Source organism: Stegostoma tigrinum, chromosome 19 (assembly GCF_030684315.1).
Source record: "Stegostoma tigrinum isolate sSteTig4 chromosome 19, sSteTig4.hap1, whole genome shotgun sequence".
Taxonomy (NCBI): domain Eukaryota; kingdom Metazoa; phylum Chordata; class Chondrichthyes; order Orectolobiformes; family Stegostomatidae; genus Stegostoma; species Stegostoma tigrinum.
This window is the reverse complement of record NC_081372.1, coordinates 27,577,748-28,154,463: the sequence shown is the minus strand read 5'-3', so window position 1 is coordinate 28,154,463 and position 576,716 is coordinate 27,577,748. Positions and strand designations below refer to the sequence as shown.

The following is a 576,716-nucleotide window of genomic DNA, read 5'->3' as shown; positions in this document are numbered from 1 at the left end:
AGACTAGAAAAATACTGTGCACAGGACTGAGAGACAGTTATCCCAGTCTCCATGGATGCCAAAGATATGGTGAAAAACCATAAGTCATCCAAATAGATTTAAGGATCACCGGACCTGAAATGTTAACTCTGTTTTTTCCTTCACAGATGCTGCCAGACCAGCTGAGCTTTTCCAGCAACTTTGCTTTTGTTCTTGATTTACAGCATCCACAGTTCTTTTGGTTTTAAGATATTAAAATGCAAGATTAGGAGCTGAACTTCAGTGGTGATTTTGTACAGATCACTTGTCTTGGAAGAATAGGATGGTCAGACAAATCAATCCATGGTTAAAGGGGTGGTGATAAGAAGAGGATCTTGGACCGGTTCTGGGACATTGACAGTGATTTCCCCAGGCTTGGTTACACCGAAACAGGCAGTGGATTAATGTGGGAGCAGAAGGTTAAATGAATAAGTGAACAAGACTTTCAATTAAAAGGGCGGAGTGGGAAATTATAAAACAAATGCTCATGATACTCGAGGGAGAAATACGTGATGATTATATTTGTGTTGAAAAGAATAATGCATTATATCTTATGGTGTTTCATTGTACTTTTAAGTGACAAGCTCATTATATCAGTACTCCATCATGGCATGTGGGCTAAAGTTATAAAGATCTCATATTCCATCTTAAATCAGATCACTTAAAGCATGACACACCACTACAACCATAGTCCTCTGTTGTAATCTACTGGCTTAATGTTAGGTTAAATACTGATGTGCCTGAAAGTGTAATATTAATACACAACAGTTTTTTGTAATAGCGTTCTGTTGAATTCTTCAATATTACATTATCCACACCTAGGTTCTTATGTTATTAGGGATAACACAAGTAAAATATGTTGCTTGAAGCAAGACCAAAGCATGGTTAGCAGTGGGGTTTGCCTATGAAAAGAGTCCAAGATGTCAGTGGCAATTATATGGAAAATCAATTGAAGACAAGACAATAATTGTGAACATCAGACAAATTGGTCAATCAGCAGCATCAGTTTTTGTGAGCACAGACAGCTGAATAAATTTGTGGACAGAATATTGATCAAGAATAAGGTAGAGCTGATTTCATTTTAATTAGAAACAAAGTTCTTTCCAGATACAAGAAATTTCTAAGACATCTTTTACTTAAGAATAAATCAGCTGACTGTTCAAATACAAGCAAAACCAAAGGCTAAACAGTAAGCATCATCTCTCTCTTTCTTTAAACAAAACTGAGAGCCTGCCGTTCCAATTTTAAAAACAATATCCATTTAAATGGACCTGGCATCATAGGTCCATAGTGTTCCTAAGAGGGTAGTACAACTTTAATAAACAGTCTTTAAAAGAGGCTCAGCTATGCCCACAACTCAGTTGGTTTTGACATTTTCATTTTCTTGATTGATGCAAAGTTAAGGTTGCTCATTTGGCGTGTCTGTCCCTTCAGGCAGAGACCTGCAGTTACAAGTCTGCAATGCAACAGTTTAAAAGGGATCACTGCCAGAGAAGGAGCAGCAACAGAGAAAATCAAAGGGAAACAGAAGCAAAGATGGAAAAAAGATGGCAGAGAAGTGAAACTAGTAAAAGAAATAAACAAACACTGCGCTGTACCTCATTTCTAAAACAAAAGAAAGACTATCAAAATGAGTTGCAAACTAGACATCCTGTGGTATTTTCTGAATTACATTCATTCAAACAATGCATGCAATTCAATTTTACTGGTCAAATGATAGATGATGTCTAAGAAGAGAGCTTTGATACTTTACTTTCCATTGGCAAAGAAAAGCTTTGCAGAACCTAGGCGTCTGGTCTTTCCATTAACAATAAATAATCCTTAAGAAAGATTTTGTTTTGATCCTCTAAGAAAGTGCATTTGCATGTTCAGAAGACGCTTTGAGAGAACTGAATGAAACCACACAGACCATCACGCAGGCTGCTGTAGCTCCATCACATAAGTTTTCACGAAAGATGGAACCAGAAAAATATTTCTAGATCCAAGGTGCCTCAACATTTCACTTAAAAGAAGTTTGCAGAAATTACTGATGCCAGAAAAATTAAATTCGAAGCTTTACATAGCAAGATTTTTCTTCAAAACTCGATACAAAGCATGGATTTGGGTCTGCAACAAAATAAAAATTGTTGGGGAAAATCAGCGGGTCTGGCAGCATCTGTGGAGAGAAAGAAGAGTTAATATTTTGAGTGCAATGACAAAGATATTTCCTTCTCACCAACAATTATCCAACAATTTTCAATATCCTTGAAGGCAGAGAAGAGCAAATTCTCCACATGAATGATAAGGAAGAGCATTACCAATGAATTTGTGATATTTTAAGGCACCTGAGCAAGTTGGACTTATTCTGAATGAGAAAAATGAATTTGTTGAGACCTCTTTAAATATTTTATTGCATTATTCAGCAACCTAATATAAATAAGTCCATCGCAATTGATAACAAACAGAAATCCCTTGGTATAGTCATGAAATAAGAGAAATTGCCACCAATTTTATCAATGAGTCCTCACAAGACCTGCTAAGAAAAAAACGATTAACTTTGGGTAGTGAAACAAAACATTGTATTTGAAATAAATCAAGGAGATGCTTCTTTCCTTAGATGTGCTAATATACCATGACCCAAAAGTACCAACTATTATGGCAGAATGCGTGTCCATCTTGAACTACGAGGTCTATCCTTGCAAATCCAAGAAGATGGAAAAAACAAACCCTTTCACACAGATAGATAACAAGTATTTGTCAACTTCAGCGAAAAGGTTTATAAAATCTGAGCAACACAATGAAAAGATGAAGATTGCATATGAATTGGGACATACTGCTAAGTCAGATACTCTGAATATGGCGGGAGCAACCAAGTCACAGGACAATATTATGAACAGAGTCATTAATCTTCAATGATGGAACAGTGATCACAAGAATTATGAGAGACATCATTTCCCAAAAACTGTGTAGGTGGCTGTCAAGGCATCACAAAATGCAGAGCAAGAGCGAAACAAATGGTGGCCTGATTTCTGAACAGACTGAGAAGGCATTTTGTTGCATGCCAAACTTGTACAGTCAACAATCAGTCCAAAGATGTGCAGGCTAGGTGGATCAGCCATGCTAAATTGCCCATAGTATTCAGGGGTGTGTGGGTTACAGGGGGATGGGTCTGGGTGGGATGCTTCAAGGGGTGGTGTGGACTTGTTGGGCTGAAGGGCCTGTTTCCACACTGTAGGAATCTAATCTAATCTATTGAACATTTGATATTATTAACATTTCAGCGAGACGGTTGCAAAAACTCAGCCTGAATTTATTCAATTACAGTGGGAAAACCCATCTCATCATTGCAGATTGTTTCTCATAAGGTGGATAGTAGCAGACTTCATTCCACAACAACACATGGTTCTGTCCAGATTAATGGTGGAGCAAAGGAGACACATTCTACTATGCAACCAACACTAATAGAACAGATACAAATCAAATTAGACACTGATAACAAACTAACTTACATGTTTATCTTGGAGAAATAGAAAGCCTTTCTAAGATATTTTTGCAAAATTAACCTCCATGTTGTGATAGAAGTTTGGAAAATCATTTATTTAATGAATTGTATTCTGGGTAAGGGTAACATTGGGAAGTGATCTTCAGTTCATTAATTATAGCCTCTGCTACAAAGGACAGTTTCCACCAAGTAACCAGTTCATCATCCACTTGGTAGGTGTAGTGTGAGCTGTGAAAACCATAAAATGCTGATAATATTAAAGCAGGACATAGTATTGGCTTCACTTAACTACACGATAAAGCTGTTCACAAATGATTTTTCATTCCCATAATTATAAATTGAGTGAAAGCTAACGATCCAAAACACATTACTGCAACAGAAACTCGAGCATAATCTTGCATCATAATGCCATGATTATATAAAATTGCATGAAAGAAGTAAGTAAAGTGATATAACTACAGACATTGAGAAAAATTCCTATTCATTTTACTTACAGGTCAGAAAGTGTGGATATGAGACTGAAATGTTGAGGGTGTAGTTATCAAAAAATACGATAGCTGTGATTTTATCTTGTCAAAACAACATTTACGGTTCTCGGAGGAAGCAGAAGACTGATACTTAGAATTGAAAGGAAGGGATTTGTTTGTTTATTACAGGGATTAAGATAATGAGATGCCCTCTAATTCAAATTCCTTGAAGAGTGGAATCAGCAAGAGCTGAGAGTAAACCATTAACATAGACCAGCAGCATGAGAAACAAAAATCAGGCAAATGAGTGAAACCATCAGGGAAACTCAACATGTGAAGACTTTGGATATTTGGGGGAGGGGGAATGTTTGCAAAAGATAATCTTAATGTAAACATTATAATCATTTCTGGAGGTTACATTTGAGGCCTGTAAAGGGTTAATGTAAATGATACAATGATGTAACTGATGATATATGCATAACATAAGCAACAGTCTGAACAGGAGATTTAGAGAGAATCTCTATCAGGAGTCGAGAAATAAATATCATGTAAATCAAGTAAAGGAATTATTTCACAATGGTTCTGTCCAGATTAATGGTGGAGTAAAGGAGACATATTCTACTCTGCAACCAACACTAATAGAACAGATACGAATCAAATTAGACACTGATAACAAACTAACTTACATGTTTATCTTGGGGAAATAGAAAGCATTTCTAAGATATTTTTGCATAATTAACCTCCATGTTTGTTTCTCTGCATTTTGTGCATCCCTGCCAGCAGTTGTAGTCGGAGAGTCATAAGTTTACATCAACTACTGAATGTTGAGGACTCTGATGATCTAAAATAGATGAGAATATGCAAAAGCAGTAAGACAAACTTTTGTTATAGCACGTGTGAACTCTTTTAGCATTAATTATTTCTGAATTAGAAACGGTTTATTAAAACAACAAATTCAATCTCTCAGAGAGAAATTTTCCAGTTGAATTACTTTTCTATTTGAGAAAATGATAAAGCTGCATTGCAAGAACAAAAGCACATTGTACAAGAGGCGTCTGTGTGTTGTTATTCATTAACTTGCACTTAATTGGTCATTTTCCATCTTTTTTCAGAGCTTGATAGCTTTCGCAGCCTATTTTTTTGAGCACAATGTTTTCTTCCTCTCACCACCCCCACCACAAATCTGTGGATTTAATAAAGCAAAGCCATGAGCGCCAACATCCATTTGTATTACTTTTTAACCAATTAAAATCGCAATAAATCACCTCACATTCCCCATGGTTATATCACAAATTGGATTCTGATGGCAATGTGTTCACTCAGTTCAAGCTAATGTGTAAGAACTGACTAATGTGCTGTTGCAATTCATAGACAAGAAAAGGTACATCTTCAATAGTAGTTACTTTCCTTTGCAGACTGTTTTATTAGAATTTAGATTGAAACACAACGAGAATGTAGAGATTTTTAATTGTTGTTTGTCTATTTCTTACCTGAAAACAGAGCAACTAATGGAGGAAAATTAGATAATACATTAGATATTCTTATGATATGCCTAAAATCCACCTTATTCAAACTTCAGGCATGACTTTAGGTAGGTGCCCAGCATAATTTGATTAAATGGAAGAACAGATGATCTTAGTAGTGGCAGAGAATGGATGAAAAGTACCGTGGATGATTTGGTGATTGCAAAGAAGTCATTCAGTTGTGTATGATAACACTTCTGATAGTAAAAAGAAGTAAATAAGTGGAATTTACTTGTATCAACTTAGAGAGACAGGTAGGATCTGCAAAGCTATTGTTACCTAATATTTTTCTAATCTTGATCTTCCCAGATTTGTGCTTTCCAAGAGGCCTACCTACTGCAACCATGTTGAAATGGGTGTTCTATAAGAGAGCACCCATGCAATGCCTACATCTTGCAAGTTCAGTTCAAATAAGGTTGTGGAAAACTAGCTCTGACTAGGTGCTGTAGACACAGAATTGATTTTATAGTGTCCATACCGGACCAAAGTTAAAATTACACTCATTGGTTTTTCCAACTATGGATATAACATTAATTCTGCCAACAACTCTAAATTTTGACATTTGAGATAGACAGTGGATTTAATGTATTTTGTTTTGATCTGTCAATATGGTTTAACTATTAGAGTAAGCATTATTACAATGGAAATCTTGGCCAGTAACAACAATAATTGTAACAATTTTGTTGTGTGTTGTTTTGGATGACCTGTATAAATACAGAGTCTGCAAGTGGAATCCATGTTTATAATCAAAACTGTTGCATTTTGAATGGGCATGTTTAAGCCACCAAGTCATTGTGCCTCATTATTCACATTGTCTTGCATTACCTTGCAAAATTGCTTTCAATTTAGCTGTGGTATGTGGTATCAATTAAGCCAGTGTTTATTGATTGCATGACTGTGGAGTGAACAGGGAGGCTGAGCTCGGTCCTTGTCTGAACTGAACATGTAGGATGAATACACAGTACCAACATAGCCTGAGCAAAGTCATTTATTTTATGCTGACATAATAATTGTCGCATCAATACACCAGTTTTTATTAACTTCTGAAAGTTGTTTGATTGTTCTGATATAAGTAAAACAATAAGTAACAAAAGAAAAGTGCTACAAGTATGAACACATCTGAAATACACTGAGCAGGTCAGGCAGCAACAAAGAGATAATCAAGAGTTAACACTTCAGTTGATGATACTTCATCAGATCTGGGAAAAACGTAGAAATAAATTAGATTTTAAGCAAACAAAGGTGTGTTAAGATTGAAGAAGTTCCACGATGAGATAACCAAAAGACTCCATGATAGAAATGTAAGTTGGACTTTTGTAATGAGCAGAGGAACAAACAATGTGTTGGAATTTATGAAGAGTGGGAATCCCACCTAGATTGTCTATCTGATTCTTTCTTTTTAATGCGGTGTAGGGCACTGCATTTCCAATAAGAGATTCTGATCAGTATGCTTTCAGAAATGCCGAGCCATGCTTTCTCTCTGGCAGGTCTCTTGTGGTGTAGAACTGAGAGGGGAAGTGAAACCATGCCCTCTTTTACACAGCAATCAGCTGCTGTATTCTGGAGTTCAATGGACCAGAATCACAGACAGCCAAGCTAACAGCTGCTATCAAATTGTAATTACCTCAGTGAGTGAGATGTTAGAGTGCAGAATAACTAACTTGTACAAAAAATTAAAACAAAATGGAGACAGAGGTTATGAAGTAAAATTATTGAATTCAAAGCTGAGTCTGTCCATTTCCGGCTTCTATTAATGACTGTCTTCACATTCTTCTGCTCTATTTGTTCTTGCATGAGGAAAATTGTTACTAATGCATTGGAGGATTGCTACAGCAATTTGGAAAGGTGGCAAGATTATGTCTTCAAAATATTCAGTAGTATAAAATGAAATACCTTTCAAAAGAAACTATCTTTTAAAATAGAATATTCTTTAATGGATAGCTTGTTGACGGAAGTTTATTTCAACAGGAATTTCAAGTGGATGTGTTGGAACAATGGGGTAAACTTGACAAGACACCGATGGCTTAAGTGATTATATTCATTTGTCGAATAGTTTGTGAAGGTAATGGTTTTAATCAATCTTTCAGGGCACACTGGTTCAGAGCTTTATAGTACAAATATTACAGTGTTCATCTGAAATGCCTCAGTTCTTATTTTAACACATTTTCGAAACCACTTATTGTAAATTAATTGGTACATAAACAATGCATTAATTGCAAATATCGCTCAAAGCAAATTTAGATTAGTTTTGTTTTCTGACAGCACAGAATGATTTTAATCCCTGAATACCTGCCACCAGGACAACAGGCAGAAGAATCACTGACAAAGGGCAGGATGCAGATACTCAGAAAGGTATTATGCAAAAGAGAAGGCATGTCCAGCATGGAGAAAATATTGTTTTCACTGCAAAAAGCTTAAAATATTTTGCACACAAGTGTGTCATCAGAAGGAAGCACAGCAAGTGGGTACAGATGCCCTCAGATGTGATTATAGTTGCAGTTTTTAATGAATCTTTACACACCATACAACAGGTGGTTCAGTCAAGTCAACAGGTAAGACATCCTGTATGACAGTTGAAATAAGGACTGGAGAAGGAGAACATCAGGTCAACATAAAATGTCAGATAGATAATGGTCTATCACACAACATCATGACCTTCACAGACCTGTGTAAAATGGCTCAACAGGAAGATCCAAAAATTTAACACTCAAAAGTAAGATTTAGGCACCAGCAAGCACCAAATGATTTCCTTGACTTCCAGGACTGATCAAGACTCAACACCCCCCAAACTGAAACAGAGCCTATCATTACTCATGCAAGGGACCAATTTCCTGAATGTCTGTGGTCAACACTCCAGATTACGAATGATCTAGCCCCACTAACTATGCCTCCTCTTCCCATTTACATTTCCCCATCATCTTCGTGCATACACATTGTGTTTACCATATATGCCACAGTGTTGCGAGAAGTGTACCAGAAATCAAGCCTGGGCCGTCACAAAAGGTGAACATTTGACTAAATCACCAAGTTGCCTAATTTTATCAATGTCTGAAACTCAGGTTAAAGGAATATGCACATCAGATTTTTTAAAAAATGAGTCCCGCTAGAGCATAGGCCTGCTTCCTCACTAAAATGAGAGAATTGGTGGTGGCTTTACATAAGGGTCACTGCTGCAGGTGAGGGCAGAGATTGTATCAGGAAAGAAGTTCTTGGTAACCCCAGCTGGTGCAGGAATTAAACCCATGCTGTTAGCATCAATCTACATTGCAAATCAGCTCTGCACCTGAGCTAACCAAACTCCAGCAAAAAATAATAACTAGTTATTGTAATCAAATTGTTTTTAACCAACAATGAGAAAGAAACACGAATTGCTAAGTTGTAAATCTATAATTTAAGCACAACCCCCTTTATATAATTCTATACACACGCAAACAGTCACACAAAGAGACAAGATTAGACACAAGCATTATAGGAGGAGAAGGAAAAAGATAACGATAATGAAGCACAGCTCTGAAGCCAAGTCACGGGCATCAATGAGTTATTTTCTTTTAGTTAATTCAAATCTCGAATGAGGACATGAAATTGTGGGTACACCAGTTCTCAGTCATTCACTTTGAATTTCATTTGACTTTGTCATTTCAGTGTCTCTGAAAGTAGTTTTCCCCTTTTCTTTCCAACAGATGACCTACAGAGGAGGCAGTTTATAGGGAAATGAGATAATAGCCACCAGGAGATTTTCTTTTACCGCTCATGAGAGAGAGAGAGAGAGATTTGGGGTTTTCTCTGGGCCACCTGGAAGCTTATCCCGCGTTATTCAACCATAATGCTGTAGCCATTTGATCAGGAACCAGTCAAGAAGTCGTTCCAATGCTGAGCTTCCACGAACCCACACAAGTGGTCCACAGACACACACACATGCTCGCGCACACACACGCACAGACACAGACACACACACATAAATACACACATTCACACACAAACACGCAGACATACACACAAACAACACACACTCACACACACACACAGACACTCACTCACACACAGACACACACTCACACACAGACACACACACAACACAGATACACACACAACACAGACACACACTCACAGACACACACAAATGCGCACAGTACCGATGAGTCAAACATTCTCCTCCTGTTATTGAATAAGGCAACATTGTCAATACAAGAGTCATAAGCCATGCAGCACAGAAACAGATCCTTCAGTTCAACTCATCCATGCAGACCAGATACCCTAATCTGATCTTGTCCCATATGCCGGCATTTGGCCCATATCCCTCCATACCCTTCCTATTCATGTACTCATCCAGATGCGCCAGATGTGTTTTAAATGTTGTACCAGCCTCCTCCACCACCACCACCACACCCCTCCCCCCATCCCCCGGAAGCTCGTTCCATACTTGCACCACCCTCTTCATGAAAAAGTTGCCCCTCAGGTCCTTTTAAAACTTTTCCCCCTCACCTTAAATCTACACCCTCTAGTTTTGGACTCCCCTACCCCGGGGAAAAGACCTTGGCTAATCACTGTTTCCATGCCCCACGTGATTTTATAAATCCCTACAAAGTCACCTGTAAGCCACCGATCCTCCAGGGAAAATCTAGGTGTGGGAAACAAATCAGGGTTTTCAATTTTAGATCATTCACCAACATCTCCTGGCACAAGTGCACATGTGTATACTTTAAATGAGAATTATAATATGTCTCAAATACTGCAAATTTACATTGCGAGCTGGAGGATGTTTATAATGTATGGAACTTTATTCTAAAGTAGAGAGGAGCAAAAGAAAAGGGAGAAAGCAGGAAAAAGTAATGCTACAACCAAAGTAATAAAGTAGAACTAATCTTGGTCAGAAAAGTAATGCATCATGAGAAATTTAGGAACCAATAGCCTTTGCTTGCAGACAAATGCTACTGGTTATTAATTAACTGTCCACAGTTGTCTCCAATGGGAACCAAAGAAGTTAAAAAGAGATGCATAAACTCAACCACTGTTTTGACAGACCTGCTCCATTGAATAAAAAAAAGTACAGTTACAAACTGGGTTTTCCCCACATCAAAATTCTTGGAAATATTAGCAGATAACAATTTTTCTTTGCAAATGACAGACTTCAAGGTTAAAATTCAAAGTTAAATAATAGTAATGTAATAATCTCTGTACTGCCACTGCAGCCATGCATCAACGAGCATAGGACTGAAGCAAGCTGAGAATTAAGAACATAGCTCAAATTGTGGTATGGGAAGAAAAGGATTTTGAATTCATGATAGATCGTCGCAGGATTCCGGAAAAGTGAGAACTGTTACACTCAGATGGACCCCTGTTAATCCAGATTCAGATCAATGATCTGGAAACCTGTATAGCCCAGTCTCTTGACAGACCTTCAAATCCCAGTTGGATACAGGGATTAGATAAGGCAAGCTTTAACAGAAATCTAAAGAGAAAAGGTAATTTTAAAAATGGTTTCATTAAGACATTTGTGTTGCTGACAAGACCAGCAATTTGTTACTCACCCCCAACTGCCTTTCAGAAAGGTGTTTGTGATCCATCATCCTGAACCCTAGCAGTCACTATGGCCAACTAACTGACAGTCGACACAAATTTAGAGAGCGCCTAGGGTCAACCACATTGCTGTGGTTCTGGAGTTGCATGTTGGTTAGACCAGGCGAGGATATTAGATTTCCTTCTTCAAAAGGACATTAGTGAAGTAGACAGATATCTATAATAACCTAGTGGTCCTTGGTCACCAGTAAAGACTACTTTGTAAAGCTGCCATTATTGTGGGATTTCATCATACATGGCTGGAGCATTCTTTTGGTTTATTCGTCCAGTTTCCATTGCAAATTGAGTAAATAACACCTGGTAGCAAAAATGTAAAGTGATAGAAAGTTTAATAGTAATGGTGTAACAACAGTTAAGGTACATGCAAAGAGTAATAGTAAAGAGAAAAGACATGCTCTTTATTTGGAAGTGTCAAGTATTCTTAATAAGATAGATGAACCAGCAGTACAGAGAGTTAAATTGTGTAGATTTAATCGTTACAGAGATGTGGTAACATGGAGATGAAATTTCGGAAAATAAATATTCTAGAGTCATAATATTTCAAAAAGTCAATGTGGCCATCTTTGATTAAGAAGATTACAATAATTAAGTTGGTGCAATTTTTCAAATGTCTGTGGAATCTCATTTGTTTTAAGAATATTTGGAAACAACAAATGCTGGCAAATTGGGCCAGATCAATTTCAGATGTCTAATCGGTGCCAAACAAGTTGGACTAAAGGGCCTGTTTCAGGCTGTATAACTCTGTGACTGTATAGCTTAACAGTTTACAGCAATTGCAAAGGAATCAAGAAATTTTTTTGGATCGTAATAACTCTTGGTCCACGTAACCTGATGATCCTTTATCTGGAAGCAGTACCAGCTAGAAGGAAGTTAAGGAGGAAGATGTGTGGTCAGACAAGAAGCAGAGCATCAGTCGCAAAGAAGAGCTACAGGTAGAGGTGCAAAAGGGTGAAGGTGATCTTTGCACAGAGAAAGTATAGAACAACAAGAAAGGAATTCTTGTAAGAAGCAGCATGTCACTCTGCGGTCACCATATTTTCAATTTGGCAGAAAAGAAAACAGGAACTCATGGAGGTACTATCTGAATGGCCATAAAGGGATAGCACCTAGAAAACTATGTGAACACTTTGAATAAATGACTAAGGGAGAGAAGTCAGGTAAGGAGAAAGAGAGATGTTTGACCTGTGTGATTAAAGAGCAGCATATTGTGAAAATGCGGAACAATGTGGATTCTTATGATTGCCTTATTAATTAAGGTTAAATATAAATTTCCATTTGAAGCATAATTTACCTGTAAATCCATACTTTAATATGCACAAAGAATAGAATTTTGTTGGCAACTTCTTCATTTGAGCGTCTTTGGGTACACGTGGGTATTTTGGTTTATGGTTTCCCCATAGGGATTGTATCAAACAAACATATGGAAAAGGAGGGAGGAACTGCTTTAATAAGCAGGGATGAATAAGGACACAAGTAAGAAAGGATCTTAACTTAAGATCAAGAAATACAAAATCAGTATGGATGTAGACTAGAAATAAATACAGTCTGAAAACCTGGAGAAGTTTAGGCCCTTTCATAGTAGTGAAAGGATTAGATAGTACATTAATCAAGAAATAATTAGAGCTGATAAGAGACACGTAATAATTGTGAGGGGAACTATAACCCTCACACTGATGAGACAAATGAAATTGACAAAGATAGCCTGCGAATGAATTGAAAAATCCTTTTGACACAGTTTCATTGAACTATATAATGTGGGACCAACTTGGAATTAAACCATTTTAGATCAATATTGAGAGAAGAGGCAAGTTTAATTAATAATTTACATTAACAGCTACTCTGATGCTCAGTGACTCAGCAGAGTTCCATCAACAGCACCTTGCAGCCTCGTGATCTCTACCATTTGATAGGGTGGGACAAAGACAGTGGACATGGGCACAACTGCAAAAGCTTCCCCCTAAGTCACACACCATTGTGTGGCTTGGAATTACATTGCCATTCCATTACAGCCAAAGGAACAAAATCCTAGAGCTGTCTTCTGACGAGTAATGTGTGTACATCTCTCCTAGAGTGTCTGCAGCAATTCAAGAAGACAGCCCAACACCATCTCTTCTAGAGGGCAATAAGCGATAGGCAATAAAATGTTGCACTAGCTAGTGATGCCACACATTGTATGAATAACTTTTTAAAAAGTCAAAACACAAGTGAATTCCTCACTCAGTTTGATAGTGACATACCCCAGTTTCAAACAAGAATCTTAAACAAAGACAATTATGTAGGCTTGAATGGAGACTGACCTGTGTTATAATTGGTAAAAAAAACTAAAAGCTAAGACAGAAAATAAACAATGGGAAATACATACAGTCATTACACAGACTGTTCAACAAAAATATGTTCAATTAAAAGAACAAGAACTCTTGAGAAAGATTTGTTCACTGCTTACTAAGGAAATTAAGAACTGTAATTAATTAAAAGAAATGTTTAACAATGTTGAATTACTGGTAAGATTGGGAGTGTTTTAGAAATCAGCAAAAGACTACCAAAAGAAACACTGGCGATCAGTCAAGAAAATGGAAGTAGACCAGCCTGGAATACAAGGCATAGTGGCTCAGTGGTTAGCACTGTAGCCTCACGGCACCAGGGACCCAGGTTTGATTCCACCCTCGGGTGACTGTCTGTGTGGAGTTTGCACGTTCTCCCCGTGTCTGTGTGTGTTTCCTCCAGGTGCTCTGCTTTCCTCCCGCAGTACAAAGATGTGCAGGCTATGTGGATTGGCCATGCTAAATTGCCCACAGTGTTCAGGAATGTGTAGATTAGATGGGTTACGGGGGGGGGGGGGGGGGGGGGGGTCTCAGTGTGATGCTCCAAGGGTCAGTGTGGACTTATTGGGCCGAAGGGCCTGTTTCCTGACTGTAGGGATTCTATGAACAAAGAGAGATAGGACATGCTTTCATGAATATGTTGAAAAACAGAGTGGCTAAGGTAAACATTCATTTGTAGCAGGCAGAGTAACAAGAAATTACAGAGAATGAGGAAATGGCAAGATGTTGAACAAATGTTACATGAAACAAAGAACTGTAGATGCTGGAGATCTGATACAAACAAAAGCAGAAATTGCTGGAGGAAATCAGTTCCACAGAATTACAGTTCTAGCTCTGAAGAACAGCTACAGGACTCAAGACATCGACTCTGCTGTCTCTCTATAGCTGTTACCAGACCTGCTGAATTTTTCCAGTAATTTCTGTTTAGTTTGTTGAACAAATGTGTCTGCCATCATGGTGCAAGACACATTACATTCTAGATATCGAGGGTAATCAAGGAAATAATGAGTGAGGAACTGCATGGATTAGAATCAGAGAGAAAAAAAATTAAACAAACTTAAGGGACTAAAAGCTGATAAATTCATAGAAGTTGATGGCCTGCATCCTAGGGTTCTAACAGATATTGTTGCAGAGGTAGTAGGTGCATGCTTATGAATTTCCAAAATTCTCTAGATTTTAGAATGGTTCTAGCAGATTGAAAAAGCTAGCAAATGTAAAACTCTTATTCAAGAATTTAGGGAGAGAAAGAAATAAAAGTAGAGAAATGTAAGTAGCTTTACATTTAAAGTCAGCAAAGTGCTGGAATCTACTATTAAGGAAGTTTAATTATGCTTGAACTACATAGTTATGATCAGACAAAATCTAAATGAATCCACAAAAAGAAATTGTTTTTAACTAATTAGATTTTCTTGAGTACTCAGTTAGTAGAAAAGATAAAGATGAACTGGGAAAATGGGATATACTTGATTTCCAAGATTCAAGAAAATACAATAGGGTTAATACCCAACAAGATGACTCAGAAAGGGACAACATTTTTGTAATTATTTCATGGGCTGTGGACAGTGCTGGCAAGGCCAATATTTTGATTGCTCATTCCTGTCTGCCCTTGAAGGTGACTGTGAGCTTTGTTCTTGAAGCACAGCAATTCATCTGCAGAATTTTGACAGTGAAAGAATAGCAATATAGTTAAAGGTCAGTTGTTGGGTGTGACTGGAGTGAAATTTACAGTTTGTGGTGTTCCACAAGACTGCTGCTCTTGTCCTCTTGGTTATAGTCACAAGTTTGGAAAGTGATGGCAATGGGTGCTTGGCAGTTGCTGTAATACATCATCTATGTGACATATACTGTTGCCTCTGCGCAACAGTGGATGGAGTGAAAAATTAAGGTGGTAGCTGGTGACAAGCTTCTTGAACGTAGTTGAAGTTGCAATCAGCCAGGTAATTGGAGAATATTCCATTAAACTCTTGACTTGTGCCTTGTGGACAAACTCGGGAGTCCAGAGGTAAGCTACTTCATGCAGAATATCTAGCTTCTGAACTATTCTTGTAACCATCACACTCATAAGGATGGCCCAGTTGAGTTTTTAAGAGAGTGGTAACCCTTAAGATGCTGACAGTGCATGTTTCAACAATAGTAATATAATTGAATAAAATCTGGAGATGATTAGATTCTTACTTGCTGGAGATAGTCATTGTGTGGCACTTGTGCGGTTAAAGTGTTACTGCCATTTAAGGTGGAATGATGTCAAAGTCATGCTGCATGTAGACATGGACAGCTTCAGTAGTTGAGAAGTTATAAATAGTAGTAATCACTATGCAATCAAGAGCAAACATTCCCTCAGAATGGGGGGAAGGTCTTGATGAAGCAACTGAAAACAGTTGATTCAAGGACACATCCATGAGGAATTCTTGCAGTGATGTTCTGAGACTGTGATGATTAGACTCCAACCATCTTTATTTGTGCAATCCTAGCCCCTACTCTACCAATTCCCATTGGTTTTAGTTTTACTCAGCCTCCTGACTCACATTCTGTTCCAGTAACTCATTTTTAAAATAGCAAAGATCTTCTTTCATAGATTCTTTGGCTTTAGTTAGTAACTTTTCCCATTTTTAGTCCACAGTCCAAAAGACAAAAGTGGTCTTTATAGCAAATGTATGCAATACATCTGCAACTGATATGGCATCAGGCCGATAAGCCATTTCAGCTTGATGCTTTGTGCCTATAGACCCTAGATGTTACCTTATATTAATACTAACCAATCCTTAAATCACAGCTGGTTTGTAGTTGAAGTCACTTTACACACAAGATATTGGCACTGGATTTCTACCCAAGTCAGTTATGTTTTGTTGAATTCCCTTTTCCTGGAGATGGTAATATAGATTGGGAATTTTCTTTTAAGGTCTCTCCATTTGTGAATATGAGATCTTCTATTTAATTGTCAATTAATTTACTTTGATCAGAGGTGTGTTGGGGAAAGAAAGGGAAAATGCTACTGCCCCTAGGGTAAGTGTTCTCCCTATGTCTTCACAATCAATGCATTTTTGCACCCACAACATGGTCATGTGAACACTCTGAACGTGTTGCAGGTATCCCTGTCTAAACATTTTGCCCTTTGCAAATGCAACATTGTTGCTGTTATAGCCAAAGTCCTTTATTTGCAGATTGTTCTTATCAAAAAATTCAAGATACACATGTGCAAGAGGGATAATATTACAAAATAATACTTTAGATAGCACATCTTAACAACACTCAAGGGCCAGAATTTAATCTGGTGCAAGGGTTGGATTGCAATGCGGGGATCAATTGAATTGGGAAAGGAGGAAGGGAGCATGGTCTCTTCGAATATTTTTGGTCTCGTTATGTTGTGAAAGAATGTTTTAGTTGCGTCTCAGGTAGGAAAAAAAATTAAACTTTATTTAAAAGTTATATTACTGCCTGACATTTTCCCATAAGGCTGCAAGAGAGAGCAGGATCCCATGACATTGTTTGATATGCTAATAAGATGCAGAATACAAACAGGCTGAGCCCCTTATATGACATCAATCACCTTTTCAATTCCCTGTGGTGAAGAACATTGATGGTGGCCTTTGCAACTAGAGGATAAATACAGTTTAAACTGAGGACATGGATATTGGCCCCACTTATTCAAAGCCAGGTGCAATTGTTGCATTGGCCTCCTCCTGATGTCTCTTGGAGGAAGCAACTCAGCACTTAAAAGGATGGAAAACTTGATGTCAGACTGAGAATTACCTGATGGCAAAGAATCGATCTGGACTAATAGAAATGGCTGAGGCAATGTAGTCCCTGGTTTTGCAGCATGAAAAGTGCTATCACTGTCCACATGGAATTCAGCCCATGGTCTGCATAGTCTGTGCTAGGACCACTGAAGCTAGAAATATTCAGTATTTCAATAATTGATAGCAATAGCTTGTTTGCTTGTAACCTTCCAACCTCACTAAGCTGCACCATCTAGAATGTGTTGGAGTAAGGAATGTTCTGGGGGCCAAGTTTGATTCCTGCAGATGGTGGAATTTGAGTTCAATGAAAATTTGCAATTAAGAGCCTAATAACGACCATGAATCTGTTGTTGATGTTGGGAGAAACCCATGTTTTTCCAAACTAATGTGGGAAGGAAACTGCCATCCTCACCTGGTCTGATCAACGATATGTCTCCACACCCACAGTAACGTGGATCATTCTTACCTTCTGCTCTAGACACCCTCCTTCTGTGAATGAATAAAAAAAAAACAAATGTCAGGTTTACTTTCTGGAACATTATTTACACACCTTGACCACATCCTATTTGTTATAAAAGAGAAAATTCTCCAGCTCACTTGAAGAATACCACAGGAGAACTGTTTGAGGATGTCTTTGATTTTTAATGCAATGCTAATGGGATTGAACTGAATTGAATTAAATTAGCTTTTCTGCCACACATACTCAAATGAATACAGTGAAAAGTTTATAAGTCTCCACGTACAGTGCCATCTTAGATACAAAGAGACCTAGGTAAAATCCTTAGTTACAGAATAGAGAAAGAAGAAAAAAGTTACATTACAGCTATACACAGTATGACCATAGGTCAGGAAAAACAAGAAGCAAAGAAGACAAATACCACAGTTTCTCTCCACAGAAGACCAACATGAGGGGCCTCCAAGTGGTCAAACCACTAGCTGCTGCCACATTTCGTGCTGGGTCACTACCCCTGCTGCACACTGGGCCACTGGTCACTAGCTTCCCTGCTCCAAACGCTGGTCACTGGCATCCCTGATCCAGCCACTGACATCTCTGTTGACTGCTGACCCTGTTTCATGCATGCATGAGGTTTGTATGCCATGAGGTTAATTTTATGAACACTCACTACCAGCAGTAAACTGTGCCTACCTTTAAATACTGTTCATTGACAAATATCCCCACTTCTGACCCTGTAATGGTGGGAAGGTCATTGATGAAGCAGCTGAAGATGATTGGGCCCAGGACACTATCCTGAGGAACTCCCACAGAGATGTACTGGAGCTGAGATATCTAATTTCCTATGTGTCAAGTATGACTTCACCTGGCAGAGAGGTTGCCCCCTGATACATGTTGCCTTGATATTAAGGTTGTGACTCTCACCTCACTTTGGAATTCAGGTCTTTTGTCCATATTTTAATGAAGGCTGTAATGAATGCAGAAGCTGACTGGCTCTGGTAGAACCCAAACTGGGTATCATTGAATGGGTTATTGCTGAGCAGGTCCTGCTTAATAGCACTGTAGATGACACTTTTCATCACGTTACTGATGATCAAGAGTAGACTGATGGAACAATAATTGATTGAGTTGGATTTGCCCTGCTTTTCGTATACAAGATATACCTGAACAATTTTCCACATTGTCGGGTAGACGCCAGTGTTGTAACTGTATTGGGAGAGATTGGCTAGGGGAGACTTCTGGAACATAAGTCTTCAGTACCATAGCTGATATGTTGACAGTGCCCGAAGCCTTTGCAGAATTCAGTGCCTCCAACATTTCGTGATATCACGTGGAGTGATTTGGCTGAATCTACGTATCTATAATGCTGGGGACCTGCAATAGAGGAAGCTGAAATAGATCATCCACTTGGCACTTCTAGCTGAAGATTATTGCAAAAGCTTCAGCCTTATCTTTTGCACTTATGTGTTGGGCTCTTCCGTTATTGAGGATGGGGATATTTGTGGAACCTCCACCTCTATTGAGTTGTTTAATTGTCCATCCCTGTTCAAGACTGGATGTGGCAGATTGCAGACCATAGATCAGTTCGTTGTGGGATCTCTTATCTCAATCTATCATTTGCCGCTTATGCTGTTTTGCACACTAGAGGCCCTGTTTGGTAGCTTCACCACATTGGCATCTAATCTTCGGATATACCTGGTGCTGCTCCTGGCATGCCCTCCTGCACTCTCCATTGAACTAAGGTTGATCCCATGTCTTGATGGCAATCGTAGAGAGAGGGATTGGGCAGGTCATGAGGTTACAGGTTGTGCTGGGTTACAATTCTGCTGCTATTGATGGCCCGCAGAGGCTCATTGTTACCCAGTCTTGAGTTGCTAGATCTATTCAAAGTCTGTTGCATTTAGCACAGTGACAGTGTCACACACACGCTGGAGAGTATTCACAATGTGAAAATAAGACTTCATCTCCAAAAGGACTCACTCTTACTGATATTGTCATGGACAGATGCATCTGCAGCTGGTAGATTAGTAAGGCTGAGGTTAAGTATGTTTTTACCTCTTGTTGGTTTCCTCACTACATACTGCTGGCCCAGTCTAGCAGCAATGTCCATTAAGACCTCACCAGTTCAATCAATAATGCTGCTGCTGAGCCACTGTTGGTGAGGGACATTGGAATCCTCCACCCAGAATACTTTTGCACTCTTGTCATCCTCAACATAGAGGAGTACTGATTCTTCACCTGAGGGAGAACAGTGCATAGTAATCAGCAAGAGGTTTCCTTGCCCATGTTTAACCCAATACCATGAGACTTTATGGGGTCTAGAGTCATTATTGAAAACTCCAAGGCATCTCCCTCTTGACTGCATACCACTGTGCGGCCACTTCTGCTGGATCTACTCTGCCAGTGGGACAGGACATATCCAGGTCTGGTGATGATACTGTCTGAGATATTGTCTGGGGGATTATTAGGGAAATGCAGGAATGAAGAGTTGAGGTTAGAATCAAATCAGTCATGGCATGCTTTAATGATTGTCTAACAGACTGAAAACAGTAGGAATAAATAGGATAACACAGTGTGGAGCTGGAGGAACACAGCAGGCCAGGCAACATCAGAGCACCAGGAAAGGTGACGTTAACTCTCCTGGTCCTTTGATGCTGCCTGGCCTGCTGTGTTCCTCCACACTGTGTTATCTCTAACTCCAGCATCTGCAGTCCTTGCTTTCTCTGTAGGAATAAGTGGGTTACTTTTAGCATTTTCAGACTGTGACTAGTGGGTTATCACCAGGATCAATACATGGATACAAACAGCTCACAATATATGTCAATCACTTAGAAAGGGGGACTTAAATGTGCGTAGTGAAGATGACAAAATGTGGCTTCAGGGTTAGTGAATTGAGTGAAAGCTGACTGGGGATATGTGGAAATGTAGAGTTAAGGTTTAAATCAGATAAGCTATGATTTTATTGAATGGTGGAGTAGACTCAAAGGTCCAAATAGCCTACTCTTGTTCCTTGTTCATGTGTTTGTATCAGGAATTGCTGGATTTTGTCCCAGTGTAAATGAAGAAACTGTGATTTAAGTCAAGATGGTGGGGAACTTGGAGGTAGAGTTGTTTCCTTTGCCTGCTGCTATCTTCCTTCTAGCTATATGAAGGGTATAGATTTAGGAAATGCTGTTGAAGAATTATATAACAACATATGCCAGGGAATTAGTGGCATGATGGAAGTTAGGACTGCATAAGATGCAAGTCTGGGAAATTTTTGCCTGAAATAACCATATATTAAGATTGTCACAATTTACATGGATGAGTATGCAATGTATGTGATCAGTCATAATCTAAGGAAAAGATACATGTATATCACCAAACCAAAAAGCAAGAACATGCAGGGCAGGATAATCACAGCATGAACACACCCATAGACAGTTTCTACAGTCGGTTCTGCTGAAAGGCATGTGCTGGCAACTTGAATTAGCAATAACATGATTCCATAGGTGTAGGGAAGAGTACACTTCGACATCACATGATTGTTTTACCGGCTGTGTCTTGAACATGCATAATATTAGTGGGAAAAGAGACTCTGTGATAGCATCACATGATTGTTCTGAGGGCAACTATCACATTATAGCTGAACTGACTGTATCTTCAACCTGAGTAAACAATTCGATTCATCATTTCCTAGCATGAAACCACTTACAATGTTAGCAGAGCAAAGAACAAGTAGTTTGAAACCCAATGACTGGAAAATATAATCCAATATTAGTGCAATGTTCTCAGATTAAAGCCAAATGAAATATGCAGGACCATGAAATTTGGGTTTTTAATGCAGGTGATTTTGGTGCCATGGACATTGATTTAGATAAAGAATAATTGAGGGCTACAAACTCCAAACAGCGCTGATTGGCAGGCAGGTATCCCTTGCTTCTGCCAATAATGTAGTCCTGAATCCAGCAGATGCTTCCAAGCTGGAAAACATAACATACATAATGTCTCATAGTTCACTAGGTGCCAAGAGAGGAGGCTCCATTGCCTGCTCTCCAAACAGGGAGAAACAGCAGAGTAGGAACCTGACTTTGCCAAGTTGTTCCTTTCCTTATGTGCTGGGAGTCATTGACTGCATTGCATCTCAATGGGAAGATGTTCCAAAAACCATAAGGGATAACACACACTCAGCATGCAACTGATGTGTGACAGCACCAAGAATATCATCTTAGTGAATGCCTATTTTCCTCACAGATGTCATGATGCTTTTGCATGTTCATCTTTTCTGGTCATCTTTCAACAATCTCATCAAACCATATGATGTTTGCTTTATACCAAGGCCTAGGAATTGCATTTAAGGATCATAATTCTCCTCCACAACCCCAGAATAATCATTCACCATCACATAGTAAGAGTCATACTGCAAGAAAAATTGGGTTTTACTACATCTATCACATCCTGAAGCAATGATTGTGTTGCTTGGACCACTTACAGGAGCTCACTCTCCCAAGTATGTCTCCTGTTTTGATCTGCAAAACTGGGCCAACATGAGTGTGCATCCCTTGCTGTCAAGAGGGGGAGAAAGAGAGGAAGCAGAAAGAACATTCAAGATATGAACAGACTGCCCCTGAGTCTTGGCAAACTGCCTCCCTATATACTGTACAGGATGGGATAAAGGTCTAAAATTGTTGATGATATTCAACAGCTGCATGATATTGAATTGTTTACTCACGTTGAAAATTCCTGTATGTGCCAAAGTCAACACAATCAAATGTGTTTTTCTGTACTTGTGGCTCGTTAAACTACGTAAAAGGGAGTTTTGTTCTGAGTTGTTGGACTTTACCTCAGACTGGGATTGCAAATGGTTCCAGGAATGACCTAAGCCTCCAGACCAACCTTTGATCGAGAGGTCCCCAATGGGCATAAGGGCGTGAGGCTTATTGTTTTTTCCCTTTCTTTTCCTTTGTTTAATTACTTAGTAAATGTTCATATTTAAGCAAATTGCAGTAGTCAAATCTTCTCTTAACTAAATTTAACCAAATCCGAAGAACGCCTGGGATACTCTCTGTGATCAAAGACACTTACCTGTCACCTAACCCCTTAGTTGACTGCCATCCTAAGACCACATTTAACTTATATACATCCCATTTCAAAGCAGCTGTCAAAATGTCTAGCTGTGCTGCTGAATAACTAAATCTAAAAGCATGGCAACTGACTGCTATAAAATATAATGTGGCTTAACTTCCCTCGACTACTTGCACTGAAGGGAAAGTTTGCTGATTTTCACTGTTTTCTGGGTTTCTGAAAAAAGCCAGGAGTGGAATTCTTGGCGTGAAATACAGAGCTCCCCACTAATGTAAAAGAAAATGAGTGAGTGGCCACTTCTCTGAATGGGAAAAAGTCTAAGACCTGGACTAGAGCATTTTTATTGAGGTGTACATGATCATTCTTCAATAATAACCTATTCATAATAAATTTGATTAGTTTATGTATGCAAAGCTTTCATATCCCCATTAAACACGGCATTTTGCTTGCAATAGAATTAAAAGATTTGAGTATAGAAAGCAAAAAAAGCCCATGAATATCGTTAGTTTATACTGAGGAGGAAGACTTTAGCTTTTCCTTCCTGTCATCCAATTAATGTCTAGGGGCACACAACACAAAATGACGCACCAAGATGTTTTTGCAATTTTTTCAGTTGATGAATATATTTAACAATATTATGGGAATAATTCTGAGTAAATCAGTGTGTAGCTAACTGCAAATGAGAAAAGATCTTTTGATGTGTGAGTTAACTAATTCCTTTTGAGAGCACAGATTTTTTTTATCTTACAAACTCTGAAGTGAATACAGGTGAATGTTTTTAAGCATAAAAGGAGGGTTTTGTAGCTGAAGTATGTACAGTAATGATTTTGACATTTCTGAATAAAGGTCACAGATGATGTTGCAGTCTATTTGAGATATTTACATACTTATAATTTATTTACGAAGCAACACTGTGAGAGGAGTGGTGGCATTTTGAAACGGATATGGAGCACTATCTTACACCCACACAAGTAATGTTAATCACGTTCCAGCTGGTGTCATTTTGTAATGAAGCTAAAAGTGTAGAGGCTTTCTGACGAAAGAAAATGCTTTCTGGATTCTTCTTTCTTAATATCTAGCGATATTGAGCTGTTGGGATGAAATATTATAAAACATTTCTGCAGATAGCATAGGATCTCATTTCTTTGCAGTAGTGGCAATAATAATTTGCAATTTGCTCTCGTCAACTTGTCGCAAGTAATCACAATGAAAGAGTTCAGTCCGTTTTCAGTGTGAATCTATTTCAGGATGGTTTACATTCTCTGACCTGCTGGATCAAGGAAGTATCAAACTGCTGAGCTGGTGAGAAGATGTTGTAAGGGATTCTGCATACAATCTACAGACAATATTTACATTGATTTTCTTTCTTAAACATCTGTAAAAGCTTCAGTAAGCACCCATTGAAGCTGCAAGCTGAATGGAAAGGAAAAACGGTGCTTAGAAATTCTATCATATTTATGCTCAAGTCTAATGTTTTTAATAATATTTTATCATTCTCCACATTAATCTTCATATTATTACCAACAATAACAACTGGAAAAACATATTAGTAAATCATTTTGTGTGGTTGTGCTCCTCGACATTGATTTGTAGACATACCCCACTCATTTGAACAGCTGCCTACCTTCTTCTTGCAAACCAAAACAGTAAAATTTCCCTTTCTTTCATGTCAGAGATTTGTTTGCTACTGATGGACATCCTAATATTCATTAAAATGAATTGAATATTGAACTGGGGATTGTGCGGTCGAACATTCATTCTTCTTGGTAAACTCAGTTGATAATAAATTAACAGTGCATGTATTTGTAAAGCTGCTTAATGTCTGATCAGAAAGCTCAAAGTATTTTATAATCATCAGGAAGCTCAAAGTACTTTATAACCAAATTATTATTTTTGAAATGATCCCATGGCTGTAATGTATGTAAACATCGTAGTACATTTGCAAGATCCCACAGTTGAGATTAAATGAGCAATTGATCTGTTCTTTTGGTGTAGTTTCAGGAACGGCAAGAACAGCAGAGACCTTTAACCGTTTCCAATTACGGCATGGAGTTCTTTACATCCAACTGAACAAGAAAACAGCCTTGGTTAAATATCCCATTAACACAATGGCACTCCCAATCGTTGTTTCTCAGTACCAATCTGGTTTGCCAATACAGATCATATAAAATGGAGTGTTTTTTGAACTTGTGGAGGCTACAGAGCATCGACTGGCTAAACTGATACTAAGGAATTGATATTTATTCCTGAGAATGAATAACCAACATGTTCAAGAGGTTCAGCAGGTTGATTTTAATAGATTGACATAATTTACATGTGGCTTTCTGGCCTCAAAACCAGAAAGAGCAACAAAATTGGTAGTACAATGGTTAATCTCACTGGATGTACCATCCAACAATGCAGGCTAATGCTTGGGGACATGGTTTAAATAGAACTGCAGTCTGTGGAATTTAAATTTAAGTCATTAATATAAACGAAATTGATAGCTAGCTTCAGTGATAATGACCACGAAACTTCCATTGATTGTTGTAAAAACATATCTGGCTCATTAATGCCCTGCAGGAAAGAAAAAGTATCATCCTTATTGAGTCTGGTCTACAACTGACTCTGAAGCCACAGGGGGTAGTAAACAATTAGAGATGTGCAAGAAATGCTGACTTTACCAGTGATCCCTATATTCCACGAAAAGAAAACCCAAAGAAGGCCCATAGGAATTTTCGTTGCCACAAGATTAGCAGGTTTGGATGGGGGGGGGGGGTTAGTGATTGCAGATATATTTCAGAGTGGGAGTGGGGGCAGGAGTGCTGGGTGGGGAAGATTAGATCAAAAGATGCTCAAGATTAGCTTTTGCAGCCTGGAAAAGCACCTCTACAAAATGTAATTTAATTTTAATCGCTAATAACCAGGTAGTCACATTTAAAGAGACTTGTATAGTTGGAATGGGAATCAAAATGACAAAATGAATCAGCAAGGTTAAATTTAAATTCAAAGTTACAACGTGTTAATAAGGAAAGCAAAGAGAAATTTATCTTCCATCTGATTCAGACTATAGTTAACTTCAATGCAACTTGATTTTGGCACCTGTTGCCAACAGTGGAAATCTACTCCACTCCATATCACTGCCATTCCCCGCCATACCTGAAATCTCGACCATGTGAGGAAAAGCAGACAAACTATTGATATTTAAGATTAGTTACGATAATGTCTAATTTCCTCAGTGATCAGCAATTTATTATAAGGGGAAATGTGCTGTAATTGCTTTTAAAGGGGTCCTGAAGCAAGCATACTATAGTACTATAGAATATCTTCTTTACTTAGGTTCTAAGCGCATAAAAGTAACAAGAAGAATAATGAACAAGAACTCATTTAAACTTTGTCTTTGCATTAAAGGTGAAACATCTGTTGGTGATAGAGTAATTTTGTAAAATTTATTTTATTAATATTTACTCAATGTTGAGATACAAATGTTAAAATTTATTTGAAATAAAATGATATCAATTTAATGCTTCCTTCAAACGTTAATACTATAATTAGTGTTTAATAAATGTACTACGCTGAGTCAATTATAATTAACAAACTATAGCAATTATATTAAAAACTGAAGAGGAATAAAGCTCCCTTCTAGATACAGATCTCAGAGCTGATGCTGAACAGGATTATGGCTTAGAAGTAAGTGCCTGGAAGTAATGTAAGTGATGTTACCATATAAACATCTGATGTGCTGTTATAAATTCATTTTCCCTATTTTAATAGACACATCACGTTATTCTTTTTAAATAGATTGTTGACTTTGTTAAAATTATAGAGAGAAATTTGATATAACTCCATTAAGTGTTTATACAACAATAATCAGGCTACATTGTGTAAATTAAATGACACCACTGCAGAGAAATAAGACCTGAGAAGACTCTTTGCCTTCCTGGTATTTAACTTCAGCCAAAAAAGATCAAGGTGATGAAAACGTTCTAATGGGAACGACAGATATGAATTACTTCGAGTACAGAAAACACCTTGACTTGCATTTATAATACAACTTGACTTTTATTTGCCTTATTATAAACTTGTAAACATTGATCTAATGAGAAGAGCTATATTTGACTTGACAGAAGATCAAGATTCAAGCTCTTTGTATTATTTGTGACACAAAAATAACCAAGAGCCATTAACAGTATTTGACCAGCGCAAGGCAATATGCTGCAGGACCTTCTGTAATTTCAGAACTCCTAATTGAAAGGGTTACATACTAAACCAAAGGCTTTCAAGATAATTAATATGTGTATAACATTTACAAACAGTTGCACTTTCTAAATATTTTTGACGGATTCCATTTGTTGACACCTTCCTTTTCCATTTAAAAAAGATTCGCCTATTAAACCGGGCTTCCATTTGCCTGAACAGATGAACTGTAAAATTCCCACTACATTATTTGGAAGCATGGGCAAAAACACAAGGACATAAAAATTACAAGTAAGAGTAGGCTATTCTGTCCCTCAAAACTGTCCTACCAATTCAACAAAATCGTGAATAATCTGCCCGAGGCCTTGACTCCTTTCAAGCTGGCTCAGCATTCCCATTAACTCTTTGATATTTTAATAATCCACTTATTCTATCTCCACTTTAAATTCTTTCAGTGATTTAGCTTCCACAACTCCCTGGAATACAAAAGATATTTAATGGCACCTGGAAGACAAAACTCCTCCACATCTCTGTTCTGAATGCATGTCCTCTTGTTCTACAACTGTTTCCTAGTCAAGTTTCCCCATTAGTGGCAACATCTCCCCGACGTTTACACTGTTAAGCCCCCTCAGAATCGTATATATTTTAATAAGACATCATTCTTCTAAACTTTAATGAATAAAGCTCTAAACTGTTCAGCCATCCTTGATAAGACACTCCCTTCATCCCAGGAATCAGCCTCATGAATCTCTTCTGAACAGTTTCCATTGACAATCTATCTTTTTTTGATATGGAGACCAGACTGTACATTATACAAGATACAGTTTCATCAATGCTTTGTAGAGTTGTAACAAAAGTTCTCTGTTTTTAAACTCCAACCCCCAGCATTAAAGGCCAAATTCCATTTGCCTTCTTAATTGCTCAATGCATCTAAATGCTATCATTTCGTGTTTCACAGAAAAGAACTTCCAGATCTCTCTCAACTGCATTTTAAGGAATAGCTCTCCATTTAAATGATAGATTGCTTTTTGATTCTTCCTACAAAGTGGACAACCTCTTACTTTTATGCATTAATCTCCAGCTGCCCACTTCTTGCCCACTCACTCAACCAATCTATATCTCCTTGCAGATTTTTTATGCCACAACATCCTTCCCCTCTATGTTTGGATCATCAGTCGATGTAGATCCATTACTTTATGCCCCTACCTCAAAGCTATTACCTTAGAGAGTAATTATTTGAGGTTCAATATCTATGCCTTGTGGTATTCCAGTAGCTACATCTTTCCAGCCTGAAAGAGGCTTATTAATCCTGACTCTCTGTCTTCTGAGTGTTAATCATTCCTCCATCTATATTATTACATTACTTCCAATATCATGGTATCCTATCTTGGACAATAACCTTTAATGTGGCATCTTATCAAATGTTTTCTGAAAATCTAAACACACTACATTTACTAGCTCCGCTTCATCAAATCTGTTTGTAATATTCTCAAAGATCTCTAGCATATTTATTAAACATGATTTTCTTTTCATAAAACCATGTCAACTCTGTTTGATTGTATCTATCTTTTCAAAAAGCCCTGCTATTTGCTTTTTAAGCATGGATACTAGAATTTTACAAATGATGGATGTTAGGCTAACTGGTCTATGGTTTCATGCATTCCGTTTCGCCCTCTTCTTGAATTGAGACATCACATTAGCAATTTTCAGTAAGTTCCAGAATATTGAGTCAATGACTCCACTATCTCTACAGCCATTTCTTTCTTAACCCTTAAAAATATAAATTTATGTTAAGCAAAGGTAAGGGATATAGACCAAGGCAGGTCATATAATTGAAGAGTCATTGAGTCGTAAAGTATGGATATAGATCCTATGGTCCAAAAATCCCAAACCAAATTAGTCCCACTTGCCTGCATTTGGCCCATAGCACTCCAAACCTTTCCTCTTCATGTACTTACCCAAACATCTTTTAAATGTTGTAACTGTGTCTACATCCATCACTTGTTCAGGCAGTTTTTTTTTTAATGGAATCCCTACAGAGTGGAAACAGACCCTTCTGCCCAACAAGTCCACAAAGAACCTCAGAGCATCCCATCCAGAACCATCCCCCTAATCTAGGCATCCCAGAACACTATGGGCAATTTGGCATGTCCAATCCACCTAGCCTGCACGTCTTTGGACTATGGGAGGAAACCAGAGCACCCGGCGGAAGCCCACACAACATGGGGAGAATGTGCAAACTTCACACCAACAGTCGCCCAAGAGTGGAATCGAACCTGGGTCCCTGGCACTGTGAGGTAGCAGTGCCAACCACTGAGCCACCATGCCATTCATTTCACACACGAATCACTCTGTGTGAAAAAAGTCCAATATTTCTCCTGTCACCTTAAAACTATGCTTCCTAGTTTTGAACTTCCCCAGCCTAGGGAAAAGACCCTTGCTATTCACCTTATCTACACTCCTAATAATTTTTTACACCCCTATAAGGCCTTCCCTCAACGTCCTATGCTCCAGTCAACAAAGTCCCAACCTATCTTTATAACTCAAACCTTCCAGATCAGCTTTTGAATGGTGAAACAAGCTTGAAAGCTGAATGATTACTCCTTTTGCTATGTTCCTTTTACAGCAGGCTATCATGTCCAGGCAACTTGTTTGTTTTTAGCCCCATTAGTTTGTCAAAAATTTTGTCTTTGTGATAGAGATTTTTACAAAATTTTTCCTCTCATTAACACCATGCTTATCTGACATCTTAAAGTGTTGTCACTGTGAAGACAGATGTCAAATATTCGTTTAAATGACCTGCTATTTCCAGGTTCCCTGCTATTAATTCCACTGCTGCATCCTCCAAGGATCCCGTACTTCCTTGAGTTATCGTCTTTCTTTCTCTATACCTGTACATACTCTTGCTATTGGTTTTTATATTTCTTTCATAACAAATTTCTCTCACTTTTGTCAGCTTTTTCGTCACCTCCAGCTGGTTGCTAAAATGTTTCCAGTCCTCTGGCCTAACTTTTTGCTTCTATATGTACCTTAGTTTTTGGAATAACTACACCAAGGCCATCATAAGTCCTGCTTTGTTTACTAATGTACAGTACACAGACTTTGGCCAGATAGCTCAGAGTCAGTCCTCAACTGAGGAGATTCTAATCTTCTAGTTATATTAGTCAGCCAAGGCATTCCTGATCGACACACGATAACAACCCCAATCAAGGACCTCGTTGTCAATGAGGTCCATTTGGACTTCCTCCTCTAAGCCTGGCCTTTCAGTTGTAACTTCTCTTGTGACATTTTTGCCCCAGGGCCAGTTCTTCTGGCTCAGACTTGGACACAGGCAGTGTGTACCAAACTGTGGCCTCTCTCTTGCATCCAGAATGTCTCAGGAGAGTTTCCTCCTCCTCTTCTGGTGGCAACAGTATCCAGGCTGTGTCCATTTTGGACTCTGAAGTTTCCTCAATACTAGACGGAGGGGGAGAACCTATTGTTTCTGCTAGACCTTCTAGCTTTTCAGAGGGGCCAGATATGTTTTGCTCCTGTTTGTGAAGTAACAGCTTTCAGATGATCTACAAGTTTGTTCAGGACCTTATCACCTAGCTGAACTTTGTAAGCCATGGGACCTGACCTCACATCTCGGACCCATTAATGGCCATTTCCATGGCTCTGGCACCAAATTTTACTCTTTATTCACTAGTGTTCAGTACACAGGCTGTGGTCAGCCAGCTCGGAGTCAGGCCTCAACTGAGGAGATTCGAATCTACTGCTTATATTGGTCAGCCAAGGTTTTCCTCATTGACCCAGGTTAATAATCCCATTCAAGAACTTTGTAGTCAACAAAGTCGACTTGGTCCCAATCACCAGAATTTTGTTTGGATACTCCTCTTAACCCCTCTAGTTAACCACAGGTGGTTCACCTTTTTCACTGAGTCCTTCTTTTTGACCAGAATAACTTTTTTCTGAGTGTTACAAAAAACCTGCTTAAATGTCAGCCACAGCTCATCCACTGATTACCTCCTTAGTCTATTATGTCAGCCTGTTTTCGATGACACATTCTTCATACATCTGTAATTACCCTTTTTTAGATTGAAGATACTAATTTGAACCATGAGCTGCACTGCTTCAAACTTAGATTGAAATATAAAATGTTTTTCGCTGCCTTCTAGAAAATCCTTAACACAAGGTCTGCTACTGCATTATATATTTCTAGATCTAAAGTAGCCTTCCCTGAGTAGGTTCTGTGATGCATTTCTTAAGAAGCAATTACTAATTCGCTCTAGAAATTTGAATTCTGTGTCACCATTGCCTATCTGATTTTTCAGTCAATATACAGATTAAAATCTTCACTGATAATTGTAGTTCCCTTCTTTCACACTTCTATTATTTCCTCATTTATACTTTATCCTTCGGTAAGATAAATCTTTGGGGGCCTATAAATAATTCCCACTTGTGACTTATCTCCCTTGTTACTATTTATTTCTACCCAAACTGATTCTATGCCACAATCTATTGCATCAATATCATTACTCACCACTACATTGATACCTTCCTTTGTTAAAAAAAGCCATCCCACCTACTTTATATTTTTGTTTATTCTTCTGGAACATTGAAGAGTCTTAATATTGTGTTCCCAGCTTGGTCATCCTGTAACCATAACTATCAAATCATATTCATTCATTTCTATTTAAGTTATCTATCATGTATCTTGTTACAGATGAGCCTTAAGCTTCAACATTTCACCATGATTACTCTCTCTGTTTCTAATTTTAGCTGGACTCTTCTGCGTAAATTTTCTATCACTTCCTGTCACACATTTATTAACTACTGTGCAACACATCCTTGTGGAATCACAGGTAGGCAGGATAGTGAAGAAGGCGTTTGGTACACTTGCCTTCATTAGTTGGTACAAAGAACTAAGAACAAAGAAAATTATAGCACAGGAACAGGCCCTTCGGCTCTCCATGCCTGCACCGATCGAGATTCTCTGTCTAGCCTGTCATGTATTTTCTAAGGGTCTGTGTCCATTTGCTCCCCGCCCATCCATGTACCTGTCCAGATATATCTTAAAAGACGCTAACGTGTCTGAGTCTACCACCCCCGCTGGCAACGCATTCCAGGCACCCACCACCTTCTGCATAAAGAACTTTCCATGTATATCTCCCTTAAACTTTCCTTCTCTCACTTCGAACTCATGACCCCTAGTAATTGAGTCCCCCACTCTGGGAGAAAACTTCTTGCTATCCACCCTGTCTATACCCCTCATGATTTTGTAGATCTCCATCAGGTTCCCCCTCAATCTCTGTCTTTCTAATGAAATTAATCCTAATATAGTCAACCTCTCTTCATAGCTTGCACCCTCCATACCAGGCAACATCCTGGTGAACCTCCTCTGCACGCTCTCCAAAGCGTCCACATCCTTTTGGTAATGTGGCAACCAGAATTGTACAAAGTACTCTAAATGTGGCTGAACCAAAGTCTTATACAACTGTAACATGACCTGTCAACTCTTGTACTCAATACCCCTTCCGATGAAGGAAAGCATGTTTTATGCCTTCTTGACCACCCTATTGACCTGCGTTGCCACCTTCAGGGAACAATGGACGTGAACACTCAGATCTCTCTGTTCATTAATTTTTCCCTAGGACTTTTCCATTTATTGTATAGTTCACCCTTGAATTAGATCTTTCAAAATGCATCACCTCGCATTTGCCCGGATTGAACGCCATCTGCCATTTATCTGCCCAACTCTCCAGTCTATCTATATTCTGCTGTAATCTCTGACAGTCCCCTTTACTATCTGCTACTCCACCAATCTTAGTGTCATCTGCAAACTTGCTGATCAGACCACCTACACCTTCCTCCAAATCATTTACGTATATCACAAACAACAGTTGTCCCAGCACAGGTCCCTGTGGAACATTACTAATCACAGGTCTCCAATTTGAGAAACTCTTTCTACTACTATTCTCTGTCTCCTGTTGCCTAGCCAGTTTTTTTATCCATTTAGCTAGCATATCCTGGACCCCATGTGACCTCACTTTCTCCTTCAGCCTGCCATGTGGAACCTTACCAAACGCCTTACTGAAGTCCATGTATATGACATCTACCGCCTTTCCCTCATCAATCAACTTTGTCATGACCTCAAAGAATTCTATTAAGTTGGTAAGACACGACCTTCCCTGCACAAAACCATGTTGCCTATCACTGAGAAGCCCATTTTCTTCCAAATGGAAATAGATCCTATCCCTCAGTATCTTCTCCAGTAGCTTCCCTACCACTGACGTCAGGCTCACCGGTCGATAATTACCTGGATTATCCTTGCTACCCTTCTTAAACAAGGGGACAATATTAGCAAGTCTCCAGTCCTCCGGGACCTCACCCATGTCTAAGGATGCTGCGAAGATATCTGTTGAGGCCCCGACTATTTCCTCTCTCACTTCCCTCACTAACCTGGGATAGATCCCATCCGGACCTGGGGACTTGTCCACCTTAATGTCTTTTAGGATACCCAACACTTCATCCTTCCTTATGTCAACTTGACCTAGAGTAAGCAAACATCTATCCCTAACCTCAACATCTGTCATGTCCCTCTCCTTGGTGAATACCAATGCAAAGTACTCGTTAAGAATGTCACCCATTTTCTCTGACTCAGCACATAACTTTCCTTCTTTGTCCTTAAGTGGGCCAATCCTTTCTCTAGTTACCCTCTTGCTCTTTATATATGAATGAAAGGCTTTGGGATTTTCCTTAACCATGTTTGCCAGCAATATCTCATGTCCTCTCTAAGCCCTCTTAATGCCTCATTTCAGATTTGGTCTACATTCCCCATATTCTTCCAAAGCTTCGTCTGTCGTGAGATCGTGAGAGGTATTGATAGAGTAAAGAGCAAAGGTCTTTTTCCTATGTTAGGGGAGTGCAAAACTAGAGGGGATAGGTTTAAGGTAAGAAAGGAAAATTTAAATGGGACCTGAGAGGCAACTTTTTCACATAGAGAGGTGTGTTTGTGTGGAATGAGCTAGCTGAGGAGATGGTGGAGGTTGGCACAGTTAAAATATTTAAAAGCTATCTAGTTGGGTACATGAATAAATAGGGTTTGGTGGGCTAAGGGCCAAATGCTGGCAAGTGGAGCTAGGTCAGATTGGGATGTCCAGTTGGTGCAGATGAGTTGCACTGAAGGGCCTGTTTCCATGCTGTATGGCTCTATGACTCATGATTCTGCACCCCAATTTCTTCTTTTGACTTTTCAACTGCCCTTCAACTTAATCCTGCCCCCGCCAAAACTAAGTTTAAAGCACTATCCACAACCCCAGTTATATGATTCAGCGGTCCCAGCTTGGTTCAAAAGAGAGACATCCTAATGGACCAGTCCCTTTCTTCCCTCTAGTATCAGAGGAAATGCCTCCAGGAAACAGAACACATCTGTCCCACACTAACATTTGAGCTCTCTAATTTACTTCTCTAAACTTATTTTTCTTACACTAATTTGCATATTACTCAAGTAATAGTCTAGAGATAACAAAAACAAAGTTTCTGGAAAAGCTCAGCAAGTCTGGCAGCTCTGAGGAAGGGTCACCAGACCTAAAACATTAACTCTGTTGTTTTCCTTCACAGATGTTGCCAGATCTGCTGAGCTTTTCCAGCAACTTTGTTTTAGTTCCTCATTTACATCATCTGCAATTCTTTTGGTTTTTATTCAATAATATAGAGATTGGTGCCATTATGGTTCTGCTCTTTAAAGTTAGTTCGAAGCTATCATCTCTCAGCAGAATTTATTTCCTAGTGCTACCCATACTGTTGGTACCTACGTGGATCATGACAACTGCATCCTGCCTTCTCACTCCAACTTCCTCTTCAGCCCAGGAGAGATGCCCTTAGCCTTGGATTAGTTACCAATTAATAAAATTTGCTATTCATGTGGCCTTACTGTAAGCAATTTCTTATGTTTAAGCTGTCACAATATATTGCAATGTTTGCTTCATCATAGTAAATACTACAATTCAACAGTAATCATGAAAGAAATCATGAAATCATGTTAACACATTAAACAAATATGAATTATTTCATTCTTATGAGCTAGTTTTATTTATAAATATCTACATTCTTCCACTGAAATAGGAGATCACAGGGCACACAAACATTGGCTTGAACACAAAACAATAATTTATTACACAAAGAAATTTCATACAATGAGATAAGTTAAACCAAGCTAATGACAGATGACGACTTGAAAAATTTCAAAACATCAGGTAAAACAAAATCCTATCTACTCCGCAGTGTTACCATATTACATTTACTTCAAATTCAAAGAAACTTCCCTTCACAATCAATCTATACATTTGACTAAACTGCTTCTTTTCATTTACTAATCTGTATACTGAGAAGTCTTTTAATTTGAATCTTCTCAGTTGAAAAGACAGTAAACGAGAATAAGCAGTTTAGTTAAACCTACAGATTTCACAAACCGAGATCTCAGACCTCCTCATCCTTGAATAACAAATGCAGTTTCTCTCCAAAAGCTCCTGGTTCAGAGGTTTACACGAACTGCAGACTTTCACTCAGTTAAATGATTTCCTTAGCTGTTCTGAAAAATCTCCTTTTTCTAGGAGAGACAATGTTCAGTCAGATTCCTTTTGAACTGAGCCAAAAAGCTTTTCGATTAATGTTTAAAAAAATCTTGGTCATTCAAGACTCTACTGAACTAACAGCTTGATATTTTTTCTTTTTCCAGTCATAAACCCATACGGTATAAAGAAAATATTATGGGAGGTGCATCCTGGTTTAAAAGTCATGGTTCTGGAAATATTGACCTCATTACTATTTTAACTCTTTCACAAAAATAGATCAAAACCTATAGTTTAAAAGGTGACCTCTAAAGAAAAGCTAAATATACACACCACGCACTTTTCATCACAGCATTTTAAATATTTAGCTTGTCATGTTTATTTGTGAATTCAAACATGTCTAACTTCTATAATTTGCATCTTAGTTTTATTTTTCCTTAACAAAAATGAAGCAAGATTTAGAACAAAGAAATAAAAAATATACAATCTTAATCCAATGTGACATAAACAATTTGCAAGTATACTTTCATCAGAATTTCCCAGCAATGTGAATTTCTTGGATGTAGAATTCAATTTTCACTTTGCAAATAAAGATAGAAAATAAAACCTTGCTTTGCAATTATCAAAGAAGTAGCAGAATCCATAATTATCTTAACTTCATATATGAGTAATGCTCTATCTTCTTCACTCTGGGCATCTACTTAGAAGTAATATAACAGTGATAAAATTTTGACCCAACATGTAATCATATGGAAAGCCTATATGTGGACTGATTCCAATTCTTGATATTCTGAATTCCCAAGCTTGTCTATATATGCATGTATGACTACATGTAAGAATATGCATGGGGAAATTAAATAGTTCACAAGACAGAAGTTGACCCCCAACAACAGCTAAGGGAAAATATGAACTGGAATGTGTACTAAAGAAAGGAGGCAATATTGCTCAATAATAAAAGTCCAAATTATCAACAAAATATGTTTTCTTTTCTAAGCATGAAAATCTCATCAGTTGTCAAATTAGTTTAATTCTAAGATATAGTTAGTGGAGTGATTACATCATTCCCAACACGCTGCCAAGCCCAAGACTGACTGTTAACTGTTAGGACAAACGTAGTATGCCACACATATGTTGAAGATCAAATATATCAGTAGCAAACTGCACGTACTAGTGTAATGAATTTTACCATTTTAGGAATAGTTTGACAAGGTAAATAAACCTGCCTTAACCCAATACTTGAAATTTCTCGGAATTGTTATGTCATAATCAATATTGAGCTAGGATTTGTTACAATTGTTAGTCTTCAGACAATAAAACCATCACAAACCTTCTCTTATGCATTTTGGATATGTTGATAGTGCTTTGAAATTGTCAAACCTCCAAGCAAAGGCCTATTTTCAAAGAAGGTGTCAGCCTCACAATAAATTGGTGGTACATATTTCCAATTGGAAATTGCTTTACACAGTGCATTTATTAATTATTTGAAGGACATTTTGAAGAATGTTAATGGGAAGACTGGAACAGGAGCAGCTTAAACCTGTGACTTCACTGCTAATATATCAAAGGCAGCTTAAAAATAAATGAAATCAAGCCTATCTAATGCCAAGATCATCTGTGGTGCATAGATTATTGCTGAGCGGTGAAAAGCTGTCAAGAACAGTTGCTCATTTTCACAGACTAAATTGCTCGTCTTTTTTTCTGCACTGTACTTTTGAAAGAGCTGACTGTGCCTTTTCCATCTTGAGAAGCAGTCAAATCATGAGTGTATTTTTCTTTCCAATCATAGACAGAAGTTCTGAGTTAGAGTCATGAGATTTCTAATGGACATTTCACTATTTCAATGGAAGAGAAGCACAACAAGAACAAAGAAATTACAGGAATTGAGTATTTCAGGAAGATGAGCTCTTTGAGAAGTTATCAATTCCGTTCTTCTGAAAATATGTTCAATCTGCTTATTGTTCTTCAGTAAATTGTTCTTTAAATAAAGAAGATGGAAGTATAAACCAATAAATTCATGAGCAAAGTTCCTTTTTAAAATTCCAATTAAAACATATTCAGTCAAGTTATGAATGAAGAAAAGACAACAGCTAGTGCTGAATTCACTAGCATATGATACTACTTGATTAATTTGTGATGTGTTAGGAAATTAGAACTTGTGCATTCAAAGGCACAGCCACTACTTCATTCAATGTGTCAAACAACTTCAAATTGCACGACACTCATTCCAATTGCTGAACAAAGAACATGCTCCACGCTAGAGTGGTCAGCATTACTCCTAGTTGAGCAATGAACACATAAAAAGTCATAAACTTACTTCATCAATAAATATCTCAGGTAGCTTCTGCAGCAACATCTTGCTCATTGATAGCACCCTGAGATAATTGGAAAACCTTGTTTAAGGAATTAGGTCCTGAAAGATGATTATGTCAGTCAGTTAGATTCATTGGGTGGAATCTTACAGAGGTCTGATAGTTGTGGTCTAAAGAGTGATGTGTGACAGTCTGGTGACGCTTACTTCAATGTCAGGAGCATTTCGCGCGACTTTTTTCGTGGCAGCATGGCATGCTTTTCATTAATCAGTGGTGAGTTATCTTATGAAGAAGCACTATAGTTTTATAATCATATTGTTGTTGGCCCAATTTGCCTCAGTAATATTCAGCTTTCCACCTCAGCAAACTCAAAGAAGCTGGGTATCAAGAAAACTCAACATGGAAACCAGAAAGGGCACCAGGCAGATTCAGCTCACCGCTGGTCCCAAATGATATCCATATTGCATTTGATCAAATAGCATCTCAAGTCATGATCCACTGGCTCCAGTTTCACATATTTCTCATCTATGGACACAGGCATCCGGGATCAGGCAACTATTATGACCATCATGACACATCTGCGGTATACTGGCAGGCCCTTTAGGAAGGTCAGACTCAAATTGCAGAGACATCTTTCATGCTTAGAGAGAAACCTGGCTCAAAGGTTAACCAGGATGATAGCGAGAGTTGCTTGCTTGTTCTCTCACCACTTACTTAATTAATGCCTTACTGCATGCTTGCAGCATCTATGCTTTGCCTCATCAAACCATCTTGGACATTAGCATTTCAGCCAGAAGCAAGGTTGTCACTAATGCTGTATTGAAGTGCACTGTACAAACTGGCTACTTGTCAGTAAGGATATATCCTGGAAAAGGGGAGAGGAGAGGAAGGGATGGTTTGGATGGGGAAGATGAGATTGGTGGGGGATAAATAGGGTTGGTACGGTTGGACGGAACATCTTGTGGTGCATCAAGGTGGGTGTTAATCCAACACTGACAGCACTGTGAGCTGCCTGTCTAGCAAACATTCATTCAGCCAGGTGACTATGTCAGAAACTGGTGGGGACAAGTCTTCAGTGCAGTCAAGATGAGCTGTTGTGTCTCAGTGACTCTGAGCACTGTCAGTCACAGTTTCAGTCTGCACGGAGTCCATGGGTACATCATGATCATATGTCTGCTTGGTCCACTCTTGGTCGGCAGATCTGGATCTGATCTGACATAGTCTGAGGGGACAGCACTCAGTACTGCAGGGCGAGAACAAGCAGAATAGAGTTGTGTACGATCAGTCTGGACCAGTAGAGACATCAGTTAGGGGTTTGGTCAGCCATGTCTAAGGGTTACTCATCAAAGTCAACCTGATATCTGTTGTGAATGTTGTCCTGGGATCCACCTGGTGATGTTTTAGGAAGGCTCAGGGTGGAAGTGGTGAGCCTGTAGAAGCACCAGGGTGACCATAGCCAGAAAGGGTGGGAAGTCAAGGTTAGATAGCAAGCAGAGGCATTTGCAGAGGTGGAGATGAAGACAGTGATGGGGTGATTCTAAAGGCTAATGACAGCTTATGTGGAACAAGAATGGAGGGCTTGGTAGCTATTAGGAGGGGGCTTAGTGGCAGTGACCAAACTGCAGCCTCCACAGGAGGAGCAGAAGGTGCAGGGTGCGCATCATTAAGGTGTTACGCTGGTGTTCATGGTCTGACAGTTGGAAGTGAAGTTCAATGTGTAAGGTCTCCCCACTGGGGGCCGTGTGTGGAAATGGGCTATTGGGGTAAAGTAATGCAAGGTAAAGGGGGTATGGAGGCACTGGAGTAGTACATGTGACCTGTTAGAGGCTGGTGCTGATGGTGTCTACCATGAAGTGCATTCCCTGCCATCATTTGCCAAAATGATACAAATTTCTCCTAGAAAATGGTTGGGACAATGCTCCAGGTGAGTGCAGCAAGCAAGTTTGATGGGCGAACACATAGGATCCACATTTGCTAGGCACTGAGACAATGTAGCAATAAACACACAAAGCATTCTTTTGCAAGTTGCAGTCACATTTAATTTGTAGTATTTCATTGTCTATTTGCTACACATACAGAGTGAGGCTGCTTAAGGGTCAGATGCTATTCTGGGGTCTACAGCACTGTAAAAGGCCCTTCGGCCCATCAAGTCTGTGCTAGTCAAAAACAACCATGTATCTACTCCAATCCAGGGGATTTGACATGAGCCATTGGTGCTTGCGAATTGAACTTGAGTACCTCGACAATGTTGAATTTAGAAACAATGGCATAAAGCAATCACTTCACCATCTGTCAATGTAATGTAATTATGATCTGTACTGAATGCAGTGAGAAGTTGAGTGTTTGATGTGGGTAGAGGGTAGGAAGGGTTTTGGAACACTTCCAAATAAGAGTCATATTGAACTTGAAACATTAACTCCGTTTCCCTGTTGCTAGAGTTTCTCCAGCACTTTCTGTTTTTATTACAAATTTCCAGCATCCACAGTATTTGTATGTATTGGTTTTGTTTATATTCACTTTTGCCTTCTGGAAATTAAAGTTCATGCTCAGACAGGATGGAACTACAGGCATGTAAAGTGTATCACCTGCAACCATGGTGAAAGAATAGGATTTTGTGCGTAAAGGAATGTTAGCCATGTTGGCTACATGCCATGTGCAGCATGGATTTGTGGCTGCTACAGCATTCTGGTGCCTCTGAGGGGCAACACCAGATAGCCAATGCTTATCCAGGGGCACAGCCTTTCAAAATTAGAGATGGCTAAAGGGACTCCAATCTTGTGATGGATATCTGCTGACTGTCAAGGTGCTCTAGGAGATGTGCCTGCCAACGTTGTGCTGAATCAGATGTAAGGCCATCATTGGCAGGGTAGATAATTAATGCAGTGATAATGGGAACTGCAGATGCTAGAGAATCCAAGATAATAAAATGTGAGGCTGGATGAACACAGCAGGCCCAGCAACATCTCAGGAGCACAAAAGCTGACGTTTCAGGTCGAGACCCTTCATCAGAGAGGGGGATGGGGTGAGGGTTCTGGAATAAATAGGGAGAGAGGGGGAGGCGGACCAAAGATGGAGAGAAAAGAAGATAGGTGGAGAGGAGAGTATAGGTGGGGAGGTAGGGAGGGGATAGGTCAGTCCAGGGAAGACGGACAGTCAAGGAAGTGGGATGAGGTTAGTAGGTAGGAGATGGAGGTGCGGCTTGGGTGGGAGGAAGGGATGGGTGAGAGGAAGAACAGTTTAGGGAAGCAGAGACAGGCTGGACTGGTTTTGGGATGCAGTGGGTGGAGGGGAAAAGCTGGGCTGGTTGTGTGGTGCAGTGGGGGGAGGGGATGAACTGGGCTGGTTGAGGGATGCGGTGGGGGAAGGGGAGATTTTGAAGCTGGTGAAGTCCACGTTGATACCATTGGGCTGCAGGGTTCCCAAGCGGAATATGAGTTGCTGTTCCTGCAACTTTCGGGTGGCATCATTGTGGCACTGCAGGAGGCCCATGATGGACATGTCATCTAAAGAATGGGAGGGTGAGTGGAAATGGTTCGCGACTGGGAAGTGCAGTTGTCTATTGCAAACCCAGCGGAGGTGTTCTGCAAAGCAGTCCCCAAGCCTCCGCTTGGTTTCCCCAATGTAGAGGAAGCCACACCGGGTACAATGGATACAGTATACCACATTGGCAGATGTGCAGGTGAACCTCTGCTTAATATGGAAAGTCATCTTGGGGCCTGGGATAGGGGTGAGGGAGGAGGTGTGGGGGCAAATGTAGCATTTCCTGCGTTTGCAGAGGTAGGTGCCAGGTGTGTTGGGGTTGGAGGGCAGTGTGGAGCGAACAAGGGAGTCATGGAGAGAGTGGTCTCTCCGGAAAGCAGACAAGGGTGGGGATGGAAAAATGTCTTGGGTGGTGGGGTTGGATTGTAGATGGCGGAAATGTCGGAGGATGATGCGTTGTGTCGGGAGGTTGGTGGGGTGGTGTGTGAGAACGAGGGGGATCTTTTTTGGGCGGTGGTGGCGGCGGCGGGTGAGGGGGATGTGTTGCGGGAAATGCGGGAGACGTCTGGGATAGGGGTGCGGGAGGAGGTGCGGGAAACCTTTAAGTCAATTGTTTAATAGCTTAATGTCAAATCAAGTGACTGAATACAGAAAGAAGTTTAAACTGATAATATTTGCAATAACTTTCTAGTGTTTTCAGGACAAGTCATAAAGGAAATATTGATTATTCTCAATTGATCCTGTCTTCAACTTCACAAGTTGTCAAACCATATTACGTTAAGCCTAAAGATGAAAATGTGTATGTATTATTGACATTTGTTGTAAAGTTTTTAAGTTGGAAACTCTTTAAGTGCCAAATGTAGTCATGTAACTTTAAGAAAAAACAGTTGATTTGTAACTAGGGCACATTCGCACATTTGGGATCCAGTAAGTGTTAGCAATGAACATAAGCCAATTTTGTAAAATCAGTTGACTAGAAAAATTGTTTGAGGGCTAGATTCCATTCAAACAAGTACAATTTTGTTATTAAGACACCTTTGCACTTCACACTTCCCAAGAATTATAAATATTGGGCATAATTTAAAATTAGATTATTGTGGAGAAGCCACAGGTGTTCCTTCTATTCGTTAAGAATTGCAAACTTTTGGCTAGAAACTGTTGAGGTGGCACAGGTGCACATGAGCCGAATGCTGCAAACACTACCTATAAAAAAGGATTTAAAAATAGTTTTACAAACAAACAATGGCAAGCTGATGGGTATTTGTCATAGGTCGAGGGATTGCTGTAAAAATCCAGTAGCAAATAAAGTAATTGTCACAGATTGAGAATTGACATAAGAATCCAGTATTGAGGTCAATATTAGAATCCGTTATCAGGTCTCTGTTAGAAACTGTCTCCATTAGAGAGAGGGAAACATTCTGTAGTAAGCAGAATGAAGTGTGTAGCTTCCTCAGGTAAGGTAGGCTGGAAAGTAGTGGGTTGAAAAACGATCGACAAGAGTTGAAGTCTTAAGGTTGCAATGGGTTTTATGAATGTCAGTATTTACTTGACTTGAGTTAAAATCTCAGATGACAAAGAGAATACTCCAGATGCCCAGGATTATGGAAAAGAGAGGCACACAGTGACTGAACTTATGAATTATACAATGCCTTCCCTAGAGCAATGTATGCAAAGTACAAATTTTAAAGGTTTCACAGCAATGCTTCAGAAGTGGATTAATGATGTCTTTAAAGTTCTAGTCTAAAGGAAGTACATCATTTAGGCGTATCTTCTGACCTCTGCAAAGCTGTTAATGATTCCCCCTTGTACAAGCCCTGCAATATTTCTATATTAGAAGCATCTTGAGGATATTAGTACAAAATGTGGTTTTGTATTATTAAATTTTAATTATCAAATTGGCTGATGTAAAAATCAGATTTACCCAAAGGGTTACACTGACACACAGAATTTAGATGCCTTAGGCAACTTGTATTTATATTACACTAATGTTATCTGAAAGTGCTTTAATTGTTAGTAACGCATGGATAACATTGTCAATCAACCGGTTCAGCCATGATATAACATCACCTCAGCAAGTGAGATTTGGCCCCAGGTTTTCTAGTCCAGAATAGAGGAACTGCTGCTACTACTACTACAAGACACCCCTATGTTATTATGTAGACTATATTTAGTATTTAATAATGTTTATTTTTTCAATTGGCTAGCAGCAGTCGTCCTCAGTATGAATGTTAAATTATTTGCGCTTGCATGTGTATTTTTTTTTGTTTGCACAGATAAAATGCTAAGGAAGGAGTTGGTGAGAACATATTACAAACTGTTATCTTTTAAAATTGGGTGCTAACAATGTACTGACATAACAATTATTATGGTGCAATAATTCTGTCCCTACCTCTGGGAGTTATGTCATAATATTCCTGAGCACATTAGCTCGAATGCAAATAATAAGAACTGCAGATGTTGGAGTCAGAAATAACACAGTATGGAGTTGGAGGAACACAGCAGGCCAGGCACCATCAATGGAGCAGGAACGTTGACATTTTGGGTTCTTGGTACTGAAAAAGGGTCACCAGACCTGAAACGTTAACTCTGACTTTTCTCCACAGGTGTTGCCGGACCTGCTGAGCTTTTCTTGCAATTTCTGTTTTTGTTTCTGATTTCCAGCATCCGCAGTTTTTTTCCCAGTTTTTTTTTCAGTGTAACCCTTCCATAGTTAGGCTTAAAGTCTTTCAGTGGAATGTCTGACAAGATCTTAGATACAGATAATTCCAAGAAAATTGCTGAAAGCAAGGCGGGGAACCTTTCATTACAATCGCTGACGTGACGGAGGCATTTGTCTCAGTAAATCACAACGCTCCATGAACTATGTTCCCAAAATTTGGAAGCACAAGTTGTCATGTTAATGTTCTAATAATCAATTGCTTGTGAGTCATTTATCAAGTCCATGGGTTTATTTATTTAAAACAGTATAACACATTATAAGCTGTGAAACAGATAATGCAACAAACCAACTATGTTCTGCAAGTGCAGCTTGCAGACAAGCAGCAGAAACCTGCAACGCAGAGTTATTATATTATATGTGCTCACAGCACATGGAGTTTGTAACAGTGTACTCTATCCAAGATAAAATATACATAAAGCATACCCCAATTTACAGTAACAAGTGATCTTACGAGCTTTCATAATATATGGGTAATTTGCTGATATGTCTAGATCTCATGATGGTAAGGAGCTGTCATTGGCTCCCATTGTCATCAGTGATATTGCCTATTGTTCCTGGTTGTACTTTTAGGTTTTTCTTTTATGTACTGCATTTGCTATTTTGAATTTATTTATTTAGACCCATTATAGCCAAGTTGTGTTGTCAGTTGGCCGCTAATTAATCTCATTCCTCTAACTTTTTTGAATTGATAGCTTCTTAGCATTCATCACTAAGTTTCTTCCAGGATATTTTAAACTTTTAGTTTTTCAGCCTGGATTCTTCTAATTTGATCAAGCTTTTAAGCATTCCATGGTTCAGTATATTTTCCTCCTTCATTACCTGCTCCAATAACTGCCCGGCTTCTTCACCTATGTTTGTTTTGGTTTTGAAGACTGGACCCTTCCCATTTGCTGCTTCAATGAATATTTCGTATCCTCTCTGTCCTGCTTGAGTTGTTTCACTTGAGCATTGTTGTTGGCATTTATTTCTGAAAGAGCTGTCTGCTGAGTTATTTGCTGTTCTTGTTGTGTGCATTAGTCGTGAGTATAATACTGATCATTATAAGACTGTCAAAGGGTTGAGGAAGACTTTCTCTGAACAACTTGTACAAGAAAAACAAAACTTGTCTTTCAAATGATAATAGAGGAAGTATTCTTCCATAGGAGCATTTAAATAGTACACGTCATTCCTTTAATGGATCAATTTTTCCAAGGCATTTTACTGCTGCTGCCTATCAGTAATCCTGCCACAAGATCTGCAGTCATGGAGGAGCATGCTGTCTATCTTGTGCCATCCTCATATGTCCACTTTATAGGAGCATTAAACAGAAGTGTTGAACAGAATTTGTGACTGAATCATGTAAAGAAGTATCCAGATTATTAAACAAAGAGTTTACTTATGAAGATAGATGTTAAGAGTTATCTTAAAAAAGGAGAAATGTGGCCACAGAGAGATTTTCAAAGATTGGGTCCAGGAAGCTGACCACAGAGCAATCATTGGTCAAACAATTAAATTTGAGGATGCATAAGAAGCCAGAATTTGAAGGCTCTTTTGAAGTGGCATTTATTACTCTAGTTTATGAACCTTCTCCTAAACTTCTACAATTCTCGTGCATTCACAATACTGTTTAGCATAACATTTTCACCTATCTGTGAAAAAGGGATAGTAATCTTTGGCGTGGGGATGGGAGTGGGAGTGATGGTGTTCCTACGATGAGTGTTTGAAGAGTGCAAGGTTTCCTTTTCCCGGGCAGTATGAACAACGGTAAGAAACTTTGGAAAGACAAAATATCAAAGACACAGCTGGATGGTATTGGGGCACACAATCTCCTTCTGCGATCCATGGCTATTCAACCTTCATCCTCTTAGGTTAGCATCAACAAATCACCAGCTTCACCATGTCATTGTGCCTGCTCTTGGACAATTCATGCAGCACTTCAACATCCTACTATGGAGCTCAGGGAAAGGTACAATTTGCATGCTCCTGCGAGTCCACTGATCAAATAGGGACAAATACACACTTCATGTTTCTGCACAGGATAAAAGTTCTGGCTCTTTGCATGCTTTTTTGATTTCAACATGCTTTGCTGCTAGCCTCTCTCATCAGTGGTTCACATTGAATATCCTTTTCCCCTGAAAACAGTGCTCAGTTACAGCCTGCTAGTCTTTGCGTATTGCATTGCTATTTAGTTCTAGCAGGGGAGGCAGGTAGCTTGCAACAATGGGAATAAATGAACAGTCAAGGGGGTGGACATGTACTGTGTTGTACCCTGGTATGTTAACTTCACACTTGCAGCACATGCCAGCTAAATATGTGGCAACACACTGCATGTGCTTTCAAAAATGGCCATGTGTGAAAGTCCAAGGGAGAAGTTCTTAATGGGGTAAAAGGGGACTATTGTCAGTCATGGAAGGAGGCCACAATTAGCTAAAGTGCATGTCTAGTCATGCTCTTCTCTGGCTAATTCTAGAATTTTCCCCTCATAGCACTTGAGGAATCCTATGTTCACCATCCCTTCCAGTCTTGGCCCACTTATGGGACATATATTCCTGCAATGGTACAAAAATGGGGATTGAGTTTGATGGAAGTGGATGGAAGATCCAGGAGAAGTGGAGAGGTGTCACGAGAAAGCATGAAGGTGTAAAGGTCAAGAAGAGTTTATATTTTGGGAGGATAAGGTGGGTGAGAACTGTTGAGACACCATGGTAGTGAGAGTTGTATTCCTTGAGCCTTTGTGAGAAGCGTGTGCAGTAGCAGATTGAGTGTGAGTATGGCCAAGTGTGGATGAAGTAGCAATGAAATGATGGTGGCACTTACCGTTCCTGAACATAGAAGATCATTGATTGTTTTCTTGCACTGCTGGGCATCCCACTTCATCCAGAACACCATACTGGGAGGGGCTCCTGTTTGTGTTCTGGTGGCTTGTCTGGTGGTGTTGCCTCCTGTAGTGATTACAGGAAAAAAATAGCTCTCCTCTCCATTATCCCAACCCATCAATACCTCCCAGGTTCCTGTCTGCAAACAAGGTGCAGGCTGTCTCTCCTTTCTGAGCTGTAATAGTCTGGCACTATAGTGTGAAGGTCAGTTCCTGGCTGCAGCATCTACAGTGGCTTGCAGCTGGGCTTTAAACATGATTCCAGTGGCAAGAACACCAGAACAAACTGGCAGAGGCACCTCTGCCTCTCCTGCTTAGTGATTTCGCAAGAAGGGTGCCAAAGAATCTAATTGCATTATTAGGAATTGAAAAGTGGAAGATTGAATGAGAAAAAGTCATTCTGATTCATGTCAGACTGGACATAATGGATCTCACTCAACATAAAACTAACTACAAATGAGAGAATTAAGCCCTGAACATTTAAGTTAGTATAGCTTGTAACATGAAAAAGAACCTGGAGGTGATGGTGTTCCTACAATGAGGGTTTGAAGAGTAGTCATTGCTATGGATCATATATACCTAAACTAGTGTGTCAGTGACAGGCACAGCCACTATTCTGCCTTGGATTTTGTGGAGTTTCTTGAGGTTTGTTAGTACTGCACCCATCTAATTTAGAGATGACTGTTCAGTCATACTAATGGTGTGAATCTGTAGATTGTGGAGTGTATTTGATTAGTATGAAAGCAAATCACTTGTTGCACACTACCTTCCAATGTCTGCTCATGTGATCATGATGTTGACATTGTCCAATTTAGCTTCCGGTCAATTTTTGTTCTTAAGTGGTGTGAACTGTCTCTGTTTTTAATAAAGCCATTGATGCCAAAAAAAACTACATTGTACACGTAGAATTAAATGAATCATCGATAGCTAATGTCACCAATAGGAGAATGAGTGAATGGGAGCTCATTAAATTACCAGGATATAATGCTACCATAAAACAAACTAAATGAAAAATGTGGACACATTTTGGATCTATGTTTATTAAATTCTTATTGGGGAACAAAAAGTATGGTAAAAAGGGCAGGAAAGTGGACGTGAAGATCAGCCATTGTCCTATTGATTGGTGGAGCAGCCTCAGTTGGCTGAACAGCCTAGCCCTGTGCCTATTTCTTATGAGCTAGTTCGACCATATCTCTCCATAATACGGACTTCAGAACACTGACAAACATGATAGATTGAAACAATTATTTACCTGGATTACGTATAAGAATATTGAAAAATGTTACTTTACCCTTCAAATCAGCTTCTCCCAAGCACCATAAAATGATTTGCACCTATATAGAAGCTCTCCAGAAATATTTTTGAAAACAGAGTTCAATAAAATGTTATAAAATTTGTCAGCATTTATACCTATTAGTAAAACCCTTGCCACACAGCTCTAACTTAATAGCCATTCTCCAAATTTAATCAAATACCAATGCCAAGATAAAAGGGCACTTTTGAATTACAGAATTTTAAAAAAAGGTAGAATCCAATCTGAACAATCCAATTACTCTCATTTTCCTGCTCTTTCTCCATTGTACAAAACGCTAGTGCAGCCTCACTTGGCATATGGCATGCAGTTCTGGTCGCCCCGTTACAAGAAGGATGTGGAAGCATTGGAAAAGGTGCAGAGGAGATTTACCAGGATGTTGCCTGGTCTGGAGTAAAGGCCTTATGAAGAAAGGCTGAGGGACTTGGGTCAGTTCTCGTTGGAGAGAAGAAGGCTAAGAGAGGATTTAATAGAGACATTCAAGATGATCAGAAGATTAGATAGGGTGGACTGTGAGAGTCTTTTTCTGAGGATGATGACGTCAGCTTGTACAAGGGGGCATAGCTACAAATTGAGGGGTGATAGATTTAAGACAGATGTCAGAGGCAGGTTCTTTACTCAGAGAGTGGTAAGGGCGTGGAACGTCCTGCCTGCCAATGTAGTGAACTCAGCCTCATTAGGGGGATTTAAACAGTCCTTGGATAAGCATATGGATGATGATGGGATAGTGTAGGGGGATGGACTTAGATTAGTTCACAGGCTGGCGCAACATCGAGGGCCAAAGGGTCTGTTTTGCGCTGTATTGTTCTATGTTCTATAATCTTGTATTTTGCTTTTGCCTTCAATTATATCAAAGTGATGATAACTTCTACACTTCTATTCTTTTCAATATTTAATTATGTTTGTCACTAATGGTACATTACGTATTAAAATACTAAAGCAAGAAGATAGTCTTTGAATTCTTGAGTGATAATTAATGACAAGAAATAAATGGGGTTTACAGAAATTCCAATTGAAAAAGCAAAGCAATATTAGAAATAAGACAATAATGCTGCAAGTGGAAAAATATAACACAAATATTGCAACATTTACTGCTAAGTAGGCTGCAACATTGATTGAAGGCAATTAAGGTTTTGAAAATGTTCAAGTGCAGTGAAAAAGTTCTCAATGAAAAATGCATTTTGAAGATTTTCCAGATTAGATACTCCTATAAATGGTTGACTCATCATTTTTAATCACTTATTTATTTGCCTTAGTTGTTCATTTTTTTCATTTCTCTATTTAGTATTAAAATATTTTTTCATGTCTCTTCTCTGACAACCAAATTGTTGCTCTAACAACATGGCGAATGATGATTATTTCGTTCAATGTATGACTACACAGTTTAAAAAAGGTAGGTCAACTTCTTTATATATAGGGATCAATTCTTGTCTAGTCACAGGGGATTACTCTGCTCATCAGCGTTATAAAATGGTCATTTGACTTCAATTTGTAAGGGATTAGCATGCAAAATTCTCTCAAACTATTCATCTAACTAACTGACTTACATTTCAAGAGATTCACACCAATTCCCTTCCTTGATGAATAATATCTATCTAGCATTTCAAACTAACATTCCATTTGTATTCTAAATTAATGAGAAGTAGTATGGAACTAGATTATTAATTAGTTCCTTAGCCATTAAATTGTTTTGCCAAGTGTTTGCTACCATAGCACACTAAATGTTCCTCTTCGTTATATTTCCAGATGTTAGGAAGTAAAACAGTCTCATTCTTCATTATGGTATTAGTTAAGTCATGAGTTTCACACAGTGCTTTACCATCATTTTATTGGATTTGATTTTTGAGCAGGGCACACTGGGTGATAACCAAGTTTTTAAAATGCAACGACGTATGAGCAAAGAAACAGAGCCATTTAATTGGTCACTGCACACAGTAATTATCCACACTAGCTCTATTGTTGTGTGAATTGTGTTTTGTCAGTGGCAAGAACACTATTTCATCTTCAACATGACACAAAATTCCAGGGTTAACACAGGGTAATAAAGCCTTGAATACAAGATAATTGTTGTATGAAAATGGTCACTTGAGTGAACATATTAATGCAGTCAGTTTGCCTTTGCCTGTCTTTGAGCCTTAATTGAACTATGTGGTAATACTCTATGTCGACAATAAAATCAACTTGAAAAAGGTAAAAGAACACATTATCATCCCTACAGTGTGGAAACTGGCCCTTCGGCCCAACAGTCCACACCAACACTCAAGAACATCCCACCCAGACCCTAAAAACCACCTAATCTACACATCCCTCAGCACTATGGGCAAGGGACAATCCACCCAGCATGTACACCTTTGGACTGTTGGAGGAAACCAGAGTACCAAGAGGAAACCCACACAGACACAGGGAGAATGTGCAAACTCCAAACAGACAGTCGCCCGAGGGTGGAATTGAACCCAAGTCCCTGGCACTGTGAGGCAACAATGCTAACCTCTGAACCACCATGTTGCCCCAATGTGTAAGTAGTGGAGTAAGTTTCAGTTTCTTACCAACTGCTTAATATATTGCTTTTAAAAAAAACTAACTATTGGAATGATGGAAAAAAAATCACAGAAAATGCTGGAAAAGCTCAGCAGCTCTGGCAGTATCTATGGAGAGACGTAAGAACATAAGAACTAGGAGCAGGAGTAGGCCACCTGGCCCATTGAGCCTGCCCTGCCATTTAATGAGATCATGGCTGATCTTTTTGAAACTCAAAAAGTCTCCACTTATCCGCCCACTCACCATGACCCTTAATTCCTTTACTGTTCAAAAATTTGTCTAGCCTTGCCTGAAAAACATTCAGCAAGGTAGCTTTAACCGCTTCACTGGGCAGGCAATTCCACAGATTCACAACCCTTTGGGTGAAGAAATTCCTCCCGAACTCAGTCCTACATCTGCTTCTCCTTGTTTTGAGGTGATGCCCTCTAGTCCTAATTTTACCTGCTAGCGGAAACAACGTCCCTGCCTCTACCTTCATAATCTTCTATGTTTCAATAAGATCTCCCCTCATTCTTCTGAATTCCGATGAGTATAATCCCAGCCTACTCAGTCTGTCCTCATAATCCAACCCTGTCAACTCTGGAATCAACTGAGTGAATCTCCTCTGCACCTCCTCTAGTGCTGGTATTCCCTTCTCAAGTAAGGAGACCAAAACTGCACACAGTACTCCAGGTGCGGCCTTACCAGGATATTATACAGCTGCAGCATAGCCTCCCTGTTTTTAAACTCCATCCCTCTAGCAATGACAGACAAAATTCCATTTGCCTTTTAAATTACCTGCTATACCTGCAATCCTACTTTTAGTGATTCATGCACAAGGACACCCAAGCCCCTCTGCACAGCAGCATGCTGCAATTTTTTACCATTTAAAACATAGTCCATTTTGCTGTTATTCCTACCAAAATGGATGACCTCACACTTATCAACATTGTACTCCATCTGCCAGACCTTTGCCCACTCACTTGGACGATCTATATCCCTCTGCGGATTTTCAGTGTCTTCTGCACACTTTGCTCTGCCACTCACCTTAGTGTTACCTACAAATTTTGACACACCTTAGTCTCCAACTCCAAATCATCTATGTAAACTGTAAACAGCTGTGGTCCCAATACTGATCCCTGAGGCATACCACTAGCCACTGACCACCACCCAGAAAAACACCCATTTACCCCTACTCTTTGCTTTCTACTGGTCAACCACCCTCTATCCATGACAATGCATAACCTGTAATACCATGCAACTTAATCTTATGTAGCAGCCTTTGGTGTGGCAACTTGTCAAACGCCTCCTTGAAATCCAGATACACCACATCCATAGATTCCCCATTGTTCACCTTGCAAGTAATATTCTCAAAGAATTCCACCAAATTAGTTAAACATGACCTACCCTTCATGAGCCCATGCTGGGTGTTCCCGATGCAATAATTTATATCCAGATGTCTTGCTATTTCTTCCTTAATGATAGATTCAAGTATTTTCCCCACAACCGAGGTTAAGCCAACTGGCCTAAAGTTACCTGCTTTTTGTCTACTTCCCTTTTTTAAACAGTGGCATCATATTGACTGTTTTCCAATCTGCGGGAACAACCCCAGAGTCCAGTGAATGTTGGTAAATAATTCGTCATGCATTTGCTATTTTCCCCCATCACCTCTTTTAGTACCCTGGGATGCATTTCATCAGGGCCAGGAGACTTGTCTACCTTGTCTACATAGGTACTGAATTTAATCTTCTCACGCTCCATCCGCATTTTAAATTTGATAATAGTGTGATCACTCTTTGTGAGGGGATCCCTAACTGTGAGACCATTAATTATTCCTGCCTCATTACACAGGACGAGATCTAGGATAGCTTGCTCCCTCGTAGGTTCTATTACATATTGTTCAAGGAAATAATCGCAGATACATTCTATGAACCCCTCCGCAAGGCTGTCATGACCGAGCTGGTTTGACCAATCGATATGTCGATTAAAATTCCCCATGATAATTGCTGTACCATTTCTACATGCATTAGCTATTTCTATGTTTATTGCCCGCCCCACCATGATGACATTATTTGGTGGCCTATAGATCACACCTATCAGTGACGTCTTCTCCCTGCTATTCCTAATTTCCACCCGAATGGATTCAATGTTTTGTTCAGCAGAACTTATATCATCTCTGACTACCGCCCTGATATCATCTTTAAAAATCACAGCAACGCCACCTCCCTTACCTCCCTGTCTGTCTTTCCGAACAGTCTGATTCCCCTGGATATTTAACTCCCAGTCATGACCATCCTATAACCATGTCTCTGTAATGGCCACTATATCATACCCATTTATCTTGATTTGCATCATCAACTCATCCACCTTGTTTTGAATGCTCCGAGTATTCAGATAAAGTGCCCTTGTGCCAGATTTTGCACCTTCTTTTTGGGTCCTATTACCTCATTACTATCAGCTTTTGAGTTCTCCTTCCCTTCTCCCCACAAATGATTTAAAGTTTCAAGTCCAGTATAATTCCACTTCAGAACTGAAAGGCTTGGAAAATGTTTTATTTTCTATGAGATTATTCTGAGTTGAACCAAGCTCAGCTGATAGCTGCAGCTGGGATGAAAAGGGACATGATCGGATGAGGCCTTTGAGCCAGTAGGAAAGCAACTATATATACTTAAAACAATAACCAGACACACGGCAGTGCTCGGATTTTCATTTAACCTTGCCTAATGGAGATGCCTGCTGGCATGTAAAAGTTAATCGGTACATAAGAACAGAATAGAAATTACTTTAATGGATCGCCATGGTTCACAGGACTGATAAGAAACAAAACAGTTGAAGTGAACAGCTATTATAGACAGTTCATCAATACATCTTATAAACAGCTTTAGACGTAAATGGTTGATAACAGAAGAGACAAATAACAAAACATCTGCCAGTCTGCTTTGAGAGCTATGATGGAAACGTTTTGTGAAGGATGAATCTGATCGGGGAACAACATGAAATGAGATATGGAAAAGCTAATGTAAAGGCCTTGTTAATCATGAACAGAGAATACCTTCAGAGTCTTAAGAAGCAGAGCTTAACTCATGGTTTGGACAAAGAACTCAAAACTTTTGGGGATGGTAAGAACTGCCAATGCTAGAGTCAGAGATAACAGCATGGAGCTGGAAGAACACTGCAGGCCAGGCAGCATCAAAGGAGCAGGGAGGCTGACGTTTTGAGTCAGGACCCTTCTACAGAAGGGGGTGTGGGGAAAAGGAGCTCTGAAAGAAATAGAGAGGGGGAGGTGGGGTGGGGAAGGTGATAGGTAGGTGCAAGTAGGGAGTGGTGGGGATTAGTCAGCGAGGTGGGAGAAGCGGATATATGGGAAAGAAGACAGACGGGTCAAGGAGGCAGGGATGAGGGGGAGGATTGGTCTTGGGATGAGGCCGGGAGTGGAAAGAGTTTGAAACTAGTGAAGTCCACATAGAGATCATTGCATTTGAGACTCCCAAGGTGGAATATGAGGGTTCCCACTTCCTACAGACTAAGAGGGTGGCCATGGGAACCCACATGGTCCCAAGCTATGCCTGCCTCTTTGTATGATGCGTGGAACAGTCCCTCTTCCAAAGCTACACTGGCGCTTTCGCCCACCGCTTCCTCCATTACATCACTAACTCTATCAGTGCTGCCTCATGCTCCCACGAGGAGCTTGAACAGTTCATCAACTTACTAACACTTTTCACCCCAACCTCAAGCTCACCTGGGCAATCTCTGATACCTGTCCCTCCTTCGTGGACCTCACTGTCTCCATCTTTAGTGACCATCTCAAAACTGATATCTATTTCAAGCCCACTGACTCTCACAGCTACTTGGACTACACCTCCTCTTATCCACATTCCTACGAGAACACAATCCCCTACTCCTAATTCCTCCGTCTCTGCTGCATCTGTTCCCAAGCTGGGGCGTTCCACTCCCAAAAATCCCAGATGTCCTCTTATTTCAGGGGCCGCAACATCCCCCACTTCAGTGGTTGTAAATACTCTCGACCGCTTCTTTTGAGTTTCCCACACCCCCTTCACATCCCCTCTCCCCAAACAAAAACAAAGACAGAATCCCCCTTGTCCTCAGGTATCACCCCAAGCTCCCGATTCAATGTATCATTCTCCACCACTTCCCACCTGCAATCTGACCCCACAACCAAGGATATATTGCACCCCACCCTTATCTACCTTCCATAAGGACCGTTCTCTCTGCAACTCTCTCGTCCACTCCACACTGACCAATAGCCCCAGCACCTTTCTCTGCAACCGCAGAAAGTGCTGCACCTGACACTACACCTCCCCTCTCACCTCCATTCAAGGAACAAAAAAAACCTTCCACATCAGACAGATATTCACCTGCACATCGGCTAATGTGGTCTGCTGCATCCACTGCTCCTGACGAGGCCTCCTCTACATCAATGAGACCAAGCGGAGGCTCAGAGTCTGCTTTGTAGAGCTCCTGAGCTCTGTTCACTACAAACAACACAGTTTGAACCATTTCAGATCCCCCTCCCACTCCCTGGGCGACATGTCCATCCTGGGCCTCCTCCTGTATCACAATGACACCACCCAGAAACTGGAGGAGTAGCACCTCATATTCCGCCTGGGAGCCCTACAACCCAACAGTCTCAATGCCAACTTTACCAGTTTCAAAATCTTCCCACCCCCAGCCTCATCTCATGACCAGCCCTCCCTCCCATCCCTGCCTCCTTGACCAGACACAACCTGTCCGTCTTCTTTCCCACCTATCTGCTCCTCCTATCTCACTGACCAATCCCCACCACTCCCTACCTGCACTCAACTATCACATCCCACCTACCTTCACCAGCCCCACCCCTCCTCTGTCTATTTATATCAGAGTGCCCTTCCCCCTCCTTGATTTCTGAAGAAGGGTCCGAAATGTCAGCATTCCTGATCCTCTGACGCTGCCTGGCCTGCTGTGTTCCTTAAGCTCTACACTGTGTTATCGCAAAGCTTTTGGGGCCATTTTTAGGAAGGTAAATCTGTACAGAGCAGTAGAAGCCCATCAGTAACTCATTCATATCATCCCTGAATGAAGGAGTAAAGTGGGAAACTTCAACAGGGTTGGTCTCACACAATTGTTTTAGATTCTTCCTTTCAGTTTCAGTTCTTCTCCCAATTATTTTGGGGAGAGATATTGCATTTCCAAACTTCTATGTTTTGCTATCACCAATCCAAGTAGAGCAAACTAATTTACAGAAGACTCCGTCTGGGAGCGATCTCAGTCCGCAGAGATGCATGATAGTACAGTTCAGGTAAACATTATTGTCACAAGAGCAGAAATTGCTGGATAAGCTCAACAGGTCTGGCAGCATCTGTGGAGAGAAATTAGAGTTAATATTTTGGATTGAGTGGCCCTTCCTGATTTACAGTGTTTGCAGTTCTTTTGATTTTTATTTAAACAATTCTCTCATCTCTGTTGTTAGGTTGCACATGAATGCTGCATCAGAACAAGTTAAAGAGCTATAATCAGAGATAATATTGATCCCTAGTTTGCTGATCTGTGCTGCAGATACAAAATCAATCCTCCTGTATCTGCTCCAACATAAATTTTCAATAATTTGATGTTGAACCTGAATTATCTCTTTACACTGAGTAGAGAAGCTTTGTTTTGTGAAGTTGCTTCTAGAGGCACTATGCATGTTATATTTGTTGAATGAACTGCCAGATGAGGGGGTAGATAAAAGTACAGTTACAACATGTAAAAGATATTTGGATAGGTGCATGAATAGGAAAGGCTTTCAGGGATATGGGCCAAACACTGGCAAGTGGAACCAATCTAGTTTGGGAATCTTGGACGGCATGGATGAGTTGGACCGGTGGGTCTATTTCCATGCTGTGTGACTCTATGCAGAGTAATACTGATTCTATAGGTATAGAGAGTTGTGGGGTGCAAGCTGTATGGTTCATATGATATTTTTCAATTACAATGGAAGCTCATTATATAATGTGTATGCTGGGCTCCAAATAATGAGACTGCATTATTGCCGGATCACATTAGTAAGGAAATATCTACATTGTTAACTTTTAACTAGCAAAATTAAGATATAAAATAAAGATTTACCTGCTTGCCATGCAACATCCATACAATAAGAAAACTAACTTCATACTGCACAATATCATAATTGACTTTTACTGTATATCAATGAACTATACCATGCAGGCAGCACAGGTAATGTTGCTTGGTAACGCCTGTCCCTCTTCCCTTGTCTTTATGAACGACAATACTCAAACATAATTTTCTAGGCTTTTCAAAGGAAAGTTATGTTTCCATAGTGATAAATTTGATCAGTTATGAAAATAATTGCCATTCTGGTTGTGGTTCGCCAATGTGGAATAAAGAGATAAATTATAGTTTAATTGCAATGTTTTTGTATGATACATTTATGGAAGCTCAGGAGGTGCACAACTTGCCCTTTACATTCCTTCATTCCTACTGTCCAGGCGAAACAGCTAGTTACTTGTTATTCTTTCAATGTATTTGCTAGTCACAACACAGTCTGTTTGATTGTTTCTCGAGGGATTTGGACCTGACCCCAAATGGCTGCAATAATTCTCTGTTATTGTCGCACAAGGATCAACACATCACAGTACCTACACAATGATTTACAGTCCCAAACAGATCATACATTACCTGTTCAGTCCCTGGTCAGAGCAGTTCTTGCTAATCCCTTCATCAGTTCTCTTCACTTCTCTGTCTTTAACTTATCAACAAGCTATATATCTGTTTATCTAGTTGACACAATATGTTCTCTTTTCACTATCTACTAACGCTGTGGTCTAAAATTTGTTTTCCACTATAACCCTCTTTCCTTGATCATATGACTAAATTTATCCAATTATTCAGCTCCATCTAGGATTCCTTCACCATGCTGAGCCCCCTGTACACTTTCCTCCCTTCCCTTATCACGCACATGCAAAGCCACTCTTTCTTTTCCTTTTGAACCTTGTGGTCTTGGTTCATCTAATCTAACGGTAACCGATTGCGATCATTGGCATGTTAATTTAACAATTTGTAAAGAAACACCACAATGAACATTAGAGTCTGAAAGATTAAACGAGTCAATAATCTTAAATACTTCTCAAAAATTCACACGTCTTTCAAAGATATCCTTGCCTTTGTACACTTGGAAAAGATAGATCTTGTGGGAGAAATACCAGGATGAATAGCTGGTGTGAGTGATAATGGGAACTGCAGATGCTGGAGAATCCAAGATAATAAAATGTGAGGCTGGATGAACACAGCAGGCCCAGCAGCATCTCAGGAGCATGAAAGCTGACGTTTCGGGCCTAGACCCTTCATCAGAGAGGGGGATGGGGTGAGGGTTCTGGAATAAATAGGCAGAGAGGGGGAGGCAGACCGAAGAGGGAGAGAAAAGAAGATAGGTGGAGAGGAGAGTATAGGTGGGTAGGTAGGGAGGGGATAGGTCAGTCCAGGGAAGACGGACAGGTCAAGGAGGTGGGATGAGGTTAGTAGGTAGGAGATGGAGGTGCGGCTTGGGGTGGGAGGAAGGGATGGGTGAGAGGAAGAACAGGTTAGGGGGGCAGAGACAGGTTGGACTGGTTTTGGGATGCAGTGGGTGGAGGGGAAGAGCTGGGGTGGTTTTGGGATGCGGTGGGGGAAGGGGAGATTTTGAAGCTGGTGAAGTCCACATTGATACCATTGGGCTGCAGGGTTGCCAAGCGGAATATGAGTAGCTGTTCCTGCAACCTTCGGGTGGCATCATTGTGGCACTGCAGGAGGCCCATGATGGACATGTCATCTAAAGAATGGGAGGGGGAGTGGAAATGGTTTGCGACTGGGAGGTGCAGTTGTTTATTGTGAACCGAGCAGAGGTGTTCTGCAAAGCGGTCCCCAAGCCTCCGCATGGTTTCCCCAATGTAGAGGAAGCCACACCGGGTACAGTGGATGCAGTATACCACATTGGCAGATGTGCAGGTGAACCTCTGTTTAATGTGGAAAGTGATCTTGGGGCCTGGGATAGGGGTGAGGGAGGAGGTGTGGGGGCAAGTGTAGCATTTCCTGCGTTTGCAGGGGAGGGTCCCGGGTGTGGTGGGGTTGGAGGGCAGTGTGGAGCGAACAAGGGAGTCACAGAGAGAGTGGTCTCTCCGGAAAGCAGACAAGGGTGGGGATGGAAAAATGTCTTGGGTGGTGGGGTCGGATTGTAGATGGCGGAAGTGTCGGAGGATGATGTGTTGTATCCGGAGGTTGGTGGGGTGGTGTGTGAGAACGAGGGGGATCCTCTTTGGGCGGTTGTGGCGGGGGCGGGGTGTGAGGGATGTGTTGCGGGAAATGCAGGAGACGCGGTCAAGGGCGTTCTCGATCACTGTCGGGGGAAAGTTGCGGTCCTTGAAGAACTTGGACATCTGGGATGTGCGGGAGTGGAATGCCTCATTGTGGGAGCAGATGCGGCAGAGGCGGAGGAATTGGGAATAGGGGATGGAATTTTTGCAGGAGGGTGGGTGGGAGGAGGTGTATTCTAGGTAGCTGTGGGAGTCGGTGGGCTTGAAATGGACATCAGTTACAAGCTGGTTGCCTGAGATGGAGACTGAGAGGTCCAGGAAGGTGAGGGATGTGCTGGAGATGGCCCAGGTGAACTGGAGGTTGGGGTGGAAGGTGTTGGTGAAGTGGGTGAACTGTTCAAGCTCCTCTGGGGAGCAAGAGGCGGCGCCGATACAGTCATCAATGTAACGGAGGAAGAGGTGGGGTTTGGGGCCTGTGTAGGTGCGGAAGAGGGAATGTTCCACGTAACCTACAAAAGAACAGGCATAGCTGGGGCCCATGCAGTTGCCCATGGCCACCCCCTTAGTCTGTAGGAAGTGGGAGGAATCGAAAGAGAATTTGTTGAGGGTGAGGACGAGTTCGGCCAGGCGGATGAGGGTGTCGGTGGAGGGGGACTGGTCGGGCCTGCGGGATAGGAAGAAGCGGAGGGCCTTGAGGCCATCTGCATGCGGAATACAGGTGTATAGGGACTGGACGTCCATGGTGAAAATTAGGTGTTGGGGGCCAGGGAATTGAAAGTCCTGGAGGAGGTGGAGGGCATGGGTGGTGTTACGGACGTAGCTGGTGTTACTGCCCATTTGAAGACAATGATAACTGCTATGGCAGATCTTTCCAAGGTAGCCCAGAGAGGAATCAAGGGTAGCTGCAGGACTATTTTAGGAAAGTTCTGGGGAACAAATCTGGAACGTCAGTGGGACAATAGTGTAAAAATCTCATTAGGATTGAGGGGAGAAAATCGTCAAGATATAATGGCAACAGCAGTAAAGAAAGTGGAGAGGATGAAAGGAGAGAAAGCAAGACACAGAAATGATGTGTCAGGTCTGGAGCGCCAAACCGAAACATATGTGAATGCACACAGGGAGAGTTGCTTAAATAGGCATAGTTACAAATTCATTGCAAATAGCTGTAGATTGAAACACAGAAGGTTTAGAGAAGACAACAGATCACAAAAATGAGATTTAAAGTAAGGGTCTATTAAAGTTGGCGTAAGTTGAGTAGAAACAGAAATGAACTAATATTCAGAGATAGTAGGAACTGCCGATGCTGGAGAATCTGAGATAATACGGTGTGAGGCTGGATGAGCACAGCACGCCAAGCAGCATCAAAGGAGCAGGAAAGTTGACGTTTTGGGTTGAGGCCCTTCTTCAGAACATTCAGAGCTAATATTCAGATGCTCAGAGAAGTAAAAATTACACGTACCTTTGGAAAACATGTACTTAATTCTAATAATTTAAGTGTTTCCTGTGGCTGTATTAAGTTAGCTGTTTAAGTGTCAAATATATCCTCAGAAAGACTCGGTAGCCATTGATAAGAGTGGGTGGATTTTCTGGACATCATTGATGATTCGTCTGAGCATAACAAACTATAGGACAGAAAATGACCATTTGGCCATTGCTCCCATGGGGGCTGTTTGAAACGAACTAACCAATTAGCCCCAACTCCATTTGTTTTACTTAAAACCCTGCAAATTTTCTTAGTGCAGGGGTACATCCTATTTCCTTTTGAAAATCACTCTTGAATCTACAGCAGCTTAACTCTCAGGCAGTGCATTCCAAATCAAAGCAACTTGTTGGCATGAAACTATTTCTTCTCATCTCCCCACATGTCGGTAATTACACTTACCCACAGTCTAAATCTTAACACTCATGAGAATGTAGGCAAACTGCCAAAAGAAAATGCCAGTTTGTGACATTCAAGTCAAGTCTTATGCTGCCTGAATAATTTAACAACTTTTTTAAAAATAAAATTATTATCTAAGGAACTCAATGCTGTCATCTTCACATTTTGGTTATTTCATTCCTGACTCACAGAGAATGCTTTAAACAGACTAATTGCTGCACTGTTGGTGGTGCAACATAATGATATGTGAACAACTCTACTAGTGAACCACTCTGGGAACAGCAACGACATTGATGTTAAAACTTGCAAAACGTTAATCATAACATTTTGAAACAAAACAGCATCAACTGTACAGTGAACTCAGTTACATTCCTGCACTCTGAATTCGATGCTATTGGTCAAATATTTTGTGAAGAATTGTCTGAATAGAATTGAAACAAAAAATTCAGCTAGTATTAATTATTTGGAGTAATAGTATGGCTGGACCAGAAAAGCATGAAAAAGAACAGTGGAATGCTGAGCACAGGGTCAAGAATCAAAAAATGCTCAAGGTGAGGACCTCCATATTCCCATCTCTTTCAAGGGATTCCACATCTCCCAACATCCTACTCTGATGGTAGAAGCACACTACAGGGACATATAAAGGGAAATAGTCGAATATCTTGTATCCACATGTCTGAAAACTGAAAAGACCTAAAAACCAAAGGTCTCCTGACAATGAAAGAACTTAAAAGGTATTTTTTTCCCCAAAGAACCCAAACAGACCTGAACAAGTTCAAATGGACCAATAGCAGTAAGAATATTGAAAAACTGAAAATATCCTTTATCTGGAAGCCAGTTGGTACCGAGAATTTTGGATAAAGGATTCCTGACCTGGAGAGTGCATCATGTGATGTATTTCCCCCAAGGCTCAAAGTTAGAAATGCAAATAAACTGGAACATCTCCAGAATTAATTGAGAGTAAGCCATGCCTCATTTGAATTTGTGCTTAAGAGCTTGTGTTTTGATCAAGAATGCAAAGGTAGAGATTGATGTTTGTACAAAACTCTAGATTTGCAATGAAATGCTTGTAAATCTCTGAAAATCTTTTGCTGCTTAATTCCATATATGAACATCATGGTCCTTTATGATGGGGTGAGGTGTTATCCTGAAGTCCTCTCTCCTGCAGGCATCTTCCAGAGGCATCTAGACAGTGGGTGCTTTATTCCAGCAGGACAGTTGTCTGTTCTGTCACATTAAGTGTGGCAACATTACTTTAATTACATGCTTGCTATGCATGTTTACATGGATATCAAAGCAAAGTTATTATCTTTATCAACAGCAGATATCCTAATAATCAGCCACGAGTTTGCTGTGATGGCTCAAAGCAGAAGCTAGGACTGTAACAGCTGGATTTAATGGCCATGGCAGTGTTGCTACCCATAGCAGGCCTGTCGCAATTGCACCATGACCATTCACTGGTAGAGACAAATAAAAGCAAGCAGGTGTTTGTATCCCGGGTTATACAGGATGGATGCCTTATCTGCCTTATCAACCTGCCTTCAAATCTGCTGGAAGTAAGATCCAGTCAGATCATTGGTAGGAATTTCCAAGCCACAGGTATCTTGTGAGCAACAAAATTGCTTTCTAAAAGAAACCTACATGAAAAACACATGTGTGACTTTATATCTAAATTTGCACAAAAAGGAATAAAGGACCGTGTTATAAATTCCTCATACATACACGGTTTTTAATTTGGGAGCAATGAAGCTTCAGAATAAACGTGAATATAAAATTTTCAGTTCTACTATTATTCTCAAATACATCATTCATAAACAAGACAACAAAATGTGAGGCTGGATGAACACAGCAGGCCAAGCAGCATCTCAGGAGCACAAAAGCTGACGTTTCGGGTGGAGCACAAAAGCTGACGTTTCGGGTTGATGGCCTGTGGTTGGCTCTGATGAAGGATTGTGTTGTCCTTGCCCACTATTTGCCTTTCAGGGAAGTATCGGGTGACAGGTTTTGGACTATTCACGCTTGTCTTTGACCCACAAAAGAAGATATTAGAATTTTCTGTACTTGGAGCAGCTGCAAATCAACTTTTGCTAGGATCACAATTTGCTGCCAAATGTTAAGGTCAGAGAAGAAATAGGAGCAGGATTAGTCTGTGACTGAACAGCAGAATGCTCTGTCATTCAATACAATTAAAGCTGCTTATCAGCCTTAAGTATAATCTCTCGTCCATGCCACATTATCACCTTTTTCTGAGACAGTGCCCCATATCCTAGATTCCCCAGACAGGAAAAACACTGTCTTAGAGATAATGGGAACTGCAGATGCTGGAGAATCTGAGATAAAAAAGTGTGGAGCTGGATGAACACAGCAGGCCAAACAGCATCTTAGGAGCACAAAAGCTGACGTTTCAGGCCCATACCCTTCATCAGAAAAAATTGGGGTCTAGGACCAAAATGTCAACTTTGGTGCTCCTAAATGCTGCTTGGCCTGCTGTCTTCATCCAGCTCCACACTTTGTTAAACACTGACTTAGTATCTGCCCTATCAAGACTTTTCTGACTCTCGTATGGTTCCATAAGATCATCTTTGAATCTCCCCAAATTCCAGAGAGTATAAACTAATTTAGTCAGCTCTTATAACAGAGGGCCACTCATCCCAGAAGCAAAATGCATGAAACTTGACTATACTACTTTCAAAGCAAGTATGTCCTTTATAATTATAGCAAGACTTCCTTTCCCTTGTATTCCAAACTGCTGCAAAAATTGCCAAAATGTCACTATTAGCATGCAGGCACAGCAGGACACTTTGTGTTCCATGTACAACCTCACCTAAATAAGCTGAACAATATTTTCTTTTTAAAATGCTGCTTCCCTTTTCTTACTTAAAAACTGGATAAGCTCACACATCTTTACGTTATACTTCATCACAGATCTTCTTGTCTGATTCTGTGGCCCTTCTGTAGTCAGTGTCTATTAACTTGAAAATACCCTATTTGTCTCTACTGTTTAACCAATCTTTTAACTAATCCTCCATCCACGCTAATAATTACTTCCGATCCCTGAGTCCTTATCTTGTGCATTAACTTTTGTGTGACTCATTATCAAATGCTTTTTGGGACCCCACTATCCCAAGGGTTATCACAAATGTGAAATATGGCCAATTTAATCTCTAGGATGGTTAATTTCTGATTATGACCACTATCTAAGAAAAAAAGCAGTTCATGCCAGATTTAATTAATAAACAAGTAAACAAAAATCCCATCTTGAATAAATGACATAATTGGATTATTAATTACTAATGTGGAAACTTACATTTTTTATTCAAGAGACATATACTCTTTCAGTCTAAACACCTTCACATTTGTAAATAAATAGGATGGACAGTCAAACCAATCAGCTGAATTTTGCAGGAATGTTGTGGATGAAAAATTAAAGCTAAAAGGAACAAAGTCTGTACATCAAGATTCCAAAATCAAAAAGGGTTGTGTCAAGGTGACTTTGTCACAGTTCATTTGGTTTTTAGCAGTGATATCTATTGTTGTCAACCATGGCCATTCTCAACACAGTGTCTCGTGAGTTGGCCCTATGTCTTGGATTGAGTTTGAAGGTTTTCACTAAGTACAGTCTTTGAATGTTATTTCAAAGGGAGTGAGGGATCTGGTTTGTTTGCAGGCTCTTGGAAGTCTTGGGAGACCAACAGCTCTCTCTCCTCTCAGTTCTATGACAAACTGCTACTTAAAACCAATCCAACAGCTGTTGCCGGGCAGGTTAATTTTCTATTTCAGCATTAAGATGATTGGCAGCTAATATGTGACTAGCCCTCGCAAGAGGGCTGTTTGAGGAGGCTGTATCAAAAATCTTTGTGTGGCTGAGTAATTACATATTGGAAAAGATCTCAGACCGAGCTAAGAAACAAATCTGGCAATGAATGACGTATGTAAATCAAGTATAAATTTATGTGGTGTATGTAAACACGAATATGATTTTCTTTGTATCATAATAGTTTTCACAATAATATATGCACAGCTATACACAAATTGTCACTTTTTATTTTCAGTTTGGACAACTGTGCAATTATGTAACATCAAATTCTGCTTAAAATTACACTGAACCCAAAGCAGCTTTCATTATGATTCACACATGCAATAATTTTGCTCCAAATGCACTTACACATCATGAATGGTACTTATCTAAAACAAAATGAATATAATGAACATTGTGAATTCAATTTCCTCTGTTGCAAATGTATTATGAATCAAACAATAAGTTGTTTGGCAATCCAACTGTTAATTTAACTGCAATGTTCTGGATTTGAGCCTGAACTAGCTGGAGTCATTTAACCCTATGTCTAATGAGCCCATTAAACTTGTCTCAATGGCTTTAAATAGCTTTGTTAGCAATTTTCTTGCCTCTTCATCCCTGGGCTGTATGAGTTTACTCTTGTGACAGTCTTAGGTTTGCTTTTCCAGTTGTGTCTTGTAGAGCCTGTGGTATGATGGTAATGTCATTATGTCACCTTCAGCCTGAATTACAGTACTATTTAAAACTTCCCTTTTCTTCAAGGGTGCTTTGTTTTTGACTCATGCAATTACTCACATTTGGTTGGCCTATCAGCTCTACACATACTTGAAATTGCTTCCACAGATCACTGCCTCTTTATGCAGCCTGTAGTTTTGACTTAGTGTGTAGGTTGTTTCTGTTTCTGCATGTCTTCTGTCAGGTCTGAAATGCTTTCTGAGTCATTCTCTGAAGTATTTTTCTCTATTAAGTGGTGCCATCAGTTATGTAGGTTGTCAGCAATAAAAATGTTTCTGTTGAAGTTTTCTGGATCACCAATTTGTTTTATCCTTGTTCTTTTCTTAAAAGCCTAAATTTTACTTATTCTTACTTGCCACCATTTTTAAATATTGCTGGCCATCAGTGCTCACTAAATAGTGGTAGGAGCCCACCATTCTCACCATGTTGTGTGTGAATTCTCTCAAGCTTGAAGCCAGCTACTGTGGATGAAGGTATCTACCTTTCAGGTCTAATTAGAAAAAAACTTTACTAAGTAAATATTAATTATATTGCAATTCTGCAATTGTTTTTGCAGGATACATTAATATGATCTACATTACAACTGGGACTATTTGGAGCAGGCTAGACCCAAGTCTATCTTCGACAAGGTGATTTTCATTCTAATCAAATTCCCATGACATCATTAAAATGAATACTGTATTAAACTCTTGCAGATCATATACAACAAGCGCATGCATCTCTGGACGTGGAGACTTGCTGAAAGACTACAGCATCTTGGTATGGGTGATGAGCTGGCTGGCTGACCACAGCAAATGTGGTGACAGGTGGGACTGACAGGGCCGAGAGGATGAATATTGTCTTCCTGAGACAGGGCAGCAAGTCTCTGTTGCAACCAAGCCAAGTTGCTACTTACCCCGACAGCAGCAACTCAGCAATAATGGTAATCTCTTGGCAGACGGATTACAGAACTGCTGTGATACCTTGCAAGCCCTTTTGCACTTGACAACGCACGACTATGATGACAGAAGTCTGAACACCAGCAACAACACTCAGATGCTCAGTGCCTGCTGCTGGGGCTGTACAGATGCAACATTGATCTTGTTTGGCTATTAATTCGATGTTGAAAAGGATTGCCTTCAAACTCTGTGCACAGTTCTAACACAGGACTCTTTTAAGCTCCTTGACATTGACAGAAGGCTTTCTGACAGTCTTCTCAAGCAGTAAGTGTTTTGTTCTGCATCATCAAATTTTGGAGGCTGTCCATTTAAAGTGCTCATATGAGTCCTTGCAACAGAACTCCAGTGAAATGCAAACTGGCTATAGGTGACACGTGCTAAGCGCCTTAACATATGTCTTAACATGTAGCTACACTATCCTCTCGATCATGTGCAGTGCCAATGTCTAACCTAGTGACTGAGTGAAGTTGAGTGATGGTGCATTTTCATCATTGCTGTCTTCTTCTGTTCCTGCACTGCAAGTTTAAAGTATATTTCTGACAAGAAAAAGACAAAGGGCAAGATTATGGTACTACAGCAAAAGTTGTGAAGTGCCTCTGAATGGCGAGGGATAAAACAAGAATTCATTACCAGTATCCAAAATGATAAATACTGTTGATGATGTTAGTATATTGTCAAGTAGGTCCCAAACTGCAGCTACAGTGAATGCACAGGCAAGAATGTTTTTGATAGGTTTCAATAATCAGTAGTAATTTACTGTGGCCATCCAGGTTCCTAACAGGTCAGATAGGCGAATTTACTTGAGTGGCCAGTTGACTTAAGGCTCTCTGATTAGCCAACGGCGTTGCTGGAATCCTATTCTTCTGGATTTCCAGAATAGAGTCCTGCTGAAGTCTTAATCTACTCATTTCCACAAGTTTGTGGAATATCCAAATTTGGGTCAGTTTTGTCCATTTCTACCCACAGCCAATTGTACTTAAAGCCAATCTTCAATCACACCCCAGAATACTCCGTCCAAAGTTGATCCCGTGGGTTAAAATACAGGTCCATTTAGTTTGCAGGAGACCCACCTTAAAGTTTAGGAGTTTAAATGCCATTGATTTGACCAACTATGATTTGTCCAAAAATCCTTACGAGGGCATAAAATTGCACTCTAGATGAAGAATTTAGAGGCGTTTAACTATTAGTTGCTGTCTTGGAAGCTCCAATGTCGATTGGATAATTTGCTTTCTTCCCACCTGCTTGAATTACACCTGAGTGAGCAGACTGGGTGGTAGGAATCAGTAGGTCTATTCATTGAGTATTTCTTTAACCCTTTGACCTATGTGGTCCCTATTTGATTGTTTGGCCTTTTGTTCATTCATAACATTAACTAGACATTCCATCAGTTCCCGACAGCTAGGGGAACTTAGTTCTGAGTTGCTTAATCCTTTATCTTCTTCTCGCCATCTTTTCTTCGGTTTCCTATAACCCCTTGCAAAATGACATTTTCCTCCACAATTGTAACAAATTTGTTTATCTGTCCTTAGAATAGCTGAAAGGTTTTCCATCTTGATGTTGTTTCCAGCTGTTCCACTTTTCATTTTGTGCATCTTGCCCTTGGAAAGAATCCTTTACCCATTTTCCATTTTTCATCCTAAAGAGATTCAAATAATATTGTCATTTTCTGCAGGACCTTATCCTCACTGTTCTTGTTACTGGAATCATAAACCATAAGGTATAGGGGCTGAATTAGGCCATTCAGCCTGTTAAGTCTGCTCCACCATCTGATCATGGCTGAAATGTTTCTCAACCCCTTTCCCCAGTCTTCTCCTCATAAACCTTGGTCCACTTACTAATCAAGAACCTGTCTATCTCTATTTTAAATACATTAAGTGGCTTTGACAACCTTCTGTGACAATGAGTTCCATCGATTCACTACCCTCTGGCTGAAGAAATTCCTTCTCATTTCATTTCTAAAGGATTGTCCCTTTACTCAGAGGCTGTGCCCTCAGGTCCTGGTCTCTCCTACTAGCAGAAACATCTCTGTATGTCCACTCTATCCAGAACTCTCGGTCTTAAGAACATTCCCCTTAAATGTCTCAGTCAAATATAAATAATAACAGTTGATTCTTTTTCGTTCATTACAAGTAGCGTCAATCAGTAAGTATATTTGGTGATATTGGCTTTCGTCCACTGGGTCATCCCCAGTTAATCCAGGCTGCTATTTAGTTGTACAGAGCCATTTTTTGTTTTTTTCGGAACAAATGCTTGAATTCAGCAGTTGGACCAGAATCTAATTTGCCTTCCTCATCACTTATACAGTCTGTTTCCTGAGCATACATTGTTCCCTTTTTAATGTATAGTTAAGTTTCTCCCCTAATTCCTAATTCTAATTCTTAACTCGTAATTTTATTTCACTCTGTGTTGTTTTCTGTCTTGTTTCTGTGTAGACCTGACTGCTGCGCTACCTTTACTGCAGTGTTCAAGTCCTCAATCTGTATTTCACTTTTGTTGGATTTCTGCTTCCAATTACAAGTTTCTGATTCCCTTTCCCATCCTCTGTTTTGCATACACTGATTCGTTGACTCTCAACGAAATGTTGTTCCCTTTCTCATTCTAATTTTTCTTCTCTTCAGTCATTTCTTTCAGCAATAAATTGACCACAGTCTCTCAAACTTGCCCCTCATGTCTGTTTTTAAAATATCTCTCCTCTCACCTTAAAAATATGCTCCCTCATCTTGAAATCCCACATTCTGGTGAATTCTCAGGCTCATTGTTTTTAATCTCCCTGGCCTACCACAAGGAAAACGGGTTTTAAAAAGTGGCATGCCAGCTCTAACCATCCGTTCTGCCTCATGCATTAAGTTATCTCCAATTGTAAAGGATGGGTTTGAATGATCCATTGAAAGTAACTTTTCTGTTGCATTCTTAGTTATGATTTCAGCTAAGGTTTTCCCTTTTAAGTTTGATTGTCTTATTTAATCTTCATAATGCTAGCCCATCAGGGAGTGTCAATTAGATGGGGGGGGGGGGGGGGTGCATTTTTTATAAAACACTGCATAGTTTTTTGACCTATGAGTTGTAAGAAAAGAAATGGACTCAATCAAAACATTGCTCTGTTTGTTGCAGTTAGAGTATTTATTTCCATAATTACAAATTCAACATGGCATCCAATTTTTACATAAGGGCTGCACTCAAACAAGAATTTGATGTTACCACCTTCAGGTGTTAGGATCCATTGCATAGAAAGTAGATGGGATACATTAGCTTTCCCACTCAGCCTTTTCCAAGAGTCTTAGAAGGAAAGTTGCTGTCACAGAATATCCTTCTCTGAATCTCCACAATCAATTGTAAAAGTGACCTAAGAGTGTGGTAAGTGATTACAAATGGATTAACTCGTGGATTGATTTCTATTTAGTGCCATCTATTGAATCCTCCTCAGCCCTGGCCTCAGAAATAATACACTTCCCCCAATGATGCAGAAAATTATCCGGGGAGGATCGTGAAAAGTAAAATGTGCACCTACCTGATGTGCAGTTAATAGGCAAGAGGGGAGTGTGGGATGTGTCCGAGTTCCAATGTGAGACGGAAGTTTAGATTTGAAGATCCTGTCAGTATCATTGATTTCAGTCCCAGTGCTGACCACAGTTATAGCAATTGCTGCAGAATAACACAATACAACAGTATTTTAAGGAGAGGAGACATAGTTTATAGCATGATTTTCATCCACAGCTTTGCAGTTTCTTACTCCGGGTGATTCTAGATTGTAACTGGTGGAGGATCTGAATGGACAAACAAGCCAACAGTGACTTCTCCATAGGGTGTAGGACATGCTGGCGTGATTATCTGCTGTCAGTTAGCTCCTGCTGCCTATAATTGTGCACCGTTTTGTTTAGCAGAAGAGGAAAATGTCGTGTAATTTATTGGTTATGATGTTCTCATGGTTGAATAGTGTATACTGTGCTCCATCACATGAGGATTGCAAACATCCTTGGAGAGTAAGTGTACAATGGAGCATATGAATGATTGTTTCATCTTTTGGCACTATGCTGCTTTATTATCTATTAATCAACTATAGTTTTTAGATTTGGTGGGAGAGACACCATTCCCACCACAAACTCTCAGCATTTCTCAGGCTGGGACAGCACTGATGCACAGTGGCTTCCTGCATCAGGAGCTGGGTTCCGTGTCATGGCCATTTAATCCTTGAGTGGGACTTGAGCGCAGCCTTCCAACTGAAAGGCACGAGAGCTTTCAACTGAACCACTTCCCACAGAGCACATAAATATCAGGTATGATTGATAGACTGCTAGTAGACGAAGGATGGGAAAGTGGTGAATTTAGCAGTGTCTGAGTAGTGCAATTGGTAGGATATGACATTTGAAAGTTTATTCACTGACCGCTCGTATTAGGTCCTTGAATTACATGTAACTGTATCCAAGTCCTCAAGATTTGATTCTTGTTACTGACCTCCAATATTATCTATAACCACTGAGCACATGTCTGGCCCTGGAAAATACAGGAGATATTTTCTTTTTCCCATTTCCACTCCTTGGTCTCCAATGCAACACTCCAACATCTTGACTCTCATTTTATACCAAAAGCTTTCATTTCTGATTCAGTTCCTTCCAGTGAAATTGCACCTCGCCTTTAAGAAGTGCAGGTATTCCCCCAGGTGATACATCCAGCCAATTAGGGTTGGTTGAGCAATGTAATAACTGAAATGGACAGGAGGGGTCTTGTGGCATGGTGGTAGTGCCCCTACCTCTGAGTCAGACAGCCTGGGTTCAAGTCCCATCTTCTCTAATGATATATAATAATGTTCCTGAACAGGTTGATGAGGAAAATTTCAAGGAGCTGTGTTCTTTAAAACCAACTGCTGGAGATGGTTCATGAGGAGCAGTTATAGTATTCTCTACCTGTGAATCTGAAAGCCTGGGTTCAAGCCCCACATCTTCTAGATGTATCTGATAACATCTTTAAAATAGATAGGCAATATAATATTGTTTTACTCTTTGTGGATGACTGGTGAATAACGTGAGCTCAATCCTGGCACCAGCTCAGATAACCATGAATGAACCTCCTTCTTAACCTTTCTCCTCAACTGAGTCTTGGTGAAACTCAGATTAAACCACCACCAGTCGTTTGTCTTTAATGGGGGAGTAGTCCTGACAGTGGCTTTAGCTTTTTTTTAAATTAGCAGGCACAAGTTAATCATGCTTCACATGCTTCCAGGCTATATAGATTGCAATCTTAGCTGCTGCTGAATATTCAGTCCTTATTCCTGCTTATAAAAAGCAGCTTTCAATACAATCATAGTAATTCAGCTGTCACTCGATTTGTCAATAATTACTAGGCAAAAGCTTAGCCTGTTAGCAATTTTCATCCAGTTGATTGCAATGAGGGATATTAGTCTAGGATGTAATGCTACTTTGTGTGGTGTTAGCGACAAGCCTCAAATTTTGAACCAGAATTCACATGGCACTAATTGTTTTATACTTATGAATCTCAAACACCAATTTAGTTAATTATTGGGAGGTGAGTCAATTAACACTAGTCATGCTGCATGGTTTAAATCATCTCATTCTATTCTCTGTCAGCATCATTTGATCATTTGTCATAGTTGGGTCAAACATTAAGCAAAGCCAGCAAACTAAAGTTATTGCAATTGAAGTTAATTTAAAAAAAACCTTTACAGGATGCGCAAGATAAAACCTTAATAGAATGTGCAAATAGTCATGAATATTGCAAATTTGACTGCATAACATGACATATATAAAAACCTCTCTGCATACCTGGATAATTCTATTTGATTCCTAGACATGAATGCAAGTTCCAAATTAACAAGAGGAAATTGATCATTTGTTACAGTCCTTTTTACTAATCCTTTTTATTTGGAGGAGTCATGTGTTTATCTGTGTGAGAAATCTTGTATTTACATGCCCTTGTTTGTAGCTCTCAAAATGTTATTGTTTTAGTCACATATTTGTCTATTATAAAAGCACGTTACCATTTGTTCTGAGTTTTATGCTATTTATCATTCCAGAGCACTATGTCTGCCAGATCAGCTGCCTTGGTACTTCTAACTAATCTTTCAGAATGTAAACATTCAATGATATGTAACTATTTTTTATTAATAATACTTTAAACATTGACTTTTTGCAGTTTTCAGTTGAAAGTAATATGACTATGCAAAAGAGCTTATGAAAGGGAAATCATGCTTGGCAAACCTACTGGATGTTTTTTGAGGATGTAACGAGCAGAGTTACTAGGGGGAGCCAATAGATATTGTCTGGTTGGACTTTCAGTAAGGTCCGATATAAAAGGCTAGTGTGGAAAATTAAGCATATGGGATATGGATAGACAATTGGGCAGGCAGGAAACAGAGCTGGAATAAATTTTCCCAGTGGCAAGCTATATCGAGTGGGGTACTCCAGGGACCAGTGCTTGGTCCTCATCCATTCACTATAACCTCTTCATGATTTAGATGAGGGCACTATATTTAATATCCTCAAGTTTGCAGACAACACAAGCTGAGTGGAGGGTGAGCAGTGTAAAGATGCACCTGTGCATCAGTTTGATTTGGACAAGTTGTGTGTGGATAAATGCATTGCAGATGAAGTGTAATGTGTACAAATGTGAGGTTAGCATAAACAAGAGGACAAATTACTACCTGAATGACGATTGGAAAAGGGGGAGGTGTAATGTGACCTAGATAAGTATATATTCACGAGAGTTTAGAAGAATGAGGGGGCATCTCACAAAAGCATATAAAATTCAAACAATACTGGACAGGGTAAGTGCAGAAAGGATATTCCCTTTACTTGGGGAGTTCAGAACTGAGGCTGCCTGTAAGAATGTGGGATAGGCTATTCAGAACTGAGATAAAGAAAAAATTCTTTACCTGGAAAGTGACAAACTTATGGAATTCTCTGTCACAGAAAGCCATTGAGGCTAAAATATTGTATGCTTTCAAGAAGGATTTAGATATAGTTCTTGGGCTAAAAGGATCAGAGGTTGTGGGTAGAAAGAAGGAACATGGTGCTGAGATGGATGGCCAATTATGATCATATTGAATGGTACAGCAGGCTTCAAGGGACTGAAGGACGTACTCCTCCTCCTATTTTCTATATTTCATGCAAGTTTATTGATGCAAAGCACCACACATTACCTGATTTCCAATTAATGTACTTAAAAGCCTGAGTTAAATGCCTGAGTTCTAATTTTGAAATCTGGTTTAAATACATTTATGGCAAAAATTATCAAATTCACTGCTCACACCCCACAAAAACTCATTTGCGTGCACTGTATAAATGTCTGAAAGCTGATTCCCATGGTGCCAGCAAAACATGGCATTGTCTGCTTTTAGCTGGAGACAACCCAAGGTTAGCCACTCCATATGGTGTTACTTTTGTGGGTGAAGAAATATTTTACTTTAAAGCTGACCATCGTCCTGAAATGCAGTCTTAATATCAATTGATATACATTCCCAAATTGTAGTTGTTCAATAAAGACAAGAAAATATTTTAAATTGCTTTTCCTGTCATAGGTGAATCTACTTTTATGTTTTGCTTCCCCTAGTTTTTCTTTACAACCTCATGCCACTGGCTGGTGCAGTCTTTGGTCTGGTGAATCTTATCAGATGACATCTTCTCTGTGTGCACTCATCCATCTGATAGGGCTGCCTGTCTGCTGTCTAGCGCTTTTGAGTGCACTACAAATTCTCCAAGCTCTGTTTTTTTTTGCTATTTGACAACTTTTGTCTTTTAATGAGTTAATAGTCACTGAGACTTCCAGATGCTGCCATTGATGACATTCCTGGTTTTTACTACAACCCCTGACCTTGTCAAGCTCTGACCACTATTTTACATTCTATCTATTTCTGGACTGTTAATTTTTTTTACCTTTCACAACCTTGGGAGTTCAAGTGGATATTTCTTTAAAGTGCCACGAAAAGGTGCAGAAAATAATCAAGAAAGCTTATGGAATGTTGGCCTTTACATTTAGAGGACTGAAGTGCAAGGATGTAGATGCTACAAAACCCTGTTTAGATTCTATTGGAGTACTGTGAGCAGACCTAGGCACTACATTATATGAAGGATATATTGGTCTTGGACGGAGTACTGTGTAAGTTTACGAGAATGATCCTGGTCTTCACGGGGTTAAGTTATGAGGAGTGATTATACAAATCATGCCTGTTTTCTCTAGAATTTAAAAGGTAGTGGGTGATATGAATCAAGAAATTAACAGGAAAAGACAGGATAAATAAAAACAAACTGTTTCCATTTGTTGGCGATTCTAGAAATAAGCATCCTGGTCTGACAATTAGGGCCAGACCGTTCAGGAGAAATGTTAGGAAGCACTTCTGTACACATAGTTTGATAGAGATTTCAAACTCTTTTCCACCAATGGCAGCAGATGCTGGATCAGTTGGGAAATTTAAATCTGTGATAGATTTTCGTTAAGCAAAGGTATTAAGTGATATAGGCCACAGGCAGTGTATGGAGTTAGGCCACAGATCAGCCATGATCTCATTGAATGGTGGAACAGGCTCAAGGGGCTGAATGGCCTACTCCTGTTCCTATGTTCTCATAGAAATATTTCAATGCTGTGATCCCTTTCTTGGAGCATGTTCACACTTAGAGTGGTTATTTCATTCTTCTGGTCATAAAGTTCAAATTCAGAAGGGTGGGTAAACATACCCTGATAATTTAGGTTTTGTTTCAGCCGACTCTCTGAATAGTTTTGCAAATAATTCTTTTGTTAGAATAAAGCTTAGTTTTCAATTCTTGACTTACAAACAGCAAAGTATCTTCTGCCAAAAGTGTTTGAGCATACATTGCATTTTCTTGCCTTCAGTTTTTATACTACATGTTCCAAAACCACAGGCCCAACCTCTTATTGCTCATCTTATGCATTCAATCACCTGTTATACTTTTCAGCGACCTTCCTTGCTCTACTTACATTATTCACATTGACTCACTGACTGATCCCTTCTAGTTCATATTTGACTTTAAAACCTAAGTTTGGTGGTTGGTTTTGGGATTGATGACCTCATTCTCACCAACAAAATTGCTCTGACCTTTATCAGAGAAATTGTCAATTGTAACGGTCTGATCCGCAATGCTGTGCAACATATGGTCATCAGGAGGACTTGGTTCATCATTACTTGCTAGAGCTCCTTTGGAATCAGTAAGTTTGTAGTCCAGACCATGCAACCTTGAAGATTGTACATGAAAAGTATGGTTTCCATGTTGTTATTAGATTTAGTTATTACACAGTTATTACATTTGCTTCTTTACCACTAATCTTTTCCAAGCCTCTCAGCTCTTTAAGCCCCTCACATTTATAATAAGCTATGTTCCCATCTCCTTCCTTTGAATCTGCCATTTCATGTTTATTTTCGAATACTCTGTAATACGGTTTAGGATAGTTCATGGCATAATCATACTTTGACTCAAAGTGAAACATTGTTTGACCATCCCGCAGACATTTCTGGCATTCATTCTGTTGTTGCAAACCCCAAGTTCACTTTGATTCTTAAAATTGCCAAATGCATTACTCTCTTCTTTTCTCTTAATGAAAGTTCTCCTTTCACACTGTGTTCTGTATCCTGTATTTGGATGGTCTTCTCAGCCAGTTAGCACTGCATCCTCCATTTTCTGTCACATCATTGATTGTCTGTCTTGTTCTATAAACATTGTTAGAAAGGAATGTTTTCCAAGTATTTTGTTTTAGTGCATCCAACATTAGTTTTTGTGGTGTCTGTTTATCTGTAAACTGAATTCCTACCAAAACTCGAAGTCTGTCTAAATTCAACATTTTGCTATAGGCTAATAACTTAAATGTCAGTGCATATTGGGGAATTTCCAGATGAAATCTCTACAGCCTTGCATACAATCTACTGAATTCATTAACTTCAATGGAACTAGTTTCTCTTTATCCGAATTTATTAAAATCTGACCATACCTCTAAAGCAGTTAATAAATGAACATTTTTCATAAATCATAATTGAAAGTTAATTATTTGTTAAATCTTTCATCTGTGTTCAAATTGACAGTGTCCAATTCTAAGTATCTTTGCTTCTTATCTTGCTTTTGTATGGCAGTAAGAGTGCCATGCTCATGCTTTATTTCCTCTTCATTAAAATTCACACAGACCCATGTGGTTACTTCATTCTTCTGGTCATAAAGTTCAAATTCAGAAGAATGGGTAAACATACCCTGATAATTTGGTTTTGTTTCAGCCAACTGTCTGAATATTTTTGCAAATAATTCTTCTGTTAGAATAAAGCTTGGTTTTCAATTCTTGACTTACAAACAGCAAAGCATCTTCTGCCAACAGCATAAAATATTGAAGGTTAAATTTTGGTTATTTAGGGTCTAGGAATATGCCTTTCCTGTTGAGAGCTTTATTCCAACTGCAACACCACTGATCAATTGATCACATATATATAGGACATATAATGTAATATATATATATTGCATATACCCATTCCATTTCTTGGCCAATTATCTTCCGTTATCATAGTTCTGCTACCTGTTCTCTAAATCCATCTGGCCTTCAGCAACCCTGCCAGGCCCTTCCAGACAATGACAATGCTACTTGTTTGAGGTTGGACAGCGTGTTTTCCATGCTCTATCTACAGCCTTGCATCACAGTGAAGCTGGACTCTTCCTTCCTCAATGACCTTGTACATAATCTCTCTGACACACTGCCCAGCCGACCAAACATTCTCCAATTTCTCTCCGTGCGCATGCTTTGGTCAGTTTCCACTGGTATCACTGTATTTCTTATGTGAAAAAAAAATCATAGTTGTTGTAAACTGGAATATAACTACTGTTTGCAAAGAGAAATACAAACTTGTAGGCATTTCAGTTGTTTGTCAGTATCATTACAATGCATCATTATTTGTGAAGCAGAATCTGTGCTTGTTGTTCTTCTGGCTCATCTATCTTGTTCTGCAAACTACCACGCAACATTTGATTATTTTGTTTTCAGCAGATGCACACAACATTGCTAGTGTCAAGTATGTGATTTGAAATATATACTATTACCTAGTCCATATGGTCAATTTCATTTCCCTGTAAGGAAAGTGGCATACATTTGAATTTGAATATATGCAATAATGACATTTTTTTTTAAAAGGTTGATAAAAATCTGACTTGGAAACAAGAGGCACAAATGAAAATGATATGACACAGTACAACTTTAATTTACTTATAATTAATTTAAAGGCTTGGATGCTATCTGATCAGATTCATTCAAAAATTGCAGAGACCAAACTCAGATTGAACATTTGATCTAGTTTAGGGTTCTTTTTTCTGCCTATTATAAAACAATTCATTTCAATCAACTTCCCCTTTTGTCTGACAGAAAATTGTTATGAGAGGAAGTGCTGAAACGTTATTACATTATGGTCACCACCAATAAGTGACTGGAGTTACCTCTCATTCAATTATTGTATGTTTCTATTCGATGGCTTCATGCTTTTCTGAGCTTTCTCTTTCATCCAGCTATCCCTACCTATGATTAAAATTAAACACAAATTACAGCATGATAGAGTATCATTCCTTTTAAATGCTTTGTTAGTGCAAGAGTAGTTCAAAGATTAAGAAGGGCCAATACAAAGAACAATAACAGTAGGAAAATGAATAAGAAATGACAGCATACCTCCCTTGTGTTATTCTCTGGAGCCTGGTTTTCTACAATCATGATTCCCTTTGTGCTTTCAGAGATAAAGGAAAGTTGATAGTTGGGATTCTACTGCTGATTTTTGATCCACACAGCACTTTGTGTTTGTGGTAAATCATGATGGAATCCCTAAAATTTGAACAGTTTATCAACCAGTCTTTGCCTCAATATTCTGTATTTGTATGAAGAGTAATACATTGATGTTATGGGCAACCATTCACACAGGAACCATGGAAACCAGATCCACTTAGCGTGGGGAGATGCTTCAAGTTATTCTCCAGGAAGTGGGAACACTTCATTTAGTCACATTCTCATATGTGTTTGGGTATTGATACAATCTCAGACCAGGCTTCTTAGTAATTATTACTATATATTACACCTTTACATGATGGCAACATAACAGAGCAGGAAGCTCTGTGGTCTACGAGGTCCAACTTCTTACTGGATCACATTGAGGTCACAGTAACAGAGGCCCATTTTAATAATCATGAAATCCTATGACTGTATCTCCCCAAGAACTTTTAAGTTTCCAATTGTAAGTGCTTTCTTCACGCTATTATCTGAAACATTTAACGAAAGACATTCTCAACAAGACTGAATATATTTTCAACTCTGCCATCTCCTTCCAAGGTCTGTTTTTCATAAGTTCAAATGTTGAGAAGATAGCTTGGAATTGTTCTTGAAGGAACTGAAATGCAAAGCAAAGGATTGGCAACAATACCTCAAACCTCATTGCTTTGAAAGGACTGGTAGCGAGTGGGCTTCTGCATTGGGAAGAAGGCAGGTGAATGCTCATTAAGAGGTTACCACTTCTGCTTGACAGGGCACCAGTTATTTTATTCTCTTTCATGATACCCTCCAGTGAAGAGAAGATCTGATAATGAAAGATGACTGAAAGTGAAAGTACATTGTCAAAAAAGAACTGAGGGATTTCAACATTTGATTGTGATATAGCAGAACAGCAACATCTTGAGATTCCTGGATAGCACTTTCAACTCCAGGACTAGAGATAAGGGAACCATCAGGATCATCACAGAGTACAGATATACACCTTCAAGGAATTCACTCAAGGGTTGTGGAGAATCCACAAAAATCTCTTCAGAGATCTTTTCTTCAACAGGAAATGCCAGTCAATACTATTGCAAGTTATGTAAGAGCAGCCATAAAACATTTTAGTGAAAGAACAGACAAAATGAAAGACGAACTTCAGAATTGCTTACAGTCTCATTTGCCAGGGTCTCTGAGTGCCACAACAGGATGAAGAATTATCTGAACTCTTATCTATAAAAGTAGAATATCATTTTCATATTTCGTCACTGCTGAAGAATTTTCCTGCACATGCAGAGCTTCCTGTTCCCTTTATTCTTGGGTGAACTCATCAGGTACATCCTGTGTGTTGCCAAATTAAACTCCATTTGATCACCTCTTAAATTGAAACTATTGCAATTTCCATCACTTCTTCAAGAAGAGCTTCCTCACATTAGCACTGTTAACCATATAAACTTCCCTCCCCTTAAGACTTGGGGAAGGATTCTGAACTCTTTTATCTGTAAGAATATCACAGCAATCTTGACATGAAGTATCAAGAACCGAAGACTTAGTCACCACAAGACCTACCTCTGGAAGAGACAAGCTAGCCCTGGCATGCTGAAATGACTTCTGCGTTTTAATGTTCACACTTTAAAGCTTCAAGAAATAAGAACGCTGTCTTGTTTACTACTGCAGTCTTATGGTACACAAGAGATACCCAATTCGGACTGAACCAGGCCAGTTCCAACTGATTCTATTACATATTACATACTTTACAGGAGCAGCTGTGAAAATAGAACATAGAACATAGAACATAGAACATAGAACATTACAGCACAGTACAGGCCCTTCGGCCCTCGATGTTGTGCCGACCTGTCATACCGATCTTAAGCCCATCTAACCTACACTATTCCATGTACGTCCATATGCTTGTCCAATGACGACTTAAACGTACCTAAAGTTGGCGAATCTACTACCCAATGTTCCCAACTTACACAAAATACTTTAGCTCCTAGCTTTAAAATTAAAATAATATTGCAGATACAAAACGTAGAGTCACAGAATCTCCACAGTGTGGAAACAGGCCATTCAGCCTATTGAAGAGCACTCCCACCTATTCCTGCATTTCCCATTGCTAACCCACCTCATCTGTACACCTCTGGACACTATGGGCAATACAGCATGACCAGTCCACCTAACCTGAGTATTTTTGGACTTGGTAAGAAACCGGAGCACCCACAGTAAACCTGCACAGACACAGGGATAATGTGTAAACTCCACACAAACAGATGCCTGAGGTTGGAATCAAAACTGGGTCCCTGGTGCTGTGAGGCAGCAGTGCGAGCCACAGTGCTGCCCCATTTTTATCATATGCAGTGCATTCCATTTAAAATTGACTGAATTAACATTGTTTCATATTAACATTGGCAATAAAGCAATGACAGTATATTTGTCTACTGTGTGAGTTTCTCCTTAACACTGTTCATCATGGATGTCCTGTTTTGTGATCTGCTGGTGCTCAAAACATTTTTCTCCATGCTTCTTCTCCCAAGCTCAGTCCTGAAGTCACCCTAGCCTTTCTTCAATTTTTCTGTCCCCCTTCACTTCGAATCACCCTCTCATTTTTCCTGACTGTTTTTATTTTAAAGTCTTTCGTGTTCATTGCTGTCCTGGCTCCAATTCTGAACTTGAACCTGAACGCTGGAGTCCAGTTGGTGCCTGATGTTGCTGGGTGCATTCAGTTCTGCCTGCACTGAACAACTTCTGCCACTAGATGGAGGTCAATTAAAACTTCAGCAAGTAATTTTAATTTTCACATCGGCTTATAATAGTTTTAGATTGTATGACTTTTTTATATCTATTTTAGTTTAGAGGTTAACTTATTTATGAATGTACACATTTAGTAATATACACAATTTTAAATTAATGATGTTTTAATATTGTTTCCTGCTTAGTAAGGTTCTGAAATTGCTGAGTATTTGGCATTTTCTTTATATTACATGAAAAGTAATGTTGTGTAAGGCATTTCAGCAAAGAAACACAGTTCTGCACATATAGGGTACTGTATTTCAATTTGTTTTTTTCCAAGCAAGAAATGTTTGGAGGAATCTAATTCCAGTTTTAACACTGAATCATAGATTCCCTTTGAAATCATTTAGACTTTTTTCATCTGAAATATAGGAACTCAGCCACAACTTTAAGAGAAGATACACAGTATTTTTAAAAAAAAATTATATATGGTATAATTTGGGGACCGTACATTGTGCTTCTATCTTATTGAAATGGTATTTGTTGCTCTTTGTAGGGAATTGGTATGTACGGCTTCCTCTTTTGCTGTTCTTCTTCCATTGTGATCAGAATTCTCCTTCTCCAAGTTTTTATTGTCACTCAATGAATTGCTGATACTCCACAGAAGATTCCTCCTCATCATCTTTTATTTATCAGATTTCTTTCTGCATTTCTTCTTCTTTGATTTACTCGATCAGTTGGGTCACTGTGCCTCCAGCTTTGTTCTGGTCAGTCTTTCCCAGGTTATTGGGCCTTCCAAAAGCTTTGCAAATGATCCGTACATATGACCACTTCTGCTGTCTGTGAATTCATGTGGCCATCCGCAGCCCCAGCCCATCTTCCTGTCTGCTTAGTTGATGCACTAGCGCATTGCCAATACTGTATTCTCATGGTTTAACTAAAGACGTCTGTGTAGTTCGTGTCTTCACCTTCATAGTGTCTGCTCATGGCTTTGTGTGCTGTGGACATGTCTATAGATTGCGACGTGAGCCCACCATTTCCAATTACTGCTTTCTGTATTCAAGGTACGTGGAAGCCCAAGTAAATTAATCTATCAGCCTTTCATCCATTAATTCATATATTTCTGGCTGTGTTCTTCAGCCTTGTGACAAAGTTATCTATTTTTTGGTCTGTATCCTGTCTGGAACCTTGAACTTCTTATCAGTATTCACAGTGATTCATTTTTTATGGAAATGAATGACAAATCTTCCAAAAATTAAGTCTAGGAGTTGACTGTCCAGTTCAATGGAAAACTGTTTCTGCTCCTCTGTTTCTCAGCAGTGCAATACATTTTTAATCCAATATCAAATGCCCAAATTAGGATAGAGCTGATTATCATATTGTTACTAGTGTTGACTAGGTGACCGCAGAGAGTCATCTCGCATTTTTACTTAAAGTTCTCAATTGCTTCTATGACATTATAAATTACAAATCCATTATGTACTGTACCTGTTCATGTAATGCTATGCCAGCAGGTGTTTTATTTTTCTATTGCGGGGCCCACTCATTCCTTCTTCTGCTTCTAAAGTAGGTCAGTTTTTCAAATCAACTGTAAATTTGATTTAAAATTTTTTTTAATCACAGGCATGCACTGCTATCGTAAGCTGATATGAGCTCTGTGTTATTTGAATAATCATACTCCAAGATTCAAGGAATAAGAACTTTATTTTGTTTAATTTTATCGACAGCTGGTACACAAGAAACACAGTTCAAACTGCACCAGACCAGATCCAAATGATTCTGTTATTCATTACACTACAATTGCAAAAATGTTTCCAATCGAAATCTTTAAACATAACTCTTCAGTTTCTAGCTGTTACATCTAACAATATGTATAAACATATATAACACATCCTTGGTGCATCAGTAGCTAGGAATATCTAAAGAAGAAAGAAACTCATCTTCTTCGAACACAATTCAGTAGGGTCATCAAATTCTTGGGAAAGCTGAGGAAATTCCTAACAAAACGTCATCCAATCCTCCTTAGTTGCTAACTTGTGTTCTTGGGGGCTGTGAGGCAAAACCTCAGAGAAATGGAATGCAACTGCAGTCTGGACTGAAATTGTCAAACATCCCGAAACTATCTCGCTCACATGGAGATAGTAAGATCTGCTGATGCTGGAGTCAGAGATAACATAGTGTAGAGCTAGAGGAGCTCAACGTTCTGAAGATTTCTGAATAAGGGTCCCTACCCAAAACGTCAACTTTCCTGCTCCTCTGATGCTACCTGGCCTGCTGTGCTCCTGCAGCCCCACACTGTGTTATCTGTCACTCACGTGGACAGCCTTATACCAACTGCAGAGACTGAATTGCACACAAGCCTGCCTACTTAACAAAGGCTTTGTCTGATTATTTAAGACATAAATAGCTTTCTTAAAAACTTTATAATTGTACGCAAGTGTTGTTTCAAACTAACCTAGAGCTGAAAAGTTAACACCTCCAAGTGCCTGCATCTTGATACATGGTGATGAAGGTGCTGTGTGTAAAGCCATTTCTCAGTAGGAGTTATGGCAGTAATAGTTGATCCTGAATCACTGAAACAGTTGTGTACATGTAAAGTGACTGGCATATAACCTGGGATGGATTAATCAAGTATCTCTATAATGCTAACTATCTTGACAAATCCAAGGAAGTGTGTGACTTATATATCTTTGACTGTTTGTTTTGAGCTCTGGATAATCGTGGAGGTGATTTGTGTTATTATTTGGAAAAAATGCCTTTGTGTTGCAAACGATAGTGAACAAATCCATCACACTGAGCTTTCCCCGTGCTGGGAATCGGATTGCTGACAGCGAACAAATCCGCCACACTGACAGCTTTCCCCGTGCAGGGAATCGGATTGCTGACAGTGCTATATTGCACCCCAGTGCCAGCAGTTCAAAATGACATTTCTCACTTTCTTTTCTTGCTGCTTCTCAGCTTTGGCAGGCTGCTTGCTGGATGTGATGAGGCAGACATTGTTGGGTCTATTCAACCTATGGGCTGGAATTGAGCCTTGAGATTACGTCAAAGTACATAGAATCATACAGCAAGGCAACAGACCCTTCGGTCCAATAGGTCCATGCCGAACGTAATCCCAAACTAAGCAAACCCCACCTGCCTGCTCCTGATCCATATCCCACTGAAACTTCCCTATTCATGTGCGTATCCTAATGTCTTTTAAATGCAGTAATTGTACCCACATCCACCACTTCCTCTGCCCCACATTTTTTTTACATCTTTCCCCTCTCACCTTAAAAATGCACCCGCTAGGCATTGAAATTCCCCACAACTATCATTAATCCTATTTATACTACTCATTATTTTATAAACTTGCATAAGATTGCCTATTTCTTTTATGTTAGCTTTGTCCAGCTTGCTTGCCATGCTGGACTGTTCTAATATCAAATCTTCATTAGACAGCACAACTATCTGAAAGTTTGTTGTCAAGAATTACAATTCAGCCTTGAAAGAACTCATCCTCAATGCCTTGTAACCACATGAACTAGCCAATCAGATAGATCATTAATAAAGCAGATTTGTTGATGGGATGACTAGTTGAAGATGTGACTTTGAAGAGGTTCTTCTTGCAGCTAAAATGGAAATTATTACTAAGGCTAACTCAAAATCTGCAGAGGTTTTGTCCACGCTATGCCGGATAAAGATGTCATTGGCAATGGGATTTACTGTGTAGAAGAAAGTAATAACTGGGACTCCATATCAACAGCAAATATTGACAAGAAATCACCAATTGGAGAAGCAAAAAGCAATGGAATAAGCAAAAGAATCTGAACAAGACAGTGGGACAACTTTGGCTGGTTCAGGAGAGTGAATGCAGGAGAATGAGTTGGAGACTGGATCTGGGGAGCTCAAGGTCAGTTCTGGGAGCTTTGGGACCCTGGGGAGACAAAGTTGAAAAAGGCTACAAGCCAAGCAGGGTGGAGGGAAAAAGGCACCTGCAGAACAGCAAGGAGGAGGCCACAAGTTCAAGAGAGAAAGCTATATCAGCAGGGGTGGGTAAGAGAGGAGAATCCAAGAGAAGGATTAGGGGATTGCAATAGCTAAGGGGATTCTGAAAAAAAGAGTTGTGGAGGGTGAAAGTAGCTCTAAGGCATTGGGAGAGGAATGATGCTGCAAAGGAGGTAGGAGGGAAAGGAACAGTGCAATGTTGAAAAAGGAAGCTGCAAAGACTAGAAATGAAGAGGATGCAAGAGGGGAAGGAGGTTCCAGGTGGAGTTGAGGGGAAAAGGCATTGTATCCGTGAAGGGTGGCAATAAAACCAGGTGGAGAATAGGCTGTGAAGGATGGGTAGGAGATATAGAATATCTAAGGAGAGTTTAGGAAGAAGGAGGCTGCAAAGAGCAGAGGAGGGAGAAAATAGTTGTAAGGAAGTAGGGAGTTAATACATGAAAAGGGTTTGAGGGATGCTTAAAAAGTGGGAAAGAGACAAGTTGTGTGGGATGGGGGAGAGAAGGGTGAAAAAGAGAGAGAGGAGTTTTAAATATGTTGAAGGAATACTCACCGAACTGGGATCCATGAAGATAATAAATACCTTACAGTGTGGAATCTCCAGCTTAAGGCTGCATATATTAAAGAGCCACCAGATGGGGAAAATGTAGTGGATTTTGCTCAATGAACACCATCAAATGTTGAATTTAAAGCTGAGAATGAAACCTGAAATTCAACAAAAAGTGTAGTAACAAACTAGTTGATAATTTTGTTCACATGGAATGGAAATGTATTAGCTGTGATTTCACCAGCCTGTGGTAAGTATTGTTAAGGTGCTGGCTTTTGTATAGAAATGTCTGTTTATTAAATTAGGAAAGAAAAATACTTTGGCACAATTCAACAACATAAATTAACAATATAAAAACTGACGTATAAGAAAATCAATACTTTCCTTGTTTATGTGGCATTAAATTCAAGAGAAGATAAATAATTATTGAGAATATTGATGAATTCTTTTAATTCTGCTTCTATGTGACTCCAAGTACTTCATATATCAATATTAATGCAGAAAGTACTGTAACTGGGTAACTGAAACATTTAATAAAGTAGTTACTGAGAATGAAAAAGTACCTGCTGAGAATCAAAAGTCAGTCTGCGAGGAAATCTCGAAAAATGTTTGTTCTCTATGTTAAATGTGATTTCCATGTACAATTGAGGTGTGTACCGCTTGGCTTAATATTTCAAAAATCCATTTTACAAGCCGACTCAATGAAAATAGATTGATCATCTGGTGCTATGAACAGAAAAGTTGTCATACTCCTCATCACTTTTACTGGTATGAAGAGCAATAGTTCAGTTACATAATTAAATGGGCTGAGGTGTGTCTGACTAATCTGGTAACAGGAATGCAACTTCCATTTGTTAAATATTATTGTGACGTTGAGAAATTAACTAAGCAGATGAGTTAGCAAAAGTGTGTGTGGGTAATGTTAATTCATACCAAGTTGGCAGGTATGGCTAATGAAGTGTTTTTAGTGCTGTCAGCTGAGGTGTCAAGAGATTATGAAGAAGTAAGACAGACTATTTTGAAAGCCTATGAATTGATGCCAGAAACATATAGACAACAGTTCAGAAATATAACGAAGGAACCATGTTAGGCTTATGAGATAACAAGGTGTAGAGCTGGATGAACACAGCAGGCCAAGCTGCATCAGAGGAACAGGAAAGCTGACATTTCAGGCCTAGACCTGAAACGTCAGCTTTCCTGCTCCTAAGATGCTGCTTGGCCTGCTGTGTTCATCCAGCTCTATACCTTGTTATCTCAGATTCACCAGCATCTGCAGTTCCTATAATCTCTGATACAGGTTAGTCTTATGTTGAGTTTAAAAGAATTTAACATAGCAATTTCGATAGATAGGTGAGAGCATTAAAGATAGAAAAGACATATGATGATCTTAGCAAGATTATTCTGCCTGAGGAGTTCAAAAAATCACTTCCAGAAGTGATAAGAACTCATGTTGAGCAGCAGTAAGTTAAAACAGTGAGAAGAGCTGCAGAGATAGCGATGAATACACATTACTGCACAAATCAAAATTTAGCTTCCTAATGCAATTTCATTCAGTGAAGGATAGAAATTGGGAAGAATGGAGATCCTTCAATGAGAAATATAAAGTTGATCACACTGGGAACATGGGAAAAGAGAAGCCCAAGAGGGTGAAAAGGAGGTGAAAAGCCTCAGGTGTTTACACTGTTAGAATTTGATATTTGTATAATGATAGGGGAATTACGCGTGGTCCCTTTTAAAGATTTTTTTTAGGCTTGGAGTTGGAGATTAAAAATAACTGCAGGCACAGCAGATGCACAGAGTTCTTGAAATTGAAACACTGTATCAAAAGTCTATGCTATACTATTAGCAGGCAAAGCAGCATTTTACCAAGGCAACAGGTTTTTGCATTTAGCCGATTAATTTCATCCAGGCCCTGGACACCAAAACTCAATTAAATTTAAATCTGATGTTTTTGATAACCTAGGACCAATCCTATTATAAGAAGTTAATAGGTCATCAAGGGTATAAAGCAAGAAAGCATTTGAAAATTGGGGTGAGAGTCAACTGTTATCTGCCAAGAGAATAGCCCTCAGCTATAAAAGAAAGAACCACTAGCTCTCACAGAATTCTCCAAGCTCCCAGAAAACTACCATTTAAACTAATGATATAGCGGCCCTCTTAGCTAATATTCCTGACACAAGAATTTGACATAGAAAGACAATGCTGATTGAGGAGGAGGGTTCAGATCATTTTGGAAGACTTATCCTAGCTGTAAGCTTGAGAGAGTAAGTTTTAATTTACTTTTCTTATTACTTTGGTTTATATATGTGGGATGTGTATTTAATAGAACAGTGTTCTATGAGAATTTTGCTTTATTCAGGAATAGTTAGTAGTTAAAGTGGAATTGTTCAGTTTGTCAGCATTTTATTAATTTGTTAACTATTAGACTTAGATAAATAAATTGGTACTTGTTGATTGTAGAGTGACTGTCAGGAGTTCATTATATTTCACTTCTCCTTTATATAAGACTATGAGGTGAGAGCAGGTAATACTACTTTTCACACTTTCTTTAACAGATTACGAGGCAAGGTGAGCTTCTCTGAGCGCTTTGATTTTAATTATCAGAGGGGAGTCGACCTCTCCTTTGTAACAATATTGAAATATTCTTAAATGTGAAACACAAGATTTGCTTTCATGGGTCAAGTTAACTCAATCAACTGATGAGGACAATTGATTTAAGAATCGAGTATGCTCTGTTTCACTGAAAGCTGATTAATTTTAGATAGTCCAGGTCATGCAGATAATATTGATGAACTTCAATAACTTCATCAGCATTGATCTGCTACCACTACAAATAAATCCCAAGGAGGAGGCAACTGCATCTAGAAATATATTAGTGTTGACATTTTCAGTCAGGCTAATATTCAATGACTGTGTGTAGCTATAAGACTCAAGTATATGCCTTGCAAATTCAATCAATTTCCACATAATTTTGGTTTATATTCTATCATCTGCCAATCCAGAGGAGAAGTAAATGTTGCTGTTAAAAGTCAGTCCAAGAAATGGCTGTTCCCTCCTCAGATTCATGAAAATAATTCCTGGTTATATCAGTTGCTATGGGAGGAATCTTCTAAGGATCTGAGCAATATGGGCTGTGATGAGATGAGTTGCTGAATCATTTGAGAGAAGTGAGAGCAACTCACATTCACTGCACCGCACACTCCCCCCGCCCATCACACCTCTTATGTTTTCACAAGTAGTTTGGTGAGTTTCTAACTAAGCAGCAGCAAGCTGCTAAGTGGGTTATAGCTTGTTATACATCCTGTTGATGGTCCAACTTGCCCTTTGAGAAACCTCAAAATGGAAACCAGAGGGAGAACTTGGCAGAGTCAGTACTTGCTCAGAATGACCTCCATGTTGCATACAACCGAATTGCTTCTGAGGGAGTAATCCATGGGCACCAGCTGAATGCAGTCCTCATCCGTGGACATTGGGCATACAACATCTGTCAACTCATCACTTCCATTGTTGCACCTCTCTGAGATATAGGCAAACTGCTCATGAAACACGGACCTACATTGCAGGTCACACCAGTAACAAGCATTGAAAGGCTGTTGCAGAAATATTTTATGCACATGAATAAGAATCCTGCTTAAAGATTGGCCCAGGCTGCAGCTCAGGGATCCTCACTAGCTCTCTTATTGTTCATTCACTTAGCACCTACCTGCATGCTTGCATCATCCATGCCATGTCATGCCAGACCTGCTTTGCTGCTTCAGCCAGAGCAAAATGCTTGCAGTGCTGACATATTGGAGTTGTCTTTAGTACAGACACATAGACAGGATCCTTCTCAGGGACCCCAGATGGTAGGGTGTCATCTTGAGGCATTGCACACTGAGATGAGCAGTGTTCCCTGCCATTATTTGCCATTCTCTACATGTGAAGTACGATTAGAATATTTAACATCTGTAGCATATACACATCAAACACGTGGCATAATCCTATGTCTTATGGTCTTATATTCATGCAACCAAATGGCCATGTTGGATACTGGATGGCAGCTAGTCTGTAGTCTAGTCATGTGGTTGGGGAGGTCTTAGTACCATCAGTTATGGCACAATTTAAATACAGTCTAGGGGCTTTACAATGGTCAGTGACCAATTAAGGATGCTCGTGGCGAGGGGAACTTTCTTGCTACAAGGAGAGTTTAGCAATTAGTCTTGTCAGGCTAACACCAACAGTCAGTGTGGGCATGTAGGGGCTGCACATCAAAGTTGGTTGGAGATCCAGGACAAATACAGAGAGAGTCAGAACTGCTGATGCTAGAGTCAGAGATAACCCAGTGTGGAGCTGGAGGAACACAGCAAGCCAGGTAGCCTGAAGGGTCCCAACCAGAAACATCAACTTTCCTGCTCCTCTGATGCTGCCTGGCCTGCTGTGTTCCTCCAGTTCCACATTGTATTGTCTGGGAGAAATACAATCCTGGATACTTCTCAAGGTGGATTCAAAGGGTGCCTGCAGGGGGTATCATTGCAATAAGGGGCAGGAGATTCAAGGCTGGGGAAGTGAGTGGAGTGGGGAAGCAGTGGCATTGATAGAGGTGCAGACTGCAATGGTGCCATGGGCAACTCAAGGTAGGGGGAGGGGTGGAGCTGTTTGGGTAGTGTTTGGTAAGTGAAACAGCAAGGCAGGATATCAAGAGCTAATGGACAGTGTGTTATTGCCAATTGTTGTGGACCAGATCAAAACCCCTTTAAATATATCAAGGAGATACAATAGACCCGAACCTTCTCTTATTTAAAGGCAAGTGTAAGGTGCTGTTTCTATAGGATTGGTTCTCCACCAAGAAGGCCATCAATAAACATATAGAATTAGACTTTATATATATGCACAATTGCGAAGAAAAAATGGAATTGAGGAAACCAATTCCAACGGACCCCAGAGTTTAAATACTAGGCAGGAAATCACAACAGCACTTCATTGGAGGCTGCACTGATGATATGTCCTGGCAGGGTAATGAAACATCTGAAATATAATGAACGAGCTCAGCAAGCAAACCAACCACAGCATCCACAATCGAAGCTACAAATCTACTTAACAACCTTAGACACCTTTGGGCGCAGTATGCTCAAATTGGCCTGGAATTGGGTAACCTATACCAAATGACAGAGGGCTACTTGCAAGCAACTCTAATTCCTGCATGGATGACTCAGGAGCCGGGCATTACCACACAATATTAGATACAAACCTCCCGTCAATAACCCACATGCACATTGGACAGCAGAACACAATGGCCGCAGAATGATAAAGGTAATGATTAATGACGTACACAACCGGCTCCACAGATATGACAAGGAATTTATGTGCCAAAAAACCCCATTCCTGGATGCAACAAATCTAGAGTGGACAACAGACTTAGAATGAGCCATTAACATCAGTCAACAAATAACAAGAACCAAGAAAAGACAGAACCTCAAAGAAAACCTAGCCAAACTAACCCACCAAAACGGCAATCAAAGATCAGACACTTGGGCAAGAAACCTTTCATACAGGACACTAACAAACACAGGGAAAGTTGTTCTGATACGTGGAATCAATGACAACCGCAAGAGATGCTAACAGGACAGAATTCCTAGCTACACTAGAATCCACACTGAAGACCAATGGCGTCGATGAGGAAACACAGCAAGACATAAGACAGACAGTGGTCTCAACACTGACCGGAAGGAGTGAACTTAACACTCTTAACACATCAGAAATGAAGGCCCTAGAAGGACTGAAAAAAGACAAAAACATCATAATACTACCAGCAGACGAAGGGTGTATGACAGTAATACTACGCAAGTGGGGCTACCTCACTGAAGCACAGACACCACCAGCAGACACGAACACATACCAGCAAGTGTAAATAGACCCAACATCACAACTGGGTAATAAAATAATCAACACACTAAAGAGACTCAAACAGACTGGGCAAATTAACAAAGCCAGCTACCTAAAAATGAAAGCTGAAGGGACAAACAACCCCCGATTCTAGGCCTCCCAAAAGTACACAAACCGGAAGTACCTCTCAGACACATAGTCTCCCTCCCAGGCACACCAAAACACAGGTTAGCCAATGAATTACAAAGGAGCCTAAAGCTTTTCATCAGCAAGTCACCCCACTCAATCCACTCAGCCCAGGAGTTCGTCAATTCTCTTAAAGACATAAGAATAGATGATGACGAGACCATAGTGTCCTTTGACATTACTGCCCTATTCACATCGATTGACACACAACTGGCAAGACAAACACTAGCAACACTACTAAAGGAACAAGACCCGAGTGACAGCATCTCCACAGACAACATGCTGAAGTTACAGGACCAAAGCGTCCTGACCCACTTTACATTTGATGGCCAAATCTATGAACAAATCAACAGGACACCCATGTGGTCACCTATCTCCAGAATAATAGCAGAAGTAGTGATGCCAAGACTTGAAAGTGCAAGCCTTCTGCAGATCCAACCTAAACTGTGGATCTGATACGCGGTCGACACTTGCGACATCATCAAACGGACTAAACTAGAGGAGACACACCAACTTGTAAGCAACAGTCTCACTGGCATCAAATTCACCAGGGAAGAAGAAAAGAACAAACTGCTCCCATTCTTGGATGTCATAGTAGAGAGCTTGGCTAACGAGGAATTTCTGATGAAGGTACACAGAAAGGTCATACACATGAATAAAGTCCTGATTTTCAACAGTAATTACCCCAGCACTCCCCAACGGACTTATGTAAAAACACTATTTAAATGAGTGACAATGCACTGCAACAACCCTGACCTATGCCAAAACGAAGAAGAATATCTCTGCCAATTTAAGGACAACGGATATTCGAACAGCTGGATCTGATGATACCTATCACACGAACAACAGGAAGATACTGCATGCCCTGACACATTCATCATGCTAGCCATACATCAAGAACATATCCAAACTGACCACAAGACTGCTTTGACCATTGGGCATCAGAGTGGCATACAAACCTACATCAACCCCACGCCAACTGCTAACTCGAACCAAAGACCCCTTACCCACTATGGACAGAACCAACGTGATATACAAGATCCCATGCAAAGACTGTGACAAACATTACATTGGACAAACAGGAAGGAAGCTGGCCACAAAAATACATGAACAACAATGAGCAACAAAAAATACACGACCAGTACTCACTCGTCTCCATTCACATGGATAAGGAAAACCATCAGTTTGATTGGGACATCATCAGGATCCTAGGACAGACCAAATAAAGACAAGCACGGGAGTTTCTAGAGGCTTGGTTCTCCATCAAAAAGGCCATCAATAAGCACGTAGAATTAGACCTTAAATATACGCCACTGTGGAAAAAAACACGGAAATGAGGTAACCAATTCCAGTGGACCCCAGAGTTTAAATACCAGGCTGGAAAACACAACAGCGCTTCATCAGAGGCTGCACTGATGATGTTACCCAGCAGAGTAATGAAACACCTGTGAACTAACGAACCAGCTCGGCGAGCCAACTAACCACAGCAAGGTGCTATGTTCCTGAAGTAATTTAGTTGGTCTCACTACTCAGCTTTAAGTACTTTATTCTTGCCCTATCTTTAAAATACAAATAAAAGAAAGAAGAATTGGAACATCTTAACTATTAGAATCCTTAAGAGAGTGATTTATTGTTGAACTACTAAACTGCAACTGTTCTAAGATAGTAATATCCCATAAACACACCCTTGGCAAAGAAAAATTCAGTGAAACAGATTGTCTCACGCGCAATTCTGGCAGCAGGAAGAGAACCCAATTGCTTAGCTGTAACCAAGATAAAGACATAGCTGCTTCGACAAACAGCTTCAAAACCTCAGAAACTATTGAAAGCTAAAATAAAACCCTGGTTCTGTGGGAGCCTGATTCCATCTATTCATGTTACTTCTATTGTTCCAATATTTTAAAAACAACACCTAAAGCCTCCCAAACTCTTTATTAGTTTGGATCAGTCCACTCTGAACCTCTGTTTCAACTGCTCTTCACAAAAAAAGGTCAAAGCACATCTCTTAAAGCCACAATATCATCACACTTCCCCTTAAAAAATGAACCATCAATATACAAAGATGGCTTCATTTTTAAAACCCTTTGCTGTTTTGCGATTATTGCACTACAATACATACACATTACATTTGACTCCACGTGTGCAAACCTGCAGCAATATAATCCATTTTAGTCCATTTCTTCTGCCACCAAGCACTTTCATCTTCCTTAATCAAAGTTGTGACAGTAGGTTGGCAATTACATTCTCTCATCCTGCCATTTAAATGGTGGCATCATGAATGTTGAAATGCTGCAGCACCAACACCAAGGTCTCCTTCTTAATTGTGGAATATATCTGTTGATGAATATTCAACTTTGTGAAAAAATACCCAATAGGTCTTTCTATCATTTTGTGGTCTTCTTGCAAAACTACTGCACTGACACACACATTACTTGCATGAATAGCCACCTTGAATGGCTTTGTATAGTTAGTGAACATTAGAACAGTGATCAACACGGCTTTCAGGTTGACAAATACATTCTGACGCTCTTCCATCCACTAAAATATTTTATATTTCTTCAACAGGTCAGTTAGTGGAGCAATCAAACTGCAAAAATTTGATACAAATTTCCGATAAAAACCACTCAGTCCCAGGAATTATTAGTACCACCTTCTTTGATGGAAGGGAGACTCCTTTTAACATTTGTATTCACATCCCATGGGGCCATCTGTCCAAGTCTGGTGAAATAGCCCGGCAATGTGACTTGGGCTTTTTCAAACTCACTCTTAGCCAGGTTTATCTCCAAGACTCCTTAAGTCAATCAAATACTTCTGTTAGGTACTCCAGATGTTCCTTCCATGTGTGACTAAACATGACCAGATCATCTATGTACACCACACATTTGGGTAATCCCGAAATGACCATTTTCGTTAGTCTTTGAAATGTGGTTGGCATATTCTTCATACTAAAGGTCATGGCTTTAAACTGGTGAAGTCCTTTCAGTGTCATGAAGGCTGAAATTTCCTTTGGTCTTTTGGTTAAAGATACCTGCCAGTATGTCTGAGTCAGTACAACTTTAAAACATAAGTTGCTTGCCCCACCTTCTCAGCATAGCCTTCCAAATGTGCAAGAGGTTATAAATTAGACTTTGCAATTGCATTGGCTTTGCAATAGCCCAGTCACAATCATTGGGTTCATCTGGTTTTGGTATCATTTCTGTGAGTGAGCTCCTTTCACTGCAATTCACTTAATTATAGCATCTCTGAGTGGGCTTTCAATATCCTTCTAAACCTGTGCCGATTTTAGATGATTAAATCTGTAACAATATTGCTTAATTGGAATAGCATTTCTTAAATCGACATCATGCATAATTACGTTAGTACTTCCCAGCATATTCCCACATCTCTCTCCATGTGGATTGTTATAACTCGTTCAGGCCATTTTGATTTTTCTCTGGGACGTAGCTCAATAACTTATCCCAATATTTGACAGCTTTCTCATTCTCCAATTTAATTTAAGGAATGTCCAGTTCAGAATCATTTGAACTTGGCTCTTCACTCTGTATTATATCCAGCAACACATTCTCCTTTGCGTTCCTTCCCTATCAAATACCTTTTGTGCATATTCACATGATACACTCTGTGAGATTTCTTTCTACCAGGTGTTCTTATCAAATAATTTGCCTCACTCAATTTCCTTTTGATTTGATATGGCCCACTAAGCCTTGCCTTTAACAGTTCACCTATCCCTGGGAATAACACTTTATCTCTACTAGCAAAAGTATGCATTTTTGATATCTTGCCTGTTTCCTGTTTTCATTATATGCTGAGGGAATTTTAAGTGCTGTCCAGCCAACATACCTGCTCTATTTAATCTTTCTCTAAAATTTGACACATTATCCAAATACATTGTCCCTGAACACTGACTCACTAACTTCTCCTTAGTTAATTTCAGTGGCCCTCTCACATCATGCCAGGCCAGACCCCTTAAAATATATTAAGAAGGAAGCCTAGATCCTTACACTTTTTTATTTTAAAGGTAAACGTCAGATGCTGTGTTCCAGATGCAATTTAAATGATCAAACTATTTGACGATAAGCAAAACACAACTTATTCAGACACTGTTCCAATATAGTGACATCCCATAAATACACCCTTGGCAAAAATGCAAATTCAGAAAACAGATTTTTATCACATTCAATCCAGCAGCACAGGAAGAGAACTGCCCCAACCCTGCCAGATTTTGCTTGTAATCATGAGAGGGAAAAATGGATTCCAATTCTTTAAGACCCCAACAGCAACTGCTGAAAGCTAACTAAAAATCCTGGATCTGTGAGAGCTTGAACACAACCACTCAGGCTGCTTCTATTGTTCTAACTTATAAGAAAAATCCCAAGGCCTAGCAAGTTTTTTATCTTCTTGTAGAGTGCTCAGCGCCTATCTGCCGATGTCTCACTCTAAAAGAAACCAAGACAAAACATATCTCTTAAAGCCACAGTATCGTCACACTCACCCAGTGTGTCACCTTACCCAGGTTTCTGCACCTTCTGAGCCTGAATGTGATGTGGATAAGTCCCTCAATATCAGGGTGCAGCATGTCTCATTGTGTGAAGAAATGTGCTCAGTGCTCACTTACAGGGTTTGCCACAAATGGTTGTTCTGAAATCTAAAAAACTCTTTTGCTCCTTCTTTTCCCAATTAAGGTCCTTTCCACTAAGAATGATGTGTCCTGTTACTGTTGAGATGTTAGCCATTCCCGAGAAGGTGAAGCATGAAGAGCAGGACCGACAGCAAGCCCAGGAGCAGGAGCAACTCCTTGTAGACGATGAGGAGCATCCAACTCAAGGAAGGGTCATGCAGGGCTTCTCTAAATATATAGGGTGTTCAGTCCCGGAGTCTTCCGGCCCAGTTCCTGGCGAAAAGCAAGATCCATTGCCAAGGTAGACTTTATATCCCAGAATGTGATGACAACATTGTGCCAGATGCTGCCAGATGCCATGACCTGAGGGCTGCAGGTGTGGGAAGCCAACCTCCCCCGCACGATGTGAAGCTGCCTGCTGCTTACAGCTTGTATGCCACTTAGAGGACAAAGCAATGAAACACAAGGAAAGGCAGTTACTAGTGCAAAATGCATAACTGAAATGCAAAAGTATACTTTTCGTGGATCACAGATGCAGAGAGGCTGACATGTATGGGAAGCCAGTGCTTATGGACTTGAAATGCATATGGTTGCTTCCCATACAATGAACATTGGCGATGAGTGCCCAAGATGGAGATCCACAGTACAGATGGCAAGCCGGAATTGTCATGTACCCGGTCTGACTTCGGGAATTCTCAGTATCTCGTTTCTATCTGGCAGATGGAATCATGGGAGAGTGCACATTAATTAGGTGAGATTAGGTAGTAACAAGAGTGCTCATATCTAAGAATCTCCATTGATTGACCTTTTGTCACTTATTAGCGTTAAACTCCATTTGGTTGAAAAATGCAACTTGCCTGTCTTGATGTTGAGAAAGGCGCTGCTCAATATTGCACATGATTCACCCAGATTTCCAGTCACAGCTTATGTTTTAGCAGGGCCCCAGAAGAGTCTGCCCAAAGACTGAACTCTTTTCTGAACAATTTCCTTTTCAGAATCTTGAACCCAAAGAAATATCATTCCTTTCGTATACATTTCACTTTTCCAAAGGCCTTTCTGATTTCAACCAAAAATATACAGTTATCTTCGCAGAACTAAAACCAAACACACATTTCTCTCTACTTTAAAATCCAAATACGTAAATGAAATTTAGTATAAACCTCCATCCAAACCACCCTCCGAAGAACAAAATTGGAAAAGATATCTCGAAGAACCATTTTCACTTTTGATGAAAATTTCATCTTGACACGATTTATTTCCATTATTTTTGCAGTAGTAATGTATTTACATTAAACACACAAGGATTTTCAAAACAACCATATTTCACATGCTTCTTTTGATCATGGAATTTATTTTCTTTCATGTTTGCTCTTGATAAAGATCCATGATAACACAAATGATTTTTAAATTGTATCCTTGCGGCAGTAACCACCCAAGGAACAGTTTTAAATTCTTGTTGTGGAATCTCTCTACAAAAAAATCATAACTTATGGTTTATATAAATCATTTCGGCAGAATCTTTCCCTTTCTTCACCATTGAATATTTCTGTTGACGAATATTTAGTTTTTTTTAGAAAAATAACTGAATGTTCATTTGATTCCATTCTGGTCTTGCTGTGACAAAATTGCAGTAACACTGACATTGCTGGCATCCACATGGAGTTTAAATAGCTCCCCATAATTAGTTGTGAAGAAGGATCACTTGGCCCAAAACATTAATTCTGCTCTTTCTCTACAGATGCTGCCAGACCTGTTGAGTTTTTCCATTAATTTCCATTTTTGTTTCACATAATTAGGTGCTGCTAAAACCTGTGTGCCCATCAGTGCAGTTTTACATTGTCAGAAGCACTTGTTCATTCAAATTCCTTGTTTTTCTGCACAAATATGTTGAAAGAGCCAGTAGGATACTGAAATTCAGAATGAATTTCTAATTTGATTCATGAAATAACTCCACAAAGTCCAATATCCTGTCACCAAATCACCAAGTGGTGAATCCTTGACATTAATCCAGCTCCCTCAGGGCCAGATGTCAGAGTGAGCAGGATGTCTGACACTCCTGTTCTTATCTGTCAGCCAGGGCTCCCTGATTGAACCAGATTAACAGTCCCAATCAGGGAACTCATATCTATAAGGCCCGCCTGGCTAACCTTGTTACAATCACCACAGTTCATGCATGCCAGTATATCACAGAATTTCATGTTTTGTCTTATGCATAGGAAATTCCAAGATGCCTCTAGTTTTGCTTTTCTAGGTGCTACTTGATCTTATTCAATGGTGTTATCAAAATAAATCAGTTTTGTTATGGCAAATTCACTCTTTTGGCCGAATTTGTAACCAAATGTTTACAAAGAGCCAATCAAGCAGTTCACTCAATTGGTGTAAATTATCTTCTCAAGTTTGGTTAAACATACTCCTTCTATGGCCTTATTGGTTAATTGTTAAAACGTTGCTGGTGCATTCTTTTCATTTCAACCATTGATAAAGTCCATCCGCTTTTGTAATACCTAAATATTCCTTTGGCTGTATCAATAAATGGAATTTGTTAATAGTCTTTTAAAAAGTCATTTCTTGCAACAAATTATGGTTGTACAATCTTCTCAATACTATCTTCCAATTATGAAATCAAATATAAGTCTGCCTTTATTACTGTATTGCCTTTGTTAGTGTATTGATTCTGCAATAATTGATATGCAATCATTGTGATTCATCTGGTTTCAACACCATCATGATGGTTGAGCTCCAGTTCTATAACTCAGTCCAACAATGCTCGTCATCTATCTAATCTCTTCCTTCCACTTGATGTAACATCTCTGGGTTGAATCTGTAATGATATTATATTTCACGTTCCCTTCATTGACATCATGCATAGCCAAACATATTTTTCTTGGCCTACGAACATTAATTTATTTGTATGTCAATAACAATGTTTATAATTCATGTCAATAGTTTCTTAGAAGACACCATGATATTCCAGAAAATCTTTTAACCATCTCTATTTTATTGAAACTAATTACTGGACAGTAACTTTTGAATTCTCAGTTTCAGGTTCATTTTTGAAGGTTTGGATGTTTGTATTTTACTTTCTATTTCATTCACCACTTCTGTTATAGCATGTCTTTAAAACATTAACATGACACATGCATCGTTTTTAATTTTCCTGCTTGTCTGGAGCACATGATGCATAATTCACATGATTGATTTTTTTTATCTGATAAGGTCCAGTGAATCTTGCTTTTATTGGTCCCCTATAAGCAAATAGTAATACTAATGACTTATTGCCAGTAACAAAATTCTAAGCTTTGATCTCCTACAGTTTTCATTATTTAATGAGGACTTTTCAAATACTCACAAGTTTTGCACATTTTTTTGTCTGAGAAATTCAACACACATGTCTGGAGTGTAACTTCTGTGACTTGATTTATTACCTTTTTTAAATCAGTTGAGGTGGTCCTTTCACATCATGCTCATGTATAAGTTCAAAAAGACTGAATCCTGTGAAGCCGGAGAAGTGCCCCTGATTGTAAAAGTAATAAATAGATCTGTTTATCCAAATCATTAGCATATTTTTGCTTTTTTTTAAAATTCATTGGCAAGGTGTGGGTGTCACTGGCCAGGCCAACATTTACTACTCTTTCCTAATTGCCCGGACAGCAGTTAAGTGTCAATCACATTGCTGTGGGTCTGGAGACACATTTCAGCCAGACCAAGTAAGAACATCAGTTTGCTTCCCAAAGGGACATCAGTGAGCTAGATGGGTTTTTCCTGATAATTGACAACTGTTTCAAGGTCTTCCTTAGACTCCTAATTCCAAATATCTATTCAATTCAAACTCCACCTTCTGCTATGGCAAGGTTTGAACCTGGTTCCCCAGAATATTACCAGGTCTCTGGATTAATAGTCTAACAGTAATACCAGTAGGTAATCACCTCTCCTCCATTCTTGCTAATTATTTCTTTCATGATCTTTAGAATTTAATGGCATCTTTCCAACACTCCTTGACAATGTGAATGATCAACTGAAGACGTGAATTGTTTTATTTGCAAACTACACATTTTTTTAATGTGAATGCAGTCCATTCACATGTGACTCAGGTAACAATTTTTCATGCTAATTTGTTGCCTAACTCCTCACCCTTCTTTGTCCTGCCTTTGCTGCTGGTACCTTCCTGGCCCATTGTAAATTCCTCTTCAGCCCTGAGAAATTGTTACAATGTTGGCACTGGACAGTCAATGAAGTCTTCTGAACTATCACCCTTTGCTGAAGAGAACAATGTCAATACCCCTCATGTCATTATCTCCTACTACCACTACATTCCTTTTCCTCCCTCCATTTGAATGGGTTCCAGTACCATGGTGCCAGGGTAATTTAACTTATTCATCCTGCAGTCCTCCTCTAAACAAGTTGAAAGAACACCAAACTTGTTGGACAATTGCAAATGCTGAGGTTTTTGCATTCCTGTTTTCAAAATACCTGTACCTGCCCCAGTTGCAGACGTACTTCCTCATTGTGACCATTCATCATATCATAGGACCCTATATTAAGGAATATGAATACTTCTGGTACTAAACATCTAAGTTTATTTTCCTCTCCATGATATGTTGCAGCATTTGTGGCTTGGTTCCTACACAATGTCTCTGAGCTGAGAGTTTCTGATTTCAAAGCCACTCTGTTATATGTTTTACTTCTGAAGACAAGCTCAATTGAGCCCCATTTCAAAAATTCACAGCCCCGTGCTTTCTATAACTTATAGTCATCCTAGAGTGGAACTAATAGAATTTGATTAAGTTCTGTCAATCTATTTTGTGTGCTATTGGGGGATATTTTAGAATTGTAATGAAACAGAGGTAGACCCCCATTTGAATAGCTAAAACTGAAACAGCTAGAAAACCTTGCCTTGCCTCATTATCTGTAAAAGGAAGAGTGAGATGTAACCTGCCTCTCACATCCCAATCTGTTACAAAGGGGAGGCTAAATGAAATGAACTCCTGACAGTCACTCTATAATCAACAAGTAACTATTTATTTATCTATCTCTATCAGTAAACAAATTAACAGAACCACTAAAAAAGGAACAATTTCCCCTTTAACTACTAACTATTCCCAAATAAGATGAAATTCTAACTGTAGGCTGTACCAATAAATAGAAGTTCTACTTAGATAAACCAAAATAATAAAAATGATTATAACTTAATCTCTGAAAATAACAGCTGGAATACATCTTCCGGAATGCTTTGTTCATCAAATTCTCCTGTCACTCTTAGCTAAGAGTGCTGCTATATCTTTAGTTTAGACAATGGTTTTCTGAGAGCTTAGTGAATTCTGTAAGAGCCAGTGATTCATTCTTTTATAGCTGAGAGTTGTTCTCTTGGCAGATGACTGTTGACTCTTACCCTGATTTTTCAAATACCCTCTTCTTTTATACCCTTGATGACCTTTTTTTCAACAGGATTGGTCCTATTTTGTCAAAGCCATCAGATTTAAATTTAATTACGTTTTGGTATCTATGGCCTGGATTAAATTAATTTGCTAAATTAAAAAAAAACAGTTGTCTTGGTAAAAATGCTGCTTTGTTGCTAATAGTATAGCCTTTTGATACTATGTTTAAATTTCAAAAGCTCTCTGCAGACCTCCACATTTTAAAAATCTCCAAGCCAAGGAAAAAACACATCATCTTTTAAAAATGTCACACATTCTTCCTTCCTGTCATATAAACATCAAATACTTCCTATCAATGACAGAATAAAACAAAAACTTGCATTTTCAGGTTGTGAACTGTGCATATATTGGTGGTCACATGTGTGTCTTACATACACAGAAATACAGATAAACAGCTGCCAGAAAAAGTAGCAAGTCTTTTAAACTTTGAAATAGTTATGTCAAAGCAAATATGTAATGTGTGCAGGTTGCTTGATTGTTTTCATTTATCCTATAGGCTTCTGATAGGTCTAATAGAATGGAGTGCAGAATGTGTGGACAACCATTAAATGTGACATTACACATTTACTGAGCATTTGATGTTTTGATCTGATGAAGATATTTATCAATACAAATTTTATGTTACTTTATAAGTCAATTCGACTTGTCATTAAACTTTAAAAACCTTAATCTATTACTTCTTTCTGAGAGCAATGCTTGAACATAATTTCTTTACCATTTTGATGATAGATCACAGAATGATTTAGGGGTGTGTTAAAGATTAACACATTCATCAGTTTTATATTATACCTGCCATAATTTTTAAGAAATTTGAATCCAGTGACTGCCCATACTGGTAAGTGTTGAAGTGGCTAGAACTTCCTTGCTTAAAAGGGATTTAAATTTTTATCCAAATGCCACAGATGCTCAGATTGGTTCGTAGCTTTAGTCAGTGTCTTCGAAGAGAAATCATCTGAAGAAACTTGAACTTTGAGCATAAAATAACTGTTATGCCTAATTAATTAGCTAACATTTTACAGAACAAGACAGGTGCAATCAATATTGAAATCATTGACCTGGCGCTAATGATTTTCAAGCACCAACAAAGTTCTACCTGTGTAACTCAGCACGTGTTATATTAGGACAATTTACCATATCAACAGCTCAACAAAGTACGTCTAGTTCAAATACATTGTTTGTTTTTAAGTATTTTTATGGTCTGCCAATGTTTTTTACAATGATAATTTGGTGTCTTTAAGAATCTTATTGAATGTGATTTTGTTCTTCTGTCGTCAGATTAGAAAACACTACTATGGCGGTGGGCAAATCATTCCACTGTTGATGGATGTGGCGAACACGGTAAACTTGTGAAGGGAGCTATAGTCTTCTGCCATCAGACAGTGGGGAGACAGAGCTGAATCTGAAGGGATGAAGTTGAGAAGGCAGGGCCTTCATGGTGACCCCAGCTGGTACCGGAACTGAGACTGTGGTGCAGCTGTTCTTCTATTGCGAAGGAGCTGTCCAACAAAATCAGCTGGATAGTTGTTCAAATATTTGAAAGAAAACCCGAGCTCTGCCTGTGTTGACAAACTAAACCATCGTGTTGGTTGAAACTGGTCCTAAACTAGCTGGTGGGTTTTTTCTTCCTATAACACACACAAAGGTAAAAATTAGGAGCAAGAGCAGGCCATTCGGTCCCTGGAACCTGCTCAGCCATTTGATAGGGTCGTGCGGAGCTGATTGTGGCCTCTACTTCCTGTCTACCCCCATTTAATTTGACTCCCTGTGGTCAGTGCACATGGCAATATCCTAAATAATGTTGTTGTGCAGTAATTTTTAAAAAGGCGCTTGCTTTTCCGTTTCCCACAATTTGAAGCGACATTGGCAGTGGCTTCGCTTTTCAAAGGATTTCGTTACATTTTGTGTTTAATTATGTGTTTCGGGCTGACGGTGAAACTTTGGAGAATTGGCGACAGAGACCTTTGGCAGGTAGGAAAATGGTTACAGATGAAATCGCAGCGGATTGGACGCCAGCAGAACTGGAGAGATAGACGCTGCTGGGCGAATCCCACATAGGATGCTACAGAACCGGAGTTCGCCGGACAGTTGTGAGCAGCTGGGCGTTGAACACTTACAACATCTCCCAGCTGCTATGTATTAAAACAAACAGCAGTTTACCCGATCTGAAACGAAATCCATCAATGGCCTCCAGCGAGTTGCGTTGTGAATGGATTTTAGGAGGTGTTGCAAGCTTTAACATTGAGAGCGGATGCCTGAATGAGATGGTCTGATATTGAACCTGTGATATTGGACATTCGGTACAGATGCAACAGTATTTAAACACTTTGCTAAAATCCTTTCAAGATACAATGTGACTTGTAACTGTGCCTTTGTGTTTGCGTAGGTTACGCCATTGGAAGCACAACTTGAAAAGACGACCTGGATCCCGGAAGAAATGTTTTATTCCCTTTGCCAGTGAAATAGGGTATGATGCGTTGTCAATGGCAACTTGAAGGGATCAATTTCACTTTCGTTCGGGGCAGGTTTATGCCGGAAACAAACTGGATTTTTTCAGCGGCTCACGGAGATTCTGTTAAGCCTGCTAAAAGCAACTAAGAGACAACAGGTAGCGTGTGTTCAGTATTACAAACTGCTTTTGCACAAAAGGGGTGACATTTTATTCAAGCATCCTAACTGAATTTGTACTGTCCTCTTTAACGCTGATGCTTCTGTGAGAATTAGTCTTCGTTTCAGGAACACAGGCCCCACAGACGGCTATTCACCATGGAGAACATTTCAGACGTTGGGGCTCGGAATAGATCCTGTTACGGTTCGGCGGAGATGTGTGAGTTTTACGATGGGACAGACACTAACTTCACAGTCCCTGAACAGTACCCAGATTTCTACATAGTGCTTCCAGTGATCTATTCTGTGATCTGTGCTGCCGGGCTCACAGGCAACACGGCGGTGATTTATGTCATTCTCAAAGCTCCTAATATGAAGACAGTGACTAACATGTTCATTTTAAATCTGGCGATTGCAGATGATTTGTTCACCCTGGTGCTGCCCATCAATATAGCGGATCATCTCCTATACTACTGGCCCTTCGGAGAAATCATGTGCAAGCTCATCCTTTCCATTGACCACTACAATATTTTCTCCAGCATTTATTTCCTGACGGTTATGAGTGTAGACCGCTACCTTGTGGTCCTGGCCACCGTGCGCTCCAAGAAGCTGCCGCAGCGCACTTACAGGGCGGCCAAGATCATCAGTCTCTGCGTCTGGCTTCTGGTCACCCTCATCGTCTTGCCGTTCACCATCTTCGCCGAAGTCTACACCGATCCCATGAACAGGAAGAGCTGCGTGCTGGTGTTCCCCAGACCAGAGCGGGCCTGGTTGAAAGCCAGCCGCATCTACACTCTGATCCTGGGCTTTGCCATCCCGGTTTCCACCATCTGTCTGCTCTACACCATGATGCTCTACAAGCTGAGGAACATGCACCTGAACTCGAACGCCAAAGCCCTGGACAAAGCCAAGAAGAAGGTGACACTGATGGTCTTCATCGTGCTGGCCGTGTGCCTGTTCTGTTGGACTCCCTTTCACCTGACCACCATTGTCTCTCTGACCACCGATGTTCAAGAGACGCCTCTTGTGATCGGTATCGCCTACTTTATCACCAGCTTAAGCTACGCCAATTCCTGCTTAAACCCCTTTCTGTACGCCTTTCTGGACGACAGTTTCCAGAAGAGTTTTAAGAAATTATTGGAGTGCAGAGCAGCGTAGAAGGAAAAGGAAAAACAAATGTTAGGCAGGGCTTTGACCAAAACCGGGGCTTGATTTTATCAAGTATGATTGTTTTAATCGAAACGCGACAGTGCAGTGCTAACTACAAACTTCCCTGCCGCCACTTCTTGTTGCAGGCTGATGCTAAATGGTAACATTTGTGAAAGGTCACTCCGGTAACATTCACCAGCTTGGCAGTAAATCCCCCACTAAGGGCACTGCAGCAGTGCGAACTTTATTATCTTGGCTGTCCTCGTGTTGACTGTGACCCGCCGGAATGATTCTACATTAACTTGAAATTTCGATGTATTTGTAGGACGAGCCCGTGAGGGTGAGAGTTAAATTAACTGTTTTGTTTGGGTAGCCTGTAACGCCAGATATTGCCGTTATGTATGTGCAGATTTATGCAGAAAGGGTAGTATTGTACATTTCAAAGGGCCATCGACGTCCTTCATATTTTGGGAGATTGCATGTTGAATGCACTAAGTTCTGAGCCTTGCCTCCTGAACTTCTTTATGATCTAAACGTTGTTGCACTTTCTCTTCCCTATTACTATTCATGTGTATTGTCTAAATGGGATAATGTGTAAACCTATGGCTGCTAGCTGATCTGCTGTTGTATTTTTATTGTTCTTACTCTCGAATCATTGCCAATAAACCTTGCTAAAAATTCTTTTATGCCTGTTGTATTGTAAATCTTGGAGTACGGAGTGCATGAATTAAACATATACTGGAGTGCAAATCAACACGTCTTAAATAAAATATCCAATTTTTTACCAATATATTTGCACTTACTTATTTTATAATGGAAGTCATATACTTTACAAATTTGAACAGGCGTAAATGTCAGAGATCAAATCTCAAAAAAGAGCTAAAATCACATTTCACTTCTAAAATTAAGTTTGTGGAAGGTCTCTGAATATGCAATGGTAGAACAACTGCAAACACAATCAAATATGTTGCCTTTATTTTCTTGTATTTTGTTTACAATGACTACCAAATATATCAGTAGCAATAAGATAGGATCCAGTCATGATTCTTAATGAGGTTAAACCTGTTACTATTTGTATACAGACAATTGTCTACAGTCACAATCATCTCAGACCCAAGGTCTGATCGGCCTATAATCAGGTATTTAAAAATACATTTTTTTTAAAAGTTGCTCCTTGAGAATTAACTTAATCATTTGAAGAGGACTAGATTTTTGGCTGAATGTAAAGGTAAGTTTGAAGGCGGGAGCGCCTGTAATTTTTTGCTACTGCCTAAGATGTAGCTTAGTCAGTGCATGTTCCTGCTGCATGTTGGGCTATATTGGCCCCACCTACCCATGAAGGGAGATACTCAGGTCCAATAAAGTGCCAGTCCGGGCACACTTCACAGGCAGGCTCCCAGACAGCAGGCATGACCAGTAATTAGTTGGGAGTCTCCAGGCAGCTGGTTAGGGAGGAGAGGTGAAAGCACATCCATCAAAGCAGCTCAGCATGAATCACTGGGCATTGAGGGCTACATTCCCAACCACTGGCCCCTCTGTGCACAACTGACCTAGCACTTCTATCCACAGCATGTATTTTTCCAATTTACAATTATTCAGAGGATGTCTCCAATTGGAGACCTCTTTGTGGTCCCTCACCTACACTGTCCACCTATGCTGGGGACCACCAACCGTGTCAGATGCCTCCAGGTACAGAGCTCATCTGGTGTCATTTGTTGGGCCGGGCCAATTTTCACCACAGAGGCAACAAACAGGGGCTGGGATTGGGAAGCCCAGTTTGTCCCCTCCGCTCACAGCAACACACAACCAGCCCAGCTCATCCCCTCCCCCCACTGCATCCCAAAACTAGCCCAGCCTGTCTCTGCCTCCCTAACCTGTTCTTCCTCTCACCTATTCCCTCCTCCCACCTCAAGCCGCACCTCCATTTCCTACCTACTAACCTCATCCCACCTCCTTGACCTGTCCATCTTCCCTGGACTGATCTATTCCCTCCCTACCTCCCCACCTATACTCTCCTCTCCACCTATTTTCTTTTCTCTCCATCTTTGGTCCGCCTCCCCCTCTCTCCCTATTTATTCCAGAACCCTCCCCATCCCCCTCTCTGATGAAGGGTCTTGGCCCAAAACGTCAACTTTTGTGCTCCTGAGATGCTGCTTGGCCTGCTGTGTTCATCCAGCTTCACACTTTATTATCTGGGATTGTGTGAGGTCAGAAAGCCAATTCTTTACGGAACCTCACTTGTATCACAATTTTCACAGGACTGAATCTGCCCATTTAGAACTGACTGGGTTGAATATACAACTGCACCTCCCAGTTGCGAACCATTTTAACTTCCCCTCCCATTCCTTCGATGACATGTCCATCATGAGCCTCCTGCAGTGCCACAATCATGCCACCCGAAGGTTGCAGGAACAGCAACTCATATTCCGCTTGGGAACCCTGCAGCCCAATGGTATCAATGTGGACTTCACTAGCTTCAAAATCCCCCCTTCCCCCACTGCATCACAAAACCAGCCCAGCTTGTCCCCGCCTCCCTAACCTGTTCTTCCTCTCACCTATTCCCTCCTCCCACCTCAAGCCGCACCTCCATTTCCTACCTACTAACCTCATCCCACCTCAGGAGGTGAGAAAGGGCACAAATTGGAAGCCAATGGGAGGTGATGCTGAACAGAGAGGTGATCCTGCCATGCCAGAAGGTGGCTTCTTCCTATCACTCTACCACCCTTCTCCTATGCATTACCTCCATTCTTAGATCCAGGGCAAAAATGATAAAATGAAGGTTTCCTCTCACCTATCTTCCTCTCACCTATCCACTCCTCCCACCTCAAGCCGCACCTCCATTTCCCACCTACTAACCTCATCCTGCCTCCTTGACCTGTCCATCCTCCCCGCACTGACCTATCCCCTCCCCACCTCCCACCTATACTCGCCTCTCCACCTATCTTCTCCTCTATCCATCTTCAGTCCACCTCCTCTTCTCTCCCTACTTATTTCAGAATCCTCTCCCCATCCCCTTCTCTGATGAAGGGTCTCGGCCCGAAACGTTAGCTTTTGTGCTCCTGAGATGCTGTTTGGCCTGCTGTGTTCATCCAGCTTCACACTTTATTATCTTGGATTCTCCAGCATCTGCAGTTTCCATTATCTCTGATTGAATATAGTAGTGGTGTTTCGAACATGACACATTAGTTGCCACTGAAGTTGCTTGTTCTCCTGAGAGACAGATCTATGCTTTGTGCCAAAGTCTTCCAGATAGAAGACTCAGCTTCACATGGAAGTGAAGTGAGACAGAAGACTGGTGCCTGGACCAGGGAGAACCTTCATTTTATCATTTTTGCCCTGGATCTAAGAATGGAGGTAATGCATAGGAGAAGGGTGGTAGAGTGATAGGAAGAAGCCACCTTCTGGCATGGCAGGATCACCTCTCTGTTCAGCATCACCTCCCATTGGCTTCCAATTTGTGCCCTTTCTCACCTCCTGATCCTCCATCTAACAATTCACAGTCCTCCCTAGATATCCCCACCTCTCTGGAGGGCAAAATCAGGAGAGCCCAGCAGGTTACCACAGTGACAAAGATCCTTACAGGATCTTATTAAATGGCCTCAACTGAATATTTCTGGCAGTTGAACAGTATCTTGGGAACCCCAATGGTCTTCTTAGCCGTTATCCTGCTGATCTTCTCACTCTCAATGATTCATTCACACATTTTGGAAGTTGTACTAAAGAACTGAGGCAGTCTTGACTGGCAGAGGATGAAGGATTCATGCCACCTGCTAGAGTTACATGGATCCCTGGAGCTGTGAGGCAGCAGTGCTAACCACTGAGCCACCGTGTCACCCAAATAGGCAACCACCGAGTTACAATAGTACGTAGTCATTCAGAGATGTCACAACATCTGCAGTTGATCCTTGGAAGGAGTCAAAAGTGAAGAAATTCAAAGTGACAATGATACTTGTGGCTACCAGTATGACTACCAATGAGAAAGATCATGTGAAGTGGGGTCTTTGTTCGTGAGGGGACAAATGCCATGACCATTCATCAGGAGAATCAAAATTTCTGCAGCTTTGAATATTGGCCATCTCAAGTCAGATGTGTATTTGCTGGTAGATCTGATGTTGAGGACTCCATTTCCTTCCTATTCCTCTTTCTTCCCTTGTGTCCTCCTACCACTGAAAGTACCTCAAAACCGTAAGGCATAAGAGCAGAAGTAGGACAAACAGCACAAGAAAACTGGTCCACCATTAACTGAGATCATGACTGATCTGGGAGTCCTCAACTCCATTTTCTCACATTTACTCCATAATACTTGACTCTCTTACCAAGTAAAAAACCTATATATCTCAGCCTTGAATATACATAATGACTGAACCCTTCTGTGGTAAAGAGTTCCACAGATTCACTACCCCTAAGAGAAGAAATTCCTCCTCATCTCTTCCTAAAACCCCTTATTTTGAGATTATACCCTCTAGTCCTAGACTCTCCCATAAGGGGAAGCAAACTTTCAAATGAAACTTGTCAAGTTCCCTAGGATTATTATATGTTTCATTAAGGCCACCCCTCTCTCTTCTAAACTCCAATGAAGAAAAACCCAAATGCTTAACCTCTCCTGATGAGACAGTACCTCCAAATCCAGGCTTAGCTTAGCTAAATTTCTCCAGACCGCCTCCAATGCCAGTATATCAAAGAAACAATAAGAGGCCCAAAATTGCTAATTGTATCCCAGCTGTGGTCTGACTTGTGCATTATATATTTTTTTAGCAAGAATCCCCACTTCTCATTGAAGTAAGGACTAAAATTCTATTTGCCTTTCCTACTACCTGATGACCTTGGATGATAGGTTTTTGAAATTTATGTATGGGGGCTCTCAAATCCCCTGTGCTGTATGTTTCTGTAATCTTTTTCCATTTAAATAATATTCAGCTCCTCTATTCTTCCTGCCAAAGAGCATCACCTCAAATTTTTCATATTATATTCCATTTGCTAAGATTTTTGCCCATTTGCTCAACCTGCCTATATCTGTCTCCAGACTCTTTATGTCATCATCACTACTTGGCTTCCCAACTATTTTTGTGCTATCCAGAAACTTAGCTATAGTGTATTTACGTTCCCAATCTAAATCATTCTAATATATTGCAAATACTGTGACCTCAACAGTGCCCCTGTTGCACTCCTCTAGTTGTAAGTTGCCATCCTGAAATGCTCTCTTGTCCCAACTCTCTGACTTTCTACTGGTCCCAAATTCTAGCATTAAATACATTTTTGAGGCATGATAGCTCCTTCACAAAGCTATGCTCACTTTACCTGGTCTTACTATGTATTTCTAATTATTTTCCAATTGCTTATTTTATAAATAACTCTAACATTTGCCCAATGATAGGTGATCAGCTAATTGACCTACACTTACCTTTTTTTTATATTCCTTCCATTTTTGAATAAAGGCATTACGCTGGTAGTTTTCCAATCCTTTAACAATTTCCCAAAACCAAGGATTCTTGGAAGATTACTTCTAATGTATCCATTTTCTCTGTAGCTGCTTCTTTTAATATGTTAGGGTGTATCCCATAAGGTCTAGAGGAGTTAGTGGTCTTTAGCCCCATTAGTTTATTTAGGTACTTTTTTTTCTAATGATGGTTATTATATTTATTTCCAATTCCCCTCTTTCCTCAAAAAGAGGCTGTTTCATCTTTTAAAGAATGATTGCATTTTTCATACATTTTGTGTCAAAAATTTTACAAATAATTATTAACAATGCTTTATGAAGAAACTTTCATGCGACAACAATACAACTGATCAGCACCTATGATAATTTGATTATAAGACACAAAGAAAGGGTGAGGCCAGAGGATGAAATTCCCATTCATATGAAGATAAGAAATAGGAACAGGAGTAGATCATATTGGACTTTGAACCTGCCTCACTTTTCAATTACTGAACTTCAGGCTTTGTCAAATATATTCCAAAAATATAAATACTTCAGTCCTCGATATGCACAATAACAACATCCACAGCTGTTAGAGGATTGCAAATATTTGGAGTTCTCTACATTAAGTGAATAAATTTCTTCTGCTTTCAGTATGAAATGGCTACCCCTTATCCTGAGACTATGTCCACTACGTTTATTTCATTTGCTGATTAGATGTGGGCATCAACATTACCACAAGCATATATTACCCATTCTTAATTTCCTGTGAGAAAGTGATTGTGAACTGCCTTCTTGAACTACTATAGTCCTTGAGGTAGAAGTATACATACAGTTCTGTTCGGAAAGTGTTCCAAGATTTTGATCCAGTCTGCTTTCTCCAAACAAGGGAAACAATCTGTCTTCATCTATCTTGCCAAGGAGTGTTTCAATGAGATTGCATTCATCTAAACTCCCAGAGCGCAGGACAATTCTAATCACAGTTTAGTCTTCTGATCCTGGGAATTCAAATGCAAATAAATCTTCATTTTACATTTTCCAAAGCAAGTTCATCACTCCGAATCTGTTTACTGCAGCCCTGTACAATTTTAGCAGGGCTTCTTTATGTACTGCAACCTCTTGCAAAACTACAACAGCAATTATCTTCCTAACTGCTACTGTATCTGCACACTAATCTTTGGTGTTTTCAATGGAAGAACACCCAAATCTCTGAATATTAACATGGATTAATCAAACAAAAGCAAAATACTGTAGATGTTGGAAATCTGAAAAAACACAGAGAATACTGGAGAAATTAATGCCTTGCATGGGCCACAAATCTCCTTTTGTTCCAGATTGAACAATCTCACTTGCAAACATAATGTAAAATTCCATCACATTTTGGCTTGCTCATCTCAAAGGGTGGCACAGTGGCTCGGTGGTTAGGTTTGCTGCCTCACCATGCCAGGGACCTGGGTGACTCTCCGTGGGGAGTTTGTACATGTTCCCTGTGCGTGTGTGGATCTCCTTTGGGTACTCTAGTTTCCTCCTGCAGTTCGAAGATGTGAGGGTTAAGTGGATTGGCCGTGCTAAATTGCCCGTTGTGTACAGGGGTGTGTAAATTAGGTGGATTAGACATGGGAAATACCATGTTACAGGGAAGGGGTAGGATAATGGGTTGTGTTGGGTCCTCTTAGGAGGGGCAGTGTGGACTTTTTGGGCTGAATGACCTGTTTCTGTGCTGTAGGGATTCTACAGTTTTCACAGAACAAGGTTATTAATGACCCATTTTCATTGCATAATATTAGATCTAAAATAGCATGCCTTCTTGTTGGCTCTACGTACTGCTCTCAAAAACTCCCCCTCCCATATTAATGCTAGATTGTTCTTACTCAGTCAATCTGGAGATCGAAAGTCTCCCTTGATAACTATGTTTCTCATGCTACAAGCTTCTCTCGTTTCCTGATTAATACCATGTACCACAATAACACTACTATTTGTGAACAATAAATAATTCCAATCAACGTATACTGCCCCTTGTCTCTTAACTCCACATAAACAGATTTCACACATTGTTCTTCTGATTTGAGGTTCTACTTAACTGATACTGACCTTATCTTTTATTATCCGTGCACCCCTACCCCCACTTCCTTCTTGTCTGTCCTTCTTAAAAATTAAATATCCTTGAACATTCAGTTCTCTGTCTTGGTCACCATGCAGCTATATTTCTGTAATAGCTATTATCTCTATTTCTCTATCTCTACTTTTGCCTTTAGATTGTCCACCTTTTACGAAATGCTGTGTGCATTCAGGTTATTCTTTTGATATCGCCCCACTTTTAGTCTCCCTAGTAACTTTGACATCCTGTTGTCAACATTATTTCCTTCAATTTGGGGTTACTCTCTAGATTCCCAACACCCGTCCCCAACAAGCTAGTTTATATCCACTCCAACAGCACTAGAAAATCTCCTGGTAAGGATATCAGCCAGTAGAGTTAAAGTGTATCTAGCCCAGCTTGTACAGTTCCAATCTGATACCCTAACTCCTCCACCTGTTCTCCAGAAGTAAAAATCATTCAATACCCATGTTATGTGCACTGGCACATAGCACTGAGAGTACTGTTCTTCAGTCCTACTTTCTAATTTCCTCTCTAGCTCCTACAAATCTGCTATCTTGGCCTCACCTCTCTTCAACTATATAATTGCTACCAATGTGGACAAAGAATTTGATTACACCCAATAACTCCACAGAGACTGGTATCCCATAACCAAAGTCACCCTTTTATTTGCATGTGGAAAATCCTCAACACCAATCCAGCTGCCCCAGAGCCAGTTCTCAGAGAGATAGGATGTCTGACACTCCTGTTTAAGTCTGTCAGCCGGGGCTCCTTGTTTGGACCAGATTAACAGCCCCAATCAGGAAATTCATATTCTGAGGTCCACTTGCTGACCTCAGTACAATCATCACAATATTCCTCTCCAGAAGGTTGCTCTGCAGCTATTCTGAGCCATCTTTCTCTCAAGCACCAGGGAGGCAACAGATCATTCTAAAGTTACATTTACTGGAACGGACATGTCTGTCTGGTCCCCTGACTATAGAATCCCTTATAACTACTCCTCTTCCACGCTTCCTCTTTTTCCACTATATAGCTGTGTTGCCTGTGGAGCCATGGGCTTGACGCTGAGGAACAAGCACTCTCATCAGTTTCCAAAATGGAATACAGATTAGCAAACAACTTATACTCAGGGATTCCTTCACCACCTGTCTAGATTTCTTACACTGCTCAGTAGTCACCCATTCCCTCTCTGCCTGCACATGTCTAATCTGTAGTGTATCTGCAGAGAGTAGCAATTGGAAAAATAAAATCTCTTTGGCTAACACATTAGTCTTGAGGCCAATGTGATATGTATGGAAGTTTCCAGATCCTGTTCTTTGAATTCTGACATTAGTAGTCACCTCATTAATCATGAATGATTGTCTCTGTGAAATTGTACATGCACAACTTGCTCAGGAAATACAATCCTGTGACATTCCCATAATCATTCTTTCAAAAGACCAAATAGATTTCACCCTGAACTCAGCAAGACGCTTCCAGCATATTACTATATCAACGAGGTGAAGAGCACAAATAGGAACATTGGCTACCACTTATAAAGTCATAGAGGCTTCCAGCATGATCAGGCATTTCGGCCCAACTCGTCTTTCCCAAACTAAACTAGTTTGACTCACTTGCATTTGGCTTATATCCCTCTAAACCATTGCTATTTATGTACCTGTCTAAATGTCTTTTAAGTGTTGTAACTGTATCAGCATTTACCACTTCTATAGGCAGTTCAATCCACATACCAACTACCCTCTACATGAAAAAGCTGCCCCTCAGTTCCCTTTTAAATCTTTCTCTTCTCACCTTGAAAACATGCCCCTAATTTTGAACTCTTCCACCCTAGGAAAATGACATTTGCTATTCACCTTATCTATACCTCTCACAATTTTATAAAACTCTGAGGTTAACTCTCAACTTCTTTTGCTTCAGTGGAAGAAGTCCCAGCCTACCCAAATTCTCCTTATATCGCATATCCTCCAGTCATTGCAGCATCTGATAAAACAGGCCAGGCAGCATCAGAGGAGCAGGAATGTTGATGTTTTGGGTCAGGACCCTTCTTCAGAAACCTTTCATTTTCTGAAGACAGGTCCTGGCTCGAAACATCAACTTTCCTGCTCCTCTGATTTTGCCCGGCTGGCTGTGCTCCTCCAGCTCCACACTCTGTTATCTCTGACTCCAGAATTGGCAGTTCTTACTATCTCTGACCATCTGGTAAATCTTTTCTGAACCCTCGCCAAATAAATAATTTCCTTCCTAAAGCAGGGTGTGCCTAATACTCCAAAACTAGCTTCACGAACGTACCATACAACCTGACCGTGACAAACCAATGGTTTGAGCATTGAATGCAAGCATGCTAAGTGCCTTCTCAACCATGCTATCTACCTGTGACACAACTTTCAAGACCTATGTAACTGATGCCCTAGCTCTCCCTGTTCAACAAAAATACCCAGGGTTCCACCAGAAACAATAGAAGCACTGCCCTTATTCATTTGCTGAAAATGCAGTATCTTGCATTTATCCAAATTAAACTCAATCTGCCACTTCTCAGTTTACTATTTGATCAAGATCTCTTTGTACTCTTAGATAACCTCTTCACTATCAACAGTAACATTATTTTGGTGTCATCAGCAAACTTACTAATAATGCCTCCTAAATTCTCATCTAAATTGTTGAAAAAATGACAAACAACAGTGGACCCAGCACAGATCCCTGTGAAATAGTGATAATGGGAACTGCAGATGCTAGAGAATCCAAGATAATAAAATGTGAGGCTGGATGAACACAGCACGCCCAGCAGCATCTCAGGATCACAAAAGCTGACGTTTCGGGCCTAGACCCTTCATCAGAGAGGGGGATGAGGTGAGGGTTCTGGAATAAATAGGGAGAGAGGGGGAGGCGGACCGAAGATGGAGAGAAAAGAAGATAGGTGGAAAGGAGAGTATAGGTGGGGAGGTAGGGCTGGGATAGGTCAGTCCAGGGAAGACGGACAGGTCAAGGAAGTGGGATGAGGTTAGTAGGTAGGAGATGGAGGTGCAGCTTGGGGTGAGAGGAAGGGATGGGTGAGAGGAAGTACAGGTTACGGAGGCAGAGACAGGTTGGACTGGTTTTGGGATGCAGTGGGTGGAGGGGAAGAGCTGGGCTGGTTGTGTGGTGCAGTGGGGGAGAGGACGAACTGGGGTGGTTTTGGGATGTGGTGGGGGAAGGGGAGATTTTGAAGCTGGTGAAGTCCACATTGATACCATTGGGCTTCAGGGTTCCCAAGCGGAATATGAGTTGCTGTTCCTGCAACCTTCGGGTGGCATCATTGTGGCACTGCAGGAGGCCCATGATGGACATGTCATCTAAAGAATGGGAGGGGGAGTGGAAATGGTTTGCGACTGCCCTGCTGTGTTCATCCAGCCTCACATTTTATTATCCCTGTGAAATAGCACTGGTCATAGGCCTCCAGTCCGAAAAACAAGCCTCCACCACAACATTTTCTGATAAAGGGCCTAGCCCAAAACGTCAGCTTTCCTGCTCCTAAGATGCTGCTTGGCCTGCAGTGTTCATCCAGCTCCATACCTTGTTACCTCGGATTCTCCAGCATCTGCAGCTCCTATTATCTCCACCACAATGTTCTGTCTCTTACTATCAAACCAATTCTGATCCAACTGGCAAGTCCTCCCTGAATTTCATGTGATCTAACTTTACTAATCAATCTACCATGAGCAACCTTGTCAAAGGCTTTACTAAAGTCCATATAAACAGTTAATCAATTTCAGGAAAGCTGCTGGAACACTTTTTAACCTGAGTGGTGTCACTTGGCATTGAAAAATATCATGTTGTGTGGCAAAGGTTGATATCTCTCTAGCTCCGGGTGTGAAAGGAGCTTGCTAGTATCCTTCTAATAAAATTATCTGGGTAATAAATCTAGCACTGTCAAAATTATCAATACAGTCTTCCAAATGAAGTATTGGGTCAGACATTATTTTTGTTATTGCATTGACCTTTTGTAGTCAGTGAACCACCAGGTTCAATCACTAACACCATTGGGGAACTCTGCCTGTTTTGATGGGGTTTGTTAAGGTGTTTTTTCCGAAATGTATTTCACATGGGCCTGCAATGGACTCAAGTGATAAGGATGCTGTCTGTTAGGAGAGGACTCTTCCACATCCACATCTTGTCTGGTTGGTTTTATGCACCCTGATTTGTCATTATAGATTCTTTTAAATTTGGTGAGTAACCTTGTTATTTTTTGAATTATTTTTCCAGCAATCTGGATGTCAACTACTTAATTTACTTACATCACCTAGAACGTGAATTGTTCCTTAGGACGTTCAGGAGAGAAAACATGGTTTGAATGGTCATTTTTTGTGTAACAATCCCATGATTTCCCAAATTCTTAGCTTAACAGTTAGGTGATAAAACTGATGCAACGTGTTCAATTTTTTTTAGATAGACTTGTTTGTGTCAACTTAACTGCGTAGAAAACAAGGTGACAGTTTAGTAAAGTAGCAAATGGGTCAGTGTCTGGGGATCATTGTGAAGCTTTCACCTCCATTGTGTTGTTCAATTGTTTGCCATTATTTATAACTGACGTGGCAGGATTGCAGAGCTTCAAGTTATGAAAATGCTTAGCTTTTTCTGTTACCATGTATTATTTGATGTGCATATGATTAACTGTGATTACTTGTTAACTTCATCCCGGTATGGTCCGATGGCCTGATTATTCTGTTATATGCATCTGATTGCCTAATAATCACATGCTGTTGTTTGGTTCCCTGATTATCTGGTGTTCACACATTGGTTATGCTGATTTCAGACCTCTGATTCAATTTCTCTGAATTATGTCACCTCTTTAAAATTTGAAACTTTAACTTGAACTCTGAAATAGGGTGCATTGCAGGAGCTCTGACTCAAAGCAATTTACTTTAAAGGTAAGGGTTGTATATCTGGATATAAATTCTTGTTCACGTTTGAATAGTCTTGGCCTTTATAAGCTCATGTTTGGGCAAATTTGCGGCAAAACAAAATCCAAAATGAGTGATGTGTGATCTGTATTTCACTTCATGCTGAATTGAATGTGTGAATGCAGCCAACTATAGCCATCCATCTATTTAAATATATTGTTTTCTTACCAAACAGTGCCACCTTGTGAAAATGTTGCTATATTTCGAATTAGTAATGTGTTGAGAATATAGCATGACCATAAAATTGGGCTTTGTGGCATTCCTGTTCTAAGAGCTATGGGAGCCTTAAGGTCCCTAAAATGTTAGGTGGTGGTTGCAAATACTTGGCGATTGACCTGCAGCTGCCATGCTTTAAGGTGCTAGTGCATACACGTGGTATATGCCAGACGCATGCAGAGTGGGTGTGTTGCATACCAATCAGAGTCTCATGCTGATTTGCCATAAGAACTGGCATTTTGGATCTTTGTAAGTCCTGTTCACACCCTCACACTAGCTTCAGTTTCACAATACATTAGCAGCATTGAAAGTCTTAAGCATGAAATATTTAGCTGAAGTGATTTTGATTTGCTGTTTTGCTACTGCAGTCAGTAAAAATATTATGTTCTGTATTATTGGATAAACTTTGAAAAGTCATTGGAGTCAGAAATGAGTGTCAAGTTTAGTGGCTAGTGGGTGTAAACAGCCTGCCATTAATCATCAGGGCTAATATGACAGTCCCTCCTTAGCTGATGGTTAATGGGACTGATGTTGGCAGCAAAGATGGGGTCCCATTAAACGGCTTTACCCACCTAGTGTATTCAGAGGGCACTGCGCCTGCTTCTATATTAACCAGGAGCTGTGTCTAATGTGGCTACAGTTCATCAAGGGAAGAAATCCCTAAAATGTGTGAGCATGCCACAGGTCTTAGCAGCTACCAACCCTCTACATGGCTCTTCACTGCAATCTGCCACCCAAACACATGGACAAGGTGAACACAGAAAGCGTAATGCTGCTCTTGGGAAGATTGTGAAACAAACCATTGGCATCCTAAGGCAGCAGTCCCACTGGATTACTCAAGAGGATCCCTCCAATACTCACAGAGCGTCTCTTCAGACTTGTGGTGGTACTCTCTGGTGTTTACACATCCTGAGGTTCTCCTGAGGTTTTAGCCTCAAACGAAGGATGGAGTGAAGAAAGGATGAAGTATCTGAGTCCCATTGCTCCAAATGGGTCTGTGTGTGGCTATACATTGTTCTCTCACTTTTCCATTCAGAAATAAAACAAACCACAAAATATCCATAATGACTTTATATAATAACCTATTCCTTTAGTGCTTGGCTGCAGGTGCTTTAATGCCCCTAAGCAGCATTTCCCTTTTAAATTTTATTTTAGTAGAATGTGGGCATTGCCAAAAAGCACTTGTTGTCCATTCCTAATTGCCCCTTGAACAGAGTGGCTTGTTAGACAACTTCAAATTGACAGCTAAGAGTCAACAATACCAATGCGAAAAGAAGAACAGATTTTCTCCCTGATAGGACATCAGTAAAGCATTTAAATTATTACAACAATTGACAATAGTTTCATGGCCACTATTACTGCAGCTCATTTTTGATTCCAGGAACATTAATTAATTGCACTTTAATTCCATGATCTGCTGTAATGGGATTTGAATCTGTGTCCACAGAATGTTGGCGATGGGCCTTTGGATTGGCCATCTAGCAACATTACCACTGCATTACCTTTTATCCCCATTGTAATGCCACTGACAGAAGTCTGCTGACTTTCACTGACTCCCTGGCTTGCTAAAAGGCAACAGCATGGCATTAGAAGATTGGCAACAGTGGGAGTATGAATCCTGTGAGAGGACAGCAGCTGTGTGACCTGCAGAGCCTATGCCACTCCCTCAGGGCACCACCTCAATAATCCCAGTAATTTGCTGTTACATCAATTGCTGATCAACACAGATAACTTGCAAGCCTCTTTGAGCACTGTGAACTGAAGTCTTGATGCCAGCAGTTTGGGTTTGCGTGGTAACATGCATTGATCACATGACATTTGTCTGAATTCCTATGGCAACACTCAGACATAGGCTTGCTACTATCTTTGATGCAAATGAAGCTGAATCTTCGACACCAGATGCTACATCATAGCTGAATCAACAAATGCTGTCATGGTATTGGACATTGGCTTGACCAAGCATGGGGTAATCATGCATTGTAATCTTCATGCCTGAGATTCAACACTGTTGAATTTTTATCTATTATATTCATCAGGCAATCTGAACATGAGTATATAACTCCCCATTTTTTAAGTGAAATGTGATGAATAATTTAATTGGACCTACTTTCACCACACTGTTTGGCAGTGTGTTCCAGATCTTACCTATATGCTTCGTGAATTTTGTTTCTTTTGCCAATTATTTTGAATTTGTAACTTTCTTTCTAATATCTTTATATTGTAGCACAGGCATTGGGATTGTCAGTACCATCAAGGCAGATTGTGATGTTAGTCTTTGTGTCAAACTGATTTGACTTAAGAGCAGTTGTTTCTAACCTTAGCACTGCAGCTAGATATTTTCTAATCAACCTTTGCACCTCCAGAGCAGGTGGACTCGAACCTGGGCCTCCTGGCTCAGAGGCAGGACATTACCATTGCACCACAAGAGCTCATCCTGCCTTATCTTTTTTTATATCAACAAGTCCTCTTGCACACAATTGAACATTTTTGTTTCTCAACATCAAATTACCCTAATTCATCTATTATCCTACGTACTCTGGAGCCCTCGAGGCTTTGAACATCTACATCAAACCTCAGCTTTCTCATCTGCAAAGTTTTCCCAACACCTCCCATCTACCTCAGACATCTATAACAGCAATTAATTGCATAAAGGAAAGAGATTAAACAGTTAAATTCAAGTCTTATTAATTGAGACAGCCAGATTGACATTGATTTGACAAGTGTCCTGTCATTACCCTGTTGTTATATCTCACAGTAATATTGAGTTCAATGAGCAATTAATGCACAAACTCAGCAAGCTCTTAGGATTTTTATTTCCTCTGAGCCCACTTGTGGCTCGGAGGTAGAGTCCCTACTTCTGAATTTTGGAGGTGTGGCTTCAAGTTCCAACTGCTCTACAGGTATGCAATAACATCTCTGTTACAGGCTGAGCTGCAAAATAGGTTAATTAAAAGAAAAAATTGTCTGAAGCAAATGGGAGAGAAACATAAATCAGTTAGCAAATTTTGAAGATTCACAATTTAATGTATTTGTTGGCCAATTTACGTATTAATGTTATACATTATTAACAGACTATAATATTTCTTACTCATTATTGCACAAGGGTTATTGTAATCATATTAAAATTACTTTAAAGCAAATGTATCTTGTTTTAAAAAAGGCTCATTGTCATATTACTAATTGGTAATAGAGCTGAGAATAACATATTTGTTTACATTTTATGTTTATGATGTTTATATTTTATGATAACAAACTGAGAAAAACACTAAATTGTATTGTTGATGCTTGCATCCTTACACATGCTCAAGAAATCTATGAATTTTTATATGGAATAGACATATCTCTGACAATTTAGTACACTCAGCATAGAGCTTCCAAAAATGGCCACATGCATTAGAAATTCAGCTTAAAAAAAAAGTCAGCACACCTGAATTGTGGCTTGCAGCATAATCCATGTGTTTACCAGTGGTTTTTTTCACTCAGCGTTCTGTTCCCATTGTGCAAAGCTTCATTCTGGCACTGCAAATTCTAAGAATAGAATTTCTTCTGATACACTATGGTTGGAATAATTTGATTAAAATAACTACCTTGAGGTGTTCCAGCAGTGATACCCTAGAATTTAGATAGTTTTACCTAAACAACTGTACTTGTCTTACTTTGTGATAGGATTTTATTCCAAACAGCGGCAAGTTTATCCTGATTTCCATTGATTCCAGTTTTGTTAGGGTTCCTCGAAGATGTACTCAGTCAAATTTGACTTTAGTAATGGGGACAGTGAATCTTAAAGAACTGCAGATGCTGTAAACCAGAAACAAAAACAGAAATTGTTGGAAAAGCTCAGCAGGCATAGCAACATCTATGAAGACAAATCAGAGTTAATGTTTCAGGTTCAGTGACCCTTCCTCACAACTGATGGTAGCTGGGTGAATGTTGGTTTATATGCAGAAGATAGGGTGTGTAGAAGGGGTAGGAGGTAAATGATTGATGGGGAGAGAGCCCAAAGAAGGAGAAGAGCAGCTGGACAGACAAAGGAGTGGATAATGATCTGGCTAAGAGGGTGAAAGCTGTTAATGGAGTTGTTAGTAGCTAACCATGATTAGTGGGTAATGGCAGACGATATGATAACAAGGCCTGGTGAGTGGAGTAGAAGATTAGGAATTGCGAAAGTTCAGGCTGTAAAATTATTGAACTGGATATTGAGTCCAGAGGGCTGCAGGGTCCCCAAGTGGGAAATGAGGTGTTATTATTCCAGATTGCATTGAGCTGCACTGAAACACTGAAGTAGGCTTGAAACGGAGATGTTAGACAGGGAGCAGGGTAGTATGTTAAACTGACAGGCGACGTTAAAGCATTCTTCTCTTTTCGTTTCTTTTCCTTTTTTTCGCTCCCTTCTCTCATTTATCTTTCTCTTTTTTTAAGTTTTATTTCACACTTGTGAAGGGCTTGGTTGTGGTGATGGCATTGATCGTGAGGTATAGGCCCAGCATGGACTCATGGCAGAGTTTTTGGAGGTGATTTCAGGTTCCCAGCAGCTGCTGCATTGTTGAGATGGTTGTAGCACTGCCTCAACATCTTACATTCTTTTGACAGCTTTGAGTGAGGAAGAATGTTCCAGGAGGCTGCTGTAGTGGACAATGAGGTGTTCCTTGTAGCTGCATTCTGGTGGGTCCTTCAACTGGGCTGCTTCAGCAGCACCTGAAGACAAGGTGGGTTTGGGTCAAGGATTCCAATGGCCTGTGCTTTCCTTGAGGATTCCACAGTGGTACAGTTGGTCTGGCACTGCCTGAGAGTCTTTTCAGTGGCTTTGGTGGCTGTTTTCATCAGTGTTGGTTTGAGTCTCCCCATGGCGGCCTCAGTCAATCTGCAACTCCAATGCAGCATTTCTTCGGCATTTGGTGGGTCTGGCTTGGGATTCCAGTGGGTCCGGCTTGGGATTCCAGTGGGGACGGGGTTGGGTGGGAGGGGTGTGATGTGGGATGGGGTGTGGGGACATCAGATCCTCGAGACCAGAGCCGTGAAGTGAACTAAGTGGACTTGGCCCCAAATTCCCCATTATTAATTTTTTTTTATTATATTATGGTGGCCACACTATTAATCTGAACTTATTTTTTTTCTAATTTATTATTGTGATTTTGTACTTCTGAATTTCTGTAATGCTGGAGTTTTTATTTCTTTATTTTTCTAATTCTTTTTTCCTAAGAATGTATACTCAAGAATCTGTACCTAGGTACCTATGTACATCTGTAACAGGCAACTTGTAAGCTTTTCACCATACCCATTGAGTACATGTGAAAATACAGTTCTGAAGAAGGGTCACCACATTCCAAAGTGTTAACTCTGATTTTTTTTCTTCACAGATACTGCCAGACCTGCTAAGCTTTTCCAGCAACTTCTGTTTTCGTTCAACAATAAAGCTCATTCAATTCAATTCAAATAATGTTGATATGACCACCAGATGGCACTCTATGACTTGTTGTTCGAATTTGAACCTTTACAGAGGGAGCTAAGACCTGAGCTGTGAAATTCGGTGACTGTGACTGGTGCCAACACTACAGAACACCAAATTTACAAAGTCATGTTTTTCTGGTCACTAACAACTTGTCCTGGGTGTAGTCGCCCATGATGGGAGGTAGATTAATGGGACTATGCTAGGCATATACTAGAGACCTCTCAACATCAGCAAACTGTGATGTTAAGCAATCCTCTGGCTGCTCCGATGCAGGAATTTATACTTGGACTGTACAGATACACTAAACTGCTACACAAAACATTCTTGAGCACCACTGCAGCAGCTAGTAAAATTAAGTAAAATTGGGGCATAGTGGTGGCCTTGTCCTAATGTCACAGGACTAATAATACAATCACGCAGACTAATTATCACAAGGTTCATGGGTTCAAATCTCCTAATAGTAATTGGTGGAATATAAATACAAGAGAGCTTTTGTGGTGCTGGGGAAAGGTCTGTACCTCTGGGCTAGGAGTTTCAAGTTCAAGTCCCATCTGCACCAGAGATGTGATATAAAATGTCCAAATATTCTTTTTAAAAATAAAACTTTCAATCTAACATACATTCTTAGAAGCACCATTTAAATCAGCAGTCATTAGGCATCAGTGCAAACAACTTGCAGTTGATGTGTTCTTGATTCACTTCTGTGGTTGTACGTTTGTGTAAATTCTCTGCAGCACTTTTTGCCTTGGGGATGCGTTTGTGCTGAATTGCTGGATTTGTCAGGGAGCTGGAGAATTTGATGATCTGGTCACAAAAAAACCTGCAATGTTTGTGGTAGCTGTATTTTCAGCTTGTCAGTGTCTGCAACATGAACAAAAACATAGAGTAGATGCTACAAAGAGAGAAATATCCTACACAATACAGGTTGATGAGAAACTTTTTATTTAAATGTATTTGATCATGCGATACGGGTGTCATTGATTAGCTCAGCATTTATTGCAAAGACCCAATTGTGCTTAAAAAAGTGATGTTGAATTGTTACGCTCCATATGGTATAGGTGCATTCACAATGCTATTTGAAAGGAAATTCTGGGATTTTAACCCAGTGACATTGACAGAACAGCAATATAGTTTCAAGTCAAAATAGTGTTTGGCTTAGAGGGAACTTCAAATGGTGGCGCATCTACTGCCCTGTCCTCCCAGGTGGTAGAGGCTGCAGGTTTGGTAGATGCTATTGAAGGAGCCTTGGTGTGTTACTGCATAACATCTTGTAGATTATACACACTTCTACCAATATGAATCAATAGTGAAGAAAATGTATGTTGAAGGCAGTGGATAGGCTGTCAATCATTGTGTTTCCTTTGTCCAAGTTTCTTTAGTGTTGTTGGTGCTACTCTCATCCAGGCCAGTGGGGAGTATTCCATCACATTCTTGATATGTGTTTTGTAGATGGTGGAAGGTTTTGAGGAGTTAGGAGGTGAGTTACTCACTGCAGGATTCTTAGTCTCTGACAAACTCTTGTAGCATAGTATTTAGATGGTTGATCCAGTTCAGTTTCTGGTTAATGTGACCCTCAGATGTTGGTAATAGAGTCTTTAGCAAATACATTGAATGTCAAGGAGAAAGGAATTAATCCTTTCTTATTTAGAGATAATTATTGCCTGGCAGTTTTTGGCTTTAATTTTACTTGCCACTTATTAGCTTGAGCCTGAAAGTCATCTTATTGCATAACAACCTACATTGCTTCAGTATGAGGAGGTGCGGAATATTGTGCAATCATCAGTAAATATCTCCATTTCTGATCTGAAAATCATTGCAGCAGCTGAAGGCCAATGAGCTTAGGAGACTATCCTGAGAAACTCCTTCAGTGATCTCCTTGGATTGTGATGGTTGATCTGCAACAGCCACAGACACCTTTATTTATGCTATGCATGAATCCAACCAAGAGCAACGTTTCTCTCTGATTCACATAGGCTTCAGTTCCATTAGGACTCCTTGACGCTAGACTCTCATAAATGCAGCCTTGAGACTAAAGCCTGTCACACCCCTTGAGTTTTGTCATTTTGTTCATGTTTGAACCATGACTGTAATGAAGTCAGGAGCTGGTTTGTCTCAACTGAACCTAAAACCAGCATCAGTGAGTACTGGTAGCTGAGGAAGTGCCCCTTGATAGCCCTGTCAATGGCAGCATTCAGCAGAATGCTGATGATTGCTCTTGGTAGATGTGAGGGTATTGAAATGTCATCCTATCAGTCTATTCTCAATGCCTGGGGTACATGTCATGCACAGAGTAGATGATCATAGTTAACAAAGTGTGAAACTGGATGAACACAGCAGGCCAAGCAGCATTTCAGGAGTACAAAAGCTGACGTTTTGGGCCTAGCCCCTTCATCAGAGAGGGGGATGGGGAGGGTGTTCTGGAATAAATAGGGAGAGAGGGGGAGGTGGACCAAAGATAGAGAGAAAAGAAGATAGGTGGAGAGGAGAGTATAGGTGGGGAGGTAGGGAGGGGATAGGCCAGTCCAGGGAAGATGGACAGGTCAAGGAGGCGGGATGAGGTTAGTAGGTAGGAAATGGAGGTGTGGCTTGAGGTGGGAGGAAGGGATAGGTGAGAGGAAGAACAGGTTAGGGAGGCAGCGACAGGCTGGTCTGGTTTTGGGATGCAGTGGGGGAAAGGGAGATTTTGAAGCTTGTGAAGTCCACATTGATACCATTGGGCTGCAGGGTTCCCAAGCGGAATGTGAGTTCCTGTTCCTGCAACCTTCTGGAGGAGGCTCATGATGGACATGTCATCTGAGGAATGGGAGGAGGAATTGAAATGGTTTGCAACTGGGAGGTGCAGTTGTTTATTGCAAACCAAGCGGAGGTGTTCTGCAAAGCGGTCCCCAAGCCTCTGCTTGGTTTCCCCAATGTAGAGTAAGCCACACCAGGTGCAGTGGATACAGTATACCACATTGGCAGATGTGCAGGTGAGCATCTGCTTAGTGTGGAAAGTCATCTTGGGGCCTGGGATGGGGGTGAGGGAGGAGGTGTGGGGGCAAGTGTAGCACTTTCTGTGGTTGCAGGGGAAGGTACCGGGTGTGTGGAGTTGCAGGGAAGTGTGGAGTGGATGAGGGAATCACAGAGAGGGTGGTCTCTCCAGAAGGCAGACAAGGGTGGGGATGGAAAAATGTCTTGGGTGGTGGGGTCGGATTGTAGATGGCAGAAGTGTCGGAGGATGATGCGTTGTATCCGGAGGTTGGTGGGGTGGTATGTAAGAATGAGGGGGACCCTCTTGGGGCGGTTGTGGCGGGGGCGGGATGTGAGGGATGTGTTGCAGGAAATGCGGGAGACGCGGTCAAGGGCGTTCTCGACCACTGCGGGGGGAAAGTTGTGGTCCTTGAAGAACGTGGACATCCGGGATGTGTGGGAGTGGAATGCCTCATTCTGGGAGCAGATGTGGCAGAGGCAGAGGAATTGGGAATAAGGGATGGAATTTTTGCAGGAGGTGGGTGGGAGGAGGTGTATTCTGGGTAGCTGTGGGAGTCGGTGGGCTTGAAATGGACATCTGTTTCTAGTTGGTTACCTGAGATGGAGACTGAGAGGTCCAGGAAAGAGAGGGATGTGTTGGAGATGGCCCAGGTGAACTTGATCATAGTATTGTGTCAGCTCTTTTAGCAGGGCCTGCAACCTTACAGCAGGACACAGGTAATAATACATGTTCAATCCCTCACTCACTTCTATATGATTCAATCATCCTGGAGATGAATAAACATTTTTCAGGATGGTGTATGCTGCAGTATCAAGGAAGTGTTGGTAGCTCTTGTACTCTGAGATCATCATTTTGGACAGGCTGTTTGTAATTGTTCTGTCAGGCTTTAGTTCCTCTGAAAAATATCCCCAGATTACTGTGGATCTGCAATTCCCCATTTTTAATTCCCTCTGCAGCACACAATCATTAAGTAGCTCCAATTTTGAGCCTGTAATGGTGGCTGATTGATAGGGTCTCAGAATGCATCAGAGGTAGATCCAAAAGTGTTCTTATGGATTTCAACACCACTCTGAAATTGAAAAAGAATGTGATCCAAGCTCTCGTTGATGCCTGGTGATTGGTGGGAGCTTGACTCCTCTGTGTATCTTGGCAATGACAGTCCTGCCAATGCATCAAACAGCTGAGTGCCTGCACATTTGTCTTTTCATGTATGCTACTTCATCAATGACTTCTGCAAGAGAGCCAGCCTGTGACCTTACCTTCACAGGAAATGGCCCTAGCATTAATCTTTTCTAAAGTTCCAGAATTCCAATGCATTATCTGGTTCTCTTTCTGTAGGTGCTGCCAGAATTGCTGAATTTCTCGAATGTTTCCAATTTTTATTTCCGATTCCAGAGTCCAAAGTGCTTTTATTTATGTTATCGGTTTGTCTTAGACTGACTGCAGTCCACTTTTGCCAGATGACTCATCAAATGTTGTTCTGACAACCACAGTGCCCCCTTAAAATTGGGCAGTGTCAGCATCAGAGCTGTCAGCTGTGAATATCAGAACAAGTGATTGTGCACCTCTCTCAGATGTATGCTTTCCTTCTGTTTGGGATTTCTTGGTATGTGAGACTGGGTGGCAAGCGAGAGATGCATCACAACACCATACGCAATTTGTATCTCATACCAGATTATGGAATGAGCTTGGAAAGAGATTTGAGAAGGTGTATTAGGCAGGAACATACAATCATCCTGGATAACTTCAGAGCTGCTGGTTTCAATGGGTTCAGTGGCCACCATGACGATGCTATGGAATAACATCTCTTTCAATTGTCTGATGACATGTAGCTGTGCCTGCTCCCTACTTATTTTCTGCTGCTACTGCTTGGAATAGTCTCACAAGACAGTGAGCCCTTCATAACTGTATAGCTGGAAGCAAGTGGAAAAAGTGGCAAGTGTGTGATAGGAGTATGGAGCATGAAGATGCTAAGCATGTGGATGATGTGGAGTAAATTAAAATCTGATACAAATCTGATGGCTAGTATTTGTGTGATCGGTTATGATGCTTTGGAATTAGGAAGTCGATGGTGCAATTACTGGGCTATGGCATTTGCAAATGCATTTATCAGGCTGAACCATTTGAGGGAGGTCATTGAGCTCTTTTTGGACATTGCAGCCAGGCCCCCAGGCCAGACTTCTGGCATTGATCTTTGTGGTTATCTGCTCCCACATGAGGACTAGAGTGATGTAGATTTAGTGTTTTGCACAAGAAACACATGGAATATATGAGGAAGAACTTCCTAGCATAGTGAATGACGATGGCATAGAACTTCTTGCCCATGAGGGTGGCCCATTTGCAGATGATGAAAAAGTTTAAAAAGAAGTTGGATGGGTACTTGAGACAAATAAGTTTTCAGGGTTACTATGACAGAAATGGGAATGATTTGGAACATAGGTGCAGAAGTGGGTCATTCAATCCATTGAGCCTGCTCTGTCATTGTAATTCTCATTACCTTCCTTTGAACATTGCCTTCACCAGTATCCAAAATGGAAAACCAGTTAGTGAGTGAAGTACACTCAAGAGACTTCTGCGGTGCCTGTCTGGAAATTCTAGATTGCCCAGTAGTCAACCATTCCCTTTCTGCCTGACTGGTCTTAATCTACAGTGTAACCACTTTATTAAACATGCTATCCACATTGTTCTTGGCTTCATTAATACACCACAGTGACTCCAACTGTCACTTAGTTCCAAAACCTGTAGTTCAAGGTTTTTCAGTTAGAGATCTTACCAAACATGGCAGAAATGGACAAACCATGTAACTGAACTGTCTTGTTATACTTTAAGCCCACTTTCAGATCATTTATGTTTACTTATTTTAAACTGAGGATGAGTTTCTGCTGAAAGTAAAATCACTTACCAATCAGTTGTTATGAATGTAGTTCTGCATCTGACTGCCTGTCTCAGGATCCTTTTCTCACCTGATCCTCTCAGTGATGTTGACTGCAGTCCTTGATCCTCCTTGCTAGCTCCTCTAGGTGTCAGTGACCAAAATATTCTGAGGCTGTAGGACAAACCTAGCATGCAATTCATTACCTGAAACATTCACTCCCCACACAGGTGTCTCACAGTAGATGTAATGTACACCAAAATACATCATAGCAGCTCACCAAGCCTTCTTCAAATTCACTTACAAAATCCATGACTTCAACCTGCTCGAAGGTAGTGGATGCATGGGAAACAGTGCAACCCACAAATTCTGCTTCATTGGAAACCGGGAGTAACTTTAGGCCCGTTCCTGTAAAGACTAAGCATTCAGAAGAGAGTATTCTCCAGTGTTTAAATGCATCATTGGGTGTTTGAGTGATATAAGAATGTTGACATGCATATCTTTGCTGTAGTTTAATATATTAGTTTCTTGCAAGTAATGTTTAGTCATTGTGGATTTTTATTTGTTACCACATATGTCTTAAAACTGGAAATCTTTAAGTTGGTACGAAGATTTCAAATTTATTTTAAAACGTTAATAAATTCTGTAGGGGATGTTGTAGCAGAAGGAGTTTAATCTAGATAAATATGAGGTGCTGCATTTTGGTAGGGCAAATCAGGACAGGACTTTGAGACTCAATGGTAAGGTCCCAGGGAATGTTGCTGACCAAAGAGACCTTGGGGCGCAGGTTCATAGTTCCTTGAAAGCAGAGTCTTAGATGGACAAGGTAGAGAAGAAGGCATTTGGTATACTTGCCTTTATTGGTCAATGTGTTGAGGATTGGAGTTAGGAGGCCATTTTGTGGTTGTCCAGGACATTGGTTTGGCAACTTTTGGAATAATGTGCTCAATTCTGGTTTCCCTGCTATTGGAAAGAAGTTGTGAAACTTGAAAGGGTTCAGAAAATATTTACAAAAATGTTGCCAGGGTTGGAGGGTTTGAGCTACAGGGACACACTGAATAGATTAGGATTATTTTCCCTGGAGTGTTGGAGGCTGAGGGATGATCTTACAGAAATTTATAAAGTCATGAGTGGCATGGAAATAGTAAATAGTTAAGGTGTTTTCTCCAAGGTAGTGGAGTCCAAAACTGGAGACCATAGGTTTAAGGTGAGAGGGGAGAGATTTAAAAGGGACCGAAGGGGCTATTTTTTCACATAGAGGGTGATGCATGTATGGAATTCGCTGCCAGAGGAAGTGGTGGAAGCTGGTACAATAACAACATTTCAAAGGCATCTGGATAGGTATATGAACAGGAAGGATTTAGAGGAATTATAGGACAAATGCTGGCAAATGGAACTAGATTAATTTGGAATATGTGGTTGGCATAGACAAGTTGGACTGATGTGTTTGTTTCTGTGCTGTACATCTCTATGACTCTGGTTGCAATGCCCACATTTCATGAACAAATAAATAAAATATTTTAGAATGATGAATTTATTGAATTATATCATTAATATAACTGAGGAGCCTTGAGAAAAAATGAAACAGAATGAATTCATAGTCATCAGAAAATTAATTTGTATAATGCTTAAACAAATACATTAGTTTTAAAAACAAATCTATTAACTGTAATACACAGAAGAGCCCATGCATAATAATTCCTTATTTTTATAACAACCAGCTGTTGTTACGGAATCAACTAAGTTGGAGCATAATTGTGATGCTTTTCTGCTAATGATTTTTTAAATATTAAATGACCTCCAAAGTTTCCAATTATGAGCCACAAATGACTCTGACACAATAATGAATGGCAAAAAAATGAAGGGACAGTGGGTGTTGAAACATCATTTTATTATCCCTGCTGACTTCCAAGAACCTATATTTGGAACATCATCATTTTAATACCTACATGATGCCACTAGGAAATGTCTTCCGAAAACAGGGCATGAGTTTTCAATGCATGCTGATTTTGATCAGCTCCAAGCCACCACCACCATATCTCTTGACAAATTCTCTGTCTCTAAGTTGCCACAGCATGTCCGATATGCAAAACTGAATGAGCAAAAACTTTTTTACTACTTAATATTAGAGAAGCAGTAACTATGAGTATTTCTTGGTCCTTGCTATAAAAGATGGTTTCCTAGCTTCTGGCTCCATGTTATCTTTTTGGCAACTCTCTGACATTGAACCATTTTGTTTCTAGTCTCAATGTTATTTTTGACAACAGGATTTAGTGAGCCAAATGTGCAGTTATCTCCACATCATGAAAAGAATGCAGAGGCATTGGTGAAGGTGCAAAAATAATTTACAGGTGTGGTAGCTATCTAAAGACAATATACCCTTCAGGGAAGACTGAGCAGTCTGCAACCAGAAGAGAAAGCTGAGAGACGTCTTCAAATCATAGAAACCCTACAGTGTGGAAACAGGCCCTTCAGCCCAACAAGTCCACACTGACCCCCACAGCATCCCACCCAGACCTATCCCCCTAATCTACACACCACTGCACACTATGGGCAATTTAGCAAGGCCAATCCACCTAGCCTGCATATTCTTTAGACTGTGAGAGGAAACTGGAAAACCTGGAGGCAACCCTCGCGGACATGGGGAGAATATGCAAACTCCACGCAGACAGTCACCAGAGTGAGGAATTGAACCCTGGTGCCTGGCACTGTGAAGTAGCAGTGCTAACCACTGAGGTAGCATGTATGTTTAAGATGATAAAATTCATGTGGTAAGCCAAAACTGACGACATATATATGTATGTATATACATAAAAACACTAATGCAGTTGCTTTTCATGATAAACCTCTTCCCCAGTTATGTTAAGAATAGACAGTGAGGCAAGTAGCTTAGATGGATTTAAAAGGATGCTGGATAAATAGTTGAAGGGAAAGGTAGGTCATTACAGCTGGATGAAATGGAAGGTGGCAAATTAGACAAATTAGTAAACTTGCAGAACGCTGAGTTAACAGCAAGTTAATTGCAAGATAGATATGTGTGAGGTGATGTATATTGGTAGAAAGAATCAGGATGTTACACACTGTTTGAATGATAAGCATCTAAATGAGGTAGAGGTGCAAAGGGCAGAATACCTCCTTTTTGTTCGCACTAAACAACTGCACCTCCCAGTCATGAACCATTTCAACTCCCCCTCCCGTTCCGCAGATGACATGTCCATTCTGGGCCTCCTGCAGTGGCACAATGATGCTACCTGCAGGTTGCAGGAACAGCAACTCATATTCCGCTTGGGTACCCTGCAGCCCAATGGTATCAATGTGGACTTCACAAGTTTCAAATTCTCACCTCCTCCTTTCCGCATCCCAAAACCAGCCCAGCTCGTCCCGCCTCCCTACCTTGTCCTTCCTCCCGCCTGTCCACTCCTCCCATCTCATGCCCCACCCCGATCTCCTACCTACTAACCTCATCCTGCCCCCTTGCCCTGTCTGTCCTCTCTGGACTGACGTATCTCTTCCCCACCTCCCCACCTACACTCACTTTACTGGCTCCATCCCCGCCTCTTTGACCTGTCTGTCTCCTCTCCACCTATGTTCTCCTCTATCTATCTTTTATCTGCCTCGCCCTCCCTCCCTATTTATTTCAGAACCCCCTTCCCCTCCCACATTTCTGAAGAAGGATCTAGGCCCAAAACATCAGCCTCCCTGCTCCTCTGATGCTGTTTGGCCTGCTGTGTTCATCCAGCTCTTCACCTGTTATCTCACTAAAAGGAGAATCACTGATACAGTCTTCACAAGAACAAATAAACAAGTGTTCTAAAGGAATAGAATTCAAAAGCAGACAAGAGACATTTAAAAAGAAACAAGCGTTCTAAAGGAATAGAATTCAAAAGCAGACAAGAGACATTTAAAAAGAAACAAGCGTTCCAAAGGAATAGAATTCAAAAGCAGACAAGAGACATTTAAAAAGAAACAAGTGTTCTAAAGGAATAGAATTCAAAAGCAGAGAGACATTTGACTGGTGTAGAATCTCAGAGTATAGTGCACAGTTGCAGTTCTAATGTTATAAAAATATGAAAAAAAAGTTGTATATAATTTATAATGTTTATGAGGAAAACCTGGAGACTCTGGGGGTATTTTCTCTAGCACAGGAGACTGAGGTATTACCCATTATAAATTATTCAAATGATGAAAGGATTTATGACCATAGCCAAGAAGAAACTTTTTAAAGTTATGGGGCAGAAAAAACCTGGAAGCCAATAATATCTGGAGCAATCTTTTAAAGTTACAATAAGCAACGTGGAAGAAACTTCTTCATCCAATCAGCAATTGGAATGTGGAATCATATACCACAGGAGTAGCTGAGCCATAGATGGCGTAGTTGCATTTAAGGGAAGTTAGATTGGGGAAAACGAAGAGTAATCTAAAATGTTCAGACGAAAGAAGGTCAAAGTTGATTAATGTGGAGTCATATGCAAAGTGCAGGGTAAATAACATTTGAGAGTTAAATACGTGGCTCAAAGTTTCATGTGGGAGAGATGGATTCTGATTCGTGGGGCTCTATCACAGTACTGCGGAAAGAGAACTTTTCTGTTGGTTCAGGCTTCGTTTGAACAATGCTGTATCCAGTGTCCTGGCAAATTGTATAACTAGGACTTGAGATAGGGCTTTAAATGAAATAGTTGGCGGGGGATGGGGAATTGTTCAAGTGAAGGGAAGTTTAAAAGATCAAGAAGAAACAAGCAGTCAGAGATGTAGGGTAATAAAAAGTTAAACAAATATCAAAGTGTGATGCAGACAGATAAAAGAGAGGAGCAAAATTCATAACCAAAGTAAGAATGGTAAAAATTCAAAGCTTATGATTCTTTATCTGAATGCATGAGCATTTGTAATAAGTTTGGTTAGTTGATGACACAAAAGAAGTAAATAAGTATGACTTGATAGTTATTTCACAGGTGTGGTACTAGGGTGGGGAAGACTGGGAACTCAATATTCGAGAACATTTGACATTGGAGGAGAATAAACAAAGAGGAGACGGAAATGGGATAGCTTTCATAATAAAGCAAGGTAACAATGAAATGGGGAGTAGTGATATAGGTGCAATAGATTATGGTGGGGAAGCAGTTTGGGTGGACATAAGAAATAACAAGGGAATGAAGTAATTTGTTGGAGTTATCGATAGAGCCCCAAAGTGTTGCCTCATTGTAGGAGAAAGTATACCTTGGAAAATAATGAAGGCATCTAAGAAGGCCACTATGATTTCCATGGGTAATTTTAATTTAGATAAATGAATAAATTAGCTTGGCAAGGGTAACACAGAAGGCTAATCTGGAGACTGCATCTTGGATTGCTTCTGAGAGCAGTATGTTGCAGAATCTACCTGGAAACAGACTATTTTAGATCGAATAATACATAATGAAACAGGATTAATAACAGATCTCCTAGTTAAAGATACCCTTGAAGGTGGCAAATAGAGGCATGAAGAAAGATTTGTCAGAAGTAGCTGGGAAAATAGATGAAGGGGAAAGCCTGTGAATGAGCAGTGTCATACATTTAAACTTAGCAATAGTTTTAATACGGTCAAAAAAATTTGTAACAGAAGAATGAACCACATGTGGTTTACAAAGGCATTAAGGAAAGTATCTGATCAAAAACTAAGGCTTACAAAGCAGCAAAAACTATCAAGAGACCAGAGAATTAGGAATCATTTTAGGAGCCAGCAGCGATTCACCAAAAAATTAAAGAGGGAAAATAATTACTAGTTAAGTAATCTCAATGTGAGTTTGCTCGCTGAGCTGGAAGGTTAGTTTTCAGACGTTTCGTCACCATTCTAGGTAACATCATCAGTGAGCCTCTGACGAATCTTCTCAAAACTCGCTACTATTTAAGTAAATTGACAAGAAATACAAAAATAAACGGCAACAACTGCTATAAGTAAACAAAAAGATAGTTGCTCAAGTAAGTGTAGGATTCCTGGAAAATGCAAGTGGGAAATTAATAATGGAAATGGAAATGGCAGATAATTTAAAGCATTTGCATTGGTCTTCATGGTGGAGGTCGCAATAAACATACCAAAGATATCAGTTAAGCAAGGTGCTAATAGGAGGAAAGGTATTGTAACAGTCTCTAATCATGAAGGACAAAGTATTTGACAAATGAATGGGTCTGAAGGCTCACAAATCACCAGGATCTGATGAATTACATTCAATGGTAGTAAAGGAAGTAGTTGCAGAGGCATTGATTGAAATATTTCAGACCTCACTGGATTCTAGTAAGGCTCTAGTGGATTGGAAAATCACTGATATGATGCTTCTGTTTAAGAAGGGAAAGAGACAGAAAGCAGGAAATAATAGGCCAGTTAGTTTAACATCTATTGTTGAGGAACTGAAAGGAGCTAATAAGGAGAACCAGATGACTAAGAAGGCAAATGAAAGTTTTGGCTTTATTGCTACAGAGATATAATTTAAAAATAATGAAGTCTTGTTACAACTGTTCAGGGTGTTGGTGAGGCCATACCTGGAGTACTGTGTAAATACTAGTCCCTGTATTTCACAAAATATATACTGACATTTAGGGGGATGCAGCATGTCACCCAACTGATTCACTCATCTGATCCCTTGGATGAAGGGATTGACAGAAAAGAACATGAAACAGATTAGGTCATTATCTGTTGGAGTTTAGAAGAATGAGGAATGACTTATTGAAACACACAAGACTCTGAGGGAGCTTCACAGAATAGATATTGAAAAGATGCTTCCACCAGTGGGGAAATCTCAAACCAGGGAACATAGTTACAGAATAGGGAGACACTCATTTAAAACTGAGACGCAAAGGTCTCCCAGAGGGCAGTGAACACCTAGAATTCTCTACCTCAGAGTTGTGGAGGCTAGATCACTGAAAGTATTTAAAGGGAAGGTAGTTGGGTTTTGTAATCTAGAGGAATTGTTGAGCAATATGATGAGCTAGCATGAAAAAGGAGTTGAACCTTTGGGCGGATTTGCCACAATCTTATAGAATTACTGGGCAGGCTTGAAGGGCCAAAAGCCTTAATCCTGCTATTTTTAAAAAATTCTTATGTTGCTTAGGTTCCATCTGAAAATAATCTATTCAGGATTTAATCTAATAAATTTATCATTTTTTAAATGGCTTTCATTGGCTCAAATATACAGAAAAATGAATGCATTCCAATTGCTTTGTTTGTTCAATATAGTAAATTGGTATTTCTGAAGAAGGGTCTAGGCACAAAATGTCTGCCTTCGGGCCCCTCTGATGCTGCTTGGTTTGCTGTATTCATCCAGCTCTGTACCTTGTTCTAGACAACATTGTGGAGACGTGGGCCTGGAAATTTGGTCTCACAGCAACTATTGGCCGACTCCAATTTTTCATCTACATGGTACTCTTAGGACATGTTACCTGAAAACATTGTCCAGATGTAAAATTTCGATATCCAGCTCTACCTCATCACCTTCCTTCTCAAAACCTACACTAAAATTGGCAGTCAGTCTATTCACCATACAGACCAGCATGAACAAAGATCCTCTAAGTATTAGGAAGACCCACATCATTTGTGGTGGAGAACAGAAGCCAAGCCAATGCATTTCCTGACCAACAATTTCATTCCTCTTCCTGGCCGAATCTGAGGCCGAATAGTCTGAATACAGCCTTTGCATCATATTTGAAAATGAAACACACAGACCTTTTGATTAAACCATAATTGGAGTTCTGTGAATGCAATGACTCTCAGGTAATGAAAAAAATATAGAGATATTGATAACAGTGCAAAACAGTCTCACAATGACAACGTCAAAACTGAATGGTTATACTAATTAGGAAAAGTTTGAGGCTCTTTCTTAAGACTGAGTAACAACATGTCAGAGGTCTTTAAGAATTTGATTGAGTGGCTTTGAAGAAAAGGCAACTCTAATTAGTGGGCCAGAAATCTAATATTATCAATAAATGCAACAGGGATTCAATGGAAGCATCTTCACAAAATGAGTGACAAACATATGAAACAAGCACACATTACAGGTAATATTAGGAATTTCAGAAAGGAATGTAATGGGAAGCTAGATAATCTTCAATATGTTAAACAACTTGGAATTAAAAGGTCACAGATCAGATTGTAGTTTTATTTTCAACTAAGAGACCATTTTCAACTAAGTAGGTACTGCTGTAAGTGCAGAAGAAGTGTGTATGGTGAATGAAAGCTATGCTTTTTTTAGATAAAGGTGAGATAATGCATTTTGCTTTAAATGAATGATGTAAATTTCTTTCCAGAGAGTCCAAAGTTTGCCACATGCTGATCAATTGGATGGGTGTACAAAGTCTATGGGAGTCTGAGTTGGTTTCTGGACTAGTGGCAATTAGGTAGATATGAAATTAGCTGTGGAGGGAGTTGATTTACTTCTGGGGAATGATTTTTAGCAGGAACGAGAGATATACCTTCGCCTAGAATCACAGAAAATCCAATTCAAGCTAAGGAGACGGGACAGTCACAAGAACTGGCTTATGGTATTTTCCTACCTGTAGTGACCTTTAAAAAGACCATACAAAGTTTATTACCAGAGGTCACATTAATAGAACAAGCAAATGTTAGAGTAGCTTAAACTCTATACAGAGATAAAGATAATTCAAAAGAAGTGTTTGGCATGTCTAAATTAATTGAGGCTCAAGAAGCAAGCCCAGTGCAGAATCGTGTAGTACAGCCATTTTATAATGAAGCTGATGCTAAAGGAATTACAGTATGTTATTATATTATAAAGAGTTTTAATGAGGAAGTGGAGAGACCCTTGCAGATCTGCAGATAAATAACAGACGGTAGTTCATCAAACAGTTCTACAGCCCAGATATTGTAAAGAGATATTGTGAGTAACACATGAAATTCTGATGCCAGGACTTTAGGAGTATGGAAAATACAGGCATCAATAAACAGGCGTTTTACATGGCCAAGACTTCATAAATACGATTTCTCATTTCATAATTTTCCACATTGCAGGCTAGAAGCCAGTGTTGCAGCTGTACTGGAGCAGTTTGGTTCGAAGCATGGCTAATTCAGGAGTAGAAGCCTTCAGTACTATTGCCAGAAAGTTTCCAGGATCCACAACGTTTGCAGTTTCCAATATCTTCAGCTATCTCACATAGTGTGATTCAATTATCTGAAGACTGACGTCTGTGATAATGGGATGTCAGGAGAAGACTGAGATATTTTATTCACCTGGCACTTCTGGCTAAAGATTCATACAAATGCTTTAACCTTGTCTTTTGCTTGAATGTACTGGTCTCCCCATTACCACAGTACCACACATCCCTGTCATGGCAACCTCTACAAGACATGTCAGATCATTGGCATGGATACCACCATCATACATGGGAACACCACTCACCACCTACACGGCAGACACTCGTGAGGCTCGGCCTGTGTTGCCTATTTCCTGAGCTTCAGGCAAGGATACCCCAAGGCATGGTATATTGGCAAGACCATGCAGACGTTATGACAATGGATGAATGAACACCGCATAACAATCGCCAGTCAGGAATGTCTCCTCCCAATGGGGAACACTTCAGCAGTTAATGACATTTGGCTTCCAATCTTCAGACAAACCTTCTCCAAGACGGCCTTCGAGATATTCAACAATACAGAATCGCTGAGCAGAAACTGATAGCCAAGTTCAATACCCATGAAGATGGTCTCAACCATCATTTTGGCTTTATGTCACGGTACATGTGACCCCACTACACCATTCTGAATCTGGAAAATCTTCCTTACTGCTCTGTTTTAACACCATCACCTTGATAAATTGTTCTGATCTTTCTACTTTAATTAGTTTATACAGTTTTGAATTACTTATTACTCTGGTTAGACCCTCAGCACGTTAATCTTACACCTATCATATTATTCCAGTCATTTGGTTTGCCTACAGCACCACCTTTTTTTTTGTAATTACTTCTCTGCCTCTTTTAATCAGATTATAGGTCATCTTGGCTTGCTTTTTAGGCTGTTGACACTTTAGTCGTACCATCTGACACTTTTGGTCACCTGCAGAGATTTATTATTCAACACCCCACTCATATGATTTGCATGATCTTTTGATCTCTCTCCCCTTGACCTTGCTGCCCTTGATCTCTCTGCCTATAAATTCTGTGACTGTGTGTTTTGGTCTCACTTCACCTAATGAAGGGCTATGCTCTGAAAGTTGTGATTTCAATAAACCTGTTGGACTATAACCTGGTGTCATGTGACTTCTGACTTTGTCCACCCCTGTCCAACACTGGCACCTCCCCATCCTGGAAGTGAGGAATATGTTTGGAACTTCCTCCTTCTAATAGTTAAATTATCCAAATTATTTTAATGGGAAAGTTGGTGAGAGGTGTTGCTTCTGCATAATTTTTGTTTGAACTAAACAAATTGTGTTGTGTTATGTGCCACATCAGTTTATGCACCATGGTCTGTGGTAGTCTGATTCTGAACACATGGAACTAAGTCATTTTGACCATGCTCTACCATTTAACTAGATTGTGGCAGTTTTTTGATTTCAACATCATTTTTTTTCCACACCATCTCCATACCCTTTGCTGTATTTAATATACAGAAATCTATTGATTTCTATGGTGAATGTAGCCAATAATTGAGCTTCCACAGTGTCCTGAGGTAGAGAATACCAAAGATTCACCACTGTCTGAGTGCAGAAATTTGTCCTCATTGCAATCTTACATAAACCTTATTCTGAGACAGTGTCCTTTGGTTCAAGACTCTCTTGTCAAAACTAACATTTACATTGTCAAGTCCTGTCAAAAGTTTGTATATTTCAAAGACCTCACCTCTTACTCTTCTAAATTCTAAAGAACATAAGCTCATTGTCCTCAATGTCTCCTTACAAGAAAATCCCACCATATCAAGAATCAATCTGGTGCATCTTATTCCGCTCTTGCTATGGTTAATATATTCTTCATTAGGTAAGGAGAGCATAACTGTGCACATTGGTCCAGATGCTGGGTCGCCAAGGCTGTATATAATCACAACAAGACATTTTTACTCCAGTATCCAAATTTTGCAATAAGAAAGCTACATTTAGCATGGTACCTTTGGTACCTTGTTTTGCCAAGTCTCTGCTGCTGTTAGGAAAATTATTTTTCCTGCAAAACCCACCCCCATCTTGCTAGAGAAGATGATTAGATGATGGGATGATGTCATTCAACAGAAATCCCAATACAAATTATTTGCAATGTTAGAATCTCATTCAGGCAGAAACAGGGTCCATAATGCTCATTTCCTAATGGAAATTACTCATGCAGCAACAGTAAAAACATGCTCTTATCTAATTAAACTTTTCATCACCAGTTAGAGAAGTCCCATTCAAAGAGATGGGAAAGTGCCACTTTAAAGCCCCTGGCATATCAGCTGACAGATGCCCATGTGCTATATAAATGTTACAGATTTTTGTCTCTTATGTAATTGATCTCATGCCTCAGAGTTTCAACGTGGTCATTATTTGGGCTGACAAGGAGCTGGACATCTGACCCTACCACCAATTAGGCAGCAAACGTGTTTTTCTGAAAGATTAGATACTCAATCTTTACACAAGGGCATGCAAAGGCACAATGGCCTAATAATATTACAGATTTTCATCTATCCAATATCATCAACAGTGACATTTATTTCAATGAAATCTCCACCAAGGGTCCTTTTTTTAATGTACTTGATTTTCAGATGTGAGTGTCACTGGTAAGGCCAATATTTTGTTGCCCATCCTCATTGTCCTTGAGGTGGTGTGGCTACTATTCCTGGTTCCTGATTTCCAGTTATGTTTAAATTATTGTGTTCTGATTAAAGTCAGACCAAGCTTTAATAATCTTCTGATTAATAGGCTAGTCCCATTATGTGAAGGATTGTTTGTGAATGACATATCACAATTCCCTCATCCATTCTTCGGAATGAGAGAACAATGATGGAGCAACCTTACAATATTGACACAGACTGCAAACAAGTGACAATGAATTAACTGTTGAAAATATCCACTTTTATTCTCAAATGTGCTGGATAGGAAAAGATCAGTTATAAATTGCTTTTATTTAAGTGTACTGTTGTTATGATAAAAATGTTATGGTAACTTCCATGTTCAATTTATTGAAATTTATAAGCTATACTATCTTTAAAGAAATTGCTTATCATCTGCAAAGCGTTTAATCTTGTAAGAAATAGCTACTCATCTGTAATATTTTTCGCTACAATGCCACAAAAGTCATGTAAAATTAATTTCAAAAAGAGAAAAGTATAGAATTGCGATGACAGACTTTTGCGCTCAAAAGCTTGTTAGGAGAATAAAAGGCAGGCTCAAATAGTGATCTCAATTATAAGTGACGGAAATGTTTAATTATACTCTATTGTATTTTTTCCAAATTTCTGCTTCCTTGAGTTATTTAGTTTGTGAATAAAAATGATCAGTAATTTAGCCCGTAAAGATCATCCTAGTTTTATGCCTGTATTCCACCATTTGATGTGCAGAGTATTCTGCAACTTATCACAACTGGTATTAACTGTTTATTTTGGCTATGTTAATAACAGTGTAGTAGAGAGTAACAGATGTAAGTTTTAGTTTGTAACCTATAAGCAGAAGTGAAACATGTTTATGCAAACTGCTGTCAAGTGATTGATGCAGGAAAAGATTTAGAAAGTCAAAATTCAATTAGCGAAGCATTCCATACGCTTTCTTTAGCACATTATCTCCTGAACTGCCACCTTTAAGGATGTGTGAATATGTACTCCTCTCTCAATATCCTCCCATTTGTAGAAGGTGTGAATTAAATCAATATCTTTGAAATGAATTGGCAAGTGGCCTCCTCGTTGGCAGGGGCATTCAGTATAAGGATAGACAAGTTATGCTGCAGCTTTGTTGAGCTTTAGTTAGGCCACACTTAGAATATTGCATACAGTTCTGGTCACTACACTGCCAGAAGGATGTGGATACTTTGGAAAGGATACAGAAAAAGTTTACCAGGATGTTGGCTAGTATGGCGGATTTTAGCTATGAAGAAAGGTTGGATTGATTGGGTTTGTTTTCACTGGAATGCAGGATGTGAGGGGCGACCTGATAGAAGTTTATAAGATTGTGAATGGCAGGATTGACTGAAAATACAAAACTTTTTCCCAGGGTAGAGGGGTCAATTTCAAGGGGACATGGGTTCAATGTGTTGGGGTAAGGTAAGTTTAAAAGAGATGTGCAAGGCAAGTTTTTCACACAAAAAATGGTGAGTGCCAGGAATATGCTGTAAAAGGAGGTGGTGAAATCGGACACAATAGTAATATTGAAGAAACACCAGCGAATGTATGAATAAGTAAGGAACAGAGGGGTATGGATCCTGTAAGTGAAGACAGTTTTTGTATGGAAGGACAAAATGTGTCAGCACAGGCTTGGAGGACTGAACAGCCTGTTGTTGTGCTGTATTGCTCTTTGTCCTTTTGTACTCTTTTCAAGGAATATTTACTAGGAATAATGGAGGGTAGCCTATTACAGGCAAAATATTTCATAATATACAAATCATATGTTAAAATTCACTATAACTGATGGCCTAAGGCAAAGCAAAAGAAAAGAGTTTTGAAATATTGGAGTGGAAGCCTAGCAATCCAAGATTTAAAATTATTGAGTGACTGTACTTTTGGATAGAGGGACGGAAATTGGATTTAATTGAAATAATTCTTCTGCGTCATATTTGAATTCCCTATCTCTCTTATAGCCTATTAAGTAGGCAGCTGGTAGATCTTCAAGCTTGACGTAATTATTCACTACATTTGCTTACCCAGTTCAGGATGATATTATGTTAATAGCAATTCTTTACCAAGATTCACATTACTATTGGTACCGTTATTAAAATGATCCGACAGGAAAGATTCCAAATTGACATTAGCATTCTTACTCCCCCAGCTACTTGGAAATAAACACAGGATTATCTTTTGGCTGTGATTTGGTTTGACAGCCATCTGATTGTGGTTGAAGCATTCAAAATGTGCATTTTTCCCACACACTGTCAAAGTAGCAACGTTCATTGTAGGATCTGCAATTCATATGCCTGACTTAGGTCAATGGCCACTCAGCCGACTGGGAGCCTTTGGTAAGGTTGTATCCCAAAAGGGATGGTGAGTCAGTCTCATATCCACCAGTCAGGAAACCCAAGAATATAGAGCGATTATATTGCATGAAAGTATTTAAAATGACTCTCTTTACTGCATAGCAAAAGTCTGTCATCAAGAATTCCAGCGAGCACTTTGGTTCTTCCTTATTTGTGTCAATGCATCAAAGCCTCTGGATTGGTAGATTATGCCTGGACTCTTCTTAATTTTCACTGCATTAACAAAACTTGTAGTGATTGTACTGCGACAAGATTTTTTGCAGCGGAGCATTAGGACAATTCAATGCATCATGGATCTTCTTTTCATTTACAGTAAGGCACAGGATCTGATTTGTGTTTATGTATTGTCAGCAGATGAGGCTTACTATTGAGATATTATTGCTGCATAACATCTGGAAAATCACATGATATTATGCTATAGCATGCTATTTTAGAATGTATTTCTACTCTATTAGTACAATTAAACTATAATTTCACCCTTGGTAATTATTACCAGGAATATATGAAACCTTAATAGGACTAACTGATGAGAAATATTTCAGCATTGCTTTGCATGCTGCACCTTGTCATGGACAGATGTTCATTGTTAATTGCACACTGACCCTATTTTCATTTATTGAAGCCCAAGAAAGCAACAGCTCACACGGATCAAAAACAAATATTTTATAATGATCACAAAATTTAGAATGTTTTTATTGCAGAATATTAAGAGCTCTGTAAATCAAGGGAAAACAAATTTTAGACACAGTAATTCCACCCAGCTGGCTGTGCAAAATGGCACACATTTGCCCTACAATCATAGCACTAACGGTCTTCACTCAGTTCTGAAAATTTGAATAGTTGTTTGGTTCTGTCGACCTTGACAGTCTTCCAGTCACTTAACCTATGTAGCAATTATAAAACTGTAGAGTAACTGCTGACAAGATTACCGGCACCAAGGATAATATCAATAAAGTCTATCATACACTCAACAAGTGTTTACACAGGCAAATATTCAGCAGGCATTGCTATTTAATGGGAATTAGCCACTGGGAATTCAGCTGGTGGTGAAAACAGTTCTGCCCAGATCAGGAATGTGTTGCCAGATGTGTCTGACACTGCATTTGAACAGAACACATTTATGCCAATAACCCGCGATAGGAAAGGTCAAAGGGAAATCTATAGAGGTTTTAAAATTCAAATCCTTTTAATGAGGTAGATAACTAGTATTTCCACTGCTCATCAAAATAGTACCAATAAAATGCTGATTACCATGAGCAGAATAGAGGAGAACGATAAAATATATATTTGAAGCACCTTCCAGCTGGTATGTTGTTTAAACAATTATTGAGGGCTAGCTTTCATTGATGGTGTAATCTACTATTGACCCTGAACAAACATGCAATTAAAATAAAATATAACATTTCAGTACAATAACTAAACCACAAAGTCAAGCTTTCTGTAATGAGTATGAAGATGGATTGATAGATTAGGAAGGAATCAGTCAAGGGCAGTGCCACACAAGTCAGGCAATGGAATTGAATAAAAACCAAAATAACTGTGGATGCTGTAAATCAGCAGCAAAATCAGAAATTGCTGGAAGCACTTGTCAGGTCTGATGGCATCTATGGAGAGAGGATTTGATTGACTCCTCATTCCAGGAGATGCGCATTGGGATGGATTGTCATAGAGTCATAAAGCCAAGATGTCAAAACTTAGTTTGCAATGTGGGTGTATTCATTTCCCAAATAATCCCTTTTACTGGCCGAGTAAGAGCAACAAAAGTTCATGTGACTTGCCCAAATGCGTGCCTGTAAGTAATGTTCCCCTTCTGCTGCATAATAACAAGATGTGGGAGACCACTGGGCACCAGGGAAAGAGTGGCAGGCTATCAGTGTCATAGCTTCAAGCAAGTAACAAGTGTGGTGTAGTGTGTTGTGGTGTGGTGTGTTGGTTATGCAGTGACTAGCATAAAACAATAGAGTTGCTCATGTGAGGGAGAGTCAGCCATCAATACTACCATGGATGGATGCCATGGATTGCATGTCTTCATGGCTGCTATTACTTATCTGGGTGTATAAATGGGGCAAGAGGTGTTGGTAATTTCACAGATATCCATTGAATGGAGAGTTCTCTGGAAACAGTGCCTGGTAAATTGGGGATAGAATCGAATATGAGGGGAGCCATAGAAGTGGATTAAGTAATTAAAAAGGCAAGGCGAGATTCTTCAAGAAATGTCACTAGGCCTTGTGGCGAGAAATGTTGCAAAAACAAAATCAAATGCAAATTGCACTTAGTCACAAATAGGAACATTCAGTCCAGCCCCTCCAATCAGAGTCCACTTTGTACATTTACACATGATATAATCATGTCAGGTGCTCCATAATCTGAATTATCATATGGCGATAGGCACTGTGAAACTTTTACCGTATTTGTAGTTCAGCGTGAAAATAGATGAGTTTCTGGTTGATTTGTTCCACAGCAAACATATTCTTTGTAAAGCTAATCAGTTCCATCACTTTGTACATGCTACACTGTTCATATTGTTCCAAGACAGTTCTCAACTCTCTCTGCTTATAACAATTATTTCTTTACAATATTTTTATGAGCCTTGGCTGTACATGCAGTAGAGTGATCCGGTCTTTGCTGGTGGTTTTAAAAAGGTTTACACTCTGAAGAAGTCACATCTGGCTGGAAACATTAACTCTGTTTTTCTGTCCAGAAGTGCTGCCAAATCTACTTATTTTCTCCAGCACTTTATTGTTTTATTTCAGATTTCCAGATCTGCAGATTTATGCTTGACTTATGCTGTGTTGATTGCTATCAATTCTCTCTAGGGTTAAATAACTCCCTTTTTGCACACATTGTAATGCCTGCCTTTGTAATTTTAAGTTGGTCATGATTTTGAGTTTGTTAAGTATGCCTCATCCACTTTTAGTGCCTGCAGCCATGTTTCATCCCTGTATCTAGCTGACCATTAATTTCTATATCTATACCAAATTTCACTACATGAGTTGGAATGCCTAACTAAGGAGGCTGCAGCTGTTTGCACTGTTTACTGGATAAATTTAAGAATATTATCAACCCAAGTGTAACCCTGTTCACTTTGTCTTCTCTCTGCAGTTGGCAAGGTTTTATTCAATGACGTATACAATTTTTATCAGCCTGTCTCTCTGCAAAGTCACTTCTCAAGATTTTATTTGTTGGTTGAAAAGGATCAGGGAAATCATAAGGCCTTAGCTGCACATATTCTGAGGGGATTGAAATTGTGGAATGATACTGTCAATTTTGTGCAATGATTTCCGCTTTCACAAAGTACCGAGGCAATGTTCATGTCATGGAACACAACAGTGCTTTATTTCTGCATCAACTGCTCATTCCCAGACTTCCTTCCTGCTGGACTGTGCTGCCGACTGCATCACACCCTTTACATCAAGCATATTGTAAACTAAAGCCAAGTCTTCCAATCTGGATCAGAATCCCATCTTCCTTTCTGATCCAGAGTGTAAGGGTAGGGTGGCAAGAAGGTGGAGGATCAGTCTCAGTTGTGGTGTGTGGAGAGGAGTTATGAGTTGGGGGACACTGCAAGTTCTATGGTGTGACAGGTCCAGTGGTAGGGAAGTAAAGTCCAAGGTTCAAAGTGGGGTATGGACCTGGAGATATCAGATCCTGGCTATCCGGTCAGGGGGTAATGGGAGTCAGATCATAGGTGAGGTGCTGTTAGATCTGGGGAGCTTGATGTCTGAGGAGAATTGTTGTGTGCCCAGTGGTGCTGGCAACCATTGTCAGGTTGATAGGAGAGAAACATAGAACATAGGTGCTGGAGCAGGCCAGTCAAACCTCTGAGCCTGCTCTGCCATTCAATATAATCATGGTTGAACATCCAACTATGTCCCCTGTTCCCACTTTCTCCCGATTTCTTTTGATCTCTTTGGCCCTAAGTATATCTAACTGGTTCTTGGAAATAAAAATCAATTGCCTGAACCGCTCACTGTGCAAAACACTGACTTGATTCACCACTCTGGGTGAAGACATTTCTCCTCATCTCTGTTCTAAATGACCTTGCCGTAAAACTGTAACCCTTTGCTGCTGGACTCCCCAGTCATCCTTCCTGCATTTACCCTGTCTAGACCTGTTAGAATTTTATATGTTTCAATGAGGATGCACCCATCCCTTATGTTTTTAAACTTCAGTGAATATATTTCCAACTGATCCACACCAACAGAATCATTCAGCATGGAATAGATCTTTCAGTCCAATCAGTCTATGTCAAATATAATCCCAAATCAAATGACTCCCTCCTGTCTGCTCCTGGCCCATATCCCTCCAAACTTTCCCTATTCATGTACTTATCCAAATGTCTTTTAAACATTGTAATTGTGCGTATAACCACCACTTCCTCTGAAAGTTCATTCCACATGCCAACCACACTCCTTGTAAAAAAGGGTTCCCTACATGTATTTTTTAGATCTCTCCTCCCAACCTAAAAATATGCCCTCTACTCTTGAAATCCCCCATCCTAGGGAAAAGGCATCTCCCATTAACCCTATCTATATCCTTCATGACATTATAAACTTCTATAAGGCCACCTCTCATCCTCCTATTCTCCAGTGAAAATAAGTCCCAAAAGATCCAGCTCTTCTTTATAACTGAAAACCCTCCATACCCAGCAATATCCGGGTAAAATGTAGCTTTCTCGCCTCTGGTCCTCCATCTACAGGTCTGGGCGATGCTGCCCATGCACGAATCACAGGCACTTCCAAATGCTGAAGGTCCCAGCAGCTCCAGGTAGGTTGAGACATTATAATGCCATGAAGAGAAGCAGTGGAGATCCCACCGCATTACCATGTAGTTGCCTGATAGTATTCCAGTGTCTTTCTTGCTGATGGTGGTGAGGGAATGTCTGCTCCCACACTTTAAGGATATTTTAGAAAAAACTCTGGCCTTGATCTTTAGCCTCTCTGGGATCTCCTCTCTGCAGCATTGTCAATCCTGCTGCCTCTCTTTCTTTCCTTCACCATCTTCCCTGAACATTTTGGACTATGCTTCCATTATTACTGCCCCATTGTATTCACACATAACAGGAGAAATTTTGGCTTAATTGCCCTTTGTGTGTCTATTGAATTCATATCACATTAAAGGTCTTTATAGTCCCATCTGGAGAGAATACCTACAACTTCCGTGAATAAGATGGTAATGTTTTTGTTTGCATCATTCATTCTGAGAATTTTTAATATGTCCCTCATGCTTACAGAATGAGTTTTACCAACTGCGTCAAATAGAATTAATTAACTTAGCACATTGTTCATAGTTTCTATTTATTGTTGAGCCAAACATTGCAATTAACTTTCCACATTAGAATTTTAATGCGGCATAAAATATTGGCAACAGTAAGTATCTGGAACATTCAAGAAATACATATGATAACATTGCTTTAGTATAAAGATTTACATATACGTAGTGAAAATAGTTCTTCCATTTAACTGAACATTTCTTCAATTAACATAAATACAGTTAAATTATTGATCAATAGACCAAAATTTATTAAACAAATTTTTACATTATCAGTCACGACACTCCAAATAGAATCCATTATGTGCCAACGTCTGAAGTGTTGCAATACAAACATAAATATTTTAAACATTTATGCAAGTTAACATACTTCTTATAAGAAACTGCAAATATCCTTGATATAATTGTAGAAAAGAACTGTCACCCATGAGTATCTGAGTGACTGTGATCTTATAATTACGCAGTGCACTGTCAGAGTACAAATGCTTAATGTATTCAGATACCAGTTCTTCGATCTGCTTTTCTAACACTGGAAAATGAGAATGCATCTTTGGTGAAATAATACAGATAAGTTGGATGTTAATTTGTCCAGTATTAAATGCTAAATTCACAGAGTATTTACAAGCTCCATTTTTGCATTTGCCAATCAATAGAAATTTTATGGTGATAATTTAGAACATATTGTTTTCAAAATTATCTGCTTCAACTTGTAAACATGTAGAAGTCAATGTTTCTATGGGTAAAGTAGCTCTCGTAATGGGAGATCATATTGTAATGATTAAAAATTCCACCCAATCTTAAATGAAAAGACCTACACAGAGCAGAAGTTTAAGTGCATGTTTTTTTTCCCATGTTACTGCTGAAGTACGGGCCAATAAGCAGTACTATTTCAGCTTGTGCCCTGCAATACTTTTATTACAATCACATGGATATTTTCAAACTTTGATAAGAGTGCTTTAAGATACTTTAAGAAACAGAAGCGTTTTGTCCTTCCTCTTAGTTATTTGATCACAGCAACACGCATTCAAAAATGTATAGTTTTTTAAGCTTACTCTGTGCTTACAGTTATATAGCCCTAAATGTAACACTGTAAATACAAAACCTTTAATGTTTTTAAGATTATTCTGTGCTTTACACTCAAACAGCCACAAACTGGAATACTGAAAGTAACAAAATGGGTTTTTGCATTCAGTCACAAAAAAACAGACATTATTATAATTGATTTTGTATTGAAACTATCACAGTTACTTGTATGATGAAAGGAGTAAATATTTCATTAGCATGCAATAAGACTTTAATCACAATGTTCATTAACATAGCTGACGTAAGTAAATACTGTTCATGTAGACAAACATTATTGTAACTTGAAGAGTTGGTTCACCCATCACAAATTGCTAGGGAAAAGCTGATCTCATTTGAAAAACTAACCCGCTGTTATTTTAACTTGCTTGTGTTAATTTTAATTCTTAAAATGATTCACATTATGTTTCAGATTCTAATTCATTACCCACCAATGATGATTGCTCATTAATTGGTTTTGATCATTTTAAAACTCTTGATTTATTAAAATCAGAAACGTAGCCCCCTCATTCAAGTTTAAAATGCAGCAGTAAGTACACATTTTTAAAGATCTGCACAAATTGAGCCAGCTCCATGTTTCCATTAATTTTGTTCTCTTGGTGGCTATTAAGTGAAACAGTTGCTGTCTCCAGTCATGCAACATTTTCTGTGCCATCTGTATTTTTACATGAGTAAGCAACACCTTTTGTGATACTTCTCATCCCATTTGACACCTTCGGTTCTTTTTTAAAAGTGGAGGGAAAGCAAAATTCCTTAAAGCACCTTTTGAAGTTTTCATCCAGAAAGGCATAAAGAACAGGATTCAGGCTGCTGTTGGCATATCCAAGAGCAACACAAAAATACCAGCTTGGCATAATTGTCATGATTTCATGATTACAGGCAACTTGTACAAGCACTAGAATGTGGATTGGAGTCCAACAGATGATGAAGACTGCCACAACCACTAAGACCATTCTTGTGATTCTACGCAAGTTTCTGTCCTTCTCTTTTGACCCAGAAAGTACACGTACACTTCTTAACCGCCTTAACATTAATGTGTAGCAAACTGTTATGATAGCAACTGGAATAACAAAGGAGAAAAGGAAAACAGCTATTTCGATTGTCGGCTTCCAATAATTGTGTGGTTGTGGATGAACCAGAAGGCATTCAATTTCTGCAACACAAGGGAGAAAAGTTAAAGTTAAGATATATCAATCATGTTTGCTGCTGTGCTCATGCAAATTTTAGACTGTTGATTGCTCTCCTCGCCAGGTCAGATGAGGGTAAGATGTAACAGGACCCAACAAATTCAGATTTCTATGTACATTATAAAAATTTGGTTCACATTATCAGAGGTTTTAGTGTTAAGATGTAGTCTGGCATTCGAAAAGGGGCCCATGCTCTACATGTATGCAAACGTCTGCTGTGGCTTCCCCCAGTGTCTTTTTGGGTACATTGGTCACAGTCACTAGGAGTGTGCATCAGAAAGATGCAGCACAGGCAGATCATGATGTTAATCTTTGTGTCAAACGTATTTGACTTAAGCATTTATTTCTAACTTTAGCACTGCAAACAGATATCTTTTAAACAATCTGTTCAGAGATGCCATTAGACACCTCTAGAGCAGGTGAGACTTGAACCTGGGCCTCCTGGCTTAGAAGTAGGGACACCACCCCTGCACCAAAAGAGCTCAGCATTGCAACTAATGCCTTCTCTTCACCTTGTACAGCTCAGCAACCATTCAGCAACAAAAAGGATCTCTCTCAACCCCGACCAGCTCTGTTGAAAGGGATTATCAACTACTCTCAAACTAGTTACTGACTGATTCTTATTTACTGCTGTTGGAAGGTATTTCAAGGTTTGTACAGTCATTTAAAGTTGGTTAAATCCACAGGAAGTCACAATGACACATTATGAAGTCTGTGGTTCTGACTTCAATGGTCATGTTCATATCTTTTGCCCCCATTTCTGGACAGTGCACTCTCTATTCCCCTTGGCCTACAACATGAGAGGGTGAATGAGCAGAAGTAACACTGAGGAGGAAGAGGAGAAGGAACAGTAGTCACGCCTTTAACAAGAGGCCATATTTACTGGAGTTTTCAGAACCCAATTCTCCTACTTCAATCGCACTGAGGAATAGACTCCTGTTCTGCATTTACATTACATGCTTTCAGTTTTCACCACGCCACGCATGAGTTGTTCACGGGCAACTGCTGTATGCTGGTACTTGAGATGCACATGATCAGTGGAGAGGTAAATGACAAAAACTTTTGCAAAAGCTAAACAATTTCCAGAAAGGAAAATATCAAATTTTGGACAATTTCAGTTTTCAGACAGCCAAATTTGGGGCATAGTTCATAGGCAACTGATTTGATAAAAGTATGACATACATATTTTGCTGTGATTTACCATTGTTTTCAGTTTCAGCCGATCCCATAATCATTGCTGGTATTCCAATCACGGAAGCGAGTCCCCAAATACACACATTAACAACCTTTGCATTAAAAGGGGTTCTTATATCTAATGCTTTAACAGGGTGGCAGACGGCTATATACCGATCAACACTCATCACTGTCAGTGTAAAGATGCTGGTGAACATGTTGTAATAGTCAATTGATATTGCTATTTTACACAGTATATTTCCAAAAGGCCAGAATCCCAGAAGAGTGTCAGTTGCCTGGAAAGGTAGTGTGATTAATTCTAATGCATCTGCAAGTGCTAAATTGAAAATATAGATGTTTGTCGCTGTCTTCATCTTTGTGTATCTGAAAGAAATGGATATAATGGAAGTAGAGATTTTTAGGAATTTAAGTAGCACAATTAAAAACAAAAGATCAAATTTATACATCATGCTTAAACTTGTGTGTGTGTACACAAACACACACACAAACACACACACACACTATACAGGGGATAAATCATTAATCTGACAGAGTACATTAATAAACCTTTGCAGAACTGATCCAATTTTCAACAACAAAAACAAAGTTTCTGGAAAAGCTCAGCAAGACTGGCAGCATCTGTGGAGGAGAAAACAGAGTTAATGTTTCAGGTCCTGTGACCCTTCCTCAGAGCTCCGGGACCCAAAACGTTACCTCTGTTTTCTCCTCCACAGATGCTGCCAGACCTGCTGAGCTTTTCCAGCAACTTTGATTTTGTTCATGAATTACAGCATCCACAGTTCTTTTGGTTTTTACTTTGATCCAATTTTCATCCTGTATTTGTGAAAATTACCTCCAAATAGTATTTCACTTATAATGAGCTGTTTATCGCTGGTATAATTTCTTGTTGATTTTACTGGGGCATATTGAGACAAAGTCCTTCACAATGAAGCAAAGTCAGAAAAGAAATATACACACTGAACCACAGAACAGTAGTCAAACATCTTCGAGCACAAATGTGAATTACTGCATCTTTCTGTAAACCCATTGATTGTCTAAAGTGGAATGGATTCAAATTCAATCACAGTTTAATGGGGAAAGGAGGGTATCCCCCTATTGCAACTGTGTCACTGCCAGCACTAAAATGTATCTGTCTTTTGTCATATATACTTTTACATCTTTTTCAATTATTTACACATTTCTTCTGGTGACAACCTCGAGTCTATGCAAAGATGTTTACAATAGCAGGGAAACTATTTTTATTTTGTCTGAATTTTAACTGTTGTGTAAAAATAAAGTAAGTTTTGCTCAAAGTTGAGTAGCTTGGCCAATTGCATCTTGAATGTAACACCTTATACTTATAAAATATATGAGCTGCAAAATAAAAAAAGGTTAGGGTCTGGGCTCCCTTCTTAATATATTTTGAGGGGGTTTGGTCTGGTCCATAACAATAGATTGCTTTAGCATTAAAATCTTTGAACTGCTATCCTCTGCATTGTGTTCTAACATACAAAATAACATGTTATTCAAATCTCTTATTCCATAAAACAGCAGACAGCAATAGAATTGCAAACTAACTATGACACTGAGTGTATCCATTAAAATTCAAACAGCTGCAGAAAATACTTTATTAATTCATGAGTATTGAAAGACAAATGAGGCAAGTTATGGTTTATCTAACTCCTATAGGTTATTAAAGATGAAAGCAAATTTATTTAAATACTGAGCTAAAATTGGAAATATGAATCCCACTAATTTGTTTGTTGTGACTGATAATTGCTCTTCCATTCTATGTTATATAATGGCCATGTTAATCTGGAGTTAAAACAACTGTGTGTGTGAAATGGAATTAATTAAACTTTGCATAACATAAAATGATGTATCATACAAGCAAGTATGTATCATATACGGAATGAAAAAAAATAATTCCACTGTTAATTTCCATTATAGATTAAACCTAGGGCCAGTGGAAAACTGCCAGGGAGCCTTCTAAAAACAAACTTATAATATAAGGAATTAGCTTGCAGACTCACATTGTGATCACAAAATTTGTGCTCATATTGTGAAAACTGATAAATCTTATTAATAAAAAGAGCACTTAAGAACATTTTTAAAAAGTTAATAATTAAATAAGTGTCTTCTTTACAACCCATTTATATGCATTGTTTGCGTATACTATACAGCTCACAATTCTCTTTCCATCACAAAATCAGTGGATTTTCACTCATTTACTGGGGTCAAAGGATTTAAATATATTAGAGAGATGTGATCAATCAATCATTGAGTTAGAGGGGGCTTATAGGGACAGCAAGGCGTTCCTGCAGGACAGATTCACTGGTTCAGTGACCCACATTTAGTCTGTAAACAATTTTGGCAAAGTAATGAACTTGTAATAAATACCGGACACAAGAAATGCACCCTCATGTTCATGTGTGAAAATACAATCAACTATTTCTCAATTGTCCACTTAATGTCACTTTGGATAGTATGTGCCCAAATTTCCTGCCTGCTTATGCAGATTTAGAATTCACATACAATTAACTAAACTGAGCTTTATTTCCTTTAATTTTAGTTAAATTTATGGAACAAAATCCAAATTTGATACATAACCAATGTGTAGGGCTGGATCTACCAAGGAGTGGCTATTTCACACAGTTGTCACTCCAGCCCTCCCCTCCAAAACAAAAAGGAAGCTCCACATTTCTGATAGGAGGTCCTGCTTAGGCTCCCTCAGAAATGCAGAGCTATTCTCCATTCTGACAGTTCTTTCATAGCACAGTATTGTCAGAGGAAGGCAAACATGTCATCTTTTCAAAGCAGTCAGCTGCTGTATTCTGAAATTTAAAGGCGCTGACTTTGACAGCTGCAGTCAAAAGCTAAGTGCGTAAGGCTGATGTGATGTTCGGGTGCTGGGACGTTAAGATGACAGATGTGTAAGGGGCTAGCCGCCAGGTAGTTAGGGATGCCGGCTGGATAGCAGTACAGTGCCAGTAGATAGGGTGCCAGATGAGTAGCAGTTTGAATGCAAAGTATGTAGACTGCCAGCTGGAGAGAACATAGGGGGTCAGGTTGATAGGAGACCAAAATGGAAAGGGAGTGGGATGCCAAGTGGGTATGTTTCCAGGGCACAAAGTGGCAAAGAAGCCAAGTATGTGAGGCAGTGCTTTGGGTATGTCAGGGTGGATGGTCTGACAGATTTTGTGTCAGGGATAGCGGTGGGGCCGGTGGGGGTAGTGTTGTATCTGCTGGGAGGACTCAGCTTTGAGGGTGGATTGGTTCAGGGTCAGGGTTTAGGTGCTGTGAAGCATCTGGTGTGAGAGATAAGTATGGGGGCAAATGAATAGTTACTCAGGAGTTAGATTATCTAATAGTCTAACATCTTCTGGATGGGATGCTCTTTGGAGTGTCAGTGTGGATTTGATGGGTAGAATGGCCTACTTCCACATTATGATTCTCAGGGGCAAGCAGGAAAAGACAGGTCAAGAGTTAGCTACAAAGCGTAAGCTGTTGAGACAGTGGCTTAAGAAAAGAATTGTCAAGGTCAGAGAGTTGCAAGAAGACAAAGGAATGTTTGGAAACATTCTTATAATGAAAATAGAGGAAAGAAGCAAGCTGGCTCAAGCAGTAATTTCAAATACAGCAGACATAAAGTGGTGAATTTAATAGTGAATTTGCAATATAATGTTGGAGGGTCTAGCCAAAGTTACAGTGCAAAAAACAAATATTGCACAGTGGTGAGAATCTCAAGTGGGTACGTAAAGGCCGGGCATTTGGTATTACTGCAAAATGACAAAAATAACATATGTTGCGTAAAAGGCATTCCAACAACTATAAATTTCAGAGCTCTTGCACCTTCCTGCTCTAAGCAAACATTTCTAATCTTGTGTTTCCGGACACACCTTTGCTCCTCTATCACCAGTCTACATCTCATTTCTTGCATTTGTTCCCCATTTCTAGTCATGCTTTTAATTGTTTTGCTCTTAATCTTCATAACTTGCTTCTTTCGACTGCCATGCAATATTGTCTTCAAAGATCTTCTTAAAGCATTTCTTAATCAGCACCCACTCCAACACCTACATTTTTCTCTTTTCCTGACTGTTGAACACATTTCCATTTCTTTCTTTTCAAAAAACTGACAATCATCTTTGTACACAAAAGCAGCACTGTAGAAATGCAACTTGTTGATGATTGTCAAATTAAAAAAATCAACTATTATCCACTTATTCTCTCTCAAATTTCTACCATACTTGCGGACTCATTGTTAATAGTACCAAGTGATGTTCAGGACAATATAACTTTTCTACCTTGATAGATTCAAAGCTTTTGTGAAATCCCTTTTGAGATCAAGTCTAGTTATTTTTCTAGAATATGTAATCTCATAAGGATTAAAATTGGAATGGTAACTATGGGGACTGCTTGCAGAATTGTAACGACAGATCGATTCCAGTTTCTATTGAGACAATAGGTTTGTGAAGGTGTCAATTTTCTTACCATAAGTTCAGCTTTCTATCACCAATTCATAGCTCAATATGTTGCTTTGTTCCATGGCTGGTTAGTGCGTGTCTATCAATCTATATATAAAATGTAGCAACACATTGTGCTATGAATTGCTGATAAAAAGCTGAACTTATGATATGTAAAGCAACACCGGAAATCAAGAAGTACATAACATCTTTTGGGTGAGAAAAGTGGTTGAAGAGGTTATGAGAGCTCACACCCATATCTGTTCAATTGCTTGCATGCAAACTTAATGCTGCCTCCTCGTTTATGGTGAATGATTGATCATCGCTTTCAGCCAAGCATGACGAACATTGCTGGCTTACCAAAGACTCAGTGGGGACCAAAGAGTATGCACGGCTAGAACATGTTTCTGCTAGGCCTCTGAAAGGCTGCACTGATTTCTTAAAGGAGCAATGCTCTCATTATAAAGAAGTTGGTGCTGACTGGCTTTAGTCCAACTGCCTTCAGGCTAAAAGCATCAAATAGAGTGGCAGCCAGTTTAGAGGACTCCCAGTTGTTGGAAATGGTGCTGCAGGCCCTAGTCCAGGAGGTTGACAGGAGGGAAGTGGCCATCTTTCAATAGTGATCCTCAATGAAAGTTCATGGAGGCCAAGAGAACATTTTTCCAGGCAGGTTAATTCTTGCAGTCTGGATTTGAGGAAATAGCTGAGGCACCAGAAGAAATTCAGTGATCTCTGAAGGGTAGCTATGGCCAGTGAATGAGACTACAAAGACATTGCACCACCAAACTCTCATGTTGCTCAATGCACCATATCCCCAACATTCATTATCAGCAGCAGAACAATCAAGATTTGGGACTAACATTCAGACAATTCATCTCGTCCTCAAACAACCACCTATGATGAAAATCTTACATTAGAATCCATATACCTCCAGGAAGTACATTTTGGCAGGCATAAATCTAAATGGTTTTGGCCATTGCTAGGAATTGGTAAATTTACAAGTCACGGTTTCACTGGGGCATTGTGGTTTCCAAAGACATTTAATCAAGTTAAGACCCCAATGAATTCAGAATTCTTGCTCAAGTGACTAGGAAACTTATGATTACCTCAGAGCAAATGACGGCCACACCTGATTGATACAAACTTTCCAAAATCAAAGTAACAACTTGCACTTTTTACAGTACAGGTCACACGCATGGAAATATCTCAGAACTTTAAACATTAACAGGAAAAAAATCTACTTTGGTGAAGGATGAGGGTTAGGCCAGATAAATGGTGATGAATTGGCGGTACATATGCCCTGCACTATCACATCAGGCAAACCAGCAAAATCCCAGGTTTGATCATTAGTCTACGCCGAATTAGATATATACCAACGTGTATTTGAGAAGCACTGTAATTTGCATCAATGTTCCTGATTTGGTGGTCTCACTGAAACTGTGGTTTACAATAGTCAACCTATATTGGCTCCTGCCTCATGGTGACACCTTTCGCAAGTACACACGTGGAGTTTGGATGAAGCTGGGCCTGTCCTTTATGTGCAACTTCCAGTGGATGGTCTGTGTAAATCTTCAAATGACCTTCCGTAGTCATGGCTCACAGTTCAAAAATGGTAACCTGAGAAGATACAATACAATCTTCCAGAACAGAAGCGGGACACTCTGCCCAATATGTCCATGATTGTTCTTTGGAAGAGTAAGCTAATTAGTCCCATTTTCCTGCTATTTGCCTATAACCCTTCAAAGCATTCCTTCACAAGTAAATTTCTAATTTCTTCCTGAAATGTCACCACTTAAGGCAGTGCATTTCAGATTGTAACAACTTATTACATGAAAACAACTTTCCATATTTCCCTCTCAATAGGGATTTGTCAGCATCCAAGATTCTAATGTCCTAACCTGAGTTAAATTACTTTTATCATACTTGAGGCCTATTCTCCTATTCAGTTCTTGATCTTTCTGTATTTTACTTTTCCAGCCAATGGCCCAACTGCCACATATATCATCTGCAATGCACTGGTAACTCAAATGCACCAGTAGTTTATTCCCCCAGTGCATGCAGCCAGTCTTTGATGAAGATAGCAGGGAGCAGACATTTACTCAAGTTAAGGCCTCAATGAAAACCAGCTTCAGACCGGAGGCAGGTTTCCCAAGTCACGTAATCTGGCTGTGTCAGGTGTCTGATAAGACAGCAGAGGGCAGCTTAACAGTGAGAGGTCTGAACTGTGTAGCACTCCAACCCCATCCTTGCAGCATGGCAGCTCACAACACTTAAGTTTCGTTCAACATCACTTGTGGTTACAGACCCCACATTTTTCAAAACCCTCCTCAATTAGATGGTGACAAGTATCACCTTCAGGTTGGGGCATTGTGACATTTATTTGAAAGCCACTGGTGTTTGAACTACTCCTCCTGTTGTGGCTTTTGAGATTGTGCCAGAGAGTCAATTTCTGGTGGTAAGGGCTACCCTCACAATGTACTGGATGGTAGAGAAGCATTTCATCAGAAATCTGGACACCTTCTTATCTGAGACTGTAAGATTGCCTCTGGCTTGTAACAACAACCAAATATTGGCTTGGAGGCCTGAATGCTCAATGATGTTAAAGGTGACTGAATGGCTATCATTGTATGGAATGTTCTCAGAGCATAGATCTTCAGAATGTAAGACATGTGCATTACAAATACATTGTGGCAGCTCCCTAGATAGCAGACATTATTCACCTGTGTAATGTACAGCTACAAAATCACATACGGGTGCACTTTGGGAGAACAGGAATACTTCCAGGTTCTAAACTTTAGAGTTGTGTGTATAGTCAGTGTGTCAGTGAATGACAGGGAATCTTGTGAGCCTATCAAATCAAGGATTCTCTGGCAATCAGGTGTGATGTATAGTCTTTCCTCAGAGTGTATGGAATCAAAGTAATTTTGATTATTCTGAAATTCTAATTGAGAGTTGATACAGGGACTGACGTTTTCTGTGGTGCTCTGGAAGGTTTCAATAACTCACAGTGAGGTTGAATGTCACAGGCAGTGCAATCCTAAATGCTCTATAAGATGTTGTGTTGACCTCTTTAGGAGAAAAATGTTGTAACATTACGCATGGGTGTCTGGCTGTGCAAAGATCAGAGATGACTTCATTCATCTCCCTCTGCATCTGGTGCTGCTTTATCTGGCTCACCAACACCTCCAATTTTGTTGGGAAATGCCCCATAGCCAAGCAGTTGATAGGCCATTGGTGAAGGTTTGATAAAGCATCCCAGGTAACTCCTGTGGTGTCTCAAAACTTGCTACAAACATAGTGTACTCAGTCAATCTCTAGCTGAAAGTAAATATTGGAACCTGAACAAGCCATTAAATACAGTGTTCAAATTTCTCAACAATGGTCTGTTAGCCAGCTGCTCTTAGTAAAGAGCGCTAAATCAAGCATGATGCACTAAAATAATTTGCAGCCTCCTTAACAAATGCTCGTGGGCAAAGTAAATTTCAATCCATTCCTTCATAAGCTGCTGGGAGACCATTCATAGGAAGCATTTTAACTTGATTACTATAATGAGGTCTTGCAGTAAACATAGGTTAAAGCAGTGGTGCAGTTGAAGGCATCTTTTAACTACCTTTCAGGCTCTTTAGAGCCTAACATACTGAAGAAAAATTGCCTAATGGTACAGTTCTTGTATGATCTATGCAATGACACTAAGGCACATTTTTTAGATGTTTACAGGGACACTACATGCAGAAAAACATGCCTAATTGAGTATTCCTTGTTTATAATGTTGTATATTGTTTTGCAAGATTGCAGAAGCAATTACTAACATTCAAGTTTCTTTAGTAATAATGCTTAAAGTCAAGCATAGTAATTACACATTTCATAATTTTTTAATCATTCCTGATGTCAAAGGATGAGCTGAAATGCATTTTCCCTCTAACACTGTCAAGTGTAACGTACCTATATCATCATTCTAATTAAGGATTCTGATCTGGTTTATTCCTTATAGTATATAAACATTACTGATACGGTCCAATTACTTGTTGATAGGCAAATTCAAACAAGTGATAAGGCACACGAAATGGAAAGCACGCTACATCCAGTTAAGTTGAATTTTTATTATTTACACAAAGTGGATGTCCTGTCATTATGGATTTGTGTGCGGGAAGTGATGTCTGACAAATCTTTTAGAGTTTTTCAAAGAGGTAACCAGGAGGATAGATGATGGTAGGGAGGTGGATGTTGTTTATATGGACTTTAGTAAGGCCTTTGACAAGGTCCCGAACAGCAGGCTAGTTAGGAAGGTTAGATCGCATGGGATCCAGGGAGAGCTGGCTAACGAGATTCAAAACTGGCTCAATGGAAGGAAGCCAAGGATAGTAGACGAAGGGTGTTTCTTGGACTGGAGGCCTGTGACTACTGGTGTGCCACAGGCGTCGGTGCTGGGACTTCTGTTACTTGTTATTTACATAAATGATTTGGAAGTGGATGTACAAGGCATGAATAGTGAGTTTGCAGACGATACAAAATTAGGAGGATAGTTGATAGCAAGGAACTTATCGAAAATTACAGCGGGATCTTGATCAAATGGGGAAGTGGGCTGAAGATTGGCAAATGCAATTCAATACAGCTAAGTGTGTGAAGTGTTGCACTTCAGAATGTCAAACCAAGATAGAATTTAATATAATAAAATGTGAGGCTGGATGAACACAGCAGGCCAAGCAGCATCTCAGGAGCACAAAAGCTGACGTTTCGGGCCTAGACCCTTCATCAGAGGGGTGAAGGGTCTAGGCCCGAAACGTCAGCTTTTGTGCTCCTGAGATGCTGCTTGGCCTGCTGTGTTCATCCAGCCTCACATTTTATTGTCTTGGAATTCTCCAGCATCTGCAGTTCCCATTATCTCTAGAATTTAATATAGTTCAGTGAAAGTGGCATCGCAAGTAGACAAGGTGGTGAAGAAGGCATTTAGCATGCTGGCCTTTATTGGTTGAGGCACTGAGTGTAGGAATGGGGATATTATGTTCCAATTGCATAAGTCATTAGTGAGGCCACATTTAGAGTATTGAGGACAGTTTTGGTCACCCTGTTATAGAAAAGAAATAATTAAACTGTAAAGTGTGCAAAAAAGATTTATGAGGATGTTGCCAGGAATTAGTAGGCCTGAGTTATAGGGAGAGCTTGACCGGGATACGTCTTTATTCCTTGGAATGTAGGAGATTGAGGGGTGACCTTAATGAGATGTATAAAATCATGAGGGACACAGATAGGATGAATGTATGTCGTTTTTTTCTCCCCAGGGATGAAGAATTGAGAACTAGAGGGCATAGGATTAAGGTGGGAGGGAAATGATATAAAGGGGTGGCAACTTCATGCATATATGGAATAGGGTGCCAGAGAAAGTGGTTGGGGCAGATCCAATAGCAACATTTAAAAAAAAAAATTTGGATAGGTACATGGACAGGAAGGGTGTAGAGGGATATGGACCAAATGCAGCCTATTGAAACTAGCTGAGTGGCACCACAGTCAGCATGGACCAGTTTGGGCCAAAGGGCTTGTTTCCATGCTGCATTACTCCATAACTCTATAACTCTGAAGGGCTTATGCAACAATAGGGCCATCACCTGTCTGTTCGGCTGGATGTAAAAAATTTCAGCATACTGCTCAAGGAATAGGATGAACTGCAGCATAGTCTTCCCCAAACCATACACTTCAAAAAGGAGATTAGCAAGTGACATGTCTCATTAACTCTGTGTGAATCTTTGGAGAGGACAAATGAATGTTATATTTGACTAGATTAAAGAAATCACACTTATAAAAGCACATTGGGATCTGCTAAAAAATAAATCCCAAGTGCCATTACAAAGGCAAACCTCTTCACTTCATACTTTCCACATTTTCAATTTGGTACTACTCAACAACAGTACCAAAGATTTGGAGGTTGCTGCTCAATTAAGGCTTCTTCTATCACTTAATCAGCAGTTAAGGAACATTTTACTAAGTATGATCTGACTGCCTTATCGATTGTTTTGGGACAAGAGCCACTTGTGACAGCGCAGTTTAGGCACAGCAAGCAAATGCGTACCATTTTCACAAAGCCCAGTTGTAGGGCAAGCTTGTGAAGAAAATACAGAGAGTATATCTCTATAATAGGTCAGAGACTGTCTCTGTGACAGAGTACAAGGAAAACATTGCTACGATTACCCAAATGTGAGACATAACCTTGAAGAGGAATGTATGTATAAATAAAGTGACCAAAGTACATTTATGAAGAAAGAAGATTGCACCTGGAAGAAGTAAGTATCTTAGTGATAGGGGAAATTGTTTCTGTGTAGACTGTAGGCTGTACCTTTAAGAAAGGAGAGGATGGATTGTTGTGAAGTTATTTGAGTGTGTCTTTGAATAGCGAAGAAAGTGCTTATGATAGGGGGAGGGCAGAGAAAATGGTTTAATGATGGAAGATGACAGTTCCTGCTTGAAAGGAGGAAAAAATGTTTGAGTGAAATTAAGGGATAGAGCATATCCATGAAGGGCTGACAGAAATGTATCATTTTCAGGGACAGTGGCAATGATTGTCATACTTTCAGATGACGAAGAGATGACAGGAAAGCAGTCGCTATGCAAATAGTGGAAAGTTACAATTGAAGAGTATCTTCAGGACAGTGATACCTGCTGAATGTATATTAAATCCAAATATAATGTTAATGTGTCTTCATATTTAAAATCAGCTGAGAAAGAAAAACAGGCTTGAAATGTGTTTCCAATTAAGTATGAACAAGCCAGAGAGGCATTTCCCTTCCCAACATGCCAGAAATGCAGATCAGTGAGCTCGAAGTGTAAAGAACAGATGGAAGGGCTGTGTACTACTGTAAATGTGCTGCCTACACCCTTGGGTCCAGCAAATCGAAATTCTCACAGATAACCTGCACAAATTAAAATGCTGCTGAGAATGGGTTACAAAATCTAGGGATGGGGAAGGAAAGAAATTATCTTCATCTCAGTTATTTTGTGTTCTATTTAAAACTTCACCTAGTTTCAAGAACCTAATAACATTTAGACCTACCCAAGAAATTTACAGACGGCAAGTGGGGAGGTGAGAGAAGGACAAATGAACAGCCAGTAAAAAACAGCAGTTCCTTTTAGGAGCATGCTTAGCTGTTAGCATTGAGCAACATGATGATTTGGCCTCGCTGCCCTTCGATTACTTCCTATGATAGTTCACATTAAAGTGAATGTAAAAATAATGGACTCATCCCTCACAACAGAGGAGGAGAAAATGCCAGTTTTATAATGGAAAAAGAATAAAAATCGCACAAGGGCAACACATGGTATTATCATAAATAAATTTCAAAATAACTTTAGGGTAGATATACCACTGACCAGAGACAGATGTAATTAGCTCTTTGTCAGGTGAGGAATTTTCCAAGAGAAAGTGTCTGTAGCATGTGGGGCATATTATTGGATTCTAATCTCCACATCGAACAAAATGAAGGAAAAAATCACAGTCAGGCAGATTGTTGTGTGTGGGATGTGAGAAAAAGAAGCCAGTGTAAAATACAATTTAGTAACGTTTATCCAATGCTCAGTAAATGTTGACAGTCCATTGCTTGCAACACTTGTGCAACCTTAAAAATAATAACAGACGTGTTCAGAGTATTATGTTTGATGTATAAATAGCTTAGAAGTTTATAATCAGACTAATAAATTGTGAAATGCTTTTATTTGTCCCCTTCCCTATAGAAGTGACATATTCCACTTCAATTATGATTTACTCTATTACTACTGACTGGCCAAATGCAGTAAAGGCCTGTTTTATTTTGGAAAATAAATGTAGTAGATTGCTTCTTTAGTCTAAAGGTTTCAGATCTTTGCGGTACTACTCAACACCCCAATTAAAGTGATTAACAAGCTCATTCTAGAAAAAAAGCTAAATTGCTTAGCGTACAGAAAATGCATATTTCCCCTATCATCGAAAGACTCTAGGCTCAGCGACTAGCTTAAAATCGTTGAAGAAACGGCCACTACTACAAAGGATTCATTGAAAAAATTTACATTCGAAAAATGCATGTATTAGATAAAATTTATTTTTAATGTCAATTTGAGTCCCGATAAATCAAACGCTTATACTTTATAAGGCGTTACCAACTTGTAGCTCTGGTCGCAAGTTTAGTAGTATATTCGGTGTCTGCAAACTGTTTATATTCTGGATCGCTCGGTACTTAACAATAAGACATTAAGGTGTTACGGATTGCTAATCATTCAAATTTAGTGCGCCTGTTCCCTCGGGGGGGCGCTCTAAGGCAGTAACTACAACATTAAGTTGCCTTTTAGCTTTATAAACTTTTCTTTCCCTTAAATAAAATACACATGAAACAATACTAACACAAAAATGCTAAACCTTACCTGACGATAACGTACATTACCAGACAGTTGCCCACTAGTCCCACTATACAAACAAACAGATATACAACGATGATGGTAATTCTGAACGTGTTTGATCGTTCCATAAGGAAGTCGGTAACATTTTCGGACCAGCGATCCAGTAGAATTGTGTAATTTTCATCAACGGAGTCATTAAAATATTTGTACTGTTTAAGGCTGCCGAAGCCGCAGGCTATGTCAGTATCCATGCTGCAGCCAGACCTAGGGTAAGACAATATTAATATATAATTACAATGTGGCTTTCGAATGGCAATACATATTGATACGTAAATTTGTAAATTAACACATTACAAATGATCGAATGATTCCAGTTACATCTTAAATCCTTAAATACTTAGAACACTATCCTGGGTCAGCAATTAGACTACAGTAGCCTGTTTCCAAGCAGAAGCTTGATGGGTGGCACTATTCAATGTTCTGCCTCTAACAGAATGAAGAAGCTGAAATTTTCTGCAAATTATATAAATTGAAAGCCGAAGACACGTCTTTTTTCCCCGTTTCCGGGTGGGGCTAGAGAAAAGATCACCGTGTCAGCACCGCCGAACGTTTGAAATTTTACATCTGTAATGCTTGCAAATATTCCTCCCGGGCAATTATCGAGTAGGAGGCTGTCTAATCCCCTTAACTTCTTTATTCCAAGCTGCTGACGCCCCTTTCAGGCCGTTCCATCTCTCCAGCAAGCAGCTAGCTGGTTTTGCTTTGCAGCCCCTTGCCATCTGTAAAAATGCAAGTCCCCAATACCTTTACAAAAGCCTTTCCGTCCAGCAATGCAACATCCCCAGGCTGCAGTCTACCAGCTACACACTAGGGGGAGGTCGGCAGACTGAACGATTCTGATGAAGCCTTGATCACCTTTTGGGCAATGGTGGACTCTCGCTATATAAAGCCTCTGTTGTAAGATGCCAGAGGTAGGATTTGGACCTGAAGAGTTTTCACTTACCTGGTTTCCCATTGTAGATGCATCAGCAAACGAAGAGTTTTTTTATTGATTTTTTTTGTCAAGGATATGAAGCGAAGATTTAATAGTTGGAAGAATAAGCAAAACCCTCTATGAATACATTCCCAAGATTATTTAAACAGATCAGTTTTTTGTCATCGGCGAGCGCGATATACTATAGCATGTTGCATATATGCATGCCGTAGTTTGAATTATGATTCAATATCATAAATTAGTAATTTTGATTTTTTTCGTTAATAGACGCACTTTTTTTAATTGTTCAGTTATTGGTCTGCTATACACTAAAATTGACTACACATTTTCTTTGGGCACAGCGTCGTAACCGATAAGCAGAGTTAACGCTTTCAGAATAAACACGCTGAACACCTCACTGAAATCTGATGCGAATTTGACTGCCGTTTACAGTCTAAAGGCAGGTTCAGATGTCTGCTAAAGAAGCAAAATTCCCCATATGTAATGGTGAAATGTCGAAGCAATGATTTGTATTTGCGACTAGTTTTAATTTCTCATGGTTTGCATTTGTTTTGCACATGGGAGGGGGGACTTGGGAATTCAACTTTATTTTAACCGAATAAATTTAAATAATCCGGGTGAAGTGCTGTTTCTGTCGTTTGTCTTACACGTTGCTAGGCACGTGGGTTAAATGTAGACAGAAAGTTGCCAGTTTTTAAAAAAATTTGGATGCCTGAAGGGACTGCTCAGTGTAAGGGGCGATGTGCACAGGAGCATTAAAACTCTGAAATAGAAAGCAGTATTGGGGGTGGTTGTGATAGTTTTATATACGGATGTCCAACCTAGAGCCTGTAGGTCGGACAGTAAGTCTACGGCAGCGTCTGGAAATAGGAAGCTTTCAGGGAGACCCTTCCCCTCCCCATATTGAATTCGAATTTCACCAGCTGCCACAGTGGGATTGACACCCATGACCCTCACGCTAACAAACCCAGCGACATTACCACTATACCACCATCTCCTCCAGCTTGACTTGAGCTGTCACAGGTACTGAGATACAGTGAAAAGTATTGTTTTGCGTGCTGTACAGGCAGATTGTACTTAATCAAGTAGCAGAATATGAGTCAAGTTGCTTGGGCTCTCCAAAAACTTTTGTGGTTGATCGTTTCACAATCCTGATTGGTCAACCTTACAGCACCATCCTTTGGCTATTCAGTCAAGACACTCTTGGGGTGAACTCATTTAGAACCTTGCACAGGAAGAATAGCAATTCTTGCTCAGAGATTTGAAAAAAATTATTGCCTTTTACCAAGGGATAGTAGGAACTCAGATGCTGGAGAATCTGAGATAACAAGGTGTAGAGCTGGTAAACACAGCTGACCAAGCAGCAGCAGAGGAGCAGGAAAGCTGGTGTTTCGGGTCTAGACCCTTCTTCAGAAAATTTGCCTTTTACCAAATTGTATTTAGGTCTCTCTGAGAAAAGACAGTTGAGTCCTTTTTGTTTCAATGCAAAATACTTGCTGGTAGGGTAATGGAATGCTGGAAATACCTGGAGTGCAAAACATCATGGTTTTTTTTAAGTTAAAGGTGGGACAGTAAAGCAGATAGTGGAAAGGATAAGTGAGAGGGGCGAGGATTATAGAGTTGGGGGAAGTGGTGAGAAAGAAAGGGAATTGGGGGAGGGATGTAAGGAATGAGGGAGAAACAGAAAAAGGGGACTGTGAGGCAGAATGATATTATGGGACAGAGGGAGATCAATGGACAGAGAAGGAAAAGAGGTGTTTGAAAAAGACTGAGCAGAAGGGAAGGGGGAGAGAGTAGGAAAAGGTAGGGATGATGGACAGAGCGGAGTGAAAGATAGCAGATTGTAAAATGAGGAAACCACAGGTTGGAAGTTGATCACTTACTTCCAGTTGCAGTTACACTCTGATGCACTCTTTGTCTTTTTTTTCTATATCCAGAAGAGCTTCTACATACAACTGAACAGTTCTTTCCTCTCCTCACCACATCACCTGTGGTATTTTTTCATTTATTAACCACCACCAATCACCCATGTTTTTCAGTTGATTTATTTACATGCAAAGCCTGTTAAGTGCATTGCAGACCGTTAAAGGGAAAGGAGAGGCAGGGAGACGGCTGAATCAAATGGAGTTGAAAGGGAAGATATACATTGTGGAATATACAGCTGGAAAGGAATTTCATGAGCTGTTCTCAAAATTGCCTTTGGATCCAAGATGGCTAATAGTGTCAGTCAATCTTGATCAAAAACATCTGCTGATTTCCACCAATCATCATCCAGCCCTTCAGCTGATGAATCAGTACTTTTCCCTGAAAATGAACATTAGTTAAAAAAAATGTTGGAAAAATTAAAATTGCAAAGTCGCTATAATCTGAAATGAAAAATTAATGGTGTTGAAGGCCTGAGAATCTGCATCCTGGAGTACAAAGATGGGCCTAACATACATTGATGCTCATTTTCTAAAATTCTATAGACTCTGGAGAGCAGTTCCTACAGATTGGAGAGGTAAATGTAACCTCACTGTTTAAAAAAGGAAGAAGAGCAAGAATCAGAGAACGACAAACCAGTTAATATAACATTAATCGTGGGGATAATGATAGTCTACCATATAAAATGTGACAACAGAACATTTGGAAAGCATCAATGGGATTCGACAAAATCAGCATGGCTTTATAAATGGGAAATCTTGTTTAACTAAACTGCTGGGGTGTTTTTGAGGATCTACCTAGTGTACTAGATGTGGGAGAACCAGTGGATGTGGTGCATTTGGATTTCAAGAAGGCTTTTAATAAGGCCAAGCTTGAGATGTTAGTGGGCAAAATTAATGCACACAGGATTGGAGTAATATACAAGCATGAATTAAGAATTAGTTGATAGACTGGAAACAGAAAGTAGCGTATAAATGGCAATGATTAGTGGTATGCTGCAGAGATCAGTGCTGAGGCTATTCATGATGTACATAAATGACCTGGATAAAGGAACCAAATGCAATATTTCCAAGTTTGCTGACAACATAAAACACAATGGGATTTTGAGTTGTGAGGAGGATGCATGGAGGCTTGAGGGTGATCCAGTGGAGTGAGTGGGCAAACATATGGCAAATGTGAAACTAGGTGACTAAATGCAAGTTTATATACTTCAGTGTGAAAAACAGAAAGACAGAATATTATGTAAATGTGATTATATTGGGAAATGTGGATATACCTAGGGATTTGGAGTCAATGAATGTAAACAGGCAAGTACAGCAATTAGGAATACAAATGGTATCAGAGATAATGGGAACTGCAGATGCTGGAGAATCCAAGATAACAAAGTGTGGAGCTGGATGAACACAGCAGCATCGTAGGAACACAAAAGCTGACGTTTTCGGCCTAGACTCTTCATCAGAAAAACGGTATATTGGCTTTCTTAGCAAGACGATTTGAATTCAGAAGTATGGATGTCATACTGCAGTTATCCAGGGCCTTGTTAAGACTGCACCTGGGGTATTGTGAGCAATTACCCTACCTAAGAAAGGATAAAATGCCATACAGTGAGTTCAGTGAAGGTTCACTAGGCCAATAGTGGAGGGGAGATCTGATAGAAACAGATGAGATTATGAAGGGAATAGATAAGGTGCAGGCAGGGAGGTTGTTTCTGCTAGCAGGTGAAACTAGGACTTGAGGGCATCGCCTCAAAGGGAAGCACATGTAGGACTGAGGTCAGGAGGAACTTCTTCACCCAAAAGATTGTGAATCTGTGGAATTCTCTGCCCAGTGAAACGGTTGAAGCTACCTCGCTGAATGTTTTTAAGGCAAGGATAGATAAATTTTTGAACAGTAAAGGAATTAAGAGTTATGATGAGTGGGCGTTTAAGTGGAGCTGAGTCTCAAAAAGATCAGCCATGATCTTATTAAATGGAGGGGCAGGGTCAAGGGGCCTGATGGCTTACTCCTGTTCCTAATTCTTATGTTCTTATGTTGTTATATTCAATCCTGAAGATGGCAGGACTGTCACATGAGGAGAGATTGCTTTGCCTGGGCCTGTATTCAATAAAGTTCGGAAGAATGAGAGGGGATTGGAATGTACAAAATTTCAACAGGGCTAGACAAACTAGATGCAGGGAGGATGTTTTCCCTGGGTAGGGAGTCTAGAACCAGAGATAAGCAAATGTTTCTTCACTGAGAGGAAGGTGAATCTGTGGAATTCAGCACCATGGAAGACTGTGGATTTCAGCAAACTGTGTATATTCAATGAAGCAATTTTGCTTTAGATATTAAAGGCACCAAGAAATATGGAGAGAAAGCAGGAATGTGGCATTGATTTAGAGGACCAGTCATAATCATATTGAATAATAGGCTTGAAAGGCTGAATGATTTACTCCTGATTCTAGTTTTTATATTTCTATGTTTCTAAATGGGACAGAATTCAAACTGATAAAATACCAAGGAGCTGCAGGTACTAGAAATTAGAAACAAGATTATAAATTGTTGGAAAAACTTGGTAGTTCAGGCAGCATCTGCGGAGAGAAAGCAGAGTTAATGTTTCAGGTCCCGTGACTCTTCTTCAGAACTGATGGTATCTAGGCAAAGGTTGGTATACCTGCTGAAGGTGGGGTAGGGGAGATGGTATCTAGGCAAAGCTTGGTATACCTGCTGAAGGTGGGGTAGGGGAGATGGTATCTAGGCAAAGGTTGGTATACCTGCTGAAGGTGGGGTAGGGGAGATGGTATCTAGGCAAAGGTTGGTATACCTGCTGAAGGTGGGGTAGGGGAGATGGTATCTAGGCAAAGGTTGGTATACCTGCTGAAGGTGGGGTAGGGGAGAGGGAAGGAGTAAACAATCGGTGAGGATGGAGCCCAGAGAGATAGAGAGAGAAGAACGGTTAGACAGACAAAAAAGTGGGTAGAAGTGGATAGAAGTCATCCTGGGAGAATGAATAACTGCTAATGGAGACTGTTAGTGGCTGAACATTCAGTTGTTTGTGATAGCACCCCATAAGATGACAAGGCCTTGACCTGACCTGCTGAGGTCCAACAATTTTAGACATTAAACTGATCTATCAGTTCAAAACTTGGCATCCATGAGATGCAGAATTGTATTGAACCACTGGCTGTAACTGCACAGCCTGGCATATCCACATTCTACCATTACCATCAAAACAGGGGTTAACCTTGGTTGAATGAAAAATGCGGGAGGGGTTACCAGGAGCAGTACCAAGCATGTGTAAAAAGGAGGTGTGAATCTGGTAGATTACATCACAGGACACTTGCCAGGCAAGTAGCAGAAGCCTCAAAAAAAAAGACTGGGGCTAAACAATCTGACAACCAACAGAACAGATTTGAATTCTCTTGACCTGAAATATCCATTTCTTAATGGAGGTAGGCAGATGGAGGAGATTTCACAAATATTCCTTTCTTCAACAATGTGGGAGACAACACAGTGCAAAAGACAAGGTTAAAGTATTTTCAAATCCCATCAGCCAGATGTGCTGAATGGATGATCAATCGTGGCCTTCTGTGGAGATCCTCAACATCATTGATGCCAGCCTTTGAAATTTTTGATTGACTGATATCAAGAAATGGCTGAAGGTACTGGATACTGCAAAGTCTGTGGGTCCTTACAACAGTCTTGCAACAGTACTGAAGATGTGTGTTTCAGAACTAGCTGCAACACTAGCCAAGCTGTTCCAGTACAGCTACAAAACTGGCGACAATGCTGCGAACTGCTCAAGTATGTCCTGTGCACAAAAAGCAGAACAAATACAATTCACAATTGTGCTCTATGAGTCTGCATGTGATCAAAGTGGTAGGGGTCATCAACAGTGCTTTCAAATAGCAGCTGAAAAAGAATGACTGGCTCACTGACGGCCAGTTTGGATTCCACCAGAATTATTCAGCTCCCAGCCTCATCACAGCTTTGGTTCAAACATGAGCAAAAAAAGCTGAACTTTAGAGGTAGGATGACAGATACTCATCAAGGAAACTTGTGACCAAAATAGCATCAAGGACCCCAAGTGAACTAAGACTCAAAAGGAATCAGAGAAAAAAAATGTATTGTTTGGAGTCATACCTGGAATAAAGAAGTTGGTTTTGCTTGTTAGATGTCATTACTTCCAGCCCCAGGACCTCGCTGGAGGAATTCCAGAGGGCAGATATTTTCTAATCAACATGTCCAGAGATGTTATTACCCAAATTTCAACCAAGGCCTCCTGGCACAGAGGGATGAAAGCTATCAATGCATCACAAAAACCCTCTAGTTGTCAGGTTATGCCTTAGGCCCAACTATCTATAGATACTACGTCAATGACCTTCCCTCCATCATAAGGTCTGATGTGGGGATGTGCACTGATTGCACAAATGTTCATGACCTTTTGTGACTCCTCAGATACTGAAATAGCCCATCCACCTGCACCAAAACCTAGACAACATTCAGGTTTGTGTTGATAAGTGGCAAGTATCATACATAACACACAAGTGCTTGGCACTGACCATCTCCAATAAGACAAAATCTAACCATTGCCCCTTGATATTCAGTAGCATTATCATTACTGAATGCTCCATTATTAACATCCAGAGGGTTAGCACTTTAGAAAAAACTGAACTGGATCTGCGATATTAATATAGTAGCTACAAAAATAGCTAAAAACAGAAACTTATGAATCCTGCAATAATTAATTCACCTCCTGTCTTCCCAAAGCCATCTGGAAGGCACAGGTCAGGAGTGTGATGGAATACTCTTCACTTATATGTATGGGTGCAACTCCAACAACAGTTAAAGGTCTGAATATCATCCAGGACAAAGCAGCCTGCAGATTGGTGCTCAATTCATCATCACTGACATCCACTGCCTTTACAATTGACACTGAATGGCAGGAGTATATACCACCTCTAAGACGTACTACAGTAGCTCAACAGGACTCCTGCACCTTCCGAACCCACAACCTTTCTACCTAGAAGGTCACAGATAACAGGTACATGGGAACACCACCATGTGCAAGTTCTTCCCCAAGCTAACACACTATCCTGACTTTGAACCAAATTCCCGACACAGAATCTGAGTTCTGAAATTTACTCTCAAACAATCCTGCCAGTGGTGCCACACCCCAAGGACTGCAGTTGTTCGAGAATGCTGGTCAACACCTTCTCTAAAGCAGTTAAAAATGGATAGTCTACAGTAACAGCCACATAAATAAATTAAAGAATGACTGCTCTATCACCATATAGAGGAGTCAGCATCCTTCAAATGTACCGAGGCTGAATGGCCATCCCAGGAAACGCTGAGGAACATAGTTAGATCAAACATAACTAAAACAGTGGAAAAATATCAAATAATTCTTTGTTGGAAATGTTCTTCCTTCCTGTTACAAAAGTTTATTAAAGTCTTAGTCCATTGCTGTGATCTTGAACAAAGTATTAAATCCTTTATTTTTGAAGTAAGGCCAAAATATTTTGCCTTTTATTAAGACATCAAACCAAACACCACCTGATCTCTCAGGTGAATGTAGATCCCACGTCAGTGTTTGGAAAATAGGAGAGTTATATCCTCTCTCATGTACAAATATCCCCTCTCATGTACATCCCTTGAGAAATGTTAACAGAACAGATGATTACTATGTGAAATGGAATGTTACTGTGCACAAAATATGTCTACTATTACCACTTACAATTCACAATTTACATTGTTTTACCCTCATAGAACATCAACTGCTCTCTGTATTAAATACTCCCTTGATCAAAAGTGCGGACCACCCAAATTTTACACACTCTCACCATCACCCCGGCTGCACTTCTTGCAAATATGCTGCCAGTGTCCATAAAAATCTGTTGTATTTTTCTTTTGGTGTACAGATTTCAAATTGTGAATCTATTCTGTTTACACTGCAATGTTGAGTACACGTTATTCACAGCCACTTAGCCTGGAAAGAACCTTCTTTGCACCATTACTGAACTCCCACAATAAATTCTCTATTACTTACTCCTCTATGTGTTTATCTAACTTGCTCTGAAATGCATCTATGTTAATCACTTTAGCCCTACCACGTGGGAGATAATTTCACACTCTCATCACTCTCTGGATATCGATTTATATTGATGACCCATAGTTTTGGCCTCCCCAGTTAATAGAAACACATTCTGTATGGCAACTCTAATAAAAAGTATTTCATAATTTTAAAGACCTTTATCAGATCATCCCTTCATATTCACTTTTTCAAAATAAAATACCAGCATCTGCTAAATCTTTTCTGGTAGGTCAAAGGCATCAGCCTAATAAATCATTAACAGAAACGGATAGGATATATTGAACCTATTTCTACTAACTGTGTAATCTGGAACTGGGGCACTTGTCCAAAAATTAGAGTCAGAGTATCAGGAATGAAATTCAGAAACTTTTCTACAAGCACAGGTTGGTAGAAGTTTGAAACTCTCTTCGACAAATGACAGTTGTTGCTGGACCAAATGGTAAGTTTAAACCTGAGAATGATAGCTGTTTCTTAAGTATGAGGTTAAACAAAAAGGTGGATAGATGGAGTTGGTTTGTAGATCAGCTTTAATCTCATTGCATGACCCATTCCTGTTTCAGTTTCCCATGTTCACTTTAATTCTTCTAGAAATGAACCCTTGAGTTTTTTTACATTTTTATTATCTTATTAACATGTATTGGTTCTTTTCGTTGATTGTGTATTCCTGGTCTCCATGGCTCCCATTTACAATTTATGAGCCAATTTTACAATGGGCATTTGAGGGCATTGTGGCACAGTAGCAGTGGACCTACCTCTGAGCCAGGAGTTCCAGGTTCAAGTCCAACCTGCTCTAGACGTGTGTCAGGATATCGCTGAACACGTTGATCAGAAGTATGATCAAGCAATACAAGGCTAGAAAATATCAAAAAATATCCTCTTGTTTTCCTTAAGTAATCACTGTACATTTTGTCCTCCAGATTTCCTGGATTTATGCTGGCTTTCTCACTATAGCTCTATCACTAGTTGTCTGGTGGTAATCCATCAGAATATTAGAGATAATTGGAACTGCAGATGCTGGAGAATCCAAGATAACAAAGTGTGGAACTGGATGAACACAGCAGGCCAAGCAGCATCTTAGGAGCACAAAAGCTGACGTTTCGGGCCTAGACCCTTCATCAGAAAAGGGGGAGGGGAGTAAATTCTTTTCATCAAAAGAGCCGGGGGGTGCAAGAGAAGAGTGGGGTGGCATTTTTGATTAGGGATAACACTACAGCTTTATTCAGGGAAGATATTCCTGGGACTACATCCAGGGAAGTTTTTTGGGTGGAACTGAAAAATAAGAACGGGATGATCACCTTATTTGGATTGTACTATAGACTTTCTCAACTGTCAGCAGGAAATTGAAAAAACAAATTTGTAAGGAGATTTCAGTTAACTGTAAGAATGCTAGGTTAGTTATGGTGGAGGATTTTAACTTTCCAAACGTAGACTGATACTGCCATAGTGCTAAGCACTTGGATGGAAAGGAATTTGTTAAGTGTGTACAAGGAAACTTTCTGATTCAGTATGTGGATGCACCTACTGGGGAAGGTGCAAAATTTGACCTGCCCTTGGGAAGTAAGGCAGGGCAGGTTAAAGCGGTATCAGTGGGGGAGCACTTTGGAGCCACTGACCATAATTCTGTTACTTTTAAAATAGTGATGGAAAAAGATAGACTGGATCTAAAAGTTAAAGCTCTAAGTTGGAGGATGGCCAACTTTGATGGTATTAGGCATGAACTTTCAAAAGTTGATTGGAGGTGGATGTTCGCAGGTAAAGGGACAGCTGAAAAATGGGAAGCCTTCAAAAATGAGATAATAAGAGTCCAGAGACAGTGTGTTTCTGTTAGGGTGAAGGACAAGGCTGGCAGTTGTAACAAATGCTGAGAGAAATTTGAAGTTTTTGTCAAGAATAAGATGGAAGCATATTGTCAGGTATAGACAGCAGTGATCGAGTGATTCCAAAGAAAAGACTAAAAGCAATTGGAGTATACTTAAGAGGGAAATCCAGAGGACAAAAAGTGGTCATGAGATAGCTTTGATAAATAAGGCTAAGGGGGAACCCAAAGAGATTCTACAAATACATTAAGGACAAAATGGTAACTTGGGAGAGAATAGGGCCCCTTAAAGATCAGCAAGGCTGCCTGTGCGTGGAATGGCAAGTGGCTGGGGAGATACTAAATAAGAATTTTGCACCAGTGTTTACTGTGGAGAAGGGTATGGAAGATAGAGGACATGTGGAAATAAATAGCAACATCTTGAAAAATGTCTATATTACAGAGGAGGAAATGCTGGATATCTTAAAATGCATAAAGGTGGATAAATGCATGGATTTTGATCAAATGTACCCTAGAACTCTGGGATGCTAGGGAAATGTTTACTGGGCCCCTTGCTGAGAAATTTATATCATTGATAGCCACAGGTGAGGTGCCAGAAGTCTGGACATTGGCTAATGTGGTGCCAGTATTTAAGAAAGATGGTAAGGAAAAGCCAGGGGACTATAGACTGGTGAGCCTAACACTGGTGGTGGGCAAGTTGTTAGAGGGAATTCTGAAGGACAGGATTTACATGTTTTTGGAAAGGCGAAGACTGAGTAAGGATAGTCAGCATGGCAGGAAATCGTGTCTCACAAACTTCACTGAGTTTTTTGAAGATATAACCAAGTGGACTGATCAAGGCAGAGTGGTGGGTTTGATTTATGTGGACTTCAGTAAGGTGTTCTACAAGGTTCCTCATGGTAGACTGGTTAGCAAGGTGAGATCATGTGGAACAGATGGAGAATTAGGCATTTGGATACAGAACTGGCTCAAAAGTAGAAGACAGAGGGTGATCATGGAGGGTTGCTTTTCAGACTGGAAGCCAGTGACCAACGTAGTGCCACAAGGATCAGTGCTGAGTCCACTGCTTTTTCATTTATATAAATGATTTGGATGTGAACTTTCAAGATTTACAATGGAATTTGGTGGCTTATTGAATAATAAGCCTTTTCAGGTCTGAACCGTCATAAGTTGCCTGCCCTTTTAGTTCAAATATTATGTGGCTCAGTGGTTTGTTTTTACTGATCTGTCAAGTCAGTCTTGTGTGTCTGTCCAGTGTTACCTATGTATTTTCACCTATAATTTAGGATAGGTTATACTAAATAAAAGCAAATATTGTTTTAAAATGCTTAATCAGAACATAAATAACTTAAAAGTCTTTTACTTCCATTGCCGAGTTTTCATCAACAAACTAAGGATGCTCAAGAATTTGTTAACAGTACATATTCGATTAAAGAATTATTTGGCCCAAGTGACTTCAAGTTAATTTTTAAAAAAATATTTAGTAAATTAAACAGATTGGTGTGGAGTGCAAAATATGTCTGCTAATTATGGTATCTTTTGTTATCTTGCTTCTGTACTGTTCATGGTGCATTCATAATAAATTGTGTTATCAATCACTACATCTTGGACTTTAACAAAACTCAGTTTGAGCATTTTTAACTGACATTTTAATGAAAAGGTTTGATTGTGTGTATTGTTAATGATCTCCTTTTAATGAAAAGAGGTGCCCAGGGCCCTTTGTAGACAATAGTTAATTACTTACTGTAAGATAATTTGGGTAACAGTTATGTTTTGTAATTGAAATACATTTCCCATCTTGGTTTCTTGAAATGGCAAGTCCAAGTACATATCAGATGGCTGGTTACAGTTGTAAAGTGCTATTACAACCCATTACATGAAATCAGCATTCATCTAATGTAGTGCTCAGTAAACAGCAAATAATTAGAATCACAGAATTCCTACAGTGTGGACATAGGCCATTTGTCCCATCAAGTCCACACCAACCCTCCAAAGAGCATCCCACCAGATGCCTCTCACTATCCATGTAACTCTGCATTTCCCATGGCTAATCAACATAGTCTGCACATCCCTAGTCATTGTGGGGCAATTTAGCTTGGCCAACCCACTTAACCTGCATGTCTTTGGATTATGGGAGGAAACCAGACACTATGGGAGGAAAACCACACAGATATGGAGAGAATATGCAATCTCCACACAGACAGTCGCCTGAGTGTGGAATCAAACTCAGGTTCCTTGCACGAAGAGGCAGCAGCGCTAACCGCTGAGCCACATGTCACCCAGATTGACTATCTAAGTTTTAACATGTATTAACAATAACAAAGTTATAGTTTACCCTTTGAAATGTTTCTTTAATCTCTGGATTTAGAATCTAGTTGTAGTATTTGTTTTTTTTAAATCACATTTGTAGTCAACAACAGAAGATTGTAGTCAAGGATTTGCAATCACAACTGATTATGGGAAAAACAACACTGTCGTGGATATGGACTGTGAGAAGCCGGAAATGAAAGTGGAACAGATTGGGTTGAATTTCCTAACTCGCCTTTAAAAATCATATATCTGTGCTGCCTTGGTGCAGGAGAAATCTCTTTTCTATTAAGGAAAGAAAACAGATTTTATAGACCATATTTCTCAAAGCACTCCACAACCAATGAACTATCTTTGAATTGCAGTTGTTAAGTATGCAAATGTGCAACTGAATTGTGGAAAACAAAATCTCATAAGCAACAAATTAGATGAATGCCTAGTTAATCTGTATTTAGTGATATTGGTTGAGGGAGGAAAGTAATTGTCATTAGTCTGATCAACCAATGTTTGGGAATAAAAGAACAAAATTTAAAAGCACTTGATAAGGGATGCAGGAAATACGATATGTGAATAATCTGAATCCATTGTTTGTAATGTAGAAAACATAACATTTTCCTGCTGTCTGTTCATTTCAATTGTTTCAGTGCCCAGCCAGCGCTAATTGCAATACATCAGCAGGGAGTCAATATTGTGGATGATGAACACGATTTCAAGGACGCTTGCATTGTTTAAAGCTAGTCTAAAAATGTATGAATGAATCAGAAAATTAATGAAAGATGGACATGTCTGGGCAAGCGATGTTCCATAACCACAATGTGTTGAAGTTTGTAGAGAATATTGTGCTCCTGGACAATTGTATCTTTGAGAAGAAAATATAGTTTGAGGAAATTTGGCTCAGAGTTGAGCTGGAGCCTGTGGTGCAGACATTATGAATCATTAGGGAGGAGAAGGAGGTTGTCATGCCTCTTAGATTTAGGCATAACTTTGAAGTTGATCAATTGCCAGGACAGGAGAGTGTAACTGTGAGACAGGCAGGTATGGGAATTCAGGATCTCGTGATAGAGAAGCTTCTGCCTTTGGGTTTAACCAAAAAGTAGAAGGTACTTATGGAGAACAAGGACTGGACACTGGATTGGAAAAAAAATATCATAGCACCAAGTTTCAGAAGGTCATTTAAGTTGGAGAAGTAGAAGGGAAAGAACAGTTGGATATAGTGGTTAGTGTAGTCAGGGAACAGACACTGCTCTCCACAGCAGGAACTGGAAGTTTTGATTGAAGATCTTTGTGTTGTCTGCCCAGTGCTGAGTTGAAGCCATCTGCTTGCAGCTGGACAGGATACTGGAGTGATAGTGAGGTGAGCATCTGAATGTCATGGTCCTTTCGAGGAACCCCTCAGCAACACAGGAAAATCTAGGGTTGATATTCCACTGATGAGGTTAAAGGGTTAATGCCCAATTGTAAAGCAGAACTTCAAAAGCAATAATCTCTGAACTGTGACCTGAACTATACAGCATAGGAATATGCAGGTTAGAAGGTTAAATATATGGTATGGGAGATGGCATTTTGCTTCATACATGGCAATAAAGAGAAAAGTGGGAGATATTTCATTGTTGAATCAGTATCTGAGAAGTCGTGAATGGTGCTGAACATTTAGTAATCAAGAGTGTATTCCCTGTTGCAGACCTTATGATAGAAGGAACATCATTGATGAAAGAACAGAAGCTGGGTGGGATTGGGACACTCTGCTGAGGAACTCCTACACTGATGACATGTGGATAAAATGATTAGTTTCCAACAAACACAACCATGTTCCTTTGCGCTAGGTAGGACTTCAACATTACCATCACAACTTATTCAAACAATTACACACAATTTTGTCAATCATGTCACGTACCAACCTTCGTTGAATCTGGCCTGCATAAAATCCTGATGGTAACATCCAAAAGACTTGAAATTCACAAAGACGACATAAAACAACCACATGTACAAATGGGATTGAACTAATTACGACGATTTTTTTTTGGCAGATGACTCCTGGTTTCATGTTCAAGTTTAAAAATGGAAAAATCTTCCAGGAATTACCTCTAACGAGTTCATCCATAACAACACACTAATTCTATCCACAGAAGCAAACTTTGTTAACAGAAGAATTAGATGTTGTATTGAGTGATAATTTTTTTTGTCATCTTAAATTGAAACTAACTGTGCTTACAAATGTCCATTGTGGAACATATAATAGGAAAGTAAGGAGAAACAGATGTTGGAGACCTGAACTATCAACAGAAAATTGTGGAAATACTCAACAAGTCAGACTGCATTTGTGGAGATTGAAACAGAGTTAAAGCTTGCCGAAGTCCTTCTGCAGACTCCCCTCCTTCTCAACACCATAATGCTCCAGCTATCTTGGTGTCATTTGCAAACTTAGCAATAATACACTCATACTTCATCCAGATTGTAAATTTGTAATGTGAATAGTTGTGGTCCCAACACTGACATCTGCGGAACTCCACTAGTCACCAACTTCCATTCTAAAAATGATCTGTTTATCCGCACTCTCTGTCTTTTGCCAATCAGCCAAACCTCTATCCATACCAGCACTTTGTCCCTAACACCATGGGCTGTTATCTTGTTTAGCAGTCTCCTGTTGGTCATCTTATCAAACGTCTTCCGGAAATCCAAATAGATCACCAAATAAATCCATATCTCAGAGGTCTGACTTGCTCATTACCTCCTCAAAGAATTCTAACAGATTTGTCAGGCATGACTTCCCTTTGACGATGTTGTACCGACTCAGCCCTATTTTACCATGCACTTCCAGGTACACTGTAATATCATCCTTAATAATGGGGTCTAAAATCTTAACAACAACAGAGGTTAAGCTAACTGACCTATAGCTTTCTGACTTGTGCCTCCATCCCTTCTTAAACAGGATCATGAAAATTAGCAAGTGGTGAGATGATCTGGTTAGAAGTACTGGCTCAGTTTTCTGGGACTTTCACCCATTTATTTTAGCAGCTATTAGACTGTGTAGCCCCCACCCCTCACATTGTCTTTATTCTTACCCATCCCATCCATGCTATCTCCATGCCAACTCGTCCCTCTTACTCTCATGTTAGGTCATACACCCATGACTCCTCCATCAACGCTCAGTCAGTATCCACCAGGGGCAGACTACAGAGACCCAAAAGTGAACTTCTAATAATCTAATATAGTCATCATTCATATGTAACTGATTCTGAAAAAACTCTGATCTTCAACCCTATTCAAAGTTTTAAAATCTTATTTTTTGCTAAACTGTTAATCAAATTGTGAACTTAGAACTGCCTGCTGAGAAAATGCTAGCTTTGAATCTCAATTCATAATGATATATTAATAGCTGTTGGCAAATATCAAAACAGATCTCTATTAAAAGTGTGGAACAACAAGGTTTTTTATCCTAACAGCCTGTCAATCAAAACCTTCTGGAAGATAAAGCTGTGTGTCACTCTTACTGAAGGATTTAGCCTTTTTATCCAGTTCGAAAATGAGAAGAAATAGACTAAATGGTAACTCATAGAATCCCTACAGTGTGGAAGCAGGCTATTCAACTCATCAAGTCCACACCAGATCTCCAAAGAGCATCCCATCCAGGCCCACCCCCTACCGTAGTCTTGAAACCCTGCTCCTGAGATGCTGCTTGGCCTGCTGTGTTCATCCAGCCTCACATTTTATTATCTTGGATTCTCCAGCATCTGCAGTTCCCATTATCACTTCCGACACTGATCTAGTTAGATTGAATTTAGCAAGGCCAATCCACCTAACCTGCACAACAGAGGTGAGCGTTGATGCAGGTGAGGCAGTAGCAAGAGGTAGACCAGCTAGTGGGAAGGATTTTCCTGGGAAGGAACCAAGGGATCGGTTAAAGTGTGTTTGCTTTAATGCAAGGAGTATCAGGATTAAAAGTGATGAACTTAGAGCATGGATCAGTACCTGGTGCTATGATGTTGTGGCCATAACAGAGACATGGGTTTCTCATGGGCAGGAATGGTTGCTGGATCTTCCAGGGTTTAGAACATTTAAAAAGAATAGGGAGGGGGGAAAAAGAGGAGGGGGTGTAGCACTACTAATCAGAGAGGGTATCACAGCTACAGAAGCTTCCATTGTCGAGGAAGATCTGCCTACTGAGTCAGTATGGGTGGAAATTAGGAACAGCAAGGGAGTAGTCACCTCGTTAGGGGTTTACTACAGGCCCCCCAATAGCAGCAGGGAGATTGAAGAAATCATAGGTCGACAGATTTTGGAAAAGTGTGCACGCAGTAGGGTTGTTGTAATGGGTGACTTTAACTTTCCTAATATTGATTGGAACCTCCTTCGAGCAGAAGATTTGAATGGAGCTGTTTTTGTAAGGTGTGTTCAGGAGGGTTTCCTAACGCAGTACGTTGACAGGCCGACGAGGGGAGAGGCCATTCTAGACTTGGTGCTCGGAAACGAGCCGGGGCAGGTATCAGATCTTGTCGTGGGAGAGCATTTTGGTGATAGTGACCATAACTGCCTCACATTCTACATAGCTATGGAGAAGGAGAGGATTAGGCAAAATGGGAGGATATTTAATTGGGGAAGAGGAAACTATGATGCGATTAGACATGAGCTAGGAAGCATGGACTGGGAACAGTTGTTCCATGGTAAGGGAACTATAGACATGTGGAGACTGTTTAAGGAACAGTTGTTGGGAGTGATGAGTAAATATGTCTCTCTGAGACAGGCAAGAAGGGGTAAGATAAAGGAACCTTGGATGACGAGAGCGGTGGAGCTTCTTGTGAAAAGGAAGAAGGTAGCTTACATAAGGTGGAGGAAGCTAGGGTCAAGTTCAGCTAGTGAGGATTACATGCAGGCAAGGAAGGAGCTCAAAAATGGTCTGAGGAGAGCCAGGAGGGGGCACGAGAAAGGCTTGGCAGAAGGAATCCGGGAAAACACAAAGGCATTTTACACTTATGTGAGGAATAAGAGAATGGTCAAAGAAAGAGTAGGGCCGATCAGGGATAGCATAGGGAACTTGTGTGTGGAGCCTGAGGAGGTAGGGGAAGCCCTAAATGAGTTTTTTGCTTCTGTCTTTACGAAAGAAACGAACTTTGTAGTGAATGAAACCTTTGAAGAGCAGGTGTGCATGCTGGAATGGATAGAGATAGAGGAAGCTGATGTGCTGAAAATTTTGTCAAACATTAAGATTGACAAGTCGCCAGGCCTGGACCAGATTTGTCCTCGGCTGCTTTGGGAAGTGAGAAATGCAATTGCTTCGCCGCTTGCGAAGATCTTTGCATCCTCGCTGTCCACTGGAGTCGTACCTGAGGACTGGAGAGAGGCACTTGTAATTCCTCTCTTCAAGAAAGGAAATAGGGAAATCCCCGGCAATTATAGACCGGTAAGTCTCACGTCTGTCGTCTGCAAGGTGTTAGAAAGGATTCTGAGGGATAAGATTTATGACCATCTGGAAGAGCATGGCTTGATCAAATACAGTCAACACGGCTTTGTGAGGGGTAGGTCATGCCTTACAAACCTTATCGAGTTTTTTGAGGATGTGACTAGAAAAGTTGATGAGGGTCGAGCTGTGGATGTGGTGTATATGGACTTCAGTAAGGCATTTGATAAGGTTCCCCATGGTAGGCTCATTCAGAAGGTCAGGAGGAATGGGATACAGGGGAACTTAGCTGCTTGGATACAGAATTGGCTGGCCAACAGAAGACAGCGAGTGGTAGTAGAAGGAAAATATTCTGCCTGGAAGTCAGTGGTGAGTGGGGTTCCACAGGGCTCTGTCCTTGGGCCCCTACTGTTTGTAATTTTTATTAATGACTTGGATGAGGGGATTGAAGGATGGGTCAGCAAGTTTGCAGACGACACAAAGGTCGGAGGTGTCGTTGACAGTGTAGAGGGCTGTTGTAGGCTGCAGCGGGACATTGACAGGATGCAGAGATGGGCTGAGAGGTGGCAGAAGGAGTTCAACCTGGATAAATGCGAGGTGATGCATTTTGGAAGGTTGAATTTGAAAGCTGAGTACAGGATTAAGGATAGGATTCTTGGCAGCGTGGAGGAACAGAGGGATTTTGGTGTGCAGATACATAGATCCCTTAAAATGGCCAACCAAGTGGACAGGGTTGTTAAGAAAGCATATGGTGTTTTGGCTTTCATTAACAGGGGGCTTGAGTTTAAGAGTCGTGAGATCTTGTTGCAGCTCTATAAAACTTTGGTTAGACTGCACTTGGAATACTGCGTCCAGTTCTGGTCGCCGTATTATAGGAAAGATGTGGATGCTTTGGAGAGGGTTCAGAGGACGTTTATCAGGATGCTGCCTGGACTGGAGGGCTTATCTTATGAAGAGAGGTTGACTGAGCTCGGTCTCTTTTCATTGGAGAAAAGGAGGAGGAGAGGGGACCTAATTGAGGTATACAAGATAATGAGAGGCATAGATAGATTTGATAGCCAGAGACTATTTCCCAGGGCAGAAATGGCTGGCACGAGGGGTCATAGTTTTAAGCTGGTTGGTGGAAAGTATAGAGGGGATGTCAGAGGCAGGTTCTTTACGCAGAGAGTTGTGAGAGCATGGAATGCGTTGCCAGCAGCAGTTGTGGAAGCAAGGTCATTGGGGTCATTTAAGAGACTGCTGGATATGTATATGGTCACAGAAATTTGAGGGTGCATACATGAGGATCAATGGTCGGCACAACACTGTGGGCTGAAGGGCCTGTTCTGTGCTGTACTGTTCTATGTTCTATGTTCTATGTTCTATCTTTGGACTGTGGGAGGAAACCAGAGCACCCACACACAGACACAAAGAGAATGTCCAAACTCCGCATAGATAGTCACCCGAGGCTGGAATTGAATCTGGGTGCCTGGTACTGCAAGGCAGCAGTGCAAACTTATGTCCAAATCCTTCTGCAGAGTCCCCTCTTTCTCAACACCATAATGCTCCATCATCTTTATGTCATTTGCAAACTTAGCAACAACACCCTCAGTTACTTCATCCGGATTGTTAATTTATGATGGGAATAGTTGTTGTTCCAACTCTGTTCAGTGAGAAAATCTTGAACCCGATCTACTGTTCAGGGCTAACATGCTGATATTCAATCTCAATTCCATTTTCTGGCCCAATTCTCATATCCTTTTATTATCTGTGTAACCAGACATCTGTCTGCCTCAGCCTTAAATATTTTCAAGAATCAACAACCCTTTGGTGTAGGCAATTTCAAAGTTTCACACCCCTTCGAATGAAGAAATTTATCTTCATCTCAGTCCTTATTTTAAGCCTCTAATTTTGACAGTATGTCCTTCTAAATTCCCCAAGGAATATTGAACTCAAAAACAACATGCTAGTTGATATTGTGATCTGTAAGTTCTGTATACTTCCACCCCTCTCTCACTGCATGCACGCACCCTTACCAATGTGGCAACCATCACAATTTGACATAAAAGTCTCTATGCATGCCACAGATATAATTTTGGAGCTTTGAGGCTACATGTAGCACCCTAAAATGGATCAAACAATTGTAATGCTTTGTCTATTGTGCCTATCAGAAAAATCTTAATGGCATTCTCCACATGCATCTCAGCAGGTCAATTTATTCAGAAAATGTTGACTGCAACTTTATATGTCATAAATGATTTGTAGAGAGGAACATAACATTGGCATATGATATATATATCATGCGACTGCTGAAACCTTTTCTTTTGCTGCACATCACAAACAATTACTTCTTACATCACTGATTGGAAGGCAAACATATTCTTGAAATTCTATTAAAATAGGTGTACTGTTGATTTAGAACTATCAGCCTAAAATGTCGACCAAAATATGATCCTTGAAATCTCTCAGTCCTGTGTTTAGATTTATGAGTGTTATGTTCTTACTTTATTGACAATCATTAGCTTCCTTTTCCAGAAGAGAATTAATAATTTCTTGACATCAAATGAAAATTGAGTGAAGACTCGCACAATCTCTTAAACATCAGAAGATATTCCAGGGGATTCCATAATTGGTTGTGACACAATCTAAAAGCTTTAATCAACAAGAAAGTATATGAAGATAATGATGGAAAATCAAGATGTAGAAAATACATAAGGCAAATTCAGATGATAAAATACTTCAGGACCAAATTAGAACACATTTCATGCCGAGAATATTATCCTGAAATCAGACATCAATTCTCCGAAGTAAGAAATACTATAAACTGTGACACAGCACAGATATTGATAATTATTTAAAAATACCATAATGCTTCTAGGCAAATAGATAATGTTTGCTGAATTAATCACTAATTGAGTCATTTCACAACTATAAGCTTACGAGTAATTTATTTTAAGTATTACTGATACCTTATGAATATGCGGTTTAATAAAAATGGTAGCTTTCCATAAGGGTAGTTGAGGTTTAGATAGAAAATAGTCTTGATGAAACTAAGAAAGTGTCTGAACTATGTAGGAATTATTGGATTGTGTTAGATGTGAACAGATGACAACTTTGCTGATCTGATTATTTGAGATTTATACTTGCATCTTTCTAAATCATTTGGCAAACAAAGAAAAGTGTTATACCAGGTGACAAACACAAGGCTTAGAAATTTGAGACACGCATGAAATGGAAACCAAACATTGGAGGAACGAACATAAATACATTCTGAACAGGAAGTGTGCTGTCTATCGTATCAGTACAGGTGTCCCAGTCCCATGGCTGAAAACAGACACTAGACACTTCGCATAGGCAAAAAAGTGTTTAATGTTTCCTTTCCCGAATTCATTCAACCCAAATGTATTCCCTCATTCAGGAATACCAATCTACATATAAATTGATGACCAGACCTTAAATTGGTGCAGGCAAGCAACAAAAAGGTAGATTTATTCAGAAACATTCATTCTGGGAAATTTAAGAATGTTCCTCAGTGTTCCTCATTAAAACTACAGACCATTGCCAGCCATAGAATTCTCCCACCACCTGCTTCTTACCCCTTTCCCCTTGCTTCTTCTATTCCACAACTCATCAGTTGTTACCACAACATCCATATCCCCTGCCCATTCAATTATGCTTCTATATTTTCCCTTTGCTTCTCCCCTTGATTAACTTCTGATCCAATCACTTGACCACTGAACACCTGCAAGACCCATGCTAAGTCTCTGCCAGGGAAAGTTGTGCTCACAAGTGTGTGAAGATAGATCGCAATTCAGTGGTGATTCATTCTTTAAACGTAAACCTGCTTAATTTCCTGGCTCATTCCTTTATCAGCACTGCAAAACAAAAAGATTTCAATGTTTTTCATCAAATGGAAAAATCAATTCAGATACAAAAAGCCTGTTGTTAAATTTTCATTTGCACTAACTAACAAAATAAATATCACCACAGATGTTATTAATATTTTAAACTTGCTGGTCCTAACGTAACTGTTATGTTGTGGAATGTTATCTTGATGAATGACATTATTTACAGGAGAGCAGAAGGAAAAAGGTAGAATACAGCCAGAAGTGATTGTAACAAGTTCAGCCAAATAGATTCACAGAATATAAGTTTCCAGACTGTACTGTTAACCTAGTCCAATCAGAGAGCCTGGCTGAAAGATAAAATGAAGAGGATCAAACATTCCGATGCTCAGAGAGCTGGCCCCGAGGGAAGTGGACCAGTGTCAAGGACTCTCCAGGTGTAAATAAAGAGTGACTGGTGACAGGATATCAGTCATTGTGGAGTTATTTCAGTGGCAATGAGAGTAAAGCACTTTTCTGAAGAAACTCGCTTGCAGTAGTCGTCTTTAAGTTGGGGTAAACATTTCTGGTACCTTGCCATTATTTGGGTAAATCAACTTGTTTGATCTTACCATCGAAGATAGGGCCCAGTATGTGGTAAGAATGCATTATTTTTTAGGGGCAAATGATAAGCAATGCGTAATTCTTCTGACAGATTGTGTACCCACAGCTTCTTTGGTTGTTAGAAGACTGTATTTCCTTGAGGCACCGGGTACTAAAACTGTTCAAACGTTGACAGATTTAATTAAGCCCAAACTTCCTTTAATTCTCAGATGCTATTGGTTTTGGCAGTTCGAGAACCAGGGGAATCCATGTTGGGATTTTTTTACTATGTTAAGATGATCACAGAGGCATGTGACTTCCATTTAAGCCTTAATGAGATGTTCAGAGACCATTTGGTAATTAGGATTAATGATGTAACGATGCAAAAGTGCTTATTAGTTGAAGCCCAGCGAGACTTCAAACAGGCACTACAACTGGAAAATGCAACAAGTAGAAAATATGAATTGTAGATTATTCTGATGGAAGTGGACACCCTCGCCAGCCTGACTGAGCTTGGGGAACATCACTTGAGTGAAGGCAATCACAGGGCCATACTCACACCATATCCTGATCAGAGGCACTCTAGATCAGCCCACAGCAAAACCCCAAAACAAACCCAAGCCTCAGCCAAATGGTTAAAATTTTCTTCAGGATTCAGGCCCGTAAAACATTGCATTTGTTGCTGGTATGCGGACTCATGATAGCAGAAGAGTCGTACTATACCTAAACTGAGTAAAAGAACTCATAAGCCAATATCCAGGAGAGTGTACCTTCACCTGGTTTAGAACAGTTAAATTGCTTAGCAAAATCCAAACCAGAAACAATCAAAATAAACCTCTAGTTAAATGGTCACCTGGTTCTAAAGGAGCATGATATTGGTGCGGCCATTTCAGAGATCGCAGAAACAGTCTTTGCAAAATTCAATCTGGTCTCTAACTCTTATGTTTATGCAAGACCTCTGCCAGAATGACACCCTATACCGGGAAACCTTCACACATTAAGGGAACAACTTCATTTCCAGTCTCTTTGTGAGAAGCAGCTGGTTCAGTTGCCCGTACTTGAGAGGACAAAATTTTCTGAGAAAGATTCACCTTGATTGGGTGAAGTTCTTAATGGTTTTAAATTCTTTGGACACACTTTCAGTCATCGCGGAAAATGTCAGACTGTGGACACAGAAGGATCTGGCCCTGGCAAAACTGAAATAGCTGGCGTTGATTGGAGATATCAAAGGTCTGTAACAACCAGAACTGAAACCTTTTTGCGCTCGGAGAGACCAGATCACAGAAGAGGGTGGCATATTGTTATGGAGAGCAAGAGTGATTGCCCCAAGCAAAGGTCGCCACCAAATACAGAGTCCACTATGGTCACCCAGGATTGCCAAAATGAAGATGTTGGTGAGAAGTTATGTCTGTTGGCCAGGCTTGGATACAGACGTAACCGCATTGGTGGGGCAGTACCCAGAGTGCTAACAGGGATAAAAATTAACACCAACAACTCCCCACAACCATGAGATTGCTTGGGCAAATCCTGGACTTAGTTACATGTTGACAATGCAGGTCCTTTCATGGGCTGTGTGTTCTCAGCTATTACAGACGCCTACTCAAACCTACTGGTTGGATGTGCTTAGGCTCATTTGTTAAACATGGGGATGATGATAGAAAAATTGCATGTATCTTTTGAAATATTTCCCCTACAAGTGTTGGTCACAGATAATGGGCCATCGTTTTCCAGCAGGGAATTTGACATATAAGGACAGTTCCATACCATTCATCTTCCAATGTTCTGGCAGAAACAGCAGTCCAAACTTTGAAGACAGGCTTTAAAAACAACAGCCTACAGTTTCACTAGATACCAAACTTAGCAGGTTTCTATTTGATTATAGGGTTACCTCTCATGCAACGATAGGGATAGCTCTAGGCGAGTTGCTAATGGGGGAAAAGACTCTGCACCAGGTTAAATCTGATCGTCCTGAACCTGGGAAGCCGGTGGTGTAAGGATGAAATGACATCAGGAATGCTAATGCTGAACATAAGACTCTGCCAAGCAGAGACAGTTTACTACAGGCGATGAACCATGGGAATTGCCCTGCATGGGTAAGAGGCATGGTCCATGCAAGATCAGGACCATTGATGTATAAAGTTTGGTTAGGTGTGATATCATGAACAAGCACATGGACCTATGAAAGCTGCAACCTCGGATTTGGTGTGGGAGCAAAACATATCCTGCACTTTGGAACAATTGGAAAGGCTATTGGAACCCAGGGTTCTCCCTCTCCATCAAGCATTGAAGAGGCCCAAGAATGTGAGATGGACTTGGTGGACCTCGCCACATCGATGATTTTGCTGCTCGACAAAGAGAATGAATTTCTCCTGAGATGTTCTTGGTGCAAGAGGCAAGCACCTATGCATCACATGCCAAGTAAGAGTTAGAGGAGCCTGACCCAGTGCTAAAATTCACCAGGAGGAGCTACAAGTAAAAAGACCAGCCTGTGCCCTTGGACTGAGAGGGGATGGGATGTATTCATTGTAACAAGGTCAGCCAGGTGGACCTCATAGAATATGAGTTCCCTGATTGGGGCTGTTAACCTGGTCCAATCGGGGACTCCTGACTGACAGATAAGGAGGAATGTCAGACATCCTGGCACTCTGATGGCTGGCTCTGATGGAGCTGGAACAGGGTCAAGGACTTTCCACATATAAATGAAGGGTGATTGGTGACAGCCTCTGTGCCATTATTTCAGATGCCAGTTGTATGACATGTTTTAAGTCATGACAGCTGTCTTTATAAATCAGGGGTTTTCTTCAGCTGTCACTATGATCCATTTTCAGTTGCTTTATGACAGAAAGGTGATGGATAAGAAGTGCTCATAATCAAGATTCCAGCAATTCTTTTTGATGAATTAATCAATGCAAGCCCACTCTTCTGTAAAAATAATAACAATTTAGATTTCAGTGTAGCCACAAGAATCTGCTTTAGTTATTATAAGCTTGTTCAATGAGTCTCACTCAAGTATATCTTCAGTGTCACTGCTGGAACTCCCTCCCTAATTGGATTGTGGGCCTACCTACACCATATGGAGTGACCTGGTTCAAGAAGGTAGCACATCATCACCTCCTCAAGTAGTAATAACTGAGTAGTAAATGATTTAAGTTTAATAATCTGGCTCCACATGTAGTGATATTAGGCCAGATTCTCCTTAATGCGCAGCAGTTCCATCAGATTTGAGGAGGAACAATAGGAGGCCATGTTTCTTCATGCAGGGTGTCTCCCGGGATTACAGTTTCTTTCTGAGGCTAATGCCTTCTTGCCACAACAGTTTCAGGAATCAGCAGAATTTGGGATAGATGCCTAGAAAATCCATCAGCGAGCTATACCCTGAGACCCTGCCACTCGCGCACTTGGAAAGAGCAGTCAATAGTGATCCTGGCAGAGGTGGGAACTTCAGATTAGAGTGGCAGTCGGTCTCGCCATCACATTTCGTTTCATTCTCCACTGCAATCCTTCTCCATTTTAAACAAAGAGCCAAAGTATCATGAGAAATCATTCCACGAGCATTCCATTGTTGTAATGGTCAGAAACATACATGTAAAAGCTGTAAAGTGGGCAAAGATTGTTGAATTCGGTTGTGCCTTGGTGTTGCATTTTGGCTATTGAGAAGTGTAACAGAAGTGGAATTAAGGTGCTGTGAATGACAAAACATTTCCTGATTGACAGTTCTAAACTGTCTTGATCCTACCACTGCACCAATGGCAATCATATTGAGTGGCATATTGTTATTTCTGTCATCGGACCTCATAACAGACGAGCTGTTTTCTACCTTGAACCTAGGTTATTAATTGTTGCTTGCAAGGGAAAGAGAACTAAAAGCCTGATTCAATTTCGGTAATAATCATTATGCCAGACTAAATATCTGGCCTCTAACAACAACCAGCAGGAAGCCTGTGTGCATAAATTGCTTCTCTTTTGATTAATTCACTGGATGTTAGAATTTATGTCAAATTTGTTGTGTTAGAGGTAATCATTTGTATTTGATCCATCAGGAACCTTCATTGATTTCCGTTCCTAAGTTACTTTTATAGCCAGCATCCATTTTGAGAGCATCATTATTCTGAAACAGTACTGATTGTAAGATATTATGATAAATTTAATATATACGCAAGGAGAACTGCAGGGATGGATGTAAATGTTAGTCGACCAGCAATGTCCACATCCCACGAAAGAATAATTTTTTTAAAAAGTCATAACAGTCTGTATACTTTGCTGTGTATTATAAAAGGTCTCTGATCTTCCCTGATCATCTTACAATAAAATTTACAATATTAAAACAATGATAGCTATTACATACTCTCAAAGTGATATCTTTACTGAGTGATGAAATCGATCTTAAAAAGTGCATGAACATGCTTTATTTTGTTATTTATGTAGTAAGTTATACAAGTTCCCAAGGGAATCTTTTAACAATTCTGTTGAATATTCACATTGAAAATGATGTAAATCATTTCCTAGACAAACACAACTCCATTTTAAAACCCTGCTGTGAAACATAAGAACATAAGAACTAGGAGCAGGAGTAGGCCATCCGGCCCCTCAAGCCTGCCCTGCCATTTAATAAGATCATGGCTGATCTTTTTGAGACTCAGCTCCACTTAGCTGCCCATTCAACATAATCTTTAATTCCTTTACTGTTCAAAAATGTATTTAGCCTTGCCTTAAAAACATTCAGTGAGGTAGCTTCAACTGCTTCACTAGGCTGGCCAGTTCATATACCTTCTGAGTTGGAGTAAATGAATCTCCAATAAAACCCTCACGGTGAAAGTTAGTACAGGGATTAGAATGTTCAACTGGAAAGAGGAAGTAGGAGTGGAAATGGAGTTGGATTCAGAGAAAATGAAGTGTCCACTTAAACAAGAGAGTAAAATATAACTTTGGTGAGGGGTTGCTGATTGTTTTAAAAGTCACATGTATAAACCTTTTAATAGTTTGACTATGAATTGTCTAAAAAGCAATGGTTAGTCAATCTAGCTTATATTTCCTATTGAAATCATAATAATATGAAGTGGATTTAGGTAATACTTTTGGTATTTGATTTGCTGGAGTTTGGGCTAAAATAACATAGATCAACTACCTCAGCAATTAAATGTGGGACCAGCCTGACAGTACAAGCATTGTTGTCATTTTTTTTCATAAGTTTTATCATCTTGGATGATCAGTCCCCTGGATTCATAAGTCCCCTGGGCCAGATGGGATATAGCTATCATTTCTACAGGAAGTGAGGGAAGAGATTGCTGCAACTTTGGTGATGATCTTTCCATTATCACTGTCCACTGGAGTTGTACCAGATGATTGGAGGGTGGAAAATGTTATTCCCTTGCTTAAGAAAGGGAATAGGGATAATATTGGGAATTACAGACCAGTCAATCTTACTTCTGTGGTGGACGAATTATTGGAGACGATTCTGAGAGATAGTATTTATGATTATTTGGAAAAGCACAGTTTGACTAGAAATAGTCTAATCAATGTCATTGTGAGAGGTCATGCCTCATATGCCATGCTGAATTTTCTGAGGATGTGACAAACACAGTGATGAAGGTCGAGCAGTGGATGTGGTGTATATGGATTTTAGTAAGGCATTTGATAAATTCCCCATGGTAGGCTCATTCAGAAAGTAAGGAGGACTGGGATTCAGGGAAATTTGGCTGTCTAATAGAAGACAGAGGGTGGTAGTAGATGGAAAGTATTCAGCCTGAGCTCGGTGACCAGTGGTGTTCCGCAGGAATCTATCTGGGACCTCTGCTCTTTGTGATCTTTATAAATGACTTGAATGAGGAAGTGGAAAGGTGAGTTGGTAAGTTTGCTGATGACACAAAGGTTGGTGGAGTTGTGGATAGTGTGGAGGGCTGTTGTAGGTTGCAACGGGCATTGACAGGATACAGTGCTGGGCAAAGAAGTGGCAGATGGAATTCAACCTGGAAAAGTGTGAAATGATTCATTTTGGAAGGTCGAATTTGAATGCAGTATGCAGGGTTAATGGCAGGATTAATGGAGGGATCTTGGGGTCCATGTCCATAGATTCATAAAAGTTGCTACCCAAGTTGATAGGGATGTTAAGAATGTGCATGGCGTGTTGCCTTTCATTGGCAGGGGAATTGTGTTCTGTTTTGGTCATGTTATCATAGGAAGGATGTGGAAGCTTTAGAGAGGGTGCAGAGGAGATTTACCAGGATGCTGTCTGGACTGGAGGGCAGGTCTTATGATGAAAGTTTGAGGGAGAAAGGTCTTTTCTCATTGGAGCGAAGACGGATGAGAGGTGACTTGATAGACATGTACAAGATGATGAGAGGCATAGATAGAGTGGATTCCCAGGGCGAAAATAACGAATACAAGGGCTATAATTTTAATGTATTTTAAGGTAATTTCAAGGAGGAAGGTATAGGGAAGGTGCTAGATGTAGGTTCTTTATACAGAGAGTGATGGGTGTGTGAAATGCACTGCCGGTGGTGGTAATGTAGTCAGATACATTAGGGACATTTAAGAAACTCTTGGACAGGCACATGGCTGATACTAAAATGTAGGGTATGCAGGGTAGTTTGATCTTAGAGTAGGTTAATAGGTCAGCACAACATTGAGGACCAAAGGGCCAGTACTGTGCTGTACTGTTCTATGTGCTATGTTTTTCAACTGTTTTGAAGTTGTTGACTCAGGCATAGGAGTCTCAAATGCCTGGTAATTTTCTGGTCCTTTGTCAAGTTAGTGACCTTTGTCAGTGAAACAAAATCGTGATTTTAAGCACATTATTTGACTGTCTGATCATCCGTGGAAGATTACCTTATAAATGTTGAGAATAGGATCAGTTTTATTTCTAATTTTTAGAAAAATTGAAGCTCTGGAACAGTCAGGCAATGGCAGCATCCACAATCTGAGCAGACACACTCAGATGTCTGATTGGGTAGGACCAGTCAGGGGACTCATGGATATTCAGTTGAGTTTACTGTGTATAAATTGGTCAGGGGTCTGGTCAGTCATCATTCAGGGTTGTCTGTCCAAGTAAATTTGTTTGGTGGAGAGAACTTAGTTAGTTCTTGGGGTCAGAAGACTGAATATCATGGGGATTATCTGGGATCACTGGCGTGGTTGGCACATATTGGGGACACAATGCTTGGGATTGGAGGCAGCAACTTGGAATGTAGAGGGGACAAAGATGGTGAAGATGGGAAATTCAATTTAAAGGAGGGGCATTATCAGCAGATGGAAGGAAATTATATGCTGCAGTGGGGTAATATGTGATCACAACCACCATGGCCTCAGTGGGAAACCTGTCCAATCAGGAAGCCTGGCTGTCATATAAAAAGGGTGAGTGTCAGGGATACTGATATTCTGGTGCCTGACTCTACATGAAGCACTAATATAGTCAAAGGACTGTTCATGTGTAAATAAATGGTGACTTGAATACAGGATACCAGCCTCTGTGGAATAATTGCAGAGGTAGAAACATGTAGGGTTTAGTGGAGATAGGTTGCCCAGGGAGTGCAAGGTAGTAAAGGGGCATGGAGGTTTTGGAGGAGGACCTAATGACAAGGCCGATCCCAGTACCCACAGTGTCTAATGCAACCTGCATGACCTTACACATGCTGACAATTGCTAAATGCACCTCTGAATGGAATGGACAAAGTCAATATCTGTTTGCTGTCCAGAAGACAAGTCTTGTTGGAGCATTGGGTGGCATTTCAAGGGCCAGTTGAATCAATCAAGCACTTGCAAAGCACAAATAAGATCACTTGCAACATTATTGCCATGTATCTGGAACACATGCAGTGTTGGGTGCTGGTCACATGAAATGTGAACCTTGTCATTGGTTCTTGCATAAGTAATCACAGGAGATCTCAAAAGAAACAAGTGCACAAGAGCATGGGATTCCCTCTCCACCTGAATGCAAGGTATAACACTAGTTGCTGTTAAAGCCTATGATTCTTTTCAGGGTTGATGTGTGGCTGAGAGAAGTGTTTAGTCCTCATGCAGCCCTTATATCCCCTTACTATCTGATACAAGACAAGTGGTGCCTTCATTGGAATAAGGTCCAATGGCAAAGTTTAAAGTGGATCTCCATGTCCTAAGGCTCCAGGCCCCACTGTATGGAAGGGAATGTTGAGCTGTCATTTCTAAGTGATGTCAGCGCTGATTGCTTACATCCAACCTCGACAGTCCTCTGTGGTAAAGAATTCCACAGATTCACTATCCTCCGAGAGAGGAAAAAATCCATCTTTACCTGCCTTATGCCAATTAATCCTAGATCCTCCCACAAGCAGTAATAACTTGTCTGCATTTATCCTTTCAAGACCCCTAAGAATCTTCTAAATCTCAATAAAGTTTCCTCTCATTCTTTTAAACTTGAATGAGTACAGGACCAACCTGCTCAAACTCTTTTCCCAATACCTGGAAACAACCTAATGATGCTTCTCTGGACTAATACTGCTGCCAGTATATCTTTTCTTAGTTAAGGGGCCCAGAACTATTCACAGTATTCTAGCTGTTGTCTGACTGGTGCCTTGTGTAGTTTTAGAAGACTTGTCTATTTGGATGCACCATTCCCTTTTAAATTAAATAAAAACAACAGCTTATTTGCCTTCCCTGTTACCTACTGAACTTGTATGCTAATTTTCTGTGTTTCATGGGATCACAAACTTTCTCTGTGCTGAAGCCTTTTGCACACTTTTCCTATTTAAATAATAATTTGGTTCTTTATGCTTCCTGACAATGTGCAAAAGTTCACATTTTCCCACATTACATTAAATTTTGGCAAGATCACCCGCAATTCATTGACAATAATTTTAACTCAATTGACCAATTCAATTAATATAGACTGTAAAATGTGATTTAAACACTGATTTCTATAGCCTTTAATTTCAATTTATCTCATGAAACCTTCCAAATCTTCTAGCTTATCACTATTCTTTGCCATGTTGCATGCTTTGTTCTTTCAATTTGAAACAATCTTAACTATCTTGGTTAGCATTGTTGTATTAGCCCCTTACTCACATCATTTTTCCTCACTGGGAGGGTTATTTGTTTTGAGTCATGAAATATGCTCTTAAAAATCTGCCATTATTCCACAACTGACTTTTCTGCTAAACTTGAAGTATTCTCCAGCCAATGCAGCCCACGTCCCTATGTTATCCTGATATAAGTTTTTAGTACAGCTGCTTCTGACCCCAAGTTTCTCAAATTGAATGGTAAATTCTACAATATTTTGGCTGTTGTTCCCTAGGAAATCTCTTATTCTGAAATAATTTATCAAATCAAAATAGCTTGATCCACGGTTGGATTCATAATATATTGTTTCAAAAATCTGTCCCAAATACACTCTATGAATTCTTTCTCACTGCCACTTTTGCCAATTTGGTGAGGAGTAAGTAGTTTAGAGGAGATGTGAGAAAAATGTTTTTCACCAGAGGATGGTAGAAATGTGGAATGGGCTGCCTGAAAGGGTGCCCTTGTAGCATTTAAGAAACAGCTTGATGAGTACTTAAAATGCCCCAGGGCATGGCAGGCTATAGACCAATTGCAGGTAATTGCGAATAATATAGTTTGATGTCTGTGGGTCTGCATAGAAATGGTGGGGTAAAGGCACTGTTTCTGTACTGTATGACTCTATGACTGTGATACACAGGAAAAAATAGGCAAATTTTCTGTTTTGCCTTGTATGATAAAGAACAAAGAACAAAGAAAATTACAGCACAGAAACAGGCCCTTTGACCCTCCAAGCCTGTGCCGATCCAGATCCTCTATCTAAACCTGTCACCTATTTTCCAAGGATCTGTATCCCTATGCTCCCTGCCCATTCATGTATCTGTCTAGATACATCTTAAATGATGGTATCATGCCCACCTCTACCACCTCCATTTGCAACACATTCCAGGCACCCACCATCCTCTGCATAAAGAACTTTCCACGCATATCTCCCATAAACTTTTTCCCTCTCACCTTGAAATCGTGACCCTTAGTAATTGAGTTCCCCACCCTCTCTATACCTCTCATGATTTTGTAAACCTTAATCAAGTCTCCCCTCAGCCTCTGCCTTTATAATGTAAATAATCCTAATCTACTCAACCTCTCTTCATAGCTAGCGCCGTCCATACCAGGCAACATCCAGTGAACCTCCTCTGCACCCAAAGCTCCAAAGCATCCACATCCCTTTCATAATGTGGTGACCAGAACTGTATATCGTATTCCAAATGTGGTGGAATCAAAGTCCTATACAACTCTAACATGACCTGACAACTCTTGTACTCAATACTCTGACCGATGAATGAAAACATGCCGTATGCCTTCTTGCCCACTCTATCCACCTGCATTGCCACCTTCAGGGTACAATGGACCTGAACACCCAGATCTCTCTGTGCATCAATTTTCCCCAGGGCTTTTCCATTTACCGTATAGTTCGCTCTTGAATTGGATCTTCCAAAATGCATCACCTCGCATTTTCCTGGATTGAACTCCATCTGCCATTTCTCCGTCCAACTCTCCAATTTATCTATATTCTGCTGCATTCTCCGACAGGCCCCTTCATTAACTGCTACTCCACCAATCTTAATGTCATCTGCAAACTTGTTAATCAGACCATCAAGACCTTCCTTCAGATCATTTATGTATATCACAAACAACAGTCGTTCCAACACGGATCCCTGTGGAACACCACTGGTCACAGTTCTCCATTTTGAGAAACTCCTTTCTACTACAACTCTCTGTCTCCTGTTGCCTAGCCAGTTTTTTTATCCATCTGGCTAGTACACTCTGGACCACATGCAACTTCACTTTCTCCATCAGCCTACCATGCAGAACCTTATCAAACATCTTACTGAAATCCATGTATACGACATCTACAGCCCTTCCCTCATCTATCAACTTTGTCACTTCCTCAAGGAATTCTACCAATTTGGTAATACATGACCTTCCCTGCACAAAACCATGCTGCCTATCACTATAAGCCCATTTTCTTCCAAATGTAAATAGATCAGTAGCTGCACTATCAATGTCAATATACCCTCAGTACCTTCTCCAGCAGCTTCCCTCCATTGACGTCAGGCTCACCGGTCTGTAATTTCCTGGTTATCCTTGCTACCCTTCTTAAGCAAAGGGACAACATTAGCAATTTGCAGTCCTCTAGGGCCTCAAACATGCTCAAGGATGCCAGATGTCTGTTAGTGCCCTAGGTATTTCCTCTCTCACGTCCCTCAGTAACCTGGGATAGATCCCATCTGGACCTGGAGACTTGTCTACCCTAATGCCTTTTGAAATACCCAACACTTCTCCCCTCCTTATGCTGACTTGACCTAGAGTAATCAAACATCTATCCCTAACCTCAACATCCGTCATGTCCCTCTCCTCAGTGAATACTGACACAAAATACTCATTAAGAATCTCACCCATTTTCTCTGGCTCCTCACATAACTTCCCTTCTTTGTCCTTGAGTGGGCCAACCCTATCTCCAGTTACCCTCTTGCTCCTAGCATGAATAAAAGGCTTTGGAATTTTCCTTAATCCTGTTTGCTGAAGAATATTTCATGACCCTTTTTAGCCCTCTTAATTCCTCATTTCAGATTGATCCTACTTTCCCGATATTCTTCCAAAGCTTTGTCTGCTTTCAGTGGCCTAGACCTTATGTATGCTTCCTATTTCCTCTTTGCTAGTCTCACAATTTCACCTGTTATCCATGGTTCCCTAATCTTGCCCTTTCTATCCTTCATTTTCACAGAGACATGTCTGTCCTGCACTCTAAGCAACCTCTCTTTATCAAATGTGGATTTACCCTCAAACAGCTGCTCCCAATCCACATTCCCCAGCACTTGTCGGATTTTGCTGTAGTTGGCCTTCCCCTAGTTTAGCACTCTTCCTTTAGAACCACTCTCGTCTTTGTCCATTGGTATTCTAAAACTTACGGATTGTGATCATTCCCAAAGCTTTAGTTACTACCTCCTGAAACTTCAACCACATGGCCAGGCTCATTCCCCCACACCAGGTCCAGTATAACCTCTTCCCAAGTTGGGCTATTTACATATTGCTCTGGAAAACCCTCCTGGATGTTCCTTACAAATTCTGCTCCATCTAAACCCCTAACACTAAGTGAATCCCAGTCAATGTTGGGGAAATTAAAATCTCCCATCACCATCACCCTGTTGTTCCTACATCTTTCCATAATCTGTCTACGTATGTGTGCCTCTATCTCACGCTCGCTGTTGGGAGGCCTCTAGTATGGCCCCAATATTGTTACTGCACCCTTCCTATTTCTGATCTCTGCTCATATTGCCTCACTGCTCGAGTTCTCCATAGTGCCCTCCTTCAGCACAGCTGTGATACCCTCTTTGACCAGTGATACAACTCCTCCACCCTTTTTACCTCCCTCTCTATCTAGCCTGAAGCATCTCTATCCTGGGATAAAGAGTTGCCAATCTTGCCCTTCCCTCAACCAAGTCTCAGTAATAGCAATAATCATTCTTCCAGGTACTAATCCAAGCCCTAAGTACATCTTCCTTACCTACTACACTTCTCGCATTAAAACAAATGCACCTCAGACCACTTGTCCCTCTGCATTCACCATCTACTCTCTGCCTACTTGGTCCCCTTAGTCAGACTGACTTCATTATCTCGTTCCTTATAGGCTTTAGTTACTACCTCCTTACCGTCCACTAACCTTCTCATTTGGTTCCCATCCCCCTGCCACATTAGTTTAAACCCTCCCCAAAAGCGTCAGCAAAAGCAGCCCATAGGACATTGGTTCCAGTCCTGCCCAGCTGTAGACCGTCCGAATTGTAATAGCCCCACCTCCCCCCGAACCGGTCCAAATGTCCCAAAAATCTAAACTCCTCCCTCCTGCACCATCTCTCAAACCACTCATTTATCCTGCCTATTCTTTCATTTCTACTCTGACTAGCATGTGGCACTGGTCACAATCCTGAGATTACCACCTCTGAGGTCCTACTTTTTAACTTGGCTCCTAACTCCCTACATTTTGCTTGTAGGACCTCATCCCATTTTTTACCTATATCATTGGTGCCCATATGCACCATGACAGCTGGCTGTTCACCCTCCCGCTTCAGAATGTCCTGCAGCCCATCTGAGACATCCCTGACTCGTGCACCTGGGAGGCAACATACCATTTGGGAGTCTTGTTTTCGACCACAGAACTGCCTATCTATTCCCCTTACAATCAAATCCCCTCTGACTATAGCCCTTCCACTTTTTTTCCCGCCCTTATGTACAGCAGAGCCAGCCACAGTGCAACACAATGAACCTGGCTACTGCTGCCTTTCCCTGGTGAGCTATCTCCCCTAACAGTATCCAAAACGGTATACCTGTTTTGGAAGGAGATGACCGCAGGGGATGCCTGCACTGCCAAAGATCTTTCCAAATTGACCAATTTTATTAGCTTTTTCCCCTGTACTTTTGTGTAATAAACTTACACTCTTTCTTTAAAATTTCATTGGCAGCCAAATTTAACTGTATTCAATGACTGATTAACATGATAATTAAATTGCAAAAGTAAAATTTACAGTCTAACAAACCAGGTTTCACTCTGGGATCTGACTGGACCAATATTATCTTCAGCTGGGAACTTAACAATTGTTATTCTTCTTAAATTGACATACCTGGCACTGAGGAAGATGATTGTGGTTGTTGGAGGTCAATCATCTCAGCTCTAGGGATCTCTGCAGTGGTTCCTCCAGTTACTCTCCACTGTCCAAGGTCCATTCATCTCTGGTTGTTTCATCAATAACCCTCCCTCCATCATAAGGTCAGAATTCTAACTGTCTCTGCAATGACTAATGGGACCACATGGCTTCTTGGCTGATGCATTTTAGTGTTTACAACATGGACAGCTGGTACAGAGTGTAGTTGTGAGATTGGCATAGTACTATGCGACACAACAACATGCCCCCTTTACTGATGATTGCTGACAACCATGACAAGTTGCCTGGCTAAGCATCTGAATAAAGTAGCAAAGCAAGACACAAGTGCTGTGAGCCTTTATGCTCTGGCTGAGGGGGCAAAGAACAACAAGTCAGGGCAATGTAATATAGAGATGTTGTGAGCATCTAAGCAGGCACAAATGCTTACAGATGCTAAAAGAGCAAGTGAGGATCCCTGAGATGCAACATGGTCAAATCTGTGAGATTCTGTCAAAAGTCCAGCATCAAATTGCAGAACGGTATTGCAAATCGGTCAGAGATGTGCTTTGGGAGTATGTGGAGGCTGATATATGTCTGCAACCAAGCTCAATGGATAAGTAGTCACTCTCCATGGAGTGTGCCTGGGATAGAGGCCTGAAGGAGCAAGCAGTGATCTGGAGGTGTCAAGTACCTGTTCTGACTTTCAAATATGGAATTGTTGCCATATAGTTGTTATCCAACAGACGGAGAATAGGAAGCTGTATATCAATGAGGCAGATTAGGTATTAATTGTGTGCTAAAATAATGCAAAATAGGCCTCTAGCCACTCACTAATGAGGAGATTCTTGTCTTGCTGTTCAAGATTTCTTCAAGAATGTGACTTTTTTTCTTAATTTCAAGAATCTCATTTCTGCTGGTCTTACCCTACTTTCCCAACTCAGTCTCCAATGTCTATGTTGCTCAGGGGTTGGGAAGACTTCACCAATCAAAATCCATTGTTTTTCCCAATGGACCTGCAACTTGGATACGATTAAGTCACGATGTAAAAGTTTTTATGATACTTTTGACATCACAGAGTGAAAAAGATTAAGAATATAGACAGATTTCCAAAGCTATCGAAAAAGATCACACTAATGAAATCACAGCCTGATCTTCTTGATGTTATTGAAGTGAAGTAATTGATTGCCCTTGGCAAACCAGTAGAAATCTGTGAAATGATTTAGCTGATCATCCAGTTGTGTTACTTGCATTTGTCCTGAAGGGAAAGAGGCTAAAACACTAGCTTATAGCCACAGAGCAGAATCAAACTCATGTTTGTGATTCCATTTAACTTTTCTCACCTTCTGTTTTTAACTTGCTTGTGACATCCTACGAACTTATGTTCAAATCTCACTTGTTCCAGAAATGTGTTCTCGCATCTCTGAACCAGCTGCTTAGAAAATATCTAAAATGTTACACTGTGGCAGGTGGAACAAATTGTGAAGATTGTCTTTAAAGGGCTTCTCTGAAGGAAGGCAGGGGCTTCATCAGGTCGGGGGGGTATCCCATGCCCTTCAGAATCAACACCCAGAACATGACCCCACTTTATTCCTCCTTGCCTGCCCTCCAAAACCTGTCTCCACTAGGATTCATGAGTCACTTTTATCCAAGGATTGGTAGCAGCATAGAACTTGCCAACTTGAGGAATATTTGAGGTGAATGGCACAGATGCATTGAAAGAGAGACAGGAACAGAATATGTGAATTAACAGCACAAATACAGGGTTAATGAGTACGATCTGTGACCATTATAGAGACATGGTTGTAAAAAGGTCAAAGCTGGGAGTTAAATATTCAGGTGCAGGTTTGAAAGGCCCAGTTTTGCAGATGACCTAAAGCTGTGTGAAAAGGTGAACTGTGAGGAGGATCCATAGCCGTTTCCATGTGATTTAGACAAGTTGAGTGAGTAGGCAAGGCATGGCAGATGAGGTATAATGCAAATAAATGTGAGGTTATCCACTTTTTGGTTACAAAAATAGGAAGACATCTGCATGGCAATAGATTGGGAAAGAGGGAGATACAATGACACCTGGGTGTCTTTGTACACTAGTCACTGAAAGTAAGTATGCAGTTGCAGCTTGTGGTAAAGAAGGCACATGGTATATTGGCCATTACACAGAGAGGATTCGAGTACAGGAACAGGATTGTCTTGCTGTAACTGTACAGGGCCTTGATTAGACCAGATCTGATATATTGTGTACAGTTTTGGTTTCCTAATCTGCAGAAGGATGTTCTGGCAATGGAAGCCATGTAATGAAAGTTTATCAGACTGATTCCTGGAATGGCAAGACCGATGTCTGAGTGGAGCTGGATCAGTTAGGTCGATTTTTAGAGTGGTTTAAGATAATGAAGGATGTTCTCATGGAAATGTATAAAATTCTAACTTGCCTGGGAGCCCACAAGTAGGATTCACAATCTAAGGATACATAATAGGCCATTTAGGATTCAGATGCAGAGAGGTTACTTCACCCAAAGAATTGGCAGCCTGGGGAATTCTCTGCCACAGAGAGCAGTTGATGTCTTAAATGTTGAATGTTTACAAGAAGGAGTTAGATATAGTTTTTAGAACTAGTGGGATCAAAGTCTGTGGGAAGAAAGCAGGAACAGATTACTGGATTGGATGATAAACCATGATCATGTTGAATGGTACAGCAGACTCAAGGGGCCAAATGGCCTACTGCTGCTCCTATTTACTATTTTCCAATATTCCATCCTCCTTTCAGTGCTAGCTCATGCTGGCTGGATTTCCATGCCTCAGAAAAACTCATAGTTAAGGCAAGGCAAAGACTGCAGCTTGGAAGAGGTAAATGTTCTACCAGGATACTAAGCATCCCTTGGCATTTCACAGTAGCATTACAAACAAAATGAGAATCTATAATCAGATAGGAAGGAGACTCCTGGTTAAAATAGAAAATATAGATTCTTTTCAAGTCATTGTCCTGAGGTAAGTAAACGATTTATCAATGTGTACAAGAGGTGGCGTCTCAGTCAGACAATGCATTTTGGGTGTGAGGTCTTGCTTAGAATCTGACTATGTTTTAATCCGGGATCAAGTTTTGTTTTGAGTAAAACAGAATGTATCTGCAACTACACAAACATCTTGGATGAAATAATTTGTGTGTGTGTGTGTGTGTGTGTCTGTGTGTGAAAGAGAGAAAAAATGTGTGCGTGTCTGTGTGTGAAAGAGAGACAGGGTCTGTGTAAATATGCAAGCATGTATATGTGAGTGCGTTTGTGTGAGAGAGTGTACACATGTGATTATGTGTGGGAGTATATAGTGTGGTGTGGTCACCTGTAGCACGACATGAACCCAAGATCATGATACACACACACAGACACAGTTAGTTTAATCCCAAAGTTAGTTACTACTGTTCAGAAAGCAAACAAGAGAGATGTATATATGTGTGGATTGAGAATAAGATCTAGTAGACTGTGCTGTTCTGAGCTCTGTGAAGGATGCAATGCAATGCAGGGAAGTGCTAACGATAGTGTAGAAAGATTATTGACAAGTATATAGCAATGAAAAGGAGAAATCTAGATTAAATCTTATTTAATTAAAATGTTTCCTGCAGTGAATGTAGATCCTGGGACTGTCATTCCTAGAATATGCAGCCTCTCTCCATCACACTCTAGACTTGCTGAATATGACCTCCTTGCTCTCAACTATTCCCTTAGAATATGTCAGAAAGCTTCTGACTTGTTTCTTCCTTGTGGAAATATTTGAAACAAATGTGCCAGAAGTAAATTCAATCTCCCTGTAAGATATATATTCACACTTCAAATAATTTGTAGAGGTTGAATAAAATAAGATAACCAGGCGACACCAATCAGATCTAAATAAAGCTAATGAGTTAAAATTAACCAGCCTTTGTATTCAAAGCATTTGGCATGTTTGACTCTGAAACCATTGAGCACATGGAACTTTACTCCGGCATATCATAACAAAATGGTGCAATATGGAAAGCCTTTCTAAATTTGGTGGTAAGCCATGTTGTTTGGATATTAAACAGATAAAGATGTAAGTGATATGGGATATTCTCATTAATAGAATTGGTGATTACTTGTATCAGACAGTCCAAATACAAAGTAACCTCTAGCATGAGTCTAATATCTAACATATACTTCGTGATATAAAAGTGCATTTTGATATATGAATGTTTTTCTTCAGAATATTGCATGTGTTCTCCTGTGTCACATTGATATTCACAATGGAGTATATATTTAATTTGATAATCCATTTACTGCAGTTTAATCCCATTCCTCAGATCCATCATAAAAATAAAGTGATATCAAAAATTAAGCAGAATATTAAATAAAAACCAAAAGAATTCCAAATACTGTAAATCAGAAACAAAAACAGAAATTGCTATAAAAACTCACTACGTCTGCAGCATCTGTGGAGAGAAATCAGAGTTAACATTTAGGGTTATTGAGGAAGGGTCACTCAACCTGAAATGTTAACTCTGATTTGTCTCCACAGATGCTGCCAGACCTGTTGAGCTTTTCCAGCAATTTCTGTTATTGAAGCAAATATTAAATTGGAACATTTTTCAGAACACCTACTTCTGTAATCCATTACTAGTTTCCAAATTTCACTTATAACAATACATGAGACTAAAAATGACGACTAAGTTTTCCTTGTTTTGACTCACTCCAGTTCATTGACACTGACCAAATATAAACCACACCGCCAGTTATTTGTTGGTTTAGCATAGGCTTTAATCGCAAAATAATGACCAGGGACTATGTCCAATAGCCTGAAAATGATTGCACTTTGGAATTACGAATAAATGTCAACTTTGTGGCATGTTGATTAATAATGTTCCTTTCTTAAAAATTATCATAGCCTGTTTCTTCATGGAACTGCAGTTTGTTGTTATTCAAGTTACACCAGTATATAACCTGGATAATTTCCTTACAAACCTGAGTTGCAAGTCTTTATAAACTAAACAACATGCTATTCTCAAATTGGATTGGGTATGGAGTTGCTGAATATATATGAAATGATAAAGGAATAACAACTATGTTTGTTGGTAGCACTATGTCTGCTTATAAACACCAATTTGTAGATTTATTGGCTTCTCCAGCCTGAAGCTAAGTGGTTAATTGAAAAGTTTCATCTTGAAGAAACATTAGCTTTAAATATTTTACACTAAAATGTATTATTATAGGCCTAGTCTGCCAATTGTGCAACCTAGGTATAGACTCTTACTTGCTAAAACCCAAAAACATCAAACAAAAAGCATCAGGCTGTTTCTTATTGAATTAAAATTATAGGTTGTGCACATACAATTTCACGATTTTTGCTTATAAAGGTGGTGTTCTATTCTGGAAACACTCAAACACTGTTCCCTCATTCATTTAAAACAACACAACATTTCAATTGGTCAGAACTAATCTTTAAGTACTTCTATTTCAGATGTCATAATTCATAGTGTTGCACTAGCTGCAAACAATAAATTGAACAAAAAGATCCCAACTAATATTCCATGAGTTTTATTTTAATCCTGGGGAGGAAACATTGATCTAGAACCACCAGTGAGTATAAGAGTCAAGGAGTCATAGAGTCATAGCATTATACAGCATGGAATCAGACCCTTTGATCCAACTCATCCAGGCCAACCAGATGTCATAAATTTATCTAGTCCCTTTTACCAGCATTTCGCCCACATCCCTTTGTACCCTTCCTATTCATATACCCATCCAAATGCCTTTGAAATGTTGTAATTGTACCAACCACTGTCATTTCCTCTGACAGCTCATTCCATACATGCACCACCCTCTGCATGGAAAAGTTGTCCCTTAGGTCCCGTTTAAATCTTTCCCCTCTCACCTTAAGCCTCAATTGTCTCGCCTTGGACTCTCCCACCCTGGGGAAAAGACCTTGCCTATTCACTCTATCCATGCCCCTCATGATTTTATAAACCTCTATCAGTTCACCCCTCAGTCTCTGATGCTCCAGGGAAAATAGCCCCAGTCTATTCAGCAATTCCCTATAGTTCAAACCCTCCAACCATGGCTACATCCTTGTAAATCTTTTCTGAACCCTTCACAGTTCCACAACACCTTCCTGTAATAGGGAGACCAGAAACAAATGCAGTATTCAAAAAGTGGCCTAACCAATATCCTGTGGAGCTGCAACATGATGTCCCAACTCCTGTACTCAATGCACTGACCAATAAAGGCAATCATGCCAAATGCTTTATTCACTTTCCTGTCTACCTGCGACTCCGCTTTCAAGGAGCTATGAACCTGCATTCCAAGGTCTCCTTGTTCATCCACCCTCCCCAGGACCTTACCATTAAGTGTAGAAGTCCTGCCCTTAATTGACGTTCCAAAATGCAGCAGCTCAACTTAACTAGATTAAATGCCATCTGCTATTCCTTTGACCCATCTGATCAAGGTCCTGTTGTACTCTGAGGTAACCCTCTTCACTGTCCACTGCATCTCCAATTTTAGTGTCATCTGCAAATTTATTAACCATATCCCTCTATGTTCACATCCAAACCATTTATATGGATAACAAAAAGCAGTGGACTCAGCACCGATCCTGGTCTGATCACAGTACTGATTACAGAATTCCAGTCTGAAAAGCAACCTTCTGTCTTCTACATTCAAGCCACTTCTATATCCAAATGACTAGTTCTCCTTGTATTCCATGTGATCTAACCTTGCTAACCAATCTACCATGAGGACTCTTGTCGAACACCTTACTAAAGGCAATATTGATCACATCTACCACTCTACAAACCTCATCAATCCTCTTCGTTAATTCAAATATTCAATAAATTTAGTGAGACACAGTTTCCCTTGCACAAAGCCATGTTGACTATCCTTAATAAGTCCTTGCCTCTCCAGATACATGTAAATCCTGTCCCTCAGGATTTCCTCCAACAACTTGCCCACCACTGACATTAGTGTCACCACTCTATAGTTCCCTGGCTTTTCCTCATTGTCTTGCTTATAAGTGGCACCACATTTGCCAACCTCTAGTCTTCTGGCACCTCACCTGTGGCTGTTGATGATACAAATATCTCAGCAACAGCAATCACTTCCCTGGTTTCCCATACAGTTCCAGGGTACACCTGATCAGGTCCCAGGGATCTTTCCACCCTTATGCATTTTAAGACATCCAGCACCTTCTCCTCTGTAATATGGACGCTTTGCAACATAACCGTGGGATTATTTGCTAATTGACCTTGCCTGCTAAACATCCTTAAGAGGAGTAAGTCTCTGATTGGTCTCAACATGTGCTTATGTACATAAATTAGATCTTTGTACTTTAAAGGAACAACATCATAACAGGTGAGTCATAATTATAAACTGTGTTGTATGAAATTCTAAAGAGGCTCGCATTTCTCCCCATTACTTCAGTTAAAATATTGCAGATATTAAAATTAAAAAATCAGTAAATTGCATTGTGGACATTTTGCAATAAAGGTGTGATTTCACCATAACATTAGGATGTCTCTATGTCTTTAAAAAGTAACTTTGTAGCATTTGTTGCATGGATCTTACAGAAACTGCCAATCGCTTAAACTGTACTGAAATCCTTGTTTAGTGTCAATTCCATTCAACTTTTATTCATTCTTAGGCAGCATAATAGATGTTTACATGTATTTTAACTTTAATATATGTGGCCTAATTTATGTATCTTTATTTTCACTTAAATATTAAACAACTGTTAGTACGGATATGTAGGTGTTCCCTAACACTTCAATGAATTTGGACAAGGCACTAATTCTTTCAGAAAAATATTGGCCAAAACATGAGTTAAAATTACCAGTTTTGTAGCATCAATATTATAAAAAACAACTTTCTTCCATTGCTACACAATTTATAACATCCTCACAATTTAACTTGATGGAAACAGTGACGTAGTATGACAAGGCAGTTTATCAACAAGATAGAAAGAATCACATAGTATGGAAAAGGCCCTTTGGTCCATTAAGTCTGAACTGCCAAAGCTATGCTAAATTGATAATAATGCCAGCTTCTTGCGCTTGGCCTATTGCCTTGAATGCTATGACATTTACATTTACATGAACAAATCCTTTCACCCAAGGAAAGAAAATAAATTCAAGATATCTAATACAAAGGGCAAGTTGATCAATTAACATATCCAGCCTTCTAAACTGCCTGAAACTCGTTTCATGTTACTTCAGTTCTGCCATTACATTTTGAGCCTTGCCTTATCTCATTCTTGCAACAACATATATCTGGCCAGTTAACTGTGGCATATTTGGAAAATTATTTTGTAATACTAACCATTATGCATTGAAATCTAGCATGATATTTTAATGTCTCTTCTGTCCAGAAATGTTTTTTTAAGCAATTTAAGAGGGAAATATTGGAGATAAATTGCCCTCCAATTTTGCAAGAGGAACAGCAGTAATCTGGTTGTGAAAGAATATACATCACCATTTGCTAATACTGACCCTGAATACCTGAACTGTGGGTATGCTGACTCAGTTTCCTCCCACCAGTGGGCTCAGTAATGTATGCAAAACCATGCCCATTCACATGATTAGCATTCAATAAGAAAATGAAATGGACCATAAATAAAATTGAAGTAAATTCTAGCTGTTTAAATTGGTAATTATTTAACAAGTTATCTTAGTATTAACATTCAGTCAATTATTTTAAAGTAATAGTTTAAATATTGTATATTTTGCAATATCTCCAATTGTGAGACTAAGGTTGAGAATTTGTTTCCACCTGTGTATTGGATTGACATAAAAGCAAAATACTGCATTTGCTGGAAATTTGAAACACAAGCAGAAAACGTTGAATAAACGGAAATTCTGAAGATGAATCATATTGGACTCAATGTTAACTCTGCTTCTCTGACCATAAATGCTGGTAGACTGGTTGAGCCTCTTCAGCATTTTCTATGTTTATTTAATAGACTGGCATGTTCTCTGATAACCACATGAGGAGATGCTAATCAGTTCTCCTCTTTTCCATCACCTTGGCTGCCACAACAAATGTTTAAAATTATTTTCTATCATAATGCTATACATCTCCTTGATAAAAATGTACTTGCCAATGTCTACCACATCGGTAAGGAATCAATTCAAAGTTTCCTTGAGTGAAAGCAAAGGCATTTTTATCACCTGCTAACCCCAAAAAAAAATGTAGGTGCAACATTAAACATACGTGCACTCAGATATAAAGTTAAAGAAATCATGTCCTGTACAAGAGGAAGATGAAATGTTGTCCTTTGATTTCTTGGTGTTCTGATGTTTCTTTTTAACCAGTTCTGTCACTCGGCTCTTTGCCTTCTTCGGTGGCCAAGACAAAAGGAGCTTTCTCCAGTTCTGTTTGCACGAATTGATCTTTGTCAAAAGCAATTCCCTGAAATACAGAGGTAGTAGGAACTGCAGATGCTGGGAAATCTGAGATAACAAGGTGTAGAGCTGCATGAACACAGCAGGCCAAGCAGTATCAGAGGATCAGGAAGACTGATGTTTCGAGCCAAGAACCTTTTTAAGAAATGGGGGGAGGGAAGGGGGTTCTGAAATAAATAGCGAGATGGGGGAGGCGGATAGAAGATGGCTAGAGGAGAAGATAGGTAGAGAGGAGACAGACAGGTCAGTCTTAGCTAACTGGATAATAGGATGTTCAATTTATGAATTGTCTACCTCTCCTCACTGTCTCTGTTATCATCCACTGTTCTTACTGCCTGATATACTTAACAAATGCCCTGCCAATCTTCTTCTCTAGTGTGGTAATGGTTTAAAATATTGATAGCAAACAGCAATTTCTCTTTCTTTACGTTGGAGCATTAATCAGATGATTCACTTTACTGATCTTCTTAATTATCTTCCATCGACCATTGAAGCTTGTTTTCAAAGATTCATCCTGTAAAGGTTACAATATTGATAGTATTCAGCATTTCTTCATCTTTGTCGATGAAGTTTTTGAATGTTCTTGTGCTACTTTGCAGGCTTCTGTGCATATCTCCAGGAAAACGGGCACATTCAGTTCAGTCGAAGACCACATTACCCACTCTCTGCTCCTTCTTTTTGGCTTTATCCTCCATCACTATTTCTGAAACAGCAGGATATTCAGTCTGGCTGACCATCATTCACAACTACTACAGATTAATGACTTTTAAGAATAGCATTCATTCGATAATACTATGCAATGATGCTTCAGCAGGAAAACGGGCACATTCAGCCCAGTATAGAGGATCCAATTCTTTAACTTAAAAGCTTTTCCTTGATCAATTTAGTGGACCTTTTATCTCATGTCCACAAATGACTTCAAATGTACTAAATTAGTTTGTTCCATTTGGTGAGTGCCTTGTCGCAAGTAATGGAAAATCCAGATGTTTGCACCAGCCATGGGAAACTCAGGACAATATGCTTTAATCATTGACTGAAGTGTTTGATGGCATGTCTCTGAAGGTCCTGTGCCTACAAATCATATACAGTGAACTTCACTGTTTTTTATGAAGTTATGCAATATGTTCTGAAAAGTGTAGACATAAAATCAGAAACTTTTTCATGATGATATGACATGTTTAGGTGGTCCACTTCATTCATGACGCCCTGAAAGTAATGCAATTTAGAATAATATGATGCAGTTAATAGAACTTCAAACATTTGTTCATTATCCACATAATTTATAATTGACTACATGGTGCACAGTGGCAATGGTTTACTCATCTTTCTTGTGATCCGGTTGGTTACAAATAACTCAACTCATTGAAACTAGGCATGTGTGGGATTACACAATTTGCTTGAAAGGGAAATAATGTATCTAAGAATGAATTATTAAATTCCTAATTAACAAACTCGAAATTATCATCGATCTAACTTAACCATTTGGTTTCTTTGAGCATATCTGAAGGTCCTTATCTTGCAGAAGTGATTGAAAGATGTAGAGCTTGAACCAAATCTTGATATGGGTTAGAGAATAGAATCTATGCTGTGGATTCTATAATCTGTGTCATAGAATCATACAGCGTGGAAACAGACCCTTCGGCCCAACTAGTCCACACTGACCATGTTCCCAAACTAAACTAGTCCCACCTGCCTGCGTTTGGCCCATGTCCCTCCAAACCTTTCCTATTCATGTACTTATCCAAATGTTTTTTAGATGTTGTAACTGTACCCACGTCCACCACTTCCTCAGGAAGTTCGTTCCCCACATGGGCCACTCCCTGTGTAAAAAAAAGTAGCCCCTCACGTCGTTTCCAAATCTTTCTCCTCTCACCTTAAAAAATATCTGCCCTCACTTTGTACTCCCCCACCCTAGAGAAAGGACTCTTGTCATTCACCTTATCGAAGTTCTTCATCATTTTATAATGGCAACCCTCAACCTCCTGTGCTCCAGTGGAAAAAGTTACAGCCTTCCCAGTCAGTCTGAGGCCCAGTGACACAAATACACACAATTTGACAACGCCACACCGATGTTATTTTTCCATTGTACCAACAAGATTATCAGAGTCAAAACTGGAAACTGCCAGAAAAGCTCAGCAGATCCGGCAGCATCTGTGGAGAGAAACTGCAGCTCATGATTTGGTTCGAGCGGCCTTTCCTCAGAACTTATTGTGATCGCAGACACAACTGCAACCAACAGGCGGAAATCGAGTGAGAACAGAAGATGTCTCCATCATAGCAAGTTCACAGATTTAAATATTTCCCATTGGAAACAAAAACAATTTCTATCTTGAGATAGCTCTCCTTGAAGAGGGCAAGATGAGAATGGCTCGAACCATCATCTTCCAGCTTCCTATGATTACATGTTAAAGGAGACAACACGCTCCCTGGGTCACTTTGAATGAAATTAAAGATTCTGTTGGATTAAATACCTCATTAGTGGTTTTGCTTTGTTTGCAGCACTGGAACATGTCATTAGCAGAGCTTCACAATAACTTCCAGCTATTCCTCTGCAACATTCAGAAGTGGAAGCCTGTTTAGCTCTTGGAAAGAATGAGGCATTTGGCAGCAATGTCTTGCTGACCAAGCAATTCTCCATCTCCTGGAGAGCAAACACATTAACCATTTCCTGCACACACTGTCCTGAAGGCAACTGATTCATCATTTTGGCAGCGAGGTAGTTTCAATATCACTTAACAAGTTCAATATAGAAAGAAGACCTAGAGGCTATAATCATTTTACAAATTTCTGGCTGGCTCCATAGGCAGAAATTCTTGTTGTACACTCTATCTGAACTTGGATCAATCCCTGACCTAATTGTGAGTCACTCTAAGTGAGGAACTTTTACAAACATTGTATCAGATTCATGTGGTTCAGTAAACGCAGCAGGGGTCATTTACTTCAAACTAATGGCCCTTTTTCTGCTAAAGCAAATGACCACTTATCTCATCCCAATTTAGTCTCGATACGGTCTACAGTCAACAGTTGGATATATTATCCAATATGGTGATGCCCTATGGTGATGTGAGCTCATTACACTACGAAGCTAGGAAAGATGGCATCCCACACATCTGATTGTAGAAACTTGAATGGACTAACATCCAAAATTCAATGAGAGTGCCTCTTATGTGAAATTGCTCATCATAAGACAATGCGTGCATCTGGTTTCTCTATGGCGTCTGTTACAGCTCCTCATTCACTCTACTTATGATGTAGGTATTTCTTTTCTGAATGTGGGACAATATTAGTATTGCACTTTATTGCAATTGTTCAAGTGTTAAACATCTACAATTTAAGTGTTGCTTTTATAAGCAGGAGAGCCTGACCATTCATGCTTGATCTAGAATGATACCCATCAAGCTACCTATGGTGACAGGCAGGCAACCTGTTCCATAAAAAATAAGCTATAGAAAGAGAATAGGCTTCTGCTTTGTCAGTCTCATGCAACATTAACGCAGGAAGCTTTTAAGTCAAATGACACTTTCAATACTTCAGAGAATCTTTGTCACTAATCAAAAATTGAGTTCAATGAGGAGAAAATAATGAACTTACTTTGTGTTTGAAATGCTGCAGGATGCCCAACTCATGCGGTTTGGAAGGTAATGTACGTTTTATATGTTTGGCTACCAAATGACAATTTTGCAGCCTATACTTTCCAGCTTTGAAGAGCCTGCAGCTATTCTAAAGCCTGTACCCATTTGAAATGAGGTTCCCAATGCAGCTCACCAGATTGGACCATGCCCCATATTGGGCAAACATTTGCTCATCAGCAAGGTGATTGCAGGTCAGAAGGAGTCCGCCATGTCTCAGGAAGGGAAGACACCCATCCACATTATTACTGGATCCAGAAAGAAGATGCCTTTCCTGCCAGCACCACATGATGAATTCAAAACATGGAAATGCCAATAAATCTGGTCATCTGGCCACATGAAACTCCAACAATCACTATCTTGAAAATACAATTGTGACTCTGCGTTCATTACAGATTGCCATTTTACATATTCAATTTGATCAACTAAATGAAACAGACAGGCATTTTGCTTGTTCAATGGTAAGCACTTGTAAAAGGAACACAGGGCAGAGTGTTAAATTGAGATTTCTAGTACTCTGCTCCATTAACATGATTCCAAAGAGCAAAATGAAATTCAATTACTTTCAAAATTGTATCAATTTGGAATTCAGTTCACTTCAAAATAAATTCTACAATATTTACTCAGTTCTAACCTTCATCATAGCCTTCATCCAAACATAAAGAGCTAAATTATAGACATGAGATGACAATGTCTACCTTTGACGTCAATGAACATTTGAATGAGTGTACCATCAAGTAGCCTCCCCAAAATTGAAGGAAGCGGAGAAATCTTTCCAATATTTAGAGTTCTACCTAACAATCAGGTGCCTCTGATTGTGAAATGAACAATTAACAGGAGGAAGAAGTACCACAAATGTTTGCATCTAAAATGATGGGTGGGCCCAGCACATCAGTACAAAAGACAAGGATGCAATTGTATTCATCATCAACCTGAAATACCGAGTGCATAATCCATCTCAGCCTCTTCCTGAATTCTACAGCGTCACACAAGCCAGCGTTCAAACCATTTAATTCATTCCACGTCGTATCAAGAAGGAGGCAGTGAATATTACAAAGGCTGTGAAGCCTGACAACATTCAGGCAATAAAACTGAAAACTTGTGCTCCAGAGATAGCTACACTCGTCGTCATTTTGTTCCAGCATAACTACAACACTAGAATTGACGGGTCAACATGAAAAATTGCCCAAGTATGTGTAGTCCACAAAAACTGGGGCAAGTTCAATCCGGCCCATTATTACCCAATCTGATGCCTCTTAATCATTAATAAAGTGAGTGATGTGTCATTGACAGTGTTATCAAGCAGAGCTTGTTTGGGAATAACCTCCTGATTGATGTGCCATTTGAATTCTACCAGGCCAGCTCAACTCCTGACTTCATTACAATCTTCATCAAAACATGGACAAACGAGCTGTATTCCAGACGTGAGGTGAGAGTGACCACTGTGAGAGGCTGGGGCTATTTTCCCTGAGGCATCGGAGACTGAGGGGTTCATAAAATCACGATGGCCATGGTCAGGGTTGAACAGTCGAAGACTTTTCCCCAGGGTAGGGGAGTTCAAAACTAGACAGCTTAAGTTTAAGGTGAGAGGTGAAAGATTTAAAAGGGACCTATGGAATGAGTTGCCAGAGAAAGTGGTGGAGCTGGTACAAGTACAACAGTTACAAGGCAGCTGGATGGGTATATGAATAGAAAGGGCTTAGAGGAATATGGGCCAAATGCTGGAGAATGGGACTAGATTAATTTAGGATATTTGGTTGGCTTGGACGAGTTGGACCAAAGGGTCTTGTTTTCGTGCTGTACATCTCTATGACTTTATAATTGTGCTGTTAAGGAACTGTATCAAAACTGGAATATCAATTGCTGCCATTCCTAGCTCCAGAAATATGGTTGTGATTGAAGGTGGTCAATTATCTCTGTCCCAGACATGACAGTAAGGGTTCCTTGGGACAGTGTCCAACATCTAACTATAGTCAATAATTTCATCAAGGACTTTCCCTCCATTATAAGGTCAGAGAGGGGATGTTGGCAGCTGATTGCACAATATTCACCATTTATGACTCCTCAGACATGAATGCAGCTTGGGTTCATATACAGTGAAACTCCAACAAAAAACCAGGCTTGGGCTGATGCGGCAAATAAAATTTGTGCTATATAGGTGTCAAACAAAGGGAAATCTAACCAGCTCCTCATAACATTCAATGGCATTACCATCGTTGAATGCCTGACTGTCAGCATCCAGTATTAAACTAGACCAGTTACATACATATTGTAGCTATAAAGATAGGTTGGAAACTAGGAATGAGTAACCCACAAGGAACTCACCTCCTATCTCCCCATTACTTCACCATTTTCAATTCAGGAATGCTTCTCCTTGGCAGAAGGTAGGAATGTGACAGAATACTCACCAGATGCCTGAATGGGTGCAGCTCTAACAGTAATGGAGCGCAACATGATCCAGGACAAAGCAACCCACTTGACTGGCAATGCATCCGTCACCTAGAACATTCATTCATTTCACCAAAGTACACAGTGGAAGCAGTGTGTGCCATCGATAAGATACACTGTAGTTATCAACAAAGGCTTCTCTAACAGCACCTTTCAACTCTACGACCTCTACCAATTAGAAGGATAGGGTACAAGATGCATAGGAAAACTGCAATATGTACATTTTCCTCAAAGCCATACACCCTCCTGACTTGGAACTAGTTTCCTTCACTGTCACTGCATCAAAGACCTGAAATTATTTTCATAACAGTGTAACTCCCGTCCCAAGAACTGAAGTGGTTCAAGAAGACAACTTACCATCACCTTCTCTTAGGGGGAGTCAGTAAATGCCAGTCTAGCTAGTAGTGTTTCTAGTGTTTTTTAGCTAGTTTCTTAAGCACAACCATACCTAACTGCCTTTTTAATGACCATTCATAACAACAGAAATAGGGATAGTCCCACAGAGATGATTGCAAAGCATTCATAATACCACAAGTTGTAATGTAGACTATACTTTAATGCAGCAAAGTCTGGACAACTTTCATGCTTAGGCTGATGCATGACAAGTAATATTTGTGCCACTCACATGCCATGCAATGATGATTACCTGCTACGGAAAATCTAACTATGGCATGGTGGCTCAGTGGTTAGCACTGCTGCCTGATAGCACCAGGAACCTAGGTTCAATTCCACCCTTGGGTGACTGTCTATGTGGAGTTTGCATGTTCTCCCCATGTGTGCATGGGTTTCCACTGGGTGCTCTGGATTCCTCCCACAGTCCAAAGACATGCAGGCTAAGTGGATTGGTCATGCTAAATTGCCCCATAGTGTCCAGGGACATGTAGATCTAGGTGGGATGTTCTGAGGGTTGGTGTGGACTTGTTGGGCCAAAGGGATTCTAAATATTTCCAATCTATCTTAACAGTCAAAAGCATTGCTATTTTTGAATTTCTCACTCACAACCAGGGGTTATGAATAAACAAATGATTAATTTAACCAACTTCAAAATCACTGGCTACTAGAACAAGTCAACAGTTGGAATTTTTTTTCAAACATATCTCAACATCCTGACTCTTCAGATTCCGTCCACCATCTGCAAGTCACAAGCCAAAAATGTGACAGAATACTCTCTAGTTAGCTCGATAAGGTTTAATTAACTCTCTTGAAGCTCGATACTATCCAGGACAAAGCAACCCCCTTGGTCAGTCGGCCATTATGCTCACGTTAAACATTCATTCCCTTGAGAAGTTATTGCTGGAGTTTTTTTTATGAGTAGAACATAGCAAGTACAGTCCTACTGAGGTATATATCAGAAGAGAACAGGGATAATTATGTGCAACCCAGTAAGGAAGGATACAGAAGTTTGAAGCGTCAATGCACCACTGTCACAGTCACTTTGTCCCTTTGATGTGTGAAGTTATATTATTAATTGAAAGGTGTAAAACAGATTAGTAGGATAGAGGAGCCACTATCTCTCCATGACACTCAGTGTTAGCAGCAAACAGCACTGAAATGGGAATTGTACATCATCCATCTCCCTGTGGGGACCAGCTCCTTTGCAGATTCGGTATAGCAGAACAATTTTTCTGCACCATGTCTACATTATTTAACGGTGACATTTAATTAAAAGCTTGACAACTTTTATTCATAAGTCCTCTACTTAACCATGACCTGTTTTCCTGACTTAGTTGAAAAAGAAAAGTTCTGGGCAGGTTATTAAAAAGCAAAATTATTTTGTAGGCTATCAAATATGAACAGTAAAGAGTTAGTGATATTCTGTTGATTGGTTGCATTGTGTGAGAAGGATCGATTCTACTTTGTATGGAACCCATGAGGACCACAAGGCTAGCAGTCAACACTTATCAGCTTGATGTGTTCCTTTATTTTGGCAAGTGCCTATTCTTATAGTTCAGTATTATATAATCCTACAGTTTAGAGTATGTATATATATGGAAAGCTAGCATTTCTAAATATCAATGTTGATGCAGCTGGGAACATCCATGAGGCTGAGTGTATTGTGTATAACATGTACAGAGAGGCGGTCACTCAGCAGGCTGAGATTCACAGGACAGGAAGGGAATGAATGGCCACTAGGTAGAGTCAGAGGACTAGGTAGGCAGTGCAGGAATCTCCTGACACCATTTCCTGCAAAACAGATATACCGCTTTGGATATTGTTGGGGAAATGGTCTTTCAGACAAAAATAGCATCAGACAAATTAGTTGCAACACAGTTGGCTTCTGCAGAGGTGAGGAAGAATAATTGTGGGAATGCTATTGTAATAGTGGGTTCAATTGTAAGGGGAATGGATAGACATCACTGTGGCCACAAACGAGACTCAAAGATGACATGTTGCCTCTTAGGTGCCAGATTAAGAGTCAATAATGTCTCAGAGCACTCCAGGAAATACTGCGGTGAGAGGGTGAACAGCCAGTGGTTGTGGTACAACACAGGTTAAAAAAGGGTTGAAGTGCTAAAAGTAAACTATAGGGAATTAGCAATCAAGTTAAAAATAGGGCCTCAAAGATAGTGATCTCAGGATTGCCACATGCTAGTCAGTGTAGAAATAGGAGGATATATCTGATGAGTATGTGGCTAGACAGTTGGTATGAGGAGGAAAGTTTCAGATTCTTGGCACACTGGGATCTGTTCTGAGAGAAGTGAGCAAAAACAGAAGTTGCTGGAAAAGATCAGCAGGTCTGGCAGCATCTGTGAAGAACAAATCAGAGTTAACGTTTGGTTCAGGTGGCCCTTCCTCAGAACTGCTGGTAGCTAGGAAAATGTCGATTTATATGAAGAAATTAGGGAGGGGGATGGGGTACGATGTAAATGCTAGGATAAAGGATAGAGCCCAAAGAGAAAGAAGAGCAGTTGGATAGACAAAGGAGTTGACAACGATCTGGCTCGGAGTGTGAATGGCTGTTAATGGAGATTGTTGGTGACTAACAATAGGTAGTGTGTAATGGCAGGCTATGTGTTAACAAGGCCTGGTGTGTGGGGAAGGAGGCTAGGACGTGAGAGAGTTGAGACTGGTAAAACTGGGTTACACCTTGGAAGGATCAGAACTGATATCCTAGTGGGATTATTTGCTAATGTAGTTCAGAAGAGTTTAAACTAAAATGGCAGGCATGTGGGGAATTACACAGGGAGACAGAAGAGAGGAAAACAGTGACAAAAACAGATGACAAAATGGGAAAGAAGCAAAGTAATATTCATCGAACTAAAGGCCAAGAATCAAAAGGTGTCAATGTGTAAAATAATGCACACGGTACAAACAGTGTTAAAAAGATAAACCTTAAGGCTTTATGCATTAATCTGTGGAGTATTTGCATTAAACTAGTTAATGAATTAGTTGCACAAATAGATGTAAATGGGATATGAAATACATGGGATTATAGAGATGTGTTCATTGGGTAACCAGGGGTGTGAACTGAATATGCGCAGGGCTTTTCAGTTTTTAGGCAGGTAGTGTTTGCTGACACAGAAGTACAAACATTCATTTGAGAATGCAGTGTTCCAAGCGCTATCTATGTCAAAACATAGACTTTATATGTGACATCGTATGTACGTGCATTACTGTGCATGTGATTTTAATCTGGGTTTCATTGATGTGGGATGGGTGGAATCCCCTGAAGCCAGGAGGGGAGAGGGCTGGGAATGGGAATCAACAAGGAGACTGTAGGAGCTGAGATAATGTGAACTGCAGATGCTGGAGAATCCAAGACAACAAAATGTGAAGCTGGATGAACACAGCAGGCCAAGCAGCATCTCAGGAGCACAAAAGCTGATGTTTCAGGCCTAGACCCTTCATCAGAGTGGTTTTTTACTCCTCGGTCTTCCTTCCACATTTCCTCCCCAACACATGCTGTCTTCTCTCCATCCCCTCTCCTCTGGTTCTGTCCTGGATTGCAATCTCACTACCCTTCCATCCCTGTGCATGTGCAATGTCAGAAACACAGCCTTTTAGAAAGGACAGACAAAAGGACAAGGAGGTGTGGTGGTTAAATTGCTGGTTGAAGAGGAAATTTACACTATAGTGAGGAAGCATATTAGCTCCAGTGAAGTAGAATCTGAATGGCTTGAGTTTAAAATCACTAAGGGGCTGAAAACAAAATGGGCTAGAATCCCACAAACTACAGTACTGATATTGGAGAAGACATGAAACAGGAAATTAGAGTCCCAAGAAATAAAGATATAGGTATAATTATGAGTGATTTTTATCTGTATATAAATGAGTAAAGGTGACCCAACCTTGGCTAACAAGGAAAATTAGGGATAGCATTAGATCCAAGAAAAGGCATACAAATTCACCCAAAAAAAGGCAGCAGACCTGAGGATTGAAAGCAGTTTAGATTTAAGCAAAACAGGGCAGACAGATTGAGTGAGTAAGAGGGGGAAAGTACAGTATGAGAGTAAGCTTTTGAGGAACATACAAACTGATTATTAAAGCGTCTATCAGTATGTGAAGAAAAATGATTATTGAAGACAAATGTATGTTCCTTACTATCAGTAACAAGGAAATTACAATGGGGATCAAAAAGATAGCAGAACAGTTTACTACATGCTTTGGTTATGTGTTCGCAAGGGGAGATACAAATAATGCTCAAAAATGTTGTGGAACTAGTATCTGGTAAGAGGGAGGAAGCAATGAAATTGGGATTCGTAAGAAAAGTTGTTGAGGAAATTGGGATTAAAGGCTGCCAAATCGTCAGTGTTCAATAATCTACATCCCAGAATATTTAAGGAAGCGGTCTTAGAAATAATGGACGCATTGGTGGTTATCTTTCAAGGTTCTGTAGACTCGGCAACAGGTCCTATTGTTTGGAGGGTAGCTAACAAACTTCGCTAATGAAAGAAGGAGGCAGAGAGAACAGAAGAAGATATGGACTGGTTAACCTAACATCAGTAGTTGGGAAGATGCTATTATAAATGCCGTTATAAAAGATTTTTTACAGAACTCTTGGAAAATAGTGACAGGACCGGACAGAGTCAGCATGGATTTATAAAAGGGAGATCATGCTTGATAAATCTATTGGACATTTTTGTGGTTGTAACTGGTAGAATTGATAGGGGAGAGCCAGTGGATGTGGTTTACTTGGACTTTCAGACTGTGTTCAATAAGGTCCAACTTAAGAGGTTGGCATGTAAAATTTGAAGCACATGTGAAGGGGGTAGCATACTGGCATGGATAGACAACTGGTTGGCAGGCAGGAAACAAAATGCAGGAACAATTTTTTTTCCCCAAGTGGAAGGAAGTGACGAGAGATGTACTGCAGAGTTTGGAACTTGGTTCCCAACTGTTCACAAAACACATTAATGATTTAGATGACGAAACTAAATGTAAGATTTCCGTGTACGCAAATGACACAAAACTGGCTGGGAGGGTGAGCTGTTAGGAGGGTGCAGAGATGTTTCAGTGTGATTTGGGCAGGTTGAAAGAAAAGGCAAATGCATGGCAGATGAAGTATGAAGTGGATACTGTGTAATGTTTGCTACTTTCGTAGCAAAAGCAGGAAAACAGATTATTATCTGAATGGCAATAGGTCCTGAAAAGGGAAGGTGCAGCAAGACCTTGTACATCATTAGCCACTGAAAGTAAGCACGCAGGTGCAGCAGGAGTGAAGAGGCAAATGGCATGTTGATCTGCATAATGAAAGGATTCAAACATAGGGGCAGATGTGTTTTGCAGCAATTGAATAGACTCTTGGTGAAACTAGACCTAGAATACTGTGATAATGGGAACTGCAGATGCTGGAGAATCCAGGATAATGAAATGTGAGGCTGGATGAACACAGCAGGCCCAGCAGCATCTCAGGAGCACAAAAGCTGACGTTTCGGGCCTAGAAGGGTCTAGGCCCGAAACGTCAGCTTTTGTGCTCCTGAGATGCTGCTGGGTCTGCTGTGTTCATCCAGCCTTACATTTCATTGTCTAGAATACTGTGTGCAGTTTTTTTTATCTTTTTATCTGAGGAAAGATGTTCTATGCAGGGACTGCAACAAAAGTTTACAGATTAATTCCTGAGAAAGGAGGACGGAAAACTGAAGAGAGGCTGGATACATTAGAACTCTATTGACTAGAATTTAGAAGAATGATGGAGGGGAAGAGGTGAGAAGAAGAGGGGAAAGCCATTGTACTGGAAATGATGCATGGAGCATGAAGTTGCTAGGCTGTTCAAGATACTATTCCCTTTATATCTCTGAAAGAAACATTTGATGCAACAGTCTTCCTTGTAATGTTTATTGCATATATTTTACTAATCTTAGTGCATTTTTTCAATAATCTTGCTAAACTTATAACATTCTAACAAGACTAGATAGGATAAACACAGGAAGGATGCTTTTGATGACCAGGGAGTCCTTGACCAGGAGTCACAGTCCAAGGATACAGTATAGGCCATTTAGTTCTGAGGTGAAGACAAATTTCTTCACACAGCCAGTTGTGAGCCTGTGGAATTTTTTTTCCGTGAAAAGCGATTGAGACAAACAAACAAAAAATTCAACTCAGTTCTTAGGACTAATATGATCAATGGATGTGATGAGAGGGCAAGAACAGGATACTGAGTTAGATGATCAGCCATGATCCTATTGAATGGTTCAAAGCATCAAATGGTTTACTCCGTACTCTTTTTTTTAATTTCCATGTTTATGTACTGACAGTCTGAAGGGGAAAAACAATATATAAACTTATTTCCTTTCAAGGTGATATTATCATGAAATTTCCAGGTTCAGTACATGGTTTTTTTGCTCAGCTAAATATTTTCATTCATAACATGCATTGAAAGAGTCAATGTGCGATCAGTTTCAGTGATATGAATTAAGGAGGAATATTGTAAAGCCAGTATACCGGAAATGATGAATGGAGCATGAAGTTGCTAGGCTGTTCAAGATACTATTCCCTTTATATCTCTGAAGGAAACATTTGGTGCAACATTCTTCCTTATAATGTTTATTGCATATATTTTACTAATCTCAGTGCATTATTTTCAATAATCTTGCAAATTCTGTAATAAATGCATGCTCACAAATCAGACTTATAAAATTATTTACAATATACAGGAAGGTGAATGTACTGTAGCCAAGTCTGTGGAAGACACAAAGATACATGGGGAGGCACATGGTCGGGGTAGTGTAATGAGGCTGAAGACAGTACAGACGGTTAAATGTATTGACAAAGATTTGGCAGATGGAAATTGCAAGGTTTTGCAGTTTGCCAGGAAGAACAACAAGATGTACATTTAAGTCTGGGATTGTACTCATTAGAATTTAGAAGGTTGAGGGGAGATCTGATAGAAACTTACAAGATAATGTTTGGCTTAGAAGGAGTGGATGCTGGGAAGTTGTTTCCGTTAGGTGGGGAGACTAGGACCCCTGGACACAGCCTTAAAATTAGACGGGGTAAATTTAAAACTGAAATGAGACGACATTTCTTCAGCCAGAGAGTGGTGAGCTTGTGGAATTCATTGCCACGGAGTGCAGTGGAGGATGGGATGTTGGATGCCTTCAAGGCAGAGATCAACAAATTTTTGATCTCACAAGGAATCAAGGGCTATGGGGACAATGCAGGGAAGTGGAGTTGAAATGCCCATCAGCCATGATTTAAATGGCTGAGTGGACTCGATGGGCTGAATGGCCTTACTTCCACTCCTACATCTTATGGTCTTATGTTCTTAAATAGAAAAAGGCTGCAGAAAGCTTCAGAACAGATACATTTGGAAGTCTTTCACCATGAATCAGAGAAAGCTAGGATCCACATAATCTGCAAGTTTGCATAGTTCAGTAGGTAATGGGTAGTCAAATGGAATGTTGGCCTTTATTTCAAAGGGAATGGAGTGTAAAACTATGGAGCTTTTGCTGGACCTATATAAGGTGCTCATCCAACCAAACTGCAACAAGAATACTAAGAGTTTTGGGCCCCGTATCTAAGAAATGATAAACTAATATTGGAGGCAGTTCAAAGAAGATTCATGAGGTTGATACCAAATATGGAGGGATTATTTTATGAGAACACGTGGGCTATGTTAGAATATATTCATCAGATTTTATAAGGTGACCTTATTAAAGCATACAAGATTCCTAGGGGACTTGAAGCGGTAGATTTGGAAAGGGTATTTCCCCATAGGAGAGAGTCTAGGAACAAAGGGCATAATTTCACAATAAGGGGTCACACGTTTAAGACAGAGATGAAGAGGAATTTAGTAAAACAAACAAATTGTGGATTCTTTCAGACAGAGTAAATCTGTGGAATTCTTCACTGTAGAGGACTGAAGATGCTAGTTTGTTAAGTTTGTTCAAGGCTGAGATCGAGAAATTTTCAATCAGCAAAGGAATCAAGGGTTATAGAGAAAAGGAAAGAATTGGAGTGGAGGATTATCAGATCTGCCATGAGCCTGAATGGCAGAACAGATTCAAGCGGCTGAATGGCCTACTCTTCTTCCAATGTTATTGAAAAGTAGAGTAGAATCGATAGGCTGAGTGGACTATTTCCACTCCTAAATCTTATAGTCTTATGGTCTACCACTGCTCATCCTGACAGGCAACTTAGTATAGAAATTCAGAGCGTGTCACGGTGTTCAATGGCTTAGCAATACAATAACTGCAACCATTCCTGACACAATGACTAGGATTTTCAATTCACTCAGAGTCCTGAAACAGCTAATTTCTAACAATAGATCACAGTTCACTAGCAAACATGTTTAAGAAATGTGCACGAAGTAAGGAGTGACTCATGTCACAACATCATGACACCATCAATCAATGACCATTCAATGTTGAGCAACAAAACAAGGCTTTTGCATTGTGGTGGCTAAAATGAATAACTTATCTCCTGAATCCCCAAAGCCTGTCTACCATCTCCATGGTCCAAGTCAGGAGTGTGGTGGAATACTCCCCACTTGCATGGTTGAGCGCAGCTCCAATAACACTCAAGCAGCTTGACACTATCCAGGACAGAACAGCCCATTTGATTGCCACATCATCTGCAATCATTCAGTCACTCTACCACTGATGCTTAGTAGCTGCACTGTGTACTGTCTACAAGATGCATTGCAGAAATTCACCAAAGATTGTTAGACAGCACTTTCCAACCTACGACCATTAGTATCGAGAAAGACAAAGACAGCAGATATACAGGATTTTCATCACTTCCAAGCCATTCACCACCATTATTTGGAAATATGCTGCTATTCCTTCATTGTCACTGGATTAAAATCCTGGAATTCCATCCCTCGTGGCATTGTGGATATATGTTCAGCAAAGACTGCAATTGTTCAAGAAGGCACCTTCTAAAGGGTGCACAATAAATGCTGGCCCAGCTAGTGAGGCCTGTATCCCATGAGTGAAATTTTTAAAGGAATTACTACATTTTGTGCAAGGGAGAACAGATGACCATCCATAACACAAATAGGAAGACAAGTGCAAATGACCTTCCCAGCAATTAATTTTCTAACCATCTTGAGACACAAAACATGGAACAGTACAGCACAGGAACTGGCCTTTTGACCCATGATGTTGTATTGAACATGACACCAAATTAAGTTAATACCTTTTACCTGCTATTGGTTGATATCTGTCTATTCCCTGCATATTCATGTGCTGATCTAAAGGTCCCTTAAATGCCCCATCTAATGTGCCTCCTCCACTATCCCTGGCAGCACATTCCAGACTCCTGCCACTCTCTGTGTAAAAGAACTTGCATATTACATCTCCTTTGGACTGGCCCCTCTCACCTTAAATGCATGTGCCCCTAGTATTACACATTCCAACGCTGGGAAATAGATTCTGACCATCAACCCTATCTATGCATCTCGTAATTTTATAGACTTCTATCAAATCTCTCTTCAGCATCTGCTGCTCAAGAGAAAACAGCCCGAGATTTTTACTACCCTCTCCTTATAGCTCGTACCCTCATATCCTGGTAAACCTCTTCTGCACCCTCTCCAAAGCCTCCACATCCTTCCTGTAAAGTAGCGACCAGAATTAAATGCAATACTCTAAGTGCAGCCTAACCAAAGTGCTGGAAAGCTGCAACATGACATCCTGACTGTCAACCAATAAAAGCAAGCATGCCATATGCCTTCTTTATCACCCTATCTACTTGTGTGACCACTTTCAGGGAGCTAGGGACTTGAACCCTAAGATGTTTCTCTATATCTTTGCTGTTCAAGGTCCTGCCATTAACTATATACTTTTCCTTAACATCTGATCTCCCGAAATGCACCAACTCACACTTACCTGGATTAACCTCCAACTGCCATTTCTCTGTCTACATCTGCAACTTGTCTATATTGATTCTATCCTTTGATACATTCTGATTCTGAAAGACAGGGAAGAATGAAAGACATATGCAATGAGCAAACATGTAAAGAACTACCAAAACTACACACTGGACAGAGTGTGAGTATTAGAAATACAAAGACAAATATTTAGAGACCAAGAAAGGTTTTTAACATACGCAGCCAGCCCAAATCACATGAAGTTATCACTAACCATGATGCTACATTGTGAAGGAAGTAAAAGTCAGACCAACTGAATGTACGACACACTAGGCATGCCCAAAGAGAGTAAAGATGAAAACCCTGACAGTAATGATTGTACAGCAATGTTGAATGACAACAGCCAGCAGCAAAACCCATTGTTTTCAAAGAAGAATAACAAATAACAATGCATACCTCTACAGATGACTATACAATTATCAGATCAAGATCAGCTAACATATATGTAAAGTGTTACATTGAAGTCTGAATTGTTAATCTTTTAAACTTTCCTTTTATATGTTTGCATAAATGTCAAATTAACAATATGTGTCTATCTTCAACCATGTATATCTGTTATATAGAAGAGACATTGGACTTGAAACATTAACTCTGTTTTCTCTCTAAAGATGCTGCCAGATTTGCTGAGTTTCACTAGCATGTTGTGTTCTTGTTTTAGGTCTCCAGCATCCACAGTTCTCTGATTTATTATATCTGGGACTTTTTTTCATTCTTGGAATTAGGAAGATATTCTGTCATGTCTCACAGTCAACATGTCAGTATACCTTACACAGATATATCCATGAGATAAACACAGGGTATAAAAGTCTCAGGGTCCATCTTAACTGCAGCTACAGGAAGAATGACAGACTGGTGGAAGCATGCTATTCTTTGTAACTGAATGGCTTAATATCAGCCCCAGCACTGAAGTGCCTTTAAATAGAATATTTGTACCTATTAGTAATAACCATCTGTAGATCTCTTGATGCAGCATTATATACTTCGCAGATTTTTATGTTGTACTGGATGAAGTAAGCATTGCTGCATTTGGCAAACATACGCCACAGGAGGTAAAACACAGACCATCAACTAAGGACTATATGGGTTCAAACCAGTCAGCAAAAGTTAATGGCAATCAGAATCCTGGATGCATGAATTCAAGTCAAGCTTAGCCATTTAAAAAAAAATCTTTTTTTTAAAGTTTCAGCTTTTCATCTTGTATTCAACAGAACCGAAATGCAAGAAAGCAACTTTAGAAATGAAACAATATTTACAGTATGAGACAAGGGTGCTGGTTGGTTCTGCCGTGGTTGTCATGGCAATGCAGCAGGGATGTTAACTGTCAATCCTAGTTAGCAGATTCAATTCAAACCAGACAAGTTAATTTGGATTTGTCAGGGCATTATTATCATGATGCAACAAAAGTTCACTCTCTCCATAGGCCTTTTCTCATTGCAAATAGCACAATGGATGGATACATTCCTTTTTTCTACAAGAATTGGCTTTCTTGTGTTTGTATCTTGATGAGTGTAAGGTGAAAAGCTTTGGACTTCATATCTATTTTGTCAGTGTTTAAGCTCTGCACCTTTGAGCAATCATTTTAAAGTTTACCCCTGAGCCATGAACTTTCTGACCGTTTAACAATACAATGCACATTTCCATTCCAAGTTATCCTCTTTGCATATTTTTTATAATAGTTCACATAATAATTGCATATTTTACTTATCTCTTTCTATTGTTTAATTATTTCACTAACGATCATCTTCCCCTGGCCAACATGTAGTGGTGTAATTCTTATCTGCTTCAGGTGGACTTCTGTTGACAAAATTATTAAAGGAGCTAATATTTATTGGAATTCATTCTGTAAGGGCTGGTTTGCTCACTCTCTGGATTGACTGCTGAAACTTTCATTTCTGCCCAAACTAAATTCATACAGTTTTTAGGTCTTCTGTCCTTTTGATATTGGGATGGCAGTGACACTGGAAAGACTACAATTGTTGACCATCTCTATTTAAAATTCAATCCATTGATTGGCTGCTATCTTTATTGTTATAATTCTTGTGATGGTGGTATTCCCACGACTAGCTAGGAATTTCCTGGATAGTGACCTGTAAAAATTGAAAGCACAGTAATACATGTTGGCCAGGGGAATATCCATTGAATTATTTTATAAGCTTCTCATTGTCACCCATAAGGCCCCTGGGCTGACAGACCATGTCAGGTCTCCAGTTTTACAGCCTTCCTTTTCAGCCAAAACTGCCTTTATCTCTTCATGTGAGCTTTATGCTTCACACGCTTTGTTTGATTTCACTCATCGTGTCTGCAATTGGGGATGACACAAGTGAAGCCAGGTGAACAAATCAGGTCGATAGAGTGTTGATCCCTTGTGCTTTCCCATTGATTTTAATATAAAGAAAAATTGTTCATGGTAAGTATTTGATTTATTTGCTACTGGCCTTTTGTAAAAGAATTCCCATCATATTATTCATTCCTTCTTCCATTTAATTGTATCTTCCTTTCCACTTAAGCTGTTCTCTTTCCTTACCAGCTTGATATTTTTTAACACTTCTATTCTTTGCTCTTTGGTTTCTTTTTACAATTCTGTCTATTTACAATTTTTTTCCAGTTCTGATGTAGCCAGCAAATGTGAAACCTGAAGGTTCATGATTTAGTTTTTACAACAATTGTTGGAACTGTTTTCAGATCATGAGCCTAATCACTCAACCAATAAGTGCCTGCCTTCAGGCTCCCAAACAATTAGGAAGAATTTCTCATTAAAAGGACTGGAGTATGTTTATAAGAAGCTGTCTGAAAGTTTTATTAGATCTCTGCAACTGCAAGAAAAGTGATTAGACCTGGAAGGCTACCCCTCAATCTTTCGCTCCTATCTGGTGTTCACTTGAGGCAGCTGAGGGGCTGCAGTGAGATCAGTTCTCCCAAGGACAGGAGATGGAAGGCATCTTCTTCAATCAAATAGACAAGGGTAAAATTAGCCATGGAGGTGAGCAACAGCAGTGTGGTTCCTGTAACCTGGATTGAGTGCATCAAGGGTATCCAGGATATCAGGACAGCATGGCAGGTGAATGTCATTACTATATCAAGTACCAAAGCTCTCTCTCTGAATTGCACAGCATTCACCGGCATCACATGTCCCAGATAAACCCACCTTGTAGCTTAACTTCTTCATCTCTCTGCAGACACCTCATGTCCCCATCTGAACATCCAACATTCAAAATGATCCTCAGCCTACAACTACCCTCTCCTGCTCATGCCTCACAATCACCACACACAAATGTTGTCCTTCACACCTTTGAGCACAAACCCAATTTGCTATCATCTATCCTTATTAGATAAGAGATCACCCAGATAGGGTCAGATGGATCCTCCAGTATCTTGAAGACAATTAGTAATGCATGCTTGCCTTGTCTACTAGGAAAGAGATTTTGCATCAAAACAATGAAGATGTCAACAGCAACCTGGTGTGAGAGCATAAACTCATTGAAAACTTGTCTTCTGTTAATATGAACTGTGTAGTGTCTGACCTCTGTACATTTACATCTCAGTAGCCAACTCCTCTGATCTGTGCAGGAACACTTTGCAGGAGAAAGTCTCCTGCTAGGAGGCCCCTATTCAGGCATGTTATGATATACCTGGCAGGTGGGACCTAAACCTAGCTCTTTTGGCTCAGAGATACAGACATTACCACTGCACCAGAAGACCCAGCTGATGAGATTCATTATGTGCTTAATATTGGTTTTCAGTGAGTAATGTTTTGGATGTCACTTTTTTATATCCCTGAGCTTATTTCATGGTAGTTACTAAAGTGTTAATGAGCTCAACATCACTTCTGAACCATAGCATCAACAGAAATACAAAAAATGACCTGTCCAATGTTGCTTCATAACTCACTGCCCCAAATACCAACTACCAGTTGCTATTGACAGCTAAGGGAACTTGAGTCTGAAAAATGTTGCTGTATTTGTTTACATACTTTGAACTAATTCATTGCAACTTTTAATTTGCTCTTGATATTGGCAATGCTGGCAAGATAATATTTAATGCCCATTCTTCATTCTCTTGAGGACATTAAGGGATAATCACAGAGTGGGATGGGGATATATTGTCGGTCAACCCTGGCAAGTGACATTGATAAGCTTGGCTGAAGCTTGGGTATTTGCAAAACAGTCTGATAGTTTTCAAAACCCATATTTTGCTGATGTCAGCTCACAGATTGCCAAATTTATGTGATTCAATTTCACAACTGTTGATTTTTACTTCTAACCTCTGACAAATTATACATAAAACATAACTCGTTGTTTTCAACTCATGAACTCCAAAATAGCAAAGCTGAATTTCAATTAAACGTAAGTAATTAGCAACTGACAGACCAATATATTCATTTGTCAGTGAAGATGTCCCTTGGGAATACAGTCAAGAAATAAAAGGACCGTGTAATTGGAATGTCTCCCCAGCCTGGCATTCAAATTTTATTACAACTAATGAATGTTTTTGAGGTAGATGGCCTTCTTTTTCTCAATAACATGTTGTCCCTTGGAACTTAGCTTGAAAACACATAATCAGATTTTATGTGTAAGCAGATGACACTCTCTCTCACCAGTATTTTTCAAGCCCTCTACTGCCTCTGATTTGTTTTGCAGTGTTTCTCTACTGTCTTATTTCCTCAGGTAAAATTTTGCGAAGACTCAAGTCATTGTTTTCACCCCAGCTGCAATCTCTATTACCAAATAAGTCATCAATTCCATTCTCCTTGCTCCCAATCAAAAGAAGACGTTTTGCCATCTTGTTGTCATCATTGTTCCAGCCATTCTTCAAAGACCAAGGTCTGGATTTTCATCCCCAGGGCAGGTGGTAGGAGTTTGAAAAATTCCCAGCTCAACCTGCATTTCTCAGGAGAAAGTACCAGAAAAGGTAAGAACCAAATTGTTAGGATATGGTTGTAGTCCACCGTCAGAATAACCAACCTGAGAAAGAAGCTGAAGACAGAAACAGGGGCTGTTAGGTGTAAAGATATGCAGTTTTAAAGGCTGCAAGATTTTGGTCCAGTCATAACACAAAAATCTAAGGCATTCTAAGATACTCGCCCCACACATTCCCCATGATCCATCCATACCATCTTGCCCCTCCACTGATTAACTTCAGCTGTATATAACAGCGTAGCAATGCACATTCCTATGTACAATTTTTCTACACTGGCAATTATATATTAAGACAAATTAATAAATATTGAATTTGCTATTGTGATCATTGTGGGAACACAGCAGTGATTAAATACGTGGAAAGGTTGTAATGGATAGTTCACCTCTGCAAACCAACATATAAACAGAAAAGCATCTTGAAGACAATGGAGGCAGTAAAATGACCAAAACTTCTGTAAATTATAAGGGATCAACAAGCATTTTAATGCTACCGATAGCTGTCATTGTCAAGACACTCCCAGAAAAAAAATCTCATGAATACAATCTTAAAACGTTTTTGGATTTCATGGGGTCATCATTGTGGTGAGAACTGAAGATTTTGTAAGTGTGTAAGGAACGCAGTGTTTGACGCATATCAACAATGTGAAATATTTGAGTGGCTTGTAACTATCAAGAATGACATGTTGAAATAGTTCCTAGGAACTCTGACCTTGAGATGTGATATTATTTTTGATCATTCAGTGATGACAATTCATGGAATAAATATTTTCTCGCCACCGCTGGTTTTGAATGTATGAATAGAGAGGTATAAGAAAGGCATAACACCTTTATTTCTTGCTGTGCAGCTGTATGTCGAATGACATAACAGTTATTTTATCTCCCTAAGCATTTGATCAGATCTCCAGGTATGAACAAGGATGAGAGTTATGTGAGTTTCATGCAGGGAACATGTAACGTTATTAATACGCGGTTTTTTAAAAATTGAGACGTGGAGAGGGGGCCAGGTTTCTGTGAGTTAATATCAGTGGGCTGTGGGCTAAACTATTTTTTGCTCTTGACCGATGTAAAGATTGAGGAGCAAAATTGGGCTCATGTGGGTATCATCCAAACATGATGATTTCGTTGATCTTTGAGCTCATTGTTGTTAGATCTGACAGTCCTTTTTCTTTACAATGTTCACCATTCATTATTTGACTTTAATATCCGAAACTCTCATAGAAGAAAAATATTTTTTAAAGGACACTACACCGATGGGTAAAATGGCTACTGTGATCGGCCAGGAAGTGTGGGCAATTGTAATGATCAGAAATAATGCATCTTGTAAGATAACATTCCCTTTTTGATTTCGAGGTTTATTTTGGGATATCAACTTCCGAACTAAAAGCTCTCAAATTATTCTTGCATCACGTTTATTCGAAACTTGCCTTGAATAAGACTTTTATTTGTGTCTGTGTTGCAAGGCTTGTCTGAGAGCTGGAAGAAAAACAGTTATTAGTCCTGTTGTTCCGGTCTCCAAGGAGTTGATCAGACTACTTTGTGCTGAGCTAGCTACCTATCATCTTGTGCCACAATTACTCATGCCCTGCTCAATTCTTGTTGCCTGCATAATCACCTCCAGATAGGCTGAACCTGGCCTCTCAAGGCTCGGCAATTGGGTAAATGTTTTTTGGCTGACCTCATCAACTTTTTTTGATCATCTTACGTTGCTAGTTCTCTGTAACCGAGCTCTCACACAACTATTAGGATAATAATTTCATCTCTGCCAATTTCTCATCTTCCAAGCAAGCAGGTCATCTGGCACATTCATTACACATTTAACAACCACTTCAACCTTATTGATTTAATATTTAATCTTATCTGGAGCATCAGATCAAAGGTTTTCATCAATTCAGTTCTTTAACAGTAGCATAGTTACACCACATTAATCATGTACTGGCTTGGAATCAGGATAGCCAAACCTCAGCAGTTAAAGATCACTTAAACCTAGATTACAGTAAACAAACATCATGCCAGTCCTTGAAAGTTGAGGATGAATTGAACTCCGTATTCCAGATGAAATATGTTCCATATGCCCCTCCCTTCCTCTTTTTCAGAAATGTGTTCCTTTTTCTCAGTTATTTGTCATTTATGCACACCATTTACCCCTGCACCAAGTGTTATTCTGTACATCGAGGCAATGGGAAAAGGCAGGGTGATTGCTCACACAAGCCACACGGGATACACAAACCAATTGCATCAAAATCATCATTTTGATTAAGAGGCCTTGTATCTCAGTTAGTCATTAAGAAATGTGCATTTTTTTATTTTACTCACACTTGCACGACAGATATGCAATGAAGGCCAGCAAAAGTCATATTGTTTTCCATGCCTGTGGAAATTCACACAATATAAAGCTCAAGGCTACAAGTATCTTTTATCAATAAATAAAGTCACCATAGTCCCAGATGACCATAGGACTGTGGGTCACCACACCGCAGGCAAGGGGCAAGGCTGAGAAAGTAGGACCTTCACAGTATCCTCAGCTGGTATGGAAATTGAAAATGTTCTGTTGGTATCACCCTGCATTGCAAACCTGCCATTCTGCCAACTAAGCTAACCAAACTCCTTGGGCAACGTCCAGCACTTTTGTGACCACAGGCAACAAATCCAGCAGGTGTGTGCTCACTGTCTAGGGAGTTGTAACAATGTTTACATTCTGCATAACTCCCAGGTTCCTGAAATATACCCGCCCCATATCATTTTCAGGGCTGACTCTTGGCTGACAAGAGATACCCTCTGAGGATATGCTTAATGACCCCGAAGCATCTTCAAATTAATGCTGACCAGCAATACACAGCTCCCCATGCATACACCATGGCCATCAATGAACAGGCAGTTGGTCAGCTGCAGCTGTGCTTCCACTGTCTGTATCACTCAAGAGATGCAATCTAGTACTTAGCTCATGGGATCTCTGAATTAGTGATTATTTGCACTTCCTAGCCAACTTAGCTCAATGATGCAGTGAATACTTAGGTGGCTGGTGCACAGGTGACTGTCATACAAAGTAGTTTCTTTGTGTCAATTGAAATACTATACTGAAGGTTGACACCTATGCACACAATCTTCAATTTTTCTTTCTCCTATTACTGCAGCTCGGTAGCAGCAGATGAAGATGAAAAGACTGTTTTGCTGTCTTGCCAAAGATGACTTCAGCAAGTGTGCTTTGGTCTGGGGCCTTGAGGGCTGTAGCACACTCTTGTTGGGGGTGAACATCTACTGAAGTGATCAGCCTCACCTGATGGAGGCATTTGGGTTCCTGTCAGAGGGTAGGTTATACAGTAAGGCACCTTTGGAATATCCTGAGTTGACAATTTCTGGCTGTTGGTCCTCCTATCTGTCAGTGCAAAGTAGAAAATCAAGTCTCCTCCTTTGATCGTATAGGTCACCTAGAGTGAAATCAAGGTCTGTCCATTCCCTTTCTCCTAACCAAGGAGCGAATGCAGGCATCCATGAAGTGAAGATCCCAATACATACCCTGCGATACTAACTGTTCTGCTAAATGTTCTCCTGTACCATCACCTGTTCTACGGAGGCTGTTATGCCTCCAGATTCTGAAGTCACAATATCAGATAGAACATGATAAGACTCCTCTGCTCTCAGCTTCCCCCTTGTGCTTCTCTGTCAGTTCATTAATGACTGAGTCTCATCATCTGTACTGGGCTCAGCAGGAACCTATAATCCCCTTCAGGTGTCTGAGACCTCTTCATCCTCCACCTGCAGGTCCGAGGCAGCACTGGAGGGCAGTGAGAACAGTCTTGGTGGCACATCCTGTGACACTGGTGACTGTTCCTCCTCCGAGGTATTGGTTTGAGGCATTGGTAGGAAAGAGCATGACTCTTGTTTTGGTCCTAGTTTGGGAATGAGCTCTGGAGGCTGGATCTAAAACATAAACATTTGCTAGTGTGGTGAGCCAGCTCTTTACCATGGCTTCATTAAGATGTGCAGTGATGGGGGCAGATTGGAGGCTTTCTCATTAGATATCTATAGTTGTACAATCTCCCTTCTGCACAGATGTGTTGTCTATGATCAGTAGCCAGCTCCTTGAAGGGGTTTAGGAACCTTACATCAGGCATCCCAACCCTTCAAATTTTCCCATTAGTGTTTGCACAGGTTGTGCATGTTCTTCTCCCCTCAGAAGCAGAGGATAATTAAGGTACATCAGCATGGCTACATGAGCCTGCATTGAAGGGGGCGGATAGAAATGTCAATCCCCAGAGCTTTGCTTGTTCATGTGCATTAACTGTACAGGGGAAGTTAGGATCCTAAACGGATCTGAACGAACGTTCAGTATCATCATAGAGCTCTAGAGGATGCAAATCAATAAGACATTGTACAGTGTGTATGCCTGCGAGGTGATCATCCCAAAACCATGTTTTTATGACTTTATCCTTGTCACATGCAAGACTTCGGTGAAGAGCTATCAGATGTATACATTCTCCTAGCTGTGGTGAAAGGTTAGTGAGTTAGTGGTATGTGAGGGTTGAGTGTTGTAGCTCTAATGTTTCATGTGAGAATCCCAGCAGTCATCTGACAGTCTGTACCACTGTGATGCAAGTACAGCTAATTTGGTAGCTGCTATAAAGTGACAGGCATGAGGTGCATATGAGACATCTGACAGAGACACCTGGCACTCTGTCTCCTGTTTGAGAGCTCTCTACAGTGTCAATCCTATCTCATGTGCTTTGAATAGACAGTGCTACATACTGTGGTGGGATGCAACAGATCGTACAGCCTCCTACAGCATAGGAACTAGGTTATTTATTAACCAGGTTATAGGGGAGGTAATGGCCTAGTGGTATTATTGCTGGGCTGTTAATCCAGAGTCTCAGATAATGTTCTGGGGACCTGGGTTCAAATCCCATCATGGAAGATGGCGGAAACTGAATTCAATAAATATCTAGAATTAAGAATCTAATGATGACTGTGAATCCATTGTCAATTGTTGGAAAAACCCATCTGGTTGACTAATGCCTTTTAGGGAAGGAAACTGCCATCCTTACCTGGTCTGGCCTACATGTGACTCCAGGCCCACAGCAATGTGGTTGACTCCGAACTGTTCTCTGGGCAATTAGGGATGGACAATAAATGCTGCCTGGCCAATGACGCCCTTATCCCATTAATGAATAAAGAAAATAAAATTGAGCTGCCTATTATGTTGACCCCTGCAACGAACTCTGTCCAAGATGTCTTTGTCAGCCTCTTGATATGATCCCCAGGGAAAGCATTTTTGTTCTCTCCTGGACAGGCTTCAGGAGAACCTCTGTAGAGACCCTTCACAGAATGATGGTATAACTTTTTTCTCGTGCCTGACATTTTTGGGGGGGTGGGTAATGTTGATGCGCAAAGGTTGTGATGCTCCAGGACTGGAGAGATTGAAATGCTGTCTGATTCACTTTTTAAATACGGAGCATTTTTACTCACTCCTCAATTTATAATAAATTGAGAAAAATATAATCACCGAAGAAAATCTAGCAAAAGTGGCTCCCACTTTTAGGCTCACTTCACACCTAGCCTCAAAGAAAATGAGATTCCATGACTGTTTTAAAATTCTGGCCCACCTCTTGCCCTGACTCTTAAAATTGTGGAGGAGTAAGATGCAGGTCAGGGGTCGTAGCTGCATGGTCCTGACTCAAACCTGTCCACACCCTTAAAATGTACCGCTGAAAACTGAAAAGCCTAGGAATGGGGCTCACAATCATGGGATTGGCCATCATTTTAAAGAGTTTCTGAGTTATCTAGACTCAGTGAACCCTAGGCCCATATCATACCCATACTGGTCTCAGTGATATATGACATGTATATATGTGTGAACATATCTTTCTGGAAGAAGCCATCACTGATCCTCTCAGCAGGATTTTTGAAATGATCAGAACATGTTCTGGTGAAGTTTGTCGTAGCAAACTTTCATTCTGTATTTCACTATCTCAGGTAGATTGTAAGTAAAAGGTAAAGTTACCACAGTTCTACTGGACCATAGGGCTGCTTTCTCATTAGAGCGAGATGGCTGATAGTGATTTAACCCGATGGTCAGCAAGAGGAAAGGTTGGAAAGAAGAGTCCTCTCTGATAGCCTCAGCTGATGCAGGAATTGAACCTGTGCTATTTGGCATCACTCCATATCGCAAACCAGCCAACTGAGATAAAATAAAAATTGAAAATTGTGGCTGTATTATTACTTCCATGACATAAATCCAACCAGTAAATCAACATATGCCCAAAACAATTAATCATTTATTAGTTTAATTATCTGGACACTAGAAAAATAGCAGACATAATTTTAACATATGCAAATATAAAAAGACCTGTAAGGCCTAGGATAAAAATATACTTGGACCAACAGTACCATCGCAAAACAAAGTGGCTCATATTGATTCAAAGTGTGAAGTTGATGAAATTGAGTGTACACTGAGCTTTATAGGTTGTGGAATCTCATTTCCTACCTGTCAAGAATTACTTAACTCTACAGCCTCACTCACACAGTTTTAATTCTGGCTAGAAGGTTACAATGAGTATAAAATGGGAAACACAAGTCCTGCTGCTTTGTGTCAGCTCTGGGAAATTTCATCAAAAATATTTACAGTTAAAAATGTTTTCTTGTAAGTAGCTCAACTGAGCTTGAATTTCAAGAATGATATTTACCTGCTATTTAAAGCAGACATTACATATCCATACATATTTGAAGATTCTAGGTAGCAGGGAAGAAAAGAAGAGTCTGGTGAGAAAATGAAGGAGACACCATATACTAGCAACATCATTAAACAACGTTCAGAGGTCAGCCAAAAGCAGCACTGACAAACATGCTGCATATCATGTTGTCAAGTTATTTATTAAATTTTTAGAGTAAGGAGTCTCAGGGGACATATAATCAATAAATCTGTAGACTTTTTATGTGTTACCCTGAAAATAATGTTCACTATGTTGGTATATACTGTATGAATGGTCTTAAATTAATTGTTTATATTTACCATGACATCTGGATAAAATGCTTTACCAAAAGACATTTCAAACCATGGAATACAATAGTTGTGCTTATCACTGAAACAATACCACATCTCTTTTATTACCCATAAAGAAAAATACAGTAAAAATAGTAAATGACAATGTCTCACTTGTCATGTATATCTCAAATGGAGTTCCAGTATATTAATTCCTAGGGATTGCTGGTCTTTTACTGATTTTTCACCTGGTGAAAATAATGGTGCATTTGTCACATCATGTATAAGCAATTCTGCTGTCTGAAGTCGCAAGCTGTGTACTTCTGCAAATTGTGAGTGTTTAACCGTTGATTTCTCGTGATGGGCTGCCTACAAAGACTGTTTTTAGATAATGAATTTTCTCCCAGTACGTGCAGTTGTTTAGAGTCTTCCTTACCTGAAACAACATTCACATTTTCTTTGGTTAGAATTACTAATGAAATGAAGCAAAATGATGGTGTAGTGATTGTAGCAAGATCAGCCAGGTGGGCCTCATAGAATACAAATTCCCTGATTGGGGTTCTTAAACTGATCCAATCAGGGACCCCTGGCTGACAGATAAAAAAATGTGGAGTACCAGACATTCTGACACTCTGCGAGCTGGCTCTGAGGGAGCTGGGCCAGTGTCAAAGACTTTTCACATTTAAAAATAGGATGACTTGGTGATAGGATACCAGCCTTTGTGGAGTTATTTCAGATGCCAGTTGTACAATGTGTTTTAAGATCTAACAGCTGTCTTTATAAATCAAAAGTTTCTTCAGCTTTTGCTATGAACTTGTTCCCTGCTGCTATACGATAGAAAGATGATGGACAAGGAGTGTTCATATTCATAATGCCTGCAGTTCAATTTGATGATTAAACAATGCAAGTCAACTCTTCAGTAAAAGTTAATAACAATTTACATTTCACTGTAGCCCAAGAATATGTTATGGTTAATATAAGATCGGTCAATGATGCTCATTCAAGCCCGTACTATATCTAAATAAACTGACATTTTCCCTTCAGGAAGGTCTTTGGTACTGCATATTGCAGGATTCAGAGAGGGCAAATATTTATTCAAAGACCATAGTTTTATTGAAGTTCGAAAGAGAAAACTATTAAATTACCTTTTTTCAAAATGCGCAACTGTTCTTCCTGAGATAGTGAAAGACAAAAAATCCAAAATATCCTTTTACAGAGGAGTGGATAACTATCAGAAGAATAGAAATGTGCAAAGATATGAGTAAAGCCATGGCTAAGGAATGAGGAGAGTTCAGTAAGCAAAGATATCAGCTGAATCGATTCCTTCTGTATTACAAAACCATTATTAAGCAATGTTCTGTTTTTGGCATAGAGTTGCAAATGAGTAAGGGCACAAAATTGTTCTTGTGGATTCATAGCTTTGCCTTTGATTTTAACTCCTATCTATCAGATGCACAGCTTTGAAGAATTACTTCACGTATTTGAAAAGAAAACAAGATCAAACCAGAAATATTGTTTAGGACTGTTTTATTCAGACACTGTTTCATTAAGGCTTAAGTTCTGCTTGGCCCTCCAACACTATTTTAAATTTGTTTTTGACCAAATGTCTTTGAATGTCACAACAGAACTCTCAATGGCATGAGAAACCCATGACAGAAACATCATTGATCAATACTGCTGCAGCATTCAAGGAGGCTGAGATGGATTTGAAAGGCTGAAGCATTGCTAGTATTTGCAGAGGCTGATACAAGCCACTGACTGTCTGATTGAAAGGGGAGAGGACTTCAGAGCTCTCTTCCTCCAAAGGAATAACCTAGGGGCATTACTGTTGCTTACAGGAGTCCTCTAGTACTGCATGTAATCATGTTAGCAGCAGTGTGGCAGAGATTGGAAGGAAATCCTGGGGCCTGTAAGCCACAGCACCATCCACATCTCCTGTACCCACACACACTATTTGGATGCAGCAGGTAGAGAAGGAGAAGTCAAATGAATGCAATGTGTTTCAAAGATTTACGGAGTCTCACTGCTTACATTTCTTTTTATGAAATTCCAGTCATTGCATGAAGCAAATTTTCTGTGGGTGAAATAACTGAATGCCATTCATTTTTGAACAATCATTAAAATTAATCAGAAAAGTTAGCTGCTTATGATTTAATGAAGCTTCTATGTTATCTGGTGCATTAAATATACTTCAGTTGGCAAAACACTTTATCACGTCAGCTTTTGTGCTCCTGAGATGCTGCTTGGCCTGCTGTGTTCATTCAGCTTCACACTTTATTATCTTGGGTTCTCCGGCATCTGCAGTTCCCATTATCTCTGATACAATTTTAACCTCACTGCGAAGCCTCCTCCAGGGATGCCCAACCTGAAGAAGTTACCCTCCTCCCACCGGACCAACCTCAGGGAATCTACTCTCCTCTCCACCTATTGTCTTTTCTCTCCATCTTCGGTCCGCTTCCCCCTGTCTCCCTATTTATTCCAGAACCCTCACCCCATCCCCCTCTCTGATGAAGGGTCTAGGCCTGAAACGTCAGCTTTTGTGCTGCTGAGATGCTGCTTGGCCTGCTGTGTTCATCCAGCTTCACACTTTATTATCTCCCTTTGTAACATTTAACTTTCCTGACTCATCAGTACCTTCTGTTGCTCCATTTTACAAATGTGTTCACCAGCAGAAATATCAATGCTCCCACGCAACTCCTCAAATAGCTGATAATTTCAAGAGCTTTAAAACCTTAGGTTGTTAGCATTAAATTGTTGGAATCTACTTAAATCATTTTTAATTATTAATATATGAAAAACATATGCTGCTTAAATTTCAACCTTTGCCATACACAATTTCCCTAACAATGGCGTATTTTCAAGCAATGATGACAATTATAGGAACAGAAATTGCAGCCAGATAGAAAGAGCCTACAAAAATTACATACGATGTCAACATTTTTAATGGATACTGTAGCACCATTATATTCCTTAGGATATTCCCTGATGCAGTATACAATGAAACAGCAGCACCTCTCCAATTCTGGCAAAGTTCGTTGAATGATATAACTGTTTATATTTAAGACAAGTATAACCAATACACATATTTTCTATGACAGTACTATTCTTAGTATTCCCAAAACCTTCAGCGCAATCAATATTGGACCTACCAAGCCACTCTCGATGATGTACATTGTTGATCCACTGAGTAGATTCTGTACATGTGCCACCCTCATGGTTTATTCCAATTGACCTTCAACATGGAGAAGCACTGATCTACCAACCGAGAGGTTGGGTGATTTGTCGTAATCAGCAGGAGGTTTCCTTGCTCATGTTTGACTTGAAGACATGACATCTCATGGATCCTAAGTCAATGCTGAGGACTACCATGATAACATTGTTCCCACTATATACCACTGTGCCACTCCCATGTCTAGTCTGTGACATTGTTTGCAAGGTAGGATTTCACAAATATGACTAAGTCAGGTTGTTACTTATCTTGGTTATGGTACAGCTCTCACAATTTTGTACTAGCTCCCACATCTTAGTAAGAAGGATTTTGTAGAGTTGACAGGGTTGCATTTGACATGATTATTTCCAGTTTCTATGTCGATGCTGGGTGATCTGTCTGATTTATTTTCTTAGACTTTTAATCAGTTGGAAACAGCAGTGTGACTTGCTAGGCTATTTCTGAGGGCAGTTAAGAGCCAACCACATAGTTGGTCTGGAGTCACATGTATCCATGTCAGGTAAGGACTGCAGTTCTTCTTGCCCGAAGGATTTTGGTGAACTCCTGAATTTTTACAACATTCATCAATGGTTTCATGGCCACTGTTAGACTTTTAACTCCAGAATTTAAAAAAAAATCACCAGCCATCTTGGGATTTGAACCTATAACGCCAGAACATTAGGCCGGGATATCTGTCCAGTGATATTACTGTACTTTCGCACCACCAGGTCTCTTCAACTAGCAGTCCTCACTCTTCCCCTTACACTGTCCCATGTAATTGTGGATATTTTCAGTATGATCAGTTGTAACATTAGATTTTGCTTGATCTGATCTGTACTTCAAAAGCTTCAAAGCAAAGTTTAAATCTTGAATACAGTTAGTAGATGATGTTATCTTGTTTAATATCCAGAACTGTGGTTTTAATGGTAAAATCATCAAATTGTAGAACTTTTAAAGTAAATAAAAAGGGCACTTGGCCCATGATGTCTGTGTAAGTCAAAAATGAGCCTCCTAGCCTTATCTCACTTTGCAATCCTTTGCCCCGCAGGTTACAATTCTTGAGCTGCAGATCCAGACACCTTCTTCAATAAGTTGTAGCTTTCTGTCTCTACTACTCCTTTCAGATAGTGAGCTTTAGACACCTATTAGCCTCTGGCTGAAAGATAATTTCCTCATCTCCCCTCTAATCTTTCTCCGAATCACTTTGTAGCTATGCCCCATCATCATTGGTCTCTCTGCTACTGTAAGTAGGCACTTCACATCCATTCAAGCAACTCACATGTTGCAAACCTCAATCAAATTTTCCCTAGGCATCCTCTGTTCTCAGGAGAACAAGCCAACCTATTCGATGTTTTCTCAGATAACGAAGTGTGGATCTGGAATGAACACAGCAGGCCAAGCAGCATCTCAGGAGCACAAAAGCTGACGTTTCAGGCCTAGACCCTTCATCAGACCCTAAAAAGAAGCATTGGTAAGGTTAATGCAGATGATATGGTCTACAGTATGGTTTTTGACAAAATGCCTATGTGGCAGATTGATTACAAAGATAAAAGCTTGTAGGATCCAAGGGAATATATCAAGCTGGATACAAATTGTCTATAGCTGGAACTGGAAGGTAATTGTCTGTGCGTGTTTTTGAGACGCCCTGTTTTTTGGGGTATATCACAATCTGGAGGTAACTTTTGAAGGCATCATCAAGATGTTTGTAGATGTCAAAAATTAGTCACATGGGTGTCAGTGAGGAAGGAAGTAGACTGCAGGATGATGTTAATAGGCTGCTCAGTTTGGCAAATGGAATTCAAGCCGGATAAATGTGAGGTAATGCATTTGGAAAAGTCGAACAAGGTAAGGGAATATACAATTAAAGGGAGATGTTGAGAGGAAGTAAGTAACTTTGGAGTTAATGCCTATGGATCCCCGACAGGCAGCAGGACAGATTGGTTATGTGGTTAAGAACAGATATGGAATCCTATCCTTTATTTGACAACATGTAGAATATAAGAGGAGGTACATATGCTGGAATTGTGTAAGTCAATAGTTAGGCAAAAACATGAATCCTGTGTGTAGCTTTCCTCATTAGGGAAGGGGTGTAACTACATGAGGTAGGATACTGAGGAGGTTTACAGGAATGTTAAAAGGACTGGAAGAATGCAGTTCTGAGAAAACATTAGTGATAATGGGAACTGCAGATGCTGGAGAATCCAAAATAACAAAGTGTTGATCTGGATGAACACAACAGGCCAAGCAGCATCTGAGGAGCACCAAAGCTGACGTTCGGGCCTAGACCCTTCATCAGACCCTCAATCAAATTTTGTCAAAAGCCATACTGTAGACCATATCATCTGCATTAACCTTACCAATGCTTCTTTTTACTTCCTCAAGAAGTAAAGCAAGTTGTTCAGATATGATCCTGACTTAACATATCTACGCTTACTATCCTTGGTTCATCCAGTGAAGATCAGAAAATTATAGTTTGACATTCTGCTATGTCTTCCCTAGCTTCTTTCAATGGGATGGGATATATCTAACCACCTTCAAGGATACTAATGCTACTATAATAAAAATAAAAAATCTGGAGATCTGAAATAGAAACAAAGTGCTGAATGAATTCAGCAGATCCTGCAGTACCTATGAAGGGAAAACAAAGTTAATGATCCAAGTCCAGTGCTAATGCCTTTACTATTTCCTCAGTTGCTATTTCAATATTTCCAATATTTCACGCTTCTCTTCAATGGCAATAGGTGCATCCTCCCCCCTGAAAGACTGACACAGCATATTCATTAAGCATATCTATATCTTTCACCTCAACATATTGATCACCCAGTTTCTCTTTTCTAGGTCCTACTCTTTCTTTAGTTGCAGTCTTACTTCTAATGAATTGACAGAACATGTTTAGATCTATCTTAACATAGTTTGCATTTATTCCCTCTTGATCTCTCTTTGCTTTCCTAATTTCCTTTTAGATTTCATTCCAGCAATTGCTATGCCCCTCTTGGTTTTGTGAAGTGTTGCGATCTGCATGTCTAACATAAGCTTTCCCTTTCTGTCCTAATTTATGTTGTAAACTCCATGACATCTATAGGGCTCCAGATCTGGTGGTCCCAGCCTTTTTTCATTAGGGCAACTTGTTTGCTCTGAACTAGTGAATATCTTCATTGTCACTGCTCTGACACTGAACTACCTTGAAGCACAAACAGAGTTGTGTCAAGACTCTGTTTAAACAAGCAATAACACACTGCAACACTCAGGAACTACGTAAAAACAAAGAAGAGCAACTATACAAAGTCTTTGCAAACAATGGTTATCCTAACAGCTTCATCCACCCATGCCTGGCAAATAAACAACACCAAGAGGTCACTGTACACCCCAACACACTGGCAAATCTACCCAAAATTAGAAACATACCAGAACTGACTACAAGACTCCTACGACCTCTTGGAATAAGGATAGCACACAAACCAACAGCCACACATCATCAGCTACTCTCAAAGACAAAAGACCTCATGCCCACAATGTGCAGGACAAATGTGATATACAAAATACCATGCAGCATCTGCGAGAAGCAACACATAGGACAGATGAGCAGGAAACTCACCACCAGGATGCACGAACACTAACTTGCAACAAAACAGCACAACCAACTCTCCCTCGTTTCTATTTACTCCGATAAAAAAGGACAGAAGTTTAACTGAGACAATGTAACTGTACTAGGACAAGCAAAACAAAGACAAGCACAAGAATTCCTGTAAGCCTGGCTTCCAAACATTAGTACCATAAACAAACATGTTGAATTCGACCCCACCCACATACCACTACAGAGCAAAACCAGAAACTGAAATATCCACCATAACAGACTGGACCATATAAATTCAGAACGGAACAGAACAACAGCGCTTCAACACCAACAGCACTGAAGGTGTAACCTAGAAGTGGGACAAAACGTTTGCACAGAAACCAGTCATGTCGGCGAACCAACTGACAACTCCAGCCACAACCGAGGATACAGATCTTCACTGAAGTATTTCTTCTTCTATCTCGCTCTAATTGGTTGGATATTTATAGGTCACATCTTACAGAGGTCTGAGGGACATGGGCTATGGAAAGATGTATGGCAGAATAAGGTAACAAGTGCAGTGAGATCCACCTTGACATTGGGAGCAATTCACACCACCTTTTGTGCTTTTCATAAGTGGCTTGGTGAGAATCTCACTTAGCAGCATTTGATGGTGACCATTTCTTGTTAACAATCCAATTCACCTCTCATTCACACTGTAACCATATCAAACTTAGCAAACAAACTTGACATTAGGAAAACTCCAACAAGGAAACTAGAAGCAAGTACCTGTCAGGTTCCAGGTGACATTTACTCCAAGTAACCTCCATGTCAGAAACCATTGGGTTCCATTGGCACCAGCCACATGCACACTGCTTCTGTGGAGATTGGCATTCAACATGTGCCAGCCTCTAACAACCCTCATGGCATACAACATATCTGTAATTTACTGAAAACACACTTCGGCACTTCAATCACTGCACCAGCAACTATCATTATAAGACTCCACAAGGACACTTTGCACCCAAGGACATATGCCCAGTTTGTGGACTGGATTAGGTTGCATCTTCAGGCTCTATGCTTGCTCCTACAGACACTGAGCCTACCTGGGTGGTTATAGCATCCTTACCCTACCTTCTCTTGCCTTTCTGTGGTTTACTCAGTCAGCTAAAGATACCAGGCTAATATCACTGCTGCACTGAAATGTTGTTTAGTGCATACAACAAATGAAGAAGCTTGTCATATTTGTCAACATGTCACAGTAATGTCAAGGGGAATAGCCTTCACTCAGTATAAGAACAGGACAGTCTCTGATACCAGTCCAGGTCTTGGTCATGATGGTCAGAATCAGAATGATTTCCATATAAGGGATAAGGAGAAAAATGATGCAGCACGTTACTCTTCTGAACTTTTTCTACCCTTTTGTGGGCTATTTTCTTCACAAAATGAGAGAGAGGCAGGTATTATAGAAGATGAAAGTGTGTAGTGCAGATATTACTGTTAGTGCAGGAGGGGAGGAGTTCCAAATGAGTAAGTAGGCAGTGCAGTGTTAATGCTGTCAGGGTTGGGGTGGGTGAGGGTGAGTGGAGAAAATGTTTGTGAGAGTGGTAGAGATGAGCATTGGTATGAGGGATGCACAGTTGCAGAGGTAATGGATGAGGGATAACAGAGAGAAGATGGTAGAACTTACACTTTCAGAGTGGAGAAGGCTATTGACAATCCTTCTGCGGTGCTGGGCTTTCCTCCAGATGGCTAAGACTACTTTAACCCAGGTGGTAATCTCTAACAGGCTAGTCTGGTGTTGTGAGCTCCACTGCTGCTAAGGAGAGAAAGGAGGAAGTTCCATGTCAGCACCATCACGTCTAGCATGCCTTTCAGAACCTGTCCACAAAGCGGGGTGCTAATTTCCTCCCATCTGCCACATATGGGGCAAATGGTAGGAACCGTGCAGGGCAGCTCCGAACTAGGAGTGTTTTTCAGGAGAACAATGGCCGTTAGTGGAATGTAAAATAAATTAGTAATATCAGAAGTTGAAAACTAGTCTCAATAATGGTGACCGTGAAACTGTTAAAAATCCATCTCATTCACTAATGTCCTTTAGGGAGGAAAATCTGCCATTTTTACCTGGTATAGCTACTATGTGTGCTCAGGCCCACATCAAACTACCTTTTAAACTGACACAGCAAGTCAATCATCTCAAAGGTAATTAGGGATGAGCAACAAATGCTGGTTATGCCAGCGGCACTCACAACTCATAAAAAGATAAAAGAAAATAATCTATTTATAAATGGAAAAGAATCTTCTTGTTCTCAGTCAGGAGTGAACCAGTGTACAGCTATCAAGCTGAGCTTTGCACGAAGTAAAATTCTTTAATGGACTCACCCTTAACCTTTGATATTTTTTAATGGGGCTTTGCATGGCAAGTTCCTGTCAGCCAAATATCCAAACTGTGCAGTACCCTCCACAGGACAACTTAAGTCTGCCTGAAAAGGGGAAGCAACTATGTAACTCCTTAACTCATCAGATTAAAGAATCATTAATGTGCAGTACAGGGTCTGAAGCCATTAGTGCAGTTAGAAAAGTGAATTCAACATCAATTTAGGCATGAATGAACAAACACTGGGGGAAAGAAAGCCTTCAAAGTGAGAGGTAGAAAGTAAAACATGACAAAAATATGATTTAAAAAATCTCCAGCAGTGTTCAAAATCTAGAATGAAAGTGACTCTGCTGATGAAATCTTGCGCCCTCCCCTGTGTTGGGTGTGCTATCAAAGGACAATTAATTGGGTGGTACAGTGGTAGGTGAGGACCCCATCACCTTCCCACCTCCATCCAGATTACAAAACTGGCAGGAAGGCCTATGGATGGTATTCTCAGCCTGCTGCCATTGAGTCACTTAGGCATGCAACCAATGTCCTCTTAAAGGCAGCAGGTATGAACCCAAAGGAGCTGAGGAGCACAGCATGCAGAGTGTATCACTATCTCCCCAGTGACATTACTGACTTACAGAAAAAGGAGGTTCTCAGCAACGGGGACGTCCACCATCACATCCTTAATTTTGCAGGAAGTCTCACTACTGGCCAGTCAAATGCTTGAGTAGTCCAAGATGCATACAGACATATACACCAATTAGACCCAATTGTAAGTCATTTGGCTTCTCTAGCTTTCTCTGTCATTCAGTAGTCTTGTCAAGACGTAATTGTAGTTGCAACACATTCCACATGTAACAAACGTTCTTAAAAAGGAATGATGGAAGTGTCTCATTAGTTCTCCAGATAGTCATCAAAAATGCCATCACTTCCACGATTCCACCCCACATTTGTAAACCTAAATTGTCAGTGCTAAAGAATTGGTTTGTTAGCAATCAAACTTTATCACACCGTAAAAGGGTTCTCATATTGGAAAGGATAAACTCAACTTTTATGTTGCCAGGTCAATCTATATCAATGTGGTAAACACAGAATCTTTACACTGTTCAATGTATTTGACTAGTGAGTCAGATGGCATGATGCCTTTTTTGGAAAGCTAGTGCAGGAACTTGGAAATTGGATAAGAAACCGCTAAGGACTGTTGTACTTCAAGAAGGTGATTCACCATTACTTTGTCAACAGTAATTAGAGATAGGCCCAGTGTGCAACACCCTTATACTGTGAAATAAAGACATTCTGGTTTTCCATGTTTAACGGCACATGTGCAGGTGCTAGTAGTTGCTGTCCAATTTGAATATAATTAATTGAGTGCTGTTGGCTTCCCGGTTATTTTAGAAGCAAATACAGCTTATCATTTGCAAGGATGCTGTAGTTTTGTTTTAACAAAGGGTTGATGCTAGTCACCACTATCCCCAAAATTTATACTGTTGAGACAATTAGCTGGCAGCTTTCTCCATAGGGAGGACCTATACAAATATATCCAAGAATCTGGCGATTTTCTTGGTGCCAGCTGCCCAGAAGCTACAGCATCCCTTTCATTGGCTGCATTGTATTAAGTAGTTGGGATTTGCCTCCCAGTGGCAGTAAGCCTATTCCAAACCAAACATTTGGCTTCTCCTTTTGAGAAGTCATATTGTGATTCTCCATGAGAGTATGTATGGACTTTCAGGGGAAACAGCATTCTGTTTGTTAAGGAAAGAAACACAAAGTACAACACACTTGAATTCTCAAACTCACCCAATGGGTAAGGCTGTGTCCCCAGTGTGCAGTTCTGTGATACAAACTTTGCAGAATGTACTGGTAGTTGAAGAAATACATGCTTGACATTAATGTAACAAATATGAGTAGCCTTTTTAGGAATGACACAAAATGACTTAAAAACTCACATTATCAGTGAATTATATTCCAATTGGCTTAAAATTTTCAAAGATTACTCATATTAGCATACACGCTACTACAAACAAGTATTAACAAGCATCAAGATACAACTCAATCTGACAAAATAATTGAAAATGATAAATTCAGCTGCATGCAAATTGGAAATACAAACTGACGTCTTGTGTATTCATCTGGGTGCGTTTTTAATGTTCACCTGCTAAATTAATCCGCTGCATGAAGGCCATTACTCGAATGGAAAGGAAAATATTTGTTAGAGGGGAGGTTGCAGCTCTAAATATTTAAATTCTTGGCCTCTGTCAATGTCACAAAAACAAGTGGAATCATTGGATTTTCTTTTCTGCATATATTTATGACCTCTGTGTTTTTGAAGTTATATTTAGAGAATGAGGGCTCAAATGTGACAACTGTTCTCAAAGCATTTATAAAATTGTTTTTCTTCCTTCATCAATTATGTTTCTCATCTACCACTTTCAACAGCACTGTTATACTTACCTGAGTTTTTTAATGCTGGTTTGAACACAAAGCTGACAATTGAAGTATTTTAATTAGGTAAATACAATATGTTCAACTCAGTAAAGCAATCTAACTTGATTGAATATCCTCTCTTCAACATTTCCCTTTATGATCTTGGATTTCAATTTGAACCAACTCACTTTAATTCCCTGATGTGCCGTATATTGCCGTCGATTCTAGCTGAATGTAGTCACATCTGGTTAACACAACACTTTGATTGCAAACTCTATATTCAAATGTACCCAGGTAGAGTACGATCAAAGCATTAGAAGCCATTACATTTCAGGCATTATTGATGGCCAGTGAAACCAAATTGGAAGGACTTCAGCCTACAGAATAATTATTTAATAAGGCTGAATAGCAGCAACATATTTCCATATTTTCTGTGTAAAACCAAGGATAAGTCAGATGTCCTTGTCCTTTAAATGAACCCATTCAGCGTCATAAAATCTTACATTCAACGTACATTTGCTATGAACAAGCTAAAGTTAAATTCAATTTATATTTTGCTGTCTCACTAACAAGATCTGCATTGAAACTTCAATGTTTACTTATTGTAGGTTGACATTCAGAACAGTGAAGAAAGCAAGCGTAACAGTTATGAAAGGGAACTTTATTTTTACTGAGGTCAGTACGTAGTGAATTCAGAGTGTATTTTGAGCAAAATCTTTTTCTGATGAGGATGTATTTTAACTCCTTTGTTTCTGTTCAGGCCTTTTTACAACCAATTTTGGTGTCACAACCTAACAAAATCACATTTGGTGTGGGCAGGACTTTATACCTGGGCCCTACTTCATGTGTACACCCAACTAATAGGCCTCAGGCTCTGGGCCTCCAAGCCCAAAGATCCTGTTGGAAAATATTTATTAAAAATAGGAGCATACTGTCGTAGATCTGATTGACTTCCTTCAAGGCCCTCTGGAAGGTTCCCTGATACAAACAGATTCTTGGCACATCCCTGGATCATGAGTAAATGTTAAGGATGTGCTGAGAGTGCATTGTCATTATCCTGAACTTGATTGTGTGCTGTGAGCTCTATTGGATATAGTCCTCGCAGTTTATTATATGATATTCTAATCATGTGACATTCTGACCATTTTGGTGATGAATTCTTTTTGTTTGTGCCTTCCTATTGTTGAATTGTTATTAAGTTCCAAAAACCTAGGATTGAGGTAAGCTGTAACCAGTTAAAGGGGAGAAACTGAGGTAATAATGAGTGGAAATTGAGGAATATTTCTTTCAAAGGATCCCTATTTTAGACTCTTCCCGCCACCCTCACACCCCCAACCCCCGCCATACCAGGGATCAATTTTAAATCAAATTATAGTGTAAAAGTAAGAGACGTTGATGCCAGGTTAGTTTCTGAGACTGAGAACTTTGCATATTATTAAATGAAACACACCAATGAATGAAGGACCAACCTACAAATATTGCTGATCACAGCGCATCGGGATTTTCTGAAATGGATTCACAGAAGATTTGAAAGACAGATAGATACAGATATTATGTAAGTTTTATTCAATATAACATGTTGTAAATACAGTAAATATAAAAGCTCTTTGAAGCAATTGAAGAAGATATTATCTGAAAGAACAAATTCAAGATGACCTTTGGAAGAAGAAGAGATGAATATATAAATGTTATATATATATTATATATATATAAATATATGTTTTTTTAATTCATTCTTGGGATATGAGCCTGCTGGCAAATCCAATATTCATTGCCTAAGTGGATCAGCCATGACTCAGTTCGTAGCAGTCCTGCCTCTGGATTCAATTTCCACCCTCAGTTAACATAAATTAACAAAACATTGCAGTACTGAGAAAGAGCCATACATTTGCAGATGCCATCAATTGAATGAAACATTAAGCCAAGGCCATTGCCTGCTGTGGATTTAGAAGATCCAGTGGCATAACAGCAAGAAGAGGGAAAGTGTATTATGTGTGGTGAAAGGATTTATGAGGGGTAAATTTGTCATGGAAAGTGCTATATTAGTGCAAGTCTTTAATTCTTAATTCCTAATTGTCCTAGAGGAGGAAGTGGTATATTACACCTTAAACTACTGTAGTCTAAATGATATAGTTACTCATATTAGGGAGTGACTTCCATGATTTTGACCCAATAATTGGGATGGTACTGTGATGTATTTCCAATTTAGGATGATGTGCAACCTTGAGGGAAACTTGTAAGCACAGTCAGTTTTTCATGTGTCTGCTGATCTTATTCATACAGAAGGAAGAGTCATTTAAAATGTGCTGACAAAGGAATCTTGACAAGTTGATGCAGTGTATTTATCAGCCATAATCGAATGGCAGAGCAGACTCAATGAGCCGAATGGCTTAATTCTGCTCTTACACCTTGTGATCTTGTCTTATTTGCAGACGGCTCACACTGCTGGTACTGTGCATCAGCCGTGAAGAGAATGAATCTTTAATATACTGAAAGGACTGCCAATTAATTGGGCTGCTTTATCTTAGATGGAGGCAAACTTCTTGGATGTTGCTTAGGCTATATACAGTCAGGCTATTTGACAGCATTCCATCGTACTTAAGGACTTCTGCAGCACATAATAACTACCAACAGACATTGCAAACAGTTCATACAATTTACTTCAAAATATGTTTGTGAGCCCTTGTTCCGCTACCAACAAAAATGTCAAAAGAATTGAAAGGAAAGCTTTCCTGGATCTCCTGCCTGAGTGCCTTTAATAGCAACAATCCCTTCCAAGTGAAGAAATACACTTGTACATTGTGACTTTTGTACTGCAAAATGACATAGTCATGTGATCTTTGTAGTTACCTTCTGAAGAAGCATGGAACAGAGGCCATTAAAGCCATTGAGAGGAACATAATGTCCAAATTGTACATGTGGGTAGTTATGTGGATTTTGAGGCCTGTAAGAGGGCCAGATTATGTAAGAAACAAGAGAATGATCAAAAACTTCAGTCTTCAAATTTACACCAGTGGGCGAGTTTTAACGTTGATTTGAATTTTCCAGTCCCATCCCTGTGGATGAAAGGCGAAAAGAGATGGAATTGGCCGTCTCAATGGCAAAATCATGAGGTCGCCCATAGAGTTGGACAGAAAACTTGTTTGAATAAGATTAGCAACTTTGTTATCAGTGTTGGGGAAAGCCTAATTGCACTTTGGATATCACTGAGGAGCCAAACTACTAGAAGGGAGATGTTTTTAAGGCCTTGAAGAACTGTTTCATTCATTCTAATAGTATTATTTCTGAACAATATGTACTTAACATCAGAGCTCAGGAGAAAAGTTAGTGATATATACAGGAGGAACAACAGAAAGATCAAGGTCAATATAGAGGATGCAAATACAGTGGAGAAAAAATGCGAAAGAATAGGAAACCTATACAGCATGCGAAAGGCAGTCATCTAACTCCAAGAAGGTGAATCACTTTGCATACAAGTATTTTGCTGGAAAGAAACAAAGCTAGCTTACAAAGAATGCTGCAGAAATGATGTTTTATGATGATTCTGATGGATCACTCTTCACCATACAACAGGTTTGTATAGGATGGGCCGAAGGGCTAAAAGCTAATGATAATATTCGACAGCTGCATGAGAAAATAGATTGCACAGAATGGGAAGTAGGCTGGGAAAGTTTAGAAAATACTGCATGGCCTTGAATGAGTCCTGTGAAAGTTCCTTAACAAGCTGAAAATGACACCTGCACTTGTTTTCCCACCTTGTATTGCCTTTACCAGCCAGCAGTTTTGTCTTGCTGTGTCTGCTTTCTGTATGCTGGCTGTTTGTCACACTGTTTAAGAGAGAGAGAATTTCGTTCCAAGCTGCTGCTGTTGCTGCTGCTGGACTTCGCTTCGGCTTGGAATCTTGAACAGTGCCAGGGATGAACTGAAGCCTCCAGACCCCAGGCATCAAATGAGAGGTCTCCAACAGGCAGAAAAATGTGAGACTTGTTACTTTTTCTTCCTCTTTTCTTTTCTGTTTATTATTACCACAATAATAATTCATTATTGACCTTATAATAATTTATTATTACTTAATAAACATACATATTTAAGCAAATTGCAGTTGTTGAGCCTTCTCTTAATTATATTCACATGAATCTGAAAAGAACTATACTTGGATATGCGCTGTGGACCAAGACAAGGTTGTCGCCATCCAGTCTCAAGGTGATAAATGGCTTCTGTCTGTTAGAATGATGACTATAGAAGGAGAGCACAAAATGAATGTGAAGTGCCAAATAGGGATCATATCTAAGTGTAACATCATGAACATTGCAAACCTGTGTGAAATCTCTTAAGATTATGATTCAAAAATTAAAGGTTAAGTTGAAGTTATTTAATGGCATGATGCTGAAATCCTAGAGGACAAATGAAGCTAAAAACTTAATCCAACAAGAAACAAGATCAGTTGCAGATAGTAAACACTAAGCAAACTCTCTCATCCCAGCTCAAATGAGTCTGTTTGGACTGTAACCCAGACGCACCAGAAGAAAGTTGCAGCGTTTTGTTGGGCACCATCTCATTAACTGTTGAACAGACACCCCCAGAAAGAAAGGTTTTCACAAGTTTTGGATGCCTATCAGGTGAATATCATCTCAAAGTAGATGGGTTTGTGAGATCAATACAGCACTTTCTAGGAAAGTTCTAAAGGTTGTCAAGTCTAGTTTCAAATATAATACATGGTTCCTGGAACAGAGGGAGTAATCAAAAAAGTGACAGCTCATACTGACTGGACAACAGCACAGAAGCGGTGAAGGGAACACTGGAAAGCTGAGAGTGACACAGACTTGAAGCAATCATCATGCAGCAAGAACAATCAATTGCATTTACATCCAGTTAACGCAAATCAGAAGACATTTCTCAAAGAAGGAACATCAGTCCAGGAATGACCACATACTAAACAGTCAACAACATTTAATGGTACACATTTAAAAAGTCCTGAACACTTTCAAGATGATCTGTGCAATGGATGTGCAGGGACAGACTAAAGTGAGACAGAATAGAATGAAGAGTTTTAATTATGTCTGATTTTTGTTTGATAAGGTCATATATACCGGTAATTTGCAATTTCAAAAGATGGTGAATAAATTTTTTAATACTTTTTTTCATGCAAAGGGGAATGTTTGGAGAAACGCATGTGTACACTGTAACTGAAACACACTGACTTCTCATAATCATGAGATCTGTGATGGAGTTGCTTTCTACACCCACAGATAAAGGCAACAGCCAAAAAATCCAGCATATAGAACAGATTTAAATCATAAATGCTTAACTGGAGATGTGCTAATTTCAGAAAAATGATTTGGTTAGTTTTGTATTTACAACTTGTAGGCAGAAAGGTAATGGTATACTGGGCAGCCTTTAAAGATGAGACAGTTTGAATATAGTCTGTCTACATCAGCAAAGTCTCATTATATTCATTGACTTCGGATTGAACTTCTCCATTGGTAATGCTGCATTCAATTTGGTCTTTTTTGTGTCAAGTACTTCTTTAGCCTTCAACAATGAACTTGTCTTAAAGGCAAAGGATATTAAAACTTCGATAATGTTTCAATATCCAGGAGGTTTCATATATATGCCTCTGTGACGTTGCTAGGATATTAGATAAGTTTTATAAAATTGCAAAAAGCCAACAGCATAGAAACTGGTCATTCTGGCCAAGTGATCTGCCTGCAAGTTGTAAAAATGAAATTAATCAGGTCATTTCCCTACACAGTTCTCAGAAATTAGCCCATCTCTAGTTAAGCATTTATGCTCCAATGGAATCTTCTCCCATTTCTCTTCATCTAACCTTGTCAGCAAACCTTGTAACTTGTTTTCATCTATCTTGTGCTATTGTAGCTTGTCCTTAAGTACATCACTACTTCTTTCTAGAACAGTCAGCATTTTTGCCATTTTGTGGATAAAAATAGTTCTGAATTCCTATTGTATTTATTGTGATTCTCTCTGTATCTCTCTCTATATCTCTCTATCTGTTCATTCAGGAGTTGGTGGTGAGTTCTATTCTTGAATTGCTGTAGGTCATTTGTGCAGATGAGCACACAATGCCGTCAGGATCCTGACCCAATGATACTGAAGGAATGGTGATATATTTCCAAGTCAGGATGGTATGTGGCTAGGAGGGAAACTTGCAGGTGCTGTCTTCCTTTGTATTTTCCAGAGAGTAGGGGCCATTGTGGGTAGAGGCACAATGCGGGAACCTTGGTAAATTTCTGCTGTGCTTCTTGTAGAAGTTTCACAGTGCTGATGCTGCGTATTGATGAAAGGAATGGATATTTGTGGATGTGGTGAGGATTTGTAGAAGGAGTACAGGCTCTGGTGAGTCAGGAGGCGAATTGCTTACTGCAAGATTTCTATCCTCTGACCTTTGACTTCTTGTTTCCATGCATAGACAGTCCAGAACATTTTCATTGTATCTAGTCCATCAAACTATATTGTAATTTGAAAGGCCATTATCAGAGCAACTGTGAACTTTCGATCTTTTAGAGGAAATGAGCGTTAGTACTTTCAACCAGTCTTGATGGGTATAACCTCTCTGTTCAAGGCTCTTTCTTAGTAAATATTTTTGCATCTTCTCCAGCATCTCCTAAATGCTTTTTATAACATAGCGACCAGAAAGGTTAATATATTGTTAGTGTGGTCTAATGAAGGTTGTATACATTTTTAATGTAACTCCTCTGCTGTTCAAATTCTATCCCTCTGGGAATCTATCCTGTGCTTGGTGTGCTTTATTATCCAAACAATGTTGATTCCTTTATTCTTCTTACTGAGATGTAATATCCCATAGTTATCTGCATTGAAATTAATTTTCCTGTTACACTCTGCCTTATAAGCTTAATGTTGTGTTCTATTGTGTATTTTCCTCGCTGTTAAATTTCTTTCCCCTAATTTGGTATCATCTATAAACTTTGAAATCATAGTTGTAATCCCATCCTCCAAATTGTTAGCTAAATGATATACATCAGAGGTCCTAGCACTGATCCTTATTGAACATGGTTTCTCCCCTTTTGCCAATCTGTGTATCTACCGTTAACTGGCTTTTTAAAATTAGTTTTGTAGCTAGTATTTAATATATTCTGCTACCAATTCTCTGGCTGCATATATTCTTACCCTAGCCTTGAATCTACAAAAGGCTTTAATAACAGCCTATTGAAAACCCAACTGTATTTCATCTGTCACCTTCGTTCTTCTCTTTTTTACGTCTTCAAATAATTCATTAAGATGTGACAAAGAAAAGGGTCTTCCTTATGAAGCTGTGTGATCCATTTAATTATATTTCAGGTTTCTAAATGTTTTTCTATTTTTACTTGAGTAAAATTCCAAGATATTTCCTCACATTGATACTAAGCTAACAGGATTTGCAACTCAATATTTGAATAGAGAAGTAATGTTAGCTGTTTACCATTCTTCTGCCATTATTCTCTTTTTAATGGAGACAAACAGGAAATTCGAAGAACATGGGAAGCCAGGCAGCATCAGGAGGAAATGGGCAGTAAACCTTTTGGGTATTACCCTTCTTCAGGACTGGATGTGGGAGTAGGGAGACCACAGATAAAAAGAGGGAGGAGGAGTGGAGGTGGAATGGTGGTGAGAGGTGGACACTGATGGTAGATACAACCTGTTTGGTCGATTGGAGGGATGAATCTGGTTGGTGGCTGGAAGGGAGGGTCAGAAGGTGGAATGGAATGGAGCAGGCAGGGCTGGAAGGGGAGCTGGGGGATAGGTGGGAAGGTTGTTTGCATTTGGAGAACTCATTGTTGTGTCCTCCTGGCTGTGGGGTGCCCAGGCGGAAGATAAGATGTTGTTTGTGCTTGGAGTCGCTGCAACACTGGAAGATGCCGAAGATGGATGTGGCAGAGGGAGAGTGGAATGGGAAGTTGAAATGGCCAGTGACCAGGAGGTTCGGTTGGCTGATACAGGCCAGGTGAAGATGCTTGGCGAAATAGTCACCAAGACTACTTTGGTCTGACCAATGGAGAGAAGTCCATACCGGGAGCACCGAATGCAATAGACTAGGTTGGAGGAAGTGTAGGTGAAGCTCTGCCTCAGTTGGAAGAGCGATTTAGGGCCTTGAATGGAGTAGAGGGAGGTGGTGAGTGGGCAGGGGTTGGACATTTTTTGGTTACAGGGGAGGGTACCAGGAGGGTTGGAGTGGTTTGCAGGGAGTGTGGAGTGAACTGAGAAGTGGCAAAAGGAATAGACTTTGCGGAAGGCAGAAAGGGGTGGGGAGTGGAAGATTTTCTGGGTGGTGTGGTCTAGTTGGAGTTGGTGGAAGTGTTTGAGGATGACATGTTGGATGCAGAGAGGTGGAATGTGAGGCCAAGGGCCCTGTGTCTTTATTTTGTTTGGGGTGGAGGTGGTTAAGAACTATGGAGCAGGGAATGGAAGAGGCACATTGGAGGGCTGTCTTGATGACGGGGGGAGGGGAAGAGCATTGTTTGAAAAGGCGGACATCAGGATGCTTGGGAGTGAAAGATTTCCTTGTCAGAGCAGGTACAATGGAGATAGAGGAATTGGGAAAATGGGATGGAGTTTTTGCAGGATATGGGATGGCAGAAGGTGTAGTCTAGGTGGCTATGGCAGTCTGTGTTTACAGTAAATGTCAGTCCGTAAACTGCCACCAGAAACGGAAACTGAGAGGTCAAGAATGGGGAGAGAGGTGTCTCAGATAGGCCAAGTAAATTTGAGGGTGGGGTGGAAGTCATTAGCAAAATCGATGACCTGCTCCATTTCAGCCTGGGTGCAGGACGCAGCACCAATGCAGTTATTGATGTAATGGTGAAAGAGTTGGGCAACAGCACTGGTGTACATACTGAAGAGGAACTGTTTGACATAACCGACAAACAGGCAGGGCGTAGCTGAGGCACATGTGGGTGCCCGTGGCAACCCCAGGATTTGGAGAAAGTAGGAAATGTCATTGAGGGTGAGAACTAGTTCAGCGAGGTGAAGAAGGGTATGCAGGGGTCGGGGGGGGGGGGGGGGTTTGGGTGGTGGTTGGATGGGTCCGTTGGAGAGGCGTATAGACATGTATAGGGATGGAACATCCATTGTAAATATGAAGCGTTGGGGGCCAGGGAACTGGAGATTTCCAAAGGGTAGATGGCATGGTTTGCATCCTGGTTGTAGGTGGGAAGTGCCTGGACCAAGAGGCAGAGAATGGATTTGAAGTAGTAAGCAATGAGTTTGGTGGGGCAGGAGCATGCAGGGATGATGGGCCGGCCAGAGTGGTTGGGTTTATGGATCTTGGGGAGCAGATGGAACTGGTAGTGTGGAGCTGAGGGCCATAAGGCTGGAGGTGGTAGAGGGGAGGTCACTGGAAGTGATGAGGTCATGGTCAAGGGGGAGGTAGGATGTGATGTCAGAGAGTTGGTGTTTGGCCTCCAGACTATCACCACTCCACCTTCGTCAGCAGGTTCAATAGTGAAATGGAGATTCGTGCAGAGACAGAGGAGCGCTGCACCTTCAGAGTTTGGAGTGGGTGTGGGGCATGGAGAAATCGAGGCAGTCAATGTCGCAGTTAGCAATAAAGAGGTCCATGCTGGGTAAGAGGCTGGCAGGGGGTGTCCAAGAGCAGGAGGCAGCTTGGAAGCAGGGGAAGGGGTCTCCGGAGGGTGGTTGGGACTCTTTATCGAAGAGTCTTTATCAAAGTTTATCTATACGTAAAAGTGCCCCTGCTGTCTCTTTTGCTGATGTTTGTTCTGTAAAATACATGAATATAACCCAATTAAACGACAACTTCTTTACATTTAGTTAGTTTATTGATTTTTTCCACTTTTCCACCTTAGATTTTTCAATTTGTTTAATCTTTATGTGTTATCTTTTCCCAAAAACTATTCCTCTACAATATCAGTATTATAATGTCAGTGTGCTATTGCATTATAGTATCTTGTTTCTTCTACGATAATGCGCCTCTTTTCCAAACACAGAAATTGCTGGAAAATCTCAGCATGTCTGGCAACATCTTTGGAGAGAATGCAGAATTCATGTTTCAGGCCCAGTAACCCTTCTTCAGAACTTTTGGGAATCATCAGCACGGCGTTTTCTGTTTGGGAACCCTGCAGACTTCTGGACTCAATATCGAATTTAACTTTTAGGGCTTGAGAATCTCCTCCCATGTCCTTAACCCCAATTCCTACATACTAGTCTTTGTCATCACATGGACTGCTCCCACAACCAATGCATTATCATCTACTCATGGTCTCCATTAGCAGGCTGACCTTTACCCATTCCTTGGTCAGCGCAACCTTTTCTCCTCTCTCTGGGCTCCATATCCATTAATCATTTATTTATTAGCCCGCCCCTCTTCTCTCCCAACCGCCGACCCCATCTTTAGCGTATTTGCCAGTTCTGAAGAAGGCTCACTCATTGGACCTGAAATGTTAACTGTGCTTTTTCTACACAGATACTGCCAAACCTGCTGAGTTTTCTTCCAGCAACATTTGATTTTGTTTCTAACTTATCAGCATCTGCAGTTCTTTGGGAGGGTTTTTATTTACTCTTTTACCAGTTTGCCTTCCCTTCCACGCCCCTGTTTGGAATTCATGACTTATCACACAGTACCTAATTTTACCCACTCTTTCTCAGGCACTCTAATTGAAGGACCTCTTTATATTCCCCACTTTTTTGTTCTTTCTAGAATTGTCAGCCTTTTAAAATCCATGTTTGATATGTATGTTTATAAATACAAATATTATGTACAGTATATTGCTAACCAACATTAAGAAAAATCATCAATAATAAATCATTTCTTATCATAAAAATATAATCCCAACTAAGCAGTGTGTATGAAAACTGAATTGTGTATTTCAGGCTACATTTATGATTCATGATGAAATCTTGGTTGAAGGTGCTTATATACTGCAACTGTTGCCATGGTATTGAGTAGCTTCATTTTGCACTGAGGCTCTGATTATAATAATAGACTAAATCTAGATACAGGGAACAGCATAACACCAGATTGAAGCAGATTGAGAATAATGGAAAAAGGAAAGTTCAAGCATGAGTTTGTGCTTTTGAATTTGAAGGAAAAATATGCATTTATATCTCATGTAGACAAAATCATTTCTTATTTTTGAATTCAGGAATGTAGGAAATTTGTGTTAGATTAAGGAGGATAGTTTACATAACTGTCACATAACATTGTTCAGCAGGGTTGTATTATTGTTAATTCAGCATTTTCTAGGTTTGCATGTACTGCAACCTCTGTGACGATACTGTCACTTTAGAAAGGTTATTTTGTCCTTGGGTTTTTTTGAAGAGAGGGTGTAAAGGCAAAGGTAACGAAGTGTCAACTAGAGCTGGCCTAATTTAATAATTTAAGAAGCCTTCATGTTTTTTTTAAACAGATATAACAATGGAATGGGAGTGGCCAGTCCTCCTAAATCAGACTTCCTAGTTTTTTTAGGTGTAGTAGTAGAAGCTGCTTGGGTCCCAGAAGATAACAAAGTGTGAAGCTGGATGAACGCAGCAGGCCAAGCAGGATCTCAGGACCGCAAAAGCTGACGTTATCTCTGGTCCCAGAAGTGTTGGAGCTTCAGTAAATGATTCTTAACTATGCCTTTCTCTGAAATCTCGCTTGATGTTGAATGGCATGTAAGAATCTTTGCCTGAATTTACATTCTTGCCAAGGGGTGTATTTATGGGATGTTACTACATGGAACAGTTAATTAGTAATTGATACTGGATCTATTATTTGGTTAGGTTCTCTAATAATTAAGTTATTTTAAATTCCTCTTTCTTTTGTTTGTATTTTAACCATAGTGTTTGAATAAATTGTGTTTTGCTTAATGTTGAGTGGCTTGACCAGTTGCATCACACTGGAATATCCACTTCACATCTACCTTTAAAAGAAGAAAATGTTAGAGTCTAGGCTGCCGTCTTAAAATATGTTGAGGGGGTCTGCCCTGGTCTATAACAACTCTCAGTCTGAATTTCTTGATTTTGTTTCTGATGAAATGCATTAGTAGAACTTGCATTATGCGCTGAAATGAAGATGTTATAATAACTATTCTGATTATCATTATGATCTTTAAAATAGTTCGAATTAGATACTAACTTAATTCATTACCAAAGAAGGGTGCATTTTATCCAAGCCTGATTGATCCCAAAGTTCATATGTTCATATGAAACATATGTATTTCCACATTACTTCTGATTCACCCTTTGAAGGTCTCTGCACTTGTTATTCCTTTGGACTAGCTACAATCGTTCAGTCTGTTCTTCCTTCGATTTCATTTGAATCAAATTCATTCTTCAAGAAGGAATTATAACCCAAGTATAAATTAACCTTTAAATTTTACGTTAGGTGCACCTATGTCCACAGAATGTAGAAAAAAGGTTCATGGCTCAAAATCATTGCTGCCTTAAAATAGTCTCAAGATTTCTGGGAACAACAGCCAGGAAGCTTCACTGATGGCAATACAATATTGATAGCTTTCTCATGTTGATACTGCAAGTTTTATTTGTAATTGGGGATCACATTCTGTCAGATTTTGGCTCAGGGAACCCTGTAGCAGATTGTGTGAGGAATGGCAGATGAAGCTTCTGGTGTTGTTATCCAACTAGAGAAATAACTATTGTGGAGATGCCTTGTGTCATCCGTACCATCCTTCACATTACTCTGCATTTTAAAAGAAAAGTCTGCCAAGTCTATATGAGACCAGATTTTTCATTCTGAAGGACATTATGGAATAACACCATTTAATTTTAGTAATTGCCAGCTGCAAATTAAGAAAAATCATCAGCGTACATATTAAAAAGCACAGATGAATGCTGCTGTATGCATAAAAGCTATTCAGTGTCTCCTGGTCAGATTTGATTGTTAAGGCAGCCTTTTTCATAGTGAGATTAAAGTTAATGATTTATTTCTAAAAAATGTTATTAAAATTTGAGTATATCGTTGTCTAAATCAAAGACATCATTATATTATCCATGATATTTTCTGCAAGTATCAGCTTTTCCTTTTTTTAAGTTCTCTGGGCTGAATTTTCTCAAACTTTGGCTAAGTGCCAATTTCATGAAGGATTTCTCTCTGTGAACACTAGCAAGTTTTCTAACATAATATTTTTGAGGCTCACCTTATTAGGTATGCATCACTGCTCCCACAGTGCCATTCTCAAGCCGTGCAGCACACAGCAGAATTGTTCTCTCGTGGTGGTATCTTCTGAGATTCCTGACACTAGGTGCTACTTCTAAAGCCAGGCGCACATGAGTTTGTATAGCCAGGAATTGCCCTGCGCAGTTCCCATATGCAAAGATTTCCAAGGAATAGGGCCAATAGAGGTTCAGTCACAGCCAAGTTCTCAAACAGGACCTGGAGATCCTGGCAGATGAGGTGGCACAGAGGAAGTTTGACCTTGTAGCCCAGGATAGCCAGAGAAGACCAAGGTGTCAGACTCTGCTAGCATGATCCCAAGCTACTCTTTCCATGAACTCCGACCAATTCCCTCCAAACTATCAAGACTTTATGTTCACTGTGCAGTCTATTCACTCATCTGGGACACCTTGCTACCTTCCCTATACCCACACTGACACTAATGGCTGTGCCAGCCATTTTCATTTCATTCAATCCCTCCCTTTGCCTCACTGCAAAATTAAAAGCTCACAATGAGTGCTGGGGTGGCTAACATTTGTCTGCACACCCCTTATGAGAAGGGAATTCTTGAATTTGCAGTAGAAGTTTGAGATTGTCCATGTGAGATGCCAATATGTCCCATTGATCAAATAAGAGTCATTGTGCTGTTTTGTGCTGCTCTCCCATTATGACCAGAATGAACATATTCTTCACACACTTAATCTTCTACATCTGTTTTACAACTCATGCCTTCTCTAGTCTTTTGTAGGCACCAACATTACTGAAGGAACATATTCCCAGGAGAGACTTAGCCAAACATCCCCCTGGCAGCACCATCGCATCCATTTCTGAAGGAGCAGCCACAACTCGCTCAGAAAAAGCACTGGCAATGCTGTTTACTGCACCCTCCACAAGCTGAGGCACTGACACCTTGGTGGGTCTGTTCGGGAGTTTCGTCAAGAGCACATTCTAGTGAGCCCATCGCTGCCATACCTGTGCAGATGGCTGAGGAAGAAGCATTGCAAATTGCTGACATTCAGAGAAGGCTGGAGGAGACTAGGGACTTGCTCAGTCCAAGAAAGCTGAGGTCCCCTGGTGTCAACTATTAATAATTTGGTGCAAATGCACATACAATCACAGGAACAGTATACAGATTTGTCAGAGACAGGAAACCAGAGGAGAAGTCCACCAGAGCTACCTGTATCATGCTGGCCACTGACATGTGTAAAATTGTCTGTCTCCTCAGTAGCCATGAACAGCCAAATCCAATAGACTACTGGAGATACACCCAGATCTGCATTCCATCCCCATAGCCATTGACATTCAGCATGAACAGCAAGGTGGCAGTGGGATTAGGGACTTTGACTTCATTCTTGTGGAGAAAGAGTTGGACCATCACGAACCCAGCCAACGGAGGAGCCAGACACAGCAGCACCTCCCACTCCCAAGAAGTCTTCTCTTTGAATGTTCTCAAGGCATCTGTCCCCTCCACTTCCATCATGTCTACAATCCTCAATCCTGTGAAACTTTAATCCAAGGAGGATGAACCAATACCAAGCCAGGAGACTCAATACATGTTTGAGTCCCCTAGCCACAAATACTCCAAAGCCAGCTGGCTGCACCATAAGCCAAGCTCCCTGAATCCCACCTCCAGACTTCAGCACTGCACCTTGATGTAGTCAGGAGGAAAGGAAAAATAAAGCCTTCTGAGGGTATAAAGGTAGCCCTTCAATGTAAATATATTTTCACCCACCCCCACCCACGTGAAACACTAGTACTTGTCTTTTTCCTAGTCACTTAGCACAGACACAAAACCATGACACATCACAGTTGTCAGAAGTTCTCAGTTAAATCAAGGGAGATAGCTATCAGTCAGTGGGACTGGAATGGTAAGTCAAGGCTAGCCTCTGATATCAGTCCAGAGGCTTGGGCACAATCAGTGGTTCACTTGGGACGTTCAGAATAAGAATCTTCCCTTTTTGTGGTGAAAAACCAAATCCCAGGCAGCCTACTGCCCAACTTGGATGTTTTTGCTTTACCTTGGACAGTTTTCCTGTTTTCTCCTGGAATGAGAGTGAGGGAGGGATTGACCGAGACGGAAGTGTGTGGCATAGCTGTTAGTGGTGGTGGTCATGGACTAAATGTGGTGTGATGGCCTGAGCAAGGTACGTATGAATAGAAGGCTGGGTTTTGGGGTCAGTATGAATGAATGTGAGAAAATGTTGCATGCAATTGTGAGAGGGTAGAGCACGAGTCTTAGAAGGAAGTGGTTGCAGTAGCAGAGAAAGTGTGAGTGTGAGGTCGCAGGGAGAAGATGGTAGCACTACACATTATTGATCTTCTTCCTCCACTGGTATTCTTCCACGTGACTGAGACGGAAATGACCTGGGCATCAAAGATAGACTAGGTGGCTGGGGCATGGCCAGGACATATAGCTTCCTTTGCTGGTCCTGGGTGAAGATAATATCTCTTGTCTGCACCACATGTCCACCAGGATCTCCAGCTACCTGTCCACAAAGTAGGGCATCAATTTCCCTTTACCCACCAAGCCTAAGGCAAATGTCAGGTATTGTGCACAGTAGTTCTGGATTGACAGTGCTTGTCTGGGTGCACAGTGGTTTGTAAAGATGGCACCAGTGCCAAGGATGCCACTCTATTCCAGATTATCTTGCCAGTGGTCAATACTTCCAGGCACAGCAAGTGATAGAATTAGGCTGACATCAGCAATAAGGGGCACCATAGGGGTCGGGCAGGTAGTTAATGAGGTGTTAAAATGTGAGGCTGGATGAACACAGCAGGCCCAGCAGCATCTCAGGAGCACAGAAGCTGACATTTCGGGCCTAGACCCTTCATCAGAGAGGGGGATGGGGTGAGGGTTCTGGAATAAATAGGAAGAGAGGGGGAGGCGGGCCGAAGAGGGAGAGAAAAGAAGATAGGTGGAGAGGAGAGTACAGGTGGGTAGGTAGGGAGGGGATAGGTCAGTCCAGGGAAGACGGACAGGTCAAGGAGGTGGGATGAGGTTAGTATGTAGGGGATGGATGTGCGGCTTGGGGTGGGAGGAAGGGATGGGTGAGAGGAAGAACAGGTTAGGGGGGGCAGAGACAAGTTGGACTGGTTTTGGGATGCAGTGGGTGGAGGGGAAGAGCTGGGCTGGTTGTGTGGTGCAGTGGGGGGAGGGGACGAACGGGGCTGGTTTTGGGATGCGGTGGGGGAAGGGGAGATTTTGAAGCTGGTGAAGTCCACTTTGATACCATTGGGCTGCAGGGTTCCCAAGCAAAATATGAGCTGCTGTTCCTGCAACCTTCAGGTGGCATCATTGTGGCACTGCAGGAGGCCCATGATGGACATGTCATCTAAAGAATGGGAGGGGGAGTGGAAATGGTTTGCAACTGGGAGGTGCAGTTGTTTATTGCGAACTGAGCGGAGGTGTTCTGCAAAGCGGTCCCCAAGCCTCCGCATGGTTTCCCCAATGTCGAGGAAGCCACACCGGGTACAGTGGATGCTGTATACCACATTGGCAGATGTGCAGGTGAACCTCTGCTTAATATGGAAAGTCATCTTGGGGCCTGGGATAGGGGTGAGGGAGGAGGTGTGGGGGCAAGTGTAGCATTTCCTGCAGTTACAGGGGAAGGTGCCAGGTATGGTGGGGTTGGAGGGCAGTGTGGAGCAAACAAGGGAGTCACGGAGAGAGTGGTCTCTCCGGAAAGCAGACAAGGGTGGGGATGGAAAAATGTATTGGGTTGTGGGGTCGGATTGTAGATGGCGGAAGTGTCGGAGGATGATGCGTTGTAGCCGGAGGTTGGTGGGATGGTGTGTGAGAACAAGGGGGATCCTTTTGTGCGGTTGTGGTGGGGGCGGGGTGTGAGGGATGTGTTGCGGGAAATGCGGGGACGTGGTCAAGGGTGTTCTCGACCACTGTGGGGGGAAAGTTGCGGTCCTTGAAGAACTTGGACATCTGGGATGTGCGGGAGTGGAATGCCTCATCCTGGGAGCAGATGCAGCGGAGGTGGAGGAATTGGGAATAGGAGATGGAATTTTTGCAGGAGGGTGGGTGGGAGGAGGTGTATTCTAGGTAGCTGTGGGAGTCGGTGGGCTTGAAATGGACGTCAGTTACAAGCTGGTTGCCTGAGATGGAGACTGAGAGGTCCAGGAAGGTGAGGGATGTGCTGGAGATGGCCCAGGTGAACTGAAGGTTGGGGTGGAAGATGTTGGTGAAGTGGATGAACTGTTCGAGCTCCTCTGGGGAGCAAGAGGCGGCGCTGATACAGTCATCAATGTAACGGAGGAAGAGGTAGGGTTTGGGGCCTGTGTAGGTGCTGAAGAGGGACTGTTCCACGTAACCTACAAAGAGGCAGGCATAGCTGGGGCCCATGCGGGTGCCAATGGCCACCCCCTTAGTCTGTAGGAAGTGGGAGGAATCGAAAGAGAAGTTGTTGAGGGTGAGGACGAGTTCGGCTCGGCAGATGAGGATATCGGTGGAAGGGGACTGGTCGGGCCTGCGGGACAGGAAGAAGCGGAGGGCCTTGAGGCCATCTGCATGCGGAATACAGGTGTATAGGGACTGGACGTCCATGGTGAAAATGAGGTGTTGTGGGCCAGGGAATTGGAAGTCCTGGAGGAGGTGGAGCGCGTGGGTGGTGTCATGGACGTAGGTGGGGAGTTCCTGGACCAAAGGGGAGAAAATGGAGTCCAGATAGGTGGAGATCAGTTCGGTGGGGCAGGAACAGCCTGAGACAATGGGTCGACCGGGGCAGGGAGGTTTGTGGATTTTGGGAAGGAGATAGAATCGGGCCATGCGGGGTTGGGGAACAATGAGGTTAAAGGCTATGGGTGGGAGGTCCCCTGAAGTGATGAGGTCATGAACGGTGTTGGAGATGATGGTTTGGTGCTCGGGTGTGGGGTCATGATCAAGGGGGCGGTAGGAGGTGGTGTCGGAGAGTTGGCGTTTGGCCTTGGCAATGTAGAGGTCAGTGCGCCATACTACCACTGCGCCGCCCTTGTCTGAAGGTTTGATGGTTAGGTTGGGGTTGGAGCGGAGGGCTGCCCGTTCTGCAGGGGAGAGGTTGGAGTGGGTGAGCGGGGTGGAGAGATTGAGGCGGATAATGTCTCGATGGCAGTTAGAGATGATGAGGTCGAGGGAAGGTAGGAGGCCTGGGGGTGGTGTCCAGGAGGAGGACTTGTGTTGGAAGCGGGTGAAGGGGTCAGTGGAGGGAGGGTTAGGTTCCCGGTTGAAGAAGTAGGTGTGGAGGCGAAGGTCAGTGGAGGGAGGGTTAGGTTCCCGGTTGAAGACGTAGGCGTGGAGGTGAAGGCGGCGGAAAAACTGTTCTATGTCCAACCGTGACTGGTATTTGTTGATGTGTGCTTGTAGCGGGACAAAGGTGAGCCCCTTACTAAGGACTGACCATTCGTCCTCAGTTAGTGGAAGGTCTGGGGGAATGGTGAAGATGCGGCAGGGTTCAGTGTGGCTGTCTTCTCTGGGGTTTCTGGCTGTGGAGGTTGTGGGCGGAATGACACCCTCATCTGCCTAGCCGAACTCTTCCTCACCTTCAACAACTTCTCTTTCAATTCCTCCCACTTCCTACAGACTAAGGGGGTGGCCATTGGCACCCGCATGGGCTCCAGCTATGCCTGCCTCTTTGTAGGTTACGTGGAACAGTCCCTCTTCAGCACCTACACAGGCCCCAAACCCCAACTCTTCCTCCGTTACATTGATGAATGTATCGGCACTGCCTCTTGCTCCCCAGAGGAGCTTGAACAGTTCATCCACTTCACCAACACCTTCCACCCCAACCTTCAGTTCACCTGGGCCATCTCCAGCACATCCCTCACCTTCCTGGACCTCTCAGTCTCCATCTCAGGCAACCAGCTTGTAATTGATGTCCATTTCAAGTCCACCGACTCCCACAGCTACCTAGAATATACCTCCTCTCACCCACCCTCCTGCAAAAATTCCATCCCCTATTCCCAATTCCTCCACCTCCGCTGCATCTGCTCCCAGGATGAGGCATTCCACTCCCGCACATCCCAGATGTCCAAGTTCTTCAAGGACCGCAACTTTCCCCCCACAGTGGTCGAGAACACCCTTGACCACGTCTCCCGCATTTCCCGCAACACATCGCTCACACCCCGCCCCTGCCACAACCGCCCAAAGAGGATCCCCCTTGTTCTCACACACCATCCCACCAACCTCCGGATACAACGCATCATCCTCCGACACTTCCACCATCTATAATCCGACCCCACCACCCAAGACATTTTTCCATCCCCACCCTTGTCTGCTTTCCGGAGAGACCACTCTCTCTGTGACTCCCTTGTTCGCTCCACACTGCCCTCCAACCCCACCACACCTGGCACCTTCCCCTGCAACCGCAGGAAATGCTACACTTGCCCCCACACCTCCTCCCTCACCCCTATCCCAGGCCCCAAGATGACTTTACATATTAAGCAGAGGTTCACCTGCACATCTGCCAATGTGGTATACTGCATCCACTGTACCCGGTGTGGCTTCATCTGCATTGGGGAAACCATGCAGAGGCTTGGGGACCGCTTTGCAGAACACCTCCGCTCAGTTCGCAATAAACAACTGCACCTTCCAGTTGCAAACCATTTCCACTCCCCCTCCCATTCTTTAGATGACATGTCCATCATGGGCCTCCTGCAGTGCCACAATGATGCCACCCGAAGGCTGCAGGAACAGCAACTCATATTCCGCTTGGAACCCTGCAGCCCATTGGTATCAATGTGGACTTCACCAGCTTCAAAATCTCCCCTTCCCCCACCGCATCCCAAAACCAGCCCAGTTCGTCCCCTCCCCCCACTGCACCACACAACCAGCCCAGCTCTTCCCCTCCACCCACTGCATCCCAAAACCAGTCCAACCTGTCTCTGCCCCCCCAACCTGTTCTTCCCCTCACCCATCCCTTCCTCCCACCCCAAGCCGCACCTCCATCCCCTACATACTAACCTCATCCCACCTCCTTGACCTGTCCGTCTTCCCTGGACTGACCTATCCCCTCCCTACCTACCCACCTATTCTCTCCTCTCCACCTATCTTCGGTCCACCTCCCCCTCTCTCCCTATTTATTCCAGAACCCTCACCCCATCCTCCTCTCTGATGAAGGGTCTAGGCCCGAAACGTCAGCTTTTGTGCTCCTGAGATGCTGCTGGGCCTGCTGTGTTCATCCAGCCTCACATTTTATTATCTTGGATTCTCCAGCATCTGCAGTTCCCATTATCACAGTTAATGAGGTGTGTTTGGAATAATAATGCAACGAAAACTCACCAGGCCTCACAAGAGAACCTCTCCATAAAACCTAACAAAGCTGACACGTATCCAATCTTACAATCCTGCAGCAGCTTCAAACAGACAAACGGAGAAGATATAAGGAGAGCCATCTCCATAGGAGGTGGAAGAAGAGGAAGAGTGATGGGAACCTCCATGGTAAAGATGCACATGACAGGGCTATTGAAGAGCGGATCAGTCAATCTGTCATTTTCTTTCACACTGTGTAGTTTTTGATTTCAAGCATGACAGAGGGTGACAGTGAACGCTCTGTGAGCAATGGTTTCCAGTCTGCCAAACATCTAGAGCCCTTTCTTGTGGACGTCCCCACGTCCCCCCACTTCATCTGTCTAAAGGAGCCTGTGTCTGCCCATCTTTCCATGCACCTCACCCAACCCCACCCTTAGCAGATTCCTGCCATACAAGGTGACCACAATCCATTATGGTCATACATCTTTCCCTCCTCCACCCCCCACCCTCCTGAAGTTCCTGACCATGAAAAAGCCCCATCCCGCATCATCCAGTTCCCATCCATACTTTACTATATGTCGTCTTACACGTGCTGCTGTTCCTTTTCACAATTACCATTCATCCTTTGCCCTACATCTCCCCAACTCAACCTGCAGTCCCAAACCCTATGAATAGGTTCTGAAGTTTCCATCTCACAGCAACGTTATGCTGTTCCTTGTCTCTGACATTTAACTTGCAAGACTGCCAAAGAATCTTCAGATTGGCAAAAGTTCTTCAGGCGTGGTTTGCAATTATTAACCCCTCATCTGCCACAGCTTTGGTATTTCAGAGTTCACTAGAGTCAGATGTATACAGCAGCAGCCCCCATTGTCCCTGCTGTGCCCCTTTCCTCTCAATGCATTTGCGACTCAATGGTCGGACCGTGTTCCCCCCAATCGTTGATGGGACAATTATAAGACTGTACAATAAACTGCAGGAGTAAATGTAGGCCATTCAACCTATCTAGTTCACTCACCATTTTATGAGATAATGTCTGTTCTGATAATTCTCAACTCCAGCCTACACTCTGTTCCCTTCATTGCCTTAATGACCAATGAACTGTTTGTGCCAGTTGTGAACATTCCTGCTAAACCCAGCCTCACCAACCCTCCGCAGTAAAGATTTCCAGACATTCACAACCCTCTGAGAGAAAAGAAATCCACCTCATTTCTGTCTTATATGAGTGACTCTTTACTCTGCAATTATGCCCTCTGGTCCTACACTTTCCTACAAGGGAATCAACCTCTCTACATCTACACTGTCAAGGCCGTAAGAATTTTATATGTTTCAATAAGGTCTGTTCTCATTCGTCTAAACTCTCTTCATAAGAACATAGAAAGGTACAGCACAGTACAGGCCCTACGGCCCATGATGTTGTGCCGTGGAATAATCCTAATCCAAAAATAAAATAACCTAACCTACATTCCCCTCAATTCACTGCTGTCCATGTGCATGTCCAGCAGTCGCTTAAATGTCACTAATGACTCTGCTCCCACGACTACCACTGGTAAACTATTCCATGCGCTCACAACTCTCTGGGTGAAGAATCTCCCTCTGACGTCTCCTCTATACCTTCCTCCTAACACCTTAAAACTATGACCCCTCGTGGCAGTCAATCCTGCCCTGGGGAAATGTTTCTGGCTATCGACTCTATCCATGCCTCTCATTAGCTTGTACACCTCAATCAGGTCACCTCTCTTCCTCCTTCTCTCCAGGGAGAAAAGTCCGAGCTCAGTCGACCTCTCCTCGTAAGACAAGCCCTCCAGTCCAGGCAGCATCCTGGTAAACCTCCTTTGCACCCTCTCCAAAGCCTCCACATCTTTCCTATAATAGGCCGACCAGAACTGGACACAATATTCCAAGTGTGGTCTCACCAGGGTTTTGTAGAGCTGCGGCATAACCTCGTGGCTCTTAAACTCGATCCTCTTGTTAATGAAAGCCAAAACACCATATGCTTTCTTAACAACCTTATCCACCTGGGTGGCAACTTTGAGGGAGCTATGCACTTGAACACCAAGATCCCACTGTTCCTCCACACTGCCGAGAATCCTGCCTTTAATCCTATATTCAGCATTTAAGTTCGACCTTCCAAAATGCATCACGTCGCATTTATCCAGGTTGAGCTCCATCTGCCATTTCTCAGCCCAGCTCTGCATTCTGTCAATGTCTCGCTGAAGCCTGCAATAGCCCTCGATACTATCAACAGCACCTCCAACCTTTGTGTCATCAGCAAACATACTAACCCACCCAACAAACCTCTCATCCAAGTCATTTATAAAAACTAAAAAGAGCAGAGGCCCAGGAACAGAGCCCTGCGGGACACCACTCGGCACTGACCTCCAGGCAGAATACTTACCATCTACAACCACTCTCTGCCTCCTGTCAGCCAACCAATTCTGAATCCAGACAGCCAATTCACCAAGTCAAACATGTTGCTGTGGGCCTGTAGTCTCATGTAGGCCAGGCCAAGTAACTTTGACAGATTTCTTTCCCAAAAGGGCTTTAGAACATAGAACATAGAACAGTACAGCACAGAACAGGCCCTTCAGCCCACGATGTTGTGCCGACCATTGATCCTCATGTATGCACTCTCAAATTTCTGTGACCATATGCATGTCCAGCAGTCCCTTAAATGTCCCCAATGACATTGCTTCCACAACTGCTGCCGGCAACACATTCCATGCTCTCACAACTCTCTGTGTAAAGAACCCGCCTCTGACATCCCCTCTATACTTTCCACCAACCAGCTTAAAACTATGACCCCTCGTGCTAGCCATTTCTGCCCTGGGAAATAGTCTCTGGCTATCAACTCTATCTGTGCCTCTCATTATCTTGTATATCTCAATTAGGTCCCCTCTCCTCCTCCTTTTCTCCAATGAAAAAAGTCCGAGCTCAGTCAACCTCTCTTCATAAGATAAGCCCTCCAGTCCAGGCAGCATCCTGGTAAACCTCCTCTGAACCCTCTCCAAAGCATCCACATCTTTCCTATAATAGGGCGACCAGAACTGGACGCAGTATTCCAAGTGCGGTCTAACCAAGGTTTTATAGAGCTGCAACAAGATCTCACGACTCTTAAACTCAATCCCCCTGTTAATGAAAGCCAAAACACCATATGCTTTCTTAACAACCCTGTCCACTTGGGTGGCCATTTTAAGGGATCTATGTATCTGCACACCAAGATCCCTCTGTTCCTCCACACTGCCAAGAATCCTATCCTTAATCCTGTACTCGGCTTTTAAATTCGACCTTCCAAAATGCATCACCTCGCATTTATCCAGGTTGAACTCCATCTGCCACCTCTCAGCCCATCTCTGCATCCTGTCAATGTCCCGCTGCAGCCTACAACAGCCCTCTATACTGTCAATGACACCTCCGACCTTTGTGTCATCTGCAAACTTGCTGGCCCATCCTTCAATCCCCTCATCCAAGTCATTAATAAAAATTACAAACAGTAGAGGCCCAAGGACAGAGCCCTGTGGAACACCACTCACCACTGACTTCCAGGCAGAATATTTTCCTTCTACTACCACTCGCTGTCTTCTGTTGGCCAGCCAATTCTGTATCCAGACAGCTAAGTTCCCCTGTATCCCATGACCTTCTGAATGAGCCTACCATGGAGAACCTTATCAAATGCCTTACTGAAGTCCATATACACCACATCCACAGCTCGACCCTCATCAACTTTTCTAGTCACATCCTCAAAGAACTTGATAAGGTTTGTGAGGCATGATCTGCCCCTCACAAAGCCGTGTTGACAGCATTTGATCAAGCCATGCTCTTCCAGATGGTCATAAATCCTATACCTCAGAATCCTTTCTAACACCTTGCAGATGACAGACATGAGACTTACTGGTCTGTAATTGCCGGGGACTTCCCTATTTCCTTTCTTGAAGAGAGGAATTACATTTGCCTCTCTCCAGTCCTTAGGTACGACTCCAGTGGAGAGCGAGCATGCAAAGATCCTTGCAAGTGGTGAAGCGATTGCATTTCTCGCTTTCCAAAGCAGCCGAGGACAAATCTGGTCCGGGCCTGGCAACTTGTAAATCTTAATGTTTGACAAAATTTTCAGCACATCAGCTTCCTCTATCTCTATCCATTCCAGCATGCACACCTGCTCTTCAAAGGTTTCATTCACTACAAAGTTCATTTCTTTCATAAAGACTGAAGCAAAAAACTTATTTAGGGCTTCCCCTACCTCCTCAGACTCCACACACAAGTTCCCTATGCTATCCCTGATCGGCCCTACTCTTTCTTTGACCATTCTCTTATTCCTCACATAAGTGTAAAATGCCTTTGTGTTTTTCCTAATTCGTTCTGCCAAGCCTTTCTCGTGCCCCCTCCTGGCTCTCCTCAGACCATTTTTGAGCTCCTTCCTTGCCTGCGTGTAATCCTCACTAGCTGAACTTGACCCTAGCTTCCTCCACCTTATGTAAGCTACCTTCTTCCTTTTCACAAGAAGCTCCACCGCTCTCGTCATCCAAGGTTCCTTTATCTTACCCCTTCTTGCCTGTCTCAGAGGGACATATTTACTCATCACTCGCAACAACTGTTCCTTAAACAGTCTCCACATGTCTATAGTGCCCTTACCATGGAACAATTGCTCCCAGTCCATGCTTCCTAACTCATGTCTAATTGCGTCATAGTTTCCTCTTCCCCAATTAAATATCCTCCCATTTTGCCTAATCCTCTCCTTCTCCATAGCTATGTAGAATGCGAGGCAGTTATGGTCACTATCACCAAAATGCTCTCCCACCACAAGATCTGATACCTGCCCCGGCTCATTTCCAAGCACCAAGTCTAGAATGGCCTCTCCCCTCGTCGGCCTGTCAACGTACTGCGTTAGGAAACCGTCCTGAACACACCATACAAAAACAGCTCCATTCAAATCTTCTGCTTGAAGGAGGTTCCAATCAATATTAGGAAAGTTAAAGTCACCCATTACAACAACCCTACTGCGTCCACACTTTTCCAAAATCTGTCGACCTATGCTTTCTTCAATCTCCCTGCTGCTATTGGGGGCCTGTAGTAAACCCCTAACGAGGTGACTGCTCCCTTGCTGTTCCTAATTTCCACCCATACTGACTCAGTAGGCAGATCTTCCTCGACAATGGAAGCTTCTGTAGCTGTGACACCCTCTCTGATTAGTAGTGCTACACCCCCTCCTCTTTTTCCCCCCTCCCTATTCTTTTTAAATGCTCTAAACCCTGGAACGTCCAGCAACCATTCCTGCCCATGAGAAACCCATGTCTCTGTTATGGCCACAACATCATAGCACCAGGTACTGATCCATGCTCTAAGTTCATCACTTTTATTCCTGATACTCCTTGCGTTAAAGCAAACACACTTTAACTGATCCCTTGGTTCCTTCCCAGGAAAATCCTTCCCACTAGCTGGTCTACCTCTTGCTACTGCCTCACCTGCATCAACTCTCACCTCTGGTATACAGCTCAGGTTCCCACCCCTCTGCCATACTAGCCATCCCTCCACACCCAGAATCGACAAAGTGAACCTTCTCTAGATTGCCTCCAATGTCAATACATCTTTCTTTTCTTAAGGGGGCCAAAACTGTTTAACTAATCTAGCAATGGTATGACAAGTGCCTGGTATAGGTTTTATAAAACTTCTCTATTATACGTTATCCCTTTTGAAATAAAGGCCAACATTCCATTTGCCTTCTCTATTCCCTCTGAACTTGGGTGTTAGCATTTTGTGATTCATGTACAAGTGCCCTCAAATCTCTTTGTGCTGTAGATCTCCACAGTCTTTCCCCAGTTAAATCATACTCCGTTCTTCAGTTCTTCTTGCTAAAATGCATAACCTCTCATTTTCCTACATTTATATTCCACCTGCCAAGTGTATGCCCACTCCTTTCTGTAGACTTCTTGTGGATGAGACGTCTGGGCAAGAAGTGCTGGAACCCTTGACTGATATCGAAACATAGAAACATAAAAGATAGGAGCGGAAGGAGGCCATTCAGCCCTTCAAGTCTGCTCCACCATTCTTCAAAATCATGAATGATTGTCCAACTCAATTGCCTAATCCTGCTTTCTCCCCATAACCTTTGGTGACATTCACCCCAAATGCTATATCTAGTTGCCTCTTGAATACATTCGATGTTTTGGTATCAACTACTGAGGATATACATTTCCTCAGTCCCCTGGACTGGCTGCGCTTGTGCTCAGAACTGTCAGTGACCCATTCCCTGTACAGCTGGGACATGGATCCTCTAACTAAGAACACCTCAACCAATCACCCGACTGTGGCCTATTCTCTGGAGCGATTTTGGAGCTGCCCATCAGGTACTGCACTGGGTCTCCCTGACTGATGGATGTCTCCATGGACTTTTTGGGTCTCATCCAATGTTTTAAGACATGGCTGCCTGCTTGCCGCAAAGTGTGTTTGCCCCTTAAGCTGCTGGCACTTGGAGCAGGTATGGGATTAATATAGCCCACTGCCATACAGCAAGATGTTTGCCTGCTTGACTGAGAACTACCTGGTTCAATCTTCGGTAAGCTGAGTGCCTATCTCTATTTGCAAGTGTCCTTGCTGCAGCCTTTCAATGCTCGGCTTTGTTGTGTGTCTCCATTTCCTGAGCATCCTGCAAATGGATCGCAGAGGTCCTGTGAGGATCCTGAGGGCTGGGCAATTATTGGTCGCCAGTGTCCGTGCACGATGTGTGTGATTGGTTGATGATTGTGGTGGTCCTGGCCTGAGGTTCTGTCTCATGTTGAGTAATGTAGAGGTTCTTTACAGCCAGCGCTGACCTGAAGCTATCAGGTTCTTCCTCTGGCTTCCATGTCAAGAGTTTTCAGCAACTAATTTAGACACATTGGGTGGTAGGCTGGGAAGCTGCACATTAATGATGCTGGTTAACAATTTATAATGTTTTTAACAAACAATAATTTCCCTCAATAGTCAACTTGTTGTTGATAATCTCATCTTGCTGCCTGGAACTTTGTTAAAAGATGCAGCAAGAGTTTCTCAACATCAAGAGTGGACTCATTGTATGTTTCTGCCATGCAATTCAGGCTCCTATAATATTCCACCCATGTCTTTTTGATGCAGTAATTTAATTATGAACTTTTAAATTACCGCCTAGAAAATAATAATGTATGTATTCATCAAAGTGAGTAATTGGTTTAGTTGAAAATAAATGAAGTCGATTGGCAATAGTATTCAATTTAGGAACAATTGTTCAACAACCAAAGAACCAATTAGTATTAGTATCAGAGTGATGATTCTGCCACTATGAACCAAGGCAATTTATTGCTTGAATTACAATGTAATCCCAGCAATTTATCAAATTTTTTTTTACACTGAACTGATAATAACGGAGGAGGTGGGGCAGAAAATCAAATTTCCTTGAGGTTCTGTAAGTATTTTGTTTGCATTTTATCTAAAATCTGTAAATATCATTAACAGGACTTAAGATGCCAAAGAAGATTGACAAATTAGACATAGAGCGGATGTTTCCCTTTATGGAGTATCCTAGAATGAGAGGTCATAGTTTCTGCCAAAGGGGTAGAACAAGAGATGGGGAGGAATTACAGCACTCAAAGGGTCATGAATTTGTGGAATTCAGTACCCCAGAGTGAGGTAGACTTAGTATTAGTAATGTGTTGAAGGGTTACAGAAAGGGGGCAGGAAAGTGGAATTGAGGCCAAGCTGACATCAGCAATGATTGTATTAAATGGCAGAGTAGGCTCGAAGGGCTGAATTGCCTTCTCCTGCTCATAGTTCAAATAGTCTTATGTAATAAGAGCTATCAACGCAAGACAGTATTTGCAATGTGTTGATTAACTAAACAAAAGCTCTCCAGTATATGTATATATGCTAATACAATCTTTGATTTGATTACTCACATTTACCAGTTCTATTTGAGTGACTGGTGGGTTTGTGTTTGGAAAATAGAAGGAAACATTGCATTCTTTGTTTCTTTAGGAAAATCAAGAGATTTATGTCAAAAGTCCCTTGTGCAAGTGAATGTTGTGTACAGGTGTATTTGAACGAAATGGTGACATAATAGGACGTCATTGCTGACTTGGAAGAAGCGCTTTTAAAATAAAAATTAAAAACAGCATATGACAAAACCCATGGCCAGAACGCAATCCACAAATGGTACAGGCACCTGAATATACTATTAGTCATTTGAAGCTATTTTCTATTCGGAAATCATAACCTGTAGTCAGAATTCATAGGTGCTGTCCCTTCATTATTCCATTTAAATATTGAAGCTGACAGGAAACTCAGCCACAGTTGGAAAGGGTAATTTACAATTTGATCCAAAGGTGGTACTTTACAACACCTAGCAAATCGCAAACCTGTCATTTTTCTCTCAATGTTTACTACAAATTAAGTTTTGAAGCTTAAGAATACATAATCATTCGTATGATATAAAATAGTTTCATCAGTTAATGCTCTGTCATCATGAAACAGCATGCTTTTCAACTTACCTCAAGCAAATTAAAGTAAATCTTTACAAATATTATATTGTGCTGTTATGTATATTTTAATCTACAAAAACTCAAGGCACTCAATGATTTAATCTTGCCAGTGAGCTGAAATGTACAGTTTAAATACAATCTTATTCACCACTTTGATTGCAACACACATTTCATGAATGATTTTACTCCCTTGGTTTGATTGACCATCATATCTTTGTACCCTTTCTTCTATCAGCAGAAATTTTCCATTACACTAAAGACAGGGTCAGATTAGTCACCTTGATGCTGATGTGTGATATTTGATTGTTTAAGAGTTTTGGTACTGGCCTTTGCCACATTACCTCTACAATACAGTAAATCATGCCCTCATTTACATTTGCTCAGAATGTGGTTCACAAGGCAAAGTTTGCTTTTTGTTCTACCTCAGTGGTCAGTGCCCCTATCTGTTATTAAGATAATGCCAGCAGTGATGGGCGTGGACATTAATTCACCACTTAAGGGTCTCAGTTAGCTGCAGAGCATCCACAAAGATTCCAACATGAATTTATAGACTCCTAGGTGTTCACAATACAGAAGGATGTCATTTGGTCCTTTGTGTCTGTACTCAAATCCCTGTATTTGGCTTTATGTCCATAGCCCCGGAGCTATAGCAACACAGTGAATATCCATATAGTGCTTAAATGTTATAAGAATTCTGACTCAACCAGCCTCTCAGGCAGTGAGCTCCAGACCCTCACCACCCAGTGAGTGAAAAAAAATTATCCTTGACTCTCCTTTTAGTCTTCTACCTCTGATCTTAAATTTTTGCTTCCTTATTATCGACCTCCTTACAAGTAGGATTAAAGAGAGTCTTCCTATCCAGCCAATCTATGCCCCACATTATGCACTTCTATCATGTCCCCTCTCAACCATCACTGCTCAAACAGTGAGCAGCCTATCCAATCTTTCTTCATATCTCAGACCCTTCAGTCCCAGCAGCATCCTGGTAAATCTGTGCTGTATCCTCTCCACTGTAATCACAGCCTCCCTATAATGTCGTGACCAGAACTGCATGCAGTCATCCAGTTGTGGCCTAACCAGCATTTATACATAAGCTCCTTGCTCTTGTATTCTGTACTCTGGCTAATAAAGACAAGGACTCTATGCCTTCTTAAACACTTTAAGCTGCCCTGCTACCTTCAGGGATAGATGTATATTCACACCAAGGTCCCTCAGTACTTTCCAGGGTCCTATCATTCGTACTAATCCCTTACCTTGTAAGCCCTCCATGAGTACATTACCTCACTCACATTTCTCTGGGTTTAATTCCATTTGCCACTGCTCTACCAAACTGACCAGTCCATTGATATACTCCTGCAGTATATAGCTATCCTCACTATTAATTTTCACTGTCCTCACCACCCTATCAATTTTCCTGTCATCTGTCTTAATCATGTCCCTTATACTTAAGTTTGAATCAATAATATAGACTAAAAACAAGGTTCTCAGCACCATGTCGCACAGACCACTATGGTACCTCATTGTAAACAGAATTTCAGTTACGGAAACATCCATCTACTGTTCGACTCTGATTCCGCCCAGTTTTGGATCTCAAAGGCTCTTAATTTCTTGACCAGTCTGCCATGAGGAATCTTATCTAAAACCTCGCTAAAGTCCACGTAAACCACAACAATTCATTACCCTCATCAACGCCCTTGGTTACCTTCTCAAAAAAAATGACCAAACTTGTCAAACCAGACCTAACTGAGTGAAGATGAGAAGATGATGGTGTCCCCACATACCACCCATATACATTCCACTACGAAGGAAAACCAGAAGTGAGGCAATCCATCTCAATGGACACCAGTGTTTAAAAACCAGGTTGCAAAACACGCCAATGTTTCATCGGTGAGGATGTTACCAAGCATGATAACGAAGCATCTACAAATCAACAAACCAGCTTAGCGAGCCAACCACCCTCAACACCCACAACCCAAGCTACAGATCTACTCCAAAACCTTAGATATAAATCAACTTATATTATGCATTGTTCTAATCGGATGTCTGTCTCGTTTGAACCATATAGTTCCAGTGGTTTTTAATTGACCTTATCTCATTAGTGGATGAAGATTAGTTCTGCTAGTATCAGCAGATTGAGATATAAATTGTTGAGAGCCAGATTCTTTGGATGTGAACATTGGAAGTATGGTTAGTAAGTTTGCAGATGACACCAAGATTAGAGGTGTAGTGGACAGCCAAGCAAGTTACCTCAGAGTACAACAGGATCTTGATCAGATGGGCCAATTGGCTAAGGAGTGGCAGATAGAGTTTAATTTAGATAAATGTGAGGTGCTGCATTTTGGAAAGGCAAATCAGGGCAGGACTTTTACACTTAATGGTAAGGACCTAGGGAATTTTGCTGAACAAAGTGACCTTAGAGTGCAGGTTCATATTTACTTGAATGTGGAGTCGCAGGTAGATAGGAAAGTGAAGAAGTCATTTAGTATACTTGCCTTTATTGGTCATTGCACTGAATATAGGAGTTGGGAGGTCATGTTGCAACAGTACAGGTCATCTGTTAGGCAGCTTTTGGAATACTGCATGCAGTTCTAGTCTCCCTGCTATAGGAAGGATGTTGTGAAACTTGAAAGGGTTCATAAAAAATGAACAAGGACATTGTCAGGTTTGGAAGGCTTTAGCAATTGGAAGGGGCTGAATAGGTTGGGGATATCTTCCCTGGAGCATTGGAGGCTGAGTGAGGACCCTATCGAGGTTTAAAAAACCATCAGGGCTGCAGGTAGGGTAAAAAGTCAAAGTCTTTTCCCAGGGTGGGGGAGTCCAGAACTAGAGGGCATAGATTAAAGATGAGAGGTGCAAGATTTAAAAGGGACCTAAGGGGCAACTTGTTCATGCAGAGGGTGGTGTGTGCATGGAATGCGCTGCTAGAGGAGGAGGTGGAGCCTGGTACAATTACAACATTAAGAGACATCAGGATGTTTTTCGGAGTAGAAGGGTTTAAAAGGATATGGTCCAAATGCTGGCAGATGGGATCTTATTTATTTACTTATCTGGTCAGCATGGATGATTTGGACAGAAGGGTCTATTTCTGTGCTGTACATCCCTATGTCTCTATGACTCTATTTATTCTGTACACATGATCCAGCTGATACTGGTCAATGAGTTCTACGATCACAAAAAGCTTGGAGATCCTTGTTTAAGAGCTTTCAAACTGGCCAGCAACATCAGATTTGAGTTTGCATCTTGCAAGACTGAAAAGGATATAAATGATGATGAAAATCTGAATCTAACTGCTGTCAAACTAAAACAATTTTCGTGAGATTATGCAAATTCAGTAGCATTAATAGGGTGTTACAGCACCTGCGTTGCAACGACCTTGTAGCAAACTTTAAATCTCAGCACCAGAACACATTTCATTACTAAACTTGTCAAAGAGATGGATGTCTTGGTTTTTGTATGTTTGTACGTCTGTGAGTTTGATGAAAAATATGTTTGCCAGCGTGTATGTGATTTATAGATTGGTTTCAAATGCTTCCAATAGCCACTGTCTGCAGACATATCTTCTCAAACTAATGAATAATAAAGAAAAAATATCATCATGAACATTTATGGTAGTTCTTGGTTCATTCATCAGTTTTATTGTTATTAAGTTAAAATATTTGGAGTTCAAGATATTCACTTCAGGCTACACATAAGGTGGGTTCTTTCAAAACATAGGATTGCAATTACAGGTGAATCAACATTTGAAAAACAAGGGGGAAATAAGTTGAAGCAAATACTCAAATTTAAAATTAATGTGCTATATTTCATTTGCTGATATTTTAATCTTATGTTTGTTATATTTTATATACAGAACAAGCATAATGAAAAAAAAACTGACCTTGTGGCTTATACATCACTTTAACGAAGCTATTTTAACTGGAGCATCGGATGCTGCGTAGTGACCTTGTAGAAACTTAAAAAATTATGAGGGGCATGATTCAGTGAACAGCCAAGGTATTTTCCTCAGGGTAGGGGAGTCCAAAACTAGACAGTGTAGATTTAGGTGAGAGGGGAATAATTTAAAAGGGACCTAAGTGGCAACTTTTTTTCACACAGAGGGTGGTGCATCGTATGAAACGAACTGCCAGAAAAAGTGGCGGAGGCTGGTATGGCTACATTTAAAAGGTATCTGGATGAGTATGTGAATGGGAATTGTTTTGAACAATAGGTGCCAAATCCTGGCAAATTTGACTCGATGAATTTAGGGTATCTGGTTGGCATGGACAAGTCAGACTGATGAGTCTGTTTCCATGCTGTAAATCTCTATGATTGTATGACTGTGGGCTGAATCATATGGTGTTTTGGTTAATTGCACATCATGTTGTATTTGGTGAAGTGAGTTGTGCCATGAGGCTGAGTGGGTTTTTTTCACCAAATCTCACAAAATTCACCATTTATATTGACATTCAAGCCGCTATGCTGAGCATCACATCTAATTTGTATTCTGTTTTTCTCAGTGTCATTCTTGGAGCAACTCACCATTCACCAGAGATCCTGTAATTGATTTGGCATCCCTGGCACAAGTACCATATTTAAAAGCCTGTTGTGGACCACACAAGCACTACCAGTGCAGAGTTATTCTGCATACTTCCTGATATTTGATCTGGACATGGCAGATGTGGGGTAAATGGCGTTCCACTTTGTGTGGATTGTCCTGGAGTTCTTACTGGATGGAGTGGTGCACAGGTAGGAATGCCTCTTCCCCCAGTGAAAGCTGTGACAACAGACTGTGCCAGCCTGGTCCGAGGTCGCCACCCAAGTTAAAGATGTCTCATCCATCTGTAGGAATGGCCAGTCCTGTAGGAAGTAGACTAATGACCTTCTTCACTTTACCAGCACAAGTGCCAATATCTTCTCTCCAATACTTTGTGCTCTCCCTATCTCTGTTGTCCTTTCTTAATAGGAAAAACAAAATTGCATGTCTTACCCCATGTGTGGGCTCATCAAGTACTTGTACATATGCAGGAGGAACACTCTACATTTGAACTGAATCCTCCTGCAAGCAAAGCCAATGTGCTATTTGCGTTCTGAAATATTTGTTGCATCTGCCTGTTACTTCCATTGAATGGTGTACAAGGACACCCAAATAGCTTTGTATGTCCATTCCCAATATATCACATTTAAATAATACTCTGCCTTTCTGTTTTCGCATTGAAGTATATAACTTCACATTTTGTCATGTTTATTGCATTTGCAATGTGTTTGTCCATTTACTCAACTTGTCTAAGTCATCCTGAAACCATCTTGTATCCTCCTTACAACTCCCAATCTACCCAGTTTTGTGTCATCAACAAACTTGGAAATGTTGCATTTCGTTCCCTCATCCAGGTCATTTATATCTATTGTGACTAGCTGGGACCCAAGTTGATCCTTGTAGCATCCCATTCATATCTGTCTCCCATTTGGAAGAAGATCTGTTTATGCCCATTCTGTTTCAAATTGGTTAGCTAATTCTTAATCCATGCCAATATCCACTCCGCCCCATGACCTTTAATTTTGCCAAATTACCTCTGACCTGGGACCTTATCAAAAGCCTTCAGAAAATCTAAATACACCACATCCACTGGTTCTCCCTATCAATTCTACCAGTGATGCCCTCAAAAACTTGAGTAGATTTGTTAAGCATGATTTGCCTCTCATGAACCCATGTTGGTTTTTCTCTAGTCTTGTTAATGCTTTCCAAATCTTCTGTTATCATGTATTTCATCACAGAGAATAGCATTTTTCACGTTTAGGTTAACTGGTCTGTAATTAGAACATAGAACATAGAGCTGTACAGCACAGGAACAGGACCTTTGGCCCACGATATTGGGCCAAACATGATGCCAAATGAAACTGATCTCTTGTACCTGCCCTTGGACCATATCCTACCATTCCTTGCATTTTCATGTGTTTTTCTAAAAATCCCTTAATTGTCCTTATTGTAACTGTCTCTACCACCACTCCTGGCAGTGCGTTCCAGATTCCTACCCCTTTCTGTGTAAAAAATTGTCCTTTATGTCTCCTTTACCCTTTCCTCCTCTAACCTACATGCATGCTCCCTAGTGTAAGACATTTCAACTCTGGGAAAAAGATTCTGACTGATAACTGTATCTATGCATTTCATAGTTTTATAGACTTATATCAGGTCCTCCCCCAGCCTCCACCGCTCAAGAGAAAAAACCCTGAGTTTTTTCTAGCCTCTCCTTATAGCTCATACCCACTAATCCAGGCAGCCATCCTGGTAAACCTCTTCTGCACCCTCTCCAAAGCCTCCACATCCTTCCTGTAAAGTGACAACCAGAGCTGAACATAATACTCTGGCCTAACCAAAGTCTTATGAAGCTGCAATTCGACATTGTGATTCTCGTACTCAGTTCCTTGACCAATAGAGGCAAAAATGCCATATGCCTTCTTGACCACCTAATCTACTTGCATGGCCACTGTTGGGAGCTATGGACTTGAACCCTAACATCCTTGTGTATGTCAATGCTGTTCAGAGTCCTGCCATTAACTGTACGCTTTTGCAAAATGCAGCACCTCACACTTACCCAGAATGAACTCCATCTGCCATTTCTCTACCCAGATCTGCAACTGATTAATCTTCTACAATGTCCACAACTCCTCTGATCTTTGTTTCAATTGCAAACTTACTAACCCACCCATCTACGTTTTCATCCAAGTCATTTATATATAAGTATCACAATTAGCAGAGGTCCCAGTATGGATCCTGTGGAACACCACTACTCACAGACCTCCACCCTGAAAAACACCCTTCCACCACTACCCTCTGTCTTCTACGAGCAAGCCAATTCTGAATCCACAGGCCAACTCACCGTGGATCTCATGCATTTTAATCTTCAGTATTAGAATTACTAATCAAGGAGAATGTTACAGCTACACTCAGACAGGAGGACATGCTGGTGTGCTCATCCACTGAGGCAATATGGATACAGCTCAAAAATCAGATAGGTGAAATCATGCTGATAGGATTATAGTATAGCACACTAGCCTACCCCCTCCCCCCCACCACCACCAACAGCCACCATGACATTGAAGTACAAATAATGAGGCAGATTATGGAAAAGTGCAATAAAAACAGAGTTGTCATAATGGGTGACTTTAACTTCTCCAATATTGACTGGAGCTCCCATGGAGCAAGAGGCTTAGAGTGGAATTTGTTAAGTGCTTTCAAGAGAGTTTCTTGAAACTGTATGTAGATAGTCCAACTAGAGGAGGGGCCATACTAGACCTTGTACTGGCTGATGAGCCTGGCCAGGTGACTGACCTTTCAGTGGGAGAGCATTTTGGAAACAGTGATCACAAGTTTTAAGATAGCAAAGAACAAGGATAAGTCAGGACTGTGCGGAGAAGGTACTAAATTGAAGGAGGACAAATGATGTCAATATGAGGCAGGAGCTAGGGAGTGTTAATTGGGAGGAGCTGTTATCAAGATAATAAAATGTGAGGCTGGACGAACACAGCAGGCCAAGCAGCATCTCAGGAGCACAAAAGCTGACGTTTCGGGCCTAGACCCTTCATCAGAGAGGGGGATGGGGGGAGGGAACTGGAATAAATAGGGAGAGAGGGGGAGGCGGACCGAAGATGGAGAGTAAAGAAGATAGGTGGAGAGAGTGTAGGTGGGGAGGTAGGGAGGGGATAGGTCAGTCCAGGGAAGACGGACAGGTCAAGGAGGTGGGATGAGGTTAGTAGGTAGCGGGGGGTGCGGCTTGGGGTGGGAGGAAGGGATGGGTGAGAGGAAGAACCGGTTAGGGAGGCAGAGACAGGTTGGACTGGTTTTGGGATGCAATGGGTGGGGGGGAAGAGCTGGGCTGGTTGTGTGGTGCAGTGGGGGGAGGGGACGAACTGGGCTGGTTGAGGGATGCAGTCGGGGAAGGGGAGATTTTGAAGCTGGTGAAGTCCACATTTACCTACTAACCTCATCCCACCTCCTTGACCTGTCCGTCTTCCCTGGACTGACCTATCCCCTCCCTACCTCCCCACCTACACTCTCTCCACCTATCTTCTTTACTCTCCATCTTCGGTCCGCCTCCCCCTCTCTCCCTATTTATTCCAGTTCCCTCCCCCTATCCCCCTCTCTGATGAAGGGTCTAGGCCCGAAACGTCAGCTTTTGTGCTCCTGAGATGCTGCTTGGCCTGCTGTGTTCGTCCAGCCTCACATTTTATTATCTTGGAATCTCCAGCATCTGCAGTTCCCATCATCTCTGGAGCTGTTATCAAGCAAGTCCATATTTGAGATGAGGGAATTATTTAGAGACTTGCTGGGGAGAGTTCAAGACTGGCATTTTCCAGTAAGGAGGAAGGACAAGGATGGCAAGGTAAGGGACCCTTGGATAACGATGGAAGTTGCGAAATTAGTCTAAAGGAAAAAAGAAGCATATGTAAGGTTTAGGAAGCTAAAATTGGACAAGGCCCATGAGGCATATAAGAAGAGCAGAAAAGTACTCAAGTGGGGATTTAGGAGAACATGAAGGGACCATGAAATGACCTTAGCAAGTAGGGTTAAAGAGAATCCCAAGGCATCCTATAGAAACATTGAAAACAAGAGGATAACCAGGGAGAAGATAGGACCAACTCAAAGATAAAGGAAAGAACTTGCATTTGGATGCAGAGAATGTGGGTGAGATCCTAAATGAGTACTTTGTGTCAGTATTCACCCAGTAAAAGGATTTGGAGGATAATGAGATTTGTGTAGAGCATGCTAATATGCTAGGGAATTTTGAGATCAAGAAAGAAGTGGTGTTGAATTTCTTGAAGAGCATTAGGTTGGATAAATTTCCAGGGCCTGATGGTATCTACACCAGATGATTCAGAGATGCAAGAGAGGAGATTGCAGGATTCTTGACCAAGGTCTTTCTATCTTGGAAAGCCACTGCAGAGGTCACAGAGGATTGGTGAGGAGCTAATGTTGTTCTTCTGTTCAAGAAGGGAAATAGGGATAATCTAGGAAACTACAGTCTGGTGTGTCTCAGATCAGTGGTTAGAAAGCTATTGGAGAGAATTCTTAGAGATAGGATTTACGCAAGTTTTGAAAAACATGGTATAAATAGGGACAGGCAACATGGCTATTTTGCAGGGCACATCATGCCTTAATGACTTAATTGCATTTTCTGAGGAAGTGACAAAGGTGGTCAATGAAGCTAGAGCAGTGGATGTTGTTTACATGGGTTTTAGAAAGGATTTTGATAAAGTTTTTCTTGGTTTTTCTGTCCAATCCTTTTTAAATAATGGGGTTAAATTTGTCATTCTCTGATCTGAAGGAATTATTCCAGGAACTATAGAATTTTAGAAGATGACCATCAATATTTCTAATACTTCCAGGGCTATTTCTTTTAGTACGGTAGGATGTAGATTATCAGACCTTGGTGATTGGTCAGCATTAAAACATATTAATTTCCCTATCACTGTTTTCTTACCAATACTGATTTCCTTCATGGTACCCAGTGACCAACATGGAGATCTTTTGAGTAAGCGGAGAGTTGAACCAACCAAGACCTATCCTCGTTTTCATATCAAGTTTTCCCATTGGTTGGTTTGTAGTGTAAGTTTGGCAAGATTCCAACCAGTGATGAGTTCGGTTGTTAACAAGGCATTTAACAATGAGTATCAATGAGGAACTTGTGCTGCCTAGCAAGAATCCTGCCATCCCACTTGCGAAGATGAATAGGCAAAAGGTGGTAGTATAATGGTAATAACACTAGATACCCAGAGATCCTGGCTAGCACTGTGCTGCTAGCCAAAGGAAATGTGCTCAGTGAGCTTAAAGGAGAAGGGACAATGTTGTGAGAAACTGAGGGATCAGCATTATGAGATGAAGTCCTCTCATCTAGGACACTCAATTATATAGTTTTCCCATTGTTTATATATGTACTTCTGGTTTAGAGAGGTAGCTACTTGTTACATAAGAGCATTTAAATTAGTGATTTGTAGCTCAGCTAAATATAACATGGTTAATTGTAAAACGTTTAAGTGGAAGTGCTGCACTATTAGTAAAACTCATTTTCCAAATGGTATTAGTTTTGATTTTTAGGTATATTCTCATTTTATGTGGAGAATTAAACTTTGAAAAAGGAAGAAATCGCTCATATGCATAATGCCAAACTGTTGTTGAATTAATACTTGTGGGGCCATTGAGATAACACTATAAGATTTGAATTCATGCTAGATAAATTCAAGATTCTACTCTTTTTCTCCATTCCTGATACTTGCTTCCCATTTCAGAATGGACAGGACTGGCAGCTTAAGGTATAATCGCTTAGGAAGCATTGAAAGGGGGACAAGAGGGGAGGGGGACCTGTCCGTCTTCCCTGGACTGACCTATCCCCTCCCTACCTCCCCACCTACACTCTCTCCACCTATCTTCTTTACTCTCCATCTTCGGTCCGCCTCCCCCTCTCTCCCTATTTATTCCAGTTCCCTCCCCCCATCCCCCTCTCTGATGAAGGGTCTAGGCCCGAAACGTCAGCTTTTGTGCTCCTGAGATGCTGCTTGGCCTGCTGTGTTCGTCCAGCCTCACATTTTATTAGGGGAGGGGGAGTGGTGTTTTTGAATAGGGATAACATTACAGCTGTATTCAAGAAGGATATTCCTGGGAATACGTCCAGGGAAGTTATTTGGGTGGAACTGAGAAAGAAGAAAGACATGATCATCTTATTGGGATCGTACTATAGACCCCCAATACTCAGTGGGAAATTGAGAAACAATTTGTAAGGAGACCTCAGTTATCTGTAAGAATAATACCGTGGTTATGTCAAGAAATTTAACTTTCAAACTTGGACTGGGACTGCCATTGTGCGAAGAGCTTGGATGGAGACAATTTGTTAAGTGTGTACCAAAAAATTTTCTGATTCAGTGTGTGGATGTAGCTACCAGAGAAAGTACAAAATTTGACCTCTTCTTGGGAAATAAGGCAGGGCAGGTGACAGACGTTTCAGTAGCGGAGCACTTTAAGGCCAGTGACCATAATTCTATTAGTTCTAAAATGGAAAAGAATAGACTGGATCTGAAAGTTAAAGTTCTAAATTGGATGAAGGCCAATTTTGATGGTATTAGGCATGAACATTTAAACGTTGGTTGGAGGCAGATGTTCGCAGGTAAAGGGACAGCTGGAAAATGGGAAGCCTTCAAAAATAAAATAATGAGAGTCCAGAAACAGTTTGTTCCTACTAGGGTGAAGGGCAAGGCTGGTAGGTGCAGGGAATACTGGATGCCGAGAGAAATTGAGGTTTTTGTCTAGAAAAAGGAAGCATATGTTAGATATAGACAGCAGAAATTAAGTAATTCCCTCAAAGAGTATAAAGGCAGCACACATAAAACAGAAATCAGGAGGGCAAAAGGGGGACATGAAATAGCTTTAGCAAAATGGATTAAGGAGAATCCAAAGGAATTCTACAAATACATGAAGGACAAAAGGATGACTAGAGAGAGAACAGGTCCCCTCAAAGATCAGTAAGGCTGCCTATGTGTGGCACCGCAATAGATGGGGGAGATGCTAAAAGAGTATTTTGCGTCAGTGTTTGTTGTGGAGAAGGATATGGAAGATAGAGAACCTGAGGAAATAAATAGTGACATCTTGAAAAATTGCAGAGGAGGTGGCACTGGATATCTCAAAACATATAAAAATGAATAAATTCGTGGGACGTGATCATTGTACCCTAAGCTGTGTGGGAAGCTAGGGAAGGTCAAAGTTTTTGAGAAGATTTGTAGCTCGGATTGTGTATGAGGTTATAGACTTGCTTGCTGAACTGGTGTATTTGATTACAGATGTTTCGTCACCCTGCTAGGTAAAATCATCAGTGCGCCTCTGGTGAAGCGCTGTCGTTATTTATATGCCTTGGTTTGCTGGGATATTGGCATCACTTCTGGTTCTGTTTTACAATGGTTTATATATTGAGTCCAGTTCAATGTGTTTGTTGATGGAGTTCCAGTTGGAATACCAGTCCTCCGGGAATTCCCTGGCATGTCTCTATTTGGCTCATACTATTATGGATGTGTTGTCCCAATTGAATCCATGTCCTTCTTTGCCTGTGTGTACTGACACCAGTAAGGATTGGTAATGTCTCTTGGTGGCTAGTTGGTGTTCGTGAAACTTAATTGTCAGTTTTCTTCCAGTCTGGCCTATGTAATATTTTTCACCACTGATACTTCCATGACAGACCACAACAAGAAGGCGCAGCATGGCAGACACACTAGCCACCCTACATCAGAAACATATCAGAAATGACCGCAAGACTACTCAGTCCCCTTGGTATCAGGGTAGCCCACAAACCAATGACCACCTTGCAACAGCTACTGAAAGGCGTAAAGGATCACAAATCCACAAGCAATAAAATTAGGATAATTTACAAAATACCACAAAAAGACCAATGCTTCACTGGTGGTGCACTGACAATGTTATCTCGCAGGTTGTCGAAATGTCTGCAATCAAACACACCAGCTTGGCAAGCAAGTCAAAAACCTCACCATCTCCTTTCCTTTATTGAAGCCATCTTTGGCTCATCAACACCTTCTTAGCTTTGCTTCATTTGATTTCTGAAAGTGGACTTGCCTTAAACAGCTGTTACATGTCTGATGACACCCACCCAAAAGGAAAAAACAATTTGTGAATGATGCACACTGCTCCAATTTATCTTGCATGCTTCCAAATAGGGCTCCGGTGTGGCCACTACTTCCCTTTTCAAGTATCACTGTTCTCTTTTTGAAAAACTAGTCTTTCCCTCTGTACAGTTATCTGAATCATATGGCTGTACTTCCCAAATCAAATACCTTACAGACAGCTTGTCATTTCAAAGCTAACTTGTAGACATCTAGTTACTGTTTATGAGGTAGAGCCAGAAGCATCTTAAATTAAACTGCAGGTTTAGTGGCAGTATTAAGTTATAAATATATACAACACAAGGTGGCAAACTTATAGAAGGCTTTAAGCCTCAAAATTTTCAACAGATGAAGAAAAATTTATTGTACTGGTTTCAGCTTAAGTGATTGCAGCTAAAGAAGTTTTTAAAGAGCATGGTATTAGGCATCTACTAAATGGTGCCACTGGGTTGATTGAAGAAAATAAAGTCGTGGTCTTAATTGAGCCAAAATGGACCCCACCTTCTTCCAGTGGAAACACTGACCAGATAAAGCAAGGGCTACCTGAAAATTGAACAGAAAAACATCCACAATATGCTAAACGTTGGTTCAGGAATTAATGTTGGCCAGGACATTGAGGAGAATGATTCTACCATTCTTTGTGTAGCATCATGAGCTATATTACTAGAGAATGGGGAGAGGGTCAATGTTTGACATCTCACGTGAAAGATGGAGAAATGTTGGTCAGGTCAAGAGAAAAATATCTTCTTTTCTTCAAATATTGGTTGGAAAATTAGAGATGAAGGTTTACACCCCAAACCATTAATTAGTAGTCAGTTAGTACAGAAACTGAGTATTGATGAGAAAAAGACAGCTTGTGGAAAATTTCCATCTTACACTCATCACAACAGATACAAAAATGTCAAACTTATACTGCATGAGGAAAGGGTGCAGATTTGTTGGCAGGTTGATTCTGATTGATTGAGTGTTGCCATGGAGAATGCATCATGCAGCTATTGTCCTATACTATGCTGTAATTTTGAAAAGGCATAATGTTTCTTTTTCTTGCGGAGGGCAAGTGCATGAATGTATGTAGCTTCCACCGAGTGTAGATGAGCCACACTTCAAAACCTACTCGGGATTGTCTATATAATGGCAAATGCACTCCAAAAGTAATTGGATTTCATGTGAAACTCCTTCAGAAATAATGATGCTTTACAGAAATACATACAATAATTCTCAAATATTAACTATTTATTATCTGCTATCATTACATTGAAGCCAGATAAGGACAGAAAATAGTGGGTAAGAAGGCGCAGGACCCTTAATCATGACAATTATTTAATGTTGTCTCTGATAGAATTTTAAATGAAAATATATTTTCTGAAAACCATTAATTTGTTCAGTTAATATAAAACAAAGAAACTAAAATAACTGAAGGGGTAGGAGTGCAAATAATAAAATAGCAAGTGTCAGGCATTCAAAACAAAATCAGACAACTGTGGCTGCTGGAAATGAGAAATAAAAATAGATATTGCTGGAATACATCAGCACTTCTGGCTACACCCAAGGAGAGAAAGCAGAGTTAATGTTTTGGGTCTGGTCACCGTTCTTCAGAACTGATTGTAGCTTGGAAAAGGTTGTATATATGCTGAAAATAGGGTGGGGAAAGAGGGGTGGAGTAAGCAATAGTTGAAGATTAAGCCCAGAGAGAAAGAACCCAGGGGGCTTCTGATGTCTTCAGGGCTCAATATCCAGTTCAATAATTTTACAGCCTGAGCACCTCTTCTATATCCTTATTCTGACCCCCACATACCAGGCCTTGTCATCATATGGGCAGCTCCCACAACTAACACATTGTCAGCTGCTAATGGTCCCATTAGTAGCTATTCATTCTCCCAGGCTGACTTTTCCCCATTCCTCTGTCTGTCCGAATGTTGTTCTCTCTCTGTGGGCTCAATCTCCATGTATTATTTACTCCAGTCCCCTTTCCCCCGCCCATATTCAGCATATATACATCCTATTCCTAGCTACAATCAGCTCTAAAGAAGGGTCACTGGACCTGAGGTATTAACTCTGCATTCTGTCCACAGATGCTGCCAGAGTTGCTGAGTTTTTTCAGCAATTTCTCTCTTTGTTTCAAATGTCTAGTAATGTTCTGATGAAATTTATTAATGATTTGGATGAGGGGATTGAAGGATGGGTCAGCAAGTTTGCAGACGACACAAAGGTTGGAGGTGTCGTTGACAGTACAGAGGGCTGTTGTAGGCTGCAGCGGGACATTGACAGGATGCAGAGATGGGCTGAGAGGTGGCAGATGGAGTTCAACCTGGATAAATGCGAGGTGATGCATTTTGGAAGGTCGAATTTAAAAGCCGAGTACAGGATTAAGGATAGGATTCTTGGCAGTGTGGAGGAACAGAGGGATCTTGGTGTGCAGATACATAGATCCCTTAAAATGGCCACCCAAGTGGACAGGGTTGTTAAGAAAGCATATGGTGTTTTGGCTTTCATTAACAGGGGGATTGAGTTTAAGAGTCGTGAGATCTTGTTGCAGCTCTATAAAAATTTGGTTAGACCGCACTTGGAATACTGCGTCCAGTTCTGGTCGCCCTATTATAGGAAAGATGTGGATGCTTTGGAGAGGGTTCAGAGGAGGTTTACCAGGATGCTGCCTGGACTGGAGGGCTTATCTTATGAAGAGAGGTTGACTGAGCTCGGACTTTTTTCATTGGAGAAAAGGAGGAGGAGAGGGGACCTAATTGAGGTATACAAGATAATGAGAGGCATAGATAGAGTTGATAGCCAGAGACTATTTCCCAGGGCAGAAATGGCTAGCACGAGGGGTCATAGTTTTAAGCTGGTTGGAGGAAAGTATAGAGGGGATGTCAGAGGCGGGTTCTTTACACAGAGAGTTGTGAGAGCATGGAATGCGTTGCCAGCAGCAGTTGTGGAAGCAAGCTCATTGGGGTCATTTAAGAGACTGCTGGACATGCATATGGTCACAGAAATTTGAGGGTGCATACATGAGGATCAATGGTCGGCACAACATCGCGGGCTGAAGGGCCTGTTCTGTGCTGTACTGTTCTATGTTCTATGTTCTAAATGCGCTGAAGGTTGAACTCCTGATATATGAATCTCACATATACTTTTGTCAAGACAATTAATTATAAATTAAAATGTATAAATTAATTAGGATTTAAATTTCAAAACAGAATGACTTGGGATTGTAATAAAATGTTATAGGAAACCAATTGCTTTGAATACATAAGAAATTATTAATTCAACTTCAGTATTTAACTCAGTGCAATGTTTACTATTACTGATTTGAAAGAAAGATAAAAGGAAGCCAGGGAAGTTTTTTTCCCAGGTTTAGTTTCCTAAGTTTTGTCTCGGAGAATTGTAATTCCTGGATGTGAAGGCAAAGAGTAAGGGGACGGAGACCTATCATGTAGAATCTCTGCTCCTTTTGCATTACTTGAAAATTTCCAAAACATTTCCAGGCAAGGTGGGATCTGGCTGTGTCTGTAGCAGGTAGAGAAAGGGAAAGTTATCAACATCCCCGAGGACCATAGGGCTGCTCACTCTCATTGAGGGAGATGACTGGTGATGGGTTTAACCTGAGGGTCACCATGCCTCTGGTGAGGACTGAGTTTGAGAATGCAGGACTCCCGTGGTCACCTTCAGCCAGTGCAGAAATTGAACCCATGCTGTTGGCATCACTTTGCATTGAAAACCAGTCTCCCACTCAACTGAATTAATCAACTCTCTTATCTGTAGCAGGCATAGGTCTCTCAAAGACATAAATGAGATGGAGGAACCGTGGTTTGCCCCAACTTGTTTTTGTTTCTCAACTTCCAACCTTGTAACCTAAGGACACAAAGACCCCCAAAATGCCGAGGTGAGGTTAAGAACATATAGAACATAAAACATAAACCAGTACAGCATACTACAGGCCCTTCAGCCCATAATGTAGTCACAACCTATTATTCTACTAAGATCATTCTACCCTGCAAACCCTACGTTTTACTGTCCTCCATGTGTCTATTAAGAGTTGCATAAAAGTCTCTAAAGCATCCAACTCCAATACATACTGCCGGCAGCACGTTCCACATGCTCACCACTCTCTGTGTAAAGAACCTACTTCTGACATTTCCCCTATACCTTCCTCCAATAACCTTAAAATTATGCCCCCTCATAATAACCATTTCCACCTGGGAAAAAATCTCTGGCTATCTACTGTATTTATGCCGCTCGTCATCTTGTACACCTCTACCAAGTCACCTCTCGTCCTTTTTCACTCCAATGAGAAAACCCTTAGCTCCCTCAACCTTTCCTCATAAGACCTGACTTCCAGTTCAGCAGAATCCTGTTAAACTCCTCTGCACCCTCTCTAAAGCTTCCACATCTTTCCTATAATGAGCTGACCAGGACTGAACACAATATCCCAAGTGTGATCTAACCAGGGTTTTATAGAGCAGCAGCATAACCTCATGGCTCTTAAACTGAATTCCCGTGCCAATGAAAGCCAACACACCATGCGCCTTCTTTACAACCTTATCAACTTGGGTAACAACTTTGAGGGATCGATGGACATGGACCCCATGATCCCTCTGTTGCTCCACATTGCTATGAATCCTGTCATTAACCCTGTATACTGCATTCAAATTTGACATTCCAAAATCAATCACTTCACACTTTTCTGGGTTGAATTCCATCTGCCACTTCTTTGCCCAGCTCTACATCCTGTCAATGTCCCATTGTAACCCACAACAGTCCTCCACCCTATCCACAACTCCACCAACCTTTGTGTCATCAGCAAACTTACTAACTCACCCTTCCACTTCCTCAGCCAAGTCATTTAAAAAGATCACAAAGAACAGAGGTCCCAGAATAGATCCCTGCAGAACACAACTGGTCAACGAGCTCAGGCTGAATACTTTCTATCTACTACCATCCTCTGTCTTCTATGAGACAGCTAGTTTTGTATCCAGACAGCCACATTTCCCTGAATCCCATGCTTCTTTATTTTCTGAATGAGCCTACCATGTGGAACCTTATCAAATACCTGGCTAAAATCTATATATACCACGTTCACTGCTCTGCCTTCACCAAGGTGTTTTGTCACATCCTCAAAGAATTCAATAAGGCTTGTGAGCCATGCCCTGCCCCTCATAAAGCCATGCTGACTCTTTCTAATCAAACTGTGCTTTTCCAAATAATCATAAATACTATGTCTCAGAATCCTCTCTGATAAAGTGCCCACCACAGAAGTAAGACTGACCAGTCTGTAATTCCTAGGATTACCTCTATTCCCTTTCTTGAACAAGGGAATGAGAGTTGCCACCCTCCAATCATCTATTAATGTTATGTCAATAATTTACCTCAGAGTGACATTTTAAATATCAGCAAAGTGAAGTCACAAATATAAGTTTCTTTCTACAATCTAAGCAGATCCTTGCACTTAGCATTCTAAGAAGAGACAAATTATCAGAGATTCACTAGACGCCGACAGTTTCTGCCAAAATTGACCTTTGCGCTAAGGATGCCAATGACTATGTACAAGAAATAGTCTTCTTAGCTTGGGAAAGTGCAACACACTTCAGACGTGCTTTTACTTTTCAGTATCAGCAGAAAGAATACTAGGAAAGTTAGGCCCAATATATTTTTCCCCAATTACCTACCAACAAATCCGAAGCATGATTCAATATACCATATATTACATGTGGTATACCCATTACAGTACTATAATCTAGACCTAGGGCCACTTAGATATGCTGCCCTTGATTTTGGAATTTGGCCAAGCTCATTTTTGTTTTGTTTCCCCAAGGAAAATGATGGATGTTTGCAGACAGCTGAATGCTGAATAGCACTTGGAGACATGGCTAAGAGATAATTAATTGGAGTTGAATGTTCACTTTGTACCTGTATTTCAAATAAGGAGAAATTAAATATTTGGAGACTAAAGTTTCTGCTTATATGTTTTAATTATCGATTAGCAGAGTCTAGAGTACATAGTTGGCACCTGCCTCTAACTGTGGATGTGTAATTACTTGTTATAAATGTTTGGAGTCGATAATTGGTCAAAAGATTTACTGTTGGATGCACTTCAGCAACTGGGACCAGCATCTGTAATGCTCCCTCATGAATTTTCTGCATCTCCTGTCGTAGGAGGGCAATTGCTGACAGTAATACCTATTTTTCCCTCTTAATTACTTTGTGTGGTATATGTCAAACATGAAGGATTCGATTGTTTTTGTTAAACAATTTCACTTCAAATGAAATACAGCCCCACTACAGGCAATGTGCTTTTGCCAAATACACTCCCAAGGTCTGAAATACCTTGGTTTAACTAATTTAATTTTAAAAGGCAGAGTGTGTTACCATAACACCTGCTGTTGGCCTCAGTTAAATTAACAATAGGCTGAGGAAGTTGGCAAGAGACACTAAAGAACACTGTTACTTGTTTTGACTGAGAAGTAATTTGCAGACCACATTTTTAATTAAACACTTAAATTACTAGTATTAATTGTACATATCAGGGTTAACTCTACCAAACAACAGACAGTGTACTTTTCCTACCGCCTAAACAGCACAGCAGTAATTCCATATTGACAGATTTTCAGTGAAAGAACTTTATATTTTGCTGAATCGCAGAATAATACAACATTGATGTCTATCTAAACAAAATAAAACAAAGAAGTGCAGATGCTGGAAATCAGAAACAAAATCAGAAATTGCTGTAGAAACTCAGCAGATCTGGCAGCATCTGTGGAGAGAAAACAGAGTTAATGTGTTAGGTCCAGTGACCCTTCTGCAGGACATTCATTGCTGAGTTTTTCCAGTTATTTCTAATTTTGTAACTGAAGTTTATTCGGCTCATAATGCCTGCGCCTTTTGAAGGAGTTAACAAATTAGGAATATTTCTTTTTGCCTCAACAAATATTCCTCTTCAAACATTGACCCAATTCCCTCAAGAATATTATTATTCAATCGGCTGACACAATAAGAACAAAAGATTAGGAGTAGGCCATTCAGCCCTGCAAGTCTGTTCTGCTAATAAATGAGCTCATGGTTGATTTATGGTCTAATTCTGTATACCTGCCTTCTGCCTATATCCTTAATATATTTCTTTAACAAAAAATTATCTGTATCAGATTTAAAATTAACGACTGATCTAGCATCAACTGCCAGTCGTAGAAAGAAGTTCCAAATATCTACCACTCTTTGACTGTAGAAGTGCTGCCTAACACCTTTTCTGAATGATTTGGCCCTAATTTTTATACTACGCCCCATTGTTCTAGAATCCCCAACCAGTGGAAGGGAAGGGCATTCTATTGTGATGGTATGAATTTATCTTTAAGAAGTGTATCTTAAATCATTGTCATTCACTACCCTGATCAATAGGATATGGTATGTTACTTCCATGGTTTGTCACATAATCTGAAGCAGCACTGACAGAGGTCATGGATGGACTCTTTCCCTGGAAGACATGTTTTGGCAAAACACTTTTTGCAAAATTATATGACATGTCAAGTGAGGCCATTCTTGATGTTGGCAGCACAAGTCTCACTTTCCAACTCAGTTCCAAGTGTCAAAGTGACATTCTCGCTCGTGAGTATGCAAAAATGATGATTATTCCTCATTATCACATTCATGATTAGTTAATCTCACCTCACTATTGTGCTTTCTCCTATTCTACCATCTGCAATATAGTTAGAAGAAAATTGCCAACCTGAATGTCACAGTGACTATCCAGCTTAAGCCATTCTTACTCTGGGCCTCCATCAGTACTAAAGTTTCAGGGCACTTTCCAGAGCTGCACTCTGCATTTGTGAAAATGGCATCTGACATTAATTATCCTCTCCATGCAATCATGACATATCTTTGATCCTCTTACAGCACGTTTCTGCACTGTCATGCTTCACTTCAGGGCACAACAACTGCTGTTGTAATGCTGCTACAAGGACACACTGTGTGCAGGGACAAAGAGCCATCTGATAGACTGAACCACACTGTATCTCAGCCCTCTCTTAGCATTCACTTGCTTTGTGCCTAGCTAGATGCTCACTGTCTGGCTATCTGTATTTTAGTCCTTCCCCTCTTCAAGTGCACTTTAAATGCTCACGAAACATTAGTATTGCCTTGCAGTTTAGTGCAGATTCAAAGTCAAGCAGCTTGTCATGGTAATCAGCAGTTGTCAATCAATTCGGTGAACATGAGAACACTGCAGAGCACAGTGCAACATCAATCTCATACTTACAGCAGCCTGCATGATAGACATACTGCATGTGTATCAACTAAATGGCCATGTCTCAAAGTCAAAGAAGAGACTCGTCAGTTAATTCAACGAGTGTAGCTGTCAGTCAAGGGGTCCCAGTGCTGTAAGTCAGGGGCATTGTTCAATGTCAGTCCATCGGCCTAGATACAGTTAGAGTCCCACTTAGACCCAGTGGGTCGGGGTTCTGTCTTATGTCAATCCAGGGAGTAGACCACAGTCAGCCCTATAGGTGCAGTGATACCATTCAGGGAACTAGTGGATGGTCTATCACTCAGATATCTGTACATCATCAGGGATCCAGACCATCATCATTCAGGACTATTGTTCCAAGTTAGTCAGAGGGGTGGGCCTGTCAATCAGTCCTGGCAGAGTCAGCAAAATAAATGTCACAGGCAGGAATCAACACACAGTGTTGCAGTAGGATGGGGGGGGGTGCAGGACAGTCAATGCTGGGGCAGTCTGGGAGACAGAGGGGACAAGGACGGGTGAAGGGGACAATTTCAACACATAAGAGGGGGTTGGAAGCATATGGCACATGGGAGAACATGGAGATGCCACAGGAGGGTTGATGGTAGATGGTCACTGCAACTGTGATTGTGGTGGTCATGGTCTATATCGCACAATGATGGGCATGATCAAACTATCATGATGCAGGAGGTAAGGGTAAGAGGTGGAGGTTTGTTTGAGGTGGTATGTGGGAATATGTGGGGGTTCATTAGAGATGGGCTGTCCAGGGAGTGCTACATAGAAAAGGGTCAGTGTTGGGTACGGTTGGCGAAACTGACAACAAAGCCGAACCTGGTACACACGATGTCAAGCTCGACCTGTGTTGCCGTCCATGATCTGTCAAGCGCTAACTGCAACCAATGAATCAAAAATGACTGTGAGCACACCCATTATAGGCAGAGTGAATACCTGGTGACCAATATGTCGGCTCTACTTCTGAGCAATGACCGGTTTGCCGAGTGGTGAGCGCTTTAATCAAGTGCACAGTTTGAAGCCACTTGTAATCATATCAGTGTGCATGTGAAATGCATGCAGTGTTGGGTGTAAATATTGAACACATGCAATGTTAACCTTGTGACTAGTTCTTGCAGATTACAACTAGACATTTCTGTGAAGCAGAAGTAATCACAAATATCCTGAAAAGGCCACAAAACACAAAGTTAATACAAGGCCTTAAGGGCTGCAGAGGGGCACTAAGCTCATTTCCCCTTGACCTGAGCTGCCAATAGAATACAAGATGCTCTTATAAGCAATGATACCTTTCATGGGTGGTGTGGGGCTGGGAGAAAGGTTCAGTCTTCATGTCGCATTCACTTTCCTACTCTCTCTGTGCCAAATGACTGATGGAGTGTTCATTAGAATAAGGTCTAATGGCTGTGTGTGAAGATATGTCATTTCATGGCCCTGTTTGTTGGAATTCCCCATGTCCCAGTACATTGGTGGGAATGTTAAGCTGACATTTGTATATGGTGTGAATCTTGACTGCTCATGATACTAAAAGACCTGTCCTCTTTCTTCTCTCCTCACAGACTCATTGCCATCATGACATACAAATCCAGTCACAGCAGAGTTTATTGTCAGTCTTGTTGTGACACAACAAAGAGACAGAGAAAAGGAAGTGATGTGCCAGCAAGACCAGGACCAGCAGCAACTTTCAGTACTGGAGTACAAATTATAACACAGCCCATTATTCAACCAGTCCCATGGTGGAGCAGAGGATAGCTTTGCTGGAGGTGGATGAACACAGCAGGCCAAGCAGCATCGTAGGAGCAGAAAAGCTGACGTTTTGGGCCTAGATCCTTCATCATTTTCTGATGAAGGATCTAGGCACGTCAGCTTTCCTGATCTTAAGATGCTACTTGGTCTGCTGTGTTCATTCAGCTCCACACATTGTTATCTCAGATTCTCCAGCATCTGCAGTTCCTATTATCTCTTATTGCTGGAGATGGTGTTCTTTTACTTGAACAGGTCTGGTGGACACAGGCAGAGTACCCCAGGCAGAATGTGCTACATATTCTTACCGTGCTGTGCTCTGCACAACGGGAGAAGGCAACAAGAGGATCTGATGCATGCTAACAAACTGAGAGAATAGGAGCAGTTTTCTGATGAGGCAGCAAAATGTGTTCCCACCAGCAATAGGTATAAAAATGTGCGGTTGTTTGAGCAAGCAAGTGTCAGCTGTGCTACCTCTCTACTGGGATAACTATTGTCTGCTTTGTCAAAATGTTCAATACATTGTAAGCAGCAAATTCAATAGGCTAAATTGTGGAAAATGCAGGTAAAGTGCTGCTTCACCTGGAAGGGGAAGGCTCAGTCTTTTTATCCCTAGTCCAGCGAAGCTCAAGCTGGAAGAACATTTCACTTTCTGCTTGGGGACCCTGCAGACCTCTAGACTCAATATTGAGGTCAATAATTTTAGGGCCTGAACTCTTCCATGTCCTAGCCCCCTATCCCACACACCAGGTCTTGTCAAGCAGCCTGCTATTACACACTACATATTGTTCATCACCAACAGTCCCCATTAACTGCTATTCACCCTCTTAGCCAGATCGTTATCCACTCCTTTGCCTGTCCGACTGCTCTTCTCTCTCTTTGGGCTCTATTTCCACCTCTGTTTACTCCTTATCCCCTCCCCCCACTGTTCTTCTCTCTCTTTGGGCTCTATTTCCACCTCTGTTTACTCCTTATCCCCTCCCCCCACCCTAGTTTCTGCAATATAAACTGACATTTTCCTAATTACCAGCAGTTCTGAGGAAGGATCACTGGACCCAAAATGTTAACTGAGTTTTCTTCACAGATGCTGCCAGACCTGTTCAGTTAATGAGGTGTGGTTAGAATGACAACTTGAGAAAACTCACAGGTCTCACAGAGAGAAACCTTCCATAAAATTCAATGAAAATGACAATTTGCCACACTATGATAAAGTTCAGTTCCTTTTGTACTACATTCAACCGCCAGTGAACATTCATCATATGCCTTATCTTCAAATAAGGGAGAATAATGAGATAAGACCATAACATACAGAAGTAGAATTACGCCATTTGGTCCATCAAGTCTGCTCTGCCATTTGATCCTTTTTATATGCTTCTCAATCCTATTGTCCTGCCTTCTCACTGTAACCTTTGATCCCCTTACCTAACTGTCATGTGTAAATCGCCAAAAGTTACCTTTAATTCAGCCACTTATTAAGAAATCTCACAGGCAATCAAATAATGAAACAATGATTTAAACTGCATGTAGCAACCAAATAAGACCCTGCAGTAAGCAAGTTAAGCCTTGCAACTGAACTTGGCTATTATCTGATTAATGGTGGAACTTGGATAGATTATGTCAACAGTGTCTGTCTCTGGAAGTATCCAGGGTTTGATTTTTATATAGTATTTTTCTTCAAAGTTCTGCGACTGACTCTGCTGTTGGATTCTTATACAGTTTTCTCTCTTTCAAGTTTGTAGTATGATATTATTGATGATTCAATAGATTATAAACTTCAGAACTTTAATAATTGTTCATAGATTAAACGAGTCAACAAAAGATAAACAGCTACGCATGAAAAGAAATGAGCAATAACTCTGTGTGGAATAAACTTTTAAAGGTCAAGGACAAATCTCTACAGGAATTGAAAGCCATTAGCCATGTCTTGGAAAGGAACAAGTCGACATGACAGAGACAAAACTGCTTTGACACTTGCTTGATAAACTGGATACTTTACTGTCACAAAGGACAAGGATTGCTCTGCAGAAGGATTTAAGGAGTTAATCACAGAAAAGCTGTGACTTCCAACAGGCAGTTAATGCCAAATCTGTCAAGGAATAAAGAAACTACTTCTGATAAGAAGGCAAGCTAGCAGATTTAGACTGTAGTAATTGGATGAAAGGACTTTAAGGAATTATCAATACGTCCCCTCACAGATCCAAGGACAAAAATCTGTACATGAATCAAACAACTAACTCCACCTTCAGCAGAATTTCAAAGAACAACATTATATCTTTCCAGGCTGATTCGAGATTGGCCCTTGGCACCAGGCAACAAACATGCAGAACTCTCAATCCTGCTCACAGTCCCTAATTGTAGAATCTCCCACCTCTGTTACTCATTTTTGTAATCCCCCAAGTTGAATGGCTTCCTGCAACAGTGATCAGTTGACCATCCTCTCAGCAGACACTTTCTTCATCCATTCAGAGAGCAACTACCTCATACCTGCTATGTAAGGTCAAGAGCTCAAGCTCCTCCAATACTTCTCCTCTACCTATCTCATTTGTTGTCACACCTTCCTGTCCTTGACCAGTGGGCAATTTAAGATATTTAAATGACTGTGATAGCATGGAACACAATATCAAGGTACTCTCCTCCTCCCTAAGCTCAGATTCCAGTTTATCAAATTTGAGGTGAGGTTCCTCGAGCTGCATACACACTGCAGATGTGCTCATTATTACTAGCAATGATATCTACTCGCTCTCACATCATGCAAGAATAACATATCATCTGTACTGCCATTTCTAATATAGTTATTTAGGTTTTATTTATTGTTAAAAAAAGATTTTTGGATAATCATTATACTCTTTTCTGAATCTGCTACTATTTAAGTCCCTGATGTGTGTCTCTCTTACCACCTAATCAGACCAGAGTTTTTCCTCTGACATCACTTTTGCTCTAGTACTAGCCCTCCCATCTTCAGAGAATCTAAACTCATTCACCGCTCCTAAGATGCTGCTTGGCCTGCTGTGTTCATCCAGCTCCATATTTTGTTGTCACCGTTCCATCCCACACTGCTTTGCCGTGACACTGGCTGTGAGGACACCCTTCCCAGAATGGTTCACCGTGACACTGACTGCGAGGACACCCTTCCCAGAGTACTTCGCCGTGACATTGACTGCGAGGACACCCTTCCCAGAGTTCTTCACTGTGGCATTGACTGCAAGGACACCCTTCCCAGAATGCTTCACTGTGACACTGACTGTGAGGACACCCTTCCCAGACATTAAGCAAAACGACTCACTTTTAGCAATGATACAGCACTATATTAACAGGCACAATAAAGCCAGGCAGGCTTACAATGACAGCAAATTTGTTCTTGTTTGAAATGCATTTGATCAGTTTCTTCCTGGATGCAAATGCAGCTTTCTTTTGTTTGTTTTTTCTTAACTTTCAGTGAACAGCAGGAAAGGCAGACAATAGCAGCTGTCTGGAGCCAACATACGCTGTGCCCACAGTGAACAACAAGATGTGATGCTATGCTTGGTGTTAAAGAAGGAGTCACACTCCACAGACATTTCTAATGTGGTACAGAGCTAAGGCTGCCTGTATCTTCAACAAACATGGTACAATGCTTAATGGAACCCAACGAAATTTAAAGGGCATAAGATTCTATTTAAAGTCAATTTTAAGGAATTTTAAAAATTAAGGAACATGGTGATGATGCTTTTAAAGTTAAAATCCAAAAATAATGCTACATATCAAACAAACAGGACAATATGATTCAAAACGAAACAGCATTCCTAAATTCACAAAAAATAAGGCACAAAAGCATGACCATATGTACTCCAAGCCATTGGCAAGCAAATTCTTACAGGTTCAAGTGCACTGATTTCTCAATATAATGTTCAGACATTGTTGCCTTTAGTGAATTCATAGATTGTCTCGAGAGTAATGGTGCCACATATAAAGAAAGCACAACCTCAAGTTGCATTTACCTGATATCAAAATGGATCATTCTTCTGGTGGGTCAGTGTAGTGATTGGAACCAGGTTATCTCATTGACTATGAAATCCTTGGCTGGGGTTGTCAACCTGGGCTAATCAGGGAGCCCTGGCTGACAGTTATAGGCCAGAGATTCAGAAGATTTCCTCTGTCTTGGGACTGGCTTTGAGCTGGCTGATCAGAGCCAATGTACTGTGCACATGTAAATAAAGGGTGACTTGGGAACAGGCTACCAGCCTCTGTGCAGTTACAAAGCAAAAAGACCTAGCAGACTCCATCCTCAATCATTCATCTACACAAAACTGGTCAGTCTCATCTGGAATGGCACTAGGGGTGCAGATTTCACCCTCATCACCCTTTGACAGCAGAAGGGAAAATAGTCTGCAAGCATTTTGTTGTGATTATTACACTTTTAGCACTTTATATATGGGAATAAAACAGAATCAAATTTGGAAATAAATTACTTACTGGTAACCCTTTCCTGAAGTGGCCTGTACATTGTGAAGAGTGGGCCCAAGACTAGGCTCTGCCCTGTAAATTTAAAATTTTATTTTGAAATGGTACCTTACAATATATTTTGGAGTGCTTTTGTTGCTTTATGACTGATTGTTTATTTTATTAGAAAAAAACAAACCTGGACAAAAGAAAATCTTAACCCCAATCTGGTTTTGAAACAGATCACACTGACCATCATTTCCAAAGCATTGGAGTAGACTATTCACCCCATCAAGCTTCCTTGATATAATTTGCTCCAACAGTTCTGTCAGCTATCAGAACTTGGCCAGAAATAAAACACTGCACATGATGGAAATCAGAAGCGAAAACAAAAATTGCTGGAAAATCTCAGCACATCTGGCAGCAACTATGTAGAGAAAGCAGAGCTAATGTTTCAGATGTGGTGACTCTTCTTCCGAACTCAGTTCCATCAATTTCTGTTTTTCCATCAGAATTTGGACTATAGCTTTGAGGCTAGGATTCGTGATGACATTTCTGCTCATTTGTACCCTTACATCACTTTTGGTGCCTTGGGATTCATTTGGACAACTCTTCCTCTCACTCTAGTTGTTTTCTACGGTACAGCCGTCATCGCTGCATCATTAGACCCAACAGGCAGAAAACTGAATGCCTAAGATAGATAACAGGTTTAGCCATTGATCATTGGAGTTAGCAGGACGACATAAAGCAATATCCCGCCCTCCTCTGCCCTAACAACACATTATTTGAGGGTCAACCAGTTTCTTAAACTGCTCCTTCCTGTCTTCTCCACCTTCACCTCTAACAACAAAGGAAATCATAAGAAATAGGAGTAGGAATAGGCCCATTAAGGCATTGAACTGTCCCCACCATTGAATAAGATCATGACCAATATGATTATGACTTAATTCCTTTTTCCTGCCTATCTACTGGATCCCAGGTCAATGGATATAGTTCCCTGGCAGAAACATTGATTAACACATTTGGAGAACTATTTTTAAAGGTGAGAAGAATAATTTATGCTTTTAAGATACTTTTAATATTTTATTTCTAGAAGTTACATTTTTCAAATTCTTATTTTGGAAAGTAGAAATGCCTGGTTACTGTTGAAGTTGTAACTTCCTTTTACAATTTTACTTTTCATACATTTAGTCTCACTTCTGTCTGAAAAATTTTGGATTTTAATGCATCATTTGAAGGAGTTAGTTGACATTTTGTTAAATCAATAAAAAGCTGTGAAGTAAGCAGAGCTTCTGAGACAAATCAATTACACTCTGCCTTTGTATCCTCAAATCTGAGGTTTGCACTTTTGCTGGGCAATCTGAATGTCAGGTCAGTTCAGAGTTTTGAAGCAGCACTGTTTACACTAGGAGCAGATGCTGGAAATCTAAAGATAAATTGGATAATTATAGAAATGGTCAGGGATTCAGGAACAGAATTAGAGGAGTGAAGTGAAAAGTTAACATTTCAGGCATAACCCTTTGGTAGAATTGAAATGTATTATAGATGAATAACTTAGAATGGAGCAGTGCAAAATGGAAAGGAAAAATTACACAGCCATGAATAGAAATTGTGGCTGTGAAGTTGTTAGCTTGAAATGAGGGGATGGTTAATTGAGAAAAGTGATTTAACATAGTTGACTCTCCAAGCCACTCACCATCCTGACTTGGAAATATATCAGCGTTCCTTCACTGTCGCCAGGTCAAAATCCTGGAATTCCCTCCCTAAAAGCAATATGGGTCAACCCACAGCAGGAGGGATGCAGCTCACCACGGCCTTCTCAAGGGCAAGTAGGGATGGGCAAGAAATGCTGGCCAGACAGCGACGCCCACATTCCTCAAAATGAATAGGAAACAAAAGAGAGAATTTAAATATCTCATTAACCTATTAAAATGACCCAGTAAAGTGAACCAAGCTCCAATGGCCCAAGTATGTAATACAATAAAAGGCAGTAGTAGTCCACCAAAGGGGAAGACCTATTTCCGACCCTAATAGACATTTCCCTCTCCCAATCCTGGAAGCACCTCGTGCCAGAGAGAAAATGGGGGCTTTAAATACAAGTTAAAAGTTCTCAAGTTATTGAAGTCAATATTATAGACACCTAATCACAATGTACTCAGTAGGAAGTTGAGGCATGAAACTTTATGACAACATTTAAGATGTGGAGGATAAATAGATATGAATGGTAGTGGGACAGAGAATTAAAAAGTGGAAAGTGACAAAGGTCAGCCTTGCACTCACAGATAATATTCAAATGCTCAACACAACAATCATCGGATGTGTATTATATACCCCAAATGTAAAAGATGCCACTGCAATGACGGGGGGGTATATTCTTCCAGTCCCAGAGGAAGCAGGCTAGTCAATGGGAAGACAACTCCATTTGGAGGGATAGTAGTGTCCCAGACGCCAGCACCTCCCTATCTCTGCACCAATCAAGTTCAGAGCAGGAATAACTGATCTTGATCTTTCTATCCTGCTATCCATTGATGCCTCATTTGGTTAATTAAATCCACTCCTGGCAGGACAAGAAAGAGTTAGCAACCACGACTGGCAAATCAATGGAAGGAGCCTGTTAGTTGGTGAGAGACAGGTTGCTTGCTCTGCATGATTTGTAGAGATCGGGCAGGTGGGAGGCATTTATTAAGAATCACCGCCTATTTTTGCTTCTGAAACCCCTACCCAATCCCCACACATCTCAATCCCTAGAAAATCCCTTCCCTGACCAAAAGGATCAGACCTGTGACCATGACCCTCAGGATATTGGGTGTTCAATTAATAGCAGTCATGGCCTTCATGACGGTCCTGTTGAGTACCAGAGAAATTGGCTTCTGATTGGTTATAGCTCTCTTTGAGTGGGACTTCTACTTCCAGTGACTTAGATTCAGAGAAAGGCCCATTGCTGCCCTTTAAACTGCCTGGTTAGAGCAAGGTGTAGTGCATGTGGCTCGAAAGGGTCAGATCATGTGTCTTGCTACATCTTCAGCAATTGACAGACTCCCAGCAGAAGTTGGAGTTCCCAGCCAGAATAACTAAAGTTTAGTTTGCCTTCTTCCAAATGAGTATACTGGGTAACAGCATTTCCTTGGACGGAGGCGGAGAAGCTGTTCTACTTAGTAAAATTATTTCTGTATGTTAATGAAAAGGTGAAAAATATTACATAAAGAGAGGATAAACAAACATATTGGTGAGGTCAGTCCAGACGATCTACTCACTGAAAGACAAGGGAGCTATCATGTACCAACTTATGAAAATTTGGAGAAGTCACTGATAGGGATTAGATATAACACATCTTGATGCAGACAGGACAATGATTAAGACGAAGGCAACTCAACATATAAGGATGGGAAATGATGGTGCATTGGAGGGTATAATAAGGGTAGGTTAATGATAGTCACCACCTCTCTGGCTTTGAGGGAGAAAGGTGAAAACACATCACCATGGTTGTCATGGCAAAGCTGTTAGGCAGGGGTTCAGATGTTGGAGGTCGAAGCAGACTAGTTAAACGAGTTAGATGGGATCTAATGTAAGTTGAGAACTAGTGCAGTCAATAGATAGTGCAAGGAAGAAAGGAGCATGAAAATTTGGAGGGAACTTGTAATACACCCAAGGTTAATCCTAACATGCAGAACTGGAGCCGTTACAGAGGGGATATGATGGATTCTGAAGAGCTGGGAGAGCAGCAGCAATGCCTCTGAGCAGGTAAGTGAAGAATTAAGCATGAAGAACATCACCTACAGAATGATACAGGGCTGCAGCATCAGATGCAGCAAGTCAGATGGGACTTAACTGACTGCCAGTACTGGTAGATGAGGCCTGGGTGCAGTGAACATTCATTGAGTGTAACTTTGTTGTTGATTGAAATGCAAATGGTCCGTGCTTATTCCTTGAAGAAAATGTAGTGTGTTTTGTTTTGTTTGTTTTTCTTTGCTTCTCTGCACCCTATACAGGGTGTCGGGGATGTGTACCATTCCCCTAACACCAGGGCATTATAGGGCACACGTGACCAAGTGGTTAGCACCACTGCTTCGCAGCGCCAGGGATCCGGGTTCAAATGCAGCCTTGGGTGACTGTGAGTGGAGTTTGTACATTCTCCCTGTGTCTGCGATGGGTATCTTCCAGAAGCTTTGTTTCCTCCCACAATCCAAACATGTGCGAGTTTAGGTGCTTTGGACATGTTAAATTGCCAGTGGCCAAGGATGTATAGTTTAGGTGGATTGGCCATGGGAAATGCAGGGTTACAGGGATAAGGTTGGGGTGGGGTTTGGGAGGGATCCTCTTTGGAGGGTCAGTGTGGACCTAATGCGCCAAATGGCCTGTATCCACACTGTAGGGATTCTATGATTCTACCACTCTCTTAGACAGGGTAATGGTATGGTTAATTAGCATGAGTAGTCAGTTCTTGAAATAGCAGTGACAATGTTAGTCCATCAGACAGGTGATGATGTAAAGAGTTACTGCAATATATTTCCAATGAGGTTTCACTCATGCCACTGATTTATTTTTCATATCCCCCCTACTGAGCATACTGTGGTGGGTGATTTGTGGCTGCCAATAAAACCTGGTTCACAGCCTGGCTTTAAATATAGCACATGGAGCAGGAATCCTGCAAGTTCTCTGCAACAATGGGTAGGTCTATTGCTGCTGAGCACGAGGTGGTGCCATGGAGATATGGCATGTACATAATGAGGTGAGCAGCTTATATATGCGTAGGAAATCCTTCTGGTGCTCACAGAGATAAACCCTCTATGAAACTTCCCAAAATTTACACTTAGCCAAATTTTAGTAAAATTCAGCCCTATAAATATGGTGAAAGGGAGATGATATACTATTGGGCCTGGAATTTGTTGTGCTGGCTATACTGACACTGTGCAAAATTGAGCGTTGTGCTTTCTGTACTCCCAATGGTGATTACAGTGATTAATTTGCTAGATTTTTAAAAATTTGTTGGCGATGTCACTGGCTAGGTCAGCATTTATTGCCCATCCCTAATTGTCCAGAGGCCACATAAGAATCTGGATTACATATGAACCAGATCTGGTAAGTCTGGCAGATTTCCTTCCCTAAATGGCATTACTGAATAAGACAGATGTTTATTACAATTGACATTAGTTACATAGTCACCAGTAAGGTATATTTTTAATTCCACATTTGAACTGAATTTAAAATTTCACCATCTGCCACATCAGGATTTGAACTCGTGTCCCTAGAGTATTAGCCTGGGATTTTTGTATTATCAGCTCAGTGACATGACCACTATGTCACTACTTCCTGAATTAGAAGCTACTGTAGCAAACTGAACAGTGGATCAGGAGTAATACAGAAATGGTTAAAGTAAAATCTCACTGCCATGTATCCGACACAAGCCCAGAAATCGTTAAAACAGTTATTTGAAGATCGAACTGATGGTCATAGCAAACAGAAATTTAGATAACTGATTTGTTTCAGAGTCTGTTTATATATATGTCTCTTTTAGATGGCGTGTTGACCTATCCTCACCCTTGCCCCCGTTCCTCTTGCCAGTTCTTCAAACAATATTTCGAAATCATAGCCTTTTAGTCTTTCATTGGTCAAGAGGTCTCTAATATTCCAGTGGGGTATCTGACTTAGTGTTTAGATGTTAATAAGATTTAAATGAACGGTTTATAATCACGAATGAACACATTCACAAACGTGGGTTAACAATCCAAAAGACTAACAAATCACATTCAGATGGTACTTTAAAATTATGATCAGCTGTTCATTCCTGCCAGAATATGTGTAGTTTCTAATACGCTGTACTTCACATCAGTGACCACTGACACTGGCAAAATGGCCCTACTGAATTAAAAAGAGGAACCAAATGAGGGCAGTAAAATTATGTTTTAATTTAAGCCATAAATTATTATTTCAGTAATTATGCCAAATGCACTGAGCCCAGCAGCCCCATTTCACGTTGATTTTAATAGCTGAGGCAATCACAGTGGTGTTGAATTAATCTATTTGGTTTTACCATTGATTTTAATGGGGAAGAAATATGATAATGAGCTGTTCAATCAAGGGTTTCTGTGGCAATAGATGGGAGTCTTAGAAAATTGTGGCATGTCTATAGGTGGTATAAATCATGGACCATAATTTTCTACAATTCCTGCGATGTAGATGTGTAATTAGTACAGTGCAATTTTTCAACAAATTCAGGCCTCATTGGAAAACAAAATTTGAATACAGACACCAGAAGGAAAACTGGTGTCCTAAGTGTTCTAAGCTGTGTTGGAGGGGGTATGTGGAACAGTATAGTTATTGTATGTTCTTGATGTTCCTTAAATATTGTCTTATACAGTGTAGTCAACTTTGTCATCCATGTGAGTTGTATTTAGCATGTGACCATGCTGTGCAAAATCTAATCATATTGGCATAGCTTTAAGTTATAACAGCAGAACAACTTTGTGATCAGAAATTAATATTGTGGGAATGAAATTCGTCCAGTCCCACAAAACTGACTGAGAGCAAATCCACAACAACAAAATAAAAGCTGTGAAAAACTGTTCTGCTGATTCACTACTCTTCCATTTTGCATGGCTGCTATTGACCAACTTCACCATCTGGAAGGTTCCGAGGCAGGGGAAGCAGTTTTGGCTGCTGCTGAAACATTGGGTTGAGATGGAAGTATGAGTGCAGCTGCTGAGTAAGTAATTTAAATATTCAAATAGGTCATTAAGAACAGTTTTAATTCTCAGTTTTGTTTTTAACAACCAGGGTCCCTGTTTCCCAAACTGTCAGCAACCCGACAGCATCACTAAGGCAAGTGGATGCAGGGAAGAATTCTCCAATGGTACCGACAAGACAGGACAAGTTAAATTCTTCACGCTGAGAGCTCCAGCCATAGCCAAGTGAGAGGCTGCAGTTCAAACTCCCAGACTGTACTTTCACTGGTAACAGATCAATGCCAACTTGTTCAACTGGCCAGCAGTTCACCTTCCGCTGCATTTCCCTGCTGTTAGTCTTTACCTTGACAAGGACATACATACCAACAGATCCAAGAACAGCATCTTCCCTGCTTTTATCAGACTCATGAACGGACCTCACATATCAGCATTGATCTTTCTCTGCACCTTCTCTGTCGCTGTAAGAACATATTCTGCACCCCGTTCTATTATCCTGTCATGCTTACGTAAGGTATCATTTGTCTGGATAGCACACAAAACCATTCTTTTCACTGTATCTCAGGACATGTGACAATAATAAATCAAATCAAATCAAATACTTTTATGCAGTCCATCTTCTACTTCTGACATACATGGGGCAGCAGCAACAGGGGATACAGGGCACTTGCTGCTTTCATCTGGGCCTCATGCCCTGCCACAGGGTGGGGAGGATAAACACTGAGGTCCACCTGGAAAGGTGCTAGAAATCCTCATAACAGTGTTTATGAGTAGAGAACTGACTCTATCACCATATCCTCCCAACCACGGTCCAATCACCTGGTTCTCTGCCTCTCTTTTGAATGCTGCACTCTCTTGTCACACAAGGTGAGAAGCCAAAGATCTCTGAATGTGAGAGATAGATCAAGGAGAGAGGCAGACAGCCTTATTTTTATGGATGGTGACTTGAAGTATGGTTATTAGATGTTACAGAGATAAGAGTGAGTGAGAGTGTTGTCCATTTAGATGGATAGCTGAGGAGATTCCAGTGGAGAGATGAATGCATGAAGCTGCAAGGTGTGTTGTCCTCAAGAATGCTATGCAGGTGGTTGTTGGGAAAGTCAGAGCATGGGGCTTGGCATTGTAAAGGGTCACACCATTCAGTTCTCATGCCCCCTGAGTCCCTGAATCTTTTTAATGCACTGTCTCTAGCTGCTAACATCTTTCAAGGACTTCCATGCATGCCTATCTGATTAAAGAGATATTGACCTCCTCTCTTTGCCTGCAGAACTTTGGATCTTGTAGAATGAGCTCCCAGGTAAGAGTAAAAAAACCTGGGAAACAGTCTTCTCTATTTTGAGTAGGCAGTCATTGTAACCCATTTCCTGGTCCCTTTGATTAGAAATCCTTCTTCAGACTGAATCAATGTTTAATTTCCCTTTCCTCCTTGACTAGTCAGGCAACCTGGATAATGGATATCAATGGCATGGCTTTTATTAAGTGCTTCAACAAAACTATTTCCTTCCATTTCCCAACCAGGAGATTGATTGGGGAAAAACAAGCTGTCTTTCACAGATGCTGTTAAATCAGTTTTGCAAGAACTTCGGGAACCTGGTGCAACATTGTGATGATGTCACGGAGCTTTGTACAGTACTGAGCAGCAAAAAAGCACAAAGTTGGCAGAGGCGAACACTGCGGAAGAATAAGTTACATGACATGAGACTGCAGTATACTATACTACTCAAGCCTGGAAAGATTGAGAATGTACATGGATACGAATATATTCAATCTTCCACTTATCCATTCATTCACTCAGTGAAACATTAAATTTTTAACTTACCATACTGCGACTAGTGCTAAAGAAATAAAGTATGTGCTGTCTTTCTATGCTACACTCTGCTCATACAGAGTTCTCCAAATCATGCTGCGCTAAACATTTCTTTGACAGCTGAGATCAGAAGAAATACCCAGCAGCATTGAGTTGGGAGAATCATTCAGCACAGCATCAATCTGCTTATAGTTGCTGTTGCTCAGGATTATGCCTGAGGTGCTCTGTTTTAGACAGCAACTTCATCTGCAGAGTATCAGATGCATTTGAATATTGCCTTGACTCAATAATACAATCTTTTTTGAGAACAACAAAATTAACAGCAGTATATCACACTATGTAGTAGTGATTTGCCAATCAGAAGCAAGGTGAGTTTACGTGTTAAAGTAAATACATCAATAAAACTCATGTATACGTACAAAATATGGACGGAAACCTTTATCTCAATTTAAATATGTGAGAAAGTGATACTTCGTTTGTTAATTTCACATAAAATTTTGGGCACCATACCTCAGTTACTAGCTTTAGGATCAGGATGAGTGTGAAGTCTCAAGGAACATAGCGACCTAAAAGAATAAATTATGAAGACAAGCTGAATAAATACATTTTTTAATCCCTCGAGTTTGAAAAGTTAAGACATTACTGAATATATTTAAAATTATAAAGAGATTCAAGCATAGGCAGAAAAGAAATATTTCTTAGGTGATCTTGGAATCCAGATGAAGTGCTTTATATAATGGAGAACACAGTACGAATGCAAGAAAAGTTTGAGGAACCTTTCTAAAATTCTGAATTATTTTGTCTGGTTCTGGGCACTACACTTTAGGAAAGATGTAAAGGCTTCAGAGAAATTGCATAAAATAAATTATGGGAACACTTCCTGAAAAGAAAGATGTTAGTTAGTTCCATAGATAGATGGGAGCAGCTGAAATCATTCTGTTGACCCCTGTTGTGGCTGAATCCATTAGTACGGTTCCAATGAACCCCTGTGGGCGGTATCAGAAAAAGACCAGGTTATTTCTAATGTAAAGTATCAGCATTTACATCACACAGAAATGACAATTTACCCTTTTCCTTCATTCATTGGAGGGGTCTGAGAATGAGGGCCATGGAATGCCTTTGTGTGAAGCTTTGACATAAAGGGCTTTAATTCAATGTAAGTATCACAAGCAGTGTCAAGCAAAAACGTTAGGAAATTGTAAGTGCCATATGATTAATGACACCCTGTCCACCCAATGCCTACATCACCCAAGAAAGGCAGCATTGCATATAAGAGCACATTGGCAAATACTTACAGTTCAAAATGAGAGATAATCAGCTCCATGCTGTTGTGCAGTTGATGAAATTTGAATTTTTGTCATGGATTGTGGTCTACTTTCAAGTGGACACCTTCAAGGTCACCTGTGGTTAATCTGAGCAGCAAAAGAGTGAAAGAAATGCAAACCTGGAGATGAACAACAGCAACAGGTTAAATACCTCCGAGCGGGGTCAGGCAAAGCGAACCTGAGCGTGAATCTAGTGTTAGAGATGACATTGCAACTCAAACAGTGACCTACGCTTAGCTACTCAGGATCCAGATTTGCAGATTGGGTGGGTACTGTCTGGAGAGGTAAAGTGCTTACTTTTTGTTGTTATAGTCTGCTAGGGTTGAAGAGTGGCAGTGAGAGACCTGAGTTTAGTGAGGAGTGGGTCAGGTTGTGTAATCAGCTCCTGGAGTCTTTTGTGGATTATTGCCTGTAGTTGTTAAGGTTGATTTAGTTGATAAGGTTGACAATGGCAGGAGAAACCAGCCCCAGTGGACCGCTCCACCTGCAAAATGCTGGAAATCAGGGAGGCTTCCAGTCTCCATGTTGACTACATATTGCAGGAACTGTGTTCAGCTGCAGCTCCTGATTTGCTGCATAGAGCATCTGGCATTGTGGGTCGATTCACTATGTAGCATCTATGAGGCTGAGAACATCATGGATAGCACATTTAGTGACCTGGTCACACCACCATCAAGGGCTACACAGACAGAGAAGAGTTGAGTGACCACCAGAAAGAAGAGTAAGTGTGGACAGGCACTGTAGGAGTCCCCACTGGCCATTCCCCTCTCAAACAGGAATACCATTTTGGATACTGTTGTGGGGATGGTGGCCTCTCAGAGGGAATCAGCAGCAGCAGCCAGATCAGTGGCACCACTACTGGTGCTGTTGAATGGCAGGGAGGGTCAGTGCGTATGTGAGCAGTAATGACTAGGGACTCTGTAGTCAGAGGTATAGATAGGCATTTCTGAGGCCACAGTAAGACTCCAGGTGGTGTGTTGCAGGGCCAAGGGGGAGGGGCTAAGCAGTCAGAGATCATAGTCCATATTGGTACCAACAACACAGGCAGAAAGAGACATCAGGTGCTGGAGAGGGAGTTAGATAGGAAGTTGAAAAGAAAAACATCTGCAACTGTAATCTTTGAATTATTCCCCGTGTCCTGTGCCAATGAGACTAGGAGTAGGAAGATACTACAGTTAAATACATGGTTAAAGAGGTGGTGTCAGAGGGAGGGCTTCAGCTATTTGGATCATTGGGATCTCACCTGGGGCAGGTGGGTCTTGTAAAAGAAGGACAGACTGCACCTAAACTGGAAAGGCACCTCCATCCTGGCATGGAGGTGTGCTAGTGCCACTTAGGAGGCTTTAAAATTGTGTGGCTGGGGATGGGAACCAAAAAAATAGTTCGGCAAATAAAATAACTGGGGAGTCAGAGACTGAGGCCAATAAGACTAAAAGGAAGAACAGACAGGGAAAGGTTACAGACATGGCAGGACTGGAGGTCTGAGGTGTAATTGTTTTAATAAGAGGAGTTTGACAGGTAAGGCAGATGAACTTAGAGTTTGTAGCTATTACAGAGACTTGGTTGAGAGAGAGAGACAAGACTGACAGCTTAACAATCTAGAATTTAAGTGTTTCGGGTGAGCTAGAGAGGAATGTACCAATTAGGATCAAGGTTGTACTGAGGGAGGACACCTTGGAGGTCTCATCCAACAAGGTATTATGGGTGGACTTCAGGAATAGAAAGGGTGCAATCACTTTCAGGTTATACTCAAGGCTTCCCAACAGTCACAGGTGATAGAGGAACAGACATGTGGACAGATGATGGAAAAATGTGAAATCAACTGGTTTGTTGTGGTGAATGATTTTAACATCCCGTGTATTAACTGGGACTACCACAGTGCCAGAGTCTTGAATGGGGTAAAATTCGTTAGGTCGGCCCAGGGCAGTTTTTTGAAACGATATGCAAATAGTCCAATTAGAAAAGGAGCCATACGAAGCCTGAAATTGGGCAATGAGTCCGGCCAGCTGATCGAAGCTTCAGTGGGAGAGCATTACCGGAACAGTAACTGTAACTCTGTGAGTCTGAAGTTATTTATGGATAGGATAAAAGTAGTCCTTGGCTGAAAGTACTAAACTGGGGGAAGGTTTACAACCACAATATTAGGCAAGAACTGAGGAATGCTGATAGGGTTGGGGGATTGGTGGGGAGCTGTCTGAGGATAAATCCACATCTGGCATGTGGGAATCTTTTAACAGCCAGTTTATTAGAGTCCAGTACGAGCATGTTCCTGTGAAAATGAAGGATAAGGATGGAAAGATTCAGGACAAGAGAAATTGAGAGCTTGGTCAAAATGAAAAAGGAGGCATATATACTTCAGTTTAGAAAACTGAAGACAAACAGAGCCTTGAAGAACATAAAGACAGCAGTAAAGAACTCAAACAAGGAATTAGAAGGGATAAAAAAAAAGGCCATGAGATATCTTTGGCAAACAGGATTCAAGAAAACCCAATGCATTTTATACATGCATAAGGAGCAAAAGAATAGCCAGGGAAAGGGTAGGTCCATATAAAACAAAGGACGGAATTTAAGACTGTTGCTTTTAACCAAGTATTTGTGAACTGAAATGGGATTATTGATAAAGATGCTGGAACTTCCTCCTTAATAATAAAATGTGAGGCTGGATGAACACAGCAGGCCAAGCAGCATCTCAGGAGCACAAAAGCTGACGTTTCGGGCCTAGACCCTTCATCAGAGAGGGGGATGGGGAGAGGGAACTGGAATAAATAGGGAGAGGGGGGAGGTGGACCGAAGATGGAGAGTAAAGAAGATAGGTGGAGAGAGTATATGTGGGGAGGTAGGGAGGGGATAGGTCAGCCCAGGGAAGACGGACAAGTCAAGGAGGTGGGATGAGGTTAGTAGGTAGATGGGGGTGCGGCTTGGGGTGGGAGGAAGGAATGGGTGAGAGGAAGAACCGGTTAGGGGGGGCAGAGACAGGTTGGACTGGTTTTGGGATGCAGTGGGTGGGGGGGAAGAGCTGGGCTGGTTGTGTGGTGCAGTGGGGGGAGGGGACGAACTGGGCTGGTTTAGGGATGCAGTAGGGGAAGGGGAGATTTTGAAACTGGTGAAGTCCACACTGATACCATTAGGCTGCAGGGTTCCCAGGCGGAATATGAGTTGCTGTTCCTGCAACCTTCGGGTGGCATCATTGTGGCAGTGCAGGAGGCCCATGATGGACATGTCATCTAGAGAATGGGAGGGGGAGTGGAAATGGTTTGCGACTGGGAGGTGCAGTTGTTTGTTGCGAACTGAGCGGAGGTGTTCTGCAAAGCGGTCTTCAAGCCTCCGCTTGGTTTCTCCAATGTAGAGGAAGCCGCACCGGGTACAGTGGATGCAGTATACCACATTGGCAGATGTGCAGCTGAACCTCTGCTTAATGTGGAATGTCATCTTGGGGCCTGGGATAGGGGTGAGGGTGAAGGTGTGGGGGCAAGTGTAGAATTTCCTGCGGTTGCAGGGGAAGGTACCGGGTGTGGTGGGGTTGGAGGGCAGTGTGGAGCGAACAAGGGAGTCATGGAGAGAGTGGTCTCTCCGGAAAGCAGACAAGGGTGGGGATGGAAAAATGTCTTGGGTGGTGGGGTCGGATTGTAAATGGCGAAAGTGTCGGAGGATGATGTGTTGTATCCGGAGGTTGGTAGGGTGGTGTGTGAGAACGAGGGGGATCCTTTTTTTTTCCATGCCCATCCCTGTCTGCTTTCCAGAGAGACCACTCTCTCTGTGACTCCCTTGTTCGCTCCACACTGCCCTCCAACCCCACCACACCCGGCACCTTCCCCTGCAACCTCAGGAAATTCTACACTTGCCCCCACACCTCCTCCCTCACCCCTATCCCAGGCCCCAAGATGACATTCCACATTAAGCAGAGGTTCACCTGCACATCTGCCAATGTGGTATACTGCATCCATTGTACCCGGTGCGGCTTCCTCTACATTGGGGAAACCAAGCGGAGGCTTGAAGACCGCTTTGCAGAACACCTCCGCTCAGTTCGCAACAAACAACTGCACCTCCCAGTCGCAAACCATTTCCACACCCCTCCCATTTTCTAGATGACATGTCCATCATGGGCCTCCTGCACTGCCACAATGATGCCACCCGAAGGTTGCAGGAACAGCAACTCATATTCCGCCTGGGAACCCTGCAGCCTAATGGTATCACTGTGGACTTCACCAGTTTCAAAATCTCCCCTTCCCCTACTGCATCCCTAAACCAGCCCACTTCGTCCCCTCCTCCCACTACACCACACAACCAGCCCAGCTCTTCCCCCCCCACCCACTGCATCCCAAAACCAGTCCAACCTGTCTCTGCCTCCCTAACCGGTTCTTCCTCTCACCCATCCCTTCCTCCCACCCCAAACCGCACCCCCATCTACCTACTAACCTCATCCCACCTCCTTGACTTGTCCGTCTTCCCTGGACTGACCTATCCCCTCCCTACCTCCCCACATATACTCTCTCCACCTATCTTCTTTACTCTCCATCTTCAGTCCGCCTCCCCCTCTCTCCCTATTTATTCCAGTTCCCTCTCCCCATCCCCCTCTCTGATGAAGGGTCTAGGCCCGAAACGTCAGCTTTTGTGCTCCTGAGATGCTGCTTGGCCTGCTGTGTTCATCCAGCCTCACATTTTATTATCTTGGAATTCTCCAGCATCTGCAGCTCCCATTATCTCTGGAACTTCCTCCTGGCAGTTTAATTGCAGCATCGTAGATTTTCAGAAAGCAATGCAGAAAGTGGAAGAGAATAGTAAAGAGTACTTTGGATGAAATGACTGCACGGGCAATACTTGTGTCCACATCATCAGAAACAGAAGCATGCAGAGTCAATTAAATCCACACTTAGCAAGAAAGCCTAGTGTCCAATCAGTAAATGAAAAGAAAATCTAATTGTACTCAAAGGTCTGAACAGAAGTATGAAATAAACATTTAAAAGCAAAAGCTGGAGATATTAATTAATTAAAATATGGCTTTTATAGAAAAGTAAGATGACATACTTTGAACCTTAAGGACACCAAGGAAAATGTGTGATTCATTTGAAATAACAGACAGAGCCTGGAGTATAATTTAAGATTGCGAACAGCTACAAATATTCCCAATTAAGTACACATTTTACACAGAAAGCATGCTGCTTCTATTAAGTTGCCCATAATGTTCAGGGTTAGATTAGATGTGTTAGCCTTGGAAAATGCAGGGTTACGGAGAAAGGGTAGGGGGATGGGGTTGGGTGGGATGCTCTTTTGAGGGTCGGTGTGAACGTGTTGGACTGAAAGGCCTGTTTCCTCACTGTAGGGATTCTATGATTCTATGATTCTATGATTCTACCCAACCTCTCATTATAACTCAAATCCTTCATTCCAGGCAACATCTTGGTAAATCTTTTCTAAACCCTCATCAGCTTAATATTATCCTTCCTATAACAGGGCCACCAAAACTGAACATAGTGCTCCAGAAGGGGCCTCATTAATGTTCTGTACAACTGCAACATAATGTCTCAACTCCTATACTCATAGATCTGAACAATGAAGGCAACTGTGCTTAAACATCTTCTTAACCATCCTGCTACATGTGACAAAAACTTAGTGTTGCACCTTTTATGGACATTAACACTACCTAAAATTAGACCACAGAACACTCAAATATAAACTGAGGAATTATATCTCAAAATCACAAGAGAAATAAAAATGAAATTGACCATTCAGCACTGAAAGTGAATGAATAAAATTGACCATATAATTTTTTTGAACTTTGTTTCTGCCTCAATTCTCCAACAGCAACAAAAGAACCAATATGAATTGTTTGACGTGTTAATGCATGACAGAAAGACAGGCTATTCATTAGAGGAGTTAGAAGATCCAGTTGAAGACACAGTCAGCAAGTCAATTTTGAGCAGATCTTTCAAAGAATGATAGAAATATTAAGAAGAGCTTCAGGAAAAATGCTTTAGAGCTATCAGCAGGAGAGTTGGAAAAATCTACTGCATGGAACGATGGGGGAATTTGGTGAGATTGTGAATTCAGCACAGAGGGGAAAGAGTTGCTAAGTACTTTAAGTAAAAAATCAACAGTAAATAAGAAAATAAATCAGTTAATTAATTAGCAATTACATATATATAAATCAAAGTAATTAATGGGAACAAAAGATTAAATTGAAACTAATTAATATCAACAGCATACGTTTATTTAGCACTTTTAATATAGGAAGATATCCCAATGTGCTTCACAGGTATGTCATAAATAAAATCTGACGCTAAATCTCGTAAGGAGGCATTGATGCAGGTGACCGAAGGCTTGAACAAAGAGATGGTGTGAAAATGTATATCATTTGTGCAATTAATATGGCTTAATTTATCAACTTGTACTGTATACATGTTTAATGATTAAAGGTCATCATTTGTATGTTATTGGGTTGCTTTGCAAATTTGAGATATGTTAGAATAATTCTTAAAAGTTGTCATGTCTTTTTAATGTCAAATTCTGTGCTTTGGCTTTAAGAAAGAATATGTGGAATGAACTGGAGTTATAACTAGATACTGTTGCATATTTGAGCTCTAGAGATTTTAGATTAGCAGTAAACAGAAGCCAAAGCTATAGTTCTGGTTAGCCAAGAAGGTAGCCTCAAGACTGAAATGTCCAAGGCCTCAGGTCAAAAGAAAATTATAGTTTGGAAGAGGAACTAAGGCTCTAAACCTTGAGCTGGGGGAATGGTCTGAAGACTAGACATTCCAAGAGCTGCCAGTGAACACATACAAATTGATTTTGGATTGTGGGGAAGCTAGGAACACTCTTTGCATTGGTCAAGAGTTCCAAATATTTGGTTAGAATTTGTTAGGTGCATTGATTCAAGTGCTCTTAACTTGCAAAGCTACCTGCACAAAAGGTACAAATATAAGAATGCATTTCTAAGATCTTTGCCCTCATCAAGAATTAATATTTGTCACACAACATTAGCGGGGTGAGTGCTTTTGATGGGAGGATGAGTTAGAAATAGGTTGCTTGCTAGGAATCTAACATTTGTGTCGGACAATGCCAGTTAATTCGCACTTTGCCGAAGTTGAGGAGAGTGCTGTAAGAACCCAGTAATAGGCTTAGGGAATGGCTAAAGCAGGGTTAAAGTAATTACCTTAACAGAGTGTGAAAAGGAATTGTACAACCACTTAGACTAAACAAGAAATTGTTCACTGTGCTAAAGTCTAGCTTTACTGCTCATAAACAAAGCTTTTCACTGTATTTCAGTACACACATGACCATAAAATCAATTAAACAATCAATCATTACTCAATGGGGTGAATGGCCAACGTCTGCTCCTGTATGTTATGGTCCTTTGCGAGAGAATTCCAAAGCATAGGGTACAGTCAACTGAAGGTTTGGCCACCAATGGCCAAAGGATATACATTCCTCTAAGGTGTAAACACCCAAAGTAAAAGATTAATCAATCATGGTTGACAAAATAAGGTAAATATTACATTAAAACAAAGGAACTGGCTTATAAAGAGGCTTGAGAATGGGGAACAATTCAGAACCCAGCAAGAAACTGATTTAAAAATGCCAAGGAAGATATCAATTTAAGCTAGACAAAGTATAAATGCAAATTGTAAAAGCTTCTCTAGGTATGCAATGAAGAAAAGATTAATTAAAACAAATGTGAGTCAATTGTATACGGTAATAGGAGAATTGATAGTGGAGAACAGGAAATAGTATTGAGGCTGGAGGAATGCTCTGCTGCTCTAGTTCCATTACTTCATAGGCTATAACATAAAATAAAAATAATTTTCCTCATTACCAAGATGACCAATTAAATTCCGGGGCCTGGACCCCGAAACGTCAGCTTTTGTGCTCCTGAGATGCTGCTTGGCCTGCTGTGTTCATCCAGCTTCACACTTTATTATCTTGGATTCTCCAGCATTTGCAGTTCCCATTATCTCTTCTTATTAAACAGTGATTGTTTTATAATCTGAACAAAACTCATTCAATAAAGATGCAACAATTGGTTAACATACAGACCGTAAAGTAGAAATATAATTGCTTATCTCGCTAAACAGATTCAATACACACAAGTAACACCTCTGCTCCCCCACCATGCACAAACTTGGGGCAAGAGAAAGAAAAAATTAATTTCTATGCAGTGATTGGCTGACTGATTAGTTTTAGAAAAGCTATGGTTAATGGGTTATTCTAGAAATCAAAAGAATAAAGTCTAGAATACTCTGCAATCTGTTGCTGTGATGTTCAGGCTCAAGTCACTCATGCATGCTTTTCCCTGAAATCCTACAGGCACAGATTACTCAGGATATACAATCTTAAGTTGGTTCTTCAATCACTCTTTCAAAAGAACAAATAGGTTCCACCCTGAATTCAACAAAAGAATGTTCCTTTCAGAAATGAGAGTGATCAACTTATTCTCAGCAGGCTTTCTTCCACATGAAGCAGACAAAACAAGGGTCTCTCCAAGCCAGGCTTTCTGAAGAAGGGAAACATCAGCTTTCCGGCTCCTCTGGTGCTGCTTGGCCCGCGTTCATCCAGCTCTACACCTTGTTATCTCTCCAAGCCATGCCCTATTCAAACCAGCTCCTGCAGGGGTCAACAGCAAGGCAACCAGTGTAACCAGTCATGTAATTTACAGGAAGTCTTGTGAAAAATATTTGCCAATGCCCATAGTGAACTTCCAATGCGCTATTTTAAAGAAACCATTCCAGGTATTTCCACAAAACTTGACATAAAACAATTTCCTTCTAAATGTACGTCCTCCAAGCAACAAATATAGAGCGTCTTTGTAACAATGTCCTGCGATATTAACAAAGTTCAGTAGTTCTCTGGGTTCTAAGGAGTCTCTCTTTTCAATCCTGTCCCATCTCATGAGGATGATTCTTTTATTTTTCTCACTTCTACCTAGCTACTGGATCTCTGTAAAATACGGCTTCCCTTCAATTCAGGACAAAGGAGCAGCGCTTCAAAAGTTTGTGATTTCAAATAAATCTGTTGGATTAAACCTGGTGTCATGTGACTTCTTACTTAAACTGTCTTGACCATGTTAAATCAAAGAAATGTGCAGGCAAAATGCACAGGCTTTGTAGTGCTTATTAAATTTGCCATTCCTAAAGAGAAGACCTATAATTCACTTACCTCTGTTGTCTTTTCTAAGGTGCAATTTCAAGACTAATGTTGATATTGATCCACACTTGCAAGTATCAATTTCTAAATTAGCAACCTTTGCACATCAAGTTAAATTTCTATCACAATGATGTTTTGCACTTGGATTCTTCCCTGTAATCAGTGAATATAATTATGGCAGCGGGTACAATTAAATGAACATAAAGAAAAGGTATAAAAACAAAATTGCTAGAAAACCCCAAAAGATCTGGATGCATCTGTAGAGAGAAAGCAGAGTTAATTGTCAGGTCCAGTGACTTTTCTGAAAAAGATCTGTTGGGTTTTCCCAGCAATCTTTGTTATTGCTTCTGATTTCCTACATCATAATTCTTAGGGCATTTTTATTTAAATAAAATGTCATTGCAACAATAATAATGTTTAGTGTTCTTTATTATTTCTTAAATCTAAAAATGTTCAATGTTTTGACTTTCTCTTGCATTTAATCATCTCCTGCAAAAATGAGAAAATGAGACAACTTTTAGCTCAAATCTATGTAGCAGGGCTCAAAGTTTCTGCTAACCCAATGTAGTGATCCATTTCTTCCATGATTTTAAAATTCTGAGCAGACAAAGATATACACAGCATAATGTTGCCCAGGAAACCCTATTGGAATAGAGGCAAAGGAAGAAAAGACAGATTTCCTTTTAATGGCTGTAGATGCCATGTCCTGCTAAGTTTAAAGTTTTCAAGAAGGTTTGTAGCTTGGACTGTGGATGAGGTTGTAAACATGCTCATTGAACCAGTGGGTTTTGATGTAAACATTTCATTACCCTGCTAAGCAACATCACCAGTGTGCCTCCGGTGAAGTGTTGGTGTTCTGTCCCATTTGTTATTTATTTGTATCGGTTTATTGGGGTGGTTGGTATTACTTCCTGGTTCTGTTTCTCAGTGGTTTGTATATTGGGTCCACTTCAATGTATTTGTTGATGGAGTTCCAGTTGGAATGCTAGGCATCCAGGAATATCCTGGCATGTCCATGTTTGGCTTGTACTATTATGGATGTGCTGTCCCAGTTGAATTCATGTTCCTTGTTGTCCGTGTGTATTGAGACCAGTGAGAATTGGTCATGTCTCTTGGTGGCTAGTTGGAGTTTGTGTATCCATATCGTCATTTTCCTTCTGGTTTGGACTATGTAGTGTTTTTCACAGCCCTTGCCTAGTATTTTGTACATTTACTCCCATTTTGCTGGTTTCAGTATGGGATCCTTCTCAAAAACTTTACACACCCACAGGTGCGATACTCTCAAACTTGGCCTACAGATGGGAATCAAATGCCATCTAACTGAGTGCAACCCACAAACAACTATACTCCCTTCACGAATGCGTCAGAAGGCAGGTACTACCACAAAGCTTAAGGTATAAACAACCTGTCAAAAATCTACACGCAAGGAGGACGGCTGAACAGAATGGTCGCAGAATGATAAGGGTTATGATCAATGACTCCCACAACTGCCTCCACAAATATAAATGGGAAGTTGCGTGCTAAAAAAATCTGTACTCCAATGCAACCAACAAGGAATGGGCATCCACACTGAAACAAGCCATCAGCATACAATAACTAGAGACCAGAAAAATGAGAAGAACAGCCCTTGAAGAAAAACTGTCCAAAATCACCCACATCAATGACATGGACAACGCAGATTCATCAATTAAAAACTTCTTGGACTGACCACTTGCAGACACTAAGAAGACCGTCCTAGTACGGACTGAATTATAACTACAGACGCCAAAAAGACTGACTTCCTGGCTGCGCTGGAATCGACACTGAAGAGTAACAAATTCATAGAAGAAGTAGAACAGACTATGAGACAGACAATTGCCCCAACACTAAGGAAAAAAGGAAAGTGGAACACAATCAACACAGAAGAGTAAAAAGCCCTGGAAAGACTCAAGAAATACAGGAACATTGTAATCTTACCAGCAGACAAAGGACACATGACAGTAATCCTCAATACAGCCCAACACATCGAGAAAGCTAACACAATACCAACAGGTACCAACATCTACCAACAGATGATGATAGATCCAACGCCATCGTTAGGGAACTGGATAACAACTTTGAAGAAATTACACAACTCAGGAGACATCGGCAAGACAGGCTACCAAAAAATGAAGCCAGAGGGATCTAACACACCCCAATTCTACAGACTCCCCAAGGTACACAAACTGGGGGCCCCCCTCGGACCCATTATCTCACTACCAGGCACACCAACATATAGACTTGCCAAAGAACTACAACAGAAATTGAAATACTTAACGGACAACACTATCCACTCCATTCACTCCTCCCCAGAATTCCTCAACATCATCAAGGACGACTTAATAGAATTCTTTGAGGACATGACAAAGTTGATTGATGAGGGAAAGGCTGTAGATGTCATATACATGGACTTAAGAAAGGCGTTTGATAAGGTTCCCCATGGCAGGCTGATGGAGAAAGTGAAATCACATGGGGTCCAGGGTGTGCTAGCTAAATGGATAAAAAACTGGCTGGGCAACAGGAGACAGAGGGTAGTAGTAGAAGGGAGTTTCTCAAATTGGAGACCTGTAACCAGTGGTGTTCCACGGGGATCTGTGCTGGGACCACTGTTGTTTGTGATATATGTAAATGATTTGGAGGAAGGTGTAGGTGGTCTGATCAGCAAGTTTGCAGATGACACTAAGATTGGTGGAGTAGCAGATAGTGAAGGGGGCTGTCAGAAATTTCAGCAGAATATAGATAGACTGGAGAGTTGGGCAGATAAATGGCAGATGGAGTTCAATCCGGGAAAATGCGAAGTGATGCATTTTGGAAGATCAAATTCAAGGGTGAACTATATAGTAAATGGAAAAGTCCTAGGGAAAATTGATGAACAGAGAGATCTGGGTGTTCAGGTCCATGGTTCCCTGAAGGTGACAACGCAGGTCAATAGGGTGGTCAAGAAGATATATGGCATGCTTTCCTTCATTGGGCAGGGTATTGAGTACAAGAGTTGGCAGGTCATGTTACAGTTGTATAAGACTTTACTTCGGCCACATTTGGAGTACTGTGTACAGTTCTGGTTGCCACATTACCAAAAGGATGTGGATGCTTTGGAGAGGGTCCAGAGAAGGTTCACCAGGATGTTGCCTGGTATGGAGGGTGCTAGCTATGAAGAGAGGTTGAGTAGATTAGGAGTATTTTCATTAGAAAGTCGGAGATTGAGAGGGGGCCTCATTGAGGTCTACAAAATCATGAGCGGTATAGACAGGGTGGATAGCAAAAAGCTTTTTCCCAGAGTGGGGGACTCAATTACTAGGGGTCATGAGTTCAAAGCGAGAGGAAGAAAGTTTAAGGGAGATATGCGTGGAAAGTTCTTTACACAGAGGGTGGTGGGTGCCTGGAACACGTTGCCAGCGGAGGTGGTAGACGCAGACACATTAGCGTCTTTTAAGATATATTTGGACAGGTACATGGATGGGCAGGTAGCAAATGGACACAGGCCATTAGAAAATAGATGACAGGTTAGACAGAGGATCTTGATCGGCGCAGGCTTGGAGGGCCGAAGGGCCTGTTCCTGTGCTGTAGGTTTCTTTCTTTCTTTGTTTTTTTGACACTATGAGAGGAGAAGATGAGATGATGATATCCTTTGATGTAACAGCACTAATAGCGTCCGTAAACATCAACCTAGCCAAAGAAACAATTGCCACATTGCTGGATGAATCAAGTAAGCAGACAACCCAAGGCACCAACAACATCAAATAAGGACACCACCATGAAATTACTAGATCTGTGCCTCACAACACTTCATCTTCAACAACAACGTAGAGGAATAAATCAATGGAACACTAATGGGATCTCCAATATCAGGACTGATTGCAGAAGCAGTAATGCAAAGGTTAGAACAGACAGCACTTCCAGCTATACAACTGAAACTTTAGGTCCAATATGTAGGTGACACCTTCGTGGTTATTAAACGCACAAAACTAGAAGAAACCCACCAACACGTAAACAACATCCTTAGCAGGATAAAATTCATCAAAGAAGAGTACCCTTTCTGGACATAATGATAGAACATAAAAACAATGGGGAATTTCAGACGAGCGTGTATAGAAAGACCATGCATATGGACCAGAGACTCAACTATACTAGCAGCCACCCCAAAGCCCACAAACGGATCTGCATCAGGAAACTATTTAAACCACACAACACATTACAGCAACCTAGAACAACGCAAAGCAGAACAGGAACACTTATACAGAGCCTTCGAAAGAAATGGAAACCTGAAAAGCACAACCCACTATTACCCCCAAGACAGAGCATAACAGAAGACACAACACGACCAGACTCATTAATCACCCTACCAAATATCAAGGACACTTCAGAGATGACCACAAGACTACTCAGACCCCTAGGTATTAAAGGAATCCACAAATCGATAATCACCTCATAACAGCTACTGACAACCACAAAGGTCCATCAAAAACCGGGAGCAATGTACAAAATACCATGCAACAGCTGTGAAAAACATTACATAGGCCAAACCAGAAGAAAATTGGCAATATGGATACACAAACATGAGGACCAATTTTCAATTATCTAACTACAGATGGTGACAAGGGACATGAATTTGACTGGGACAACACATCCATAATCGCACAAGGCAAACAGAGACACACCAGGAAATTCCAGGAGGCTTGGTACTCCAACTGCAAATCCATCAACAAACACATTGATTTAGACCCTGCGTACAAACCACTGAGAAACAGAACTGGAAATAATATCAATCACTCCAGCAAACTGAGAAGTATAAATAATAAGTGGGACAGAGTACCAACACTTCACCGGAGGCACCCTGACGATGTTACCGAGCATGGTGACGAAATGTTCACATCCAAATCCACCAGCTTGGTGAGCAAGTCTACAATCTCATACTGCTAAATGTTTGAAAGTCTGGTCTTCTAATGAATGTTACTGAATGGATCAGTGATCTATTCCATGGATGTGTGGGTGAGTGGATAGATGGATGAAGTGGGAAGGTAATTGTGTAAGTGCATTGATAAATATTTAGGTGGATGATTGGGCAAATGGGCAAAGTTAATAGGCGAGTAAACAAATAGATGAGTGAGTGGGAAGAAGGTGGATGAGCTGGGTATGTAAGTGAGTGGGTGAGGTCAGTAGATGGGTGGATGGATAGCTGGACAGGTGAGTGAGGTGGCAGAGTAAGTAGATGTGTGAGTGGGTAAGGTTGGTAAGTGGGTGAGCTGGATAGGCGTTTAAATGAACTGCTGGTCAGATGGACTGATCTGATTGGGAGTGTGAGGAGTGTGCCGGGGCAGACAGTACTGTCTGAGGTTTACTGGGATGGGGTAGGGTGCGTTTGAGTTAGGTAGTTGGGACAGAGTCATGTCAGATCAGAGGGCTAGTCAGGTTGGGCCAGGACAAATTGAGGGGTTGGGGAGTCAGTCAGCTTGGGACAGGGGTTATTGGAGATCAGGCAGTTATTGGAGTAGTAAGAGGGTGGGAGTCAGCTATAGAGTTATCCAGGTGTTAAAGTAGGTTTCAAGATGTCTAACATTTCCTGAGGGTCCCAGGAAACATGGGAGATAGTCCTCAGAAGTTTAAATTCTGTAGATAGTTCCTATACAGGCCCATGTAGCAGCATTTCCTCAAGATCCTGAAGTGCATCTTCATTCATATATCCAATCTCTGATGACCCAGAGACTGGAAGATTTGAGCCATTGTGTTAACAGTGAAGGCAGTTAAAAAGTTTCATTAATGGATTCTGTTTAACTATGGAATTCACAGCCGTTGGATCTCATTATTACAACTAAGCCTTATTCATAATACTACACTGCAAAGACATTTAAACATTTTTCAATATGCCTACACTTGTAAATTATTTATCAAGTCAAGAAAATTAATGCTTTTTGGTACAGCAAATCTTTCAGTTTTATGTCAATTTTCTCTGTAGATTCAATAACCTCAAGACTGCAAACCATTAAATTCATATGTGGATTTGCTTACATCCAGCTTTCCATGCCTGACACAAAGCTTCACTTGGTAGGATCATAAATTGGATAATCAGGCATTGAGGTCAATGAGTCCAATTTGTGCTGCTTCTGGGTAAAATTTTAATCACTTCCGAGCTGCATTCTCTTGACCCATGCAAGGAGAACTGCTTCACAAATGCACCCTATACTGTAAATTTCTAAGTGACTTTTATGTTCAGACATAAAATCAATCCAACTATTTTGTGAAATATTTCAATAATTACCCAGACTGCCTAAGGAACTATAAGTTATGTACTAACAGCATTGGGAAAATGAATGTCACCCAGTATAAAATGCTGCATTCACTATCACATGCAAAAGAAGCTGATTTTTACGATTAAATTACATTGTTATGGTAGATTATTTTACAAAGTAAGCTCAGGAGTCTCAAGGCAGAAGTTCACAATTGTTTATTGAGCCAACAATGGGAGCGTCCACCCCAGTGAGGATCTTGATGTAATTCTCTGACTCAACTAAGATTCATCAGATATTTATACATTGCATTTCACATTGACAGTATATTATCTGAATTCTGAAATTATCTGTTTGATAAAAATCTGTTCATGCATTCTGAAAGTGACAGCATGCCTATTACCCCTGGTGTCACCACTCCGTACCCTCCCAGGTGCCATCTTCCTCTCCGAAGCCAGCAAATACTATCTTTGATTAAACCCTGTTGCTTTGTCTAAGACTGTTTCCGTCAGTGTGGTACAGAATCACCCCCACTTTCGATCTCTGAGTAAGACCTCGGGGTCAGGGCTGCAGTATTCTGTCTGTCTGTCTGCTGTATCAGCATGCTGAGAGAGCCTGCTGAGACTGTATTTCTTTTTAAACTGACTACTCTTGAATAAGAATAAATTAAAATGCATCTTCAATAGTTCAAATTATCTTTGTTTACAAAGTGAACTTAGACTCATTATTACCTTATTCTAATCCCAGTTTAAGACTGATGTGGGCCTAACCTATGCCAACGTATGTCATGCCCAAACAACATGAATGTAAAGCCCTGACTGACTCAATGGATAAAAAGCATTACCTGGATTTGCTACTGTGTCATGTGGACTAGGAGGGACACTGTCCACTTCTCAGCTTACACTCAGTTGTCTGGTGTCAGACATGGCCAGCAGCTGTGCACAACAATTAGCCACACCGATTTTTTATTATTTCAGGAAAAATTAATTTGAAATAGGTTATGAGGAACAGTCAAAAACCCTGCTGCCGATCATTATTCACAGATCCTTAATGGAAAGCACTTCTGAACCTTAGATGCCACAACTAGTCACTCCTACATCATCAGACATAAATAGTTTTAGCGCTGCATTATCTGGTCACTCCTAATGCTTTCTTGTAGTAGCCTTACACACTTTTTTGAAAATAGACGATTGAAAGAGCTTTTGCCACACCTTGAAAACAAAGAAAATACGTTGGTAGAACACGATCCGATTTGACTGCTTTGACTCATTGTCAAAATGCATGCACAAAGCATCGAGAAATGATTCACAAATGGGTATTAAGGAACAATTTTGAAGAAAGAGAGAAATTCATGAGAAGAGAAATTTTCATGACATTTTCGACAGAGAGGGGAAGGACTGGCTAATAGTGACATTAGAGAATTTCATTGGGTATATATTTGAAGGTTTTCTAATGAAATAGAGGGGGCCTGAAACAGGAATGCACATTTGGCTGATACATATTAAGGATCCAAGCTCAGATGTCGACCTGAAGCATTTGAAAATGGAAGGGATAGTGAAGAAACAGGAAACAGAATCATATTTTTTTTAAATAAGTGTGAGTTATGTAGCAATTTTTAAGGGGTCTAACGAGTTCTTGCTTCATATCTTACCAAATATGATGATCAACTATTAACTCTATATGTTGCCTCTCACAGTTGGTTCTACTCTATCTCACCACATGCCATTTCCTGGAACAATTCTCCACTGAGCAGATACCTGCTGGAATCCTGTGCCCCCATGATGTCTTTAAAAGGCCACTGGACACCCAAATGGGCACTGGCATTCCAAAGTTGCCCAGCTTAATCAAGAATGTTTCTTCAAGATATCAAAGAAGGGGAACATGGCACTGCAGTTCACCAACATAGACTTTGAGGTCCAGGCCGAGTGTATGGTGCAAAGGAGGGCATTCTCTTCCGAGAGAACAGGTGGAGGAGGCCAAATCAGCAGATCCTGGCATTTTGATTTGAGGTCACCTCCTGGGCCAATGCCGTAACCAGAGTCATAGAGTCATACAGCACGGAAACTGACCCTTCAGCCCAACTTGTCCATGCTGACCAGATTTCCTAAAATAAACTTGCCAAATTTGCCTGTAGCAGCCCATATCTCTAAACCTTTCCCATCCATGTGCCTGTCAAAATTTCTTCTAAATGTTGTTATTGTACCTACCTCTACCACTTCCTCTGGTAGCTCGTACCATATGTGGATCACCTTCTGTGTGAAACAATTGCCCCTCTGATGCCTTTTAAAATTTTTCCCTCTCACCTTAACTTATGCCTTCTGGTTTTGGACTCACCTAACCTGAGGAAAAGACCTTGGCTACTCAACTTATCTATGCTCCTCATGATTTTATGAACCTCTATAAGGTCATGCCTCAGACTCCTATACTCCAGGGAAAAATGTTTCAGTCTATCCAGCCTCTCCTTATAATTCAACAAGTGCAGTAAGATGGTCAATGATCTTGTCTGCTGATCCAATGTAAATACACTTCTCTCTCTACCACCTTATACTATCTCTGCTACTGCAAACATGTCCCACCAAGGCTCATGCTCTGCCTCTCTCAATATTGTCTGCAATGTCCTGCCTCACCAAACTCATCACTCCCCAAGCCCTCACACCACATGGCCTCTGCTGTACCTTCTCACTCCCTGAGAAAGCCTCATCACTTTTCCACCACTTGCATCAGGATTAACAGTAGTGTAATCCATTTTCACCTTCCTCACTTTCCCTTGTTTTCTCATTACAGGAGCAGGCAATCCATAACATGGCTGAGCAAGCCTGTAACGGTATCTGACGTTTGTCTTCTCACCCTCTATGAGGACAGAATCCTGGCCCATACAGGAAAACATGGTAACTGATCCTACAGGATTAAGAGACATCGATATCTGATTAAGTACCAATCTTCATTCCACTGCAAATCTCAGAGTATCATTCATACCACTTCCAAGCACTGACCTTCTCTCTCATCCCTTGCAGGGACCACCAGCTTCTTCTCTCCCTCCACGGAAATATACCCTTCTTCCCGCAGATGTGCTTCTTGAATATCCGAGGATGGGTGTACTAAAGCATCAGCAAGGCTGCCTTGTGCATTCTTTCCCCAGCCCAGATACTGATACCCTAAACACAACGTTAGGCCTGGGAACTATGGGAGCAGAAGCTAACGAACACCTCACTGCAACACCCCGACAGCTGGCTAAAGAAGAAATACCTCAGGCCACTACACTTGCAGGACTGATAGAGACCTAGCAACAGCTTAGCCCCAGGCAGGAGAAGATTCTGTATTGTTGGCCATAAGGGAATTTATCCACATACACAAAGAGTAAGGATAAGTCACTGACAGGGATGTGGGAAGCAATGGCCCTCATTGCCCAGAAGCTGCAGCAGTGCAGTGAGTCATGTGACCATCTTGCAGCTTCCATGGGCAGGATGGTGGTTGCCTTGGAGAGCAAGTTTTCCTGGAGAGGAGAACACACCTGCATTCCATTGACCCAACCATTCTTCCTCAGGATCAGGGACATGGTGATAATAGGGACAGGGAACTTGGAGAGCTCTTTAGTGGTCCTTCCTCATGAGTAGACAGGGCAGAGCCAGGAGGCCTCGGTGGAGGATTCACACACCGGCTCTGCTGAAGTCCTCAATCAGAACACTCCAGAAATGTCGGTGCCCCTCCACCTCCACCTTGCCTGCCCTCCCCTCCAACCATTGGAATTTCACATTGAATAAGGTCAGCTTTCTGCTAGCAATAAGACCTCTGGCATGTGCGGCCTGTGCTGTCCCAGGTGGCCCCAGGGTTACCCAACTAAACATTCAGAGCCAACATCTCCACTGATGAGCAGTCTCATTCCACTCCAGCTGCAAAACCATGACTACACAATGATTTTTTATGGTCTCATAAATTTATATTGTTATGCTCAGCAATTAACACACCTTTATTCCCAGATTATTCCATGATCTCTATGCACCTCCATCCTTAGTTTATTATATTGCAGAAATAAGTGAACTCCTTCTACTTCCCGATAAATAAACCAGCTCATCCTTTGTTAAATTGAATTTAGTTTGCCATATTCTCCATTTGCTCTGCAAGGGTGTTCGTCTTCCTGCAGTTTGGTGCAGCACACTTTGTTAGCAATTTTTCCCAACTTGCCATCATTGCTAAGTATTTAATTTTGGGCTCCAACGGGTCAGATTTTTGTGGACTCTTGCTGGGATTTGAAAGGGCTTTCAGAATGGCAGACTTGACCCAGTTCCATAATTCCCACTCCCATTCCTGCTGCTGGCAATGTTTTACCTATATGGTATAAGGCGGTGCATAGCCAGAACATTCCTTATTGTTCTATTGATTGGATGTGCATTTCAAGGCATTTTGTATGGAGCCAGTGCTGTTCTAATCATAGAACGTAGAGGAGCCAAACATGATGTAATCCTAGTGCTAAATCAGCAAAACTAAAAGGCCTTTTAGTGTTTCTTTTGAAAAACATTGCTCTTCTTAACTTCATAGAATCCCTTTGGCCCAACAAGTCCACACCTGTTCTCACAGCATCCCACCCAGACCCATCCCCTAATCTACACATCCCTGAACACTATGGGCAATTTGCCATGGCCAATCCACCTAGCCTGCACATCTTTGGACTGTGGGAGGAAACTGAAGCACCTGAAGGAAATGCATGCAGGCATGGGGAGAATGTGCAAACTCCAGACAGAAAGTCATCCAAGGCTGGAATTGAGCCCAGTCCCTGGTGCTGTGAGGCAGCAGTACTAATCACTGAGCCCCCGTACTGTCCCAACTTCTTGTGCACTGTTTAACTAAGGCCCGTCAGAGTGTCAGTAAAATAACATTTTGATCCATTTCTCTCCTCTTAATTTTGTGTAAGTAATCACATGAGCATTGGAAAAACTCCTCGAAGGAAAATCAGGTTATTAAAAGATAACAAAGATGTCAATTATAGTAAGTTATCACTTACCTGCAAATGTTGCCAGGATTGTTTATAGTACTGATTCCATTGGCCACTTTAGAGTTCAGTTAAACATTCACAAAGGAGACTATTCTGAAAATATAACTAAGTTGCATAGCCAACTATTCAAGTTGTATTGTTGATTAAGTTGCCAGATGGTCTCAAAACAAATGCTTGGCTGAGCTTCAACAAAAATATTAATGTAACCTGCCAGCCCAGATTGCAGCTCCCTGTGGTACAGACTGTAATTGGGTCTCCTAAAGTCAGAATTTCTTAAAGTTGTTCTGCAACGCTATCTGCAAAATTCCATACTTATCGTTAGTAGTTTTACACCATCTATGTTGCAACCATAGCAGGAATATCTGATGGGTGGCAGGGTGGGGGTGCAGCGGGTGCAGAAGTAGCAGCTACAAGATGAACTTTGAGGAATCCTCACAGTCCACTGAGTTTATCATTGATTAAATCAAATTGCTGATAGCCACAGACCATTGAAGATCTTCTAAAACAGCTTTAGTTTGGATGCAAATCAGACTGGCTTCAGGTTGTTGGTAAATGGTCACAGTTCAGCTTCTCATAGTTCAAAGGGTAGCCAAAATAGTGAAAACTTTCGAATCACAAATAGTTAATCTGAGAGAGAGAGACTGGTAGTCCAACCATAGCTTTCGATCTTTACTTTCTTAGAACTCCTTATGTTTGTGAAACAGAAACAGTGTCCAAAAAGAGTTGTTTGACAATCAAACATCAGCTCGTATAGTCTCTTCCAAACACTGGTTCTCCAACATTTAAGGGAAATTAACCTAATTTCATATTTCATTTTTTCTGATGCACCATTGAATATCAAACTAAGAAATATGTCACTTGTATCAGGCAAGAAGAATCCAAAAAGAAGAATTTCTAAAAATTTAACAATCACTTTGCTGTGGACCCGGTCCCAATAAGCGGCAGTGTTCTGTGAGTGCCTCCTTTGCAAATCAGACAATGTGTCGGCAATTTCTGGCTTAGGTAGAAATAAAAAAAGTGCCCTCATGTGGATAAAGCCCCTTGCTGAAAGTTCTCCATCAACTTCCTCCTCCCTGGTCTGTAGTAAGCTTCTGTTATTTGCTACCTCTGCAGCCCCAGAGATACTACTTCAATGACAAGGAGTAACTGTCGTACTAAGCATCTTTGCAATCACAGGCAACAGCTTCACCATGTGCAACGTTAGTCCCTGCAGTCTTCACTAGCTGTGAGCAAGTCTCCAGCACACCCAACACTTCCGCAAACAGTGCTTACAAATAGTGTGCAACAACTAATGAGCAAACAGTCGATGATGCCTCTAAATGATATTAGTGGGATTGTGCTTTGTAGTGCAGAAGACATATTCATCTGGAACAAAAGCAGAAATTGCTGGACAGACTTAACAGGTCTGGACAGAAAGCAGAGTTTATGCTTTGAGTCCAGTGACTCTTCTTCAGTCCTAGAGGGTTATAATAATTGCTTGCCATTTATGTAAAGTTTAATAACTGTATAAAATATTACTGTTTTAGGATGGTGTTGAGCATGGAGTGGAGTCTACATGATGGTCAGCTCATCCTTACTTTAAGGAACAGGAAGATTTTGCCTCTCGTGCTGTTGAATTTGCTGCTTGTTCTTCTTTGCTGTACACTACAAATAGTCTGAATGTAGCCATGGTAGTATGATTCCATTCTATTTACTGCTACTGTTTAATGCAGATGCTGCTTCTCTAACAGTCTGCATCTCAGGATGTCTGAGTGCTCTACACATTTCAAAATTACATCATTTACAGCACAGGCTGATGTCCTGATTCCTGATTATTAATTATTTTATATTAAAACTTGATGTCTAAAGCCACTTGGGTCTGAATCACAGAAAGCAGTTCTGCAATACTTCTTAAAAGATGTGAACTTTCCTGCTAACACTTGGCCTCACCTCCTTCCAAATCAGTGTGGAAGTGTCAGACATAATAATTATTTCATGTCACTGTGTTTTAACCAGGTCCTTGAATAGATGAAGCAGCAGGTAAACAGCAAAATACATCTGACGTTTCCTCAAGCTACCCTGTTGAAATTATTTTCTCCTTGCTCTAAATGCAGTTGATATGCAAATATATGTAGTGTGCAACCATTAAAAGCATAAACGAAATATTAGCAGTTTTGCTCGCAGCAAGGTTAACGTAACAATTGCATGTTCCCAACAACCTACTGTGATCTTGTGGAAAGAATATTGAGATAGTGCAGTTTCAGAATGACAGTAAATCAACAGAATTATGTACTATAGCAAGAATTATGTACTATAGCCAGTGATGCATTAAAATCCATGTGAATGATAGAATAGCTGGCATATTTCAAAGATTTGAAACTTCAATTGCCATAGGGCTTTTTTTTTCGAAAGCTAGACACTAATTTGAAGAGAGAGAAAAACATTTGTCATCTTTTTCACAAGTCCATTGTTTCAGCCACCAGGAATAATATTTGTCAATCGATGTTCAGGATAGCCAGCAATTGAGAAGCTGATGCATTTAATTTGCCTGGTGGTAACCATTTGTATTAGCTATGATCAACCAATGCTCCCACCCATGGAATATATGTGGAGACATTAATCACATTGAAATTAGGATTGGGTTAATGCCATGTTCACCAACTGAACATATGAAGCCATAGCCCAATATCAAATTAATGGCTACAACAAACAGGGGAGGCAGAAAACTAACTTAAAATATGGGCATGGGAGAAAAAGTAAATGAGCAAATGAGCAAATCCATTGATAACTTCTATGCATAATAAACTGATGCGCATTGCCTTATCAATGGAGCACATTCATCTAGGGTGGATCTGTGACTATTTCTGGAAATAACAATCATACATGGATTCATGCTTTCTGTTAGAGTGGGAAATTTTTCATTTAAATCTGATCAGGGCTATTTTTCATTACGTAGGTAATTTAGAAGCATTCATAATGCAAGAGTTAAAATGATCTTGGAGATTAGGTGCCAATACAGATGAACAAATTATCATTACATCCATGAAACCTTCGTGAATACTGATGGGATGGAAGTTGTTTTTGTATGTTGCTAGGCTCCATGTCAAATTATTGTAAGAAATTACAACTCCCATGAGTGTGATCTTAGCGCACAGACTGCTAGTTTCTCCCAGGGACGCTGTAGGGTGTTTAATGTGTGAAATGGAAATGTCATATTGACTCATAAGAAACATTTTTCTGAAATTGGAGCAGCATGTAAGGAGTTTTTCTTTATTTTCAGACTGTACTATACATAACCTGAGAGCCTTGCAACTTACGCTGGATGCCTGCGGTAGAAAGTGTTCTATTTCTCAGTTGTAACATTTTGCTCTCGAGAAACAAAACAAGTTGAACACAAAACAGAGTGATGTGGATATGGTGAACTGACCAGTGGTTGATGTTAGTGTTTCAGTTGATAGAATATGGCAGTTGAATGTGCATTAATAAATGTTCATCACTCAAGTGATAACATTAAATCTCTTCCTACTACAGTGCATCCCGGTCCCAGGGTTCATAATATTGGTATTGATCTCCAGAGTTATCTGTTTTCAATGCCTTTTCATAAGGGTCACCCATCTCCCCATGGATACGAGATGCTTCGCCTTCTTTGCGTATTCTCCAGGATTACCTCCAATGCAGCATGCAAAAGCCTGGATGCCTGATCTCTCCCATGGCCAACCTTTCTTCATTCTTTCCTACTCCATTGCTGTGTGTCTGAAGTAACATGTCAGCCAGACCAGGTCAGGGTGGCAGTTTCCTTCCCTAAAGGGCATAATTGGCTTTTCCTGACAATTGATAATGGATTCATGGTCATGTTCAGATTCTTAATTCCAGATATTTTATTGAATTCAAATTCCACCATCTGCCATGGTGGGATTTGAACCTGGGTCCCCAAAATGTAATCTAGGTCTCTGGAATAACAGCCCAGTGATAATACCACTAGGCCATTGCATCTCCTGCCAGCAGGGAACTTTGCAATAAAAGACGGATATCCATCAGATGGATTTGAGCAGGGATCACTTCAGGATTCTTGGTGCTCCCTCATTTTGCACCCACTTGGATATTCATTGCATAGCGAGTTTTGAGAAGATTTGTAGCTCAGGTTGAGGTTCTGGATGTAAGTTTGCTTGCTGAGCTGGAAGGTTTATTTTCAGACGTTTCGTCACCATTCTAGGTAACATTATCAGTGAGCCTCCGGTGAAGCACTGGTGTTATTTCCCGCTTTCTATTTATGTGGCATCACCAACCCAAGGAAACTTAAACACATAAAGCAATGGATACAATATACCACATTGGCAGATGTGCAGGTGAACATCTGCTTGATATTGAAGGTCATCTCGGGGCCTGGGATAGGGGTGAGGGAGGAGGTGTGGGGGCAAGTGTAGCACTTCGTGCGGTTGCAGGGGAAGGTGCCGGGTGTGGTGGGGTTGGAGGGGAGTGTGGAGCGGACAAGGGAGTCATGGAGAGAGTGGTCTCTCCGGAAGGCAGACAAGGTTGGGGATGGAAAAATGGCTTGGGTGGTGGGGTCGGATTGTAGATGGCGGAAGTGTCAGAGGATGATACATTGTATCCAGAGATTGGTGGCGGGAGTGTCGGAGGATTCGCGAACCATTTCAACTCCCCCTCCCATTCCTCAGATGACATGTCCATCATGGGCCTCCTGCAGTGCCACAATTATGCCACCCAAAGGTTGAAGGAACAGCAACTCATATTTCACTTGGGAACCCCGCAGCCCAATGGTATCAATGTGGACTTCACAAGCTTCAAAATCTCCCCTTCCCCTACTGCACCCCAAAATCAGCCCAGTTCTTCCCCTTCTCCCACTGCATCCCAAAACCAGCCCAGTCTGTCTCTGCTTCCCTAACCTGGTCTTCCTCTCACCCATCCCTTCCTCCCACCTCAAGCCGCACCTCCATTTCCTAACTACCACCTCATCCCGCCTCCTTGACCTGTCCATCTTCCCTGGGCTGACCTATCCCCTTCCTACCTCCCCACCTATACTCTCCTCTCTACCTATCTTGTTTTCTCTCCATCTTCGGTCCGCCTCCCCCTCTCTCCCTATTTATTCCAGTTGCCTCTCCCCATCCCCCTCTCTGATGAAGGGTCTAGGCCCGAAACGTCAGTTTTTGTGCTCCTGAGATGCTGCTTGGCCTGCTGTGTTCACCCAGCTCCAAACTTTGTATTTTGGATTCTCCAGCATCTGCAGTTCCCATTATCACTGATACAAGTTCACTGTATCTTGTCTGTTTTTGATTTACCATTCTGTCTTTATATCTATAGATAAAAATGTTTTCTTCTTTTAGAAGCTGACACCATAAGGTCACCTCCAATTCTGATTTCCCAGTAAAAAGTGATAGAGATACGGTTACAACGCAATAGCATCAATTTTCCAGCCTGCTGCCTTGCTGTGCACAACTCACTGTCAGGAGGATGAGGTTGACATTTCATTTGATAACAATGTTTTATAGGATTTGCAATCTTTTTCTCTATTTTGACCATTTTAAGTGCACTTACTTTAATCTTAATTCAAACTTTTCTTATTTTAATTATAGTTCACTAAACAAAATTTGCTATCTTCAAAATTATTCAATAATTTCATCTATATCTAATTTTCATTGAGTATGGAAATAAGAACTTTACAAGTGGAAAAGGATTGGTTAGGTTAATAGGCCAAAAGTCAAGAGATGCAATTTAACCTGGATAAGTTTGAGAATATCCATTTTAGTTGGAAGAATAAAAAGAATAAAAGTCACACTTTATCTGCTACAGCAACAGAGTTTAAAGTCATATATAGATATAGATAGTCATTAAATATATAATATATTTGTATTTTATTAACGTATCTTAAATACTGTCTAGCTCAATTCCATTGGCAACTTTTCCTATTATAATTCCTGCCTATATTTATCATAGAAACTGAATAAAATTCAATTAGTTGAAGCATATTCAATCTTTGCATTTTGTGTTGCGGCTTTTATATCACAGTTGTTCAATCTTCCTGCCGTTCAGCTTACTTTGCCAATGATCAAGATAGCCTTTTATACCGCTTTGAAATTTGTATCCTTTAGCGGCATATTTATTTATGGCTGAGTGTCCTGTCGTAATTATTTTTTGACTTCAAATGCTATTTGTTACCTGAAGATAACATTGAGCCATGTAACAACACAAGTGATGTTATATGTTTGGTTAGCTTGAACAAAACTAGTTTAATAATATTAAGGAACTGTATAAAGCTTTACAGGAGTATCACCATCTCAACTGCAGCCAATTTAATTATCTCACTGTATCTCTACCTCACATGACTTTTTACATTATCGTAATGAGCATGTCATTTGTCGTGATTGGAATGAGGTCAGCCAGGTGGATCTCAGAATATGAGCTCCCTGGTTGGGCTGTCAACCTGGTTCAATCAGAGAGTCCTGGCTGACATATATAAATAGGCATGTTAGGGGTTCTCTTCACTCTAGGATCTGCCTCTGTGATAACTGGGTTAGGATCATGTACAATGCATGTGAAAATAAAGGATGAGTTGGTGACCTTTGCGGAGTTATTTCAGTGGTGACAAGAGAAAGGCATGCCCCTGAAGAGATTCGTTCACAACAATCATCTTCGAAATGGGGTAAGCATATCTGGCATCATGCTGCTTTTGGTAGGCTTGATTCATTCAATCTTGCTGTCAAAGATAAGGCCTAGAATGTAGAAAGAATCCATTATTTTTTCTGGACAAATGACACTGGGCAGACTAAAAGCAATAAGTAATTCTCCTGGCAATGTTTGGACCCACGGCTTTTTTGGTTAATAGGAGCCTAAATTTCCTGGAGGCACTAGATACTAAAACCTTTTGAGGATTGATGGATTTAGCTAAGAAATACTACAATCCCATGCCTCCTCTAATTCTGAGATAGTATTGGTTTAATTCAACAGTTCAAGAACCAGAGGAATCCACATTGGATGTTTGACAAGGTTAAGATGACTGGCAGAGGCATGCAAATTTAATTTAATCCTAAGTGAGATGCTGAGCAACCGTCTGGTGTGTGGGGATTATTGATGTGACCATGCAAAAGTGCCTATTACCTGAAGCCTAAGTGGACTTGAAACAGGGACTACAACTGGCTTTGTTGCTAGAAAATGCAGCAAGTAGAGTTTGAGTGACAGGGTATTCCAATGGAAGTGGACATCTTTACCAGTCTACTGAACTTCTGGAACACCACGTGAGTGAAGGAAATTGCATAGCCTCACCCAGGACATACCCTGAACAGAGGGACCTAGGTCAACCCACAGCAAAGCCCCAAAGCAAAGCCAAGCTTCGGCCAAATGGTAAAAGCTTTCTCAAGGTTCTGGGCTGACAGGCTAGTAGCTACTGGTATGTGGATTCAAGACTGCAAGAGAGTCATTGTAGGCCTGATGTGAGTAAGAGAACTCATAGGCCGGTCTCCAGGAGAATGCACACCCTGGATAGTCCACCTACATCTGTTTTGGAGCAGTTAAATTGTTTAGCCACATCCAAATCAGAACCAATCAAAATGAACATATGGTTAAATGGTCACCAAGTTCTGATGGAGGCTGATGTTAGCACGGCTGCTTTGTTGATTGCAGGACCAGTCTTTTTCAAAATTCACTCTGAACTCCAACCATTAAGTTTGCACAAGACCTCAGCCAGGTTGAGAGCATATACCATGAAACCCCTACAAATTAAGAGTACAACTTTTGTTCTAGTCTCTTATAAGATGCAGCTGTTTCAGTGAAAGACTCTGGGCCAAATTTGATGGGGTGAAATTGGTTGAGAAAGATCCAACTTGATTGGCTCAACATTTTTCAATTAGAAAGTGGCTGCCTGAGTGGAATCCTAATTAAATACTAGGACATTTTTCAGGAAGGTCTACGGAATATCAAAGGGGCCAAGGCCCTTGTTGACAAAGAAGCAATCCCATGACTCTGCAAGGTCCACCCAGTGCTTGTTGCCTTATCTGCAAAAATAAAGGCAGAAATCAAGAAGGTGGAAAATGGAGGAATCATGAAATCAGTCCAGTTTGCAGAATGGGCAGCGCCAATCCGAACTGATTGTGAAGTCCAATGGGTTTGTTCTCCTTTATAGCGATTTCAAACAGTGAATTGCTTTTAGTATTGAAGAAAGCTTTGAGAATGAGATGGGCACAACACATGTTGTAGTCTTGATGTCATAACCACCTGAAGGTGAGTGTTGGCTGAGATGGTGTGAACACAAGACAAGGGCTACAGTCCAATACATGCTGTCTGTATCCAAGGCAGAATCAGAGGATTGGACCAGGTACGAAAACGGCCCAGGAGGAGCTACAGCCAAAAGAACAGGTCTGTGTCCCAGGAATTACAGGAAGAGGGATTTTGGAACGAGATCAGACAAGTGGATCTCATTGAGAGAATTGTCAGTTTGGGGCTGTTAATCTGGTCCAATCAGGAACCCCTGGCTGACATAAAAAGGAATGTCATGGGTTCTATTCATTTCAGGAGCCAGCTCAAAGCTAGCTGCATCAGTTTTGTACATGATGCACATGTAAATAAATAGTGCCTTGGTGACAGAATACTGGCCTTCATTGAGTTACTTCATTACTGTCATAGCCGGCCCCTCTGTCTGTAACATTAACCCTTTGAGACACTTATGCCACAGGTAGTACACTGGCCTCTATTATAAGCTCCATGTAGCACACATTAGGTTCATCACATTTTGAAATCATGCACAATTTCTCTGTCACATTTCAGCTGATTGAGCAAATTTTAAAGCTAATTAGATAACAAAAGGCAAATAATCTGCTAGGGGAAAAAGACAAACCAACCAATATTTACCAAGCAGAAATGAAAACTACCCTTAGTGAAGTTAAGACGCTTAAAATGAAAAATTAACGGATACCAGTTGGCATGAATTAATAGCATCAGTGGGATGTTTTCAAATATTTTCAATGTCATTTCAGTTGCTATTTTATTTTGCTAATGAGTACTAGAAAGAAACTTTGTTACTTATTGTTACATAACAAAGGAGGTTTGAATTTGTTTCAATACTGTGAATTCCAGGACACGCCAATTCCAACTCGCAGCTATTGTTTTCTAGTTCTTATCCTCCCTCTGACGGATTTCAGATCAAATTAAACAGATATTCAGCATTACTACATGGGAAATTATGTTATTTTAATGGAATGAAAATTGAGCAGCGTGGGCAACGGGAAGACACAAAGGTGATAATTCTCTAACACTCAACTGCCCCATTTACTCTCCATCATGAAACAGTATGAATTCTAACTCACGTTTAACTCATGTTAGTGCAAACTACAAGGTCTAAAATCAAAGAACGCTTTGCATGGGATTTCTTGGCTTGAAAATGTATAGCAACAACATTAAATAACATTGAGTCTGTTGCTTTACTGATTATTATTCAGCTTTTCAGCAAAACCACTGCTGAACAATTATTTATTTTGTTGACCAGGAATTTCAGATATCAGGAACGGTTACAATTATTAAAACATAAAATGATCCAAACCCATTGACCAACTCTTTGAAATATTAATATATACCTACAAATTTACAATTATTACTATTATTCTGAATGCAGAACTCTTTGTGTATTTTGTTCTGTGGGGTAATGACCTTCACACCACAAAGATAATATTGAGGCTTGGGAACAATTTAAATTCAAAAGGCTGGCACAAGGAAGTACAAATATAAAGGAAGGCATGAAAAGTTGGATTTATTTTATTGCATCAATGATACTAGCAGTATTATGAACAATAAAAGAAGTATTTCAAATTTGGAAAGGTAGGACAATATTGACACAAGTATTTTGAGTAGTTCTCAGATCAAGTTCAAATCATTAATGGAAAGTTAAATATAGGAGATTTAGAACTGAGAACTTGTGAAATTCTGGATGTGAGTTTGCTCGCTGAGTTGGAAGGCTAGTTTTCAGACGTTTCATCACTTTTTTTCATTTGAAAAAATATACCTTATTCATAGAATGTACAAAAAATAAAACATTTATACACCTACCCAGTCATGCAAGCCGCTCCGGGTTACCCGGGGGTACGTACACCAACTAAAGGAAAAAACAAAGCAAAGAAAACACCCCGGCAGCCGGCACCCCGCACAGTCCCCGTTGGACCCTGACCAGTTGGGGAAGGCGCCAGCTGGGCCCAGTTACCAGATAGGGCCCTTGTTTCTATTCTGGACGAGGGGTTTCATACGGTGGCCTTTCCCCACCGCGCCTTGGCGACGGCTGCCCCAAGCTTTATCGCGTCCCTCAGCACGTAGTCCTGGACCTTGGAGTGCGCCAGTCTGCAACACTCGGTCGGGTCAGTTCTTTCAGCTGGCAGACAAGCACGTTGCGGGCAGACCAAAGAGCATCTTTCACCGCATTGATGGTCCTCCAGGCACAGTTGATGTTGGTCTCAGTGTGTGTCCCGGGAAACAGCCCATAGAGCACAGAGTCGCCGTCACAGAGCTGCTCGGGACGAACCTCGACAAATACCACTGCATCCTCCTCCAGACCTCCTGCACATAGGCACACTCCAGAAGGAGGTGATAGACAGTCTCGTTCCCCCCCGCAGCCGCCTTGAGGGCGGCGTGCGGTGGCGCAGAGATTCCGGGCGTGCATAAAGGATCTAACTGGCAGAGCCCCTCTCACTGCCAGCCAAGCAACGTCCTTGTGCTTGTTTGAAAGTTCTGGCGATGAGGCATTCTCCCAAATGACTTTGGCAGCCTGCTTGGGGAACCACACGACAGGATCCGCCCTCTCCTTTTCCCAAAGGGTCTCGAGAATACTACGTGCTGACCACTGCCTGATGGCCTTGTGGTCAAAGGTGTTTCCCTTCAAAAACCTCTCCACGAAAGACAGGTGGTACGGGATGGTCCAACTACTCGGAGCGTTCCACAGCGACAAGGCCAGGCACATCCTCCGCAACACCAGGGACAGGTAGAACCTCAGTAAGTAGTGACACTTGGTGTTTGCGTACTGAGGATCTACGCACAGCTTGATGCAGCCGCACACAAAGATAGCCATCAGGGCGAGGGTGGCAATCGATATGTCCTTTCCCCCATTTTCCAGGTCTTTGTACATGGTGTCCCTGCGGACCCAGTCCATCCTCGACCCCCAAATGAAGTGGAAGATGGCCCTGGTGACCGCAGCGGTGCAGGTCCAGGGAATAGGCCAGGCCTGCACCACATACAACAGTACCGAAAGCCCCTCGCACCTGACAACCAGGTTCTTACCCGCGATGGAGAGGGACCGGAGCGTCCACCTGCCCAGCTTCTGCTTCACAGTTTGGTGATACGCTCCTCCCAAGTCTTAGTGCATGCCCCAGCTCCACCGAACCAAACACCCAGCACCTTCAGGTAGTCTGTCCTGACGGTGAAGGGGATGAAGGAGCAGTCGTCCCAGTTCCCAAAGAACATGGCCTCACTCTTACCCCTATTGACTTTGGCACCCAAGGCCAGTTCAAACTGGCCACAGATGTCCAACAGCCTACTCACTGACCGACGATCAGTGCAGAAGACGGCGACATCATCCATGTGCAGGGAGGTCTTGACCTGAAGGCTTCCGCTGCCTGGGATAGTCACGCCCTTCAGGCTCACGTCTTTCCTGATGGATGCGGCGAAGGGCTCCACACAGCACACGAACAAGGCAGGAGAGAGCGGGCAGCCCTGCCTGACTCCAGATCTGACAGGAAAACTGTCTGATTCCCACCCGTTGGTCAAGGCTGCGCTAACAATGTTGGTGTAGCGCAGCTGGATCCAATTGCGGATGCCCTCCCCGAACCCCAATTTGGAGAGGACGTCCCTCATGTAAGTATGAGAGACCCTGTCGAAGGCCTTCTCCTGATCCAGGCTGATGAGGCAGGTGTCCACCTGCCTGTCCTGCACGTAGGTGATCGTATCCCTGATGAGCGCGAGGCTCTCAGCAATCTTCCTGCCTGGCACAACACAGGTTTGGTCGGGGTGAATCACCGACTCCAGGACAGACCTGACTCGGTTGGCTATGACCTTGGCCAGGATTTTGTAGTCCACGTTCAATAGTGAAATCGGACGCCAATTCTTAATTTCTTCCCTCTCCCCCTTCCTCTTGTAAATGAGGGTGATGATGCCCTTCCACATGGACTTGCACATTTCCCCTGCCTGAAGCGCACTATCGTACACCTCCAGCAGGTCCTGGCCGACCAGGTCCCACAGAGTGGAATACAGCTTGACTGATAAGCCGTCGCTCCCGGGAGTCTTATTCCTCTCAAAGGACTTGAGGGCTCTGGTTAGGTCGTCCAGGGATATCAGCCAGTCCAGCCACTCCCTCATGCCGTCGTCTAAGACCTCCGTGATAGACGACAGGAACGACTCGGAGACCGTGTTGTCCGTGGGCTTCGCATCGTACAGTCCGGCATAGAAGGATCTGCTGATCCTCAAAATGTCAGGCCGAGACAACGTCACCGAGCCTCGTCCTCCTTCAGCCGGCTAAACACAGCGCTCTCTTTGTGCACCTTCTGAAAGAAGAAACGCAAGCACGTCTCGTCCTGCTCCACAGAGCAGACCCTGGACAGGGAGATTATCCTGGAGGTCTCCGCTGCGAAGAGCAAGGCTTGCTGGCCCCTCACCTCGCAGAGGGCCTCTGTGACATTGATCCCATCGACTGCAGAAGGAGCAGGTTCTGCATCCCTTTCTGGAGTCGCAACAGCTTTCCCCGCCTCTCTCTCTCACTCCTTCCGAACACCCTTGAGGACAAAGAACCTCTTGATGTTCTCCTTCACCGTCTCCCACCAGTCGCATGGAGACTCAAAGAGGAGTTTCACGGTTCTCCAACCGGCGTACTCCCTCTTAAGCTCCTCGATGTTCTCTGGGGTCAACAGAGTCGTGTTGAGCTTCCACGACCCCTTGCCGGCCGGCTGGTCGTCCTGTAAGTGACAGTCGGCCAGCAGGAGGCATTGGTTAGAGAAGAACACCGGCTCAACGCTGGTGGACCTGACCGAGAACACCCGTGACACAAACAGGAAGTCTATCCTTGAGTGGATAGACCCGTCTGACCACGATCAGGTGTATCTCCGCTGCGCTCCGTGTGCAGGGGTGCTGAAGACGTCGAGCAGCTTGGCGTCCTTCACCGTGCCCATCAGGAATCTGGACATGACGTCCAGTTGACTCCCCCCACCCGCTGTCCCTACGCCGGATCTTCCATCTGCATCGATGATGCAGTTGAAGTCTCTGCCTAGGATGACCGGCCTGGACGTAGCCAGCAGGGGTGGAAGCCACTGCAGGATGGCCAATCGCTCACTCCGTACCGCTGGACGTACACATTGATCAGCCTCAGGGGAGCGTTCCTGTAGGTGACATCAGGCACTAGGAGGCACACCCCCCCACCAACTCCTGAACTTGAGAGATGGTAAAGTTGCACCCCCGCAGCAGAATAGCCAGGCCCGTGGAGTGACAGTCATTAGCCCCCGACAGATCGAAGGCCCTCAGGTCCAGGCACCGGACCATTTCCTGTACCTGCTGAGGTGCGGAATCCCGCATTCCTGCAGAAACAGGAGGTCCGCCTTGACGGTGGTCAGGTAAGCCAACGTGGACACACATCTTGCGGTGGACTTGACGCTGCGCACATTAATGCTTGCAACTCGTACCCCCATTGTGGGTAGTGACCGCAGTACCCTCCCGAAGTCCAAGGTCCAGCCCCTCCATCTGTCCCTTCATGCCCATTGCCCAGGCTAACTGCTGGACGCTCTCCGGGCTCAGGAAACCGTCCGTGCTGCCTTCCGGGTGGCATCCCCCCCATCAGGGGTGTGGAGGCAGGAGAGTCCGGCTCTGGGTCAGGTTGGGGGCACGTTGTTTCCTGCTTCCCTCCTGCAGGGCCCCAGCGGCAGGGGCTGGGTGTCAGAGGGAACCTCAGGACACCTCCCATCTCCTGGAAGTGGGATGCTGCTTTGGGTGGGCCTCCTCCGAATCCCCCTCATCAGAGGAGCTCTTCTATCCCCCCTGTAGGTGCCTCTTCCCACCTGATGGTTGAGGAGCTGGGGCCCTCCGGCGCGCCTTCCTCCTCGCCTTCTGGACCATCGTCCACTCCCCTGGGTCACCTGTCGTCTCCTCCATCGACTCCGGGTTGTTGGGGTGGGGGGTGGGGGGGTGGTGTGGTGGGAGCGGAGCCTGGAGGGGCGCTTTGCTGGTCTCGGGTCCATCCTGTGGGCCTGGTCCCTCCTGCACGACCTGGCCCTCCTGCACACTAGGGGAGTCCTTGCTGGGCCCTGGTGCCTTCCTCTCCTCTGGGGAGGCTTGCCCCACATTGCCCCTGCCAGCGGCCTGGGTGTACGTGGTCCCCCGCCGCAGGCATGCCGTGTAGATGTGGCCCACTTCCCCGCAAAGGTTGCAGCTTTTCTCTTGTGGGCAATCCTTTGCAAGGTGTCCCTCCTCCCTGCAGTTCCTGCAGATGGTGGCTTTGCAGTCGGCCACCATGTGACCTGACCTACCACAAGCATGGCAGACTTTGGGTTGCCCTGCGTAGGTCAGGTAGCCCTTGCTCCCGCCGATCGCAAAGCTGGATGGTGGGTGTATGATGTTCCCGTCCGCGACCATCCTCAGCATCACCTTGACCTGCCTCTTACTGGTCCAGATCCCAAAGGGGTCCATTATGTTGGTTAGGTCCCCTTCCACCTTCACATAACTTCCAAGGAAGGTCAGGTCATCAGCCGCTGGCACATGCAGGTTGTACATGTGTACAGTAACCATACGGCTCCTCTGCACTGGCATCATGAACAGCGGGACGGCTGTCAGTACAGAGAGGGGGCCCTCACCTCCTTTCTCCTTGAAAACCTCCAGGAAGCGCTCGCAAAGCTTGGCACTCCTGAAGGTTACATCGTAGAAACCTCCTGCAGGCAGTGAATGTCCGCAGCAGCGAACCCACAACAGTCCAATAGGACCCTCTTCACGAAGAAGGTGCGGTCCACAGGTGCACCTTCATCCACGTTCTTCACGGAAACGCGGATGGTGTTCCGGACCCCCGACCCGGGGCACGAGCACTCGCCGCAGCCATCGTTGCAGGTTGGCTGCTCCCCTGAACCAGCGTTAGGCTGAAGCCAGCATTAAGATCCATCAGTTGCAATGGTGCACAGCCAACCCGACGTCTTCCTTCCACCTCCAACACAGTCGCGCTCTCCTCTTCTCGGTCCACAAAAGAGTGGGTCTTTATTTTGTTCCGGATGTAAGCTGGTTCACTGAGCTGGAAGGTTCGTTCCCAGAGAATCCATCACCATTCTCGGTAACATCAATGAGCCTCCAGTGAAGCGCTGGTGTTATGTCCCGCTTTCTATTTATGTGTTTAGGTTTCCTTGGGTTGGTGATGTCATTTCCTGCATTGGTGATGTCATTTCCTGTTCTTTTTCTCAAAGGATGGTAGATAGGCTCCAAATCAATGTGTTTGTTGATGGAGTTCCGGTTGGAATGCCATGCTTCTAGGAATTCTCGTGTGTGACTCTGCTTGGCTTGTCCTAGGATGGATGTGTTGTCTCAATCAAAGTGGTGTCCTTCCTCATCTATATGTAAGGATACGAGTGATAGTGGGTCATGTCGTTTTGTGGCTAGTTGATGTTCATGTATCCTGGCGGCTAGCTTTCTGCCTGTTTGTCCAATGTAGTGTTTGTCACAATTCTTGCAAGGTCATCTACAAAATACCTTGCAAGAATTGTGACAAACACTACATTGGACAAACAGGCAGAAAGCTCGCCACCAGGATACATGAACATCAACTAGCCACAAAACGACATGACCCACTATCACTCGTATCCTTACATATAGATGAGGAAGGACACCACTTTGATTGAGACAACACATCCATCCTAGGACAAGCCAAGCAGAGTCACACACGAGAATTCCTAGAAGCATGGCATTCCAACCGGAACTCCATCAACAAACACATTGATTTGGAGCCTATCTACCATCCTTTGAGAAAAAGAACAGGAAATGACATCACCAATGCAGGAAATGACATCACCAACCCAAGGAAACCTAAACAGATAAATAAAAAGTGGCACATAACACCAGCGCTTCATCGGAGGCTCACTGATGATGTTACCTAGAATGGTGACGAAACGTCTGAAAACTAACCTTCCAGCTCAGCGAGCAAACTCACATCCACAATAGCTACAAAGTTAACCACCATCCCAGACCCCACCTCCACTTTACACGAGATGGGGTTATACAGGGTTTAAATGAAAAGATGAAGAATGCCGCCCTAGCCTTTAAGTAAGGTCTAATTACAGTTTTGTATAACTGCAGCATAACATCTACATCCATATGTCCCAATCCTTTAGATGCTGAAGGCCAGCATCCCATTAGTCTCAAAAACAGAAGCTGCTGGAAAAGATCAGCAGGCCTGGCAGCATCTGTGAAGGAGAAAACCGAGTTAGTGTTTTGGGTCCGGTGACCCATCATCAGAACTGATGGTGGCTCGGAAAGCATCCGTTTATGTGCAGAAAATAGGGAGGTGGGTGGAGTAGGAAGTAAACGATAGGATAAAGCCAAAAGAGAGAGAAAGACAGTCGGACAGACAAAGGAGTTGTTAACGATCAGGCTAGGGGGAGGGTGAATAGTTGTTAATGGGGACTGATAGTGACTAACAACAGGGAGTGTGTAATGGCAGGCTACGTGATAACAAGCCCTGGTGTGTGGGGTGGGGGGCTGAGCTATGGGAGAGTTTGGACCCTAAAATTATTGAACTCAATATTGAGCGTGGAAGGCTGTAGGGTCTCCAAGCGGAAAATGAGGTGTTGTTCCTCCAGCTTGCATTAGGCTTCGCTGGAGCACTGCAGCAAGCCAGAGACAAAGATATTGGCCAGGGAGCAGGGCAGTATGTTGAAGTGGCAGGCAACATTTAGTTCAGGGTCTCTTTTGCGAGCAGAATGTAAATATTCTGCAAAGTGGTCACCCTGTCTACGCTTCGTTTCCCCAATGTAGAAGAGGCCACATTGTGAGCAGTGAATGCAGTAGACTAGATTCTGGGAAGTGCAAGTAAAGTGTTGCTTCACCTGGAAGGTATGTTTGGGCACTTGGATACCGGGAAGGGAGGAGGTAAATGGACAGGTATTGCACCTTTGCTGGTTCCAAGGGAAGGAGCCATAGGTCTGTGGGGAGTTGTTGGGGGTGAAGTAAGCGTGGGCCATGGTGTCCCGGAGGGAACAGTCCCTGCGGAAGTGGACCAGGGAGGGGAGGGGAATATGTTTCTGGTGGTGGCGGAAATGGCATCTGATGATCTTCTGGATGTGGATGCTGGTGGGATGGTAGGTGAGGATAAGGAAAACCCTATTGCTGTTGCAGGAGGGAAGAGAAGGGGTGAGGGTGGAAGTGCGGGAGATGGGTCGGAGCTGGTTGAGGGGCTTGTCGACAACGGAGCTGGGGAATCCTGGTTGAGGAAGAATGTGGACATTTCGGAGGCTCCCTTGTCAAAGTTGAACATATGAACATATGTGACAGAGACAAGGAACTAAGAGAATGAGATGGAGTCTTTACAGGAAGTGGGATGTGAGGATGTATCGTCCTGGTAGCTGAGAGAGTCAGTGGGTTTGTAGTGGATGTTAGTGGCCAGTCTATCCCCAGAAATGGAAACAGAAATGTCAAGGAAAGGAAAGGAGGTGTCAGAGATAGACCAGGTGAAACTGAGGGCAGGGGGGAAATTGGAGGTGAAATTGATGAAGTTTTCCAATTCCAGACAAGAGACAGAAGCAAAATCAACTCTGTTTTCTCCTTCTAGATGCTGCCAGATCTGCTGAGCTTTCCCAGAAATTCCGGTTTTTGTTCCTGATTTAAGGCATCCACAGTTTTTTCAGTTTTCATCCCATTAGTCTCTTTGACTATTTTCTGCACATGTTTGTGACATTTTAAAGGGATGAGGTCTATTATCAGAGCTTCCCAGCTCACCAACGACAGTCTCTGCCTCATGCCATTAAAGCCTGCCTTGCTTAAATTGAAAATTTTAGCATCCGACCTTTGCTTGCCTTTTATGAACGCTATATGAAACTCAGATGAGCTATGATTACTATTTGACAAACGCTCATAAACAACCAGCTCATTACTGATTCAATATTGGTTGTGTCCCTTTTGCATCGAAGACATATTGCTGTAGGAGACTATCCTGATACACTCTAGAAATTCACAACTTTTCTGGCAAGTGCTCATTTTGCTCATCTGGTCTATGTTAAGATTAAAACCCTTAATTAACACTATGCTGTCTTTGCTCCTGTTTGCTATTTTCAGCATTTATACAGACTAGCACTTCTGAGCTGCTGCCTGGCGGTCTACGTATGACATCTATCATGGTTTTGGTTCCTTTATCATTCACTGACAAGATCTCCACTGGGTGCTTTCTTCTCAGCGCCTCTTCCGTTTGTAATTAGTAATGCTACTCCACCCTGCTTTTCCTTCAGTAAACCCTATAATCTTAATTGGCTGTTGTGTACAAAATGGATTTTGAAAAATGATAAATCTGCCATTAAAATCTGCAGGACTTCCAAATCCTCAACTTTGAAGAGGCTGCAACAGTGTACAGTTCCAATTTTTACTCTTAGCAAGAATCAGGCAGATAGATGAGCATGGAGGGCTGACATGACCTCATCAGTGTGAGTCCCTGGAGACTTCAATTTAGAGACCAGTTTCCTGTCTCAGTCTGATGGGATAGGTGAACCAATGTTGGACAAATGCTAGCCTGTGCTCTCTGAAAAGTCAATCAGAGGTACATGCTGGAGTGTTAAATTTTCTTTGTGGGGCCTGCAGTAGTGTTCCTGCGCTTCCTAGTCCAACAGAAGCAGAAAAAGTGAAAGATATTTATTGTACTGATTTTCATGCTCTGACTCCGAAGGCACAATTCTTTTCTTTTAATCACTGACTCAAGCCAATGGTTAAAACAGCTTTTGACCTCTGATGATATCGTGGACACTCAGTCTATTTACTGAAGAGGTACTGTGTCTTCCACTGTCATTAGCAATCTCTCGGCTCCTGGCTATAGTGCTAACTGGCATCTAAATGTGACTTTCGTAGCATATCAACTTCAGCAAAAGGGCAGAAAGTAGACATGGTTTTCTTTCACCTCTGAAAAGCTTGCAACATGAAGAATCAAACTACCCTTTCTGGGGGCTGCAACAATATGAGCACCTTGCAAAATTCACAAACATTTCTTTCTCATTACAAAATGTAAATATAATTGTACAATAATTAAGCAATATATAATTATACAAATGTCTCAAACATATATAGTACGCCCTCCTTATGAAAGCCAGCATTAAAACAGGGCAGTGACACTGCAGCAAAATTATTATCAACAGTGCAAACTGGAATATGTATGATTTCCCCCTGATGTGATAACAAATTATTGTACTGATCAATCTCAGCCAACGGAAAGTCATTGCCAAGGCAACAAGCACTTCTGTAACAATGTGGTAGTGTTCTTGCAATCCATTAGTATTATGCTCACTCTGGGAAGGAATTATAACAATGGTTGACATGCTCACTGAGGCTCAAACAGCATGGGATTTACCTGGATTACCAAGAAGACCGAAGCGTTCTACAAATCCACACCAACGCCTTCAATGACATCCTTAGTAAAGGTTTGGAAACAATCTCTCATTTTGCATATTTTAGAAGCTGTTCCAAAAGATCTGACATTATTGAAGAGTTATAACAAATTCAATGTGCTAGTTCAGCCTTATTGAGTTTTGATAACTGTAAAATCAGACCTTAATCTGTACCAAGGTAACATTGTCAATCTATGTCAGAAGGACCTTGTGAATCAAATGGAAGAACAAACTAACAAGCATGACCATCCTCTAAGTTATGCCAAGTTACAGAGACATGGTAATCACATGTCACCTTTGCTGATCAGGACAGGTGACGTGATTGCTTGACACAAGGCTGTCCAAGCAGGTGAGCCATTTAAAGTTACACCCAGGAACTTGTTCACATGGGGGCCAAAGGAAACCTTTCAAAGGCTCAGACCCTGCATGAAGATTTGCTCTATTAACATGCATTCATGGGAAGCAGATGCCCAATCATGATCAAAATGGCAATTTATCCATCCAAAATGGTGTCAAGTCCTTCCATCATCAAGAACAGCCACTGAGAGAAAAGAGTAAGAGAAACTGAAGTCCTAGTAAAGTTGGGGAGAGTGGTGTGATGGGCTGGTTGGGGGGAGAGGGTGCACTACGTGCAGCATGCCTTGGCAGAGTATCTAATGTGAAAAGAAGACTCCTGAGGGAGACGCCACATATCCTCACTTAATCCTGCCCATGGCCTGAGTAGGATGACTTGCTCCACAACTGAAATCCTCCTACTAGTCTCAAAGTTGAGGCTCGGCAGGAAATGGTTTTTAAGTGATCAATATTTGCCTACTGAAGGGGCACAATTGGAATGGGAGTGGATAGCTACTGCAGGCCTCACCCAGTGAAATCGCAGACAGTTAAAGGGTGGGTAGGAGGACAGAGGGAAGGCCACCTTAAGAATTTTTTTTTAACACTGCCCACCCCTACCCCAACAAGTTAAACCACAAATTGCGGAGCCTTTAACATCTCTTGCTGGAGTGGAAAATAATCCCATCGTATCCAAGCTCACCACTGCCAACTGAGCTAAGGTTGACCAGAGAAGATGCACCACATCAGTCAGTATCTAGAAAAGAAGGTTAGTATTGAGTACAACTCAATTTATCCAAACAGAAGTTGTCATTTGTTACATTTAAGCTGCTAACATTTCTTTCTCATGTACATAATGATTGAGTTTCAGCATTTTCTGCTTTTGCTTCTGCTTGTTCCAGTGACTTTGGTCTCAATGTTGCATTTAAAGCCACTGGCCAGTTTCAAATGTTTTGATGTTAGTGAGAAAAAATTCTTTACTATATTGGGTCAAAAGACTTCTTGCCATTCAGAGACACAAGTTAGGTGTTGAAGTATATATTTTACAACTAATCGTCTGGACTAACGTCACTGAAATTATGATGCAGAAGTCTATTTAACTCACTGCTATTGTGCTGAAATTGATAGGTGTTTTTTTTTCTCAAGAATTTCCTTGCCTTTTAGTTTTGAATATTGCTATGTATCACCATGATTGTGGCAATGTTTGAAAGCCGCTGAAAGAAAATTGGGTGACATCATTGCATCAATGTCAGGTATGCAATTTGAATTGTTTCAGTCCCATGTTGGCTGTATTTGATGTTTATGTATAATAACAACTAATCTTTCTGTCTAATATTAATTGAAATAAAAGTTCTAAAACATAGATGTGTTAAGCATTTGAGTTACAACTTGTTACAACCAACCCACATATACTGCTGGTACAAATACAGATTAAGTTTCAATTATATTTTGTGTGTGTTTTTATGACTGTTTCCACCCCCCGCCATCGACCATCCCTAATTTTTTATCATCCAGTGCTAGGAGGAAGGAAATGAATCATTTTCTGTTAAAACGGATATATGAATCAGTCTTTAGTTTGTCTGTGTAGCATAGACAATGAAATATTGCAGCTATGAGGTTGGCTGATTCTGGTAGTGACTGGTTAGGTAGTTAGGCAGTGGTTTTGGAGGTTCTACTGATGAACTGAAAGGAGTTGGTCTAGTTTTCTGTTCAACAGCACCTTTGATTAACAACTTGCTTCCAGTAATCAGAGAGAGAGAGAGAGAGACTTTACATTATTTTCCTTCTTACTTTCAAGTGCAGAGATATCTAGTAGATATTTTCAGTTGTAGCCTTCAAAGCATATTCAAGCCCAGTAGCACTAGAACAGCAGACTAGCTCACACATAAAAGAAGTGCTGATTTTTTTAAAAACCCTAAGTCTTGTGCATTGCTGGTGGGGGAAAACACAGGAGAAACTTTCTGCTTTCTTATATCATGTCCACATTCGAGGGTTGTGGCTCACAGAAGATCATTTAGTGTGTTTTTTTTTGCATTGTATCTCTTCCTTTAGATTATTTCTCTGAAAATTCTTGACACCCTTTAAGGCAAGACATTCTATAGTTTCTCTCAAAACCAAGCATAATCAAAACAGGAATATTACAGTTAGTGAACTATATCCTTAACGATTAATAGCTTGTAAGACATTTTTCCAAACTAACAAACAACTTGTATACTTAAAAGTATGTCAGTTAGTAATTCTGGGATATGATCAGCTGTTATCAGCTTTGGGGCTTTTGACATCAGGGAGAAATCTCACTAAGCTTTCTTTCAACAGATTATAGAGGTTGGAGAGGTTGTCCTAGCAGCACACACTAACACAGTATTTGATATTGCTATAACCTTGCAGCACTGATTATAAACTTTCAGTATATTTTCCATTCAGCAGGCACTCATTCAAAACTTGCATGCAATATTGGTAGTGCATGTATGTTTCTGGCATTGATCTGACACATTTATAGCATTTGTATTAATTATATTTTTGTATTCATTCATTCATGGAATATGGATGTTGCTGTCTAGGCCAGTATTTATTGCCTGCCCCTACTTGCCCTTGAGAAATTGATGGTGAGTTGCCTTGAAACCTTGTAGTCCATACTGATAGTTCATGATGGTTGTGAGGGGTTGGCAAATATCAGATGCCAATGTCTAGGTAAAGGAGAGTCATGGATTGTGGATACTGCCCTGAAATGTTTTGTGTAGTGACCAACATGGAGGCTCTTTTTGACTCATGTTGAGAAGTTGCCAGGTACTCGCTCTGGCTTCCATGCTGAAAATTCTAAGCATCTAGTTTGCTCACGGCAAGTGGTAGCTTGGGAATCTGCATATTAATGAAGCCAAATGTGCAGTTAATAAAGTTGTTAGCAAGCAATAATTCCCCTAACTCACAATTCACTGATACTGCTTTTCTCCCTAAATAAAGTTTTTTCTCCTTTTATTCAGTTTGTTTTGAAATGGAAAGTTGCAGTATCATATTTTATAAAGAAGGCATCATATATTTTAATTAGGTACCATTTTAAAAAGATGGCTCCCAGGATTAGTGATGATGGCCTATTTTCTTTCACTTCAGCCAGAAAAACAAACAAGCTGTTTATACTGCATCATCCACAAAAGGAGCAATTCTGAATTCGATTAACCCTTTGACAGAAGAATGAGTCCTTTCAAAGATGTGAAACTGAAACATTGAAAGAAAAACACAGGACATGCCCCACCAACAGAGAATTCAAGCATACCTGACTTTATGAAACAATAACTCATCAAACCTAAACTTTTTTAGGTTTGAATGAGTGCCTGTGAGAAACTATTCTAAAACTGAACACTATGAAGAACTCAGACAGACAGCATCTAAGAAGATTCTCAACAAGGAGCAGAAATCAGCTTTGGATTGCTAAGCCGTAAGCTGCAATGCTGAAAGGGAAATAAGGGAGGCTTCACTCTCTCACAGAACCTGTTCTTTATCAGTCTGGAAGCAACCCCAAACTATACAACTGCAGAAGCATTTGAAGCTGAATTCTGACTTTAATTCAGGTTGCCTTTCTTTCTTATCAGCATCTTTTATTTGTACCTACTTTCAATCTTTGTTTCTGTATTTTAGCTAATAACTACATGCAATTAACTTTTGAACTTGTTTAATACTAATGCTATGCTGCTTGTTATTTTCAAAATGGAACACTCAGAAAACTAAAAGCAGGCTAAACAAGCTGTACAGATCCACAGTTCATGGGTCACTCTGTACAGATCGTAGCGTAGTCCCAACATGGAAAATAGTTGTCAGTAGCAATGCCAGTGCTGTTGTCTCCACCCCGAATACCTTTGAATTGAGTGGCTTTCTAAAGGGCAGCTACGAGTCAACCATATTACCATATCATCCAGAATTAAATGCATGCTAGGCAAAGCCTTTATTATAATCTTTATTAATAATAATGTTATTATTATTACTCATGATAGTTTCCGGCTTTCAGATTTTATCAAGTGAAAGTAAATTCCACCAGCTGCTATGGTAGTATTTGAGTCCATATCTACTAGTCTGACACCCTGGATCATTAGCACAAACATTATCACTAAACAATCTTCTCCTGCTATTTTACAATCTAACCATCCCAGTATGTGGCCTTACATGGACTCAGACTACTCAGAAAATTGGCAGGGTAGTCAGAATGCCTGATTTGTGGCCAGAATGGAAAGTCCAATGGCTCCAATTAACAGTTCAGCACTACTACCAAGAGTACAACTGAGGTTACCAGCCCATAATATTAGCTGGTCACTCTTTGATAGGATCCCGCTTTATGCCTAATACTTTTTATGATGCCACTGGTGCACTAAATAAAACAATTTTGTACAGGCTTAAAATTACGTTTTTTTTCCCTATAGGAGCGAATGCAATGTTGTAAATGATATTGTAAAAGCAGACTTTAGAATCAATTGCCTGCATCATGGCATTTTGCAATCTCCTACAAACATGACAAAAAAAATTGAAGAACTAAAATAGCACTTTACTCAGAGCACAAAGGTCTCTGATCAATAACAATTACACGTAGAAGCCCTTTTCTCTCTTGATTGTAGCATTTGGCAAATCAATGGCCTCGAAATAGCATAGAAAAGATTTTTAATGTTTTACTTAAGTAAAATAAACTATGCTGCTTCAGTCAGTTTTGAGAATGCTGATATAAAATTACCTTGACTCTGCTGACTATTTTGTGGTTATACAAGCACCAAAAGCCGGTCTCTTAATTTTTTTGAAGCAACTCGAACCCTTTCAATTTAAATAAAAACCAAAAGAACTGCGGACTGTAAATCAGGAACAAAAACAAAGTTTTCTGGAAAAGCTCAGTAGGTCTGGCAGCATCTGTGAAGGAAAAGACAGAGTTAACGTTTCGGATCTGATGACCTTTCCTCAGAACTCAGGAAGGACCCCGAAATGTTTACTGTTTTCTCCTCCACAGATGCTGCCATACCTGCTGAGCTTTTCCAGCAAACTTTGTTTTTATTCCATTCATTTTAAAGATGTTTAAGCGTGATTGACAGTGAGTCAGAAAATTGGGCAAGCTGGTAATTCTCATAGATCTGCTGCTAGCTCTTAGATGGCAGTGCTGTATCTGAGACCTAAGATTTCAGTTCTGCTTTAGGTGTCAAGTCAAAAGAGCATCTTGAACCTTAAGGATCAGGAATTTCAAGCTGTACTTATTTTCAATTCATCTGTCAGACCCATATTTCTTTTCTGATTCCTAACTATTAGAAGATTGGTTCTTGTGTCATAGAGACCAATTATTTTTTGACTTTTTGACTTGACAGGTGATTGCCCTGCAGCACATCGCAGAAACAGAAGCCGTGTAGAAATATAAGACCTTTTGGGAATGACTTACAGTGTCCAGGCTACATTTTCCCAGCTCAATGTAATTTATTTATCACTGTACAACATAACCAGGAGGAATCCATCTGCAGGAACTGTAGCAACAGCCTACAATTAGGTGCCTGAGGTTGATAATAAAGATGCAGAAAAGTCGACCTGCAAGATTGTGTGCCGACTGGCAGATCGATATTTCAGATCTGTTTGAATAAATGCATATGTAAACAGAATAACCCTGTTCCCCCTCCCCCAACTCAATCCACCTTTCCTGCTACAAGCACATATACCCCAGTTTCTACTTCTTTTGTACAGCTTCCATCGCTCAACTTCAGCAATGTTCACACAACTGTACATAAATCAATTATTTTCCAGGAAGTCCCGCATCCATAGTACTTTCTATCAGAATTTTTCTTCTCTTAACAATTGATATACATTATGTTTGATGACTGAACAGAAGATTGAGAAGTGGCTGCCATCTGCTAAGGATTGAGGTAAATCTTCATTCTAATAAGTATGGGTTCTTTGGGTCTCCCTCTAGACTGCTACATTTTTGTTTCTGTAAGGTACTCTAACATTACCTGCATTGAGTCTCCAATGGATCATTGAAAAGGAGTGAATAGGGCTGATATTGATGTATTGTAATTGTATGTTGCTACATGTGTTAGTCCACATAACAATCATCCTTTCTGATGAAGGGTCTAGGCCCAAAACGTCAGCTTTTGCGCTCCTAAGATGCTGATTGGCCTGCTGTGTTCATCCAGCTTCACACTTTCTTATCTCGGATTCTCCAGCATCTGTAGTTCCCATTATCACTAATACAATTATCCAGATAGTCAAGTTCTTGAATCAGATATCTGAAGTTTACATGCAATAAGGCCATGGTATGACAGACTTAAAAGCAAAATCTGGGTTTAGTGCTTTCTATTGTAATTGTGCATTACAAGCACAACAGACTGAGTGCACAGAAAGAATGACTCAAGGCGAGGTGGATACTTTTGTACTAGAGTGTCACATGCTGTGATGTCATGTAACTGTCTTAATAGCACAAGCCTGTGGAGTAATGTAAATTCTTGGGAAGGGATAACATTTAAAAAGGCCTTTCTTTCCCATTTGCTTCTTTACATTTTTCCCTTAAATATTCTGCCGCTTTGCTTCTTGCACAATTTTGGTAAGCAAAGGAATTGTGAATGTTATAGGTGGCCATCAGATCTTTCACTGTGGTTGAGGGCATATTAATACCTAATCACCAAACAGATAAGTCCGTAACAATTCAAATGGTTTCTAGGCAAAAAGCAACCAGTGCAACAAAATTACACTCTAGATTCAGTTCCTATTTCCAGTAATTGATAGTCAATGCTTTTGCACAGTTCAGTGTCAACAGTTACATATCTTTTCTGGTTTTATTTGTTAACAGGAAAAGATTTATACATACATCTGATCCTATGTCTTCACTGCTGCATGTCAAGTGTAGTATAGGGGTTTCAGTTCCCAAATGTCAATTTCTCATTTACATAAATCTGGTAGGCCTCATCATAATTAGACATTTGTGAACATTAATCCTGACAAAAATGCCAGTGAAAATATTCACACTCCAGTTTTTGGCAGGTAGGTTGTGTTGTATTCCAGAAACACCAAATCAGAGGGGCCCTACTTTTTATCACTAGGCTCGTCCCGTTCTCCTTTAATAACAGTAAGTATTAAAAAAATTACATTTTAGTTATTGACTAAACAGTAAATAATCAATCCAAATCACCAGTTCTTCTTGTGTTTTTTTTCACTATTATTACTTGCACAACAACTTACTTTTATATTCAGGTGTTCAGCTGAGCTCTCTCCCTAAAACATTGATTGATGTGAACAATGCAGTATAAATTCTATTTGCATTTCTAACTGCTGAACAAATATTCAAACCCCAGATTCTATGAAATTTTGTGATACTTTTGCATTAGTACAGAGAATATCAACAATCAGTTGGCTTTACATTAAGGAACATATGCTCAAGCCATTGACAAAGATGCAGAAGTGGATTAGATTAGATTCCTTACAGTGTGGAAACAGGCCCTTTGGTCCAACAAGTCCACACTTCCCCTTGGAGCATCCCACACAGACCCACCCCCTATAACCCACACACCACTGAACACTATGGGCAATTTAGCATGATCAATCCACCTAGCGTGCACATCTTTGGACTGTGGGAGGAAATCAGAGCACCCGGAGGAAACATACGCAGACACAGGGAGAATGTACAAACTCTGCACAGACAGCCACCCGAGGCTGGAATCGAACCCAGGTCCCTAGCGCTGTGAGGCTGCAGTGTTAGCCACTGTGCCATGCTGATTAATATTTTGATTTTCTGCCTAATTGCTAAAATTCATGAAATATGGCTCTTATTAGCATTCTGTTGTTGTGTCAGCACAGTTAAGGCCAGAAAGAAATCTTTAGGTTAATGAAAATGGTGATTTCTTTTCTCAACCAACATCATTAAAAAACATTAGCCAGTCATTTATCTAAGATAATAGGAACTGCAGATGCTGAAGAATCCAAGATAACAAGGTGTAAAGATGAACGAGCACAGCAGGCCAAGCAACATCATAGGAGCAGGAAAGCTGATGTTTTGGGCCTAGACCCTTCATCAGAAATCGGGTCGAGGCCCGAAATGTCAGCTTTCCTGCTCCTAAGATGCTGCTTGGCCTGCTGTGTTCATCTAGCTCCACACTTTGTTATCTCAGTCATTTATCTCATTACTGTTCAAAGGAGCTTGCTGTGCGTAAACTGGTGGTCAGGTTTTCATGTTATAACAAGTCACTTCAAAGCAAAATTGTTAACACCTTGAGATATTCTGAAGTCATTAAAATTATCATGTGAATGTAAATGTGTTTTTCCTTCCTTTACTGACCTTCATGTCAATCATATTGATCAACCTGTGGATTTCAGAGTCTTGCGAACGATGAATTACCATCTCCACCCCTTGAACAGTAGGCTGGGCTAGCCAGGGCTTTCCATCTGCTGCATTTGTTGAGTGCCACAGCATAGGGCACTCAGCAAAGCTACTGGGTTACCCGGCAACATCATTTCTAATGACAGAGTCACAAGGATTGCAGAGGGGATACTGAGGTTGCAATTTAAGCATTCATTATTATTTTTGCCCTCTTTCATGCTAATTGTTTTAGCATGATTCAGGATCTTTTCCATTGGCAAGTATGTGCTAACCCAACTATGCTTCAATTTACTTGGACTACTAACCATTGTAGACATACTGATACTCGGTGCAAAATGAACCTAAGGGATAGGATTAACTCAGTGAATGATCTCTATCTCCACCATCATGATTCACTGGGTTAGTACATTTGAAGTTAACCCCCACTATTCCCAAACTTATCATAAATGCAAAGATTAAATGAAACTATCAAATATTTCAATTTGTCTCCAACTGACGGCTACCAGGATAAAAACGAATCATACCTGCTTGCTTCAGTAACAATAAGCATAATGTCAATTATCATCATAATTTTAACTTTAACAAGAACAGGAAAAGTTCAAGGTTTCTAATTTGTGGAACTTAAACTTTACCCCTTTTAAAACTTCCAAACACAAAGGAACAAAAAAAATATGAATAGCAAAAGTAGAGAGGAGAAGTAGTAGTCAGGAGAAAGCAATTCTGTTACACCAATCTAAATCACAAACCAAGTTGGCTGGTTTCACAATCCTTTTCATTTTTAAATGATTTTTCAACATTATCTGCAACAACATGCTCAGTCTGTAGTTCACTTGGTTGGACCAAGAGTCATTCTGATAATCTTAGTATTATAGAACAATTTCTTTCTGAGCTCTAAGGTAATTTTTCTGCTCTTTCAGCAGAAAATTGGCAAGAACAGCTTTGCAAGAAAGATAAGAGAAAATGATTGATGCAGCCAACTTTTGGTGGTCTCCCGGAAACACTTTGTTAATCCCTCTCACAGGGTCCGTGTTGCACTGCCGCCTTATCAATCAGTGGGTTATTGTTATGCTGAGCTTTTCCTGAGTCTATTAAAAAATTGTGCCAATTTGTCTGGACTTAATGTCGCTGAGAAATAACATTATTTCACATGCATCAGTTAGCTTCATTTGTTTTTCCATGCTGCAAACAACTCTTCGTATATTCTCCTTTTTTAAAGAAAAATATCCTTTTCTCTCATTTTCAGACCATAGTCTAAAATTTAAAAAAAGATGTAATCTCTTACACCAACACAGCACGTAGAAATTCTGCCTCAAAGGCACAATGGAAACTACCAGAACCTATAGAAACAAAACACATACAGGTCTCTGCAATTTTCCCGTGGCTCCTAGGATAAAGTTTAAAAGTAGACCAGTGGAAGCCCTGAAACTGATTTTTTTTTGTTGCTGTGCTTAGAACTGCATGGACTAATTTATCAGTTCACAAAGTGACTACTGAGAATAAAATACATTTCACCATTTGTCTAATAGTACAATGTGACAGACGCTTTACTCCGTTTTTAATGAAATGAATGAAATGGCATACATCCAGCACATTGCCTTTGTGAGCATGGGTTTGAACCATTACTGATATTTACTGCCATGGATGTATACGACATAAATCATGCTTAATATGGTTATATTCTGCAATGAATTTATTGTTGCAAATATCAATTTTCCGACAACATAATGTTCCATCACTGGCTAAACCAAGTCTCCAGTACACAATCAATTAAATCCCCCTGGGTAAGCACTGTCAAGGACAGGTTGAAACATTTTTCATGGTATGTGCACAACATCCATCAATTTGAAGTAAGTGTCTTGAGAAACATAAATCTCACACTTTTAAATTCTTAAGTATTCTTATGATGAAATAATCTTGACATCCAGATCAACTTCACAAAACATCTTGCCTGATTTTACTACACACCTCACTGTAACCCATACTGCTCAGAGCCTGGTAAGATTCCACCCTGTTTGTTCTTTACAATGTTACAAACGATACCTGTTTCCCCACTATTGGGAAGAAAGTATTTACACAAATATCAAAACTTGCAAAGGGAAGAGTTATCTTTTAAGTAGAAACAGACAGGCCTTATAAAAAGTGAACATTTGCAATAAATCCAGTGAATAAATATGAATATATTCTTTAAACATACATCTAGATCATTGACATTCTCAATATTCAGAATTGTAGTTGGTCAATATCACTCACTTACTTCCAAAGGAGTAAGATCAGCAACAAACATAACTGCTGATTGCAGAACCATTGCGTAGAAATCATAGGCCAGTTGAAGGAAGTAACGACACTGCAGAGTGAATGTACCATATGAAAATGAGAGAAACTGCCAAGCTTACTGCCAGTGCCAAAATCTTTCCATATTCTAACATTGGGCTACTAAATACCAGCACGAACCAACTCAATGGATAGCACATGTTGAAAATACTGCTGTCTTACATTTCATTGAAGCAATCTCCCAAGACTCTGCCTTCACATTTCATGAAAATTGGAAAGAACAGAATGATCCATTCGTCAGTATATGAAAACACTGTGTCAGAAGCACTAGCTCATAAACAGCTATATGCAAACAACACTGAGAATGAATTGAAGCAGCACAGGATGAATCATGGTGCACAAGTGAAAAGAATAATTTGACTTTATGTTCATACCCACATGGTACTAAAAGGGTTTTCTGACCGGGGAATGGGAGAATAAAGTTAGTCTCACCATGGCAGTTTTTTCTTAATTGGTGAATCCATAACCAATAGCAGTAAGAGAAAAAAAAGCATATGTTGGAAATCAGAAGTAAAATTTGAAAACATTGGAAATGTTCAACTCTGTCACAATCATGTAATTACTTAGTTTGATTACATTTTAAGTCAGAAGTTTTAAATTTGCAACATCAAAATATAACTGATGTATAATATAAACATCGAGCCTAAGCTTAAGATAATTCAGCTTTTTGTGATTTTGCAGCTGAATGAAGTCAGTTGAGTGAAAATCACCACAATGGTTAAGTAACATCACGGTTAAATAGTTTTGTTTTCTTAGGGAAGGATATTTAACTTAATTCAAAACAGGATACTTTGCTGACCTTCCGTAAAAGATGTGAATATTTTAATAAGGATGGGATCTAGTCGTGCTGGCATAATTCTACAAAGAATTAAATGATTGTCCATTTCAGGCATTTCCAAGCTACACTCGAGCTAAGTTTTGTAGAATTATGTCAGCATGACCAGATATTGTGAAATTCATTTTTTGATGTCTTGCAGAAACAATGATGGTTAAACTGCTCATACTTGTAGTCATTCATTATTCCATTGGAGCTGACAGCAACTACGTTTAATGACAGAAATCCCTAATTTGCTGTCATTGCTACTGCACTCCTCCAGAGGGTGCACTGTTGAGGACTCCCTTTCCACTACTCCATTTGTAATCTCAAAGCAATGAGTGAATTTCCAAAGCCATTCCTCTCTTGTCTTATCATTTCGCTGTAAATCCCTTTAAAATGATGTCCCGTGAATGGCAGATCAATCTGAGACTGGTACAGTTGGGGAAAGGAGCAAGTCAAACAGTCACGGCAGGCAGGAACAAAGTAGAAAACGAGGTAGGACTGATGAATTAAACTGCGTTTATTTTATTGGAAGAGGCCTAACAGGTAAGGTAGATGACCTCAGTGCATAGCTCGGAACATGGGATTGGGATATTGTAGAAATTACAGAGACGTACCTTGGGGATGGACTAGATTAGCGGCTTAATGTTCCAGGCTATAGATGCTATAGGAAGGATAGTAAGGGGAGGGAAGAGAGGAGAGGCAGTGGCATTTTTGATTTAAGATAACATTATGGCTGTAGTTGGGGAGGATAGTCCTGAAAAGATGTTCAGGGAAGTTATTGGGTGGAACTGAGAAGTAAGAAAGGGATAACTATCTTTTTGAGGTTGTAGTATAGACTAATCCTTGCACCCCACCCCCACAACCCCGACACCCCCAGTAGTCAGCAGGAAATTAAGAAACAATTTGTAAGGAGATCTCAGTTGATTGTAAGAATATTAGGATGATTATGGTAGGGGTTTTAACTTACCAAACATGGACTGGGACTGACAGTGTTCAGGGCTTTATGGAGAGGAATTTGTGAAGTGTGTACAGGAAAATTTTCTGATTCAAAACTTGACCTACTCTTGGGAAATAAGGCAGGGCAAGTGACCGGTGTCAGTGGGGGGGCACTTTGGGGCCCAGTGACCACAATTCTATTCATCTAAAAATAGTAATAGGAAAGGATAGACCAGATCTAAAAGTTAAAGTTCTAAATTGGATGATGGCCAATTTTGATTGTATGAAGCAAAAACTTTCATAAGTTGATTGGCAACAGATGTTCGCAGGTAAATGGATGGCTGGAAAATGAGAAGCCTTCAAAAAAGAGATAATGTGAGTCCTACGACAGTGTGTTCCTGCTAGGGTGAAAGTCAAGGTTGTTAGGTGTAGAGAATGCTGAATGACTAGAGAAATGAAGGTTTTGGTCAAAAAAAAGAAGGAAGCATATGTCATCTATAGACAGCAGAGATCGAATGAATCCCGAAAAGAGTACAAATACATTAGGAGTATACTGAAGAGGGAAATCAGGAGGGCAAAAAGGGAAACTGAGCAAGTTTTGGCAAATAGGGTTAATGAGAATCTGAAGGAATTCTCCAAATACAGTAAGGACAAAATGGTATCAGAGATAATGGGAACTGCAGATGCTGGAGATTCCAAGATAATAAAATGTGGGGCTGGATGAACACAGCAGGCCAAGCAGCATCTCAGGAGCACAAAAGCTGACGTTTCGGGCCTAGACCCTTCATCAGAGAGGGGGATGGGGGGAGGGAACTGGAATAAATAGGGAGAGAGGGGGAGGCGGACCGAAGATGGAGAGTAAAGAAGATAGGTGGAGAGGGTGTAGGTGGGGAGGTAGGGAGGGGATAGGTCAGTCCAGGGAAGACGGACAGGTCAAGGAGGTGGGATGAGGTTAGTAGGTAGCTGGGGGTGCGGCTTGGGGTGGGAGGAAGGGATGGGTGAGAGGAAGAACCGGTTAGGGAGGCAGAGACAGGTTGGACTGGTTTTGGGATGCAGTGGGTGGGGGGGAAGAGCTGGGCTGGTTGTGTGGTGCAGTGGGGGGAGGGGATGAACTGGGCTGGTTTAGGGATGCAGTGGGGGAAGGGGAGATTTTGAAACTGGTGAAGTCCACATTGATACCATATGGCTGCAGGTTTCCCAGGCGGAATATAAGTTGCTGTTCCTGCAACCTTCGGGTGGCATCATTGTGGCAGTGCAGGAGGCCCATGATGGACATGTCATCAAGAGAATGGGAGGGGGAGTGGAAATGGTTTGCGACTGGGAGGTGCAGTTGTTTGTTACGAACTGAGCGGAGGTGTTCTGCAAAGCGGTCCCCAAGCCTCCGCTTGGTTTCCCCAATGTAGAGGAACAAAAGGACAAAATGGTAATGGGCAGAGAATACAGCCCCTTAAAGATCAGCAAGGCTGCCTATGTGTGGAATAGGAGATGGGGGAAATATTAAACAAGTATTTTGGATCAGTGTTTACTATCGAGAAGAATATGGAAGATGAGAATTTGGGGATATAGACAGCGACATCTTGAAAAATGTCCATTTATAGAAGAGGAGGTGCTGGACATCTTAAAATGCATAAAGCTGGATAAATCCCCAGGATCTGATCAGGTGTATCCTAGAACTCTGTGGGAAGCTAGGCAAGTGATTGTTGGGCCTCTTGCTGGGATATTTGTATCATCCATAGCCACAGGTGAAGTGCCAGAAGACTGGAATTTGGCAAAGGTGGTGCCTCTATTTAAAAAAGGTGATGAGGAAAAGCCAGGGAAGTATTCATCGATGAGACTGACATTGATGGTGGGAAAGTTGTTGGAGGGAATCCTAAGGGATAGGATTTACATGCATTTGGAAAGTCAAGCACTGATTAGGGATAGCCAACATAGCTTTGTGCGAGGGAAAACATGTCTTAATAATATGATTGAGTTTTTTGAAGAAGTAATGAAGAGGACTGATGAGGGCAGAGTGGAGGACATCTATATAGACTTAAGTTAGACATTTGACAAGATTCCTCACAGTAGACTGGTTAGCAAGGCTGGATCACATGGAATACAGGAAGACCTAGCAATTTGGATATAGAACTGGCTCGAAGGTAGACGACAGAGGGTAGTGGTGGAAGTTTACTTTTCAGACTGCAGGCCTGTGACCAGTGGTGTGCCATAATGATAGATGCTGGGTCCCTGTTTTTTTGTCACATACATAATGTATTTGGATGTGAACGTAGGAAGTATGGTTACTAAGTTTGCAGATGACACCAAAATTGGAGGTATAGTGGAACCAAGAAGGTTAGCTCAGAGCAAATGGGATATTGATAAGGTGGGCTAATGGGCTGAGGAGTGGCAGATGGAGTTTAATTTAGAGAAATGTGTAGGTGCTGCGTTTTGGAAAGGCAAATCAGGGCAGCACTTACGCAGTTAATGATAAGGTCTTGGGGAGTGTTGCTGAACAAAGAGACTTTGAAGTGCAAGTTCATATTCCTTGAATGTGGAGTCACAGGTAGATAGGATAGTGAAGAAGGTATTTGGTATGCTTGCCTTTATTGATCAGGTCATTTAGTATATGAGTTGGAGGGTCATGTTGAGGTTGTACAGGACATTAGTTAGGCCACTTTTGGAATACTGTGTGCAAGTCTGATCTCCCTGCTATGGGAAGGATGTTACGAAACTTGAAACAGCTTAGAAAAGATTTACAAGGACGTTGCCAGGCTTGGAGGATTCAAACTGTCAGAGGTAGTGGTGGAGGCTGATACAATTACAGCATTTAAAAAGGCAACTGGATGAGTGGGTGAATAGAAATGATTTTGAGGGATATGGGCCAAATGCCGGCAAATAGAGCAAGATTTACTTCAGATGTCTGGTCAGCATGAACGAGTCGGAAAGAAGGGCCCTACATTTCTATGACTGTGTGACCCTGTAACTGGGTTTTTAACAATATGCCAACTTCACATTTACTGTTATAAACACTAATATTTGATTTTTCTGGTATGCTAAAATAAACTGCCACACACTTCTTTTTTTTCAAATCATACTTATTTTAGCAACTGCCTTAAATGATTCTTGGTTATTCATTTCACTATCTGGAAAATCAAATAAAAAATGAAAGGACTTAATGCTTTATAATTCCTGTTTTGATGTCTGTCAGAATGCTTCAATGTGATTGGCTGATTACCTTGGAACCTAACATTACAGCTGTTGGATGCTTTAGGTGCCTTTGATTTGGTTCAGGAGTAGCTAAGTTCAAATTCAACAGCAAACTTATTACCTCAGTCGCGACAATAAATTCTAGCTCAAGATTTATGATTAAAACTCTATTTCACTGAGTGCATCTGTAAAACAGTTGCCTCTGTTTATTGCCTCTGTTCTGCAAAGCAATAGAATTATTTTTGGAACTGGCAGAGATATGGTTCTGCATTTACAATGTACAGTCGATGTAAATATACTGAAAATAAAATAGTGAACAGCTGTTACAACTAGTGAAGAGGGGTAAGTCAGCTCCCTTCTTTATAATCCCCTCATTTGGTCTTAAAAGACTTTTGATCCCTTTCAGCATGCAGCTATATAAAACTGATAAAACGCAGCTCGCTAGTTCGAAAGTGAAGGAGACAATGACAAGGTTCATTGAGTAAGAGGAAGAGGGGTATTTTTGTTTATGAACCCTGAAAAAAATAATAAAATCTGACATTAATCTCACATAAAAACATTGGTATTAAATTTACAAATGAAAGACATCTATTTAAAAAAGGAGAGTCAGCATATGCAGTTTAAAAAGTCCTTAAAGTCTTTGAGGTTTTAGTTTTAACCTGAAAGCGTGATTGCTTAGATGATGATTTGTACCATCCACGTTTTTGAAATCTGTTGATATCTTGAAATTCTCTGTGAATTCAGTGTTTTTTTTACATAAATCTGTGCTTGATAAGGTCTGATTGCACAAATTCACGCTGATGTGTGATCCAGTGTTAATTTAATCACCATTTGATAGCTAATATTGACCTATTGAAGTCAATAGAACTGCACTGCAATCCACAGCGCACAAACCACATTCACTGAAAACGTTTATTTGCCTTTAAGGCATTTATCTGCATTTAACAGAAAACATTGGAAATTAACTGACAAGGCATGAAGCTAAAACAAGGGGGCCAAAGCAAATCCTGAGCTTCAAAACAATCGAAGAATATTTTGGGTTATGTTACAGACATGGACATTCCTCCCAAGTCCCAGCTGCTACAGTGGTATGAAGTGTGTGATTGTTTAAGATAGACAATTCACTAAAGTCATACCTGTAGTACTATTATTAGCTATTATAATTGCTGCAATTAGTTGTTGTAATAACTTATTTTTATTATGCTATGTATTAGAGTCCAGCCCCTTCCATTGCTACTCTTTCTCTCTCGACCTTATCTGCCCCTTCCTCCTCACCTTCTCCAGTTTATAGTCATCCTCTTTCACCCTCTTTTTCTGTCTTCTCACTCCGTCTTACTTACCCCCTATTTTCTACCCTCCTTCTCCTCCTCTTCCCTCCTGTCTTGCATCTCATAACCTCTCTGGCAACCTCTCACTCCTCTCTCCTAAAAACATCTCCCCTCAATTTCCATTCTTCCAATCTATCCGCCTATCTCCATCTTTCCCACTGCCTTGCTGCATCCCCCTCTTCCCTCCTACTTAATCTCTCTTCCTCACACACCTCTGCTCAGATCAAGTGTTGGTCAAAATCAGAGGTTACCCAAAGTTTTGCTTTGATCTATTCCAGCATGGGACACATTGCAATGATGAGGCTTGCATTCAACCAAAGACAAATGTTTTTGACAAGCCCATGAAAAAGGGCAAGAGGACAATAGTAGTGAGGGGGTGCAAAGAATGGGTCAGTTATTCCAAAGCAGTGTAATTTCTTTCCTATCCTCATTTCAATAAGATTTGTTGGAACTGATCACAGTGTTGGCCAGTAATACCTGACCCAATCCACAGCTCTTGGACCGTGCTGAGTGCTGGCTATGGCAGGAATAGTGTCCCAAACATCATGGAGGTGGGAGGGAGAATATGGATCTGGGTGATAGAGGTGGAGGTAGAGTTGCAGAGGAGAGAGAGAGAGACAAATTTGAGCCCTGGTGAAACAGAGGAGGGGCAGATAAAAGGGATGAAGGTGGGGCTGGTGGGAAGTGGAATGCCTGAAGGAGGGTAGTGCTTAGTCCTGAGTGGGAGATGGGTGTGTCATCCTGAGACTTAGTGGTGTTGAGTGAACATCACAGAATTTTGGAGGTATTTTTCAGCACCGTCTCAGGGTTGGGTGGTGTTAACTCCTGGTAGAGGAGGGGGGAATGAGCCACACATTGTTGAGTAAAGGCTTTCTGCAATATTTTCTCAATATATTTCTACCTTTTTAAATCTTGAGCTCTTTGTAATTGTGGATGGTGAGCTACAGTTGGCAATGGTGATGCAAGTCTTCTTGTTGGCATGGTTCATTCTTTTTTTCTGTATCTATGTAACTAGATATGGTCCAATATGTCCCGGTGTGAAGGTTGCAGAAGTGACGTTCATTTGCCTTTGAGAATTAGATTCCTAAAGTCCTGAATGGACAGAAAACAACAAGCTCACTCAGGGACCTGTTGGAATAATACATACTGCCAAGTCCTTCTGAACTGTTGCAGCCGATTTCCATCTGATATAACTTACTGAATTTGTTCTGCGTGACTGCAACCAAAATGATTGATATCAAAGTTACATCTGTGTTCTAACTCAGACAGTACTCACTTCTAAACATAAAGAAATATTTTTGTTCTTAATGGAGTTTGGAAGTTGGCTAAGATAATTGGAAATAGACATTTAGGAACTTGATTTGTATTGAATTTCTAAATCATGTCCTTAGACTGTCACAAGAAGTTGCTAGTGTCATGAAGATACACTTAGGAGACATTTTTGACAAACCATTTCTAATGGTTTGGGATCATTGTGAACAATGAAACCCCTACCAAAAAGATAGGTATGAAGCCAATACATTCCAAACACAAGATGAAATGTTTCTCCTATGGTGTTGGAGTATTTTGCGTGGACTGTTATGGGGACATACACTTCTCAGATTTTTTTTGCTATGCAGACCTTTGAGGTCCATGCATGCAGTGGCTTCCATATGCGGACTTTAACAAGGTGGTACATCAATTGGCAAGTGTGGGACGTCCAAGTGCAGCCATACAACTTGGAGGGTAGATTGGACAGGATCTCACAACTTATCATTCTGTCATAGAAACACTCCAAAGACTTTCTAAATACATCTACTTTCAATGGGACAGGCTTAAGGATCATAACATTGAAGAACTCACTGGCTGGGTGATACAGCATTTGTGAGAAATTGAAGAATACACTCATGATCTTTGTGAAATATGAATGTGATAGCCTTTCAGAGAAAATCTCATTCGTCACAAAATTAGGATTATAGGAGGACTGAAAAGTTGAAGACCTGAGATGCTTCTGTACTGTGGAGTTAACATTTTCTGCACATCATCTATTACAGTCAGATCAGGTCTAATGCTTTTTGACAAATAGATTGAACAGAAAAGATTTGGCTCATATTGATTTGACATTTCTTACACATGAAAAAGAACCACAGGCAAAATCTTATAGCGATCTGAGTGATGTGGCCTGTGGCAAGATTTGTGACTGTTAGATTGAAAGTTCAGCAAGGCTCATCTCAACATTGAGAACATTTCACTCCATTTTTTGTGCTTTTCAAAAGTGTGGTAAGTTTATCACTAGGTATGGGCCAGTTGCTAATTAAGAGGGAGTTATTACTTGTTAAAATGTCTTGCTGACAGTCCTCATTTATCTTCAATTTTCTATTTACCAAACTGGCCAAACAAACTAGATGTGAAGGAAACTCAACTGTGCAAACCAGTGTGGGCACCTGGTGAATTCAACTGCTACTTGCTCCAAGTGACATCTATGTTGGGCACAAGCCACACACTCCCAATGTCCATGAACGTTGGCATTCAATAAGCCTTAAGAATTTTCATGACACCTCCTGCATTTCATTGCTGTACCAGCATCTATCATTGTAACACTGCGACAAGAACATTCAGAGACTTATACCCAGTTCATGCTCGACCAGGCTACATCTCCAGGAACTTCATTTGCTTCCATATTGCTTGCTCACTATAAACCTATCAGGATGGTCACAGCATCCCAGCCTTATTTTGCCCTTGAGAATTTTGTCACCCTTAGCTAGAGATACCAGAGTCAGATATTTCTGTCTTACCTTGCTATTTAATGCAGAAACAAAGGAAGGGAGGATGTCAACATGCCTCATTGAAGTCAAGGAAGATAGCCTTCTTTGAAGGATTTGCAGTACAATAATTCCAGAGCAGCTTCTGATACCAGTCCAGGGTCTTGGACAGAGTCCTGCAGCTGCTCAGCATGTTTGGATTCAGGATGTTCTCTACCTCAGGAATAAGGAACCAGATGTCAACCTGCTATCACCTGCTTTGTCAATAGTGTGGAGCTGGAGGAACACAGCAAGCCAGGCAGCATCAGAGGAGCAAGAGAATAGACATTTCGGACCTGGGCCCTTAATCAGGGCTCCTGCCTTGACTCTTTCTATCATATTGTGGCTGTTTTCCTCCCAGAATGAGAGAGAGGCCAGTATTAAGTGAGATGAAAGTGGGTGGCATAGCTTTAATTTTTGGTGCAGTTAGGGAGGTATCTAAACTCCAGAGTTCCAAAGAAAATTAATACTGGACTTGAAATGTTAAGTCCACTTCCCTCTCCACAGATGCTGCCAGGTCTGCTGAGTTTCTCTAGCAATTTTTGTGTTTATTTCAAATCTCCAGTACATTGCTTTTACTCCACAAAATGGTTGTCTGACATTCTCCACAATAACAGTGGGCTTTCAAACAGCCTCAATGCCCACCGTATACAACCAGCCAACTTAGAGTCAGTCCCTAAAGTCAGAGGTGCTCTGAATCTCCTGTTTATATCTGTCAGCCAGGACTCCCTGATTAGCCCAGGTTAACAACCTCTATCATGGATTGCATAGTCAGTGTGATTCACCTGGTTCCAATCACTACATTGGGCCACTTCTTTATTTTCTTTACTGTGGTTGAATGACATTTTCGCAATAGTTTAGTCTGACATGTTTGATAATATAACGGTGTGAAAGTGAGAGTCTCAAAATTAAATCTTAGTGATGATTTAATGGGAGCTGTTTTCGGTGTCTATGAATTGGAGTTTCAATACTTTTGAATGCTAGTCACATAATACGATATGTATTAAAATATAAATGAAAATCATTCTGAAACATTATTTGACCTTTATAATACAAGCTACCTCTCATTAGTTTAGTTAGATCTGTACATGCAGAGGAAGTTTTCACAGCCAATCATAATGTAAAGTCATTTTAAATAAAGGATGATCAAATTTTATCAGACTACAATTGTCATTGAAATTTCGAGTGAAACATTTCTTTTATTCTAATAGTGTACAAATGGTTACATGTTGATGTAAGGTTCTTCCTCATTTAAATAGAACCATTAATAATTTTATTTGGATTAACACCACCATTAAAAGAATAAACAGAGATCAAAATGTGTTCATGAATATCTAAAATATTAACCCAAATTATTATTTATTTTAGTTTTAATGAATTTAAGATATTATAGTTTACATTTTACTATTATACTTCTAGATACGCAAATAAACTAAGGCCCATGATATAAAATAAAATTAAAATTATAACATTTTGTCATTAATAAAAACCATAGAATAAACTAAACATTTTTTCTGTTGATTATACATCAGATTGCAAACACACTGATCCAATATTTTTCAATATGGCAATCATGGTTCTATGTTAATTCATGATGATTAAAACTCCACATAAGTGTCTACTATGGATCGTAGGAACCACATAAAAGGGTGAAAAACACCCCTTGCTAAATCTTTACAGAATACAGAAATTACTCATCAGATACAATCACATTGCATGGTATTGGATTTAATAGGCTGTAACCCTGTCTTACTGAGATTCCATGTTTGCAGCAAAGTCTACCTGAAATGGCTCTCATTGAAAAGGGATACATTTTTCCATCAATAAAATTCAGAAACAAATATTTAATGCAGTACAACATGTCTGAGTTATAGCACATACCCAAAATACTGCAAAGAATTTATCACAAGTAAAGTTAAATATTCATATCTTAAGTTATTAAATACAAACTTGATTGCAGTTACTCATTCATAATTAGCTCCAAGTCGTGACACTGAAATTAAAATTACTGGTATAAAGTATTGTATCTAATTTTGACCATAACAAAGGGCTACATTTTGCCAGCTCCAAGGTAGTGGGCGTGGAGACATTAGATGGGGAAATTAGCAGATTTTGGTATTGGGGATAACTCCCTAACACACTACAATACTAGGAATCTTGTCAAGTGGTGAGCTGGAAAGTGTGTGAGATGCCAATTCCACATAGCTCAAAAGCCAAGTTTTAATGTTAGTTCCTCTATGTGGGGCAATATTGCAGCTTTTCCATCATATTGCCAAATGTAGAGTGGTTTCCTGTCATGTATGGAGAGCACCAGCTCAATCAAAGCTGCCTCCCTGTGGCAGGCTAGAGAGCTATCAGAGTGTGAAGCTCCATGCTACTACAAGACTTTATTAAGGGGCCAAATGTAAAGTTTTCTATTCATTTTTAAAGTTGACAGTTTTGCAGGAGGGAAGCTCATGTATTCCTTTCTGGTGGCTGAATGGTGGGAGTGGCACCCTCCTAGTGGCAATCGTTCACCATGACCTATAAATATTGTTGTGCATGGGCTCCTGCAAGCCCAAAATGGTCAGGTGTAGCCTGGGATACCCATCTTTCTGATCCAGCTAAAAGATTTATGTAAATAGTATGATTTTTATTTCAACAATTTACAGATCACATGAATATAACTGACTATTATAGAGACTGTTAGGAGTACACTGGCCTCAGGACAGTCTCCGACAACTCCTCCTTTACTCTCCCAATATTCCACAAGCTCTGAAAGATCAATGGCAAGGATTGTGTGGTTGCTTTAAAATTTGCTGTGTCCAAAAGTGCAAACAATAGAATAACTTCAAACAAAAAATAGGCAGATTGGTTCAGGGAATGGGAAGAAAGATCACAATATAATTTAGTGGATAAGTATGACTAAGCAAGGGGTGAAAAGAAAAGCAAAGGAACATGCATTTAATGAAAATGTTCTGAAGGATGGAGATAAGCAGACTAAGGGGTTCAAATGCATAATTCCCAGAAAATACAAATGAAAGAAATGACATAAAACAGGTAACAAAGTTTTAGTTTTACAAATAAATGGGCGTAGGACAAAGTCTCAAGAAAATGGTCATCAATTTATATCTGACAGAGGTTAGGCCACAGCTTGAGCAATATTTTAGAGTATCAGTTATAGTTTGCACATTAAACACACAGGAGATGTGTAGTCTATAGTTACTGAAGTGTTGCAGGAATAGTGTTTTTAGAAATGCTGAGACTATTGCAACTGGGAGAGCTGTAATGTCAATGATGCTGCCTTTTGAAAAAGGCATTAAATCAAGATTCCATCTGCCTTCTCAGGTGCCAGGGCACTATTTTGAGGAAGAAAGGAGTCGACCCTGGTGTCCTGTCCAGCATTTACCCCTGAATCAACATCACAGAAAACAGATGATCTAGCTATCGTCAGATTGCTGGTGGTGAAAGCTTACTGAGCATAACCTGGCTGTCAAATTTCCCTTAGTACAGCAATGATTATAATTTAGTTGTCATTGGCTGTAAACAACTGTGAGATGTCCTCTGGTCACGAGAAACATTATTTAAATGAAAGTCTTCTTTGTTATTCAGGAATTTATAAACTGGCTCCAGAAACATCTCAGTATACCCTGAAATACAAAGAAACTTGGCGTCTGCACACATTGTCAAAATTAGAATAATACAATACATTAAATAAATCACTTTAAGGTGCAATATTCCAGTGTTTTATTTTGTTCTTTGTGTGGCCGTCCACTGAAAGAATTGCTCCAAATTATCAAATATGCCTCTGGTTTTAAAATCTTCAACAAAATATTACTATAATCTCTGTAGACTCATGTCATTAGCATTGCAATTAAAATGCTTTACAGGAATCAACATCTGTGATTTATTTTCAAATATTTTCATTAAGCACATCTTAGCACATAGTAAATAAAGATACAAACATATTGGGATTGAGCACAAATCAGGTAAAAGCAAGTAATTCACATCTGGTACAGTGCGGATTTGCATATTGCCATACAGCAATTTTTAGATATGTTTCTTATAAATTAACCTTACAGCAGACTTACATTACACAGGGTGTTAATCCAGAAACCCAGATAATGTTCTGGGGACTGGGGTTCAAGTCCCACCATGGTAGATGGTGGGATTTGAATTCGATAAGTATCTGGAATTAAGAATCTAATGATGACCATGAATCCATTGTTGATTGTTGGGGAAAATCCATCTGGTCACTAATGTCCTTTGTGGAACGGAACTGCCATCCTTACCTGGTCTGGTCTACATGTGACTCCAGACCCATGTGGTTGACTCTTAACTGCCCTCTGGGCAATTAGGGATGGGCAATAAATGCTGCCTAGTCAGCAATGCTCTCATCCTATGAATGAATAAAGAAAAATAAATTTCCAATATTTTTCTTTAATTAGACATTTGACAACAGAGAAACCTAGGGATTCAGGTACATAATTCAGTGACATTTGCATCACATGTAAACAGGGTGGTTAAGAAGGCATTTAGCATACTTGCCTTCATTGCTCAGACCTTTTGCCCAGAGGGCAGTTAAGAGTCAACCGCATGGGTCTGGAGTCACATGTAGACCAGACCAGGTAAGGATGGCAGTTCCGTTCCACAAAGGACATTAGTGACCAGATGGATTTTCCCCAACAATCAACAATGGATTCATGGTCATCATTAGATTCTTAATTCCAGATACTTATCGAATTCAAATCCCACCATCTACCATGGTGGGACTTGAACCCCAGTCCCCAGAACATTATCTGGGTTTCTGGATTAACACCCTGTGTAATGTAAGTCTGCTGTAAGGTTAATTTATAAGAAACATATCTAAAAATTGCTGTATGGCAATATGCAAATCCGCACTGTACCAGATGTGAATTACTTGCTTTTACCTGATTTGTGCTCAATCCCAATATGTTTGTATCTTTATTTACTATGTGCTAAGATGTGCTTAATGAAAATATTTGAAAATAAATCACAGATGTTGATTCCTGTAAAGCATTTTAATTGCAATGCTAATGACATGAGTCTACAGAGATTATAGTAATATTTTGTTGAAGATTTTAAAACCAGAGGCATATTTGATAATTTGGAGCAATTCGTTCAGTGGACGGCCACACAAAGAACAAAATAAAACACTGGAATATTGCACCTTAAAGTGATTTATTTAATGTATTGTATTATTCTAATGTTGCACAAAATGTTGGTGAAGCCTTTGAGTACTGTGTGCAGTTCTGGTCACCCTATTATTAGAAGGGATATTATCAAGCTGGAGAGAGTTCAGAGAAGATTTACCAGGATGTTGTGGGGAATGGAAAGTTTGAGTTTTAGGGAGAACGCTGGACAGGCTGGGATCTGTTCACTGGAATCGAGGAGATTGAGGGGTGACCTTACAGAAGTTTATAAAATCATGAAGTGAATAAGGTGAATGGCAGCTGTCTTTTTCCTATGGTGGGAGATTTCATTTTAAGGTGAGAGGAGAAAGATTTAAAAAGAACATGAGGCACTGCAGTTTTACCCAGAGAGTTGTTTGTGTGTGGAATGAACTTTCAAAAGATGTCATGGATGCAGGTACAGTTACGATATTTAAAAGACATTTAGATAAGCACATGAATAAGGAAGGTATGAAAGGGTATGGACCAAGCACAAGCAGGTGGCACTAATTTAGTTTGGGGTTGTGGTTGGCATGCGCTGGTTGGACAAAAGAGTCTGTTTTTGTGCTGTATGGCCATGTAACTGTATGACTCTATAAGTGTGCATGGACCCAAAAATTATAGGAGACCAGTGACAAGCTCATCCAACCTTTTCAATCGTCTCTCATTTTGGTGCAATGAGCAAACTTCAGAAAGGCAACATTTGGCACATAATAAATGCAGAGTTTCAGAAAAAAAACACAATTCCAATGAATATAATTGGTAATTCAAATAAGTAATTCCTAAAATTGCCCATTAAAAGTTCATGCAGCAGATCTAAGTAATTGTTTCACCTTATGAGTTAGTCAGAGCTAGGAGGAGGTAACACTAGTCCCCAACTCTTGATCTTGATGGAAGAAGAGGTGAACACACAGTCCAAAGATGTGCAGGCTAGGTGAATTGGCCATGCTAAGTTGCCTATAGTGTTCAGGGGTGTGTGGGTTACAGGGGGATGGGTCTGGGTGGGATGCTCCAAAAGGCAGTGTAGACTTGTTGGGCTGCAGGGTCTGTTTCTACACTGTAGGGAATCTAATCTAATCTAATCTAAACTAATCTAAGGAACTGCGGTTCAGTAACAGTGACGTTGCTTTCATGTTTAAAGTGGCCTGGGCAGATTTCAATGAAAGGAGGGGTTGTATCTAATGTGAGTTCACCTCCAATTTGGTGTTTATACCTGATGCAGCAATGTTTATGTTATTTCCCATAACATAAGAACCTAGGCATGAATATCTTGGTATTGAAGAGTCCAGCAGATATTGATTACAGCTAATTACCACATACAGCTAATCACAAATACTTGCTATCATTATCACTACAACAGAGAACAGCGTGCTTTCAACAGAGTGTCATGCTTTGAATGATCACAAGTAAGATGGGGAAGGAAATCTTTATATCCACAGCTCATGTGTTATTATATAGTACTGGTATCATGAATATGCCTCTTAAAGGTATACTCGCATGCTAAACATGTGACATAACACAACGTAAAAGAAAGTATACTTTAGTCTGGAATGTTCTCCTTTCCCACTGTGCCTCATGGATAAGTTTGAGGCAAATGAGCGGAAGGAGGAGATAACAGAATCAGACAGTAAAATGGGAAAGAGAAAGCAGAGGAAGGAAAGGTTAGGAGTGTGCATGGCTCAGTCTCAGAGTTTATAGAAACTCCCTTTCTTCCACTCTTCCACTGTCCCTCCTTCCCTGACTCATTCCAATACACTCTCCTCATCCCTCTATTCTTCAGCCCCATTTCGTCACTCTCTCTTTCTTTCTTCATTCCCTCCCTAATTCTTTCCCTTCCTTTCTTGGTCCTTCCCTGCTTCTTTCCCACACATTCTCTCTTTCTCCTTCCCACATCTTTTCCCTCGCTCTAACCCTCTTCCATCATTCCTTTTCTCTGTTCCTCTGCTGTCTCTGTTCCCTCCCTTCCCCATGCTCCCCACTATCTCCCCTCATTCTCCCTCCCTCTGACTTCTCCCTTTCCCTTCCTGTCTCCCCCTCATTCTGCCCTCTCCATCTACCCCCTCTATCCCTCCCATCTTCTTCCCTCTATTCCCTTTCTTTCCTTTCCTCCATCCCCTCTCCTCTCCCTCTCTCCTCCCTCTCCCCATCTGGCTCTCTCCCTTTCTGTCCTTCAGTTGCACACACATGCACATTTCTCACAGCCAATGGTTCGGGAACCCATTCAGCCATCATGATTCAGGTCTTTCAAAGGGCCCAGTGCTTGTGGGGCAAAGCCTTGCCTTTCAGCTCTGTGACCATTTCTCTCACAAATCTTTGAAGAAATCCTTCCACCCCAGGTTCCTTCATACCACTACCTTTCTCCTGAGACATAGAATGACACATATATTAATTTGCCTGGACAGAGGTTATTGCATCTTGAACAATGCCTCACCAGTTCCTCTATGAAATCATCTCTGAAACCTCTTATAGTGGTAAAGGAATTAAAGCTTTACTCTGAGCATATTACAGAGCACATGTGAAAGGATGTATGCTGTACTGATGTGAGACTACATGGAACTGGAGCCTGGACTTCAGGGTTCCAATAAGATGTAGGTTGTGTAAGGGCTTAGGACCCTGGACCAATGTTGTACTGATGTTATGGAGCTGTTCTTCACCTAGCACACTGTGGGCCAAGTTAAGAAAGGGAAAATGAAACATATGGAGATCTAGGCTGAAGCCTGAAGTCTAGCCATGTGAATATTAGAAAAACATACAGAGGTTTGTGGAGTAGACCAAAAGAGTAACCAAAAGGTTAGGTAGTGGAATTTATGGAACAGTTTTTCAATAACGTAACAGAAAGATAAGAGCCTGCTAGGTCTCTGAACACTATTTAGCATTTAATCTTAATTTGGAATAAAGAGAGTTATAAAAATGCCCAAAAATGAAGATAGTTCTTAACTTTGCCTTCTCCTTAACCAATCTGTCTTAAACCAAAACTTATATATGTGAACACAAAACCACACAAATGAAGAATGTCCTTTCTTCCACTCTTTGTGTTGGTTATGTCTAATAAAAGTTATTGCTGCTTTTTCACAATAACATTGACCTCACACCACTATGCCTTTTCCTTTCCTTTGCCTCCGCTTCATGATGTCCCTCAGCATCCATACATTTGCTGTTCACATGCTGGACTAACTATTTACCAGTTCGCTAAATCTCAAACCACTTCTACGTTGTCGGGATGTCTACCCAAAACCAAGTCCAGGAAAAATTAGAAATAAATACAGTTGAACTTCAGGAAGATTAAACTACTTTTTTCAAAATCTTTCTCCCTTCCCTCCCTTACTACTGATGACAACTCACATTGATTGTTGAATATGGTCTTCAGTATCCTAAAGTATCCTATTTAATCCTAAACTGAGCATGTAAGCTCACAACTGCCCCAACAAACTGTCCCTAATTTACATTTTCACAGCATCCTGGGATCAATTACGGGTTAATGATGTTAGATGTATCTCTACATTGACAGTTTTGTATATTTTACCTCCCCAGTGGAAAAGTTGGATTATCTAAAGGCCTGAGAACTCAGGAAAAACTGCAACAACTGGATCTTTCCACTCCTACTCCAAGATCCTCTGCAGCCCACATGAGATAATCTGAATCTGGGCACGAAGTAGGCAACACAGCCTTTGGAACTCTTAAACCTGGCCACAGAGAACAGTGTCTAGTCCCCTGACTATACTATCCCAGATTATAACTACATTTTTCTTTTCTCCCCTCTCTTGAATAGTTCCCCATACCACAGTGCAATGGTCAGTTTGCTCATCTTCCCTACAGCTCTGATTCTCATCCACACAGGGAGCAAGAATCTCAAACCTGTCAGTCAAGCTCAAGGGCTAAGACTCCTTCAGCGCTACCTCCTGGACTCCTCTACCTGCCTTGTTCTTAGTCATACCCTCCTGTCCCTGAGGTAGTTTATCTAAGGGGTGTGACTGCCTCCTGAAACACAGCATTTGGGTAACTCTCCCCTTCCCTGGCAGGTCACAATGTTCAAAGCTCAGACTCCAACTCATCAACACTCAGTTAAGTTCCTTAAGCAACCAGTATGTGCTACAGATGTGGTCATTACAAAACACTAAGGGGTCCACTAGCACCTACATCATGCAGTTCCAAGACATTGCCTGGCCTGGCGTCTTTATTTTGTATACTTAGTTCTCAATTTGTATTTTAAAATATTCCTACTGGTCTTTTAGTTTGTAACCTGTAAATATTTCCCCTATTTACCTTAAATCTGAAAGTAACCCATATTAGGTAGTCAATTTAGTAGCTGTTACTAACAAATGAACTTAAAGTTTTCCTATGAAGTCACTCTTTCTTTTGTGCTGGGTCCCCAGTCCTTCAATTTAACTGGTAAAAAGACCTTACAAACTATGAACTAAAAAGCAAGCAAGAAGCACCTCATCCTCTCTGCACTGAATTCCCACATTGCTTCCAAAGTCCACAAACTATATACTCACTCAGGCTATATCTCATTTCTGATGTGATCTCTCCTTCCTAGCCTTGAGCAGCTTACTCTCTAGAATTTATGAACTGTTTCTTTTTTGTTATAACTTATAGAATATTATTGCTTGGTGAATTGAAGCCATGTTCTCTCAAAGCTAATTTCTATCAGTGTCGTGAATTCATTAATTTGAACTGTATGAATTAGCAAATGGTAGCATTGAGTTGGATGCTGTTGGCACTAACACAAAAAGAGGGTTGTGAGGAATGGTAATGCTGGTGATATTGTTGTCTCTGAAATAAAGGATGTTAGCATTGGTGATGTAGTAAAAGGTACCTGTAGTGTGCAGATACACCTAGATACAAGGAATTGTTAAAAGATATTATTTCTGACAAGGATCAATTGCTCAGTTTACTTTGATGGGGAAAACAAACAATTGCCTGATTATGTGCTTGATACATCTGAGATAAAGCAAGATTTTAGTCGTGGAATACAGTTGTTACATTTGGATGATTATTCACACATGTGATATCATACACCCTGTGTAGCCTGATTCTTATTAAAGGAAACACTCCCAAAGAATAAACCTCATATGGATGTATACAATATAAATTGAAAAGCTACTAAAAGATATTTCACTTTAGGAATGTGTTTCTATAATGCAGTTGACATTTTTGAGGGGTTTCAGTCATTACCTTTTAAATCTGTATTTTTGGGATGGCACATTGTCTCAATGGTTAGGACTGCTGCCTCACTGTGCCAGGGACCTGGATTTGATTCCAGTCTTGATTGATGTTGAGCTTTTCGAATTGGAGCATCACTTACCCAGGCACGTGAAGAGTATTCCATCACACTCCTGCCCTGTACCTTGTAGATAAACAAGATCTAGGGGCAGAGGAGATGAATTTCTCACTGCAGGATTCCTAATCTCTGAGCTTCTGTTGTAGCCACAGCATTTATGTAACTGATCCAGTCATACTGTCAATGCCCAGCAAGATAATAATGGGGAGTTCAGCAATGGTAATGCCATTGAAGTTAACAAGTAAGCGATTCAATTCTCTTTCATTGGAGATGGTCATTGTCAGTCACTTGTGTAGCACAAATGTTACCTGCTGCTTGAACATTATGCAAGTATTAGCAAAGATCTCCACTTCTGACATAATGATAGAGGGATGTCATTAATGAAGCGGCTGAAGGTTGCTGAGTCTAAGTCACCACCTTGAGGAATCCCTGCAGTGGTATCTTAGGGCTCAGATAGTAACCTCCAATAAAGTCAACCATCTTCCTTGTTGATATGTATGACTCCATCCAGTTAAGTCTAATTTCCATTGACTCTAAATTTTCCTTGATGTCACACTCAGTCAAATGCTGCCTTGATATCAATGGCAGTTACATTCAATTCATTTCTGGATTTCAGCTTTTAGTCCATTCTTGAACCACAACTGTAATAAATGTGCCTGGTAGATTTGTCAGTATTAAGTTAAATTGCTCATGGGCCTCTAGCATTTCTCTTCTTGACACCTCTGTTCAGCAGGGTAGAACTTGGACAGCTGCTGTACCCCTTCCCTCCCCTCGATGTGGACTCTCTACAGTCGTCTGGTCATCACTGACTGCTCATACTCATGGGTGAGTTGTAAGTCACTAAGTGAAAACACAGGTAACTGCATAAGTGGGTCTGCTGAGGTATAAGAACTGCAAATGGTACTTTGCAGGACATGCCATGCTTGTGAAAACAGGAAGCAGTGGGGAACTGTTTTTGGAGATAAGTGGAAAGTATGCAGTCAGATTTTTTTCTGGGGTCAGTTGTAGTATCAAAGATTTTCTTAATATATTAATAATTCACATTGCAGCATTCAGGGAAAAACTTCAAAATTTGTTGATTACACCAAACTTAAAAGGATATTGAAGTGTGAAGGGAATGATGATATACTACAAGAGGATCTAGCAAGCCTAATGAAATGGGTAGATATAAGGAAGATTAAATTTAAAGCTGAGAACTGTGAAGCGATGCATTTGTAGCAAGAATGTGAAGAGATAATATAAATGAAGGACACAATCCAAAACAAGGTTAAGGAGCTGAGGAATCTGGGGACAAATCATATGTAAATTGTCAAAAGTTGAGCTTTACAAATAGTGGCATTGAATACAAAAGCAAGGAAATTATGGTGAACCTTTATCAAACACTACCTCATCCCCAACTGAAATGATATGTCCAATTCTAGGCACCACTCTTTAGACTGGTTACAAAATCATTGGAAGAAGTGAAGAAAAGGTTTATGAGAATACTTCTGAGGATAAAACCTTTCGTTATGTGGATAGATTAGAGACTTTAGCACTGTTGTCCATGGAGGAGGACATTTTGACTGCTGATTTTCAAAATCATGAGGGCCCTAGGCAAAATGAAAGGGGGAAAGGTTATGAAATAGAGGACACAGACTTAAGATGAATGACAAAAGAACCAAAAATGACATAGGATTATAGAGCAACCTGTTAGTAACTGGGTTTTACTGTCTGAGGGTTTGATAAAGGTAGATTTATTTCTGACTTTCAAATGGCAATTGGATGAGTATCTAAAGGGAAAAGATTTGCAGTTTTACAGGGACAAGAAGAGAATTGAGGATGGCCAAGTTTCTGTTTCAGAATTACAATGTATATGGAGGGCGAAATGGTACTCTTCTGTGTTGCAATATACAAGTTATTTACTGATAATCTATGTTTACTTGTTCTGCCCCAAGGTTTAATAACCTCCCCAAGACATATAAGTTTCTATATTAAGGGCACTTCTCATTATACTTTTTAGACGTTTCTTTGAATTGGTTGGAGTTAAACATAGGGTAGTTTGCGAAGGTCACTTAGGTTCTCTGCCCTCAACCTTCTCTGCTCCAAGGAAAACAACCTAAACTTACTCGGTCTCTCTTCATAGCTAAAATGCTGCATCCCTGGCAATATCCTGGTGAATTTTCTCTGCACCCCCTCCAGTGCTGTAGTGTGGGTGGCCAGGATTGCACATAGCACTCCAGTTGTGACCTAAACAACATTCTGTATAGCTCCAACGTGACTCCCTGCTCTTATAATCTGTGCCATGAGTGATAAAGGCAAGTGTCCCTTACGCCTGCTTAAGTAAATAATGAACCTGTTCTGCCACCTTCAGGCATCTGAGGACAAGCATCCAAGATCCTTCTGTCCCTCTGAGCTTCCTGCTGTCTTGCCATTTATTGATTAGTCCCTTATCTGGTTCCTTCTTCTTAAAGTGCATCACTTCACATTTATCATAATCTGCCATGAACTACCCATCTGACCAATCTGTTTACAACCTCCGGTAACCTTGCACCTTCCTATTCACAGTCAACACCAAGCCAATGTTTGTGTCATCTGCAAATGTATCATGGCACCCTCCTCACCCACATTCTCAGCTGCATTATTCACACTACAGGCATTTCTGCTGAAACACATTTTTTGTGAACATGTATTGGATGTAATGCCATTGATGAATAATGGACACTGTTTGGGTAATGCAAGCTTTGTGCTGTATAGGCAGAATGATTTTCTCTAGTGATTTCCCTATGATGTGATTATTATGGCGATTTTCTGTAGTGCGATTTTCAATAGTGTGAGGTAACGCAATAATGCAACTATCGCATTATTGGAGAAATAACTATCACAAACAATAAGAGTCCCAATGCTGATCCCTGCAGTACAGCGGGCACACTGAGGTCCAGTCACGCAAAATACAGGACCATTACACATAAGCAACTACACTGGTACAGAATTTTCTGGAATATTGACATTTTAACATCTATTTTATGTCTGAAAAGAAAGAAATTATGGCAAACACGACGTATGATATTTTCTTTGACATGCTTGCCATTCTGTTGTTATTCTTACTGAAATGATAAAACGGTAAGAATATTGTACATTTCCTGAACTATGCTGAATTATTTCACTGATACCATGGTAAATGTCAAATAGCTCTGCTGCTTACTGACTGATGCCTGTGGAGGGAATTGATGCATAGAACTATCAACTGTTCAATTTATCTTTTTCACATACAATTGTAGGAAATTGTTTTAGCCACCTGCTGGTTGCTTGGTCACCATTTTATTATTATTATTATGGCTTAATAAATGAGTTCAAAATTTGCCTTGTGACCTAATATTTAAAGTCTGGGTCCCAATATCAAGAAGGAAAAGACTTGATTTTCCCTTTCAAGTTTAAATAGCTAAATGAGAATTATTAAGGCAAGCACCATATTTCTAGAGATCAGCAATGCCTCACCTTTGTAATTTGTATCCTTTTTGAAATGAGTGAACAGGCTGCTGGCTCTGACAAGACAGCAATATAACCAGGTCCTGCAGCTAAAATGAAATCAGACATGTGATGATTGAAATTTCACATCTATTTACATGTGAAAATGTGTTCACAATGATTTGCCACACATATGCCCTAAGAGACTTTTTTGCATCCTTTGCCTAAGTCTAGGTGTAGTCCAGTGTTTGCAGTTGGAGTGGAAGAAGCCTACTTTGCAGTGGACCTCATTAGCTGGCTGATTTTGGTGGATAATTGGGGCATTTGTGAATGATCATGAATGTGCATAGCTAGAGCATCCAGACAAACTGAGCATGTTACTGTGTAAATGTACGCTCATCCTGCAACTCCTATACAATTAGGGATCACAGGCAAGATACAAGTGGAGAGACCCAGCAACTCTGAAGTGCCCTGAGTGGAAACTTCCAGGTGACCTATGTATGGTTCCTCCACTGTCTGACTGCCTCATGGCAAAGCCCTGTCCTCATGGAAGGAAAAGTCACCCGGGAGTGAATTTGAGTTCCCTCATCCCCCTCTTGTTTTTCCACTGGTGCTGAGTTCCAATGGTTGGAATGATGGATGGTGGGTCTGTGTGCATTTCATAGAATCTCTAAAATGTGGATCCAGGCCATTCAGCCCATCTAGTCTACACCAACCTTCCAAAGAGCATCCCAAGCAGATCCATCTGCTGCCATGTATCCGTGTAAGCCTGCATTTCCCATGGCTAATCCATCTAGTCTGTACATCCATGGACACTACAGCGCAATTTAGATTGGCCAATCCCCTAACCTGCATATATTTGGGTTGTGTATGGGTGTCTTTGGTCCTGCCTAAGAGAACAAGGCCATTTATTGCACAACAGGGGTAGATGATTGTGCATTCTAAGATTATTACCAGTAGTAAAGGGATAGCAGCACAGCACAACACAATGAATCATACTTGGTCACCTCAGGAGGTATCACCCTCTCCACATGAGCAGTTTCTGTCCTCTCAGAAATTCTTGAGGAACTTATCATCATGGGGCATGGGCTGAGGAGTTGAATGTTGGCCACACGGCCACCCACCTTTGCCCTCTTGGCCCAGTTATGAGACGATTTCTCTTGCAATGAGACAAAAAAAAACAGGATTGAGTGAGACGAAAGTGAATGTGAGATCTGTTAGGAGAGATGGCAAGGTGTTCTAAGTGAGTGTGTAGGAAATGAGAGGACAAGCAGGGTTAGTAGTTTATGAGGCTGAGCTAGATGAATGTGATTGAGTGGAAATAGTGCACAAAATAGTGAGAGCTGTAGCCTTTAGCATTGCTGATGTTACTGTGCAGTGGCAGATTTAGTGAGTATGAGGAAGCAGAGAGAAAGTGGTGGCCTGTACTTTTATAAAGTGCAGAAGTTCACTAACTTTCTAGAATCATTGCTATATGTTTCTTGTGGCCTGAGAAATGACATTGACCCAGGTTGCTATCTGGCTCCAGGCCAACTGTGACCAATTCCATGAGCTTGATGGATCACAGGAGAGATTATGGCACTGTTCTCCACCAATCATTATGCCAGCAAATCAGGAACCTTTCTTTGATGTTAAGTGCCAACTTCCCTTTCTACAACATCTTATTCACAAAAATCATGGAGCACTTGTCTATGAAGATCAGTTCCTGGCCCGCAATATATTTAAACACCAGCTCACCACTTCAAATAAGGCACAAAATGTAAATGGTGCAAGGTCCTGGCAGCTGTGGGCACTTTTGCCTCTACTGTCACATGATTGAATGGGAAGGGAGCTGTTCAGGCTGAAAACGTAATTAATAGAGCAAGCAGCAGAAGATTGCAAAAGTACCATGGGACATGGTGGAAAATTCAGCCCAATGTTACGATACTATTTTTACTTTTGATTCTTTGACAAAGTAGAAGAGAAAGTTGATGAAAGTATTGCAGTAGATGTGCATATGGACTTTTGAAAAGCATTTGATAAAGTACCATTATATAGACTTACCTGAGAAATAGAAGCATATGGTATATTAAAGTGATATGGTAATAGAGTAAATCGTTGGCTGAGGGACAGGGAGGGAATGTGATGAACAGATTCTTTTGGATTTTTTTATTGTGTAAACTGAATTTGACAAAGCTCCAGAATCAACATCAAAGTTTGAGGGTGATTTAAAATCTGGTGTAAATAGTGAGGAAAGTGATAGCAGATTTCACAAGGTCAAACAGGTGGGTCTAAATTTATTCACCTGTGCCAGTGGACTGAGGTTGGCTAATGTGCATTTATTTAAGAAAGTCTGTAAGGAGAAGCCTGCGAACTATAGACAGGTGAGTCTGACGTCAGTGGTGGATAAGTTACTGGAAAGGATTCTGAGAGATAGGAACTACAGACATTTGGAGAAGCAAAGGCTGATTAGGGATAGTCAGCATGGTTTTGTGAGTGGGAAATTGTGTCTCACAAACTTGATTGAGTTTGCTGAGGATGTAACTGAAAGGATTGATGAGGGAAGAATGGTAGACATTATCTACATGGACTTTGGTAAAGCCTTGACAAGATACTGCATGATGGACTGATTAGTAATGTTCGATCACTTTGGATCCAGGGAGAGCTTGCCAACTGAATACAGAATTGGCCTGATGGTAAGAGACAGAGGCTGGTGGTGGGGTGTTGTTTTCAGACTAAAGGCCTGCGGTGTTTCTGCAGAGGTCAGTGCTGGGTCCAATGTTTTTATAATTTATATAAATGATTTGGATAAAAACTTAAGAGGCATAGTTAATAAATTTGAGGATGACAACATAATTTGCAGTGTAGTCAACAGTGTAGAGGTTATATAAGATTTCAAAGTGATCTTTGGCCAATGGGCTGAGGAGTGGCAGATGGAGTTTAATTTGGATACATACAAGATTTTTGCATTTTTGTAAAATAATCAATGCAGGACTAATACAGTTAATGGTATGACCCTGAGTAGCGTTGTTGAACAGGGAGACCTAAGGGTTCAAGTACATAGTTCTTACAAAGTTACATCACAGATAGATAGGGTGGGTAAGAAGATATTTGGCACGCTTACCTTCATTGCTTAGACTATTGAGTATTGGAGTTGGGATATCATATTGAGATTGTACAGGTTATTGGTGAGGCCACTTTGGAGAATTGTATATAGTTTTGGTCGCCCTGCTATAGAAAGGATATTATTAAATTGGATCGGGTGCAGAAAAGATTTACCAGGATGTTGCCTGGACTGGAAGGTTTGAGTGAAATGAACAGTCTGGATAGGCTGGGACTGTTCTCACTGGAGCATAGGAGCTTCGGGGGTGACTTTACACAGGTTTATAAAAACATAAGGGGCATAGATAAGGTGGATAACAAGGTTCTTTTTGCTACGTTGGGGGAGTTCAAAACAGGAGGCATATTTTTAAAGTGAGAGGAGAAAGGCTTAAAAGGGACATCGGGGCAACTTTTTCACACGGAGGGTGTTATGTATGTGGAATGAACTGACGGACGGAGTGGTAGATGCAGTCATGTGACAATATTTAAAAGACATTTGGACAGGTGGATGAATAGGAATGATTCACAGGGATATGGGCCAAACACAGACAAATGGGACTAGGTTAGTTTAGGAAACTTGGTTGGCATTGATGGATTAGTCTGAAGGGCCCGTTTCCATGCCGTTTGACTCTATGACTCTAAATGACAGGAAAGAACAGTCATAGATTAGTTTCAGAAGTTTCAATGGATCTCTTAATTAGAATTCAAAAATTGAATAAATGGATAAACGTTTTAAATTATTACAAGTATAAACAATAGTGCTCATGATTGCAATAAGCTTGGCTAAATTAAGAGACGAGAAATGCATTGTTTAGCTGTCATACAACTCTGTAGTATTAAGAAAGATGAATCAATACACCAGAAGTTCTTTATCATTCATTACAATTATTACTTAGCCTAAACATTATCAACTGTACAAAACATTTTTGATGTTTTTGGCTCAGAATAGATGTAAGAATGTGTTGAGTCGTATAGTTTTGTCATTATGCTGATTTCTTTCATTCATCTGAATCATTCGTAAATGTGTCATTTGAAGAGCACTGTTCCCCAAGAAGTTGATTCATCCAATTTGTTAGTTTCAGATGCTAAATGCACCATGAACATTCTTAACACTCACTGTTCTTCGATGAACATGGTAAGAAAGTCAACATCAGCTATTCCCTATAATCTAATTCTTTATTTCTTTGGCTAATAGCCTGATAAGTTGATAGTTTTGTTGTGTATTTTAGATGATGAGAAAGAAAGAAGACATTATAAACTCCATAGGTTAGTTTTTGCTTCATAATTAATTGGTATAACGTCAGCAGAGTGAATCCTGTTTATTTAAAGTACTTGGTAACACGTCCAGTTTCTAGGCCTAGATGCATCATGCTGTGATGTGGCAAAGTCATTGCTCCAAGGAACTATTTGCGATGGTTCTACATTACAGATTGCTACATTCTTCAATTCATGACTTGTGGTGATGCAACACAGCACCGCTTTTGGTCACATGGTTTTAAGATGATTTGTAAATAATGGAATAAACTGAGAAATTCTAGAAAAAGTTATTTTCATACCGATCTGCCTGCCACCCATGAGCCCACCTCACTCTGTTAGATTGCTTCATGGATGTCCACAAGGAGTGCTACTGTTTCCGATATCTCCATTCTTAGTGCAGCCTGGTAAATTCTATAGCACCCTCCAAGTGTATTTTTGAGAAGGGCCAATAAAACTAAACCAATGCCTTTCTGTCATTCCCAACCTGTCGCCTATTTTGTACAGGGGAGAATGAGTAAAGTATCAACCAGTCTCCCTGTTCTTAGGCCTATTGGGCTCTTAGCTGCCCAATTAATGGCAACTCAAGAATCCCCTTTTGCTTCTGCCACAACAAGGCTGAGCAAGATGGGAAATTGGCAGCCAACCTGATAGGTTTCACTGCATAGGTAAAGGTAGGCAGTTGAGTGTTTTCCTCCAATTGTACCTGAATAAAAAACAAGTTAAGTAAGTTGGAAACCTATGAGGTCTCAGACTCCAATGTAGACTTGGGAGTGCTATCAGAGAGTTCTAGATGCTAGGTGATTGCCCATTTTAAGTTTAAACTGTTCAGGTGATTATTGCATAATCATTGCGCCAGGACTTCTGATAAATCCCTCCATGCATTTTTTACAAAGTACGTCGATTTGGACTAGCCGGAGATCGGAAATTCTATGCATAAAATGTTCAACAATTATAGTTAAATTTTTCAACCAGAGGGTGGTGGTCTTTTGCCAACTTTAATGTTTAAATTAAAAATGCCATAAAAGCAACATTGCACAATGTGGCATAATGAACAGATGATTATTATCAGCAATAGCACCTAAATTTGTTTCATAAAATATTTTGAGGTGCATTAATCTTGGTTCCATTTAAAAAATACAGGAACAGGCCATCCAGCCTCTTCAGTTCTTTCTGCTGCTAAATAAAACAAAGGCTGAACTCATGACCTTATTCTATTGATCCCGTAATATAGTGTACAATTATAGTGTACAATTTAAATATAGTGTACAATTTTACATAGAAAATGTTTGAAATTATAATATTTGAAATGCTTGTTGCGTGACATTTGTTTCAGAATCATAAATGGGTTATTCAGTGAATCTTTCCAAAAATTGCATTCCAAGTCTACACTGTGCCAGTCAAATATATCACTTATCAGTTGATAAGCAGGCTCTGGCAAATGTGCCAGAAATAGGTTGCTTTTCAATTTTCCTAGTTCAGTAGCTAGTGGTATGTAAAATAATAGTAAAAGGTGAGAACCAAGTTCTAAAATAGTAAGTCGGTGCAAAATATTTTTTAAAAATGCATAGAAAATATACAAATTCATTTTGTGATTTAATGCAAAATTATAGATAGGTGTAATATGTATAGCATCTAGATTATTCATGTTTACTCTGTCCTTTAAAAAAAATCCATCTTTCGTGCTTTTAAATTCCTCTACAACCAATAATTAACTCAAGGGGCAAGTGAATCATGCTTCCAGCAAAGTTTCTTCTCGAACTTGTCCTGCCTTTGCAATCCTCCATCAGATAGCTTTCCATTTCCTGGTGCTATCATTGAGCTGGAAAGTTGGTCTTCAGAACTAATTGGTGAACCAGAGATGCTCAAAACAGAAGAAAAGGAAGAGTCATGTACCTTTTAGAAAATATCCATGCCACTACTGCTGCTGCTTTGATGGCTGTGTCAATGTAACTTAATTCTTACTTCAGGTCCCCGAACTGAAATTGGCAATATTTTGTTTCCCCTCAGGACAAATGTAAAATTTGATACCAGCTTACACTAGGGCTGCCAGATATCCCAGTTTTTCATTAAATGTTGCCCTGGTTTTCGCATTTTTCCACTTTTTTTGTCAAATGTAAACTGGGTCCAAGGGGAGAAAATCTGTGTAAAGTATCATCTTTCTTTCTGTGAACATCCACCATCTTGCATTTCATGCGGCCGACCTGTATCTCTCTCACGTCCCCAAGTCTCTAAAGAAGCTCCAAAGGATGTTTCTGACACCATGGCTCCATTATTGATTATTCCTTTTTAAATGAACTACAGAATCGGGTCCCCAGACTCTAGCTGGACATATTCTGGCCAATGCCTTCACATGACTTGCAATTCAACCTCCCTTCCTGATACTGTTTCCTTGGTCAACACGTCAGTCATCACCCTGAAGGATAAACCAATAAAACTTGTGACTGACAAACATGGATCTAATTTGTCTTGAATACTTCAAAATGGAGCTCCAACATGATAAGAGTATTCATTTCCAAGTCTCTTTTTAGAGTTCTGAAGAACTTGTATCTGATTTGAAATGTTAGCTCTCTTTTTCTCTGCCCGGCCTACTGAGTTTCGCCAGCATAGCAGTTTTTTAAATTTTAGATTTCCAATGCCTGCATTATTTTGCTTTTATTACTTTTTCTTGTTCCTCCCATGGCAGCCATGCCATCCCATGGCTTTTCAAGTGTTTTAACTTGTGAAAAGTTTATGCTCACACTAGATCACACTGAACTATTTTACTATCACACTAAATCTATTTCCTACCACTGCTTGTCTAGGAAGTTTGATCACAATCTGTGGTAGATAAATAGCAGGCTGGAAGAACACAGCAAGCCTGCATCTGGAGGAAAGGAGAAGTCAACGTATTGCCCTTCTTCAGTGCTGGATGTGGGGGTAGGGGAGAGCTGCTGATAAAGGGATGTGTTGGGGTGGGGGGTGGAATGGTGGTGACCATCATGAGTGAGCTGACTGTAACTGCATTTGGCCGCTCAGCAGCCCCTTCACGAGCGTGAGAGACAAAATGATTCTTGACCGTGCAAGCAGCCTCACGTCATCTGGTTCCCCGGGCCCTCGATTGAACATTATCTCTGCATTAACACAATTTTCGTCTCAATCTGCCCACAGGCGAGCCGCACCTCACCATCTCTCTAGACCAACACCCGGTGACACAACCCCGCCACCGAGGGTGACCCGGAAGAAAAACTGTCGGTGGTTACCGTAGCGACAATTGTTTAGGTTTCCGCCGGTGCCTTAAACACATCAGAGGATCCCCACATGTTCCAAACCTGAGGCGAGACGCTGTGTCTCCTGCAAGCCCAGTGCGTGTTTGCTGGAAGGGTGAGTGTGACATGCCAACGCTGGGGTTCATGAGAGGTTAGCCGAATTAACCTGGTGTTTGCTGGAGGGCGGGGTGCAGCATCGTGCTGGGGTGGTGATATTCGCCTGTGTGTTTCAGTGGGGCTGACCTGCCAGTACCCCAGAAGAAGACTGGCACACTGAGAATACGGTGCCACGTACTGTACCCCAGTTCAGCCTGCATTTCTTTTGTAAAGGGTGTTCAGGATACGGCCCCACAGGCTTAGCTGTCCCTCCTTCCCATGGGGTTGTAAATGTTGTCAAGTTGTCCGTTCAAACAAGGTAAAACGGCGGAAGAGTGTCACTTTTTTTTCAAGTTACCATGTTCTGATTGCCATTTCCTGAGTTATACTACATTCGAATGTAGCTCTCCATTGGGAGAATAATTGCATCTGTTCATTTCCCCAACGATGTCTGAGTATCAAGCGTTGTCGCAAATTAAATCACCGTGTTCTTCCTTTAATCGTCTCTTGCTGATTCCCTATTTAGCTTCAGTTCTGTTGGTTTCCGCTCCATTATTTTCGTTTCTTTGCTTGTCATATACTTTTCTCATTGTAATAAGTGAACCAAGCTGACCACCTCTCGGTTTTTCAATCACAGATTTTGCTGGGGTGGGGGACTCCGCAAGCCTGGCAGCATCTGTGGAGAGAAAATAAAGTTCAGCAGGGTAGGGTTCCCGTCGCGCCTCTGAGGTTCCTGTTGTGCATTTTTATTCATCCAGACCTAGATCCAAATTCGTGATTGTATTGTACTTATCCGAATGTCGTTTAGATATCGTCAGTGTGCCTTCGTCTGCTTCTTCCTCTGGCAGTTCATTCCACACACGAACCACTCTGTGTAAAAACAGTTGCTCCTCATGTCCCTTTTAAAACGTTCTCCTCTCACCTTAAAAGTATGACCCCTGGTTTTGAACTCCCCTACTCTGGGGAAAAGACCTTTGCTGTTCACCTTATCTATGCCCTTCATGATTTTATAGACCCTTTTTTGAGGTCAACTCTTAACCTCCTATGGTCCAGTGAAAGAAACTTCCCAGCCTGTTTTTACAACTCAAACCCTCCATTCCCGGCAGGGTCCTTGTAAATCTTTCCAATTTAATAATATCCTTCCTATAGCAGGGCGACCAGAATTGCACACAGTACTCCAGGAGAGGCGTCACCTGCTGTCCCAACTCCTTTGAGCTTGACATCAGTGGTAGGCAAGTTATTGGAGAGGACACTGAGGGATAGGATTAACCAGCGTTTGGATAGGCGAGGTCTGATTAGGGATAGTCAGTATGGATTTGTGTGTAGGAAGTCATGACTGACAAATCTTTTAGAGTTTTTCAAAGAGATACCCAAGAGGATAGACGAGGTTAGTGAATGTTGTCCATATGGACTTTAGTAAGGCCTTTGACAAGGTCCTGCATGGCAGGCTAGTCATGAAGGTTAGGTTGCATGGGATCCAGGGAGAGCTTACTAATTGGATTGAAAATTGGTTCAATGGTAGGAAGCAGAGGGTGATTGTTGAAGAGATAATGGGAACTGCAGATGCTGGAGAATCCAAGATAACAAAGTGTGGAGCTGGATGAACACAGCAGGCCAAGCAGCATCTCAGGAGCACAAAAGCTGATGTTTCGGGCCTGAGCTGATGAAGGGTCTAGGCCGGAAACATCAGCTTTTGTGCTCCTGAGATGCTGCTTAGCCTGCTGTGTTCATCCAGCTCCACACTTTGTTATATTGGTGATTGTTGAAGGTTGGTTCTCGGACTGGAAGTCTGTGACTAAAGTGTGCTACCAGAGTCAGTGCTGGGACTTTAGTTATTTGATATGTACATAAATGATCTAGATATAAATGTACAAGGCATAATTAGTAAGTTTGTGGATGATACCTCCTAATTTTGTATCATTGACAGTGGGAAAAGTTGTCAAAAATTACAGAGGGATCTTGATCAGATGGGGAAGTGGGCTGAGGATTGGCAATTACAATTCAATACATCTAAGTCTGAGGTGGTAGGAACTGCAGATGCTGGCGAATCTCAGATAACAAGGTGTAGAGCTGGATGAACACAGCAGGCCAAGCAGCATCAGAGGAGCAGGAAGGCTGACATTTTAGGCCTATACACTTCTTCAGAAAGGGTCTAGGCCCGAAACGTCAGCCTTCCTGCTCCTCTGATGCTGCTTGGCCTGCTGTGTTCATCCAGCTCTACACCTTGTTATGTAAGTCTGAAGTGTTACATTTTGGAAAGTCAAACCAACCTATGACTTATGAAGTAAATATTAAGGTCCTAGGGAATGTTGTGGAACAGAGAAACCTAGGAGTACAAGTACATAGTTGTTTTAAAGCAGCGTCACAGGTAGACAGGGTGGTGAAGAAGTCATTTAGCAAGCTGGCTGGTGATTGGTTGAGGCATGGAGTTTTGGAGTTGGGACACTATGGTACAGTTGTATAAGCCATTGATGAGGCCGCACTTGGAGTATTGCAGACAGTTTGCTCACCCTGTTATAGGAAAAACATAGTTAAACTGGAAAGTGTGCAAAGAAGACTTGTGACGATGTTGTCAGGACTAATAGGCCTGAGTTAAATGGACAGGTTGATCAGGATAGGACTTTATTCCTTGGAGTGTAGGAGAATGATGGGTGACCTTATTGAGGTGTATGAAATCATGAGGGGCAGAAAGAGGACAAACGCATGTAGTCTTTTTCCCAGGGATGGGGAATTGAAAACTAGAGGGCAGAAGTTTAAGGTGAGAAGAAAAAGATTTAAGAAGGACCTTAAGCTTTTTCACATAGAGAGTGGTGCGTATATGGAATGGGCTGCCAGAGAAAGTGGTTGAGGCAGGTACAATAGCAACATTTAAAAACATTTGGATAGGTACAAGGATGGGAAGGGTTTAGAGGGATGTTGAGGGCAATTGGAACTAGCTGAGTGGGCACCATGGTTCAGCATGGACCAGCTTGGGCCAATGGGCCTATTTCCAAGCTATATGACTTATGACTCTACTCTATGACTGTATACAAAGATCTGAGCAATGAAGGCAAGCATGCTGAATGCCTTCTTATCCACCCTGTCTACCTGTGATGCAAATTTCAAAGAACTATGTGCCTAAACCCTCACTTGTCTCTGTTCTGCAACACCACACAGGCTCCTATAATTCATTATATAAGTCCTGCCCTTGTTTATTTTACCAAAATGAAATACCTCACTCCACAGCCCACTCACCCAATTGATCAAGATCTCTTTGTAACCTTACATAAACGTCCTCACTTCATCTTATGAGTTCACTTCTGAGTCATACATCACTTCAATTTGCAATGAAAGCACCTTCCTGCGTTGTCAATGGCATGAAACTCTTCAATTTCCTCCTAACATATTGTGGGTACTTCAACAGAATAAACGCTACAGTTGTTCAAGGACAAGACCCAGGAATACCTTTTGATGAAACTATCGTCTTGAAGAGGCATTAGAGTATAAATATAATATTAATGTTTCCCTTTAGTTTAATCTCAACCTGTTTATTACTTCAGTTATTATTATTATTACCAAATTTATCATTGTTATGAGAAGGAATTTCAATTTCAAGGTACACTTACAAATATTTTCATCATGATCCACCATTTCATCTTAGTTTTATTGTAATAACTAAAGATTCATTGGTTCATTCATTTATCATTAATTGAATCATACAATCATGTCCGATTATGTTTTCTAGCCGTTGGTTAGACTATAAGACATGAGCAGGAATAAGCCATTCGGATCATTGAGTTTGCTCCACCATTCAAATATGGCCGATATGTTCCTCAATCCCATTCTCCTGCCTTCTCCCTGTAACCTTTAATCCCCTTAGAATGAATTGTGGAGAATTTATTAAAGCACAAATAATTTTAGGCTGATTCTCAAATAATACATGAGAGGCACTTGCAATTAGCTAACTAATTAAATGCCTTATACTGCAAGACAATATTAACAATCACAGCAAGTCCTATATAATATTTACACACAATATCATTATTTCTATTTTACCTAAGGAACCATTAGTAATAGAAGTTTTAAAAAAATTGAGACAATTGCCTGGGCATATGTCCTATCAGCTATAGTCCCTGAACAGGCTGTTTCATTTAAATCACAGCATCAACATAAAATTTAAGGCGAGTTTTCTCAGGTACATTATCATTACTTTTAAGAATATGTAAGGGTGAAATTTTTGCTCATACAATCAGTACAGCCAAGGGAAATCAGGGCATTTTAAACTTGAGTTGGTTATGCCCCAAAATATGCCCCAATTTGCATTTATGTCAGTGTAAAAGATTACATCGCACAGATCAAGCCTGACTCACACTGGCCGTGACTACAGGGGTTTTTTTGAATTTACTAAGAAACTAACTATAACAATCAATGAAACTATTAGACTGTTGAATATAGTATTAATGTCACATTTATGTTTGTGGTTATTCAAATGACTTTTACAAGAAATTTGAACAGTAATCTAACCAGAGTTATCTTGGATGCAAATTCACAATTGTGCGCAAAGTGAAAACTGTTTTTAATAAGTAATATAAATTCTACTGTAAACAATTCTGCTAGTTTTACTTTCATAGAAATATGATAATGGGAAATAATCACTTATAAGTAGACCGCCCAGACTACCATGAGGAATTATGCCTCTATCGATGAGAGAATAAAAAGATAATAACTGTAAATCAGCAATGTTTAATACTCAAGGCAATCTCATATATCCAAATGTAGGGATAGGAGTGTCTGAAGCTGACAAGTGATATGCCACAATCAAAAACACAATTTCTAAATTTTCAGTTTGCCCCAATTTGTGGGAGTAATGTGGTTAGTCAATACCCAGGAGAACTTAGAAGTTGCCAGCTGACAATAAACTTGCAGAATGTGCAAATGTACATTATCGGTAGGAGGAACAGGGAGGTTGCTTATTGCTTGAAAGTTGAAAGTCTGGATGGAGTAGACGAATAAAGGCATTTTAGAATATAAGTGCCAATGATTAATAGATGTGCAAGTCTCAGCACTGCCATACTAGCGTTGCTAGAATTCAAGTTACATAATTTCCAGGTTGTGTTTTTAAAATGCTGTTGCATCTATGAAAAGCAGAATGCTTTGTAACGAAGGAACAGTTGCTGTGCATATGCAGCTAATTTGGAGTCAGAAACAAATTTAGCAAGGCCACAGCAAAAGCAAACCAGGCACTAGGCTTTATTTCTGGAAGTTTATAATTGATTAATATGGAAGCTATGCTCAACCTGCACAGAACCTTGGTTGGACCACACTTAGATTACAGCACACGGTTCTGGTCACCTCATTATATTCAAGAAAGATACACAAAAGAGGTTGCAAAGAAGATTTTCTGAATGCACCAGAAATGTGTGGGTGTAGGAATGGATAGACCCCCCCGGATCGCTTTCTTTTGATAAATTTGTGGAATGACTAAATAAGTCATCTTTAAAATTATGAAAATTTGAGAGACCGGATACAGAGAAGATGTGGGAGCAGCATATATAGAGAAAATCGATATAAGGAGTCACCAAGAAATCCAGTCATGATTTCAGAAGGAACTTCATTACCCAGAGTTGGAAGAGTGTGGAAGTATAGTAGATTTAGGTGAGAAAAAAATGGGACGAACCTTGAGAAGAGTATCAATATAGCATAAACTGGTTGTAGTGAGTGGTCTACTTCTGTGCCCTATGAAGTCCAAAGTAATTGTTGTTACAAAAGGAGACAATTTTAAATCAACTTTTATGCCCTCACAAAAAAAAGTCAATGACCTCCTGGTTATGAGTGAGTATGAAAGGGAGAAGTGAAAATGAGGAGGTACCATCATTGCAGAATGTTCACATTCCCTGCTTTAACCAGTTCATAGATTTCAGTATTTGACATGCTGGAAGTAAACATGTTATAGTGTTGACACTTAGAAGCCGAGTCAGTTTGGAATGTGAAAAATAGCTAATCTGTTGAAAACAGTCAAGAATATGATTGCATAATGCTGGCAAAATGTTCTTGGAATAATTGAGGGAATTGTTTGTTAACCTTCTAATACATTTATGCTTCAAAATTTGTACTGACGTGAGGCAGTAGGTGCAGATGTAATCTCTAACCTGGGTCTGGCTTTACATTCTGCATTTGATTTGCTTTGCTTCGGTACGCTTCAGTACTTAATTTATTTCTGATTCCAACTTAGCTGCACATGCACAGCAACTGTTCCTTCATTAAAAGCAAACTGCTTTTCATTGATGAAACGGTATTTTAAACACAACCTGGGAATTATGCAAATTGAACGTTAGCAACAGGAGTGTGGCAGTGCTGTGACTGTGCACATCTATTTGAAGAAGAGCCATCTGCTACTTGTAATAACGGTATGTAATCGAGGTGCTCATGTCCTACCATTACTCATATTATTAGATTGGCTTTATAGAAGTAACAACCTTTTTTAATTAAAACATTAACTAAGAATGTTTAAGAATTACATTCATATTGCATCACCAGTTCAAAAGATACTGATTTGTATATTAATCCATTGCACAGTTATAGGCCATTATGACCTAAGGTTGCAGACAGGATGAAGGTGCACATTTCCAGTTGAAATTGTGCTATCCAAGTTGGTTAAATGCAAAGAGAAGGAATACTTTATCCACAGCTGAAAACAATTGAAGTATTGAGATAACAAGGTGTAGAGCTGGATGAACACAGCAGGCTAAGCAACATTAGAGAAGCAGGAAAGCTGATGTTTTGGACCTAGACCCTTCTTCAGAAATGGGGGAGGGGAAGGGGATTCTGAAATAAATAGGGAGAGAGGGGGAGGTAGATAGCAGATGGATAAAGGAGAGGATAGGCGGAGAGGAGACAGACAGGTCAAAGAGGACAAACCTATGTATTGTTGGTCCCTGATTTATGAATGTCTGTCTTACAAATGCTCATGTTTATGAATGAGATCCCATACAGGGGTGTATTTAACATTAATTTTAAACATCTGATAGGTGAATGTTTCCTCATACTAATGAACAGCTATTTTATATTAACCTACTTTGTGTTCTGACTAGCATATAAATCAACTTGTGAATGTACTGAAGAACGAAACCCATTTACAACCTGGGGACTAACTGTAGTCCATCATCAAGTATATCTAGGGTTGAGACAGACAGATGTTTGGCCTTTTTAGGGCATCAAAAGATATTGGAAATTGGCAGGACAATGGAGTGAAGTTAAATATCAGCCATAAATGTGTTGGAAGGCTGTGTATGTTCTAATCCAAGTCCTATTTATTCCCTCTGAAGAACTGTGGAGCTATAGGATCTGAAAACTGAGAAAGTAGTTTGGGCAGGTGGAAGTATGGAAGGTAAGTTGTGTGTTTTTTTCGCATTCAGTTTATTTCTGTTTGGCTTGATATTGTTTGCGCTAATCCTTCCCTTAGTATTTATTCCTCTACCTGCCCAATCTCTCGGTCCATTCAACTAAAAATCAAACAAAGTAGACTCCGACATCAATTATTCACTGTTATCTCTTTCTCCCTCTCACTTTTCTGGCCTTTCCTCAAGTTCTCTCCATTCATTTTTCTTCATCAGTCTTTATGTAAATATTTTGTTTTTCATCTCTCCAGAAATTTCTTCCTCTTAATTCTCTGTAATATATTTTTTCATTATTTATGATACAATACCCCTCTTAACATTGCTGTCTAGCAGTTACATCCTCTGTTTTTCTCTTGCTAATTATTTCTTTGGAACTGCCACTTCCATCTCTTTCTGTATAACTCTCATGAGCAGAATCTCACAGTATTTTGGCTAAGTGTGAGTTGTATCGAATGATTCACATTGTGTGGCCAAGCAGGTGATCTCGCTGTGCCTCACTGATCTTGCTGCTTTAATTGCTGTTTGAGCCCTTGTGGCGAAAATCACACTGCATTTCCATTCCATCTTGCTGTGCACAGTTCCCTCTCAGCAACTTCATTCACCAGAGATCCTGCAAATGACAGGCTACCCTGTCACAAAGGCCATTGCACATCCAGACCAGCACTGTCAGTCTGGAGCTGCCCTGCACTGTTCCTGACATTTGCCTCGGACTTGACAACTGAGGGAAATCCTCACCCCGTTTTGCAGGCAGAGCCCTGGAAGTCCCTCTGGGGGCATTGGCTGGACTTCCCTTTCTCCTAGATGAGCAGTGGAGACTATGACAGCACATCAAGCCAGCCTTGTCCAAGGTTGTCACCCATGTAGAAGCAGTGTCAGCCATCTGTAGAAATGCCCAGCACTGTACGAAGGTCAATGTCCTTCTCTACACCACCATAATAAGTGCCACCATTTCTCTCTGATCCCTCATGCTAACCTTACCTCTGAAAGCCGACTCCCACCAAGGCTCATACTTTACCAGTCGCACAAAGGCATGCAACTTCTTCCACATTCACCCTCACCTACCTCAAACCATGACACAACTAACCCTGCACAGTGCCAACTCACTCACTCAGGAAATCTCTCCCCTTGCACCAACAATTACAGCTGTGTCAACAACTTTCATCTTCTGTGATTTTGACCTGCCTCTCATTCCAACTCGGAGTAGAGCAGAAGCAGCGAGAATGGGTGATGTGCTGCTTGACATTTGGCTCCACATCCCTTATGAGGGGAGGATCCTGGCTCTTACTGCCCCGAGTGAGGCCAGGACTGGTACTGAGGACTGTACATGACCTACTGAACAAGGATCCCCTGAGTGAAGGCTATTCCTCTTGACTGGACTGAGACTCTGTTGACAACCATGGCACGCTTCCTGGCTTTGTGTTTGTGCTAAATGGCAGGACAAGACAGTAATAAAATGAGACAGGTATCTCTGGCTGAGGGGGGAAAATGTAGAAAGGCAAGGTAGGGATGATGCAAGTGTCTAGATAGGCTTTGAGTAAATGAGCATAGTGACATTGAGCAAAGAGCCCAGAGATTCAGCCTGGTCCAACCCAGCAGCTGGGTGTGTGTGTGCCTGAGTGTGATGTTAAAGCATTACAGCGATTATTGTGGGTGCAGCCTAAGGTGAAGCATTGATGAGCAGAAGTATGCTTTAAGTGGATTGAACCATTTATTCCCTTTGCTCCTCCTCCACCTTTCTGAAAAGTACAGAAAACACCATTTCAGACCCCTCTCACTTCTGTTTTTTATCTCAACAGATGCTGGCAGAGATACTGGGGTTTTTTCCAGCACTTCCTGTGATTATCTAAGTGGGTTAGAGATGTGCTTATGAAGGTTCGTAGAGGCTGTTACGTGACAGATTCTAATAATCTGGGGTGCATGTGGCAAGTGTCCATGGAGCATGTCTGAGATGTTGGTGCCTGGTGGAGGTCTGACGTGGAGGTCTTTTGGCATAAATGCAGTTGAACCTGCCGTGTTTACTGACATCTAATTTGTGTGGCAAGTCAGAAAAGATCATAATCCGTGGTTCCTCCAGCCTTTGCGACTGGGAAGTGTTGTCATTTGTCACGAACTGAGTGTAGGTGCTCCAAACGACAGTACCTCCCAGTCGCGAACCACTTCAACTCGCCCCTCCCACTTCTTAGACAACATGTCCATCCTGGGCCTCCTCCAGTGCCACAATGATGCCACCCGAAGGCTGGAGGAACAGCACCTCATATTCCGCCTGGGAATCCTGCAGCCCAATGGTCTCAATGTGGACTTCACCAGTTTCAAAATCTCCCCAACCCCAACCTCATCCCAAGACCAGCCCATCTCATCCCCAACTCTTGACCTGTCTTTTCTCCCACCTGTTCGATCCTCCCTCCTCACTGATCAATCTCCATCCCAACTCCCTACCTACACTCCTCATCCCTGCCTCCTTGACCTACCCATCTTCTCTCCACCTATCTGCTCCACTATCCACCTTCTCTCATCGCCTCCCTCTCTCTCTATTTATTTCAGAGCCCCCTTCCCCTCCCCTATTTCTTAAAAAGAGTCCAGACCTGAAATGTCAGCTTTCCTGCTCCTCTGATGCTGCTTGGCCTGCTGTGTTCATCCAGCTCCACACCTTGTTATCTCAGATTCTCCAGCATCTACAGTTCCTACTATCTCTCAATTGGGAACTTGTTGCTCTGTAGCAAGAATCTCACCAATGCTGCTGAGTAAAGTGGGAAAGTTGTGGCGAGATAATCTTAAGACAGAACATCTCGCCAAATTTTACTACTCAGCTTGTTGTAGCTCATGCCCTTCAGAACCTTGTAAGATTCTGCCCTATGTCTATCATACCGTCCATTATCCAGCCCATTCTGTCTCCAGCTCCCTTTGTTTCTCCTTGGAGTTGCTGAGATGTAATATATACCATGGAAATTAAGTGACCAAGGTGAAAGCCAAAGCCGTAGAATACAAGCAGGTGTAAGACTGGTTCAGGTGGAGCCAAACATGACAACTAACCAGGTCAGGCAGCAGGAAGGTATAAGGTAGCTGGTGACCTTGCAATCAAAGGCAGGATGCCATGCAGCATTGAGAAGGTGGACAGGTGATGTTGAGAGGAATAGAAAAAATAGAAAATAATTAAAGGTGATGTGAAGAAGAGCAGCGTAATGGGGTAGCTATTGATTCTGAACAGCAAGGTTCTGGGCTCTTGTGATTGCTGTGGTAGCGTCCCTTAGAACCAGGAGACCAACATTCGAGTCACTTGCTTCAGAGATATGTAATAACATCTCTGAACAGGTTGATGAGAAAAATCAAAAAAAAGTGTACGTTCAAGCCGCGAGTCAATATCAGGTACCGGGTCAACTGTAAAATGGAGAGCGGAGATACAACAGCACCACCTACTGTTGGGATTCAAGAAGGGAGAAAAAATATTTGGTTTCAACAAAGTATCTCATCAGATCACAGCAGGTATCAAAGTGCTGTACTGTAACTAGTTAATATTGATATTCAGTCATTGTTATTGTGCTGCAATAACCAACTTGCACGCAGAAATGGGTCTCAATTATTTAAATAAATGACAAATAATCTTTTTTTTTCTTACTTTCTTCTTTGACCACAGTGTTGGAAGAAATTCTTATGTCCACTTGATGATGTAGAAGAGATTTAAATCTCTGAAGGACAAAATATTGAACCAATGCTTTTCTAAATGTTCAAAGTTCAATATTAGCTAAGGTGCTTATACATGAACATTATTACACAAGTCATGACATACGGTTAGTGCTACTGTCAGTGGTCTAGTCATCCAGAGACCCAAACTAATGCTCTTAATAAAACTAGTCTTGGTGATGATGACAATGAAGCTTCCATTTATGGTCTTGAATACCCATCTGGTCCTCTCATGCCTTTTAAGAGAAAAAAAATCTGCTTTCATTACCCAAAGCAACATGCTTGAGCCTTAACAGCCCTTTAAAATAGCCCAACAAGCCACTCAGTTCAAGGATCATTAGAGATAGACAATTAATCAAGGAAAAACATCTCGCTGAGTTTTACAGCCTGTCCTGTGGTAGCCGATGTCCTTCACAGCCTGGTAAGATTCTGCCCTCTGCCTCTCATACCCTCCTTTATCCTGCCTATTCCACTCCAGATCCCTTTGTTTCATTACTAGCAAGACCAGCATTTGCTTTCAATGCCCACATTCCATGAATGAATACATTTTTTAGAAATTTAAACGACAAAGTCATGGCACATTGGACCATAAGACATAGGAGTGGAAGTAAGGCCATTCGGCCCATCAAGTCCACTCTGTCATTTAAATCATGGCTGATGGGCATTTCAACTCCACTTCCCTGCACTCTCCCCGTAGCACTTGATTCCTTGTGAGATCAAAAATTTGTCGATCTCTGCCTTGAAGGCATCCAATGCCCCATCCTCCACTGCACTCCGTGGCAATGAATTCCACAAGCCCAACACTCTCTGGCTGAAGAAATGTCATCTCATTTCAGTTTTAAATTTACCCCGTCTAATTTTAACGCTGTGTCCACGGGTCCTAGTCTCCCTGCCTAATGGAAACAACTTCCTAGCGTCCACCCCTTCTAAGCCATACATTATCTTGTAAGTTTCTATTAGATCTCCCCTCAACCTTCTAAACTCTAATTAATTAACTGAAAATAGGAAGTACACACCATCACAAGGCCTTGATCATATTACAAGCAAACCTCCTGTCACATTGTTCATAACAGGGTGGATTTTGCATTTGGGACAAATTAGTGATAATGACAATTTATTAAACTTATACTTAGCCAGAGTCTTTCAGTGGACTTTGGCAATAGAGCTTGTGAAGATTAGAAAGCCATTTGTGCAGCTGGGGACACATTGGGCTTCTGGCTTCTGTGTGAGCTGGACAAGCAACAATACGTTTCATTCTTTAAATGTGTAAATTGGAGAATCCTTGTGGCAAACTGCAAGTGAATCAGGAAGTATGAGATAAAATAGTGAATTGAATGCCAATTTGTCTGTAGAAAACAAGAAAGAAAGGTGCATTAAGAGATCAAAAAAAGTTTTAAAACATTTCCAACTATAATTCAAATCTGAATGTCACTCCACATTTGTGAAACTTAACTTTCAGTGTCAAGGTTGCTTGTTAGTAATTGAGCCTGATCATGTCACGGAATCCCTAAAGTGTGGAAAAAGGCCCTTTGGCCCAACAAGTCCACACTGACCGTCAGAGCATCCCATCCAGACCCATCCCCCGAGAACCCACCTAACCTACACATCCCTGAACACTATGGGCAGTTTAGCATGGCTAATCCACCTAGTCTGCTCATCTTTGGACTGTGGGAGGAAACTGGAGCACCCGGAGGAAATCCACGCAGACACAGGGAAAATGTGCGAATGTAACACAGACAGTTGTATGAGGGTGGAATTGAACCTGAGTTCCTGGACTGTGAGGCAGCAGTGCTAACCACTGAGTCACAATGCTGCCCAATGTCCTTAGCCTAGCCGCCACACCCCAGGCCTTGTCATCACATGGGTTTCTACCACCATTGTCAGCCACTAATGGTCCCCATTAGCAGCTATTCATTCTCCCAGGCAGACTTTTATCCATCCCCTTGTCTGCCCAACTGATTTTCACTCTTTGGACTCCATCTTTACTTACTTTATTCCTCCTCTCTTCCCTCCCAACCCACTTGCAGCATATTTAACTACCTTTTCCAAGCTAAAATCAGCTGTGAAGAAGGGTCACTGGATCTGAAACATTAACTCTGCTTTCTCTCCAAAGATACTGCCAGACCTGCTGAGTTTTACAGCAATTTCTGTTGTTTGTGAATCCATTGTCCATTGTTGGGAAAACCCATCTGGCTCACTAATGTCCTTCAGGGAAGGAAACTGCCATCCTTACCTGGTTTGGCCTACACGTGACTCCAGACCCACAGCAATGTGGTTGACGCTAAATTGCCCTCTGGACGGTTAGGGGTGGGCAATAAATGTTGGCCTAGCCAGTGATGCTGTCATCCCATGACTGAACAAAAAGAAAAAAAGAAATCTAAAATATAATTACAACTAGTGCAACTCATCTCCTGCTGTTTTCACCTCTATTAAACCTGTGTCACGGTGAAGTTTCGGCAGGAGACGGGGCAACAGTGTGGATATTCAGAATGATGTATTTACAATGTTAATTAACATCTAAAATTATTTAAGTTCTTTGCTAAAGTAGCAGTTTGTATTATTTTACTCAAGTACTAAAAACTGGCTTTAAAACTTTCAACTTATTTCTCTCATCAATATGTGATCATGCAAACAAAAGTAGCACAATCAGACTAACCAAGTGTGAAGCTGGATGAACACAGCAGGCCAAGCAGCATCTCAGGAGCACAAAAGCTGACGTTCCGGGCCTAGACCCTTCATCAGAGAGGTTGTATTATTGTATTGGGTCTAGGCCCGAAACGTCAGCTTTTGTGCTCCTGAGATGCTGCTTGGCCTGCTGTGTTCATCCAGCTCCACACTTTGTTATCTTGGATTCTCCAGCATCTGCAGTCCCCATTATCTCTAGCACAATCAGGCTCATCGGTTCAGGTTTAGGTTTAGGTTATCAGGCTAACACCATTATTAAAGTGTACACCACATATGTGCACTTAAATGCGGAAAGCAGAGAGATACTGTCCACATTGCTCTGGGCTGCCCAAAGCTTTGACATGATGGCATATAACAGAGAGCCTCAACATTGAACTTCATTCATGCAAAAGGTTTATGTTAAGAGTTTCTCCATTCCAGTGTAACTGAATTCTCTACAGTCAAAAATAGGAATACTGTTACAATGTGGCCATGCAACCTTACTACAATATTGAAATAACCATTTCTTACAATCAGGCTGCTCATCTTCTGCTATTCCCTTTACACTAAATTCAGAAATGGGCAGGTTCAGAGTAAGTTTGGCTCTTGTTCCCTTTGTTGCATTTTGTCCTCTAACCCAATGCCAACCTATCAGTTTTTGTGAGTTATGGTTCAGCACCCAAATCAGGAGTTCTTGCTTCTCTTTTTGATTGAGGAGCTAGCGTAACACTGATGGTTGATCGGCCAATTGAGTATGGAACCAGAATCCTTGAAGAAAAATATTTTTTGAAAATAAGTATCGTAATTAACGCTCTGAGGAAGGAAGCAAAGGTGATATTGGCAGGCATAGGGTGGGATGGGGGAATGTGAGATGACAAAATTATTCCATAGGCAGACATTCAACAAATTTCCTAGCTGTACAAGCCATGTGGATGTTGTATAAAAGTGAAACAATGTGCATGAGATTCTGTGGAATGTCTTTAAGCACCATCTGCTATGATGACGTCTTATGGACCAAGTGAGAGAACAGCATCAAATCTGGAGGGAGTAAGACCCACCATCCAGGATGTCCACATTGCCTCCATAACAAGATCGATCAGATTAACGCGAATTGCACTTCACTGCTGACATGCAATAAATTATACCTTCTTTAAGAAAAGAGACTCTTATTAGACCAGTGATTTTCCTTTGGCATATGGGACCAAGTGAATTCTGTAGCTCCCTTACCAATAACAAATGATGGTATCAAACCTCCCTAATGGAGGCATTAACACAGACAGCCTCATTCAAACATGATGGTCAGCAGTGAGGATTGTTCATACAACATTGTGTGCAGCAGTGTGGATTCCATTTTGCTGCCCCATTCCATTTACTGGTCTGAAGATTTCTTACAAAACATTAATAATTCTGTTCACAGAGTCAGCAGCAGAAGAGCTGAATATTCAAGAAGCCTTCAAGGCAACATCTACAGTCAATGGTAAAAGCTTACCAGACTCAGTAAGAGACACGCAGCAGGAGAATTAGGAACTCTAGAGCGGTTAGAGATTGTGTCAGATGTTGGTCATCTGCAGGAACAGTCCTGAGTTGTTTGGTTGGAGAATGAACAGACAATGGAGTTTCAATGGTTAAAGTTAAAATTCCTGGCGGGTAAGCAAAATCATTAAGAAGACAGCTGAGAATTAGATGCTAGATAAGCTAGAAGTAAAAGTACTTGCAGCTCAGACACTGAGTAACAGCTACAATAAGGAAAATCAAGGGCTTTTGAAGCATTTCAAACAGACGTCAAAATTTCAGAGATGTACAAAACAAGATTTGAAGTGATAAAGAGATATATTCCAAGTTTGAGCAGATAATGTCTAGCAGATAAAGAAAGCTGACAGACTTTATGAAGGCCACAGAGAATCTATTATTGATGCTACGGTGAAGGCAGGCTTGGTTTATTCTGCAGACTGGATGGTGGATCTTACTCCCTCCAGATTTGAAGCTTTTCTCTCACTTGGTCCATAAGACGTCGTCATAGCAGATGGTGCTTAAAGACATTCCACAGAATCTCATGCAGACCATTACACTTTTATACAACATCCACATGGCTCTTACACCTAGGAAATTTGTTGAATGGATATCATTCAGAAGGAACAGTTATGCAGTGCGAATTACTATTACCGCTGCAAACAATGGAATCAGCCAGGAAACAAATTGTGATTATAGGGGCATCGTTCGTAAACCATGGGTAGTGGGATTCAGTCGGTGAAGACATTAAGGAAACGAGGATCCTTCATTTAGGTTGCAAATACTGGGCTTCATCCAGAGCAGCTTCAATCAGGCAGCAACAATCTCCATTTTACCCAAAAGTTTGAATCCTCCATTCTGACTGCAAAAACATGGCCAACTCTCCAGTAACAGTACAGTGCAGGGGCACCACTATCAATGCAAACATAAAAAGCTTTCAAAGAAAGTAAACAATTGCATTAGGAAGATAAGGCAACAGCAATAATATTGCCAGAAAAAAAATTCAGAAATGGGCAATAACAAACATGGTTGGTCACTGATAAAGTTTTTAAGGCCTTTGATAAGGTACCATATCTATGATTATTGTTGAAAATAATAACTCATTGTGTTTGATAATATTATCAACATGGATAGATGATTGCATTCTCTCTGTTTCCTGTCAGGTAGCTACAAATGGGTCATTTATGTTCCTCAGGAAGAGTGGTGTACCAGTGCTGGGACTCCAAATTCTTATAATTTATTTAAATTGCTGAGAAGTAGGGATGGAATGTGCTTTTGCTATAATTGCTGATGTGAAGAGGTTGTAAAGGGGTCACAAAGGGATATAGTTAGGGTAAGTGAATAGGCAAAGATTCAGCAAATGGAGCAGAATGTAGGCAATTGACACTCTTGGCAGGAAAGATGTAAAATAAGTATATTATCTAAATAATGGATGATCACAAAGCACTGAAGTACAACATGGTCTGAGTGTCCGAGAAAATGAATGGCAAAATGCTAGTAGATAGGCACAGCAAGTAATCAGGAAAGCTAATAGAATATTATCACTTATAGCAAAGGAATTGAATGCAAAAATAACGTGAAATAACTGCACAGAGGCTGGTATCCTGAAACCCTTTATTTATACATGAAAAGTCCTTGACTCTAGTACTGCCTCTTACGGAGTCAGCTCTGAGCATCAGAATCTCTGACAGTCCTTTTTATTTGTCAGCCAGGGCTCCCTGTTTAGGGCTGTTAATCTGGTCCAATCAGGGAACTCATATTCTACGAGGTCCAGTTGGCTGACCTTATTACAATCACTACATAAAGAGGTTATGTTTCACATACACAGGGCTTGAGGCCACATCTGGAATACTCTATACAGTATTGATCTTATTTAGGGAAGGATGTGTATTCCTTGGAAATAGTTGGAATTGATGGGTTGCCTTAGGAAAGGTTAGATAGGCTAGGCTTTTACCTACTTGAGTTTGTAAGAGTAAGAGGTGAATTGATTGAAATGTATAAAATCCTAAGAGATCATGATTGGGTGCTTATTGGAAAGGATGTTTCCTTTTCTGGGAGATTATACAACAAGGAATCACTGCCTAGAAATAAAGGGTCAACTATCTCAGACATAGATGAAGAGAAATTCTTTCTCAGAGGATGATGAGTCATTAAAATACTCTTCCTCAATAGCAGTGAAAGCAGAGCCTTTGAATAATTTAAGGCAGTGTTAGGTATAACCTTGCTAAACAAGGTTGGAAAGGTATTACAAATAAGCACAATGTCAAGTAATTAGATCAGCCATGTTATTACTGAATGGTAAGTGGTCTTGAGGAGCTGAGTGGCCTATTCCAATCTTAATTCATATGTTCATCAGTAAAATGCAAATTAGTTTCCAATTTGGGCACACGATCAGAGGCCAAACAAGTTCATACACTTATATATGCGATTGGGAGTATGTCTCATGATGTTGGAGCTCGCCAATATGTTAAAGAAGGCGTGGAGCACTTTTGAAGAAGAGCTGAAATCTTTGAACAACTGCGTTAAACACAGAACAAATAAAATTCTTGGAAAAGGTATATGTAACAGAAGAGAAAACCATATAAATGTTGAGCAAAGTCAAATAACAGAAGCAGTGCTGATCAATTCTAAGAGGTGAAATTCAATCCTATCACAGATCAGTAGAATCCATGCAGTTCTTCAGGTGCAAAACCACAAAAGATGCATGCAAGAAACTAGTACCACAGGTAGGACAGATACCAGAGAGTAAAGGTGTCAGGTCTGTGGAGCAGGGAGACCTCAGGCATTGGATAGTTCCCAACTGTTATAAAGGAATCCTTTATCTGTATTGCAATAGGTAACATTCAGGAAAAGTGTTAAGCCAACGAGTTACCGAGACAAAGCAGTTCATGAAGTGGAACAGATGACAAAAGAAGAAAAGCCTAAAGTGTTCCAGGGAAAATAGGTGAACCAGACCTAGAACTTAGCATTCAGATATTTGTGTCAAAAGGCACCTCATTAATTTCAAGCTTGATGTAGCGACCCATGAGACAGTGGGATCAGACAGTCAACCACGGTTAAAAAACATACTGTCTACAGATGACAACAGTGCAACTACATAGCTCACGAAGCACACCATTTAAGATTAAAGTTATGCTACAAACAACTCTCAAGCTCAAGAGGCATCAGAAAGAAGAGACCTTCTACATACTCCACAATAATGAACTTGCTCTCCTGAATAGGAACACATCTCTTGTCTTCAGCCTTCTTCAAAAGGAAGAAAAGATTAACAGCAGAAAGCACTGAGTTCTTAAATAGGAATGTCATAACTTATTCAGTGGATTCTTGAAACTTAATATTGAATAAATTATTACACTGAAGAAGGATATGAAACCATTATGTTTTGACACACAGTAAGATTCTGCATTCTTTAATGAAATGTGTTGAGAAGCAATTTGTAATGATGACCCGAATGTGTTTCATTTTCCGAGCTATGAAGCCAATTTGTGTGATACTTGAGTTTGATTACTGTATCCAAGCCTTTCCAAATTGGTTCAACAACTCAACAACGCAGTTGCAAGAGAAATTCATCCTCTGTCTCCATTTGGAGAGTTTCACTAAGTTATCTAAAAGTGGAGTTTTTGCAATACATTAATCTTCTATTTTTAGCCAAACATTTTGTCTCATTTCTTGGTCTGTCATAGGAAACTTGTGGATGGAAGGAGAATAGTAGGTGGGAACCACATTTCAATAGAATCATGGTTTACAGAAATAATCCTCTGGTTTGCTAGGATTTTGGTTTTTCAATATGCATTCTCTAGATTCTTTTCAATAACTCGTAGAGGGTACATGGCAGTTGGTATACTATAAAGTCTTTCAGTTACTGATTAATGCCAGCAGCTTACAACAACTTGTAGGAGAAAAAAATGGCCTTTTTAATGTTTCAGGTATTTTTACTGCAGAGGGAGAGAGAGATATACCACCTGCCCTTCCAGTTGTCCAGCAGCCTCTCTCTGTAACATTCATACCCACGAACTGTTCAGGTGCCCAGGAACTAATGAGGCTAATGATCTTTAGCACCCATGACTAATCACAACTGCACAAAGCGATTGACTTTGTGGCTAAATCCCACTCTGCACACCCCACCATGCTGTGCTGCTGTTTCCCCCACTATTTGAATAATGCAGCAGTATAAATGCTACATACAATGAGTTTTTCCAGCATCGGCAATTCATACTATCTGTGAATGGGTTTCAGTAACTTGATTTTAGAGGTTTAGAGTTCCTTTCAGAGTCCTTCTTTTTATTTTAAAGCAGTTGTTTGTTCAAACCCAAAATACAATAAATGAAGTGTTTCAGCCGTTACAGTATGCTAGTTGCCACAGATTCATTCAGCTGCTCCATTGAAAAGTGAGTAGAGTGGCTTGGTTAGACATTCCATAGATTGTCTAAATAACAGGACTAAGGTAAGGTTAGGAAATTTGAGAGTTTGACTTCTTTAAGATTCAGAGATGACAACATTTTAAAGTCATGAAATGAGTGGTGATTCCACTTAACATAAATGAGATAAATACTCTATTTGCACAAATGCCTTCACTGTTAAGCCAGACTTAGGTAATGTAGAATAAGTGTAGTTAAGGAAAAAATGATCATGGACAAGATAATAAAGGAATGGATATTAATCAGACCAGAGATACACATTAAGTTCTCAATTGACAACCAGACAAATTTGGCAACAATGAATTTAGATTAGATTAGATTCCCTACAGTGTGGAAACAGGCCCTTTGCCCCAACAAGTCCACACTGCCCCTTGAAGCACCCCACCCAGACCCATCCCCCTATAACCCACTCACCCCTGAACAGCATGGGCAATTTAGCATTGCCAATCCACCTAGCCTGCACATATTTGGAATGTGGGAGGAAACCGGAACACCCGGAGGATACGCATGCAGACGTGGGGAGAACGTGCAAACTCCACACAGGCAGTCGCCTGAGGTGGGATTACGAACCCGGGTCCCTGGCGCTGTGAGGCTGCAATGCTAACCACTGAGCCACCATGCTGCCCCAAAATTAAAAGATGTGTGAACATATCAGCACAGTTGCACCACAGGAATATTTATTTCATGATGGATTTTGTGAAAGAAATCATGCAATGAGAGATAAGATGTTTCTTATTCTGATAGACTAACCAAGTTGTAAACTAACATCTGCCCTGAACTGTCCATGCAAAGAACTTGCTACAAATAGTTGAGGTCTTTCATCAATTTCAATTTGTGTTTGAGAGAAATCAAAAAAGATGTCTTTGGTAATAAGTAATCATCTATAGCTTGGGAATTAGCTCCACTATCTGAGCACTTAAATGCTCTGCATGCAGGAAGAGGGCATTTATTAAAGGTGACGTTTCAAAGAAAATTCAATACACCCTACACCTTCACATAAGGCCATCAGAAATGAATATAAATCTGAGGTACGTGGTGCATTAGAAAAGAGAAGATCAGCAGGAGTCAGAAGGTTAAACATGGTGATGGAGAAGCAATACTTTCACAACATCACACTCAACTATGGGTGTGTATTCCTCCTGGTCAATGGGCAGAATTTGAACAAATAATAGGAGGTGATGAGTCATTATGCACTCTGAATACACATAAGTTAGACAATGTAGAAGGAGCAAATTATGGCAGAAACGGGTTTTGCTGAATATAGACATATTGAACTAAAGAACAGGGTAAGACTGTTTATCCCAGATCACAACTACTGAAAGTTATCACTAAAGTAGCACATATGCCAGAAAGGGCCAGTGAGTGGAGGGATGCCACCATTACTGGGAGAACAGAGAAAGTCAGAGACAAATGCAACAATTGACTAAAATTGGATGACAGCCAGAAGGTAAATACTTTAGCCTGGCAAAATGAAGTAAAGATCTGGTGACCAGACAATGTGATACAGGACCTAGGAGAGTATGAGATTACAAGGTCTAGAGCTGGATGAACACAGCAGATCTTCCTGCTCCTCTGATGCTACTTGGCCTGCTGTGTTCATCCAGCTCTACACCTTGTTATCTCAGATTCTTCAGCATCTGCAGTTCCTATTATTCCGAGGAGAATATAATGAATTGGTAAGACGAACTTGGGTCACAGAGGAAAGTCTTGCAGTAGTAGTCGTAGAGTTAGGAAGATGAGCAGTTTGACAAGACTAGGACCATACAACAGTTCAGGAATAATGTGAGAATACGAACATTTATTATATAGACGTTTTAGTGGCCAACAGCAAATTTAAAACATAATCATTAAGTGTACAAGAAAATTTTCTGATTCAGTATATGGATATATCTACTTGACCAACTGCTGGGAAATAAGGCAGGGCAGATGACTGACGTGTCAGTGGGGTAGCACTTTGGGACCAGTGACCATAATTCTATTAGCTCTAAAATAGCGATGGGAAAGAATAGACCACATCTAAAAGTTCAAGTTTTAAATTTGAGGAAGGCCAATTTTGACAGGATTATGCAAGAACTTTCAAAAGTTGTCTGGGGGCAGATGTTTGCAAGTAAAGGGATGGCTGAAAATGAGAAGCCTTCCAAAATGAGACAGCAAGAATCCAGAGACAGTGTGTTCCTGTTTGGGTGAAGGATAAGGCCGGTAGATGTGGGGAATACTGGATGATGAGAGAAATTGAGGTTTTGGTTAAGAATAAGAAGGAAGCATATTCATATATGCAGAGATCGAGTGAATCCCCAGAAGAATATAAAGGCAGTAGGAGTAGTCTGAAGAGGGAAACCAGGAGGGCAAAAATGGGACATTTGATAGCTTTGGCAAATAGGGTTAAGGAGAATCTGAAGGAATTTTGCAAATACATTAAGGACAAAATGGTAACTAGGCAGAGAATATGGCCCCTTGAAGATCACCAAGGCTGCCTTGGTGGGGAAGAGATGGAGGAGATATTGAATATGTACTTTGCATCAGTGCTTACTGTTGAGAAAAATATGGAAGATAGAGAATGTGGGGAAATAAATAGTGACATCTTGAAACATGTCCATTTACAGAAGAGGAGGTGCTGGACATTTTAAAATGCATAAAGCTGGATAAATCCCCAGGACCTGATCAGGTGTATCCTAGAACTCTGTGGGAATTGAGGGAAGTGATTTCTGGGCTACATGGTAAGATATTTGTATCATCGATAGCCACAGGTGAAGTGCCAGAAGGCTGGAATTTGGCAAAAGTGGTGCCACTATTTAAGAAAGGTGATGAGGCAAAGCCAGGGAAGTATGGACTGGTGAGCCTGACATCAGGTGTGGGTAAGTTGTTGGAGGGAATCCTGAGGGACAGGATTTACATGTATTTGGAAAAGCAAGGACAGATTAGGGATAGTCAATATGGCTTTGTGCATGGGAAATCATGTCTCACTGATTTAATTGAGTTTTTCAAAGAAGCAATGAAGTGGATTGATGAGGGCAGAGTGGTGGACATGACTATGTGGACTTCAGTATGGCATTCAACAAATTTCCTCATGGGAGACTGGTTAGCAAGGTTAGATCACACAAAATAGAGGGAGAACTAGCTATTTGGATACAGAACTGGCTCGAATGTAGATGACAGAGGGTAATCTGGGATGGTTGATTTCAGACTGGACATCCGACACCAACACTGTGCCACAAGGATCGGTACTGGGCCTACTGCTTTTTGTCATTTATATAAATGATCTGGATGTGAACATGGGGGAATGGTTAGTAAGTTTGCAGATGACATCAAAGTTGGAGGTATAGTGGACAGGTTACCTTGGAGTACTGTGGTATCTTAATCAAATAGCCAATGGGCCAATGCGTAGTAGATGGAGTTTAATCTAGATAAATGTGAGGTGCTGCATTTTGGAAACGCAAACAAGGTCAGGACTTATACACTTAATGGTAAGGTCCTGGGGAATGTTGCTGAATAAAGAGACCTGGGGTGCATTTTCATATTTACTTGAATATAGAGTTGCAGGTAGACAGGAGAGTGAACAAAACATTTGGTATGCTCGCCTTTATTGGTTAGTGCATTGAGTACAGGAGTTGGGAGGTCATTTTGCAGCTCCACAGGACATTGATGAGGCCCCTTTTTGAATACTGCATGCAGTTCTGGACTCTGCTGTAGGAAGGATGTTGTGAGACTTGAAAGGGTTCAGAAAAGATTTACAAAGAAGTTGCCAGGGTTAGAGGGTTTGAGCTATAGGGAGAGGCAGAATAGACGAGGGTTATTTTCCCTGGAATATTGGAGGCTGAGGGGTGATCTTATAAAGATTTATAAAATCATGAGGAGCTTGGATAGGGTAAATAGACAAGGTCTTTTCCCTAGGGTGGGGAAAGTTCAAAACGAGAGGGCACAGGTTTAAAGGTGAGAGGGAAGAACTTTAATAGGGATCTAAGGGGCAACTTTTTCACGCACAGCGTGGTGCATGTATGGAATGAGTTGTCAGAAGAAGTGGTGGAGGCTGACACAATTACAACATTGAAAAGGCATCTGAATGGCTATATGAATAGGAAGTGTTTAGATGAATATGGGCTAAACACTGGCAAATGGGATTTGATTTATTTCAGATATCTGGTCGGCCTGGACAAGTTAAATCGAAAGGTCTGTTTCTGTGCTTATTTCGCTAAAAGGTCTCTTTGTTCAGCTCTCTGACACTAATTTGACAAAAGAATACCAGACAAAAAGAATTGGAAAACAGCAAGAATTTGGTGTGTATGTAAGATGCCAGAAAGGGACAGGCAACCTTATCACACAGCTGGATATATGCAAAAACTGCAAAAGCCAGACTTTTAGTTAATGTTTCCAAAGGGAGACTTGGTAATCTAAATGCTAATGTTCATTTCCCTATAATAGGAAGAGTCAGCATGAAGATATTCATAGCTCTTTTACTGATATATTCCCAGTAATGTAAATTGATTGACATGAATGTCCATTTTTTTCCAAGGATAATTCCTTTTGAAGCCATATTTCACAGCTGGAAATATAAAGAAGAAACTGCGGAAATTAAGCATGTGTATTTATGGGTTGAAAGATTTATTAAGTGTGTTTTATTTCTCAGTTAGGTCCATTCCACTGAAAGCAGACTGTATTCAGTCAAAGCAGATCTTGGAAAGTTTTATTTATATCACAAGAAAAAAATAGCAGACATCTTCATGATGCGTATTGACAATTTTCTGTGGAGAAGTTCTGCAGAATTCGAATGTGACAGATAAAATAAAGGAGTATAAGATTTGTATTTCGACTTTGAGGTCCTAAAATTTGAGATTAGTTGTGAAACAAGATGAATCGGGAGTAATCTTGGATCAACAATTTGGTAGGAACAGATTAGCTGAGAAGTTTGTTTGCTCACTTAAGAGGTTTTTTCACTCAGACTAGACCTACCATTAGTCACAGAGATAATGGGAATTGCAGATGCTGGAGAACTCCAAGACAATAAAATGTGAGGCTGGATGAACACAGCAGGCCAAGCAGCATCCCAGGAGCACAAAAGCTGACGCTTTGGGCCTAGACCCTACATCAGAGAGATGAAGGGTCTAGGCCCGAAACGTCAGCTTTTGGGCTCCTGAGATGCTGCTTGGCCTGCTGTGTTCATCCAGCTTCACACTTCTGTTCTTTTTCCTGTTTTAGACCTAATGTGAGTTATCTTTTACTGGAACTGAATACTACCTTACAACGTGATATGAGTAAGGAGGTTTTGACAGCAAATAAAATATTTGTCCTTTAGGGAAGGAAACTGCCATCCTTACCCGGTCTGGCCTACATGTGATTCCAGACCCACAGCAAAGTGGTTGACTCATAACTGCACTCTGAGAAATTAGGAATGGGCAATAAATGCTGGCCTAGTCAGCAATGTTTTCAAACCCGTGAAAGAATAATGAATTCAAGAAATTAAATTTAAGAGATAAAAGTTTTCAGCCTTGGCTGATCCGAAAGGTTTAAAGTTTTTGTTTAAGTGATGGTTCAATTGCCAGTGTGTTAGGTTTTAACCTATTCTTGTTAGGAGACAAAGCTAGCAAGTTTTGTACATTGGCTTGTCAAGCCAAGAAAATTTTAAAAGTAGCTTTAAAAAATCCTCAACTGCTGAAGTATTGGCACGCGTACAGATATGGAGTGTATTTATCTGATATTCTGAAGAAACAATCTGAAGGGGCTATCTAATATATATTTGCTTATTAAATGGAATATGGATATGGGATACCCAGCCCAGCTCGTTCCTGCTTCCCTAACCTGTTCCTTCTCTTACCTATCCCCTCCTCCCACCTCAAGCCACACCTCCATTTCCCACCTACCAACCTCATCCCGCCTCCTTGACCTGTCCGTCCTCCCCTGACTGACCTATCCCCTCCCCACCTCCCCACCTATACTCTCCTCTCCACCTATCTTCTCCTCTATCCATCTTCGGTCCGCCTCCCCCTCTCTCCCTATTTATTTCAGAACCCTCTCCCCATCCCCCACTCTGATGAAGGGTCTACGCCCGAAATGTCAGCTTTTGTGCTCCTGAGATGCTGCTTGGCCTGCTGTGTTCATCCAGCTTCACACTTTGTTATCATGGATATGGGATAGTTCATTTAGCAACGGGTGTTTCAGTGAAAGTTGATTACTTGATGTTTAGTGATTGATCCTGCTATTGTGAAGGAACTGTTGGAAAGAAGAGAGATTTATAAATTAACATGTGTTAATGGAAGTCACCAATTGTCATTGTTTCGTAAAGAGAAATGCCTGCCCTAAGATATTAGTAGGTGGTCTCGGATGTCTTGTGCTATGGTAAGAACACGGAATATTGTATTTTAAGCATATGGATATCATTTTTTTTGTGTAATTGCTTTGTATGCCCTGATACATGTGGAACATTTTAAGAAAGGAAAATATGGTATTCTGTTGATGGATGGATGTATTATATTATAAAATGTAGGTTTAAAACATTTATTTTGATTTATTTTGGAAAGATTAGTTTTAAAAGTTTGAATTTAAGGGAATTTGCAATTAGTATGTCAATCAGGTGTAATAATAGATATTTTTGTAATCAGCCTGTTTTAATAAATAACAGCATTCTCAACTCAATAATGCTGTTAACGTTTCCCCTGAGACCATGATTGGGGAAGTCTCTGTGACATACAACAGGTAAACCTCAGAAAATCTTGGTCGAATGCAAGTGGGATAGACATTTTGTAACAATTTATTTTTTTCTCAGTTCACTGAACCATGATTATGCTAATTTCCTAAGAGCAGAAATGAGGAACATATATCCTACAGTTTATAATTGCAGAGAAGCAAAAGAATGTAATAAGGTCATGATAGTATTGATACATTTAATACAAATTATAAATTAGCTCATAAAATTTAAAGATATATTCTTCAGGGTTCATTGCTTACAAAGAATCCACCAAATTACAATTTGAATGGGGAAAACTGAATTATCAAGATTGTCTTCTGATTATTTTCAGGTCTGTTTTGTCAATATAAACACTAATGGTTAGCATTTTTGTTTCCATTTTCTAGAGAATCTCAGAAAAAAATTCAAAGTAAACAGTCTGAAGAGGAAATCAAAATGAGTAATACGGTTTCAGAAATTGTGGTTCAGACAGTTGCAAATAAAACTGATCCAGCATCTCAACAGCTTACTTCTAAGGCCCCCCAGAAAGATGCACCAAATTTGCAGAAACACGCAAAATTTGGAGATTTTATTTTACCCTCACCAGATGTAGCTCTTGATCAAAATCAAGAATTAGAAAGGAAAAGGCAGAAAAATCTTATTGGACAACTAAAGGCTGCTGAATCGCACAATAAAATACACAATATGCGATTACATTATCGAAAAATGAGAGTAAGTTACATTTTCAAAATTTTCTCTTGTAATCATGAAATTAAGAAATTATTAATATTATGTTCATAAAATGATGATTAAAATTGCTAAGAACAGTGTTATTTTCAATTAACTTATGGAGTATTACAGCCAATTGCAGCAGATTGAAAACTGACAACATTTAATTAATGAGAAACTTGCCCAGTAATAGCATAACACTTCCTGTTTTTATATATCCAGCCAGCTCTCTCTCTCACTCTCCAATTTCTCAATCCCTTTCTTTTGATCATTCCTTACAGATTTATAAAGTGGTCCAAGCTTCTCAACTATCACTAATCTTCTCAGTATTCTGTATGTTTTCTTTATATTTCATACTATTCTTAACTTCTTACTTAGCCATGGATGGTACATTCTTCACTTAAAGCCTCTCTAATGGAATATAGTTTTGCTGAAAGTTATGAAATATCTCCTTAACCACTGCTTCTCTACTATGGCACCTTTTTAACCTATTTCCGCAGTTCATTTTAGCCAATCTGTCTTCATAGACTTGTAATTGCTTTAACTTCATACTTCTTGCCCTCAAACTCACAATGATGACAAATTTCTGTTAGCCTTCCTCAATACTTGCTGTACTTGCATACTAGCCTTTTATAATTCATGCACAAGAATGCCCACATCCCTCTACATCTCAAAACTCTGCAATCTGTCACCATGTAGATAATGTTTCTTTTTTATTCTTCTTGCTAAAATAGAAAATTGTTACACATTCCTACATTATACTCCATTTCCTATATATTTGCCCAGTCACCCTGTCTATGTCTTTATGTTTCTGCCTCATCTCCTCTTCGCAACTAACTTTTCTACTTTGGGTCATCTGCAAATTTGGCAGTTTTACCTTTTTGTCCTTCCATCCAAGTCAATTGTATGAATTGTCAGCAGCTAAGTTCCCAAAGCTGACCTCTGTAGCATGCCATTCAATACATCTCATGGTAGACTGGTTAGCAAGGTTAGATTATGTGGAATACAGGGAGAATTAGCCATTTGGATACAGAACTGGCTCAAAGATAGAAGACCAGAGGGTGGTGGTGGAGGCTTGCTTTTCAGACTGGATTCCTATGACCAGCAGTGTGCCACAAGGATCGGTGCTGGGTCCACTGCTTTTTGTCATTTATGTAAATGAATTGGATGTGAACATAGGACGTATGATTAGTAAATTTGCTGATGACACTCAAGTTGGAGGTATAGTGGACAGTGAAGAAGTACAATGGGATCTTGATCAAATGGGCCAATGGGCTGAGGACTGGCAGATGGAATTTAATTTAGATAAATGTGAGGTGCTGCACTTTGGAAAGGCAAATCAGAACACGACTTATACACTTCAATAGTAAAGTCCTGGGAAGTGTTGCTGAATAAAGAGACCTTGGATTGCAGGTTCCTTGTTTCTTGAAAGTGGAGAAATGGGTAGATAGGATAGCAAAGAAGGCATTTGGTATGCTCGCCCTTATTGGCCAGTGCATTGTGTATAGGAGTTGGAAGTTCATGTTGCAGCTCTATAGGACATTGTTTTAGTCACTTTTAGAGTATTGCTTTAAATTCTGGCCTCCCTCCTGTAGAAAGGATATTGTGAAACGACAAAGAGTTCAGAAAAGATTTGAGGATATTGCCGGTTATTGCCTGGGAGAACTCTCAGCTGGTCGGGCTAATACTCTGTTTGATGCCTTCACTGCACATTCTGATGTAAGATACTTCTTGCAGAATGTTAATCTTCGAAGTGGTGTTGAACAAAGGGATTTCTTCAGGTTCTTTATACACAAGCCTCTGTGCCAAAAGTGTGCCTTATTGGGAATTATGCTTTCACGTGACCAATCCTGAATATTTTTACCAAATGTGTGTCTTATTTGGACTTATTCTGAGGAAGGGTCACTGGACCCGAAACGTTAACTCTGTTTTCTCCTCCACAGATGCTGCCAGACCTACTGAGCTTTTCCAGAAACTTTGTTTTTGTTCCTGATTTACAATGTCTGCCGTTCTTTTGGTTCTTATTTGGACTTATATGTGTGTGTGAGCAATCCCAATTGTTTTGTCCAAATGTATCCTTATCTGGTAGAGACAACAGTTCCTGATTTCCAACAGTTTTAATTCTTAGCAGACCTGACTGATTCAGTGTAATTCCATTCACATAACAGCCCGGTGTCAAGCCTGTTATCAATTCCTGTCAATTCGTATTCGCTTCAGCCTTGTCCAACATAGATGTACCTTGATAAGAAAGTAACACTTGTGTTTTCTCTTGTTAGGCTTCAGAAATAAACCATTTGATATTATCCCAGCCAACAGCCAGACAGGCTATCCGTCTAGAGGCTCTTCTTCCACCATGGCAAGAAAAAATTCACTTCAAAGATACCTTGGATAAATTGGAGGTACGTTTTGCACACGTGAAGACCGTGAGTCCTTCCAGCATGGAAAGAGATAAGGTCTAAGGATAAAAGAGACCAAGGGCATTTCCAGCTTGAGGTTCACTCTTGCCAATATTTAAAATCTTTAAATTAAAAAAATGTCCTAACTAGCAGAGCACTATCATAGAGCTCCTGGAGCACCAGGCCTCCTGCATACCCCTGCCATCAAGCCTGCTACCAGCAGTCCACTCCAGGAGCTATCCTAGATCTCAATGCCTCTAGCTGTCATCTGACTCTAGCCTTTAACTGATCGTTTAAGACCTTGGTTAGATAACTAACTCATTGTGTTTGGTGGCACAAAATTTTGCATCTACTCACATCTGTGTTCACCTTGTTGGAGGTGCCTAAACCTAGTCATGATGTCATTATTATTTAAAATCAAATGCTGTCTGGAAGTTCTAAAGTCTTTTGTAAGAGACTATTAGCAAATGTTGAAGATGTTCGAATTAAAGATGCATTATTGTCGTGGTTAAGATATTAGTTGAGCAGCAGGAAACAGAGGATAGGGCCTGTAAATGAGTATTGTAACTGACAGATCTGACTCATGATATCATGCAAGGATCTGCACTGGGTCCACAATTGTCACCATATTTATTGAAAACCTAGGTGATGAAATCGAACACCATGTATCCAAATTTGCTAATGTCATGACAGTATAAAATTAGAAAACAAATTGCTGGGTTAAGTGAACGGGCAAGACTGGCAAGAAAAAAATCAGTGCAGGCAAGTTGATGTTATTCACTTTGAACCTAAGGCTGATAGAAAAAAATATTTTCTAAATGGTGAAAGGTGAGGATAAACTTGAAAGAGACTTAGCTGGGGAAGGGCTGAAGGTACATTAGATCACTAAAACATCATAAACAGAAAATAATATAAAACCATAATAGAATGCTGTCCTTTAATGGGACAGAACAGCTTCTCCTGTTCCTTTATTATTGAATTAAGCTGGGATACTAGAGAAATCTTGCGGAATTTCTGGCCATGATTTGGGCTAGACAGTAATTCATTCCTATCAACATAAGGAAAGCAATTGCTCCCTCTCTCTCTCTCTCTCTCTCTCTCTCTCCCTCTCTCTCCCCCCTGGAATTATTAAATTTTGTTGAGATATGGACTACCTTCCCAAACCCTTTGCAGTTTCTCAAAAATTGAAGTGAATGGTAATGCGGTGCTATGAAACCATTCACAGGGCAATTCAAATCTCCCAATTTTCAACATGTCTTTACATTGTTCAGAAATGAGATTTCCTTATTATTCCCCAGAACTTGTCATCTTGTGGCCCAATGATAGCAGTTGAATAAGCCAATTCATTACTTTTTGTGCTCAAATCAGCTGTTTAATGTAATAAATAATATCTGATTTGCTAATCTGAACAAACGGGCGTACGTCAACAACATATCAACCATATGGCCCCAAAAGGCATAATTCAGTTCTTCTGCATTGCAACAATTCATTTATCTTTGATTTCACCACATACAAAGAAGACCTCATGTTGGTGAATGAAGGTGGGTGCTAGGGCTACATAGAATCTTACAACAGATCCAACAATGATATTGCTGGGTAGGATATAAATAAACAAATTTCTCATCAACCAATGTTTTGTGTAATTTTTGGCACTTGTGTCAAATATTTGTTAAGTCTCAGGAAGCAGAACATGTTTGCATTTTCTTGTAATTATCAGTACCAATTATTTCCAGACCTGTCAATGTATGTAATAGGTTTGCAGGCCTATTGTTTGTATAAGAGTTGCATAAAATGTGATTTTAATTTTACTGTTAAAATATCCCCCTTATTATCTTCTACCCTAGTTTATACTATAGATCTTTTGTGACTCCAAAGCATTCTTTGTTGCCCATGACAGAAGAACAGTTATGTAAAACTTACTAATTCAGAATGGTAGCAAACATTGTGGCATGTCCCATGCCAACGTCACCTCCAGTACATCAGTTTCTTGTCCATATTTGGGCCTTTCAACTTTCAATGTTAAATGCCTCAGAAAGCCATGTGGACTTATTTCATTGAAGTTGACCAAAAAGAATAATTATTAAAATTTCAACCACTGTTAAAAATTTCAGTCACATAATAAAGTATGAACAAGCACCACTTGCAAAAGTGAAACAATGTATCATTTAACCACAAAAACTATATTCCAATTACATGTATGAAAAAGCACTGTGCCTTATGCCATACCAGTTATGCCCTCTGCATGTGAAAATTCTCCTACATTTTGAGCATTGTGAGTGGCCGTCTATGAGGAATTTATTAAGATTATCTCTAACCATTTAGCTGAGATAAGTCTTTTATTTTAGCTGGCTGGATCACATTGACAAAAATAGAGGGCATCCTTTTCCTTAATTTTATTACGTAATCTTTGTAACTACTGCTTATCTGTATGTACCTATCGCCAGTACAAGTATGTAATCCCTCCTCAATGTTTTTGACACTTTTTTCCATGTATATTTTTGTTTTACAGCGCAAAAGAGTGGAAGAGATCATGAACGATGAAGCAGGACTGACAATAAATCGAATAATATAACAGGCACTTGTAATATTTGTAACAATTGACTGAATATCAGTTTTCACTTTATTACTCTTTATAAAACTGAGTACAACTTAATGTCACCTAATGACTAATGTATACACAAGGATCAGTGCAGCGCAAAAATCTATTCATAAAACATAATTAAGCATCAAAGTTCAAAATCTGTAGAAACTCTGAAGTTTTAATTGGATGTTCATCTTTTAAACATATACCATTTCTTTGTTACTTACCATGTGCCTGGAGCTAGTGGACACCTTTTAGGAGATAGCAGTTTTTACGCTACTTCATTTCTTTCTGTTCACAATTTTTAATGACAGTTGGATATACTCTTCTTTGGAACGCCAACTTAAAGAATGCAAAACGTTGCACAAAGTTGGTGAGAAAAAGCATCATGTTGCTGCAACTGTATTTTGTAGATATCAGGACAAGAACAGGAATGACACATTTCTAGCTATCGCAACAATTTATACCATAGCAAAAAGGAGTGCTGATTGGTTGGGAAGCTGATTGATTGGACAGGACATTATCGAAGAGAACTGTTGGTTCTCCAATCTTCCAAGTATTTCAACATGTTCCTTTTAATAGCCAAGCATGGATCCTTGCAAATAAATGTATTTTGTATTTAGCTAGCATATCAATCAGCCCTATGGTATGTTTTCCCCACCCTGCTCTACCCCACCCCAACCAAACTCAAACATTTTGTTTCCTCAATCCATAGTTATTTTTCTATATTAATTCACAAGATGAGGGCATCACTGGCCAGGCAGCATTTATTGTCCATCTCTCATTACCCAGAGGGCAGTTAAGAGTCAACCACATTGCTGTGGCTCTGGAGTTACATATAGGCCAGACCAGGTAAGGATGGCAGTTTTCTTCCCTAAAAGGCACTAGTGAACCACCGGTTTTTCTGACAATCACTTCATGGTCATAGTTAGACTCTCAATTCCTGATGTTTATTGAATTCAAATTCCACCATCTGCCATGGTAGGATTTGAACCCAGGTCCCCGGAGCATTAGCTGAGTCTCTGGATTAACAGTCCAGTGATAATACCACTAGGCCATCATTTCCACTTCTGTTATTTAGAAATAATCACCCAGGTAGTAATAACTCCTTATACATTTACTGTTTTATTCAGTTCAAAGACTTGGCCAGAGCTTTGGAGTGAAAGAGCGAACAGTTTTTTGTCTGCCATTGTTCCTGCCCTCTTCATGTTGCCTATGTTTTGTAGTATGTAGCAAGGCTGGACTCACACAGACTCTCTAAGTGGTATTTTTCTTTCATGGAACGATGCACGGCACTTTTTTAAATTACCCAAGTAGAGTTAATTCTTTATTTAAGTTCTGTTTCCATAATACCATCAATGACTTTCAGAAAGTCTTTGTGCATAATCTTTATGTCTTCATGCTGATCCATCTTCCTGAGCTCAAACTGACAATCCATAAATTGGGCCTTTTGTCTATGAATCTTCATACCTACATCTTTGAGTATCTGGAGGAAAGTACTTAATCATGTTCTCATCATTGCTCAATATCATCTGCAAACTTCATTGACCATGACATTTACTTCCTATCTCATTTGCTCATTTAGAATGTCCAGGACAATCAGGAGAAGGAAGGGGACTCAATACTGATCCTTGATACAATTTGACATTGACGTTGAATTCTTGCCCTGCCTTACTATTTCTTATTCTTGTTTGGCATTCCTGTTACTATCCTGTAAAATTCATTTGTACATCTCACAGTCTTTGTAATCCACAAATTCTAATAGATCTCTACCCCAGTTCCCCACACAGCACAGAAGTAGGACATTCAGGGTAGAATGTTCTGAGCCCCTGAACAACTTGGGGTTTAGTGAGTCAATTTGGAAAATAGGGTGAAGATTAGCAAAAATTAGAATCTTGACATTAAAATGAAGAGGTGTGATTCTCGAATCAAGTGTTGAACTGCAACACGAGAATCTCATTAGTGAGTGGCAAGAGTCTATTTGCAATTATTTGCATGTATTAACATTCTACCATTACCTTACCTCATTACATGCAGCTTCACATTCTGTCCCCAAACAACAGAAAACTAGAAGGTGACAATTCCCATCATGAAAGTCGGAACTGTGCCCTGGCAACTCAAGTTTGCTGCTTGTTCCTGTGACCCTCCATCATAAGTAGCAGTCACCAAGATCTTGGGCATGCCAGCTACACACTGTCCGTGCATGTTGACATCAGACATATACTGGGCTCAATGCACCCTCAAAGTGCATCTTCAACCCATATGCAATATGGTTCCGCGCTTCAATGCTACACTTTTGAAGCAAACCAGCACTGAATGCTGTAATGCTGCTGCCAGGATACTTTACGTGCACTGATAAGCAATCTCAGATTGGACTAGGGTGCATCTCTGGGCTCCTCAGTTCCCTAATTAATGCTCACTCATTTTGTGCCTACTTTGATGTTCACAGCACTGCTGCCTTGCCTTTTTTGCACTGTTTTCACCTCATCCTGAGCTCAAAGTCTCACGTCTACCCTGGCTTGCTGTTTGGGACAGATACAAAACCATGCAGCTTGTCACTGTTGTCAGTCATCAGTAAAGAGCCAGAGGTATTGCAGGACAGCAACTTGCTACACCAATCTCGGAGTCACAGAATGTCGAAACAGGCTCTTGGGAGTGTTTGACGGAGACAGTATTGGGGGATATTTACTTCTGTTTAAAAGGGTAGAGGAGCTTTAGTCTGAATCTAGGCGCTTGTCTTGGAAATGTTTAATGAAGGCAGAATTAAGGAAGTTTTACTTTCAGTTTCACAGTGTAGAAAAAGCTATAGAACATAGAACATTACAGCACAGAACATAGAACATTACAGCACAGTACAGGCCCTTTGGCCCTCGATGTTGTGCCGACCTGTCATACCGATCTCAAGCCCGTCTAACCTACACTATTCCATGTACGTCCATATGCTTATCCAATGATGACTTAAATGTACCTGAAGTTGGCGAATCTACTACCATTGCAGGCAAAGCGTTCCATTCCCTGACTACTCTCTGAGTAAAGAAACTACCTCTGACATCTGTCCTATATCTTTCACCCCTCAATTTAAAGCTATGCCCCCTCATGCTTGCTGTCACCATCCTAGGAAAAAGGTTCTCCCTATCCACCCTATCTAACCCTCTGATTATTTTATATGTTTCAATTAAGTCACCTCTCCACCTTCTTCTCTCTAATGAAAACAGCGTCAAGTCCCTCAGCCTTTCCTCATAAGACCTTCCCTCCATACCAGGCAACATCCTAGTAAATCTCCTCTGCACCCTTTCCAAAGCTTCCACATCCTTCTTATAATGCGGTGACCAGAACTGTACACAATACTCCAAGTGCAGCCGTACCAGAGTTTTGTACAGCTTCAACATAACCTCTTGGTTCCAGAATTTGATCCCTCTGTTAATAAAAGCTAAAACACTGTATGCCTTCTTAACAGCCCTGTCAACCTGGGTGGCAACTTTCAAAGATCTGTGTACATGGACACCAAGATCTCTCTGCTCATCTACACTACTAAGAATCTTACCATTAGCCCTGTACTTTGCCTTCTGGTTACTCCTACCAAAGTGCATCACCTCACACTTGTCTGCATTAAACTCCATTTGCCACCTCTCATCCCAGCTCTGCAGCTTATCTATGTCTCTCTGCAACCTACAGCATCCTTCATCACTATCCACAACTCCACCGACCTTAGTGTCATCTTCAAATTTACTAACCCATCCTTCTACGCCCTCGTCCAGGTCATTTATAAAAATGACAAACAGCAGTGGACCCAACACCGACCCTTGCGGTACACCACTAGTAACTGGTCTCCAGGATGAACATTTCCCATCAACTACCACCCTCTGTCTTCTTTCAGCAAGCCAATTTCCGATCCAAACTGCTATATTTCCCACAATTCCATTCCCCCGCATTTTGTACAATAGCCTATTGTGGGGAACCTTATCGAACGCCTTGCTGAAATCCATATACACCACATCAACCGGTTTACTCTCATCTACCTGTTTGGTCACCTTCAGATATAAAGAGTAGAGGAAGCTTTGCTCTGTATCCAACACCATGCTGTACCTGTCCTGAGAGTATTTGATGGGAACAGTGTTAAGGGAGCTTGACTTGCCATTTAGAGATAGTAAGAGCTGCTGTTGCTGGAGTCAGAGATAACACGTTGTGAAGCTGGAGGAACACAGCAGGCCAGGCAGCATCAAAGGAGCAGGAAAGTTGCATTTTGGGTCGGGACCCTTCTACAGAAATAGGGGAGGGGGAGCAGAGCTTTGAAATAAATAGAGAGGGGGGGCAAGGGAAGGTGGATGGAATGGTGATAGGTGAGTGCAGGTAGGCATTGGTAGATATTGGTCAGTGAGGTGGGAGGAGCGAATAGGTGGGAGAGATAACACAGTGTGGAGCTTGAGGAACACAGCAGGCCAGGCAGCATCAGAGAAGCAGGAAAGCTGATATTTCGGGTCGGGAACCTTCTTCAGAGAAAAGAAGGGTCCCGACCCAAAGCGTCAACTTTCCTGTTCCTCTGATGCTGCCTGGCCTGCTGTGTTCCTCCCGCTCCACACTGTGTTATCTCTGACTCCAGCATCAGCAGTTCTATCTCTAGGTGGGAGAGATGATGGACAGGAGTATAGAGTTTTACTATGTATCTTAACCTGTACCTGTACTGGGAGTGTTTGATAGGAAAAGTATAATGAGAGTTTTACATCCAATTTAAGTGAGTAGAGAGAGATTTGCTTTCAGTTTAAAAGAGTAGAAGAAGCTTTACTGTGTATCCAACTGTATGCTGTACCTATACTGGGAGTGTTTGATGGGAACAATGTCATGGAAACTTTACTTTCCATATACTTTTAATTTAAAAGATTAGGAACTGGCCCCACACAGCATGCGCATCAATCAAATAACCATGTCTCAAAGGCTTAATGTTAAGGGAGACTGCCTTCAAGCAGTGAGTCCTGGCACAGAACACCAGCCCAGCAGCTTGGACATGGTAAGGCAGCTACTCAGGGTGGTCAGAGTCTGGGGATCTGTGTCAATGCAATCCAGAGAATGGCCTGGGTCAGTCCCGTTGGTCCAAAGTGACCAGTCTGGGCAGTTGTGGTAAGTCAGGGAGCCACATAGAGTACAATATCTCATCAGATGGATCCGTACTACCAAGACAGTGAAGGAGCTGAGCCACAGGCAGTCCTGGGGATCACTAAAATCAAGGTGTAGTTATCCAGGTCTATGGCTGTTGCATGGAAGCTGGAGGAGTCAGTCATGGGGATTAGGGGCAGCATGCTAGCATGATGAGGAGCCAACATTGTGAAAGGGGACAACTGAAAATATAAAGGAGCGAGAGTAGAGGGAATGGGATAATGCAGGAGGGTATCACAACAGTGAACATCAATCTTGTTTTAATGGGGTACAGTGCATCACTCAGAGGACTGGGAGGCCAAGTCATTGATAGAGACAAATTGGGTTCTTGAGTAGCAAGAAGATTAAGGGTTACATGGAGAAGGCAGGAGAATGAGGTTGAGAAACCTATCAGCCATCATCTAATGGACAAGCAGACTTGATGGGCTGAAGGATATAATTCTGTTCCTGTATCTTATTGCCTTATGGTCTATTGTACAGATGAAAGACACCTGTGATCACAAAGTACTGTATATAAACCTCATGCATTGACCAAAACTCGTAGCCCCAAACATTGTTTACAACATTGTGCAAATTACAAATAAATCCAACTGATGATTTGTGGCACAAGCTGTAGTTTGCAGCTTGGATAGATTCTCCCTAGTTGCCAAAGTAGCAATCACCTCTCAAGGTCCGTTAACCTGCATATGGAGTAGGAACTATCTCACTTTGTAACCTAGTGTAACACAATGTTATATGTCCCAAGGATGGCTAGTCTCTATACTTTCAGTCTTTAGTTACAGCTAAAATGACATTTACTCCTGCACCTGACGATGAAAAGTGAATTTATATTCACAATGTATTTACATTTACAATTTACAATGAGATGACACCCATGCTATCTCTGTTCCCTCAGGTCATTACTTCCTTTGCCTCCCAATATATTTTGTGCAGCCCCTGACTCCACAGCTCGTGTGGAGAGAGGCTGCCCTCCAGTGGAGCCTGTTAGTATTGGAATTTTTGGTGATGTGACTCAGAAGTGTTTGTGGCTAAAGGAACCAGACATTTTGGTTGTGTCCTGCCCGGATACGCCTTCACTCTCTTTGGATTGAACTAACACAGTGTTGAAGATGTCAGGCAAAGTGGAGATGGAAAGCCCAGCCACCCCTGGAGTGTTTTGAAGGAAGGCTACTGGGATGTTTGTATGTAGTTCCTTCTCCATCTGGGTGCTATCTGGCACCACCCTTTCTCCTTGTGAGGCACCTGGAGTGAGGTCAAGGCCCCTTATCCACTTATTAGCTTGCAATAGAATGATGGAGTGTAGGTCTCTCTGCATATCCAGTAGATGATGAGTGTACTGAATCTCTGCAGCAGAACTGAAGGTGGCCAGATGCTTGGATGCCAGAGGCAGAACAGTGGAGACAATGTTGATTGAGTCCTCCGACTTTGAGATACTTTGCTCAGTGACTCCATTAATCCTGCCTTCTTCTCCTGTGTCTGCGTATTCAGATGAATATGTTAATTGTTGATAGCATGAGGTCCTCTCCAACGAGAGCTGAGCAGGTGACTGGTCTCCAGCAAGCTTCTGAGTGCCAGCAACTTGGGGCATTTCCTCCTCAGCAAGCTATGGAGACATGACAATGATGCACTCTCCTGGATCTAACCTAGCTAAAATACTCACCGATTTTATCTATATGTGAGCTGGTGCAGGGTGGCAGAGGCCACCTTACTGAAGTAGCATCTATGTGATTGTAGCTTCTGTACAGGTGGAGGAGCAGATGTCTTGCACCACGTCCTCTTGATGACAGGGATGATGCAGACTCCACAGATGCTTAGGAGGCAAAAGAGAGAGCATCAAAAGCTAAATAGAGTAGAAGTTCAGACATGTTAAGAGTATATTCATGGTGGGGGTGGCGGGAGAGTTGCATAAATAATGGGCTATGGTTCTTATTTGTTTGCCAAGACATGGGGATTTTGGCTTATTAGAGGAATGACCACAATTTTCTTCAGCAAAAGCAACGATCTTCTCCTCAGAAAGGGTGAGGAAATAAATGTCAAGCACTCCATCTCCCATCTTGGCTCATTCAGCACTGTTGTAGGCCATTTAGGGGAAGACAATGGACTTGTGGTATTATCAGTAGACTATTAATCCAGAAACCTGGCTAATGTTCTGGGGATCTGGGTTTGAATCCCACCATGGCAGATGATGGAATTTGAATTCAATAATTAAAAAGAAGTCAGGAATTAAGAATCTACTGAACACCATGAAATTGTTGCCAATTGTCAGAAAAACTCATCTGGTTCACTAATGCCCTTCAGGGAAGGAAATCTGCCATCCCTAACTGGTCTGGCCTACATGTGACTCCAGACCCACAGCAATTTGGTTAACTCTCAATTGCCATCTGAAATGGTCTAACAAGCCACTCAGTTGCACCGACCACTACAAAGTCTCAAAGAAATCAAACCGGACAGATTACCTGGCATCGACCTAGGCACCGGAAAAGACTGGCAGAAACAGCCCTGTCAACCCTGAAAAGTCCTCCTCACTAACATCTGGGGGTTACTGTCAAAACTGGGAGAGCTGTCTCACAGACTAGTTAAGCAATAGCCTGACAAAGTCATACTCACAGAATCACACCTTACAAACAATGTCCCAGACACCACCATCACCATCCTTATTTGAAGGAATACAAACTCTTCTAACTATTTGTTTTTAACTCCATATTCTATGCATAGAATCATTGGCGTCAACAACACAGAAAATGTCCCTTCATCCCACTGAGTCTATGGTAATCAAAAACTACCACCTAACTATTCTAATCCTATTTTCCAGTACTTGGCCCATTGACTTGCATACCTTGACATCACAAGTGTACACCTGAATACTTCATAAATGTTACAAAGGTTTCTGTCTCTTTTACCCTTACAATCAATGAGCTCTAGACTCCCACCACCCTATGAGTGCAAAAAAAATCCTCACATCCCTTCTAAATCTCTTGCCACCTGGTCATCGAATACTCCACCAAATATTAGGACATCATAAATTTTAGGCAGCAAGTGTTATCAAAGTTCAATCATCCAGGAATGCTAAGATTATTCCACTTCGCTCCAAGGATCTAAGAGAAACTTAACCTATAAAAGAATTTCAAAAACTTTTATCCTTTTCTCCAAATTGCAGGTAAAAAGAATAAGAGAGCATGCTGTGTAATGCACATTTACATTTTGCAAAACTTTCCATCTTTTAGTTATGTTCCCCCCAAAAGTGTAACATATATGCTCAAAGTACATTTTGAAAGGAAGTGGCATCACAAATGCCCTTTCTCTAGAGACGTTCTTTTCTCCTGAAAGACAGTAAAACCAATTAAAACCAATGCATTAAAGGTAAGGAAAAATTTTACATCCAATGTTATTTTTATAATGACATGAAAGAACAATTGCTGTGATAAGTAGTTGCTTTTCAAAGGATTATAAGGCTCCATATTATATATTAAATAGTAAATGACCTCTTGGTGTACAAACGAAGTCAGTATTTGAAGATCAAATACTTAAGTAAATGCATTAATCGCTTAATTAGACCTTAGGATTTCTTTTCTTAGTCAAAGGTAAATAATTAAGCATAACTGCTGGCAGGGATTCCCATTAGACCACTGTAGCAATTTAAAAATTAAACATCCGCTGTTAGCCATCTTGTTGGAATCGAAATAGCTGTAAGAACAAGAGTCCAATATTTCTTCTTCCCATTGAGAGATAATGGGTGAGTTCATGCTTCTCCTAATGATGCCCTAAATAAATTTCAAAAAGGAGCATGATAATGAATGATGCTCTCTTCTTGATTATCTATGTCTTTCATGATAAGAATATGCATACCAAAGACAGAATCTCTGATCCTATCTTTTGGTATACCTATCCACCCTACTAAATCTAAGGACTGAATTTTAAAATTTGCATGCTGATCCTGATGGCTGGCAGAAATGTGCACCACTTTCTCTCATTTTATGTCCATTTCCCACGACTTATAATTTAAAGTGCGGGTGGTATGCACAGGAGACATGTGAAATCATATGGTTGGGGAAGCTCTCATTAGTGAAATCCATAATGGTCCGCAATGCAGCAAGTACAGTTGGGATATAAAATGACATCCTACATAAACAGGAAGGCTCTGCATCTCCATCTTAACTTTCTAGCTCATTCGATCAATTTCTTGCTTATGCCACTGTTTAATATCAGCCCATCTAAAAATTCTTCCCCTCATCGTCTCCTCCCAGCCCATTATTATTCTCTCTTGCTCTGGGAATTTGACCATAGCTAGAAACCTGACACTTCTCACTTCAGTTACCGTTGACCTTTACTCCACCATCTGTTCACCATTGGCCTTCTATCCTGTCTTGCCCCAATCCTATTCCACACCCTATCCTCCCTTGCGCTGCAGAATTTAAAACAGAAACCACTGACCTCAGACACAACTCAATGAAGTTGATTGCTGCACCCCACTTTTAAACAAGTGTAAACTGAGTGCCAAGAGATTAGTGGTGTCATAGCCAAATGAAATGATCCTTCCTCAATCGCAGTTTATCAATCTGAAGAAATCAATTTGGCCTGATCGTTTAACAGTCTTTGCATGTGGGAAAATTCTATGCCTATCACTTACTGCTTCCCTGCACAAAAACACTTCAGTTCAATGGTCTGCTACATCGAAACAAACAGAAATTGGAATTCCCTTGCCCCAAGCTGTCCACATAGCTGTTTTTTGTCCAGGTTCATGGTGGCCTTGATCCTATGTCCATATATACCTTTAATCCATTTTCTTTTGTCTATCTAACCCATTTTTAAAGTCATCATGGTCTAAATTTAGATTGCAACATTCCAGTATTTTAATCTTTAGCTAAGTCATCATTTTAGCGGCATCCTTTCATACATATACAGAGCAACATATTTCGTTGAATTAAGCATGAGGAAACAATGTTTTGTATCCCATTGTGGAGGGTGGCAGACAGCATGAATAAGATCATTGGAGGTTTAAACTTCCTGGGTAATATTCTCAGAGATAATGGGAACCGCTGATGCTGGAGAATCCGAGATAAAAAGACAAAGATTATTTTCCTTTATTTTGGTTAACCTACATGGGATATTAAATACCAGGCCCACAGGTTCTGATATCCTGATCATTTGAAGTGCTATCCAAATTAGGAGATGAGGCAAACATGCAAGAATATTGCCCTGATAACAAAGTGTGGAGCTGGAAGAACACAGCAGGCCAAGCAACATCTTAGGAGCACAAAAGCTGATGTTTCGGGCCTAGACCCTTCACCCGAAATGTCAGCTTTTGTGCACCTAAGCTGCTGCTTGGCCTGCTGTGTTCTTCCAGCTCCACACTTTGTTATCAGGGCAATATTCTTGCATGTTTGCCTCATCTCCTAATTTGCATAGCACTTCAAATGATCAGGATATCAGAACCTGTGGGCCTGGTATTTAATATCCCATGTAGGTTAACCAAAATAAAGGAAAATAATCTTTGCCTTTTGCCACTATCTTGAGTTTTGACTATTATTTCAGAAGTTGAACATTGTGAAGGAATCTGTGCTTTCAATCTTTTTAGTGGAAAGCAGAAATTAAAAAGGAAAAGAATAGAAATGAACACTCCCAATTTATTTAGAAAAAACCTGGAATTGCAATTGGGAAACAAATTTTCAAGGGTGACTTGATCTTGTTGAAAGCATACAAAAGGATAAAGATAAATTCAAGCTCAGTGGTCTTTGATAACTCTGGTTCTGATGTTCCCATGAATGTGTTGCCTTTATACTTCTGGCTGGGACAGGCTGTGGGTATTAAAGGTGTTGATGAAGGAGCTGAGTTGCTGCAGTACATCTTATAGGTGGTACACCCTGCTGCCATTCTGCATCGGTGGCGAAGGTAGTGAATGTTTAAGGTGGCGGAAGTAATTCTAAATGAATGGGCTATTTTGATTTGTGTTGAGACTTTGCATGTTGTTGCAGCTATGTCCATCTAAGCAAGTGAAAAGCATTCTCTCATGTTACTGACTTGTGTCTTGTAGATGGTGAGCAAGCACTGAGGAAGCAGAAGGTTACTTGCCACACAATTTCTAGATTCTGTCATGCTCTACTAGCCACTGTATTTACATCTGATCCGGTTTGGTTTAAGTCAATGGTAACCCCAAGCTGTCGGTAATAAGATATAGGAGCAGAATTAGGTCATTTAGCAAATCAAATATGCTCTGCCACTTGATCCTAGCTAATGGGTTTCTCAACCATGCTCTCCTGCCTTGTCCCCATAAGCCTTCATCCCCTTACCAAACAAGATCCTATCTATCCTTGTCTCAAATACACTCAGTGATTTGACCTCCATAGCCCTCTGTGGCAATGAGTTCCCCATATTAACCACCCTCTGGCTGAAGAAATCCCAAGTCATGTCAGTTCTAAACGGTCGTCCCTTCAGTCTGAGGCTGTGCCCTCGGGCCCAGGTCACCCCTGCTGGTGGAAACATCTTGTCCACATCCAATCTATCAATGTCAGCATTCTGAAAAGTTAGATCTGGTCCCCCTTCATCCTTCTGAATTCCATTGAGTACAGACCAGAGTCCTCAACTCCTCCTCATATGACAAGCCCTTCATCATCAGGATCATTCCTTTAAACCTCCTCTTGATCCCCTCTGAGGCCAGCACATCCTTCCTTAGAAATGGGGTTCAAAACTGTGCATAATATTCCAAATGCAGTCTGACCAGAACTTAAAACAGCTTCAGCAGTACATCCCTGCTTATATTCTAGCCCTCTTGAAATGAATGCCAGCATCTCAGTTACATTCCTAACTACCAATTGAGCTTGCATGTTAACCTTAAACAAATCCGGAACTAGGACTCCCAAGTCCCTTTGCACTTCAGATCTATAAAGCCTTTCCCTTTTTAGTAAAAAGTCTAACCTTCTATTCTGCCTCACATTTTGCCACATAATATTCCATCTGTCACTTCTTTGCACACTCACCTAGCATGACCTTCTGCAGCATCTCTGCTTCCTCAACACTACCTGTCCCTCCAATTATCTTTATGTCATCTGCAAATTTAGCAACAATTCCCCTGATTCCTTTGGTCCAGATCATTAATGTATAACATGAATAATTGGGGTCCTTCAGAAATCCACTAGTCACTGCCTGATGTCCTGAAAAAGATCCCTTTATCTCAACTTTCTGCCTTCTGCCAGTCAGCCAACACTTTATCCATGCCAGTACCTTGCCCCTAACAACATGGATTCCTATCTTATTTAACAGTCTCTTGCTAAATGCTTTCTGGAAATCCAAATAGATCATGTCCACTGGCTCTCCTTTGTCTAACTTGCTCATTACCCCCTCAAAGAATTCTAACAAATTTGTCAGGCATGACCTCCCCTTGACAAAGCTGTGCTGACACAGCCAAATTTTACCATGCATTTCCAAGTGCTCCACAGTCTTATAGAGCATAGAAACAAATCCTTTGGCCCAACCAGTCCATGCTGAATATAATCCCAAACTAAACTAGTCCCACCTGCCTGTTCCTGGGTCATATCCCCCCAAACCTTTCCTATTCGTGTATCTATCCAAATTTCTTTTAAACATTGTAATTGTACCCACATCCACCACTTCCTCAGTAAGTTCATTCCACACACGAACCACTCTGTATAAAAAAAATTGCCTCTTATGTCTCTTTTAAATGCCTCTTCTCTCACCTTAAAACGTGTCCCCTAGTCTTGAAATCCTCCATTCTAGAAAATAGATAACGACCATTAACTCTATCTGTCCTCTCATTATTTTATAAACTCCTATCAGGTCACCTCTCAACCTCCTATGATCCAGTGAAAAAACCCCTAAAATCTTACCAACAATCAGTGGTTAGCACTGCTGCCCCACAGTGCCAGGGATCTGGGTTTGATTCTGGCCTCAGGTGACTGTCTATATGGAGTTTGCGTGTTCTTCCAGTGTGTGCATGGTTTTCCTCCGGGTGCTCCATTTTCCTTCCACAATCCAAAGATGTGCTGGTTAGGTGGATTAGCTGTGCTAAATTGCCCATAGTGTCTAGGGTAGGGTGTGGGTCTGGGTTGGCTGTTCTTTGGCGGGTTTCTGTGACTCAACAGGTTGAATGCCCTGCTTCGACACTGTAGTGTTTCTATGAATTGAGGTCAAGCTAACTGACCTATAATTTCCTGTCTTCTGCCTTCATCCCTTCTTAAACAGGGGCGTTATAACAGCCATTTTCCAATCCTTTGAAACCCTCCCTAACTCCAGTGATTCCTGAAAGATCACTGCTAATGCCTCCACAATGTCCTCAGCTATCTCCTTCAGAACTCTGAGCAGTAGTGCATCTGCTCTGGGTGTGTCTTCTACCTTTGGACTTCTCAGTTGCCCCAGCACCTTCTCCTTTGCGATGGCCACTACAGTCATCTCTGTCCCCTGGCTGTCTTGAAGTTCCGTTATGCTGCTGGCATCTTCCACAGTGAGGATTGATGCAAAGTACATATTCAGTTTCTTTGCCATTTCCATGTTTCCATACTACTTCTCCAGTCTCTTTTTCCAGTGGTTCAATGTCCACTCTTGCGTCTTCCTTACCTTTTGGATATCTAAGAAAAATCTCTTGCAACCTTCATTTATGTTACTAACCAACTTACTGCTATATTTCATCTTCTTCCCCCTTATTGTCATTTTAATCATTGTCTGCTTGTTTATAAAGGCTTCCCAATCTTCAGGCTTCCAATAATCTTCACCAGATTGTATTCTTTTTTCTTCTGCAAGTATGAGTTCCTTTGTCACCTCCCCCACCTCACCCGACTATTTAGATTCAAACTCTATCCACAACCCCAAGTATGCAATTCGCCAGGACTCTGGTCCCAGAGTGATTCAAGTGGAGCTTGCCCACGCAGAGCAGTTCCCTCCATCCCCATTCTCATGCCAATGTTGCATGAATTTGAACTTGTTCATCTGAAACCAGTCTTTGAAATACATGTTTGCTTCTTTAATATTGCTGACTTTGTGCCAATTAGCTGGTGGTTCGGATAGTGATTGAGATTATTACTTTTTTGGTTCTGCTTTTTAATTTAGTCCCTAGCTGCTCACATTCCCTCAGGAGAACATCTTTCCTCTTTTTACCTATATTGTTGGTACTCACGTGGACCACGACAACTGGACCTTTTCCCTCCCACTCCATGTTCCTTTGTAACCCAGATGAGACATCCTGAATCAGGGCACCAGGCAGGCAACATAGTCTTCAGGCCTCTTGATTTTGGCCACAAAGAATAATGTCTATATCTTGCACTATGCTATCCCCAGTTGCAACTACATTTCTCATTTCTCCCCTACCCCTCCAGCCCTTGAATGGCTCCCTCTACGTTGGAACTCTTAAACCTGGCTACAGAGAACAGTGTCTATTCCCCTGACTATACTATCCCAGATTACAACTATATTTCTCTTTTCTCCTCTCTCTTGAAAGGTTCCCCATACCACAGTGCTACGGTCAGTTTGCACATCCTCCCTACAGCCCCTGTTCTCATACACACAGGGAGCAAGAATCTCAAACCTGTTGGACGAACTCAGGGGCTGAGGCTGTGTCTCTCTGACTGCCTCAGTCGTAGTTATACCTGCCTGTCCCTGATCACTAACTGAATTCAAGGTAGTGCGTCTTAAGGGTGTGATTGCCTCCTGAAACACTGCATCCAGGTACCTCTCCCCCATCCCTGATGGGCCACAGTTTTATGAGCTCAGATTCTGTGCCACAGTTCCTCAGCAATTGACATTTGCTACAGATGTGGTCACTATGAACCACAATGGGCTCCACCAGTTCCCACATCATGCAGTTACAACTCATCACCAGACACAGCATCTCTATTTTAATTTCTTCGTTCTTAATTTAACTTTTAAAAATGTTGTATTTGTCTTTCAGTTTGTAGCCTGTAAATATTTCCCCTATTACTTCAATCTGAAAATAACCAGTGGCAGATAGTCAAATTAGTAGCTGCCACCAACCAATGAACTTACGATTTACAGTGATATCATTCTGAACCCTGATCCTGGGCTTCAAATTATCCATTTAAAAAAAGGTTGCAAAGCTTGAGCCATAGAAAGTAAAAAATATGCTCCTCATTCCCTCTGTACTGACTTCCCACATTGCCTTCAAATTCCCAAACAGTTTATTCTCTCGGGCTGTGTATCACTCTGGATGTGATCCCTCCTTCCTGACCATGTGAAGCTTACTAATTCAATGGGGAATTCAGTGATAGTAATACCCTTGAAAATCAAGGGATGATACTTAGCTTTTCTCTAATTTAAATTGGTCATTACCTGACACTTGTGTGACAGTAATGTCATTTGCCACTTATCAACTTAAACCTAGATGTTGTCCAGGTTTTCTACATGTGGATATGGGCCCCTTCAGTATCTAAGGAGTCACATTGTGCTAAACATTGTGCAATCATCAGCAAACATCTAATCTGTAACCTTGTAGAGGGGAAGGTTAACAAGGAAGCAGCCAAAGATGGTTCAGTTTAGAATTCCACCCTAAGGTACTCCTGCACTGACATCCTGGGACTAAGATTAATGATCGCCAAGAGCCACGACTATCACAGGCATCACCTACACAAGGTTAGTCAAGTTGATCAAGTCTCAAGAAACCAGCATGAAATAAAAACCAAAACCAGTCAGCCCCCTGGGAGACGTGAAAAAAACCTTCATTCCCTGTTTTGATTTACATCATTATGCATATCTTCACATGTTGGAGACCCTACCCACAATGATCAAACTTGAAATATAACATCTGCGGTTATTAAATATACAACTTGTTTATATTTCAAGGAACATACCTCTCTCTTTGTCTTTCATAAAGAAAAAATGTGCAGTGACAACACTGAATGGGAAAAAAATACCAGAAAACTGTAAAATAAAAGATAACTGCAGCATCTGATACTGCCAATGATCCAAGAAAACAACTAATCAATGTGAAGACACGCAAGGAACCCTGAGAACATCATCGTGCTGTACTGGACGTGTGTGTGTGTGTGTGTGTGTGTGTCCTTTTCACAGGGTTAGTAGGTAACAAACTCTCCATTTCTGTAGGAAAGTTTTCCTCCATATTTTCTGCGGTAACGTAACTGGAAGATACGGGAAATCTCAAAACTGTGCATTCATGTATAGTATACAATCATGAAAAATAAGTTTATATATGGGAGTCCCAGTTTGAGTTGGAACTCATTAATCTGATAGCTGAACCAGGCAAGTTCACAGCACTCCAGGGCACTGTTGATACTTAGTAAGCTTATTTAACACACAAATTGAAGTTAGAAAAGTGCACCTATCACTGCACTGCTTTTTCCTACTCAATTCCAGATAACTTTGCAAACAAGGTTATAATAGGGAAGTTGGGCTTTTGTAGTGCATGGGTAATGTTGCTACCTCTGAATAGGAGGCCTACCTATTCCAGAAGTGTGCAATAACATAACTGAGCAGGTTGATTAGAAAATGACGATTATGTATAAGCTGATAAATAACTAGATAAATGTGTGGGATGTCGTATACTGGTAAATGATGCAGTTTTAGGTAGCTGAACTCTTAACCCTTATAATTCTGCATCTAAGTTCTCCAGATTTGGGTAGCTTGGGAGCATTCATACGAAAGTAAAATGCACAGAACAAATATATGCAAAGAATAATTCTGTGGCTGTAGATTTCTCATTGGTTCATCTTGAATGCTCCTAAACATTATTGTAACCACCAAAATAAAATGTTCCATTGAAATATGAATCTAACATTCAAATTTAAGCTATAACAAATTAATATAGTGATATAAAGCATGTATTTTCAAATTTAAAAAGATGGGGTGAGTTAAATAGGCTACAATACTATACATGAATGAAAACAAAATCATTCTGATCAAGAGTTTCCTGTTTTACAGAGCACATAAAAGCAATGACATTTGCCATAAATGTCTTGAAGTACTTGAATCAGTATGAGTAACTGAAAACAGGAAGTTTTGCTTTTACTTGACAAATAAAATAGCTCAAAAATAACCTTGCTACTGGTTTACTTGACAAAATAACAAAAGTTGTGCAATTATTGTTTACAACATATTTATAGTAATGTTACTGAAACAGTAATTACTTGAGCTCTACACTCTGAACCCTTTAGCTTTAACCTTACAATAATAGTATGCAGTTAGAGATACAGATCTTACTGATATTCTGTTCCTAACTGCAAGATATTTCCTGTGACTTGTTCAAGAAGAGCTTTGCACTTGCAGCACATACAACATCAGAATATTTATGCACAATCAATTCACAAATAGGATAATTAAACCTGCAAATTTTCAATATCGTGTTCAAGATTTGTTACAACTGGGATAATCATGCATCTTTTAGTGTCTTAAATTTAATCTAATTGCTTATCCATCTATTTGGTCTAAATACTTTATGGATCTTATGATGTTATAGCTCATACTCTCTTTACCTGTAAAAAGGCTTTATCCTGGGCAAGCAAGCCAAAAAAAATCATAAAATTTAAATGTCATCCATTTTACAGCTTGATTCATTATCAAATTATCTTGTCTTAGTGCAGTTGCGTTTTCTACTTCACTCCTACTCCCACTACACTAGATATCACTCACAGCAAATTCTCAGCAATTTAATAATTCAGTACATTGCACATTTGTACTAGGTTTTCTTTCATAATCAAGAATTTATTTGAACTGCATTGACTATGGCTTAGAAATTTGCCCAAACTGTATTAATTTTTTGAGTGCTTTGTGGCCTCGTCATTTTCCAGAATAGTGAACCGGAAGAGAGCAGGCATTGCAAGTTGTACCAGGCTTTTGGTGCAAGTAGACAATTTGGCATCAGCAAAGCCTACCCAAATTATGCAGACCATATCAGTTAATTTAGTTCTGCTCTTCTTGCAAGATATTCCTTCAATTTTGGTATCATTATTGCCTGTAGTATTTTCCCCAATAACCACTCATGGTACTCTTTGTTATTTGCCACCACTACCAGTATGTGGAACTTGATAAGGGTTGTTTGAGATTGTTTGCTTCCACTGATCCTTCCTTGTATTTGCTTTGTCCTTCTAGGGAGGGCTAGTAGAGGATAGATCACCATAGTGTTTCTATAGAAGAGGCATTATTCTCACGTAATAATGTTTATTGCATGATTGCAATAGGGACAGCTACATTGATCAGACATAATTCCTAGAACCATAGGGAACTATTATAAATACATACAGTTGCTTTGGGAGCTAGAGTAGAATTTCTTGTGCCCAATCACAGACTGTGTGTGACATCACCAAATGGGTGGAGCCAATATAACATGAACATTAAGCCCTTTTGAATGAGAAGCAGAGGCTGAATAAGCTGGATAAAAACCGTAAGGAATGCAGATGCTGTAAATCAGAGACAAAAATAGAATTTGCTGGAAAAGATCAGCAGGTCTGGTAACATCTATGGAGAAAAATCAGAGTTAACATTTCGGGTCAAGTTCTGAGAAGTGTCACTCAACCTGAAATGTTAACTCTGATTTCTCTGCACAGATGCTGCCAGGCCTGTTGAACTTCTCTAGCATTTTCTATTTGTGTCACTGAATAGGCTGAGGCTTTTTTCACCAGAGCATAGGAGGTTGCAAGGTGATCTTAAAATCCAATACCAGAGTCCTGTGCTTAAACAAAGGAGATTACAATATGGTGAGGGAGGAGTTGTCTAAAATAGACTAGCAGCAAAGACTATGGTGGGACAGTTGAGGAACAGTGGAAGACTTCTAAAGCAATTTTTCAAAGTGCTCAACAGTAGTATATACAAGTGAAAAGGAAGGACTGTAGAAAAGGGGTGATTAGCCATAGATGTCTAAATAAATAAGGGAGGCTATCAAATTGAAAGATAAGGCATACAAAGTGGCAAAGACCAGTGGGAAACTAAAGATTGGAAAAACTTTAAAGCTCAACAGAAAGCCACAAAAACAGCTATAAAGAAAATTAAGATAGCTTATGAGAGTAAGCTAGCTCAGAATATAAAGACAGATAGCAAAAGTTTCTCCAAATATGTAAATAAAAAAGAATGGCTAAAGTAAACTTTAGTCCTTTAGACGATGAGAAGGGGGATTTGATAATGGGAAATGAGGAAATAGCCAAGGCATTGAACAGGTATTTTGTGTTGGTCTTCATAGTGGAAGGCACGAAGGACATGCCAGTAATTGATAACAAGGAGACTAAGGTAGGTGAGGACCTAGAAACAATCATTATCATAAAAGAGGTAGTGTTGGGCAAGCTAATGGAGCTAAAGATAGACAAGCTTTCTGGCCCTGATGGAATGCATCCCAGGGATACTAAAAGAGATGGAGGGAGAAACAGAAAATGTGCTTGTGGTAATTTTCTAAAATTTATTGGACTCTGGGCAGTTACAGCAGATTGGAAAACAGAAAATGTAACATCATTGTTTTAAAATGGAGGTAGACAAAAGATGGGGAATTATAGGCTGGTTATCTTAATCTCTGTAGTGGGGAAAATGCTTGACTCTATCATCAAGGAAGAAATAGCAAGACATCTGGGTAGAAATTTTTCCATTGGGCAGACACAGCATGGGTTCATGAAGGATAGATCATGTTTAACTAATTTACTAGAATACTATGAAGACACTATGAGTGTGGTGGACAATGGGGTCCCAGTAGATGTGATGTATCTAAATTTACTAAAGGTATTCGACAAAGTGTCACACAAAAGGCTGCTGCACAAGATAAAGGTATACGGCATTACAGGAAATGCATTATCATGAATAGAGGATTGGTTAACTAACGGGAAGCGAATATTGGGGATAAATGAGTGCTTTTCTGGTTGGCAATCAGTGACTAGTGGTATGCCTCAGGAATCAGTGTTAGGTCTACAATCGTTTACAACTTACACAGATGATTTGGAGTTGGGGACCACTCGTAGCCTGTCAAAGTTTGTGGTTATCACTGACATGAGTGGTGGAGTAAAGTGTGCAGAGGACTCTGAAAGTTTGAAGAGGAATATTGATAATTTAACTAAGTGAGCAAAGGTCTGACAGATGGAGCACAATGTTGATGAATTTAAAGTCATTCATTTTCGTAGGAATAACAGTAAGAAGGGCTATTATTTAAATGGTAAAAGATTGCAGCATGCTGCTATGCAGAGGGATCTGGGTGTACTTGTGCATGAATTGTAGAAGGTTGGTTTGTATGTACAACAGGTAATTAAGGAGGCAAATGGAATTTTGTCCTTCATTGCTAGAGAGACTGAGTTTAAAAGGAGAGAGGTAATGTTGCAGCTGTATAGGGTGCTAGTGAGGCCACACCTGGAGTATTACGTGCAGTTTAGGTCTTCTTACTTGAGTGAGGATGTACTGGCACTGGAGGGTGTGCAGAGGAGATTCACTAGATTGATTCTGGAGTTGAGAGAGTTGGTTTATAAAGAGGCACTGCATAGGTTGCGATTATATTCATTGGAATTTAGAAGATTGAGGAGGCTCTTATGGAAGCATATAAAATTATGAAGGGCATATATAAGATGGAAGCAGGGAGGTTGCTTCCACTAGTGGGTGAAACTAGAACAAGAGGGCATAGCCTCAAAATTAGGAGAGACAGATACAGGACTGAATTGAAGAGGAACTTCATCACCCAAAGGGTTGTGCATCTATGGAATTGCCTGCCCAGTGGGGTAGTTGTGGCTTCCACATTGAATGTTTCTAAATTTAAGATGATAATATTTTGAATAATAAAGGAATTAAGGGTAATGGTAAGAGATTGGGGAAGTGAAGCTGAGGCAAGCAAAAGATCAGCCATAATCTTATTGAGTGGCAGAGTGGGGTCAAATGAGCAGATCGCCTACTCCTATCCCTAGTTCTGATGTTCTTACAGAGGTTTATAAAATGATGAAGGGTATAGATAAGGTGAACAACAAGTATCTTTTCCCTACAGTGTGGAATTTCAAGACTAGGGAACATATAATTAAGGTGAAAGAAGAAAGGTTTAAAAAGGACATGGGACAATTTCTTTACATAGTGAGTGGTTTGTTTATGGAATAAATCTCCAGAGGAAATGGTGGATCCGGTACAGTTACAACATTTAGAAGATATTTACATAAGTACATGATTAAGAAATGTTTGGAGGGTTATGGGCCCACCATAAGCACATAGGACTAGTTTAGTTTGTGATTATAGCCGGCTTGGTTGGACTGGTTGGGCTGAAGGGTCTGTTTCCATGCCGAATGACTCTATGACTCTCTGATCCTTTAGAACTCCTACCTGAAATAACACTATCAGCTAACACAGAGGTAGTTATGCAGACATTGATGTTCTTTTTGTGCTGCCTTCATGGCTTAAGAGGAGATGATAGTGTACTGGTAATATCACTTGATCAGTAATGCAGAGGCCCTTACTAATGTTGTGGAGACATGGTTTCAAATTTCACCATAGCTGGTAAAACCTGGCTGCAACCAGAAATCTGGAATTAAATGAGATGTAGTCACAATTTGTCATAATGGCCCATCTGGTTCACTAATTGCTTTTAAGGAAGGAAATCCATCATCTTTGTCTGACCTAAAAGTGGCTTCAGACAAAGAGCAATGTGACTGCCCCTTAACAGCCCTCTGAAATGGCACAGCAAGTCACTCAGTTCAAGGTTAATTAGGGATAGGAAAGAAATGTAGAGCTTGCCAGTGATGCCCACATCTCATGAAAGAATAAAATAAAAATAGAGGCAAACAGCAAAAATGTAAAACTAAACTGGAGGATCAGACAGAAGAGGGATGAGAAACATATACTATGGAGGAGACTATATCTACATTGGGCGCATATGGTGCTTCCAATTTATTGAGAAAGGCTACCACTAAGCTATTTCATCTGTTGAAGCTTAGACAGCTTGAAATAATCATGTAATTGTATCGTTCAGCCAACATTTCAGATTTTTCTATCATAATTTCTGGATAGATCTTGCCCTGTTGGTGGGACAGTGATATACAATTGTGGAAGAGTGGGACTCCTTAATAGTGACTCCAGATTCTACAAAACTCATGGCATCATGGTGAACATGCACAGGGAAACCTCCTGTTGATTGCTGTCTACAATTCTTCCTTAACTGAAGAATCAGCATTCATCCGCATTGAATAAACTCAGAAGGAGCACAAAATACAAGGTGTAGAGCTGGATGAACACAGCAGGCCAAGCAGCATCTTAGGAGTAGGAAAGCACAGAATGGTACTCTTGGTGGGAGACTCGAATTTCCTTTACAAACTGTGGCTCTGTAGCACCACAATAGGCCAAGCTAGTTAAGCCCAAAACGACACAGTTCCAGACTGGGCTTGCAGCAGATGGGAAAATACTTGACCTTGTTCTCACAAAGCACGTGTTATAAATGAATTTGTTTGTGGCTGTGTTGTAGGAGCAAGACCAGACAGTAATTGTAGACATAAAGTCCTGCCATCTCATTGGAAGCACTTTCTTCAACCTGGAGGTGTGTGTCATGTAACAATGCTTTTAAAGATATATTTTGTCCTTTTTTTTGAACAGAGCATTTGAGCCAAAGGTGCCAAGCCAATTTGGGTTCCGAGGAAGGGTCACTAGACCTGAAACCTGATTTTTTTTCTTCTTCATAGATACTGGCAGACCTGCTGAGCTATTCCAACAACTTTCATTTTATTCAAAGTTGGAACAATAGAAGCAGCACATATATGTGGAGTCAGGCTTCCCTAGAACAAGGGTTTCAGCTTAGCTTTCAGTGGTTGCTCGTATGTTGAAGCTGGTTGTGGAAGCTGCTACTTCTCTCTTTCCTTCTGTAACAGCTAAAAGCTGTGGGTTGTCTTTCTGCCACTGTAATACCATGTGAGGCAATCTGTTTTACTGACTTTGCTTTTGCCAAGGATGTGTTATTGGGATGTTACTATACTGAACATGAGAGAATGAAATTGGGGAAATAACAATGGGGCACCAGGAAATAGAAATAGAACAGGAGTTGAATAAGTATTTTGCATTAGCCTTCACAATAGATATTACTAATAGCTTGCCAAATATAATAAATAATCAAGGGGAAAATGGGGCAAAGGAAGTAAATGCAATAATGATCCCTAGAGAAGAATCACTAGAGAAATGAATAGGGGGCTAAAAGCCAACCTGCTCCCTGGGTCTTGCATCCTACAATTCTAAATAAAGAAGCTACAGAGATAGTGGATATATATGCGATAATCTTCCAAGAAACTTCAAATTCTAGCAAAGTCAAAGAGAAGATTGGAAAACTGCCAATATAACACTTACAGATAGTTACATATGGAGGACATTCAGACTATGTGTACAATGATCGTCAAAGCTCTACCCCACTCCCATTTTCCTGCTCTTGGTTCCTAGTCCTAGAGGCAATGGCAACACAAGTGAATATCCAAATGCTGTTTATAGGTTATGAGAGTTTCTGACTCAGCCACCCTTTCATAGACTGTTGTAAACACTGAGTGAAAAAAAAATGCTCCTCAACTTTCCCATTAGCCTTTTATCTCTTAGCTTACATATATCTTAGATCAATGTCTCCTGGTTACTGACCCTTCTACAAACAGGAAATTACAGTAATGGTAAGAGTGACAACCCTTTTGTGCCTGTGGAGATGAAGTCAAGCCTTCAGATTGAGAGTAACCTCCATTGTTTTGTGTGACATATCACCGAACTAAATGGAAAAGACTTAGAACAGATCTAGCAGCTCAACACTGGGCATCCGTAGGCACTGTGGGCCATCAACAGCAGCAGAATTGTACTCTGGCACAATCAGTAACCTCATCGTTCAGCACTCGACCACTGCCATCAAGCCATAGGATCAGCTCTTGTTCAAAGCAGGTGGGCATGCCAGAACCAGCACCAGGCATAAAAAGAGAAGTTTCTAGAAAAGCTCAGAAGGTCTGGCAGCATCTATGAAGAAAAACATCAGAGTTAACGTTTTGTGTCCTGTGACCCTTGCTCAGAATATCAGGCATGCCTGAAAATGAGGTGTCAGCCTGGTTAAGCTACTAAACAGGACTACTTGAATGCCAAAAGCACAAGAAGCAAATGATAAACAGAGATAAGCAATCCCACATGAAACTGATCAGATCTAAGCTCTGCACTCCTGGCACATGCAGTAATGAATGGTGGTGAACAATTAAACAACTCACTGGAGGAGGAGGCTCTGCAAATATCCCCTAGCTGGGGTAAAAATAAAGTGAGTTTTCCTTAAAACCAAGTAGTGTGACCAAATCAAATTATATCCGGAACATAACACCTTACATTTGCCTTTAAATAATATAAAAGTCAGGCCCTATGCTATCTCCTTGATATATTTGCAGGGTGTTTGGTCTGGTCTATTACAGTTACTACTACCATGCTAAATGGAATAGATTCAGAACTGATATGGTAATAGAAAATTGGCCATCCATGAGCTGACCATGGTCCAAAACTGCAGTAGAATTGCATTCCAACACAGCCTGTAGTCACATAGCCAGAAATATCTCTCACTTTACCAATAACATCAAGCCAAAAATCCAATTTAAGGAAGAAAAGACAAAATTCCTTTTGGACTTTCATGACCACAGATTGATGCAAAATGCATTACAGCCACTAAAGTACTTTTGAAGTGTATGCACTGTTGCAATGTGGAACCATGTAGAAAAGCAATCCAGAGCATAGGGTATACATGAAAATGAGGCGTCAACTTAATGAAGCTGCAATGCAGAACTATATTTATGTTAAATAGGCAGAACTAAACAATCTGATAATCAGTAAATCATAAAAATCTGGATCTCGCTGCATCCAATCTTAAATGGTAATGTAAAATGATGTAACTAATGGAAGAATGAGGGTTCAAAGAATAACCCCATTCTCAATGATGTGCATGCCTAGAACAGGAATGCAAGAACAAAACATTCACAATGACCTCTCTGTTTCATTTTATACATTTAAAGAAGCACTTACTGCCATTTTTAGATTATATGTTAATTTAGCCTTAAAATTTATTTCTTCTTATTTTTGGATCATCTTTTGCTGGTTTGCTGAGTCCTCTAGTTTATGACTGCTCTTTGCCACATTGTATGCTTTTTTCTTTCAAATTGATACTAACATTATCTTCTTTTGTTAATGACAGTTGAGTTATTCTCTGCATAAGATCCTTCTTTCTCATTGGTATTTATCTTAGTTGTTTCCTTTACTCTTATAATATCTTCTCTTGTCAGCCACGTTTCTTCTAAATTCATGGTTCTGTTGATCTGTGCACAATAATCAGCATTGGCACATCATTTGCAACATCGCTTTCTAATTCTGGAAGTCACTGCCATGTATAGACATTGGAGGCCCATGCAGCTGATAACAAAATTTGAGAGAACACTGCTTGTCAACTGTGGTTATTTCACCACTTTACAGCCAGTTTCCAAAAGGGATATTAACTAAGGTGAAACTAAAGCATGGACAGCGCTGTCTGTGAATCTTTTCTTTCTTAGTCAGCTTTCATGCCATAGGATTCTTTCAGACAAAGGGTGAAATCAGCAAGTCTGTTTGTCATGCAGAAAGTTATGAAGGCTCTATGTGTTTGTATAAACTCCTTCCCTTTGGACCAAAGCAATTTTGGACAGCAGTAGACTTTATATGCAGAGTAGGCCTCTAGATTAATAATATCATCAGCTGTACATATATTGCCTTCTGGTCTACCCATCATCATTTTAACATGCTAATCAATTGTAATGTATTCTATACACTCAGTGGAAAAACAGAGGCATAGGGATATTGTCACTGAACTAGTGATGCACAGATTCATGCTGACAATCTCGAGACAGGTGTTTGAATTGCACCAGGGCTGATAATGAAATATGAATTTAGTTAATAAATCTGGAATGAAACACTAGTCCAAATGACTGTGAAACCATTGATAAGTGATGTAAAAGCCCATCTGATTAACTAACACCTTTTTAGAAAAACTTTTGCCATGCTCACCTCGTTTATCCTATTTGAGGCTTCAGACCCATGGCAATTTGTTTGACTCTTAAGTTCCTTTGGAATAACCCAGCATGCTGTTCAGTTGTACTTAACTGCTTCAAAATCTAATAAAAGGAATAAACAAGGATAGACCTCTGGCAATATCCAAGGCACTGGAAATAACAACAGCACACATGCAGCCTTATTAACACTACGAAGTCCTCCTCACTAACACCTGGAGACTTGTGTCACAATTGGGAGATCTGCCCTGCAGACTAGTCAAGCAATAGCATGACACAGCAATTCTCATAGAGTAATACCACATATTACCATGTATTCTGTGAGTCCTCAACATTGACTCCAGGCACCATAGAAAGTCCTGCCTTCACTTTGAGGATATCCTCAATTGTATTGTCTGGTACCATCCTTATGTTGAAAAGGACAGATTTTGAACAGCTCTAGCAAATATTAGGTATCCATACGACACTGCAGGCCATCGGCAACAGCATAATTGTACTCAACACAATCTCATGGCCTGATATTTGCCCCTCTCTATCATAAAATCCAGGATTCAAACCTGATTCAATGAAAAGTGATGGAGGGCATGCCAAAGGCATAAAAATGAAGTGAATCCTGTGGAAACTCTAACACAGAACCACTTGCATGACAAACAGGACAAATCCAAACTGGTCAAGCACTGCTTGGTCATTCTACTCTCAATAACCAGCATAGTGATGGATGGGGCCGTCGACTGTGTCATCAAGAAGTTTGCGAAGGAATAACCTTCTCACTGACAATTGGTTTGGGTTCTACCAGGGCCACTCAGCTCCTGACTTCATTACAGCCTTATTCTAAACATGGACAAAAGAGACTTCAGGTTTCTTGATTTACTTTGCTTAAATGGTTGGTTAAGAGTAAGATAACCTCAGTGCAGATGAATTTGAGTTTTCTCATGCATGAATCGCAGAATACCAGGATGCAGTTAAATCAGGTGACAAGGGAGGCAATGGAATTTTGGCATTTATTGCTGAAAGAATAATGTATAAAAGTAGGGAAATATTGCGGCAACTCTGTTTGGCATTATTGAGAACACGACCAGAGTATTGCATACAATTGTGGTCCTCTTACTTGAGGAGGGATATAGTTATATTGGAAGCAGTTCAAAGGGGATTCACTAGATCAATTCCAGAGGTGAGGGGCTTGTTTTATGATGAGAGATTACACAGTTTAAGCCTATAGTCTCTGGAGTTTAGAAGATTGAGAAGAGATCTAATTGAGATTTTTTTTGCCAAAAGGAATTGATAATGTGGACATTGAAAGATGTTTCCTCATGCTGGGCAATCACGAACAAGAGGTTATAGTTTTAGGAAAAGGAGTAGCGCATTTGAAAGAGGTATTAGGAGAAATTACTGCTTTCAAAATGTTGTGAATCTGTGGAATTCACTATTTCATTGTGCAGTGACTGCTGGGCCATTGTGGAAGTTTAAGGAGGGGATAAACTGATTTTTAATTACTAATAGGTTGAAGGGTGATGGAGAGTAGACAGGGCCGAGATGAGATCAGCCATGATTGTTCCAAATGAAGGACGAGGCTGAAGGGGTTGAATTGCTTTTTCCTGCTGCTAGTTCTTATGTTTTAACTTAAGATATGTCAATTCTGTCCAGTGTGTTACATGGCTGCAGTGTGTGGGATGTCTTTTATGTTCCTGACAGACAAGATGACCACATTTACAGGGCATGCCATCGGTTTGACCAGTGTAACACCAGATTTTGGAGCTTGAGTGTCAGCTGGAGGCATTGTAGTGTGTCCATGAAGCTGAGAATTATATGGATGGCATGCTTTTAGACCAAGGTGCCCCTGTACTTAAAGGTGCAGCCAGAGAAGGAAATCAGAAGAAGGGAGGCAGTCAGGTAGTCAGGAAATCCCCAGAATGAATCTTATTCAAGAGTGAATATTCTGTGTTTGAAAGTTTTAAGAATGACAATTACAACCAGAGCCAAGTACACAAGGTGGATAGGGGTGGTTTGTGGGCGTGGGTAGGTGGAAATGGCGAACAAGAGCAATAGTGCCAGGAGGTTCAATAGTAAGGAGTACTGAAAGGTATCCCTGTAGCCACTAAAGTGACTCCAGGATGGTGTATTGCTTCCCTGGATTTGTGGTAAACGATGTCACTGATTGGCTGCAGGAGGCATTCTAAAAAAGGAGGGCAAACAGCCAGAGATCACTTCGGTAGGAAGTGGAATGGGATTCTGCACCAAGAATTTAGAGGGCTACGCAGCAGATTGAAAAGCAAGACCTCAAAGATTGTAATTCTGGATTTCTCCTGGTGCCACATGCTAGTGTGTATGGGAATAAGTGGATCGAGCAACTTGAATGCGTGGCTCAGCAGTTGGTGCAGGAGTAACGGCTTTATATTCCTGGCTGTCTGCGTCCATTTATAAGGAAAATTGCATTTGCATAAATTGAACAGACTGCACCTGAAGTGAAACAGGACCAACATCCTTTTGGGTGGTTTGCTACAGCTATTTGTGGGCTTTTAAATGAGCTTGGCTGTGGATGGGAATTGGAGTGGAGGCACCATAGGGAGCGATGCACAGCAGATATATGATGGATTTTTATGAGACAATTGTTGGTTCACAGCTGGAGTATCACCACCCAATAGGAAAGACGTGATTGCTCTGGAGGGTGTGCAGAGTAGGTTCATCATTCCAGCCCAGGCTGGAGCATCTCAGCTATGGCGAGAGACTTGGTAGGCTATGGTTACTTTCCTAGGAGCAGAGAAGGTTGAGGAGGGGCCTAATTCAAGACTATAAAATTACGAGGAGCATAGATAGTGTGGAATGATCAAAAATCAGTGGGGGGGGGCATAGATTTATGATAAAATGCGGCAAGTTTAAAGAGTATTTGAGGATTTCCTTTTCCCTCAGAAAGTGGTGGATATCTGAAACCCACTACCTGAAAGGATGGTAAAAGGGGTAACCATCACAATGTTGAAGAAGTATTGAGATAAACACTTGAAACATCAAAGCATTGAGGCTCTGGGCCAAGTTCTGGGAAATCAGAGTAGAGTATCCATAGAATCCCTACAGTGTAGGAACAGGCCATTCAGCCCAATGAGTCCACACCAAACCTCTGAAGAGCATCCCACCAAGGCCCATTCCCCACTCTATCCCAGTAACCCTGCATTTCACATGGTTAATGCACTTAACAGCACATCCCTGAATACTGTGGGTAATTTAGCAGCCAATCCACCTAACTTGCACATCTTTAGATTGTGGAGGAAACTGGAGCACCTGGAAGAAACCTACATAGACGTAGGGAGAATGTGCAAACTCCACACAGATAGTCACCTGTGGGTGGAATCCAATCTGGGTCCCTGGTGCTGTGAGGCAACAGTGCTAACCATTGAGCCACCGTGCTGCCTGCTTGACTACTGATGTGGACACAATGGGGTGTAGACTCTCTTTCCAGAAAGTTTTTGATAAAGTCGCACACAAGAGGCTGTCAGCTAAGGTGAAAGCCCACAGAATTGAAGTAAATTACTGACATGGATGGGAAATTGGTTGAATAGCGAGAAGTAAAGAATTGGATAAGTGCTCAAATTGGCAGAATGTGACTAGTGGCATGTCAAATAGATCTACATTGGGGCCTTAGTTATTCACAATATTCATTAACAACTTGGATAATGGCGTACAATTTCAAATATCCAAACTTGCTGGCAACAGAAAATGAGGCAGCATTGTTGACAGTGTTGACAACAGGATATTGGTAGATTAGGTGAATGAGCAAAGCTGTGGCAGGTGGAATTTAATGTAAGCAAGTGTGAGGATAGTTCAGGATGTTTTTAAGAAGGTGCATAATTTTTTAAACTATCACAAACAGATACAGAAATTAGTAAAGAATATTAATGAAATGCTGGCCTTCATACCTAAAGTACATCTACACGCAAATTATGGTAGAGCTCTAGAACTCTCTTCCTCAAAAAGTGGTCAATGTTACCTCAATTGTTAAATTTAAATCTGAGAAAGACAACCTTCTATTGTGCAATGTTGTCAAGGGATATGGGCCCAAGGCAGGCATATGGAGTTAGCCATGATCAACCATGATCTTATTGAATGGCTGAGTAGGCTTGAGGGCTGAATGGCCTACTCCTAATCCTATGTTCCTATATGACTCTAACTGAGGTGTGAATGACTGCCATAGGTATCAAGACATGTCCAAGTATAGAATCAAATAAAGAGCTTGAGCAAGACTAAAGCCAATGGGAATTAGGAAGAAATCTCTCAGCTGGCTGGAGTCATATCTAGCATAAAAGAAGATGGCTGTGGTGCTGTAGATCAGTCATCTCATCAGGGTCATCACTGCAGGAGCTCCTCAGTGTAGTATTCTAATTCCAAACATCTTCAACTGCTCATCAATCACCTACCCTCCATCGTAATTTTAGAACAGCGTAAGTTCACTGATGGTTGAACAATGTTCAACACCATTTGTGACACCTCAGATACTGAAACTGTCTCCATATGCAGTAAGACATGGACAACAGATTGCTAAGTGGAAAGTAAAATTCATGCCATGTAAGTGCTGGGGAATGATGATCTCCAATTAGAGAGAATCTAACAATTCACCTTTGACATTCAATGTTGGTACTGTTGTTGAATCCCCCACTGTCAACTGGATTAGACAAAAACTGTACTGGATTTCCATATAAATATAGTGAACAGATCACAGTCTAGGAATTCTACAGTGAAGAAAACACATCCTGTCTCTGTAACGCCTGTCCACCAACTAGAAGTCACAAGTCAAGTATGTGATGGAATATTCCCTACTTGCCTAGATGAGTGCAGCTCCACCAACACTCAAGAAGCTTGATACCATTCACAGAAAATAATTTGACTTAATTGACATTCCATTCACCATCTTCAATATTCACTCCCTCCACTGTGAAGCACAGTGACAGCAGTGTTTACCATCTACAAGGTGCAATATAGTAACTCACAAAGACTCCTCTAGCAGCTGCTTCCAAACATGTGATCTCCACCATCTTGAAGGATAATGGAAGGAGATGCATGCAAACCCCACCACCTTCAAGTTCCCCTCAAAGTCATACAGTATCCTGACTTGGAAATATATCAATGTTCCTTCTCTGTTGCTGGGCCAGTATCCTGGAACTCCATTTTTTAACAGACTACATGTGTCCCTACTCTCTAAGTGTCGCAGCAGTTTAAGAATGTAGCTCACCATCACCTCTCAGACAACTAGGAATGGGCAATAATGCTGGTCCAACCAGGAATGCCCGTATCTCATGAATAGATTTAAATACTCAGAAAGTGATAAATATTTTTTGTCATAACAATATTTCTAACAGACCAACTTTGCATAGTTCTTTCTTTATTTCTGCTTTGTATTCCACTAACAGTAAGATGTGATTTATTTCTGCACATGACCTTTGTTGACTGAAAGGATTTGTTTTACAACAAAAGAAGTGTCTCAGGAACAATGCTGTATAACAGCTAAAAGAATTGTAGTCTTATCCATCTAACTTTACTTTCGAAATTTTAATTATTGAGCTAAAACCCTGGATTCCTAGAAGGTGTGTATTTTAAATCTTATTAAAAAGCCCTAAATCTCAATAATATTTAACAATGAGCAACAAATAATGACTTTGCTACCAAAGCTTTAAAAATGAAACAAAGTTTGGGACTTCTGTAGGTATGCAATTAGTTTCTTCTATTAGATATGCTCATAACTCATTGCCTGAAGATCTATTTTGGGACACTAAGGGGCATGAAAGGAATTATATTTTTATTATATGGTATCAGTATTCATCATATATATTCAATTTTCCAAATAGCCAAGGTCCTGTGCCAATGCTAGAAACATCGTATGGAAAGTATATTCTCATGTTAGCAGGAGCATAGGAATATGGGAACAATTTAGATATAGAAGTGGATCATTTGGCACTTCAGACCTGCTCAGCTGTTTAATATGATTTGGTTGATCTCGTTGACGTCTGAACTCTACATTACTGCCTGCCCCCATCCCCCATACCCCTGTCTCCCTAGAATACCAAAAATCTATCTAGCTTAGCCTTGAATAAATTTCAGTGTCCACAGTTTTTTTTAGGAAAGAGAATTCCACAGATTAACAAACCTCAGCTAGAAATAAATTCTCCTCATTGTCCATCTTAAGAGTAAAACCTGGCTGTAGTCCTTCCTACAGGTGAAGTGTCCTCTTATAATCCGACTTGTTAGTACCCCTCAGATCCTATATGCTTTGACTCCAATGGCCAGAGGCCCAACTTATTCACCTTTCTACGTTAAATAATTCCTGCATCCTTGGAACTGGTTGAATAATCGGCTTTTGAATGACATATTTATATTTTTTTCAAATAGGGAGAATAAACATATGCACATTACTCTAGGTCTCACCAAAGCCTTTTTGTGAATTGCAGTAATATTTCTCTCATTCCTTTGTAATAAATGACAATATTCTGTTTAGCTTCCTAATCACTTGCAGTATCTGCATACTAAATTTTTGCAATAAACGTAGCAGGGTAGCCAATCTTTCTGTGTCTTCGAGCTCTGCAACCTTTCTCAATTTAAATCGTAGGTTTTTTTTATGCTATCTGCTACATTATATGCCATCTGCCAATTTTTTCCCCATTCACTTATCCTATTTATATCCCTGCCTCGTCTTGACAAATTATTTTCTTAGCAGTCTTGAACTCATCAGCAATTTTAGTGACCATACATTCTAAGCCATGATGACAAATTTACTGCTGCATAAATAATTTATTCATGGTAATAATTTTGCATGCTATTTTCGAATTAGTTTTCTTGAAACTTTTATTTATTGGTTTATGGCTGCACTAAAACATCGTCACCAAAGAAAATCTTCACATTTTGCTTCCAAGATTGCTAACACAGTAAGCAGAACAAATAACCCTGGTTTCCTTTCATCTAACCAACACTATGCGCAATTACAATTAGTGAAACACAATAGGCCAGATTTCGCTGTAAGATTAATGATGAGTGAACGGCACTCACAATTATTTATGCGCAAACAAGAAAGCAATGCCCAGGGACTGCGCAATTAAACATGGAAATCTGAAATTTGCTCTTAAAGAGCCAATATCCCTCAGCAAACTGCACCAAAATGGTGCAAAATTTATTCCCTTGCTCCCCAAACAACTATATTGTTCCCAAGTGACTTTGTAGATAATGACCAAACTCACCACATTAAGTGAGGGCTTCTGGTACTCTTTTAACAGTGCAGTAAGTCCCAATTACTGCAAGAACTTCTCTGACACTGAAAATTAAATTTGCTAGTGTGACATTTCATTTTTCAGCTTTTAATTGTTATTGAAGATTTCAGCATTAATACAACCTATGAACTAGCCGGTCACCTTGGAGTGATAAAAGTTGAGGGTAACAAAAACTGCTGGTTTTTAATTTAAAAAATCGGAACTGAAAGCATACCAGAAACTTTAAGTCACAAACAGCAACTACCAACTGTCAGTGAAACTGGCAACTCATTTTTGTTCGCCAGCCAATTTTTCTCCTTAAAGGTGATTAGGGGTCTACCGACAGCACATGGACTGCAATATTCGAGAAGGTAGTTCATTACCACCTTCTCAAGGGAACTGAGGGTGGGCAATAAACGCTCATTGAAAGGCTCCTGATGCCCACATATTTGAACGAATAAAAAGAAAAACCACAAAGCTTCTCAAAGGGAAGTAACTACAGAATTGTGATTGGAGGAGCAGCTGACATAGCAGAAATACAGCAGATCTTTCAAGCTGCTTCCCCAGTCATGCATTCTCCCTCCCATGCTCACTGCTTCAGCTCTTGCAATGACAGCTTCTGCTCTGACTTCTCTTTGCAGTGACAGAATCTATGATCACAGGAGCAGCATGAGTGGGAGAGAAGGGACTTGTGAATGGAGGAACTGGAGCAGTTATTCTGGCTGGTTCCACGGCTGTCACTTAGCAGACTTTCAGCTTTGTTTTTCGATATCCTCTGGGAGCACAAAGAGAAATGGAAAATGAAAGAACAGGAAGGAATCTTTGCCAATAACAGGATTGGATCATTGACACTCAGGTTTAGCTTATGGTACTTAATTTACAATATGTAGGCAGAATCAGTGAGAAGACTGTTCAGGATCTCAGTCACTCAGCCTTGTGCCAGGCTGAACTTGACTTGGCCTACTCACGATCCGGCTGCTATCCGAGTGCACAGAAATAAAAGAAGCTGCACTCCCTGACCTGTCACACACACATACACACAGACACACCCGCACGCACACAAATGCACACACATACAGAGGCACACACACAGAGAGACACATATACATGACCCAAACTCCTGGCATTATGGATCCCCAGCACTGTCAAATTAATAGTATAAGCAAATCTGCAGATTAAAATAGAATATGAAGGCAGTCATGAGTCTAACATTTCAAGGTATGAGAGACTATACCCTTTTAACTGACACAAAAAGCTTTTCATCAGCCCTGAGGCCAAAATTTATTTTTAACTTTGACTTTTCATGGTAAAATGAGCCTTGTCACAGAAACATTTAGTAAGGTTCTGAGGTCATTCAATTGTAGTTGCTGATCAAAAGCTCCTATCCTTTGTAAATCCTTACAGAGGGTATAGGTATTTGAGGTAAAATTTATATCAATGCTTACTGTAGCCAACCAGTTTATTCTGCAATCACTTAGGACTTGTTTTCATTCATATCTTATTTTTAAATTCACTCCTGTGTAGTCATTTGTCTGTTGCCATATCCATTGTCCAAACTCTTTCACGTACATATGCACAATTGCTCCCCATATATCACACACTGACATGCATTACACTGTTCACACACACACACAATTCCATGCAGCTACATGCATCCCACTCAAACATACACAGACAGAAAATATCCAAACTGAACAGATACAATGCATTTCCCATATGCACACAATACCCATGCCTCCCAACACATGCAGAATATCCATGACAAATAGTCAACAACTAAGCCACACAAACACAGTCAAATATAACCAATATCCATTCTGTACCCATTCACAAAAAAACACTCACCTCATACTCGCACATATGCATAATACTCATTCCACACCCAGATGTGCACCTATTACAAAAAAACCATGGGCACACACAAAAACAAACATGTGCAGGTAATTCTCTATCTCCTATCTCCTCCCACAGTCTCTCTCTCTTTCTCTCTCTCTCTCTCTCTCTCACACACAAACACACACACACACACACACACACACACACACACACACACACACACACACACACACACAGACACACAATACCCACCTGCAAGACACACATAATATGCATTCCATGCCTATACAACAAGTATATATCCATCCCGCAGTAACACTCATGCACAGTACCATTCCCCATGCAAATTATGCAACACAGACATGTAAACACACACACAATATACATATACAACACGCATGTGCAAACAATATGCATCACTCCTGTCAAGAATGATAGTCCTCCATGAGGGCATCTATTTGTGGGTCTTCAGATTGCTGAAGAGCCTTTCCTGGCTCCACAGATTCTAATGAATGTGTGGGCATTGGTGGGTGGTAATGGTGGTTGGGGGTGGTGGTGGTTGGGCCATCCTGATGCTCTGTCTCTCCTTCCATATGAGTCACTTCTGTTCAGCAACGCGACAGCGGGTGTTTTTGTGGCATATACCTCCCTGCTGGATGACATCTCTCGAGTGAATGTGGTTGTAGTCAGGTCCTTCTAGTGGTTGATGTTATTGTGGACTTTTCTGAGGTTGGTCCTGATATTATCTTTAAAGTGTTCCTTTTGGCCACACGGGGCACAATGACCTTCCTTCAGCTGAGAATACATGATGTGTTTTTAGAGCCGAGAGTGGGCATTCAGGTGACATGGCCAGTCCATTGGAATTGCTGTTCAACTTTACTGGTGGTGACGCTAGTATATTGACCTCTTTCAAGATGCTGGTGTTAGTGTGCTTGCCTTTGCACACACACAAAATAATGCACAGACAGTAAAAAGAGTTTTACATTCATACAGTGCTTTTGATGACCACCAATTCAGGAGGACAGTGCAGGGATATGAGATAGCTTTGGCAAATAGGGTTAAGGAGAATCCAAGAGAATCAATAAATACATTAAAGGTAAAAGAGTATCTAGGCAGAGAATAGGGCCTCTTAAAGATCAGTATGGCTGTCTGTGTGTGGAACCACAGGAGATGGGTGAGATACTAAACAAATATTTTGCATCTGTGTTTAACTGCGGAGAAGGACTTGGAAACTAGGGGAATTTGGATAAATAAGTATTGATGTCTTAAAAAGAGTTGACATTACAGAAGAAGAGATGCTGTAGGACTTAAAATGCATAAAGGTAGATAAATGGTCAAAGAAAGAGTAGGGCCGATCAGGGATAGCAAAGGGAACTTGTGTGTGGAGTCTGAGGAGGTAGGGGAAGCCCTAAATAAGTTTTTTGCTTCTGTCTTTACGAAAGAAATGAACTTTGCTGTGAATGAAACCTTTGAAGAGCAGGTGTGCATGCTGGAATGGATAGAGATAGAGGAAGCTGATGTGCTGAAAATTTTGTCAAACATTGAAATTGACAAGTCGCCAGGCCCGGACCAGATTTGTCCTCGGCTGCTTTGGGAAGCGAGAAATGCAATTGCTTCGCCACTTGCGAGGATCTTTGCATGCTCGTTCTCCATTGGAGTCGTACCTAAGGACTGGAGAGACGCAAATGTAATTCCTCTCTTCAAGAAAGGAAATAGGGAAATCCCCGGCAATCACAGACCAGTAAGTCTCACGTCTGTCATCTGCAAGGTGTTAGAAAGGATTCTGAGGGATAGGATTTATGACCATCTGGAAGAGCATGGCTTGATCAAATGCAGTCAACACGGCTTTGTGAGGGGCAGGTCAAGCCTCACAAACCTTATCGAGTTCTTTGAGGATGTGACTAGAAAAGTTGATGAGGGTCGAGCTGTGGATGTGGTGTATATGGACTTCAGTAAGGCATTTGATAAGGTTCCCCATGGTAGGCTCATTCAGAAGGTCAGGAGGAATGGGATACAGGGGAACTTAGCTGTCTGGATACAGAATTGGCTGGCCAACAGAAGGCAGCGAGTGGTAGTAGAAGGAAAATATTCTGCCTGGAAGTCAGTGGTGAGTGGTGTTCCACAGGGCTCTGTCCTTGGGCCTCTACTGTTTGTAATTTTTATTAATTACTTGGATGAGGGGATTGAAGGATTGTTCAGCAAGTTTGCAGACGACACAAAGGTTGGAGGTGTCGTTGACAGTATAGAGGGCTGTTGTAGGCTGCAGCGGGACATTGGCAGGATGCAGAGATGGGCTGAGAGGTGGCAGATGGATAAATGCGAGCTGATGCATTTTGGAAGGTCGAATTTGAAAGCTGAGTACAGGATTAAGGATAGGATTCTTGGCAGTGTGGAGGAACAGAGGGATCTTGGCGTGCAGATACGTAGATCCCTTAAAATGGCCACCCAAGTGGACAGGGTTGTTAAGAAAGCATGTGGTGTTTTGGCTTTCATTAACAGGGGGATTGAGTTTAAGAGTCATGAGATCTTGTTGCAGCTCTATAAAACTTTGGTTAGACCGCACTTGGAATACTGCGTCCAGTTCTGGGCGCCCTATTATAGGAAAGATGTGGATGCTTTGGAGAGGGTTCGGAGGAGGTTTACCAGGATGCTGCCTGGACTGGAGGGCTTATCTTATGAAGAGAGGTTGACTGAGCTCGGACTTTTTTCATTGGAGAAAAGGAGGAGGAGAGGGGACCTAACTGAGGTATACAAGATAATGAGAGGCATAGATAGAGTTGATAGCCAGAGACTATTTCCCAGGGCAGAAATGGCTAACACGAGGGCTCATAGTTTTAAGCTGGTTGGAGGAAAGTATAGAGGGGATGTCAGAGGCGGGTTCTTTACACAGAGAGTTGTGAGAGCATGGAATGCGTTGCCAGCAGCAGTTGTGGAAGCGAGGTCATTGGGGTCATTTAAGAGACTGCTGGACATGCATATGGTCACAGAAATTTGAGGGTGCATACATGAGGATCAATGGTTGGCACAACATCATGGGCTGAAGGGCCTGTTCTGTGCTGTACTGTTCTATGTTCTAAATCCCTGGGACTTGATCAGGTGTTTCCCAGAACTTTATGGGAAGCTAGGGAAATGTTTGCTGGGCTGCCTGCTAAGAGAATTGTATCATCAACAGCTATTGATGATACCTCATGGTGAGGTGCTCGAAGACTGGAGGTTGGCAAATGTGGTACCATTTTTTAAGAAAGGTTGTAAGGCAAAGCCAGGGAACTATAGACTGATGAGCCTTGCATCATGATGGGTAAGTTGTTGGTGCAGATTCTGAGGGACAGGATTTACAAGCATTTTGAAAGAGAAGGACTGATTAGGGATAGTCAGCATGGCTTTGTGCTTTGGAAATCATGTCTGACTAGAGTTGATTGAGTTTTTTTGAACATGTGACAAAGAAGACTGATGAAGGCAGAGTGTTATACATATATACAGACTTCAGTGATGCATTCGACAGGGTTCCGCATGTTAGACTGGTTAGTAAGTTTATATCACATGATATCCAGGGGAACTAGCTAAATGCATTCAAAATTAACTTGAAGGTAGGAGGCAGAGAGTAATGGTGGAGGGTTGTTTTTCAGATGGGAAGGCTGTGACCAGTGGTGTGCCACAAGGATCAGAGCTGAGTGCACTGCTTTTCATCATTTATATAAATTATTTAGATGTGAAAATAGGAGGTATGTTTAGTAAATTTGCAGATGGTACCAAAATAGGTGGTATAGTGGACAGTAAAGAAGATTTTCTCAGAGTATGATGGGACCTTGACCAGATGGGCCAATGTGCCGAAGGGTAGCAGATAGAGTTTAATTTAGATAAATGTGAGGTGTTGCATTTTGCTAAGGCAAATCAACACAGGACTTATACAGTTAATGATAGAGTCTTGGAGAGTGCTGCTGAACAAAAAGACCTGGGCTACACATTCATACTTCCATGAAAGTTGGATGACAGGTAGGCAGGGTGGTGAAGAAGGCATTTGGCATGCTTGCCTTCATTGGTCAGTGAGTATAAGAGCTGGAATGTCTTGTTGCACAGTGTCATGTGAGGCACAGAACATTGGTGAGGCCACCTATGGAATACTGTGTACAATTTTGGTTGCCCTTCTGTAGGAAGGACACTGTAGGAAACTTGAGATGGTGCGGCAAAGATTTACAAGGATGTTACCAGGGCTGGACGGTTTGAGCCATAGGGAGAGGCTGAATAGGCTGGGGCTTTTTTTTCCCTGGAGTGTTGGAGACTGATGAGTGACATTATAGAGGTTTATAATATCGTAGGGTGAATAACCAATGTCTTTTTCCTTGGTAGGGGAGTCCAAAACTAGAGGGACACAGGTTTAATTTGAGAGGGGAAACATTCAAACGGATCTGAGGGGTAACCTTTTCACACAGAAGGTGGTGGATCTATGGAATGAGCTGACAGAGGAAGTGGTGGAGGCTGGTACAATCACAAGATTTAAAAGGCATCTGGATGGTTATGTGAATAGGAAGGGATTAGAGGAATATGGGCCAAATGTTAGCAAATGGGACTAGGTCAAATGTGCAGATGTGTTGGACCGAAGGGTCTGTGTCTGCATTGTATGACAGTATGATTTTGTCTCGAGCTGGTTTACAGCCAATGATGTACTTCTGAAATGAATTCACTGTTCTAATGTAGGAAACATTGTGCACTACAATTGTCTCGTGGATTTTCAGAAGCTTAGCTAAAGTTGAAGCCCCGGAACTGAAGGCAAGATTATTGACTTGTAGAGGAAATTGACTGTTTGGCAGGAGACAGGGGGTAGGGATAATTGAACAACTAATCTAATTAGCAGGATGTAAACTAGTCATGTCTGTAAGGATCCATATTGTTCTCTTGACTATTCACTATTTATTAACAATTCAGATGAAGGGATAGAATGCCACATAATAAGTTTAACAATGACAAAATGATAGGCAGTTAGGCAGAATATAATTATAGACATATTGATAACTTAAGGGAACGGAAAAATCTGTGGCAAACGAATTTCAATATAAACAAACATGTTGTCATCTACGTTGGACCTAATGAGAATAGAATATTTTCTGAATAAGGAAATAATTAAAATTGTGGAGTTCAATGATACTTGGAGGTCCAGGTACGTAGATCACTGAAGCATTACAAAAAGCTACAGAAATGATCAATTTTAGTTTATAAAATGATAGTCTTTATATTGCAAAAACTACAAAACAAGTGAGGTAGAATCTACATAAATATACAAAGCCCTGGTTAGACCACACCTGGAGTACTATAAGAAGTTGCAGCCCAACATATCTTAGGAAGGATATATTGGTCATGGTGGGAGTGCAGTGTATTTTTACCAGAATGCTGTCTGGCTTCAAAGGATTATGGGAAGAGATTACACAAACCAGGTTGCAAGTCCGAGAGTTTATAAGATTGAGCTCTAAAATGATTAGGTCAGTGTTTTCACAATATTAAGGGAACGAATAAATTAGGTAGAGAAAATTTATCCCTGCATCATGGCCAGCCCAGGATTTAAAAAGTAGAATTAGTCTGTTCAGGAGTAAAATTACGAAACACTTCATGGGGAGAAATTTGGAAGTTTACTCTTAAACAATAATTAATTGTATATCAGTTTTTAACTTTAATCAGTGATTTATCGTGTTGTTTTATCTAAATATCTGACAGAATATAATAACACGGATATTGGTCAAAGATTAAGGTCGTAGATCAGCAATAATCTCACGACAGACCTGGTATAGGGGCTAATCTTGTTTTTAATGTTTTAATCTCTTCCCGTCCAGAAGGAGAACACTCCCACCCATGCTAGCATTACTCCCTCTCCTCCAAATACACACGCTGATACATCAATTTGTTCACACCCACATATATGCACTCTCCTCCACCCCCGAACATATCCCCTTACATCCCAACCACACCAAGTCACCTCCCTTAGCAACACACGCCCTCACATACTACCCCTCACTCCCAAATCCGTCTCCCTACCATACACACAGATGCATGCTCCCCCACTTCCCACCCCCTTCATACACACGCACACACACATCTAACTGGTAAACAACGTAGTAGTTTTGGAAAATTTGAAATTATCACTGGTTAATTGGCGCAGAATTTACCAGCGGTGTTTGGCGCCACCTTCTGAGATCAAAAAAAGCACTTCCTTGGCGAGTCGGAAAATAAGAAAGCGTTTTCTGGCCATGAGGTAATGATAATTTGCACATTTGCTAGGTGAATCTGAAATTTACTTCAGATATTTAGTGTCCAATGATAGGATGTAGGAACGACTCCGATGAATTGAAACATATAAAACGTTATTTGCGAACGCGGACTGTTATGAACTTTCCGTGAAATGTTAGAACAATACACACATGTATAAATAGTGGGCAGCCTTTTATAAATGGTCCAATTTCTATGCGATTTTACACCTTAACTTTACAAAGACAATACAAATTGAAGTGTAAAATTCTTGTCGATCTAAATACCAATTCATTAAAACTTATATTTAGCGTGATGGCTAGTGTCTAACTGCAGATATTTGCCAGTACTGTCAACTGTAACGATTGGAAGAACTCAGATATACGATTTAAGACGATAAACGCTAAGTAAAATCGGAGTGAGTCATCTTTCTGGAATTGTTGAAACATGCAGAGATAATTCGGGGATCACACTTTATTGTTTGTTCTTGTACAGCATTAAATTTTGACGGTAGATCAGCTTTTTTAACTCGAAAGATGATGACTCGTAGTCACTCCCTGGGACTCAGCGTCAAGTTGATGGTAATTTGAGACTGTTTAACTAACATAGCCTGGTCTTGGAGTCATCTTTTCATTTCAACATGAACGCACGGAATGATACAAAGTATATCGTTGTGTCCCTGTAATATTGAAATTAAGTGTTGGGAAAGTGCGGCGCATGCAGATGAGATAACCACATTGAAATTGCATTGCAGGGTACGGTTGAGTTCTCCTTGCAAGGATCAATTCGAGTCAGCACACACACACATAAAAATACTGTGACGATTGGGGGGGCTAGCTCATCAGGGCGCAATGGATATAATATGCTATAATCCAATCTGAAGTCTAGGCTAGGCTCTGCAGGATCTTCTCAGGAGTAGAGAGTCATAATTCTCCCTATCAAACCATCCTGTCTGGATATTAACATTCACTTCACACTACGTTCTGACATGCTGGGGAACCCTCTACAATAAACTTGGGAACTGTAAATGCATCGTTAATTATACCGCTAGCTGGCAGGTTTGTAAATTGTTGGATAGACTCTTTAGTCCTTTATCGATCCAGTTGTAATAGCTCTGACATTTTTAGAACTGCTAATATTTCTGTTCAAATGAAAGGGAGCACATGGGTAAATAAATACCAAGACGCAAAGAAGGGAAATCTATACTTGTCGATTTGTATATTTTCAAACATGTCAATTTGGTATTTAAAACATCGTCTTTATTTCTGATGAGCTTTTTGTTCGTTAAAGTCTTTAGATATTAAAGACATCGAGGGGCAAGGAAATATTGGAATTATAACGTTGAGATGGCGGGTTAGCCACGATCATATAGAATGAAGAAGCAGGTTCGAAAGGCCGAATTCCTATTTTGTCTGTTTCTTACTGTGTATCTCTGGATTCCCATACCAAAGAATCTGAGTGAAGCTGTTGTTCTCTGGACTTCATTGGTCAGCATCATTTACTAAACTGAACATATTTTGCCTCCACTCAGTTCAGAGATAACGCATCGTCCACCAGGGATACAATGTCCCCTTCTCTGAAATGAGGAGCTCCACAAAATCCTATTATCTCCTTCCCTTAACCCACTCAGTTCAGAGATAACGCATCGTCCACCAGGGATACAATGTCCCCTTCTCTGAAATGAGGAGCTCCACAAAATCCTATTATCTCCTTCCCTTAATCTCTGAAAGCACTGGAACAGAGCAGTGGGCATTCCCTGTCCTATTTGAGGACTCTTTTCTAACGCGCCCAGCAGTGAGTGTGGAACGCCGGCTCGTTGCAGTGCTGCTGGCAGAAGGTGTGAGACAGGTTGCTGAGACAGGAACGGAGACCCTGGGGGAAGCTTGTTTGAGCATCAGCTTGTCGTCTGAGGCTCCTTGACGTAGCAGCGAAAACTGCTCGCCAAGTCAATCGGCCGGGACGCGCATGCGCAGCCCACCTCTTGCCAGCCGCCCTGGGTGTCGATCTGCCTTTAAAAAAAACGGATGTGCTTGAGAAAACGATACAGTAACACGCCGAATTTTAATGAAAAACTGTAAGTAATATCCTCATGTTTGATTGCTGACTTTTGTCCTTTCTTTAAAAAAAAGTAGCAGCTTCCTACCCAGTGAGTGGGGCAGTCAATTTAAATGGTAAAGCTGTAAAATGTATTTTTACCATATCCTACAATTTGACAAGCCTTCCTTTTGTAATAGTGCAGCTTTCTGTGCACAGCGTTTCAGGCAAATCTTAAATCATTAGAGGTATCTGTCTGTGTGGCGGTTTTATTAAAAAAAGAGAGAAATCGGAATATCCCCATGGAAACACGAGGGGTCTGGTGCATTTATTATCCACTGATGCTTTGTTGATGATTTTAGCTGTCAGTGAAGATTTCTTGTACAGCGTAAAATGCAAAACGATCTCTTCCCGTCGTTGCTGCATTCCCATGAGCAGTATATGTTGTGGGTTTAAAGTCGCGACCATTTGCCAATTTTTCTTAACAAACACACAGTTAAAAGAAAAAGCTGAACTGGTGACTCGGATCCGGCTCCGTGCTCTGACAGCGCGTTATGTCTGGAGGGAGAGACGGACGCGCAGGATTGGAAGAAGTTGCGGCACTTTTGATGTGCCAACCTTTCCCCAGTTGGCTCCTGCCTTTTGCCACCTGTAGCTGCTGCAGGATTCCGGCCTCAGCCCGCGCCACGCTCTGGCACCACTTGCATTGCTTTGCATTGCCTTCGCAGCTTCAGCGTCCCCGTCTTCACCGGGCTACCCAACATGTCCACTGGTATCATTTTACTCAAGCTCTCGAGTCGGAAGTATCTTTCTCGCCGTCCAAATTGCTCGCTGCTTTCACGTTCTGATTTTACCTCCCAGACCTTCAGTTTATTGCCTCCCTGTTTGATACAGTACACACCCGAAATTGAAGTCCGTACGTGCATATCTCTTTTTTCTTGAAAAAAGGATGCGGGTGAGGCAATTTCGGGGGTGGAGCCGATAGATTTGGGTGATTTTCTTTAAAACAAAAGAGTGGGGACACGATCAAAATGATTGGTGCCTGGTAGGTGTGGAAATGCGAGCAGCTACATTGAGACAAGAGGGAGGGAATATTGCAGATCTCCACTCCGATTTTGTAAAGTGCCAAACACTTTCGCCATCCTACAGATTGTTGTCGCTATACATGTAAATCCAGTTGTTTCTTGATGCATAAACTTGTTAAGCATTCATCTGAGAATATGGAAATAAATGCAGTTTGAAAATCCGCTGTATTCAGTTTTGCTGATGAATAGGTTACCTGGTGTATTGTTCCTAGACCAAGCTCAATTGGTCCTTGAAGGGATTTGTCACTTGTGTCGTGTGTGTTGTGATAGATAGATGCAGTCACTTCTTAAATGAACGGAAACCATGTATTGGTCTGTGCACATGTATGTAGAGGCATGACATTGTAGGCAACACTCCCCCTGCTCACGATGTGGTGGGGCTGGAGAAGTGATAGCCAGAACACAGCTACATTATTTACTGGTATCCAACGAAAGTCCCATGACCATAAATACAGTCAAGGGTGGGTAATTAAAAGTGCTGTGGTATGATTTGAATTTGTTGACTGTGCAAAGCCAATGATTTAGTCTGCAATATGGTAATGATACAAACATTTTCTCTAAAATGTTTTTGTCACTTGCATCTAAAAAAATATATATTTTGTGAACAAAGCTGATGGGGAACCAATCTCACATGGTCAGCTTGGTCAACTCTCAAAAATATATTGCAGCACTGGGGTGGAACATCATCATGATGAAAGAAGCACAAAATTTCTATCTCACTGCACTTGAAATAATAGTGTAATGAATTCAACATGATCTTGAATTTTTAAGAAGGCTTTTCTTCTTTGTACTTCTGGCCTTTTACTTCCTGTTGAATATCTGTACTCATTTGAAGCAATGAGTTGTAAATCTGATAAGCTTCAAAAACCACAGAGTCACTACTTTAATAAAATACATTACTTCTTATTTGGACACAAAATTGTCCATAGTGGGTACTGTGTGTATGCTTAGGTTGGACCATTTAAAGTGGAGAATAAAATTTAGATTTATGCTTCATACATTTGCATCGTGGGAAAATTGCATCTGTACAACATTATCATCAATAATAAATCATTTGTACAGTTTATTCAATGAGTTAATGTTATGTTTTATTGCATAATACATTTGTTGCATGTTAGGATCTTGATCAGATGGGTCAGTGGGCTGAGGAGTGGTAGATGGAGTTTAATTTAGATAAATGTGAGATGCTGTGTTTTGGAATGGCAATCAGGCAGGACCTATACACTTAACAGTAAGGTCCTGGGGAGAGGAGACCTTGGAATGCAGGTTCATCTTTCCTTGAAATTGGATTCACAGATAGATAGAATAGTGAATAAGGCATGTGGTGTGCTTTCCTTTACCGGTCAATACATTGAATATAGGAGATGGGCGGTCATATTGACATTGTACAGGGCATTGATTAGGTCACTTTTTGGTGTATTGTGTGCAATTCTGGTCTCTCTCTTTATAGGAAGGATGTTTTGAAACTTGAAAGATTTCAGAAAAGATTTACAAGGATGTTGCCAGTGTCGGAGGGTTTGAGCTATAGGGAAAGGCTGAATAGGCTGGGGCTATTTTCCCTCGACCATCAGGGGTTAAGGGTTGACATTATAGAGACTTATAAAATCATGACAGCATGGACAGGGCAAATGAACAAGGTCTTTTCCCCAGAGTAGGGAAGTCCAAAACTAGAGGGCATAGACTTAAGGTGAGAGGGGAAAGATATAAAAGCAACCTGAGGGACAACATTTTCACACAGAGGCTGGTGAGTGTATGGAATGAACTGCCAGAGGAAGTGGTGGAGGCTGGTATGATTACAACACTTAACAGGTTTTTGGATGGATATATGAGTGGGTAGGGATTAGATGGATATGGGCCATGTACTGTCAAATTGGACTAGATTTATTTTGGATGTCTGGTCGGCATGGATGAAGGGTCTGTTTCCGTGCTGTATATCTCTATGACTCTGTTCTTACTGAAGAGTTTGGCAATGCATATATAACAATCATGAAGTCTCTACTGTTGAATCTAACTAAAAAGGTCTCATCCCTCTTGTGTACAATAGATAAAGTATTTGGGAACCCATGGCATTATTTAAAATACCTGATAACATCTGACATTGCACAAATTAAGTAGTCCTGGTGGTATTATTAGTTCATAAACCATGAATGAGAGTATTAGATATATCACATCCCTTTAAGATTCTAATAAGCTGCAGAATTTTTGAAATGAACACAAAGTGACATTTATGGCATAGCATATTCTGGCTTATACTTTTCAGATGTGATTTTTTCCAAAGGAAGGTCCAGCAAATATTCAACTTAATGGGAGAAACTGTTGTTGGCATTTTTTGCAGATGATCATTTAATGCAGTCGTGTAATATTCTGCTGTTGTATGGATGAGTTAATTGGTAGCCACAGTCTGTAAACTCATTGCTTGGCTCATCCATCTTATTCCTGTGCCAACAAATCAGGGGACTGATCCTGGTTCAATAAGGAATGTAGAAGAGTGAACCAGAAACATGAAATGGTGTACTTAAAATTGAAGTGTCAAACAGGTGAAGTGACTGCATAGGCTATTTGACTTGTTCTTCAGAGGAGGCAGCATTCCACTCATGGAGCTAAGTGATTTCACAATTAAAGAATTGGATAAAAGCTCTGTAGCTCTGTTATATCCAATCTTAAATGGTGGTGTAAAATTGAACAATTAATAGGAGGTGACGACGTCATCCATGATGGGAGATCTCAGTATGTGAATGCTAAAGAAAAGCCTAAAGCATTTGCATGCATTTTCAGCAAAAAGCGTTGCATGGATGATCTATCCAGAGATTCCCATCATTACAGAAGCCAACCTTTAACCACTTTTATTAACTTTGTTTGATATCTAACAATGGCTAATTGTAGAAGATATGGAAAAGATATATTGGGCCTTAATAACATGCTGACCACCACACTGGCATCAATGTAACAGAATGAAAGATTGCTCACTTCTGTCCACAAAGCACAGAATATATCCAATCTGGTCACTGCCACCCTATCAACTTACACTTAATCACCACTAAAGTAGTAGAATGCGCTGCCAAGTTGTAACACAGTTCAAGCCCTACCTGCTCCAAAGCTGTACCGTAGCATCTCTGAACAGGTAGATTAGAAAATATGCAAAAGAGGTGCCAATGGCATATTTTGAAATTTTTAATCCCCAATAAGCAACTTACAGATGTTGAATTTGGACTCTGACAAGACTGCTTGACTCCAGACCTTTTTACAACCTTGGTCCAACCAGCCAAACAATACCTGATTTCTAGAGGCGACATGAATAAAAACTGTCCTTGAAATCAATGTAGCATTTAACTGAGTGTGCCATCAAGGGTCATGAAGGACAGTTGTCAAGTGGAAGTAACCTCTGGTTGGAGTCATGCCTGCCACAAGGGAATAGTTGTGGTTATTGGAGGCCAATAATCTCAGCTCAGGGCATCTTTGTAGGAGTTCCTTGGAGTAGTATGTCCCGGCCCAAACATGTTCAGAGTTCTGAGGTTGTGAACAACCTGATTTAAACTTAAATGGTGGAAGCCCAGGAAAATGAATGGACTTGGTGACCAGATTATTATTCTTTATGGTAGCAAATGTGGTAATCCTCTCACTCCTGAGTCAGAGTGGTAGGTTCTAGGACGTGAGCATAAACATCAAGGCTGACATGCTGAAGTATTTCTGAAAAAGTTCTACACTTTCGAGGGATAACAAGGTGTACAGCTGGATGAACACAGCAGGCCGAGCAGCATCAGAGGAGCAGGAACACTGACGTTGCGGGCCTAGACCAAAGGGGAATGTCAACCTTCCTGCTTCTCTGATGCTGCTTGGCCTGCTGTGTTCCTCCAGCTCTACCCCTTGTTATGTCAGATTTTCCAGCATCTGCAGTTCCTACTATCTCTACACTTTCAAGGGTGCCACATTTCAGATGAGGTGTTACAAATTCGCTGTTTGGATAGATGTAAAAGATTCAATGGTACTATTTCAAAGAACAGGAGCATAAACCCTGGTGTCTTGGGCAATCTTTGTCCCTCAAACATTGAGGAGAGAATACAGTCAGGCAAGGATGAGGGGAAGGGGTGAAGCAACAAGCTCAGTTAGTTGGAAATTTCAGAACAAGAATAAAGAAACAATGAACGGGGCAATTTAACTGGTTAGGAGATAAGCTGGATTCATTGGGGATTGATAGCATCTCTGTTTAGATAGAAACTGTAAGAAGATGTTGGAGACCATGGACTTCCAGTTGATATATTTTTGCCCATGATTATGCTTGGCAAGGTATTGCAATGGTTTGCCATTGATTTTTACCAAGTGGGTGACCAGGATACTCTCCCACTGTTGCCATTTGCCATCAGCTGTGTTAGAAGATTGGCAATCAATCTTTTTGGCCACATTGTGAACATACCTTCTCTGACCATCAATTCCTGGAGTGTTACTTGAACCTTGAGTGTCTGGTTCAGATTCCAGTATACTGGCATTAAATAATAAACTGTATCCAGTTTTGAAATGTAGGTTCAACTAACAAAGCAGAAGGCTGACCTTTAATGTAACATTGATAGACTTTAGTCGATGTTGGAGTCATCTCATTGAAGCTATACTGAGCTGTAGCTTCTTATCTACATGAGAAAGCACTGCTTTCAGCAACGACCTAAAAACTATATTCGGTTCTGATTACTGAAACACAAAAGAAACTTAAAGCCTTCTACGTGGTGAATTAATGAACTTGAAAGCTGGTTCCAAAACTCTAAGATTACTTTGAGGGTAAGTATTAATATTGAATGGGAAATTCAGAAGTAAGTACAGTGCAACTGTCAGAAGAATTTTAACAGGGATCAGGATTTGGCATCAGCTATCAATGATATTGGTAGGAAGTGGGATGAGGTTCTAAGGGAGATTTCAGTGAGTTAGGAAGGAAACGAAAAGGGAGCACATCAAGAATAATAATTTCAGCATTACTTCCCAAGCCATGTGTTGGTGAACATAAGAACTGGAGGTTTGATTGATTGAATATGTAGCTGTAGAGCTTGCGTAGAAGGGAGAGCATCAGATCTTTGAGAATTAGAACTGGTTCTGGGGCGGGTAGGATCTGTGCAAACTGATTGTTTTACACCTAAATGGGCCTCGGGCTGATATTCTTGCAGGGGTCTTTGCTAGTGCTATTGATGTGGGTGGGGGCGGGCACCCAGTTTTTCAGGAGAATGGGGACTTGAGGAATAAAGCCATCTGGATGGAAGTAAAATTGGTAGCAGCAAGTCAAAAAGATGCTAACAAGACTAAAAGACAGGGAAAATAATGGAGAGCATTAAGTATGCTTCGACAGTGGAAGTATGTCAAAAAGACAAAGTTAAGGGCATGCTACATGAATGCATGCAGAATTCACAACAAGATAAATGATATGATCTAGAGACATAAACAGAGATATGTGGGCATGATCTAATTGCTATCTTGGAAACATGGCTGCATGGCTCCCAGGACATAGTACTAAAAATTCAAGGATGTTCAAAGTTTAAGAAAGGCAGTAAAGTAGGAATTCAGTTAATCAGAAGATGAGAGAAGCCTGAAACATGGGCAATACGGTAATCATGGATGACTCCAATTTGCATATAGACTGGCTTAACCAACTGAGTACTAAAGCTGTGGAGAATGAGTTTCTGTAATATGTTAGGGAAGATTTTCTAGAGCAGAATATTAAAGAGTTGTTGAGATGCCATGCTATTTTTGATCTTATATAACTCAGAGGAAAAGGGCTAATAACAAATCTTGTCATAAAATAACATTTTAGGGATGAGTGACCACAATATGATAGAGTTTTATATTATGTTCGATCTGAAGCAAAGGGTGTTAGATTTGAATTACGGAAATTATGAAGTCACAAATTGGCTGAGATGGATTGAAAAAAAATACATGGTAAGGCATGACTGTACATAGGCAATGGACGGTCTTTTTGACTTACATCTACTATTCGTTCCTTCAAGGTGCCAAAATCCAAGTACGTCAGTCAACTGTGACTAACAAAGGCAGTTCAGCAGATTAAAAGGAAAGGTGTATGAAGTTGCCAAAAATTCCTGTAAACCCAGTGGTTTAGAGGTTTTTAGAATACAGCAAAGGAGGACCAAGAAATTGATAAGGAAAGGGAATAAATAATGTGCATTAAATTTAGCAAAAAAAAAACAGACACGGACTTTAAAAGATTTTCTACAGGTATGTGAAAAGGAAATGATTGACTAAATTGAATGTGGTCTATTAAAGGAAGAGTAAAGACAATTTATAACCACCATATGAAACAGGAGCAGGAGTAGGCCATTCACCCCCCTCAGGCCTGTTCTGCCATTCAGCAGAATCATGGCTGATCCAACATTCCACATGTTCACTTTCTTGCCCTTTCCCTGTAAACCCTGATTTCCGAACTGATCAAGAATGGAAACGTAGGGAAACAGTACAAAAGGATAAATGTCGGTTTTCACTGAGGGACATGCAAGAAGTCACTCAGCATTAGAGATCCAAGTGGCTAGGGAGAGTGAGGACTTGAAGGTAACTAATATTAGTAAGAAGATGCCCTTGAGAAATTAATGGGGTTGAAGGTTGACAAAGCCCCAGGACATGATAGTCTGCATCTCAGAGTGTTGAAGGAGGTAGCTGTAGAGGTAGTTGATACACAGGTGATTATCTTTCAAAATCTATAGATCTGGAATGATTCCAGTAGATTGAAAGGTGGTAGATATCACTCCACTATTTAAGGTAACAGTAAGAGAGAAAGCCAGGAAATACAATCTGTTAGCCTTGTATCAGTAGTAGAGAAAATGCTACAATCTAGTGTAGAGAATGGGATGAATCCATGCTTGAATGGTAATGATCTGATTGCACATAGTCAAAATGGTTTTGTGAATCGGAAAGCATGTTTGAAAAACTTGTTGAATTTTTTGAAGATGTTTCGAACAAAATTGAAAAGAGAGAGCTGAATGACATTGCATACTCAGATTTTCAGAAAGCTTTTGACAAAGGCCTCTACCGGAGGCTTTTCAGAAATATTAAAGCACATGCGATAGGAGGTAATGTGCTGGCATGGATTAAGGATTGGCTGACAGACAGAAAACAGAATAGAAATAACTTGTCAATAGCTAATTGTGACTAATTGGGCCCCTGCAGTTCGCAATACATATCAATGATTTGAACACAGGAATGAAATATAATATTTCCGGATTTGCAGATGGCACAAATTTGAGTGGGAATGTGTGCTGTGAAAAAGTTGTAAACTGGCTTCAGGAGGATTTAGATGGCATTAGTGAATGGGCGAGAACATGGAGGATGTAATATTATATAAAAAAATGTGAGGTTATCCACTTTGGAAGAGAAACAGATATGCAGAGTATTTCTGAAATGGTAAGAAGTTAGAAAATGTAAATGTACAAAGGAATCTTTGACTTTGTTGATAAGTCACTAAAGGCTAAAATGCAAATGAGATAAAGTATTAGGAAGGGTAATGGAACGTTGGCCTTTATTGTAAAAGGATTTGAGAATGAGAGTAGCAAAGTCTTGCTTCAACTGATTGAGAGTTTGGTTAGACCACACCTGAGTACACTGTGTAGCTGTCAGCTTCTTATCTCAAGAAAGATATTATTGCCATAGATGGAGTGCAACAAAGATTCATCAAATTTGCTCCTGTGATTATGGGACTGTTCTACGAAGAGAGATTGGGAAAACTGGGCCTGTATTCTCCAGAGTTTCAAAGAATGTGAGGTGGTCTCATTGAAACATACTAAATGCTTAGACGGATCGATATGGTGCATGCAAATAAGATATTTTCCCTGGCTTGAAAGTCTACAAGCAGAGGGCACAATTTAAAAAATAAGTGGGATGCTACTTGGGTCAGAGATTTGGAAAATTTGCTTTCACTGAGAGAGTTGTAAACCTTTGAAATTCTTTACCACAGAGGGCTGTGGAAATTTAGCCTTCGAGTATGTTTGAGGTAGATATTGAAAAGATTTCTGATGTTCATAGGCTTAAAGAGTTATGGAAGTGGGGTGCGTGAAACGCAGTGAATTGTTTGGTCAGCCATGATTATATTGAATGGCAGGGCAGGCTCAATGGGCTGAATGGCCCACTCCAGTTCGTATGTTTCTACATTGTGACATAACTAGTTGATAGCGTGAATTGCTGACAATATGAAAAGAGTATGGGACTCCTGGGACTTCAGTTAGCAGCAGGGCCAACAATCTCGAATTTAATGAACTGAGAAGGAACATTGGGGAAAGTGGCTGAGTTGGAGTCAAATCAGATACAAAAGGTCTCATAGACCAAGAAAGATCAAACTAACAGGTATAGAAACAAACAATACAGAAAAAAGTGCAATCTTAAATCTTTACCAATTCACAATATGAAAAATTGAAATTTTAAGCCGTTTCCTTTCAGGATCAGAGACATTGAGTTGCGTTTCATTAACATTAACACACTTGTATAGTTAAATATAAACATGATGGGCTGAATGGCCTACTGTTGTTCCAATGTTCACAGCAGCCATGCATCATGTAATGGCAGCAGCAGCTTTTAATGGACCCACTGAAACATGGAACTTGACTTGGAATTTGAAACAAGAGAAGAAAAAATGTGAAAGTAGGTATGGGTTGTTCAAAGGCTGTGTCCTATTTCACAGGTTCCTTCCTTGACATGCTGTTTGGAGGCATGAGCAGCAGGAGACAATTGCATATTCTGGAGCTCAGGCTGTCAGTATTACACTGGGATGTTTTAGGGGTATCTCCTGCCTTCATATGTTTATGGATTTCATGTGAAATGAACTGAATTGCCAACACCTGAAATACTGAGCACCTGATGAGGCATTTGAGATGGATCGTCCACTTAGCGCTCCTGGCTGAAGATTAGTGTCAATGCTTCAGTCTTGTATTTTGTGTTGATGAGCTGGGCTACCCCCTTATCGAGAATGGAGATATTTTCAGAACAAATTGTTAAATCGTCTAAGAAATAGAAAATAACTAAATATGTTGTGACTCCAGAGCTTAAATCTGATCCACAGGATCACCTAGCTCTGTCTAGCACATATATCTTCTGCTGTTTGGCATGTAATTCTGTTTGTAGCCTCATCATACATTTCATGTGTACTTGGAGCTGCACATGACCTGTTATTCTACACTCCTAACTAAACCTGGGTTGATCCCTCGGCTTGATAGTATAGGTGCTTTGAGGGTGGCTGTTCAGGTTACAACGGGCGTAATTTAACAAGAAATCCCTGAAATTCTCCTAGGTATATTTTGTGACCTGACAAAGTGCCAGAGAAAACATATCAATGCCCCTTTCTGCTGTTGTTTGAAGGTGCAATATAAATAGGACAGAAATCCAGTCCAAAAAAGATCTAAAATATTGCCATGCGTGCGAAATTTCTTTTGATCAATTCTCCAGTCTTTCATGAAATGATGGAAGAATTTAGAAAAATGACTAGTTCATTGTTCTGACAAAAATACAATCTGTTGCCTGCTGCACCTTGAAAACAATGTACAACATTTCTAAAATCCTCGAATTATGGGGCATTTATGGCTCAGAAAGCTCGTAGTTCCTGAAGCAAGTCTTCCGGTTTTCTTCTTACATAGGAGTGAATAAAAGCGTCTGGATTTGAATTAGATAAAGGTCCTTCTCTTATTCAATATACTTGAAGGACTCATCATAAAGCTACTGACAGTTAGATTTCATTAAATATAATCCAAGTAATAGAACTTTGTACATCCTTTAAATCAGTAAAATGTTTAATTAAATGCAAGAATCCTGGGTGGAATTGTCTCTGCTGACAAATTGCAATTAAGGATATATAAAGTTTTCAAATGCTTTTCTCATTTAAGAACAGGAAGTGTTCCCTCTGCGATCCAGGAAGTGGTTGAAATTGAAATCCTCTTAGAACAAGTGTCTTTATCAAAGTAAGAAAGTGATTTATTGACATCTTTACCTTAACAAAGTTTTATAAATTATTAGTTATGTTACCAGCCGAAGCAATAGTGTCTGAGGTGACTGTAAAATCGAACAGTTAGATTGTGTGAACTGGTAGCATAGGGGAATATTTTACACTAAACAGTAAATTTAGCCAGAAAGGACATGTGTACGATGGAGTTTTCGTATATTTTCATATATCTCTTTACTGAAAATAGTAAGACTGAGACCAAGATAGTTCCCAGTAATTACAAATGAGTTGAAACAAGGTTTCCACATGGAAGCTGAAATCTTACTGGAGTAGAGGAGGTTGAAAGGTGACCTGATAGTGGTGTTCAAGATCATGAGTTGTCTATCTGTAGTAGATTGAAGCTGGTCCTGTTGCAGATAAATCTAGATCGAGAGGCACAGATGTTTGTAAATAATTACCAAAAGAGCCAAAAGCAACCAGAGAAAATCATTTGTTTAATTCACTCATGAGATGTGGGGATTGCTGGCGACCAGCTTTTATTGCCTCTGCGTAGATGCTCTTAAGAAGGTGGTAGTGAGCCCCTTTCTTGAATCGCTGCAATCCCTGTGCTGTACGTAGACCCACATGCTCTCACAGAGGGAACTCTAGGATTTTGACTGAGTGACAGTGAAGGAGTGGCGATATATTTCCAAGCCAGGATGGTGAGTGACTTGAAGAGGAACTTGCAGGTCTTGGTGTTCCCATGTATCTGCTGCTCCTGTCCTTATAGATGGTAGTGGCCTTGGGTTTGGAAGGTCCTGTCCAAGGATGTTTGGTGAATTTTTTCAGTGTTTCTTGTAGATGGTACACACTGCTGCTACTGACCACTGGTCATGTTTTGATTTAATGTTTCTGGATATGCTGCCAATCAAGTGGACTGCTTTGTCCTGGATGGTTTTAAGCTTTTTGAGTTGGAGCTGCACCCATCTAGGGAAATATGGATTATTTCATTACACTCCTGACTTATACCTTGTAGATGATGGACAAGCTTGGGAGTCTCAGGAGGTGAGTTACTCATTGCAGTATTCCTAGCCTCTGACCTGCTCTTGTAGCCACTTTATTTATATGCCTAGTCCAGTTTAACTTGCAGTCAATGAAACGTCCAAGGTTTACATAGTGTGGAATTCTGTAATAGCAGTGCTGAGGGGTGCTGATAAGATTTTCACTTGTTAGATGGTCATTGCTTGGCATCTGTGTGGTGCAAATGTTATGTGCTACTTGTCAGCCAAGCCTGAACATTACTCGGGTCTTGCTGCATTTGGACATGGACTGCTTCAATATCTAAGAAGTTGTGAACGGTGCGGAACTTAAAACAGTACAGCACAAGAACAGGCACTTTGGGCCACAATGTGCTGATCTTGATCCCTTATAAACTAATCCCATCTTCCTGTATATGGTCTATATCCTTTTAAACTCTGAACAGTGCACAATGTTTGGTGAACATCTTTATTTCTGACTTATGGTGGAGGGAAGTACATTGATGAAGCAGCTGAAGATGGTTGGCCTATGACACAACACTGAGGAAGTCCTGGAGCTGAGATGGCTGACCTCCAACAACCACAACCGCCTTCCTATGCGCCAGGTATGACTCCACCCAGTGGAGAGAAGCTATTTGTGCAGCAGCTGGGTGTGATCTGCAGTGCAATGTTTGAAAGAGTGGTGGAGGAAGATTAACTTGTAGTTTTCAAAAGAGAATTAGACAAGTACTCGAGGAGAAAAAAAAAGTAAAAGACAATGATTTGGATGAAAACAGAAGTTGCTGGAAAAGTTCAGCAGGTCCGGCAGCATCTATGAATAAAAATCAGAGTTAATGTTTCAGGTCCAGTGATTCTTCCTCAGAACTCGAACTAGCTGTGTTGCTTTTACAGAAAGCCAGCATAGAAATGATGGGTTAAATGGTCTCCTTCTGTGCTATTTCTGTGGTTTTAAGGATCTAAACTTGTATACATGATTTGTGAGATCACTTTAGGGATATTAATATAGAAAGTCAGTGACACAATATTATCATTTAAATACTTCATGCATTTATAGAAGCATAGAAATGTACTATGCTCAAGGAGACTATTATATTCATTGTGAATGTGCCAACTAATATTGCTAATAGCAATTTTCAGCAAACTATAAAATGTAAGTTTGAATAAAGGTTCCTTTGATATGCTTTTGGAGGTTATGAAGAACCATCAGAGAATTTTCAGTGGGTCTAAGATAGTACAAATTCCACGTGGTCGATCAGAGGAATGCGCCTTATACATCAAATGCAGCCACTCATATTTCTTGAATTTTTGAGAGTACAATTACTACTAACTAGAAAATATGCATGTCTTTTGAAACAATTTGACTGCTTGGTGGTGAAGCATGAAGAGCCAATCTAGAAGATGTTACCACATTCTGTGTGTCGATGAAGGGAAATGTCAAATCAACATTGGGACAAAACTAACTGAGGAGGAAATGGAAAGGCTGGAAGATTTGCTCTATCTTCATTTTCCCGGCACAAAAAAAGTTGAATAAATAGATTTGTGTTTTTGTTTCCATTCCATAATCAAAGATCCCACCTCATTGAAATGCATTAGAAAATCTGAGTCATAGTTATACAGAACAGAAACAAACCCTTCAATCCAACCAGCCCAAGCTGACCACAACCCTGCGCTTGGTCCATATCCCTCCATACCTTTCTTATTCATGTACTTAATCCAAACGTCTTTTAAACGTTATAACTGTACTTACATCCACCACTTCCTGTGAAAGTCTATTCTGCACACGAAACACTCTCTGTGTAAAAAAGTTGCCCCACATGCCCATTTAAAATTTTTCTCCTCTCACATTAAAAATATGCCCCCTAGCTATGAAATTCCCCACCATAGGGAAAAAGATACCTGCCATTCACCTTATCTGTACCCCTTGTGATTTAAAAAGCCTCCAAAAGATCATCTCTCAACTTCTTACATTCGAGTGAGAAAAGTTCGAGCCTATCCAGCCTCTCCCTTTAATGCAAATCTTCCATTCCCAGCAATGTTCTGGTAAATCTTTTCTGAAGTTTCTCCAGTTTTATGATATTCTTTCTATAACAGGGTGATGAGAACTGGACACTTTACTCCAGAAGAAGTCTCACCAACATCCTGTACAACCTGAGCATCACATCCCAACTCCTGTACTCAAAGGTCTGAGCAACGAAGGCAAATGTGTTAAATGACTTCTTAACCACCATGCCAATACGTGACACAAGCTTCAAAGAATTATGTGCCTGAACCCATGCGTTTCTTTGCTCTGCAACACTACCCAAGGGTCTGCTTTCTATCTTGTTTGTTTTACCAAAATGGTTCACCTCAAATTTATCCAAATTAAACTCCATCTGCCACTCATCAGCCCATTAATCCAATCGATCAAGATCTCTTTGTAATCGTAGATAACCTTCTTCATTGTTCACCATGCTACCAATTTTGATGTTAACTGCAAACTTCCTAACCATGTCTTGTATATTCTCATCTCAATCATTTATATAAATGAAAAATATTGAGTTTTCTGAGTGTGTGATTTTTTTTCATTTGCATTCTAGTGTCTTTGAGATCACATAAAAAATGAAATGAAAAAGTGATCTGTTTTCAAGTTTCTTAAAATCAACTTAGATCTACTGACTACATAGTAGACAACAAAGATGATTCTTGCTGTGGAGAGGTAGTTAACATTTAAGATCAATTTGAATTTGATAAATGCTCTAAACAGTTATGAATAATACTTGCATGGTCATGCTGGAGCAGAAGACATAATTATTACTTGTTTGAATTCTGTGAAAGACAATATTTTTGTGAAGCATAATAATACAGAAGGTCAAACTAAAGTCAGTTGTATTATAGCATCAAACAATGTTGAATGAATAGCCCAAACAATTAATTTTTATATGCTTGCTTCTGGCCTGATTAGTCAAAATGCCTTCGTTAACTAGTGAATGAATGAATACAACTTAAATTATACATTTGTGAATGCTGAGGCTTAAAATTAAAGAAACTTAAGATAGTTTCTTAACTCAGTACATGTGTATGTATAAAATGGGCACAAAAACCTGACACAGCAATTTTAATTGACAATGAGTATTGTCAATTCCTCGTACAGAGCTTGAATGTTATTGAAAGAAGGTACATTTTGTGGAAGCTGTTTGTGTTGCTCTCATGAGGACAATTCACAGAAAATACAGTATGAAATTTATTTTCCCTTGACTTTAGTGTTTCTTGTGAATTGTGTTCATGACAGCAAGACAAAAAGTTTCCAAAAATGCATCTTTTTTCAGCAAAACACACCTATGAATTTACAGATTATTGCTAATTCTGTGCTTGAGCCAGTTTGTGCAGAGACTTCCCATTATCCACTTTTTTCAGAAACAATATAAAATGGTTGCAATGGGCAGTGTGTGCATATTATAGAAAATCCTAAGAGCAAAAAGAAGGAACAGTGTTGTCACACCTCAAAAATTCCTAAATAGCTTCAAAATGAATTGTTTAGGGTTTAGTCATCATTAGAAAAATGAATATCAATGACATTTGCACAGAGCAAAGTGCTACAGACAACAATGGGATGAATAATTGGATAATCATTGTTTTAAAAAGGCTTTGGTTAATTGGATGAAACATTCCTATCAGTGCAGATCTATGACAACTTCTGTACTCATGTTTGAGCGCACATATTCTCCTGGAATTTCCTCAGGGATTATCCAAACTCCTGACATAAATTTATAAGATAAATGTGCAGAAACTATACAGACAACCATTGATGTTAATTTCTGTTGATCCTGTGTTGACCTTATAGTGGTCGATCAAAAGTTCCATCTTAGTACTTATGAAATCCAGTAGAACTGTTGGCACGGCAATTGGGATTACAAGGGATAATATCTTTGTTAGAATATGAGGTCTCCTAAGCGATTACATTTTTAAAAATATCCTCTACTTTACGATGAAACAGATTACCCGATTATGTAGATAACATAAGCCTGTATCGGTAATCCTAAAATATTGAAAATTAAATGAGAGATTTCAAATCTTGACACAAATGGGACTATGTGGTTTTCTAGACAAAGATGCACTGCCACACAGACATGGAGGAGGAGGCAGAAGCAACCACTCCTTTGAAAAATAGAGGAAGAGACTCTAGCAATGAAGCAGAATCTTCTGAAAACTGATTCTTGTTCAGAGAGATGGGACCTGGGGGAGATTAAAGGGTCAAGAAGTTGCTGAATTGGGCCTTGCTGCTGGACATTGGCTCAGGATATTCAGAAGTTGAGTGGAACAATTTGAAAAGGACACTGGAAGACTCAAACAGGCATGAAATTTAGAAAGGGGCTAGCTGAAATGCCAAGAAGAGTTTGATGTATTACCTTTAAAGCTGCTTGCTTCCTGGAAGCATTTTATAAAGTAAAAAGATGTCATAAAGAATGTATTATTTTATGTTTCTTTTTGATGGTGAACTATCATTGATTTAAAGTTCTGCCTACTCATGAAAGGAACAAAAAATGAGAGGGCATAGATTTAAAGTGAAGTGCACAGAGACAACAGTTGATGGTTTAACCTGAGGGTCACCACACCTCAGGAAAGGGAACATGGTAACCTCAGTCAGCATGGGAATTGAACCCATGCTGTCAGTGTCACTCTGCATTGCAAACTAGTCATCCAAGCTAACTGACCAAGCTGTCCTTATAATAGGTAAGTAGTGAAAGATCATTTCCACTGTGCTCCAGGAATTGCATGCTATAAATTTGCATCCCAACATTTAATGTAACTCGAGCTCTGAGATGGGAAGCCACCAGCATCTGGAAGAGGCAAGGTGAGGACCCTGTGACAAACAGTTAGCAGCACTTAGGGGAGCAGACTAAAGGGGGATACCCCAACAGACAGTCCATAACACCTAGAGGAGCAGGCAAGCAAAGAAGCCAAGACAAGCTGTCAGAGACACAACTAGTTACACTAGTATTTATATGGCTTGTCTAGTTCAGTTTCTATTCAATGACAAGCCCAAGATGTTGTTAGGTGGGGATTCAGTTTTTGTTGGAGATTGTCTACACCTGGTACTTCTGTGGTGTGACCGTTGTTTGCCACTTGTCAGCCAAAGCAAAAGCTCCTATAGGTACACAAAAAAGAAAATAATAGCAACAATACATGTGGGTCCATTGCAGGCGGAGATGGGAGAATCTAGAATAGGAAATTGAGACATGGCAGACAATCCATTCTGTAATGCTGCATGTTTATTCTGTTCTGGTGTCTGTCCAATTTCTTCTCAAAATCATTGATTTTTTCTGCTTCCGCCACCCTCATGGACTGCAAGTTGTAGATCATTGTCACTTGTTGTGCAAAATGTTCCTCCTCTTGCATCTCTTGCCAAAAATGTTAAAACTCTATTGCCTAGTCTTTGCACTGTCAGTTAGTGGAAAGAGTTTTGACCTGTCTACCTCATCTGAACTTATCATAATCTTGTACAAACCTATCAAATTGCCCCTCAATCTCCCTTAGACCAAGGAGAACAACATCAGACTTTCCCGCTTACTGTTTAACTAAAGACCCATGCCCCCATTCCTGCACATACAAACATACAAATTAGGTACAAAAGTAGGCCTTTTGGCCAGCTGAAACTTGTCTGTCATTCAAAAAAAGTTATATCTGAATAGTCTGTGTTTCAATTTCTACATTCTCATCCACTCATGATAGCCTTTAATTCCCTTGCCTAACAAAATTCTACATATCTCTATCTTAAAAGTATTTAATCACCCCACCTTCCATGTCTTCTTCGCATTCTGTCACTGAGAGAAAATGTCCTCCTAAAAGTGTAACCCCTAATTTTAAAACACCCTAGTTCCAGACTCACCTCCAAGAGAAAACATTGTCTTCACATCCACCTAGTCAAAACTATTTAGAATCTTATATACACTTCAATCAAGGCACCCCTCACCCTTCTAAACATCAGTGGAAACAATCCCAATCTATCCAATGTTTCCTTATGAGACAGTGCTCTCAGTCTACATATTACTTTTGTGAACCTCCTCTGAACCCTCAGTTACATCCTTCCTTAAAGGAGACCAAAATGGTAACAGTATTTGAGATGTGGTTTCGCCAATGCCTGTGAAACTCATGCATGACTTCCTTACTTACTTATTTTTATGTTCAATAAAGGATATCATTCTATTAGCCTTCTTACTGAAATGCTATACATGTATGCTAAACTTTTGTGACTCATTCTAACTTGGAAGTATATTGCCATTCCTTCAGCGTTGCTGGGTCAGAATCCTTGAAATTTGTCACTAGCAGGGTCGGGGGTTACTTACAACAGTTGGATTTAGTCAGTTCAAGAATGCTGTTCACCAGTACTTTCTCAAAGGTGACCACTGATAGGCAATAATGTTGGCACAGCCAGCGAAATCTACATTCTATGAATACATAAATAAAAACATGTACTAGAATACCTAAATTCCAATGCACCTCAGAATTCTGCAATTGTTTTCTATTTAGGTAATAGCCTGTTTCATTTTGTTCTCCCTGCCAAAGTAAGCAACTTCACATTTTCCCACATTAAAGTACAGTCACCATAGAGCTACAATCCCATTTGAGAGAGATGGCTGGTGGTGGTTTAATCCGAGAATCCTCAGACGAGTGGAGAGGTTGAGAAGCAGAGTTCTTCATATTAATCTCAGCCAGTGACATGAATTGAACCCACCTTATTGGTATCACTCTGTGCTGCAAACCAACCACCCAAGCTAACCAGTTTTCTCACGCATTATACTCCAGCCAATCTTCTATCAATGCTGTTTCATTACCCTTTACACTATCCTATTTTCTCCACTTTGAAGTGGCACTTTCTCAAATGCTGTCTGAAAATTTAAATATAGTATATCATCTGGCACCCCCTTATCCACAGCACATGGTACTCCTTCAAAATGTTTCTTTATAGTAGCAATATGCTTATTCTTGAGTATTCTGCAATGTCTCCTTAAGTATCTTTTACTGCCTGTTTACTGATCTTTCTTCTAGGTTAGTATACCAAGCTAGCTTAGCTTTCATGTCTGAATAGTTGCCCTGCTGTTACATTTGTTTGTTTTTTATTCAGGGGATGTGGGCACTCCATGGTCCAGTGACAAACAACTCACAACCTACTGCACATAAAAAAATTCCCAAAACTTCCAAGAATTTAATCTAAGAGGAGGGGACTAACCCATTAAATATTGCTGGAAATTGTCTTTTCTAAAATTGCAGTGTGCCCCATTTCCAATTCCCCATGATTTGTGGACTTCCAACTATAATTTGACAGGTCAATCCTCCACACAGTTTCTTTCACTGTTCTGTATTGCTGGGTGCAAGTAAAGTGGTAATTGAGGTAAAAATTGCCCTCATTTAGATTTTGAAGCTTTGAACATTCTACACTTTCAGTACTGGTAGCACTCATGTACTATTTTTCCCATTCCAAACAATACTCATAATAAAACGAAAAACAATTTTTTTGTAATCTTTAGATTGAGAAATTTAATAAAATGAGCAGCTAACCGTATATTAACATCTGACTGAAAGGAAATAAATAAGTTTTTGCTGAGTTAACAGTCTAACAGTCCCTGTAATTATTCTTCCGCTGGGGCCGATCTGCCGCAATGGCTTCTGGAAATAGAAGTCATCCATTGGCATATTAGTCAATGCGCACAAAGCATCTCAGGGAACATTGCATAGGGCTGAATCTTCCAAGATATGGCATCACAGTCGGATTGCCACTCGCTTCTTTCCTCATAATTTGTCCCAGAGCTCTATGTTTCTGGCCAAAACTTCTGATTTAAGTCTCTTGAACAACATTAAGTGTACCTGTTCAGGAAGCCAAACCTAGTGGCCTTTTTACTGCAGTAGCTGCCAAATTGTGGGATTTAACGATCCAGAATCTCTTTGCGGAAGAGAAATGTGTAAGGTATTAGGGTGCAAGAGTAGAGGGACAGGGATATAAAGTGTAAGGCAGCAGATGGGTGGGTAAGGGGCTAAAGTAGCCGAAGGATGGGTACACAAGTAGGATGTCGGGTGAGAGGAGAAACAGGAAGATGGTAGATAAGTCTAGGATTACAGTAGCAGTATTTGAAGAAGTAACATAGCAGTCAAGTAGCTGAACGGGTAGAGTGGCAGGTGGGGGGTTAGTGGGTAGGGTGGGTCCGGTATCACAAGTCAGGATATCTAATCATGGGTGGAGCTTGAATGTCGAGTGGGGTATCTAGTATTGGAGAGGCTGCTGAGTGTTACAGGGTTGGCATTGATAGTTCAGGGATTAAGGGGTGGGTGTTGGGGATGGGGGAGCAGGGTCGTGAGTGGGTAGGATCACACTTATAGCTAGCCAGGATTAACAGCAGATATATATACTTCTAATGTTTCCTGAATTGCTGTACAAGTAGATAAGTCGGAACGCTCCGTAGCTTTCATCTCTGACCCTGACTCACTTCAGACTTTTCTGATAATTACGGTATAGTCAGTGCAGATACCAGAAGATGTATGCCATAGTTTGATAACTTTGTTTTAAATTGGAGAAACAATTTAGCCTAGGTTTCTGAACCGAACATTTCCATTACTGTGATTTTAAAACTATTATCGCTGCATCCCCTTTTTTAAGAGTCATTCAACTAGAGCTTCGTAAAGGTTTTGATCAATATCCACTTCTCCTTCAACATTCCAAAGACATGTTCCTCTGGTGCTGTCCTGTCCACTCCTTAATCATCCACAACACCTCTTTCCCAACACAATGCATCTATCTATACAATTACAGGATTTGCAATATATTCTCTTCTGACTTCATCATTTGTAATGATTGGATCTTTTTGTTTTTCTGTATTTTTGTTTGTGGATTGAAATGGGAAAATAACTGATTTAAAAATCAAGAATTGTTGAAGGATTATTGGGCTTTCTAAAATAATGTAACCTGGTACTCACGCTAAGTGCTGTTTACATAGCTGCTTGCTTGAGTAGGAGTGGAAGTTTGCAGACTACCTGGAGCTCAGGGAACAAAAACAAATGGAACTTTGACTGGCAACGGGGAGCTGAGTAGTCAGTGAACCAGTGACTGTGCGATATTGGTGAGAAAAGGCTTTCTGTCTGTCAACGACTAAGTGATGAGCTCTAGTTGTGAGGTGGCGGGATGGGGGGGTGTTGTGGTGGAGAGCTTGTGGTATAAATTCTTATGCAGAGATAATCATTGTCTTTCTACTGGTCAACCAATCCTCTATCCATGCCAAGACATTACCTGTAATACTGTGCAACTTTATCTTATGTAGCAACCTTCGGTGTGGCACCTTGTCAAATGTCTCCTGGAAATCCAGATACACCACATCCATAGGTTCCCCATTGTCCACCATGCAAGTAATGTCCTCAAAGAATCCCATCAACTTAGTTAAACATGACCTACCCTTCATGAACCCATGCTGGGTGTTCCCGATGGAATAATTTATATTCAGATGTCTTGCTATTTCTTCCTTAATGATAGATTCAAGTATTTTCCCCACAACCGAAGTTAAGCCAACTGGCCTAAAGTTACCTGCTTTTTGTCTACTTCCCTTTTTTAAACAGTGGCATCATATTGGCTGTTTTCCAATCTGCGGGAACCAGCCCAGAGTCCAGTGAATTTTGGTAAATAATTCCTCGTGCATTTGCTATTTTCCCCCATCACCTTTTTCAGTACCCTGGGATACATTTCATCAGGGCCAGGAGACTTGTCTACCTTTAGCCCCATTAGTTTGCCCAGCACTGCCTCCTTAGTGATAATGATAATTTCTAGGTCCTCACCTGCTGTAACCTTCTTCCCATTAGTTTTTGGCATGTTATTGGTGTCTTCCGCTGTAAAGACCGACACCAAATAACTGTTTAATGTCTCGGCTATTTCCTCATTCCCAGTTATTAAATTGGCCTTCTCATCCTCTAAAGGACCAATATTTACCTTTGCCACTCTTTTACAATTTACATATTTATATAAACTTTTTCTGCCTGTTTATATATTCTGAGCTTGGTTACTCTAATAATCTATCTTACTTTTCTTTATAACATTTTTTGTGGCTTTCTGTTGGCCTTTAAAGATTTCCCAGTCTACTAGTTTCCCACTACTCTTTGCTTTTTTATATGTGTTTATTTTTCAATCTGATACTTTCCTTTATTTCCTTAGACATCCATAGCTGGCTGTCTCTTTTCATAGAACATAGAACATTACAGCACAGTACAAGCCCTTTGGCCCCCGATGTTGTGCCGACCTGTCATACCAATCTGAAGCCCATCTAACCTACACTATTCCATTTACGTCCTGTTTTTCCTTATCACTGGAATATACTTCTGCTGAGCACTGTGAAAAATCGTTTTGAAAGTCCTCCATTGTTCCTCAATTGACCCACCATGAAGTTTTTGCTCCCAGTCTATCTTAGCTAACTCCTCCCTCATTCCTTCATTGTCTCCTTTGTCTAAGCACAGGACATAGGTACTGGATTTAATCTGCTCACGCTCCATCTGTATTTTAAATTCGACCATACTGTGATTGCTCCTTCCGAGAGGATCCCTAACTATGGATCATTAATTATTCCTAGAGCTTTAACTAGTAGAGTTACATATTGATGGTTCATAATCATTCATTTGTAGTTAGAATATTTATTTGTAATAACTACTAATTCTTGTTATGAACAGAAACTTAGTCTTTGCTTTTTGTCAACCCTGGTCTTAAAAAACAGGTTAAAATGAGGAATTCTGTGTACAGATTAAGTTCTTTTGTAATGATTCTGGGAATGGCCTGACTTAATTTCCAGCAAGCTATCCCAATGAGGCATCTAACCGCTCAGAACCCCAATGAGGTGTCTCACTAAACAGGGCCCTAATGAGGCATCTCACTATCCAGGGGTCCAATGAGGCATCCCACTACCCAGAGCTTGAAACAATCTTTCCACATGAAACAGTGATTTGCATTTGCTCAAACACCTTTTTTCTGGACTCATCATGAAGTTCAAATTAAGTCATAACCTTGTCTATTTTATAAACACCAGTTATTTGATGATAATGTTTCTTTCCAAATTTTGTATTCTCTTTGAGGTCCATCTTCTGTTTCTTTACTTGTCCCATTAACATCTTCATATGCCTTTTGTAATTGAATTTCTCGTGATTTCCATTCTATCGGAGACCTTTCACTTATTTGGATGGACACCTACCCTCTTTCTCTGTTTCTGTTCCTGCTTGAAACCTGTTACATCTCTAGCTTTCCCAGATCTCACAAAAGATCATTGACCTGAAATATTGGGATGGAATGTACAGCCCTGGGTGCCAATTTAACCCCAAGCCAGCATGATTTCAAAGGGGGCATCACTTTGGATTAAAATCTTCAACCTTCCCACCCTTTTGGAACTGGAACTTCATAATAAAGAGGTGGAGGGTGGATGGTTGGATAAGTAACCTATGACCCTACCTAACCTTAGGCATCAAGTGCATGGGGCACTAACAGCTGGGTGAACTTGTGAAGGCTGTTTTCTCTCACAACATTGGTGAAAAGAGGGTGGGGGCATCATTTGAGGTGGGGCAGAGGCTGCACCCTGAACATTAGAGCATTCCATTCAAGATATTGCTGTTCCCTTTGAATCTCCCTGCCTAGTCCCTTGACCCCTGCACCACCCTGTCCCACCTCACTTGACTGTCGCCTGGTCACCAACTGATCACTTGCTGGCCTAAATGCCTGGGATTTGCACAGGCCTGGGCACCATGATCACCTTTCTGGAAGCTCCTTTTAGACCCAGCGCTGCTCTGTACTGATTTGAGGTGTAGCTTGGGCTGTGGAGAATGTGTGGTTGATCTTGGACAGCTTTTTTAAAACTTAAAAAAGAAACTGCAGAAATCTGAAACTGATGTAGCTGAAGAAACTCAGCAGTTTTGGCAGCATCAGTGGAAAGAAAGCAGAGTTAATGCTTCAGGTCCAGTGATCCTTCTTCAGAACTGATTGCAGCCAGAAAAATGTTGGTATACATGCTGAAAACTGGAGGTGGTTGTGGTCATGGTGGGGGACGGGGTAAGCAGATGGAAAGGGAAGGGGAAGGAGTAAACAACAGTGGAAATGGAGCCCAAAGAGAGAAAACAGCAGTTGGGCAGACAATTGAATGGGTAACCGTGAGCCAGGAGAAAGAAAAGCTGCAAATGGGAACCATCAGTATGTAGAAATGGGTTGACTGTGATGAACTAGTCCAGTTGATGTCAAGGCCTGGTGTGTAGGATTAAGGACAAGTGAGAAGATGTTCAGGCCCTAAAATTTTTGAACCCAATATTGCATCCTGAAAGCTGCAGTGTCTGCAAGAGATAATGGGAACTGCAGATGCTGGAGAATCCAAGATAACAAAGTGTGGGAGTGGGGGGTGGGGAGCAACATAGTTGGTTTAATACCAACTGTTCTTGTGGGTGGGGTTAATGGAGTTGAGCCCCAGGCACCCTGAGAAGTCCAACCCATTTAGATATTTCTTTCACCATAGATGCTGCTAGGTCGACTGATTGTTTCTAATGTTTTCTGGAATTCAGACTTTAATTTTAATTCAGACATCCAACATTGGTTAGTACATTGCTTTTATTTTCAAACTCTTGCCTTGCTGTTAATTTGTATTACAATTCTACTGCCCTTTTACTGGAAAATGTTTTCTCAATTCTCCATTTACCTTCATTAGTTCTTCAATTTTAGCAGGTGAGATGCACAACGATTCAAAACTCTAGTCATTTTAACTTTATTGCAGTAACATATTACAACGTTTAACAACATTCAGAAAAACTGATACATTCATCAGATAACTTATCGTATGGATGTGTGCACTAAGGCAGAATGTTGTGAGAAGCACTGAAAGAGGAACTAGGTGCAAACATTGTGGTTTCCTATGCAAAGACTGGTTAATGAGTTAGCAAAATGCTTCTAATGCAAAACTACTGGTGAATTGTTGCCTTGCTTTGCCAGACCAGCATATGGACTGGAGTGATAACATGTATAACATGCCAGACCATTAGTACTCATCAGTCTTAAATCTGTAGTCCATAAGGATTATGATCACATTAATAGTACGGCAAGATCCATAATGATAGTGGTATGCTAGACCTAATATTTAACTCAGACTACTTTTTTGTTCACCTGTTCCTTAATTTGATCAATTTAGATCAAAACATGGCTTTTTTAACATGAACAGATATGAGTTTAAATACCTTGTTTCACTTTCTAGCCAATTTAAACCAAAAAAATGATATGTCAAATGCATTTACCTCTATTACATGCTTTCATAATCAATCAAGATCACTCATTGAAATTATACCACATCCTTTTACGTACTTGCAAGGCCAGTTGATGACAACTTGAGGAAAGAACATAATCAGAGGTATTTTGTTTTGGGCAGAATAAATCACACATGCAGTTGTCGAAAAGTTCTGCCTAAAGAGGAGATAAAGTTATTAAGGACATTTGCTGTACCCTTCTAATGAAATTTAGGTTTGTGTTTCATTTCCATATGACCTTGAGTAATCAGTAAACTTACCCTTGTTACTGGTAGCTTCCATATTTGGTGAGGTGGAAATTTAGTGACACAATTGAGAGGGAGACTACACTTCCTGAAGGAGAGTTGCAATTTGCCTTTGATTCTTGCTTTATGTTTAAAACTTGGAGTAGGGAAGGTTCTTTTTGGGAAAATTTGAACTTTAAAATATCAGTGCGTTTGGCGTTGGGCAACTAATTAAATGGCAGAAATTAACAGTGTGTCAGAAAGCCAATTGACCCCCATTGACATCTTCAACTCCATTATGTTGAGGAGATGCATTTACCCATGTGTAGAAGAGAAAAGGGTAAGAAGCAGATGTTGGAATTTACTTCTGAGCCTATTGGTTTCTTGGGCTTCCTGGAATATACTCAGCAAAAGCAATGGGTAAGGACTATAAGAATTGATGGGCCTGACTAAATGTGACAGACAGAAACATCGTATAAATGTTCAGACTTCACACCTGCTTGCTTGGTGAAGTGAAATGCTTTTACACGCAAGGCTTGTTCTGAAAAAATGCTTTTTGTACCTTGAAGATTACTTCTAGTATTTTGGAAGGCACTTACAAGACCTTGAAGTTCTGCACATTTGAACTACACTTCCTCTGTGTGAAGAATTTGCATTTATGTGGCGCTGGTCATGAGTACCAAACATTTCAAAGCCGGTGAACTACTTTTGAAGTGTAAACATTGTTGTAACACAGGAAACACAACAGTCAATTCTGCATGCACAGGAAAATGCCCACACACAGCAAGGAATAATATCCAGGTATCGATTGAAGGATAGCATATTAACTAGATGGCTGACGATAACATCCATCAGTGTAGGTGGATAGGAATTCCGTTTAGAGTCCCATCTGAAAGATAGTGTCTTCCAGAATGCAGTGCAACCTCACTGCCGTGTCGGAGTGTCAACCTGATTTTTTTGGGTCTAGCGAGCAAGTTCCAAAGCAAAGTTGTATCTTGCCATGTTTAAGTCCACTGGTGCAACCCCAGGCTCTGTGGAATCAATTGCATAGTACTTTTATGCAATACTTGCAGTATTTTTCATTCTTGCTGGATTTGTTTAAATAGATTTGCTGAAATGAACCACTCCAGCTTGTCATCATGCCTGTTCGAGCTATTGGTTAACAAATGCAGATGTTGTACACTGTTGTCTGTTTGAAAACACACTGGCACATGCCCTACTCATACTTCTGCGATTTCTCATCTGCAGCAAGGATATCGAACTTCTAGTGTGTCAAAATTAAAATCCAACCCCAATTGTTTTGCAAGGGCTCTTTGTTCATCAATAATGCATAAAAGTCCTTACAGCATGACTTCAGGAAGAAAGAGATCCTGTTTTCACTCTAGAGATAAAAGACAGCCATGGCAAAACTCAGTGCAGTATTGGTTAGAGTTGTATTCATGTCACACAGTACTCAGGATCTTGCAGAAATGGCATTTGGGTGCTGGGGGTGGGGACAACAGAATCAATTGTGTGAGCAGAACTGCTAAGATTTCTGCTGAGTCAATACAGTGTAGGGCTGGAGGAACACAGTAGGTCAGACAGATCAGAGAAATAGGAAAGTCGATGTTACAGGTCAGGATCCTTCTTTAGGTCCCGACACGAAACCTTGACCGTCCTCTTCCTGTGATGCTGCTTGACCTCTTGTGTTGCTCCACACTGTATTAACTCTGACTTCCAGCATCTGCATAAGACCATAAGACGTAGGAGTGGAAGTAAGGCCATTCGGCCCATCAAGTCCACTCTGTCATTTAAATCATGGCTGATGGGCATTTCAACTCCACTTCCCTGCACTCTCACCGTAGCCCTTGATTCCTTGTGAGATCAAGAATTTGTCGATCTCTGCCTTGAAGGCATCTAACGTCTGCAGTTCTTGCTATTTCCAAGATTTCTACTGATATCTCTCGTTACAGACGCAATTAGAAAATAGATTTTATAGGATGATCTTTTAAAAAAAAACTTTAATTTGAAGTGAAATAAATATATTATGATAGTGAAACCATACTAAACTCTGCTGGGAAACTGGCCTAAATGATTTAGTTATCATGAGGAAAGAGGCTCAGGTCAAATCCTATTGAGAATCAAGTGCAGGTTTTTGTACCTTCATTCTAAAGAAGGCATCTGGTTTTCTGGATATTGGCACACAGATACACAGAGAGCTGGAAAGGAAGACAGAAATAATTGCTTTGTAAAAACTGGAGGAAAGGATTGATTTGTTTCAGGCTGAAAACAGAATGCTGTTGAAAACATTAATGATTTGAAGAGATGGGACTTTTGGAAATCTACAAGAGGGTGGCGCGTGTATGGTATGAGCTACCAAAGGAGGTGGTGGTGGCTGGCACAATTACTACATTTAGAAGGCATCTGGATGCTTACGAGAATAGGGAAGGTTTAGGAGTGTATGGGCCAAATGCTAGCACATGGGACTAGATTAGTTTAGGATATCTGATTTGCATGGATAAGTTGGACTGAAGGGTCTGTTTCTTTGCTGTACAACTCTGTGACTTAATAAAAAATTGTTGGATGTTGCTTTTCAAAGTTGGTTTAGGAATACTCGGAAAACTGAGTGGACCAACTTTTAAAGGACACTGGGAGACTTGCCTTTGGCTGACAGGGAAAAGACAGCCTGCTGAATAGCTGATGAGAATTCCAAGCAGCTCCCACTCCTGGGAGTGTAGTTTAATCTACAAAAGAATAATAAATATTTCAGTAGTGTGTTAGTTAGTTAGTTAATGGGAATGCATCTTTTATTTAGTGTATTGGTTGACTTGATTAATGTTTAGTCTGAATTGATTTTACTTTGTTACAGTAAAAATGCCAACATGTGAAATTTTGTCAAGTGGTTCATTCTGTTGGCTTCTGGGAAGTGCTTTTTCAGTGTAAAGTCACTACAGAGATCATTACACTCTCTCTGTCTGCTTAGCTCTGCACTGCCTGTTTCCTAAATACTCAGAAGTCTTTCGTCCCCAATTTCCGAATATATTGTTTCTGTCACAGCATCACCCAGCCTTTAGAATTCTCTCCCACAGAGAGCAGTGGAGGCTGGTTTATGCAGATCTTTGATCTGCAGAATAATCAAGATTTTGGAGGACTGGCAAAGAAATACAGTTAAGGTCACTATCAGGTCAGCAGTGATCTTCCAGCATGGTGAAGCAGGCGAGCTGGGCTGAATGACCTACACATATTTCATTTGATTTTTCATTCCTATGTCAAATCTAAAGACTTAGGTCTCTTTTATTTGGTGCAAAGTACGTGGCAGAGAGTTCATTTTATTTAGTGTGAGCTGAATTTTAACATCTGAAAATGTGTGCATTGAGATTGTGTCAGATGCTGAAGGTGCAAAAATCTGAAAACTGACTCCAAACTGTCAATTTCCAAGGGGAACAAAGGGACGGGGGACAGATAACCAACCCACGCGTAGGCACCAAGTTGGCAAGTAAAATTTTAACGAAGCTGCCAGCCTCAGATTTCACCTGCTTTATGAGTTTTACAATGAGCAGCTGGGTTTCCTAAATTGCCAAAGGGAGACAAGGGTAGAATTAAATTTGAAAATAAAACAACTCTGTTCGAACTCTTACTTTTACAGGTACCTTGAGCCATCTGCCTTTACCCCTAAAAATCAGTACAGCAACACATTGTTATCATTCAGACTTGAAAGAGTTTGTACTAGTTTCAGTTCTAACACTGACATTGTACTTTCCTGCAGTGTCTTGTTTATTTTTCATTGTTTTTACCTGTGCTACCTGATTAAATTTTACCATTCCAGTGTCTTGTCACAGATAAATGAAATGTAAATTCTGATTTCAATTATTTAGTTTATAAAATAAATGTTCAACACTAAATCTTGGTGAGAAACAAGGAATCCAATTGAATCTCACATTTTAGTGGCATTTATTGCAACCAAGAGCTTCACACTTATTCAAAGGTGAGCTCAGCAGATTTGTAATCAGCAAGGGTTTTCGGGATAAGGCAGAAAAGTGGTTTATGAAATCAGACAAGATCTCATTGAATGGCAGAATGGACTCATTGGGCCACATGGTCTACTTCTGTTCCTCTGCCATGTGCTGTTATAGAGTTGCACAAAAAGTATTTTCAACATGTGAACGTTGTCATAAACATCTCTGAGAATGGGAGGTTTTGAGACTTTTATGACAAACTAGAATCCTATTATTAGAGTATAGTCAGTTGTGAAAGAACCATTGTAAAACACAATTGTAACAAATGTGAACAAAGTAGGGATTTATTGTAAGGGAAAGAGCACATAGTGGCAAAGTCAGAACAAATGTAAAGGTAAAATCTCAGTAGGTTTCAGAATTTTGTAAGTTTAGCATCTGACGTAATCTTAGCGCACATACTTTTATCTGTTAAAATTCAGTTCACACTAAGAAAATCGCCACTCATTAAAGAGAGATGATTGATGGACAGTCAGAAAAACAGCAAATGCAAAACAATGTACAGTAAATTTCAGCATAAGACAGGAAAATGTTTCAGGAAAATCTTGTAAATACATTGTTAAGATTAATTAATGAGAGATTACAGTGCCATGGAAATTCATTGGGAAGCAGGTTGTGAGGCTTAATCCCAGTAGAAACTAGTGAGCAGAAAATCAACAAAGTACTATGAGATCTGATCTTTGAGTGAGTTGTGAAGTTCAACAACATTCTTATAAATTGCAATTATTGAGGCTCTTATAGGGAAGTAGGAATTAGGAGTGGGTTCAGACAATTCAGCACTTCGAGCCCGCTCCATATAAATGTGCTTATGAATGTGCTATGAGTTGTCATGAATCCAAGCTTCATGGAAAATTAGAACTCAAATTTGAAAATTGAAGGAAAACAGACGTGTGTTGGTCTGTTGCAAAAATGTGAATGAGTTATAATTCAGGTAATGCGTGTTTTGTTAACGCAAATTGGCTGTAATGTGTATAATGAATAGTATACACTGTATGGATAATGCAAACTTTCTACTGTACAGGTATAGTGATTTTCTATAACGATCTCCCTATAACACGATTTTCTTTAGCACGTTTTCTACAGCATGAGGCCACATAAGAATGCGACTGTCGCGTTATAGGAGAAATACCTGTAATTGAAATTTGGGCAAGTTATTGCTAGTATGCATTATAGGCAATGGCCCAGCGGGATTACCACTGGACTGTTAATCCAGAGACCAGGCAAGGTTCTGGGGACCATGGTTTGAATCCCTCCACAGCAGATGGTGGAATTTGAATTCCGAAATATCTGGAATTAAGAGTCTAACGATGACCACGAATCCATTGCTGATTGTTGGAAAACCCCATCTAGTTCACTAATGTCCTTTAGGGAGGGAAACTTCTATCCTTACCTGGTCTGGCCTAGATGTGAATCCAGACCCATAACAATGTGGTTGATTCATAACTTGGGGCAATTAGGGATGGACAATAAATGGCCTAGCCAGTATGTCATCGTGCAGAAAGAAAAGGCATTCTAGAGAGCAGGATGATTTCTTATGGGGTATTCACTAATCCCTTGTTCCTAGTGGAATGCTGTATTCATGGTTCAGAGAATGGATGCAATCTTGTAGTACTTGTTGTAACTAATGCTCCATTGTATGAGTATAGGATTACTAAAGATAGACTTATGTTAATCATTACTTAGTAAATTATATTTTTAGTGCTGCATTTATGATGTTACCAGTCATGAAAAGTGAAATTTTCCATTTATGCTTGTATTTACTGTAATGCTAACCAGTACAAGAAATATTTTCCCTTGGCATCAAATTTGTTTAAAATATAGTGAGGAATTGCATTGATAACCAAATGCATGATTAAAATTCTTTAAAAAAAGATTGTGATACATTGCTTTAAGAAGCAAGCAGAATTATGACAAAATCTATACGGGTATAAGAAGCACTGTGGCCAATCACCACAAAATGGACATCCTTGCTTCAAATCCAAAATATTAAGAAAAACTAATTATATGAAGTGCTTCATATCTGCCCAATGTATCAAGGACTTCATAGCTATTTTTCTGTCTAGTTGCTGTTGTTACTTAAGAAAGCAGGACACCCTACTTATGCAAGATCTTCCAAACAAAAAACAAATTTAATAACCAGGTTTTTGGAGGGTTAGATGAGAAAAGAATATCGGCTAGGTATTAAAAAGATATCCAGTTATCCAATAGTAGAGTGAGATATGCTCATGCAGAAAGACAGAAGGGATTAAATCTCATCTCAGAAATTGCATCTTTGAAAGCTGTCTCAACACTTGATTGGAATTTCAATTTAGATTTATGGGCCCAGGTCAAGGAGCAAGGTCTGCACCCAAATGCTTCTGGCTGAGCTTGTTGCTCAACTAAGAAAAGGCAGATGACTACATCCTGTAGAAAATACAAAAATAGGGCCAAACGTTTCAATAAATGAAAAAAATGTCGTAACTTTATTATGTCATAACTTTTTTGCATAATGATTACTTAATGGAAATAATAGAAATTAAAGTACTCAACTCAGGAATCAGTCTCCTTTCCATTAGGGGAACATTGTAGGAATTTTCTGCAAGGAAACGAAAAGCTTCAGGCATGTTATTGTGTGCAGTAATTTATAATTTGTTTTTCTGTTTTTTGAACATTTCATGTTTATTTGAACAAGATTAAGAAAGGTGAGGCAGGGTGCAGCTTCTGATATTGAAACTATTACATCTGAAACCGGTGTCTGATTGACACATGTATAACATTATAACAGCAACAGTTCTTTTCAAAGCAATTTCTGAATTGACATTTTTGTTCCTGACCATTCAGAGAATTGCCATTGTTATATGTCTAATTCATTCAGTACATGGTGCACACAGGTTGAGTGGGTATTGTGGACACAGGGGTCATGGAAGAGGAATGGAGGTTACATGAGGCCTTTGGAAGTTGGTGGATGGCAGGGGATTTCGAGAGTGAGAAGATTTCAGCTAATGAGACAGAAAACTGATGTTCAAAATTTCTGACTCAGCAGATCAATTTTCATATAATTTTTTTACTCACTCATGGTCCGTGGGCATTGCTGCTGGGCCAGCATTCACTGCCTGTTCCTAGTTGTGCTGAGAAGATGGTAGTGAGTTGCCTCCTTGTACCACTGCAGTCCATATACCATAGGTAAATCCGTGATGCTGTTACACTGAAGGATTTGGCCCCACATGCACTATTTTCAGTTTTGGGGGTGGATGTCGGATTGAGTCTGGCCTGCCATCACTGGAAGCTGTCTGAATCCAGCCTCAAAGATAGTTGAAAGCTGAGACAGGCTGATTCAAAAGCCTCCATTCTTTATAATGTAGTTGCAAAATATTTCATCTTCCTCACATAACCATTTTAATACAGCTTAGTCTTTTCCAGCAATTCTGCTGCTGAATTTACATACCAAGAGGACTGTTGAAATGCAAAAGATCCAGATGGAAAATTATCTACAGCTTCAGCTCAAAAGTACAGGACACATTATTAAGAATACGAGGAAAAGAAGTCTTTTGACCTTGTCAGCAATTTGCATTTCTTTCTCGACTGTTTTAAACTGTTCTAGACAGATAAGCATGATGTGCAGGTGCCACTGTTGGACTGGTGTGGACATGGTCAAAATTCACACCTCACCAGTTTGTCGTTCAACAGATTTATTTCAGATCACAGGCTTTCGGAGCATTGCGCCTTCATCAGATGAAGTCAGTTGGAGCAATGCACTGAAAGCTTGTGATTTCAAATAAAACCTGTTGGACGAAAACCTGATGTCATGTACTTCTGACCTAAAACAGATAATGCTGGAAGCAAACAGTGGCTCACACATATCCAGAGGGAAATAGAGTTAACGGGGCTGGCATATTAAAGCGGGTCCTTCAGTGAAATTCGTCATGCATGGGTGGGGTTAGATGGACAACATTGTCTTTGCGTCACTGAGTAAAATCCAACCCACCGGAGGAAGTACATAGGGTTTTCCTGAGGCAAAACGAAGAGTGGTTTGCCAGTTCATTCCCAAGCTGAATGCCTTAGATTAATGTCCCTTCCACATACTTGGTCAGCTTTGTCAGATCTGAGAAACTCAGTACTGGTGTATCAAGGGAACGACAATGACCATCACAGCTCTCCTTGTGGTCCAACAGGAGCAGCTGCACTTCCAGCTTCCCAAGCTCCCGAACACCAACCACAGCCAGAAGTAAATTCCTACCAGTGTGGCAGGCACCACAAGCCATTGGTTCTCTCCATATCACTACGCCCTGCTATGAATTTCTAGCATTTTCTATTTTTACACCAGATGCCAAGTATCTGTAGTATTCTGATTTTCAAAAAGAAAATACGAGTTCATGCTGGACATATTAAAGTTTTAAAATAATACATATACATGTTTCCATCTGTGTGTATGTGTGTGTGTGTGTGTGTGTGTGTGTGTGTGTGTGTGTGTGTGTGTGTGTGTGTGTGTGTGTGTGTGTGTGTGCGCGCGCGCGCGCGCGCGTGCCTTGGTGGCAGTAGGGGTGTGAGGAAGGGGGAGTGGGGTCGGTATCATCTTGAATCCAAGTTGCTACAGGTTGAAAAAAATTTAAGAGGAAAGGACCGAGGATGGAACTCATTAAAACGGACACCCAAAAATGCAATTGCATTAAAGCCATATTCTTTGCACTACAAGTGCAGTTTTGGGTTCTAAATGTCTGAAATGTGTTTGTCTTTTTCTGGTATCTGCTGTACTGGACAATATTTTATGTAGATTGTTGGTACAAGTTTTGACAGCAACAACAGATTATATTTATGCAGTGCCTTCAACATATTAAGAGCATCCAAAGTGCTTCACAGCAGCATTACAAGGCAAAAAATAGACATTAAGCCTTATAAGGTGATATTGGGACAAACACTTAGATAAAGAGGTAGGTTTTAATGAAAATGTTAGAAAATGAAGGAAAGAAGCAAAGGTGGAAAGCTTTATTTAGGGTATTCCAAACAGTTGAACGCAAGGCCACCAATTGTGGGGCAGTTAGAGTCATAGGCTATACAACATGGAAACAGGTCCTTTGGTCCAACTCGTCCATGCCGACCAGATATCCAAAATTAATCTAGTCCCATTTTCCAGCATTTGGCCCATATCCCCCCACATTTTTCCTATTCATCCAGACACTTTTTAAATGTTGTAATTGTACCTGCCTCCATCACTTCCTGTAGCAGCTCATTCCATACATGCACCACTCTCTGTGTGTAAACGTTTCCCCTTAGGCCCCTTCTAATGTTAAATATACATCAGTTTTAGTTTATAGGTGTGTTGTATGCTTGTGTATTGAACGATGTGTGACATTCCTAGCTCAAGAGTATGGCATTTGCTGATCCGTACTGTGGACTACCCACTAAATTACTTGCAGCATTGTCTCCAATTTCTTCTGGCTGGATGATTGGTATTGATCTGCTCCAATTAATGCATACCGTATATCTAAAGGACCTCCTGAATCCATTGCACAGAGGATCTGTCCTTTTACCCACTGTCGTGTACTGCAGTACTGACAACTGGTGGTTTGTGGAAAAGAATGAATCCACCAAGTCTCCTTGCTAAAGAAATGTTTTTAATTAATCTGTTTGCAAATATTATGACAAACATCTGGGGCTGGTGTGACTTGAACCCAGACCTTCTGACCCAGAGGTAGAAACATTGCCACCATACCATGAGAGCCTCCCCTGTAAAAGGTAGCTTTCTTAATATACTTTGATAAAGACCAGCATAGATATTTTGTAATTGACATGTTCAGAGAGCAGGTGGGACTTCAATCCTGGCCTTCAAGGTAGCCTGCTAGTTACAGGTTGCAATTCTGAAAGTGCCCCCTTATCTCAACTCTTGCAAGTTTTTCTTCAAAATTTATTTTCCCTCTCTTTATAATACTGTTTATCATGTTAGTCTGTCACAATCTTGCACTCCCTGCTGGGTTGTGCAACTACTTAGTGTGCCCTTAACACAAGCTGCAGACTGCAATCATGTAAATGAATGGGCAGCATGAAGATTTTGCATTGCCTGCATCGGAAGTGTGGGTTGATTGTGCAGTGTGATCTTCGCTAGTTTCCAGTCTTATTTTGCGGTGTAAGTATTTAGGTAGAGCCTAATTATACCCTGAGACCACATTGCTTGATGCTTGAAATGTAAATGTTGTTTCATGGATAAACATGGCAGTTAAATTTCAGAGAGAAAGGCCCCAAATGCAACAAGTCAGTAAATGAATGGACAGTTGTTTATGGTAATAGCATTTAAAGGAAGAATGTTGCCAAGGCGTTCAGGAAAATCTTCTGTTCCTCTTGAAAAAATATGACATTGTAATGGATAGGTGGGAGGAAGGACAGGTTAGGGAGGCAGGGACAAGCTGGGCTGGTTTTGGAATGCGGTAGGGGGAGGAAGCTTCTGAAGTCCACATTGATAACATTGGGCTGCAGGGTTCCCAAGCGGAATATGAGTTGCTGTTCCTGCAACCTTTGGGTGGCATCGTTGGGGCACTGCAGGAGGCCCAGGATGGACATGTGCAAGGACTGGGAGGGGGAGTTGAAATGGTTCACGACTGGGCAGTGCATTCGTTTGTCGCGAACCGAGTGTAGGTGTTCCGCAAAGCGGTCCCTAAACCGCTGCTTGGTTTCCCCGATGTAGAGGAGGCCACAATGGGAACAGCAGATACAGTATACCACATTAGCAGATGTGCAGGTGAACGTCTGTTTGATGTGGAAGGACTTCTTGGGACCTGGGATAGAGTTCAGTGGGGAGGTGTGGGGGCAGGTGTAACACTTCCAGTGGTTGCAGGGAAAAGTGCCGGGGGTGGAGAGAGTGGTCCCTCTCGAAAGCAGATAGGGGTGGGAGGGAAAAATGTCTTTGGTAGTGTGGTCAGTTTGTAGATGGCGGAAGTGACGGAGGATGATGCGTTGGATCTGGAGGTTGGTGGGGTGGTGCATGAGGATGAGGGGGATTCTGTTTTGGTTGTTATTTCAGGGAGGGGGTGTGAGAGATGAGTTACGGGAAATGCAAGACACACGGTCGAGGGTGTTTTCGACCACTGTGGAGGGGAAGTTGCAGTCCTTGAAAAACAAGGACATCTGAGATGTACGGGAGTGGAATGCCTCATCTTGGAAGTAAATGCAGCGGAGGCGAAGGAATTGGGAATAGGGAATGGCGTTTTTGCAGTAAGGTGGATGATAGCAGTTCTATTCTAGGTAACTGTGGGAGACGGTAGGCTTGAAATGGATATCAGTTTCCAGGTGGTTGCCAGAGATGGAAACAGAAAGGTCCAGGAAGGAAAGAGAGGTATCGGAGATGGTCCAGGTGAATTTAAGGTTGGGGTGCAGGGTGTTAGTGAAGTGGATGAACTGTTCGAGCTCCTCATGGGAGCACGAGGTGGCACCGATACAGCCATCGATAGAATGAAGGAAGGGGTGGGGGATAGGGCCAGTGTAGCTCCGGAAGAGGGATTGTTCCATGTAGCCTACAAAGAGGCAGGCATAGCTTGGGCCCACACAGGTACCCATGGCCTCTCCCTTTGTCTGTAGGAAGTGGGAGGAATTGAAAGAGAAGTTGTTAAGGGTGAGGACGAGTTCAGCTAAGCAGATGAGGGTGTCAAGGGGAGGGGGGCTGGTTGGGCCTGTGGGACCGGAAGAATCAGAGGGCCTTTAGACAAGTGTATAGGGACTGGACACCCAGGGTAAAGATGAGGTGTTGGGGACCAGGGAATCAGAAGTTTTTGAGGAGGTGAAGGGCATGGGTGGTGTCACGGACGTAGGTAGGGAGTTCCTGGATTGAGGGGGAGAAAATGGAGTCAAGATAAGTGGAAATAAGTTCGATGGGGCAGGAGCAGGTGGAGACAAGAGGTCGACCAGGGCAGTCAGATTTGTGGATTTTGGGAAAGAGATAGAAACAGGCGGTGCAGGGTTGGGGATCGATGAGGTTGGTGTTGGTGAGGGGTCACCTGAAGTGATGAGGTTGTGGATGGTCTGGGAGATGATGTTTTGGTTGTTGGGGGTGGGGTCATGATCAAAGGGGCGTTAGGAGCAGTTTCAGAGAGCTAGCATCTGGTCTCGGCATTGTACAGGTTAGTGCGCCATGCTACAACTGCACCTCCCTTATCCGCGGGTTTTATAGTGAGGTTGAGATTGGAGCGGAGGGCTGCATGTTCTGCGGGGGAGAGGATGGAGTGGGTGAGTGGGGTGGAGAGGTTGAGGCGATTGATGTCTCACAGCAGTAGGAGATGAAGAGGTCGAAGGAGGGTCGGAGGCCTTGGGATAGTGTCCAGGAGGAGGAGGTGTGTTAGAGGCAGGAGAAGGCATCAGTAGAGGAAGGGTTAGGGTCATGATTAAAGAAGTAAGTGTGGAGGCAGAGGCAGCGTCCAATCGTGAGCGGTATTCGTTGATGTGGAGGGGGAGGAGGATTTTTGCTTCGACTGTTTCTTGAAAGTCAGCCTTTCCAACAGCACAATACTCCCTCAATACTGTTTGCAGTAGAGATGACTTGTGGTGGTTTAACCTAAGGGTCACCCCTCTTAGGAAAAGAGAGAGGTTGAGAAGATATGGGAGCAAATTATTGCAGATGCTGGAATCTGTCCTAAAAACAAAGCTGGAGTTCACAGTTGGTCAGACAGCATGGATGGAGAGAGAATAAGCTGATGTTCTGAGTGTAGATGATTCTTTAGAGCTGAAGTAAAGTATGGAGGGAACAGCATTTATGCCATAGTTTGGGATGCGGGTGTGTGGGGCTAGTGGCTGTAGAGTCCTTGTGGAGAAAAGATGTTCATAGCTCAGATTAAATGATTGGACTGTGAGAATGGCAGAACAATAGTATGTGTCCTGCTAGACTTAAAAGGACAGACAGTCCGTCTGGGATGGACATGGGGAGGGAGGACATGATAACAGATTGTAACAAGCTAAAAGAAAGGGATGAAATGGTTCTCAATTTGACTACATTGCACTCAAGATTAAGTCTAGAAGGCTGTAAAATGCCTTGCCTGATGATGAGATGTGGTGCCTCTAGTTTGCACTGTGATTCACTGGAACACTGCAGCATGCCGAGGAAAGACAGTTTTCTGCCTCTTCAAGGATGCTGTCTCACCCACTGTGATCTCAGCAGAGGTGGAGAAGATGGTACCTTCATGGTAACCTTAGCCGCTAAGGGTATTGAACCCTCGCTTATGGTATCACAGCCCAAGTAGTGTCTTCATGTTGGCAATAACACTTGAACTCAAACCCTCTGATTCCGTGACTTCTGTGACCAATTGAATATAACAACAATAATTGAGTATTAGATATTGTTTCGACAGGAAGATAAACCACTGTCGGTTACTGATAGAAACAAAGAACTTGTTATGAATTCATGGAAGAAATGCTCCACAGAGTCTTTTGTAGAAAGAAGGTATTAAAATTGGTTTTACCAGGAAATATTATACAGTGGGAAGGCATAAGCAAATAAATTATTTTGATCCATTTCTATTCAGCAATAAGAGATGCAGGCTGACTAGAATATGATTTCCATACTTTTGCATGCTCAAGCCACATAAAATCCATGATGTAATGATGCTAATCACATAACTGAAGTAAATACTGAAGATAAAAATCAAATCCATTTTTAATTCAACTCCAGTAATAATTCAGTTATCCAGAGGATAAATTCCAACTTAAAGTTAGAATTCTTCAACAAATTTTTGCCCCTGAATTTTAATCTCACATTGTCAAATTCAACATTCAAATCGCATGATGATGAAATAGAATTGAAAAGCATACAATAAATACAAAAATCTACATATGAACCAGAAGACAAATAGCAAGCCTACGGTAACCCGTATCAAAGTTTCACTGATGTGATCACTTTCAGGGACTGCAATGTGCTACAGTGATTAGAGAGTTGGTGAGTTGGTGTTTTGTCTGCTTCAGTGTTTTTCTGAACAACAGCTAATATTAGTTCTTAATTTTATACCTGCAGTTGAATAAGATATATTTATTTTGGTCATAGAGTCCTCTGTGTTTCCTTACATTTTGAAACATTTCTGCAACAGCAAAGGTATACTTAAATTTGCATGAAGTTGTTTGGAGCTTACTGTAACTGTGTTGAAATGTATTGTTAATTTGCATTTTGCGTCATATTCTGATGATAGAAATAATATTCATGTCAGAGGAAGGACAGTTTCTGTGAATGGTTTGAAATCTGTAGCACACTGTTCTCGAACTACTGTTCACTGTAAACATCAATGAATTGCAGATAGGACTACAATGAATGGTGCTCAAATTTGCAGAAAATATTAAAACAGAAGGCACACTAAATAATTCGGAAGATCAAAGAAAGGTTTGAGAGAATATCCATAAAATGGTGGAACAGGTAAGACATAGCATGTGGAGTCCAATGTAAGTAAATGTGAGGGAGTACAAGTTGGTAATAAAAGGTAAAGCAACTGTTTTGAAATCATACATATCAAAGGCTGGCTTCTGCAGAGGTGCAGAGCATTTGGGAATTTAGATTTGCAAGAACCTTCTGAAATGAATAAGAACAGTAAATGTTGCTTATGCAGGATATTATGCTAAATGATATTGAATGTTAAAGTTAGTGTGTCAGGTTGAATCTATTTAAAACATTACTGAGAACATGGTTTGAATATACAATTTTCAGCACTGTGCTTTAAGAAGGATGTTGAGGCAATTAGATGAGAGAAAACAGATTCTCTAGGGTAAGAAAATGCAAATATAAAGGACGATTTGAAAAATGGAGGCTCTCTTTATCAGATCAGAGGAGATGTGAGTTGATCTGATACAGTTGCTTAAGATTACAAATGTTATAGTGGGGGTCTGATGATGACCACATGACATGCATGAGATTTAGGATTAAGCAGCTTTATACTCAGTAAATTTGTAGGGCAGTTGAATTCAGTACCAAAGTTAGTGATTGAACGAGAGGTGATGTCAATGCTTAAGAATAGATTAAACAGTTAAAGTAAAATGAATAAACTATGGCTGCTAGATAGGTACAGGGGTAAAGACTTTTAGCCAAGTGGAGAATAGAAGCATATTCATTGTTTATGTTAAAAAGTCCGTTTGTGTGTTAGAATTGCTTTGCTTAAAAGTACGTTAGTTAAATTAATTAAATAAATAAGTTAAGCTAATTATTTAATTAAGAAAGCTAATTTGATCTTATTTTTGATAATTAAGGGTTAAAATATACAAATACAGTTTTGCAGTGCAACTTGGCACTGAGTCCCGTTTGAAGGGAGTGTGAGGGGTTTGAGTTGGGTAAGGAGGTTTGGGGGTGCTCCTCTACTTTTCCAAAAACTTTTCCACAATGTAGGAATTTGTGCTTACTCTTTCTACTGAGTATCTAGCTTACAGGCACAGGTGAAGGAGCTGAATGGTAATTGACACTTCTACTTTTAACTCTCTACCCCCCAGTTTATTGTAGATCAAGCAAAAATAAGCATGTGCCTGTTCCAGTGAGAAAGAGCATGACAATAGCTGGTCCTTGGAAATGAATTAAATAAATTTGATCAACTGTCAGTGAGGGAGCGTTTAGAAGACTGTAATCAATTTATCATAAGGTTTAGGACGACTGTACAAAAGAACAACTAAACATCCAGAGTAGGAATAATTAACAGGCTGACTTCACTTGGACAAGAGCAAAGATGGGCTGGATAGACAGGAACCAGAGGTTGGTAGGAAAAACTGCAGCTGAACAATTGGCTAATTTCAAAGAAGAGTTGGTTTAGGCATCATCAAGGACTTATTCCTTTAAAAGGGCTAGATAGCTCAAACAAATACAAAGCTCCCTGAATGATCAGTGAGATAGAAATTAAGATAAAGAATAAAAAGTTTGTTTACGATAGGTGTCAGGTAGAAAATACATTGTAAACCAGGCTGATTGGAGAAGATTCTGAAGGGAGATAAAGAAAGTTAATAAGTCTTAGGGATACTGACTCTATTTTGTTCGTACAATATACCATGTTGGGTTGTCAGTTCATCCCTGTCTGCCAAATCTGCAGTTATAGCAACAGATATGTTATTGATGTCTTTAGGCCATCCTTTCATCACAATGTCTTGGAGTGTTGTTGGATATTTTCCTGGATTTCAGCAAGGTGTTTTCATGGTTGGTACTTTAGCTGTGGTGGGTTGACGACGTACAGAGCAGTATGAGCTACTGCTTCTTGTTGGTTCTGGAAAATTTCACATTCTGTCATTATATAATTTCCTTGTAGGCAGTACCACTCTTGGCAACATTATGGTAACATACCTTTGGCTTTGCTTATGTGTCATGTCCAGATGGTATCTCTGCGCCTGTGGTAACACTATTTGTAGATGCTTTGGAGCAGTTAGTAGTGGCTTGAAGAAATGCTGTGAAATGGCTTATTGTCAGATTCATCTGTCACTTTATCTCTTCCAAGGAGGTATTGATGAAAATATACACGTGCAACGACAATGGCCAAGCACTTCTTCTCAATGTGATTGGAGCATTATTGTGTTTATATTAATACACTGGATACAAATACGCTTGGTTGTTCTTGCTGCATTAGACTTGCTCTTCCAGTCTTGTCTCACTTGTGACATGCTGCAGGATTACTTAATTGTTTACATCACAATATTCTAATACTGGTGTGCTTGATTTTAAAGAATTCTGCCTCCACGCCCCATGACAGTTGTACATCCTTGATACTGCGTTGGCTTAATAGCTCACACTCCAATGACAGATTAGGCGAGTATTTCGCTAAATTGTTGATTTATCCAACAAATCATTGCAGTGCTTTTATGTCTCTTGGCCATAGCTACTGTTCCTTCCTTTTAAGCTTTCGGGCTAGTCATGAGGGCAATTGGAACTATCCTTGGCAGATGTAGAATTTACCTTACTTCAAGATGATATTCTTTAGGAAGATATTCTAACCCTGTAAAGATGATATTGCTCATGGTCATGGTACTGCTTCATGGTCAGTGATATAGCATGCTGTGAATTTCATTTGGGACATTGAGGGTTACCAGACCAAGATTTATACCAGCACCATCTGAGATATGTAGCCTTTACTTGCCATCTGTGATCTAGAACTCTTTATTCTTTGCTGTTGCCAGTGCATTGGGCTTGCAGTGTAATCTATCCTCTCAACATGAGTGTGACACCTTCATATAGCCTTGCCTTACTTTCAAGAGCTTCTTTTTTGGATCACCACATTGCATCACTTTGCACAGCTCTATGAAGATCATGATGTTGCAGGAACACCAATGTCTGTCTGACACTTCATACTGATTGGATGTGGTATTTTTGCAGTCATCATTCCATCAGTCACAAACCATTTATAACCTACTAATCAGACCGAGCCAATCTGTTGAATGGTGGAGACTGATTCCACAGCATCTTTATCTGATATCTTTCCAGTGACCAACTGTATCTGCTTGTTGTGCTTTCTTCTAGCCATAACTTATAAAACTTATGAGGCACAGTGTGGCTAACACTGCAACCTCACAGCGCCAGGAACCCGGGTTCAATTCCCGCCTCGGGTGACTGTCTGTGTGGAGTTTGCACATTCTCCCCGTGTCTGCGTGGGTTTCCTCCGGGTGCTCTGGTTTCCTCCCACAGTCCAAAGATGTGCAGGCTAGGTGGATTGGCCATGCTAAATTGCCCGTAGTGTTCAAGGGTGTGAGGGTTATAGGGGGATGGGCCTGGGTGGGATGGTCCAAGATTCGGTGTAGACTTGTAGGGCTGAAGGGCCTGTTTCCACTCTGAAGGGATTCAATGATTCTATGAAAATGATTCGGCAACTTGCAGTGAGAATACTGATTTCCACAGACTATATATAGCTTCCTTTCATTTGTGTGATGTCCTTTGCAGTACTTCTATCCTTGCCTTTGTCCGTTATTGTTCAGCTCCTTGAGCTTGGAATGCCTAGGAGCATAATCCAAGGTTTGGTCTGTTTTGCCATCAATATGCTCTAGTTGCTGATATCCAATCTTCCAACTTCTCCACACCTCAATCACTTTCCCGAGAGTAAGTTTCTCCCTTCTCAGTAGGCTTGTCCTCATTATGGGATCTCTTATATGTAATACTATCCTTTATTTAGTTAGGTTGTCTTTGAGTTGTGCAAATTTGTAGGATTCTATGAACTGTATTAATGAAGTCATATTTTGATCAATGGGTTCATTTTTACATTGGGCCCTAATGTTGAACATGTGCTATTCATGAGTTATATTTACTTGGAGTTCAAAGCATACCTTGAAGGCTTTCAAGAATTCTGAAGTTCGTGTTTTTTCTTTAGAGAAATCAAGAACAGAATACATTTTGAATAAACATACCTCAACAGTGATAAGAGTGTAGCTGCTCATAGCCAAACTGTCTTGTAAGTAGATCTGTTGTAATTTTGCAACAGTGCATGGAAAATATACCAGTTTTGCTTCATATCACCTTTAATTTTGACCAGCTAGGGAGAGGAAAAGTCGCAACCATTCAGTCTAAACCAGTATTTCAGCTCGGCTTGCTTCTTTGTTCCTTTGTAGTGACAAGTTTCACATCATTGAATGTTCCTGTGCCTCTCTATAACCATGCATTTACATTCCACTTCAACACTCATTCTCAGGTCCATATCTGACGCCATGTTGTGAGTTTAATCCAGTACCATGCTTTTTATACTGTGTCCTTTATTGAACTGGCTGCAAGATGGCAGCCCCCAAACAGTGCCTCATGATAAAGACCTCATGACACAGCAAGCCAAGAGGCACAGTACTACATTTCTGTTCCAGACAGTGGCCTTCCATGGGTCCAGTGGTTTCAGGCCTGGGGTTGGGCAAGATCTGTCAAAACCCTTCTCAAATCAATTGTGTGAAGGGGAGGTCCCTGAGATTTCCCACAGAATTCCATCCCTTTTGCCTTTGAAGTATTTTAGAGGAATTCACACCAGCTGAGTGCTGGTTTCTTTTGGAGGTACCTGAATGCTACAAATATTTACTAAAGCAATTAGGCATGTCTGCACCTTGACTTCAGGATTCTGCTAGCATAGTGGTGAGATCGGAGGGTTCCCAAACTGTGTTAGATTAAAAAGGAAACTTTTTGTTGCACTTTGCTTTGTATAATCAAAATTGCTGAATTATTACGGACAGCATACACTAGAATGTGTATTCTGATTGTATTGCAGTAAGGATGAAAATACCATTTGATACCACAGGAAAATGCTTACTTCACCACAGGAAATAGGAAGTTGTCTCAAAAGTTCTTTGTAAAGCTTATTGTTGCAAAAAAAAGTGCAATGATTGGAAATTAACTTTTGTTAATAGAAATTTTGTCTTACCCTGTTCTATTAAAAAGGGAATTTGTAGCATACATACATGTAGTACAGAGTTTCCAAACTATATGTTTCTTATTTTAGTGGACAAGATCTGAAAAGAGCAAGAAGAAGCAGCAGATGTCGCAGAATGAGAACACCACCACAATGCAATCTGCACGCAACCATAGATCAAATACATGCTGTTTCTGTTGGTGCTGTTGCTGCAGCTGCTCCTGGTATGTCCTTCAATGTCTCTGGCCTATATATCATTAGTAATATTTATGAAATAAGTTCCAGCATCTGAGAAAATATATAAGGATTGTAAACAACGATGAACTTCAGTTATACTCGGTCTGCTTTTACAATTCGAAAGGATAAAGTTTTACTAATATAGCAGCTTTTAACTCTTCAGAATATCCAAAAACACTTATTAGCCAAATAATTACTTATGAAGTAGAGTCCCTGTTTTGAAGGCAAACAATTTTCAAATGAAGTTGTCTTAACTTTTTTGGTAGGCGAACATATTTTCACATTTTGTAGGGGTGCAGAGTGGAGGGTGATGGAAGGATTCCCAGAATGATTATTAGCTCATTAAACCATGTAATAAACAGTTCCTCTGTGATCATCAAGTCTTGAAGTTGCACTGGACCCAAAGCCTCTGCCCCAGTGGTGGGGATGCTGCCAGTGCAAGACCTGTTTCAGTTTTAGTTATTAATCACTTTAAACAATTTTGCACTAAAGGTCTTTTTGGACATTGTCTATTGAACTAAAGCACTTCACTCAGATAAACTCTTTAATAACAGGCCAGATAATATGTCTGTACCCCCATAGGTAGGTGAGGGGGAATCAGGAGATCTGAGGGGAGGTGATGCCCCTAGTGGTATTATCACTGGACTATTAATCCAGAGACCCAGATAACATTCTAAGGACCTGGGTTTGAATCCCACAGATGGTGGAATTTGAATTCAGTAAATATCTAGAATTACAGAGTCTAATGATGACTGAGAATCCATTGCTGATTGTTGGGAAAAACCCCATCTGGTTCACTAATGCCCTTTAGGGAAGGAAGCTACCATCCTTACCTGGTTTGGCTTACATGTGACTCCACACCCACAGCAATGCGCTTGACTCTTAATTGCCTTTTGGACAATTAGGGGTGGGCAATAAATGCTGCCTGGTCAGTGATGTCCTCATACCGTGAATGAGTAAAGAATAAAAGAATTAGAAAGATACTTCACAGAAGGAAACCAATCAACCCATTGTTTGTATGCCAGAACTGTATAGCACTTAAGTTTAAAATTTAACTCAGCAGATCGGTTAGCTTCTGTGAGAGAAATTGTGTTAATGTACGGAATTTAGTTTCCGCATTGTGGCTCCCCCCTCACAAGTTGGAGAATCAATATGAGCCCAAAACACTTATGTCCAGGAATCTCATGGGCAATTAGGCACTTCACCAGCCATTGGGCCTCCATAATGTTAAGGCCTGAGTAGGTGGAATTTCCACCTCCAAGATTAATCAGTCAGTCAGAAGCTATTAGCACTGTGTTGCCAGCAAAGTCACTGGGAGCAGTATCTGCTACTGGTAATGCTCTGAGATCTTTACCCAGAATCATTGATGGATTTCTAGAGACAGATGAATGGAGCAAAATCGGGATTATGGGCTGGAAATCACTGGTAAGGAAGGGGAAATGGGGTTGGATGTAAGGCCAGGTGGATGGCTTTCAGCAGCATCTCCCTTTCTTATGCTATGTCCTTCTGGGTAACTTCCAACAAACATACGAGACCTGTGCAAATCCAATACAGTTTCTCACCTATCATTAAATCCCATTGGATTCAGGGATAATAGTGGTAAGTGACTCATTAATGAGTCTAATGGATTTGCACCAACTACTAAATTAGGGACAATTTCCCACTGTTGGGGAATTGAATGTGGAAATCTTTGTCCACTTTTTCTGACCCTTCTGCTATCATACACACTTTGGCAACCCTATTAGATTTGGCCCAGAGTTTCAGGTCAATGACTCTTTGTCAGAATCATGGACAGTATGGTTTGCTTTGAGGAAATGGAAGGGGAGAGCGGAAAGAAAGAGGAAAGGATGGAGAGCAATAGTGATTAAATGACAAAAGATTTCATAGTACTGTGTAAAGCATCAACAAATGCATTCTGATGAGGTGTAAGCAGCTGAATTGCAGCCATATGAATACAAAATGAAGGAATGAGAAAAGCTCTTCAGCATGTTCTGCTTTCTTTCATCACTTTTTCCCTAATCTTTCATGAAGTAATTACATTTTGGTATTTATGTACCTAAATATGATCTATGTAACTGTGCTTAGACAAGCGAGGGAACAAAGTCTTTTGGTCTTGGTCTGAAAATAAAAATTAGTTTAGGATTGGAATTTAACAATTGTGCAGATGTTGTAAAGCTACTCCCACCCACAGATTGTATTTCTTTATATTGAAGTAGGAAAAATAGCAATGAAAGGAAGAACTTGCATTTATTTAGTACCTTTACTATCAAGATGCCTATCAAAAGTTCTGCATTACCAATTATTTATTTTTGAAATTCAGTTATTATTTAAAAAGACATGGCAAGGACAAGAAGATAAATTATCAATATTGTATTTTACACAAACAGAAAAGCCAATATTACGCAATATTGAGAAGAATGCTATTTAATTTGTTTATGTCACATCAGTTGAGAGAACCCACAGCATTGGCATCATGGTGCATCACAAACCAGCCATCCAAGTTAAGCGAGTCCTTCAACCTAACAAAGTAGCTAGGGTATTGGTTTATTCATTTCTCATCAAAAAGTAATGCCTTAAAAATACAAACTGCTTCAATTCTGTAATACTCTAAGTGTTATCTTCGAGAGGGACATGAATAACTAACTTTTTAACTCAAAAGAATGAGTGCTAATGACTGGGATAACCTGGTTTCTGATGTCCATGACAATATTATATTCCAAAGAAAAAGTAAATGATTTTACTATTTTGCATGTTATCATTTGCAGAAATATCTCCTCTTAGTAAAGTTACTAAGTACTGTTAGTTTATCTAGAATGTTTAATGCAAAAGAGTTGTATGTTGCTTCAAGTGTAAGCTGCACTAAAGATGAATGTGATAAAGTTATCCGACAAGTGATAAACGTTTTCAAAGTGAAAAGTCTAAAGCAACTATTTGGAGATATACCAAAGTATTCCAGAAGTGGGGACTTAAAGAAAGAAACAGCTAGTTTTCTAAGAATATATTTTCCTTTGACAAATGAAAGAGAATATAACATTGGTATTAGAGATAACAAGGTGTACAGCTGGAAGAACACAGCAGGCCAAGCAGCAGAGGAGCAGGAAAGCTGATGTTTCAGGCCTAGACCGAAACAATCTGAAACGTCAGCCTTCCTGCTCCTGTGATGCTGCTTGGCCTGTTGTGTTCATTCCAGCTCTACACCTTGTTATCTCAGATTCTCCAGCATCTGCAGTTCCTACTATCTCTGAAATAATATTGGTATTACTTCTTTATGTTTAGTTCTTCTGAATTTTGTGGTGCTTTATATGTTCTTTCCAAATTGTATTAAACAAAATTCCAAGGACCGTGACAAGAATCAACCCATACTTATTCAGGTTATTATTCTTGGAATATTAGGCAATTTGTGCAGCTGCACGGTCAATTCAAAAAGTGGTTATTTAATTGCATTTTAAATCTGAAATTAATTAGTATAAGGAAGAGGAAGATATTAAAGTATGAGCCACTTAACAAGTAACTAAACATCAGGAGACGTTTTCTGTTCAAGAGCATTAGTGTTCATTAACAGGTAAACTGGATAAAGGAGGGTGACCTGAGACCACAAAACATTGATAAGTACAAATTCAGGCAGCAGGGCCACTCATTAGAGTGAGCTATTTAGCTGTAAAGGAAAGTGCCATGCGAGGTGGCACAAACTTGGTAAAAGGGGATAGGGCCATCTAGACTGCAAGGGAAGTAGACTAACACTCAGGCACCTGTCAGGTTCTGAAATGTAACCGTTGTTCTCAATATTTAAGTGAATAACTCTCTAGATATCTACATTATACATCATAATGGGACAATTTCTTCGTTTAGCTTTTTGATGCTTTCTTGTCAGACTAATGAAAAGAATAGCAGTTCTATGAAAATTATAGGGATGGGGTTTAGTCTGGGCTTGTTTAAGAATTGCAGATTAAAGCTGCACTTTTAAGCAAGTTGAGAAACACTTCGGGTTTATTTGGCATCTAATTTTCCATTGGGCCAGACTGTTCAAGGACTGGGGAGAGATATTGGGAACTGCAGATGCTGGAGAATCTGAGATAACAAGGTATAGAGCTGGATAAACACAGCAGGCCAAGCAGCATCAGAAGAGCAGGAAAGCTGACGTTCCAGGCCTAGACCCTTACCATTTTCTGCAGAAGGGTTTAGGCCCGAAACTTCACCTTTCCTGCTCCTCTGATGCTGCTTGGCCTGCTGTGTTCATCCAGCTCTCCACTTTGTTCAAGGAGTGGTCCTTCTATTTTTATGAAAGAAGGGAGCTCTGCATTTTTGAGAAGAGATTCCATTCAGGACTCCCTCAGAAACATGAAGCTGTTCTTCCACTCTGACAGCTCTTGCATCGCATAGAACATTCAGAGGAAGGCAAACCGTGACCTTTTTCACATCGGTTAGCTGGCATTATCCTGAAAGGTAAAGGGCCTGACAACAACTTTGACAGCTGCTGTCGAAGTGTAAGTATATAAGCCAATTTAGGGTTCTGAGATAATAGGTTAATAGTTGGGTAGAGAGGGCCTGGTATGGAGGGTACGAGCAGGGAAGAGTGCCACCTGTGTGGGGCTAGGGTGCTGGGAGTTGATTGTCAAGTGGGTAGGAATACGATGCCAGGTGATAGGTAAGTGCCGGGTAAATAGGTTGCTAGGTAGTATGATGCCAGGTGGAAAATGGTTAGGGTGTCAGGTATGTCAGCTGAGTAGGTTAATAGAGTGCCAGGTGGGTAGAGGTTTGGTTGCCAGCTGCATATCCTGCCATCTGCAGGGCCTAGGGTGTCAAGTGAGTAGGATGCCACAGTGCAAGTGATGCATTGTTTAGGGCATTTCTGGCTCAGTGGGAGAAAATGGGTCCAATGTGGGTGGAGCGGGGAGGAGAGAGAATGTCAGGTCTGGGGTTTCAGTTTTTCTCTGGAGACTTGGATTAGGCCTGGAACATGCTGTATTTAATCATCTATTTTTTCCTAAGTTACTGTTTCACTTAATTTAATGCAAACCCTTTGAGTTCTCTGATTTACTTTGAGACTTTGGAAGGCTCCAAGTGAAGAGGACTTGCCCAGTGTAATATTCAGTTTCTTGGGCAATCCCTCCGAGTCTGCTACATTGGGAGTTACCCACCTACCCTGGAAGAATGGCTGTCTTGCCAGCTGAAAATCTAATCCCTTGTTTCCAGCATCATTACCATTAATAAACAACTAGAAGTAGAGAATTCATCATCCAGTGACTCTGATGAATCCTGGATCATCCAATTATCTTAAGTGTGAATGAATTTAAAATAAAGATTCACAATTGGCACTGTGAACGCTACATCTAAATTGCTGATAAAGCACTTCAGTCAAGTGAAACTCAGCTCTGGAAAGAAAAAAAAGTCAAAAACCAACCTTATGCAAACAGACTCGAAAAATAGTTTAGCTTGCATTAACAGGAAGTAAAAGAAGAAAAAAAAATGATCTCAGGGTATTCCAAATTGCTTAACAGCCAATAAAGTAATTTTAAAATGTAGTCATTATTGTAACATAGGGAGTGGCAGACAATGTACACACAATAAAGTCTTATGGGTGTTAATGGGTGTTAAACACCAGATAATCTAATTTAGTTACATTGGTTGAGGAATATACATTGATCATGACATTGGGACAGTCTCCATCTTCTGAAAATTGCTATGAGATTGTTTACATGCAATTTGAGAGGACACACTCAGTTTATCATCTCATTCAAAAGATGGCATCCTGTACACTGCACCTATCTGTCAGTATGGTACTGAGATGCAGTTTAGATTATGCGCTCGAAATCTATGGAGTAGGGCTAAAACCATGACCTACTGGCAGAGAGACAAATGTACTACCATTGAGCTACAGCTAACATCTGAAGTACTCCGTTTATCTTTAGAGAACTATTGGTGTGTGTTGATAGCACATGGCAACTTATATCTTGCCATTCGTTTTATTATTTTTATAAGACTGTAGTTTAAATGAAAAGTACTTATTAATAGGCTAGTCCTGATTAAATTCATTGTATTATCTATTCCACATTACATTTATATTTAATTATATCATGCAATATAATGTATTTATACTGTTTTAGTTATATTCTGTATTGCTAATAAGTTAAGATAAATTAAAAATACAATATAAACTAATCGTGCAGCAATCATTCTTTCAGTAGGATTTAGTGGAAAATGCATTAACATGAAGCTTTTGCACAATCCCTACATGCTGAAGCAGAAGTGGCTCGACAGAAGTCACTGCAAGGGAGAAAATGCATGCTTCTTGAGGAACATTTTAGGGAAGTGAGTTTAGGTTCTGTTTCGCTTGATGCCTACTTGCAAAGGAAGAAAGTTTTTGAAACACCCATGAAACAGGAAATTTAGTTTCTGTGTGGTTTTTATTGCAAATGAAATTTATAACGACTTAAAGAGAAATGAAACCAAACAGATTATTTTTAAAATTTTCTTGGTCTTTTTTCTCTTTATTTACTCCAATGAATATCTAATTTCTTTTTAGATTTGAAGAATTAATTACACAATTTAGCTTCATTTGTAGCACAAATGTTCACCTAATAGATGTTCACACATTTACGAGATAACTATGGATAAGGAAGTTCATCTGCATCTGAGCCTGTCATTTCAGAAACATCTTAAACATCCCCACTGTTTCTGCCTACATTTCAGGAAGTCCATTTCAAGTGTTAATCACCCTTTGCATATAGGAAAACCACTTTTCAAATATCCCTTTCTTCAGATTGAACTTATCCACTTTTGTCTCAATGTCACAACCGTCCAAAAGATCTTCAGATCTTTTAGTTATCTCCAGTCAAAAAGAAGGAAGAAAAAACTGCACTTATTTGGTACCCTTTATTAGCTTAGAACACCCTAATGCATTTTACAGCCAAATCAGTGCTTTTAAAGTGTAGTGACTGTTGTAACATGGGAAGCATTAACCAAACCATTTTCTCCAATTTTTACTTGTGACAGCCTGATAACATATGGTTTATAATAAGCATAAATTTTATTGCACTTCTCTGCATAAGGCTTTTCTTTGTGCGTAGAACATTGCAACTAGTCAAAGTATGCATATTGTATTCTGATCATAAAGTTGTGTACTTTCAGCATGACGTAAATTATTTTAGTGTTACAGGTGCCATTTTGGTTCCAAAATGGAGTGAGCATTGTGTATGACTTACCAATGAGTGTGACACTATGTATGTAGGTGATGTACCTGTTATAGTTTAATAGCTGGTAATGAGTGCAAGCTGAGAGGTATAGTTGTGAGGCTTGCAGCTGTGTTAAGTATGTGAGGGTGATTTGAGACTCAGTGTGAATCCCAATTGAAAGGGAGTGAGTTGGCTGCTGAATAGAGCACGGCATTAGGCCAGAAGTCCATTTTGACAAGTATGGCTCTTAAAAATGTTTTGACTGACTTTGACAATTTGTGGGAGGTTACCAAATTTTCTTTGTGTTTTTGAGGCTAGACTGTTAGACAATAATGGCTTAAATTAACAAAGTGACAAATTAGTCATGCATCTTAATCCCTGCAGCTCTCACTGCCTTCAAGACTGCCAACTACCTTGAAAGCCTATCTCACTCTTCCTGTACCAAGGCCACCAGGGCTGTGTCAGAGACCCTTAGGGTTGGTTGCCTGTTCCATTATGCCACTTACAATATTCAGACACTCTTCTCAGTTACCTCTAGTACCTGCTGTAGGCAGAATGCACTTTCTTTTTAAAGGTTTTTTTTGTGCATTCAAACTGTTTGGATGTGTTGCAATACACACCTGCGGTCATTACATGCTGAAGTGAAAATTGAATCCAGACTTCCTGGTCTAGAGGTAGGGATATTACCACTGCACTACTAGTGCCCTTCCTTCATGGGGAAAAAGCAGAAGATTGGCACTAGGCAGTGATTCTTACTTGAAGAGCTGGTGCATTCATGATGAGTCAAATGGCCTCCTTCCATGCCACAACGATTCTGTGATTCTTTAAGAAGTAAGCTCTGGCTTTCAGTACAACAACAAGTTTTAATTAGTTCCAGACTTTTGTAATCAAACTGTTCATCCATGTTATGACATACCTCAAGGGCAGGTGGGAGTTGAACCTGGACTTTCTGTCCCAGAGATAGGGATACTACAACTATGTGACAAGTCCTTAAGCCCTGCATAAATTGGACCCATTGCAATGATATAGAATCATTCATCAGTAACATTTAGAACTAACTAAGTTTCACACCACCCTTCTGATCATGAGCCGGCAGCACAAAGTTTTCACGTTGCCTACATCAGAAAAAATATGCACAAATTAGTCATACATTGCAATCCCCATCAAGCCTGTTTTCAGACCTCATCAAATTCTCCCCACTAAGTGCAAAGTAAACTCTCTTTCAAGTCTGACAACCCCTTAGGGGAGTATTTTTTATTAAAGGGTCTTGTGGCCCAGTGGTAGTGCCCCCACCTCTTGCTGAAATACATTTAATTCTACCAGTTGGTAGGAGGTGTGTTTTAGCATCTAAGCAACATGATTTTAAAAATTTCATTCACGACGTTACTCATTTTCTTAGCATGTGGTACATTACCTGACTGCACCAAATCACATTGGGAACCTTTCCTCTTATTTAAAGAACATTGTAATTCCTTTGCAAGCCCTAGATGGTATCAGAATAACCAAAAAAAAAGGTTTTAAAATATTTCACAGCAGCAGAAATTGATACTCAAAACCTTTTACTTCTTGGTGCTCTTCTGCCTTGATCTACTTATTCTGATAGCAGCTGCAATTTACCAATCTCAATCCAACTTCACCCAGGATGGAGTAGGATTGAAAAACCAGCAAACAGGGAGGAGCCACTGTACTAATTACCCCCTCACTGACATATGTAAATAAGGTTGAAAGGCTATTCCAGCCAACAGTGCAAAGGCTTAAAAATAAAGTCTTCAGTATACAGTCATTGCAGGTGTCATTCCCTGTCACTGTAATCCTGCACATTATCTTGTGTTAGTATGCTTTCTTCTACTAGTGATTGAAACAAATATAAGCTGCTGGTTGAAGATTGTCGTTGTTAATGTTTGTAATCAGCTGCATGTATACAGAATGCTCTTTTAAATAGCTGATTTCAAATCTGCCTGCCAAGAGGGAACTGAGAAGTTGGCGTCAGTGCTATTCCCCTGGACCAATATATATGTCTCCCTGCACTGTCTAATATTAACCGGCATGCCTGATCAATGAAGAAAGACACCTGGTCAAGAGGGACTTTCCTTAAAAATAGAACATAGAACATAGAACATAGAACATTACAGCACAGTACAGGCCCTTCGGCCCTCGATGTTGTGCCGACCTGTCATACCGATCTCAAGCCCATCTAACCTACACTATTCCATGTACGTCCATATGCTTATCCAACGACGACTTAAATGTACCTAAAGTTGGCGAATCTACTACCGTTGCAGGCAAAGCGTTCCATTCCCTTACTACTCTCTGAGTAAAGAAACTACCTCTGACATCTGTCCTATATCTTTCACCCCTCAATTTAAAGCTATGCCCCCTCGTGCTCGCCGTCACCATCCTAGGAAAAAGGCTCTTCCTATCCACCCTATCTAACCCTCTGATTATTTTATATGTTTCAATTAAGTCACCTCTCAATCTTCTTCTCTCTAATGAAAACAGCCTCAAGTCCCTCAGCCTTTCCTCGCAAGACCTTCCCTCCAGACCAGGCAACATCCTAGTAAATCTCCTCTGCACCCTTTCCAAAGCTTCCACATCCTTCTTATAATGCAGTGACCAGAACTGTACACAATACTCCAAGTGCGGCCGCACCAGAGTTTTGTACAGCTTCACCATAACCTCTTGGTTCCGGAACTCGATCCCTCTATTAATAAAAGCTAAAACACTGTATCCCTTCTTAACAGCCCTGTCAACCTGGGTGGCAACTTTCAAAGATCTGTGTACATGGACACCGAGATCTCTCTGCTCATCTACACTACCAAGAATCTTACCATTAGCCCAGTACTTTGCCTTCCGGTTACTCCTACCAAAGTGCATCACCTCACACTTGTCTGCATTAAACTCCATTTGCCACCTCTCAGCCCAGCTCTGCAGCTTATCTATGTCTCTCTGCAACCTACAACATCCTTCGTCACTATCCACAACTCCACCGACCTTAGTGTCGTCTGCAAATTTACCAACCCATCCTTCTACGCCCTCATCCAGGTCATTTATAAAAATGACAAACAGCAGTGGACCCAACACCGACCCTTGCGGTACACCACTAGTAACTGGTCTCCAGGATGAACATTTCCCATCAACTACCACCCTCTGCCTTCTTTCAGCAAGCCAATTTCCGATCCAAACTGCTATATCTCCCACAATTCATTCCTCCGCATTTTGTACAATAGCCTATTGTGGGGAACCGTATCGAACGCCTTGCTGAAATCCATATACACCACATCAACCGGTTTACTCTCATCTACCTGTTTGGTCACCTTCTCAAAGAACTCAATAAGGTTTGTGAGGCATGACCTTCCCTTCACAAAACCGTGCTGACTATCCCTAATCAATTTATTCTTTTCTAGATGATTATAAATCCTATCCCTTATAACCTTTTCCAACACTTTACCAACAACTGAGTTAAGGCTCACTGGTCTATAATTACCAGGGTTGTCGCTACTCCCCTTCTTGAACAGGGGAACCACATTTGCTATCCTCCAGCCATCTGGCACTATTCCTGTAGACAATGACGAGTTAAAGATCAATGCCAAAGGCTCGGCAATCTCCTCCATGGCTTCCCAGAGGATCCGAGGATAAATCCCATCCGGCCCAGGGGACTTATCTATCTTCACCCTCTGTAGGATTTCTAATACCTCTTCCTTGTGAACCTCAATCCCACCTAGTCTAGTAGCCTGTATCTCAGTATTCTCCTCGAAAACATTGTCGTTTTCTAGAGTGAATACTGTTGAAAAATATTCATTTAGCGCTTCCCCTTTGTCATCTGACTCCACACACAACTTACCACTACTATTCTTGATTGGGCCTAATCTTACTTTTGTCATTCTTTTATTCCTTAAATACCTATAGAAAGCCTTAGGGTTTACCCTGATCCTATCCGCCAACAACTTCTCATGTGTCCTCCTGGCTCTTCTGAGCTCTCTCTTTAGGTCTTTCCTGGCTACCTTGTAGCCCTCAAGCGCCCTAACTGAGTCTTCACATCTCATCCTAACATACGCCCTCTTCTTCCTCTTGACCAGAGATTCCACCTCCTTCGTAAACCATGGCTCCCGCAATCTATAACTTCCTCCTTGCCTGACACGTACATACTTATCTAGGACACACAGGAGCTTTTCCTTGAATACGCTACGCATTTCTAATGTGCCCATCCCCTGCAGTTTCCTTCCCCATCCTATGCTCCTGAAATCTTGCCTAATCTCATCGTAATTGCCTTTCCTCCAGCTATAACTCTTGCCCAGTGGTATACACCTATCCCTTTCCATCACTAAAGTAAACATAACAGAATTGTGATCGCTATCACCAAAGTGCTCACCTACTTCCAAATCTAACATGCAGACCCATCTCTTATTATATGTAATTTTTAAATTGATATCTATGCTTTAAAGCCACTGAAGACTCTTTTCAAGCCTGAATAGTTTGAAATGGACTTTGTGATATGTAAGGACAGAGATTTTGACACATTTTTGAAATCTGCCCTTGATTCACTTTGTCTCCAGTTCTTCGAGCTGTGCTGTGTTGATGCCATTACTGTCATTGTCCAAATCTACAGACACTGTGACTCCATATCACCAACAATTAATGACACTCTCTCATGGCTACTCTAGTTAATGGAAAACATGTATCTATGACTGCTATTTCTTCATTCTCTTTTATTTCACTATCGTGCCTGTAGCATCCCTTGTTCCTTGACATGGCTTGCCGGGTTTCCCTCTCTGTTCAACATTGGTCCAACACCTCTTGGCAAATGATGTTTTCCTCCACACTTCCTTCATATCTTTCCCTTTGCAAGGCAATAGGTATCCTTTTCAAGGTGTGCCAAGTTTCCACATCTGAAACCCTCTCTCTAAGACTTCAGCAGTTTATATTTAGATGTAACTGATTCCAGTGTGCCGCTCGGTTAACCTGTGCTTTTGCTGTGTCAGTGGCATCACTGGGACCAGGCGTCGTGATATGAAATTGTTTGCCCACTGCTCCCAATGCAGCTGCTATTTTCATTGTCACCAATGTTTAGTTACCTCCTCTTTCATTTATTTGACTTGCAATGTTATTCTACCTGATCCATTACCTGGTTATTCAGATCCATTGCAATGTTGTTGCATCCATCTGACCCCTGTCTCTAATGAGTCGTAAGTTGGTCAAGGTCTCCCCTTTTTCTGTCTCATCTGACAGAGTGTGGAGTTTGCTGTAACCCATAATAATTTTTCAAAGCTTTTCCTGCCTTTTCACAATTTGTTTTCATATTAGGCAACATCTTGTAAGTCTTCCTCACTAAAACACCCACACTGAACAGCATTAGGGCCAGTCACTATGTTTTCTATGCACACAATACCTCATTCAAAAGCAAAGTATGGCTGAGGTGCCATCAACAATCACTGCAATATGTATCAGGTTGCTGCAGTATAGATAAACATTCTCCAGTTCACTGGTATCATTTACAGAAGGGATGCCACTTCTGCAACACAAAGGCATTAGTGAGATAGGATCATTCACCTTTAAGGGATTGTTGGCTTCCTCAAGGTTGCAGTTAATGGCATTCTTACAAAATCCCGCAGAAAATTATTAAACTCCCTCAATGGGAAGACTTTCCATTCCCTTACTGCATTAATTGTGTATAACAATACACGGACGATCCTAGATGTCATTGCCCAACTTGCAGATGTCATCATTCTTCAAACTGTTGCCTCCCCTGATCTCTTCAGAGAACAAATCATATCAATAGATGGTCATATCAATAGATAGCTTTACTACACAGAAACTATCTTCGATTTCCATAGATAATGCCCAGTCAGAATCACCAGACCCACAGTAGAGGAGTGCTAGAACAAGGTACATACTTCTGCAAGACTGGTTATCAAAAGATCTCAAAGGCAGAGTTCATTGCATGGATACATCTGAAAGGGCTCTCCAGTCTGTGCCTTTCACAATTTCAACTTTTAAGAGTAGCTGGAGTTGTCACCATTGGTAAAGAGACCCTAGCTCAAGTGGTGAGAGATCTATGTGGAGAACACCCTCATTATGACTTGCTTCATTTGCTCTTATTGCAAGAACTGAATGCTTCCCCAAAATCTACATTTTCGTCCTGCTAACCCACTGATGATCCCTTCAATGCCCAAGATTTAATAAAAAGGTGGCTAGCAATTGACCAATGAATGTGGCGTTTAGGATTGTTTATTTAAGTAGCTGTGATTCAGGAGGTGACTGATCATAATGCACGATTCTGAGCTGCCAAACTCCACAGTGAAGGAATAGTTACACATGTGTTGCTTTAAGAGGAAGAGTGTGCAGAGAGTAGTCACAATGACTTCCGTGAACAGGAAGGAAAGACACCATTAGTGAAGAGTGACTGTGAGACATAGGCATGAGAGGTTAATGATATGAGGATGAGAATGATGACTGGTTTTTCAGATGGAGAGGTAAGGTGCCTACATTGAGAGGAATGAGTACAACTGCAGGATGTATTGACTGGAGGTGTACGTGTTACAGCAGTGTCGGGCAAGTCACTGTGTAAGGCCACTCACCTGTCATGCCATCCTAGAAGCTAGATCCTCTTGGTGCACTGTCTCCAGGTTGAAGGGATTACACTGCTGCTGTAGACTTCCTTAGTTGCACCACAAAACCAGCCCAGCTAGTCCCCTTCCCCCCCACTGTATCCCAAAACCAGCCCAGCCTGTCTCTGCTTCCCTAACTTGTTCTTCCTCTCACCCATCCCTTCCTCCCACCTCAAGCTTCGCCTCCATTTCCTACCTACCACCTCATCCCACCTCCTTGATCTGTCCATCTTCCCTGGACTGACCTATCCCCTCCCTACCTCCTCACCTATATTGTCCTCTCTATCTATCTTGTTTTCTCTCTATCTTGTTTTCTCTCCATCTTTGGTCGGCCTCCCGATCTCTCCCTATTTATTCCAGTTCCCTCTCCCAAAACCCCTCTCTGATGAAGGGTCTAGGCCTGAAATGTCAGCTTTTGTGCTCCTGAGATGCTGCTTGGCCTGCTGTGTTCATCCAGCTCCACACTTTGTTATCTTGGATTCTCCAGCATCTGTAGTTCCCATAATCACTTCTATTCATGTTTACTTGTTTGAAGGAGTTGTCTATGTGTGAGCTCACCTCACTGCACCTTGCCTCTGATCCCATTATTTGTAAGGCCTTCAAGCAAAAGTGAGTGAAAGACCCAGGAAGCAGCTGTGTGAGGAATGCTCCACATTCCTGACGTTAATATAGCCTCAAAAATCAAAGTTCTCTTGAGAGTTTTCTGTCTCATGTCATGGTTCTTTTAATTAGAAATCCTTCCTCAGACAGAATAGATGTGACATCCTATCCAATCTTCTAAATCAACATCACAAAGACAGATTTTTGTTACTATCACACTTCTATTAGTGGCAGTTCGTTGGTTTAAATTGACTGCTACATTTTGCTCTTAATAACAGTAATTACAATCAATGAAATATTTTTATAGTGTAAAATGCTTTGTGGGACATCCTAAAGTTGTGAAACATGTGGTATAAATGCATGTTTTTTCCCCTCATGCGTGATAGACAGAAAAAAACTCTACAGATCCTATTACAGCTTTACTTTTCAATAAGATAATGACTAAACTTCTATATAAATCTCATTTTCCTTATCTATCTTTCAATCCCATACTCATAAATCTAATCATTTAAATCTTATACTGTACATACACTCACTTGTTCCGTGTCTGCAGCACTCCAGGCTGCAGAATTCCCAAAATTCACAACTTTGTGTGAAGAAATCTGTCCTTAGCTAAACCTTTAAAGACCAACCGTTTATTCTAGGACTTATGATCCCTTCCTATTTCTAGACTGCCCAGCCAGGTTTGTGGCCTTGCAGTATCTAACCTGTAAAGCCTGCAAAGAATTTTAATTATTTCAATTAAATCACCACTTATTTTAAGCCCCAAAATGGCCCATTCTCCTCAAAGGACAACCCTCTCAAAAAAGAATCAATCCCATAAACCCTCAAAGGAATGGTTGAGAGGTCAAATGGTTTAATCCCACTCCCAAATGTTTCTATATTTACTGTTATTAAAATATTTTAATTTCTCTAAATTTTGCCTTTTCCTGGCAATTCATTAGGTTTAGAATTATTAACAAAAATCAAAGGGCTAAAGATTTTCAATTCTTCATTTTCCTTCTTCAAAACAGTGTTATTTTGATTATATAGTTGAACATAGACTATAAATTTAAACCTAAAAGAAGAGAAAATTACCCAGACAAAATTCAGAAAGTACAATGTAGTTTTGCTTCCACGTTTCAGCTTGTTCTTTTTTTTCAACAAACAAGAAAGAGAATAGTGCACTTCTCAATACTGCTGATCCAAAATGATATATTGATTTGTTGTCAGCCGTGCAAAACAATAATATCAATTTGCTTTTCAAATGAAGTGAATATGGGTTTATCTCTCCACGTTCCATATATTTTGGAGTAATTTGTAATGTTATATAAATGTTAAAGAAGTAAATTGCTGCTAAAGAAGTCACCAGAATTATACTCTAATCACCACTTTCTTTTAAGGCACGTATTAAGAGCTGCTGTACCCAGTGATAATGTTGAATGTGTTCTTACTAAACTTTATGATCCATTTTATCCAATATCTGCCTCACACCTGCTCCTGAATAATTATCCCTCACAGGTAATTAGTAATAAGAGTTGCAGTAAAGCACTATTGAGGTGAATATTTGCAGAGAATGTTGGTGTTAATTTGAACAAAACAATAGCATTATTTGTTCTAGTAAGGATCACTACTGTTTTGAATTGTTTTGCCTTTGAATCCTTGAAATCATTTTTAGGACTTTTGTCACATTAATCAAACTACTACACACCAATACATCAAATGTATTATAGACCTTCTACCATGAGGGGTGTACAATTCATATCTTCTACAATGTGGTCAGACAAACAAGACAAAAGCCATTCCGTTCAATGGGACTGCCACAGTTTGAAAAAGCACAAGGAGCAATTTACAAAGCAATGTTCTATTCAAAGACCAATGAGACAATCCTTAATTTCATGATTCGGAGTGGGTTTATACTCTTAACCTCCAGCAAGCATATGATGACAATTACTTTTCTGTTTCACTTGAATGCCAGATATTCAGGAAGTGACCCGCTTCCCTTGTCATGCACCATACAGTTTTCATGATGCAGAACTGTTTATCAAGATTTCCAGTTGGCGATGAGAGCCTTCTCCTGGGTTCATGGCTGTAGATTCCAGTAAGGCATCTGAAAATGTAGGGGAGAGATCATAAGTAGTGAGGCAATTCCAGCTTGGGAAACGGTGGTGTTTTGTTAATGTTCCTGATGACTGGCTAATGTTCTGGAGACCTGGGCTCAAATCTCACTGTGGCAGCTAGTGAAATTTGAATTCAACCGTTAAATCTGGAACTGGAAGGTAATCTCAGCGATGGTGGCTATAAAACTTTAATCAATTGTTGTAAAAATCCAACTGGTTTAGGGAAACAAATCTGCCATCCTTCCGTAATCTGGCCTACACGTGACTCCAGACCCACCAGTAATGTGGTAGACAGTTAACTGCCCTTTGAAATAGCCTAGAAAATCACTGACTTCAAAGGTACTAAGGATGGGACTAAGTGCTGGCTGCGCCAGCAACACATTTTATTCTATGACAGGACAAAGAAGAAAATTAGGACTTTGGAAACTGCAATTCTAGCCCAAAGCCAGTACCCCCTGCCAATGGTTGATCATGGAATTTGTAACCTAGATTACGCCCATAGCTGCCACAAGAGGATTGCAAACAACCTGTGGGGCTTCAGGGATGGGGGACACCCATGCTAAAGGGGCCTTAATTATGCAAATTGACTGCTTGCTTCAGGGTAGGAAGCAGCTAGTCTGCATCCTAGCTTGCCTTATGCCCATATTATAAGATGACCTTCCCAAAAGATGGGACTATGTCAGAAAACCAATGTGGCTCTTCTTTTTACTGACCTTCCCCTCTGTTACCATGAAAAGGCCAGTAAAATCCCAAACTCCCAAAGGTCCCACTGTGTCACAGATGTTGGTAGTGAAAACCTTACATTTACTTTTTATCTCAATCCTTTGCATAGGGATGCCTTTGAATCATCTGTTTCTAATTTGAACATTTTTGTGACAATGCGGTATGTGTCTGACTGGCACTGTTGCTGACTATAAAAGGTAGTAAGTAGTTTGCAACAATTTTAATAATCCAGGGTCGAGCTGTGGATGTGGTGTATATGGACTTCAGTAAGGCATTTGATAAGGTTCCCCATGGAAGGCTCATTCAGAAGGTCAGGAGGAATGGGATACAGGGGAACTTAGCTGCTTGGATACAGAATTGGCTGGCCAACAGAAGACAGCGAGTGGTAGTAGAAGGAAAATATTCTGCCTGGAAGTCAGTGGTGAGTGGGGTTCCACAGGGCTCTGTCCTTGGGCCTCTACTGTTTGTAATTTTTATTAATGACTTGGACGAGGGAATTGAAGGATGGGTCAGCAAGTTTGCAGACGACACAAAGGTCGGAGGTGTCGTTGACAGTGTAGAGGGCTGTTGTAGGCTGCAGCGGGACATTGACAGGATGCAGAGATGGGCTGAGAGGTGGCAGATGGAGTTCAACCTGGATAAATGCGAGGTGATGCATTTTGGAAGGTCGAATTTGAAAGCTGAGTACAGGATTAAGGATAGGATTCTTGGCAGCGTGGAGGAACAGAGGGATCTTGGTGTGCAGATACATAGATCCCTTAAAATGGCCACCCAAGTGGACAGGGTTGTTAAGAAAGCATATGGTGTTTTGGCTTTCATTAACAGGGGGATTGAGTTTAAGAGTCATGAGATCTTGTTGCAGCTCTATAAAACTTTGGTTAGACCGCACTTGGAATACTGCGTCCAGTTCTGGGCGCCCTATTATAGGAAAGATGTGGATGCTTTGGAGAGGGTTCGGAGGAGGTTTACCAGGATGCTGCCTGGACTGGAGGGCTTATCTTATGAAGAGAGGTTGACTGAGCTCGGTCTCTTTTCATTGGAGAAAAGGAGGAGGAGAGGTGACCTAATTGAGGTATACAAGATAATGAGAGGCATGGATAGAGTTGATAGCCAGAGACTATTTCCCAGGGCAGAAATGGCTAGCACGAGGGGTCATAGTTTTAAGCTGGTTGGTGGAAAGTATAGAGGGGATGTCAGAGGCAGGTTCTTTACGCAGAGAGTTGTGAGAGCATGGAATGCGTTGCCAGCAGCAGTTGTGGAAGCAAGGTCATTGGGGTCATTTAAGAGACTGCTGGACATGCATATGGTCACAGAAATTTGAGGGTGCATACATGAGGATCAATGGTCGGCACAACATTGTGGGCTGAAGGGCCTGTTCTGTGCTGTACTGTTCTATGTTCTATGTTCTAACTCACTGGGAAACCAGAAATAAATTACTTTTTCAGTATTTCTGAAGGCCAACACTTTCCAAAAACAACATGACCAAATATCTCAAACTGATTTTCAAATGTAAACTAAATTTACTTAGTTTTCGGTGTAAGTTTCAACAATGGTTAATGGACAAGCAAAGCTGCTTTGAAAATATTAATTATGCTAATTAAAATGGGGGTTGACTAGCTCAGCTGGCTGGACAGCTGGTCTGCAATGTAAAGTGATGCCAACTGCATTGGGTTCAATTCCTGCATCGGCTGCTATAATGAAGGTTTCACCTTAGCAACCTCTCCCCACTTGCCTGAGGCATAGTGACTCTCGCATCAAACGAGTCATTTCTGTCTAATGAGAGAGCAGTCCTGTAGTCCAGTTGGACTATGGTGACTTTACCTTTTCCCTTTATTGTCATTAAATGAGGCAAGAAGGAGATTAATTTATTCTGATTGTTTTCATACTGTAGTGATCAGGCTAAGGGGTGCTGTTTAAATTATAATGGGAGGGAATCCATTCCTCAAAGATTGATTAGGTCTTCCTACAATGAAGGAATTGTAGTTATTCCTGAATCCAGTGTTTGAAATGATAAGTATTTCAGCACAGAAAGAACCCAATTTCTACCACATACCTGTATCAATACTGTCTTCACATCAGAGTGATTAATTCTAATTCCATTTATCTCATTTTAATATTCATTCCCTCCTCATTATCCATTGATTTGCTACCCGCAGATCTATGTATTCCTGAGGTTAGCCCAGACCCCATCGTTTTTTGTCTCATTGACTTGACTGATTTGATTGTGCATTCCTCATCACAGATTGGAGAGTAACATAGGTGTGGGATCCATGTCTTTTTGTTACCTGCAGAAAGTCTGTATTCCTATCTCTGGTGAATAATGAGGATATGGTGTATTGTTAATATTGCTCATAAGCTGCTTTTATAATTCTTCCTTAGATGTACTGTTTGACTCACTTCAGTGACCACTTTTGATAATGTATTTCATATTTCGATAACTGTATGAAATAAAATTATTGAACTTACCCCTTTATCTTCTGGCATTGATCCCAAGGTTACGTCACCTTGTTGCTGAGTTTTCAACAAGCAGAAAAAATAATTTGTTGCTTATCTTCTTAAATACTGTTGTAAATTCTTTTTGGATACCACAACCTATGTCAAATATAACAGCTGTAATAGCAGCTTTAGTCATTGTTCAGTGTTCCATAGTCCCTAGCCCATTGAATTATACAGCCATTTGTTGTAAACCATTTCTCTAACGGATTGACACAAGCAAGTATTTATTATCAAAAGTCAAATTTGTTGTGAGCTTTCCGTGAATGATAATAGCATGATGATGTCAACCTTGCAACACTGATTACTGGCTGTATGACTCATAAGTAGGGAAGTGGTGTCACATGATCAGTGTCACTGTGATTGTCACCATTTCTGTTCTATTTGCAAACAAATTGCTTGAAATATTTCAATCTGTAACATAAACTGTGAAATATTTGAATGAAAATATGTTTGGAATACAATTTGTGACTACCAGTAAATTTAGTTGTAAACTTCATTCATATCACTACACAATTAAGAAAATATTTAGATTCATATGAAAGTGGGAATTACCAAATGCAGTTGAAGGTTTTGAATGAATGAAATATGAGCAGGCCTCCATTTATTTAACGTTTTTTCTAACTGAAAGAAATCCAAATCACTTTACAATCAATGAAATGTTTTGAAGCATCGGCACATAATGTCATCTGATAAAGGTGGATAGTGCACAGGAAATAACTCTTATTAATGTAACATTGCCTTTTAAAATTCAGCTCTCAAATTAATTTTAAATACACCACTAGTTTACTATGATATTGCTCATAATAATTCTGCTGACAAACAGGCTTCTTCACTATCAATTCATATCTGATAAAGAGGATGAAGGGAAATGGGAAATTAGTCTTGCCCACCTAATGTCTGTCTCCAGGGCTGTCCAGCTATTGGGATCAAGGATGCAGTGTTTTAATGACACAGAGGTTGAAACTTGCAATTTTCTTGGGGTTTGTAAGAATGATTCTAGGGAATCATTTGTCCATTATTCAGAGCTCACCAGTTTTCCATTGAAGTCAGTATGGTAGAAAATAGAGTTTTATGTTTAGCAAACCCATTAGACCTCATTCTACACAGCACAGCAGTTGGATGTTTTGCCCAGAGAGCTTCTGGCTGAAACAGAGCTTCAATTGCCTGTGTTGAAAACAGAGACAAAGACATCACATAATTTTGCAATCCAAAAATGTATTTCCTTGATGGTATGAAGTTAAATATAATGGATATCCAAGGAGACTTGGGAGTATTATCACTGGACTGTTAATCCAGAGACCCAGATAACATTCTGGGAACCTGGGTTTGAATCCTGCGGCGGATGGTTGAATTTGAATTCAATAAATATCTGAAATTAAGAATCCGATGATGACCATAATCTATTGTCGGAGAAGCCCATCCGATTCAGTAATGTCCCTTAGGGAAGGAAACTGCCAGCCTTAGCTGATCTGGCCTACATGTGACTCCAGGCCTGCAGCAATGTGGTTGACTCTTAACAGCCCTCTGGCCAATTAGGGATGGGCAGTAAATGCTCCCTAGCCAGCAACACCCTCATCCTATGAATAAATAAAGAACAAAAAAGGAAAAACAGGTGCAGAAAGTAATCAAGAAAGCTAATGGAATGCTGGCCTTCGTATCTAGAGGATTGGAGTACAAGGATGGAGAAGATACGCTGCAGTTATACAAAACTCAAATTAGATTCCACTTGGAGTACTGCAGCAGATCTGAGCACCACACCTTATGAAGGATGTATTGGTTTTGGAGGGAGTCCAACTTTGGTTCACAATAATGATACCTGGACTTCAGGGAGTAAATCATGATAATAGTTTAATATTAGGCCTGTTTTATCTAGAATTTATAAGGTTAAGGGGTGATCTGATCAAAGTGTTCAAGATATTAATAGGAAAAGACTGGGTAGGTAAACTGGTTGAGGTTTCTGGAACTGGAGGCATAGTCTGAAAATTAGGGCCAGACCATTCAGGAGAAATTTTAGGAAGTGCTTCAATACACAAAGCATGACAAATGTTTGGAACTCTCATCCACAAATGGTGGTGGATGTTGGATCAGTTGTTAATTCTAAATCTGAGATAGATAAATTCTTGATAATCAAAGATAATAAGGGAGATGGGCTAAAGGTAGGTGTACGGAGTTAGGGCATAGATCAGCTGTGATCTCATTGAATGATGGAACAGGCTGAATAGCCTACACTTCCTATGCCTCTAGGTGAAAGAGTTGTTGAAGAGTCTTGGTCCCTTATTTGAAGCATTAGTTCTCCTTACATGTTCTTACCTTTCTATCAACGTCTTGCCTTCTTGCTCTAGCCTCCCTATTTTCCCTGTCTCGAGTTGCTGCCTGTTATTTCCTGTCAACCTTTTGGTTCTAGCCTCTTCATCTTTCTTGGGTCTGCACACAGCCTTTTGCTGTCTCACAGTCTGCATCCCTGTATTCCCTACCTATTCATATATATGTCAAGATGCCTCTTCAAAGGCTCTATTATATACATGACCTCTGGCAGTGCATTCCAGACTTACAACCATCTGTCTAAAAGTATTTGCCTCTCACACCTTTTGTTAAACTTACCCTGACTTACTTTAAAATTGTGTTGCCTGGCAATTGACATTTCTATCCTAGAATTATAAAAACTCCCACTACCCATTCTATCCATGCTTACCAAAATTTTGTAAACTTCCATCAGATCACCCCTCATCCTTTGGCGTTCAAGTGAAAACAAACCAGGTTTGTCCAATCTCTCCTCATAGCTAATACTCTCCAAACCAGGCAGCATCCTGGCAAACTGTTTCTGTACCCACTCCAAAGCCTCCACATCTTTCTGGTTGTATGGCATCCAGAACTATACACAATATTCTAAATTTGGCCTCATTGAAATTCCAAACAGCAGCAACATGACTGGCTAATTGTTATAGTCTATGCTCCGACAAGAATGCTATATACCTTCATGACCACCTTATCCACTTGTGTTGCTACTTTCAGAGAACTATGGCTATGTACACCTAGACAAAATGTAAATGTATTGTGACTCAGAAGGTAAGTAACACAAAACAGACAAAATAAAATGAGAAGAGTGAGAATGAAATATTTAAAAATTCCACGAATCATGCTGTAAGTTTGTTATTCTTTCTTGGAAAGTACGGTTAAGTTTGATTAAAGCATGTCTGAGTTAAGGTGTCAGCGACAATAGAGGGATGAATTCTATCAGAAATGGGCTGTTAGCTATAGGGGGGTCTTGTGGGGCAGCAGTAGAGACTGTACATCTACGCCAGAAGGTCAGGGTTAAAGTTCCACCTGCAACTCCCCCCTCCCCCGCTGCCCCCACAAATATCTTTGACATGACATGTCTAAAGAGGTTGATTAAAGTATCGATTCTGAAGGGTTTCTGTCGGTGAGCTGTCATGAGGTTTCTCACGCTATATTCCGCTTTTTGCATCATTAGCTAAGCACCATGACTCCATTGTGCAGTGACAGAAATGCTGGGCCCTCCCAGGATACCTTCTACTGACGCTGTTTATGAAGCCCAGCCACATATCAGGTCAAGTACTACCACCCAGAAGCTGTACTTCACAGTTGATGTGGTGGAAAGGGAATGAGGAAGAAATGTTTCCGAGGGCGCATAAGGCATACACGTGACACTGAATTGCAAACAAAAGAGCATATTCATAAATGTAGTTACTGTTTTATATCATCACCTGTCTGATCAACAGTCATTGTAACTGCAGCTACAAGAATCAAGGTATACAAGTTACTCATCTTAGTATCACATCATCTTAGAGGCATGTATGAGGAATTTTTTAACATGTTCCCAATGTCCAGAGCAGTATGACAACTTCTCATTGCTCAGTGTGGAGGCATCACAAACTGGAAATCTTTCAAACATTTGAAAGCATTCAGTTCTATTCAACATGAGAAAAAGTGTAGAAAAAGAGCAAAAATCTGCAACAAGAACAGAAATTCCTGGAGAAACTCAAGAGGTCTGGCAGCATCTGTTGACAGAAAGCAGAGTTCAAGTTTTAAGTCCAGTGACATTTCTTCAAAATTATCAGGACAGAAAAGTAAACTCTGCTTTCTGTTCACAGACACTGCCAGAGCTGATGAGCTTTTCCAGCACTTCCTGTCCTGTTTCAAAAGTTTGGTATCTGCAGTTCTTTTTTTTAAAGAAAATCTGCATTTGCTTCTTTAACAATTAGGCTGCCTGTCTTTCAGCCTGTTATTCAAGAAGCCCTCTCAAATGCCCATGTTCCTTTCTTCATTCCACTTCTTGTTGACTGCATCAATGCTGAGCTTCTACATGTTCCCATCTAACTCTTTAACTTACCTCTTCAGCTGTCAACATTGCTCCTTGAGCCTCAACCTACACCTTAGCCAGGCTGACTACTGTTCTGCACTGTGGCCCCTTCAAAGCCAGGATAGTTGTGATCATCACTGACTCCCCATTCCCTGTAGTAACCCATGTCTTCCAATGCACCATTGTTCTCCCCTTCCAATGTTGAATTGCCCTTGTTTACAGTTATTGTCCCCTCTGCATGCCAGTCTGCTCTCACCAAATCCCACAATAGACTTTCCCAACTTCCTTATCAGGTCGTCTCCTTTTAACTGCCTGAAAACTATTCCCTTTTGACTTTCAGACATGGCTATTTGTTTGAAGTGCATGCAGTGTATTGGCAGATGATATAGGTGTGACATTAATGTAGCACACTGCCATACAGCAAGATGTCAATCCTCTTGCTGACAACTACGACAAGCTGCCTATCTTTGTCTCTGCATTGAGCTGCAAAGCAGGAAAGAAGTACTGTGAGCTTTTAAATTTGGAATCATTGAGCCAAAAAGGCAAAGTAAGGCAGAAGTGCTGTGAACATCTAAGTTGTGATAATGTGAGTGAGTGCTAAGAGAGCAAGTGAGAAGCCCTGAGGTGGGCCCTTGTCGAATTGTTGAGGTGGGAGATTGTCATCACATGCAAAGTGCCCTTACAGCAGCATTGCAATGAAAAAATGCCAGTCTGCTCCAAAGTGAAGCATTGAAGGGCAGAGCTGTGTTGTAATTGGGTTGGAAATGTGCCATGCTGTTGCACTGAGACTAGCATACGTATGATACCAACCTCCTTGTATGGGGTTTGCAGAGCATTGCTGACGATGGAGTGTTCCCTAAGATGCTGGGGATTGCTGTCCAAGGTTGAGACTTGGAGGAGAAAGCAGAGAACTGGAGCTACCTGGTTCATATTCTGGCTTTCATGTTGGGAATTGTCAACATCCAGTTTCCATCCAACATGTGGGAAAATTGGAAACTGCCTCAATGAGATAAGATTATGAACTAATGGCATGCAGGTGCATCTAAATAAGCCTCTCGCCGTGAAATTCTCATCGTGCTGCATTTTTCCAACTGATTCGCTGTTGTCTACGTTGATCAGAGAGTGGGAAAATTCTGCCCATAGTGTAGGGGAGATCGTGGATTTCCTACCAGGAGGCCTAAGGCCAAACACCCACTCTCCTCCACTCAGCCAAATATAGTTCTGGTTAGATAACAACTGCATATGACATGCCCCTCGATCCAAGGAATCATCTCATAAAATTTGGTTGAGATTAGCCCAAGAACCCTGGAGGCGTTTGCCAACAAAGATGTCTCTGTGAAGCTGGTCTGCATTTCCCACAATTTTTTTCACTTATGTATTTTGAATGGATAATACTTCTGCATCTACATTTGGTAATGTTGTCTCTTTATCCTCTGCCTTAACCAAAAATTGAATTTAGTAACAGGCAGGCCTTTCAGCCCATTGAGTCTGCCCTGGCATTTGACAAGGTGGCTGAGTGGTTAGCACTGCAGCCTCACAGCGCCAGGGACCCGGGTCTGATTCCAGCCTTGGGCGACTATCTGTGCGCAGTTTGCACATTCTCCCTGTGTCTGGGTGGATTTCCTCTGGGTGCTCCAGTTTCCTCCCACAGTCCAAAGATGTGCAGGTTAGGTGGATCGGCTGTGCTAAATTGCCCGTAGTGTTCAGGGGTGTGTGGGTTATAGGGGGATGGGTCTGGGTGGGATGCTCCAAGGGGCAGTATGGACTTGTTGGGCCGAAGGGCCTGTTTCCACACTGTAGGGAATTTAATGTAAAGGTCATGACTGATCTGATTATGATATCAATTGTGCTTGTCTGCATGTCCCTATAACGCTTGAATTACTTGCCTGTCAAACAACTATTTAATTCTAGCTTGTCTATATTCAGTAAACCACCCTCATTGCTTTCTGGAGAAGAGATTTCCAGAGACCAATTACCCGCTGAGAGGAAAAAAACTTCTCCTGAATTCAATCTTAAAAGGGACAACTCCCCCAGTTCCAGTGCTTGACACAAGAGGAAACTTCTTGGTATCAACTTAATCAGCATGTAATTGTGTATCTCACTAAGATCACCACTCAGTTTTGTACATTCCAGTGATATAAGCCCAACCTGTTTTCCTTTTCTTCATTAACCCAGAAATGAGTCGATTGAATCTTCTGTGAACTGCTATTAATGTGCTTATGTCCTTTTGAAGTAACGAACCAAACTGTGCACAAGTATTCAGATGCCCATGCCACCTAGGCCCTGTACTGCTCCAGTAAAACTTCTTTGCATTTATATTCCATTTCCTTTGCAACAAACAGCAACATACTATTTGCCTTCCTGATCTCTCACTGTAACTGCATGCTATGTTTTTGTGACCAGATATAACTCTTCAAATATTTGTCTTATGTAATTTACCTTCAGTCATCTGTTGGTCCAATCCATGCTTAGTATTAAAATTTATCTCTCCTCATTTTCTGCAAATCCTTGAACACCAAATAAATATATTAAAAACTAAAATTCACTGATATTATTTGGCTGAACCTGTTCAAATAATCCACTTCATCCTGTTTAGAAACTGAGCTTTATGTTTTAACTTGTGAAAAAGGAACATTGTTTTTTACTGTCCACAAGGTGGTGTCATGGCAGTTCTGCTGACTGTTGGGAATAAAACTGGAGTGTCATGCTGTTGGATCATACAGCCATTTGTCGTTGTTATTGCTGGTTAATTGTTACACTTCCTATTGATATACAATGCAGAAGTGTAAGCATTTCTTATCATAACAGTAAGTGGAAATGGAACACTTTTAAGGGTTAATTGAATTTATTGTTAGCTGCGACGTACTCTACTGCTGCTAGAATTGAGTAGGCTACTATAACAACAACTTGTATTTTTATAGCATCCGTAGGGTGGTAAAATGGCTCACGTTGCATCGCAGGAGTGTTAATAAATAAAATGTTGAACACGTTGGGAGATATTGGGTCGGACGAACAAAACCTTGGCCAAAAATGAGGTTACAAAGTGTTGAACTGGAGGAACACAGCAGGCCAGGCAACATCAGAAGAACAGGAAAGTTGATGCTTCCGGTTGGGACCCTTCTTCAGAAATGGGGAGGGGGAGAGGAGCTCGGAAATAAATAGGAGGGTTGGGGCTGGGGAATGTATGTGGAATGATGATAGGTGAGTGTATGTAGGCAGTGGTCGGGATTGGCCAGTGAGGTGGGAATGGCAGATAGGTGCGAGAGAAGATGAACAGATTGTGCCAGGTCACGGAGGCGGGGATGAGAGGGAGGGTTGGCCATGGGATGAGGCCAGGGGTGGGGAGATTTTGTAGCTGGTGAATTCCATGTTTAGGCCATCAGGCTGTAGGCTCCCAAGGCAAGATATGAGGTGCTGCTCCTCCAGTTTGCGTGTGGCATCATTGTGACCCTGGAGGAGGCCCAGGATGGACATGTCACCCAGGGCATGGGAGGAGGAGTTGCAAATTTTCACGATCAGAGGGTATTGATGTTTGTCGCTTGGTCTCAAGTGGAGACTCAGACCGTTTTGTACAGTGTCTGTGCTCTGTATGCGACAAACATCAATATCTTCTGGTCACAACCCATTTCAACTCCCCGTCCCACTCCCTGGGTGACATGTCCATCCCGGGCCTCCTCCAGGGCCACAATGATGCCACACGCAAACTGGAGGAGCAGCAACTCATGTTCTGCCTTGGGAGCCTACAGCCTGATGGCCTAAATATGGAATTCACCAACTTCAAAATCACCCTAACCCCGGCCTCATCCCATGACCAACCTTCCCTCACGTCCCGCCTCCTTGACCTGGCACAAACTGTTCATCTTGTCTCGCACCTATCCACAATTCCCACCTCACTGACCAATCCCCACCACTGCCTACATATGCTCACCTATCATCATCCCACCTACATTCCCCAGCCCCACCCCTACTCTCTCTACTTACTTCTGAGCTCCTCTCTCCCTCCCCATTTCTGAAGAAGGGTCCCGATCCGAAACGTCAACTTTCCTGTTCTTCTGATGCTGCCCGGCCTGCTCCACACTTTGTTATCTCTGACTCCAGCATCTGCAGTTCTTGATATCTGCTAGTCAAAAATGTAGCTGTTAAAGGGTGTCTAAATGAGATGGAGATGAGAGAGGCAAATAAGTTAAGCCTGGAAATTCCAGAGCTTGCCAGCTGAAGGTACTGTTGTAGCGTTTAAAATAAGAGATACTTGTAAGGTCAGCACTGAGGAGTGGAGATAGCTTGGAGGCGTGTAGCACTGGAGGAGATTACAGAGATGAGGGGGGCAAGACCATGTTTGAAAAGTGGATGAGAAATTTAAAATCAAGCCGTTGCATAAGTGTGAGCCTGCGTGGGTCAGCAGACACAAGAACGATGACTGAATGGGGCTTGGTGTGAGTTTTGACATGGCAGCGGTTTTGGATGATTTTTGCTGCTGGTAAATTTACAGCACATTGCTGCCTTTATAAGGGCAGCATCCTGTGTTGAATCTCTCAGCAGTTTTCATGAACTTGCTATTTCTGATAACACTCTTCAAAGTGTATTAGACAATTAAGCCATGTAATTAACAAGTATCCTTTTAATATGATGAGTGTTGATTACCAATCCACTTCTAATGCCTAGAAAGTTAGTGTTTAAGCTTCAAATCTTATTTCCTTCAAGTTTCGAATTACTTAGGGAATATTAAAAATGTAAATTAATTCCTTTTTTGGCCACCTTTCTGTCTATTGAGCAGGATTTTATGGAGTCATGGAAGGAAATAGGGCTCTTTCTTCCAGTTGGAAGTCTGAGGACAGTCCTGCAATCCCTCTTCCAGGCAACACCCACTAAGCCACACATCGGTTCACATTCCCAGCAACCCTATGGGAAGAAACGTGTCTAAAATGTGAATGTGAATACATGAAGAATGCTAATGGTGGCTTGCCCACCTGCTCCATCAGAATTTGATCCAAAGTCTTGACTGGCATTTTCTTTCTACTCTATTGGAAAATCTATTTGTTATTCGTGCCTTTCCCTCAAAAAGTTGGTAGTGAACCTTCTCAGACTGCTGCAGCTGCATGCACTGCAGTGTAGATACTTGCACTGTGGCTATTCAGGAGCTGATTAGGAGAACTGAATGGATTGCTAGGCCTTTTCATAGGTAATTAAGAAATAGCCACATAATGTTGGTAGGGTGCAGCATTTAGACCCGTTTGGGTAAGTACAGAATTCCTTCCTTAAAGGACATTGATGAATTATAGAATCATAGAATTGCTACTACACAGGACAGGCCATTCAGCCCTATAATGAAGCAATTCACCTAATGTTGGTCTCTTCCCTTTATCTGGGACTCTACAAACATTTTCTTCTTCGCTACTGATCCAGTTTCCTTTTGAAATCCCCAGTTGACCGTGGTTCCACCAGATGGGTTTTTGCAACAATCCAGTAATTTTTATGTCACAATGGGAGGAATAGCCTTGTGCTTTTATTGCTAGATTATCAATTCAGAGACACACAATATTCTTCATACCGTATGTGGGCCCTTGATATGCATATATCAACTGAAATAGAGGAAAACACAGCAACACATCTGAATAACTCTTTGGCTCTGAAATGCTTTGTGACACCCAGGCTATGTGAAAGAAAAATAGTAAAAGCAAACTTATTTGATCTTGCATTTTGGCTCTCAAGCTTGGTTTCTCGCCTAAAAGTGCTAGGTTATAATTGGCAGTGTAAGACTAGGTTGGCAGAGCCGTGTCAATAAGCCACCAGAGATGGGCTTGCGTTAACTCTGTTATACTCAGTAGTTGAACAACGCAGTGGAACAGATGAGAAAAGAAAATACCTGAGGAACAAAACAGTTGTATTGAAAGCTGCAAAATGCTGCTGAAGCAATCAGGACTAATCAACGAACCTGTATTTTAAAACAATATATGTCTGGAAATAAATTTGTAACACACAAGGATCATGGGTCATGTGGAGAAGGCAGGAGAATGTGTATCCCATGAAAAAGTAGAAAGAAAATGCCAGTCAAGACTTTGGATCAAATTCTGATCAGCCATGATTAAATGGCAGAGCAGACTCGATGGGTTGAATGGCCTAATTCTGCTCCAACATTGTATGGTGTTATGGTCTTAAGCTTATAAGGGGTAGAATATGAGAAGCATGCCAGGAGAACGATTTGTTTTGTCAACACCAAAGACATGGATGCCAGTTTCAGCAGCAGATGAGTTGAAGTAATTTGGAGTTGGAAGATCTTACAGAATTGAGAATAGGCAATCTTTGTATTTGGTCATAAGCGCATCTGAAAGGAGAATATATAAAACATTGCCAACAACTGGTTTATTTAGCCACTCACCAATGAAGTCTCAGGCTTGGGAACAGAGTTTTACAAGGGTCAAAAACAATATTTTTTGTTTTTTCAAAATATAACTGAGGGACAGTTATTTTGACAAGCTCTGATTATTTACAGTTGATGGAGAAATCAGGAGAGAAGGCACTGAGTTGAGATGAGTGTCGTCAGCATCTGAGACAATGTTTTGAGATGAAACTGTTGAGGAGCAGCATATAGGTGAGATATTGAAGGGAACCAAGGTTTTGGTGGATGAGAGGGGGATTCGATAATGTTTTATGTATTCAGTCAGAGACCGTAAATGGCTATGTTGTTACATTAGCATAAGCATAAACAGAGAAACAGATTATGCAAAGAAAAGTTCGACTGAGTTGTTAGGGAACGATAAGAAAGTAATTTGTGTTGGAGGTAGGATCTTGTCTCCAAGACACAGGAGAATCTCATAAATTAATTCAAATCAGGATCAAATAACATCATTACGACACTCTTGACATTTTCCAACCTTGTCACTTGAACGCAACATTCTTCTCCCATTTATCAGCCATGGTAGAACAAGTACATTTAACTACTATCAGGTAAACATGTTGAGCTGTCAGAGATACTTTTCTGTAGAGCCTTGAGAGTTTTGGAATTGAAGGATTTGAAAGTGCTTGCACTTGCTACTCTAAGTGCTGAGGTTTGGTGTTAGATTTTGTGGTTGCAGATGTAAGGGTTGCTGTTGGAATACCATTTCTGGAGGAGGAAGACAAGGAGGGATAGGAGGTAAAAATCATGCAGATCTCTAGCTGGGGAGAAAGCAAATAGAAAGATGCACGCAGCGAAAACGTTAACCTTCCAGTATTGGTTCAGAACAATAAAGTTTCAATTCCCTGAGGAAAAGTATGGAAGTAGGCTTTGATTCTCTGGAGACAGTGACAGAGTTGAAACAACATTGTTTGGTAAATTACAAGAACATAAGGGCAACAGTACAAAACATTTAGCCTCTGATTCAATGAGATCTTAGCTAATCTACTACGTAATGCCATATGCCCATGTTTACTCCATATCCCTTAATAACTTTGCCTGTAATTTCAGACAAACAACTGAGCTACCACCTAATTGTGGAAGGTATTCCAAACTCTTACTACCCCTTGCAAGTGGAAGGGGTTCCTAATTTTACTCCTGACTCTAATTTACAGACTGTACTCCCTTGTTCTAGAATCTTTAGCCAGCAAAGATAGAAATTTGCTATCCTATCTCCTCCCTTAGTATCTGAAAAACTTTAATCAAGTTACCCTTTAATTTAACCTTATAAATTCCAAGGAATGCAACTGTAGTTTGTGTAATCTGCTTGACTCCATTCACTTAAATTTTCAGTATATCTTTATAGTGTATGCTTCCATCTAAACTACTTATAATGTCAGGTGTCTTTGTATCATTGATGAAGTTCAATATTTGGGTTTTTATTCCATCATCAGTGTTACAAAGGAATGGTCAACACCTCTGTGATAATTAAAACCAAAACCCCCAGAGAAGCTCACCTTGCCCCATAATCTGTTATAAGGGAGAAGTGAAATAAAATTAACTCATGACTCTACAATCAAGAAGTACAATTTTTTTTATCTAACTCTATCAGTAACAAATTAATAGACATTCTAACAAACTGAACTATTCCCCTTAACTACTAACCATTCCTGAATAAAAAAATTCTAATGCTATGCCGTTCCAATAGATGTAATTCCCACTTATATAAGCCAAGTTAATTTAAAAAAGTTAAGGTTAAGTCTTCTAGAATGTTCTTTGCCTTTTCTGCTGCCCTCCAGTCTGAAGGCCTTTCTCTGTCGAATTCTTTTGTCAGGAATATTAGCTTAGTGCTATAGTGCCTTTATTTAGATGGTGCTTGCTCTCAGATATTAGAGTTTTATGTGTGTGCCAGTGATTTTCTCATTCTTTAGAGTGATGGCTGTTGAGATCTGTTCTCTTAAGAGATGGAAGTTTGTTCTCACCCTGATTTTCAAATGCCCTCTTCTTTTATACCCTTAATTGCCTATTAATCTATTACAATAGAATTAGCCTGAGATTGTCAAAATCATCTGGTTTAAATGCAATTGGACTTCAGTATCTAGGGCCTGGTTTAAATTAATTGTCTAAATTCAAAAACCAGTTGTCTTGGTAAAAAGAGATAGCACAGTTTGAAGCTGGACGAACACAGCAGGCCAAGCAGCATCAGAGGAACAAGGAAGTTGATGTTTCGGGTCGAGACCCTTCTTCAGAAATTTCCCATTTCAGACTTGGGTGCAGAGAGTCTCAGAGCATGGAACAGATCCTTCCGTCCAACTCAACCATGACAACCAGACATTCCAATCTGACCTAGTCTCATCTGCCTGCATTTAGCCCACATCCCTCTAAACCTGTTCTGTTCACTGGCTGGATAGCGATGATGAGCTTTCTGCACATCTGCGCTTGGGGCACCATCTGGTGGTGATATACGCAGTAGTCTCAGCCATCATTTCAAGCAGAGCTTGATTTTGAGCTAAATCTCTGGCTACCTGTTTTGAATCTTTTACAATCTTTGTGCTTGGTGAATTTTCCCAGTGCACTTTCCACAAAATTATTACCTAAATAAAGAGCATGCCATTTTCTCTGTTAATACTTGGTAAAGGAAGAACAAATGAAGGTGCATTGCCTTTGCTCTTATCATTGGTCTGTTTCGCTACAGCAACCAAATAATCATCTGATTGATCTAGAAAAAAAGGAAATTGCATTGAGTTTACTGCACTGAAAAGGCCATTCAGCCTAATAGCAGACTGGTCTTCTTTTACCCTTCTTCAACTAGAAGACATATGTTTAAGGTGAGAGGGGAAAGATTTAAAAGGACCTGACGGGTAACTTTTTCACCCAGAGGGTGGTGCGTGTGTGGAATGAGCTGCCAGAGGAAGTGGTGTAGGCAGATACAATTATACCATTTAAAAAGCATCTAGATAAGTATAGGTTTAGAGGGATGTGGGCTAATTGCAGGCAAATAGGACTAGGTTAGATTAGAATGTCTGGTCGGCATGGTTGAGTTGGACCGAAGGATCTGCTCCATGCTCTATGACTCTCTGACTCTCCACACCCAATTCTCTTCTGTTGAAAGTCAGGTGTTAATGATGTTCTCTTTGGCTTGTAGCATCCATTGCAGCTGGACCCTGTCATAGGCACAATGTTCACTTTCTTCCCCCCACTGTCCTCAGAAGACTACTCCCAATCCCTTAGTTCCTCAGCATCACGCACATCACTTTGTTGCCTGCTCCAGTTGTGCAGAGCACAGCATGCCAGGATGATGCAACACACATTGTCTGAACTATTCTGTTAGTATGGTTGGCGTGGGCAATCAAATAGAAGTTGACAGGCCTTTTTATAGTCTACATGAAAATAAAGCCAGACGGAAGGGCGGGATCTCATTCTGCACATATTCTGCACATATTCAGGGCACCCTGACAAGATTTAAACACCGTCCCCCAAACCACTGACCAAATTCTTTCTGTGCTATATTCCCTGCAAACTTTCACCTCTAATCCTCCTCTGCTCACCGCTGTTGCCGTACTGATGGAGCTCCTGAAGATGGAATTTTTCCTTCCACTGAGGAGTTGGAGGTATCAATCAATCACTTTCGTCTGCCTGCAGCATATTGTGGAGTGGGCTTCGTCTTAATGTGTCAGCTCTAACCAACTTTCCTTCCGGGCATTGGGTGAGTAATCCACTCCATCAGAACCCTCCCAGTAACCACACAGCAATATTAAGAAATGTTGCTTCAGTAAAAATGAGCAGTATCTGAATGTTGTGTGATTATTTTCTTGGAGGCACAAATTCTAGAATCGTTGGCACATCAATTAAATATGCTGTTGGAATAAATGTATGGTTCTGTGGAAAAATAGGCCAATAGACCACTCTTATTGACATTGACATTTGTAAACTTGATGTAACTTTAGGTTCTGTTTTTACAAGGACAGAAATGCATCAAAGTCAAGGGGCTGAAGGGCTTCTTTACTTTATGACTCAGTGACACAATTCAAATCTGCAATATAACCGATCAGCAAAACAAGCAAACATTTTGTGAGTGAATTGATTTTGCCAGGTTGTACCATTGTGTCAATGAAAATGCTTAAATTGAAAAAAAAATGATATACTAACTTCCAGTCTTCTTGTTAGGAAAGACGAAGATGATCGAAGAAGAAAAATATCTCACGATGTCAAACTGGAAACCATACCAAATTGTGAACCGAGGTAAGCTTTTACCTTGGTGGAATTTCAATGTATTTACTGCTTTTGTAATAGAATTCTGTGTTAACTGCTGGGTCTGAAACTGCAGGCAACTTTTGCTGGAGTGATGCGACATTAGCAGGTACACCATCATTGGTATTCGATCCATCATAAATGTGTTGTGCTATTACTTGCTTGAACATTTGTATAGCGCCATAGAAAGGCTCAAAACTATAAAAGAAAATTGTTTTTGTCACTCATTGCAGGCAATGGGAATTGAAGGAGAAAGTGGGGACCTACCATCAAGTGGGATACACAGAAAAGATATGTTTATTCATCATTAGTCATGCTATAATTACTCAAAACTAGAAATGGCACTGATCACCTAGTACTGATGCAATTTATAGCTTCACCTCTGAGGAGGAAGTTATCAAATATGTCATTAAAGCAGTGGTTTTTCACTACCACCGACTGGCAAAAATGTACTCAAATGTTCATACATGTTTTTGCTTATGGAAGTCTAATCTTATGCTGATTATACATGCTGTTCAGTTTAAGGTCCTACTATGAATGAAGAGTTTTGGCAAACACACACTGTACTTTGTCCTTTTTGGCTGTAATACAATTAATATATTCACCAGTAACAGGTAAAGAAGTAAACGAATCGTGGGGAACTAGATATGATTCATTGCACCATTCCATAGCACCAAAAAATGTGGCTTCCCAGAGGAAGGAGAAGCTGATGGCTGAAGAAATTGGCAAACTCTCTCAGGCCTAACTGTACCTCTCCCTCTGGGTTTCACTGGTAGAATAGAGCAGGAAAACCAGAAAGAGACTCTGTGGAATTAGGTGGTGGGAACATGGAGCAGGATGGGCAAGACTGAAAGAATTGACCATTGATTCGATGCAACAACTAATCAACACTAGTGTCAGAGCAGATGAGAACAAAACAGCCATATACATCTCTCAGAAAATAACAAACAGGTAGCATGAACTTTAACAAAATAAATATTTCATAGATTTTCTGTAGTAAAACTTTAGTTATACATATTAATAATAATAATGGAACAAAAACAAAGTTGCTGGAAAAGCTCAGCAGGTCTGGCAGCATCTGTGAAGGAGAAAAAAGAGTTAACATTTCAGGTCTGCTGACCCTTCCTCAGAACAATAATAATAATAATAATAACTATCCTGCAATGATTATGTTTATATCACTCTGTGCAAACTAAGTGGCAGCAATAGTAGCATTGTATTGCGGTAGCCAGTTGAAATGGAATGGTAAGTTTTATAAATTGTGCAAAAGAAATTTCTGTAACACTATATTTTTTGAACAAGTTTACATTTAAATTCTTCTTTTAAACAGCAAGAATTTCCAAGCAGCTTCTTAGTACAGTTAGCAAGGATAGCAAGAAACAGTGTAAAAACAATTCAAGACTTTTGCTGAAAATGATAATTGTACAGTTTGAAGCATGCTGAGGGACAGCTGGAAAGGACTAGGTCATCTCAAAATTGCATTGACACCCTAGTTCTGTGTGAATTTGCACCTTCCTGTCTCAAAGCAGAGCTGTTCATGCTGCTTCCTAATAGAGATTGTTCAGTTTCTGTGCAATTGTATCCAGTCTGGTAGAAGGCTAGAAGACTGCCTGTCAGTTGGCACTCAGTGGATCCAAGATGTGACAGGTTCTCCTGAATACTTCCCCTTTGGAACAGCTTAGCAAAGTGTACAGTACAGCTATAACACAAACATCAAGAAAATTGTCAACATACGTCCTATCCAAAAACCATAATCCAAAACCAGACTGACCAATTACTGCTCCTTCAATGTATTCACAATTATCAGCATAGCAATGGAAGGTGTTATTTGCAGTGTAATCGAATGGCACTTACTCAGAAACATCTACTCGCTGATGCTCAGTCTGGGTTTCCCCACAGTGGGTCAGTTCCTGCCTTTATTACAGCCTTGGACCAAACATGGAAAAGTGAAGCGTATTCCAGGGGTGAGAGTTACTTAAGATCAAGGCAACATTTGACCAAATGTATCATCAAGTAACCCTAACAAACTGAAGTCATTTGGAATTAAGGAAGAACCTCCCATCAGTTGGAGCCATATTTATGAGAAACTAAGATGTTTATGATTGCTGGAGAACAACCATCACAGCCTCAGCTGCAAGAGTTCCTCTGGTTGATGTCCTTGGGCAACCCATCTCCCGCTGTTTCATCAATCAGCTCACCTCTAACACGGTCAAATCGAGATGCTTGGCATTTAATACCATTCAGAACTTATCAGATGCTGAAGCAGTCGGTGCTTGCATGCATTGAAACCTAGAAATTATTCATATTTGCACTGTTGTAACAGGTAACATTTTTACCATGACAATTCCGGGCAATGAACATCTCCAACAAGAAAGAACGTAACCATTGTCCCTTAAAGTTCAGTAGCATTACCCTTGTAGAATCCTGGGGAATTATGTTGGTCAGATACATAACTGGACCAGCCATATAAATGTTGTGATCACAAGAGCAGGTCAGAAGCTGGGAATTCTGAGACAAGTAACAGATCTCATTATTCCCCAAAGTCTGACCATCATCTACAGGATATATGTCAAGAGCGAGATGAAATATTCTCGACTTGCCTGTGATGAATGCAGCACATGCAGCATTGAATGAAGAGTACATCATTTAAGACAATGTAGCCCACTTAACTGGTGCCCCATCCATTGCTTTTAGCATTCACTTTCTTCACCACCAGTGCTCAATAGGAGAAGTGAGTATCATCATTTAACAACATCTTCCAAATCCTCAACCTCTACCATCTAAAACAATAAGAACAGCAGACACAGGAGAACATTACCACCTACAAATTGGCTTTCGAGCCACATGCTATCCTGACTTGGAGCCATATCATACTCCATCACATTGTAGGGTCAGAACTCCTCCTCAACAGCATGGTGAGTACACTGCCATCTTTTCCAAGATAAGCAGGGTGGGTAATAACTGTTGATATTTTCCAGACGCACTGTCAGCCCAAGAAAGAATTTTACAGTGGAAATATATGTCCTCTTCTAATAATTAAACCCAAAACACCAAGAGAAGCTCACCTTACCTAATCTGTTAAAGTGTTATGGAGAAGAGGAGGTTAAATGAAAGAAAAACCCTGATGTTCACTTTAAGTAACAAGTAACTATTTATTTATTTAACCCAAACAGTGAACAAATTAACAGAATTACTAACAAACCAAACAATTCCCCCTTAACGCATAACTATTCTCTAACTGAACTAAATTTTACTGGGATGCTGTTCCAATAAATTGATATTACCCCAAGTAATAAGAAAATGAATTAAAACTTAGTCTCTCAAAGTCTACATGCCTTTCTTCTGCTGTTCTCAAATCATAAATGCCTTTCTTCTGCTGATTTGGCTGTCAGGGATGTTTTCTCTGTAAAGTCTTCTGTAAGGACTCTTAGCTAGAAGTACTATGGTACCTTTTATGGATAGATAGTGTTTTCTTGCGAGAGCTCAGCGATTTCTTGTGAGAGCTAAATGCTTATTTCTCAGATGGCGGTTCACTCTCACACTGATTTTCAAAAACCCTCTCCTTATATATCTTGGATGACATATCAATTTTCTTAGAAAAGCATTGGTCCAAATTTGTCAAAGCCATCAAATTTAAATTCAGTTGGCTTTCAATCACTAAGTGCATGGTTTAAATTAATTGGCTGATTCCAGCTAGTTGCTAAAACATCAAAACATGCCTAAAGTTTCCAATCATGCACTCAATTGATACGTTTCAATTTCAGAATTGCCTGTATCCCTTCCGCTGCTTAGACATATATTCTGTATAAATCTCTAAGTTTAGAAAAGTACTCTACCTCTTAAATGAGCCACATACCCTTCTCCCATACTATTTCTTTTACAAACAAATTCTAGCTTCCTGCTTTCCAATTCACGATTACTCTACACAACTTTGTAACATTAATAATGCCTTGTATACTGTAGATATCAAGTAAATGTACTTACATATATTTTAAAACAACTCATGTTTATAAAAAAGTGTTTTCTCAGAGAGTGGTTTTGAAAAAGCTAAAGGCTAGAAATTACAATTAGCTACATAAACTGATGATACTTTTGCAATCGGATGGTGTTCCTTTAGTTCCCTGTTTGAGCACAAGCACAAGTCCTTTTAAGAAATTAGGTCATTCCCCTCTTAATATGGTGGAAAACAGAACATCATAAAACACAAACAGAAATTTCTGGAGAAACTCATCAGGTCTGGTAGCATCTGTGGCTAGAAAACAGAGTTAATGTTTCGAGTCCAGTGACACTTCTTCAAAACTAATAATGGTTAGGAAAAGGTGGTCTTTATGCTGAAGACAAGATGTGTTGGGGGAGGAAAAGGAGTGAGTGGATAGGCAGAGATGGAGCCCAGAGACAAAGAGACAAAGTATAGTATGCTCGTTAACTACATTCTCTCCAGATGTAGGTAGTAGCATACATTTTGGCAATACAGACTCAGTGGGTCAAAGGGCCTCTCCTGTACTGTATGATTCTATGATTCAATGAAACCAGTGAACATCAACCTTTAAAGTCACTGCTAACTACTTATTGACAAATGTGGCTGCTGCCTCCCTGACAGTGCACCAAGTCTGGAGCTCTAGTACAGGTAAATTTAGGATATTGATGGATGATGCTAATCACCACTGACCACCACAAGCCCTCTTCAACATTATTCCCATTCCTTATCCTGTTTCTGGTGCTAAGATCAACTGACATTAAAATAGTTGCTTCATTATTTCATCCTATCAACCCATTTGTCATTGAAGTCACTGGGCTATAATAGTGGAGAGCTGACCAAGAGCTGGACATGCATATGGTCACAGAAATTTGAGGGTGCATACATGGATCAATGGTCGGCACAACATTGTGGGCTGAAGGGCCTGTTCTGTGCTGTACTGTTCTATGTTCTATGTTCTATGTTCTAATGCATCAGCAGTAACTGTGGTAGTGAGTATGGAAGGTCATGTGTGTCCACTTTCAATGTTCTTTGCTACAGAAATATTTGAGACAACAATGTGCTTTTGTGTTGGTGTGCAGAATACACATCAAATTAGAAATAGTTCCCCATCATCACAACAGCCCAACAAACAGGTTCCAATTGGATTTTGGAGATCGTAGGAGCTGCAGATGCTGGAGAATCTGAGATAACGAGGATAATTGCAGATAAATTGCAGATTTTCTGAAGAAGGGTCTAGGCCCGAAACATCAGCTTTCCTGCTCCTCTGATGCTGCTTGGCCTGCTGTGGTCATCCAGCTCTACACCTTGTTATCTCCAATTGGACTTTAATGTCTGATGAGTATTGTAGAGGCTGCTGAATTGATCACTGAAGGTGTGTGCACAGTCTTCAAAAGTTCAAATCAATAACTGCAAGGCTGTGATTAATATAAATGAAAGATCAATGGACAGCTTCATGGAGCTGTGGCAGGTTTATTGACCAGAGTCATAATCTAAGAGTTAACAGGAGCTTTAAGCTTCAACTCAGCTGATTGCGATTCAACATCATCTGATTTTTTTTCAGGAGAAGAAAAAAATGTAACAACAAATGTTCATCCCAGTTTCCACGAGTATTCCAATGGCTCTGAAAATCATTTGTTATAAATGAGGATCTATAAAATTAGACTGTGCATGATTGAAGTTCTACTACGCCTTGTGATAATGAAATGTTGAAACGTTGATACTATGAAATGCTGGGAAATATCCTAAATGATGGTAAAACTAAGTACTGCCAATGAAGAACAAATTCAAAGCTCAACTCTGACAAAAAAAATAGATTTGAAACAAAAATGCTCTGGGTACTACATAAAATAACACAGTGGGCACAAAAGGATCATTTAAAATGCTTTCACATTCCAAATTAAAGTAGTTTCACGTCATAAATACAAGCTGAATCGGATCTGTATTTAACAATGAAATGAAAGAAATTGAATGCAGTGGAGGAGTAGTTATGCCTTGCTAATCTTCAGTATCATTTTAGAAAGTAAAACCCAGTTCACACTGTAACCTAGATTCAGCTTTTCAATGTATTTAACAGCTCCTAAACAGCTGCTACTTACCAGGTCATTAATGATACATTCCTAGCAATTCATGATTCTATGTAAGAATGTGATATGGTCAAACAAAAGCAATTTATTTTATACACAGTCTCCTTTAGATTGGCGAGACCAAATGTAGACTGGATGACCGCTTTGTGGAACTCCTTCACTCTGTGTGTAAGAATGATCCCTACACCCCAATTGCTTGCGATTTGAATAAATCACCTTGCTCTCAAACTAACATTTCTGTTCTGGGCCTGCTGCATGGAAGTACAATGCAAACCATAGGATCAAACCTCATTTTAGGTTTAGGCATTTTGCAGCCACTTAGTGAACATTGAAATATACATTTTCAGAGCCTGACCCAATGATGTCTGTGCCCATTTTCCTTGTTTACTTTGCTCTTAGCCATAAGAATCTATTTTCACCACCGCACATATTAATTTAGTTCCTTTTTGCATCTCTATTCCTCTTTTGTCTAATTAGCAACATCTTTGTCTTTTGCACATGGCCTCCACACCATGTGTTCCCTGGCTTCTCTACCACCTTTGTCAATAGTATAAAAGAACACCACTTACATCTCCTTTCAAGTTCTGAAAAAGAGTCATATCACACTTGAAATATTAAATGTTTCCGTCTCCACAGGTACTGTCACACCTGAGTTTCTCCAACATTTTCTGCATTTAATTTAGTCGAAGCTCAGTTTAACAGATATCCATTTGGTTCCCATATACTACATAAACACATAAATTATATTCCGAGTGATATATTGTTAGGTTATTGTGCTTTTTGGTTTTGACTAGTATAATCCAACATAATATAATTCTTAATATAATTTTGTGGTAATAATAGATAATGTGAAAGTTCATAACATGTATAAATAACTTTATTTTCTAAAATATAACTATTTCCTTTTTTGGAAAGCGTAGCAGCACAATGAAAGGTATGAGGTAGGTATTTATGTAGTTACTGAGTGATATAACAAGTACACCTGTGATGCTGCTTCTTGAGGAGAGTTAGAAATCTTGTAAGCTTGTATGCCTATGATGTGTCAACAAGTAGTGTTTCATAAATGTTCTTGCGTGATTGTTGTACAAAGCAGTCAAATGAATTCTCATTCTAAAGAGAAGCATAATTCTTACAAAACTGACAAAAATCGATCACACAAATGCCAGTATGGTCTTCAAATTTACACTAGTTCATGCACCAATAAATGCTAACAGAAACTAACGAGTTTTGAGAATTATAGCTCAGGTTGAGGTTCTGGATGTGAGTTTGCTCACTGAGCTGGAAGGTTTGTTTTCAGACGTTTCATCACCATTCTAAGTAACATCAGTGAGCCTCCGGTGAAGCGCTGGTGTTATGTCCTGCTTTCTATTTGTGTTTAGGTTTCCTTGGGTTGGTGATGTCAGTTCCTGTTCTTTTTCTCAGAGGGTGGTAGATGGGCTCCAAATCAATGTGTTGTTGATGGAGTTCCGGTTGAAATGCCATGCTTCTAGGAATTCTCGTACGTGTCTCTGTTTGGCTTGTCCTAGGATGGATGTGTTGTCCCAATCAAAGTGATGTCCTTCCTCATCTGTATGTAAGGATAATTGTAAAGACATGACCCACTAACACTGGTATCCTTACATACAGATGAGGAAGGACACCACTTTGATTGGGACAACACATCCATCCTAGGACAAGCCAAACAGAGACACACACGAGAATTCCGAGAAGCATGGCATACCAACCGGAACCCCATCAACAAACACATTGATTTGGAGCCCATCTACCACCCTCTGAGAAAAAGAACAGGAAATGACATCACCAACCCAAGGAAACCTAAACACATAAATAGAAAGCGGGACATAACATCAACGCTTCACCGGAGGCTCACTGATGATGTTACCTAGAATGGTGACGTAACGTCTGAAAACAAACCTTCCAGCTCAGTGAGCAAACTTACATCCATGCTAACAGAAAGTTATGATCACATTTCCCATGTAGCAAATTTGCTTACACCCGAAGTTCTGTCTCAAATTCCAATGAGAACCTGTAGTGCACATTTTAGTAAGAAGTATTAAAAGTATGCAAAGGCCTTGATCAATTTTCAGAAATCTCAATTACACTAATATTGAATGTGTTGGGGCCGTGTTGCACTTAGAGTTATATCTGGCTTTACACCTACATTGATGTGTTGTTTATGTAAGCCCATCAAATTTGCTAGCCATTGCATGGGTGTAAGGTTATATAAATTGATTGTAGAACATTTTAGCTAATGGATCTCAAAAATGGTGCAAACAATCAAGGAAATTCATACTGAGTAATATTTGGTATTATAAACAAATGTCTGAAATAAAAAGGACATTGTAACATGCAGAATCTTTCTAAGATGTTCAAGGCTGATGTATACTTTACAGTTAAGTAAGTCATAATGGCAAAAACATGCTTACTTTTAATAAACCTAAACAGGTGTCACTGCTGTTGTGGGTTGATAAGATCAGAATGTTAATAAAATCTGGCATCTGTCAGTAAGGCACTTTATAAAGCCAATTGTTGTTGTGCTTCTATTCACATTGTTTTCACTAATTATACTATACACAGTGCAACGCCAACAGCAGAAGAAGTGCGTTCATGGGCTCAATCCTTTGACAAGTTAATGAAAACGCCTTCAGGCAGAAATGTCTTCAGAGAATTCTTACGAACTGAATACAGTGAAGAAAATATGCTCTTTTGGCTAGCGTGTGAGGATCTCAAAAATGAAGCAAACAAAAGTGCTATCGAGGAGAAAGCACGAATGATATATGAAGACTTTATTTCAATACTTTCTCCCAAAGAGGTAAATTTTATGTAGCTTTGAGCTCAATTTTGATATGTTATTAGTACTGTGGTTTCAGACATGGCAGTGGGTGCATCTTGAATTGAAGTTATCCAGGACACAGGACAGGAAAGTAATGAGTTGACTGACAGAGGATGAATAATAAATAGGGTGCTGCTAATTGTTTTTATCAAGTTAACCTAAATATTATGATTGCTGTTAATAGCTACCATAATCACATGGGAGTCTCCTGTTTGCTATTTTAAGAAAAGCATGGAACTGCTTAAAACAAAACTATGCCTTTGTTAAATATTACACAAAGGATTGTCAGAGGAAAATACTAGTGTTTATCCATTGATGCGATGACAATTATTTATAGGTTTGTTATCTTATTCCCTCTTTAGTTGTCATTTTCTTTCCACTTCATTGCCCCTTTTTTTGCTCACCTTTTATTGTTTTTACTCTCCATATTGGTGCCTGTCCCATTAGTAGCAGATTCAGTTCTTTGTTTTATGGTTGATGCTGATACTTTCGTTCCCTAGCTGCATGGCTGTCTTCACAATGGACACTAACATTTACAACTAGGTTAAAAATAGTATACTGTGCTGATTTGCAGACCTGTTGTTCAAAATCAAGTTATTAAGTCGACAAAGTAAAGCAGAACTTCAGTTCTTTTACAGATAGAAAAACTGTTATAGTATGTGCATCTATTCTGGTGGACTGTTGTAAGAGTAGAGCTTAAGTTTTGCTTCAACGTGTACAGCTAACAACCTCTTCCTTGACTGTTTGGGTGGGTCAGTTGATGATATTATGAAGCCTGTTTGACATACTGTGTTCATGATTTCCTTGTGATTTCCAATGGTAGCAGTAGCAATGAGTGAAAATGCTAACATTTGCTTTCATAGCAAATTGTATTTGAGGTCATTTACTTCTAGGTGATCTGCCTTCCTTCTACCATAACTTTGAGAGTTTGGCAGAACACCAGACACACCATCATAAACCTACACATCCCTTCCTGCAAAAAGGAAAACTGCTCCATTTGTACCAGACTTTTTATTTCTCATTTGGCTTGTAAATGGCAGAAGTTCCTGTGCCCCTTTACATGACAAATGTCAGCAGGTTGTAACTAAGAACAGGAATTTAAACACTATGAGTTACTATCTAATACACGACAATCAGGGTCAAGATAGACTGTTTCTTTAAGCCTATTCCACACTAATAATGCCTAAAATACTATGACTAGATAAACTCCTTCCATATCAGTATTAAAGCCACCCAGAAGAGGCAAAACCCTCACTCCACCACCCCATTCTTGCCGCCCCCCCCCGGAAATACCCACAGTCAATAAGGGAAAAGGAGAATCTGGAAAACAGTGTTTTGAACTCCTCATGAGTCCACAAGCCTGAATGGCCCGCTCCTCTTTTCCTTTACCCCTCCTTCCCTGTCCCCCTTTTTTTCTCTCCCTCTCTCCTTCTCCCATAATCTTTCTTTCCTTCCTGTCTTTGACCTTCGCTCCCTTTTCCCCCACTCACTTAAGCATTTCCTTGTCTTGTTCAAAGCACCATTCTGTTCCTGTCCTGGACTGAGCTGAGCAGTGCACTTGTCTTCACTTCTCCTATGCAGACTCATTGGAAATTAACTACTGGACCAATAAATACTACAATGTTTGGACTTGAAAAGTAAATAATTATCATTCTAAATAAACTCCACCGCCCAAATTAGCACTTTCCTCTCCTCCAGTGAGCTAGCATTTCTAAGGGCATAAATATTAGAAACACATTGTATATTTCATCCATTTGCATTAGATTGTGATATTCCCACTCACAACTGGATAGGTCTACTATAAAGCCAGCTGTAGAAGCACAGGAATCTCCAAAGGGGCTAGAAATGACAGAACCCTGATGCACGGTTTAAACCAAAACCTGCCCATCTTGCCAAATACATTGTGATGCCTTTTTATTCCCCATAACATTAGTGTCTGTCTACTGTTTATGAGCTGATGAAAATAGGATGCAAAACAACAATTTTATGATCGGCACATTCTGTCAATATCAGGATGTAAATTTACTACATCACACATTGTTCAGTTCAGAACAAAGAAGTGTAATTCACTAGGATACAATTACAACTGGGAGAAAATGTCTGATCAATGCCCTGGTGTTATACTCCTGAATAGAATTGTAAAAAGCATTTGAATTAAATGAAAGGGAAGAATAAAGCAAAAATAGGACTGATACCCTTCCTGAGTCTTCCAGATACCAAAGCCTTTTAAATTTTCTTTGAGAATAGAAAGTTAATAAGTTATCAGAAGTACAAGACCTTGTGGACTATCTTCATCACAATGACCACAGCAAGACCACAACAGCCAAAATATTTGTGATAATGGGAACTGCAGATGCTGGAGAATCCAAGATAATAAAGTGTGAGGCTGGATGAAAACAGCAGGCCCAGCAGCATCTCAGGAGCACAAAAGCCGACGTTTCAGCCCTAGACCCTTCATCAGAGAGGGGCATGGGGTGAGGGTTCTGGAATAAATAGGCAGAGAGGGGGAGGCGGACCGAAGATGGAGAGGAGAGTATAGGTGGGAGGTAGGGAGGGGATAGGTCAGTCCAGGGAAGATGGACAGGTCAAGGAGGTGGGATGAGGTTAGTAGGTAGGAGATGGAGGTGTGGCTTGGGGTGGGAGGAAGGGATAGGTGAGAGGAAGAACAGGTTAGGGAGGCAGAGACAGGTTGAACTGGTTTTGGGATGCAGTGGGTGGAGGGGACGAACTGCGCTGGTTTTGGGATGCGGTGGGGGAAGGGGAGATTTTGAAGCTGGTGAACTCCACATTGATGCCATTGGGCTGCAGAGTTCCCAAGCGGAATATGAGTTGCTGTTCCTGCAACCTTCGGATGGCATCATTGTGGCACTGCAGGAGGCCCATGATGGACATGTCATCTAAAGAATGGGATGGGGACTGGAAATGGTTTGCGACTGGGAGGTGCAGTTGCTTATTGCGAACTGAGTGGTGTTGTTCTGCGAAGCGGTCCCCAAGCCTCCGCTTGGTTTCCCCAATGTAGAGGAAGCCACACCGGGTACAATGGATGCAGTATACCACATTGGCAGATGTGCAGGTGAACCTCTGCTTAATGTGGAATGTCATCTTGGGGCCTGGGAGGGGTGAGGGAGGAGGTGTGGGGGCAAGTGTAGCATTTCCTGCGGTTTTCTATGCTACACTTGCTACACTTGCCCCCACACTGCACCTCCCAGTCGCAAACCATTTCCACTCCCCATCCCATTCTTTAGATGAAATGTCCATCATGGGCCTCGTGCAGTGCCACAATGATGCCACCCGAAGGTTGCAGGAACAGCAACTCATATTCCACTTGGGAACCCTCCAGCCCAATGGCATCAACGTGGACTTCACCAGCTTCAAAATCTCCCCTTCCCCCACCGCATCCCAAAACCAGCCCAGTTCGTCCCCTCGCCCCACTGCACCACACAACCAGCCCAGCTCTTCCCCTCCACCCACTGCATCCCAAAACCAATCCAACCTGTCTCTGCCTCCCTAACCTGTTCTTCCTCTCACCCATCCCTTCCTCCTACCCAAAGCCGCACCTCCATCTCCTACGTACTAACCTCATCCCACCTCCTTGACCTGTCCATCTTCCCTGGACTGACCTATCCTCTCCCTACCTCCCCACCTATACTCTCGTCTCCACCTATCTTCTTTTCTCTCCATTATTCGGTCCGCCTCCCCCTCTCTCCCTATTTATTCCAGAACCCTCACCCCATACCCCTCTCTGATGAAGGGTCTAGGCCCGAAACGTCAGCTTTTGTGCTCCTGAGATGCTGCTGTGTCTGCTGTGTTCATCCAGCCTCACATTTTATTAGCCAAAATATTTGCTTGGGTGAACCTTAGTACATTTTCCTGTATGGTAACATTTCAATTCTTGAAAGCGAATTCCTTCAAAATGTTATCTCTTCACAAACCTGATTGTATAAAAGGAAGTGTTTGTAAGTTTCCAGGCACCTTTTAGATTTTCAAGTTCTATTTATCTCAATGCCTTTTCATTTTATACTTGATAGAACTATCCAAAAGTGATTTTACTGGCCAACAGACCCCACTAGGCAATCTGGGTCACTAATATGCCGACAATGCAACAATAAACTCAACTTTTATAAGTTATAATTTCTTTAAGTTCTCACATACCCATTCGTTCAGTCAGTATTTTAGATGCACCTCTTAGATAGAATATACAGAAGACTGGAGAATGCTGATATTATACGCTTGTTCATAAAAGGATGTTAGGATAAACTCAGCAAGTCCAGGCCGACACCTTCCCTTCCCACAGACAAAGCAGGGGCTGGATGGCACAGGTTAGGGGTGTAAGTGCCAGGGGTGTAGGTTCCAGATAAGGAGATACGACCAGTAATTGTGGATAATTGTCTTTGGATGAAAGTTGCAGCAGAATTCCCCCAGGGTCATTCATAGGTCATTCAAATGTTTTTTCTGATCTGTAATATTATCCTAGACTTAGGTGTGCAGCATACAATTTCAAAATTTACAGATGCCACACCTTTGTAAGTATTGTGCGCTGTAAGAAGAATAGTGACAGATTTCAAGATGACATTGACAGACTGATGGAACAAGTTGACACACAACAGATTAATGGCAAAAAATTTTGAAGTGATAGATTGTGATGGACAACATATTATAAAGGAATAGAAGTACGTATTTAATTCATTGTGGCAGGACAGATTGAGAAAATGATGAAAAAGACATACTGAATCTTGGGATTTTTACATAACAGCTCAGAATACAAAAGTAAGAGAATTAGCATGAGTCTTTATAAAACACTCGTTTGGCTTCTGCGGGAGTATCGTGTCCAATTCTAGACAGGTCACTTTGAGAAAGATGTTAAGGTTTTAGAGAGGGTGAAGAAGAAATTTATGAAAATGGTTCCAAGGATGAGAATCTTCAATTATATCGATACATTGGAAAAGCTGGGCTTGTTTTCCTTGCATAAGGGAAGATTGAAAGAACATTTGAAAGAGGTATTCAAACTCTTGAAGGGCGTTTAGTGAAAATTGTTCCTCATCCTAGAAGGGTGGAGAGTTAGATAACGCCAATTTCAGGTGATTCGCAAAAGAAGAAGTGATGTCATGAAATGGAACATTTTTTTGTACAGGGCACAGTTAGGATCTGGAATGCAGTGAAAGGGCAGTGGAGGCATAAAACAATGCTGGCTTTCAAAAGGGAATTTGGCATGTACCTGCAGAGGAAGAATCATCATGGTTTCATGGAAAGGAGTTGGGGGAGGAAATATGAATAGGTGAGTTGCTCTTGCTGCTGACGTGAACGTGATTATCTGAAAAGCTTCATTCTGTAACCATTCAGTTATTCTGTATGGTGCTATATTCAGATGTATATAGTAGCTGTCAAGATCCACAATCAATCCAATCACAGTGGTGAGGACAATAAACGTGCAAAGTGGGTAGATCATAGTAGCAGTCAGACAGAAGTCACACAACACCAGGTTAGAATCCAACAGATTTATTTGGAATCACATAAGCTTTTGGAGAGTATTCCCTCTATCAGGTGCAGTGAGAGAGCAGGGCATACAACTCGAGAGTTTATAGGCAGAGAGATCAAGGGAAAAGAGATCAAAAGGTCTTACTACTGTTGTGACTGGAGTGTCAGATGATAAGCCTCTGCAAGTGTTATGTTATAATCATTGTTAACCTGGAGTCAGCTCGTTTTATTCCGAGAGCTGGAATTTAAAAGTTGCCACACTGACTGACTGTGACTATAAATTGTGTATTTTTTGAACACTCTCACTCTCTCTCTGTCCCTCACATGTGCATGCATGCGCACACACACTGCTCTCTCCCACACACAGTCTCACACTCGCACATGCACACACACATACATACTCTCGCTCTCTGTCTCCCTCGCCCTCTCTCGCTCTGTCTCTCTCACACACAAACACACGCACACGCATATACACATAAATCTATGGGATGAATCATTTCATTCATGATGTTTATTTGCAGATACATTCTATTTTGTTCAAAAACACAATTTGTAATCATAGTCAGTCAGTGTGACATCTTATAAGTCACAGTTTTCGGAATAAAACCAGGCTAATTTCAGGATAAAACTCTGAGATAGATTTTGAACAAAGCCTCACACCTACAAATCAGTGTTTGACCTGAGATGTCACCTTTTGCATAATGCTATGGCTCTGCCTGATTATCATTGACAGAACAGCGCTGACATTGACTTTATAAACACTTTATACACCATCTAACACTCATGGTCACCTGCAGAGACTGATCATCAGTCACTCCACTCACACCAGTTATATGATCTTTTGATCTTTCTGCCCTTGATCTCTCACCCTATAAACTCTGTGTCTGTGTGCCCTGCTCTCACTACACCTGGCAAAGGGCCTATACTCTGAACGTTTGTGTGATTCCAAATAAACCTATTTGACTATAACCTGGTAACAAAGTGTGGAGGTGGAGGAACACTGCAGGCAAGGCAGCTTTTGAAGAAGGGTCCCAACCCGAAACAGCAGCTTTCCTATTCCTCTGACGCTGCCTGGCCTGCTGTGTTCCTCCAGCTCCACACTCAGTTATCTCTGACTTCAGCATTTGCAGTTCTTGCTATCTCAGTGGACTGTAACTTGGTGTTGTGTGACTTCTGACTTCGGCCACCCTAATCTAACACCAGCACCTTCACATCAGCCGGTGGTAAGCTTATTGAAACGTGTAAGATTCTTAGAGGACTCAACAGATGTATGCAGAAAAGTTTTCTCCCCTTCTGGGAGAATTCAGAACCAGAAAGCATAATCTCAGAATAAGTGGTCGCCCATTTAAGACAGAGATAAAGAAGAACTTTTTCTGTCAGAGAGTAGTGAATGCATGCAGTTCTTTGCTGCAGGGTGCTGTTAAGGCTGGGCAATTAAATATAAACAGGGCTGAGATAGATTTTTAGTCAGTAACGGAATTGAGGGTTGTAGGGAAAAGGCAAAAAAGTGGAGGTAAAGAGTGTCAATTGAATCATGACCACACTGAATGGTGGAGCAGACTTGCAGTCACGAAGACTGCCACAACCCGTCTATGGGGATAGTGAGATTGGAGGGAAGGGGATGATATTGCAAACAGCAAGGCTGATCTTTTCGGCTGCACTTTTAGAGCAGGAGTTGGGTCTCTAAAGTCAGTTAGTTAGGCCGTTCTCCAAACCCACAAGGATTGAAAGGAGCACTGCAGTTGTTAACTCCTGGCCAGAGCTCCACTGCAGCTATTGCTGCTTTGAAGCTCATGACTCTAAATTCCAGCATGTTGGTCACACTGAGAGTCACAACCTGTAGTTTGGGAAATCCTTACAGGCTAGTTTCTGATTTATTTTAACTGGCTGGTACTAGGTTTCTCCAAGTATTGGGTGCGTTCTCATGCTGGACTGGCTTGACGTTTTGCAACCTGCTGAAGTATGAAGCCATTCAACAATGCAACTAACTGTCTCATATAATGATGGTTATGAAGATGGAGCACAAAGATTTCATTTGTCTGCAGCACGTTGATTCATTTTGGTGTTGACAGCAAAATGGATATGAAACAATCTTTTTATGGTTTTCTAAGAAAATCATGCACAGAACACGCCAATGACTTTCTTTAATTTTGAATTATCTCATTGCAAAAAGAAAGGAAATACAGTGTCAAAGAACAGATACAGGTGGAAAAACACCAGTCTTGAAAATGTTAAGTTGCGGAAAGAAGAGTTCAGACTTCCAGATAATGAGTCAGGCATATCAAGATGCACAATACTTGACCCAGTCTCAGTGAGTCCATTACATTACCTACCCATCACCAGCCCAAAAGTCACGTTCTTAGGAGCAGTCAGTGTGAGTCAGACAACTTTCACTGAATTGTTGAACACTAATGAGGATGCGGACTGCTTGGATTGAATCATGATCATGTACAATTGCTGTTCCTGATCTGCTATCATCATGTGACTTCTACCACAGAGCAGACACACTGCATGTAACCATCTTTCTGACAATTCAGTAACAAGTTCATTCTGACCAGACTGCTGTCAGTTGTGCTGAGATCATGGTGTCAGAAGTAAAGCCCAGATTGTGCGTGGACAGTTATTAACAGAGCAACACAGGAATGCTCAGATTTGTGAAAGCTGCTTTAAGCAACTGAAATAAATTAAAACAAAATAAAGAAACAGGACACAGGTGAGGCACACGTCAGAAAAAAATGGCTTCAGAGATAGTAGAAACTGCAGATGCTGGAGAATCTAGGTGTAGAGCTGGATGAACACAGCAGACCAAGCAGTATCAGAGGAGCAGGAAGACTGATGTTTCGGGCCTAGATCCTCTTCAGAAATCTAGGCCCGAAACATCAGCCTTCTTGCTCCTCTGATGCTTGGCCTACTGTGTTCATCCAGCTCTACACCTTGTTATCTCAGGGAAAATGGCTGCAGCTTTTCCTTGCTTATCTCTAGTTGACCTGAAAAATGATATAGCAAAACTGGCAACTTTTTCATGAACAAGGGTGAAATAGCAACAGTTTTGTTCAAAAAGCCAAAGAAGTTACACAATGCTACATTCTTATTACTGTTAGAAAGTGACTGTTTCAAAGTGTATTCCACCTGGATCTCTCTCTGAAGAACAGAGGAAAACACACAGCAATAATTTTAAAGCATTAAAGTACAATCTGAACCCTAGGTAATTTATGAATGGTACATGTTTGTTAGGGCCCAAGGTGAACAAGAGTCCATTGATCAATATGTGACCTCACTAACATAGATTGCAAAATCCTGTGAATTTTCACAATGAAAAGATGATTTAATTGAAAACATAATTGTATTAAGTACGAGAGATCCTGCATTGAAAGCACATCTACTGCGGCAGCTCATCTTCAGGAAAGCAGTTTATATGTGCAGGAATAGACTGCAAATCAGTAGTGAAAGCATATTGATGGCATAAATGCCAGGCCTTACATTATGCTTATGGGCCAGATGGTAATCAAATGCTGGACAAAGGACAGAATGCAAATACAATGGAAGATATCACACAAAATAAAAAATCATGCCAAATGTGGGGAGAGCCGTGTTCTCACTGGCATGAAGCCAAATCATTTTGCACACAAGTGAGTGGCTACAACCAAGTATAACAGGCAGGTGCAGATGGCCACTGGAGAGATATCAGCTGCAGATTTTGACAAATCACTCCACTGTAGTGGAGTGGAGTATAGTAGTGGAGTCAGCCTCTTTGGGGGATTTAAGCGGCTTTTAGATAGGCATATGGATGATAACGTCAGGCAGGGATAGAGGTTAGATAGGCTTTAGGTTTAGGGTAAAAGTTCAGCACAACATTGTGGGCCGAAGGGCCTGTATTGTGCTGTACAGTTCTACATTCTATACAAAAGGTTGGTTTGGTCAGGTCGATACTTTGTTTGTGACTGTCAGAATGATGACTGCAGGTGGAGGAGATAAGGTTGACATGAAGTACTTGCCCCAGTCAGGGGAGGGAGGGACTTCTAACATTGGTGCCATATTTAAAACCCAGGTATACGCCAGTACCAGTAGTGGGAAGGAATGAAAAAAAAACAGCTTCTGACAGCACAGAGGTGGCACAGTTAATACTTTATTACAAATTGAATCTCAGATCTGTAAATGTATTGCAATTCTACATCATTTTCTGATTGAGAATCATTGTAACTATAACTACAAGAATCAAGTTATATTGGTTACCTGTCCTTAACACCATACCATGTTTGAACTTTATCAGCATTTTACCAGCATAGTGTAACATCTTTTCATTGATTTGTGTGGGAGTACCACATGCTGGCAAACCTTCAAATGGTAGAAAACATGAATGTCTATTGAACAACAGCAAAAATGAATTAAAAACAAAGTGACTGCTTGCCTTTTCAGCAACAACAAAAATACAGTCAGTGAATGATTACTGCACTCAGCTCATATCTGTTGAAACTGGGTGTCAGTTATCTCTTGTCTGAATTGTGTCCAGCACTGGATGTAGGCATCATGGCAGCTCCCAGCATATTTCTGGTAGACTTCTAAAATGCGGTACCAATGATCACAGATGACTTGTACATTGCTTTTGGTGATCTCTGCGTCATGATAAGGCATTTTCAGCATGCACTGTCTGTAGCACCCTGTACCCCGAACAATCCAGCTATGTTGGCAATTCTTACTATTTGGGCTGCAGCACTGACCTCATCACAGGGAAATGAGATGAAGTGGTGTGATTTGGTACAAATAGCATCGGTAACACCCTCAGTACGTTTATAGCTTGAGGTTTGTTAGATCCCATGCAGTACCCCAATAGATTCTGAGAAACATCGGCTGCATCAGCATTTAGTGCAGATGTCACCTTGATGACCATTGGGATAGGATGGCCTCTCACTCATTGAGGTTGCAAGTCCAACTCCAGCAGATGACACAGTTCTGTGATTCTGTCCTGGGACATCCTCAGTTTCCATGGAAATGTGCCTTGCTCATCTGGAAGAAATGACATTGAGGACAATAGACTCTGAACCTTTCATACCTCATCCATATCCTGAGGGAACATTGAGGTGACGTCTTACAGCTTTTCTCCAAAACTTCATGTTCCTTTCTTCCTTGCACTCCCTGTCAACCTCATCAGCTCTGATCTTCCACACGTACCCACTCAATTCTTTCGTTTCAATCTTCATTTGCCAACACCGTGAGCCCTGGACCAACAGCATAGCCATGCCACTCATCATGCTGCACTTTGTGCCAATACATGACCTACCTCCTGCTGCAAATCATGTCCTCTGATGCGCCTTCCTCTTTCCCACTTTATAGATTGAGTTGCCTGCATCAATTTATTTTTCCCATGCATCCCAGCATGCTACCTCCAGTACCCATAATTAACTTTCTGAGCTTTCCCAGCACAACTGCAGTCCCTGACATTCCCTCCTTGACTGTCAGCGAATAGACTGGAGGACTAACCTTGGCCCAATTCCTGAACAGCAGTATTAAGGAACACCTGATTCTGACTCCCTCAAACAGCTGACTGACTGTGTCCAAATCCCTGGACTGAGAGCAGACAATGCCCTTGATTGACTGTAGTAAGACCTCTCAACTAATGACAGTCCTCTTGATTTGACCAAGGACTACTCCACTTAGAGTTTGAGTCAAGGCCATTTAATCAAATGCAGTGTGTTAGCCATGTAAGTTGTTGATGCATGCATTAGGTGTGACATTGTTGTATATGCTGACTGATCAGAGCTGACAACCATGACAAGCTGCTCAGCTTTGTGCGTGTACTAAACAGGAAGGCATGGCAGATGTACAGTGAGCCTTTAAGTTCTGAATAAGGCAGCTAAGCATAAAATGACAAACATAAGGATGGTGCGCAGTAAGCATCCAAGTAGGCACGAAGTGAATGAATGGTAGGCAGTGAACAAAGCACTTCTAAGTAGACTTTGCCCTGATGTGTGTGTTGGATGCCTGTTTGGGGGTGAAGAGGCCTATCAGCAGCATCATAATGAAAAGTGTCAGTGCACAACAAAGTGCAGCATTGATGGTGAACTTTATTCTAAGTCAGTCACTGATGTGGTCTGATCATGTGATAAGGGTGCATAGCCAATGCTGGTGTCAGTAAACAGCGGTGAGGGGGTGCAGGTAGTCACTGCCTCTGGAAACCACAGAGATGTTGGGAGACTGCTGACCAAAATGGAGGCCGGCAGGCTGGAGCTGCGAGATACTTACTCTGCCTTTCATGCTGGGAGGTATTGCCATTTGGTGTATTTCTGGCATTTGGGAGAATAGGAAATTGCTTATAGAGGAGGCAAGATTAGGTACTAATAAGAAATGAATGAGTGCATATAGCCTCTTGCTGCTCATTAGCAAGATTCTCAACTCACTGTTCTAACCTTGGGTGTAAAATTTAACATTTTTCTTTTCCAACATTAAGAATCTCGACTTTGTGAACGCACCATATTTTTTCCAACTGACTCACTTTTGGCAACACAGTTCACGGATGGGAAAAATTCAGTCCAATTAATATAACAGACCATAATTTTACTCAAAACAAGTAAATTACCCAATAAGATCAACTATTCATGTGTTACAAATGTAATGAAAAGATGGCCCGAAAGGATTGAGGACAATCCTGTTGCTTTATGAGCATAGTGGGCCTGTGGAAATAAATTCACAGCCCAAGGTGGCATATTTACAAAGGAAATAGAGAAATTATCCTGAAGGAATTATCGGGAGAGATGGTAAAGTACATCCATGAAAGTTACCAAACAATTGAGTAATATCTGAGGAAGGCAAGAGATGTGTCAAAAGATGAGTAAAAAAATCAAGGGCCACGGTTCCAAAACGTTCCAAGATGTTTCAGTCAGAGAGCCACTGATGACACACAACATCCCGGACAGACTATGGAGAAAGCTGGAAGTGGACCTGTTAATCCTTGCAGGGACAAGTTAGCTTGTCACCAAGATTACTATTCTGACTATTGGAAGGTGAACTAGAGATTATCAATACCTGAAAGCACTTTCAGGCATTACTTTCAGGCATTACAGCATTCTTGAAAGTGGCCTTCAGTTCATAAGCGAAGAGTTTACTGCTTCATTAAAAAGTTAGGAAATTCATCTACAATATCCCGAGTCAGATGAAAAGGCTGAGGTAGCTGTGAAAATCTCCAAAGGAATTGTACAGAAATGGAAGAATTTCTGCACAGATGTACACAAGGCAGTGGAGAAACTAACTGCTGGAGGCATGAAAGCAGTTCAGTACAAAGACTAATGCCACACCACACCTGAACTACTCTTCCAATGGTAAAATGTGAGTGAAGCCAAAACTAGGAGCAAGTGTGGGTGACAAAATCAAGATGAAGCAACAGAAAGTCAGATTTAATTTTGACAAGCTAACTAAACCATTGCCAGATTTACACAAAGTTTTCAATGCACATTATTGTACTCTAGTAGCAGAAAATAATACTGCAGTTAACTGAACTTATTCAATGATTTACATGACATATTCCTGTCATATTACTTCAATGTAGTGTATTATAAAACATAACACTCATGATGCAGATATGAAAGGTGATCACTAGTAATGTGATGGTGCCTGCAGCAGGAACAACATGCTCCTGAAAAATGACTGGTTAGTTGAATCTATTCTGGAATGAAGTTAAGGGAGATGAATAAACTATTGTTAAATTGTATAATTTATAATAGACCTGTTCACTCTCAGAATTTCAGCTTTTGCAGTCGATAGCAATATAAGATAGTGTCCATAGTACCGGACTAGTAATGGAAGAAGCTGCATGGAAAATTGATTTTATTCATAAATTGGTCTCCTCAATCAGTCTTGCAGAAGTTATCATAAGAAAGTGATTCATAGAGGATTAATTTGAAGAAAATAGTGAACATTCCATTTAATGTTGCCAATAGTATAGATTCTAAAAAATATTGAATTGAGAAAAAAACTGATATTGTTTGTTAGAACTTATTCAACATTGTGTATGTCATGTTAAACAGAAATACTTTTTTTTAAATTCAGGTTAGCCTTGACTCACGGGTCCGTGATGTTATCAACAAAAAAATGGCTGAACCATCGACTCAAACATTTGACGATGCACAGCTTCAGATTTATACGTTAATGCACAGAGACTCGTATCCAAGGTTCCTGAACTCTTCTATATACAAGTCATTGTTTCAGAGATCATCCAGCACATCTTCAGAATCCTAGATATTTAATTGTACATTACAGAAAAAAAATCATCAATTTTTGTACACCGTCAAATTGTCTACTGAAGGTACAGGGTCATCACCAAGAGAAAAAAAAAATTAAACTCAGGTTTATTTTACTACTGATTTCCTGTTGCCTAATAACATGCAAAAAGCACTAAAGGACTGGATATTAACAGCTTCAGATTAACCTGTGTGAAACTCTAGTGATGGCTTAAATAAAAATATTGGATTTAGTCTGTATGTTTTTGCAACATTAGTCAACAATCCTAGTGCGGAGGGGCCGGTTTGTGTAAACCTTACATGAGTCAGAGTACCAAGCACATGAAAATAAGATCTGAAGACACTGCTCCATTCCAGTAATTTCAGACCATATTTGTTTGAGCCTATTTACATTGAAAGGAAACTGTTTCTAATGAAATGATGATCATTTTTATATTAGAACAAAACCATTTATTGTACTTCATTGAAGGAAAAAATAGAATGGTTAAAAATGTAACAAGTGCAGTACTGTATTTTAAAAACACCAGTGTTGCTGCTATGGTGCCACCAGTTGTTAGTTGTCATAAATTGTCCTGCCCCAAATTCACAAGTTAAGAGCAGTGTAATGATACATTTTTTAAAATCTCATTTTGTGTCTTGAAACATACAAATTAAAATTCTGAATTCAGCAGTATGAGCATAATAACACCAAACCTCCAATAACTCTAGGCCAGTGTATTAAATTATCTGACAGTTATAGAAAATGCTTTCATGAGATGATAGCCAGGTAAGTGTGAATTTGTATTAAAAGGGAACTAAGATGTCCTTCTGAGTTACGTTGCCAATCTGATTATAGAACAATGCGTAAGACAAAGTAACTTAAACCCCTTCATTTTTCTTAATGATTGTCAATTTAATATGTTGCACATCCGAATTGAATTGCATTAGTAACTTGTACGAGAAAACTACTGATAGCTGTCTGTTACAGCTAATGATATTTTATATTTGTGACATTTTCTTCTTAGCACAGGTAACCAATAAATAAAGGGCTTTAAATGTATTGAGGCTTACCAATAAGATGAAAAATAATTCAACAAATATATAGAAACAAAAAATTGTCCTCACTATAATTTTTGAAATTAATTGAAAATGTTTTACAAGCACAGTTAAGTAATTTGTTAAAATTTAAATAAATAATATTGCTGATCTGATGAAGTTTCTTGTCTTTTTACTTAAATTTCCAAATCTGTAATGGGAAACCTGCATTTAAATGAACTTAAGTTTCTTTATATAAATCACTCTTAGAACATTGCTTTGTCCATTGCAACTGTAAAAATTGTTGGAAGAAGTAGAGTACTTTTAAAATTCCACATCCCCACCTGGGGCTGTTGTTAAGCAGAT

At 40.6% G+C, this 576,716-nt stretch overlaps 4 protein-coding genes across 17 annotated transcripts; 3 read left to right on the top strand and 1 right to left on the bottom strand.

Annotated features, from left to right (window-relative positions):
* Positions 1 to 102,699: 102,699 nt before the first annotated feature.
* LOC125461444 (neuropeptides B/W receptor type 2) lies at positions 102,700 to 105,717 on the top strand. 5 transcript variants are annotated; one of them, XM_048550234.2, is made up of 2 exons: positions 102,700 to 102,925; positions 103,667 to 105,717. In XM_048550234.2, the coding sequence occupies exon 2, from the start codon at positions 104,047 to 104,049 to the stop codon at positions 105,043 to 105,045; it is 999 nt and encodes a 332-aa protein (XP_048406191.1). In that variant the 5' UTR covers positions 102,700 to 102,925; positions 103,667 to 104,046; the 3' UTR covers positions 105,046 to 105,717. The 5 variants fall into 5 exon arrangements, with proteins under 5 accessions (XP_048406191.1, XP_059508613.1, XP_048406190.1 ...); XM_059652630.1 differs by lacking the exon at positions 102,700 to 102,925 and adding an exon at positions 103,048 to 103,251; XM_048550233.2 differs by lacking the exon at positions 102,700 to 102,925 and adding an exon at positions 103,282 to 103,503.
* A 42,725-nt stretch (positions 105,718 to 148,442) lies between these two features.
* oprl1 (opiate receptor-like 1) lies at positions 148,443 to 367,272 on the bottom strand. 8 transcript variants are annotated; one of them, XM_059652792.1, is made up of 5 exons: positions 367,201 to 367,272; positions 315,305 to 315,360; positions 164,667 to 164,906; positions 151,850 to 152,205; positions 148,443 to 150,614 (listed from the first exon to the last, which is right to left on the bottom strand). In XM_059652792.1, exons 3-5 carry the CDS (start codon positions 164,891 to 164,893, stop codon positions 150,094 to 150,096), a joined length of 1,104 nt encoding a protein of 367 aa, XP_059508775.1. In that variant the 5' UTR covers positions 164,894 to 164,906; positions 315,305 to 315,360; positions 367,201 to 367,272; the 3' UTR covers positions 148,443 to 150,093. The 8 variants fall into 8 exon arrangements, with proteins under 8 accessions (XP_059508775.1, XP_048406510.1, XP_048406511.1 ...); XM_048550553.2 differs by lacking the exon at positions 315,305 to 315,360 and having other exon boundaries at positions 367,201 to 367,264; XM_048550554.2 differs by lacking the exons at positions 315,305 to 315,360; positions 367,201 to 367,272 and adding an exon at positions 165,646 to 165,750.
* Positions 362,168 to 430,294, top strand: LOC125461626 (protein LKAAEAR1-like). 2 transcript variants are annotated; one of them, XM_048550560.2, is made up of 7 exons: positions 362,168 to 362,260; positions 397,470 to 397,682; positions 404,968 to 405,029; positions 406,836 to 406,911; positions 424,374 to 424,698; positions 426,972 to 427,094; positions 429,601 to 430,294. In XM_048550560.2, exons 5-7 carry the CDS (start codon positions 424,423 to 424,425, stop codon positions 429,661 to 429,663), a joined length of 462 nt encoding a protein of 153 aa, XP_048406517.1. In that variant the 5' UTR covers positions 362,168 to 362,260; positions 397,470 to 397,682; positions 404,968 to 405,029; positions 406,836 to 406,911; positions 424,374 to 424,422; the 3' UTR covers positions 429,664 to 430,294. The 2 variants fall into 2 exon arrangements, with proteins under 2 accessions (XP_048406517.1, XP_059508777.1); XM_059652794.1 differs by lacking the exons at positions 362,168 to 362,260; positions 404,968 to 405,029; positions 406,836 to 406,911 and adding an exon at positions 397,196 to 397,238.
* Positions 430,295 to 473,009: 42,715 nt separating this feature from the next.
* LOC125461202 (regulator of G-protein signaling 20) lies at positions 473,010 to 576,474 on the top strand. 2 transcript variants are annotated; one of them, XM_048549701.2, is made up of 5 exons: positions 473,010 to 473,126; positions 517,948 to 518,081; positions 552,651 to 552,725; positions 561,375 to 561,609; positions 575,146 to 576,474. In XM_048549701.2, the coding sequence occupies exons 2-5, from the start codon at positions 517,984 to 517,986 to the stop codon at positions 575,332 to 575,334; spliced, it is 597 nt and encodes a 198-aa protein (XP_048405658.1). In that variant the 5' UTR covers positions 473,010 to 473,126; positions 517,948 to 517,983; the 3' UTR covers positions 575,335 to 576,474. The 2 variants fall into 2 exon arrangements, with proteins under 2 accessions (XP_048405658.1, XP_048405659.1); XM_048549702.2 differs by lacking the exon at positions 517,948 to 518,081 and having other exon boundaries at positions 473,021 to 473,126.
* Positions 576,475 to 576,716: the final 242 nt, after the last annotated feature.

What these genes read in the sequence shown, in the direction of transcription:
- LOC125461202 (XM_048549701.2), top strand. Translation starts at nt 517,984, where the DNA reads ATGTCGCAGAATGAGAACACCACCACAATGCAATCTGCACGCAACCAT. An exon ending in ATACCAAATTGTGAACCGAG is followed by an intron (nt 552,726 to 561,374) that starts GTAAGCTTTTAC and finishes TACTATACACAG; the next exon opens with TGCAACGCCAACAGCAGAAG. An exon ending in CAATACTTTCTCCCAAAGAG is followed by an intron (nt 561,610 to 575,145) that starts GTAAATTTTATG and finishes TTTTAAATTCAG; the next exon opens with GTTAGCCTTGACTCACGGGT.
- LOC125461626 (XM_048550560.2), top strand. Translation starts at nt 424,423, where the DNA reads ATGAGTAATACGGTTTCAGAAATTGTGGTTCAGACAGTTGCAAATAAA. An exon ending in TACATTATCGAAAAATGAGA is followed by an intron (nt 424,699 to 426,971) that starts GTAAGTTACATT and finishes TTCTCTTGTTAG; the next exon opens with GCTTCAGAAATAAACCATTT. An exon ending in ATACCTTGGATAAATTGGAG is followed by an intron (nt 427,095 to 429,600) that starts GTACGTTTTGCA and finishes TTTGTTTTACAG; the next exon opens with CGCAAAAGAGTGGAAGAGAT.
- oprl1 (XM_048550553.2), bottom strand. Translation starts at nt 367,244, where the DNA reads ATGAAATGTGAAGGCAGAGTCTTGGGAGATTGCTTCAATGAAAT. An exon ending in GGAGATTGCTTCAATGAAAT is followed by an intron (nt 164,907 to 367,200) that starts GTAAGACAGCAG and finishes GTCTTACCCTAG; the next exon opens with GTCTGGCTGCAGCATGGATA. An exon ending in GGCTGAAACTGAAAACAATG is followed by an intron (nt 150,615 to 151,849) that starts GTAAATCACAGC and finishes CTTGTGTTGCAG; the next exon opens with AAATTGAATGCCTTCTGGTT.
- LOC125461444 (XM_048550234.2), top strand. Translation starts at nt 104,047, where the DNA reads ATGGAGAACATTTCAGACGTTGGGGCTCGGAATAGATCCTGTTACGGT.